This window comes from Pteronotus mesoamericanus, unplaced genomic scaffold, assembly GCF_021234165.1.
Source record: "Pteronotus mesoamericanus isolate MK-2021 breed Mesoamerican mustached bat unplaced genomic scaffold, CSHL_Meso_final contig_173, whole genome shotgun sequence".
In the NCBI taxonomy this organism is placed as follows: Eukaryota; Metazoa; Chordata; class Mammalia; order Chiroptera; family Mormoopidae; genus Pteronotus; species Pteronotus mesoamericanus.
In genome coordinates, this window is record NW_026555072.1 from 2,086,481 (window position 1) to 2,611,587 (window position 525,107).

Here is a 525,107-nt window from a genome sequence, read left to right on the forward strand (position 1 = left end):
CATTTTTTGACTAATTGTTTCTAGAATCTGTTCCCTAAAAAAACCCAAACTATTAACACTTTTTTAGATGTCTTGCAAATACTTCCTATTTTATTACTTACCCTTTAAATTTTTTTATATGTATATTACTGTATAGTATTATATGTTTAATATAGTCATATTGTCAATATTTTATTTTATAGCTTCTGGGTTTGAATATTTTACTTCAGGGTAAGAAAAATATTATTTTGTATTTTCTCCCAAAACTCCTTAGATTTTACATATGAATTTTTAACTCACCTGAATATTTTTTGTATAATATGTGAAATAGGGCTCTAAATTTGTGTTATTTGAAGTAATAGTGGTCCATGCACTTTATTTTTTGAGTAAGCCTTATTTTCCCCCATTGATTTGAAATATCAATTGAATCATATACTACATTTTTAGACAGATATGTGTGTTTGTTTCTAGAATGATCATTTTATATCATTGACCTATGTGATCATTTCTGTGCTGGTGTCATATTGTTTTAATTGCTGAGACTTTATAATTGTTTTAAATTTTTTAATATTTTATAATGGATTTGGACATTTAAAAATAAATAAAATCAATCTACATTTGAAAGAAAGATAGAAAGGAAGAAAGGAAAGAAAGAAAGAGAGAGAAGGAAAGGAAGGAAGGAAGGAAGGAAGGAAGGAAGAAAGAAAGAAAGAAGCTCCTACCTTTTGTGACAACATGGATGGAACAGGAGAATATTATGCTGAGTGAAATTCTCACCTATAAATGGAATCTATTCAACCAAATAAAGTAACGAACACAATAAATCACAGGCATGGAAACATGGAGCAGACTGAAAGTGACCAGCGGGGATGGGGAAGGAGGACAATGGTGGAAAGAAGGAGAAGGGACTAGATAAAGAACATGTATGAATGACCCAAGGACATGGACAACAGAGTGGGAATGGACTGTGGGACAGGGAGGCAGGATGGAATGGGTGGAGGAGGGCAAAGGGGAAAAAATTGAGACAATGGTAATAGAATAAACATGATTTAAAGATTAAAAAACAAAAGAAGATTCATAAAGAAATCCAAGGAGACAAAATTGCAGCTCAAATCACCAGAAGCAAGAGCTGTTTCTTGTAACAGCCTTTAAAAAAACTCCAAACTCAGAATGAAAAAGGAGAAAGAGCAGAATTGGGCCTTAGAATAATCACCAGATAAGTTAATTTAAAAGTTCATTTGTAGATTCCCTTCCAGCACCTCATAGATTGGCTGGAATCAGCCACTGTTCACCTCTACAATGGAACGCGAAGAATTGTGCTTTAAAGAATTTGAACAATCTGCCCAACTTTTTGTATAATACCCATGAACATTAAAACATTTGACTATGTAATAGACCACAAATACAGTCTTGAGCAATTTCCCTCTGAAATGTAGAAAAATACAAGGGACATTCTCTGAACACAATATAATTGAATTAAAACAAATGTTTATACTAAGAACTTAAAAAAAAAAAACCACCCTTAAAGACTACCTGAAGATGGCTTGCTTGAGCAAATTTGACTACCTCCCCAGTGATCCACTGAAATGACAGAAAAAATTCATAAAGTACAAATGTTCCTTGACTTATGATGCGGCTATGCCCCAATAAATCCATCATAAGTTGAGTTTTCTGTAAGCCGAAAATGCATTTAATACTGAACATCATAGCTTAGCCTAGCCTACCTCAAACCTGCTTGGAACACTTACATTAGCCTCCAGTTGGCAAAATTATCTAACATAAAACCTATTTTATAATAAAGTGTTGACTATCGTATGCAATTTATGCAAAAACACAATGTAAAAAAAACATAGTACACTATATGGAAACATAGCATACTATAGAGTATTGGTTGTTTACTCTCATGATTGTGTGGTTAAGCTGCAGCTCACTCATTGCCCAGCGTCAAGAGAGAGCGTTGTATCAAATATTGCTAGCCTGGAAAAAGATCAAAATTCAAAATTCAGAGTACAGTTCTATTGAATGGGTATTGCTTTTGCACCATCGTAAAGCTGAAAAATTGCAAGTTGAACCATTGTTACTAGGGGATCATCTGTACTGGAAAACAAGAATGTGTGCTATCCGGGACCAGGATTTGTGAAGAATTCCTAAAAAAGAGAAAGCAGTTAAGATGAGATTTACAAGGGTGAAGGGAACCAAAAGCCAAAATAAGCAAGAGGAATCAGCTAAGAAGATAAGAGTATATCCAGAGAAACTTAAAGCAGAGGATAAATGAATAGAAAGAGCAAGAACTACCCCCAGAACTAAAGGGCAAGTGGGGCCTACAACACTCTTATACCGGTAGATGGCACTCTAATACCCTTTAATGATCATGAACTTCCTACTACCTGGGAAGGGCTATAGGATAGGTGTGGGTAATACTGAGAAAGGAGCATATCAAGGTCTAAGGTACCTTCTTGCCACAGTAATAATGAAGGAGAGAAATACATTTGTAGAGAGGAGACTACTTCAGTCGTGCTATCTCCTGGTTAATCACCCCAAAGAAAAGAGGATGGTCAGCATTCCCAACCCCCTTACAAAGAGTCTGAAACACATACCTTGATTCATGTATTTTATGAATATAATATTCAGATAGATTTGTAAAACACATAAAATGTTGTACAAAGCACCACTGGCCTGTTTCAGTAGTTCAAAAACTGTGTTCCCACAAGCACGCATGTCTCCCTAAGGGAGAATAAATCTTAATAAAGCCAACAGAGTGAAGTGAACTGCACTAAATCCAGGCAGCATTATGGAGCCAGTGTAGTTTTCTCAGTCTCCCAGTTTCGTTTCTTCCCCTGTCTCTCATCCAGTACCTTCCTGATTTCTAAAGTGTCGTGTTCCATCAAAAGTAGACAAGTTATGATGACTGTGGTTTTCATATGTGGTTGGCTGGCTGATTTTCAGTGTGAATGTCATACACTCCTAGCAGTGCCCCTCAAGCCCTCTGTCTCTAATGGAGGATCAGAAGATCTGTCTTCTCCAGCAGTTCCTTCAGGTGTGAATGGAAGAGTAGGGGCTGGGCACTTCTCCGAGCCTCAGGTTCCCACCATCCTCATAGGTTCTTGTGAGAAATAGAGACAATAACAACAGAAATTAAATCTAACAAAAATGTGCAAACTCTGGATGCAATAAATAATAAAACTTTAGAGAAAATGCAAAAAAGAAAAGGCTTAAAAAATGGAGACAGAGCCTAGCTTCTTGGATAGGAAGGTTTGACAGTGTAAAGATGTTATTATCCCCAAATTGATCTACAAACTCAGTGGAATTCCAGTTAGGTTCCTAACAGAGATTTTAAAAAAATCATGGAGTTCGACCAGCAAATTCTAAAATGTACCTGATGAATGGATAAAACAGCTGTGGTACATTTACACAATGAAATACTACTCAGCCATAAAAAACAAGGAAATCTTACCCTTTTTGACAGCATGGATTGACGTGGAGAACGTTATGCTAAGTGAAATAAGCCAGTCAGAGAAAGACAAATACCACATGATCTTACTTATATGTAAAGTTTAATGAGCAAAATATACTTAGAAACAGACTCATAGGTAGAAAACAGACTGACAGCTGGCAGAGGAGAGGAGGTTGGTGGGCTGGGTTAAAAGGGTGAAGGGATTAAAAAAAAACAGACACAGATAAGAGCATGGTGGTTAGTTGCCAGAGGGAAAGGGGGAGGAGGTAGAAGATGGTAAAGGGGGATAAAAAGTGAATGGAAGGAGACTTGACTCAGAGTGGTGAACATACAAAACAACATACAGATGATGTATTATGGAATTGTACACCTGAAACCTATAAAACTTTATTAACCAATTTCACCCCAATAAATACAATAAAAAATAAAATAAAATGTACTGGATGTGCAAAGAGTATAAAGAAGGACACAGTGGGAGGACTTTCTTTCTGGATAACGAGTCAATTGTGGAGCTGCGGTCCCTGACATAAGGTCATGCTGGCATAACTAAAAGAACAGAAGTTTGGCTCCCTGCCACAATGAAAGCCAAACTTGTGAAACAGGTTCAAAAATAAAGAGATTTTATTCAGGTGCCACTCAACCTGGGAGAATGGTGGACTCCCATTTCAAAGACCATGTCCTTTCCTGCTCAAGCCTAACATTCTTATGAGGCAGGATAATAAGCTAGGAAAATTCCTGGGAAAGTGGAATGAGGAAACTGAGACATGAGAATCAAACAAGGCCAAACAGTTTGAGCAACTTACAGCCAGCTGGCGAATCACAAGACCTTATCTCCCCTAACCAGGGACACTTGAGAGTGAATGGCTTGTACTTCTTTTCCCTAACCAAAAAATAAATAGTTTAAATCTCCCTGGTCTGGGAAATAAAGAACAAAGACCCAATTAAGGTTATTTGTGCCAAGGACAAAGGAAGTTAGGGAAACAAATAACAAAAACCCCATTAAAAGCTGGACCAATCCAAGATAAAAGTAAAACAGTATAGCAGACCAAAGAATAGCTCCAAATCCCTTATGTGCTCATTTTGACTCATCAGCATATTAAAAATGCAACTAAGAAACAAATGAATGTTCAGTTAAAAGACTCCCCTAAGATCCTTACTTGCAGAAAGAAGATAAAAAGTCCTCAAAGATACAGCGTGGGCTTACACTGGAGTGCACTCATGCCCCTTCTCAGGCATGAACTTTTTATTCTAAGGGTCCCAAGGAGACTTGCAGTCAGGGGACTAGTGGGCAGCAGCAGCTCAACCTGAACTTTCCCTCTTATCTTGTCTCCAAGGCTCCCTTTTTTTTCTTACTTCCCAGGTGAGCTAAACAGCAGAATACTACCTTGGCTCACTCAAATTCTTATAACATTCCTAGGGAGCCAGCAGAATACCGCCCAAGCTCTCTCCTATTACTTCTTCTACCCTAAGTCTTTCCTTTGTTTCACTGTACCCAGCCTTAATAAACATATTCTCAAAATCACCTGGACTCGTATTGTGAAATCTTTCCTACACAAAGTCAAGAACCCACACTATAGGCTAGCCTGAGGCAAACCTGCTTCTGGCCAGTGCCTGTCTGGTAGCATTCATATGGATAGTCAGGGAAGGGTTTTTTTTCTATTTGATTATATTTTTTCTTTATTTTTATTATTGACACTACTACAGATTTCCCCATTTTCCACCTCTTCGCCCACCTCCACCCAGCCCCTTCCCCGCTTTTACAGCCATACTACCCTAAACGCTCCCAATCTCATCTAATCTCTATTCAATTATCTTGCTAGCTTCTGGGTGTTTGAGGCACTATCCAACCATATTTCTAGCTTTAGGTGTGCTCAGGGCCCTATCCACTCATCTTTCTAGCTTTCTGTGCTTTGGGCCCTATCCACTCATATTTCTAGCTTTTGGCATGCTCAGAGTAAGAACTTCCCCCTGCTGCCATCTTGGCCAATAAGGGAGACTCCTCAGTGCTCTGACTGACCATCTATAGTAACACTGGGGCAGAAAAGAAAGCCAAGAAACAGACTCCCACACAGGAACCCTTCACATATAGCTGGTGACCCTCTGCACAGTGGGGACAAAAGGGCCAATGAACCACCATATTTCTCCCTTAAGATGACTGTAGGAACCCAGTCTCTCACCCTATCTACCTTTACCATAGAGCTCTGCAAGCAGTCAAGGCTTGTTAAGTGCCCTGTGATAATGGGCTGATTTAGAAACTGTACCATCCTTCTATTCACTGAGAGGTCTCCTGTCTGACGCTTAAAATCTCTTCATTTTGTACCCTTCCTTTAGTCAGGGTTTTCAACTTCAGCACCGCTGATACTTTGGGTTGGATAATTCTTTTGAGAGGGTTGCTGACATGTGGGTTGTAACATGTTTAGCAGCATCCTTTACCTCTACCCACTAGATGCCAGTAGCCTTCTCCCCTTGAGTCATGACAACCAAAAATGTCTCCAGACATTGTTGAATGTTGCCTGAGGGGTAAAATCTGCACGCCTTTCCTCCATTGAGAATCACTGAGTTTGGCATTTCCCCCACACCATGTTCTCTTTTATGATGCCAAAACCTCCTTGTGGCTTATTTTATTTTATTTTTTATTGCCTTTTTGGCTGATTTTAGAATGTTCACAAATAACATAGCTCTCTCTCTTCTCATCAGAGGACTGTGCAATCTTGTCCTTGTGGTCAGACTTGGCCATTTGATGAGTCAGTTCATGCTTAGCCACTCTCTTTTTCTCTCTGCCAGCCACCTGTTTGGCTGCTCTGTGTCCCTGTGTCCTGGAATGAAGGTGTTGATAATGTGGAGAAGAGGCATAGTTCAGCTGAGATGGACAAGTAGCATGAGTGAGAAATGAACGGTGTTTGTCATTTCAACATAACCCAGTTGGCTCTGAGCCCATATCCCTCCTCACCAGGAGAACGAAGCCTGATGTGAAATAATAGAAAATACTTATGTTGGTTTCTTCTCCCCTTGCTGGCACAGAGCACCTAAAACCCTTGTAATTTCCTAAATGGAAAGAACACTAGGAGCATCTTTTGTTCTAATGAGGCAACTCTGGGTGGCTCATGAATGGCTCCTGGATGGAGCCTGGTAACCAGAAAGATCAAACCATGATTACACGCTTAGAACTTTTAGCTTCGCCCTCCATTCTTTGGAGAATGGACAGGGGCTGGAAATGGAGTTAATGATGGATCATGCCTACATGATGAAGCCTCGATGAAATCTTAATAATATAGTGTTTGGGGAGCTCCCAGGTTGGTGAACACATCCATGTACTGGGACAATGACACAACTCTATGGGACAGAATCTCCTGTGCTCAGGACCTTTCCAGACTTCATCCTACGTATTTCTTCATCTGGCTGTTCATCTCGACCCTTTATCACAGTTTTTATTATATAATGACCCAGTAAACATAAGTTTTTTTCCTGAATTCTGTGAGGTACTCTAGGAAATGACCAGACTTTAGGAGTGGTCATGGGAAACTTGGATTAACAGCCAGTTGGTCATAAGTACAGGTGACAACCTAGGACTTGCAATTGGCATTTGGGATGGGAGCAGTCTTGTGGGACTGGGCCCCTAACCAGTGGGCTCTGAGCTAACTCTTTCTTGTGTCAGGATTTAACTGAATTATGAATCACCCAGTTGGTGTTGTAGAGAACAGCTTGGTGTGAGAAAAAACCCAAATATCTGCTGTCAGAAGTGTTCTGAGTGGAGTAGTAGTGTTAGAGTAAAGAAGAAACATAGGATTGTTTTTCCCAGACACCTGGGATGCCTCCCCATACACCCAACCCGTGGTCAGGCCTGGGGCCGGGGTAGCAAGATGTCTCCAGCTAACCATTTCCCAGGAAACTCTGGCGCAGAGAGAAATCATGAGGCTTCCTTGAACCTTCTCTACAGGACTCAGAGCAGGGAGTCACCTGATGGGCACACTGGGACCATGAAGAAGGGCTTTCCAAGTTGCAGGTTGTGACTCACGAAGAGGTTAATGGAATGTTGTATGGAATATGAGCATAACTGCACGTTTTAAATAAATTAGAATGGAATAACATAGCACATTACAGAATAGAATAGAAAATACAAAAGTGTATCATATGTACAAAGGGCCAGCATGGTTTCATGAAATATTTTAGAATCACTGCAAAATGTGTTCTTTATTGTAGGTGTTGGTGAAAAAGCTCAGAACTCTCCTCTTGAGGTGCATGTACTGCCCCCCTGCCGCCGCCACCCGCCACACACACACATCCCAAATTTCCCAGTTCTCTGACAGGAACAAGAATCAGCTACAGAACCACTTCAAAAGTTATGGAAACAGAAACAAAACAGAGACAGGAAGGTGTAAAGAATCATTTTGGACCCTTACCAGAAGAGCACAGGCATCCACACAGGGTCCCAGCTTGGTGGGGGGCGGTGGATAACGGGGGATGTATTTGGGATATGTGCAGGCTGACTTTGGGGCTTGAGCAAAACCAGAGTCTCCCTGCATCTCAAAAATTGCGTCTGTCACATGGAAGAGGATGAAGAAGGAAGCTCTATCTACCCAAGGAACCTAAACAAACAAACAAACAAACAAACAACAAACAAAACTACCTCTGCCATGACCTAGAGTGTTTTCAAATTGCCCTTCGCTGCACTTGTTTCACGTGCTGGAAATCCAGTTGGTGAAGCCTATCTTGCCAGAGAGAATTAAAAATGAAATCTTTCAGGATCTCTTTGGGGAATCCTCTTCTGTATCTGCATGGCGAATAAGGTATGCAACGTCTATTAGCAGAGTATTACATTTGAGGAATGCGGAACCACATTAGGGTAAAAGAGGATTCGTTTCTGCTGAGGCACAGGTAGAACAGCATCTTCACTGACCTGGGTAGCGCTCCTCTCTCACTGCTGTGCCATGCAGGGAGTGCTCCTAGTTCTGGGGGACCATGGTCCCAAATGAGCTGACCCTTCACACTCTCCGTCCTGACACTTTCTCCCTTCGGTGGCTACTAGAGCCCACCCTGGGCCCTGGGTCTCCCTTGCCTCTATGCCAACCCTTCTTCCACACGCCCTGCGCATCTGCCTCCTCCCCTGCCCCCCTAGCTCCGGGACCATGCCTCTCCCTCTCCGAATGCTCCCCCTCTGGAGCCTCTTCATCTTGGAAAACTGATCCCACATCTTCTACCCTGAGATCTGAGGCAGAACACAGAGCAACTCTGTCTCTTCCCCACACTCCACAATGGATTATCCCAGCCCCCGACTGTGATGCTCTGACAGAGCGTAAAGGCAAGGCGTCCAACCAACTGCAGAAACCCGCCTCTGGGCTGTGGTGTACAGAGTCCATCTAGTAAGAACTGGAAATGCCCCCCAGTAGCATGCCAAGTTCGCGCGGCCAGGGACATTTCTCTGTCTTGTTCCCTGATGTCTTTTCAGAACCAGGGACAGTGCTCAGTGCGGGCCCATTAGGTGTTTGCTGAATGAATGAAACCTTTGACACAGCAATTGCATAGTTCTAAGTATGTGTAAAAATGAACCAGTCACACACGTGCATGGGGTGATGTGCACAAGAACAAGAGGAGCAGACAGCTGGGAACAACTTGTGTTTATTAACTGGCAGTGACTGATGCTGGGAAAATCGAAACAGAGCAGCTGCTAAACAGAAAGCAGACGAAAAGGGACACGCCCAGGACACTCCGTTAGTGAAGAGCATGGGGGGAGATGCTTATCGTTGCACGCCGCGTGTGCGTGTGTGTGTATACAAATGCAGAAAATAACATCCAGAATTGCCTTAGCAGTCATGTCTGGGGAGGGCAGGGGACTAATCTGTGCAGGGATACCTGACAATGCGTGTTTCCTGAGGTAAGTGCATGAATACACAGACAGAAACTAGCACTAGGTATATATATATTACTCACTAGTGAAACTTCAACATCTAACAGAATACTTGGCACACAGCAAGAAACATAATGCTTAACTTTTCTCTATTGTGAACACTTTCTTTCACTTGTACACCTGATGGCCAGGACTTCCAGCTTTGCTTGTGTTCGTGAAGGGCCGCCATGTTCTGCTTTCTTCATGGGCACTTGTCACATCCCTGAGTTGGAGGCAAGGAGAGAGAAGGAAGATAAGTGGCAGTGAGCTCCCATGGCCCAGCCTATCAATACCTAACCCCTCCCCTTGACCTGCAGGACCCCAAGCACTCCGATGCTTCCCCACCTCATGATGCGCGCTCACGTACCACTGCTACTCAAAACGGATCTCCTGCTCATGCCACAGAGACTCTCACCTGGTTTATGAGTTCCTAAGCTAGGGGACGCCGTGGCCTATAGTTCGGGAGCTGAGCAGGGGCTGGGAGCCCAGGGCATCAGGGGTGGAGAAGATCCCTGACTATACAGAGCTGGAAGTAAGGAAAGCATGGGAAACTTCATCATTTAGTCTCAATGTTGCATTGTAAGGTCTGGGAGAAAGAAATGATTTGGGAAATCAGTGACAATTTGGGATTCTAGTATTATAAGAACAGAGCATTTTGCAGGGGTGCAAGGCTGGAATGAAGGTTTGCTTACAGAGCTGGTTTTCTTCCTCAGGGTCGCTGATATCTTCATACTCTAGAATGTACTCTTTTTCCTGCAGCTCATTTGCCCATACTTTAGGGTCCCCTGTGCCGGATGCTGTTGTGGAGAAACATTCATAAAAGTGGTTGGGTGGGTTGAGCCCAGTTTTGTCAGATAAGGAGATTCCACCTCCCTCCCATGTGTTCATGGGCTTTCAACATGCTTTGATGTTCACATCTTCTGGCTCAGAGAGGCTGAGATGTTAGATCCACACCAGGAGTCACCAGTGTCAGTTCGAGTTTTACCTCCTAGATTCTACCACTGTCACGTTTAGACTCCCAACCTCTTTATTTACCAGACATTCATTTAGGCCTTCTTCATTTCAGCATATATTGTTACAAGCATATTGTGTGTCAGACTTCAGATGAGGGCGGGGTATACAACTCTGAGTGAGCTATGTTCCCAGGTTATCACAGAAGGAATTACTGGAGCATTTTTATGTTGCCAACCTTCTAGATTTCACTTAATGTCTTCAGACATATTACAAACTATGTTCATTTCCATTTTATTGACTAGGGCTGTGCAGCTCAGAAAATCTGGATGAGTAATCCAAAACAACATGACTTTTATATGGATGACATTCATTCTGTGACTCTGGAAGTCATGTTCTCAGGTTTGACCTAGAGCTGATCTAGCTCCTAAGTCTTACCTGGACCCAGGCCTACCCAGAATTCATCCCCCACTAGAGGGGATCAAAGGCATTGTTCCCAGATGGTTTCCCCGTACCTGCTGACTTCTTGCTCTGCTCATCACAGGCACTCTCTTTTTCCGGGGGGCAGAACTGTTCCTGAGCCAGCTCGGAGTCAGGTGTTACTGGTAGTGGCTTCAAGTCATTTTCTTCCCTTGCGAGATTCTTGTCCATCACCTTGAGAATATAAAGGTCAAACACACACAAACCAGTATCATTGGATCTTCTCTAGTGCTTTAGAGCTTGCAGTATACCTTCACGTGCAGTTACAATGATTGATGTTCTCGACAGCTCTCAGAGATCATAACATGACCAGTACCTCAATTGTGAGGAACCAGGGCAGTTAGAAGGAAAAGGAATGACCTAAATGACTAGAACGCTTGGCTTCATGCTATTTCCAGACCAGCACTCTCACAAACATAGGAAGTCTCCCTGTAAGCAGGAGTGTGGTAGGCAGAAGATGTGGGGGACAATAGCATTCTAAGAATCCACGAGGTCTGTGAAAGCAATGAGGAGCTTCTATCCAATATAAGCAATCGCATGTGAGCAAGTCGACTCCTGCTGCAAGAGTAAATGTAAAAGTGTTCGGAGGGGACAAAATACAGCTGGAATATGGTGTGGGGGAGGTGAATATGGGGAAAGGAGAGGAATGGTACACAGAAATTCAGGCAGACAGCCAAGAAAGCTGTGCCAGGTGTGACACACTGTCCTACTCTGGCCCGGTCATTTACTGTGGAATAAGGGAGATGGTTCCCACATCACTTCTGCGTGTGTCAGGGTGCGTTGTGTCATGACCAAGTCTTAAATTACCTTTCACTGGGCACCCTCATTTAAGGAAGAGTGAACAATAAATGTAATACACGGTAAGAAAAAGTAGTTTCTGGGCCTGTAAACACTCTTTAAACGTGGACATAATGAAAACGAATACTTTCTCTTATGGTTGTCCTTTGAATTCGCTTCTCAACTGCCTCCACACTGGCAACCCAACTCTCAGATCCCTCTACCCGCTCAACTAGTTTTAATCTGCAATTGCGGGATCACTTATTCCACAAACGTTCAGGCACCTCTGAGGCTCCCTGGGCTGGGACTGAGGCTTCACAGATGCGGGAGGCACGGACAAGGCCCGAAGGAGCTCACAGTAGTAGTGAGGGGCTCACAGGCTAAGCAGTTCCTCAGCCATGGAGAGTGCCCCTGTGATAGGGCAGAGGGGACTGGCACTTCCTGTTGTGAGAGTTTGTGTTTGAATGGAAGTATCAGCAGCACACTGGGGGGAGGTAACCCCCCGTGGAGACAACCTGAACTTCATAAACATAAGAAATGTTTATGAGCTTAGAAATGGGTTGGGGCTTTGGATTAGACTACTGTCACTGCCCCTGTGGTTTCAGGGAAATTATTTAGCATCTCTGCACCACAGTATCATAATATTTGTTTCAACAGTTTTAGTTATTTTTTTGATATCTTCATTGTTTGCTTACAATAAAGTCATAAAACTTTTCTTAAGAATTAAATAATTTATTTTAGTAAAATAGTACCTCGCATCACTATGAGGACAAAAGAAGTATCAGCTATCAAAATTGTTAAGCTATTGATGCTACATCAGGCATTATGTTAAGGAGACCAGAAAAGGGAGGCAGTAAGGGCTAGGCCTGTGTCAATAATCTCCCACTCTTACCATATTCACATCTGTGGAGGGGTTAAGTTTCTGTGATCTTTCACATTTGGGAGATACCTTCTGGTGTTTCTCCTGTTGCTTGTTGGAAGCCTCTTGATAATCTTCATCTAAAAGAAGGTAATTAAGCAGAACTGTACTTTGTTGGTAAAAATTCCCAAACTCCAGAGAGACTCCTGAAGTATCAGGGAATTCTGCAGCAGACAATATGAATCCAGTCACCATCAAGGGGTTATTTTGGGACAGGGTTTTGAATTATCTTTACTACGGTTTATACATTTATTCATAGGATACATTCATGACTTCCTTTCTGATGGTTTATAAAACTTGAACTAAACTCCATTACTACCTCATTCTAATCCATGACATATTTCTCATGTTTTCCCCTAAAGAATTAAATTCATTGGTTGGGAATTTGAACTGTATTCACTTAAAGATGGGTCGCAACAAGAAATCACTGTAGACTTAAAATGGGTGAATTTTGTAGTATGTCAATTATACTTCAGTGAAGCTGTTAAGTGTGTGATGAACCAGAGATGATTTAGTCCAGTGGTTCTGGAGGGTTTCCAGGATAAAAACACTCCTAGAATGTAAAAAGCTTTGTACATAGTTAAGCACTGGGTTTTCAGCCCTCTTGACAGTAATTTGGGAGCTGTGGACTATGTCCTAGGAGTCATAGGTGTATTGAGACAGTATGAACATTCTGATCCAGTCTTCTTAAGACTGCACTATCAGAGTGGAAGAGCTAATGAAGACACTCATCCCCTGTATAGTGAGTAAACATACTGCTCCCATGGGCTAATATTTCTAGACTGTGTCCCATTCATTTCTCATTCTATGTTGCCTAAGCTCACTGACACATGGGAAAACTCAGTGTGCGTGTGGGATTGCTCTTTCAAACTGTTCCCAAACTCAACAATTAGAACCAGGATCACTTTGAAGTGAGAAGACTATTTGGTTTTGGTAAAACAAAGGGAAATAACTAAACATCATTATAGAATTCCTTGAACACTTTATCCTTTAAAATGTGTATCTGTTACTTATGCATTATAATGAAATTGACACTGGAAATTTTTAGTTTTAGTAGATTTATACCTTAATTACCTTTTTCTTAATTATCTGGAGATATAGTCAGAGCAAAAATTATACTCACTTTAAATAAAGAAAGCATTAAAATGTACAGAAAATTACGGAGAATAATATTGGAAACAGGTGCACACCTACCACTGTTACAATGAAATCTCAACATTATTGCACACTGCTTCAGATCACTCTGAGCTCCTTTTTTCTGAATAGATCAAAACACTCTGAACAAGTCACAGCTGACACCATCTGTACAGCCTTTACCCAGGTCTGAGCATCCCTGGCCCTGAGCCCTGTTCAGGATACAACTGAGTAGAATGTCCCAAAGCTGCCATGGATTTCTCCCCACACAAAAGGAAGGAGGGTAAAATTTACTGAGCCTAAGAAAAAGCCATGCTATGTAAAGAGAAAGAGGGATGGTCTTGTGTTCCCAGGCCTATCTGGACCCAGAACTTCCTGTTACCTAGATGAGTCATGGTGTCGTAGTCTCTCTTCATGTACCCATGGGTGGTTTTCTCTGAGTTTCCCCCCTTTGCCCACTCTTCCTCAGATAAGTATTTGCAAATGTCCATGAAGGCCTAGAGAAGAAAGAGAAATAAATCTTGGCAGTGTCTCAGGTAAAAATATCTGACATTTAGCTTGGCCTCTTCCTCCACTGCAGGACCTGTGCGTTGGACCTATAACCTGGAGCGAATCATTCCTCCCGGTTGACGTCACCGCTAGCTGAGAGAAGGGTAGCAGCCCTTAGCCTCTCCCCTGGCATGCTGTAGGTGTGTCATGCGGGTGGTGGGCTCTGTTCTCACCGCGCAGGATGGACTGACAGTCACCGAATGCAGTGCAAGGTCACAGACCTAGTCGTCTCCAGGGATGCTGGGCAAGTTCTGAGTGAGGGTGGGAATCTCCCGAGGCCCTGGATCTCCACCGTGACACCCCGTTCCCTGTCCTCACTGCCTCTGGCCTCACGTCCTCAGAAATCTAGTCACCCTACCGTGACCCCAGGCCACCACTCTTCCCCCTCTGGATCACCTCACCTTGCATTTCTCTTCTGATTTGCCTTTAGCCTCCATGGCTTCCTTTGCAAAGGAGCTGTCTGTGTTCATGGCTCTGGGAACAGTCTGATCTTGAAAGGACACAGCCTGAGTCTCTCCAGTCACAAGGCCAAATGTTCTGTCAAGAAAAAAAAGCCGTATGGCAAGGTCAAAGTCATAGTGTCACCTGTAATTAAGATTCTGTTCTTCTCCAACCTTTGCTTGTTTGTCCCTGAGGGAGGACATGGGGGAAGTCAGATGAAAAAATGGGCCAGAGGTCTCTGGGAGAAATATTGATTAAAAGGACAAGTTTTCTGTGGGCATGATCAAAGCAGCCTTGAATTTTTGAGAGGTTTTGGTTACTGGTGTTAGTGGTTTGCCTGGAGCTTCGTTTATGCTAAAAGAAAAGTATAAAGACCTTCGTTGTTAAGCAGTGAATTTAAGGTACAGTTTTACTGAGGCTGGTGTTTTGAGGTAAGGGAAAGTGGAGGTAAGCCCGAGGCAGGTTACAGTTTGGGTTTTTAGGCACAGGAACATTTTTTTTCCCTCAAAAGAAATGAGAATCACTAATATGAGTGGATTTAGAGGCTATTACTAAGTTTTCTGAAAATTATCAGTGTAAAGAGAGCTGAAGTCTTCCAGACAACAAGGCAAAACATCACTCAGGCTGAGCCTGTGAGGAGTTTCAATGTAGCAATCTAGTGCTCTCCAAACTGCGAGCAAAGAGAGTCTCTCAGGGAGAGGGCGTTTCAGGGTTGCTGAGGCCAAGACCATTGTTGCTTATTCCCAGAGGAGGCAATGTCGGAGCCCTTTAGGAAGAGGTTACTACTTCTGGTTGAGGAAATCTAGGCGCGTCTGGCTGATTTGGCGGTTTCTCAGGCTGAAGAGAATTTTGCCTGCCTCAGCAAGCACAATTAGAGAGCCTCTCCCTGAATGGGATTGTACCAAGGGGCTTTTAGATATTTCTGACTTCTGAGGATCTTTTAAAAAGTATTCTATTGATTTATTTTTAGAGACAGAAGGGAGGGAGAAAGAGAAACATTAATGTGAGAGAAAAACACCCATCAGTTACCTTACCTTTCCCACGCACCCTGACCAGACCACCCCGCAATTCAGGCATGTGCCCTTACCCAGAATTAACCACGACTTTTCCCTTCCCAAGACGATGCCCAACAAACTGAGCCATATTGGTCAGGACTTACTCCTAAGGATTTTGAGGATGTCGAGAAGTACAACAAAGACCAAACCACTTCAGCTGCCTGCAGAGGCTCCCCGCTTTTCTAGCCGCCTCACCTTAACCTGCCGAGAGTGGCCCTGAAAGAGAACCTACCTCAGAGGTGAAGTGGTGGTGAAGGGTAGCTCACGGTTGAGATAAAATCCCAGCGTTCAACGGCCCAAGGACCTTCGACCAATCAGAACAGTTACAGCGAACCCGATCTGGCCAATGGGAGTTCAGCAAAGTAGGCAGGCGTGAGGCAGGCTTTGTGTATCAGTTCAGATTCCATGGGCAGGAACCTCATCTGAAAGTGGGTGGAGACTGATGTTCCAGCTAGAATCAAGTTTGGTGTCCTGTGGAACTGCCCAATCCAGTTTCCATATCTCGGACATTCCCTTTCCATTCAGCCTACAACTTCCTACCATCTGCTGTGTATTTGTTGTTTAGTTTTTAAAAACGGAATATATGAGGCAGGCCAACATCTGAAATCCTTCTCATCAATCAGACTCTAGCTTTCTCAGATATTGGGATTTTCCTAGGACCTCCTAGAACCAGAATCTTTCTGGTAACTTAAGAATTTTAAACTGTATTTTTAAAATCAGCATTTGTTATGTGCTCTTTTTTCTTTTTCTATAAGTTTCAATAACCAGAAATATGCTTTACCCCTCAATACTGATATCTACAACACTAGTATTAAAATGAATTATCATTGTGATTAGAGCTTGCTGTGTTACTCAGAGGGCTCAGAAATCACTTTTTTCTGGGAAGTTGCTCCTACCCCCACTCACTGTGACACTGACAGGTCCCCTATGTTCTTGGGCTTTTCATGTACAGCCTTCATCTCTCTACATTGCTTATCTCAGAATGACAGGGAGCTCTCTTAGCTGACCCTTGTGCCCAGCACAACTTCCTTTTTGTGCATATCATTTCATTTTCACAACCTCCCCTTGATTTAAGTACTGTTACCACCTCCATTGTGCAGATGCTGAGACTGAGGCTCAGAGTTAAGCAACCTGATCAAGGTCACAAAATCAGCAGGAACAGAGCTTCAATTCACTCCCAAGTTGAATTAAGTCCAAAATCTGTGCTTTTAATTACTATTCTTCATTGCCTCAGATATTTGTTCATAGGTTGAATCAATGAATGAATGCATCTGAAAACTAAAAAGGACATGTAACATAATCTATATAATCTTAGACAATCACCCAAAATTTCCTGTGGCTTCTGTAACTAATTAACAAAAACACTGTGGCATTAAACAACAGAAATTTATTCTTTCATAGTTCTGAAGGCCAGAAGTGTCAAATTAATTTCCCTGGGCTGAAATCAATGTGTCATCAAGACTGCTCTCTTTCCAGAGGTCCTAGGAGAGAATCTGCTCTTTGTCTCTTCCAGTTTCTGGAAGCACCCAGCATTCCTTGGCTTATCATTGCATCAATCCAATATCTGCTTCCATGGTCTCATTGCCTTTTTCTCTCCTGTCTGTGTCAAATGTCCCTCTGCCTCTCGGAGTTAAGTACTTTTAGTATATTCAGGGCTCACCTAGAAAATTCAGGGTAATCTCTCAAATTTGTGATCTTTAACTTAATCTCATCTGCAAACTCTGTTTCCTGTTGTGTAAAATAACACTCAAAGATTCAAAAAACTAAGATGTGGCTAAATTTGGGGAAACCATTATTCATTTAGCACATTCTGCTTTTTGGTCCCCAAAGATTAACATCCAAACCATGTGTAAAGTACAAGCACTTCATCCCCAAATTTCCAAATTTCTGAGTCCATTGCACTATCAACTCAATCCCAAAATCTCGTCTGTGTATCATTAGCTCAATAGTACCCTCTCTCATCATCTAAATGAGAGATCTCAGGGTATGCTCCCTCCTGGCTAAAATTCTGCTTTGGGACTTGGACACTAGAAAATAAGTCATCTGTTCCCAAAATACAATGGTGGGAGAGGCTTAGATGAATAGGTATAGGCAGCCCCATTTCAAAAGGAGAAAATGAAAGAAAGAAAGAAAGGAAGGGGTCACTGGTCACAAGCATTATTGGAATCTAGCGGGGCAAATTCCATTAGGTTTCAAGGCCTGGGAACAGTCCTTTGTGACTTGAGGCTCTACCCTGTGGGACTATACTTCTGCCACCAGAGTCACTTTTCCTGTCTCTTAAAGGGTGGTACATGTTTGCAATTGAGTAGTTTTTTTAAGCCTGTTTCATGCCTGTAGAATTGTGGGAGTCTGGCAGCCTTCTTGTATTTTGTCCTACCTCTGTATCTTTCAATCCAATCTGGCAATGTGCCTGATGATATAACATTCTGAAAAATCTTGTGGGGAAGCTGGGTTTCTGAGATGACGTGTAGGAGGATGCTGACCTCCTGTTCTCCCACAAATGCACTGAATATACACCCACATTTAGAGTATTTTATCCTGAGAGACAACTGAGGGTGAGTGGGCATCTCTATGCAACAAGGACCAGAAAAAGACATTCTGCAAAGAGAAGTTTGGGTATCATGAGAGCTTTCTAGGATCTAAGTAAATTATTGGGGATTAGAGGTTTCTGTGAACTCTATCATTTAATTTTCTCCTCCACATGGCTAGCACCATCCAGAGTTGTATCCAGGCGCTCTGGCCAACCTTCAAGACTACTGTAGCTCGTTCCAGGCTCGCCTGCCTGGAGATCTTTCCAGCAGGACAAATAGTATGCTGTAGCATGCCTGCACCAAGTTGTCCAGCCTGGACCATACTCTTGTCACAGACAACTGGACTCCAGGTTATCATCTCCCAGGAAACTCCGGCCCAGAGGGTCAACATGAAGCTTCCTTGAAACTTCCCTGCTAGACTCAGATTAAGGAGTCTTCTGGTGGATGCACATGGGACCCTGAAGAAGGGCCTTCGAAATTGCAGGCTGTGACCTATGAAGAGTTCAAGAGAATGTTGAGTGAACCTGCAACAGAATTTCATGTCTTCAATAGATTAGAATGAAATAACATAGCACACCACAGAACAAAATAGAAATTATAGGAGTATATCACATATATAAAGGGTCAGTATTGTTTTGTGAAGTGTTTTTTAAAGCTTTTAAAAAAGATTTTAAATATTTATAGAGGGAGAAGAAGGGAGAGTGAAACAGAGGGAGAGATACATCGATTAGTTGCCTAACCCCCTCACACACCCCAACTAGGGACCAGCCCGCACCCAGGTATGTACTCTGACTGGGAATCAAACCAGTGACCCTTTGGTTTGCAGGCCACCGCTCAGTCCACTGAGCCACTACAGCCAAGGCAAGAAGCATTTTTTTTTAGTCCCTTAAAAAATGTGTTCTTTATTGCAGGTGTTGGTGAAAAAGCTCAGAAGTCTGGTCTTGTGATGCATGTACTGTTTGGTTTTTCTGCCCCACACATCCCGAATTTCCCAATTCTCTGACAGGAACAAGAATCAGCTACAGAACCACTTCAAAAGTTATGGAAACAGAAACAAAACAGAGACAGGAAGGTGTAAAGAATCATTTTGGACCCTTACCAGAAGAGCACAGGCATCCACACAGGGTCCCAGCTTGGTGGGGGGCGGTGGATAACGGGGATGTATTTGGGATATGTGCAGGCTGACTTTGGGGCTTGAGCAAAACCAGAGTCTCCCTGCATCTCAAAAATTGCGTCTGTCACATGGAAGAGGATGAAGAAGGAAGCTCTATCTACCCAAGGAACCTAAACAAACAAACAAACAAACAAACAACAAACAAAACTACCTCTGCCATGACCTAGAGTGTTTTCAAATTGCCCTTCGCTGCACTTGTTTCACGTGCTGGAAATCCAGTTGGTGAAGCCTATCTTGCCAGAGAGAATTAAAAATGAAATCTTTCAGGATCTCTTTGGGGAATCCTCTTCTGTATCTGCATGGCGAATAAGGTATGCAACGTCTATTAGCAGAGTATTACATTTGAGGAATGCGGAACCACATTAGGGTAAAAGAGGATTCGTTTCTGCTGAGGCACAGGTAGAACAGCATCTTCACTGACCTGGGTAGCGCTCCTCTCTCACTGCTGTGCCATGCAGGGAGTGCTCCTAGTTCTGGGGGACCATGGTCCCAAATGAGCTGACCCTTCACACTCTCCGTCCTGACACTTTCTCCCTTCGGTGGCTACTAGAGCCCACCCTGGGCCCTGGGTCTCCCTTGCCTCTATGCCAACCCTTCTTCCACACGCCCTGCGCATCTGCCTCCTCCCCTGCCCCCCCTAGCTCCGGGACCATGCCTCTCCCTCTCCGAATGCTCCCCCTCTGGAGCCTCTTCATCTTGGAAAACTGATCCCACATCTTCTACCCTGAGATCTGAGGCAGAACACAGAGCAACTCTGTCTCTTCCCCACACTCCACAATGGATTATCCCAGCCCCCGACTGTGATGCTCTGACAGAGCGTAAAGGCAAGGCGTCCAACCAACTGCAGAAACCCGCCTCTGGGCTGTGGTGTACAGAGTCCATCTAGTAAGAACTGGAAATGCCCCCCAGTAGCATGCCAAGTTCGCGCGGCCAGGGACATTTCTCTGTCTTGTTCCCTGATGTCTTTTCAGAACCAGGGACAGTGCTCAGTGCGGGCCCATTAGGTGTTTGCTGAATGAATGAAACCTTTGACACAGCAATTGCATAGTTCTAAGTATGTGTAAAAATGAACCAGTCACACACGTGCATGGGGTGATGTGCACAAGAACAAGAGGAGCAGACAGCTGGGAACAACTTGTGTTTATTAACTGGCAGTGACTGATGCTGGGAAAATCGAAACAGAGCAGCTGCTAAACAGAAAGCAGACGAAAAGGGACACGCCCAGGACACTCCGTTAGTGAAGAGCATGGGGGAGATGCTTATCGTTGCACGCCGCGTGTGCGTGTGTGTGTATACAAATGCAGAAAATAACATCCAGAATTGCCTTAGCAGTCATGTCTGGGGAGGGCAGGGGACTAATCTGTGCAGGGATACCTGACAATGCGTGTTTCCTGAGGTAAGTGCATGAATACACAGACAGAAACTAGCACTAGGTATATATATATTACTCACTAGTGAAACTTCAACATCTAACAGAATACTTGGCACACAGCAAGAAACATAATGCTTAACTTTTCTCTATTGTGAACACTTTCTTTCACTTGTACACCTGATGGCCAGGACTTCCAGCTTTGCTTGTGTTCGTGAAGGGCCGCCATGTTCTGCTTTCTTCATGGGCACTTGTCACATCCCTGAGTTGGAGGCAAGGAGAGAGAAGGAAGATAAGTGGCAGTGAGCTCCCATGGCCCAGCCTATCAATACCTAACCCCTCCCCTTGACCTGCAGGACCCCAAGCACTCCGATGCTTCCCCACCTCATGATGCGCGCTCACGTACCACTGCTACTCAAAACGGATCTCCTGCTCATGCCACAGAGACTCTCACCTGGTTTATGAGTTCCTAAGCTAGGGGACGCCGTGGCCTATAATTCGGGAGCTGAGCAGGGGCTGGGAGCCCAGGGCATCAGGGGTGGGGAAGACCCCTAGATGCACAGAGCAATGATAGAAAGCATGGGAAGTCTCATTTTTTCTCAATGCTGCTCTCCAAGAGTCTTGGCAAAGGAATGATTTTGGGAAAGAATGACAGATGGCATACCAGTCCCATAAGAACAGTGTGTTTTGCATGGGTGGGGACTAGTGTGAAAGGTCACTTACATAGTCATCTTCTTCGGGGTCACTGATCTCTTCATACACGATGGGGTTCCTTCTTTCCCTCAGCCTGTGGAGCCATACATTAGTCTTCTTTTTCCCTGATCCTGTGGTAGAGATGTGTTGGTTAGTAAAGGTTGGGTGGTTGGAGAGTTGGGCCTTCTTTTGTCAGATAAGATGTCTCCTCCCTTCCAAGTGCCCACGAGCCTTCCACTTGGTCTGTTGTCCACATCCTCTAGCTCAGAGAGACTGAGATGTTAGACCCACACAAGTACACAACAAATGCCATTTCAAGTTTCACCTTCTGGGTCCTCCCACTGTCAGGTTTAGATTCTCAAATCCTTTAGTTACCAGAACATTCCTTTAGACTTTTCAGCATACATTGTCTAGGGCATATTGTATCAGGCATTGAAGTAAGGGCTTTGGATACAACTCTGAGTAAGAGATGTTTCCAGGTTATCACAGATGGAATTACTTGTGCACTGTTCATGTCTTGAGTCTTATGGCTTCCATTTAATGTCTTCAAATAATTAATTGACTACGATTCCTAATTTCCATTTTATTGAATATGAATCTGGAGGTGAGAGAATATGGATGACCAGCCCACAGCAACACTTGATTTTATGCTGATGAAAACTCAATCCGTGTCTTTGGAAGTCCTGTTCTCAGCTCTCGGCTGCATCTGAACAAGCTCCAGAGTCCAACTTGGACCCAGGCCTGTTCAGGATCGAGCCCTGACAACAGCGCAGTCAGAGAAGTTGTTCCTCCAAATTTCCCTCTTACCCGGCATCTTCTTCCTGGGCTGACCAGAGGCACTCACTTTTCCCAGGTGGTAAAGCTGTGTCTGAGCTGGCTCTGAGTCTTGTGTTACTGGCAGTGGCTTCAAGTCATTTCCTTCCCTTGTTTCTTTCATGGGCGCTATCCATTTTATGTGAAGGATACATGTAAACAGTGTCAGTCATTTCTCTGGTGCTTTAAAACTTACAAAGTGTTTTCACATGCAGTGCCTTAATGAACATTCTCCACTTTTTGGGGAGATTATATGACCATTACCAAGACTGTGAGGAACCAGGGCAGCTAGAAGGAAAAGGAATGACCTAAATGACTAGAACGCTTGGCTTCATGCTATTTCCAGACCAGCACTCTCACAAACATAGGAAGTCTCCCTGTAAGCAGGAGTGTGGTAGGCAGAAGATGTGGGGGACAATAGCATTCTAAGAATCCACGAGGTCTGTGAAAGCAATGAGGAGCTTCTATCCAATATAAGCGATCGCATGTGAGCAAGTCGACTCCTGCTGCAAGAGTAAATGTAAAAGTGTTCGGAGGGGACAAAATACAGCTGGAATATGGTGTGGGGGAGGTGAATATGGGGAAAGGGGAGGAATGGTACACAGAAATTCAGGCAGACAGCCAAGAAAGCTGTGCCAGGTGTGACACACTGTCCTACTCTGGCCCGGTCATTTACTGTGGAATAAGGGAGATGGTTCCCACATCACTTCTGCGTGTGTCAGGGTGCGTTGTGTCATGACCAAGTCTTAAATTACCTTTCACTGGGCACCCTCATTTAAGGAAGAGTGAACAATAAATGTAATACACGGTAAGAAAAAGTAGTTTCTGGGCCTGTAAACACTCTTTAAACGTGGACATAATGAAAACGAATACTTTCTCTTATGGTTGTCCTTTGAATTCGCTTCTCAACTGCCTCCACACTGGCAACCCAACTCTCAGATCCCTCTACCCGCTCAACTAGTTTTAATCTGCAATTGCGGGATCACTTATTCCACAAACGTTCAGGCACCTCTGAGGCTCCCTGGGCTGGGACTGAGGCTTCACAGATGCGGGAGGCACGGACAAGGCCCGAAGGAGCTCACAGTAGTAGTGAGGGGCTCACAGGCTAAGCAGTTCCTCAGCCATGGAGAGTGCCCCTGTGATAGGGCAGAGGGGACTGGCACTTCCTGTTGTGAGAGTTTGTGTTTGAATGGAAGTATCAGCAGCACACTGGGGGGGAGGTAACCCCCCGTGGAGACAACCTGAACTTCATAAACATAAGAAATGTTTATGAGCTTAGAAATGGGTTGGGGCTTTGGATTAGACTACTGTCACTGCCCCTGTGGTTTCAGGGAAATTATTTAGCATCTCTCCAACACCTCATCTTCATTATTTTAATTATTATGTGCTATTATTTCTGTTAATATTCATTAAATAACTTGGGTATAATAATAGTAACACTTGTCATGAAAGTCTTCCTATGGATTACATAAATTAATCCATCTGAATTGCTTAAAATAATGTCTGGCATCACTGTGAAGATAAAAGAAGTATGAGCTATTACGATATTCTCCCACTCTTACCATATTCACGTACATGCAGGGAGAAAGGCTCTGTGGTCCTTTAGATTTGAAAGATACCTTCAGGTGTTTTCTTGGTTGGACTTTGGAGGCCTCCTGAGGATGTTCATCAAAATGAAGGTGATTGAGCACAGTTCTTTGGTGGATAAAGTTCCCAAAGTCCATAAAGATTCCTGAAGTATCATGGAATTCTGTAGCAGATCATATGAATCCACTCACTGTTGGGGGTTATTTTGAGCTTGGCTTCTGAATTGTCTCTAATAACAGTTTCTGCTTTATTGGTGGCACAAATTCTTAACTCTCTTCATGATGGTTTGCGATGTGAACTAAACCTCATCACTGCCTCATCCCATTCCATGATGTATTTCTCATTTTTTTCCTCAAAGAATCAAATGAATTGGTTGGGAATTTGAACTATATCCACTTAGGGATGTGTGGCAACTAGAAATAACTGTAGACTTAAAATGGTCCAATTTTAGAGTACGCCCATTATACCCCCAATGAAGCTGTTAGGTGTGTGATGAAGGAGGAATAATTTATTCCATTGGTTCTGGGAAGTTTCCAGTATAAAAACACTCATCAAATGTCAAAAACTTTGCACTGGATTTTCAGCCCCCTGACATTGATTTTGGGAGCTTGTGGAATATGGCCTGTTGAACTGGGGGTCATAGGTCTATTGGAGACAGTTTGAGCATTCTGTCCCTGTCTTCTTGCGACTGTGCTGTCGGAGCAGAAGAGCAAGTGGACACATTCGTCCCCTTTATAGTGAGTAAACACACTGTTCCCATGCACAGAGTTTTTGTGAATCTGTGGCTTCTTTCACCCCGTGTGGCCTCTGCTCACTGACGAGTAGGAAAGCTCAGTGTGGTATGTGTGTGTGTGTGGCGTTGCTCTCTCGAACCCTCTCCCAAAGTCAATATACAGAATCGGATTCAGTTAGGAGTGAGAAGACCGCTCCATTTGGTAAAGTTCAGGAAAATAGGTGAGTGTCACTACAAAATACTTTAATCAGTTTGTCTCTTGTGATGATTATCTAAAGCTACCTATTTGGTATTCTAAAACTGACTCTGGATGTTCTTGGGGATTTACACTTTAATCAAGTTTTTCTTAATTTTCATGTGGTTCATGAAAATTACAGCAGGAACAGTAACTCCTTTAAATAAAGAAATATTTCAAATTCCAGAAAAATATGGAGGATAAGATCAGAAACATGTGCACATCTGCTGCTGGGTCCAGTCACATCTTAACATTATTGCACAACTGCTTCAGGTTGTTCTGAGCTCCTTTACTCAAAATAGATCACGACACTCTGAACAAGTCACAGCTGACGTCATCCGTGCAAGCCCTCACCGGTCCCTGCCGTCCCTCCTTCTGCCCTTCTCGACTCCTGAATTTGATGAGTTTTATTCTCATTCAGGTTTTTATACATTTACCATTAATTTATTATGTATAGAAACATTGCTGCTATTTTGCATGTTTTAGGACTTTATATGAATGGCCTCTGATTGTACATAACCTCCTGCATCTTACTTTCCTCACTCAGCAGTGATCCTCTCGGGAAAGAACCCCCCGAGAATCTTTCCTGAGCAGCTGAACCCAAAAAGAGTCAGGCTTTAGGAGATACTTTCCAGGCCCTTCCTGTCACTCACCCTGATTCCCGTGGTTCTGACCTTCATCGGGATCATGCTCAGGAGACTTTGTGGTCTGTTTCTTAGGGCGCATGAAATCTGGGAGGTTGGCCCTGAGACCTAGGAGAAGCAAAGCATTTGTTCCTTAAGAGACAGCCTGAGAGGAGCATGGATGCTGGGGGGTGCAGCAGGGGCAGTAAGGTCATCAGGTGGGGGGGGGTCGAACGAGGGCCAGTGGGAGTGAACCGTGGGGGACCCAGGCCTGAGCATCTCTGTGGCCACTCCCGGCCCTGCGCTCTGTTCAAGATACAATAGAGCAGAAGGTGCTGGAGCTGCCCTGGGATTTCTCCCCACACCAAAGGAAAGAGGGGGTCACTGGCTGCAGCCTAAGACAAGGCCATGGCATGTAGAGGGAAAGAGGGATGGTCTTGTGTTCCCAGGCCTATCTGGACCCAGAACTTCCTGTTACCTAGATGAGTCATGGTGTCGTAGTTTCTCTTCATGTACACATGGGTGATTTTCTCTGAGTTTCCCAGCTTTGCCCACTCTTCCTCGGAGAAGTATTTGCAAATGTCCATGAAGGCCTAGGGAAGAAAGAGAAATAAATCTTGGCAGTGTCTCAGGTAAAAATATCTGACATTTAGCTTGGCCTCTTCCTCCACTGCAGGACCTGTGCGTTGGACCTGTAACCTGGAGCGAATCATTCCTCCCGGTTGACGTCACCGCTAGCTGAGAGAAGGGTAGCAGCCCTTAGCCTCTCCCCTGGCATGCTGTAGGTGCGTCATGCGGGTGGTGGGCTCTGTTCTCACCGCGCAGGATGGACTGACAGTCACCGAATGCAGTGCAAGGTCACAGACCTAGTCGTCTCCAGGGATGCTGGACAAGTTCTGAGTGAGGGTGGGAATCTCCCGAGGCCCTGGATCTCCACCGTGACACCCCGTTCCCTGTCCTCACTGCCTCTGGCCTCACGTCCTCAGAAATCTAGTCACCCTACCGTGACCCCAGGCCACCACTCTTCCCCCTCTGGATCACCTCACCTTGCATTTCTCTTCTGATTTGCCTTTAGCCTCCATGGCTTCCTTTGCAAAGGAGCTGCCTGTGTTCATGGCTCTGGGATGGTTAGACCTTGAAGGGACACAGCCTGAGTCTCTCCAGTCACAAGGCCAAATGTCCTGTGGGAGAGAAAGCCCTGAGGGAAAGCCATACTCAGACTGTGAGCAGGAACAAGGTTTTGCTTCTCTCCACCCTTGGCCCATCTGTCAGTGGGAAAGGACATGAGGGAATCCAGGTTAGGACAGGGGCCGTAGGTCTCTGGGAGGAGGATGGATAGGGTGACAGGTTTTCTGTGGGCATGACCAAAGGAGCCTTGAGTCTCTGAAGGAGTTTGGCTACTGTTGTTAGTAGTTTGCCTGGACTTTGGCTTATCCTGAAGGAAAGATAGAAAGGCCCTGGTTGGAGAAGCAGTGAAGTTGAGGGTGCTGTGTTACTGAGGGGGTGTTTTGCATCAAAAAGGCCAAGGGAGGTAATCTCAGAGATCAGAGGATTTGTATATTGAGGCAGAGGGATGTGGGCTTTTTCTCTGTTGAAAAGAAAATAGTTCTGCTAATATGAGTGGATTTGGAGGCTAATTCTAGGTAATCTGGAAATTATTAGCGTAATCAGAGCTGGAATCTCTGAGCTTATAGGACGAGTCATCAACCTGGCTTAGATGTAGGGGGTTTCAATGCAGAAATGAGGGCATTGGGAGTCTCCCAAGTAGAGGATATTTTTGGGTTTCTGAGGCCAAGAAATTTATTGCTTTAACCCAAGTGCTTATCAATAGACCAAAAGATAAAAAAATGTAATGGCATGTAAACATATTCTCTCAATATCAGAGCACCTAAATTTGTAAAGAAAATCTTGGTGGATTTTTAGGAAGATATCAACAGCAATACAGTCATTGTAGGGGATTTTAACACCCCACTGTCACCAATGGATAGATTTTTCAGACAAAAGACAACAACAGGGAAACAGTGACCTTAAATGACACATTAGAGCTCATATATTTAATCGATATTTACAGATCATTTCATCCCAAAGGAGCAGAATACATTCTTCCCCTGTGCACATGGAATATTTTCAAAGATAGACCACATGGTAGGACACAAAATAAGTCTTAAGAAAGTCAAGAAAATTGAAATCATATCAAGCATTTTCTCAATCACAATGGTATGAAACTAAAAATCAACCTCAGTAAAAAAACTCAAAAACATTCAAATGCATAGAGACTGAATAGCATGTCATTTAATAATGAATGGGTCATTAATGAGATCAAGGAAGAAATCAAAAAGTACCTGGAAACAAATGAAAATGAACACACAATAGAAGCAGTCCTACGAGGATAGTTCATAGTATTATAGGTCTACCTAAAGAAGATTGAAAAATCTATGCCCTGGTTGGTGTGGCTCAGTACATTGAGCACCGGCCTGTGAACCAAAGTGTCACTGGTTTGATTCCCAGTCAGGGCACATGCCTGGGTTGCAGGCCAGGTCCCCAGTACGGAGATCACAAGAGGCAACCACACATTGGTGTTTCTCTCTCTTTCTCCTTACCTTCCCCTCTGTCTAAAAATAAATAAATAAAATTTTTAAAAAGAAGATAGAAAAATCTCAAATAAACAATTTAACTTTATACCTAAAAGAACTACAAAAAGAACAAAGCCCAGTGTGAGTAGAAGGAAGGAAATAATCAGGATCAATGCCAAAATAAATAGAGACTAAGAAAATAAACAATTCAAAAGATCAATGAACCTAGGAGCTGGTTCTTTGAAAAGGTAAAAGAAATTGATGAACCTTTAGCCAGACTGATAAAGAAAAAAGAGAGAAGACCTAAATTAATAAAATCAGAAACGAAAGAGTAGTAACATCTGATACCAGAGAAATACAAAGGATTGTAGGAAAATACTATGAAAATTTTATGCTAAGAAAGTGGACAACCTGAGCAGAATGGATAAATTTCTAGAAACATACAGTCTTCCAAAACTGAATCAGGAAGAAGCAGAAAACTTGAATAGACCTAATAGACTTTTAACAACTAATGAAATTGAAGCAGTAATTAAAAAAAACTCCCAGCAAATAAAAGTTCTGGACCAGATGACTTCACAGGTGAATTTTACCAATCATTTAAGGGAGAACTAACACCTCTCCTCTCCTCAAACTCTTCCAAACATGCAAGAAGAGGGAAGACTTCCAAGCTCTTTTATGAGGTCAGTATTATCCTAATTCCAAAAGCAAGTAAATACACAAAAAAGAAAGAAAACTATAATTCAATATCCTTGATGAACATAGATGCTAAAACCCTCAACAAAATATTAGCAAACTGAATCCAGCAATATATTAAAAAGGTCATACACCATGATCAAGTGGGATTTATCCCAGGGATACAAAACTGGTACAATATTCACAAATCAATAAAAGTGATACATCACATAAATAAAATGAAAGATAAAAATCACATGATCATATCAGCCCTGGTTCGTGTGGCTCAGTGGATGGAGTGCCGGACTGCGGACCAAAGGATCATTGGTTTGATTTCCAGTCAGGGCCCATGCCTGTGTTGCGGGCCAGGTCCTTATTGGGGGTGCACAAGAGACAACCACACATTGATGTTTTTCTCCCTCTCTTTCTCCCTCCCTCCCCTTCTCTGAAAATAAACAAATAAATACAATCTTCAAAAAAATTTAAAAAAAATTTTTAAAAATCATATGATCATATCAATAGATGCAGAAAAAGCATCTGATGAAATCCAGCACGAGTTTATGATAAAAACTCTTAGCAAAGTGTGAATAGATGGATCATATCTCAACATGATAAGGGGCATGTACAAAAAACCTACTGCCAACACCATACTCAATGGGCAAAAAACTAAAAGTGTTTCCCTTAAGATCAAGAATAAGACAGAGATGCTTTCTCTCCTACACTTATTCAACATAGTACTGCAAGTCTTAGCCACAGTGATCAGACAAGAAGAAGAAATAAAAGACATCCAAATTGGAAAGGAGGAAGTAAAACTGTCATTATTCACAGACAACATGATATTGCACATAGAAAACCCTATAGGCTCCACCAAAAAACTATTAGAGTTAATAAATAAATTTGGCAAAGTGGCATGATACAAAATCAATACTCAGAAAAAATCGATGGTATTTTTATATACCAATACTGAACTATCAGAAAGGGAAGCTAAGATAACAATCCTGTTTACTATTGCAACAACAACAACAAAGTAAGGTACCTAGGAATAAATTTAACTAAGGAGGTAGAAGATCTGTACTCAGAAAACTATAGAACATTGAAGAAAGAAACTGAGGAAAATACAAATAAGTGGAAGCATATACTGTGTTCAAAATTGGAAGAATTAACATAATTAAAATGTACATTCTACCTAAATCAATCTATAGACTCAACACAATTCCTATTAAAATACCAATAGCATGTTTCACAGATCTAGAATAAATATTCCCAAAATTTATATAGAACCAAAGAAGACCCCAAATAGCCTCAGCAATCTTGAGAAAGAAGAAACAAAGAGGGATCACGGTACCTGATATCAAACTATAATATGTGGCCACTGTAATCAAAACATTCAGGTACTAGAATGAGAATACACACTTAGATCAATGGAACAGAGTAGAGAGCCCAGAAATATGCCCATGCCTTTATGGTCAATTAATATTTAACAAAGGAAGCAAGAGCATACAATGTAGTAAAGATGCTCTTTTCATAAAATAATGTTGGGAGAACAGGACTAGTACTTGCAAAAAAATAAAACTAGATTACAAACTTACACCATAGAGCAGAATAAACTCAAATGGGTAAAAAACTTAATTATAAATTGCAATACCACAAAAATCCTAGAGGAAAGCATAGGCAGTAAAATTTCAGTTATCATGTGTAGCAATATTTTGCCGATATATCTCCTAAGGTAAGGGATACAAAAGAAAAAAATAAACAAATGGGACTATATCAAATTAAAAAGGTTCTGCACAGCTAAAGAAACCACCATCGAAATGAAAAGGGATCCCACTGTATGGGAGAATGTATTTGCCAACAATACACTGGACAAGGGTTTAATCTTCAAAATATATGAAGAACTCATGTGACTCAACACCAGGAAGACAAACAATCCAATTAAAAAATGGGCAACGGACCTGAACAGATACTTCTCCAAGGAGGACATACAGGTGGCCCATAGGCATGTGAAAAAATGCTCAACATCACTAACCATCAGAGAGATGCAAATTAAAACCACAATGTGTTGTCACCTTACACATGCCAAAACAAACAAGTGCTGGCGAGGCTGTGGAGAAAAGGGAACCCTAGTACATTGTTGGTGGAAATGCAGACTGGTGCAGCCACTGGGGAAAACAGTGTGGAGTTGCCTCAAAAAGTTAAAAATGAAACTGCCTTTTCACCCAGTAATTCCACTTCTTGGAATATGCCTTAAGCAATTTGAAACACCAATCAGAAAGAATTTATGGACCCCTATATTCATAGCAATGTAATATACAATAGCCAAGTGCTGGAAACAGTCTAAGTGCCCATCAGTAGATGAGTGGATTAAAAAACTGTGGTACATTTACCCAGTGGAATACTATGTGGCAGTAAAAAAAGAGGGAATTCTTACCTTTTACAATAGCATGGATGGAACTGGACAGTAGTATGCTAAGTGAAATAAACTAGTCAGTGAAAGAGAAATACCGTGTGATATCACTTGTAAGTGTAATATAATGAACCAAATAAACTAATGATCAAAATAAAATCAAAGGCATAAAAATATGGAACAGACTGACAGCTGTAAGAGGGGATGGGCAAAGCAGGGACTGGATGAAGGAAGGTGAAGGGATTAGTCAAAGAACATATATACATGACCCATGGACGTGGACAATGGTGCGGGGATTGATGGTGGGAATGGGGGTGGCTGGTGAAGGGAGTAAAGGGGAAAATTGGGACAACTGTTAATAGCATAAAAATAAAATACTTAAAAGAAAAAATGTAGTGGCACCTAGATGCAGTGGAATATTACTTGGCCATAAAAAGAGGAAAATCTTACCATTTAAGACAGCATGGATGGACCTAGAAGGTATTATGCTCAGTGAAATAAGTCAGCCAGAGAAACAGAAGTATCATATGATTTCACTGATATGTGGAATCTAAAGAACAATATAAATGAGCAAAGAAAATAGAATCAGACTCAGAGACACAGAGAACAAACTGATAGTTGCCAGAGGAGAAGGTTAAAAAGGTGAGGGGATTAAGAAGAACAACTTGGTAGTTAGAAAATAGTCACAGGGATGTAAAATACAGCATAGGGAATATAGTCAATAATACTGTATTAACTATGTATGGTGCCAGGTGGGTACAGGAAACATTGGCGGGGACACTTTGTAAAGTATATGACTGTCTAACCACTATTCTGTACACCTGAAACTAATACAAAATAATATTGAATGTAAATCGTAATCGACAATATTACAAAATTAAAAAAAAGAAAAAAAAGAAAACGATTGTTGCTTTATCCTAGAGGCGGCAATAAAGGAGTCCTTTAGGGTGAGGTTATTATTTCTGCTTGAGGGAATCTAGTGGCGTTTGGCTAATCTTGAGATTTCTCAGGCTGAGGGGGTTTGGCTACCCTGAGTGAGAGCAATTAGGGAATCTCAAAGACGACGACAGTTTCAGTTTGTATCTCCGTCCAAAAGGGATCTCCCCAAAAGATTTTAAATCGTCCACTTTCCTAAAGAACTTGCAGATTACTGGGGGGTAAGTAAAAACCCAACCACTTGAGCAATCTGCAGAGGTTCCCCGCTTTTCTACATGACATCCCTCCTCCCTTAACATGTTTAGGTCTCACCCTCAGAGAGATCCTACCTCCGAAGAAATGAACCGGTTGTGAAGGCTTGATTCACGCCGAGATGAAAACGTGCCACTCGATCAATAGGACCTTCGACTAACCTTAGCAGTTAGAGAACTTAATCCGGCTATCGCAGATCAGGATAATAGAGTGGGAACGGAGGCAGGAGAGGGATCTATGAGTCCAGCTTCTTGAGCCTAGAATGCCATTTTAAAATGGGTGGAGACAATAATTTCCCCGCTTTCAGCAAATGTTGCCTTCCACTCGCGATTGGCCACTCCAAGTTCCGTAGTTTTGTCAGTACGCATGCTTAGATGTTCCCTTTTCATTCAGCCTGTGTCCTCCTGCCCTCTTTAGTGCCTATGTTATTTATTTTATTTTTTAATTTAAAAAAGTTTTAAAGTGTCTGATGTTTAGTTTTAATAAAGAGAGTGTAGAAGGTGGGCTACCTTCTCAAATCCTTCCCTTGAGTCTCCATCTTCTTCAGATACGGAGTTTTTCCTAGGACCTCCTAGGACCTTTCTAGTAAGCCAAAAACTTAAACTGTGTGTTTTAAAATCAGCTTTTTATATGTGTTTTTCCAAGAAGAGCCAATAACCAAAAACATTTTATTTTTCCTTTTAAAAAATTGTTGACAACATTATAGATGTCTGCTCTCCTGCCCTCCTCTTGCCCCCAGCCTGTGGCCACCTCCACCCAAGCCCCGCCTACCCCCCTTCCCTAGCTTTCACCTCACTATCATCTGTGTCCATGGGCTATGCATATATGTTCTTTGGTTAATCTCTTCACCTTCTTTTATTCAGTACCCCCCTTCCCTCCCTTCTGAATTCTGTCAGTCCATGCTTCTGGCACTGTTTGGTTTGCTAGTTTATTTTGTTCATTTGATTCCACATATAAATGGGATCATGTGGTATTTGTCTTTCTCTGACTTACTTCCTTTAGCATAATAATCTCCAGATCCATTCATGCTGTCGCAAAGGATAAGAATTCTTTCTTTTTTACAGCCATGTAGTATTCTATTGTGTAAATGTACCATAGCTTTTTTATCCACTCCTCTACTGATGGACACTTGGCCTGCTTCCAGATCTTGGCTATTGTAGATAGCACTGCTATGAACATTGGGGTGCATATATTCTTCCTGATTGGTGTTTAGGGATTCTTAGGGCATATTCCCAGAACTTGGATCACTGGGTCAAAATGCAGTTTCTTTTTTAATTTTTTGACAAAATTCCAGACTGTTTTCCCCGGTGGCTGCACCATTTTGTGTTCTCACCAACAGTGCACTAGGGTTTACCTTTTCTCCACATACTTGCCAGCACTTGTTGTTTGTTGGTTTATTGGTGGTAGTGATTCTGGCATATGTAAGGTGATACCTCGTTGTAGTTTTAATTTGCATCTGTTTGATGATTAGTGTCCCCTTTTTTGCACATGTCTATTGGCCATCTATATGTCCTCTTTTTCAAAAAAATGTTTTATGTATTTATTTTAAGAGAGAGGGGAAGGGAGGGAGAAAGAGAGGGAGAGAAATATCAATGTGTGGTTGCCTCTCATGCATCCCCTACTAGGGACCTGGCCTGCAACCCAGGCATGTGCCCTGACTGGGAATCAAATCGGCGACCCTTTGGTTCACAGGCCAACGCTCAATCCACTGAGCCACACCAGCCAGGACTGTATGTCCTCTTATAAAGTAAACCACTTCCTCAAAAGCAAAGATTCCCTGATGTTGAGGTTTCAAGACATTTCTCTGGTGGGTCAGTCTCATCAGCAATCTTGTGATAAATACAGGGATAGGATTGCTCTGACTGTGATTTAAAGCATGTTTTCATGTCAGCCAAATGTGGCCTGATAGGGCAGAACTTGAGCGATGTGACTATTCTTAAAAAGAAAAAAAAAAGAATGAACAACTTAAAAAGAAAAAATAGGATCTCATATTACCACTCATTCCAAGTAACCAATTTTATGGTGACTTTGATTAATTTCCTTGTACACACTTCCCTCTCTCTCCTTTGTTCTTTACATTTACATAAATGTATAAACATATAGTTAACATAAGTGTTCCTTTTGCTAAGATTTGCTCATAATATACAGTTTTTCTTTCTTTCTTTTTTTTTTTTTGGTACCAAATTACTTTATTTGAAGGAATGGTACAAATGAAGAAAATAAGTGGATGATTTGGTACAAATTATAGAAAAGATGAAGGTAATTCCAACAGGCTTGTGCTGCTTTGGTGACCAAGAAAGTCACTCTGTTGGCCATGGGAAGGCAACCTGAGGCTGAGCTCTCTTTACTGTCTCCCAGAGTGTGCTTGTCAAAGAGACCCTCAGCCATGCTAGACTCAGGGGCCCCAACCTGCACAAGCTGGTTACATGGTCACCCAATTCTTTGATGGATTTCATCTGCTCACCCAGGTACTGAGTCTCAACGAAGTCACACAAATGAGGGTCAATTTTTTCAGTAGCCAGTTTGTGTAAGTGCAATAGTGACTGATACACACTTTTTTCCAAGTGCAATGCTCACTCCATGGTATTCAGCCCATTCTCCCAGTCATCATGGTCTGGTGTCTTGATATCCCGAAGGAAGATTTGGCCACCTATTGTTTCTGCAGCTTCATCAGTTTCTCAGCATGTTCCTGCTCCTCATGAGATTGGTGAAGAAAATACTTGGCAAAGTTCTTCAAAGTCACATCATTGTGGTCAAAGTAGTAAGACATGGACAGGTAGATGTAGGAAGCATAGAGCTCCAGGTTGATCTGGTAGTTGATGGCGGCCTGAGAATCCTGGTGGTAGTTCTGGCGCACCTGTGAGGTGGACGTGGTCGTCATGATGGATGTCTGAGGACAGGTGGCTTTATGGCACTGGAGTGGTGGTGGGGACCTTGGGGCGGTCCGAGGATGCTGTGAGGAGGTAGCAGAAGGATGGGTCTGGGCAGATGGATGGAATGGAGGGGGGGTCAAGCATCGGGTTCCATTCAAGCACTGTTGAAGCAGGAAACCACATCGACTCCTGGCAAAGACTGTCACAAACTGTTTTCAACTCCCTGTTTTCCCTTTACACAATAATATTGATAATGATAGTAGTTATGATAATGATAACACAGATAATGATGAGAATAATAATATTTGTGGCAGTAACAGGAACTAACATGTAATTTATACCTGGCACTCTACTAAGCATTTTGTATGCATGACTATCTTAATCCTCACAACTGCTCTCAGAAGCAGGTATCATTATTATCAATATTTTACAGATGAGGAAACGGATCCTAGAGTGGATAAGCAAGTAGCATGAAGTAGTTGAGCTGGTCACTGGCATAGCTGTAATAGGCCCAACTCAACAGAAAATATTTTATTATCAGGACACAGAGGCATTTTTAACAGCTGCATGTTTTTCTTCTGCCACAATTTACCAATCATCTCCATATTCAAGGACTTCTGTGTAACTTCTGTCACAGTGACAGATCTTTCTTGTCATCTATCTTTGTATGTTGTAGTGAGCATTCTAGAATTTCTGTTTCAAAAGGCATGCACATTTTGAACTTTTCATAGACATTGCCAAATTGCCTTTTGAAAAGTTAGTGCAAGTTCACACTCCCACTAATAATGAATGAAAATGTCCTTTCTAATCATTTTATCATACTTTTAATCCTTGCCATTTGATAGTTGAAAACATCTGGTTTCTTTCTTTTGTTTGTGTTTATTTAATTATTTGAGTTTGAGTATCTTTTCAGGACAGGTCATTCGTATGGAAAAGCCACTGGAAACAGCTCGGGTGTGCTCTCAATTTGGGTGGGGGTTTCAGGGAATTACCAAGGTGGGCCTAACAATGTCAGCTCAGTTGATAAAGACTCTGTTATGGTGCTGACCTGCTGGCTCTGTGGTGGAAGGGATCAGAAAAGGGACAATGGCCTCTTCTAGCACTTCTGTCTGGCAGAAAGCTGTCCCCCAGCTCTCGCCCTGATGCCAGACAATTCAGTTTCTCCCATATGTCTCTGGTGCCCTTTGAGCTGTTGCCCCAGTGCTGGAGCTCAGAACGAGTCCTAGTAAGTCCATGTGTGGATCCTTTAAGTGGAATACCTGGGACTCCAGGAGCCCTCTGTCTCAGTCAGCAACAATCCCTGCTGGGTTTTACATCCAGAAGTTGTGGGTACTTCTCTTCCTGGCACTGGAACCCTGGGTTGAGAGGGCCTGGTGTGGGGCTGGGACCCCTTGCTCCTCAGGGAGATCGCTGAAGCAGATATCCCTCCCAATTTTTATCCATCACACATAGGTGGGGGACCAGCCCATAATGTGTCTCTGCCCCTCCTACCAGTCTTAATGTGGCTGCTTCTTCATATCTTTAGTTGTAGGGCTTCTGTTTAGCTAGATTTCAGGCAGTTCTGAATGATGCTGTTCTGTAGTTTAGTTGTGATTCTGATGTGGTTGTGGGAGGATGGGAGTACTGCACTTACTTATGCTGACATCTTTTTTAAAAAAGATTTTATTAATTTATTTTTAGAGAGAGTGGAAGGGAGGGAGAAAGAGAGGGTGAGAAACATCAATGTGAGAGAGAAATATCGATTGGTTGCCTCTCATACACACCTCAACTGGGGACTGAGCCTGTAACCTAGGTATGGGCCCTGACTGGGAATTGAAGGAGTAACCTTTTACTTTGTGGGGATCACACCCAACCAACTGAGCCACATCGGTCAGGGATATGCTGCCATTTTGATCAGAAGCCAAGATATTTGTATTCTCATCTCCCATGTGAAATTTACACTTACTAAAATGTGTCCCCCTAATTACTTTGAGGCCTAATTACACAGATGTGCCAAAGTTTTGTATCATTTCTCATTACAGGGTATCCTGTTACCAAACAAGATGTGATTGCCCCTTTGGAGAAGAGAGGGCTTTGGATCATAGGGAAAGAAATCCCAATTTTGAATTGTACAGGTAAATAAGTAATGAACAGGTGGGAGATGATGAGAGTAAGATTCCAGTGGGCCAGTGAGGGCTGGACATCTTTAAAGGCTCAGAAATATCTTCCTAAAGGTATGGATTGTTTTGTTTTGTTTTGTTTTGTTTTGCTAACAACAAATTGTTAGTTTTGTGAGTTACTGTCTGATGGTAATCTTGGAATGAGATGGTGAGAAACTAGACTATAATCCAGCCTGTCTTTTTGCTTATTCTCTTGGTCATCTCAGTTATTTCCAGCTTTCCTGACAGTCTCTTTTCATTCTATTTGAGTCCCCTCCCTACAAATCCTGGATCTACTGCCTTTTCAAAATCCTTTCTTCCTACTCATGGCTTCCTAAACCTATATTCACCTTCTCTCTTCAATTTTAAGGTATTTTTCTTAAACAATCAAAGTCATATATTTATTACTTCCCTGTTCCAATTTTTATTAGAGAAATTTGGGGTTTTACCCCCTCAAGCTCAGAGTGTAGGATAGACATGTACTTCTGACTAGTATATAGACTTAAAATAAAAGTCAGCCCCACCAGAGATCTGGTTATGACAAAGGTGTATTTACAGGGTATGGCTTCTTCTTTCTATGAGTCTGGCAAATTAATGATCAGCTGGAGAGACACCGGGAAAACCAAAACAGACACCTGAGGCAACCTATATCCATTAAGGAGAAGAATGTACCTTAGGAGATAGGCCATGAATGTCATGGATTTGTAAACCCACTTCCTCAGAATACTTGGGTGGTTTCTTTATCACACACACACACTATATCTATCTATCTATCTATATCTATATCTATATCTATATCTATATCTATATCTATATATATATATTTCATATGGGAAAATTTCTACAGATAATTTAGCCTTACTGAGTCTTAATAGAGGCTTTGTATCATGGAAATGTTATGAATGTAGAGAATGTGGTAAATTATTAATTCATGGCAGGTATGAGAAAAAGAATGGAATGAAATGCCATGACTATACTGTGGGTGAGAAAAGTCATAATCATAACCCATCCTTTGTTCAGCATAACACAACTCAAGCTAGAAAGAAAACCTATTAATTTCTGAGCATAGAAAAACTCCCCACAAGAATTTACTCCTTACTGCAAGCAGGAGAAAAACCAAATGAATGTTCAGAATGCAGAAAAGTCTTCAACAAGAAGGCACACATCAATGTATATAAGAGAGTACACCCCCGAGACAAGCTCTTTGAATGTAATAAATGTTGATTTCTTCGGAGAGAAATCAACACTGCATATACATCAAAGAACTCATACAGATGAAAACCTGTATGAATGCAATAAGTGTGGCAAAACCTCCCAAGAAAAGAGGAAGCTTGTTATACACAGGAGAATGTTCTGAGCATGGGAAAACCTTCAATCAAAAGGCACACCTCAGTGTACACCAGAGGACACACACAAGAGATAAACTCTATGAATGTAACAGAGATGGCAAATCTTTCAGAGAGAAATCAACACTGTGTAGACATCAAAGAACTCATACAAGAGAAAAATCTTATATGTTTTCAGACTGTGAAGAGCCTTCACCTTTAAGCTGAGTCTCAGTGCTCATCAAATAATTCATACAGGAGAAAAAACTGATGATGTACTGTATATGGAAAAGTCTTCTCCTGGAAGTCATAGCTCATGTTACAGCAGAGAGCTCACACAGGAGAAAAATTTGAGAAATCCTATGAATGCAATGAATGTGATAAAGCTTTCTTCCAGAAATCATATCTCATAATTCATCAGAGAGTTCACAGAGGGGAAAAACCCTGTGACCGTAATGTATGTGATAAAGTTTTTTCCCAGAAATTACATCTCATTATACTTTGAAGAACTCAAAATGAAGAGAAACCCTGTAAATGTGATAGGTGTAGTAGAGCCTTCAGTGAGAAGTCAAAACTCACTGTACATCAGAGAACCCACATAGGATAGAAACCTTACGACTGTCCTGAATATGAGAAAAACCTCCTTCCAGAAGTTAAGGCTCCTGATGGATTAAAAAACTCAGAGAAGAGAAAGTTTGTGACAGAACTGAAAATGGGAAATGCTTCATAGAAAAGTCAAAGAAAAAGGAAAAGGTAACGTTGGGGATCATGCTTTAGCTAAGGTGGTCAGGCATGACCTTTCTGAGAACATGACATTTTGAGCTTAGATCTGAAAATGAGATGCCAGCCATACTTGGAATAAGAACATTCCAGGCAGAAAGAATGGCAAGAACCAAGGTCCTGATGCAAAAACAAAACAAAACAAAACAAAAAAACAAACAAAAAACCCCTTGGCCTCTGTACTTGTTATCAGAACAATATAAAGAAAAAAAAGAAGAACACTAGGGCATCAAATCCAGTTTCCAGAAGTAGCAACAACTGATAATACAGTATTTCTTCCCCAGCCTCTTTTATGGTCAAGGTTTTGGGTGTGCTTCCCTCTGTCTGAGCTTGATCATGCAACCTTCCCAGAAATACCTGATAAGATTTTAGGAAATTTGCTTGTTACTTAAAGTCATCAGAGTTTATTTCTGATATTTTTGATAAATAACTCTCACATTCAGAAATTGGTACAAAGAGTAATGGCACCCTTTATGGATCCTCAAGGAAATGTGAGATTTGGTTATCTAGACTGGTTGGGGCTGAAGGCAGAGGAAATCCTGTTGGCATTAAGGATAGGGGCTCGGGAATTCCTTGACATGCAGTGGCAGATACCTGCTTTAATGACTGTCTGTGCTTAACTTGGATGAAGTAAAAACTGAAAACAAGGCTTTGAGTAGATGAGTACCCACGCCCAACCAAAGAGTACAAAGAACATGAAGGATTGTTTCCTCATGGGTGTGGCTGCTTCCAATGGGTCTGGCAGCACAAAGAAAAAGAGTTGCAAGTTTAGATTCATACATTCTCTGCTCAAGCCACAGACTAAAACCCAGGTGCACCATAAAAGGCAATTATTACCTTGTGCATTCATGGAATCCCTGGGTTAAATTCCCAGTCCATCATTTGAAACTTAGGATACTGACTGTGAAAGGGAGTGGGGGCTGAGAGTTAAAATGTGGGAGCATGTGGAAGAACGTGAGTACTTTAAACTTTTGTTTCCCACTGAGCTTCCTGAAGAGACTGTATCTGCTTTAGTTAAAGACCCTGTAGTGTCCTCAACTGAGAGTGATGATTTTTAAGGGAAGCCACCTATCTCCACCCTTCACTTTATGTGCTTTACGAACATTAATTCATTTAATTCTCCTGCAACCCCATGAGATAGTTACTGTCATTATCATCCTCATTTTGCAGATGAGAAACTGAGGCATGGAGATATTATGTGCCTCCCTCAAGGCACATAGTTTGTAAGTGGTAGGGATGGTATTTGAACCTGAGAAAACCTATGCTCTTAATCACTACAGTATCTTCCACATCCTCTACAACCCTGAGTGATCTGGTGTCCCCTGATTAGAGCTTTGAATATATGAGTCTGATTGAATGGGGATACCTCCAGGCATTGGAAAAATGAAGAGGGTCAGGCATCAGAGTGTCTCTTGCATTGTTTACAGCTACCATCCTTTATTAAGTCCACAAAAGAAAGAAAAGGAAGGAAAGTGAAATCTCTGTCTCTGGAAATGAATCATGAAGTCATTCTCTTTGTGCCAGGTTTTGCATGCATATTACACCCCTTGAGCCACTCAGATAAATCATGGCCATAACAGTGCTGGATCCAGGAACCCCTGGGAAAAGGAAGGATGGAGGGAGGATGAAGTGGACAGGCTGATGGGGTGGTGGTGCCACTACCCCAGCTGCCCGGGGTCCAAGCCATTCCTGTGAACTTACCAGGCGTTCATACCATTCTGTGAGGACACTACCTGCTTGGCACACAAGATGTCATCCAGAATATGGCGGTTGAGAAGGTCTGGGGGAAAGAGAGAGATGCAATGACCTGGTGCATTGGGGACAGGGTAACAGTGTATGTAGGGCCCAGGGGTTCTGGTTTTCTTGGGTCCTGAATAACAACCACATTAGTGGATTCTGGATAACCTTGATTTACTTGTCAGCTGGTTACCTCTACTGTCATGTTGACTGATTCCGTACAACCTAACTCATTTGACTGGTCCTGGACGACCTTGACTGTCATGTTGGCTGGTTATGAATAACCTCAACCACCATATTGGTCGGTTCTGGACAACCTTAAACGCCATGTTGACCAGTGCTGTATGACTTCAACTGTTATTTTATGTGGTTATCAGTGATCTCAACTGCAGTGGTAGCTGGTCTGACATCATGTCAACCACCATGTTGGCTGGTTGGGAAGCTACTCAACTGAAAGTTTGGTCAGTCCTGGTGACTTTAAACACTGTGTTGTCAGGTCCTGAATAACCTCAACTTCCATTTTGACTGGTTATGATATTAATGACTCAAATAACCTCAGTCTCCATTTTGATCTGTCTTGGACAACCTCAAACACCATTTGGCCAACCCTGAACAGCTTCTACTGCTATTCAATTTTATCTTCAACAACACTACAATTTTATCTGGAAGTTTGTCTACTTTCTGCACAGAGGTACCTTGTTTCTGTTCCTACAATTATAGAGGTACCTTGTTTCTGTTCCTACCCTCCTACGAGGGTGTCTGCTTCTTCCCTCACCTCAAGAGATGAACAATCTCAACCCCAAATCAGGGCAATCTCAATTCCACATGGAGTGAAGTTTCCTGTTTCCTGAGGGCCAGAAAACTGCAGCCTCCATTCCTGGTGAAGTTTAGGAGCTCTGAGTCCTCCTGACCCAGACAACATTTCAGTGCAGTCTGGGTAAGGAGAAAGGGTGGTGTCTCTACCAGCCCAGGCAAATCTGCTCCTTTTCCTATTGTTTTTCTGCTTGTTACTGGAGATTATGGCTTAGATAACCTTGCCCTCTGTGTGTTGGGGCCAGGAAGGGCTTCAAGGTATCCCCATTGCTGCCTCACCATGACACTCCATGTGACAGAGGTTCTTGGTGGGTGTAACACCATTGTCACACCACCAGGCAGAATTCAGCTGGAAAATGCCGTAGTCACTGCTGCCATCAGGATTGTGGTCCATGAAGGAGGTGTCAAAGCCACTCTCATAATGTGCCACACATAGCCCTGGGGCAGGGAGAGGGAAGGTAGCAGGTGGGCATGGGTTCTGCGAATAGAAGAGGTTAAGAGGAAAGGGGTGGGGACAGGGATGGTTGTCATCTCAGTTGTGGGGCTGATGATCTTGGTTTGATGGTGGTGTTGATGTTCGTGATTTTGGTGAGATGTCAATGATAGCAGTGTTAATGGTATTCATGGTGGTAATAGCAGTGATGATATCAATGGTAATGATGGTGTTGATGGTAGAGATGAGGATGATGATTGTGAAGGCAATGATGGTAGTAATATCAGAGTTGGTTAAACCACACATCACAGTCAGGGAGTGACTGAGGGGATTATACCCTGGCCTGGGGAGGTGATAAATGAAAAGGGGGGGGCCTGTATCTGAGTGTGGTGAGAGGTTTAGGGTATAGGTGGGGCATGGGGCAATGAGGTCTCACAGTCTCCAATGCCATAGCCTCGAAAGCCATTGAGGCCTGCCTTCTCCAGCTTCATTGCCAGGTCACAGCGTTCATAGATCTTGGCATCCACAGTGGCAACTATCATCATTGTCAGGGTCACCACCACAGTGCCCCAGGTTTGCATTATGACTCCCACAAGCCTTCCTATCAGACTCCTTGCTCCAGACTCACCACACAGTGTTCAGAACTCTGGCATTCTGGAACTCTGGGCTTTATGAGCAAAGAGTTAAGTGATAGATGTTCTGTAACACAGGAGCCAGAGGGCTAGGCACCTCACCATCTTCTTCAGTGCCAGCTCTGTTACACACACACACACACACACACACACACACACACACACACTTGGAAAAAGAAAGACACTGACGTATTCACAGAGATGGAAGGAGACAAAATCAGGGAGACACTGAGATATCAGAGATATAGAGAGAGGAGTGCTGGGGACACACAAAGGACAGACAGGACTCATGCTGGGCGCAAATTTCTCTACATTCCTTAACACTGTGTCACTCTACTGTTAATCATTCTCTAGCACTTGGTTACCTCCACTTTCTTTCTTTTTCTTTTTTTGGTTACTTCCATTTTCATTCACTCTGTCCAGCACTTCCATGCCCCCCATTCTGCTGAGTAGTAAGCTCTGTTCACTACACTGTGCTTACTACCATCTCAGATTCCTTGTGCTTTGCAAAATATGACCAGCATGCCCTCACTCTCTGTCTCCCCCCATTGCCTCCATTTACTCATTCTCAGCACATCTTTCACTTATTGTGCCCTGTTTCACCCTAATTTACTGGAATCTGCCTCACGTTACCCCACACTCTTTCCCATGTTACATGTTATATGTTATATATTACATGTATACACACTCTACTGCTTTTTCACCTCCATTCTCATTCTACCTTTTATTCCCCATTCACTTACACTGCCTCTCATCCACTCATATTCATTCACACTGGGCCTCCCATTACTATAATTCCCTAACTGTCTCCTTATCATTACCCCAATTCTCTCACATCATATTCCTTTTTCACCCCCATTCACTCACATTCATTTCCTACTTTCACCTCCACTTCCTGACACTGCATCAAATGACTCCCGTTCACTCTCACATGACCCATCTTTCAGCTTTGTTCATTGACTCTGGACCTCATTTTTCTCCCTTATTCTCTGTCTGTTCTTCACTTCTGTTCTTTCTAATGCTGCCCCCATATACCCCCATTTCCTGGACCTGTGTCTCATATTACTCCTAAACACTAGCTCAAGTTACCTAGGTATACTCTGTGCTTGGGCACCTCCGTGCTTTCTAAATTTTCTCTTCATTGTCTCCATTTACTCTCACTCTGTCTTTCATTATCTCATTCATTTAAATTTACTCCCAGTGTAACCCCTATTTCCAATTATCACTCCCATTTTGCTCCTGATTCAAGTCTAGTTGCTCCCAATCTGCCTCACTGTACCCCTGTTTAGTCACATTCTACCTTGAATTCACCACTTTTTGCTCACATTGGACCCCTTACTCATCTTGGGCCATGTGAGTGGAACTTCGTTCCCTCTCCCTTTGCCTCACAATACCCAGTTACTCACTTTCCTCTTCCGTTTACTTCCATCCATTCTCACCCTTTCCAACATTGCCTTCATTCACGCACATGCTTCAGTTCATTCACATGGGCTGATTCACACTGGGATTCCCGTACATCTCTGGAACACTGCTCTGCATTACCCCTATGTAATCCCAGCTTGCCTCTCATTCACCTTTCATCACCCTCCTTCCCCTCATACTATCCCAACTCAACCTGATTCATGTATTCATAGTCGGCTATGGATCTATCTCCATTTCCTCTTGTTCTGTCCTTTGTGCACCCCATTCTTCCCTCTATGCACCACATTACCTCCATTCACTCCTACCTTCCCCCAAAATTCACTTCTCTTTGCTCATACCATGCCTCATAAACCATCCTTAATTAACACTGTAATCCTTAGTATTCATTTCAACTCTAATGCGTTATCAACTCCATATTAATGCTTTTCATTACTCCATTCACTCACAGTCTGCTCCCATTTTAACTCTTTGACATTTAGATTGTATCTCATTTTGCTATCATTTACTCAGTCCATCCATAATTTCAGATTAGGGCACAATCTAATGTATAGTTACTTCCTCACTCTGTCTCACACTGCTCACATTCACTCCACTCTACTGCTCTTTCACCTCCATTCCATAGTCCTTTGCCCCTCCAAATTCATTCCCAATTTGTCCTTCATCCACCATTATTCACCACCCTCCCAGTACCATGTGTCTCACGTTTACTGACACATCAACCAAGACAGGAAAGTCTGATGTATCTTTCAGGATTTGGTTTGACTGCACATACCAACACCACTACAAATACCAGTGGCTTTAAGAGGTTGGAATGGGATTCCTCACTGGAGGCAGGTAGTTCAGGGCAAGCGTGACAGCTCCAAGATCACCAGAGAACTATCTCTTGTGCCGTTTTTCCATCAAACTCACCTGCTACCTCATGGTCTAAAATGACTGCTCACAATTTGCAACTTTCATAGTTTTGATAAAATGTATGTTAAGAGCACTGTAATGACTCACCAGTGAGGTGGAAGGCCTTTGGGTGCGAGTGTCACGTGTGCAGACTTGGCGGTGGGACAATCTGTTAGCTTTCTGCACTACTTCGCCTAGCTATCTGCTGCTTGGGCCACTGTATGAGGAGGGTTCACCTGCAGGGTCTGATGGTAGAAGATTTCCAAGAGAGAGAGTGGAGGTCCCACTCTGCAGTAGAAACCCTGGCCTCACATAGCTTGTGGATGAGCACTGTGAACCCTGGGACAGTTTCTGAGGGGCTGTGTCACTGGCTCAGAACATTTTGGAGCTGGCAACCACTGCACCCTAACATCCACCAACCCTAAAGGATTTCCTTCTCCATGTGTATGTGTGTGTGTACGTACAAGGTGGTAGGGAAATGATGGTTACAGGCTGGAAGAGGCCAGACTTGGGTGAGCCTAACGGTCCAGTTGCTCCCATTTTCTACTTCCTAATTCATTCAAAGAGGTTATACATTTTGTACCCAGAGAGCAAGAGATCTGAGTTACTCCCCTGCTTTCTCTCTTTGTTTTGTCTGCTAGGAAGCTCCATATATATTTCTGGTGAAAACATTCCTTGACTAGTTTTAATACTTCTAGAATGAGGACCCTCAGATACTTTCTGGAAGTTTTGTGGGATATTGAATAAACAAGAGTATTATTGGATGGAAGTTAAGGATCTGACCTTGAGAAACTGTGTGACCTTGGGAAAGTTACTTAGTCTCTCTGTGACCCAGTTTCTTTATATGAGAAGTGAGGGGGATGCATAGGACTGTTCAGAGATAGTGGGGGCTCGCTGAGGCAGGTCATGTCATGTGCTTCACACAGTGCCTGGCACAGAGGAAGATAATGTGATAGGTCTGAGCCCTCATTATCACTTGCTGTGCCTGTTGGCAGGAGCCTCCTCACTGATCTTCCTGTTTTCACCTTTGCCCTCTGCAGTCTAGTCTCAACACCATCTTTTATTTTTTTTTATTAAAAAGTTTTATACACACACAGTCTGATTTTATTTAAATCATCATCAACATTTATATAGCACTTGCCATGTGCCAGGCATTGTTCTAAACCCTTTACAATTATCAATGCATTTGCCACTACAACCCTAAAGAAGTAGGTATTGTCAGTACCCCCATTTTATAGATGAGGAAACAGCCCAGAGAAGTTGAATTCTACCCTAGGTTACACAACTGGTAGGTGCGAGTTTGAAACAAGGCTGTCTCCATCATAGTGGTCCCTTTTTTGTTTGTTTGTTTTTGCGTCTGTTTTCTTCCCTGATGTATTCCCACTATCTAGAACACTACCCGCATATGGGAGGTACTTAAGCAAATTCCTGTGGAGCTTATGTTCTAGTGATGCGAGACAGACAAAAAACAGGAGTCAAATATATGTGTATTTTTAACATTAATATACAATGTTAGATCACTTCAAACTGGTCTTTTAAAAATCTGATCCTTGTTATGGCTTCCCATTAGGTCCAGAATGAAACATGAGCTCTGTTCCCGGCAGAGGAGGCCCTGCAGCATCTAGTCCCCCATTCACCCCTCCCTTGCCCATGCTTCCTACACTCCCAATACAATGACACAGTTTTTGTTCCTCCAAGACGTCAAACTGGGCCCTACCTCAGGACCTTTGACATCTGTGCCCTCCACCAGAAAGCTCTTTGCTTCAGATTATTTGTGTGGCCTGCTCCTTTTGCACTGTGTAACTGTCATCTCCGATGAAAGAAGGTCGTCCCTGCCCATCCAGAGGAAGCAACTTGTCAACTCTACTTAACACACCCCCTTCGCTCCGAAGTGTGTGCATGTGTGTGTACGCCCGCGTGCGTGTCCGTTCTAGGTCGCCGTTTATTTATTCTTCAGCTTCTGGTTTGACTTTAAAAAGATTGATTGTAAACTCCCAGCTCTAGCCACTGGATGGAGCCAGAGACATTTCTCTAGCTCCTATACTATGTCCACGCCTTGCAGTTCTGCTTCGCATCTCATCTTACTGTTCAGTTCCACCTGCAAACACGATGCTGCCCTTCCAAATTCGACACCAAAATCCTTCGTGCTAGAACTTTCCTTAACTGGGTACTTCCCCTCCCCGCCACAAGAAAATTGGTATTGGGAGTTTTAGGAATGGCGGTCTCCGCAGAACAAAATAAAACACCTGGTGGACGCGGCAACCTTTCAAGGGAGGAGACGCGGTGGGAGTATCCATCTCCTTGGAGTGACATCACTAGCACGGCCATTTCCCCTCTGCGCCTGCGCGTGCGCCTGCGCCGCGGCCGCGTCACTCTTGCTTCGGGTGGTGGGAGGAGGCCGCGTGTTGACTATTGGCGGACACGGGCTCCGAGCTCCAACTGAGCGTGCGCGCACACGCGGCCCCTGCAACCCTGTAGGCTGCGGTGCCGGAGTTGGTTTCGAAGCGGAAGTGTATCTTGGGGCTAGTTCTTGTAACGGTCTCCTCTGCAGCGAGCAGAAAATCTGTTGTCGAGAGAGAGAAAGAGAGGTTGAGAGGGCGAGTGCTAGGGGCGATGGGCTGAGTGATGGGGCGTTCTGGGGGACGAATAAAGGGGGGTTTGTGGGGGTCATTGGTGTAGAGGGCTGTGGGTTGAATGATAGGGGACCGAGAGGTCAGTGAAAGATGGTGTTTGGGCTCAATGGTGGGCAAAGTTATGGGACTAGTCAGGATTGAATGGGGCTTATTAAATGTTAACTTTTATACATTTTCCAGCACAGTGACCTGCACAAAGGGTTCAAAGCACCCTTCAGGCCCCTCCTTAGGTGTGCCCCTTCTCTCCCCTTGCCCAAGCCCCGAGGTAGGGGCGTCAGTGTTCCAGTTGAAGTGACTCTACACCCGAAGGCTTCCTTCTGGCTCCTGGGCAAGACGGCCCCAGTGAGGTGAGGAGAAGGAAGAAGGCATCTGAGAGCACTCACCTGCCTAAGGGCCTCACTCAGAACTTGGGCTTGGGGGGACAGGGCCTGGGTCTGCTGGGTCTGTTGGGGGATTGGCTAATGTCATGGAGTGATGCTTTAAAAAGTTGTTTTCTTGGCGGTTTACAGATAAGTAACTCATTTAAATTCTAGATTAGAAAATAGAAGAAAAGAAAACCAAAAGGAACTAATTTTATCCCCCTACATTTAAATATCCATTCTTTTAAGGGGTCTGCGTTTTTAAACATTTAATACACAGTTTTAAAATGGGTTCCTGCAATTATAATCTGCCTTTTTTTTACTTTACAAGTTTAGTGTGATTCAGCTTAAAAACTTATAACATTTTAAAAACTTAGGTATATGTACAGAAAAGTACACAGATAGGTGAGTACAATGTGGTATAAACAGTCCTCAAATTACAATGTTGAACAGCTGAAACTTATATAATGTAATAAACTAATGTTTCCTCAATAAAGAGGTACACACATAAGAAATACACAGTTCCATACAACATTCTTTTTAAAAGCTACAGAGCATTTCATCTCTTGTGTTTCCTTATCAGTCCTGTATTATGGGTCATATAGGATTGTTTAAATTTGGCATTGTTGCAGTCAGTGCTGAGATGAAGGTACAGGGAAATTATGATACATTTTTTCCATTAAGGAAAATACCTAGAAATACAATTTCTGGGTCAGTACATAAGTGTATATAGAAAAAACATTTTGTGTTAAATATTCGCACGAGGAAAAGAGGCAAGAACACATAGGTCATTGTTACAACCACATGGTTGCCCAAACTTCCACAGAGCAGCCTCATGTCTAGCTGGTGTGAGGGGCTTTGTAGGCAGATAATTCTGGCCACCGGAAGCCTGATGGGGGTTTTCATATGCTCTATACTTCTCTACTCTTCCAGCTCAGGCCGTCACACATCTATCTGCCTTTTCCCAAGAAGAGCAGGAAATGGCTGAAGCCCAGGTAAGAATTGTCTGTTCCTTCTTGTTTTACCATGGATGTGATGAGCTATGTAGGAATCTTTGACATAAAATGGGAAAATTATTTCTAAATAAGCATTAGGTTCAGGGAAAATGAAAGGTGCAAGGCCAGTGTAGACATGTGGAAGACTTAGGTTGTAACAGATACTAATGATGAGTCTCTTTGAGTCTCTGGCAGCTATAGAGAAGGAAATGTAACCAGTAACCTGGCGCACCTTGCTCATAATAGCGAGAACACACCAAGTCCTTAGGAAAGAAAGTGTTCCCTGCAATTGTCTTTCAAGGCATTTCTTTGCAGGGTCTTCCTGTGGATGGTGGAATGTCTTCAACTACAGCCTGATAAAAAATGCAGTCCTTGGTTTCCTGCAGATATTTCTTACAGAATTACTCAGTGAGGTGGGGACCTAATGTCAAAATGTAATTTGGAAGTGAAATATCTTAGGGAACTGCTTGTCTTTCAAATGGTTTTCCTGAAGTAATTTTCTCAGTTGGAATTTTGATTCTCATTTGTCTAGGTGACAAAGTCCTGCAGACACCCATAGTCCACCTTTTTCCTTTCACTTTAATTAAAATTTTTTTTTTCAGCAAACAAAATAGAAACAGACTCATAGATACAGAAAACAGACTGACAGCTATCAGAGGGAGGAGGGGTTTGGGGAGCTTGGTAAAAAGGTGAAGGGATTAAGAAAAAAAAAACCTCTCATAGACACAGACAATACCGTGGTGGTTACCAGAGGGGAAGGGGGCTGGGGGGAGGTAGAATAGTGTAAAGGGGGGATAAATGGTGACGGATGGAGACTTGACTTGGGGAGGAAAACACTCAATACAATATACAGATGATGTGTTATAGAACTGTACACTTGAAACCTATATAATTTTATTAACCAGTGGTACTCCAGTACATTCAATAAAAATGTTTATTTTTTAAATTACTGTACAGTAAAATTGATTTTTTGTCCAGTTCAATAAATGTTAACACATGTACAAATTAGTGTAACTAATGTATAAAGAATAGTTTTATCATGGCAAAAAGCTGCCTCATGCTATCCTACCTGTAACCTCAGGCAACCACAGATCTGTTTTGGTCATTATAGTTTTATCTTTTCAAGAATGTTATATAAATGGAATCATATGGTATGTAACCCCTTAAAAAAGTTGAATTTTCTTTAAGAGAATTGATTGACATGCAATTGTAAAAAAAAAAATAGAGAAACCCCATGTATCTTTTACCCAACTTCTCCCAATGTTAGCATCTCAAAAAACTATAGTACAATGTCACAGTCAGGATATTGACATTGATATGGTCAAGACACATTTCCATCACTGCAAGGATCCCTTACATTGCCCTTTTATAGCCACATCCACCCTTTTTCCATTCTCATCCCATTCCTAGACTCCTAGTAATTACAGATCTGTTCCCCATTTTTAGATGTTTGTCATTTCAAGAAAATGACATAAATTGAATCATATACTATGTGACCTTTTGAGATTGGATTTTCTCCCACTTAGTATAATTCTCTGGAGATTTAGCCAGGTTGTTGTGTGTCAGTAGTTCTTCCCTTTTTTATTGCTGAGTGGTATTCCATGCTATAGATGTACCACAGCTTATTTATCTGTTCTCCTGTTGAAAGACATTTGAATGGTTTCCAGTTTTTGGCAATTATTAGTGGAGCTACTTTAAACATTCATAACAAGTTTTTGTATGAACATCTGTTTTCATTTCTCTACAGTAAATACTGGATTTCTGGGTCATATGGCAAGTGTGTGTTTACCTTTTTAAGAATCTGCCAAATTGTTTTCCAGAATGGTTGACTCATTTTCATTTTCACCAGCAATTTATTTATCTATTTATTTTTAAATCTCAAGCCTTCTTTTGTTAAAAGATTTTATTTATTCATTTTTAGAGAGAGTGGAAGGGAGGGAGACAGAGGAAGAGAAACATCAATACATCTATCGGTTGCCTCTCGCATGCCCCCAACTGGGGACCTGGCCAGCAACCGAGGTATGTGCCCTGACTGGGAATTGAACCTGCAACCTTTTGGTTCGCGGGCTGGCACTCAGTCCACTGAGCCACACCAGCCAGAGCTCACCAGTAATTTATAAAAATTGAATTGCTTCACATTTTTGCCAGCACTTGATATTGTCAAGATTTTAAATTTTAGTCATTGTAGTAGCACAGTGGTATATTATCATGGTTTTAATTTGCATTTCCCTAATGACCAATGATGTTGAATATCTTTATATATGCTTATTTACTTTTTGTACAGCCTCTTTGTTGAAATTTCTGTTCAGTCAAGTCTTCTGCCCATTTTTTTCAAGATTTTATTTATTTATTTTTAGAGAGATGGGAAGGGAGGGAGAAAGAAGGGGAGAGAAACATTGATATGTGAGAGATACAGTAACCAGTTGCCTCTTGTATGCCCCCATCTGGGGACCTGGCCTGCAATGCAGGCATGTGCCCTGACTGGGAATCAAACCAGCGACTTTTTGTTTCGCAGGCTGGTGCTCAATCCACTGAGCCACACTAGCTAGGCATTCTGCCTATTTTAAAATTGGATTGTTTTCTCACTATTTATTTTTCTATTAAAAATTTTTTTCAATTACCATTTGCATTCGATACTATTTTGTATTAGTGTCAGGTGTACAGTATAGTAATTGGACAATCATATATTCTACGAAGTGTTCCCCCTGATAGTTTCAGTACACAACTGGCACCACATATTGTTGTTATGATATTATTGACTATATTTCCTATGCTGTGCATTATATCCCCAAAACTATTTTGTAAGTACCAATCATTACTTCTCAATCCCTTCACTTTTCAGTTTTTGAGAATACTTTATATATTCTCTGTACAAGTGCTTTGTCAGATACATGGTATGTAAATATTTTCTCCAAGTGTGTGGCTTGTCTTTTCATAGAGCAAGAATTCTTAATTTTGAAAATGTCCAATTTATAAATTATTTCCTTTATGCTACGCACTATTTGTGTCATGTATAAGAACTCTTTGCTGAATCCTAGGTCATGAAGATTTTTTCCTATTTTTTTCCTGTGTTTTATAGTTTAAGGTTTTACATTTAGACCTATGATCCATTTTGCATTTATTTTTATCTAAGGTGTGAGGATTAGGTGGAGGTTCATGATTTTGCATATGGATTTCCATTTGTTCTAACCCCATTTGTTGAAAGGACCGGTTTTCTCCTTTAAATTGCTTTTACAGTTTTGTCAAATACCAATTGGCCGTATTTGTAGGGTCTGCTTCTGTACTATATTCTGTTCTAGTGATCTGTGTATTTATTGCTCTGCCAGTATCACACCATCTTTATTAACTGCAGATTTATATTAAGTCTTTTTAAAGAATATTTTATTTATTTTCACAGAGAGGGGAAGAGAGGGAGAGAAACATCAATGTGTGGTTGCTTCTTGCACGTCCCCTAACCGGGGACCTGGCCTGCAACCCAGGCATGTGCCCTGACTGGGAATCGAACTGGCAACCCTTTGGTTTGCAGGCCAGTGCTCAATCCCCTGAGCCACACCAGTCAGCACTATATTAAGTCTTAAAATCAGGTTTCTCCAACTTGATTCTACTTTTCCAAAATTGTTTGGCTATTCTTGTTGTCCTTTGCCTTTGTCTTTCTATAAAAATGTTAGAATAATCTTGTTATATATCTGAAAATTATCTTGCTAAGATTTTAATAGGAATTGAGTTAAACCTGTAGATCAGTTTGGGAAGGATTGATGTCTTTATTATGTTGTCTTCCAATCAATAAATACAGTATGTCTCTCCATTTATTTATATTTTCTGTGATTTTTTTCATCAATATTTTGTAATTTTCTTTTTTTCCCTTTATTGAAGTTGTTGGGATGACACTGGTTAACAAAATTATGCACATTTTGGTGCACAATTCTACAACACATCATCTGTACACTGTATTGTGTGTTCTCCACTCCAAGTTAAGTCTCTCTCCATCACCATTTATCCCCCATTTACCCTCCTCCACCTCACCCCACCCCACCTCCCCGCCAGCAGTCACTGTACTGTTGTCCATGTCCATGAGTTTTTTCTCCTTTTTTCTTTTTTGTCCGATCCCTCTACCGCCTCATCCAGCTCCCCATGACAATATTTTGTAATTTTCAACATACAGATCCTTTACACATATATTAGTCTGTTTGGGCTGCCATAACAAAATGCTATAAAAATTTATTTTGTCACTGTCCTGGAAGCTAGAAGTTCCAGGTCTAGGTGCCATCAGAGTTAAGATCTGGTGAGACCTCTCTTCCTGGCTTGTTGACAGCTGCCTTTTCATCATGTTTTCACATGGCCTTTCGCCTCTGTGCTTGTGCAGAGAGAGAGTGGGAACTCTGGTGTCCTTTCCTCTTCTTTTTTTTTTAAATTTTATTTTAATTTATTTTTTCAAATACATTTGTCTCTGCCTCCCCCCCACCTCTTTCCCTTGCCCCCTCCCCCCTCCCTCCCTCAATCCATCCCCTTTGGTTTTGTCCATGAGTCCTTGCTATATGTTCCTTGACTTTCCCCTTCCCTTCCCTTTCCCTGCCCCCCCTCCCTCCTTCCCTCTTGTCTCTGTTGATTTCTTTTCCTTTCAGTGTTGCTGGTCTTATTTTCCTTGCATCTTTGTATTGTTGGTTAGGTTCCGCTTATAGGGACACCAGTCCTATCGGATTAGGGCCCCACTCTTATAATCTCATGTAACTTTAATTACCTTCTTACAGGCCCTATATTCAAATAAATTCACATTGAGGGTTAGATCTTCAACATATAAATTGGGGGGGGCACGATTCAGTTCATAACACCATGTTTTGTTAGACCCGTACATGTTTTATTCATTTCATTTTCTACTCTATTGTTAATTGTTTTGTTTTTAGAATTTCAGTTTCCAATATTTATTGCCATTATGTAGAAATATGATTGATTTTTGTTTGTTGACCTTTGCTATGGTCTGATGTTTGTGTTTCCCCAAAATTCACATATTGGAATCCTAATGCCCAAGGTGATAGTGTTAGAAGGTGGGTCTTCCTCTTCTCCTTAATTTATTAACTTATATCAGTAATACAAAATTTTTATTTTTATGGATTTTAATTTTTTTCCATGGATTATAATCCATTACTGTCATTGTTTATTTTGATGTTCATTTATCCCTCAGTTGGCCTATGGGAGCCCTTTTAAGTTGGCTTTTGTGTCCGTTTGACACATCCCTATAATTTCTGTATCACTTGCTTACTGTCTGATGCAATAAGATATTTTAGCCCTCATCTTTTACTTTCCCTGACCCAGACCTGAATCAGCTATTTGTCCAAGAAGCAGTGGTTCCTATTAGTGGAAAATGATATATACAAACTGAGATCTGTGTGTGAGTTGTGCTTATCGCTACTGGGGTGTCATTACATGTAGGCCCTTTCAGTAAACAGAGCCTTATGTTTGTATGTGTCTATTTACATGTCTGTGTATCTATGTGTATGTATATACATGCACATGCACACACATATATATGCACACCCATATATATACCTTGAAGTCATGCAACATCCTAGGAATCTTCCCAGTCTTCTCTAATTTTATAGTTGCATTTGTCTTTTTGAACACTGAGAGCACCTGCTCCTAACATTAATATATTGACTCATTTACTCAGTCTTACAATATATAGAAAGTAGAATCAGAATTCATGCGCCAACACCCATTAAAAACCAACCTCCTGAGTACAGTACATGATTTGCTTGAATGTCTTTCATACTGAGGATATGAAATATGTAACCTCTGTTTAGAAGTTATTTGGGTTAGTTTTTCTTTTTCATTTTCCTTTTCTTGTATCCAGTGTCCTTATGTTATTTATTTGGTATACAGTTAGGTCCATACTTTTTTTTTATATTCAGTTTTAGATTTTATTTGTTTCCATTTTCGTCAATTTAATTTTATTCTTAACTTTATATGTAAAATGTTGACATGTTTTAAAAGACATTAAACTATACAAAAATACATACACATAATTGTCACCTCTCCCCTGTACCTTCTACCCATTCTTATTCCATCTTGGAGATAACCAGTCTTGTTAGTTTCTGATTTATGCTGAAGATGTTTCATTTTAAAATAATCAGATGTATATTTTAAAAGTTTCTCTTTCTGTATTACTTGAAAGGTAATACAGCAGGGTCTTGAATAACATCATTTTGTTTAATGTTGTTCTGTTATAACATTGATGAGATGCTTGGGAAGAATTATAGTACTTGGAGTCTTGGGTCTTTTGGATCTTTTGTGAGCACAAGTCTTATCCTGGGCATGTACGTGAGCTTTCTAAAGTTCCTTGTATATGGATACTTTTTAAAAATTTTATTTTTCAATTACAGTTTATATTCAATATTATTTTGTATTAGTTTCAGGTGTACAACATAGTGGTTAAACAATCATACACTTTACAAAGTGTTCCCCCTGATATTTCAAGTACATACCTAGCACCATACATAGTTATTATAATAGAATTGACTATATTCCCTGGCTGCACCTTACATTCCCGGTACTGTTTTGTGAGTATGAATTTGTAGTTCTTAATCACCCAGCTCCCCAACCCTCCTTCCCCTCTGGCAACCATCAGTCTGTTCTCTGTACCTATGAGTCTGTTTATATTTTGTTTATTCATTTATTTTGCTCTTTAGATTCCACATATAAGTGAAATCATATGGTATTTGTCTTTGTCTTTGACTTACTTCACTTAACATAATACACTCTAGGTCCATCCATGCTATTACATATGGTAAAATTGCATTCTTTTTTATGGGTGCTTTTAAATGTTCTAACTTCCCAGAGAATCTCACCCCAGTTTTTCCTCTCAGGAATCTGTGGGTTGTTAGTTTGCCTTGTAGCCTTTTAGAACAACACCAGCTGTTTCTCTGGCCTGAGTTCTGAGTTAGGCGAAACAGAGTTGAGCACCTTGCATCAGTCCTTCCAGTAGTCCCAAGACAGGTTTGAACAGACATACACTATTTTGTGAATAGTGTCCCTCTGCCCCCTCCAGGACCTAGGGTCCCACACTGGGAACATGGGCTGCCACTGCCACACATGGAAGGGGGTGGGCAAGAGCAAGTGAAGTGCCCTGAAATTTTCCCACCATCTTTAATTAGCCTTTTTCTTGTTTCTATGTTCACTTGGTTGCTACAAACCTTTGACTGTTTTCTAGAGTTATAATTAAGTTGGTTCTGACAGTTCTTGCATGTTTTTTCACGTTTCTGTGGGTGGGGGGGCGATGAGAGCTTGGAGCTGCCTACTCTGTCATTTTGCTGATGTCATTGTGGTGGTGGGTTTTTTTTATCACCTGAAATATTTTCTCATTTTCTATTATTTTTAAGGAAACTTTGAATGGATGCAGACTGCTTTTTCATCTGTTTGTTTGAGGCCTTTGTTGGCAGTTGGGGTGGTATTTGCATGACTCTTGGTTCAAGACCACCCTCTCTTTTTAAAAAATTCATTTAAAAATATTTTATTTATTTTTAGAGAGAGGAGAAGGGAGAGAGAAGGAGAGGGAAACCTCGATGTGAGAAATAGCAGTTGGACTTCCGCTTGGTCAAGAGGGCAGCATAGGTAAACATGGCTCGCCCCCTTGCACAACCACATCAAAATTACAGCTAAAATATAAAACAACCACCATCACTCAGAACCATCAGAAATCAAGTTGAATGGAAGTCTCACAACTACAGAATTAAAGAAACCACATCCATCCAGACTGGTAGGAGAGGCAGAGACACTGAAAGGGCTGGTCCCACATCCACATGGGGAAGATAAAAATTTGGGAGGGATGTCTTGGGAATGAGGAATCCCAGCCCACACCAGGCCCCCCAGCACAGGGTTCCAGTTCCAGGAAAATAATTCCCAATAACTTTTGGCTGCAAAAATCAGCAGGAATTGAGTCAGTGGAAGAAACTTATTGAGTCCCAAGCAGTTCCTCTTAAAGAGTCCATACACAGCCTTACACACACTCCTTCTGAGCTCCAGCACCAGGGTAGCAGCTTGAAATGGACCAATTGCATACAGGGAGAAACTGGAGTGTCTAGCATCAAGGCAAGAGCTGGAGGACAGCTTTCTCCCTGACAGAAAGGTGGGCAGAGGCCGTTGTCCCTTTTCTGAACCCTCCCTCTATAGATCCACAGAGCTGGCAGGCTGGTGCCATATCTGAGACTCCATAAACCTGGCTAAATACTGTTTGCCTCTCCCTGCAGATCCCTAGAGACTCTATCCCACCCAACTGAGGGCCCACCCAGGCTGCTCTTCCATATGAATAATTGATCTGGGCTCATGCTTCACAACTTCCTAAATACTCTCAAACAAGCAACAGCCAGCCTCAGTGAGCCCTCATGCCCCATACATCTTGCTAAGTTGTGTGCCAGGCCTGGCACTAGAAGTAGCCAGTCTAGATTCACAGCTTGGCTACACTGGGAACCTCAAAACCCAGCACATGTAGCAGCCATCTCAGAATGCTTTATATCTCAGGCAGGGTGGCCTCGGGCAAAACACAGGTTGGGGCTAACCTTGGCCTGCACCACTCTGGAAACCCCAGAGCCTGTGTACCCAGTGGAGAGCTACAGACCATGTCGGAGCACTACCACCCTGCCTCTGAACAACTAATCCTCCACAGAGGATGGCAGTTGGTGGTCAGTGGTCAAGCCAGTCCTTGCAGCTGACTGGCCTGAGTAAATCCCTCCCATTGACCTGCCAACAGCAGTCAACGCTCAACTACAAGAGGAGGGTGTACTTAGCTGACACAGAGTGTGCACCTTGAGTACCCAGCTTGAGTGATGGGGAGGCAGTGCCATTGGATCCTACAGGACACTTACTACATTAGGCCATGCTACCAAGACAGGGAGTTATAGCTACTCTACCTAATACATAGAAACAAACAGAGAGGCTGCCAAAATGAGAAGACAAAGAAACATGGCCCAAATGAAAGAACAGATCAAAATTCCAGAAAAAGAACAAAATGGAGATAAGCAATCTATCAGATGAAGAGTTCAAAACACTGGTTATAAGGATGCTCAAGGAAATTAGTGAGGACTTCAACAGCATAAAAAAGATCTAGTCAGAAATGAAAGATATGCTAATTAAAATAAGGAACAATTTACAGGGGAACAACAGTAGAGTGGATGAAGGCGAGAATCAAACTAATGATTTGGAACATAAGGTAGAAAAAAACAACCAATTGGAACAACAAGGAGAAAAAATAATCCAAAAAAATGAGGACAGTGTAAGTAGTCTCTGGGAGAACTTGGAGCATTCCAACATTCACACCATGGGGGTGCCAGAAGGAGAAGAGAAAGAGTAAGAAATTGGAACTCTATCTGAAAAAATAATGAAAGAAAACTTCCTGTTTGGTGAAAGAAATAGACCTGCAAGTCCAGGAGGCACAGAGAGTCCCAAACAAGATGGATGCAAAGAGGCCCATTCTAAGACACATCATAATTACAACGCTAAAAGTTAGCCCTGGTTGGGTGGCTCAGTGGATTGAATGCCAGCCTGCAAACCAAAGGGTTGCTGGTTTGATTCCCAGCCAGGGCACATGCCTGGGTTGCAGGCTAAGTCCCTGGTAGGGGGCACACGAGAGGCAACCACATATTGGTGTTTCTCACCCTCTCTCCCTCCCTTCCCCTCTAAAAGTAAATAAATAAAATCTTTAAAAAAGTAAAATGCTAAAGGGTAAAGATAAAGAGAGAATCTTAAAAGCAGCAAGAGAAAAGCAGTAAAATTACCTACAGGAGAATTCCCATAAGACTGTCAGCTGATTTCTCAAAAGAAACTTTACAGGTTAGAAGGGATTGGCAAGGAATGTTCAGTTATGAAAAGCAGGGACTTAAAGTCAAGATTGCTTCACCTAGCAAAGATATCATTTAGAGTCAAAGGGCAGATAAAGAGCTTCCCAGACAAGAAAAAAAATGAAGGAGTTCATCATAACCAAACCATTATTTTTTAAATTTATTTTATTCTTTGTTATAATCCTTACTGTTTATTTTAAAGTATATTTTATTGATTATGCTATTACAGTTGTACCAATTTTTCCTCCTTTGTCCCCCTCCACCTCATTCCCCCCTTTCCTCCAGTGATCTCCGCGCTTAGTTCATGTCCTAGGGTTGTGCATGTAAGTTCTTTGGCTCCTTCATTGCCTATACTGTTCCTAACATCCCCTATCTATTCTGTACCTACCCAGTTATGCTTCTAAATCCCTGCACCTTTCCCCCCATTTTCCCCCTTCCCCTTCCCAGCTGATAACCTTCCAAATGATCTCCATATCTATGATTCTATTCCTGTTCTAGTTTGCTTAGTTTTTGTTTTTTAGATTCAGTTGTTGATAGTTTTGAGTTTGTTGTCATATTAGTGTTCATAGTTTGGATCTTCTTCTTTTTCCTAAATGAGTCCCTTTAACATTTCATGTAATAATGGCTTGGTGATGATGAACTCCTTTAGCTTTACATTATCTGGGAGGCACTTTATCTGTCCTTCAATTCTAAATGATAGCTTTGCTGTATAAGAGTAATCTTTGTTGTAGGCTCTTGCTTTTCATCACTTTGTGTAGTTCTTGTCAGTCCCTTCTTGCCTGCAAAGTTTCTTTCGAGAAATCAGCTGATAGTCTTATGGGAACTCCTTTGTAGGTAACTCTCTGCCTTTCTCTTGCTGCTTTTAAGATTCTCTCTTTATCTTTAACCTTTGGCATTTTAATCATTATGTGTCTTGATGTGGACCTCTTTGGGTCCAACTTGTTTGGGACTCTCTGTGCTTCCTGGACTTGTATGTCTGTTTCCTTCACTAAATTAAGGAAGTTTCCTTTCATTATTTTTTCAAATAAGTTTTCAATTTCTTGCTCTTCGTCTTCTCCTGGCATCTCTATGATTTGGATGTTGGCCCTTTTGGAGATGTCCCAGAGTCATCTTAAACTCTCCTTTTTTTTTTTGATTCTTGTTTCTTCGTTTTCTGGTTGACTGTTTATTTCTTCCTTATGTTCCAAATCATTGATTTGAATCCCAGCTTCCTTCCCTTCACTGTTGATTTCCTATGGAATATTCTTGATTTCCCTTAGCCTTCATTTCTTTCCTTATGTTGTTTCCATACTCAGTGCGATCTTTGAGCATGCTGACCAGTAGTGTTTTGAACTCTGCATCTGATAGGTTGGCTATCACCGCATCCCTTAGTTCTTTTTCTGGAGTTCTGTTCTGTTCCTTCATTTGGGCCATATTTCTTTGTCTTCTGATTTTGGCAGCCGCCCTGTGTCTGTGAACTAGGTAGAGCTACTTTGATTCCATTTTAGCGCACCCGTTAAGTTGTATAGGGCAGAGCCTAGGGTATTTGCCAGGATGGGGCAACTGAGGCTGCGTGTGTGGGGGAAGGGGTTGAGAAGAGACAGTGCTACTGCTGGCTGACTTCTGGGGGCTTGCCTGGCCTTCGCCCTATGTCTAGTCACTTTACCCACTTCCCTTATGTGACTGGCACCACTCCAGCTGCTGTCCTGGTTGTGGTTGCCATGGTGAGTGGGTTTGTGTATGTACCAGCAGTTTCTTCTGCCACCCCCCCCCCCCACTGAATTTCCAGCCAGAAGTTATGTGGCTGTATTTCCCTGGTGCTGCAGCTCTGGGCTGCATGGTCTGGACTGGGAGTAGCTCGCTTGCTCATAAGGTGTCCCCCTGAATTTTATTCACCACATATGAATGTAGGGCTTCCCATTCCACTGGCCACTGCTGCCTCTCCATCTCTTTGCCCCCCCACTGCCGCACCAAGTCCTCTCTACCCTGACTCTCCATCTCCACCCCTCCTGTCCATTTGGATGAATATGTCAGACTTCCTTACAGCTCTGGGTGTTTTTCTGGGTGATTTTCTGGCAGTTCTGGGTGTTTTTCATTTTTAAGTTAGTTGAGCTTCTTCTTATGGCTGTGCAGTGATGCAAGATGTGTCTACGTATGCCCCCGTCTTGACTGGGAGCTACCAAACCATTATTGTATGAAATGTTAAAGGGACTTATTTAAGAAAAAGAAGAAGATCAGAACTATGAACAATAAAATGGCAATAAGCATGTATCTATCAACAATTGAATCTAATAAACAAACTAAGCAAACAAGAAGAAGAGAGACAGGATCATGGATATGGAGAGCGTTTTGATGGTTGCCAAATGGGAGGGGGATTTGGGGAACTGGGTGAGGTGGCAAGAGGATTAAGAAGTACAAACAGGCAGTTACAGAATAGCCATGGGGATGTAAAGTACAGTGTAGGAAATGGAGTAGTCAAAGAACCTACATATGACCCATGAATGCAAATAATGGTATGGGGATTGCCTGAGGGAGTTGGGGGTGCCGGGTGGAGTGTGGCAAAGGGGGAAAAACTGTAATAACAATCAATAAAATATAATTTAAAAAGAGAAACATGAATTGGTTGTCTCTTGTACATGCTCTGACTGGGGACTGAACCCTCAGCCTAGGCATGTGCCCTCCCAGGGAATTGAACTAGTGACCTATGGCTTTTCAGGATGATGCCCAACCAACTGAGCCACACCTGTCAGGGCAAGACCACCCTCTTTTTTCTATGAGGAAAAGTGCAGTTTACTTAATGGATGACTTTGTTTTGGCACTGTGGAGATCCACTGACTGATGTGTATGCTCTGACTTGTTTCCTTTTTTTTTTATTATTCTTTGTCTGCTATGACCCTAAATTTCCATCTAGATTTCCCCTTCACTACCCAATCTCCAAATGGTTCTTTCTCATTTCTTCTTACACTCTGATCCCTCAGAGGTAACGTGGGTTTGTGTGTGTGTGTGTGTGTGTGTGTGTGTGTGTGTGTGTGTGTGTGTGTTTGAAACCTTTTGTCCCTCACACCTGTCCTATAATTGGTGCTGTGATACAATTTTTATCTGGCTAGTTTTTCAGTATATTCATACTTATGGTAAATTTATCCTTTTGAAACATGATTTAAGCTCATGCTTAGGTTCTCTGTTTCCCCTTCTGTTCTCTTGACTTTTTTTTCAGGCTCTTCTACATTACAGAAAGGCTTATGATAATAGTTGGAAAGGTGGCTCAGTGGTAATTGGTACTTGTTTTTTACTTATAAATACTTAGACATTTCTAGTAGTCTCAATTTTTTATTGTAAGTTACACTTGAAGGTGTAGATTATGTATTGTTTGATTTGTTCTTTATGTTGATCTGATCATGTTTCTTAGAGGATATTTGAAGAGATTTGGAGTTACATAGATGCAATTATTCTAGATTACCTGGAAGTTCTTTACATTTTTTTAATTAAAAAATTAAGGTATAATTCGTATACAGTAAAACAGGCCCTTTTTAGTATACAGTTCTGCAAGTTTTGACAAACTCATGTAGTATGTAACTCCCACCACAGTGAAGACAGAGAAACAGTTCTTTTACTTCCCAATATTTTCCCTTTGTAGTAATCACTGATATATTTTTTCTTCTCTGTAGTTTTGCTTTTCCCATAATATTATTCAAATAGAATCATAAAGCATGTAGTTTTTGAGTCTGACTTTTTTTACTTAGCATAATACATTTGAGGTTCATCTATGTTGTTGCATGTATCATGTATCATTAGTTCTTTCATTTTTATTGCTGAGTAGTATATTACATTGTATGGATTCCAGTTTGAGTATTCATTCACTGGTTGAAAAACATTTGGGTTGTTTGCGATTTGGGTGATTACAAATACCGTTGCTGTATAAATATTCATGTGTATGTTTTGGGGATTTACCTAAGTTGTCATTCAATTGGGGTAAATATTTCTGTCAGGGGATTGCTTGGGTCATATGGGAATCCATGCTTAACTTTATAAGAAACTGGAAAACTGTTTTCCAAAGTGGTTGTGCTATTTTTCATTACTACCTATGATATATGAGAGTTCCAGTTGTTCCACATCCTCACCGGCACTTGGTATTTTCAGGTATTTTTTTCTATTCTCGTAGGTGTAAAATGGTCTCTCATTGTGGTTTTAATTTGCTGTTTACTCATGTCTAATGATGTTAAGCATCTTCGTACGTGCTTTTCATTTGTATATCTTCTTTGGTGAAGTATCCCTCTTTTGCCCTTTTGTTTTTTAGCTTTGAGAGCTCTTCGTATATTCTCAATATAGCTTCTTTGCCAGATATGTGATTTGTGAATATTTCCTTCCATTGTGTGGCTTTATATTCTCTTAGCAGTGTCTTTTGAATTTTGGTGTCACATCTAAGAAATTATTTGGCTAACCTAAGGTTAAAAAGATTTTCTTATATATTTTCTTTTAGAAATTGTATAGGTTTAGATTTTAAATTTAGGTCTGTAATCCATTTTTAATTAATTTTTATATATGTTGGAGGTATGAAGTTTTTTTTTTTTTTTTTTTTTTTTTTTTGCGTATGGATAGTCAAATGTTCCAGTACCACTTGTTGAAATGGGAACTCCCATTTTCCATTGAATTGCCTTTGTACTTTTGTTGCAAAAAATTTTAAGTATAAAGAGATAAAGTAAATTGAATTATACATGAAGTACAGTATATAAGTCTTCAGCTTGATGAATTATTGCAGAGTAAACACACTGTGTAACCACCCCATAGGTCAAGATTAGAACAAAATCAGGACCTCTGAATCCCTACTCATGCTCTTTTTCCCAATCAATACCACTTCCAAAGATTATCACTCTCTTGACTTCTAACGTTTTGGATTGGCCTTGCCTCTTCTCTTACTATATATAAATAGAATCATGCAATAAGTACTCTTTGATGTCTGGATTCTTTTATTCAGCAGTATATCTGTGAGATTCATCTATGTTAGATATACAGTTGTAGTTCATTCATTTGCATTACCATTCAGTATTCCACTGAAAGACCGGGCTACAATTTACCCATTGTATTGTTGAGGGACATTTTGATTTTTCTCCACAACTTAGTATTAGAAAAAACACTGCAGTGAACACCCCTGTCCTTGTTTTCCAGAGCCGTGTGCATTATTTTCTCAAAGGTGTGTACCTTTGAGTAGAATCACTGGATTATAGTGTGTAGAAATCATTAAATTAGACCAGCTTACATTCTTACTAACTGTGTGAAAGTTCTCATATCAGACTAATCTTATGGTATTTTAGTCTGTTCAATTGGAATATTTCCAGTGGGTGCATAGTGGTCTCATTGTGGATTAAATTTTCACTTGAGTGCTAATGGGACTGAGTACATTTCATTGGTTACCTGAGTGCTTATGTGGTCAAGTACATTTTCTCATGTTCATAGGTCATTTGATTTTTCTTTTTAGTGAAGTGCTTATTCACATCTCTTGTCTATTTTTTGTGTTGTCTGTATGATTCTTTTTCTTTTTCTTTTAAAAATTTATAAATCATATTTATTCTATTAAAGTTGTCTCAATTTTTCCCCTTTATGTCCCTCCTCCCCCCCACCCCCTCCCCCCTCCCACAGTCCATTCCCACTCTGTTGTCCGTGTCCATGGGTCATTCACACATGTTCTTTGTCTAGTCCCTTCCACTTCTTTCCACCATTGTCCTCTTTCCCCCTCCCCTCTGGTCACTTTCACTCTGCTCCATGTTTCCATGCCTGTAGTTTATTTTGTTCATTAGTTTATTTTGTTGAATAGAGTCCACTTATAGGTGAGATCATATGGTAATTGTCTGCCATCAACTGGCTTATTTCACTTAGCTTAATATTCTCCAGTTCCATCCATGTTGTCGCAAAAGGTAGGAGTTCCATCTCTCTCTTTCTTTCCTTCTTAAATGCAGATTGATTTTATTTATTTTTTCAATGTCAAAGTTAATTATAAAATATTTTTAAAAATTTAAAACCATTATAAAGTCTCAGCAATTAAACCAACATGACACCAGCACAGAAATAATCAAGTAGATCCATGAAATATAATGAACATTCTACAGACAAACATATATATCTGATTAATATATGTATGATTAAGTTGATATTTCAAATAATGGGTAAAATAAGGCTTATTCAACGAATAAGGTGCATGGACCACTATTACTTGAAATAAAACAAATATAGAGCCCTATTTCACACATTATACAAGAAATATTCAGGTGAATTAAATATCAATATGTAGAATCTAAGGAGTTTCAGGAGAAAAATAGAACTAATATTTTTCATGACCTGAAGTAAAATATTCAACCCCAGAAGCTATAAAGTAAATATTGACAATATAACTATATTAAACATTTAACTATATAGTAATATACATATAAAAAATGTTAAAGGACAAGGAATAGAATAGAAAAGTATTTGCAACACATCTAAAACATGGTTAATAGGTTTTTTTGTTTTTTGTTTTTTTAGGTCAAAAAGTTCTACAAACCTTTAATCAATAAATTAATAAAGAACCAAAAAGTCATTTAAAGCTTTTTAAAAAATAATAGAAATAGGCAAGAAATATACTAAACAGGTTTAGTTTCAACAAAAGGTAAAGGAACAATTAAAATAACATCATTGTCACATTAATGAGTATTAAAAATATTGGTAATAACAAGTATTGGCAACTCTAAAAGGAACTGGGTATTCAGAGAAACTTTTTCTTCATCTTAAAGCAGTCCCTTTAGCATATTTTGCAGTGGTGGTTTGGTGGAGGTATATTCTTTTAGTCTTCTTTTGTGTGGGAAACTCCTTATTTTGCCTTCCATTTTAATTGAGAGCCTTGCTGGGTAGAGCAGTCTTGGTTGCAGGCCTTTGCTTTTCATGACTTGGAATATTCCTTGCCATTCCCTTCTGGCTTGCAGTGTTTCTGTTGAGAAGTCAGATGCTAGCTGTATCGGGGCTCCCTTATATGTTACTACCTCTTTCTCCCTTGCTTACTTTAGGATTCTCTGTTTGTCTTTGATTTTGCCATTGTAATGATGATGTGTCTTGGAGTGGGATTCATTGGGTTCCTCTTGAATGGGACCCTCTGTACTTCCTGGACTCGTGTGACTTTTTCTCTCCAATTGGGGAAGATTTCCATCATTTTTTCAAACAGGTTCTCTATCTCTTCCTCATCCTTCTCTCCTCTTGGTATCTGTATTATACAGATATTAATACATTTCAGGTTGTCCTGCATTTCTCTAAATGACTCTTCATTCTTTTTGAGTCTTTTTTCATTTTCTTGCTCTTTCTGGGAGCATTTTTCTACCCTGTCCTCCGGTTCACTGATTCGATCCTCTGCTTCATCTAGCCTGCTCTTGATTCCTTCTAGTGTGTTCCTCAATTCAGAAATTGTATTCTTCATTTCCTCTCATCTCTTATTGATAGTTTCTATGTCCTTTTTTAATGCTGATATAGTTTGCAGTAAGTTCCTTGTACTTTCCCTGTAGTTTTTGGTAATTCTCTCTGAGCTCACTGAGCTCATTGAGCTTCCTTAGAACCGTTGTTTGGAAGTCAATATCTGATAGTTTACTTGCCTCTATTTCATTTAGTTCTCTTTCTGGGGATTCCTCCTTTCCCTTCGAGTGGGGCGTATTTCTTTGTCTTCCCATTATTTGATAGAGACTCTTCTCTTTCGCTTCTGTTTCTTAAGTTGATCTACCTTGATTTCCTGACTTTGTGGTGTGAACTTCTATGGTTGGAGACCACTGTTTTTACTCTCTGGATCTGCCTCTGATGATGTTAGATGATCCTGTCTGACCTTAGGCAGTCTATTCGAGACTTCCAGTAATCTAGTGTTTGTGGCTGTCTCCTTCAGGTGTTAATCTATTCACTCTGCGCTCAGCAGGCCGTCTTTGACAGTTCAGGGCGGGGCAGAGTCCCTCCTGGGGGTGGGGTTATTGAGTCCTCTCACACTGCTGCGATGGGGGAGGAGTCCACACTGGGATCCTGCTGGCTACTCTCTCCGTTCTCTCCCCAAAGCCTCTGTTCTCAGTCTGTCCTTAAGTGTTGCCAGCCCTCTCTGTGCCCCCTTTAGCCAGGGATCTACTGTCTGTGGCTGCCACTCTGCACTCAGCATGCAGCTTAGACAGCACAGGGTGAGGTGGAATTTCACCTGGGGGTGGGTCCTTTGTTTTTGTTTTTGTTTTTAATTAATTTATTTACTTTTTAAATACATTTGTCTCTGCCTTCCCCCCACCTCTTTCCCCTGCCCCCTCCCACCCTCCCTCCCTCAGCTCTTCCCCCTTGGCTTTGTCCATGAGTCCTTGCTATACGTTCCTTGACTTTCCCCTTCCCTTCCCTTTCCCTGCCCCCACTTCCCTCTTGTCTCTGTTGATTTCTTTTCCTTTCAGTGTTGCTGGCCATATTTTCCTTGCTTCTTTGCATTGTTGGTTAGGTTCCGCTTCTAGGTGAGATCATATGGTATTTGTCTTTCGCCCCCTGGCTTATTTCGCTTACCATGATGCTCTCCAGTTCCATCCATGCTGTCGCAAAGTTTAGTACTTCTTTTTTCTTTCTGCTGCGTAGTATTCCATTGTGTATATGTACCATTATTTTTTGATCCAATCATCTACTGATGGGCATTTAGGTTGCTTCCAACACTTGGCTATTGTAAATTGTGCTGCTATGAACATTGGGGTGCATAGGTTCTTTTGTATTGGCGTTTTGGTGTTCTCAGGGTATAGTCCCAGCAGGGGAATTGCTGGATCAAAAGGCAGTTCCATTTTCAGCTTTCTGAGGAAATTCCACACTGCTTTCCATAGTGGCTGCACCAGTCTGCATTCCCACCAACAGTGGACTAGAGTTCCCTTTTCTCCACAGCCTCGCCAGCACCTGTTGTTTGTGGATCTGTTTATGATGGCCATTCTGACTGGTGTGAGGTGGTACCTCATGGTGGTTTTGATCTGCATTTCTCTGATGGCTAGTGATGCTGAGCATCCTTTCAAATGCCTCTGGGCCCTCTGTATCTCCTCCTTAGAAAAGCATCTGCCCAGGTCCTTTGCCCATTTTTTGATTGGATCGTTTGTCTTCTTGGAATAAAGTCGAGTGAGTTCTTTGTATATCTTGGAGATCAAACCTCTATCTGATGTATCATTAGCAAATATATTTTCCCATAGGGTTGGCTCCCTTTTCATTTTGCTGATGTTTTCTTTAGCCGTGCAGAAGCTTCTTATTTTGATGAGGTCCCACTTGTTTATTCTTTCCTTTATGTCCCTTGCTTTAGGAGACATATCAGTGAAAAAATTGCTGCATGGGATATCTGAGACTTTCCTGCCAATGTTCTCCTCTAGGACTTTGATGGTGTTGCGACTTATATTTAAGTCTTTTATCCATCTTGAGTTTATTTTTGTGTATGGTGTCAGCTGATGATCCAATTTCAATTTTTTGCATGTAGCCATCCAGCTCTCCCAACACCATTTGTTGAAGAGGCTGTTATTGCCCCATTTTATGCTTCTGCCCCCTTTGTCGAATATTAGATGTCCATAGAGACCTGGGCTTATTTCTGGGCTTTCTATTCTGTTCCACTGGTCTATGGGTCTGTTCTTGTGCCAGTACCAGATTGTTTTGAGTATAGTGGCTTTGTAGTAGAGTTTGATGTCCGGTATTGTGATCCCTCCTACTTTGTGTTTCTTTCACAAAATTGCTGCGGCTATTCGAGGCCGTTTATGGTTCCATATAAATTTTTGAAATGTCTGTTCTATTTCTGTGAAATACGTCATTGGTATCTTAATAGGGATTGCGTTGAATCTATAAATTGCTTTTGGTAGTATGGACATTTTAAGGATATTAATTCTTCCAATCCATGTGCACGGTATATGCTTCCATTTATTAGTGTCTTCCTTAATTTCTTTTTTCAATGTTGTATAGTTTTCTGCATACAGGTCTTTTGTGTCTTTGGTTAAATTTATCCCTAGGTACTTTATCTTTTTTCGTGCTATATCGAATGGTATATTTTTCCTGATTTCTTCTTCTTCTATTGCATTGCTGGTGTACAAAAACGCCTTTGATTTCTGAATGTTGACTTTGTATCCTGCTGTTTTGCCAAATTCACTTATTAGGTTGAGGAGTTTTTTGGTAGAGTCTACAGGGTTCTCTATGTACACTATCATGTCATCTGCAAACAATGATAGTTTTACTTCCTTCTTTCCTATTTGGATGCCTTTTATCTCTTTCTCTTGTCTGACCGCTGTGGCTAGGACTTCCAATACGATGTTGAAAAGAAGCGGTGAGAGCGGACATCCTTGTCATGTTCCCGATCTTAGTGGGAAAGCTTTCAGTTTTTGCCCGTTGAGTATGGTATTGGCTGTAGGTTTTTCATATATGGCCTTTATTACGTTGAGGAATGCCCCATTTATTCCCATTTTGCTGAGTGTTTTGATCATAAATGGGTGCTGCACCTTGTCAAATGCTTTTTCTGCATCTATCGAGATGATCATGTGGTTTTTGTCTTTTCTTTGATTTATGTGGTGTATCACGTTTACTGATTTGCGTATATTGAACCATCCCTGCATCCCTGGGATGAATCCCACTTGATCGTGATGGATAATCTTTTGAATGTATTGCTGGATGCGGTTTGCCAATATTTTGTTGAGGATTTTAGCATCTATGTTCATCAGCGAAATTGGCCTTTAGTTTTCTTTCTTTGTAGGGTCTTTATCTGGTTTTGGGATCAGGGTGATGCTGGCCTCATAGAAGGAGTCTGGGAGTCTTCCCTCCTCTTGGATTTTTTGGAATAGTCTGAGAAGGACAGGGGTTAGCTCTTCCTTAAATGGTTTGTAAAATTCTCCTGGGAAACCGTCTGGCCCTGGGCTTTTGTGTGCCGGGAGTTTCTTGATTACTGCTTCAATTTCCCCAACTGTTATCGGTCTGTTCAAGCTTTCTGTTTCTTCCTCCTTCAGTGTTGGAAGATTATACTTTTCTAAAAATTTGTCCATTTCATCAAGATTTTCAAATTTCTTGGCATATAATTGTTCATAATAGTTTCTGATAATCATTTGTATTTCTGTGGTATCAGTTGTTATTTCTCCTCTTTCATTTCTGATATTATTAATTTGGGTCCTCTCCCTTTTTTTCTTGATGAGTCTACTTAAAGGTTTGTCAACTTTATGAATCTTTTCAAAGAACCAGCTTCTGGATTGGTTGATCCTTTGAGTTGTTCTTTTTGTCTCTATGTCATTCAATTCTGCTCTAATCTTGACTATTTCCTTCCTTCTACTTGCTCTGGGATTTATTTGTTGTTGTTTCTCCAGTTCTTCAAGTTGTAGTGTTAGGTCTTTTATTTGAAATGTTTCTATCTTTTTAAGGTAAGCCTGTATTGCTATGAACTTCCCTCTCAGGACCGCCTTTGCTGTGTCCCATAGGTTTTGGACAGTTGTCTGTTCATTTTCAGTTGTTTCCAGAAATTTTTTGATTTCTTCTCTTATCTCATTATTGACCCATTCATTGTTTAATAGTGGACTGTTCAGTCTCCATGAGTTTCCAAGTTTTTGAAGTTTCTCTTTGAGTTTGATTTCGAGTTTCAAGGCCTTGTGGTCTGAGAAAAAGTTTGGTATTATTTCAATTTTCCTGAATTTACTGAGGCTTGCTTTGTGTCCTATCATGTGGTCTATCTTTGAAAAACTGCCATGAGCATTTGAAAAGAATGTGTATTTTTCTTCTTTGGGATGTAAGATTCTATATATGTCAGTTAAGTCTCTTTGATTCAGTGTTTCATTCAGCGCCACGATATGTTTATTAATGTTTTGTTTGGAAGATCTGTCCATTTTTGACAGTGGGGTGTTGAAATCCCCTACTATCAGTGTGTTGCTGTCTATATCTTTTTTGAAGTCATCCAACAATTTCCTTATAAACTTGGGGGCTCCTATATTGGGAGCATATAAGTTTACAATGTTGATATCTTCTTGATAGATTCTTCCTTTAAGTATGATAAAGTGCCCCTCTGGGTCTCTCTTTATGGCCTTTGCTTTGAAATCTACTTTGTCTGATACAAGTATGGCAACGCCAGCCTTTTTCTCATGTCCATTTGCTTGGAATATTATTTTCCATCCCTTTACTTTCAATCTGTGTAGGTCTTTTGCTCTGAGGTGGGTCTCTTGTAGGCAGCATATGTGTGGGTCATGTTTTCTTATCCATTCAGCTACCCTGTGTCTTTTGATTGGGGCATTTAGTCCATTCACATTGAGAGATATTACTGATAGAAACTTACTCATCTTTTCTCTTTGTACTTGTGTTCCTCTCTGTCTCATTCTTTTCCTTCATCTGCTTAAACCAGTCCCCTTAGCATATCTTGGAGTGCTGGTTTGGTAGAGATGTATTCTTTTAGCTTTCTTTTGTCTGGGAAACTCCGTATTTCTCCTTCTATTTTAATGGAGAGCCTAGCTGGGTAGAGCAGCCTTGGCTGTAGGCCCTTACTTTTCATGGCTTGGAATATTTGTTGCCATTCCCTTCTGGCTTGTAGTGTTTCTGTTGAGAAGTCAGCTCCTAGGCGTATCGGGGCCCCCTTGTATGTTACTTTCTCCTTCTCCCTTGCTGCCTTGAGGATTCTCTCTTTGTCTTTGACATTTGCCATTTTAATGATGATGTGTCTTGGAGTGGACCTCCTTGGGTCCTTCTTGAGTGGGGTCCTCTGTGCCTCCTGGATCCATGAGAGCCTTTCTCTCCTCAAATTAGGGAAATTTTCCTTCATTACTTTTTCGAGGAGGTTCTCTATTCCTTGCTCCTCTTCTTCTCCTTCTGGTATCCCTATTATACGGATATTATTGCGTTTCAGGTTGTCCTGCATTTCCCTAAATGCTTCTTCATTCTTTTTGAGCCGTTTTTCCATTTCTTGTTCTTTCTGGGAGCTTCTTTCTACCTTGTCCTCCATCTCACTGATTCGATCCTCAGCTTCATCCAGTCTGCTTTGGATTCCTTCTACTGTGTTCTTCAATTCAGAAATGGTATTCTTCATATCCTCTTGTGTCTTCTTGATAGTTTCTGTGTCCTTTTCCAGGCTGATATAGTTTGCTGTAAGATCCTGATAGTTTCTCTGCAGTTTCTCATAGTTATCTTTGAGCTGGCTGACCTCATTGAGCTTCCTTAGAACCATTGTTTTAAATTCCATATCTGATAGTTCCCTTGCCTCTATTTCATTTAGCTCTCTCTGTGGGGAGTCCCCTTTTCCACTCATTTGGGGGGAACTTATTTTTCTTCCCATTTTTGTGAGAGTCTGTTAAGTATTTTTGTCCTTTACTTTTCTTTCTGGGCTTGCCTCTGATGATGTCAGTTGTTGACCCTATAGGGCCTTGGGTTGTTTGTTTGAGCCTTTCAGGAGTCTAATGCCTGTGTCTGACTCCTGCTTGGAGCAGCTCTGTGACCCCTTCGGTCAGGGCTGGGCTATTTTTTGGGATCTCTCTGCGCTCTCACGACAGCTCCTTGAGCGCGTTCCCAGCGCCGCAGGGTCCCCCGCCTGCCTGGGCTCGCATGTGCTTGCCCCAGACCAGGGGGCTTATTTGCGACCTCCCGTGCTCATCTGGCCTCCCTGGCACGCGAGCTTCGCGGCACTGGTCAGTTTAGGGTCTTCTATTGTGTGTTTTCCCCGCTTTTGGCTCTTTGGGTGCGTTGCTTGCCCTCGCCAAATGGGGACTACGGAAATGGGAGGAAATCAGCTCTAGGACTCTCCGGTTAATCCTGTTTCTGGTCTCTCCTCCAGGGACTCTGGGCAGCTCTACTTATTTTGTGGGCTGCTCCGCAATCGCGGCGGGTAGGTCAATTTATGCCTTCCCTTGCCCCTCTGTGCAATCCCTCGCAGGCCGTATGGGTGCCAGTCTGTGTGAGGCCTTGCCGGCAGGTGCAAGCGTTCGCCAGCCCGCGTGGGTCACACACACGCTCGCCAACCCTCGCCAGTCACTCGGCGCAAGTGTGCGCGCCTGCTCTGGGTGTTTTGGGGGTGTCTATGTTTGCTTTTCGGCTTTTGGCTCTTTGGGGGTGTGGCCTCTTCCCGCGCAATGGAGACTTCGGCAAGGAGAAGGAGTCAGGACTCCCCGGTTCCTCCTCCCGTTCTTTCCCCAATGCCTCCGTTTCTAGTCTCCCCTCAGGGGCCTCTGGGGAGTTCTGTGACCCCTTCGGCCGAGGATCCAACCCCTGTGCGGACTGCGTTTCAATCGCAGGCAGTCTGGTTCATGCGCGCCCCGCTTCTGCCTCTTTGGGGTCGCGCCTTTCCAGCCCACAATGGAGACTACCGAACGTGGAGGGAGTCGGGACTCCCCGGTTCCTCCTCCCGTTCTTTCCCCAATGCCTCCGTCTCCAGTCTCTCCTCAAGGCTCTCCCAGCCAGTCTGCACTCAGCCCCGTAGCTCACAGGCGTACAAGCTGTGTGCGGAGCGCACAAAAGGCAGGTTAATTGATTCCCTTATGCCTGAGCGAGATGGTAGCTGCAGAGTGGGAAGTGCGTTATCACCCGGGCTCCACCGGCCGCAATGGCAGTTCTCTTCACAAAGTTTTCCTCACCAGTCTTTTCCCAGGCACCAGCCCACCCTGCTGCCGCCTGTACCCAGCGATCAAGGAGGGTGGCTGCCGCTGCAACTTTTGCGTTTGCCCTTTAAATGTCTTTTTGCATCCCCAGCCACCTGTCTCTGGCAGAGAGCGCCCCTAAGCTTTTTGGGGTTGCGTTTTGTCTGTATTTTCTCGGCTTTAGCTGCTGTAGTTTAGGGGTTCCTGTTTATGATTCAGACCCCGTTCTTCTCGGGGGGACGCTAACTGGCCGTTTCAGTGTCCCTCTGGTGCCAGTGCCCGTGCGCACCCAGCCCACCCTCTCGAGCCTCCACCGCAATTCTCACCCGTTGGGATGTGTGAGAGTCGAATCCACTGTCCGCGGCACCAAGGCTCCTCTCCCACTATCGCTCCACTGCTTTCCAGGTGATTACTTCATTATTTAGTTGCAATTCCAGTTTGGTTTTGGGAGGAGGTCAGCGTGACTCCCTTTCACTCCTCCGCCATCTTTTTTTCCTCTCACCTGGGGGTGGGTCCTTTGACGTTGGTGCTGCTCAGGGGGAGTCATCTCTGCCTGAGCAAGATGGCTGCTGCCCTAGGGAGGATGAGTCGGCACCAAGATCGCACCGGCTACTAAATTCTCTCCCCAAAGCCTCCTTCCCCAGTTTCTCCTCAGGTGTCTCTAGCCCACGCTGCCCCTGCCTTTGCCAGAGTCCAGGGTAAGTGGCTGCAAATGAAAATTTATGTGTTGGTTCTTTAAACAGTTCTTTACATCCTCAGCCGCCTGTCTCTAGCAGAGAGCAACTCTGCCGCTTTTCGCAGCTGGCTGTTTTTTGTGTACTTTTTGGGCTCTGGTGTTATGGGCTTTGAGATCCCCGCTTTGGTTTAGACCCCGCTCTTCTCAGGGGGATCCAACTGGCCATTTCAATATCCTTCTGGTGCTGCCGCACATGGGCCTTCTCGAGCCTCTACCACACTCCTTACCAGTTAGATTGCACTAAAGCCGATTTTTCTGTCTCCAAGGTTCCAAGGCTCCTCTCTCGCTCTTTTTCAGTTGCTTGTTCCAGGTGATTTCTCGACAATTTAATTGTAATTCCAGGTTGGTCCTGAGAGGAGGTCAGTGTGACTTCCACTCACTCCTCCGCCATCTTGATTCTCCTCCTGTCTGTATGATTCTTACTGATCTGTAGAGGTTATTTTATATGTTTCAGATAAGATCCCTTTATCATGTATGAATGTTGTGGACAATCTCCTCATCTATATCTTGCCTTTTTACTTTTGTACCTTTTTAATCTTTACTGTATTTTTCCATTACCATTTACTCCCCTTATACCCCCCACCCTAGCAATTATCACACTGTCGTCCATGTCTATGAGTCCCTTTTCCTTTTTCCTTAATCCCTCCACCCCCTAATCTCCCCCCAACGCCCAGCTGTCATCCTTTTCTCCATGTTGTACTTTTAATCTTGTAACATTCATAAGTATTTTCCTTTAAGAATAGTGCTTTTCAAGTCTTATTTTAGAAGTGTTTCCCTATCCCAGGTCTGTAAAACATTTCCCTATATTGTTTTCTAGACATTTTATTGTTTACCTTTCACATTACATTTACAATTTACCTGTAGCTGATTTTTGTATATGGTGAGTGTTAGGGGTTACCTGTCATTTTCTCTCATATAGATATCCAGTAACCCATCCATATTTATTTGAAAACATGGTCCTCGTCCTACTGCTTTTAATGCCAACTTTGTCATAACTCAGCTGTTCATACATATTGGATTCTCTTTTTATTTCTACTGGACTATTTGTCTAGGCTTGTGCTAATCCTACATTGTCTTACATGTTCTATTTTTTTAATGAAATGGTTTTTCTACCATGATTTGTGATTTTCCCACAAAGTAGGTCACTAACTTGATATAAAATAGGCATCCTGTATTAATTCATCATCATGAACTTAGGACCCAATTAGAAGTTTCCCTCAATTCCATCCCCATCACCCAGTGATCAGCATTTTAGAATAAAAGGAATGTGCAATTTATAGGGACTCGTGACATTTGAAGATGTGGCTGTGGATTTCACTCAGGAGGAGAGGCAGTACCTGAACCCTCTACAGAGGACCCTGTACAGGGACGTGATGCTGGAGACCTACAGCAACCTGGTCTCTGTGGGTAAGAATGACTTCCTCAGGTCATTTTCCTGTTTATGATTACTGTGTCCAATAGAGGTCCTTTAATTAATAAATTTCAGAAACTTGTAAAGTCTCTGAATTGTTTGAAGAGTTTGACACTGAATTCCAGGGATCAAAGTTCCATTTTTCCCTTTTGCTCTCCTGACAAGGTGTGTGTGAACTAAAAGCCCAGGTGAAATGATTTGACTTAACCATTGTGTCAAGTGATAGGTCCCTTGTGTTGCCCCAAACTCTACTTTCCTCTTTCTCAGAGGCAATGAAGACCAAGGAGGTGTTGCTGTCATTTCTCATTAGCAGGGCATCAGGCTACCAAGCCAGAACTCATCCTCAAATTGGAGGTAGAGGAGCCATACCTGGCAGAAGGGAAAATCCCAGTTTGGAGCTTTCCAGGTAAGTGGGATTGACCCAGGCTATGGGGACATGAGGTCCCAGCTTGTTAGTCAGGGATGAAGACCTCTGAAAGGGCTTTCAGGAATTTCTGGGAAAAGATTGTGGCCCTTGATGTTGTTTGAGGACAGGGACATGAACACCCATACATAAGACTGACCCCCCCTCCCCTGTCCCACACCTACCAGATTACTCTCTTTAAGTTGGTTTCTGCACAGCTCCATTCCCCATATGTGTGTCTTGTATATGCTAATTCCAAGCACCTAAGCCCTGCCACTTCTACCATTCTCATTTCTCGCTGCCTTATCTAAAGCCAGGCACACATTAGTCACAAGGCCAAGGCTAATGCTTCAATTCTAGATTGAATGACCTGATTCCATTCAGCTTAGATATTCCTGTCTAAAACATTTTGATTTTCTCGTTTTAAAGAGAGCTTTATTGAGATAGAATTCACATAGCATAAAATTCACTCTTTTGGAGCACACGTTCAGTGATTTTTAGTATATTCACAGAGTTGTGCAGCCGTCACCAATACAGAATTTTAGAACATTATAATCACTTCAAAAAGACACCTCTATCTCTTAATCAGTCACTCTCCATTCCTTTGCCCATCCTCTGGCAACTATTATATACTTTCTGTCTGTAGGGTTTTGACTCTTCTGGTTTCTTTCACTTCTTGGCATATTCTCAGCGGTCATGCATCCATATTGTAATATGTATCAGTACTTAATTTATGGAAGAAAGATAATCCATTGTGTGGATATACAACATTTTGTTTTTCATTTGATGATAGACATTTAGGTTGTTTCCACTTTAATGATTCTATAAACATTAATGTAGTAGTTTTTGTGGTGATATGTGTTTTCATTTCTTTAGAGTACATACATAGGTGCGGAATTGTTGAACAATGTGATAACTCTGTGTTTAACATTTTGTGGAACTGCCAAACTGTGTTAATAGCCTGTTCCTCAAAAATTTTTATCCAGTGGTTTTAACATTCCCTGATGATTCTTGCCTAAATCAATTATTACTGAGTTGGTTGAAAAATAATGAATTTTCTATTATTCCTTCTACATTTGTAAGTTGGCACTCTTCTGTAAAGAACTTTTCCCTTACCCCATCTCCATTAATTAACTAATTAATTTTAGTATCAGTAGGGACTCATGGACTTCTATTTTTCAATGTATTATCCATTACATTATATTCTTGTTCATTTTGATGTTCAAATTGTTCTCAGTTTGACTAATAAGAGTCCCTTCAGGCTGGCTCCTCTGTCTTTTGACATGTCTCCGTCATTCCTTGAGCACTTTCTAGCACAAAAATACATCCCAGGTTCACTTTGTCTTTTCTTCGTTTCAGACCTGGAATGAGCAGCTTCTCCAAGGATCTCTGATTCCATTTAGTGGGGAATGGTATATAAAAATCAGCATCTAGGTGCTGGGTGTGCTCATAGCTACTCAGATTCTTGTTTTATAATCTACAGATAATTCCCTCCATCTGTCTTTTTTCCCTTGTATTTATTTTTTAAGTAACTCGGTCATTTGTCCTTTAGTTTCTCACATTCTGGATTTTGGTGTTAAGTACCCCCATAGTGGTATTTGACATATCTCTCTTTCCCAGCAGCATTGTTAGTACTATTCTGAGACTGCTGAATGTATATAGAGGGTTCAGTCAGTTGAAATAATCATGTCAGTGCCATTGAGAATCAAGACTTTTCAGTATGGTTGTTAGGAAATGAAGAGGAGACGATATTTATTATTAGGGAATCCTTTTATATTCAATTTTGCTTTCTGATTATATAAAATTTGCAAATAATAACAAAAATTTAACCAAATAACTTTAAAGATATATTGACACTATAAAACAATTCATGAATCAGGGAGCATTCCCATCTAGCAAATAGAAGGATGCTTAAAGAGTTATACAACATGGATGGTTTTCACAGGCAGAAGGAAAGTGGGACAAGAAGGTTTAAAAGGATGTATTATTTCAGACAAGGTCACCTTCCCTTAGGAGAAGGCAGGGGATCTTATCAGTCAGATTACCTCATTAGTGTTGTTCAGGAAGTTCTAGAATGGTTTTAAAGTTCCACTCCTGGGAGAGGCTGAAACTGCAGTTATTAAACTTTGGTGGGGTTTACCACAAGTGACTCCATTTTGGGTGTGTTGTTTCTTTTTAACATAAATATTTGCTTGGATCCAAAGTCAAATCTAGAAAACAGGTATATTCTAAGAAGTCTAGCTTCTTTCCCTCTCCATCCCAGTCTCTTTCTTTCTTCTCCCTATAGGTTAACACTACTATCAGATGTAACCATTTATTAAAATTTAAGTTTATCCTTCCATTGTTTTTTTACAAGATGAGCCTACACAAATGTATATATTTATATTTTTCCTTCTGTAGAGAAATGTTAGCCTACTATGCACAGTTTTATTAACCTTGTTTTCAGTTGATATTCAATAACATGTTAAATACAGGGTCCGGCAGAAGTAACACCTGCTTGAATATGGTTGGTACAGTAATAATGTGGGTGTAATAATTTATTTTTTAAAATATTTTATTTATTTTTAGAGAAAGGAATGGAGAGAGGGAGAGAAACATCAATGTGTGGTTGCCTCTTGAGCACCCCCAGCTGGGGACCTGGCCTGCAACCCAGGCATGTGCCCTGACTGGGAATTGACCAGTGACCCTTTGGTTTGCAGGCCAGTGCTCAATCCATGGAGCCACACCAGCCAGGGCATATGGGTGTAATAATTTATAGTTTTAATTTGAATGTTTCACCTAAAATGTCACAGGGTGTGCTTGAGTGTGGTATTGTTATGTTACAGAATTACATGCTTACGATTTCATAATAAAAAGGGGCGTTATTTGTGCCAGACCCTGTATATTAAAATATTACTTATTTTTTATAGTACTATAGTGACTCTTAATTGTAATAGTCATAGTTGTAGTTGTGGTAGTAGTAATTGTAGTAGTATAGTCATTGTTCTCATAAACATTTAAAAGCACTTCCTGTGTCATACCTATTCTAAGTAATGTAATCATAACAACAAACATTTTAGTGGGCACTGTTATAATTCCTGTTTTTACCAGGTGGGAAAGTAAGACACAAATAGACCAACTTGCCTAAGTTCACAGAGCAAATAAAGGACTAAGGTAGGATTTGATCCTGGGCTAGAGAGCCTGTAACACTAGCCACATGTGCTATGCTGCTTCTTACCACCTAAGGAGGTTCAGGTTCAATAGATCCTTGGCTGACTTGGCTCCCCTCAAATTTATTTAGTAGAAGTTTTTTGTGTGATTCTAATGTTCACTCCTAGTTAAGAACTAGTGGTTTGCAATCCAAAGGATCTCCCAGGAAGAGAAACCACAGCTGCATGATCCATTTTAAAATTCAGTATTATGTTATCCTTATTAAATCTAAGTGGTGATATGAGTAGTTATAGTTACTCTTCTTTCAACTTCTCTGTATGTTTGAAAATTTTCATATAAAATTTTAGGAAAATGTGAGAAGAAAAATAAAATTCAAAGTGATAAAAATTAAGTACTATATGTGCAGAAAGTATTTACCATATTTTATTGTCTTCAAGAGACCTTTGGATTTTAAGACACACCACTAAGAAAGAAAAATTGCCACCAATTAATTTTTGACATGTCGTTGATTGTAAGGTGCATCTGGATTCAGGAATGTTAAAATGTTGAATGATATTAATCTTGTGATTGATGAAATACAGTATATTAAAGGCAGGGCTTTGCAATTTTAACTGTCTGAATGGGTCGTACAGATGAACAACTACTTTAGAAGTTCATAAAAATTAAAGTTATAGAGGTATGTTTTGAAAAGACTGAACTTCTTGAAAGTTATCTAGAATCTGAATGTAACAAAATATGAAGGACTTGGTTCTGTGGGTGATAGAACATTAAGAAGGGTTTGGAATTAATAATAGACCTAGCTTTTAGAAGAAATAGACAGGAGCAGAAGGTGGTGTTGAAGAATTGTGAATACAAAGGTGAACCCAGGGGCAAAGATCTTTAGGTTTTTCTTTGTTTTTTGTAAGCCTAGTTATTGTAAATCTTTCATTTACTGAGAATGTGAATTTGGTATTGTATAAATAGTATAAGTCAGGTACAGATAGGAGTTCATATGGTAAGTGAAGTTTAAGGGTGATAAGGTCACCAGAGTTGATGGAAATCAGAGATGTAGTGATAAAGACTTAGTTGTCAAGGTAAGATTAGGTTTTCTTGGTAAAAAAAAAGCTAGCAGGTGAGAGTTTAGTAAAAGAACAGGATTTGATGGTCAAATTTCTCTCTTTAGGAACTCTGATAACACGAGATAATAGTATCAGCTTTCATGTGGCACTGCATTTCTAAAGAACATCCATTCCATAATGTCAAAGTATAAAAATGGGTTTATTCTGCTTCTTTCCAGAAGAAGCCTGCCAAGTTGATGAACAGATTGAGAGACAGCACCAGGATGACAAAGATAAATGTTTGTTGATGCAAGTTGGATTCCCTGACAAGAAAACAATTACCACCAATGGTAACGATGACTATAATGAATTTGGAAACACACTTTATCTGAGTACAAACCTTGCTGCTTCAATACAAAGACCCCATAAACACGAACCATTTGGAAATAATATGGTAGACAATTTAGACTTGTTTAGTAGAAGCTCTTCAGTAAAGAAACATGATAATGGATGTACAAAATTATTATTCCATACCGAATATGAGAAAACAACTCCTGGAGTGAAAACCTATGGCTATAAAGAGTGTGGGAAGACCCTCAGGCGAAAGAAAGGTCTTAGTCTACATCAGAGAATTAAAAATGGAGAGAAACCCTTTGAGTGTACTGCATGTAGGAAAACCTTCAGCAAGAAGTCACACCTCATTGTACATTGGAGAACTCATACAGGAGAGAAACCCTTTGGATGTACTGAATGTGGAAAAGCCTTTAGCCAAAAATCTCAACTCATTATACACCTGAGAACTCATACAGGAGAGCGACCCTTTGAATGTCCAGAATGTGGAAAAGCCTTCAGAGAAAAGTCAACTGTCATCATACATTACAGGACTCATACAGGAGAGAAACCTTATGAATGTAATGAATGTGGAAAAGCCTTCACTCAGAAGTCAAACCTCATTGTCCATCAGAAAACCCACACAGGAGAGAAAACTTATGAATGCACTAAATGTGGGGAATCTTTCATACAAAAGCTGGACCTAATTATACATCATAGTACCCATACAGGAAAGAAACCCCATGAATGTAGTGAGTGTAAGAAAACTTTCAGTGATAAGTCAACTCTCATTATACATCAGAGAACTCATACAGGAGAGAAACCTCATAAATGTACTGAATGTGGGAAGTCTTTCAATGAGAAGTCAACTCTCATTGTGCATCAGAGAACTCATACAGGAGAGAAACCTTATGAATGTGATGTGTGTGGGAAAACTTTCACCCAAAAGTCAAATCTTGGTGTACATCAGAGAACTCATTCTGGAGAGAAACCATTTGAATGTAATGAATGTGAGAAAGCGTTTTCTCAGAAATCCTATCTCATGCTACACCAGAGAGGTCATACAGGAGAGAAGCCCTATGAATGCAATGAGTGTGAAAAAGCATTTTCCCAGAAATCATATCTCATTATACATCAAAGAACTCATACAGAAGAAAAACCCTATAAGTGTAATGAATGTGGCAAAGCCTTCAGAGAAAAGTCAAAGCTCATCATACATCAGAGAATTCACACAGGAGAGAAACCCTATGAATGTCCTGTATGTTGGAAAGCTTTTAGCCAGAAGTCGCAGCTCATAATACATCAGCGAACACACACAGGAGAGAAACCCTATGCATGCACTGAGTGTGGCAAAGCCTTTAGAGAAAAATCAACATTTACTGTACACCAAAGAACCCATACTGGAGAGAAACCCTACAAGTGTACAGAATGTGGGAAAGCTTTTACCCAAAAATCAAACCTTATTGTACATCAGAGAACACATACAGGAAAGAAAGCCCATGGGAAAGGCCACACTCGGAAGTCAAAGCTCATTGCACATTAGAGAGTAAATCAGTAGTGTCTGTTATGTTCCTTAAAGGAAAGTTTTGTTAGTTAACATTTTAAAAGTATGTTCTGACTTATGGTTTAAATATAGAGAATAAAGTCAGCCTTTTTTTTCTTTTAATCTCAGTCTGCACCCAAAAGTTATAGGGAGAAAAAGAAGCAAAAGTGTAATTTTAGTTACTGACAAAATTAGCTGAAACCCTGATGAGAGGGTTGCCACAAGTGGATATGGGAGATCTCAGAGGAGATAGTATGCTCAAGGCTGCAGGTATGATAAGGCTGCAGGTGTGAGACAGTACTGGTAATGACTCATAGCTGCACCCTGAGTGCAGCACAATATACTGCACCAGCAGTAAACCAGGGGGTGGGTAGCTGGGAGGTAGGATGTCTCCTAGGCCCATGTAGTGTCTGAGGAGTGACAGGCAGGGGCCTTGACAACGAATTGCTCAGACAAACCGTGTTTAGCAGAAACCAGTCTGTGTTAATCAGAGGAACAATTGATGGGGGATGAGTCAAGAGAAGGGAGTGTTCTTTGTGATGAACCCTATAGCTGCCCCTATTTACTTCAGAGAAGTCAAATATGAAAGAACTACCAAATGGGAAAAAAAATTCCCAGTTGTAAGAAAACCTCTGAAGTGCTTTAAATGTGGCCCCGGCTTCATTTCCCAAGTGAACCTCCAGCAAACATCAACTCCAGGAAAAACTCTTATTTAAAGAGGAATGATTCCACAGTAATCAAAACCAGAAATATACTTGGCTTTTCAGCAGTTCCACTTGTAGGAATGCATATACTCATACATGCTATAAAATGGTGAACATGCAGAGGTATTCATTGATGCACTGTTTGCAAAAACAAAAGGTTGGGAAGCTGTCTAAATGACCATATCAGAGTCTGGTTCCTGAAATTCTGGTATGTTGATACAACAAACTCCTAGGTGGACAAAAATAAAGAGATCTTGGACACCATTTATGTAGTGATGTGGGATGATCTCCAACATACATTATAAGGTGGGAGAAAAAAGGTACAGGATAGTGAGTATAATGTGCTACCATCTGTATATAAAAAGGAGAACACATGGTAAGTACATAATTAAGAGTATATGCATAAGCTGCCTCTGGAAAGATACACAAGAAGCTGGGACACCAGATTACGTCTGGGAAAGAGAAGGGGAAGTGGGTGGCTGGGGGGATGGAATTGGGAGATAACCGTATATCCTTTTATAACCTTTGAAAATTGTACTATGTGAGTGTACTACCTTTTTAATAAACTTTCTAAAAGCATAGTTTCTTCCATTACTATTATAATGAAGTCAGATTCTAGGTACAGGATTTCATAATATTTAATAGAGATATGCTGAATGTGGAGTTTTAATTTTTTAATAGAATAAATAGAATAATCATTCACAGCAACAGATAACCAATCAGTTCCAAAGGCAAATGAGTATTACTTTCCAGGGAGTGTCAAAGTGATTCTCAGGTCAGCTGGGACCACATTATGTAAACTTAAAATAATTGAGACTGATACACATTTCTTACTTAGTACACACAGTGACATCTGTAAAGATAGCCTGTACTAGAGCCTGCCCATGGCTTTCCATATCTTAACAAAATGATTTAAACTACTTCATTTGTGTGCCTGCTTTAAAAGGAGATTCAAAGCATGAACCCACAAAAAAGTTTACTTGCTCCTCAGGTCACACTACTGCGGGTGATAACATTTTCCAAGGTGAGGGACAGATTGAGAGAGCCATGGTTTGAATGGAGATGGCCGAAGACTGCATAACAGCACATCTGCTCCAGAATAAGAAGTCCCACTGTGTGAATGACTGTATTTGTGGCTCTCATGCTTCTGTGGTGGAATTGGGCAACCCAATCTATGTAAAACCTGGGTATGGTCAGTGTTTGGATGTAACAAAACAGGTGGGTGAGTCAGACCTGAGATGCTGCCTGTGCACTCCAATGCTTTGTTTATTCCCTAAATTATTCTTTAAGAAAATAAGCTGTGGGATCACTTTTTATTGAGCTATTTTTAGTCAAACATGCCATACAGGGTAGGGCAAAAGTAGGTTTACAGTTCATATAGAAAATAAACCAATAATTAATAAATACAAGAATAAACTTTCACATACTTAAAACTGTAACCTACTTTGCCCCATCCTGTATTTAGTGCTTTTCCAGTGGAAAGAAAGCTTGGGGGGAAATGTTGCTTACTTGCTCCTTGTGCAGTCTGTTGAGAGAATGCCCAAGGGCACTAGAAATGAAACTTTATTTTCCTGCTGATAATATTCCTGAGGTCCAAGAAGGCAGCAGAGTAGGCAGAAGCTACACTCACCTCCTCCCAGGACCAGATTGGAATTACAACTAAATTATAAAACAGTCATCCTGAATAACCAACCACAGACTAGTGGCAGAGAAATCTTATAACCAAGGATTTACAGAAGCCACACTGAGGCTGGTAGGAAGATCAGAGGTGAAATGGGCTGGTCTCACACCCATGGGTGGTGGCTGAGGTTTCAGAGGAATATCTCAGTTGCAGGGGGTTTCCCTTGAGAAGCATGGGGTCTAAACCCCAAGCCAGACTCCCCAACCCAGAGACTCAGAGCCTCGAATAGGTGCCCACATAACATCTGGCTGTGAAAAGCAGTGGGGTTTCTGTCTGCCAGGGAGAGGTGGGAGTCTGCTAGAGACACATGCACCCTCTTAAAGGGCCAATGCACAAAATTTTGTTTGCAGCCACTCACCCGGGGCTCCAGTGGAGGGAGGGAAGAATGGATTAGAGTTGCATGAGGAGAGTTTGGGGTTTCTGGCTCTGTGGGGAGAGCTGAAGGGACAGCCACCAGGGTCCCTGTGCTAAGTCATTCTCCCATACTGGAGACACCGTCTTGAGTGGAGCACTCCTGTCCATGTGTCCTCAACCTAGGGGAAGGCGATAGTCCCACCCTCTGGAATATTTCTTACCCCACTCTGTGGAACTTAGACCCTGCTTAGGAGCCAGATGCTTTGTCCAGGGTGCAGAAGTCTGGGCAGACTGAGTGGGTGTCAGTGACTGAGATGTGTAGCATTGGGGCAAGGGCCATTCCACCACTTTCCTGTGAGCCTGACTGGCACTTCCCCCTTGTGGGAGAACCGGTAGACTGACCCTCCAGACTCTAGCTCCAGCTCTGGAGGCCCCATCCGTGCAACTCCTATTGGCTTCAGCCTGCTGAGGGTGGGTCAAAATCTGGGATAGACTGAGTGGTGTGGCCCTTTGTTGAGAGCCACGCCCCCACCTCCTGATGGGAGATTCACTGGCCCCATCCTCCCAAGTCTCAACAGCCCCACCCTGCTGAGATCCACTTTCACTCAGCAGAACATGGGACAGACAGAGTTATGGAGCTCTAGAACATGGGCTGCACTCCTCTTGCACACTGTACTGGAGCAGAGCCTTCCTTTCACATAGCCAAATTTTGGTCTGTTTGGACCTGATAAACATTGCTGGTATCACCCTGATGTATTCCGGAGACCCCACCCCAACAAAGGTATGCAAGCATCCACTGGGTGGCAGCTAGACTTGGTATACCCTGGGACATTTCCTGAGTGGTCCCAGACCCAGCACTGGCACCAAGTTTGAACATGTATTCATCTGGTGAGCACCATTCATCCCTACCTGGTGACTCACTATGAACCTACCTCATGCGACTCAAGTACAGCCAGAGGGTTTTTCATTGACTGAGTCTAACAGGCAGCTGGTAGTCTGTGGCAGGCACAGGCAGATCTCGGGCTGCCTTGGTACTTTTGCTGCCCTGTCCTCAGGCCTAGTGCTGGTAATAGCTGGCCTTGGTGTGCAGCTTGGTCCTTCCAATGCACATCCAGCCCAAGCACAGGCAGCCACAAACTGGATTGCTTGTAGCTACAAACAGGTTGCTGAGGGTCAGTCACAGTCTGTGTCTTACATTGTCCTGCAACAAAGTCCCTCTCAAGAGGCCCAGAACCTACACACCCAGTGGCTAGCTTCAGACAAATTCAGAGCAGAATCCATTTGTTTCACAAGTGGCAATGCAAAGGGAGATGGTAGCAGGTACCAAAACCTGCTGAGGTGAATTCTGCTTCATGTGGTTAGCACTTACACGGCAGACTGCCAAGCTATGGGGGGTTGAGCCTCACAGTCGGCCAACATGGGGGTTGGCCCCATGCATGAATGGGCCAATAGTAGTCAAGACTGAATTACAACAGGAGGGCCCACATAACCCATGCAAGGGAAATCCCTGGAGTACCCAGTTCAGGTGATCAAGAAGAATGTACCACTAGACCCTACAAGACACCTACTACATTAGGCCATCCCATGAAGACTAGGAATAAAAGCAGATCTATTTAACACATAGAAACAAACACAAAGAGGCAACCAAAATAGGGTGGCAAAGAAAAAGGCACCAAATGAAAGAACAGGAGAAATCTCCATAAAAAGAGCTAAATGAAATGAAGGCAAGCAATTTATCAGATATAGAGTTAAAAGTAATGGTTATAATGATGATCAACAGCATGAAAAAAGACACAGAAACCATAAAAAAGGACCAGTCAGAAAAGTAGCACATAATAATCTGAAATGAAGAACCCTGGAAAGAATAAGCAGTAGGTTGGATGAAGCATAAGATCAAATCAGCAAATTGGAAGACAGGGTAGGAAAAAATACTCAATTAGAGCAGCAAAAAAGAAAAAAAATTAAAAAATTAGGATAGTTTAAGGGACCTTGGGACAACATGAAGCATAACAACATCCACATGATAAGGGTACCAGAAAAAGGAGAGAAAGAGAGCAAGGGATTGAGAACCTATTTGAAGATACCATGACTGAAAACTTCTTTTACCTGGTGAAGGAAAAGGACACATAAGTTTGGGAAGCAGAGAGTCCCAAACAAGACTGACTGAAAGAGTCCCACACCAAGACACATCATCATTAAAATGCCAAAGGATAAAGGCAAAGAGAGAAGCTTTGCCACAAGAGAAATACAGTTAGTTACCTACAAGGGAGCTCCCATAAGGCTGTCAGCTGATTGCTTAACATAAACATTCCAGGCCAGAATGGATAGGCATAAAATATTCAAATGAGCCCTAGCTGGTGTGGCTCAGTAGGTTGAGCGCTGGCCTGTGAACCCAAGGGTCGCCAGTTTGAATACCAGTGTAGGGCGCATGCTTAGGTTGCAGGTCAGGTCCCCAGCAGGGGGCGCGTGAGATGCAACCACACATTGATGTTTCTCTCCCTTTCTCCGTCCTTTCCCTTCCCTAAAAATAAATAAATAAATAAAATCTTTTAAAAATATATTCAAAGTGATGGAAAGCAAGGGCCTACAACCAAGACTACTTTACTCAGCTAGGCTATCATTTAAAACTGAAGGAAAAATAAAGAGCTTCCCAGACAAAAGAAAAGCTGCAAGAATTTGTTACCATCAAAGCAGTATTACGAGAAATGTTAAAGGGCCTGCTTGAAGAAGAGGAGAATAATCATAAAATGGGAATAAATACATACCTATCAATAATCACTTTATTTTTTTTCTAGAAGATATATTTTTTTCTTTATTTATTTTTAAATACATTTGTCTCTGCCTCCCCCCCCCCACCACTTTCCCTTGCCCCCTCCCTCCTTCCCTCCCTCAGCTCTTCCCCTTTGGTTTTGTCCATGAGTTCTTGCTATATGTTCCTTGACTTTCCCCTTCCCTTCCCTTCCCTTTCCCTGCCCACCCCTCCCTCCTTCCCTCTTGTCTTTGTTGATTTCTTTTCCTTTCAGTGTTGCTGGTCTTATTTTCCTTGCATCTTGGTATTGTTGGTTAGGTTCCGCTTATAGGTGAGATCATATGGTATTTGTCTTTCGCCCCCTGGCTTATTTCACTTAGCATAATGCTTTCCAGTTCTATCCATGCTGTCGCGAAGTTTAGTAGTTTTTCCTTTCTGCTGTGTAGTATTCCATTGTGTATTATGGTACATAATTTTTTGATCCAATCATCTACTGATGGACGCTTAGGTTGCTTCCAACACTTGGCTATTGTAAATTGTGCTGCTATGAACATTGGGGTGCATAGGTTCTTTTGTATTGGCGTTTTGGTGTTCTTAGGGTATAGTCCTAGCAGGGGAATCACTGGATCAAAAGGCAGTTCCATTTTCAGCTTTTTGAGGAAACTCCACACCGCCTTACACAGTGGCTGTATTAGTCTGCATTCCCACCAACAGTGTACTAGGGTTCCCTTTTCTCCACAGCCTCGCCAGCACCTGTTGTTTGTCGATCTGTTTATGATGGCCATTCTGACCGGTGTGAGGTGGTACCTCATGGTGGTTTTGATCTGCATTTCTCTGATGGCTAGTGATGCTGAGCATCCTTTCAAATGCCTCTGGGCCCTCTGTATCTCCTCCTTGGAAAAGCATCTGCCCAGGTCCTTTGCCCATTTTTTGATTGGATCGTTTGTCTTCTTGGAGTGGAGTCGAGTGAGTTCTTTATATATCTTGGAGATCAAACCTCTATCTGATGTATCATTAGCGAATATATTTTCCCATAGGGTTGGCTCCCTTTTCATTTTGCTGATGTTTTCTTTAGCCGTGCAGAAGCTTCTTATTTTGATGAGGTCCCACTTGTTTATTCTTTCCTTTATGTCCCTTGCTTTAGGAGACATATCAGTGAAAAAATTGCTGCGTGGGATATCTGAGAGTTTCCTGCCAATGTTCTCCTCTAGGACTTTATCAATAATCACTTTAAATGAAAATGACTTAAATGCTCCAATCAAAAGACACAGGGTAGCTGAATGGATGAGAAAACAGGACCTATACATATGCTGTCTACAAGAGATCCACCTTAGAACAAAAGATACACACAGACTAAAAGTAAAAGGATGTAAAAAGATATTCCATGCAAATGGAAAAGGAAAAAAAAGATAGGGTAGCAATATTTGTATCTAACAAAATGGACATTAAAACAAAGGCTATAGTAAGAGACTAAGAAGGATACTACATAATGATAAAGAGCAGTCCAACAAGATGGTATAATAATCCCTGTAAACATTTATGCATCCAACATAGGAGCATCTAAATATATAAAGCAAATCTTGATTGACATAAAAGGAGAGACTGACAATAATACAATCATAGTTGGGGATTGTAACACCTCATTAACATCAATGGATAGATTTTCCAGACAAGAAATCAACAAGAAAATGGTGGTCTTAAATGAAACACTAGATCAAATGGATTTAATTGATATCTTCAGAGCATTTCATCCCAAAGCAGCAGAATACACATTCTTTTCAAATGCACATGGAACATTTTCTAGGCTAGACCACATGTTAGGACACAAACAAGTCTCAAAAAACTTAAGAAGACTAAAATCATATCAAGCATCTTCTCTGACCATAATGGTATGAAACTAGAAATCAAATACAAGAAAATAACTGAATAACACACAAAGACATGGAGGCTAAACCACATGTTATTAAAGAATGAATGGGTTAACAATGAGATCAAGGAAGAAATCAAAAGTTACCTTGAAGCAAATGAAAATGAGGACACAACAATCCAAATTAGTGGGACACAGTGAAAACAGTCCTAAGAGGGAAATTCATAACACTATACACTTATTTCAAGAAACAAGAAAAATCTGAAATAATCTAACTTTATGCTTAAAGGAACTTGAAAAAGAACAAAAAACAAAGCCCAAAGTGAGTAGATGGAGGGAACTCTTGTAATAAATATCAGAACTGAAATAAACAAAATAGAGTCTGAATAAAACAATACAAACATCAATAAAATCAACAGTTGGTTCTTTGAAAAGATAAATAAGATTGATGAATCTTTAACCAGAATCAAGAAAAAAAAGAGACAGGACCCAAATAAATAAAATTAGAAATGAAAGAGGAGAAGGGACAATTGACAATACAGAAATACAAAGGATTGTAAGAAAATATCATGAACCTCTGTATGCCAACAAATTGGACAATCCGGAAGTAATGGATAAATTCTTGGAAACATACAATCTTCCAAAACTGAATCAAGAAGAATCAGTACATCTGAACACACAGATTACAACTAGTGGAACTGAAGCAGTAATTAAAAAAAAAACAAACAAACCCAAAAAACAAAAAACCTCCCAACAAAAAAAGACCTTGACTGGATGGCTTTACAAGTGAATCTTACCAAATGTTCAGAGAAGAACTAACACATATCCTTCTCAAACTATTGCAAAAGATTTAAGAGGAAGGAAGACTCCCAAGCTCATTTTATGAGGCCAGGATTATCCTAATTCCAAAGCCAAGTAAAGGCATTGCAAAGAAAGAAAGTTATAGGCCAATATCCCTGATGGACATAGATGCTATAATCCTAAACAAAATATTACCAATCTGGGTCCAGCAATAAATTAAAAAGATCATACACTATGATCAAGTGGGATTAATTCTGGGGATGCAAAGTTAGTATAATTAGTATAACATTTGATAATCAACATGCTACACTACATAAACAACATGAAGGGTAACAATGATATGATCATATCAATAACTGAGTTTAGCAAGATTATGGGATACAAGATTAATATACAAAGCCTGTTGTATGTATTTCTATATACTAGCAAATAACCATTGGAAATTGAAATTTAAAAATAACTAATACAATTTATAACACAGACATGTTAAATACTTAGGGATAAATTTGATAAAATATGTGTAAAATTTGTATACTAGAAAACTATAAAACACTTTTGAGAGAAACTAAAGACCTAAATATATGGAGAAGTATACCCTATTCATGGATCTGAAAACTCAATTAAATGTCAATTCTTTCCAAAAAGATCTACAGTTTCTCTTCAATCCCAATCAAAACCCAACCAGGCATTTTACAATAACTAGTAAGCTTATTCTAAAATTCATATGAAAATTCAAAAGACCTAGAATAGCCAATACAACTATGGAAGAGTAAAATCAGAGGATTTATACTGTCTGACTTCAAGACTTATTCTGAAGCTACAGTAATCAGTAATGCTATAATGCTAGAGAAGCTACAGCAATGCCAATAGTGGTACTGGCATTAAGACAGACAAACAGAAAAACAGAATTGAAGTACTTCCAGAAATAACCCCACAAACTTTTTTTTGACAGAGATGACAAGGCAGTTCAATAGAGAAGGGATAATCTTTTTCAACAAATGGTTCTGGAACAAATGGACAGCCATATGCAAAATAAAATGAGCTTAACCCCTTTCCTAAGACCATATACAAAATTAAATCAAAATGGACAACAGAACACAATGTAAGGGCTAATATTTTTAAAACAAGGGAAAGAAGGGGAAGGGGCAAGCAAAGGACTCATGGGCACAGACAATGGGGGGATTGACTATGGGAGTGGGGGAGCACGGTAGGGGTAAACAATGCAGAAAAAGGCAGGACAACTGTATCTGAACAATAAATTAAAAAAATTATAATGAGGTAACATTTTATCAATTTTATTTAGATTTCTGGCAAGGTTGTAGTGAAATTAGTCAATTATCCCCATCTATTTGGAAATTAGTTTGCCAGCATTTTAAAATAAAAATTTAAATGTTTATACCCTTTGTCCAATAATTAAACTGCCAGAAGTTTTTGCTGAGGAAATAATTCAAGGAGTTGCAAAAATTGTATGCAACAAGATGTTCATTACAACATTGTTTATAATATCAAAAAAATATTTACAACCTAAATGGCCCATGTAGACTAACGAATTGTGAACTGCCCTAATGGAATTTAGTGCAGCTACAAGAAATTATTATGAGGAGCATATAACTACATGACAAGCCACTTATGATATATTACATAAAAATATAGTACATAAGAGTATCTCCATTATTTTTACAACTTTGTAAAATTGTATATATAAAGGATATATTAAAAAACAATTGATATGTTAAAAAAAATTTTAGAAGCAAGCATAGGATAAGATTTTAGTGACCCTGAGTTTTAAAACATTTCTAATCCCTGACCAAAAAGCATGGAGTATAAAAGGAAGTATAAATAAATTGGACTTATTAAAATTTAAAACTTTTGCTTTTCTGTTATTCAAATGAAAAGGCAAATCTGGGAGAAAATGTTAGCAAAATATATATCCAATAAAGGCCTTATATCTGTAATATAGAAAGAACTCTTTCAACTCAGTAAGACAAACAGCCCAGTTTAAAAATGAGCAAAATATTTTAAAAGATACATGAACCAGGATGATATATAGATGGCAAGTAAGCACAAGATGCTTAACAGCATTAGTTATTAGGAAAGTATAAATTAAAAACACAGTGGGATACCACTTCACTCCCACTGAAATGGCTAAAATTAAAAGGGCAAAGATATGAAGCAAATGGAACACATATACTGCTGCTGGGAATGTAAAATGATATGCCACCCTGGAAAAACAGTTTGGTATTTTCTTAAATAGTTAAATACACACTTACCATATGACCAAACCATTCATTCCTAGATATTTACACAGGAGAAATGAAACTACATCCACACAAAGACTTGTATGTAAATGTTTATATCAGTTTTATTTGTAACAGCCAAAAATAAGAAATAACACAGATTTTTATCAACACATGAATGGATAAATAAATTTGGTCTGTCTATATAATGAGATACCATTTGACAATAAAAAGGAATATAGATACATGTAACAACACAAATGAATCACAAAATAATTATGCTCAATGAAAGAAACCAAACCAAACAAGAATGCCTATGGTATGATTTCATTTATATAGAATTGTGGAAAATACAAACTAATCTATAACACCACAAAACAGATCAATGGTTGCTTGTGGACTGGGGGGAGGGTGTGGGGAGGGAGGGTTAGATGACACAGGGGCATAAGGGAATTTTCAGGGGTGATGGATAAATTTTTTTTACATTTTAATTTTTTCAATGGATAAATTTTTTAAATGTTCATTACCTTTGCTGCAGTGATGGTTTTAAAGGTATATATGTATGCCAGAAGTCACCAAATTGTACACTTTAAACAGGTTTTATTTTCTATATGCTAATTATACTTCAATAAAGCTGTAAACTATATTTTGGGAACAATCGGAGAAATTTGAAAATGAATTGAAGGGCTTGGGAAATGGGTGAAAAAGGTGAAGGGGAATATAATCAATAAAAAAAGAAAGAAAATGGACTGAATATGAGATATCATGGAATTAGTTTGATAATGATAATCCAGTTATGTGGGAGAATGTTCTTATTTTTAGGAGATAAATGCTCAAGTATTTATGAGTATAGGATTATAATATCTATAACTTACCATGATTTTTTCAGAAAAAATTTACATTGTTGAATCTAGATGAAAATTATACGTGTGTTCATTGTACCATTCTTTCAATACTTCCACATAACTGAAAATTTATGTAATTAAAATGCAGGGAAACACATTATGTTGTTTTATTGCCCATCCTCCTGTTCAGAGAAAGACATTATCTGTACTGTCCTAGAATGTAAATAAGTCTGAGTACATTGGCTGTCCTGGGGAATTATCTCTGAACAGGAGGCTAGAGCTAATCACACACAACCAAAAATGATATGAAACAAATATTGAATGGTATTAAATTGATGGAAAAAGTGACAAAAACACATTACATATGCATAATTGATGTCTCTGAAGAGGAAAAGAAATAGATCAGAAAAAAAGTTCAGCAAAATAAAACCTTCCTGAAATAAAAGGCTTGAATCATGATTGGAACAGCTTACTATAACCCAGGTAAAATCAAATTACAAAAATCAAGAGCAGGCATATGCTTCTAAAAACCCCCAACTTCAAGAATAAAGAAAGAATCATGTGGCAGAAAAGTACAAGAAAAAAAGAGAGGTTAGCTTAAGGTTTCTCAATAGCATCACTCAATTTTGGTAGAGAAACATTTACCAAGTTCTCAGGAAAAGAAAGTATATTAACACTCAGGATTCAATCAAGTGGATTCACTACGAGTATTATGGAATAAGGAATTTTTTTTTAATCATGAATTAGACCATGCACAATTGTGGGCGTAGCTGAGGAAGTAAAGGTATGGAAGGGAGAGTTGGAAGATTAGAGAAGTCAATACATCAAACCTTTTGAAACATTGGCATGGATGGATAAATCAGAGCTAGCAGGGAAGTCTGAGAAGCCAGGTACATCCAGCTGAAGTGAGACTGTGAAGGGGGAGCTGATGGAGAAGTCTTTGAAAAGCCTTTGCCTTTGTGGGTCTGCAGCCAAGCATCTGGTGGTAGGCCTGGGGCACTGCTGGTCAACAGGGCTGGGATATGTAAGGAATGGCTGAATATGGAGTGGGAGAGAGGAAGAATTAAAATCTCCTGAGTACCTCTGTGTTTGTCCTTCACTGAATCAGATCTCAAACTTTTAGAGTAATGGTTTGCTCCTTCACTTTGCCCCAAATCTATTGCAATTTCTACTTTTGGACAACTCTAACCTGGAGTCAAACAGGATTCTTGAAAATGTATAACCCAGACAACAATAGAGCAATACAGCTCAATGACCTAATATTTTTTCTATCAGAAAAGTTCCATGGTGAAGTAACATTACCTGAGTTCAGAAATCCCTTCAAGTTTGCTGTTTTCTTTAGTTAAATTCACTTCTAAAATAATGGTCACCAAAGTCAACAATGATCTCCTGGTCACAAAATCCAAGAACCAGTTTTCCATCCTCGTATGAATTAACCTCTAGAATGGACAGTTCCTCCACTGAAATGCTCCTTAAGAACCCTGCCATCTGTGAGCATTTTGCTCACCTGGCATGTTTTTACCTCTCAGGATGCTCCTTCCCATTATCCTCTATAAATAAATTCTTCTTGACCTAGTCATTAAATGTTGGTAGCACAAGCCTTGATCCTAGGCCTGCTTTCCCTATTACTCCATACATTTTCTTTAGGTGGTTGGATGAGATGAAGATGCCACAAAGCTCTCAAATCCTGGCCCTGTACAGAGAGTTGTAGGGGGACCTAGGCAGGCTCAGGAAGTGGAATGCATCTAAAATTCATTAAGAACTTTTTTCCATGCATAGTTTTAAGTACTTTATATAGATAAGTGCATTAAATTCTTGTTATGGGTTGAATTGTGTCCCCTCAAAAAGATATGTTGGAGTCCTAATCCATAGTACCTCAGAATGTGACCTTATTTGGAAATAGAGTCTTTATGGAAGTAATCAAATTAAAGTAACGCCATGAGGGTAGGCCTAATCCAATATGACTGGTGTCTTTATAAAAAGGGGAAGTTCAGACACAGACAGACACCGAGAGGGAACATGATGTGAAGCCTCACATGGAGAAAACGGCCATGTGACTGGAGTAAAGAATCTACAAGCCAACGAATGCCTGAGGCTACTGAAAACTAAGATGCAGGAAACAGCTCCTGATACCTTGATTTCAGACTTCTGATCTCCAGAACTCTGAGACAATAATTTCTGTTGTTTTAAGCCACTCAATCTGTAGTACTCTGTTACAGCAGCCCCAGGAAGCTAATGCACTTCTCATGTCAAATCTGAGATAGGTACTAGTGTGAAATCCTGAAGAAATCAGGACAGAGAGTTTAACTAACCTTTCCAAGGTCACATAGCTAGCAACTAGTAGATCCAGGGTTAAAACCATGACAAACTGATTCCTGAGCCTGCTTATCTAATCACCATTGCAAACTGCCTCTTAATATTTTTAACAGCATTGCTCCTAGTAACAAAAAAGTTGAATGGGGGAGGGGTGAATAAATCTTAAAATGCAAACGTGGAATAAATTATTGCATATCCACCCCATGAACTATCATACAACCATTCAAAAGAGTTAAAATAAAGCAAGATGTAGATATGGTCATATAACATGATCCCACATTTGCAAATCAAAGCAGCAATCCATACATAGCTTTTATTTGATTAGGAGCATGGTAATAACATGTGTACAGTCATGCACCATACTTAATGATGTTTTGGCCAACAATGGACCACATATACGACGGTGGTCCTATAAGATTATAATGGAGCTGTCACCTAATGATATGGTAACATAATAGCACAACATTTTTGTGTATAAACAATCTCACTGTGCTGCCAGTCATATTAAAGTATAGCACAAACAATTATTTATAGTATATAATACTTGATAATGATAATGTGACTGTTACTGGTTTATGTAGTTACTATATTATATTTTTTATCATTAGAGTGTAGTCTTTCTTAGAAAAAAAGTTTGCTGTAAAACAGTATGTTGTGTTAAACCAGCTGCAGCCTCATACATTGTGTTTACTGCGTCTCTTGATAGCATCATTTTCTCTTGTGCTTGATTTAATCTCATGTTGTTTTATAAATTTAGTGTAGGCTAAGTGTGCAGTGTTTATAAAGTCTACAGTAGTGGACAGTAATGTCTTAGGCCTTCACATTCACTTACTACTCACTCACTCACTCAGAGCAACTTGCAGTCCTGTAAGCTCCATTTGCATTAAGTGTCCTATACAGGTATAACACTTTTTATCTTTTATACTGTATTTTAATTGCACTTTTTCTATGTTTAGATATACAGATACTTACCATTGTGTCACAACTGCCTACAGTATCCAGTACTGTAACATGCTGTACACATTCGTAGCCTACGAGCAATAGACTATCTAGGTTTGTGTGAGTACACTATGTTTGCACAAAGACAAAATCACTCAGCAATGCATTTCTCAGAATGTATCTCCATCATTAAGAGGTGCATGACTGTATATCAGAGCACAGACTATATGAGCACAACTGTATGTAGTAGCTGATTAGTGTTGGTTACCTGTTGGAGGTGAATAGGGGAAGAGGAAATTCAATAAATAATAAATGTATTAGTTTGTTTTTCCCCTGGATAACAAGCCACCTAAAACTTAGTGGCTTAAAACAAACATTTTAATCCATGATTCCTTGAGTTGTCTGGGATGGATGGGGTAGATAGGTGGCAGAGCTTTTCTAGACTGGGCTGATGTATTACTAATCCATTCCTCTTGTAACAAATTACCCTACAATTTAGCATCTTAAATCAACAAACACTTATCTCAGTTTCTGTGGGTCAGAAATTCAGGTGTGGCTCAGAAGGGTTCCTCTGGGTGAAGGTGTCTCATAGGGTTGCAGTCAAATTGTCAGCTGGAGCTATGGTCTCATTTGAAGACTAGACTAGGGAAGAAATTACTCCCAAGCTCACTCACATGAGTCTTTCCACAGGACTGTTTCATGAGATGGAAACTGGTCTTCCCTATAGTGAGCCATTCAAGAGCACCCAAAATGGAACACATAGTCTTTCTATAACCTAATCTTTGAAGTGACATCCCATTACCTCTGCCCATTCAAGTCACTAGAACCATCTCTGTAACCAGCCCAAACTCAAGGGAAGGAGATTATACTATGTGTGGATATAGGAGGTAGGGCTCATTCAGGGTCATCTCAGAGGCTGCCAGCCACCCAAGGCTTGGCCAGGGTTGAATGGCTAGGATAGCTTCATTCACATGTCTGGCAGCTGAAAATCTGGTTGGTCTAGGGTACCCCAACTGAGATGGCTTATCTCTGCCCCATAACTGCTCCACATGGTCTCTCATTGTCCAACAGCACAATCCAGGCTTTTTCACATGTGGGCTCAGGATTTCAAAGAGCAGCAAGAGTTCAGTACTTCTTAAGCCTCTACTTGTGTCATATATGCTAATGACCTACTGACCAAGAAATGGTGTCCAAAAGGAGACCATTAAGACTTCTGGCTTCTGCCTGCAGTATAGACATCTTGAAGGAGCACAGTCCTCACTTGTATAACAAATTAAAATCTGGAAAATCTACAAAATCATAACTTTTCTTGAACTCATCAGAGAGCTAAGATCATAGTGCAACCAACTACCTTGATATATGACAAGTGCCTTACTGGGTCACCTGTAGCAGAGCAGGAAGGAACACAGGTTCACCATACCAGCAGTAAGAATTCAGCAAGAATTTTTAATGAATTTCTAAAAGCTGACTGTGGTATTGTGTGGGAATATAGAACTCCTGAGAGGTGGAGACCTAAAGGTAATTGGCTCCCACTTGCAGGATCTTCCCCATAGACCTCAACTAGGTGCTCACAAAAACACACTGGGGATAGGACAGGAGACCAAAAAAAGCATATCTCAGTGGTGTAGGCCTTCAATGAGACAGCTGCTAATACAGAAATGACAGAAAACCCCAATGGGACCTTATTCCCTTATAGAACAAAAGCTTTAAGCCAATGGGGAAAGTGCAGCAAATCCTGTTGCCTCCAAGACACTGGTAAGATCCACTGTGGCTAGAGAAAGGGAAAAGGAAAAATATCTCCACTTATGGAGGAAGGACAAACAACAATCCTGGGTCCAGACCATTAAAAAGCCTTTACCAGTAGGAAGACACGACAGAATCACTGAAAAAATCCCCACACTCAAAACCTAGGGATACAAGACTTGCCTGAAACTGAGGCTGACCCAGGACAGTTCCCGCCACCCCCCTGCAACAGGTCACTAAGACCCAAGTAATAATAGCAGTCTAGTACTAAGGGAGAGGCAAGGGCATGCAGAAAGATCTTTCCTGAGATGCAGGCATACAGGAAAACCTAAAGACCAGGGTGGTGCAGGAACACTGAGAAAAATTCTCTGGAAAATCAGTGCCTGCCCTAAGCACAAAGTAGCACAAGAGAAATCTGAAGTCTATCGGTATGCTGAAAGTTACCAGAAAAACAACAAAATCCAAACTCAGCTGAAATCATGACTAGATAGTCTCAATCCCCCCACACTAATGACCTATCAGAAAAGCAGCCATGTCTGTTTCCAGAAAAAGTATTATTTACCTCAGTTTCTGTTCTACATATAACATCTGATATTTATCCAAAAATAAAGATGCAAAACAAGAGAAAATAGTCCACTGTCAAGACACAAAGCAATCAAAAGACTCAGATGCAAGTGACCCAGTTGTTTGAATGATCGAACAAGAAATTTAAAATAACAATGTCTTAGTATGTTAAAGAGTATAGTAGAAAATGTGAGCAACAGATATGAACAGAAGGGGAATTTCAGCGGAAAGGTGAAAACTGTAAGTCTAATGGAAATATCAGAAATAAAAAAGAAAACATGAGATGAAGAATGTCTTTAATGGGTTCATCAGTAGACCTGACAGAGCCAGGGTAGGGTTAAAATCAGCGAACTTGAAGATAGGTTAATAGAAATTATCCCACCTGAAACACACAGAGAAATAAAGATTATAAAGGGGCATACATGTATGGATGGGAGAAATTTGTAGCATTTTTCTAGCTAACAAAGGCTATCTTCTGGTCATAAATTATTTACATTACCACATCATGCAACAATATGTTCACCCCATTCCAAGACTTCCAAATGTCTCATCTCAAATTGTGGCACCATGTTCAAATCCAGGGCCTCAAGTCTTCTATATCAGGTTCAGATGTGGCTAAGGCTCTTTGGGTGCACTTTCTCCATTTCTTGATCCAGAGACCTATGAGCTAAATGAAAAGTTATATGAACACCCTCACCCACCCAACACACACCACCCAATACACACACACACACACACACACACACACACACACACACAATGGGGACAAAGGGAAAGAGTAACTGCAATAGATACTCCAAAAGAGGGAGAAAAAAGAGGCACATGTCCATCACTGTTCCATAACAATTCTGAAATCCCACAGAACAAATGTCAGGTCTGCCTGCTCCAGGGATAGATGTTTTTTGGTTAGGTCACAGTTCTACCTGGGAATGGCTCACCAGTCCATTTTAATATATTGTTCTTGGGTCTTCTCTCTGAGATGTTCTTTTCCATAAGAAATGGCCCAAGCTTGTAGCTGAATAACTTTCTCAGCTTCATTCCTATTCATAGAAGTCAGAGGGGAGTCCAGAGGCCACTTTTCATTCTGGACTGTTTCTGTCCCTTTAAGACCATCCCGGAGGTAGTGTCACTACTAAAACTCTATTAAAAACTTTAAAGATTTTCTATGAATCTGGTCTGTATTTGCTCTATACCTCAAATGCTACCTTGATAATTCTTTTTTTAAAAATTGAGTTTATTGGGGGTGACAATGGTTAACAAAACCATACAGGTTCAAGGGTACAACTCAACAAAACATCTGTATACTGAATGGAGCACCCATTGCCCCAAGTAAAGTACCCTTCCCTATTTATCCTGCCTTTGCCCTCTTTCACCTCACTCCACCCCATTTCACTCTGGCTATTACTTTACTGTTGTCTGTGCCTATGTGTGATTATATATATATTATATATATATATATATATATATATATATATATATATATATATATGTTTGTTGTTGTTGTTTAATCCCTTCACCTTTTTCTCACCCAGCCCCCAACACCTTTCCTCTCTGTCTGTTTATATATCTATGCTTCTGTTTCTTTTGTTTGTTATTTTGTTCATTAGATTCCACATAGAAGTGAGATCATATGGTACCTGTTTTTCTCTGACTAGCTTACTTCACTTAGCATAATGCTGTCCAGATCCATCCATGCTGTTGTGAAAGGTAAGATTTCCTTCATTTTTTATAGCTGAATAGTATTCCATTGTATAAATGTACCATGGCTTTTTTATCTACTCACCTACTGATGGACACTTGCATTATTTCCAGATCTTAGCTACTATAAATAATGCTGCAATGAACATAGGGTGCATATATTCAGGTTTCTTCAGATATATTCCCAGAAGTGGAATTGCTGGGTCAAAAGGCAGTTTCAGTTTTAATTTTTTGAGGAAATTCCATACTGATTTCCACAGTGGTCACACCAGTCTGCATTGCCAACAACAGTGCACCAGAGTTCCTTTTTTCTCCACATCCTCACCAGCCCTTATTTGATTTATTGATGATAGCCATTCTCTTGGTTGCTTCCATTTCATTTAAATCTTTTTCTGGGGATTTCTCTTGTTCTTTCATTTGGGGCACATTTCTTTGTTTTTCCATTTTGTCTTCCTCTTTGTGTTCGACTCTGTGTATTAGGTATATCTGCTATGACTCCCAAGCTTGTTATATCAGGTTGAATGATTATAAGGATAAACCTCGTTCCCCATGTATGAGTCACTATTCAGGGGTTGCCCCCGAGGCAGAGTTGTTCCCAGAAAGTTCTGGTGCCTGCCAGAGTTCCCCTTTGGCTGTTCCATTTGTGTGGCAAGTTGGGTGTAGCTCTGGTGAGTTTCAATGCCCACCAGTGGTTGTGTCGGTTCTGGGCCCACTTGAATGGGGTTCTGGTGCAGGTCAGTGTCAGGTGTGTGTAACCAGCCCTGGGCTACCATACTATTCACTGATTGTGGTTGTATCTTCTGGGCCTGGATATGTGTGGGAAGGACTAAGCTGTGTACAAGGGTCAGCTTCCTACAGCTTTGAGCGTCGGGGGAGGGGGGGCAAATCAATTGAAGGTCCAAGGCTCTCTGAGATTAGTGTCTACATGTTGGCTATTCCATCACCCTCTGAGGTTGCCTGGACTTTCTCCAGAGCCTTTTGAAGAAATGCTGAGGAGTGGGTCCCAGCTGGCCACACCCCTCTTCCCCTTCCACATGGCACAAGCTTGGTAGAGCAGGGTAACCAGGTCAGAAGGACAGGGTTATTGGGTCCCCTACTTGGGGGCAGTGTGGTCAGGCACTCAATGGGGAGAATGTGGCCTCTACTCCAGGGCCATACCACTCAGTCTCTGCTAGAGTCTGCAACTCTAGCTCCCCTAGAGCAGGGGTTCCCTGACCCCTGGGCTGGAGACCAGTACTGGCCTGTTAGGAACCCAGCTGCACAATGGGACATGAGTGGCTGCTGAGTAAGTGAAGCTTCCCTGGCATTACCACCCAAGCTCCACCTCCTGACCCCCGCCCCCACAAATCCATGGAAAAACTGTCTTCCATGAAACTGGCCCCTGGTGCTAAAAAGGTTGGGGACTGCTGCCCTAGGGGAAACATACCACAGGTTCGGGCTGGGTGCAGCCACCTGTCCAAATTGCAGGAGCAAGCGCAGCAGGGCAGGGCCACCAGGATTTGGGAAAATAGATCAAGACCATCTTCCGTCTTCCATTGGTGGTGATGTCAGCTAAGCCCGGGACTGGAGCCTCTGAGGGATATACGCTCTGAAAACCCCAGCTCTGAGTGGCATTCCCATCTTCCCACAGAAGTGAGCTCAGTAGGGTGGGGCCACCAGGACTTGGGAAAACATGTCAAGACAGTCTTCCATTGAGGGTGGCACTGGCTGAGGCTGTAGTGGCAGACAAGCTCTACAGCTCCCCTTAGCTATGTAGCTGTGCTTGCTCAAGCCCTAGACCAGAGTCTGTAAGGGAGATGCACTCCAAAGGCCCCAGCTCTGAGAGGCATTCCCTTCTTCCCCCTACAGATTAGAGCTCAGCAGTACAGGGCCACCAGGACTTGGGAAGCTAGAACAAGAGTCTCTCATTGCAGGGCGCGGGGGCGGGGTGCTGGCCAAGCTTACAGGTAGGGAAGACTGGTCCCTGTTCCAAAGCCTCACATTTCCATATCTGTCTGAGTGCCTATAGTTTCTCCATAGAAATAGCACACCAAAGGTCCCTGTTGGGTGCAGCTAACAGTCCTTTCTGCTGAACTAAAGCTTGGCAAGATGGAATTGCCAGTATTTGGAGGTCTGGTTAGTGTACTCCCCAGACTAGTGCTATAAGAATAGAAGTGCCTGACCCTGGGAAGTTGGTGCCTGAGGGCAGTGTGAGATATTGACTCAGGACCTGGACCTCAGAAGCCGACCCTCCAGATCTCTCTTCAGGGCCATGCCACTCAATTGTTCTCCTTATGACTCCCGTATGCCCTGAGTTGCCTTCCCTCTACTGAAGCCCCAGGAGAGTGCTTGAGAGCAAGCTTCTGTGCATTGGCCCTTTAGGAGAGCACCTGGGATTCTAGCAGACTCCCTCCTCTTCTTGGCAGACAGAGTCCCTACTGATTTTCACTGCCAGATGCTATGCAGGCTCTACTTCCTGGTCCTTGGTGCTCTGGGTTGGGTGTTCTCATGTGAGGCTGAGACCTCATGCTCCTTAAGGGGTACATTTGCAGTCAAGTATCCCTCTGGCTTCTCAGGTGCTGCACATGGGTGCAGGGGCAGCACTTCCCGTGTCTCCACCCTCTTTACCAGTCTCTATGTAGCTTCTTCTATAAATCCTTAGATATAATACTCCTGTTCAACTGTCCTTCAGTTGGTCATTCAGGTTGATTGCTCTATAATTTAGCTGTAAATCTGGTTTGGCACCAGGAGGAGATGAGTATAGCTTCCATCTACTCCACAGCCATCTTGAAGAAACTCTCCCAACATTGGCAATTCTTTTTTAAGCAGGCTCCTCTTTACTTTGAGAAGTGTGTCAGCCTACTGAGGACAATGTCATGAAGTGTACAGAAGCCATTGAGCTTAGCTGAGAGGGTCTGCCAATACCAACTTAAGTACTTCATACATTTTAACAAAGGGTCTTACAGCCATGCTCATGACTTGATCTGCACCCTGAGGCCATTTTTCACCTTGAAAATATTTTGATGGCTGGAGAGATGGGAGATGTGAAACTGATTTTCTAACCCAGCAAGTCCTGAATTTTTTTTTATTTCTTCAGAATTCTGCTTGTAAATGGAAGTCATTCTCTTAATTCTAATCTGTCTTTCTGTACTTATCATATGCAGTTAATAGAAGAAAACTAATACTTCCAACAGTCTGTTGAAAATCTCCTTAGCCAGATCCACAAGTTCATTTGATACATTCTCTATCTTCCCACCAAGCGTGGGGACTGTTTTGCCATTTTTTCCTTACTAAATAACATGGAATGTCATCTTTTCCAGCCTTTCTTAACAAATTTCCTCGTTTTTAATCTCCAGCTGCTTCCCAGGCCCAAAGCTAATGCTACATGTCTTATGCTTTGGTACAATATCCCCCCATGCATACACTTTTAAGTATTACTAGCATTTGTTATGCAACGAAGTACCCCAAACTTAGCTGTTTAAAACAATAATTATTTTATTTAACTCACAATTCTCCAGGTTGGCTGGGATAACTGGTATAGCTTCTTCTGGTATGGGCTGGCTAGGCTGGGGCTGAAGGTCAAGGAAGGCCACATTCCCATATCTGGCAGTTGACCTAAGGGGCCTTAGTTGGGTTGGCTCATCTCTGTTCCATCTGGTTTCTCATTCCTCAGTAATCTCAGCTTCTTCATTTGACAGTCTTAGAATTCCAAAGAGTAGCGAGAGAGTAAGCCTCAAGGCAGGCTTTTTCCACATTTCTCCAGCCCTTCTTGAATCTCTTTGCTAATGTACAGTGGCCAAAGCAAGTCACATGGCCAAGCTCAGATTCAAGGAGTAAAGAGAGAGCTCTACCTCTTAATAAAAAACAAAACAAAACAGAGTAACATTGCAAAGGAGCACGCATAAAAGGACAGGAGAAATCTGGCTATTTTGCATTGTACCATAATGAAAGAGGATAAAAATACAAAGTTATGGAAACCAGTATGAATGATAGGATTACATTTATGTGTTCATGTAAAATGGTATCTGCAGGTGTATGTACATATAAAACCATAATGACTTTAAAACTGTGAATTCATGTGAGAGAAAACTCAATAGAAAATATACCTGATAGACACAATTATATTAAATTCAAAAAATAAACTTCAATTATTCCTCCCATTATGCAATGTGTTCTGCCACAAACAACCTACAGAACTGAGTAGGTCTACACATCAAATATATTTTGTTGTCCTACCTTTCATTTTGTTGTCACTTTGTATTGGTTAATATAACACAGGAAACATGACTGACATAATTTTTCACACTCCATCTATAAAGAATTTTGTAACAATTTGCTTTGTAATACTTCTTCACAATAGGAAGGCTTTTTTCTTAATGCATAAAACTGATAGCATTTTTCCTAATATGAATTCTATCGTATTTTGTGAGGTTGTGCAAATATGAAAATTCCTCTTTATTCAATGCATTCTTAGAGTATCTCTTCTGAATAACTTTTCTCATCTCAGGTGAGAGAGCCTGACTAATGCTTTTCATTAAGTAATATATTCATTTAGGATCTGTCTTAGGTGGATTTTATTAAATACACTTGGACCTGACTTCTGTGATAAGACTTTTTCATTTTCAAGAAACAGGGTTACTTTCATGTATGAATATTACGATGCATACTCAGAACCGATTTCTGAGTGAAGCCCTTTCCACAGTCACTGCATTTATAAGGTTTATCTCCAGTATGAATTGTCTGGTGTTTATTGAAATTTGACCTGTCAGTGAAGGCTTTCCCACATTCTGCACATATATATGGTTTCTCTCCTGTGTGAATTCGTTGATGTACTTTAAGATGTGGTTTCTTGGAGAAGGATTTCTCACAGTCAGGACATTTATAAGGCTTCTCTGTAGTGTGAATTCTCTGATGTGTAATTAACTCTGACTTCTGGATAAAGGCCCTCCCACAATCAGCACAAACATAGGGTTTCTCTCCAGTATGAATTGTCTGGTGCTTATTGAAATTTGACCTGTCAGTGAAGGCCTTCCCACATTCAGCACATATGTAAGACTTCTCTCCAGTATGAGATTTCTGGTGAGTATTAAGATTTGACCTGTTGGTGAAGGCCTTCCCACATTCAGTGCATACATAGGGTTTCTCTCCTGTGTGAATTCGCTTATGCATCTGGAGTTGTGACTTAGAAGGGAAAGATTTTTCACAGTCACTGCATTCATAAGGCTTCTCTCCAGTATGAATTCTTTGATGTGCAATCAAGTGGGCCTTCTGGATAAAGGCCTGCCCACATTCAGTACATATATAGGATCTCTCTCCTGTGTGAATTCTCTGATGCATCCTGAGTGTTGATTTTTGGGTAAAGGCTTTCCCACACTCACTGCATTTGTGGTGTCTCTCTCCAGTATGAATTTTCTGATGTACATTGAGGGCTGAGTTCAGGGAGAAGCCTTTCCCGCATTCACTGCATTCATAAAGCTTTTCTCCAGTATGAGTAGTCTGATGCCTAAGTAGAGATGACACCTGGAAAAATGATTTTCCACATTCACTGCATTTATAGGGTTTTTCTCTAGTGTGAGTTTTTTCATGCATAATTAATTCTGAATTCTGGATGAATGCCTTCCCACATTCAGTACATATATATAGTTTTTCATTTCTATGAACTCTCAGATATATACTGAGTAGTGGCTTCTGTGTAAAAACATTTACACATTTGCTAAGTTCATGAGGTTTTTCCATAGCATGAACTCTCTGAGATGCAAAGAGGGGTGACTTCTGGGTGAATATCTTCCCAAGTTCAGTACACATATTTGTTTTTTCCCCAACAGGAAATTTCAGATTGTTACTGAGGTTGAGGACTTTTCCACACTGATTACTTTCACAGAATTTCACTCCTGTATGCATATTTTCATGGTTAGTATAAGAAGAACTCTGGGTGAAAACTTGACTGTGTCCAATAGTTTTATCAAAGTTATTTGTTGCTTTGTCTTTAGTATTAATATGTAAATCTAAATTATGCTTGAAACTCTTTTCAAATGAGTCACATTTTTGGGATCTTTTCCGTGAGGCAATAATATGATTTGGGCTTGGATGAACAAATTTTCCACTGTCTTTATATTCATGATGCCACTCTGTATTCATTACTTTCTTATTGACAAAAGTAGCATGACTCACAGGTTTGTTCGGTTTTTCCTGATATCTTTTTATCTGTTCAGCATCTTGCCACAGTTCTAAAATTGAATACAATGAATCATCTCTTATATCTTCACCCTCCATTTCATTATGAAATGAAGCTTTCCCAGAAATTCTTTTTTGTGAGGTATTAATCCCAAACTTCCCATCTAAAAAGAGGGAAAAAAAGTAAAATTGACACAAAGAATAGATAGCAGAAGATTAAAAGGTATATATAAGCTACTCCAAATTGAACGCAGGGAAACCAGCAAATCCGATGATGATGATGACAATGATAACGGGAAATACATATATATAGCAGTTGTTATGTGCCAAGCTCTTGCATGACACTTATGATGTTCCAGGCATTATACTAAGGAACATATACACATGAACTCATTTAATCCTTTCCGAAGTTCTATGAGGTATTTTCTGTTATTCACCTATTGTAGATAAGGAAGGCAAAGCTCAGAATGGTTATCTATATATTTTGTCCTAAAACATGGTTATTAAGTGTTGGAGATTGGAGTTCAACATAAACAATTTAGTTTAATTTTGGCAGGAGGCTTGAATATTAAGTAGGGTGGACTGAAGAGTAAAAAGACAAGGGTTTTCAGGGGAAAATATCAATGGAGAGCCTAGTCTTGAAGCGGGTGACTCAGAGTCTAAGTCCTCATTAGCTTCAGATTATAAATCCTCACCAATCCTGTTGTCTCTTGCTTATTAGCAACAACAGCAAATTCATGTGAGCAAATAACCAATTTAATTTGCAAAGGGAGCATATCCTAAAAGTTCTCATCACAAGGAAAAGAACATTTTTTATTTTTTATATCTATATGAGATGGGTGTTAACTAAACTTACTGTAGTAGTCACTTCACAATGTATTTAAGTCATTATGCAGCATACCTTAAACTTATACACTGCTGTGTGTCAATTATATCTAAAATAAAACTGAAAAAAATGTATTCATGCCTCTAGGAAAAATGTGGTAGTGGTAGCCACATTGACCTATATAAACAATAAATGGATTTGTATACTCCAACTCTCCATCACATGTAATTATTTTCTATTAAACACAACACTCATCAAGAGCCAAAAAAAAGAGCCAAATATGCATTCTTTTCAGAGACACATGAGACATTCCCTGAGATCATTTGCTGAAATCATAGTGTATTCTCAGACTACAACCTAATTAAATTATACAACATAAAGGAAACAGACAAATTCCTCCAAAAATACAACTTACGTATATTAAAGAAATTAAGTTTGTTTTTAAAACTTTCCCATTGAGAAAACCCCAGGCTCAGAAAGATTGACTGATGAACTCTATGAAACAGCATAAGAATAAATAACAACCTTTCTTTCTGCTGCATAGTATTCCATAGTGTATATGCACCATAGTTTTCTGATCCACTCATTTCCTGATGGGCACTTAGGTGGCTTCCAGCACTTGGCTATTATAAATTGTGCTGCTATGAACATTGAGGTGTACAGGTTCTTTTGAATTAGTGTTTCAGAATTCTTAGGGTATAATCCCAGCCGTGGAATTGCCAGGTCAAAAGGCAATTCCATTTTTAGTTTTTTGAGGAAATTCCATACTGTTTTCCATGGTGGCTGCACCAGCCTGCATGCCCATCAACAATGTACTAGGGTTCCCTTTTCTCCACAACCTCGCCAGCACTTGTTGTTTGTTGATTTGTTTATGATGGTCATTCTGAACAGTGAGAAGTGGTATCTCATTACGGTTTTAATTTGCATCTCTCTGATGGTTAGTGATGCTTAGTGAGCATCCTTTCATATGTCTCTGGGCCCTCTGGAGCTCCTACCCTTCATGGTAGGATGGTAGGACAGCATGGATGGAAATGGAGAGCATTATGCTAAGTGAAATAAGCCAGGTAGTAAAAGACAAATACCATATGATTTCACCTATAAGTGGAATCTAATTACCAAAACAGCAAAATATAACCAGAGACATTGAAATCAAAAAGAAACTGACAGTAACCAGAGGAGAGGGGGGTAATGGAGGAAAGAAGGTGAAGGGTTGTCAAGGAACATGTATAAAAGACCCATGGACAAAGCCAAAGAGGGGTAGGATGAGGGTGAGAGGTAGGAGGTGGGGTGGGGGAGGGTGGTGGGAGAAAATGGAGACAACTGTGTTTGAACAACAATAAAAAAAAAGATAAATGGAAACTGTGACGTTAAATTTTCAAGATGGGCAGCAAAGTGACTGGCTGTTATTTGCCCACCCTTTTTTACTAAAGTAGGTGTTTGTTTGGATTTTTGTTTTGTTTTTTGTTTTTTACCATCATGAAAATTATGGCTTTCTTGTTAAAACTTTATGCATACAACTGGAATTAAAGAAATCTGGTCTGAGATGTAGGAATAAAATTGTTTCTGTTTATTTGCCATAAAAAAGAGAATAAATAACAATCTTACATAGACTATTTCAGAAAACAGAGAAGGGAACTCATTCACAACTCATATTAAGTGGTCAAGCATAACCCTAGTACCAAAACCTGACAAAGACACTGCAAAAAAGGAAACTACAAGCCAGTATCACTCATGCAAATATTTTTAAACAAAAAATGAAAATAGAATCCAACAATATATATAATAAGGATAATATATCATAATCACCAATATTTATCTCAGAAATACAAGGTTAATTTAACATTTGAAAATAAATAAATTTACATAATTAACAAAATTAAAGCAGTAACTCATATGATCATTCTAATAAGATGAAGGAAAAGCATTTGACAAAATTCAACACTTAACTATGATTTAAAAAAAACTCTTTAGCAAGCTAGGATTAGAAAAGAACTTATATAACCTGATAAAGGGAAGCTTCAGAAAAACTACAGCTAACATCGTATTTAATGATATAAATTTTTTGTCCCTAATACTGGGAACAAGACAAGCATACCCACACTCACACTTCTATTTAACATCAAACTGAAGGTCTTAGTGAAATAAGGAAAAGAAGTAAAAAGCAAGAGACTGGACAGGAAGAAGTAAAAGTGTCCCTAAAGTGATAATCATTACTTACATGATTTTTCAAGGAATCTACAAGAAAACTAATAGGTGGATTTAGTTACACCTCAGGATACACAATGTACAAAAATCAATCACCAGTGATCTATACTAGCAATGAGCAATCTGAAAATAAAATTTAAAGAAACAATGCCATTTACAATAGTGTCAAAAGTTAAATATTAGGAATAAGTTTAATAAAGGATACATAACATTTCTACACTTAAAACTATAGAACATCACTGAACAATATCAAAGATCTAAATCAATACAAAAATATCCATGTTCATGGATTAGAAGGCTCAACATTGTTAACATGTCAATTCTCCTGAAACTGATCTATAGAGTCGATTCAACTCCAAACAGAATCTCTCTCACAGGCATGTTTTAAAAAAGTATAAACTAATTCTAAAGCTATATGGAAATGCAAATTACCTCGAAAAGCCAAAGTAATAAAAACAAGCAAAGTTGGAGAACTTATCCCACCTGATTTCAGGGCTCATTATAAAAGCATGTATGGGTTTGTCAAAAGGACTGTATATTAACTATATTTTCTTATTTTCTGTACTCTTAATGCTCTGCCACCTGGTTCCTGGCTTATCCTGGAGAGACTGTCCCTCCCAGGGCTAGTTAATTCCTAGAGATAGCAAATGACTTCCCTGTGAACATACCTTTCAGATGCAAACCAACCAATCCACAGCCCATATTCACCAACTATCTCCTTTATCTACCCTTCACAGTTTGAGTCACTATCTCCCTGCCCTAATCACCTCAGGGCCAGGTACGAGGCAACTAGGGACAGTCCCTGCACCACAGAGCCTCCAAAGAATTACTCAAACTAGCCAATCCTAAACCTTCCCAGTCTGCTTACTCTGCCTCACCCATTCTTTCTCAAGAAAATCACAATAAAGGCTCTTGCCCAAGCTTTCCCATCACAACTTCTGCCTCCTGGCTGACCCTGGTGCTTTCCCTTGTGGTCTTGCATGGTGTGGCATGACCCCTCCTCTTGGGAGCTATGAGTTACAAACTATCTTTTCAGTGGAAATTATCTCTGGATCTGTTGGCCTCACCATACCTAAATAATAACAAAACCAATATTTTAAAACAGAAAGAATCATCCATCAATGGAATAGAACACAGAGTCCAGAAATAGGTTCACATATGTAAGATCAATTGAATTGATGAACATGACTTGGAAATTCAATGGGGGAAAAGAAAGTCTCTTCAACAAATGGTTCAGGAACAACTGAATATCAAATTGAAAAAATGAACATCAATCCTTACATGAAACACACAAAATGGATCACAGACCTAAACTGAAAAAGCTAAAATGGTAAAATTAATAGGAGAAAATATGAGAAAATCTTTGTGACCTTATGGTAGGCAAAGATTTGTTAAACAGATCACAAAAAATATTAATGAGTTTTTAAAAGATGATGAATTAGGCTTTGGCCAGGTAGCTCAGTTGGTTAAAGCATTGTCCCGATACCTGAAAGTTGCAAGTTTGATCCCTGGTCAAAATACATACAAGTAGCAATCAAAGACTTCATAAATAAGTGGAACAAAAAATCGAAGTTTTGCTCTCTCTCTCACATCAATTAAAAATATGAAAAGATGATAAAGTCCATCAAAATTAAAATGTTTGGTCTTTAATAGGCACCAGTAAGAATATAAAATTGCAAGGCACAGATTGAAATAAAATATTGGCAATACATAGATCTGGCAAAGGAACTGTATCTAGCAAATACAAACAATTCTTACAACTCATTAAGAAGACAAACAATCCAATAAAATGAGAAAGATATTTGACATTTCACAAAAATAAAATACAAATGGTCAATAAGCACATGAAAGATATTTAACATCATTACTCACCAGAGGACTATGCAACTTAATAACATCATTATAAGATACTATTACATATCTATTAACACTATAATAGCAAAAATTAAAGAGACTTATGATAGCAAATGTTGGTGAGGATGTGGAGAAACAGGAATTCTCATGTATTGTTGTTGGGAATGCAAAATGGCACAGCCACTTTGGAAGACAGGTTGGCAATTTCTTATAAAGGAAAGCATATACTTATAATAGGACATGGCAACTCCATTCCAAGGTATTTACCCAAGAGAAATACAAACATGTTCACATAAACACATACTAAAATGTTCACTGCAGTTCATAATAATCACCTGTCATCAATAGGCATATCAACAAATTACCATATATTCATACCTTGGAATAGTATTCAGCATCTCAAAGGGACAAACTAGTGATATACTCAGTAACATGGATAAATCACAAAATCCTTATGCTTAATGAAAAGAGTACAGACAGTAAGGTTCCACTGATATAAAAATTAATAAAGACCAATTTAACTATAGTGACCAAAAAAAGGTCAATAGTTGCCTGGGGCCAAAGTGGTGGTAGGCACTGACTACAAGAGGCATGAGGAAACATTTCTGTGTGATGGAATGTTATATAACATGATTGTGGTGGTAGTTATACCAGTGTGTACTTTGTCAAACAGTACACTTGAAATGGATACTCTTTACTGTGTCTAAGTTATACCTTAATAAAGTTGATTTTAAAAGGAAAACTGCTGCATGACAGTGATCACTAAGTCAGAAGATGAGAGAGTGGCATGGAGATAGGGCAAGTGGAGAGGGGTGAGGAATCTGAAGGTGATAAGTACAAAGGGAGGAGGTGAGGCTGTTTGTAGGTGACAGTTTATTGCTACCTTAGAGGGAGAGGACAAACGTGAAAGGAAGAAAGTGAAAGGATGCTAGGAAAAACAGGAGTGAGGCAACCAAATGATTTTCCAAGAAGGCAAACCCATTAAAACCTGAAATGTACAATATATGATAAGACTCTTAAGACCCTGGGGTTGGGGTTAAATAATGAAGCATAAAAATGTGATGAAAGAAGAAAATGTCCAAGAAAGCAACATCCATAGTGAAGAAGACTGAAATATGATCCAGAGAATAGGAATTGCAGTAATTCTCCTAGAGGAGAGCCAAGCAAAGAAGACAATTGATAACAGTTAAGAAAATAAATGGAGAGAACAATTTAGTACCTGAGAGGCCAATGTTATTCTCAAGCAATTTCTAAAGTTTAAACCTTCAATAAAAGCAGCAATAATAGCATCTTAAAGGTACCAGCCTCTCTTAGGAAAAAAAAAAGTATTTCCATGCCTCCTTTCTGCCTGGGTCACACTCACCTGAACAGCTTTGATGTGGGGTTTCCCCCTCCAACATCCATGGATCCTCTCCTTGCTCCAACTTGAAGATGACCTCTGGTTTGGGAACTTCACACCCTGTTAATAGGACATAGTAGAGAATTGGATCCAGCTAGTTGCTTTCCATTTGTTCTTTAGAAAAGTAACCATATTTCATTGGGAAAGAGTGATAATCATAGAGGTGAAAAGGACAGAAGAATCTCAGACCAATCAAGGACGACATCACCACACATTTTAGATGTCCCAGAGCACTCAGCAGCTGGGAATGGAAATACCCACACTGACATTCTGTCTTAGTTTCCTAGGGTTGCTATAACAAAGTACCAATAACTGGCTGATTTAAAACCACAGAAATTTACTGTCTCATATTTCTGGAGGCTAGAATTCTGAAATCATGGTGTTAGCAGAATCATGTAGCAGGATCATGTTCTCTCTGGAGGCTACAAGGAAGAATCCTTCCTTTCATCTTCTGGCTTCTGGTGTTTATGGCAATCTTTGGTGTTCCTTGGGTTGTAAATGCATCACTGTGGCCATTGGATTGCTGTTTTCTCCTTTTTTTAAAGATTTTATTTATTTATTTTTAGAGGGAGAAGGAGTGAGAAAGAGAGGGAGAGAAACATCAATGTGTGGTTGCCTCTTGCGCACCCCATACTGGGGACCTGGCCCGCAACCCAGGCATGTGCCCTGATTGGGAATCGAACCGGTGACACTTTGGTTTACACGCCAGCACTCAATCCACTGAGCCACACTAGCCAGGGCCAGATGGCTGTCTTCTCCCTGTGGGTTTCCTCATCATCTTCCTTCTACACATGTCTATTTCTGTGCCCAAATTTCCCTTTTCTTAAAAGGATACCAGTCATATTAGATTAGAGCCCATCCCCATGACCTCACTTTAACCTTATTACCTTTATAAAGACCCTATTTCCAAATAAAGTCACATTATGAGGTACTGGGGGGTTAAGACTTCCATTTATCTTTTGGGGGACACATCCCATCAGATCTTGCACTCTGACCCCCCAAAATTAATATTCTTCCTCTGTTCAAAATATACTAACCCCATCTCGATATCCCCAAAAGTCTTAAGTCCAAAACTGTATCTAAAGATCACCAACTAAAAATCTCAAACATCATCTAAATCACCCAAATCAGTTATGAGTGAGACTTGAATATGAGTCATCTTGGGACAAAATTACTCTTCATGAGAACCTGTGAAAGAAGACAAGTTATTTGCTTCCAAAATACAATGATGGGTCAGGTACAGGAAAGATATTCCCTTTCCAAAGGGATAAATGGGAATGAAAAAAAGGATTGCAGATCCCAAGCAAGTTTGAATCCTAGCAGGGCAAATTCCATTCAACTTTAAAGGCTTGAGAATAATCCTCACTGGCTCAATGCTGTCCTTTAAATGGACTGGGGTGGTGGTGCCACCTCTGTGGCCCTGGGCCAGGAACGGCAGCACTCACTATTACCCCTAGAGGTTCACTAGCAAAATGTTTGCTTCCTGTACCCATGAAATTGTGCTCTGCTGGTCTAGCTGTCTTAGTTCCAAAGGGAAGAACGCTTCCATCCACCAGCAGACACAACAATGATTCCACAAAAGTGGAAGTTAAGGACACTTTGGGCTCCTCGTGCCTCTTAATCAACAAGCAATAAGGGAGTTACTGTGCTGGCTGGGGTGATTGAACCTGTCCATCTTGGAGAAACTGGACTGCTACTGCACAATGGAAGTAAGGAAGAGTATGTCTGGAACACAGGCAAGCTGTTAGGGCATACTACCGTGCCCTGTGAGTAAAGTGAATAAAAAAATTACAACACTCCAATTCAGGCAGGATTACTAAATGATCCAGACCTTTCAGGAATTAAGGTTTGGGTGAGTCCATCAGGTGAAGAAACACAAGCAGCTGGAGTGCTTGCTGAGGGCAAAGGGAATAAGGAATTCTGCCTCAAGGCCACAACACAGAAACCTTGCCTCAGTTTGCAGCCTGCTGGCCTGCCCTGCAGATTTCCAACTCAATATTGCAATAAACTCTTACCTGAATTTCCAGCCTGCTGGCCTACCCTATAAATTTCAGACTTACAGTCCCCACAATCAAGTGAGCCAATTCCTTAAAATAAATCCCCCTGCATATATGAAAGTGTCTAATATTTATATGTGTGTGTATTTTGTGTATATATATTGTGTGTATGTGTATATGCACGCGCACACACACACACACACACACACACACACACACGCTGTTGGTTCCATTTCTTTGGAGAACACTAATACAGATTTTGGTACCAAGAGTAGTTTTAGAGGAACAAAACCTTGAATCTTAAGGATGCATTTTCTGAATTGGGGTTCCTAGAATTAGTTTCCTATTCTGATTATATTTCAAGGCACTAATGACTATTTCCAGTATTAGAGAGGGCACTGACAGCCTGTGGCATGATGCAGCAATAGAGATATGCAAAAATATCATCATTGGGTACTCCTAAATAAATGCTTATAAAAGTTAAGATTCTGGATGACCGTGCATTTAATACCTTAGAAATTTCTGTCAAACAAGTATAATAAGTTTGGCTCATTGCTCCTAACATCTCTGGACAAAGTGCAAAAACAAAAGGATGAGCTCAGATATTTGATTTCCCAGCTCAGGCACTGCATAAATGACCTAAAAATTTCTATTTCTGTCCTTAAAGAAAATTTTAGCTTCTGCAGCTTCAGAGCTGAGATTGCTGGAAACCAAACCCAGAGTATCATCCTGAGAGTGGCTAAATTACAACCCAAAATGATTTCCCAACTTGGCAGGTGCCTGCCATTAAAGTGAAGTCATTGATTGACAAGGAATGGGATCCTGAAAATTGAATGTGACCATAAGAGGACATGGAACCTCTAAATTCTGATGAGTCTTCTTTGCCAGCAGAAGCAGCCTTTCCACTCCTGCCTGAGCAGATTACCCCTACTTTGCCTGAGGAGCTTGCAAGGGCCTCCCTTGAGGTACCTGCCTCAGAAGACACTGCTGATTTCCTTCAGTACCCACCCCAAAAACCCTCTTTGCTTCCAGACTTGTAACTTGACTCAAGTCCCATCAGGCCCCAAGGGGTGATGTGCAGAGTGTGACCCTTGAGGAGGTGCACTACACACCAAATGGATGGTGTGATTTGTCCAATTTATAGACAGAAATCTGGGAAATAGGTGTGGAAATGGATATTAAAAGTGTGGGGTAACAGAAGAAACATAAAGTTGGATTAGGCAGAATTTATTGATATGGCCACAGTAAGCATATTTGGAGTTTAATATTGTCACTTGAAGGGTTAGGCAGGGCTTGAACAGTTTGGTTGGTTGGTTGACGGAGACAAAGACCAAAAAATGGTCTATATTAAATGCGGATGACATACCAGAACTACTTTGGTATACTATAGAGAAAGATACCCAAGGGCTTAGGAAAATTGAAATGTTAAAGTGGATTTATCATGTAAGAATTGCTCACCCGCACTAGGAGGGTCCAAAGAACACAGGTCATCAAAACTGTGAGAAATAAATTTGTGAGAGGGGCCCCCTGTACACTCGAAGTGCTCTGTGAATGCTCTTCTCTGTAGGTCAGAAATTACAGTAAGAAGTATGGCCAGTGAATTGGGAAACCTAAATACAATGCGGGTAATTGGATTCAGGGATGTCAGGGACCAAGGGGAGGCATTTAACTGCCAAATGCAAGGTGTATGTGATTACCGTAATGGACAGCATGGTCACACCAGTATTTAGCATAGTCTGATTTGCAGGGACCTATTGTTGTTGGTTACTTAATCATGATGTCCCTAGAACAGATACAGATGGGCAATCTACTAAATCTTTACTCGATCTGTATAAGGAGAAGTGTTTTAGGTCAAATGAACAGAAGTCTAATTTGAAACATAAAAACAGAGTCCTGAATCCTCAATTACCAGACTTGAGCCAGTTTATAGACCCAGAAACCTTTGAATTAAGGGAAGACCAGGTCCCTTGAGGAAGGGCCCCACTATACTGCCAAAACGTTATACTACCAATCTTTCTCCCAGCCCTCCCTGAAGGAATCTACAGCCCTTTACCAGGGTGACTGTGCACTGAAGAAAATGAAATAATGAGACTTTACAGAAATTACTGGACACTGGCTCTGAACTGACACTGATTCCAGGCCAGGAAACCCAAAGATCACTGTGGCCCACCAGACAGAGTAGGGGCTTATGAAAGTGAAGTGATTGTTGGAGTTTTAGCTCAGGTCTGTCTCACAGTGGGCACAGTGGGTCCCCGAATCCATCCTGTGGTTATTTCCTGAGTTCAGGAATGCATAATTGGAATAGATATACTCAGCAACTGGCAGAATCCACACACTGGTTCTCTGAACTGTTGAGTGAAGGCTACTATGGTAAGATAGGCCAAGTGGAATTGCAGAGATAGTGCCACCATCAAGGACTTAAAGGAGGCAGGGGTGATGATTCTCACAATATCCCATTCAACTAGTCTATTTGGCCTGTGTAAAAGATAAATGGATCTTGGAGAATGACAGTGGATCATCAGAATCTTAACTAGGTGGTGAGTCCAACTGTAGCTGCTGTACCAAATGTGGTTTCATTGTGAGCAAATTAACACATCCCTTGGTGCCCGATATGCAGCTACTGATCTGGCAAATGCTTTTTTTAAATTTTTTTATTTTAGCCATACCTGTTAGTAAAGACCATGAGAAGCAGTTTGCCCTTTACTAGGGTAACTGTGCTATAAACTAGGTATATATAAGCAAGTCCAACTATACATCTTTACTGTTCTGCCACAGAGGTATTGGAGCAGAGCCCTGCCACCCTCTGTAGATAACTAGTCTCCTTTTAAGAAACAGTTTTTGGCTCGCTACAGAGTCTCAACGTATTTGCTCAATGAATTTAACCATATTAGTCAATGAAGGAAAGAAACTTACCAAGAATTCCCTCAGTAACAGTGAGTGGACACAGAAGAGCCCGGTACTGACTGAATTGAATCCTTGCCCTGTGGTGGGACACAGCAAATATGGGGTATGGAAGATGCACTTCCTCGTGTCACTTATAGGGAACCCAGGTCCTTCTGATTGAGTCCTAACCTGTGGGTGGTATGAGGCCAGTAGCAGCCCCTGGAGCACGGAGCCTGGGTCTTCTCAGAGCTGTGTTGCTTGAAAATGCAGCCTCACGTGAGTGGCAAACTCCATGTAAGGCTAAATATCAGCATGAAACCAACAGTCAACAAGTACTGTAAGGGAAAGTTGAAAAGAGCTTTGAAGAGAGCATGTAACTGTTGAGAGGTGTGACTTCAAATCAGATGTGGTGACCTTATACCTTCAGCTCTAGGTGGTAGTGCTGTCCCCTCAGTCCTGGAACCAAGTAGGTGACTTACCTTTTGGAACCAAAGAGGTGACAGCCTATATCCTAATATCTTCCCGGCCTGTGCCCTCTGGGCCTTTGGTGGCTGTGATAGCCCTGCTGGCTTCTGAACCATTCTTGGGGGTCATACCTCCCTTTTTTTTGAAATTAAACACATATTCACAGCCAAATAGCTTTATCAGCCTATTTCCTGTCTCTAGAATCCCAGAAATCCCATAGCCTTCCTTCATTTTTTTCCTGTCTGTCTTCTTCAGACTGACTGGATCCACAAGTCATACACCAATCTTTAGCAACTGTTTGTCCAGCCACACTCTTGATTTTCTTTTCAGAGTACACCTCATTTTTAGCAATATGAATAGGCTGAGAATTTTCCAAATCTTCATGTTCTAGTTCTTTTTACTAAAAATTCTTTAACTTCTCTCCTTCTTTCAGCATTTTAGTCTAAGTTGCAAGGAGAAACCACACAATGCCTTTATACTTTGCTCAGAAATCTCCTCAGCAAAATATCCAAGTTCATTGCTTACAAGTTCTACTTTCCACCCAAGAGAACACAATTCAGCCAAATTACCTGCTACTTTATTTTTTTTAAATATTTTATTTATTTATTTTTAGAGAGGGGAAGGGAAGGAGAGAGAGAGAGAAACATAATGTGCGGTTGCATATCACATGCCCTCTACTGGGGACCTGGCCTGCAACCAAGCCATGTGCACTGACCGGGAATTGAACTAGCGACCCTTTGTTTTGCAAGCCAGCACTCACTCCACTGAGCCACACCAGCCAGGGCTCAAATTATCTGCTACTTCATAACAAGGATTGCCTCTGAGTTCCCAATAACATGTTCCTCATTTCCATCCAAGACCTCATCAAAACCACCTTTAACATTCATATTTCTATCAATGGTCTCTTCAAGGCAATCTAGGCTTTTCTAGGCTCAAAACCTTCCCAATCTCTGTCCATTGCCCAATTCCAAAGTCATTTCCATGTTTTGTTTTGTTTTGTTGTAGGCATTTGTTACAGCCCCACCCCACTTCCCAGCACAAAAATCTGTATTTCTTTTCTTTTTTTCCCTTCTTTTAGGATGGCTCTAACATCCTAAAATGGGTGGCTCGAAGCAACAGAAATTCATTGTCTCACAGTTCTGGAGAAGAGGAGTCCAAAATCAAAGTGTCAACAGGGCTAAACTCTTTTTGAAGGTGTTAGGGAAAGAATTGTTTTATGCCTTCCTCTTGGCTTCTAGTGGTCTCAGGCACTTCTTGGCTTATAGATGCATCACTCCAGTCACATTTCCATCTTTTCCTTGTGAGTCTCATTGTCTTCTCTGAGTATGTTGGTCTCTGTATTTGTATTTCCCTTTTTCATAAAGATACCAGTCAGACTGGATTAGGACTTTCTTTAATAACCTCATTTTAGCTTGATTACTTCTGTAAAGACCCTATTTCCAAATAAGGTCACATTCTGAGTAACTGGGGGATAGGACGTCAACATATTTTATTTGGGGGACACAATTTTACCCATAATAGGCTCCTCACAGATGAATAGGGTGACTGTGCTTACCCACTGAGAGCAGGTGGCTATAGTTCTCCAGCGTCACCTCCTGGTACAGGCGTCTCTGAGTAGAGTCCAGTTGCTGCCATTCTTCCCTGCTGAAGTCCACAGCCACATCCTCAAATGACACCGAGACCTGTAACAACAAAATCCTATTCAAGCTGACATGGTTATCACTGGGGAATGGGGAGTAGATAGATAGGAAATAATTTTTAATGATTTTCTTCACCACAATATACCATACAGTATGTTGGTGTATGTTTATTAAACACCTACTTATACATAATGTTGTGTAAAGTACAAACATCAAATCATAAATTTTTTCTATTCACTGTGTACAATATTTAGTCTTTCATTTTTAAAAAGAATAATTTTGTACAGAATTTGACCTTGATCCTATTATGTTGCTCATTTTATTTAAAAATTTGTGTTGCAAACTTTTAGCAGGAAGCATGTATATACATTTTTTAAAACTTTACATAGGGACTTCTGGTCAAGATGGAGGCACAGGCAGACATGCTTTGCCTCCTTGCACAACCACAAAAAGAATTACAACTAAATCTCCAAACAAATAACACACAGAACTTTCAGAACATAGAACTATATGGAAGTCCCATAACCAAGGATTTAAAGGAGCCACAATCAACCAAACAGGTAAGAGGGGTGGAGACAAGGAGACAAGGCAGAGAGGCAAGACGACACGGTGTGGCGTGGAGAGGTGGTGGTGACAGAACAGGCATAGGCGGTCCCACGTTCACATGTGGTGGATAAAAACTGGGAAGGACACCTTGGGAGTGAGCGATCCCAGCCCCAGGTCAGACTGCACAGCCCAGGGTTCCAGCACTGGGAAGATAAATCCCCATAACTTCTGGCTATAAAAACCAGTGGGGGTTGGGGTGGTGGAAGAAACTGTTGGATTTTCAGGAAACTTCGCTTAAAGGACCCATATGGTCTTAAAATGTACTCAAACTGACCCACTCTGGGATTCAACACCAGGGCAACAGCTGGAGGGGTGCCAGTTGGATAAGGGGGGTGGGTGAAGTGACTAGGAATGGGGTGAGTGCTGGGCAAACCCCTAGAGGCCAGATAGCAACAGTTCCCTCTCTGAGCCCTCCTCCCACACAGAGCACAAAGCGATGAAGCAGGTTGCCTCACCCTGGCGATTACCTAAGGCTCTGCCCCCACACAATTTACAGGTGCCTTTTACAGGGAGTCAAAGCAGCTCAACCTAATACACAGAAACAAACACAGGGGAGGCTGCCAAATTGAGGAGACCAAGAAATATGTCCCAAATGAAAGAACAGAACAAAACCTCAGTGAAAGCACTAAACAAAACAGAGAGAGCCAACCTATCAGATGCAGAGTTCAAAACACTGGTTATCAGGATGCTCAAAGAATTCATTGAGTATGGCAACAACAAAGAAATGAAGGTTACATTAAGTGAAATAAAGAAAAATCTACAGGGAACCAACAGTGAAGGGAAGGAAGCCAGGATTCAAGTCAATGATTTGGCACATATGGAAGAAATAAACATTCAACCAGAACAGAGAGAAGAAACAAGAATTTGAAAAAAAACCAGGAGAGTCTAAGAAGACTCTGGGACACCTCCAAATGTGCCAACATCTGAATCGTAGGGATGTCAGAGGGAGAAAAGGAAGAGCAAGAAATTGAAAACTTATTTGAAAAAATAATGAAAAAAACTTCCCTAATTTGGTGAAGGAAATAGACATCCAAGTCCAGGAAGCACAGAGAGTCCCAAGCAAGTTGTGCCCAAAGAGGACTACACCAAGACACATCATAATTAAAATGCTGAAGGTTAGCGATAAAGAGAGAATCTTAACAGCAGCAAGAAAAAAGAAGAGAGTTACCTACAAAGGAATTCCCATAAGACTATCAGGTGATTTCTCAAAAGAAGCTTTGCAGGCAAGAAGGAATGGCAAGAAATATTCCAAGTGACGAAAAGCAAGGACCTACAACCTAGGTTACTCTATCCAGCAAAGCTATTATTTAGAATAGAAGGACAGATAAAGAGCTCCCCAGGCAAGGTAAAGCTAAAGGAGTTCATCATCACCAAGCCATTATTACATGAAATGTTAAAGGGACTTATCTGGGAAAAAGAAGATCAAAACTATGAACATTAAAAAGGCAACAAATTCACAACTATCAACAACTAAATCTAAAAGAAAAGCAAACGACCAGAACAGAACAGAACCATAGGTATGGAGATCATTTGGAGGGTTACCAGCTGGGAGAGGGGAAGAAAGAGAATGGGGGAAAAGGTGCAGGGATTAAAAAGCATAATTGGTAGATATAAAGTATACAGGGGGTGTTAAGAAGAGCATAGGAAGTGGAGAAGCCAAAGAACTTATATGCATGACCCATGGACATGCACTAAGTGGGGGGGATTGTTGGAGGGAAGCCAGGTACTGGGCAGGGGGGGGAAAGGGGCAAAATTGGGACAACTGTAATAACATAATCAATAAAAACACATAAAATAAAATATGGGAAAAAAACTAAAAAACACCACATAGCTCCCTCTACTGCTCCTTTCATTCACTTTAAAAAATATGGTCATTTTTTTCTTTTCAAAAAAGATTTTATTTATTTTTAGAGAGAGGGGAAGTGAGCGTGAAAAGGAGAGAAACATGGATGTGTGAGAAAAACATCGATTGGTTGCCTCTTGCACGGCCCCAACCGGGCATCTGGCCCACAATCAAGGCATGTGCCCTGACTGGGAATGAAACTGGCGACCTTTTGGTTCATGGGACAATGCCCAACCCACTCAGCCACACCAGACAGGATGGCCATTTTCTTTTGATGCCTTTTTACTGCTCATTTCTAATTTAATTCCACAGTGGACACAAAATATATTAAGTACGATTTCTTTTTCTTTTTTCTGTGTCCATGAGTTTTTTCTCTTTTTTCCTTTTTGCTTGATTTTTGCCCCAAATTTAAGTGGACATCCTACAAAGAAAAAAGTTGCTACTATGCTGTAAAGCCTGAGTTAGCCAATGGGCACAACTGGAAAGGAATGTGGCTGTAACTGCAGAATGGAGGCATCCCTAAAGTTGAAATAGATGGTGTCATTCACAAGAACCCTGCCATGTGATACAGAGTTCTGGGCATACTGAAAAAATGAAATGTTCATTTGGTTGAACCCTGAGCAACTTGGCTGTATTGTTCAAAACCAAAAACCAATGTAAGTATTTCCTTGCTGGCATGGAGCCACCTTCTCACTCCATGCCTTACCCCTCCCTTCCCCTCTACCCTGAAATCAGCTGCTTTAAAGAAATGATTAGGGCTGGGACAGAGGGTTCCATGTTCCCAAGAGGGACAGAAGGCCATACGCACAACCTCTGAGTATACTGGAGAACTTCACGGAAGGGAGAACCTCAGACTTTTAAGGCTCTATTGGATACAGGTGCCTAATGAGTGCCCATTCTACCTGACCTCAAGGAGGTGAGGGAGCAGCCAAATTCAGCTGATAGGGTTTCAGCAGGGATTAGTGAGGAAAGGCACCTAAACCACCTTTGGAGGGGAGGGGTTGGGCCAATTCAATGTACTGTCATTGTAGCTTCCACGGCTGAATGTGTCACTGGTATGGTGCTTTAAATGCTTGTTGTGTGAATGCTAATAAGTCCAAAGGGGGTTCTCCTGTTTCAGGACTGATGTATGTGGAGACATAGTAGCAGGGCATGCAAATCACTTTCCAACCCATCTCCAAGTCCTCTGCAGGTGGTCTAACAGGAACAACAGAGAATCCCCAGAGGACAAAGGGAAGTTACAGCCTTAATTAAGAATAAAAGGTAGGTGTAATAAGATATATTACGTGTCCATTCAACAGTCTTGTATGGCAAGTGAAACAGCCCAGCAAGGGCTGCAGAGTCACTGTGGATTACTGCCAATAGAATTCAGCTGTCACCCCCATGGCCCTGGCTGTTTCAGACGTTGTGACTGTTACACACTGCACAGATTGGCAATGGCACATTGGATACTGGGTAGGATGTTGCCTAGGTTTTATTCTTTTTCTTTTTATCCCAGTGGAGTTGGAAGACACTTCATGGATCTCCCGTGCTTCTATACATCTTTCTGGGTATGACAAGAAAGCAAGGGAATGCCCTTTCCCTGGCACTTCGCAGGTTTGTGTTGGCAGTAAGCAAATTCGAGGCTGGCTTCCAGGCTGCTATTAACCAACAGGTTCCCCAGGTTCAGTGTTCATTTCCTGCAATGCAACTCACAGCACACACTGGCTGCTGTCAAGGATGATCTGAGCCACCCCTGTGGGAAATGGGGCTTAGGGAACCTACAGTCAAAGGTTTTTGTTGTGTTTTTTTAAATGGAATTTTCCCTGTGGCCAAAGGGGGAAAAGACCTTTCTCCACCCCTTCCCTTTTCTTAGAGCAATTCCTTGAGAAAACTGGTAATTGTATATCTTTCTTCTGCCCATTTGATACGTCTGTTAATCTTTTGAAAACCTAAATAAATCTTTTGTCAGAATTACAGGGCAGGAGCCATCTCTTTGAAATGCAAACATCAAGGACAATAGAGCCCCTATCTACTTGTCACCCTGGGAGCACAGCCTAGGTGCCTGGCTCCAAACTGCAAATTACCTGCTTGTCATAGAGACAGAGGTTTGATTTTGCCTTTGGATGAAGCCAATTAACTAGCACAGATGGCCACTCCAAATACCAGGTGAACCTAGGGTGAACTAAGAAAGAATGATGAGAAAAACAACACTTTAGTCCTCTTGCATGAGGACAAGTTATCATTTATCTTGAGAACATGCATGTGATGCTTGTATCTGCTCAGCTACATAAAATGGTGATATTTCTTTTTTATCTTTGTAATCTCATTAGCAGATTGCCCATGATGTAAATCACAGTTTGGTTTAATACTCAGTAATAAAATTATTTTCTTTCTTTTTTACATTATTAGACACGATTTCCTGAGTTTCCAGGAAATTAAAAAAAAATTCCCCAACAATTTGATCAGGATGGATGGTCTGAAAGTTCTCAACTGAGCAGGCCGGCTAAGGACCAGTGAATTATAAAATGCCTCTCTCCTAGCTTTGTGCTCTTTCCAAATACTAGCCAAATGAACCATGCTCTCCAAATTCGAGATTTTATTCTTCAGTAAGAATATGCTACACAAGACCTAAAATCCATCAGGATCACTCTTAGCTGTGATGGTGGGAAAATATGGGAAGCCAAGAATGTTGCCTGCAGGTCTGTCTCTTAAAGGGCTAATATACAGGGTGGGGCAAAAATAAGTTTACAGTTTTGAGTAGGTGAAACACAGAGTTTATGTTTGTATTATTATCTATTAACTATTATATTATTTTCCATATGAACAACTGTAAACATACTTTTCCCCACCCTGTACAGTCTCTCTATAACATCTGGAATGAAATATACTCTTACACTGGCCTGAGGAAAATGCAAACATCAAGGACATCCTGAGTGGATTAACTTATCTGTAGTGGGTTTTAGAAGAATCTTATGCCCAGCAAATGAATTACTTGTGTTCATGAGATGATTATCATTCTAAGAAGAAATTTCAAAATTATTTGGAAAGACTGAGGAAAATGGAAGATGAAATAGGAGGATTAAAGTCACTTTCTCTTTCAACAAACCCTCCTTCTCCTTTCTCTGCTGTCCCCACTCCCATTGCTCCACTTCTATTGAATCTCTTTATCCCTTCCAGCCTCAAAATGACTCCTGGTAAGAGGGAAGCTTTGAGATTGGCGGTTTTGATAATTAGTGGGTTTTCCTGCAAAGAGGGACAAGGGCACACAATTTTTTGAGCCAGTATTGAATTATCTGCCCCGTGTGAAATTCGTGTGCCTCCTGCCCTAGCTTCTGAATGGGATCAAAGTTTTGCCATCCTGAAAGAGACCTTCTGGGATACTGATTTTCACCTGGTTATTAAGAAACAAAAGACTCAGAAAGAACTTTTGACCCTCCCTCCCTTATCTGCCTAAAGGAATTCAAATAGAAAAACCTACTTAAAGGAAGGGACCATCACAAGCATCATAATATAAACTAAATGTGGCAGATGGACAAATGTAGCAAAGCCATTTTGTTGGACTCCCCTCTGTGTCCCATTGTTTCTGGGTGGCTGGGCAAGAATTTGTTTACCACATGTTTGCTCTTTCTTGACTACCTGTAAAATGCCTGCTTTACCTTTAAAATACCCCTCTGGACTTCCAGTCAATATGGTGGTGCAGGTAAACAGGACTTGCCTCCTCGCACAACCACATCAAAATTACAACTAAACTGCAAAACCACCATCATTCAGAACCGACAGAAATTGAGCTGAATGGAAGTCCTACAACTAGGGAATTAAAGAAGAAACCACATTGAAACTAGTAAGGAGGGGCAGAGATATGGGGGCAAGTTCCACACCCACGTGTGGCAGATAAACACTGGGAGAAATATCTCAGGAGTGAGGGATCCCAGGCCCACACTAGGCTGTCCAGCCCAGGGTTCCAGTGTCTGGAAGAGAAGTCCCCATAACTTCTGACTGTAAAAAACAGCAGGGATAGAGGCTGTGAAAGACAGAAACTTCTTAAGTCACAGCTGGGGGACAGCTGGAGAACCGAGACAGAAATGCTGGCAGAGGCCACTGTTCTTTTTCTGAGTCCTTCCCCCCTCTACATAGCCAGCAGGTGGGCACCGTATCTGAAACTCCATCAACCTGGTTCACACTGTTTGCCCCACCCTGGTGAATCCATAAGACCCTACTCCACCCAACTTTTGGGCCCACCCAAGCTGTTTCCAGTGGCTTTTTCCATACTAATGGCTTGTCTTGGCTCATGCTTCAGATTTTCCTGAATTTTCTCAAACAAGCAGCATCTGGCCTAAATGAGCCTTGTATCTCTCACAAAGTGGCCCCAGAACCAGCACTAGCAGCAGCCGACCTTGGTTCACAGCTTAACCTCACTTGGGCACCTCCAAACCTAGCACAAGTAGCAGCCATCTGTAGATTGCTTTGTAGCCTACACTGGGTGGCCCCGGACAGAACACAGGCAGTAGCTGACCTTGGCCTGCAACTCCTTGGAGGCCCCAGAGCCTGCCCACCCAGTGAACAGCTAAAGACCATGTTGGAGCGCCCCCACCCAAGCACCTCCACAAGAAACACGCTCAAAGGGTGGACTCAGCGGGCACCAAGGCCCTGCTGAAGTAAATCCTGCTCTGTGGAATGGGCCCTTGCACAGCTGATCCTCCACGGTGATTGGAGGTTGGTGGTCAGTTGTTATAGCCAGTCCTTGCAGCTGATCGGCCTGGGGGTAAATCCCTCCTGTTGACCTGCCAACAGCAATCAAAGCTCAACTACAAGAGGAGGATGTACTCAGCCCATGTGAAGGATGCTCCTCAACTACCCAGCTTGGGTGATAGGGGAGGCTGTGCCACTGAACCCTACAGGACACCTACAACATTAGGCCATACTGCCAAGACAGGGAGTCGAAGCAGCTCTACCTAATAAATAGAAACAAACACAGGAAGGCTGCCAAAATGATTAGACAAAGAAACATGGCCCAAATGAAAGAACAGATCAAAACTCCAGAAAAAGAACTAAACGAAATGGAGATAAGCAATCTATCAGATGCAGAGTTCAAAACACTGGTTATAAGATGCTCAAGGAACTTAGGGAGAACCTCAACAGCATAAAAAAGAACCAGTCAGAAACAAAGGATACATTAATTGAAATAAAGAACAATTTACAGGGAAACAACAGTAGAGTGGATGAAGCCAAGAATCAAATCAATGATTTGGAACATAAGGAAACATAAAACCACCATGCAGAACAACAAGAAGAAAAAAAAATCCAAAAGCAAACAAACAAACAAACAAACAAGGATAGTGTAAGCAACCTCTGGGACAACTTCAAGCATTCCAACATTCGCATCATAGGGGTCTCAGAAGAAGAGAAAGAGCAAGAAATTGGAAATCTGTTTGAAAAAATAGTGAAAGAAAACTTCCCTAACTTGGTGAAGGAAATAGACATGCAAGTCCAGGAAGCAGCAGAGAGTCCCAAACAAAGAGGCCCACACTAAGAGAGACCATAATTAAAATGCTAAAGGTTAAAGATAAAGAGAGAATCTTAAAAGCAGCAAGAGAAAACCAGTTAGTTATCTACAGGGGGGTTCCCGTAAGACTGTCAACTGATTTCTCAAAAGAAACTTAGCAGGCTAGAAGGGATTGGCAAAAAATAATCAAAGTCATGAAAAGGAGGGATCTATGGCCAAGATTACTCTACCCAGCAAAGCTATCATTTAGAATTGAAGGACAGATGAAGAGCTTCCCAGACAAGAAAAAGCTAAAGGAGTCCATCACCACCAAACCAGTATTACATGAAATGTTGAAGGGTCTTCTTGAAGAAGAAGAAGAACAAGAAGAACAAGAACAAAATTGTGAACAATAAAATGGCAATAAATACATATATATCAACAGCTGAATCTAAAAAACAAGCTAAGAAAACAAGAAGAACAGAGACAGAATCATGGATATGGAGAGCATTTGGATGCTTTCCAGATAGGAGGGGGGTGTGGGGGAATGGGTGAAGAGGTGAAGGGATTAAGAAGAACAAATAGATAGTTACAGAATAGCCATGGGGATGTAAAATACAGTATAGGAAATGGAGTAGCCAAAGAACTTATACACATGACCCATGGACATGAATAATGGTGTAGGGATTGCCTGAGGGAGTAGGGGTTCTGGGTGTAGGGCTGTAAAGTGGAAAATTGGGACAACTGTAATGGTATAAATAAAATATAATTTAAATTAAAAAAATCTCCCAGGTGGATTGGTAAGTGACAAATGCAAGTTGCAGAACAAGAATTAGTGTGATCTAATTTATGTAAAGAACAACCGCAAAGCACCACTCTATATCTGTACATATACATGCCTATGGTTATAACTGCATGTAGTAGCCTCTGTAAAGATCACACCAAAGAGATTTTTTAAAAAAATACCAGACCCCTGCCTCCCTCTCCTTAGCCCAAAATGGCACATAAGCCTCAACTGCCCAATGACTCCTTCAGTCTTATATTCTTATGGCATCCCCACATGTACATCCATAATAAACATTAAACATTTTCTCCTGTTAATCTGTCTCATGTCAATTTGACTATTAGCCCAGCTATAAGAACTTAGAAGGTGGGAAGAAAGATTTTTTTTTTACCCTCACACTCTGATTCAACTTCCTGCTTACCTCCAAAAGTCTCCTTTTCATCCACATCCACATATCACATAACTAAGAAAGCAGAGATGATAAAGCAACACTATCAGAGAATAATTGAGAACTTGGGTAAGAGTCTGTGATCCCATGTGAAGATGAGAAAATGGAGAGTGGTTGTAGTCATCACTTGGAAGTGAAAAATAAGAGTGCTAGCCTGAAAAGTACCAGCATGGGAAAGGAAACTAAAATGCCACCTAATTCTATGTATTTCTTTATTCAATGAAAAGAGACTAGCCCTTCCTAGCCACATGGCTCATAAAGCTGATACCATTAAGAAGCTACACAGACCTCCCTGGGGTTGGGGGGAGGGGAGTTGAAACAGTAAATATCTATATGCCCTTCAAGTCCACCCATATTACTCACTTAAGGGTTTCTTTTCCTGTGCCCAGGGAAGACTCACAGAAGTTTGCACAAGTACTTGACAGTGTGGTTTCACTGGCTGCTGCACAGAATTCTGCAACAAGCAGGCTTTGCTTGTTTGATTGCGCAGACACATCAGGACCAGAAGATGACCCACTGCATCATGGGTTTCATGGCCAAAAGACTATCTACTGCCCCTGACAACTATAGAAGAACTAAGGGCTTTAGAGACCCACTGAAAGGGGCTGCAGATGGCCATACTTGAATCCTTTCTACTAAAAGTGAATTGGGAGAAATTGAAGCAGTGTACCCAGAATAGAGTGAGTTCCCTGTTAATTTCCATCAGCAGTTTGTTGATATCTTCTCAAAATTTACCAGCATGGACGGAAGGGCAGATCAAAAATCACTCTCTGGTATCCATATTGTGTCAGCCTAGGACAGACTATTACTCAAATTGTAAGGGGTCCAGAACTTGGGGTGTCCAGGAATATAGGATATCCCCCAGAGACCAGGCTAGGGGATGGAGACATGGAGCAGGGCCATGGAGGGTTATTTTGCATATCAATAATAACAGGCCAGCTTCATACCTGATATGCAAAAATGGTTATTTTGCATATCTATAACAGCAGACTAGTCTTCCAGCCTGAGTGGGGCCAGAAAGGTAGGTATAACTTTAACCCATGATGGAACTAGGAGGCAGCTCCCCAGGTTACTGTGCCTGCTTGAGAGCTTGGAGAGAGTTCACTCCATGTTACTGGACCACGCTTGTCCTGACTAACTATGGCAGCCAAGAAAGGCAGGACATAGAGAGTGCTAGCAGGTGTAGTCGATTGTGGGAGGAATCGGAAATGGGGTTACAGAGAAACCCCTGGCATATTCGTGCCAGGATTGAAACCCAGGTGCAGCAGCCATGTTGGGGTTTAACCACATGGTTTTGGGAGCAGAGAGGGGGCTCCCTTGACCATGCGGCTTAAGAAGTAGGAAAGCAAGATGTAGCAGCCATGCAGAGCTCTCTCTTAGTAGTTTGAAACACATGGGGGGAACAATGTGAGACCATGCAGGAAGAAAAAGGATGAAAGGACTCTTGCTGGTGGGCCATGAGGAGGTACCACGTGGTTTTGGATTAAGAACTGGAGATTGCAGTGACAGCTGATGGTGTTGGGAACTGTGGGAGGCCTGCCCAGCTGAGCACAGATTAGTGGGAGGAACTGGGAGTCTAGCAGAGCTACAGACTTCTACTTCTTTTCCTGAGATACAGTACCCGACTGGCCTGACTGGGCAAATGGGGGAAGGCAGGACTGTGTGTGTTGATGGGTGTTTTAAAGGGACTTTAAGATTTAATGGTGACATTCCACCATAACTCTAAGTCTGTATAACTTTTGAATAAATAGTTCCTTTCCTTGTCACCAAACTGGCATTGAGAGCCATAATTTCTAAGGGCAGCAGGCAAAGAACCATAGTACAGAGAGATCCCGGGGAAGGGAGCTTGTTTCGGTAACAGTATCTGGGACCTCCAAACAGGTTCCACTTGGTAACAAAATCTTAGCAGCAGCTGCTCAGGTTTGGGGAAATCTAGAGAAAGATGAAAAAGAAAAGTGATTAAAAACCACTGTGTTGGCTGTTCAGTTACAACTATTTTCTAAGGGAATAGCGCCTACTCTGGACAACATATAAGGGGAGCCAAAGTAGATGGGAAGGCTATAGGTCATTATTCAAGAAGCCAATTCATTGGAAGAGGGCTGATAGAAAGACTCCAGGGGACACATATTGTAGGAGCAAGGGATTCAGGAAGGCCCTGGACAAAACCATCAGCTAGGGAATAATAGGCAAATGGCTCAAAATCGACAGATGGAGAGAATCTTGGAGGTGCAAACTGGTGAACCACAATTTTCAGTAACTTCCCTCAGGCTAATCTATGCTTGCCTTTTCTAGTAAATACTGGTGCTACTTATTCTGCAATTTCCTCAGAATTTTGTCCTTTTCCATGTAGTGGTTGGTTGATGCGGTTGTTGACATTTCAGGTCAGCTTTCTACTTGTTCTTTTTCTTCCATGGTTCCCATAAAGACAGGTCCTCTAATGAAGAACGTGCTTTTTTACTTTCTCCCATAAACGTATTGGCTAGAAATCTGCTTGCAAACCTGCTGTGCAAAATAAAGGCTACCATATTCTGTACTCTGGATGGAATGCTTGTGGCACTACCTAGGGAAAACACACCTGTTTTGGTTACTATGTGCCTTCAGAAAAAAAAAGGAGTATGAGAGAGAGTGGCAGTCTCCCATTGTGACCCCCAAACTGAACAAGTACCCAAAATGAAACAAATCAATGCATCACTTTGGGCCCTACAGAATGATGATACTGGTTTAATTCAAGATATTGAATTGATTAAAAAAATAGCTTTCCAAAAACATAAGCTATGGTCACGTGTAAAACAATATCCTTTGTTGAGAGGGAACAAAATCAGTTATAAAAGAATTAGACTATCCCTAACCTGGGTACAGTTGCATCGGGTTTGGTGGTGCCTGTCTCTTATCAGCCAGAGGTAAAGTAACTCCTTGTTTACCCCACTTGGATTTTGGTCTGCACCCGTAGCTGGTTCATGCCCTGGAAACATGCTCATACTTGCTCTTTACATCTGTATTTCTAGCCTACTTAATGAAGTACTAAATGAGTTAATAACCAGATCCGACTTCAGATCCGTTCCCATTGGGATACTATCTTTGTTTTGGAGTGTAAGTCTGTGAAGCACTTTATGCTAGGCACGCAGCTCTATTGGGTGCTTATTGTTCTCACTTTGCAAGGCCTTGAATATTTCATGATCTTGAAGTGTATGCCCTCTACCATATCAAAATTTTCTCCTGATTCGTCTAGGTTATGATGTGATCACTCAAGCCCAACCTGGGGCAGGAAAAACAGCCACTTTTGCCATATCAATTCTACAACAGATTGAATTGGATCTAAAGGCCACCCAGGCATTGGTCCTGGCACCCACTAAAGAAATGGCACAGCAGGTGAGAGTGTAGCTTATTTCCCCTTCCCTGAAGGACTGCTTTAGAAATAATTAGCACAATCCAAAAACCAAGGTTTGCTCCCCAACCACCACCACCTTGGAAGAACAGAGGTATCTACCCAAAGACAATAAGCATTACTTCCTCCAACCATTTCCTAAGTCAAATGGGAAGGCTGCTCGGTGGAGCCAGGCTGGCTGAGCACGTTTGGTGGCTGTTTTATGGACAAATCCCCTGGCAATGGGCAAGGAGACACCCGATTGGTAGTGCTGCTCTTATATCACCCAGGGGCAAAGCAGATGTGCAGTCCTTAGTCCACCCTAGCTTGATGCCTGTGTTGGTGGCCAGAGCTGTTTCATGCCTAGAGCACATTAAAAAATTAGAAAAACCAGAGATTAATTTAAAAAGGCATTCACCCTCTAATACTCCCAGACTTCTAGTAAAGAAGGAAATGGATTTGATGAAGATAGACAGCCACTACATCAATTCATACAGGATCTTAGAGAAGTAAATAAATTTGTTGTTCCATTAACTCCTGTAGTTCCTAACCTTGCAATTACTCTCATTTTGGTACCGCACTCTGCTAAGTTTTTCTCTGTCACTTGTCTGTGCTGTTTCTTTTTTTCCTGTTCCTCTAGCTAATGAGTCTAAATTCTTGTTTGATTTTATTTATTAAGGACTCCAGTATTCATGGCAAAGGATTCCCTAAGGGTTTCAGGACTCTTCTATTATTTCCTCTAGTTATTCACAGGAAAACTTAGGGAATTTTTGTTCCACTGGAAAGATCTATAATTATTCCTCATAGGTGATTTTCTGGTAGTTTCTGAAACTAAAGAGCAATACAAAGTTGGTACTTTGGCTTTCTTACAACTCCTTCCTTCACCAGGGCATGAGTGCTCTCTAGACAAATTCTAATATTGCCAAACTGAAGTAAAATAATTAGGGTGTCAAAGGGAAGGCTGCAATTTAGCAGATGAGAGAGCCTACTAGGATAAAACCAACTTAGACAATCTGAGGGGCTAGGAGGATGCTGCAGACAGTGGGGTCCAGCTTCTGCAGAGGGCAAAGTCTCTGGTGGAATACTCACTCAATGATTCTCCAGAGCCTCTAGGGTGTGGTCCCTAGAATCTGAGAGGCTTGTGAACTGAAACTGGCTATCGTCTCTCCACTAGCTTTGGCAATTCCAATTCCGAAAAACCTTGTTTTTGACATGAAAATAAAGGCACTGGAATTTGAATTCAAAAGGTAGGGTTAGACTATAGACCAATGGCACATGTCTCAATTCTTCTGGATGTTGTGGCACTGGGATTGCCCGGGTACCTGTGAGTGGTGGCGGCAGCCACCACACTTAGTGAAAAGGCTCAAGCCCTTACCTTCAGTCACTTATTTACATGTCTTACATGCTATGACAGCTATCTTACAAGTACATGAGACTCAGCATTTATCAGTATGCCATCTGACTAACCATGAATGAACATTATTATCCAATCCTAGTTTTGTGCTTGAAAGATTCAAGCTCTTAAACCGTACTACTCTTTAACCAGATCCTGACCAAGTAGATGATCATAAGCGTACAATGGTAATAGAAGATGACACTAAGTAGCAACCTGAGTTTTCCAATATTCCTGTTTAAAAAGTATATTTGATAATGTTTATTGATGAGTGAATGTACCTAGGATGAAAAGGGTCATCTTGGGGCTGCATATGCTGCAGTAACTGCTCAGGAAATCATGGAAGCCTATATTGTGCCTGGTATTAAATCAGCACTAACAGCCAAGTTAATAGCAGCGTAGGGCTGCAATTCTTTGTTCGGGACTTAAACTAAATCCATATCCTGGTAGTATATATATATATATTTGGAGTATGTTATGTAATGGGGGCAATTTGAAAAAACAGGGGACTGTTCCCTCATGCACTGTTAGTGGGAATGCAGATTGGTGTGCCCACTATGGAAAGCAGTATGGCAATAACTCAAAAAATTAAAAATGGAACTGCCCTATGACCCACTGATTCCACCTCTGGGAATAAGTCCAAAGAAACCCGAATCACTGATTCAAAAGAATATATGCGCCCCTATGTTCACTGCAGCATTATTTACAATAGCCAATATTTGAAAGCAGCCCAAGTGCCCATCAGTAGGTGAATGGATAAAAAAGTTGTACATTTTCACAATGGAATACTACTTGGCTACAAAAAGAAGACAGTCTTACCCTTTGAGACAGCATGGATGGACCTGGAGATCAATATAAGCCAGTCACAGAAAGATAAGTACCATATGATTTCACTCACATGTGGAATCTAATGAACAAAATAAACTAACAAACAAAATGGAAACAGGCTCATAAATAGAGAACAGACTGACAGCTGTCAGAGGGGAGTGGGGTTGCAGGGCTGGATAAAAAAGATGAAGAAATTAAGAAAAAAGCTTACAGATACAGACAATTGCATGGTGATTACCAGAGGGAAGGTGGGGGGATGAGGGGAGGTCAAAGAGGTTAAAGTGGGGACAAATGGTGATAAAAGGAGACTTGACTTGGGGTGGTAAACACAATATAATACACAAATGATGGATTATAGAATTGTACACCTGAAACCTATATAATTTTATTAGCTAATGTCACCCTTGAAAATTCAATAAAAATAAAGAAAAGTAGGGGATTCTTGATTTCAATGGGAAGTAATTGTTTTTTCTCATGGAAAATTAATATCTGAGTTGTTAGGGGCTTCACAGCTGCCTGCTCAGATATCAGTAACACATTGTAGAGCCCACACTGGGCAGAATGGCAACATTTCCAAAGGCAATGATTCTGCTGAAAGATCTGCAAAAGCCATTCTTAAAATGTGGCCAACTCAACTAAGAAGCCCTAATACAGAAAGAAACTTTCATTCTTTAAAAAAAGATATGCTTTCCAAAAGGAAATGGGCAAATGGATTAAGAATCTAGCTAAAAATAAAATTCAACTCTACTATGGGAATTCCCTAACAATATAATTCCTATTCCAGGGTCATCACATGCTTGGTTGATATTGTTGTGTCATCAATGAAATCAACTAAGAGAGGGATTTTTAAAGGCATTAGACTCTCACTACACCTACCAAAAAGATGAACTTATTCCAAACATATCAAAGAGATGTGCTATTTGTCAACAGAATTCTTTTCAGGCACTCCCAAGGTAAGCACCAGAAGTTTTCCCCAACCAACTTTACCAGGACTTGGTGGCAGTTGAATTTTATAGAATCAATGCTTGTAGGAGATAAAAAGTTTTGCCTAATCATGTTGTGTAAGATGTCGGGATGGCTTGAAGTTTTCCTCTTTTCAAAAAGCTGATTGTCAGGCAATATAAAAGGTTCTCTTAACAAACATAATTTCCAGTTTGAGGATACCAGAGCATGCGGAATCAGACATAAGTCAATTTATTTCCACTGTTGTCCAGGATAGAAAGAAAGGAATTTTCCTTGCTGCCACATGGGAAAGAGGACTCTTTTCCTTTCTTAGAGCATTTCCTAGAGAATACTGGTATTTGTAAATCCTTCCTCTGCCCTTTTGAAATGTATATACATCTTTAAAAGGCTAAATAAACCTTTTGTCAGCATTACAACCCAGCAATTTTTTTTCTTAAAGGTCTGTAACCCATCTCTTTAAAATACAAACATCAAGGACAATAGGGCCCCTATCTACCTGTCACCCTGGGTGCTTAGGCTAGGCACCTGTCTCCAAGCTGTAACCACTTGCTTGTCATAGAGACAAGGGAAGTTTGATTTTTGCCTTTGGATAAAGCCAATTAACTTGCACAGATTGGCACTCCATATACCAGGTGAACTCTGGGTGAACTATGAAAGAATGCTGAAAAAATGACACTGTCAAGTCCTCTTGCATGAAGACAAGTTATCATTTATCTTAAGAACATGTATTTGCTCAGCTATACAAAATGGTAAGATTTCTGTCTTTGCAATCTCCTTAGCCAATTGCTTGTGATGTGCACTGCAGTCTGGTTTAATGCTTATTTAATAACAAAACGGTTTTCTTTCTATTCTACATTTGTGGAGAGGATTTCCTGGGTTTGCAGGAAAGTTTATTTTAAATTTTTTCCTTAACATTCAGCCAAGCTACTCTGGCTACAGTTTTCTTTTTCTGTGAGTAATGAAGACTTTCATCACTGACTCAGGAGTCTCATGACTTCTGTCAGCATACTTGAAACTGTGGCAAGCTCACCTATTAGATTCCAAGTAGGGTAATATCTCATACCTTTCCCAGTTCTTGACACTAAGAACTGAGCCCAAGCTGCATTCACGTGGCAAGGCCTTCAATACACATTTGCAGTGCTGTCCCAGGAGTAATGAAAGTACTTTGGTGTTTCACACCAGTGAGTGTGTTAGGCTTTAGGGTGATGGCTTCCACTCTCTGCTGTCCAAACTTTTCACTATCTAGATGAAGTCCTCTTGGTCAGCCAGTCAGAAGCCTCAGTCTCAATGGCTCTTCCTGCAGTATTATCAAGCCTTTGCCATTAGAGATGGCTGGTAAATCCTGACAAAATCAGGGGCCAGATCACCAAATAAAGTGTCTGGGATCTCTGGATGGATTCACAATGCTCTATCTTCCTTGAAGTCAAGGAAAAACTTTTATCTCTTTGAACTCCCAGAGCAAAAAGAAGCCCTGCACCACACTGAATTCTATAGGCATGGGAGACTGTATGTGCCTCACCTGGGCATTCAGCTTGATCCTAAACTGCAAACCAGTGTCCTTTGAATAGGACACAAACTAACAGGCAATGTAGGATGCTGTCCAACAAGCTGTGGCACATTCTCAGCTTCCTACCTTCAGGGTCCGAAAAGCCTAAATGACCTTGTTGAGCTACCAGTCTGTGTAACTGATGATTTTACCTACTGAGGTCCTAGCAAAGGGAGGGTAGCCTCTTCTCAGGAAAGCCCCTTGGGGTTTTGGCCTTGTCATCTTCCTTACACAGCTACCATGTACACTCCTTATGAAAAGCAGCTATTAGCTTGCTACTGGGTCTTTGTCAAAAGTGAACACCTGAGCCATGATGGCCTTGCACCTCTCTAGCCTGAGAGTCCCATTTTGAGGTAGGTCAGTTCAGATTCAATGATTTAACAACATGGGAAGGGCCCAACAAGCCTAATTTGTCAAAAGGAAAGAGTATATTCAGGATCACAACTGGCCTGGTCCCAGCAGCATCCTGGTTTTCTGTAAAAATGGGACAACTATCCCCTTGGGGAAAAATTTATTTCCCACTCTGCCAACTGGAATGAGGATGGTGAGCTTAATTGGGCCCTCGATTCACAGAGGCTCCCCCAGTGCCTGGACTTGATCTACTAATGGTTTGACTAAGCTCGAATCTAATGGTTTCCACTGGGCTGCGTGACTGTTCCACCTAAGCAGAATTGAGAATGGATGTGAGCACTCCAGTCAGCAGGCAGATCTGAAGGCCATTCTCTTAACTCTGGGCAATATTCCCTTTTATATTTATTTATTCCTTGAGCTATTGTCAATGTCCTGCTGTTCAGTCTCCCACTTGGAAGACTGTACATTGAAAGCTTAAACAGCCCTCTTTGGTATCAAGGACTATGGAAACAAATTGAGGCTACTAATTGAATGGTCTTGGTCACCCATGTAGATGCTTATGGTAAGGGTCCATTCTTTGATGAAACTGACTGGATCAAGCTGCAGGTTGAGGCTTCACTGCCCAGATTACTGCCACTGCTTTCTGGATCCCTCATCACATTGGACATGGCAAAGCACCCATCATTACAGACTGGACACAAATGACAACACTTTGCCTTTCTGATACAGAAGCTACCACTGTATACCAAATTTATGACTCCTTCCAAAAGATGACCTGTTGTGATGAGGAAGGGCACATTGCATGAAGTGTGGCCCCATCTGCTCCTGGCCAACTGACTGCATCACAACTCAAGCCCCCTCTCAGAGTTTTCACTGATGTTGCATCACTGTTGATACCTTTTCAGGTCAAAACATTTCTGTTTCAGTCTGCTCAGCCCACTCCAGCCACACAATTGTGGCCCTTAGAATTAACCTGTGTCAGGTTTTCAGCTTTCCAGACTATTTGCAGCCTAAAAATGGAATATCTTTTATTGCAAAAATGGAATATCTTTAAAGCCATGTAACAATGGGCTGATAGTCAAGGTGTTCAATGGACTTTCCGCACTCCCTACCAACCACTGGCATCTGATATTGTTGACTGGACTGGCCTCCTCAAAAAGAAACTCAAGCCCTGGCCAGTGTGGCTCAGCTGGTTAGTGTGGTCCCATAACCAAGAGGTTGCGGGTTCGGTTCTCAGTTAGGGCACATACCTAAGTTTGCAGGTTTGATCTGGTCTGAGTGCATATGATCCTTGGTATGGATGCATATGGGAGGCAATCCATTAATGTTTCTCTCTCACATCAATGTTTCTCTTTCCCCCTTCCTATCTCTCTAAAAACAATGGAAAAAATGTCCTCAGGTGAGAATTAAAAAAAAAAGGAACTTGAAAGGATTTCAGACTCTACCTCCCTCACCTCCTCCTGCTCCATACATACTCTCTAGTAAGGCAGTTTAGTCTATGAATATGGCTATCCCCACAAGGGAATCATCTCCTTTCATCTGCTCTCTAGGTAATGATCAGAACAAAAGGTGTTAGGGGTTATATGAATGCATTTTGATAATTTGGGATCCTGTCTCAAACATTCTTGGGTATAATCTATCTTTTTCCTTTCACATAACAGCAACCCCAGGTTAGCCTGGTTGCTAAACCTATGGGTGGCAAACCAGTCAAAAGGGAAGGTACCTAAGAGATATAAATTTAATTTGGATTCAGTCACCTGGATTTTCTGGTTGGATTGACACTGTCCTTGATCATAATGATAATTAGCACTCGGTTCAGTGCTACACTGCTTACTGTATTCCCCTTCAATGAATCACATGGGCCAAAGAGTAGAACACAGCAGATCTCTGTACATTTATAAATATGCCCATGTCCCTCTTGCATCTGACTAGTTAAAATGAAAGGTCAGGAAACTAGTAGGAGATGAGTGGGGGGGAGTGAATTTATAGCTACTAGAATGAACCATAATGATTTTGTTTCAGTAGAGGATGAACAGCAACACAAAAACTGAAGAAGAATCAATTTACACCCCAGGAGGTACAGGAAAGGGAGGGGCATTAATAATCTTTGTCTTGCAGAACCACCCTTTGAGCATTACTCACAAGGGAAAGTGCCCTGGTACATTTCCTCCAAACTGCTGTGAGTGCCTTAAATTTACCTGACTGTGAGGTCTGCCAATACCTGTAACCACAATGTTACCACCACTCTCCCTAAGCTTGCTGAGAAGTCTATTGGAAATAGCAGGGAGGGCCCCAGCTCCTACATCACACACACAAAACACCTGTCAACACCTCCAAATGTCTCCTCTCCTGGAACCACTTCCCCTAGCTGTTGCTCAGTCACTCTGTGTGACAGAAGAATGTCATGTAGCTGGTAGCATGGACATACAGGACAGGTGGGAATGAATGCCTTTAGGCTATCTCTCCAATAACAAGAACTAGACTCAAGTTTTCAAAAAGAAGTGAGGACCTTTGACAATGCTGAACTTCACCAGAATCCTTAAAACAGTGACAGTTAAGAAATCCCCCCCACTCTTTTATTCTCCCAGAAATGACTTACCACAAATATCTTTCCCCTTATGACTTAGACAAGACTTGCTGTTCACTCTTTCTCATAACCTCTCCATAAGACTCCCAAGGTTTACCTGTGACAAAGCCAAACACATACCTTTCTCCTTTTATTGAACTTGCTCAAAGGCCAGACACAGACCCTTCAACTCCCCATTGTCTCATGAATAATTAACTGATACTAGAAGTTTGTCCCCCTTGAGAGAAATCAAGATGGTGGAGGAGTGAATGGAAGTCACACTGACCTCCTCCCAGCACCAATCTGGAATTACAACTAAATTGGGGAGAAATCACATGGAATAAACAACTGAACAGTAGTGAGAGAGGAGCCTTATAACCTCGGACAGACAGAAGAATCAGAATTAGCACAACCTAACTGCCACTTACCCTGGTCTCCGGCAAAGGCAGGGGCAGAGTGGGCTAGAGACGCCTGAGGAGAGACTGGGGAAGGAGGCTTTAGGGAGAGAACTGAGAGATAAGCTGGTGGGATCCCGGTGCTGACTTATCCCCCATGCCATATGGTCTCGCCTATAAGTGGAATCTATTCAACAAAATAAAGTAACGAACAAAATAAACCATAGGCATGGAAACATGGAGCCGACTGAAAGTGACCAGAGGGGATGGGGAAAGAGGACAATGGTGGAAAGAAGGAGAAGGAACTAGACAAAGAACATGTATGAATGACCCATGGACAACAGAGTGGGAATGGACTGTGGGAGCAGGGAGTGGGGTGGAATGGGTGGAGGAGGGCAAAGGGGGAAAATTGAGACAACTGTAATAGAATAAACATGATTTAAAATAAAAAAAAGAAGTTTGCCCCACTTAAACCAGCTAGACACAGAGATAAACATTTCCTTTTCAGCTGACAGAAACTTTCCCTGAATGCAGAAACAATTCCACCTGTAAATCCCCGTCACAACTTGTCTAATCCTCATTGTGAAAGTAATAGGCAAAATCACTCTGCCAAGATGCTTTGATCTTCACATTTGGGGTGCTCTCGTAATTACAATAGCCTGAATAAAATCAACTTCCTTTATTGTTCAGTTTTGTCTTTAACAGTAAGAGACTATCAGCTGGCTGAGAGGCCACATTGGAGGCATTTTCAACCTATGTCTCCTGACTGCTGGAGGTCCTACTTAGGGGGTCCCACCGATTGAAAACAATACTTTCTTCTAGGGGCACCCTGGCATTGGACTTCTTGTGCGGAAGCTAGGCATGAACTTGCCTTCCTCCCCAAAATATGATGATCTGCACCTTAAGAGTGATCATATATGACCTGCAAGTATTTAAGGTGGTGACCCTTCAGGTAGCCCTTAAATGATTCTGGAGATCTCTCCAGACGCTACCTACTTGGTTGTTACTTGGAGCTTCCTAGAAGGGTAAATGGCTTGTTATTTATGTGCACTCCAAGGGCAGCTATTCCCATGATAGCAATCATCCAATTAGGAAAGGTGGTAGGATATTTGTCCCCGATTTTCTCTGAGGTGATCAATATACTATCTTAGCCTTGGAAGATATTCTGGGTCAAGCTCAGCTTACTGTCCAGTGCTGTTCCAGAAGATGAACTTGCCCCTTTGAACCAAGAGAGTCTGTGCAATTGCTAATACATCGTGCTATACATGGAATAGTATCTCATGCCAAGTGGAAAGGTCAATATGGAAACTTAGATAGAAAGGCACCTGGCTTTGTAAGGTAAACCTTGATGGCTTTAAAAGATTTGTTCACCTGACTGAGTCCAGAACCCTGAATGTCATGGCTGAGCAAAAACTGCAGATTGGCTCTCATTCTGCCATTTGGAGTCCTGTTGATTAATTAGGCATTGCATAAAACAAACTGAACAGTTTTTTACCCTCACCTATGTCAGTCGCACTAATCAGAGTGGCTGACAGAGTAGTATACTCATGGGAAAATTTGCAGAAGGCAAGACAGTGCAGAATTGAACTGGAAGACAATTCTCCACAGGCCAAAGTAATGCTTCAGTGAGCATTTATGCATATGTCCAGTACACCAGCCAAGGATTTCTGTTGGTATTTTCCTAGGAAAATCATTTCCTCATATGGTCTACATATGCTTTGATGAAGAAGGCTAAGATGTTTTCCAAAGAGACTGTGCCAACTTACACTCCCACCAGCAGCATCTGAACTGCTGACATGAGCTAATATATCAGCAGCTATATGAGCTGATATAAGCCTATGAGCTGTTGATATGGTTCCTCATCCTTGCCACCATATGTCATCACCAGTCATCTTAATTTTAGTGATTCCTGTGGGAGTGTAGCAGTATTACATAGTGGGTTAAATTTTGCATTTCCCTGATGACTAATGAGATTGGGCACAATCTCCAGTGTTTGCGAGCAATTTGGTATCTTCTTTTGTTACATATCTGTTCAAATAAGGACTCTGACTGCTGTGTAGCCTGCTTTTTCTTACTGTTTTGTTCTTCTTGATATATTCTGCCTACAAGTCCTCTGTTGTCTATCTCTTCTACTCTGTGGATTATAATTTTCTTCTTAATGGAAGTGATTATCATAAAAATCAGGACAGTAATTATCTTTGGGAGTAAGGGGATTCTAAAATGCCGACTATGGACACTTTCTAGACTGACAGTGAAAAATCACTGAGCTGTAAATGTTTTTCTACACTTTTCTGTATGTATGTTATATTTCACAATAAAATATTTTTTTTATTTTTCTTTTATTAAAGATTTTACTTATTTTCTTTTTAGACAGAGGGGACAGGAGGGAGAGAGGGAGAGAAACATCAATGTGTGGTTGCCTCTCGCACACCCACCACTGAGGACCTGGCCCACAACCCAGGCATGTGCCCTGACTCGGAACTAAACTGGAGACCTTTGCTTCGCAGGCCGGCACTCAATCCATGGAGCCACACCAGCCAGGGCCACAATAAAAACATTTTTTAAAAAACAGGCTTAATCTATGACTCCATTAACTCCACCCTTATGTATATAGTTAAGAGAGGGGTATAAACATGTATACGAGAAGAAATGAAAAAATTTTTTTTGTTCACCGCAACACTTTATAATTCATATTATATTTCACCAAATTACTTAAAATTAACAAAAATTGATAAAAATGTGTTTAGTAGGCCACCTTTTGTGAAGTAAAAGGGAGAAAGAAAGAATGTGTTCTTAGCTGCTTTTATATGCATAAAGAAACCATAATCATGTAGACGAAACTAACCTGGTTATAAATATTAGATACAGGTGAGCAGATAGGAGAAAGCTAGGTAAGAGAATTTAGACTATGTAAATCTTTATTTTTTTAAAATTTTATATTCTTTCATTTTTGAGATATGTATCTATATTGTTATTCAGAAAACTAAATTAAAAAACCATTATTAATATCTTAAAGCCCTGGTTGGTGTGGCTCAGTGGACTGAGCACTGGCTTGCGAACCAAAGGGCTACTGGTTCGATTCCCATTCAGGACACATGCTTGGGTTGCAGGCCAGGTTCCCAGTAGGGGGTGCACAAGATGCAACGACACATTAAAGTTTCTCTCTTTCTCCCTCCCTTTCCCTCTATCTAAATAAGTAAATAAATAAAATCTTTAAACAAAACTATTACTAATATCTTAGAGTGATAAGATGCTGCATGCATCAAAAAAATCGCATGCTATTAAAAGTGAATATTCCGCAAATAAAAAGAGCTATTTAAAATAAAAATATATAACAGCATTAATGAGAGACACAAAAGAAGATCTGGAAGATAAAGTTTTTTTAAAAATTATTAGAAATGATAGCAAAAGAGAAAGAAATGAAAACCAGTAGAACAAAGACTAAAGAAAGGAGGCTCAACAATCAAATAAGAACAGTTTGATCCCACTACTGGGACTATAACCTAAGAATCCTGAAACATGAATTCAAAAGAACATCCAATGTTCATAGCAGTGCTATTTTTAATAGCCAAGTGCCAGAAACAGCCTAACTGTCCATCAGTAAATGAGTGGATAAAAAAACTGTGGTACATTTACACAATGGAATACTATGCAGCAGAAAGAAAGAAAAAAACTCCTATCTTTCGTGACAGCATAGGTAGAACTGGAGAGCATTATGCTAAGTGAAATAAGCCAGGAAGGGAAAAACAAATACCATATAACCTCACCTATAAGTGGAACCTAATCAACAAAACAAACAAACAAACAAAATAGAACCAGAGACTTGGAAATAAAAAACAAATAGACATTGAACAAAGGAGACGGGGGAGAGGGATAACGGAGGAAAGAAGGGGAAAGGACAAGCAAAGGATCATGAATAGAGGACTCATGGACACGGACAATGGGGGGGATTGACTGTGGGAATGGGGAGGGGTGTGGTAAGGATGAGCAATGGGGAAAAAGGCAAGACAACTGTTACTGAACAATAAATAAAAAATTAAAATTAAAAAAGCTAAAAAAAGAAAAGAAAAAATGTATGTGTGAATAGAAAAGGAATAGACTGGGGACAGCCTTTTAAAATTCTGCACAAAGGAGAATCAAGATGGTGAAGGAGTGAGTAGAAGTCACAGTGATCTCCTGCTAGGACCACTCTGGAATTACAACTAAAATGTGGAGAAATCACCTGGAACAAACAACTGAACAATAGCGAAAGAGGAGCCTTATAACCTCAGATAGACAGAAGAATCAGCTTTAGCATAACCTAACTGCTAAGGAGTGCGGTAGAGACTCGAGAAAGCGGGTCAGATGCCCATGGGTGGCAGCACCAGAAGGACATTAAAAGGGCCAGTTGGATTCCCCTTAGATGAGCGGGGTCTAAACCATAAGCAGGGATCTTCAGCCTACAGCACCAAAGTCCAAAAAGTACACAGATAACAATCGGCTTCAAAAAGTGTCAGGGTTGCTCTCTGCCAGAGACAGGTGCCTGGAGATGCAAAGAGCCATTTAAAGGGCTAATACATAAATTTTTATTTGCAGCCACTTACATACAAGGGCAGGGACAGAGTGGGCTGGAGACACTTGAGGAGAGACTGGTGACAGAGGCTTTGGGGAGAGAGCGCAGAAAGTAGGCAGGATTCCGGTCCTGACTCCTCCCACATGCGGGAGCAGCCATCTGGCTCAGGCAGACCACTCCCCTGAGTGGCATCAGCATGAGAAGACCCAATAACCCCGCCTCCAGGAGGGCCTCTACTCCACCCTGTGGTGTCTATGCCTAACTGTTGAGTGCAGGGTGACTAGATTAACAGCTGAAGGAGACAGTCACAGACAGTAGATTCCTGGAAGTCTTGAACAGACTGCCTAAGATCAGACAGGGTCAACATTTGGCATCATCAGAAGCAGATCCATAAAGAAAATACAGTGGTCTCCAACCATACAAGTTCACACCACAAAGTCAGGAAATCAAGACAGATCAGTTTAAGAAGCAGAAGCAAAAAAGAAGAGTCTCACAAATAATGGGAAGACAAAGAAACACTACCTACTTGAAGGAAAAGGAGGAATCCCCACAAAGAGAACTTATAAAATAGAAGCAAGTAAACTATCAGATATTGAGTTCAAAACAATGGTGCTAAGGAAGCTCAATGAGCTCACAGAAAATTACAGTGAACTTATAGGGAATTTAAATTATAGGGAAACTACAAGGAACTTACTGCAAACTATATCAGCATGAAAAAAGACATAGACACTATCAATAAGAAGCAAGAGCAAATGAAGAATACAATTTCTGAATTGAAGAACACAGTAGAAGGAGCAGAGGAATGAATCAGTGAGCTGGAGGATAAGGTAGGAGAAAGGTCCCAGAAAGGGCAAGAAAATGAAAAAAAAAAAACAACCAAAAAACAAAAAACAAAAAGAATGAAGAGGTGTTGAGGGAAATGCAGGACAACCTGAAACGTAATAATATCCATATAATACGGATACCAGAAAGAGAAGAGGAGGAAGGGATAGAGAACCTGTTTGAAAAAGTAATGATGGAAAACTTCCCTAATTGGAGGACACGAAAAGTCACACAAGTCAAGGAAGCACAGAGGGTCGCATTCAAGAGGAACCTAATGAGGCCCACTCCAAGACACAGCATCATTAAAATGCCAAATATCAAAGACAAACAGAGAATCCTAAAGGCAGTAATGGAGAAAGAGGCAGTAACATATAAGGGAGCCCCAGTACAGCTAGCAGCTGACTTCTCAACAGAAACACTACAAGCCAGAAGGGAAGGGCAAGAAATATTCCAAGTAACAAAAAGCAAAGGCCTGCAACCAAGACTGCTCTACCCAGCAAAGCTCTCCATTAAAATGGAAGGCAAAATAAGGAGTTTCCCAGACAAAAGAAGGCTAAAAGAATACACCTCCACCAAACCAGCATTGCAAATTATGCTAAAGGGACTGCTTTAAGAAGATGAAGAAAAAGAGTCTATGAATACTCAGTTCCTTTCACAGTCACTAATACTTGATATTACCAATATTTTTAATACTTATTAATCTGAGTGTGACAATGATGTGTTATTTTAATTGTTCCTTTATTATCTGTTGAAACTACACCTGTTTTTGTATATTTATTGCCTATTTCTATTATTTTAAAAAAGTTTTAAAAGACTTTTTGGTATTCTTTATCCATTTTTTGATTAAATGTTTTTAGAATTTTTTCCCTAAAAAAAACAAAAAAACTATTAACCCTGTTTTAGATGTGTTGCAAATACTTTCCCATTCTGTTACTCGTCCTTTAACTTTTTTTATATGTATATTACTATATAGTCTTAAATGTTCAATATAGTCATACTGTCAGTATTTTACTTTATAGTTTCTGGGTTTGAATATTTTACTTCAGGGTAAGAAAAATATTATTTTGTATTTTCTCTGAAAACTGCTTAGATTTTACATATTGATTTTTAATTCACCTGAATATTTTTTGTATAATGTGTGAAATAGGGCTATTTGTTTTATTTCAAGTAATAGTGGTCCATGCACCTTGTTTGTTGAATAAGCCTTATTCCCCCATTGATTTGAAATATTAATTTAATCATATATTACATTGTTAGACAGATATATACATTTGTTTGTAGAATGCTCATTTCATTTCACTGAACTACTTGACCATTTCTATGCTGGTGTCATGTTTTAATTGCTGCGATTTTATAATGGTTTTAAATTTTTTAATATTTTCTAATGGATTTTGACATTTAAAAGAATAAATAAATAAAGTCAACCTGCATTTAAAAAAAAAGAAGGAAGGAATTCCTGCCTTTTGCAACAGCATGGATGGAAATGAGGAATATTATGCTAAGTGCAATAAGCCAGTTGGTGAAAGACAAATACCACATGATCTCACCTATAAGTGGAATCTATTCAACAAAATAAACTAACGGACAAAATAAACCACTAGCATGGAAACATGGAGCAGACTTAAAGTGACAAGAGGAGATGGGGAAGGAGGACAATGGTGGAAAGGAGAAGGGACTAAACAAGGAACATGTATGAGTGACCCATTGACATGGACAACAGAGTAGAACTGACTGTGGAAGAGGAGGACGGGGTGGGATGGGTAGAGGAGGGCAAAGGGGGAAAAATTGAGACAGTTGTAATAGAATAAACATGATTTTAAAATAAAAAAATTTAAAAAATTAAAATGAAATGAAATTAAAATTCTGCACAAAAGTGATTTCCAACCTAGCATTCTATATCCAGCTGATAAGATAAATTTAGTGTAAGAGTTAAATAATATATTCCCAAGGTATTTATCACTTTTTTATTTCTATAATTATATATATTAAATATATCTTTGCATGACATTTTCAGACATGCAAAGTTTTATACAATCCACCTGTCATGTATCCATTTTCAAGGACAGACGAGGATGTGCTCCTACAAAATGAAGGGGTAAACCAAGAAAGAGGGAGATAGTGGATCCAGTAAAAAGGAAGGAAAATATAGGATCCCCAGCCATAGCTGGTGTGGCTCAGTGGACTGAGCGCCGGCCTGTGAACCAAAGGGTCACCAGTCTGATTCCCAATGTAGGGCACATGCCTGGGTTGCAGGTCAGCTCCCCAGAACGGGGTGTGTGAGATGCAACCACACAGTGATGTTTCTCTTGCTCTCTTCCTCCCTCCCTTCCCCTCTCTAAGAATAAATAAATGAAATCTTTAAAAAAAAAGAAAATATAGGATCCCCAGGAAAGGGGGTATGCAACAAAACAGAGGTGAAAAGGATTTCCTGGGGGATGGCAAAGGGAAGAGACCAAGACAATAGTTGTGTGTTAAGCTGAGAGGGCAACCAGACCAGCCTTCACCAAGTCAACAAGTTCCAGGAAATATTTCTTCAAAGAGAAGACACTGATCCCCACATTTGAGAATACCCCACCTACTACTAGCTGTGTGAACTTGGGCTACATAATTTTTCTCTATGCCCTAGTTTCCCTCTCTATAAAATGAGAATAACAATGGCACCCACTTTTTCAGGTTGTTATGAAGATGAGTTAGTATATATATAGTGTGTATAATAGTGCTGGGCACAGAGTAAACATTATATGAGTGTTTACAATTACTGTCATTATCATTATCTAAAATACAGATAATAACCTGTTTGATTATACAGAGAGATTTAACTGGGAAGAATTCGGAGTTGAATTATTGATATGTATATAATAAAGCAAAGAAATGACTAAAACCAGAAAACTGTTAACTGCATGGAAAAGAAAAAGTTGTATAGAAATAATAACCACAGAAGGGATACTGCATGACTCAACTATACACATTCAGAGTAATAATCATTGACTGTCATCTGATCAAAACAACAATGTTTATAGGCAAATGTATACATGAGTGGGGGTGTACAGAAAAGCTAAATCTCCACCTCCTATAGGGAAAGTCAATAGATAATGTTCAAAACTAAAAATTAAAAATGTCTGTTTAAAAAATTAAGAGTGCTTCCCTCTAGGGAGCTGGAATCTGGGAGAAACAAAGCAGGGAGGAGCCATTTTTAAAGACTTTAGAAAACTATTTGACCTTTTACCATTTGTAAAATAAAACTAAAAGCTAATTTTATATTACAAAGTGGCACAAATATTCACAAAAATATATGACAATGATAAAGGGTTATTAACCTTAATATTTTTTAAAAAACTCTTTAAAATAAATAATAAAGAAGCAATGGACAGGAGAATGAAATTCACACAAGGGAAATAAATTACCAATAAAAATTCTGATTCTGCTGCCTGATTTTTTAAAGTCATATATATTAAAATAATAAGACCCTATCTTTCATTCTGAATGAATTTCTGCCCCTGGGCACCTCTTCTTTTCCCTTACCTCACAGGAGTTGTCTCTTCCTCCTGCAGTCAGGGCCAAGGACCACTGGGGAGAGCTCTGGTTGGCTGGCATTTTCACTCTGGGCCTCAGCCCTCAGGCTCTCTTGCTGACAGCTCAGCTTCTCCCAGAAGCCTAAGGCCAGGCAGGGTCCATGGACTCAACCAGAGCTGCTGGGGCCAGAAGGAAGATGCTGTAGGCTTCACTATGGGGTCTGGTCCAGGGGCTCCACAGAGACTCCAAGAAACCTAGAAGAGAGTGTCCACATGGTCAATCATTAAGCATTCACCCCACAAACGTCACTTGGGGGCACCAAAGTACAGTTCACAGCACTGGATGCTGTGGAGTAAACACTATCTGGTCAACACCTATTCTAGTTATTCATCAAAATGGAATATGAGCGAGACCATAGGTTTAGACTAAAATTAATAAAGGCTTAAATTCTAGCTTTGCCAACTTTTAGCTATGAGAATATAAAATTTTTTTTTCAAAATGAGTCAAAACTGTTTATCCCAAGGGATTGTGAATATTAAATGAGATGATGTTTATAAGGCACTAAGCACCAGATCAGACCAACCCAAGTAAACTTTTAATTCATATTAACAATTATTGTTATTATGGGGAATCATATAATGAGCAGAAGCAGGTACCTCATTTAATTTGCACAACAATCCTGTCATCTATGTGTTATTATTATTATTATTATTTCATTTTATGCATACAGAAACAGAAGTTTAATGATGTTAAGTAAAATCCAGTCTACCTGGCTTCAAAGTTCACATTCTCAATACTATATCACAAGGTACTTGTTATATATGTGGTAGACTCAAAATAAATGTGGTTCTGTTTAATAGATATTGAAAACATGACAGTGATTTGGAATAAAAACTTTAAAGTTTCTTAAACTACAAGAGACATGTCACAAGGAAAATACTAATAGCCTGGGACAGACTAAAATTGTCCAATTTTAATATCCAAAGGTAAAATTGCTTCTGTTGAAGGAGAAGGTATCTCTGTGTCCAATAGAGGCACTACAGATTTTGTCATTCTTTTTAAGAAAGGGAAAATATCCATATAAACTGAAGAGGAACTTAAGACAACAAAAGAGGTGGGATGAAGAGGAAACAAGGAAGTAAAATAAGTAAGGAGTAAAATAAAATATACATAGGTGTATGGAGGGGGTATAAGAGGACTAAATGGTAATGGAAAAAAATACAATAAAGATTATATTAAAATAAAATGAAATGAAAGGCATGCACAAATTAAAATTTTAAAACATGAAGGTGACATTGTACCAAAGAAAGAGAAAATATGCTTTCTTTTGTAATGCCCATGGAACTTAAGGGAAATGAAAATCAAAACCAAAATTTTCTATTCATATCCATTAAAATAGCAAAAATAAGAGGGGGAAAGGCATAACGGGGGAAAGGTCAAGTCAAGGAAGATATATAAAGGACCCAAGGACAAAGACAATGTGAGGGAGAGGACTGAATGTGGGAGGTGAGGGGTGGGTAGGGCAGGGGAGAGTAATGGGAAAAAATAGGGACAACTGTAATTGAGCAACAAAGTTTTTTTAACAAAAAAAGAATAGCAAAAATAAGAAAAAAAGACAATAACTAGTGTTGGTAAGGTATGAATAAGCGAGCTCTTATACAGTGCTGGTAAAACTGTAAAATAATGCAGCCATTCTGAAAAACAGTTTGGCAAAATGTTACCCACAGAGTCACCATATGATCCAGCAGTTCCATTCCCAGGTACCTACCTAAGAAAAACAAAAGTATATGTTTACTCAAAAACTTGTACACGAATATTTACAGTAGTATTATTCATAGTAGTTAAAAAATGGAAACCACCTAAATGTCCATCAACCATTGAATGGATAAACAAGTGTGGTATATCTATACTATAAAATATCATTTGGCAATAAAAAGTACTGATACATGCTACAATTTGAATGAACCTTGATATCATTATCTTATGTGAAAGATGCCAGTCACAGAATACCACATATTTTATGATTCTATTTATGTGAAATGTCTAAAATGGACAAATACATAAAGACAGAAAACTGATTAGAGGTTTCCTAGGGCTGGGGGGCGTGGTGGCATGAATGGTTAATATCTGCTAATGTATACAAGGTTCAAAGTATTCTAAAATTAGATTGCGTTGATGACTGCACAATTCTGTGAATGTACTTAAAACCACTGAATTGCATACTTTAAATGGGTGATTTTGATGGTATTGGAATAGATCTAAATCGGTCTTTTTTTTAAAATCCTCACCCAAGGTTATCTTTATTGATTTTTAGAGGGCGAGGACGGGGTGGGGTGAGGGGAGAAAGAGAAACATCAATGTGAGAAAAAAATAACCATCTGTTGCCTCCCAACCTGGGATCAAACACACAACCTCCATGTTGCACCCTGACCAGGGATTGAACCCTTTCTGGTTGCTCCAATCAACTGAGCCACCCACCCAAGGCTAAATAAGACTGTTTTAAGAGAAAAAAAACAACCACTTTCTTAAATAATCCAGGACCAAAGTGGGAAATCAAAACAGAAGATACCCAATCTTTACCAGAAGTCACAGAACACACTGAAGTTATATACAGTGTGAAATTCGCAGCTTTAAATGGCTTTGTTTTTAGTTAAAATAAATATAACAAAAAAGAGCTATGTGTTCAACCTAAAATATTAGAAGTAGAAAAAAATTTAGGCAAACCTACGATAAAAGAAAGTAGTACTTAATAAAAATAAAATCTTAAATAAATCAAATAAATATAACAATAGAGAGTTTAAATCAAATGAAGAGTTGGATCTTTGAGATTTTACATCATAGGATAACCCCCTAGCAAACCAGATAAAGGAGAAACGTTTAAATATTACATATATACAAAGAGAGAGGAAAAGTCTTTCCCAGATAGGGCAGTGGTGATAGTAGTTATTGTGGAATACTATGTATAAATGTACAGCAACATACTTTAATATTTATGTGTAACAGGTGCTTGCTTCCCTAGCAAAATATAAATTGACAAAGTTGATAGAGGAAAAAACATAGAAGACAACAATGAATGGAGAAAGAACCAGCACAAAAAGGACAATATAACAAATACAAAGACTGAAAGGTAGAAATGAAAGGGGGGCAACTCATAGACCTCAGGGCCTGGGGAACAGTACAATGATGAGTTCTCTGTGTTTCATTTCCCCTCCCATATATCACTGGAGAAGCCTATAACTCAAAACTGTCAACTGGCACAGACAAAAAAAAAGTTCTAAAAAAAGCCTACTCCCCTTAATCAAAGGATCAAGAAAGGTATGGCGTAACTGAACATATCCAGCCTACGCCAGCTAAACACTAATAGAATACGTTCTCTTAAAGCACCCATAGAACAATCTCCAAGACATACCATATCCAGGGTCGTAAAACAAACCTCAACAAATTGAAATCTTTCTTTAAAGATTTTATTTATTTATTTTTAGAGAGAGGGAGAGAAACATCAATGTGTAGTTGCCTTTCAAGTGCCCCCCACCGGGGACCTGGCCCACAACCCAGGCATGTGCCCTGACTTGGAATTGAACGGGCGACCCTCTGGTTCACAGGCTGGTACTTAGTCCACTGGGCCAACCAGCCAGGGCAGCTAATTGAAATCTTAAAGCGTATGTTCTTTGATTATAATAGTACTGAAGTAGAAATCAATAACAAAAAGATAACAGGAAAGTCTCCAAACACTTGGGAATTAAACATTTCTATATAATCCAGAGGCCAAAGAGGAAGTTTCAAAGGAAATTAAAAAGTAATGAATGAAAATAAAAATATAAATGAAGTTTGTGGGATGTAGATAAAGCAGTGTTGAAAGGGAAATTTATAAATTTAAATGTTTATATTAGAAAATAATTAAGGTCTTCATTCAATAATCTAAGCTCCCACCTCAAGAAACTAGAAAAAGAGCAAAGTAAACTCAGAACAAACAGAAAGAAGGAAGTAATAAGCATAAGAGCAAAAATCAATCAAATTGAAAACAAAAAAATAGAGAAAATCAATGAAAGAAAAGCTGGTTCTTCAAAAACGTTGAGAAAATTGGTAATCCTCTTGCAAGAATGACAAAGAAGACACAAATTACCAACATCAGAAATGAAAGAGGAGATATAACTACAGATACTGCAGCCATTGAAAGGAAAGGCAATACCACCCACAGCTTTATGCACATTAATTCAACAACTTGGATGAAGTGGTCCAATTCCTCACAAAACACAAACTCCCACAACTTACCAACTATTAAATAGTTACTCTGAAGAGATATTAACTAGGTAATCTGAATAGTAATGTAAGTTCTACAGAAATTGAAGACAGTCAAAAAGCTTCCAAAGGAAAATTTCCAGGCCCATATGGTTTCACTGGAGAATTCTATGAAACATTTAGCAAAATTCTACACAATCTCTTCCAGAAAATAGAAGAGAACACTTCCCAACTCATTCTATAACACCCTAATACTAAAACCAGACAAAGATAGTATAAAAAAGGAAAACTGTAGACCAAGATTTCTCATGAATTTAGATGCAAAAAGTCCTCAAAAAAGTATTAATCAATTCCTCCAATACATAAAAAGAATTATACACCACAATCAGGTGGGGTTTATTCCAGGAATGTAAGGCTGGTTCAATATTAAAAAATCAATCAGTATATTCTCCCATATTAACAGACCAAAGATAAAAAATCATGAGAGCATATAAATTCAAACAGTTAGACAAAATCTAACACACCTATTCATGACAGAGAACCTTGAAATAGCCCCACACAAGTATGGCCTATTTATTTTTGACAAAGGTGCAAAACATAAACAGAGGAAGGATGTCTTTTCAATAAATGGTGCTTGAGTAATTGGGCTTTCAAATAAATGAACTTCAATCTAAGACTCACACTTCATACGAAAATTAACTCAAATGGACCATGGACAGCAGGAAGGAGAAATGGACAAATCAGCATCACAGTAGAAAATTTCTCTCTCCTCTCCCAGGAATAGAAGAAGCAGAACAAAAAAAAGTGTACAAATGTTGTACAACACAACTGACAGCTTAAAAATTAAATATTGTCGAGTTATATATGGAACATTTATAAAAATTCACCATGTACTAGGCCATGCACCCCCTCATATTTCAAGGAATGAGCTTCATGTAGACATTTTTCGGACCATAATTTTCTGAGGTTAGAAAACTATTAAATAGGTAAATTTTTGGAAACTGAAGACACACTTCTAAATAGCTCACGGGCAAAAGAAAAATGATCAACTCTTAGAAAATACTTGGGACATAATGCACCAGACCTTGTGGGTTTGAGTGAACTTTAAGACCTTAATATCGACATAAGAGAAAATACTGCAAAATAATGAGCTAACCATCCAACTACAGTTAGACAGTTGAGTCCATCACTGACCACACAAAATTTCCCAACACTTACCCTCCCCCAGGGCCTCATCACCACGAAACGCCTCCGGCAAAGAGCATTGAGATCCTCCTGACAACAACTACTGAGAACCACAGTCGCTTCCGGTCACCACCCTTAGCACCGCCCCTTCTCGGGATTTGGGGCATCGCTGAAAGGGAGTGTGGTTCTGCACATGCGCAAAACCACATTTGAAGCTGCAGTTAGCGGAGAGTCAACATGGAGACGTTACGCAGTCGGTGTTAGGGGACATTCGATGCCCCTCGGCAGCGGTGGGGTACATGGCCGTGCCCAGTTCGCCCTTCTTTCTGCCCTGTTGAAGGAATGTAAATAAATTGGAGTGCCCATTCCGTATTGAGGATGAAGAAGCCTTTACAGGCACAGAGCTGAGCGGTGAATCCATCTCACAGGTGGTGGGGAGCACGGGTAGGGACATTTCTCTGAGCGAGCTTCCTGAAGGAGGGGCATCTTTGGCTCTGTACTCTTATGTATTTGTGTAGTAATATTCAAAGAAGCCGAGGGGCCTCTGGAAAGATGCAGAAGTGCCAGTGGCTGTCATCTCCTGGCACATACTACAAGATGAGAAAGGGGGAGAGGTCAGACTGGTTACGGGCTTCTCCTGGAACATACCACGAGGGGAGAAGGGAAAGATCAGGGATGTGCGGGCCCTCCCTAGGGTATAGCGCTGGAGAAAAAAAGGGGGGATAAGTCAGTGTTACCTTCCTCTCTACTGTGCTTGTGAAGGCTGTGGGATTTGAATGTTCCCATGATCTACATTATCTTCTACTCTAGCTACCGAAGCTAAAATAAAAGTATCTACAATAATATTTTTTTATTTTCCTGAACTTAATGGAATATGTTCATAAAAACATCTTTAGGAAACTATTATCTTATTTCTTCATAAAATAAAATCTACAAAGTGATAATGCCCTTACTTTGCAAATGTAGCTTTAAGACAAGGCTGATTCTGCTCTTCAACCAGTTTGCCCTTATCATCTCCAGTATGGAAATTCTGGAGATGCCCTGACCTTCTGGGAGATGTCACAGGGGCAAAAGGGGAAGAAGTCTTGCTGCCCTTCACCTGGGAATGCCTACTTACACTTCAAAGCCAAGTTTAAATATCTCCTCCTCCAAGGAATCCTCCAGACAGAGATAGAAGGCTCTGTGCCCTACTGAAGGCCTTTTTGAATCCTCAGGTGAGGAAGGTGTTTTGAGGGGACCCCTACCTATATCCCTGGTCTGGGTGTTTGCTGGGTAAATAAATGAAAGAAGAAATGGAATCAGTAGAAGTACATTTGGCATGCATACACTTCTAATAAGAGTGCCAGGAATTAATGTTGTTGAGGGTCATAATAATACTAGGTTATGTTAAAAAATAGGTCTGTTAGACCATTTCAGAGAAGATAGAGCCAATAAACATGTGAAGAGATATTCCAACTCCTTAGTGATCAGGGAAATACAAACCAAGACATGTTGAGATGACATTTTACACTCATTCAATTTGCAAAAATCTGTCTGACAATACCAAGTGTTGGAGAGGATGTGTACCCACAGGATCTTTCTGCCCTGTTGAAGGAATGTAAATAATTGAAGCCACTTTAGAAAATAGTTGGCATTCCCTCCTACAGTGAATATTTATATACCTCACAATCCAGCCAGTCCTCTGTAAGGGGTGTATCCAAGAGAAACACTTGCACATGAAACCTAAGATATGCATGGCATCCAGTTCACAACAAAAAATGATGCTTATCAACAGGAGTCAAAATGAATGAACTATAATAATACCCAACAATATGGATGAACATTAAGGGAAAAATCCTATAATACCTGAAAGATTGTATGAAACAACACAGTTTTATAAAACTAAAAGTTCCTAATATAAAGAACGTGAACTATTTAGGATTTTGTGTAGTTGTAATAAAATTATATAAAAGGGAAATAAAAAATTGATGAACTTGGGATTCAGGATGTTTGCCTCAGCTGAGAGGGAGCAGGGCAATGAATTGGGGGAACACATGAATAGATGGAGGTTATTGTCAAGACCCTAGCTTTTCTTTTAGGTGGTAGGTGCCTAAATGATAACCATATAATTAAAACTAACTAAATACTTCAATTAATTGGGAAATTTTAATTGTTTGATCAATATCTACATGTAAAAAGAGAAAGTGTCCATAGAAAAAAGTGCTGCCCCTTCCTTGAATGGGGCAAGAAAATCTTTGGCCCCAGACAAGAGATACCACCCAGTGGTAGGATGAGCAAGGAAGCAGGACCTCCACACCTTTGACACTAAGACCCCTTCCCATATATGCTCTGGCTCCATGGCTCACTCCATCATGCCACTTGTGGCTGCTCAAATGTCTTTTCTTCAGATGTCTTTCTTCCTTGACCTACCCCACCACTCTCTAGCTCCTTGCAATACTTACGTTTTCTTCATAGCCTTCCTTTTCATCAGAAAGTATCTTACTCATTTACTGTTTGCTCATTACTTGTCTGTGCTGATACTGCAATGAGCTCTGCTTTTCACATATGTGAAGTAATCAATTGCTTGTGTTTAGTATCATTACTGCACATGCAGTGAGCAGCAAACACACACACTGGATTTATTTTCTTAAAAGGTTAATTATTCCATCCAAAAGACTGCAGGCATCTCTGGATGACACGACTAATTATAAAATTGATTTGGTATGAGTAATTCAAGAAATACTAAAGAGATGGAGAACTTATAAGTATATGAGATTCTGTTCATTCATCAAATACAGGGTCCGGCAGTAGTAAGGCTTGCTTGAGGATGGTTGGTGGGGTATGTGAATGTCTCGCACGAGATGGACAGCAATGTCAACATTTCACCTAAAATGTCATATGGTGTGCTTGAGTGTGATATTTTTATGTTACAGAATTACATGCTTATGATTTTGTAATAAAAGTTTTTGTAATTAGAAAGGGGGCACTATTTGTGCTGGATCCTGTATTTACCTATCACCAGACACTGCCGTTAGTATTTGATGTTTGGTAAAGCAGAAGAGCCTCCAAATCTCTAGCTTCATGGACCTGGCATCCTAGTGGGGAAGAAAAGTAATAAACATTGTTTATCAAAAGGTGGTAACTGCTGAAGGGGAGTGGATAGGGCAGAGTGATGGGAGTTGGAAATTTGGGGAGACTGCCACTTTAAAAAGGAGTATCAGAGTCTCCTTTTAAACTCTACCACTGACTTCTTGCATCCTGGAGCAAGCCAGTCTCAAATCTTCACATTTGTTTTGGGCATCCAGTTAAAAACAAGGAAGAATGCAAGGTCAGAATATTTTCATATTTGCAGCTAAGGACAGAATGGTAAGCACCTCTGTCATACAGTAGATGCAAAGAGTAATAATATCTAAAGAAAATTAAGTCACTGCAATAGCATTTAAAGGCTTCCTTCAGTTGGTGTGCATGAGGTAACTCCCCAGTTGATGCAGGGTTAGAGTTTTTATAGGGGAAAGTTGAGTATGTGTCCTTGCAGTTTTGGCTTAGGTAACAGCTTTTTTACTTTTTAAAGGAAACCCATAGTTGGGGTGGGGGTCAATCCTGTTTTTGTGCCTCTCAGTGGATTGGAGTCCCATACCATGAGAACAGTTTTTTTCAAGAATTGTTTTGGAAGCCTCTGCAGTATTTGGTCTGGATGGTCAGGACTTGGTCAATAACTGCCAACCTCCTCATTTTTTGCCATCATTCTCCACTCCAAATCAGGTTCTACTGGAGAAAGCTGAATCTGTTCCCCTAACCAATCACATAGGATGCCCCATTTCTATTGAGCCCACCACCAGCTTCCCGAGGCCAACAACCTCCAATAAGAGCACACCTGAAGCCTTCTTGTTTTTCACAATAAAGCTTTCCCACCCCCAACTTCCATCTGCCTTTGAATTTCTACTAAACATAAGTGATGGTAGCTGACTCCCTTGCTGTAGAAAGCTCTAAGTAGCCTCTGTCTCCATTTGGGTCATCTTTGTATGAGGGGGAACCCCCTCAAAATGGAATTTATTTATTAAAAAATTGTGTATTTATTCTTACACATTTAACCCTCAATCACCTTCAAAGTACTCTCCATTTGATGCAGTACACCTATTGAGATGATTTTTCTACTGTTCAAAACAGTTTTTGAAGTCGTCGATTTGGATGCCTTTTAGTGCTTCTGCAGTTTTTTGTTTCACCTCTTCACTTTCGCAAAACATTTCCTTTTGAGGACTTTTTCTTCATCTGGGGAAACAAACAAACAAAAGTCACTCGGGGCAAGATAGGGTGAATAGGGAGGGTGGGTCACAGGAGGCATGCTGTTTTTGGTCAAAAACTGCTGAACACTCAGTGTGGTGAGGGCATGTATGCTTCTAAATCACCGATCGCAAAATGGACAAACACGTTGAAAGAGTCTTCAGAAAAAACCTCACTGAAGCTGAATGCAACCTCTCACAACAATGCCAACGCCAACTGGTACACTGATACAGATGGGTTCCTAGAACACTCACCTAGAGGGGGAAGCCTGTGCTACAAGGGCCCCCACTCCAGAAGATAATTCCGGTTTTTTAGGGGTTCCCCCTCATATATCGCCATGCTCCTAAGAACAAGGACATTTTCTTGCACAGCCAGAAGCCCATTCTCACATCTAAGAATTTGTGTTATGATTTTAAATTTTATTTTAAAATTATCATATAGTAAAATTAACTTTGTTGGTGTACAGTTTCATTAATTTGACTACATGTTTAGATTTGGGTACCCAACATCAGGATGTAGAACAGTTCCATCACCTCCCTCTAAAACATCAACTCTCATCACACCTAAGAAATTTAACAAACATACAAAGTAATATGCAGTTTAAATTCAAATTTTTCTAATTACCCCCAAATTTATTTTTTAATAAGGTAATTACTTTCTTTTTTTAATAAAGAGCTATTTATTTATTTACTTATTTTTAGAGAGAAGGGAAGGGAGGGAGAAAGAGAGGGGGAGAAACATTAATGTGTGGTTGCTTCTCACACACTCCCTACTGGGGACCTGGCCTGCAACCCAGGTATGTGCCCTGACTGGGATTCCGACCAGCGACCCTTTGGTTCACAGGCTGGCACTCAATCCACTGAACTACACCATCCAGGGCCCCAAATTTCTTTATAATTTTTCTTTAAATCCCAAATCCAAACAAGGTTCATGCATGGCATTCAGTTGTTATGCCCAAGTCTCTAATTTCTGTTTAGTCTGCAAAAGTATTTTCGCTGGCCTGTGTTGTCTGTCATGACCTTAATATTTTTGAAGAGCCTATGCCAATTGTGTTGTAGATGGCTGTGCATTTCTTATTGTTTTCTCATTAATAGATACAGGTCAAACAGCTTTGGGAAGGAATCTACATCAGTGAGGTGTCCCTCTCAGTAAATCATGTTTGGGAGATACGACTGGAGGAGCGGGGAGAAATGTCTTGATGGCACTAGATATAATATACATTGTGCCTGAGAGAATAAATTTTGGAACGAACAGTTCTGAGTTGAATTCTGTCTTTCCATTTGCTAGCTTTGTAACCTTAGTGTACATGACTTAAAATCTCTAAGCCTCTATTTTGTCATCTATAAAATGGGTAGAATGATAATAGTAACAAATAATTGTCAAAGTTGCGAAAATTAAATGAGGTGCCTATGTGTCTTTTAATAACAAAATTGCTAGTATTTATTCAGTGCTTACCTTACAAGTATCATCTCATGATACTTTACAAGTATGACTCCTTAAGATAGCCCCACATATATGTGTGAATTTTTGACAAAGATGCAAAATTGAATTGTTATACTTTTTGTACATTTTGTACTATTGCAGAAAAATAAATCATTTTTTTAGAAAAATTAATTCTTTTTTTAGAAAAATGAATTCTTTCTAAAAATTGGACATGCATGTGCAAAAACTAAATATGAACTTGGATCTATACTTCATACTAAAATTAATTCAAAATGGATCATGGATCTAAATATAAAACCTAAATTATAGAACTTATACAGGAAAACTTAAGGGAAATTACTTGTGACCTTGAGTCAGGCAAAGATTTGTTAGGTATGGCACCCAAAAAGTGTATGGTCCATAAAAGAACAAATTGATAGATTCTGCTTCATCGAAATTAACAACTTTTGTTCTTCAGAAGACAAGTCACAGACTGGGAGAAACTTTGCAAATTGCTTTTATTATTAAGGACTTCTGTATGAAAAACTCTCAAAACTCAATAAATAAGGAAATTAAGAACTCAATTTATTAAATGTATGCACAGATACTTTACCAAAGAATATCTATAGGCAGCAAATAAGCGCATGAAAAAGAATGCTTAACATCATTAGTCATTAGGAAAAATCCTAAAAACTCCATGGGGTACCACCCCATATTTATTCAAATATGTAAAATTAAAAACATCAACCACCCTGGCCGTGTAGCTCAGTTGGTTAAGGCATCATCCTGTGATGCCAAGGTTGTGAGTTCAATCCCTAGTCAGGGCACATTCAAGAATCAACCAATGAATGCATCAATAAATGGAACAACAAATTGATGCTTCTCTCTCTCCCCCTTCTCCCTCTAAAATCAATTTTTTTTTAAAAAGGAAAAAAAAATCAACCATACCAAGTATTGGCAATAGTGCAGGGTAACTAGAAAACTCATACATTGCTGGTGGGGAATATAAAATATACAATGAGTTTTGGCAGTTTCTTATGTTAAACATACACTTACCATATTACCCAATCATTCCACTCTCAGGTATATATTCCTAAGAGAAATGGTAGTATATATCCTCACAAATATTTATATATGAATATTCACAGCAGTTTTATTTGGAATAGCTAGAAACTAAAAACAACCCAAATATCAATCAACACATGAATTAGTAAACAAATTATATCATTCAATGGAAAATGGCATACTCTCAGCAATAAAAAAGGAATGAACTCTTGATATACACTATATGACTCAATCCCAAAATAATTATGCTGAGTGAAAGAAAACAAACCAAAAAAAGTACATACTTTATTATTCCATTTATTAAAAATTTTTTTAAATGCAAACTAATCTATAATGACAAAAAGATCAGTGGTTGCTTTGGGGTGGAGAGTGAGTTGGGACAGGGGATTGCAAAGGGGCAGAAGAAATCTTGAGAGGTAATGGATATGTTCATTGTTGTGATTTTGTGGTTGTATACATGTGTCAAAATTTATCAAATTGTATGTTTGAAATATGTTGTTTATTATGTCAATTGTGACTTAATAAAGCTGTTTTTTAAAAATCAGATCACATCTCTTTCCAGCATATAAAACAGCTCAATGGTAATATATTGGTTACAGGTAAATTTTAAAAGGAATTGCTTTACGAAATAAACCAGGGGGCGAAAGACAAATACCATATGATCTCACCTATAAGCGGGACCTAACCAACAATACAAAGGTGCAAGGAAAATAAGACCAGCAACACTGAAAGGAAAAGAAACCAACAGAGACAAGAGGGAAGGAGGGAGGGGTGGGCGGGGGGGAAGGAAGAGAAGGGGAAAGTCAAGGAACATATAGCAAGGACTCATGGACAAAACCAAAGGGGAAGAGTTGAGGGAGGGAGGGGGGGAGGGGGCAAGGGAAAGTGGTGAGTGGAAGGCAGAGACAAATGTATTTGAAAAAAAATTAATTAAATAAAAAAAATAAAATAAATAAAAGGAACTGCTTTATGATTCAGCAGTTCCACTTCCGAGTATATATCTGAAGAAAACCAAAACACTAATTTGAAAGAATATATGACCCCTATGGTCATTGCAGTGTTATTTAAAATAGCAAAGATATGGAAGCAAACCAAGTGTCCATCAATAAATAAGTGGATAAATGAAGTTGTTAACTCTGTTGAAGCAGGTTTGTGGTCCATTGGTTCTGAGAGGTTTCCAGAATAAAGACACTCATCAAATGTCAAAAACTTTGCACTGGATTTTCAGCCCCCTGACATTGATTTTGGGGGCTTGTGGAATATGGCCTGTTGAACTGGGGGTCATAGGTCTATTGGAGACAGTTTGAGCATTCTGTCCCTGTCTTCTTGCGACTGTGCTGTCGGAGCAGAAGAGCAAGTGGACACATTCGTCCCCTTTATAGTGAGTAAACACACTGTTCCCATGCACAGAGTTTTTGTGAATCTGTGGCTTCTTTCACCCCGTGTGGCCTCTGCTCACTGACGAGTAGGAAAGCTCAGTGTGGTATGTGTGTGTGTGTGGCGTTGCTCTCTCGAACCCTCTCCCAAAGTCAATATACAGAATCAGATTCAGTTAGGAGTGAGAAGACCGCTCCATTTGGTAAAGTTCAGGAAAATAGGTGAGTGTCACTACAAAATACTTTAATCAGTTTGTCTCTTGTGATGATTATCTAAAGCTACCTATTTGGTATTCTAAAACTGACTCTGGATGTTCTTGGGGATTTACACTTTAATCAAGTTTTTCTTAATTTTCATGTGGTTCATGAAAATTACAGCAGGAACAGTAACTCCTTTAAATAAAGAAATATTTCAAATTCCAGAAAAATATGGAGGATAAGATCAGAAACATGTGCACATCTGCTGCTGGGTCCAGTCACATCTTAACATTATTGCACAACTGCTTCAGGTTGTTCTGAGCTCCTTTACTCAAAATAGATCACGACACTCTGAACAAGTCACAGCTGACGTCATCCGTGCAAGCCCTCACCGGTCCCTGCCGTCCCTCCTTCTGCCCTTCTCGACTCCTGAATTTGATGAGTTTTATTCTCATTCAGGTTTTTATACATTTACCATTAATTTATTATGTATAGAAACATTGCTGCTATTTTGCATGTTTTAGGACTTTATATGAATGGCCTCTGATTGTACATAACCTCCTGCATCTTACTTTCCTCACTCAGCAGTGATCCTCTCGGGAAAGAACCCCCCGAGAATCTTTCCTGAGCAGCTGAACCCAAAAAGAGTCAGGCTTTAGGAGATACTTTCCAGGCCCTTCCTGTCACTCACCCTGATTCCCGTGGTTCTGACCTTCATCGGGATCATGCTCAGGAGACTTTGTGGTCTGTTTCTTAGGGCGCATGAAATCTGGGAGGTTGGCCCTGAGACCTAGGAGAAGCAAAGCATTTGTTCCTTAAGAGACAGCCTGAGAGGAGCATGGATGCTGGGGGTGCAGCAGGGGCAGTAAGGTCATCAGGTGGGGGGGGTCGAACGAGGGCCAGTGGGAGTGAACCGTGGGGGACCCAGGCCTGAGCATCTCTGTGGCCACTCCCGGCCCTGCGCTCTGTTCAAGATACAATAGAGCAGAAGGTGCTGGAGCTGCCCTGGGATTTCTCCCCACACCAAAGGAAAGAGGGGGTCACTGGCTGCAGCCTAAGACAAGGCCATGGCATGTAGAGGGAAAGAGGGATGGTCTTGTGTTCCCAGGCCTATCTGGACCCAGAACTTCCTGTTACCTAGATGAGTCATGGTGTCGTAGTTTCTCTTCATGTACACATGGGTGATTTTCTCTGAGTTTCCCAGCTTTGCCCACTCTTCCTCGGAGAAGTATTTGCAAATGTCCATGAAGGCCTAGGGAAGAAAGAGAAATAAATCTTGGCAGTGTCTCAGGTAAAAATATCTGACATTTAGCTTGGCCTCTTCCTCCACTGCAGGACCTGTGCGTTGGACCTGTAACCTGGAGCGAATCATTCCTCCCGGTTGACGTCACCGCTAGCTGAGAGAAGGGTAGCAGCCCTTAGCCTCTCCCCTGGCATGCTGTAGGTGCGTCATGCGGGTGGTGGGCTCTGTTCTCACCGCGCAGGATGGACTGACAGTCACCGAATGCAGTGCAAGGTCACAGACCTAGTCGTCTCCAGGGATGCTGGACAAGTTCTGAGTGAGGGTGGGAATCTCCCGAGGCCCTGGATCTCCACCGTGACACCCCGTTCCCTGTCCTCACTGCCTCTGGCCTCACGTCCTCAGAAATCTAGTCACCCTACCGTGACCCCAGGCCACCACTCTTCCCCCTCTGGATCACCTCACCTTGCATTTCTCTTCTGATTTGCCTTTAGCCTCCATGGCTTCCTTTGCAAAGGAGCTGCCTGTGTTCATGGCTCTGGGATGGTTAGACCTTGAAGGGACACAGCCTGAGTCTCTCCAGTCACAAGGCCAAATGTCCTGTGGGAGAGAAAGCCCTGAGGGAAAGCCATACTCAGACTGTGAGCAGGAACAAGGTTTTGCTTCTCTCCACCCTTGGCCCATCTGTCAGTGGGAAAGGACATGAGGGAATCCAGGTTAGGACAGGGGCCGTAGGTCTCTGGGAGGAGGATGGATAGGGTGACAGGTTTTCTGTGGGCATGACCAAAGGAGCCTTGAGTCTCTGAAGGAGTTTGGCTACTGTTGTTAGTAGTTTGCCTGGACTTTGGCTTATCCTGAAGGAAAGATAGAAAGGCCCTGGTTGGAGAAGCAGTGAAGTTGAGGGTGCTGTGTTACTGAGGGGGTGTTTTGCATCAAAAAGGCCAAGGGAGGTAATCTCAGAGATCAGAGGATTTGTATATTGAGGCAGAGGGATGTGGGCTTTTTCTCTGTTGAAAAGAAAATAGTTCTGCTAATATGAGTGGATTTGGAGGCTAATTCTAGGTAATTTGGAAATTATTAAAGAGAGATTTAATTTCTGAGACTACTGGACCAGGTGTCACCCTAGCTGAGGGGTTTCAATGCAGATTCCTGGTGCTCTCTAAAATGAGGGCATTGGGAGTCTCTGGATTTCTGAGTCTAAAAAGTTTGTTGCTTTAACCCAAATGCCAATCAACAGACCAGTGGATAAAAAAGAAGTGGTGCCTAGATGCAATGGAATATTACCTGGTCATTAAGAAAGTGAATTCTGCCCTGGTTCATGTGGCTCAGTGGATTGAGCTCTGGCTTGTAAACTGAAGAGTCACTGGTTTGATTCCCAGTCAGAGCACAAACTAGGTTGTGGGGCCAGGTCCCCAGTTGGGGGCGTACGAGAGGCAACAGATTGATGTTTCTCTCACACGTTGATGTTTCTCTCCCTCTCTTTCTACTTCCTTTCCCCTTTCTCTAAAAGTAAAATTTTTTTAAATAAAGCTACATCTCACCATTTATGACAGCATGGATGGACCTAGAGGGTATTATGCTAAGTGAAATAAGTCAGTCAGAGAAAGACAAATACCATATGATTTCACTTTTATGTGGAATTTAAAGAATAATGAACAACAACAAAAGAAACAGACTCATAGACACAGAGAACAGACTGATGGTCGCCAGAGTAGGGAGGTTGGGAACTGGGTGAAAAAGGTTAAGGGATTGAGAAACATAAATTGGTAGTTACAAAATAGTCACAGGGATGTAAAGGAAAGCATAGGAAATATGGTCAATAATATTGTGATAACTATTTACGGTACCAGGGAAACACTTTGTAAAGTATATGATTGCCTAACCACCATGCTAATATAAACTAGTATTGAATGAAACTAATACAAAATAGTATTGAATGTAAACTGTAATTGATAATTTTTTTATTTTTAAAAAGAATAAAAATTATTGAAAAAGAAATGAAAATGTATATAATTGGACAACTGATGAAATAAAAACTTCCAAACTAATGAGGTAAGGGGGAAAGACAAAGATGAACAGAAGCTTCATTAAGCTATTAGGAAGAAGAAAAGGATGAAAGTTGTACTTAGGAAATAGTAAAATTGATAATAAGCATAACACAATATAAAATATAAGATTATCATAATTACATGAGTTTAAATAAATGGACTGAATCTCAAGACACAAATGTGGGATTAGGGCAAAAATGTACTAATATATGGTTACAAGAAGTGTATCTTAAAGAGAAAAATGCAAAGTTTTCGGCAAAGATTCACTAGGTAAGTGGCAGCAAAATAAAAGCAACAGCTGTGATGTACTTATCAAAGTAAAATTCAAGGTTAAAAACATTAAGACAAAAATTAGAAAAATACATTAATGGCATTGTGTAAAATGGCCTAAGGTATACAGTTTAGTATTCCCTTTCCCCACTCTCCCCCCAAAAAACCCCACAGAACCACAAGAAGAAATTTGTTTAAAAATATAACATTTATTCTATCTTTTAAGAATATAACAGCTGAAGTAGACAAAAAGCAAAAAATCAAGGTAAAGAATCTTTCATCATCGAACTAGATTGAAAAGTTGTAATGAATAATCTGTACCTAACACAGAATAGTTTCTTCTCTTATTATCTATGGAAATTTTACAGAATTCAATTGAGTACCCATGCCACCGAAAATATCTTGAACAATGCTTATAAATTCATATCCAACAGCTACATTCTCTGATCACAGGAAAACCATTATAAGAAAGAAAGAAAGAAAGAAAGAAAGAAAGAAAGAAAGAAAGAAAGAAAGAAAGAAAGAAAGAACAAACTGCCTTAATCAGTTAAAAACTAAAACACTTTCCTCAATAGCTAGGGTCAAAATGATAAATCAGTTCTGAAATTGCACCTTTTATTTCAGAGTTTATGAGATACAACTATATTTAGAAGACAGTATGTAGACTCAAATTCATTAGTATAAAAACACTGGGAAACCAAGAGTAATTATGTTAGGAATTTGGATTTCATTCATATGTAGGATATAAAACAAAAAGCAACAACTGAACAAACAAAAAAGAAACTCATATACACAGACAACAGAATGATGGTTGCCAGAAGGGAAGAGGGTCTGGGGAGAACGAAGAGAGTACACAGGGTTAAATACATGGTGATGGAAGTAGACTAGACTAGAACTTTGGGTGGCAAGCACACAAATAGAGTATACAGATATGTTATAATATTGTATACCTGAAATTTATATAATTTTATTAACCAATGTTACCCCAATAAATATAATAAAAATGAAAAATAAATTAGAAAAAGAACTTACGCAAAAATGTGAAAATGAAACAAACAAAAAAACCCTCCAGAAGTGGCAATTCATAAAAATTAAAGCTTAAATAAATAAATAATATATATTAGGGAGTATAAATAAAACAAAAGCTAGTCCTTTCAAATAATTAATTATATGAACCAGCCCCTAACAAATCTGATCAAATTATAATCAAACAGGAGATATTGCACCAAGTCAGTAGTAATACAAACTAGGTATAGTGAAATGTGAGGTATAAGTCTAAGGCAGCATACTTAAACATTTAGGTGAAATATGTGAGTCCGTGGGGGGGAAAATGTAATTGTGAAAATTAATTTAAAAATTATTAAGGGACCGGTACTCACAGGCAGTGTTACCAGACACACTTCCACAGGCACAAGAGGCCTAGTTGAGGCTGGCAAAGGCAGATGTGGCAGAGGGCCCAGCCCCCTTCCAGCAACCCTATAGGTCTGAAACAGGCATGACTGGATCGGGATTCGGTGGATGGGGCAGGCTGGAAAGGGCAGAGCTAGAGCAGGGTGTCGGGGGGAGGAGGACAGGATGTGATGAGCAGGGTTTGGGGGAGACAGACCATTACTGGACAGGCTGGGACCTCATATGATGGTCAGGGATAGAACAAGGTAGGAAGGGGCAGGGCATGATTGCCATGACACCTTGAATTCTCCTCCATATCCCAAAGTGGAAGCAACAGGGGGGACTATTCCACACTGACCTATCCCCTATCCCAGCATTTACCCAACACCTTTGGCCTAAGGAATATTAACAAATACAAGGATGTTGGCGAATTGGCTATGCACTAATCTGGCACCAACTATGTATCTTATGGCTTGGGAACAAGGGTCAGAACTGTCAGTTCCTCTTCATAAAGTCCCAGCTCCCCTAACAGAATAGGACCCCCTGAACACTGAGTGGACATCACTTCATACCCACCCCTGCATTGGCACTGCAGCCTGTTCATAAATACAGTTGCACTGTTACCACTGCCATCAGAGCTTCAGAATTGGGTTTGTGGCCAGACAGATGGGTTTAGGGGCCATCAGGAGATATGAAAAGCCTTTGCTTTTCCAAAGTTTATAAACAAAACTCTGGGCAGTGGGAAATGAGAGCAGAGAAGGTTTCCCTGGTCCATCTCAGATTCAGGGATGGAAGAATGAACAGAAATGGGGGAGAATTTTGAGGACCCCCTTCCAAAAAGGGATAGACAGAAACAAGAGACTAAATGATAAACAGAAACACAGAGACACTCCAAAATGCCCTGAGAAAGAAGTGGTTGAAGGAACAGGTGTGTGAGGAATTCGTTGAGTGCCTTCCTTGCATAGGATGTTGGGTACAGGACCTCAGCTGAACAGGGCTCAGTTGTCTGCTCTGGAGCGCAGGTCAGTGGTGAGCGGGTCGTGCTGGATTGTCTGGTGAAGCATCAGGGGCAGCAGACCGGCCCGGTTCCTCATAGCTGTGCGTACCTTCTGCTCCTGCTCACTCAGCATTTCCAGCTTGTACAACTGTGGGAGGTCAGCATGAGAGGGGGGATTCCAGGATTCTGTCCCACCTTTCAGCTCCACTCAGCATAGTAGCTTACCGCTCGCACGCGCTCTAGGTCTACCTCGGCACGCCTCAGCTTTTCCCAGCAGTAGTGGTGGTTACACTGGCGTTTGGGGAGGCGGCAAAAATTACCAGTGAGTTCAAAGACATTGTGCACTAGTGGGCAACCACACACCTCATCATCTGGTATCTGTTGGGAAGAATGACAAATGATGAGGTATAGAGGAGGACAGCTATGGCAGGTGATCAGGTAAGCACTATGAGAGGAAAATAGGGGAATGGAAGGCATTCAGGCAGGAAGGAGAGAAATGAGGAGTGACACACCGGGAGGAAAACAGGAATTCCCTGATTAGGTAGAGAAGAGGGGGCAGAAGGAGATGATCAAGATGGAGGATGGAGGAAGAAGTTAACAGGCAGGGATGGAGGAATGGAGGTGATCAGACAGAAAGGACAGAAAAACGGGGAGACTAAACAGGAAGGAGAGGAAGAGGGGAGGAAGATTTGACAAGGAGAAGTAGATGAATGACGGTTGGCAAGGCATGAAGGAGGTGAGGAATGAAGTAGGGGAGGTGGGAAAGGAGGCTGGATAAACAGGCAGAAAGAAAGGATTTAGGAGATGAAAGGCAGGGAAAAGGTGATTGGGGGCAGTGAGGCCAGGAAAATTAGAATGGAGGGAAGTTAGAAAGTGTGAGAGAGAGGAATCGAGGACAACCATGCAGAGAGGAAATGAAGAATGGAGGCAGTAGGACGGGGGGTGGGAAAGGAATGGAAGATGATTGAGCAAGGAAAAGGGAATGGTTATGCAATGTGGAGCAGAGGAATAGAGGGTGGTCAGGCAAAGAGAGAGAAATGTGGGTGGGGGCCAGGCAAGGAGGATACGAATAAACAGCAGTTAGGCAGACAGAAAAGTAAGAATAGAAGGTGACTGGGCAGCGAGGAGAGGGGAATGTGGGGTAGTCAGGAAAGGAAGAGGGGACATAGGAGTTGGTCAGGAGGTATGAAGGCAGTTAGGGAGAAGGAAGAAGGAAATAGGATAGAAGACAATCAAGCAGAGATAAAGAGAGGAATAGGGTTGTGAGGCAGGGAGAATGGAAGGAATAGAGGACGAGAAAGAGTCCCACCTTGGGATCCTTTGAGTGCTCAGGACACAGCACCTGGAGCCGCTTACAGTACCTCTTACTCTTTGGGTCGTAAAAGTCACAGAAGAGCCTTGTGGCCCTGGGGGAAGGTTGAAAGTGAGGTGTTAAAGGTCAGGAGGAGGGGGGTTCCATCCTGAACCTTGTCCCCACTCTGTCCCCAACCTTACCCATACCCTACCCAAAACCCACCCACCTCTGCCTCTGAGCCCACCCACATCTTGCCCACCCTGTTCCTAACCCCATCCACATGATGTCTTTGCCCCTGACCCGCACCCAGACTCACCCTTCAATGCAAGTGGGGTATAAGGACCCGAAGGATGATTTGCACTCATACTGGGAAAAAGATTACAAATAGGAGGAACTGTGGATGTACACTGCATGCCCTCCCATGACAAAGCCCCAAACAATATATTTGTCCCCTCTGCACTCCTATCTGCCCAGCCAATAGCCCTCCTCTACCCTGGCTGATGATCTAGTATTTGCCCTCATACTGGGGATGGAAGAAAAGTACAAATGAGTAGAACCATGGATGTATGTTGTAGTCCCTTCTACAACAAACACCCAGGCACCAAACCTGTCCCCCTCCTCATGAAACCCACCCAACTAAAAACACCCTTCCCCTGTCAGCCCCCAACCAGTGCCCCCAACCTTGGCAAAGCAGTGTTCCATGTGGCGCAGGGCACCTTGCATACTGATAGATTTCCCACAAGAGACACAGAAGATGTTCTGGCAGGCTTTGTTCATAACTTTGGTGCTCTGCACAGGAAAATAGAGGAGCCAGTATAGCAGTGCAAAGTGGGGATGGGCAGGGCAAGCTACAAAGTATATTTCTGCTACACCCTACTTATTCCCACTCACTTCCTCATCATTGCACACAGTCTGCTGCTTGCCACGCAGAATGATGGCCTCAAGTTCATGGAACTGATACTCCATGTTCTTTAGGTGGGCACGAGTGTCCTGCTGCTCATGGAGGATGCTCTCAAGCATTTTCTTGCTATGCTCCTCAGCAATACAGGGGCTGTTCTGCCACTGCTGGATGCGCTGGGGTAGGATCTCATAGATCCGTCTGGAAGGGGAGACAGCAAGAAATGAAATGGGTAAGTGGGGGCAATAAAAGAGGAGGGAATGGATCAGTGACTGAATGGTAAATATAGCATAATAGTAGATGAGTGAATGCTGATGAATGAGTGTTTAAAAGGTGGATGGGGTGCTTCAGGGAGTCCAAGTTCAGTGCCTCAGAGGTAAGTGACTGGTCAGCCATGCAGAAGGGCTTGATTCCTGGACAAATGGAGGAGCTCTGGAGCCATGGGCCTCTCTTCATCCTGCCACCCACCATGAGAGCCCTTCTTTGGGCAGGCCCCATGTGCCCAGCTGGCTGAAGGAGCTCCCTACTGTGTGCTCTCAGATCATCCCCTGGCTGTAGGGGTCTCTCTCTTCCACCTGATGAGTTGTTGGCTGCAGTTTCTGTGTCATGTACCTTCTGTAGTTCCTTTCTCCTTGTATTTGAATGAAAATCTGTACCACTGAGAATTTTAGTCCCCGTTCCCAACTTGGTATTTGGTGGGTGCTGCCTTACATGAAAACTGCTTTTGAAAACTATTTTTTGTCTTCTCCTTCTCTTCCTGCTATTTCCAGTGTGATGAAAAAGGACACTATGCCAACAGATGCACCAAAGGGCACTTCGCTTTTCTCAGTGGACAGTGACAGAAGCTGGAGACAGCTCAGAAGAGCCCAAGGGACCCCATTGGGCCACCCTTGGGAGTGTGCATTTAACTGTTCAATGCCAGTGTTAGTGCAACTCTGGCTGGAACTGGCAGGCAAGCACACTGGGGTTTGTCAATGTAAGGGACTATGTCTGTCAGTTCCCCTATCATTTGCTGTAATTTTTTTGAAAGGGGGACATGTGCTACATTTCTGTCCCTCAAGTCAGCTCATGTTTGTCTAGGCATCAACACTTCCTGTGTGGGACTTCCTGAACACCGCCCTCTGGAAAGGGGAGGAAGTTGCTGGGAAGAGCTTGTGCTAAGCAGTTCTGTATGAAAGACGCCCCTTCCCCTTGGTCCTCATTAAACACCAGTTCTTGGTGACCCCAGGGACCGGTGGATCATTAAAACTGCAGCTAGGTCATGCCTGCTTCCTCCATGTCCTGCTGAGTTCAGAAGCTGTGCCTGTCAATGTGATTTGAACCAGGCAGCCCTTCAGGGCAAACTCACGTGGACTTGTTGCCTCAGCTTGGTCCTGTTCCAAGGTGGGAGCAATTGAGAGGAGAGGTGCAAGACTCTCAAGTATGAGGGTATTTTTCCTCTGGGTTTATTTGCTTGGGGCACATGCTTGACAGTGTTTAAGGTATACCTTAAACTGGAGCTGCCGACAACCCTTTAAATAGATGACGCAGTCCACCTTTGCACCTACCTCCAGCCCCATCAAGTGCCTGTGCTGTCACTTGGACACCTTTGGCCTATGGAGACTACCCTAAGCCTGGAAATGTGAAACCACCTGGAACCTGCTGAGCAAGGGGGCCTATCCAAGTTCAGTTATAAGAACAATTTTTATGAGGTTGATTAAAGCTTGTTTAAAAAGAAAAAGGTAGATGGGTAGATGTCTGGGTGGGTAAATAACTGTAAGTGTGGATGAATGGGTTGGTGAATGGAATGCAGATGGGTAGTTCAGTGGGTGGGTGGCTATAAGGGTGGGTGGGTGGACGAATGAATGGTAGATGAATGGGTAGGGGGTGGGTGAACTTACAGTTGGCATCGATCGTGCCCTATCCCAACCCCTGTTGCTTAACCTCCAGATGTACTCACTCAGCTGCCAGCTTCATGCCACAGTAGTCTGAGCAGTACTTGGAACCTGGCCGGGTGGGATTCACACAGCCAGATCCCAGGCACTGCTGCAGCAGGGCTGGGTCCTTGGCATCCGTCTGTTCTGCATGTTTCCAATTTTCCATGGGTTTCTGTTCATTCTCGTTCTGTGGGACAACTGTGGTCAGGGCAGGACTAGGGGAATCCCCTAATCCTGTACCCCTGCCTTGCATTCTGCTCCAACCTCTGCTTCCATGCCCCCCACTCCACAATATCTGTCACCTTCCACTCCACCTTTTTCTTCAACTTCTCCATTTTCTTCATATTCACTTTCTGCCTCTACAGTGCAGGATCCAGAAACCCCTCCAAAAAAAAAAAAAAAAAAAAAAAACAACAACTACTTTTAAATTAATGGATAAAAAGGTCATTTATTATTTCAAGATTCTGTGGGTTGACAATTGGGGTAGGCTCAGCTTGGCAGTTCTGCTGGTTTTGCCTGGGATTCTCCTTACAGTTGTCAGCTAGTGACTTTTTGATACTAGATGGCCTCACTCACATATTTGAAGGTTGGTGGGTCAATGGAAGTGATGGAGCTATGAATCTCTATCAACTGGCAGGCTAGCCTGTGTTTTCCATATGGTTACTGGGGTCCAAAAGATCCTCCAAAATGCAAAAGCCCCAATGTGTAAGTGTATTGTAAGCCTCTGCAGGCATCATGTTTGCTGGCACCCCATTGGACATGTTACTAATCCAGGGTTGTAGGCCAGGGAAATGCTGACATATCTCTCCAATTTGTTTCTTAAATGGTCTTTGGACACTCCTGCCTCCTCTCTCCTCATTGCTGAACCTCTGTGCCTTCACTGTCTCCATCCATCTACCCAGGGGCTCTGCCATACACTCATCAGATTTTGATTGTCAAAAGTCCTCTATGAAAAAGTCCTGGTATAGTTTTCAGTCCCGAGGCAGATCTTTTTCAGTCAACAGATGGGATGTGGCTGTTGTCTGAGATGCCTCTTTTACTGCCAATGACTTTACTGCCACCATCTGGTACTTCTGGGATAGCCAGGAGTTGTGCAGTTGAGGCAGTTGTGGTTGAGCGAGCAGTTCCATTAAGACGATGGCAAGGTCTCTGAGGGTATTATAGGCAAGAGCTAAGGGGTAGACACTCATACTAGCTCCACTCCCCCATTTGCCCTGTGTCCTGGACTCACCAGAGACCAAGGATTACAAGTAGGGTTCCTTTGTTCGTGGGAGGAAGGCTTTGGATCAGCACTAAGCACATGGAGGCAGGCTCACCCTGCCCTAACACCCCTGGCCTCACCTTCAGGACAAAACAAAAGAGGGGGCCAACTGCACCTGCCTGGATGCACTATATCTTGCCTGCTTGGGAATGGCTGGAACTACCTGGCTCTGCTTGCCCACCTTATCCGGACATACCTGGCCGGTCCATCTGGCCCCATTTTGCTCACCTGAAAGCATAAGGTCCTAACTGTTCAGAAAACCCAGACTCCACCTCCTTAGACTTACTGGCTCAGCTAAGTGTGCCCTGTCCCATCCTCCAGAACATACCTGCTACTCTGCCCAGTCCACCCAAACACACATGGCCTGCCCCTCAGACATACTCTGTCCACCCATATTTCCTGCCAAGCCCATCTAGTCTCTCCAGGCCCTGACTTCCTAACTTGGCCCTCTTGGACACACTCGGGCTTGCCTTACTCTCCCAGCCCTGTGGAACCCATGCACTTCACCAAGACATACTCAGCTCCACTGCCTACCAGGCTCTGCTCCCTTCCCAGATTCTTTCAACCTCCTATGTCCCTCCCTCATTTATGCACATACTGGGTTCTGTCTTACCTTCCAAATATTGAGCCATGCCAAGCCCCATCTTTCCTCCCCACTTGCATATGCCTGCCATGCTGTGTCTGCCCTGACTGACTCACCTAAAATAATTTGACAATCTTTATTCTGAAACAATGCCTACATGTACCCAGTAACACCAAATAAAATATATACATATACATTTTTTTAAAAAGTTTGTGTGTATATGCACACACCAGCAAACAAATCACTACTCTCAGTGATTAATAGGGCAAGCACACACACCAAAAGAATATACACATTTCCAATAAGACAATTAACAATTGGCAAACTCATACTATTTTCAAGCTAGAGATGCAATGTTAATAAAAAGTGACCCTGATAGCTTTAAAGGAAGTCTAAACACAATCCAATTAATAAACATCACACAGGGCACAGATAAGTTACATTAGGAATTAATAAAAGGCTTAATTTTTGAAAAGTGTATAGGCACTTCTAAATAACTTTTGATAAAAAGAAAAATACCTGAAATTTTAAAAGCACAGAACTTAACAAGAACGAAAACAATACATACCCAACTGCGGTCTTAGATAGAACTTTAATATGAGAATATGAGGAAAGAAGAAAGACGTAAATTACTGATCTGAGCATTCAGTTCAAGTTAGAACAAGTCCCCATCCTGACTCCAAAGACCCCCATTATCAACCCCCAAATCCCATTAACCCACCCTTCCTATCAAAACCCCCCCCAAAGTGCTCGGTTAAAGCCCCTACAAATTACCTCAGCCAGCGCTCAACCGTAGAGAGAGCTTCGTGGTAGGCGCGGAGCGGAAAGGCTGCTTCCCGCTTCAACCTTAGCCCCGCCCCTTCAACCTTAGCCACGCCCCTTTATGAATATGTTGGGTTTGCGCACGCTCAAGACCCCCTGCAAAGCTGAAAGTTCGCCAAAAGTTCAAATGGCTGGTAGCAGAGAAAGCACAGAGGTGAAGTGTGGGTCATTCTGCAGAACACCAGCCACACCACAAGCCTACATGAATACACTTGTCTGTTTTGATGCCAGCACCTCACTGTTTTACATTTGGAATGATCTGCCATTGCATTATTGTATATGGCAGAAATATTGATCCTCTTATCATTTCCAATTATTTTGAATAATTTCATATTATTACTATTTTACTATCTGCTATGATTTTAATCATGAGGTAGGCAACGAGAAAAACAAGCAAAAAAACCCCTACATAAATCCATTTTTAAAAGTCAAGAAAGTAAAAAAAATATATAGAGAAGGGGCAGAAAAAAGAAAACGAAAATGTAAGAAGGTAGGAATAAGTTCATATTTGAAGTTCATATTGTATTACTTAATGAGTGATAAAAATTGTTAATGGAGTAAACTCTGCAGTTAAAGTCAAAGACAGTTATTTTGGATGAAAATTAACAAATCTAGCCATGTGCTCTTAATGCCAAAGTTAGCAAATCATAAAAATACAGGAATATTTAAAATAAAGGAATGGAAGAAAATTTGCCAGGCACATGCTGATCAAAATAAGCAAGATCAGCTTACATTAATATCAGACAAAAATACTAAGAAAGAAAGAAATAATTAAGATTGAAAGGGTCATTCCATAATGATTTGATTCAACATGAATATGTAAATATTTTAATCTCACACACAATTAAATTGTGTAAAATAAATATATAGAAAAATATATTAAAACAAAACTAAAATAGAAAAATATTCTCACTGTAGAAGACTACAATCACACTACTCTTTTAATTCCCACTTGCCCTTCAAGACTCAGGTTTTTAATCACCTGGGAAGCTCTCTCTGTGACAGGGAGTCTCCCCCATTGGCCAGAATGGCACACAGAGAGGTTCTTACACTGAGCATGCCAAAAGCTAGAAAGATGAATGGACAGGACCCAAGCAGGCCAAAAGCTAGGAATATAATTGGATATTAAAAATTAAAAAAGCCCTCCCATCCTTCTCCCTATAAGAACTGTGGGCTTGAGCAGGAACAGGGGACGGTTTTTCAGATGAAGTCTTCCATTCTCCCAGGTCATGGCACCTGACTCCTTCCTTGGATACCAGCGCCTGTTTCTCAAATTTGGCTTTCGTTGCCGCAGGCAGCTGAACCTGCATTTCAGTTACAATGGTTGGAGTGTTCTATAAATGTCAAAGAGAGCAAGTTGGTTGATGGTGTTAACAAAGTCTTCTATATTCTTGCGTATCTTCTGTCTGCTTATCCTAGTGCTTATTGAGAGAAGGGTATTGAAATATTCCTCCGTAGTTATAGATTTGTCTATTTCTCCTTGCAGTTCTACCAGGTTTGGTGTTTTGTGGGGTTTTTTTTTTTTTTGACATATTTTGAAGCTCTGCTATTAGGTCCCTAAACATTCAGGACTGCTATATCCTTGTAATGAATGAACTCCTTTATTATTACAGAATGACTTGTCAAAAGAAAAAAATGTGACTCAGATAGTGTTTAAAGATTTTATTCAACTAATGTGCATCAGTTAGAAACTTAAAAACAATAAACTCCCTGAGCTGAAGCAGGATTACTTTAAATGGAGCAAGAAAGGGGGTATGTGACTGTGGTCTGTACCAGGTTGCAATTTTCCTTATCTGTAATTGTTAAAAATTTGGAACTGTTGGCACACTGTTTCAGTTTTTCATGATTTTTTTTCTCAGGACCATTGGTGCAATCTCATGCCTACAGCTTTCAGAACAGTTCTTTGAGAACCATTTTTGTAATCCTTAAGGGTTTCCAAGGTTCAGGAGAGAAGGCGATTGTGGAAGGGGAAGAAAAAAAGGGAAAGGGTGCAAAGATTGAAACAGAAAAAACTGGAGCCTGTTTTAATTCTTTCATAGCTTTTCCTCTTGGCCAAGTTGGACTCCTGTCTTCATTGGCTAAATATACTGGGAGAGAAAACAAAAGTACAGAATGAATAATTTTCCAGAACATTTTTCCCCAAAGAAGCAAAATACAAGTTCTGTCCAGAAAAAGTCCAGCTATTGTTAACATAACAAGAATGGATCCTAGGACATCGATGAAATCTTGCAGACAAAGAGAGTGGACTGGAATGCCCATGCGTGAACAATGATGACTTCACTGTACTAGTCATTGGGGGCGGTAGGTGCCATTGAGTGAGCATGTGTACTGTGTGGCCCTTGCATTCAAAATACTGAGTGAGTAGAAGTGAGTAGAGCAACGAATCTGCATCACATTTTGCATTAAATTGAACATTCCTCCATAGAAACTACTCAAATGATTCCGAAGGCTATAGCTATGGGCAACTGGTGATTGACAGCTTCACTACAACACAACACGTTCGCTCATGCATCGTGTCCTGTGTAGAGCTGTTGGTGAAACATCCAGTCACCCAGGTGACTCAGCCCCCCTACAGCCCAGATTTGATGCCCTGCGACTTCTGGCTTTCCCCAAAACTAAAATCACCTTTGAAAGGGAAGAGATTTCAGACCCTCAATAAGATTCAGGATATGATGGGACAACTGATGGCTATTGGGAGAACTGTGTGAGGTCCCAAGGTGCCTACCTTGATGGGGCCTGAGGTGTCATTATCCTATATACAATGTTTCTTGTATCTTGTATCTTCTTCAATACATATCTCTATTTTTTCATAGTACGTGGCTGGATACCTTCTGGACAGACCTTGTACACATTCTTTTCAAACACACATAGATCATTTTCAAAGACAGATCACATGATAGGACACAAAACAAGCCTTAACAAATTTAAGAAATTTGAAATCGTATCAAACATCTTCTCAGATCACAATGGCTTGAAACTATAAACCAACTTCAATAAAAAAAACTCCAAAAACATTCAGATAGGGGCTGCATAACACGTTATTAAGTAATGAATGGGGTAACAATGAGATCAAGGAAGAAAGCAAAAAGTACCTGGAAACAAACGAAAATGAACACACAATAACCCAAAATCTATGGGACACAGTGAAGGCAGTCCTGAGAGGGAAGTCCATAGTAATACAGGCCTACCTAAAGAAGATAGAAAAATCTCAAATAAACAACCTAACCTTACATACAAAAGAACTAGAGGAACAACAATACACATGGCCCAGAGTGAGTAAAAGGAAGGAAACAATCAAGATCAGAGCAGAACTAAATGACATGGAGACTAAAAAACAATTCAAAAAATTCAATGAATCCAGAAGCTGATTCTTTGAAAAGATAAAAAAAATTGACAAACCTTTAACCAGACTCATCAAGAAAAAAAAGAGAGAGGGCCCAAATAAATAAAATCAGAAATGAAAGAGAAGTAACAACTGATAACACAAAAATGCAAAAGATTGTAAGAAATTACTATGAACAACTATATGCCAAGAAATTGGACAACCTGGGTAAAATGGATAAATTTCTAGAAACATACAATCTTCCAAAATTGAATCAGGAAGAAGCAGAAAACCTGAATAGACTGATAACAACTAGTGAAATTGAAGCCGTAATCAAAAACTCCTAATATACACAAACCCTGGACCAGATGGCTTCACAGGTGAATGTTACCAAACATTCAAAGAAGAACTAAGACCTATCCTTCTCAAACTATTTCAAAAGTTTCAAGAAAAGAGAAGATTCCCAAACTCTTTTTACAAGGCCAGTATTATCCTAATTCCAAAACCAGGTAAAGACACAACAAAGAAAGAAAATTACAGGCCAATGTCTGTGATGAACACAGATGCTAAAATCCTCAACAAAATATTGGCAAACTGGATCGAGTAATACATAAAAAAGATCATACACGATGATCAAGTGGGGTTCATCTTAGGGATGCAAGAATGGCATAATATTGGCAAATCAATAAACATAATACACTACATAAACAAAATGAAGGGTAAAAAGTCACATGATCATTTCAATAGATGCTGAAAAAGCATTTGACAAAGTATAGCAATCATTTATGATAAAAAACGCTCAGCAAAATGCTCCCATGGGAATAGAGGGTGCATACCTCAACATAATAAAGCCCATATACAAAAAACTTACTGCCACCCTGGCTGGTGTGACTCACTGGATTGAACACTGGCCTGCAAACTGAAAGATCACCAGTTCAATTCCCAGTTAGGGCACATGCCTGGGTTGCAGGCCAGGTCCCTGTTTCGGGGTGTGCAAGAGACAACAACCAATGTATCTCTTGCACACTGATGTTTCTCTCTCTCTTTCTCCCCCACCTCTTTTTCCCTCCCTTCCCTTTTCTCTAAAAGTAAATAACTAAAACTTAAAAAAAACCTGCTGCCAACATAGTACTGGAAGTCATAGCCACAGCGATCAGACAAGAAGAAGAAATAAAAGGCATACAAATAGGGAAGGAAGAAGTAAAACTGTCATTATTTGCAGGTAACATGATAGTATACATAGAAGACCTTATAGATTCCACCCAAAAAACTACTTGACCTAATAAGTGAATTCGGCAAAATAGCAGAATACAAATTCAATATTCAGAAATTGACAGCACTTTTGTACACCAACAATGAACTACCAGAAAGAAAAACTAAGAAAAAATTACATTTGCCATAGCAACAAAAAAAATAAAATACCTAAGAATAAATTTAACCAAGGAGATAAAAGACCTGTATTCAGAAAACTATAGAGCACTGAAGAAAGAAATTGAGGAAGATACAAATAAATGGAAGTATATACTGTGTTCATGGATTGAAAGAATTAACATCACTAAAATGTCCATTCTATACAAATCAATCTATACACTCAATGCAATTCCTATTAAAATATCAATGGCATATTTCACAGGTCTAGAACAAATACTCTAAAAATTTATATGGAAACAAAACAGACCCCAAATAGCCTCAGTAATCTTGAGAAAGAAGAACAAAGTTGGAGGGATCACGATACCTGATATCAAACTGTACTACAAGGCCCCTGTAATCAAAACAGTCTGGTACTATCATAAAAACAGACACATAGATCAATGGAACAGAATAGAGAGCCCAGAAATAAACAACACTAGCTATCAGAGAGGTGTAAATTAAAACCACAATGAGATACCATTCACACCTGCCAAAATGGCTATCATTAATAAATCAACAAACAAAAATTACAGGTGAAGATGTGGAGAAAGGGGAACGCTCATGCACTGTTGGTGGGAATTCAGACTGGTGCAGCCACTGTGGAAAACAGTATGGAATTTCCTCAAAAAATTGGAACTACCTTTTGACTTAGTGATTCCACTGTTGGGAATATGCCCTAAGAAGCCTGAAACACCAATTCAAAAGAACGTATGCACCCCTATTCACAGCAGCACTATTCACAATAGCCATGTGTTGGAAACAGCCTAAGTGCCCATCAGTAGATGAGTGGATTAAAAAACTGTGGTACATTTACACAATGGAATGTTACACAGCAGACAGAAAGAAGGTAGTCCTACCTTTTTTGACAGCATGGAAGAACTGGAGGCTATCATGCAAAGTGAAAGAAGCCAGTCAGTGTAAGACAAATACTATATGATCTCACTTAAAGAGGAATCTAATGAACAAAATAGAATCAGAGGCATAGAATGACAGAATAGACTGACAGTGGTAAGAGGGGAGAAAGAAGGGAGGGAGACTGTTTGAAAGAAGGTGAAGGGATTAGTCAAGGAACATATATGAAGGACCCATGGACAATGGGAGAAGATTGACTTTGGAAGTGGGGTATAGGCTGAGTGGAGGGGGTGAAGGAAGAACTAATCGGAACAACTGTAAAACACAAAAATAAAAAGGTGTTTAAATTTTAAAAAAGAAAGCCCCCACAATGAATTCAAGGGGCAGTATTAAATTTTGAAATTGTTTGAAAATTGTTTGAAATTTTATTCCTGAATCATGCTTGTATCATCTGTTTGGACAGGACAGTACTGCTGATCTTAATTAGACATGAATGAGTTCATTTGATCAGGAATGCTTTTAGTGGGAGGAAAAGAAAGGACGACCTAATAGAGGCACTTCCAGTAGGGCTCCAAAATGGTTTTTCATTGGTGTCTCTTCCAGTAGACTGTCTCTTGCTTATAAGTCATGTAGAATATCAGAAGGTGATTCCTTTGAAAAGGCAGCTTGACTATGTTGTTAATGAATCCTAGTATATACCATTGGTCTTTTACAGCAGCAATTTTCAACCAGTGTGCCACAAGAATTTTTAAAACATGCAATACCTGACTAGTCAGGGGCACTACCTCTTTTCCCTTAGATTGTCACATTTAAAAAATGACAACAGGTAACACAATAGTCATCTGGTGTGAATGAATCAAAATCATACCTCATTTCTGTCAGCTTGGTAAAAATATATACATTTTTGGTATGTTGCAAAATTTTAGTAATTAGCTTATATGTGCCATGAGATGGAAAAGGTTGAGAATTTCTGCTTTACACTATTGAGCGACATCTTCTTGTAACAAAGTGGAATCCAAAATTAGAGATGCCATGCCCCGGCTGTAACACATTCACTAGATAGAAATCCATGTTTGCCAGAGGAGACCAGATGGCCATTAGGGCCAATTGGAGTAACTTAGGCCAAGATAACTGTAAGTCTTTAGAGAGTTTGAATTAATTTTAAAGTACTTCTTTCTATTTTTTTCTGAGGATTGAAGATGATGTGGACAGTGTAATTCTTGGCTGACAGGCAACACCTCGCAAAGTTCCTTAATTATGGCCCCAGTAAGTTGAATACCTCTGTCAGTAGAGAATTAAGTATGGAATTCCCAAGTAGCAAAGATAAAAATCTACTGTTTTAAGCCTTCAATAAGGGGAAATTTTTGACCATTCAAAGAAAAGGCTGAAAACAATAAGTATATATTCAAATCCCCATAACGTTATCTGAAAGCCATTTGTAAATGTTCTGAGGGTCCCTGAGACTGTAGTTCCTCGCCATGTCCCATCTTTATCATTTTTCCAGGACTGTGAGTCTAGCAGGTAGAACGTTCACTGGAACCATCCTCTACTACCTGATTAAAATTCCTCACCTATGTTGTCTCAGAAAAATTAAAGTTTTCTTTGTTGTGATAAGTCATAGTGTGAACATTTTCCTACAAAATTCCATTTCAAATAGTCTGGAGAAGTCAAGCAACTATTTAGGTGCCCCCATAATCCATCTGTAGAGCACATCCAGCTTTATCCCAATATGTTCAGAATTTGGTACTTGTGACATCAATTTGTACAAGATTTCATAGAAGTGATCTGGCGTGACAGGATCATCTTTAATTTGTTGAACTAACTGTATTTGAGTGAGAGCAATTTCATGGGAGGGAGCAAGACACCTAGTAAATCTCAAATTTTCTCACTGTACTGAACATACCAGCAGCAGTTAAGAAATTCTGTTGTTTTGATACTATGTGGAAATCATGAACCACACCAAAGTAATATCTGCAGTCTGTGTACATGTTAACTCTTTTATCCCTTGCTAGCTTCCAGGCTTAAATCATTGCCTATAAATTTGATTAGTTTTGCTGACTTGACTTCAGAAAAGAGATTAGATTTGATAATATCTTAGGACATAATGACAGTGTACTCAGCTTGAAAATGTTCTTGTTCAGTCTTAGATATGACCCATCTATAAAAAATTCTAAGTCTGGGTCTTATAGAGTAGTTTCGAAGAGATCAGAGTGAATCGTGGCAAATTCTTTGGTTAACATTAAGTGATCATGATCTTCTCCCTCCTCTGGTAGGAGGAGTAAGATAGCTAGATTAATAGGCTTGACACCTATGTGTGGTGACATGAGCTGGGAATAGAAGCAGGAATTCACAGGAAGTGATACCAATTTAAAATATGGAGAAAATATTTGAATACATATTTCACCAAAGAAAATATACAGATGGTAAATAAGCACAGGAAAAGATGCTCAACATTATTAGTCATTAGGAAAATGCAAATTAAAACCACAATGAGCCCTGGGCGGCATGGCTCAGTTGGTTGAAGTCATTCCACAAAGCCAAATGTTGCCAATTCGATTCTAGATGAGGGCACATGCCTGGGCTGCAGGCCTGTTCCCCAGCTGGGGGTGTGTGAGAGGCAACCGATCTATCTTTTTCACATCACTGTTTCTCTCCCACTCTTTCTCCCTCTCTTCCTTTGCCTCTAAAAATAAATAAAATCTTTTTAAAAACCACAATGATATAACACTACACACCCATTCAAATAGCTAGACTTTAAAAGACCAACTATACCAAGTGTTGACAAGGATGTAGAGGATCTAGAACTGGTAATGGGACTGTGAAATGGTATAATCACTTTGTAAAACACTTTGGCAATTTTTAAAAAATGTTTAAGATATACCTACCACATCATCTAGCCATTCTACTCCTTGGTATTTACTCAAGATGAAAGGAAATATATACAAAGAAATGTACACAAATGTTCAGAGCAGCTTTATTTGGAATAGCCAAAAACTGGAAACAACTCAAATGCCTAACAACAGGTGAACAGATAAACAAGCTGTAGTATATCTATAAATTCAAATACTACTCAGCAATAAAAAGGAATGGATTGTTAATATAACAACAATGTTGATGAACCTTAAAATAATTATGCTAAGTGAAAGAAGTCAAGACTTAAAAGACTACATACTGTATGATTCCATTTATAGACATTTCTAGAAAATGAAAACTAATCCATAGGACAGAAAGCAAGTGACTGGCTGCCTGAATACGAAGCAGGAGAAGATAGAAGGGATTACAATAGTCAACATGAAGGAGCTCCTCCTGGAAATCTGGACAAGAAAATAAACAATGTTAGTATTGGATTATAGCCCATATAATAAAATAAATGCAATTGTTATAAAAAGCACAATGAAAACCCGAGTTCCCAGAAAGATTGAAAAGAAAAGAATGGAAAAATTAAAGATGGTGAAAATGGTAAATTTTATGTGAAACATATTGTACCACAATAAAAAGAATAGAAAAAAGATATTCAGAGTTGCTCATGTCAGAAACACTTGGCTCCTTCTTTTGTGCCATTCTTGACTTATTTTATTCTCTCATAGGTTATATCCAACCCATCAGAAAACACTGTCAGGGACCCACTCTGAAGATGAGACACCAACAAAGGTAATTCTATATGTATAACATTTATAAGGTCTTACTCTAATTTTAACTTACCTGGTGCACAGTAAGTGAAAGCATCCATAGCATGAGTTCTCCCATGTTTCCTAAGGGGAAAGGAATCACTGAAGGCTTTCTTGCAAGTCTTACATTAATAGTGTTTCTCCCCAGTATGTATTATCGTGAACCCTCAGACTGGAGTCTTTTTCTACATTGATTACACTCACAAGTTGTTTCTCTAGTGTACATCTTCATGTGACTCCTGAGGGATGTAAGAAAACTAGAGGCGTTTTCAGCCTAACATTCATAGAGTTTCTCCCTATTACCTATTCTCTTCTGGTTTTTAAGGTAAGAGTTTTTGCTGGAGGCTTTTTCACATTAATTTAATTCATAAGATTTTGCTCTATTGTGAATTCTCATGTACACCTTATGGATATGCTAACATTAAAGGTCTTTCCACATTGAATACACCCAAAGAATTTTTCTCCAGCATGACCTTTCATATGACTCCTAAGAAAAGGGATATCCCTGAAGGCTCTCCCAAAGTCATTACATTCACAGGCCTTCACTCTGATATGTATTCTCTTGTGCTGAGTAAGGTTAGCCTTCATGTTGAAAACTTTAAAAGGAATATTGCATTCATTGGATTTCTCTACAAAATAAAGTCCCCTCTGTTGATGAAGAGATGAAGTGATGACTGGACAAAGTTTTCCATTCATTACCGTCACAGGAATTATACCCTTATGTTATATATCTGATAGATATTATATTGTTCAGTTATTTCCTGTACATGCGTATGGTTCCTGCCTTAAGGTTTTCTTCAGGTTGAAAGGGTAACTCTTCTGCAATAAGGCTGTATCATGCTCATTATTTTCATAGAGATTTTTCTGGTAATTTTTAAGGTTTAATTATTTTATAAACACTTAATATCTGATTCAAATGAATAGACATACTTATATATAACTTTCCAGTGAAAAATATGTTTTTGAGCTATTATAATATGCACAGTATCTTTCCTGAGACACTGCTTTCTCCTAAGTGAATGCCATTTACCTAAATGACTTTCCCAGTTCATTAGTTTCCTGTTGCCTCTTTAACAAGTTACCACAAACTTAGTGGCTTAAACAACAGAAAATTTTTTTATCTTACACTTCTAGAGGTCATAAGTTTGAAATAAGTTTCATGGGCTAAAGTCAAGGTGTTGGCAGGGCTGGTTCTTTCTGGAAGCTCTGAGGGGAGAATCTGTTTCCTTACCTTTTTTGTTTTGTAATAGATGCCTGTATTCATTGGCTGTGGACCTTTCCTCCGTCTTCAAAGCTGCTTCTGTCATAATATGACTCTCCCCGCTTCTGTAGTCAAATCTACAGATCCCCTCTTGTAGGGACACTTGTGATTACATTTAGGGCCCATCTGGAGAATCCAGCATAATCTCTCCATCTCAAGATCCTTAACTTAATCACATCTGCAAAATTCCTTTTTGCCATATAAGTGAATATTCCCAAGCACCAGAGGTTACAACCTGGATATTGTTGGGGGCCATTATTCAGCCTGCCACACATGGCTTTTCTAATTCAGGGCATTTCCAATATTATTTTAATGTAAAGGACAAAGAATCGTCCCTGAGACTTTTACCATGCACAGGTAATTGCATACCTGTTCCCCAAATATGTCCTGCTGAGAGGTTGACCATGGGTATTTAAGTAAATTCTTCTGGAAAAAAAGCTTGATAAATATTTAAAATGTGGAGAAAGAAATGCCAGAATAAAGGTTTAAAAAGTCAGCCCTGGCTGGTGTGGCTCAGTGGATTGAGCACCGGCCTGCTAACCAAAGGGTCGCAGGTTTGATTCCCAGTCAGGGCACATGCCTGGGTTGCAGGCCAGGTGCCCAGTAGGGGGTGCACAAGAGGCAACCACACATTGATGTTTCTCTCCCTTTCTTCCTCCCTCCCTTCCCCTCTGTCTAAAAATAAATAAATAAAATCTTTAAATAAAATAAAAAGTCACTATGAGTGTCAAAAGGTACAAACTTCCAGTTATAAAATAAATCATAGGGATGTAATGTACAAAAATAAGTCCATATGGCCAACAGATATTTCTTCCAAATTCAAAGTACAGACCTAAATTGTAAAAGAATGCAATTATGAGCAAAGGCAGACTTTGAGAATCTTGGCTGTATGACCACATTGGCAATTGCAGGGAGGATTATGCAGAGGCTAATAAGATCGCCCATGAAAACAACTGCCAACATTTTCACCTTCAGGGGTTCTAAAGACAGGCAAGTATATGCCTGGAAGAGCAGCAAATGAATTTACCAAAGTTCTCATCACTCCAGTAAAAGTCTCAAAAAGGTCCCAAACTCAAATGCCCATTCTGTGTCCCCAATATACCTAAGATCTCTGGTATCTGAAACTCATGCCCAAGCTTAGATACACATTTAAGGAACCCCAAGCTTTTTAACTATGGAGGAAACAAAAAGTCAGTGAAAAATACAGGTCTTCATTTTCATGGGGAAATCATTAGACAATAAGCCCCATGATGGCAAGGATCATTTCTGTTTTATACACTGCTGCTCTCCCAATCCCCAGCCCACATCCTAGAACACAATAGGTGCTTCAGAAATACTTGCTCCATAAATGACTAATTGAAGGAATGATGCCATTTGTGCATACTGTCACCAGATTGCTATAGCTTTTCAGCATCATATCTCTGTATGATGTCCTCTGAACAAAGCTCAACAGATCCCACTCCTCCTGGGGGAAATCTATAGCCGCATACCTGAAGGCCGCTGATTCTAGATTCTGTCTCAGTTAGATACCATATCCTCTAATGTTCATAGGAAGGTGAGAGAGGTGATAGCCCTGTGGTGTGGAGACCTAATTCAGAGGAGATTTACATGGATTTGCTACCCTAAGGTTCAGCATCCACACTCACCCCCAAGGCAATCTATCACATCCAGTCTCATAACTCTAACAGCACCTTTAACGCATGCCTTAGTTTATATTTTCAATACTAAGCTCTAAGTTCTTCCAAACTTATTCCTTTCTTTCTCCAACATTAAGCATAGTCCCAGAAACAATGTAGGCATGAGTAAAAACACTTAATAGCTGAAAAAAAAAACATTTCCCCAGTGAAAACACATATTTCTTTAGAAAAAGACATTTTTATCTTCTTATGGAGTCTCCACCACAGCACCCCACAGAATGTGGTGCCCAGGGGAAGGACAGTCAGCCCAGGAAGAGGGGAGGTTGAAAGGGAGCACTTCTGTGTAGCCCTCCCCTATCCACAAGCAGCCTGAGATCAGACGAAACATGTTCAGGAATCCAGGCAGCAACTGCTACAGTCTGTTTTAGGAAACTCCTAGCTAAGCAAAGGAGGACAGTCTACCTTTCAGAGAAGTATCAAATTCCTACTCATCTGTAAAAATTTGTCATCAACCCAGAAGCCATTATTTCCTCCTGTGCCTCTTTCAGGAGAAAGCAGGCATACTACTGAGAGAGCGGAGCCAAGAGAATTGAAGCTTCCCCCATTTCACAGTCACCAGCCTAGATGCTGCCACATACACTGATTTTGAGCTCCTCCTCTCTCCATATACATTCACACACTGCTGTCATAAGAATTCAGGGTAGTTGTGTCTTACCCAGCATCAGAAAAGAAGACTCTGGGCCTTGCTGCCCATGAGGAAGAGACTAGTAGTTCCAGTTTGGGAATGTAGCGAGCCAACTCAACCTCAATACCCCTTGATCCAGTGAAATTTGGAGTTGTTTCATCAAAAATAATCAACCAATAATAATGCAACCTAAATTATTAGCTATTTCATGGTGGACTAGGCTGCACATGAGAAACCCTTTTAAAATGGAAAGTGCTCTACTATATTCATACTAATGTTTTAAGTGCCATTTGCTAGAAAACGTCCTGATAACTTTACCTACACTGCCTATTTAACTCTTAAAATAATTCTGCCAAGTACATATTATTCATCCAACTTAATAGCTAAGGAAACTTAGGCACAAAGATGATTATTAACATAAGATAGAAGGTTATTAACATGCAGGTCTGTCTGTCTCCAAAGCCTACACTCTCCTAATCACTACATTTTCATAAAAAGAAACTTTAAGTTTTAGAATTATTGGGGATGTTGTTATTCTTTAACATACCTATGAGATGGCCATACAATCTTGTTAATTCATGTGTGGTGTGTTGGACCAGAAGCATGGCCTGGAAAAATGTTAGAAATTAGGAATCTTGGCCTCACCAGCAGTGCTGTGGGTGTGGGTTGCACGCACCGTGCCTATCAAATAGCTCCGGGCATGTGGTGCTGTCACTAATTCCATCCCAGTAAAGAGCTGCTGGGGCTGGATGGTCATGGGGGAGCCTAGTAGAGAGGAGTATAAAACCCAGTCTTTTGATGAAGAGCCCCAGCAGCTGCTGAAGACAGCACTCAAAGATCCAGGTGCCATGGACTTGGAGAAAATGGCTAATGTGATTGTGGACTATTGTCTGCAGGACTGTGTTCAGCAAGGAAGCAGGACCCATGCTATGCCATTATTCAGGCAGAGAGCAAACAAGCAGGTCAGGCTGTCTTCTGGAGTGGACTCGCAAACCAGCTGCAGTAGGAGTACCAGGCTCGGGAGCAGCTGTGATCCCTTTCCGTCCAGGGGCCGGGTCTGCTATGTCACCTTTATCTGCAATGCCTTTGACTACTTGAGCGTGAATAACATACACATGCTGGCCCTGGTGAACTCTGTCTACAACCGCCTCTTCTGGCTGGCCCAGCCAAAGAATCTGAGCAATGACGAGGACGTGGACTGCCTGGTGCTGCAGCTGCACCACGTTGGGGATCAGGTGGAGAAGGTGAACAGCAGCGAATGGATGAGCTCTTTGTCCTGATCCAGGATGGCTTCCTGCTCCCAATCGGCCTCAGCTCCCTGGCCCAGCTGCTGCTGCTGGAGGTCATTGAATTCCAGGCAGTGGCTGAAAGACAACCTCAGCCACCCACAAATATTACTACAACAAGGTGTCTGACTAGGCCTCCAGATCAGGCTTCCTCACCAGCAACACTGGCCTTCCTCGACCCACCTCCCAGCCTGGCAGTGCAGTCTTTGCCTCTCCCAAAGACATTTTCCCTTCCAGAATTTCAACAGTTTATGAGAAGTTTCCCATTTAACCTGGTGGTCCTGTCCTGAGCACCTACGTTTTTTCTTCAAGAATTGGGGAAAACACCACACAGACCTGCCCCCCAGTCCCCTCAGTCTCTCTCGCTCATCGCTCTCCACCTAAACCAGGCAGAGAAAGGGCAACTCCTAAAAACCACTGCACTGTGTAACCACTGGTACAACAGCTTCTTGGTGCCTCAGTTCCTCATCCATAAAATGGGTGCCCATAGCCATTGTTGGGATGCTTTGGAACATCAAGGGGCAGAGGTTCAGAGCACGAATCACACCAGAAACTGCCTTTTATACATTTTTGTATAAGGACGACTTTGGAAACAGGCACATTTCCTCAGTCAGTTTTAATGAGTGGCAGTACTGCTTCACGTGCTACACAGTTCAGAGTGAGAATTTTCTAATAAACCTTCCTTAAAAAAATGAAGAATCTTGAGCCCTAACCCAGACCTCCTGAATAAAAATGAGCATTATTCTAAACAAGATCCTCAGGAGTTTCAGGTGCATAGTTAAATTGCACAAGCGCAAGGCTGGAACTCTGCGGGGCACCATAAGCCACTAACTGTCCAGGTCCATTGAGATATCCTGGAGCTCCTCCTGCTGGCAAACACCTGTGTTTCAGGCTCTTACCTCTCATTTATTAAATTCATTCAGCTATTTATTCAGAACTTGCTATAAGAAGGCACTGAGGATTCATCAGCGAAGAGTTACAAACCACAGCACAATGAAGAACTTACATTCTACTGGTGGAAATCAAATATTAAAATAATAATAAATTATATATCAGGTGGTGGTAAGTTCTGTTGAGAAAAGCAAAGCAAGTTGAGAGAATACGAGGTGCCAAAGACATGCACACATCCCAAAGTATTCGTATTGAGAGGCAGGACTGATTCTGAGCCAGATAAGAGAAGTAATTTTCTTTCTGAAAAGGAAGATAAATAATCATTTTACAGAACACTGTAAATGGAGACCTGGCTTGCTTAAAAAAAGAAAAATGTTATTGAAACCCCAAAGCTTTAGAAAGAACTAGAATGTCATGGCTCTGAAAACTCTTAGGAGAGATTTCTGTTATTGGTCTACTTCGACTTACCCCTAACCAGGAGGTGCTAGAGTCAAATAGTTCTTGGCCCTCCCCATCCGCAGAGGGCAAAACTTGGGTCTCCTCCCAAGATGGAGAGAGGCAGGACAATGAGTATCTAAAGAGTCCTCTACCAAAAATACTTCTACTGTTTCCCCCTCCCATACCCATCCTCTAGTCTAATCAAGAGAAAATCATCAGAAAAACCCAGATTTGGGGAGCATTCTACAGGACACTTGGTCAATATTTCTTAAAATTGTCAAGATCATGAAAAACAAGGAGGGAGTGAAAAACTGTCACAGACCAGAGGAGATTGGAGAGACATGACAACTGAATGCAATATGATACCTAGATTAGATTATAGAACATAAAAAAATAGCATTAATGGAAAAACCTAGTGAAATCTAAATAAAGTTTGGAGTTTCAGTTAATAGAAATGTATCACTGTTGGTTTCTTCATTTTTGACAACGACACCATGAAAATATATGACCTTAATAATGTGTGAAATTCGGTGAAGGGTATACAGAAACTCTTCATATTATCTTTGCAACTTTTCTGTAAGTCTAAATTATTTCAAATTAAAAGATTCCAGAAACAGTTTAAAGCCTAGCAAAAGGTTGATACTTGAAGTTGGGTGTTAAGTACAAGGTGGAGTCATCCTTTTTTTCCTCCATTTTAACTTACATTTGAAAATATCCAGAATAAAAATATTTTAAAGAAAAAAAAAGCCCATTCTGATTCTTTGAAATATTTAATAAGGTAAACATGTAATAAAACTAATGAAGGAAAAAGAGCGAAGACATCCCAAAAATAGAATGAAAAGGGAGAAATAACCACAAAAACAACAGTTACTTTAAAAGACTTACAGAATATTGCCCTGCCCGGGTGGCTCAGTTGGTTGGAGTGTCATCCATTCACCAAAAGGCTGTGGGTTCAATTCCTGGTCAGGTCTAAGGAAGTTCTAGATTGCAGGTTCACTTCCCCAGTTGGGGTGCATACAGGACGAAACCAATCGATGTCTCCTCCTGTCCCGTCCCTCCCTCCCTCCCTCCCTCCCTCTCTCTTTAAAATCAATAAATATATCCTTGGGTGAGGATTTTTAAATAAATAAAAGACAGAATATTGTAAAAAATTATGTGTTAATTCAAAACCTAGTTGATACCATCTGAATCCGCACATCAATCTTAGCTTCAACACAGAGTGAGAGACATATGGTAATAGGAAGCACAGAGCACCATTTCTGAAGCATGACCAAAAGAAATTGAACCTAAATCTAATCCAACATCTAGGTGTAGCTCATGTTTAAAGAAATACCAAGAATGGAAAAACAAATAAAAAGACACTATGAGGGAAAAAATCAGCTGGATCTAGGTTGGAGAGCACTCTACAAGGCAGATGACCAGAATTCTCCACGAAATCTATTTCATTTGAAAAGGGAGGGGACTGGCTTTTCTTCCCTCAAGGTGCATACTTTTCCTTTCTTTCTCTTAAGTTCCAAGGGACCTTCTTTTGCCTCTGTAACTTGTTTCCTGAGCTCACACAGCTCAGCTGGCTCACTTCTTCCATGGTTCATTTCTTCTACCTCTGTGCCTTTCTAAATAAACTTTTAAAAAAGGGAAGAAAAGTAGAGGGCTATTATGATTTCAGGCATAACAGCCAAACACAAGGTATACGTTCATTTATACCCCACCTTCTTCCTCCTAGATTATTTTGAAGCCAATTCCAGACATTCTATAATTTCTTCTTAAATATTTTAATGTTACTTTCCCAAATAAAAATGCCTTTGAGCCCTGGCTGGTGTGGCTCAGTGGATTGAGCACCAGCCTGCAAACCAAAGGGTTATTGGTTTGATTCTCAGTCAGGGCACATGCCTGGGTTGCAGCTCACATCCCCAGTAGGGGGCGTGTGAGAGGCAACCACACATTGATGTTTCTCTCCCTCTCTTTCTCCCTCCCTTCCCTTCTGTCTAAAAATAAATAAATAAAATCTTTTAAAAAATGCCTTTGAAAATAATTACTGTAATATTGCCACACCTAAAAATTTTACAGTTCCAGATTATCAGGAAGTATCCAGCGTTCAAATTTCCCCCAATTTTCTCATACATTTTTAAATAGTAGTTTATTCTGAAACAGGATATAAATAAGGTTCACACATTATAACTGGTTGATATATTTCTTAATCTACATGCTCCTCATCGCTTTTTTTTCTCTTTACACGTATTTGTTGATGAAAAGAGATAGTCTTGAAAAAGTTGCAAATGAATGTATTTGGAATAAATGTTATTTTACACGTCCCTCTGCTCCCTATACTTCTGGTAATGTTGTGGTTAGATCTGTTAATAAGATTCCAATCCAATGTTTTGTCGATGTGCCTAATGTGTTTCCATTAGGTTGGAATGTCAAATTGCCTATGTTTTTTGTGTGTGTGATTTTATCAGTAATTGGTGGTTATTGCCTACTTTCACTCAAAATAGTTTGCAAAAAAAATGGTATTCTAATTCTATCATGCCTTCTTCATTCATTAAAAGGTCCCTTTTATTTTTAAAAACATTCATTGAGTTGCAGGTCATATAAAACAGGCAGAATAAATGTTTGATTCTTTCCCTTTATTTAAGCAGATTTCAAATTAACAAAGTGGTTTACTAGTACTTCTATGTGTGGCCTAGTAGTATTTTGTTTCTATATGAACTCTTGGATTTGAACTTATTTCAAGTACTTCAATCCCTCACCAGGTATCCCTGGTGATGTCCAAATTGTCCCATCTTTTGCCAGTGGAAGCTTCTTCAATTGGTTTCTGAGTTCTTTTAACATGTATAGAGTAGTCTTTGAAAGTTTCCTTGCTAGCTGGAATGACAAGATATTCCAACATCATTTTGTATACTTTCTTCTATAGTCCTAAAATCAGTCATTTTGCAAAGGAGTCCTGACTGCTTTTAGTGAGTATTGTATAGACCCCACCCATACAGTAGGACTGCTCATTGCCACTGTATTGACCACTGCTTTTAAGACTTTTTAGTGCACAGAGCTAGAAAAATAAGTATTTTTAATCATAAAAGACATCATGAGTCATGTTGCTACTTCTGATTCAAATTTAGGTTAACATATTTTTACACATTCTAATCTATCTTCTTCCTGTGTTATAGGCTGAATAGTCTCCCAATCCCCCACCAAATACATGCAGAAGTCTCAAAATAAGAATACCTGATGAACACAGACACTAAAATCCTCAACAAAATATTAGCAAACCAAATATAGCAAAGCTTAAAAAAGATCATACACCATGATCAAGTAGGATTTATTCCAGGAATGCAAGGTTGAGACAACATTTACAGATCAATAAATGTGATTCACCAGATAGACAAAATGAAGGAGAAAAATCACATGATTATATCAAAAGATGAAGAAAAAGCATTTGATAAAATCCAGCACCCATTTATGATGAAAACTCTCAGCAAAGTGGGATTAAAGGGAACATACCTAAACATAATATAGGCCATGTATGACAAACCCACTGCCAGCATCATACGCAATGGGCAAAAACTGCAAGTGTTCCCCTTAAGATCAGGAACAAGACAGGGATGTCCACTTTCACCTCTCTTATTCAACATAGTACTAGAAGTCCTAGCCACAGCAATCAGAAAAGAAGAAGAAATAAAAGGCATACAAATTGGGAAGGAACAAGTAAAACTGTCATTATTTGCAGATGACATGATAATGTGCATAGAGGACCCCAAAGATTCCACTAAGAAACTACTGAACTGATAAATGAATTCAGCCAAGTAGCAGGATACAAAATTAAAATTCATAAGTCAGTTGCATTTTTATATGCCAATAACAAACTAATAGAAAGGGGAATTAAGAAAACGATCCCATTCACAATTGCTACAAAAAGAATGAAATACCTAGGAATAAACCTAACCAAGGGTGTAAAAGACCTATACTTGGAAAATGATAAGACACTGAAGATAGAAATGGAAGATACAAATAAGTGGAAACACATATTGTGTTCATGAATAGGAACAATTAACATCATTAAAATGTCCATACTACCCAAATCAATCTATAGATTCAATGCAATTCCTATCAAGATTCCAATGATGTATTTCACAAAAATAGAACAAATATTTCAAAAATGGCCCCACACAGCAACAGCGATCCTGAGAAAGAAGAACAAAGTTGGAGAAATCACACTACTTAATATCAAACAATACCATAAGGCAATTGTAATCAAAATAAGAATACTAATGTTACTACCAAAAATATAATCACTCAAAATGATTCAAATATTTGCAGGGTGTTTTTTTTTTTCATTTTTTTGTTTAGGATATACTCTAACTGTGATGCACAGTAAAGTTGTAAGCACCTAAAAATTCCTTTCTCTGCAGTTATGCTACTAACTTGTAGAGTAGATCTCTGTGGTTTTATTTACATAAAGAAACTCAACCTTGCAGGGATCTACCGTTTAAGCAAACATCTGATTGAGTGCATCGATGTGTAACCACAGAAGTCCATGGCAAGGAGGCAATATTTCATCTGCTATGAAGGATAGTAAAGGAGAAAAACAATTTTTTCCTAGAAGCAAGAAAAGAATATTAAACAGAAGTAACATGTGAAAAAGAGACAAAGAAACACTGGTCATAAGGATGTTGATCTTGGGGGAAGATTAGTTGCACCTAGAGGGAACTTCGACAGCATAAAAAAGGACATGGAAACTATAAAAAACAACCAGTCAGAAATGAAGGATACACAAACTGAAATGAAGAGTAATTTTCAGGGAATCACCAGTAGAGTAGATGAAGCTGATAATTAAATCAGTGCTTTGGAACCTAAGGAAGAAAAAACACCCAGTCAGAGCAGCAAAAGAGAAAGGAACCCCCCAAAATGAAAATAGTGTGAGGAGCCTCTGAAACAACTTCAAGCAGACCAACATTTGTATCATCAGGGTGCCAGAAGGAGGAGAGAGAAAGGAATTGAAAACTTATTCAAAAAAATGATTAAAACTTCCCTAACATCATAAAGGAAATAGACATGTAAGTCCAGGAAGCGCAGAGTCTCAAACAAGACGAATGGAAAGAGGCCCACACCAAGACACACCATAAAATGCCAAAGGCTAAAGACTGAGAATCTTAAAAACAGCAAAAGAAAAGCTCTTAGTCACCTGCAAGGGAGCTTCCATAAGACTCTCAGCTGATTTCTCAACAGAAACTTCGCAGGCAAGAAGGGATTAGCAAGAAATATTCAAAGTAATGAAAAGGAAGGACCTACAACCAAGATTACACTACCCAGCAAAGCTATCATTTAGAATACAAGAACATATAAAGAGCTTCTTAAACAAAAAAATAAGTAAAAGCTAAAGGGTTCATAACTACCAAACCAGTATTACATGAAATGTTAAAGGGCCTTGAAGAAGGAGGCAGAGAAGAAGAAAAGATGAACAATAAAAAGGCAATAAATACATATCTGTCAACAAATGAATCTAAAGAGACAAAATAAATAAAGCAGAACACACTCATAGATACAGAGAACATTTTGATGGTTGCCAGATAGTAGGGGGGGTTGGAGGGATGGGTGAAAAAGGTGAAGGAATTAAGAAGTACAAATTGGTTGTTACAAAATAGTCATGGGGATGTAAAGTACAGCATAGGGATACAATCAATAATATTCTAATAACTACATATACTGTCAAATGGGTAATAGATTTATTGATTGGGATGATCATTAAGTATGTAATGTCTAATCATTGGGGTATACACCTGAAACTAATGTAATTTTGTATGTCAATTGTAACTGAAAAATAAAAGAATTTTTTTGAAGATTTTATTTATTTTATTTTGAGACATAGGGGAAGGGAGGAAGAGAGGGAAACATCAATGTGGGGTTCCCACTCGCGTTCCCCCTATTGGCGACCTGGCCGGCAACCCAGGCATGTGCCCTGACTGGGAATTGAATCGGCAACTGCTTGGTTCTCAGGCCGTTGCTCAATCCACTGAGCCACACCAGTCACGGCAAAAATGATTTAAATTCATCTTTCCATTTTAAGTGTTGGCAAATTAAAAATACTTTTTTCTTTTACACTATCTAAGCCAAACAAAACACATCTCTCAGGTGGATTCAGCCCAACTGCCAGTTTATTTTATATATATATTTAGAGAAGGGGGGAGTGAGGAAGAAAGAGAGGGAGTGAAACATTCCTGTGTGGTTGCCTCCTGTCCGCTCCCCAACTCGGGATGGGGCTCACAACCCAGGCATGTGTCCGATCCGGAACCAGACCAGCGACCTCTTGGTTCGCAGGCCAGCACCCAGTCCACTGAGCCACATCAGCTAGGGCATGATATATATTTTTAATATACTTACGGAGTGAACAAATGAGGTAAAGTCAACATCAGTTACTCAGACTATAGATATTTACTTTTCCTGAAGCCAGGAATTGTGAGCAAAGCTGGGGATCTCCACTGTGAATTTCCAGGCTGCTTTAGCGCGGGCTATTTTGGACTGCTGCTTCTTGCAGAATTATCTGAAATAAGGCAGCCTTCTTTATAATTAGGAGCGGACCACTGAGCACCCACCCACTCTCTAGAATTGCCCATGCTCCAACACCTATGTGCATTAATATCTTCTCTCCTTTTCATTCCTTGCCTCTCCTTGAGGAATTTCACTTTCAGCTGATGATGGAACCGAGATCAGTACAATTTGCAAACTTTTGAGACAAAAGGTTTTAGAAGAGTGCAAAGCTGTTGTTTTTAAACTAGATTTCTTTCGTTTGTGTAATCTATGGATTTTATTTATTGTTTTTCTGTGCCTGCAAACACTGGTAATTGAAAACTAATCGCACGTTGAGCCGCATAACTGGAATTACCAAGGATGAATTTTTGAAAAGTTGTATCCGTTTGAAACTTTTAAAATGCTCACATTCATTCCCATTACCGAGAGTCAAAGCCAAAATTCCCATGTAAAAAAAATACAAATCCAGAGCTATAGAACACAGGCACGTACTCCCCTTTTACAGACCAGCACTATGAACAATTTCTGCTCTCCTGCTTCCAAACGTCTGGCTTCTAAATACTAAATGCTTTTTACTCTCTATCTCCTGTTCGTCCTGCCTGCCCCAGAACCGGCCAAATCGTATTAAACCTCGCCCCCACCAGCCCTGCACAGTCCCCAGAGTTTCCGTGCGCGCAATCCCCGTTCCCACGCTTTGCAGCCTTCCGCAATCTCGTGGGATTCCTTAAAGCCCCGCCCTCCTCTTCTCCGCTTCTGGCGTTTTCTGCCTTTCAGGAACGCCCCTCCCACTTGGTTATTTGGTTGGCCAGCGCCCTCATCGTGCGTCATTCAGCCGCGCCACCCGGAAGCCGTGGTTCTTACCCACCGTTCTTACTGCCGGCGGCTCTAAGGTGAGGGCTGCGTTTGGGTATCTCTGGGTGGCAGGGTCCGGAGTTGAAAGGGGAAGACGGCGGATCACCAGCCCCCAAACGTTAGCCGGACGTGCCCACTCCCAATTGTTAGAGGGTGCATATATACTGTGCATGAGGCCACACTGAATGGTCAACGTGGTCTTCCCCCTCCCCATCCCTCAGGAGCCCATCATGGCGACGCCCCCTAAACGGCGGGCGCTGGATGCCACCGGGGAGAAAGTGCTGCGCTATGAGGCCTTCATCTCTGACGTGCTGCAGCGGGACCTGCAGTGAGTGACAGCTCCTGGGGCGGGGCGTTAGGAACGTTTCACGTGGTGAGCTGGGCGGTGGGAGTCAGGTTCTAGCCTTCTGATTGGTGGGCAAGGCATTGGATCCCGGCCTTACGCCCCATTCGAGAGGGAAGGAGGTGTGACATTCGGGGTGCAACTAGACCCGGACGTGGCGTCTTAATAGAGGGTTTGTGCGCTCATGCGCAGTTTCTGAAGTCGCTGAAGGGTTAAGAGCTAGCTTTCTTAGGCCGGATTTCCCAGGGTCAAAACCGGTTTTGGCTATTTAGACACCCGTGTGAACACATTGTGCGTTGCCTCCCCTCTCTGTGCCTCAGTTTCCTTATCTGTGAAATGGGGAAACTGATGAAACCTTCCTCCTGCGGTGGTTTGGAGTTTCCGTTATTGTAAAGGATTTAATGTGGATACGAGAGGGTCAAAGAGTATGGAAAATTACTACTATCATTATTAATCTGAGCAGGAAGTAGACTGTTCGGAACTAGAATTAAGGGCATCCAAAAAGGGATGGAGGACTTTTCTAGGGTGAGAAGTAGACATTCTGATTGGAGAGAGGCATTGGGAGTAGTATGTAATACTAATAAATAATAGATAACACATATATGGAGCTTACTACTTGACAGGCACTATTCTAAGTACTTTATACTAAACACTCATTTAATCCATCTAACCACTCTAAGAGATAATACTTGCCATCCATACTTTATAGATGGGGACATTAAATCCTAAAGAGGTTATTTACTACCAATGTCACACAGCTAGTAAAAAGGAGAGCCTGAGTTCAGACCCAGGCAGTCCGACCTAGAGTCCAAATCTTAACTTCTACACTAAAACCTCTCTTTAAGGCACGGTGACTTGAGGGTTTCAGAGGGTCATGATATGAGGTATTCCAATAAGGACAGGGCTTCCCATTGGTCACCATTTTACTCTTGTCTCATCATGCCCTGCCAGAAAGGTACTGGACCATCGTGATAAGGTGTATGAGCAGCTGTCCAAATACCTTCAACTGAGAAATGTCATTGAGCGTCTCCAGGTAGGGTTGGGTACCATTTTGTATGTGTGTGGTCAAGGGAAGGGCACAGGAGGTATTACCTCAGACCAAAACCTGTCACCTGACCTAAAAGTTGACCACTAACTCCTGCCTCTTTTTCCCTGATCCCACAGGAAGCTAAGCACTCGGAATTATATATGCAGGTGGATTTGGGCTGTAACTTCTTCGTTGACACAGTGGTGTGAGTGTCTGCCTACCCCTCTAAGCCCACAGGGTTCAGCTTTCCCCTTCCTTTGTTCAACAATTTTTTAAAAAATATTTGCTATGCATCAGACACGACGCTAGGTGCTGGAGATGTGACAGTGAATAAAATAGGACAAACTCTCTGCCTTCCCAGAGCTTCAGTTTGGGGAAGGCAAAGAAGGGGAGTAAGAAAATCTTAAGTAAACTGTATGGTATGCTAAACAGGGATAAGAACTTCCCCCACTTTCTCTAACCACTGTTTCCTTAGCCCAGACACTTCACGGATCTACGTGGCCCTTGGATATGGTTTTTTCCTGGAGTTGACACTGGCAGAAGCTCTCAAGTTTATTGATCGTAAGAGCAATCTCCTCACAGAGTAAGTCTATTCCATGAGGACAGTGTCTAAAAACACCACCATTTGCAACACCCCTCTCCTTTTCCCCATGACTTCCTGGGATACCTAGAGACCCATCTCCCCTCCTCAGAGCTAGAGCTGAGGAAAGTAGGGATGCAGAAACCGACAATAACGAGAGGGAAGGAGTTATGGGGGTGATGGGGAAAGGAAGAGGAAGGGTCAAATCAAGGAACATGTATAAAGGACCCATGGACAAAGCCAAAGTGGGGAAGGATTGAGGGAGGGAGGTGGGGGTGGTTGGGGCAGGGGAAAGTGGTGGCAGGAAAATGGAGACAAATGTATTTGAACAATAAAAAAATTTTAAAAAAAAGTAGGGATGGAAAGCTCAGCCCCAGGTGTAGCACATGCTAAGCACTCAATGGTCTTTGTATTGGGTTGGCCAAAAAGTCAGTTTTTAGTTTTTTTATGTAAAATAAAAGACACATTTTTCATTTTCACCGATAACTTTATTGATTTGGATATTTTGAGTATGTTGGCTATCTCCCACATGGTATAACCTTGATTGTTCTCAATTAATGTCTCAATTTGATCGCTATCAACTTCAACTGTTCTCCCTGACTATGGAGCATCATCCAGCGAGAAACTTCTAGGAAGAAACTTCACAAACCACTTTTGACATGTTCGATCAGTTACATCACCTTCTCCATACATGCACAAATCGTTTTTTGTGTTTCAGTTGTGTTTTTACCTTTCCTGAGATAATAAAGACTAATATGCAAAAACATTGTATATTTTCTTCCATCTTCCATATTAAAATGGCTGCACAAAAATTCACCCATTTTGATGTTTTTTTTTAAATGCACGCTGATATGACAGCTGTCACAATACAGTCTAACAAAATTGTTTTGAATGAAGTTAAAGACAACTAAGCATGACTAGAACCATATTATGGAAAAAACCAAGTGATCATTTTGGCCAACCCAATATTTCTCATTCATATAAACATTTATTGGGTATCTGCTGTATGCCAGACTCTGCGCTTGATAGTGGGGAGGCAGCAGTGAACAAGGCAGAAGGGCTTCTTGAAGGCTTACATTCTAGAAGAACTATACTGTTACACATGACCACAATTTTGACCAGATCTGTGGGGTCTCAGCCTATAAGTCACTAACAATAAAACAAGTTTCCTCTGACTTCACCTCCTGCTAATTTCTTTTTTTTTTTTGCTCATTTAGTACTCTCACCACACTGACCTGCACAGGCTTCTTTAAACACCCCAGAATGATCCCACTTCAGGGTGATTGCAGTGGCTGTTCTCTCTGCCTGCAGTACTCTTTCCCAGGTACCTGCATGGCTCCTTTCTCCTCACTCAGTGTAAGTCTTGCTTAAACGTCACTTTCTCAATAATGTCTTCTGTGACCTAACTTGAAAATTGCAACCGCTGGCACTCTTGATTCCCTTCCCTTGTTCTACTTTTTTTTTCCCTAGCACTCATGACCTTCTAATGTTTACTTCTTTCTAATGTTCGTTGCCTCCTCCCATTGGGATATAAAGTTTACAAAGGGAGGTATTTTGTCTATACCCCAGGCATACAGTAGGCATTCATGTTTGTTGAATGAATTTAAAAGTGTGTGATGGAAACAGGTTGAAATGGGGATTGAAGCAGATCTCTGTTGGTGGTGATGGGGAGGTAATGTGATAAGAAAGTATGGGCTCTGCTTGCTTTTAAGGTTTCATGCAGGGAAGGGGAATCGGGAGTGTGGATGAGAAGTTTGAGATGTAGCTAGGGAAGGCCTCTCAGAGGAAGTGACATTTGAGTTATTTGGTTGAGTGAATAAGACAGGAGACTGTCTGGGGAAGAACGTTCCTGGCAAGGGCTCTCTGTCCCTATGAAGTTAGAGGAACTGCCAGGAGATACAAGCATGCTCAGGTGGAGCCAGTGAAGGGGCGCTGAGCAATATACTGGGATTAACACCACCTCACTAAAGTGAATACAACTGATCTAAAATTCCATCTGGGTTATATTTATCTTTATTTCTACATTTCTTCCGGACTTGCCTCCTGTAGGGTTCCAGCACTTCTCTTTTCAAGCCTTTCCAGGGTTTCAGTGTTAGTAGACCAAAAAGAGCCTCAGACCACCTGAGATTTCTAAATCTTAGTGATCAGACCGGTTGGTGAACATTTTGGTTGAGGGGTCTGCTCTCGCAGCCCAACACAATTCTGAACTGGTAGTCATTTAGACCAAGACCATTTCTTATAACAAAGCTTTTCTTGTTATAGCAAAGGATTCATGAACTTTACAAATAGATTGTAATTTTATGAGACTTGATGTCATTCCCAAAATGAGGTATTTAGGTTGTTAGTGCCTGCTCCCTTGTCTGGTCTTTTTGATAACTGGCATGCTCTATCAGTGTGATGAGAAATGCTGAGTCTCTTGTCACTTAACTATAATTAGTAGGACTCCCTAGAAATGAGGATTTGAGCCTGTGTAGCTTACTCCCTACTTTAAAATGCTTGGTTACTTATGGCAAACTTCGAACTTTTTGTCAGGTTATTTTATGTAGTCAAAATGGCCTGTTAGTCCTTCCTGTTTTAGTATATTTCTTTGTTTGGGGAGTGGGAGGAGCAGGTCTCTTTGTATATTCTTTTCTGATTACACAGAAGGGAGTACACATTCACACCCATAACAGACATGTCATTATAGAAGGAGCAGAATAACCATGACTGTTAACATTGTCTTACATATTAAATCAGCAGTAAATTAAATATATCCCTTTTGTGTTACAACTAGCATTTGGTGACTGTATCCTTTTTTAAGTGTTGAACTCATAGCCTTTCATAGACTAAGCTTGTACCATTAATAATTTTGTTCTCTGATGTTCAAATTGTCCCTGGTCAAGTGATCAAGCTGATCAAGGTCATTCCTCTGTTCTTTGACCACTACCGTACATATTCTTGAAAGCGTTCTTGCTTTCTGGCAACAACACCATCCTCCATTTATTGTTCTTAAACATAGACTCCCATCTTTTGAGGACTTCAGATTCCTTTGCGTGGAGTAGTCATTCACTAACTCCTTCAACATACATTGGGTGCTTACTTTGTGCCACACACCGTTTTGGTTCCTGGGGATACAGCAGGGAATAAAGCAGACCAAATCTCTGCCAAATCTTACATAGTTGGTTTACATTCTGGTCAGGGGAGGCAGACCAAAAAAAGAAAAAAACCAAGTAAATGATGTAGTGTGTCACAGGTTGGCAGTGCTACGGACAACAGCATGGAATGCAGATAAGAAAAAAATTGCAGTCACAGTTTTAAATAGAGTGCTTGATTGGATGTGGGGTGTGAGAGAAAGAGGAGTCCAGGGTTTTGGCTGAACAACTGGAAGGATGGAGTTGTCATTATCTGATATGGAGAAGATGGCAGGGGGCAGATTTGGCGGGGAAGATCAGGAGTTCAATCTAGGATGTGTTAAGTGTGAGGGGCTTGTTAAACATTGAAGTTGAGGTTTGGAGCTGTAGTTAAAACTCCCAAGGCTGGAGTTAGGAGAGAGGTCTGGACTGAAAATATAAGTTTGGGAGATACTGATATATAAATAGGTTCATACTCTTTTTTTTTCTAATTTGTCATCCTGTGTTGTTGCCTTCTAATTTTTCACAGTATTTAATTTGCCTAAAATGGACTCTATCATTTACAGATAACTCAGTACAATCCACATTCCTTATCATATCAATATCCTGCCTGATCTAGCCCCTCCCTACTTCTTGGACCTTACCTTATACCGATTTTCTTCCATCGTTCACTTAATTTTTTAGTACTCTGGCCTGACTGCTCCTCAAAAAAGTCTTTCCTGCCTCTTGGCCTTCTTGTGGAAAAGACCTTCCTCCCGTTTTACTCTTACTTATTCTTCATTCTTCAGGAAAGCCTCCCTTGACCCTTTGTGTCAATGAGGATTCTTTTGGGTGAGACTGGTTTATGGAACTCAGCATTCCAGGTCCAGAGTGGTTACAGGCAACTCCAGCTTCCCATTTGCTTAGGCCTTTCTTGAGCCCTCTCTCTTACACCCTACATTTAACAGTTTGGTAAATCCTGTTGACTGTACCTTCAAAATATATCCCAAATCCAATGATCGCTCATCACCTCAACTACTGCTACTATGGCCTGAGTCTCCAACTCTCACCTGACTATTGCAGGAGCTCCCTCACTGGACTTCTGCATCCATACCAGATCTCCTTATCCCCGGTCAGTTCTCCAAAGAGCAGCCAGGCGGAGCTGCTAAAACCCTAGTCAGTTCACATCCCTGCTGTGATCACAGCCTGGCTCCCACCCCGCTTACAGTAAAAGCCAAAGTCCTTACCATGACCTTGTAGGTTTTACATGATCTGCCTCCCCTACTTACCTCTTTGACCTCACCTCCTACAATCCACTTTCATTTCATTTTCTCCAGCCACACCAGCCTCTCTGCTGTGCCTCAAGCACGCCAGGTATACCCTCACCTCGGCACTTTTGCATTTGCTGCCCCTTGGGTCTGGAACACTCATTCTCCACATATCCAGATGATCCACTTCTTCATGTTAAGTCCTTACTCAAACACTTCTCCGTGAAGCCATCCCTAAGCACCCTAATTAGAATTGCAGCCTCCACTCTTGTACTCCTTATCCTCTCTTACTAATTTTTTTCACCATACTTAGAACCATCTGACATACTCTATATTTTATACCACCGTTTGTCCGTCTCAATGAGAATTTGAGCTTCATGAGGCCAAGATTTTTGTTTGTTGTGTTTTCTGCTGTCTCCCCAAGTATCTAAAACCACCTGGCATAGAGTAGGGATTCAGTAAATGTCTTTGAATAGCGCAGTCCAGATGGTGGCCAGGCATCTCTGCATAGGAGCAGGTCAGATAGTGGTATGTCCTGCCACCTGCCGTGTGGAAGTCATCCTGGACATAGATCGGTCTGGAAATGATGAGGAAGCCTCATCCTCATGATCATGGGGCCCACTTTGCCCTTTCTTGTTTCATTTCTCCAGGCTCAGTGACAGCCTCACCAAGGACTCAATGAATATCAAGGCCCATATCCACATGTTGCTAGAGGTGAGAGCAGCTCGCCCCACTCCCAGACTCTGTCCCCAAATGCATTTATGGTGGTGACCTGAGGAAGAGGGCCAGAGACTGGAAGGTCCATCTGTCCCTCTAAACTGGAACCAAACTGGACCTAGGGTAGCTCTGAGGGAGGGGAGGTTAGAGCAAGCCTGGGACAGGGCCTGGACCTAGTCTCTGTTCATTCTCTTCTATCCTCTTTTTCAGGGGCTTAGAGAACTACAAGGCCTGCAGAATATCCCAGAGGAGCCTCGCCATTGACTTCTTCCCCCCTCTCCAAACATTAAAGAGCCTGAATGCCTGTTTGAGTCACACGGCCCTTCTTTTTCCCCTTAACCCCTACTGTTTGCTAATGTGCCGTTTATGAAGCACAGTTACTAGGAGGCCGAGATCAGCCTCTGTGTGAAACCTTTAAAGTTGAAGTCCTGCCTCCAGCCTGTTACTTGGCAGCATTTGCTACTAGACATTGCTCCGTCCTCTCTTCTGTTGCCTTGACAACCTGGGCCCCCACCTGACCCTTCCATTTCTTTTCTTGGACACCACTCTTTTAATTACTGTAGAGAATGGGCCAATTCAGGGTGGAGGTTTGTTCCCAAGGCACTCAACCTTTCACTGCTGGCCCTAAGGTTAATCCCTCTCCCACACCCTAATAATTCCTCAGGTACCTTAAATTACACCCCATGCCCAACTCGGCCCAAACTGGCCTCGCTACTGCTAAATAGTTCCAGCTTCTACCAATGGGCACAGAGCCAGATCCCGCCCTCCCTGGTCTGGCCCCTATTCTAGGTTGAGTCCAACATCCAATAAATGCAGAGCCAAGTTCAACCCCTTTATAAGTCTGACTGCAGCTCGACCCTGCCCTCGGCATTTAGTTTCCGCACTCTGCTCCTTCGCTTGCCTGGCAGCTGTTCTACCCTCCTACCTCTGCTCCGTTCTAAATTCGTCTTCTCTAGCCAATCATTATAGAGTTACTCTGCACGCCTACGCAGAGCCCTGCCCGGACCCCTTTCCTGCAGGCTGCTACGCCCACTTCTATATAAGTCCTGCTTCCGCTGAGCAGCGTGGAGGGCAGCACCGCCCTGTTCGTGTTTTGGCAGCTGTCTAGGAGTCCCTCATCCTCCAATAAGCAAAAAGCAGCGCCCACCCACCCTAATCCTACGAGGTTGTCTTCGGTGAATTCCGTACAGGCTAATCTGTGCGAGGCCGGTGCCCCCAGAACCCTGTCAATTGCCCACGGTCTATCAGTCTTTCTTGAGCCAATCAGCGTGTAGCACCGCCGGGGCCGAGAACGCCCCCTTGGAACCCGCCATCTGCGTTCCATCAGCTCCCCTCGGGCCAGTCAAGGCATAGCTCTGTGAGGAAGGGCCCGCCCCCCCAACCCTGGACGTCGCGGTCAATCTATGGCTCTTGGCCAATCAGCGAACCGCGAAACGCTCAGCACCTCCTCCACGGCCCCACGTGAGCTGTGGGGAAACGCAGGGGCGGCTTCTAGGTGTTGCCGCTGCCGCCGCCGCTGCCACAGCCCGCACCGCCGCCACCGCCGCCACCGCCGCCTCGGAGCCCGGGCCTGGGGGGCGGTGGGGCCGCGCATGGAGCCCCCGCCCCCCGGAGCTGCCAACACTGCCGCTGCCCTACACACAGGTGAGCCGGGGCCTGGAGGGTGGAGGGCTTGGTCCTTGACCCTACGTATTATTCCCGCCCCCGCGCGAGGGATGTGGCTTGGCCCGTGGCCTGCTGGTGTTCGACTCCCCACCGCCACCACCACTAGTGGACCTGCCTGTGGCATTGTCCCCTCCGTTCACCACTTGTAATGGATCTGACTGTGGCCTAATCCCCCTTCCTGTTTAATAGTGGATCGGTCTGCGTGCTTATATATTTCCCCACCTCACTTTACAGTGGACTCGTCCATGGTCTTGCCCCCCACCCCCCACTTATAGGGGACCAGTCTTTGGCACTCTCCAACTCTTTGGCAGTAGGTCGTCTGAGTGTTTCTCCTCTCCTCAACTTTCAGGGGTCCCGTCTGTGACCTTGTTTGTTCCACCTCTGGTTTGTTGTAGTGAATCAATCCTTGGGGTTGTACCTCCTCCACTCCTCTTTAACAGTAAATTAATCTGTGAATTTGCATCCCTGTCCTCCTACAATCCCCCAGTTCATCAGTCCATGGCTTTATCACACACGTGCGCGCGCACACCATTTTACAGTGAATCAGTCTGTATTATATGCTTGTATACACATCCCCCTAGTTATCAGCCTATTGCCCTAACCTCCCTCTCTTGTAGACTGTCAATCCCTCAGTCTTTGGGCTTCTCCTTTCCTTTTAATAGTGGGTCCTTTTAGTGCTTCACATCTCCCCATAATCAGTAGCCCAGTCCATCGTCTCCTCCCACTGTCCTTTTAATCAGTTCCTGTGTGATGACTTTTCTCCCCCTCCACTATTATTCAGCACTCAATGTACTTTTCTGCACCCCTTGCCCAGTCAATAAGATAAGCCTTTACATCACCACAACCCCACTTCTGCAGTGGATCTGTTCATTGGCCTTTCTGCTACCCATGTGCTTGCATTTACACCCCTTCCTTTCCCATGGGTCCAGTGCTTTGCAGTCCCTCGTCCGGGAGGGTCAGCCTATGTGCTGTCATTCCCCCACCCCTTTCCTTGTGGTGGCTCAGTCGTGGCCTTCCCTAACCACCTCCCGCCTTCTTAATAGTGGATCAGCTTATGTGATTGTTGAATCCAGGTCTTTTTTACTCTAAAAACACCCCCTCGTGCACACAATTAACCATTAAGACATTCTTCCTCACTACAGTAAATGAATATATTAGTGATAATGCTAATTGTAGCTAACATTTACTGAGTTCCAGGCAAAGTGCTTTATATAGGTGAACTCATTTAATCCTCACCATAACCCTACTAGATAGGTACTGAGGGAACTTTGGCATAGGGAGGCTAAACACCTTACTCAAAGGTGACCCAGTAAGTACCAGGTTAGGGTGCCCCTCAGAACACAGGATAATTTTTGAGGCTCCCCATTCTCATCTCATCTCATACCATGTGAGGCCCCACTCCTGAAAAACCAAATTAGTTCCATCTCCAAGCTTTTTGCTGTTCCCTCTGTCTGCAGAGCTGTCTCCATTGCACACCTTGTCTCAGCATCTATCTACCCCCAATCCCAGATGTGTGACCTTAGTGATTTAACAACTTTCTCTCTGCACCTGTTTCCTCACTTGTAAAATGGGGGGATCAGAACTAGAATCCTCTTCAGTGTAAATAAAGAATACCTGTGACTTAATAATTAAACAGGTAGTCTTTCTGGCCTAACCTACACTCCCAACTCTGTTCCAGCCACACTGACCTCCTCAGTTGTCCTCAAACACAACAGTGGTCCAGCCCCAGGGCCTTTACATTGGCCATTTTTTCTGCCCAGAACACTTTACCCTTGATCTCTGCATGGTTCCTTTTGGGGCCCTGTTCAAATGTCACCTAATCCCTGACCATCTGAATTTGCACAGCTAGCAAGGACTCAGCCCCCTTGTCTGCTTTATTTCTCCCTTTTACCTTTATTACTGTCAATCACACTACAGTTTACCAATTTATTGTGTTGTTTCTCCCCATTAGGAGTCCAATGGGGGCCTACAGTTTTGGTCTGCTTAGCCAGCACCTAAAAATATACCTAGTATATAGTAGGTGCTCAATACAAATTTATTGCATGAATGAATGGCAAAAATAATTTCGGACAAGTAGGGGGGCAGATGGGGATGAAGAGGGTATATGAGAGTTAATTAAGAGGTTAGTTGGGACTCTTTATTTAACAAACAGTTACTGAGCACCTACTAAGTACCAGGCACCCTTCTAGGTGCTGGGGATGCAGGAGGGAACAAAACAGGCAGAAATTCCTGCCCTTGTGGAGCATACATTTGTTAAAAGTGGAGGAGACAGACCATATAAATAAAACAAATAAATAAAACTAGTACGTTAGCCAAGTACTAAGGAAGAAAAGTTAAGTCGGGAAGGTAGGAATAGAATATTTAGGGCAGTTGAGATCTTAGGCACAGGGCAGGCCTCACTTAGAAGGTGACTCTTGACTTAAGGCCTGAAGGAGGTCAGGGAGAGAGCTGTAATGCCCAGTGGAAGAGTATCTTGGGCAGGAGGAACAGTTGACGCAAAGGCCCTGAGGCAGGATTGTGCCTGGCATGTTCAAGGCACACAAAAGAGGCCATTGTAGCTAGAGCAGAGTAGAGGGAGGGATACCAGGCAAGATATGAGATGTAATGGGAGCCAGGTGGTATAGGTCATGGTGATACATAAGGCCGGGGGGGAGGGAGAAGGATGACACACTAGGGAACAGCTAACATTTCGTGAGTGTCTGCCATGTGCTAGAGATGCTTTTCGAAGTCCTTTATGTATATTGACATTTAACCCTTACAAAAGCCTTTGAGAGTATTTTGAGGGTAATTTACCTTGAGAATGAAATATCCCCATTTCACAGATGCAGAAACAGACTTAGAGAGGCTGAGTAACTTGCTCAAGGTCACACAGCTAGAGCAGGGCAGAGGAGTATGAGGCTGAAGACCCAGAGAGAACAGCTTTATAAGGACGAACAGGTTATTCAGCTCATTGGATCACAGGAAGACACATTAATTCTTCCTGGGAGATACCAGAACTTGATGACTGTGTGATAAAGGGTTCATCTAGTACTGGAAGGGGGAAGGGCACTCCTGGCAGGGAGAACAGTACATACATATTCTCAGAGATGGGAGCTGGATAAACTCACAGGGTGCTTGTGCCCACATTGGAGCCTTCGTACATGCTGTTCCCTCTGCCCAAAGCACCCTTCCCACAGATGTCAGCATGGCTTGCTACCCCTCCTTCAGGTGTCTGCTGACATGTCACTTCCTCAGGAAAGCCCTCTATAGAAAGCTGGTGGTATAAGGTGGCTAGGATCACTGACTGGGTTCGAACTCTGGCTCTGCCAACGTCCAGCTGTGTAACCTTGGTCAAGTTGTTTAACTTCTCTGTGCTTCCATTTCTTCATTTGGAAAATGGGAGGGTATTAATAATGCCCACCCCATAGTGTTGTTTTAAGGATTAAATGAGTTAAATGAGTAAAATGGTTATAGCACATAGTAAGGGCTGTATGACTGGTTCCTATTTTTAAAATTAATGTTATCCACAGCATGCAGGTAAGTGTTTAACAGGCCTCTGAGACTGACCATCTCCAAAATTGTCTTCCTCATCTCCCCTTAAAAGCTCTCACCCACAGTGCTCACATCTTAGTTGATCCAAGCGCCATCCTTCCAGGTGATCAGGCCACAAGCTTAGAATCACCCTTCGTTCCTCTCTCACCCCCATTTTATATGTCAGCAAATCTCGCTGCTGCCACCACCATCTCTCACTTGGACTATTGCAGTAGCCTCTTCAGCCACTAGTCGGTTTTCCGCACAAGAACCAGAGGGATCCTGTTAAATCCAAGTCACAGCCTGTAACCCCTTTGTTCACAGCTTTCATGGCTCCTATCTCAGAGTCAAAGTCTGTAGGGGGCCTGAAAAAGGCTCACTCAGTCTCCCACCATTGCCCCTCTGTTCTCATCTCTTGCTCCTGTCCCCTTTGCTCCCTCCTGTCCAGCCATGCCGACTCCTTTCTCTCCCTCCAGCCTCAGCACCTTCCACGCTGGCTGTTTCCCCTGCCTGGATCACTGCTCCCCAGGTCATCACAAACCTGGCTCCTTCACCTATTTTAGGTCTTTGCTCAAATGTCACCTCCTCAGTGATGGCCCTCCCCTGCCAATCTTTTAAAAAATAATTGTTTTCCTGTTTCATTTGTTCCTATAGCTCTATCGTCATCTGACATTCTTTACTTATTTATCTGGTTTCTTGTCTGTCTTCCCCACTAAAATGTCACTTGCACAAGAGCACCTGGTCCACAGTAGGCACTCAGTAAATGCTTGTTAAATAAACGAGATGAAGAAAGGTAAACACATTCGAATAACACATTACTAGAACTCTTATAAGGGGTCAAGTGAGAAATGAAATAATAAAATATAAAACCCTGTGTGGTATTGAGGCTTGAAGCAAAATGTCAGATTTTACCTGCATTAATAATAGGTTCTGTTGCCACTGAAGGAAGAACTGCTGAAATTGCCCATCTCTGCCACCAGGAGTCACACTGAACTCTTTGTGCCTCTGAAACAAGCACGCCTTCGAGGGATTCAATGCCAGGACTCTCTAATCTGGACACTTCATGGCTTTGTGGCTTGTGTAATTGCCTACAATGGTGTCTGCTGAATGAACTTTGAAACAGCTCAGACATACTAGGACCATACTGTATGTTTAATTACAGATTGAAGAATCAAGTTATAAATAATAGAAAGAGGTTCTTTGAAACCTGATTTGGAATGTCTTATTCTTAACCCAATAATCCCAGCCAGTGACCAGTTGATTGACAAAAGCTCATTCTGTAAGAACTAGGAAACTCGGAAAAGAGAGCAGGTATGGGGGGACAGGAAAGGTCCTGTTTTCTGCAGTGTGGGCCAAGAGAGCAGTCAGTGTGGAGCAGTGAGCGTGAAGGGCAATTTAGCCTAAGAGTTTGAAAGCTGAGACAACTGGAACCTGGCTGCCTGGGTCCAAATCCTGGCTCTGCCACCTAGAGCTGTGTGGTCTGTAGTCATCATTTAGACATTTTGTGCCTTGGCTTCCTCCTCTATAAATTAGCAGTCATAAGAGTACCTACTTCCCAGAGTTGTGACAAGGGAGAAATGAGTCAATGCCTATAAAAATAACAGTACAGGTTTATATGCCCTTATCTAAAACCCTTGGGGCCAGATGTTTCATAATTTCAAAATTTTCAGATTTTAGAAAGGTAACGGGATGCACATACAAGATGTTATATAACACCCTTAGTGGGCTCCAAAATAGCCACATTCAGATTTCTCCAGCAAAATGTATGAAGTCACACGAAGGAAGGATCAAGAAAGGCCACAAAGGGCCTTGTTTTGTTTCAAATCAAGTTTTGCTGCCAAAAGGGTTACAAAGAAGCCTTCTGTTCTTGGAACTTTTTGGAATAGCAGATAAGGGATTATGAACAAATCAGAAACTAATATTTGTTTAGAGTTTATCATACCCCAGGCAATTTATATTTATTCTATACAATAACCCTATGAACTAGGTGGTACTGTTGTTATCCCAATTTTACAGATAGGGAAATTGAGGCACAAAGAGGTTAAAGAACATGCCCAAGGATCACACTGCTCACAAGCTGCAGAACCAGGCAGGATTCCAACCTTGGCAGTCATAGGGCCTCGGTAATTGTCCAGTAGGCCATATTGCCTGATTGGAACAATGCCAGTGTGTATGATCATTATGGCTGTTACCAAGAAGGAGAACATACAGAGACAGTAATAAGTCTGAGGAGCATGGGTAGAGGGACAGAAGAAAGGCATGCAGTTCCAGAAAGGCTCATAAAGGCAAGACCCCTGGGCCTGAGACTTGAACGATGAGGAAGACTTCTACACAGAGGAAGGGAGCCCCACATGGAGTGAACAGCCTTTGAAAGGAGCTGACAGAAGGAACCTCCTGGAAAACTTGATGTTTGATTTGGTAGAAAATGTAAATAAAAATGTTCAGGTGAAGGGCATTATACTAGTTTTCTATTCCTGTTGCAACAAATTATCATACATTTAGGTGCTTAAAACAACAAATTTATGCCTTGGCTGGTGTGGCTCAGCGGATTGAGTGCCGGCCTGTGAACTAAAAGGTCACCAGTTCGATTCCCAGTCAGGGCACATGCCTGGTTTGCAGGCCAGGTCCCCAGTAGGGGGTGCTCAAGAGGCAACCACACATTAATGTTTCTCTCCCTCTCTTTCTCCATCCCTTTCTCTAAAAATAAATATTTTTTTAAAAACCAACAAATTTATTATGTAAGTCAGAAGTCCAGCACAGGTCTCACCAGGCTAAATCCAGGTGTCAGCCAGGCTACATTACTTTCTGGAAGCTCCAGGGAAAGACCCATTTCCTGCTCATTCAGGTTGTTCACAGAATTCAGTTCCCTGAGGTTGCAGGATTAAGGTCCCTATTCCTTACTGGCTGTCTGCTGAGAGAAATTCCCAGGTTTAAGAGGCTACCACATTCCTGGGCTCAGCACGCTTCCATCTTCAAAACCAGCAATGGCAGGTTGAGTCCCTCTTGTGCTTGGAATCTCTCCTGCTTCTTCTGTCATCACATCTCTCTAAGCTGCCTTTCTCCCTCTTATGCTTTTATTAAGGGTTTATATGATTAGATTGAGTTTACCCAAATAATCCAGAATAACCTCCCTATTTTAAGGCCTGTAACCTTACATTCATCTACAAAGTTTCTTTTGACATGTAGCATAATATACTCGCAGTTTCCAGAGATTAGGATATGGACATCTTTGGAGGGACATTACTCTACTACAGTCTGCCCTCTAGCCTCCAAAGATTCATATTTGTCCCACATGAAAATTTATTCATACTCTCCTAATGTCCCCAAAAGTCTCATCTTATTACAGAGATCATCTGAAGCCAGGCCGAGGACCTTAGAATTTAGTCTGAGGGTGTTTAAGGAATGGTGATGGGCTTTGGGGACAGAGGTAGAAGCAAGATGGCAAGAAAAGAATCCACCTCCTGCTGACCTCTGCCCCATCCTGTGCCCACAGCCTCTTGGCTTTGTGCCACCTGCCCTCCTGGTACCCCTGGGATGGCGTGAACACTACTCCAACGATGGACCCCTCTGTGACGCTGTGGCAGTTTCTGCTGCAGCTGCTGAGAGAACAAGGCAATGGCCACATCATCTCCTGGACCTCACGAGATGGTGGTGAGTTCAAGCTGGTGGATGCTGAGGAGGTGGCACGGCTGTGGGGACTACGCAAGAACAAGACCAACATGAATTATGACAAGCTCAGCCGGGCTTTGCGGTACTATTATGATAAGGTAAGGCCTCAGAAAATAGGGCTCGGAACCCCAAAATTTACATCAGTTATTTCATTTTCTTTCTTTTTAAAGATCTGATTTATTGATTTATTTATTTATGTACTTATTTTTAGAGGGAAAGAGAGGGGGAGAGAGAGGGAGACAAACACCAGTGTGTGGTTGCCTCCTGTGTGCCCCTCACTGGGGACCTGGCCCACAACCCAGGCATGTGCCCTGACTGGGAGTTGAAGTGGTAACCCCTTGCTTTACAGGCTGGCACTCAATCCACTGAGCCATACCAGCCAGGGCACTTACTTCATTTTCTTAATCACTATAGCTATAACTTTGAAACTAATATTAAACTTGACCGTTTCTTACTCTATCCTCTGGTAATCTCAGACCAATGTTGGGTTCCCCCAAATATTTTTATCTCAGTTATTTTCTTGTCGTACTGCTTTGGCTAAAACCTTGAAAGTCATGCTGCCCCACCACATCCCACACAACACTTCATTTTCTTACCTCATAGCCAAAACTTTTGAAAACACTTTTAATAAGGACTTTTTATCATTCTGTGCTTTGGAACCCCTGGACCAGTCCTAGACTCCCCAGTTTTTTCATAATCTGTTGCTATTCCAGAAAGAGAAATCCAGAAGATTCTTATTCCTAGAATCAAAACCTCCATGACAGAATCGTACTAACTTTTCCTTATCTCATCATCTGCGATCCTTAACCCTTTCCTCAATTCTTTTCTTTTGTTATTCCTTTAACTAAAACCTCCCAAATACAATATATAATGCTGGCTCCACACCCCATCCTCTTGTGTTCCCAGAGCAACACTGATCCACCCAAATATTCATATTAGTTCTTTTATTTTATCATCTTATACCTATAGCTAAAATTTAAAATTTTCCTCATCCTCTCAGACTCCCACACTAGTACTGAGTTTGCCTTCTCCCCCAATATTTATTTTTTAAAGATTTTATTTATTTATTTTTAGAGAAGGGAAAGGAGGAAGAGAGGGAAACGTCAATGTGTGGTTGCCTCTCGCACGCCCCCTACTAGGGACCTGGCCTGCAGCCCAGGCATGTGCCCTACCCTTGGAATGGAACCAGCGACCCTTTCACTCACAGGCCAGCACTCAGTCCACTGAGCTGCACCATTTAGGGCTCCCCCAATATTTATACAAGTTATTTAATTTTATTTCTTTACCCAAAACTTCCAAAACCACGTTAATGAATATACCTTTTCATTCTTTTTCTGAGAAACAAACCCACCTTGTGACATACCTGACCAGCATTAAGATGTCCCCAGGGTACCATAGCACCCCCACCCCAGAAGCCTCTTTTCCTCCAGAACAGCCCTGGACCTGTGTGCACACTGTTAATCATTTATAGCGTTTATTCCATTTTTCACACTTTATTCCTTTAGCTCAAACTTCCAAAACACTATTAAAAATGAGACAACCTCACTGTGCTCTGAGAACCTCCAGACCTATCCTGAAATATTCCAAACATGCTCTGTGACCCACCCAAGCCACCCTTGAGATTCTCCCCCAAATTTATTATCAGTATCTTAATGTTCTTGTCTAGTTGCTATCAGTTACTTCATTTTCTATTTGCCTTAGCTTAAACCTCCACAGAAGTATTAAGAATGTGGCTCCTCATCCTGTCCACCCTAGTGACCTTGCCGTGTCTAATGCTTGTGTCAATAGCTTTAAATAATCCTCTATATTAGTAATTCACCACCACATTCCTCTATATTACTTTAGTCTTCTTCCAACATTTATATCAATTATTTCATGTTCCTGTTTTACGGCATTAGCGAGACTCCAAAACTGTGTCTTGGCAGCCACCCTCAAGGCCTATTAACCCAGGACACCCTTGGTTCTTAGGGCCAGGAGAAAAGCTTGCGTCTGCACCTACTTCCCTCGATGGGTCCCATCATGGAGAGGAGCCTCTAGGTGTGTGGTGGGGTGTGTCTGAGATGGGGAAAGGGGTAGGGGAATCGGACTGATGAAGGGGAAAAGTGACAGGGGAGACTTGGAGGAGGGTCGATGAGGGGAGACAGGGAAAGGGGAGAAGGGCAGTAGACTAAAGGAAGAATTGTGGAGGGGAAAATTGAGAAAGGGGAGAAACTGGGGAAAATACAGAGGGGGAATCAGGATGGGGAAGAAAGAGAGGGAGAAACTGAAGGAGGAAAAGAAGGAGCCCAAAATTGAGAGAGATGGGTGAGATGTCAAATAGGCTGGGAGGGGAAACATACGGGGAGGCAGACACAGAGGCGGAATGGTATATGTAAAAAGACAGGTGAGGGGCATGAAAGAAGAAAGACACTAGGAGACACACCCCTCCACTGCCCTCCCAATCCATACCTTCCTTTCACCCTGGCCTTTTCTTCTAAGGCCTCCTATCCTGTCTCCTCCTTTCCCAGAACATCATCCGCAAAGTGAGTGGCCAGAAGTTCGTCTACAAGTTTGTGTCCTATCCTGAGGTCGCAGGGTGCTCCACTGAGGACTGTCCGCCCCAGCCTGAGGTGTCTATCACCTCCACTGTGGCAAATGTGGCCCCCACTGCTGTACACGCCATCCCTGGGGATTCTGCCTCCGGGAAGCCAGGAACACCCAAGGGTGCAGGGATGGCAGGCCCAGGTGGCTTGGCACGAAGCAGCCGGAATGAGTACATGCGCTCAGGCCTCTATTCCACCTTCACCATCCAGTCCCTGCAGCCACAGCTACAGCTGCCCCTGCATCCGAGGTCCATCTCAGTGCTTTCCAACACGGCCCCGGCAGGAGCAGCAGTGCCCCCCTCGGGGAGCAGGAGCACCAGTCCAAGCCCCTTGGAGGCCTGCCTAGAGGCCGAGGAGGCTGGCCTGCCTCTGCAGGTAAGGGCTGGCATATGAAAGTTCAGTAAGAGGAGGGATGTATAATTTACAAATGACAGGTAAGAGAAGGGACATAAACGTTCTATTAAAGGAGATACAGTGGAAGGAGGGACACAGGTGCCCTTGGAGAAAGGGTTGGGGAGATGGGCTATGCTAGTACTGAGAAGGTAGCTAGGTTAAGTGCGCTACAATTAGTAGTACACCCAACTTGTATTAGGTACCCTGAACGTATGTATTTGCTTAATGTACTGCTGCTTTCACTCCACTCCCGTGACCAACTTGCAGGGCTTTTTAACCCACAGGTTGCTGGGGATGGGCCCAAGAATTTGCATTTTTAACTAGCTTCTAGATGAGGCAGATGCTGCTGGTCCTTAAAGAAATTTTTTTTTTAAAGTACTTCTTTCGAGACTTGGGGTAATATCCCCAGGAGTCCAGCGCACCCTGCTCCCAGATAGGAGAAGCTGCCCCAGAAGTAGCCCTGCTTCCTTGGCAAAGTCCCAATCCTGTTGGAGGACCTGTCCTGATGTGCAGTTATGCCCCTGGTACCGAGTCCCACTTTCCGAGGGAAGGCATTGCTTCACCACCCCAGCAATCCATACACACTCCCTTCTCTCCCAGGTTATTCTGACCCCGCCCGAGGCCCCGAACCTTAAATCAGAAGAGCTGAATGTGGAGCCCGGGTTGGGCCGGCCACTGCCCCCAGAAGTCAAAGTGGAGGAGGCCAAAGAAGAGTTCGAAGCTGCAGTCAGTGGGGAGGCGGGGTTTGTGCCGGAAGCCCCTAGGGCTGGACGGGAACTCCCTCCTGCAGTTGTTATGGAGACTGCAGCACCGGTGGGCGGCCTTGCGGCTTCCACAGCTTCCAGCACGGAGATCACCCAGCCTCAGAAGGGCCGGAAGCCCCGAGACCTGGAGCTTCCGCTCAGCCCTAGCCTGCTAGGTGGACCAGGACCCGAACGGACTCCGGGATCGGGAACTGGCTCCAGTCTGCAGGCACCTGGGCCGGCGCTAACGCCATCCTTGCTACCTACGCACACATTGGTGAGTGCCTGCGGAGGGGCGGGGCTGGCTCCCTGGATGAATGGGATTGGCACAGGGCAGGGGACGAAGAGGCATTAGATTGACTGCAAGGGCCAATGTGGTTATCTGAGTGAGCTGGAAGGTACAGCCTTTGAGTGCAATTGGCTGCGCTGGGCTGGAGGGACGGGTTGATGAGAGAAGGGCAAGAGTGAGGCTCCAAGGCTGAACAAAGGTTAGCCTGGGAAGTTTTGTGGGCGGGGAGTGAAGGAATGAGGGGCCTTGTTAGGGAACTGTTTCTGAGTTAGGGCATGGAATGCGTAACTTGAGCCAGGCCTTTTGATCTGGGATTTGCTTAGCAGGCTTTCTGTGATATATAAAGGTGGGACAGAAGAGTTGGAGTTCAGCAGGAGCCATTGGAATAATGACTTGTGAGGTGTGAAATCCTCGCTGCGAACGGAGTCTTGTAGGTGGTTTTACCTAGTGAGGCTGGGGTGGGCTTCAAGAGTTGGGAGGAGTTGTTCGTGTAAAGCTGGAGAGATGTCATGAGCACAGCCTCAATAGTTATGGTTTAGGTCTCTGTTTTTGGGGGGAGTGACCTTGAAAGTCTGAGTAGAAAATCTGGTGGGGGCATGTATCAAGTTCCTTCCATTTTCCCACACCTGCCCTCTGCTCACCTGAGCTCCAACCACCGCTTCCCCACAGACCCCGGTGCTGCTGACGCCCAGCTCGCTGCCCCCCAGCATTCACTTCTGGAGCACCCTGAGTCCCATTGCTCCCCGTAGCCCGGCCAAGCTCTCGTTCCAGGTAGGCTCCTCTTCCCCCGTCTCAGAGTGGATGAGAAAACCTGGCATGGCCCCCATCCGTGACCTCTCCCTATTTCTGTCCCCAGTTTCCGTCCAGTGGCAGCGCCCAGGTGCACATCCCTTCCATCAGCGTGGATGGCCTCTCAACCCCCGTGGTGCTCTCCCCAGGGCCCCAGAAGCCATGACCACCACCACCGCCACCACCGCCACCACCTTTTCTGGGGTTACTCACGCCCTGAACTTCTCTCCAGCCAGCCGTCTCAAGGAGAAACATAGTTCAGCTGACAGACTTGTGCTATAGTCATGGTGGGGTGGGGATTCTTAGGAAGAAAGATTTATCAATAATTTTTCCATAGAAAAATTATCTATTCTCTATTCTTGGTCAGTCCCCCAGTGGCCGCCCTTATACGTCTCCTACCGCAGTAGTGGGGGCGGTTTATTTATTTATTTTTTGAAGGCCACTGGGAGGAGCCTGGCCCAACCCTTTTCGGGGGAGTGGTGAGGACATCTCCTCCAGCTCCACGTTTTTTCCCCCCAAGATGAGACAATCGGGGTCTGGCTTGAGAAGGACCTTTCTTTATTTATTTCTCAGCCTGCCCTTGGGAAGCTGAGGGAGCCCTGTCTCCATTTTGGGGTGTGGGTAGAAGAGCTAGCATGTTGTACTTTCTTATTCCTGGCTATCCCCAAGGGTCCGGGAAGAATTTGTGCCATTAAATGGTTTCGGAGTCTTGACCAAGTCAGACTCTCACCCTTGGAACAGGAATTCTCACCGCCCCCCAGCCCTTTTCTCAGACAGCCTGTCCTTTATCAGCCACCTTTTTGGCCGGGGACGAATGCCCCTTCTGTTCTTCTGCCCCTGAGAAGCCATTCCTGTGTCTGCCAAACTCCTGGGGTCCTGCCTCTTACCTCCCAATGGAGGGTTATTTGGGGGAGTGGTCCCCGTCTGGGGGACCCCTCCAGCCAGTACTCCAGGTCTCCCTGTCCCACACCCTCTGCCATTTTGATAGTATAATCTATTTTTAAACAGGGCTTTTCGATAGGGGAGAGGGGTCATCTCTTCCTATATGTGAGATGGGGTGGGTGGGAAGGAAGGGATTGGGGGGGTATCTTCCTGCCACCCCCAAGTGTTTATTTTTGATACCAAATGTGTATTTTCAGCTCCCTCCCTCCCAGCCCCCCAATTTCCTGCGGGCGGGTACAAAGGACCCTTTAAGTGTCCCTGGAGTTGGGAGGGAGGAATAGAGGGGCATAAAGCCTGTCCTATCTGAATTCCAGGCTGGAGAGGGTGCGTTCAAAGGACTCCTGGGCTCACTACCTGTCAGCACCGGCCCAGCCCAGGCCTGGAGACCTGGGGGTTGGTGATTTGGGGGACGGTGCTACACCTGTCTCCACTGTTCATTTTACTTCCCCCAAAATGGATCATTTTTTTTTTCTAAGAGTCCCAGAGAATGGGGAGCTGTTCCTGTAAATATATATTTTTAAAGGTGATGCCGGAGGCTCCTAGCATTTTTTTTCCTGAAGCTGTGAGGGCTCAGTGTGACTGGTATTACTGTGTATAAAAGGCAGTGAGGGTGTGAGATTGATTGTGAGAGAGAGTATGATATTTTGTGTCAGAAACAGTAGTAGAGACTGTAGCTTGGTTACCGGGTGTGAAAAAGAAACTAGAAAGCTGTGATTGCGTGTATATGTGTGAAATCATGTGTGAGAGAGAAGTTGTAACCACAAACTTGACATTGTGTTTGCATGAGAAATTGTGTATGTATGTAAGGAAATCACTGTACAAATGAATGAGCGATTAAGGTACTGTACAGGAAACTGGTGATGTGTGTGAAGTAATATTTACAAGAAGGTAGCAGGGACTACAGACCAGTCACTGTTTGACAGGCTGATGGTAAGACAAACAGTGATCAAAACAAGGTGTGTGAGCCTGTGAGCTTGTCAGGGACTATATGTAGGTAAAAAACTTCACTGTAAGCAGGTAACTGCTGGGAAATGGATTGTGTATGAAACTGTTCACGCAAGGCTGTTGTATCAGCGAAAGTCATGGGAGCATATGTATGAGAAGTTGATTGCATGAGAGAAAATGGCTGTGAGGCCAAATGGGTGTCAGACACAAAATACGAGAATGCATGAGTATGTGTATGCATGTGAGCGTAGCAAAGACTGTGAGAAACAGAAAAAATGGCTGGGACTGGAAGAGTATGAGAGGCTGCAATTGCGTGTATGCGTATGTGTGTGTGTGTGTGTGTATACCTAAAACGAGTAGCAAATTAATTGATAGTTATTACTCCAGTCTAGCCCACGGGTTCAGGGACTGTGAAAGTGAGAGAGAAAATGATGATGAGACTGAGTGTGTCCGAAATGGTGCAAGAGGCCACATAAGTGTGAGTAAGAGATGATAAGAAATCACAAAGTTGGCTCTGTGTGAAAGGAAATTGAGCAGTTGAGTGAGAGTATGTGGGTCTGTGAAAAATTTCATAAGGGGGTGTAAATCAGACTATATTTTTGTGAAAAACTGAGACTGCAGGACACCGAGACCATTCGATTGGTGTGTATGAGAAACCAGCAAAGCTGTAATTGTGTTTGAGTGTACATGATAAGCTAACTGATGAAGATGGTGCTGTAAGTGACTAAGGTGGACCATGAGAGACCATGTATAAGGCTTATTGAGAGCCTAGTACCAGCTGTGAGTGAGTGACCACAGATGTCAGAAACTGACTGAGGGAAAACGGTCATGACACTGAATGGGGGGTTGAGGCAGTGTCTGAGAAACCGATTGGGTATGTGTGAAACTCGTTGTAAGAGACTTCATTAAAGCCTATAAATCCAAGACTGGTATGTTGGAAGCTGCTTAAGAAGAAATGTAAGACTAGGTGAGTAAGACAGTGTCTGAGATGCTGTGTGATTATGTATACGTGTGAAGCTCTTCATTATAATCAGAAACTGTGGGTATGTAAAATGGGGCCTTGAGTATGAAGAGGTAGGAGAGATGGTGCTTTTGTGTGTGTGCAAGAAACTTCAAAAGAAACTAGTGGTGGCTGTAAATCAGTGACTATTTGTGGATGTGAGAAAATGACAGCCTAGTGGTTGAAATATCAAAAGGTGTGACTGTGTGTACATGTGGAAAGCAGGTGCAAGTAAATACTGGTCTTATTGGCTGAATGAGACAGGCTGTAAGACGTAATTGTGTGTGTGAATTGTTAGTAGGAGACAATTGTTAGACTGGGAACCCGTGACAGAGAAAATGACTCCTGGAGTGAGTGACTGAGAGAATATCTGAGGAGCTGTGTCATCCTGTATGTATGTGAGCCTGTTCGTATGAGAGCTACAGTAGAGGCTGTAAATCCAGAACTGTGTGTGTAACTATGTTTAAAAATAGAGAAAATGATTGAGACCGAATAAGAGTGCATGAGAGATCATGGACCAAATATGCCAGGCCTGTGAGAAAACTCTTGTTTGTCCCCATCCTCATTAGGCCCCTCCTCCTCAGTCCTTATGCTCATTTCCCCTCAGTTCTCCAAAACTTGAAATGCTGGACTTCCCCAGGGTTTTGCCTTGTTTCCCTTCCCGCTTCCCAGAACTCTGGTCCAGTCCGGGCACTTGAGATGCTATACCCTCACCTCCCCCCCTACCCCATGATACCCACATTTTTCTCTCTAACCCAGAGTCTTCCTCCTAGCACTTAACAGAATCTCAAGTTTTGTTTATTTCATTTATTTCTGCAGTCAGCAAATCTTTATTGAGCCCTGCAGACACAGCAGTTAGCACACCAGACAAAACTCCCTACCTTTGTGGAGCTGGTCTTTGAGTGAGGGCGACAGACAAACATGTATACATCATGCAAGGTGCAGTGCAATAATTGCATAAGACAAGACTCTCACTCTTTGTTTAAGGAAGGAATCTGCAGAGTCATTTTATTGCCCAAATATGTGAAAGAAGAGGAAAGCATGGACAATCCTCTTCCACAGTGAATCCTATGAGTATTCATTTATCAGGTTTAGAAACAAAGGAAATATCAGTTATAACATTATTACCCGGGCAAGGGGTGATTAGCTAAAGTGGCCAACCAGAAGTACAGGTTTCTCGAATTTGTTTTCATAAGATAATACAGTGCTAATGCCTGAAGTCTTGGAATGCTAACAAGACCTCTTTGTTCAAAACGAACTTTTCGAGACAGGCTTATATTATCAGGAAACGAGTACATCTCAGTGTCAACACGCCTTATTTCCCATAAAGCGAGATTAATATTCTTGAGAAAGTTCTGTTTTAACGTTAAACCTGACCAAATCAAACTGTTTTACTTGGTTTTAATTTGCAGAATGGCATTTCTTTCTCTGAATGCAAGGGGGTACTGCCTTCCTACCTTTCTTAAATGCCTTACTGTTATTTGAAAAGATTCTTTGTTTAAAATGGTTCATTAAGGGTTATAAAAAGATAGCAAGTCTGCGGGGCTCAGTATTCCCTGCACGGAAAAATGGGTTAAAGAGGAATTAATTATTAACAGTAAAATAAGCACATAGAATAGTTTTTCTAGATGAGGCCTACAAAGGAAAAGTGTGGTCCCCAGACCAGCAGCATCATTGTCACCTGGGAGTTTCTTAAAAATCCATGTTCTTGACCCCAGACGTACAGAATCAGAAAAGGGGGTGCGTCCCAGCACGCTACCGTTTGACCAACCTTCCAGATGATTCTGACATACGCTAAGGTTTGAGAACCACTGGGCTAGAGAGTAATAGGGATGCCGTACAAGAAAGGTATCTGGGAAAGGCCTCTGTGAGAGAGGTGACATTTATTATCTGTGTCTTCTTTTAGAGTGTAAGCCCCTTGAGGACCAGGATTCTGGGCTGTCTTATTCTTTGCTCCACCCAATGCTGAGAATAGCATCTGGCTCCCAATAGGTGACCAATAAATGTTGGAGAAATGTATATAACAAACACAGAGCATCTACTATATGCCAGGCACTTTGCTAAGGACTTTAGAAAAAAACCTTAGTTCCCAATCTTGGCAACAAGCCCTATAATATAGGCTCAGGGAGGGGGTTGTTACCTACCCAAGTTACTCCGGTGGAATATGACCAGGCCAGTTCCCTCTGCAGGCCCTAAAACTTGTCCCCACTGGCCCCCTGGGCAGTGGCTATCCCCATTTCACTCCTTCTGAATCCTCCCCACACTCTTTTCACTTCCCCTTCGCACTTCCTATATGCTGACCTCCCTTCCCCATGCTGACCACAGGGGACCTCCCTTTCAGGAAAGAGAAGTGTGGGTTAAGTCAACATGGAAAATGAAGCAATTACTTCAATGGTCACTTCACCCCATGAGGAGGGACACACTCCTTTCAGCCTTGTTAAACAGCCCCATGGGGTTCATCCTGTCATGTTAGGGAGTATGCATTTTACAGGTGAAGAAACTGAGTCTCAGAGAGGTTAAAGTGTCTTGCCCAAGGTTACACAGCTAGGAAATTCATCTTGTGCCAAACTCCTGGGCTCCATTTCCCTTCAATAAGAATTTGTTCAAAGACCATTGATTTAAGTGCTGAAGGGTTGCTGGGCGGGGCGTGGGGTGCTAGGGATACAGTAACAAAACAGGACTGAGTAAGAGAGGAAGTAGGAAGGGCTGAGTAGGGAAGGCGGCTCAGGGGCAGAAGTGACAAGGGAGAGGTGGGAGCTGTAAAGACCTGCCCTCCCCAACACTGCTGCTCTTTGCCCTTTCAGTTAGTTCCTCCTGCCCTGGTTCCTCTTTCCCACTGACTCCCAGAGCAGGTCAGCTCACACAAAGCCAGGCAGGGCTGCAGGAGTGCAGTACTCAACATGCCCACCCGAGCACAGGCCTCTCGGTTGCTGCTACTGCAGCCCCCACTGCTGCTGCTGCTGCTCACCCTGCCAGCCACAGGTGAGTGAATGAGCCCAGCTTGCCCGCGGGGGGCCCAGGGTGACCACATCCCTGACCATACTCCTTTCCCCCACCCTGTTACAGGCTCAGACCCCGTACTCTGCTTCTCCCAGTATGAGGAATCCTCGGGCAAGTGCAAAGACTTACTGGGGAGAGGTGTCCTTAAGAAAGACTGCTGTCTCAACCCTAACTATGCCTTCCAGGAGCCCGGCAGCAAGCTCTGTCAGGCATGCAGGTTAGGGGGAGCCTGGGGTTGGGGGAAGGCAGGAAGGACTGTCCACAGGGTGACCCAGAATTGGACTCTTTCCTTCTCTGGGATTCCTAAGGATGGTTCCAAGGTCTTGATCATGACCATAGCACATGACCAAACCAAAGGGTTTTGCAGCCTTTGTTCTATTGGCATTTGGGGCCAGAAAATTACTATTGGGGTGGGGGGCTGATCTGTGCATTGCAGGGTGTTTTGCAGCACCTCTGGCCTCTGATTAGATGCCAGTAGCAATTCCCCACACCAGCTGCAATAACCAAAATGTCTCTAGACGTTGCTGGATGTACTGCTATAGCTTACAAATATCGAGCACTTCCTGCATACTGGAAGCATTGTGAGTGGGGAGCAATTCAGGTATTTTTTTTTTAAAAAGATTTGATTAATTTTAGAGAGAGAGGAAGGGAAGGAGAAAGAAAGGGAGAGAAACATTGATGTGAGAGAGAAATACTGGCCAGTTGCCTCTCTCACACTCCCAACCGGGACTGGCCCACAACCCAGGCTTGTGCCCTGACTGGGAATGGAACCAGCAATCTTTTGCTTTGCGGGATGACACCCAACCAACTGAGCTACGCCAGTCAGGGCTAACTCAGGTATTTCTGAAGGTAGCTCGAGTCCCCTAATTGTGATGACATTTCATATTGAGTGCTTACTGTATGCAGATGCATTGCGGAGACAAGAGAGTTTAGGGAATCTGAGCGCAGCTCTAGGCTCCTCATTATGCTGACACTTCCCATTCATTGAGTGCTTCCAGCCTACCAGGTGAATGGCAGAGGCCAGGGGCAGCTGGAGGATTTCTGAGGGTAGCTCTAGTCATGATGGCCACTTATATGTATTGAGTACTTACTGTATGCCAGATGTATTTTTTAACTGCTTACTGTATATCTCAGATACACTTCGGGGACGGGGAGCTTAGGAGTTTTTTGAAGGTAGCGCTGGATCCCTAGTCCTGTTAACAGTTCACATCTATTTAACATTATGCCGTGCAGGTGTTTGAAGATAGATACGGGGTATTTTTGATAGGTACTCTGAGTTCATCGGGATGATTGCTCCTATTTATTAAGCACTTCCTGTTTGCACAATGGTGGCCCAGTGGGTTTCTGACATGAGTTCTGGACCCCTACTCCTTATATTTGCTTACTGCATGCCTGGCACTGTCCTTGGGGGACTTCAGAGGGTAGCCTCAGGTCCCTGATCATGAAGGTAAGTGATACTTATTAAGTACTTACTGTGTGCCTGTCTCTTCCCATTCAGTCCCCCGATATCCTTAAGAGGTAGGTACTCTCATTATTTCACACATATTTATCCCATGCCCCTGCCTATGCCTGCCTATACTCTACAGCCCTATATACTATCTTTGCCAGCTTGTGCATACACATATGTATGTATATACGTGTGTGTGTGTGTATGTGTACACACACACACACACTTCTCTCTGCAGGCCCCCACGATGGTCACAGTGGTCCAGTTGGGCTCCCTGCTCCGTGACCTGCACCGAGGGCTCCCAGTTGCGGCACCGGCGCTGCATAGGCTGGGGTGGAGAGTGCCCTCAGGAGGTGCAGCCTGGGACCCTCGAGTGGCAGCTGCAGGCCTGTGAGGACAAGCCGTGTTGTCCTGGTGAGGAGGATCCGCAAGGCAGGCGTGCACTGCCTGTTACCTGGTGCTGGGAATAATGGGGACAGAGGCCCTGAGGGTGGGACTGCGCCTGATATTTGTGAGGCTCCAAGGAGGAGGCAAGTGTGGCCTGATCCTTGTGGGTCGTGGTGAGGACGTCGGCTTTCATTTTGAGTGATACGAGTTATGGGTAGAGGAGAAACATGATCTGACTTGGGTCGTGACCTCCTTGCTGTCAGGAGGAAGACAGGCTACGTGATGAGGGGCGAAGCAGAGGGATCAGCGTGCAGGTTACCGCGACAGTGCAGATGAGCAATGATGGTGGGCCAAGTGGGACACAGGATGTGGGGACAGGAATCGCTGATGTGGGCTACATGAGGAAACAAGGACCCCTGAATGACACCCCCAACTCCATCCTGTCTCTTCCTCTTCTCTCCCGCAGAGATAGGAGGCTGGTCCAACTGGGGGCCCTGGACACCTTGCTCTGTCACCTGCTCCAGAGGGACCCGGACTCGCCGCCGAACATGTGATCAGCCCACCCCCAAGTGTGGGGGCAACTGCCCAGGAGAAGCACAGGAGTCAGAGGCCTGTGACACGAAGCAGATCTGCCCCAGTGAGTGAGGGCCGCCACAGGGCACTGATGCAGGCACCCAGGGTGGGTCTGAGGGTTATAGCAGGGAACTGGGAGGGTGGGAGGATTTCAGCATGCATGACTCCACTTGGCCTCCCCCCATCCCACCCCGCCACAGCACATGGGGCCTGGGCTGCTTGGGGCCCCTGGGGCGCTTGCTCAGGCTCCTGCCACGCTGGACCCAACGGACCTGTGGAAAGACGAAGCCGCACGTGTTCTGCACCTGAGCCCTCCACGAACCCTCCGGGGAGGCCGTGCCCAGAGTCAGCCTATGAGCAGCGGAGCTGCAGCGGCCTGCCGCCCTGCCCAGGTACATAGGGATAAGGCCTCTGACACTGTGCTCTTGATTCAGGCACAGAAGCTCTGCCACTTCATGGGATAGATCTTAGACCATGTGACCATGGAGCTCTTCATTTGGGGATGGTCTGCCTCAACGGTCTAGGGGCTGAAGTGGGGAGATTGAGGTGGTCTTTTCCTCACTCCTTTCCCCCCGCAACAGTGGCTGGAGGCTGGGGGCAATGGGGCCCAGTGAGCCCCTGCCCAGTGACCTGTGGCCTAGGCAAGGTCGTGGAACACCGGACATGTGATCGCCCTGCGCCCCAGCATGGGGGCCCCTTCTGTGCTGGTGAAGCTACCCGGACCCACGTCTGCAATACGAAAGTACACTGCCCTGGTCAGCACCTCAAGATGCACCATTTCCGTGCCTAAGCCACCACCCTTCTCTCTTGCTCAGTTCCTGCTTCTAATGCCTTGTTCCTGCCTCAAATTCCTCCATTCCCAGCCCTGATGCCTTGGTTCCACCTCTAATTACCTCATTCCCACATCTGATCACCCCCCACTCCCTCCACCAGCACTCATTCCTTCCTTTCAACCCCCTTGCTGGCTCCCTTCTTTGGTGCAAGCCCCTGCTGCCCCTGACTCTGCAGTGAATGGAGAGTGGGGGCCATGGGAGGAATGGAGCACCTGTGTCCGTCCGAAGATGCAACGCATCAGCTGTCAGGAGATCCCAGGCCAGCAGACACGCTCACGGAGCTGCAAGGGCCGCAACTTTAATGGACATCGATGTCCTGGGGAACAACAAGATATCCGGCACTGCTACAACATCCAGCGCTGCTCCTGTGAGTGCTCCCTAGACTCCGCTGTGAGGGTGGGCAGCCCTTGATGTGATGGGGGTTTCTGACTGTCTGCTGTGGATCCCTTGTCCCTGTAGCCTCTGTCTCATTAACCCCACCCCCCGAGACCACTAATTCTGACTCAGTAACTCCCTCCTCTCATTGCAGGGAAAGGCTCATGGTCAGAGTGGAGTACCTGGGGGCTGTGCATGCCCCCATGTGGACCCAACCCCACCCGCACCCGCCAGCGCCTCTGCAAGGCCCAGCTCCCCAACTTCTCGTGAGTGAGGAGGCAGAATGTGCCTAAGAAGGGGTGGTGATATTGCTATGTCAGCATTTAGGGCAGGAGAGTCGGCTACTCCCAACCAGTGCTTTCCCACCAGTGGGCCCAAGGTGCCTGCCTTTCTGAGTGTCATTTCCCAGCTGCAGGAAGTGGGGGAAACTAAAGGAGAAGCTGAGAAAGAAGACGTTGAAGGTAGAAGGTAGAGTTCGTAGCCTCTGTGCCTTCAAGTCACTTATTCAGTTACTCAGCTATTCTCCCATTCGCTCAGTCCCGCATGTGTCCATTTGCTCTGCTCTCTCAGTTACCCATGCTTTGATTGGCTTGTACAGCCACTCAGTCACTCATACCTCTATTCACTTACTCATTGCCTCAGTCACCCATGCCTCCATGGTTGATTCGGTGTCTCACTCAATATCTCACTGTGCCCAGGCACTGTAAGGCCTCTTTGGCAACAGTTGCAGGCAAACACAATCCAGATCCCACGGATCTCCTAAGAGATCCAGGTAGACAGGGCCCTGACAGAAGGCATGTGAGGAATTGTTGGTATGTAGAAAAGGGACTGCCACCTGAACCTTGGTCTAGGAAACTGATTGGGCCTCCCCGACAGGAAGGTGGCGAGGCTGTGTGAGCAGGTGATTAGCCACTCAAAGTGTTTCCATGGCCAGGGTAGCCCAGATGTGAGAGACGGTTAAAATACCCACTCATCCCTTCGTATTTCCACATAATGCACATCAAGCTACTAGATTAAGTGGCTTGTTCCTATCTCATGGAAAGCCTACAATCTGCAAAGGGTTCTCCAGCTGTGGGATTTTGAGGGGTCCTGAAGATGACTTAAGGTGTCAAATGGAGGCTTGAAGGACTTGACAGAATGAGGGAATTAATGGAGAAAGGGCTGATTGAGAAAATCAGGAAGTGAGTGAATGGAGGGCTTGCCTGGTGGGAGAAATAACCCAGGCAAAGCCCATTCTGGACACGGGACTGAGTCTGGATAAAGTGGAAGATAGAGATTGCCTTGGGTCAGACATTTGGGTACAACAAAAAGGCCTTGAATGTCAGGGCAAAGCATTAGTTAGTTTTCCAGTGGGCATGGAAAGAAAGATGTAAAGGGTTTTGGATGTAAGAGAAGGTAGCTTGTGTCAACTAGTAACAATCATCAGCATTTATTGAGTACTTACTGTGTACCAGACACCACTCTGAGCAGTTTACCTGAATTAACTCATTTATCCTCACTCAGCCCAGTGAGGTGGGTATTGTTGTTATTATTATTTCCATTTTTCCCATTTTTCAGATGAGGGAAAGTGAGACACAAGGAAGGTAAAGAAATTACCCAATATCTCACAGTTTAAAAATAGTGTTGGGCACATAATATACACTCAGTAAGAGTTTCTTGAATGCGTTCTTGCCTTCTCTGAGCTTCTCCCTTCCATTCCCCCCGCCCAATGCCTCAGGCCCACTGTTAGCATCGTTGAAGGTCAAGGGAAGAAGAATGTGACCTTCTGGGGGAAACCATCTTCATTGTGTGAGACGCTACAAGGGCAGAAGGTGGTGGTGGAAGAGAAACAGCCATGTCTACACGTGCCTGCCTGCGAAGACCCTGAGGATGAGAAGTTCTAACACCTCTCTTTCACTCCGACACCCTAACCTCCCAGACCTCAATAAACCAGCCTCTTCCCCAAGAGTGGGGCAATAGCATCTTCTAGTCCAAGAGGCACAGCACGGGCAAAGTCACAGTGGCCTGTTGTGGAAAACTGTATCTTCCACTATGGCCACATTTTGGCAGGAATGAAGGCAAGTATCCACCCCTTCCACCCTTTGCTGCTGCCAGAACTCCGGTTTCTGCCCCCACCCCCATCCCCTGGTGCCTGGGGCCACCCAGCACGTCCCTCTGCAGAGCTCACGTATGGGTTTCCGGTTTGGCTACCCGCCCTGCCAGGTACTTTCTGATTGGCTGGCATGCTTGTTATCTGTCTCCTCGCCTCTTAAAGCTCCCTAGGTTCCCACCTGCGGGAGCCTCTGGACTGGCAGATTCCACGTCAGTCCTGGGTGAACAGCAGCAGGCAGCAGAGGCATGGCTGGAGTGGGCACCCCGCTGCACCAGCACCCACTCCCAGCAGCCCAGCTCCAACGCTGCAATTAGTGGCAACAAATAGCTCCGGAGGGTCAGGGGTGGTGAGGAAGTGCCTATGAGGTGCCCTAAGCTGAGGTGGGGGCAAAGAGAACCTGGAGAATCTGCCAGGAGAAGCCCAAACCCAGACACAGATTTCTGTTGGCATTTGTTCACTCATTCAACACTTACTAGCATCTGCTGTATACTAGCACTAAGTCTGGGCATCTGGGGTGGAGAAGAGCTGGTAGAAGGAGAGGACATCTGAACAAGGGAAGAGACTCAGAATAGGTGATCCTTTCCTTTGAGCATCATCAACACCTACTAACAGTAGTCCTGGACATTGTGAGGGATAAGGAAGAAGAGGAGTCAAGAGTGGTATGTGTCTCCACTGTGAAGGGAACAAACCCAGACACCAATGCCCATAGCACTTGCTCATTTGTTTAGCATTTATGAATGCTGGGCCCCTTGTAATGAGACAAAGCATAAGACTCAATTATGTTAATAGCTAGTACTTAGAGAGGACTTGCCGCATGCCTGTTAGTATTGTAAGCCTCTGTAGTATGAATTCATTTAATCTACAATGGACCTATGAGGGTCAGTATTATTATCCCCATTTACCAAGGAGGAAACAAACACAAAAAGTAGTGGGTTGGACATTTCTGAAGCACCATGTCAGAAGCAGGGTTTAGGACTTAGTCGTGTGAATGCGGGGGGCACTTCTGTGTGGGAGGGTTTGGTTGGAAGATTTGTGACACCCAAAGTCTGTCAGGACACTCAGTTTTCTGGGTTGATTTCCCCTGTGTAAGATGGGCCAGTTGATGGGTTGAGATGAAGACAAAGTTGATAGATATTTGGTCATCATGGGAAGAATAAGCCAAAGTGAGGGGTTCTGGTTGCTAATACAGAGTATGAGAGAGGTATGTGTTTACAAGAAAGTGGAAGTTTGTGTGTGTGCAGTGTAAAGGCTCCTATGGGTCTGTGCAAAAATTAAGGATGTATTGAGTGTACGTGTAGTGAGTGTGAAGTTACAATTGTGTGCACCGTAACTGTGAGTTACAGGGGTGTGCATGTGCACACGTGCACATTAAGGCAACATGGATATGTGTGTGAGAGTTATAAACATAGGTACGCACAACAAAGAAAAGCATTCTTGGGGCGCCTTCTTTTAAATTCCTGCTGGAAAAGATGGAGAGAGTGCAGAGGAGCCTTACCTCTGCCTTAAGGAGTTGAGGCACTCCTGCGGGGGGGGATCCTTATTTTTCTGCCAAGCAATCTACAAAAATTAATTTATAGAAATTGAGCCACCTGGAGAAAGGGAATGGTGCTGGGGTCCGTAAGTACTAGGAACCTGGAAATAGAACCCCTGAGAAGAAGCAGTCTAGCAACAGGTTCCCGAGGAGCCAGAAGAGTCTGTAACCCTGCAACTGCTTCTGTCACCCAGAGAGACCACCATAGACCCAGCATAACTCGTTTGCTTCAGTTATTGAGCAATAAACTGGGGAGCACATACTTCAAAATGCTGGGAAATACCTGATCCTTGGGGAGTTCCCCAATGTGGGAAAAACTGGGATGTGAAGTGCCAGAGAAGGCATCCAGGAGAGGGGGGGAAAGAGTGGCCAAAGCCAAGGCCTGGAGGTGAGACGAGCTGGCTGGGGTGGAGGAAGTAGAGGACAGTTTGGAGGCATTTGACTTGAGGACTGTGGGAACCTAGGGGAAAAGGAGATGGAATCCAAGACCTGAGAGAGGGGACTTCCTGAAGACCTTGGTCAAAGATGGTCCTTGGGAGGGTGGGGGGAGGGCATTCCTGACAGAAGTCACAGCACATACAAAAATGGAGGTTTTCTCTCCCCTATCCCCCACCCTTAGGGGTGAGTCAAGTGATCATTTTCAGTTCGAAGGTAAGCGCTCTTGACTCCAGACCCCACACCATTACTGTGTTGTTTAAAGAGGCCAATGGCTTAATGAATGAAGAATGGACACATGAGTAAGTGGATGATTCATCTGAAAATCCTGCAGGCAGAAGAGACTCCAAATCTGCCTACTTCTTGCCATCTTCTACCTCACTTGGTCCATCATCATCGCTCACTGTGGCCCACAAGACCCTGCCCACCTGGTCCCTGATAACATCTGACCTCATCTCCTGCCACAATGCCCCTGGATCAATTTTTTCCAGCCATACTGGCACCTCTTTCTGGAACATTCTTTAAAAAATGTAGGGATCACATAGTGAACATGACCCTTTAGGAATGAATTGAAATTCTTGGATCTCTTCATCTGTAAAATAGAAATGATAATCACCACATGGGATTGTTGTGAGGGGCTGGATAAGACAACACATGTAAACAGCTCAGCTAAGCATTGGGTATTTTTAGGTGGACTTGTGCTCTCATTGTAGTCAGGATCTTAGTAGGAGCTGACAGAATGGCTTTCACAGCCAACCTCTGTCCAGACTATAAAAGTTATTTGCTCACGTGGCAAACATTTGGCACCTCCTGTGTGCATACCCTAGGGTGGATCTTCCTCTGGAAAGTTTTGTGGTGCAGAGGGAGAAGGCCGTGAGCACTGATGATAGTTACTGTGGGTTTTGACTGTGTCCAGGGCAAACGATTGGGGGTGTACAGACCCAGTGTGTGCGACCTAGTGTGTGCAAGAGGGGGATAGATGTAGTTACATCAGGGCTAGTGTTAAGGGAATGTGTCTGTGTGGCTGATCTAGGTTTGTCCACCATTGTTTGTCGGTATGTGTTTTGTCTGGATGTGCATACTCATGTGAGTTTCCCTGGTTCTCTGTGTGTTGATGTGGTGCCTGTTGTGTGCATGTGTAAGTGTATATACATGTCCTTGTGTGTTACCCTGGGTTTGTGTGTGTGTTTACATACCTAGATTGGTGCATGTTCTCTGTACATGCCTCCATGTGTTTCCTTTCGTGTGTGTCTACATGTATTTCCACGTGTATGTTAGTCCCCGTGTGCCTCCAGCACCCTCCTCAGGGCAAGGATGTGTACCCTACCCACATCCCCACCTCCACCTGTCTAATGCTGTCTACACATCCCCCACACCTCTCTGCCTAGCTGAGCCTGTGTATACGTGGGAAACTTATTTCCCCGCAGGGTACTGCGTGTGACCCCCACTCCTCGCTGTGAGGGCGTTCTCTACTTTTGTGTTTCCGAATGTCCCTCCATTCCCACCCCCACATGCCTTCTGTGGTAAATATCAACACTGGAAACCGAGTATCTGCGGAGGGTCCTGTGAGTGGGCACGACTGGGTGTGAAGACCAGGATGAAATGAGGTGGGGGACTTGCGTGACCACCCACTCTGACCCTCAGGACAAGCACCCACCCCGCCCCCACTCCCCAAATTGCGCATCCCTAATCGGAGGGGGGGAGGGGAACAGGATGCGGCGTGGCGCGTGCGCACGGCCCCCTTCAGCACCGCGGACAGCGCCTTCGCCCCCGCCTGCTGGTGCGCGCCACAGCCACCCCAGCACCGAAGGCGCGCTGACGTCACTCGCCATTCCTCTTCAAACTCCCCTTCCCGGTAGCCTTGGTCGCGTCCGCGCTGCCGCCAGCCCAGCTGGACTGCACCATGAGGGGCGCCAGATAGGGGGGCCCGGGCGCGACCATCCGCGCTGCGGCGGTGGCGACTCAGCGCTGCCTCAGTCTGCAGCGGGCAGCGGAAGAGTCGCGTCGTGCCCAAGAGCGCAGTTGTGCTCCTGGGCCCCGCGCAGTCTGCCCCCGCGACTCCTGATCAGACAGCTCCTAGGACCCCCTGCCCCGCTCTGCAACCATGAACTACCTGCGGCGCCGCCTGTCGGACAGCAACTTCATGGCCAATCTGCCAAATGGGTACATGACAGACCTGCAGCGCCCGCAGCCGCCCCCGCCGCCGCCTGCTGCCCCCAGCCCTGGAGCCACGCCCGGTCCCGCAACCGCCACTAACGAGAGGGTCTCCTCGGCTGCCCCCGTGGCCTCTCCGGCTGCCCCTAGCCCGGGGTCCTCAGGGGGCGGTGGCTTCTTCTCATCGCTGTCCAACGCGGTCAAGCAGACCACTGCGGCCGCAGCCGCCACCTTCAGCGAGCAGGTGGGCGGCGGCTCTGGGGGCGCAGGCCGTGGGGGCGCCGCCGCCAGGGTGCTGCTGGTCATCGACGAGCCCCACACCGACTGGTAAGCCACTGCCGCGGACGTCTCCCTGAGGGCCTGGGTCCCCAGATGATTCCGTGACGAGCAATTATCGAGCACCACTTGTGTGTCCAGCACCAGATCCCCTCACCCGAACCTTTACCTTTAAATTATTACGCTGGGCGCACTCTGTGTGCCCCGTCCTTACCCCCACCTCCCCACCACCAAGTCCTCTTCGATCCACACAGGAAGCAGTTATCGGGCGCCTGCTGTGTACCTCCTTCCCAAAAGCCTTGGCTTCCATGTATCCTGTGAACATTTGAGAGCCTAATGTGCCCTGTCCCCTCGCCCAACCCTTTTGCCAAAGGCCTTGCCCTCTAATAGATCTTGTGAGCATTTATCAAGTATGTGCAGTGTGCCTCAATGGGAGCCCTTCCCCAAGGCCTTTGGCTTCCACGAATTTTGTGAACATTCATTGAGAGCTTGACATGTGTTTTGTCTCCCTCAACCCTTCCCCTAAGGCCCTCTCTCTAATAGATCTTGTCAATATGTATCCAGAGTGAGCTATGTGCCCCACCCCAGTCCTCTCCTCAAAGACCATTTAAACTATTCAGTGAACATTGATTGAGTGCCTGCTGTGTATCCCACCCCAGCTTCTCACTAAAGGTGTTGCCTTTAATGGATCCTGTGAGCCTTTATTGAATGCCCTCTGTGTGTCCCAACTCCAGGCCCCTTCTCCCCCTTCTCTAAGGACCTGTTTCTCAAAAAAATCTAGAAAGCATTTATTAACTGCTTGATGTATGTCCCATCCCCAAACCCCTTTCTCAAATGTATCATTTTCCTCAGATGAGTTCCAAGAATATTTTTGAACCTTCTCTGTGTGACTCATCTTCAGACTCTCTCCCCAAAATCCTTTTCCTACAATGTATCTAGAAGGCATTTATTGAGTGCCTCCTCCCCCCCCCTTCTCAAGCTACTCCTTCAAGGACCTTTTCTTTGGTAGACCCACCTAGCACTTATCCACGGCCTACTGTATAAGCCTTCTCCAAAGACTCTTTCCTCCTGTGTATGCAGCAAGCATTTATTGAGTGCCTACTGTTCACCCTACCCCCAAAACCTTTCCCCAATGACTTTCCTTCAGTAGCTTCATTCTGCATGTGTTGAGCAGCTCCTGCATGATCCAAACTTAGACCCTTTACCTAAAGGCCTTTGCTTCCAATTAATACAGTAATCAGATATCCAGCACTGTGTGCACCATTTCAATCCCTCCTTCCAAAGACCTTATCTTTTAAATCACTCCTTGGAGCATTTGTGGAGCACCTGCTGTGTGCCTGATTCGGTGCCTTCTCCACAAGGATCAAGCTTACATAGATCAAGTTTCCGCATCTTTAATCCCTTTCTGCAGAAGATTTCCCTCCAATTGATTGTATGCCCATCCCTAGCCCTCCCTCCCCAAATACCTTTTCTTTGAATGGGTTCAGTGTGCATTTATTTCCTCTCTGCCAGGTGGCAATTCTAATCACCTTACCCCAAAGACCTTTTGCTCCAATGGTTCCTGCAAGCGTGTATGGAGTGACTTCTGTGCTCTCTATATTCACACCTCCTTCCCAAAGTCCTTTTGTTTTAGTGGTTCAAGTGAGCATTCCTTCATTACCCCTATGAGAACCTGCATCAATCATAAAGCCCCTCTCCAGGGCCTTTCCTTTCATAAGTCTAGAGCCCAATTTATAGGGGTTATCCCCTTTCTACTCCCTTCAGTGTCTCTCGGATTCCCTCTCCCACTCTTAAGTCTACACCCCAAGGGGTCTTCCTTCTATTTAAGCCACTAAACATTTATTGAGCACCTATGTAAAAGTTATTACAAATCTGGAAGTTCTGCCCCTGTCTCAAGCCCTCCCTGCCCAGGGGTCTGCTTTAGCCTAAATATATTAAATATCATTTCTTTAATTGTTAGATCACCATGTCCCACTCCTAAGAACCCTAACTCAGCAGCCTTTCTATTCAGAGCCATTTATTCATTCTACAGATATTAATTACATGCTTTTCATGTGTCAGAGTGTGGGAGGGATTTATTAAGCACTAGCATATACTAGGACAACCCCTCCTTCAGTTCTTCTTCCTTCTAATCCTAACCACAAGCTGGATTCTCTGTATCTTTTCCTCCACAATTTAACACTGCAATTCTTTAATGAGCACTTATTGTATACTACTAAGAACCCCTTATTCATTGCCTCTTCTTCTCCCCTTCTTGTAGCCCTAATTCCCCCTCAACAAACTTCATCCTGCCTTCAACGCTACACAATCCTGAAAGCTCTTAATGTGCACCTACTCTCGTTTGGCCAGGTTCCCTCCCCCACTTAGCAGCCATCTTCCCAACTGCCTCTTTTCCCAAATAATTCAAGATGTATAATCTCTTACTGTATTCTGTTTAAACAACCACATTCCCATCCCCGCAGCAGGCTCTTCTAGCCTTTTCTGCAACAATCCATAAAACATTTGTTGAACACATGATACAATTCCTTCACCAACACCCACTCACACAGATGCCATCTTCCTGTCTAAATTTGCTCCATTGACGTCAACAAACCCCTTCAAGTGGCCCCTTCTGAATATTGGTAACCACCCTCTTTTAGATTTTTTTTCCACTCTGACCATCCAGGCAGGTGCTATGCAGCTTTTCCCTTCATTCCAACAAGCTTTATTAATTACCTACTAATTATTGACAAGACCCTTCCCTTTCCCATAAACATAACTCCAGTGTTTTCCATTTTTCTTCTAATTTTTCCAGCAAGCATTTATTGAGAACCTGCTGAATTCAGTGAAAGATTCTTCCCTTCCCCTTATGCATTCCAGAACCAACCCCCCTTTATCCCAGCAGCTGCTCCAGTCTTCTTCCAGTCAATCTAGCAAATATTTACTTAGCACCTATTATAGGTGGAGTAGGATGGATAAAGTAAGAGAGCCTTGTATACCAGGCTTAATGTGGAAAACAGGGACCTTTGCATCACCATCTTGCAGACATTCAGAACTATGCAAGTCTTAGTGATCTCAGCCTGGAATAAAGGAGGAGTTGTGCAAACTCTAATGGATTATACACCTAAGTACAATGTGACACCTTTCCCACCAAACCTCACCATTCTTGTTCCTTTTTGGGTCTCGAGTCCTCCATGATTTAAAGTTACAAACTCTGAGTTGAGATTCATTTTCCATTTTAGAGATGATTTAGTCCCATATTTTCCAAACTTTGGGCCACCTATTGGCTTGTGACCAGCATTTCATTTGCTTCGTGAAGTAGAATAAATGAAAATAAAAAATAACAAAGTATATTGCACATAGCAAGTGGAATTATTATTTAACAAAACTGTTACTCCAACAAGAAATATAATCAATAATATATGCCATATATTATATGTGACATATACCATATAATACATTTATTAATATAATGGGTTAATTGTATATAATATATAAGTTGTGTTTTTTCTCCATGAAATGGAATAAAATAAAATAGGAAATTTCAGGCTCTATTACACATAGTAAAGATAATTATTTACTGAAACTTTCATTCTAATTATATATGTATATTTAAACAAATGCTACTATACATTCTGGATACATCTACACATAATATGTAATAAACCATATATTGTATGTTATATGAAACAGCCTATATTATATTTGCTTTATAACATGTTATATGTGTCTTATATAATAAATACTACATATATAGGGTGGGTTATGATGTAAACATGTATATAGTGGGTTATATAAACTATATATTTTTATCATGGCTTATTTTCTGGGACTTCCCTGGAAGCAGACCTTGAGACTGATATTTGCGTGCAGATTCTTGGGGATAGCTCTGGGGAACAACACCTGTTGCAGGGGAGGGGTGGGGGAAGCAGGAGTTGGCCAGGAAAGGAGCTATGATGCAGCCACAACAGAGGCCTCTGCCAATCCTCTGGGGAGCTCTTGAGCTGGGAGGACCCTCCCGAGTTATCCCAAAGGAGTTGGAAGAGCCATGCTTCTGAATTCCTGCATCAGGCAGTCATTGGCCAGAGGCTTCCACCTGGGAGGAGAAACAATCTTGGGGAAAGCAAATTTGTGGTACAGAGGGCAATTCCCAGGATGGGACAGCATTGTGAAGCTTCAGCAACAGCTATTTCCAGAAGTTGGACAATAGATGTGAAGGCCTGAAGGGAGGGAGGTGAGGACCTGGATGGAGCACTCAGTCCATTCCTTGTACTGCTCAGATTCACTTACTCCTTAGAGTAAGTTCACCCCATCTGGGAACAGCATTCCCAGGATTGTAATTAGCCTTGTTGTGTGGTGGGGACTTGAAAGAACATGGTTAGTGGGATGAACTCTAGCCTCCACTGCCACAGTTAATAAATGTGGCATAAATAAATGATGTACATTGTCTTCTATACATTCTAGATTCCCCTCACCCTCAGCTAGCACCTCTCTTGGTCTTGGTGGCTTACCTGGTGCATGACCCACTCCTTCATCCTTGAGAGATCCCTGAGCCCTTGGTTCCCATGCTGTCCTCGGGCTGTGGCTGACATACTTGTTCATTTGCCATCAAAGTGGAGCAAGGAGTACCAACAGATGTCCAAGGAGATCACTTGAATGCCTCCCTGCCCCCAGTATGTAACAGCAGCCCTGCCTCCTCCTGTTGATCAGGGTCATGCACCCCTGCCTGGACAGTGACTCTTCTTCATATCCCTTGGCATGCAAAACCTGAAGTGTCCAGGTAGCACTCAAAGCTTAGAATGTAATGGGATTCTTGCTGTGTCCCCTGGTAGCAGTATCCCCCCTTGGAGAACCAGGACCTCTAACCTTGCAGAGCTCTGAGGAAACAGCAAGCACACATTCCAAAAGTGGATCACTGGGATTGATGGTAAGCTGGGCCATTCCTACTTTCACCTCTGGGTCCCCAGACCCATGTATTTTACATATTAGAAACACAGCACAAATGATGGTCATGGATTTAGAGTGTATACTGGGTTTTGGAGGATAGTGCTCCTTTCTTGCATGGTATTACCTTTAAGCTGGGATCTTAGCTGTGGATACAAGAAGCTCCATAACTCTTTCAGGCCAGCAGCTTCTGGGTGGTGTGAAATATAAGGCCATCTGTTGGTTCCATGGTCATGGGCCCACTTTTGCACTTCCTTTGCTGTTTGATACAATGTTATATGGGATCCCATACTGGTGAAGCAAACACTGTGTAAGCCCTTGGACAGTGATGCTGGCTAAGGTCCTGCAGTCAGGAAACGCAAACCCATACATAAAATGTCCCAGTCAAAATTAATCATTACTCTTTCCAGGGTGGAAGAGGCCACAGAGTAGCTGGCTGGTTTTCTTGACGAGCGATCCATGTCGGAGACTCAAATATTGGTCTCTGTTGCCAGCAGGTTGAACATTCTTCGATAATTCTGTAAGCCCCCACGTATAGCCTCTATTTCTGTTACTCTTGCCACTTCGTACATGTGCCCATCTGGCAGCACTGGAGGGATCGAATCAACAGCCTGGCTGACATCATCTGGCTGACTCATTCTGTCTACCTGGTTGCTTAGTGCCACTTTCATGGTGGATGATGTCTGGTGGGTGTTAACATAGAATAGAAAGGTATTTGCTTCTCATTCTACTTCATCTCTACTCCTATATGTCCACCCACATTTTTGTGCCCCAGACCTCCTTGTTCTAACCTTCCAATATTTTTTTTTTCTTTCAAAGTCTCTGACAAATCAACCAAGCCATTCAGTGGATATATATTCTAATCATGGGCCACTTCTCTTTCCCCACAAAGTAGGTGGCCAGGTGTACAGCTCAAAGCTTTGCCCATTGGAAGCTCTGGTGCTGTTTGCAAGACCTCTCTGAGTGGGGTTATAGTGCAGCCACTGTCCATTTTTTACCTCTACCCACATACGAAGGCAATCGATTCATGAAGCAAGCTTAGGTTTTTTCTTACTTTATCTGCTGGTTGTGAGGAGTCCTCTTAAGTGAGCTGAGGGAGGCACTAGAGCAACGGTGTGGTTGACAGACATGGGCATCTGGATTACCTGCTCAGGAAGCTTGGTTTTCCTACTTGGGGTCAATCCTGGCTGCTGGACCTGTCTCACTTTATTAATTAGCATGCCTGGCAGGACCTAGCTTGTAATGGATACTTCTGGATGTGCAGTTACTTGTTACTCCATGGTCAAACATTCTGTCTCTATTGGGGGCCAGTACTACACCAAGATTTGTTTCTCAAAAAGTGTGTAATTCTCTGATGCAGATGTTATGGCCTTGCTCCAGAACTCCAGAGGCCTCCCACTCAAGCTTTTCTTAAGCTCCATACTACATCTTTTCCCACTATTGACACCTCCAGTATCATGGGATCTGTTGGATCATATGGCCTGAGTGGCAGGACTGCTTGCATCACAGCCCAGACCTGCTGCAGAGCACTTTGAGTCAACACAGCATGTCAGGGGCTATCTTTGCTCCCCAACAAATGATGGTTCCTTGTTGCCTGCTAGCTGCTGGGTGACTCAGCTCCAGAATGGCATCAAAGCCTTCTTTGTAGCTTGACTTCTCTGGCCCACTGTTTTAGGTTGGGTTCTCTGGAAACAGGTTTGAAAGCAGAAATTATCATGTAGGAGGTTTATTGGGGAGTGCCTTTGGGATCAACACCTGCAAGGAGGGCAGGGTTTGACAGAGGGAGAAACTGGTCTAGTGGTTGCATCACAGGCCTAGGCTAATCCTAGGGGGAGCTCTGGGGCTGAAACAGTCCCTTCAGAGTCAGCCCATATTGAGGCAGAGGCTGGCCTTTGTACGCATTGGGACCAGGTATGAGTCATGGACTGCCTGAAGTAGGTGTAACCTTGGTTAAGGCAGTTCCCTGTGACATAAGACAATTCCCAGTGGGACACAGCCATGAGCTGTCAACAGCTAATATCCAGGGTGCATTGGTCCTGAAGAGAAGAAGATCTGACCACAGTACCCACTACAGTTATGGTCAAAAAAGTTTGAAAAATAGTGATATAGTTCACACGTATCATTTTATAAATAAAAAATACATGGCTCTTTAAAAGATTTTCTCCCAACACCTGTAAGGATTCAGTGTCAGTAATGCAGTGTGTGTGTGTGTGTGTGTGTGTGTGTGTGTGTGTGTGTGTGTGTGTGTGTCGAGAGAGAGAGAGAGAGAGAGAGAGAGAGAGAGAGAGAGAAAGAGAAAGAGAAAGAGAGAGAGAGAGAGATGTGTAAATAACTATGTTTGAGTTGAGGTCTTTGGGGGCATGTCAGTCAACTCACAAGGGCCTGTTTGTGCTATGTGTATATGTCAGAAACCCTGATTGTGTGCACTAGGTGGCTTCTCTCCTCCTCCCCCTTTTATGGGAAAATTGATTGGGGATAAGCTTCTGTCCGTTGAGAAGTTTGTCAGGTAGGAAATCTTAGGTCTGGGGGAAGCGGCCACTGTAAACCTAGCCCAGCTGGGGATGGTCCTAGGGACAGTGACATGGCAGTTTATGATGTACCTACTGCTGCTCCTACCCCTCCTCCCTCCTATGGTTTCCGCTAGTCCTCAGATGTAGTCTTTCCCACCCCCATCATTGCAGTCTCCAGCTTCTGTAGAACCACCGCCAGCCTGCACCCCTCAATCTGCCTCTCCTTTTCTGATACCTATGCCCACCCATGGCTATTCTGTCCCTCACAGCACACAACCACATATGGTGAATGCGCTTCTCCTTGGGAAATGGCCAGAGAGCAGGGAGATTCTTCAAGTTGTACAAGCAGATACAGGCACTGAGACATACTCAGGCACACTTCATATATTTGTATTCTCTAAGGTCCTTTGCCATTTACAAACCTGCATGCAATTTCAAAGTATATTACAGTTTACAAGGCACTCCTCATTTTCCGAAGCTTTCCAAAAACATTTATAGTAGCAGTGTGACAAGCAGACCATGCTCTAGGAAATATCTGCTCTCTGGGGTGTAAGGACTTATTTTAAAGTTTGCAATGTTTTTTGACATTTATACACCTCCATGAGGATTACTTTATTGTTTCTTTAATGTTCACAAACCAATGTTTGGGTTTTCAAAGTATTTCAACAATCATAAATCATTTTATGGGCAAAGGGGTCAAAGGACTGGCTTGGGTTTTGTCTTCCTGATATTTGAGCACTAATGGATGTACTCTGCTTTACCCCTACAGGGCAAAATACTTCAAAGGGAAAAAGATCCATGGAGAAATTGACATTAAAGTAGAACAGGTTAGTTGGAGCAGGTGGATCTGGGAATCAACTGTCCAGATTGCAGACTGAGTGGTCATTTTTGTGTGATATGAGTGAATTGCTGATTTTTTTTTCCTTTCCAGGCGGAATTCTCAGATCTCAATCTTGTGGCTCATGCCAATGGTGGATTCTCTGTGGACATGGAAGTTCTTCGGAATGGGGTGAAGGTTGTACGGTGAGTATTAAAAGGGTAACTTAGAGTTATGGGAGAGACATAAGGACTCCCTTAGATCTGAGGGAGAATCTCCACTTCTGCACCTATCCTTCTGTGGGCAAGGACTTAGGCCCATAATAATAGCCAAGCTATGGAAGCAACCTAAGTGTCCATCGATGGGCAAATGGATAAAAAGATGTGATATGTATGTATGTATACATACATATATGTACACACATACACACACATGTGTGTATGGTCTGTCCAGGAGGTATCCAGCCATGTAGTATGAAAAATAGAGACATTTATTGAAGAAGATATAAGATAACAAGAAACATTGTACATAGGACAGTGACACCTCAGTCCCCTTCAAAGTAGGCACCTTGGGACCTCACACAGTTCTCCCAATTGCTGTCAGCTGCCCCATGATATTTTCCTGAATCTCATCAACAGTCTGAAATCTCTTCCCTTTCAAAGGTGATTTTAGTTTTGTGAAAAGCTAGAAGTTGCAGGGTGCCAAATCTTGGCTGTGGGGGGCTGAGTCACCTGGGTGATTTGATGTTTCACCAAAAAACTCTTCATGAGACATGATGCACGAGCAGGTGCATTGTTGTGATGAAGCTTCCAATCACCAGTTGCCCATCGCTGTGGCCTTCTCAATCATCTTAGTATTTTCTGTGGAGGAATCAAATTTGAGGCAGATTCGTTGCTCTGCTTGCTCAATCATTTTGAATATGACGACCACACAGTACACATACTCATTCAACACTGTCTACCACCCCCACTGACTAGTACAGCGAAGCTGTCATTGTTCATGCATGTGCATTCCAGTCCACTCTCCTTGGCTGCCAGGTTACATTGATGTCACGGGAACCATTCTTATTATATTAATAATGGTTAGACTTTTTCTGGACAAACACACACACACACACACACACACACACACACACACACACACTGGAATATTATTCATCCATGAGAGAGAAGGAAATCCTGCCATTTGTGACAACATGGATGAAACTTGAAGACATTATGCTAAGTGAGATAAATCAGACATAAAAAGACAAGTACTGTACAATATCTCTTATATGTGGAATTAAAAAAAGCCAAACTCATAAAAACAGAGAGTAAAATGGTGATTACCAGGGGCTTGTGGCTGGAAGAATAGGAGAGATGTTGTTTAAGGGTATTAACTTCTAACTGGTAGATAAATACATCCTGGAGGTCCAAAGTACAGTATAGTGAATATAGACAACAGTGCTGTATCATAATCATCAAACATGCTAAGAGACTAGATCTCAACTATTCTGCCACAAAAATGAAATAATTATGTGACAATAGACATGCTAACTAATACTACAATGGCAATCATATTATGATATATAAATGTATCAAATCAACATATCAGTTGTACACCTTAAATTTACACAATGTTATCTGTCAAATATATTTCAATTTTTAAAAACTTAGGCACAGAATGTAAGAGATAGCTTCTATTCTGAAGAAGAGTCAAGGGTCCCAGCAGACCACAAAGCGAACTTTTCTGTTAATAATTCAACAAATATTTCCTGAGCATCTACTGTATACCAGATGCTGCTTCACATTTTGCCTTCAACAAACATTTATTGAGCACCTATTGTATGCCAGGCCCTGTTCTATGTGCTGAGGACTTGGCAGTGATCAAAACAGACCGCCCAAAAGACAAAAAAACACCACAAAATCCCTCTGCCTTCATGAAACTTACTTTCTACTGGGGATACACACAATAAACAAATTATAAAATGTAAAAGTGCTAAGAAAAAATATATAGCAGCAAAGGGATTGTTGGCTGGTGGAGGGATCTGCAATTTGGATAAGGTAGATTAGTGTTAGAGACATTTGAGGAAAGACCTGAAGGAGGTGAAGGAAAGCTGCATGCAGAGGTCTAGGGGGAAAATATTTCAGGGAGAGGAAACAGCCCATGTAAAGACCCTGAGGTTGGAAATCATTCTGGGCAGCATCCTTTGAGGACTGCTAGTAGTCTGAGAGGTTGTGACTAGGGAACTGTCAGAGCTGAGTAGGTAAGCTGGAAGCTAATCTTGGTGAGGACAGGAGCAGGTAGGAAAAGCTTAAGGGGGTCACCAGATGGGGAAAGATTAGAAAGTGTGCTTCTGGGGGAAGGAACAACTTGTGCATGTGTGTTCAGGTGAGAAACCACTTCACAATTTCTAGGTGATGTGGATATATGGAATTTTGCTTTTTGTTCTAAGGGTGGTGGGAAGATTCTGGGGGAATCCTCAACACTCCTACCCTTGCACTCCAGGTCTCTGAAGCCAGACTTTGTGCTGATTCGTCAGCATGCCTTCAGCATGGCCCGGAATGGAGACTACCGCAGTTTGGTCATTGGGCTGCAGTATGCTGGAATCCCCAGCGTTAATTCTTTGCATTCTGTCTACAACTTCTGTGACAAGCCCTGGGTGGTAAGTGACAAGAAAGGTATTATTTGGAATATCTCATGCATGCATATGGGAGCTCAAAATCACTGTGACTTTTGGGAACTGAGGAAGTTTGGAAGCTTGAACTCCCAGATTGGAGACTCCCTCAGGTGAAGGACTTGCTGACCTGTCTCTCCTGGCTCTCATAGTTTGCCCAGATGGTTCGACTGCACAAGAAACTGGGGACAGAGGAGTTCCCGCTAATCGATCAGACCTTCTACCCCAATCACAAAGAGATGGTGAGTCTGGGGGAAATAAAGTGGGCAGGAGGGAAAAGCATCATGCCTACTGCAATAGTGTTACCAATGGATGTGTTACCAATGGATGTGTTACCAATGGTACACTATCAGAGAGTACAAGAGGCATGTGCTTGTGAAGAGGGAAGTTGCTTTGGGATGAGTCTATTAATACCATGAATTTACTTACGTAGTTAGAAGTGTGATTTAAATCATTGATCCTGTTACATATAGTATCTACTCTCATGAGTACTAAAAATAGATTTCTAATGTAAATTAACAGAACTAATATAATGAATCTGATTGTATTACATAGAGAAATTAAGTTATTGTTACTAACATTATCAAATATTCCTCTCGATAGAAATGTTACCAATGTTTCAAATTAGGATTGGCAATAAAACTGATCAGTAACAATGTTATAAATTAAATTGCTTACAAATAGCAATTGAATTGTTGGTTACTATTATCAGAAAATATAATCACTAATATTACAATTTATCACCAATACTGCAAATTATTTTTACTGATATAAATTATCAATAGTAATGTTATGAATTATAGTTCCTAGGAGATTTTGAATAATTATAACTAGTATCATAAAAATATTATAACTATTATTATAATTATGAATATTACAAATTATGCTCTAATATAAATTTTAAGTCCCTGTTTTGATTACATACTTAATAATAGAAATTATGTTATCATTACTAATATCATCAAATATTATAACTAACATTACAATTTATCACCAGTATTACAAATTAAGATTATCAATATAAGCAGTTAGCACTTATATTGTGAATCAAGTTATAATTACTAAAATAAATTAAACTATTAGTAAAACATTGTAAAATATTGTTACAGATTATTGTCAATGTTACAAATTAAGATTTCTAATATACACTGTGAGTAACTGTTTTTAATTAAATTATAGTTTATAATAGAAATCATTAATATGGTTAACATTCCAATTGTTATTATAAATAATTACTAATACTAAATTTATGATTACTAATATAAATTATGAGTACCACAGTTATGAATCAAACTTTAGTTACAAATAAAAATTGTTCACCATTACTGATGCTGTCAAACATTAAAACTGATTTTTAAAAAATTTAACAATATTACAAATTATGTTTACTTATATAAAAATCATCACTAGTTTTATTAATTAAATTATAATTAAATATCAATATTGACCCAACATTACCAACTTGGTTAAATAACATTGATACTATTATTAAAAATTCTTACCAGTATTACAAATTATGGTCACTGATATAAATTCACAGTATTATAAATTAAGTTTATTTACAGATGAAGATCAAATCATTAGTTCTGAGGGAACTCAATTTGTTTATCGTTATAATGATAATTCCATATTCTTTAAAAAACAGTATAGCTGACTGTGATTAAGAATGGCCTTTTGGCTAAGATCAAGCGTAGAGATATGCTCTTATCAGTTTAACATTTATGTCCTCTCTCCAAGACAACATATTAAATGGATTTTTGAAGCAGGGAGATGGACTAGGAGCTCACTCCATCTGTGCTGCTCATGGACCCAGTATTGCAGTACTTCTGGGAATGGTGCACCCCTCGAGGACAAAAAAGAAAAAAAAAATAACGTGGATTCTGTAACTAGAATTTCTGTGTGGGAAACCGAGATCCACAACTAATTAGCTTACTAACATAGGAAGCATCATTTAAATGCTTTGTGTCTCAGTTAACTCATCTGCAAAATGTGGGTAATAATAGTCCTGCATCAGAGTTGATGTGAGAATTAAATTATTTAATGAATGAAAATGAATAGGACACTGCATCTGTCATATATTAACTGCTACCTCAGTGTTGACAAAGTTCCCTTTTGTTCCTAGTTTGTTGAATGTCTTTTATCATAAAGGGACATTGAACTTTGTTAAATGTTTTTTCTGTGTTTATTGATATGATCATGAGGGTTTTGTCCTTTATTCTATGAATATGATGTTTACATTCATTGATTTTCATCCAAGATGAGTCACACTTGTATTCCTGGGCCAAATCACTTGATCTGATACATGATCTTTTTTTAAATATGTATTTTATTAATTATGCTATTACAGTTGCCCCAATTTTCCCCCTGTGCCCCCCTCTGCCCAGCACCCCCATTCTCTCCAGTAATCCCCTCCCTTAGTTCATGTCCATGGGTCATGCATATAAGTTCTTTGGCTTCCCCATTTCCTATACTGTTCTTAACATCCTCCTGTCTATTTTGTACCTAACAATTTTGTACTTCTTAATCCCTGCACCTTTTCCACCATTCTCCCCCATTTTCTTCCTTCTCCTTCCCAGCTGATAGCCCTCCAAATGGCCTCTATGTCTATGATTCTGTTCCTGTTCTGCTTGTATGTTTAGTTTGTTTTTTAGATTCAGTTGTTGATCATTGTGAATTTGTTGCCATTTTAATGTTCATAGTTTTGATCTTTTTTCTTATATAATTCTCTTTAACATTTTTAAAATAATGACTTGGTGATGATGAACTCCTTTAGCTTTACTTTGTCTGGGAAGTACTTTATCTGCCCTTCCATTCTATTTTTTTAAGATTTTAAAAATTTATTTTATTTTTAGAGAGAGAGGAAGGGAGGGAGAAAGAGAGGGAGAGAAACATCAATGTGTGGTTGCCTCTCACACGCCCCCTGCTGGGGACCTGGCCAGCAACCCAGGCTTGTGCCCTGACTATAACCATCAATCCTTTGGTTCACAGGCTGACACTCAATCCATTGAGCCTCTCCAGCCAGGGCTGCTCTTCAATTCTAAATGAAATTTTTGCTGAATAGAGTAATCTAGGTTGTAGGCCCTTGCTTTTCGTCACTTTGAATACTTCTTGCCGGTCCCTTCTAGCCTGCAAAGTTTGTTTTGAGAAATCAGCTGACAGTTGTACGGGAAATCTTTTATAGGTAACTCTCTGCTTTTCTCTTGCTGCTTTTACGATTCTCTATCTTTAACCTTTGACATTTTAATTATGATGTGTCTTGGTGTGGTCCTTTTTGGGTCTAACTTGATTGGGATTCTCTGTGTTTTCAAGACTTGTATGTCTATTTCCTTCTCCAAATTAGGGAAGTTTTCTTTCATTATTTTTTCATGTAAGTTTTCAATTTCTTGCTCTTTCTCTTCTCTTTCTGGTGTCCCTATGATTCAGATGTTGGCACATTTGGAGATGTCCCAGAGGCCTCTTATTCTATCCTCTTTTTTTTCTTTAGTTCTTTTTCTTGCTGTTCTGATTGAATGTTTTTTTTTCTTCCTTATGTTCCAAATCGTTGATTTTGTTATCAGCTTCATCCCCTCCACTGTTGGTTCCCTGTAGATTTTTCTTTTTTTCACTTAATGCAACCTTCATTTCTGCCTGAGTCTTTTTTTATGCTGTTGCAGTACCCAGTGTGTTCTTTGAGCATCCTGATAACCAGTACTTTGAACTTTGCATCTGATAGGTTGCTTATCTCCATTTCATTTAGTTCTTTTCCTGGAGTTTTGTTCTGTTTTTTCATTTGGGCCATATTTCTTTGTCTCCTCAATTTGGCAACCTTCCTGTATTTGTTTCTGTGTATTAGATAGAGCTGCTTTGACTCCCTGTCTTAATAGCATGGCCTATTGTAGAAAAGGCTCCTGTAAGTTGTGTGGGGCAGAGCTTTAGGTAATCACTTGGGCGGGGCAACCCATTTCACCACTTTGTGGCTCTGTGTGGAGGAGGGCTCAAAGAGGGGACAATGCTGCTGCCTAGCCTCTGGAGATTGCCTGGGAGAAAGCTGTCTCTTGACACCCACCCTGTTGCCAGTCACTTCACATTCTCCCTTTCTCCTTATATGCCACTTGTGCCCTTCCAGCTGTTGCCCTAGTGCTGAATCCCAGAGGGGGTGGGTCTGCGTGAGTCCTAAATCCATTGCAGACCCTTTAAGAGGAGTCTCTTGAGAATCCTGCAGTTTCTTCCACTGCCCCAACTCCCACTAGTTTTTACAGCCAGAACTTATGGTGACTTATCTTCCAAGTGCTGGAACCCTGGGTTAGGCGGTCTGGTCTGGGACTGGGATTGTTCGCACCTGAGGTATCCCTCCTGATTTTTATCCACCACACATTAATGTGGGACCACCTGTTCTTCCACCTCTCTACACCATTCTGTGTCTCTGCTCCTCCTACCTGTCTGGATGAATGTGGCTTCTTTGAATCCTTGGTTGTTGGACTTCCATGTATCTCAATTTTCTGATGAATCTGGGCGATATTTGTTTTGTTGTCTAGATATAATTTTTGTTATATTGTACATGGAGGTAAAGCTTATTTACATATGCCTCCATCTTGACTGGAAGTCCTGACATGTTGTGGGATTCAGTTTATTAGTATTTTGTTAAGAATTATGGTATCTATAATCATAAAGGATATTGGTCTGTAGTTTTTTATGTTGTCTTTCTCTGGTTTTGGTATAAAAGTAATAGTAGCCTCATAGAATGAGAAGGGCAGTTTTCCTTTTCTTCTATTTTTGGGAAGAGTTTGTAAGATTGGTTTTAATTCTCTTTAAATATTTTAGAATTTACCAGTATGGTCCTAGGCCTTTCTTTGTAGGAAGTCTTTTTAACATTATTATACTAATTCAATGTCTTTACTTATGTCTTTTCAGATTTTTCTATTTCTTCTTGAGTCAATCTTAGTAGTTTGTGTCTTTCTAGGAATTTGTCCAACTAGGTTTTCTAATTAGTTGGCATGCAGGTGTTTGTAGTACTGTCTTATAATCTTTTTTTATTTCTGAGAGATTAGTACTTATGTCCCCTCTTTCATTTGTGATTTTAGTAATGAATTTTCTTTTCTTTTTTCAGTCTAAAGTTTCGTCAGTTTTTTTGGTCTTTTCAAAGAGCCAACTTCTGGTTTCATTGATTTTCTCTATTGTTTTTCTGTTCTCTTCTTTCATTTATTCCCACACTAATCTTTTTTTAAAGATTGTATTTATTTATTTTAAGAGAGAAGAAAATGGAGGGAGAAAGAGAGGGAGAGAAATATCACTGTGCAAGGGAAACATTGATCAATTGATTCTCACATACCCACAGCCAGGGACCTGGCCCACAACCCAGGCATGTGTCCTTACTGGGAATCCAATCGATGATCTTTCAGTTTGCAGGACAGTGCTCAACCCAGTGAGCCACAGAAGCCAAGGGATCATGCAAATCTTTATACTTCTTTCCTCCTGCTAGCTCTAGGCTTAGTTTGCTTTTATTTTCCTAATATCTTAAGATGGAAGATTAGGTTATTGATTTGGTATTTCTATTTTTTTCCTTCATAGTATTTTTATTGATGTATTGGGCTGACATTGATTAATAAAATTATATAGATTTAAGGTGTACAATTCTACAATACGTCACCTGTACATTGTATTGTGTGTTCATCACCCTAAGTCAAGCCCCCTTCCATTGCCATTTATTCTCCCAATACCTTCTTCTATCTCCCCACACCCCTATTTCCATCTGGTAATCACAATACTGTTCATACTGTTGTCTGCCTATGAGGTTGTTTTTTTTTTAACTTGATCCCTTCACCTTTTTTCACCCAGCCCCCACAAACTCCCTCCCCTCTGACATCTGTTGATATCTCTCTTCTTTTTTTTAAAGATTTTTTAAATTTATTTTCAGAGGGAGGGGAAGGGAGGGAGAAAGAGAGTGAGAGAAACATCAATGTGTGGCTGCCCCCCACGCGCCCCTCACTGGGGGCTCAGTCCACAACCCAGGTATGTACCTAGCCAGGAGCGAACCTGCGACCCTTTGGTTTGCAGGCTAGCACTCAATCCATTGAGCCACACCAGCCAGGATGATATTTCTCTTCTTTTTAAATATTCACATTTATAACTATGGAATTCCCTATTGGCACCACTTTAGCTGCATCCCTTAATTTTTGGTATGTTGGGTTTTCTTTTTCACTCATTTCAAAGTATCTCCTAATTTCCTTAGTGATTTCTTCTTTGACCCATTGATTATTAGGAGCATGTTGTTTATTTCCCACATATTTGTGAATTTTCCAAATTTCCTTCTGTTATTGGTTTCTACTTTCATTCAACTGTGGTCAGAGAAAATTTGTATGATTTTAGTCCTTTTACATTTATTAAAATTTGTTTTGTGGCTTAACATATAGTTGGTCCTGGAGACTGTTCTATGTACACTTGAGAAGACTGTATATTCTGCTGTTTTAGGATGCAGTGTGCTATAAATGTCTGTTATGTCTAGTTGCTTTGCAGTGTTGTTCCAGTTTTCTCTTTCCTTATTGATCTCTACCTGGTTATTTTATGCCTTATCTAAAGTGAGGTATTGAAATCTTCAACCATTATTGTTGACTTTTTTAGTTGTCCCTTCAGTTCTGTCTGTTACTTAATTTTTATTCACCCATTGATTTTAGAGGGAAGAGAAACATCAATTTGTTCTTCCACTTATTTATGCATTCAGTGGTTAATTCTTGTATCTATCATGACTGGTGATTGAACCCTCAGCTTTATCGTATAGGGACAACACTCTAACCAACTGAGCTATCCAGCCAAGGCCCTGCCTGTTTTTGTTTTATGTATTTTGAGACTTTCTTGTTAGAGGCATATGTGTTTATCATTGCTATATCTTTTTTTGATAGATTAACTCTTTTATCAGTATAAAATGGCCTTCTTTATCTTTAGTAAAAATTTGTTTCAAAGCTTATTATATCTGATGTTATTGTAACGATTCCAGCTCTCTTTTGGTTACTGTTTGCATGGTAAATATTTTTCCATCCATTTACCTTCATCTTATTTGTGTTTTTGAATCTAAAATATGTCTCTTGTAGACAGCATATAATTGGGTCATATTTTTCATCTATTCTGCCTATCTCTGCCTTTTCATTTGAGTGTTAAATTAATTTACATTTAATGTAATTAGTGGTAAGGTAGAATTTGTTTGCAATTTTCCTATTTGTTTTCTATATTTCTTTTTTTCAACATGTTAGTTCTTAATTTAATAAGAATTCCTTTCCAGGACATTAGTGTACTGCATGACAAGACCACTGCCCCAAATTATGGGACTATAAGTATATACATGCATTTTTTTATTGTTGTTCAAGTACAGTTGTCTCCATTATCCCACCACCATTTTCCCCTGCCCCTATCCACCCCCACTTCCAACCCTCAATCCTATCCCCCTTTGGCTTTGTCCATGGGTCCTTTATATATGTTCCTTGATTAAACCTTTCCCTTTCTCCCTCCATTATCCCCTTCCCCTGTGGTTACTGTCAGTTTGTTTTTTATTTCCATGTCTCTGGTTATATTTTGCTTGCTTGTTTGTCTTGTTGATTAGGTTCCACTTATAGGTGAGATCATATGGTATTTGTCTTTCGCCCCCTGGCTTATTTCACTTAGCATAATGCTCTCCAGTTCCATCCATGCTGTTGCGAAAGGTAATAGCTCTTTCTTTCTTTCTGTTGCATAGTATTCCATTGTGCAAATGTATCATAGTTTTTTTATCCACTCATTTTCTGATGGGCACTTAGGTTGCTTCCAGCACTTGGCTATTGTCAATTGTGCTGCTATGAACATTGGGGTGCATAGGTTCTTTTGAACTGGTGTTTTGGAATTCTTAGGGTATAATCCCAGCAGTGGAATTGCTGGGTCAAAAGGCAGTTCCATCTTTAGTTTTTGAGGAAATTCTAAACTGTTTTCCACAGTGGCTGCACCAGTCTGCATGCCCACCAACAATGTACTAGAGTTCCCTTTTCTCCACAACCTCACCAGGACTTACTGTTTGTTGATTTTTTTATGATGGCCACTCTGATTGGTGTGAAGTGGTATCTCATTGTGGTTTTAATTTGCATTTCTCTGATGGCTAGTGATGCTGAGCATCCTTTCATATGTCTTTGAGCCCTCTGTATGTCTTCCTTGGAGAAGTGTCTGTTCAGGTCCTTTGCTCATTTTTTAATTGGATTATTTGTCTTCCTGGAGTGGAGTCCTGTGAGTTCTTTATATATTTTGGAGACCAAACCCTTATCCAAGGTGTCATTGGCAAATATATTTTCCCATATGGTTGGTTCTCTTTTCATTGTGCTGATGTTTTCTTTAGCCATGCAGAAGCTTTTTATTTAGATGAAGTCTCATTTGTTTATTCTTTCCTTTATGTCCCTTTCTCTAGGAGACATATCGGTGAAAATATTGCTGCATTGACTATCTGAGATTTTCATGCCTATGTTCTCTTCTAGGACTTTTATGGTTTCATGACTTATATTTAAGTCTTTTATCCATCTTGAGTTTATTTTTGTGTATGGCGTAAGTTGGTGGTCGAATTTCAATTTTTGCATGTAGCTGTCCAGCTCTCCCAACACCATTTGTAGAAGAGGCTATTTTTACTCCATTTTATGCTTCTGCCCAATTTGTCAAATATTAATTGACCATAGAGACTTGGGTTTATTTCTGGGATCTCTATTCTGTTCCATTGATCTATGTGTCTGTTCTTATGCCAGTACCAGACTGTTTTGATTACAGTGGCCTTGTAATATAGTTTGATGTCTGGTATTGTGATGCTTCCTACTTTGTCCTTATTTCTCAGAATTGCTACAGCTATCAGGGTTGTTTATGGTTCCGTATAAATTTTTGAAATGTTTGTTCTATGTCTGTGAAATATGTCATTGGTATTTTAATAAGGATTGTGTTGAATCTATAAATTGCTTAGGGTAGTATGAATATTTTGATGATGTTGATTCTTCCAATCCATCAACATGGTATATGCTTCCATTTATTTGTGCCTTCTTAATTTCTTTCTTCAGTGCTGTGTACTTTTCTGCATACAGGTCTTTTACCTCCTTGGTTAAGTTTATCCTTAGGTACTTAATTTTTCTTGTTGCTATTGCAAATGGGATTTTTCTTTCCAAGTTTCTGTTTCTGATATTTCATTGTTGGTGTACAAAAATGCATTCAATTTCTGAATATTGACTTTGTATCCCACTGCGTTGCCAAATTCACTTATTATGTTGAATAGTTTTTAGTGGAGTTTATAGGGCTTTCTATGCACACTATCATGTCATCTGAAAACAATGACAATTTTACTTCCTCCTTTCTAATTTGGATGCCTTTATTTTCTTTTTCTTGTCTGATCTCTGGGGCTAGGACTTCCAAAACTACGCTGAATAAAAGTGGTGAAAGTATTCCTCCATTAATATATACTTTTGTGTTGAGTAGATATTTTCCACATTTTAAAATAAATTATTTCCTGCCCTGGCTGGGTGGCTCAGTAGATTGAGCGCTAGGCTGCAAATCGAAAGATCGCCATTTCGATTCCCGGTCAGGGCATATGCCTGGGTTGCAGACCAGGTTCCTAGTTGGGGGCATGCAAGAGGCAACTGGTTGCTATATCTCTCACACATTGATATTTCTCTCCCTCTTTTTATCCCTCCCTTTCCCTCTATCTACAAGTAAATAAATAAAATCTTTTTTAAAAAGGTTTTGATTACTATGGCCTTGTAGTATAGTTTGATATCAGGTGTCGTAATTCCTCCAAGTTTGTTTTTCTTTCTCAATGTTGCTGTGACTATTCAGAGTCTTTTGTTGTTACATACAAATTTTTGGAATCTTCTAGCTCTGTGAGATACGCTGTTGGTACCTTGATAGGAATTGCCTTGAATACAGATTGCTTTGGATAGTATGGACATTTTAATGATGTTAATTTTTTATGTTTATGAACACGTATGTGCTTCCACTTATTAGTGTCTTCTTCAGTATTTTTCTTCAGTTATAATTTTCCAAGTAAAAGTCTTTTATATCCTTGATTAAATTTATTCCTAGGTATTTTATTTATTTTTTGATGCTATTGTAAATGGGATTGTTTTAGTTTCTCTTTTTGATAGTTCATTACTGGTATAGAAAGATGTAACTGATTTCTGGTATTTATTTTGTATCCTGATACTTTTCTGAATTCATTTGTCAGTTCCTGCAGTTTTTTTGTGAAATCTCTTGGGTTCTTTATATACAGTATCACGTTATCTGCAAATATTGACAGTTTTCTTCTTCCCAATTTGGATACCTTTTACTTCTTCTTTTTTAAGATTTTATTGATTTATTTTTAGAGAAAGGAGAAGTAAAGGAGAAAGAGAGGGAGAGAAACATCAATGTGTGTTTGCCTCTCACGCGCCCCCCACTAGGGATCTGGCCCACAACCCAAGCATGTGCCCTGACTGGGAATTGAACCAGAGACCCTTTGGATTGCAGGCCGGTACTCAATTTACTGAGCCACACCAGTCAAGACAAATAAATAAAATTTTTTAAAAAACTGTTTCTTTAGTAGTTTCCCTGGGGATTACAGTTAAAATCTTAAATTAGACCATTCTCATTTGAATTAATACTAATTTAATTTCAATTGTATTTTAAAATTTCCTCTTTATAGCTTCATTTCCTCATCCCTCCTTTGTGCTATTATTATCATATAAATTATATCATTATGTAACATATACCCATGAATATAGACTTATAATTATTGCTTGATGCAGTAGGCTTTTAAGTGAGATAGAGGAAAAAAGTGTTAGAAACAAAAATGCATTCATACTGTTTTTTGTATTTACCTGTATGTTACTGGTGCTTTTTATTTCTTCGTGTGAATTTGAGTTACTGTCTAGCATCATTTCACTTTAGCCTGAAAGACTGTCTTAGTATTTCTTGTAGACATGTACTGGTGATAAATTCTCTCTGTTTTTGTTTATCTGTGAATGTCTTAATTTCTCCTTCATTTTTTTTACATTAAAATTTTTTTCAATTATACTTTACATTTATTATTTTGTATTAGTTTCAGGCAGATAGCACAGTAGTTAGACAAATTATATACCCTATAAGGTGTTCCCCCTGATATTTTCAGCACCCAACTGGCACCATACATAGGTGTTGCAATATTACTGACTATATTTCCTATGCTGTACTTTACATTCCCATGACTATTTTGTAACTACCAGTCTGTATTTCTCAATCCCCTCTCCTTCATTTTTTGAAGTATAGTATTGAAGGACATAGAATTTTTTAGTTGACAGTCTTTTTCTTTCAGTGTTTTGAATATGTTCCAGTGCCCTCTGGCCTCCAGGGGATTTTTTCTTACTGAGGGTCCCTTGACTGTGATGAGTCACTTCTCTCTTTGTCTTTGAACTTTATAAGTTTCTTTATGCTGCATCTAGATGTAGATCTCTATGAGTTTATCCTACTTGAAGTTCAATGAGCTTCTTGGATGTATAGATTTAATAGTTTTATAAAATTTAGGAGGTTTTCAGCCATTTATTCCATTCAATATTCTTCTTTTTAAGATTTGATTTATTTACTTATTTTTATAGTGGGGAAGGGAGGGAGAAAGACAGGGAGGGAAACATCAATGTGTGATTGTCTCTCACACACACCCCCGCCACTGGAGACCTGGCCCGTAACCCAGGCATGTGCCCTGACTGGGAATTGACTGAGCAACCCTTTGGTTTGCAGGCCAGTGCTCAGTTCACTGAGGCACACCAGCCAGGTCTGGACAGATACTTTTTTGAATACAGAATCAGTAAGTCTCCAAGCTTTTGCTGATGGGCCCTGTGTGCATGTTGGTGCATGCCTTCAATGCTAAGGCAGGCTATTTACAACTTTGCCTTAGCCTTTACTTAGAATTTGTGCAGAGCCTCGAGGTCAGCCAGAGATCTTGGGCATGTACACAATCTTATGCATATATTTGGCTTTCTAGATTCCCGGGAACATATCAGAGTTTTACAAAGCCTCCTGTGGAGATTTCATTACTCAACTTTTCCATTAGGTCTTTTTCGTCAGCTTGTTGTTTGTCATAGCTGTAATCACTGCCTCAAGCACCTGCTATGTTAAACAGTTGCTGCTGATTGTTTCTAAAAAGCACCCTCAGGCAAAGTTTTCCACACCAGGTGAACTCTCAGTCAGGTCAAATAGACAAATTCTGTGAGTGGAGTTTTCCAGCAAACGGTCTTCATTTGCAGACTGCTCAAATGAAAATAGCTCTCTGAGAGTGAAACTTTGAGGGGACTTTAACCTTGTTTTGCCTCCTCCTGTGGTTACTAAGCTGATGGTTTACTTAAGGATTGCAAGGCTCTTGATTTTCAAGGTTGTTTTGGAGGTAGGGAAAAAGGGATGGGAATAGGGTAAGTTCAAAAGCCAGAAAGCTTACTGTTCATACTGAAATTCAAGCATATTTTAATTGTTATAAGCCTATGATCAAGCCCTGGCTGGTGTGGCTCAGTGGATTGAGTGCCAGCCTGAGAACCAAAGGGTTGCCGGTTCGATTCCCAGTCAGGGCACATGCCTGGGTTGTGGGCCAGTTCCCCAGTTGGCAGCATTCAAGAAACAACCACACATCAGTGTTTCCATCCCTCTCTTTCTCCCTCCTTTCCCCTCTCTCTAAAAATAAATAAATAAAATCTTTTTAAGAAAACCTATGGTCAATTTTCAAAGTTCTGAAAAAATGATTTTGACAATGTTTGCCTGTATCCCCATTGCTTTTATGGAGGAGAGGATTTTTATAGGCCCTTAATCTCACATTTTCACTGACATCACCTCCAGGCATATCTTGTTCTTTCCCAGCCTCAGCCCTAGGATAATGGTATTTCAAAGCCAAGATACAGCAGCGAGGTGTACTCATTGCTACTGGAGTGTCCTTCCATCTAGGCTCCTTCATTGTACAGAGCCAGGAAATTAAAAAATATATATATATATATATATATACACACACATACATACACACGTGTGTGTGTGTATGTGTGACGTATTCCTACTGATGCCTCCAATTCTAATTTAACACATTACAGGGTTCCTTCTAGCCTTTCCACCATTCTATATTTATACTTCTTTTCTCTAACAGTGAGAACCCTGAACCCTAGCCTCCAACATCATCAGTATGTTTACTCATTTGCTCAATCCTACAATGCACAGAAAGCATTTTTAGAATTTCAACACACATCACTGTGAAAAACACACCTAGCAAGGTACAGCTTGAGAATTTTTTGTCCTTTTTGTCTTTAGAGGATGATATACATCCAAAGTACTGCATTCAAAAGTTACTTGGTTTTGTTCATGTTATTTCTCACTCAACATGGTTATGTTATTTTAGTTGAAATGTACATTGTTTCTCTTTGTATTAAATTTTAGTTTCTTCCTTAACTATACTGATTTAGTTTTATGTTTTTTAAATGTAAGACATTAATATGATTCCAGAAGTCAGAATATTAAAAGGCATATACAGATGAAATTTAAAACATAGATGAAATGGATAATTTTCCAGGGAACAGTTAACAAAACTTAACCCCATTAGAAATTAAAGGCCCAATTTCCATTAAAAAAAATAGAGAGTTATTAAAGGACTACCCTATAAAACAAGCATCAGGCCCAGATTTTTTCCACAGGAAAATTCTACCAATCTGTTAGAGAGCAGTTAATCCCAACGCCAAATAGATTGTTCTGGAGAACAGGAAATAAAGAGAAACTTCCATGTTATTTACTGAAGCACTTATAACATTTATAGCACAAAAATGCATAGACAATTTTTATTCATAATATCAATATGAAAATCCTAAATAAAATATTAGCAAATTAATTCAAAACTACATTAAGAAAATAATATAGCATGACCAAGTGAGTTTACTTTTGGGAATAGATCTAAGAAGAAAACCATATGATCCTTTCCGTAAGTATTTTTAATGCCTTTGAAAAAATTCAACGTGTATTCTGATAAAAATCATTCAAAAATAGAAATCAACTGATACCTTCTTAACATGATAAAATGTGCATACCTCAGTCCTACAGTTATCATCAACTTAATGGGACAACATTGAAGGCATTTCCACCTAGATCAAGAGCAAGACAAAATGCCCACTATTTCCAATATGGTACTTTGGGGTATTAGACCAATGAAATTAGACTAGGAAAAACAATTACAGATAAAGAAGACATAAAAAGTATCTCTGTTTATAGATGATATGACAGTACACCTGTAAATCTCCCAAAGAACCAATAATAAAGCTAATTCAAACAATAAAAGAATTCAGTAACAGAATATAAAATCAAAATGCAGAAATCAGTAGTTTTCATATGGACAGATAACCAGATATAATGTATAATGGAAGAGAAACTCCCATTTATGATAACAAAAGTAAAAAAGATAAAATGCTTGGGGCTAAAGTCAAGTTTGAGGTATGCAAACTTATATGAGGAGAAGCTTAAAACACTCCTGGAAAATACAAAGGTAGACTTACACAACTGGAAAGTCGTTCCTTGTTCTTGGATAGGATGAATTAACATCACAAAGATGTCAGTTTCCCTTCTCAAGTTATAAGTTAAAAACTTAATGTGACCCTCCAAAATATATCTATAAGCTTTTATCTGCAGATGGACAAATTAACAGTAAAGTTCGTATGGAGACACAAACCAGCAATAATAGCCAGGGAAACCCTGAATTTGAGGGCAGGGGAATTAGTCATACCCGCCTACAGGGAGCGAAATGCCTCTGCGAGCATATATGTATTGTATGAAGCTTTTCTAATTTAAACAGTATGATTCTGACACATGAATAAACAAACTAACAAACTAAAGGACGAAAAATGAAAAGTCCATATATAGATCCATTTACATATAGAAATTTAATGGTTGATAAAAGTGGCAAGCTTTGTTTTTGACATTTAAGTTCTTCATCCATCTGAGATTGATTTTCTTTTTTTTATCACTCTTACAAACATCTTTATTACATGTGTTCTTGAACACTTTTCTACATGCATTACACAATGGCCATCACATCCATTCACTTACATAATAACTGTTCTCAACATAGCAAGCAAGCAGCACTCTTAACAAGTATCTTTATTACATATGTTCATTGGAATTGACTTTCATATATAGTGTGAGGTAGATATGGATCCAGCTTCATCCTTTTCCTTATAGGCAACCTTATTTTCCTCACTGATTTGCTATGCCACCTCTGTCATAGATTCCTCAGCACAGTTAGATTCATGGTCCCTGTGCAACTGAAATCTCATATATGTGTGGGGGTAGGTTCTAGACTCTGTTCTAGTTCACTGATTACTTTCTCTATACCTGTACCAATGCAGTACTCTCTTAATAAGTATATTTTCTCATTATTTCCTGATATCTAGTAGAGCAGTTACACCTCCTCACTGTTCTGTAGCTGTATAGGGTCTATTTTTGTCAGGAACAGAAAGAACAGAACTTCAGACGCCAGGAGGAAGACAGAGTTAATGATGGGTAATGGTGGCAGGTGGTGGCAGAGGCATTAGACTCCCTGCAAGCCAGCTTTCCACCCCTACTTCTTCTTTGATTCCCAACCCAATGTGCAGCATAGAGAGACAAAAGCTAGGCTTGGATTTGCAAAAGCATTTTTCCCTACCCTGTACTTTGAAGCTCTGATGGGAAGGTTGCTTAGCCTCCATCATTTGGTGGGAGACACATGTCAGGACTCTGGCTGTACTACCACATCTACTCCTACCCAGGTTGCAGACCACCAGGAATCCTCAGGGCTGCTCAGCTCAGTGTGTCTAAATAGTCACCAGTCAGGAGAGAGGTTCATGGGAGGGCCCTGTTAGGCACACTTTGACTTATCTGCAACCCAGCTTCCACAGCCTGGTGATCTTCTTACATTAACCTGGTCATGTAGACCTAGGGGTAGGGAGTGCTGTGGGACTAAGGACTTCACCTCCCTTGCTGCCTGTGTTCCAGATGATTTATGGCCCAGCAAATATTTAAAGAGGGTTCATGATGTGACAAGTGGGGTCCAATGCCAAGGTCTCTCAGAATCCAGTTCATTTTCTGTGCCCAGGATACATGGTCCCTGTGCAGTGAGGAAAAAGAGGGTGCTTTGGGGTTGGAATTGGGGTTAGTGGTGCTAAGATTGTGTGAAAGAGAGAGGGCAGGAGTGAGTGAGGAAGTGAAGGAAGGAGTAGGAGAGATATGTCAGAAGGTGGGAGGTTACTTTTGAGGGGCCAATTTCATTGAAATATAACAATCCCAGAAAAAGAGACATGTCATAAGTGCAGCTGATTGAATTTTCAGAAAGTGAACATACTCCTGTCACCTGCACCAAGATCAAGGAATAGAACATGACCGGACAGACTCCTCAGCAGAGTTAGAAGTTGATGGTCTTTGGGACGCTTAAAGGGACATGTGGGCAAAGTTAGTGGGCTTAGGGAGGTTTAGGAGTTTGAGGAAGGTAAAGAGTCTCCAGCTCACTGTGGCTAAGTAAAAGTCTGAGTCCAAGGTAGGACCCTGTTGTACCTGAAGATTCAATAGCAGATATTGGGCCAGCAGGGAAGGTAGCCAAGTTCATGGCTTCATGTTTTTCCTGCCATGGAGATGTCCCTCCATGGATATTATAAGGTTGGATTCAGGTATGTGGCCTTGTGAGGGTGGCAGGGAAGCACCTGGAGGTGGTTGGGCAGAGCACTGCTCTCCACATGCTTCTCCTCATAGTTTCTGCTCCTAGAAGAGAAGGGCAGCAAGGACTGAGGAAGGGCAGAGGGGCCAGGGAACAATGGAAGGGAATAGCACACGGTGAAACAGGGAGGAGTAGGGAGAAGGGAGGAAAGAAGGGTGAAGGATCAGGGCACAAGGAGAGGAAGTAGGGACTAGCTAACAGGAGCAGGGAGCAGAAAGAACAGGGAAGAGCTGACACTGTGGCTGCAGGATTACCTGAGGGGCACATTCAAGACCAAGCAGTATCCTTTTCTATAGATATTTAGAAGCCTCTCCAATGTGCTCCTCCCTGAGCCACTTCTAAAGATACACTACTCATTCCCTGAAGTGCAGCTTCCCATCCTTCAAAGAGCCTAGAAGGGACAGATGCCATGTCATGATGGTCAATCAAGTGTGACTAGATGTCCTTTGGGTAGGATAGAGTGTGATCCCCCCCTGCCCCCACAATTGGTCAGTATGAAAGATTTGGGACACTATGAGTCAGGGACAGAATGATCTGTGGTTGATTGAAATTGGGAAACACAGTATCCTGGGTTGGGGGGCACTTTGAGGGACAATGCCCCAGGAAAGGGACACTTTATTCCAGAGCTGGGACAGAAAGAGGGCTGAGGATGAGGAATTCATGCAAGGTAAGGACAGGCTGGCTGACCTGCGATGAGGACTTACTAAAGGGAAACCTCTCCTCATAATGTCACCACAACTGCTTTGGTGGGCATGTGGACATAACCACATTGTTCTTTTTCTTAATCCTCACCTGAGTATATGTTGTTGTTTTTTAATTGATTTTAGAGAGAGACGAAGAGAAAGAGAGAGAAACATCAATGTGAGAGAAACATCGATCTGTCAGTTGCCTTGCATACGTGCACCAACCGGGGATTGAACCCCCAACCTTTTGGTGTACAGGATGATGTTCCAACCAAATGAGCCACGTGGCTGGGACTACATTGTTCTTTATATTCGGGCACTTCCATGAATTAGAAGTTCAGAACCCATTTAGGAACCTTGATTGTCTCTGAGGTGAGGAAAGGGAGAAGGACACTGAAACTTAGGAACATTTATGGGATGAGGATCTGAGGTCTCAGCATCATATGACATCAGTAGCCTTAGATTCTCAGAGACCCACCCCATTCCCTCATCAAGAACAGGATAAGGAGCTTATATATTGACGGGGAGACAGGTGTGGGGAAGGGATGTACAGGGTACCCTGTTGATTTGAACTCATAATGCCTCATGGTATCAGTGAAGAGGATGAGCCCCAAGAATTAAGCCACAAGGACTAGGGGTGGGAAACATGTGTCAAGAGGTCCTTTGAAGTTCAAGCATCCAAGATTTTCTCTATCCTCAAGAATCCTGAAAAAAAAAAAAAGTTTGCAGAGTGCCTCCCTGCCAGGCTTTACCACTTCAGTGGGCTTTATCTGCCCTTCTGGAACCTCACTGTAAGCTCCTGTGTTGAAGGCCTCTCTGAGGTCTGCCCAAACTTATCCATGTCTGAGTTGCAATAAACAACATGGGATGTGGTAACTATCACCCAAAGGCTACCTAAGGGTGGTCATATACAGAGCCAGGAGCAAAGCAAGGACCAGCAGGAAGGTGGGACTCATGGCAGAGGCCTAAGGGATATGTTGGGAGGGGTAGCTCACCCCCAATCAGGAGAGAATCCAGGAAGCATCCATCTAATACTACTTCTTTCAAGGGGCCTAGGGTCAGGAGAAGGCCCTCTTGGTGTGTGGTGGGGGCAAAAGACACTAAATCTGGTCCTCTGGTGCCAATGGTCCTACCTCCGTCCATTGGAGCTGTTGTTCTCCACAAAGGTTCGGCAGGAGGCCCAAGCTCAGTGATGGATAAATAGCCAACAACAGGGAGGTGCAGCCTGGGCATTTCCGCCCACATGAATCTCCTATTTTACTCTTTCAAGATATCAAACTTTAGGCTACTGTTGAAGTAGGGATTGGTATTTGGGGAGTATGTCCGGGGTTGTAACAGCTTCTTACGCAGACTTTCGACTAATCTTTTTTTAAGCTCCACATTCATTCTCACATCCAGAGAGAACTTGTGCCCCAGTCATTTCCTTTGGTTAGGGCTCTACAGTGTAATTGGGTTTGATCCTTAGATTTTACCGATACTGGCATAGGAGGTATTTGGGACTGGATAGTGAGATGTAGTTGTCAGTCACTATTCATAAAAAATGGGGGAGGGGCTGGTCAGACCTGGCTGGGTAGCTCAGTTGGTTAGAGCATCATCCCGATACTCCAAGGTTGCAGGTTTGATCTCCAGTCAGGGCACATACAAGAAGCAACCAATGAATGCCTAAATAAGTGGAACAACAAATTGATCTCTCTCTTTCTCTCTCTCTCTCTCTCTCTTTTCCTCCCTTCCTCTCTCAAATCAATTTTAAAAATTAAAAAATAATAACAATAAAAGAAAGAGCTGGTCTTCTTATAGAAATCTACTTCTTCATCACTTATTGGGGGTGAGGGAGAGCTGTTTCAACAAATGGAGTAATATACTGGGGACCTGTTCCAGCAGGGAAATTTTCTAATTAGAGATATCTAAGGATGGGGGAATGTGTTGATCAGTAGGGGCTGTATGGATGGGTAGATGGGGTTTTATGAATGGAAAGAACATGAAACAGTCTTATCAATGAGATAAACGGCAACGGTGGGTATTTCTGAATGGGTAACTAACTCATCAATAGGATCACTTTAATGGGCATATCTGAATGGGAAAATATACCAGTGGGTCAAGATATAGGAATGGGGAGATTCATCAGTAGAGGTTGTCAGTGGGAATTATGTCAGAGAAAGACATTTATGAATAAAGAAATTTGTCAACTAGGCAGTCATTAGGGGATATGCCAATGGGTGCATAATTATGAAGAGAGATATTTGTCACTGAGGTCCACCAGTGGGCGTGAGATTGCTGCTGGGTATTTGTGAATAGGGAGATTTGTCAAGGGGGTCATCGACATGTATATGTCAAAGGGGGAGTTATGAATATGGAGGTAGCTCCACAGAGGTATTTGTTTGTGGGGTATTTGTGAAAGAAGGGGTTTGTACAGTCAGGAAAGGGGACTTTTTAAAGGAAAGGTTTACTAAGGCCTTATAGATTTGTCACTTATAGTCTTGGTGAGAGTAGAGATTTATAAATGTGGTTTTTCATCCACAGCGCAGACTGCATAGTGGAAACATTATCACTGCAGGGAGGAGGGGTGGTCCTCAGAAGTCTTTGAAAACGTTGGTATCTTTCAGTGGCAGGATTTGCACACTGGGGAACAGTGTACAAGTATCGTAGTAACAAGAAAAACAACAAATGAGCATAACAAATATTTGTAACATCTCTGGAGGAAATTATCAGGATTGTGAATTACACTAAGGTTTCCAGGGTGCATTAAATTATTACTACTGATATTATATGTTATTTCCAATATTATAAACTATCATTCCTAGTTTTAAACACTATTTGCAAAGTTGTACATTAAATTATATTTATCATACTACTACTAATAATTAATACCCCTCATAATGCTATGTGCCTACTACTGTTCAGGCAGTTTACATGTGTGACCTCATTTAATGCTCACATTGTCCCTATGAGTTAGGCCTTTTTCGTTGCTATTTTAGAGATGTGGAAACTGAGGCACAAAGAGCTAATGTGATTTCCCCAAGGACACAGAGCTAATACATGGAGAGGGCAGGATTTGAATGAGAGTAACCTGGCTCCAGCATTCATGCTCTTAATCATTATACTACATTACCTACCTAGAAATTAAATCACTGTTGGTGACATTATGCATGAAGTTATTGTTAGGAGAATTTCATCTGTTTTGACCTGAAACAATTACCAAGGGGTGGATACCCCCATGGATCACTCTCAATCCCTAGCACAGACCTTGGAAGGATTCTGGGTAGGGACTGTGAAGCCCATTTTTTAGGGAGAAGTACTGAGGCTCGAGTAGGAGAAGGGCCAACTCTCAGGCTACTCATTGCGCCGGACCCCGTACTGCACGCCTCACAGGGCTGTCACCCCCACATACTTCCTCTCAGCCATCAGAGTCTCTTCCAAGCAGAGAGGCTGGGGTGGGGTGGGGGTAACTCACTTTAGTGGATTTTACTAGAAGTGTGATGGGGAAATATAGTGACCTCAGTACTACACATATCCTGCCAGGAGCTCCTGCCAGGGGGAGGGGGAGGTGGCTGTGTATATTGCTCTGGACTCTGTGAAAAGGGCTGCAGTAGAGTACAGCCGGGTGGTCTACCCTGTCCTTGAAGCGATAGTGTCTTGATCCAGGGCACCACCTGAAAGTGGGCAGGTCGGCAAGACAATGGCCTTCATACTGGGCTCCATCCTTCCACCACCACTTTCTAGGTCATCTTCCTCCCAGGGGTTAAAGTAGCTGAGGGCTCAGGGAACTGGCGCTGGGGTCAGGGAGTAAACAACGTAAGAGTGCAGGCAGCTTTTGGTACTAGGGTTTGGTGAACTATCAGGAACTGCCAAACTCTTGCAAGCAGCTGAGGCAATAGTGACACAGCCACATGGGCCAAACCAGGGCCTAGGCCCTTCCCTTACAGTTGTACCCATCAGTGAGGGCTGCCATTTACTCCTTTTGATAGCTGGGGTTCAGACCCCTCACCCAGGGTATTGCCAAGGTGTAGATGTTGACATAGAAATTGTTACTGCAATGGGTGTCCCCTGCTCAGGCAGATAAGCACTGAGTTCTTAAAATCCACCCATTCTGATCTGGGACATATCATGAGCCCTTGGGGGGAACCTCCGGGAGTGCAAAAGGACAGGGCCACAGAGGATCCAGGGGACCACGCTTGCAGATCCAGAACACCCTGGAAGAGACCTGGGTTCTTATTGGCAGGAGCAGTGGATAGTCCATTGGGAATGAACTTGGGGGTCCTTTCTTTTACCAAAAAAGATACAGTGGAGCCTTTTTTGAAGCACTCAGGTCAGCAGGTCACTTGAGTGTTCCACTGAATGTTTGTACCAATCAGAATTTCTTGTTCCCATGGTGCTCACTTGAGCCACGACCTTCAGAGTTTAAGAGGCAACAGCCAGAGACTGCGAAGAGCTCAGAAGGGCCTGGACTCAGCTGTGGGAGCAGGAAGGCCTAAAGAAGGGAGTATTGGGAGAATCCCTTGCTCGGGTCTTATGGGGGAAGATGAACCAGAAATGTGAGCCTCCGGTCTAGTGGCCCCAATGTTGGTGAAGGGGCAGTTGTGTAGGGGGAGGTATGGGCTGATGTACTTGGTTGGTTTTGATTTTGAAACCTTACCTGCACTTCACTGCTGTTACACTTGGTCAGAGGAGTGAGGAGAGGTGGGAGAAGGGGGAGAAAGGGATTTCCAGATCACATCTTCTGCCCATCTTTCCTATTCCCCAAACAACCACTTCCAAGGAATCTCCCACGGGCCATAGTGAGGGGGTGGGGAGGCACCAAGGCTGCTCCTTCTCCCGGAGTCCCTGGCTGGGTTATGTGGGGAATGGGCCTTGGGCCCTGGGGCTTTCCCCTTTTGCTCAGGGCAAACTCACAGCACAAAACCTAAGGGTGGGGACAATAACATCCACAGGTTTGGATGGGGCAGGATATCCTTACTGGATGACATCAGGACAATGCCCGAGGAGAGGAGGAAAGCTGTTAGCGAATTGACAAGGCATTTGTCAATGAGGGATTTGTGAATCCAAATCCCTCTTTGGGGCAACAATGGGGAATTTGCTGATGAGGTAGTGATTTGTCAGCAGTGGGTAATCTATGAACTAGAGAGCCCTGTGCAAATAGGATTTATAAATTAGTCTAGTAAAATGTTTTAAAATATTGAGTAGAGAGTTTATGCAGTAAGCTGTGGTTGATAACGCAGGTTAAATTACTGACATTGCAGATCACCAATGCTAATGTCAATTGAGATAATTAGGCGATTCTGGGACAGGTGGAAGTATCCACAGATGCTCGCCATGGCTAGGATGTATGCAAACTGGATGTCAGGGGGCATCCCCCGAGGCGTTGAACCCTTTGAACAACTGTTGATGTATGAGAAGAGTCTCTTTTACTGATGTGATCCTCCCACTCTACCTTCTTCATATAGTATCCTGAGATCACAGCTACTGTCCTCCCAGCCAATGGGCAGAGGCTTTTTGTTTTTAATATAAAAAGCCAACAGTTTGCATCCCTTGTCCCCTCAGCATTAGTTCCAGGGTGCTCCCACCAGGTCATAGGTGATTTGGGTTTGTTCCCAGACACTACACAGGGACACTGCCTGCAGAGTGGTAGGTCTTTATTTCATCATCTTGAAGAAACAAAGTCAGGAGTGGGGAAGGGGGTGAATACTGTGTAGGTTCCGGCCTCTGCTGGAGGCAGGACTCAGGCAGTCCGGGGGCGCAGGGACTGCCAGGTGCACATCCCTGGCTTCCGTGGCAGGCAGGCAAGGTGGCGGCTCTGCACGCCCTTGTCAGAGCCTGTGAGCAGCTGGTCTGTCCATAAGCAGTGAGTGTTACTCTGCAGTTTGCAGGGAATGGAGGAGCAGGGAAACACCTGGAGGAGAAGAGGGAGACACATCTCTCAGGGCTTCTCCTACCCCTGGCTCCCCTATGGAGCAGAACTTTCCCCTCCCCAGCATTCAACATAGAGCTGCATCCACCTGGATACAGACTGAAGGACAGTCCCTCCCATTGGGGGAACAGACATTGGACTCGATGAAGTGACAGTAATCCAGTGAAAGGATCAGTTTCTTGGTGGTTGGGGACAGTTGTGGGGATCGGTCAGGTGGGTCTCCTGAGATCCGTCCCATAGGATAGGGAACAACTGGCAGTAACAGGGAACAGCTGGTGGATGAAGAAGTTAAGTATAGGAAGGAGCTGTGGGGCTCAGATACAGTCAGTGGGTCAGAGGACATTCAGGGACATCAGGGAACAGTCCTGGAATTGTCAGAAGGGCACTGTAACTCGCTGTTGTGTGTCAAACAGTCACAGGTAGAGAGCAACAATCAGATGTGCTGGGGAAGAGTCAGTGGGTTGGGGAACAGCATTTTGGGTTCTTGGAGAACATTCTAGGGAACCAAGAAATGATCCCAGGGGAGTCAGGAAAACACATCAGGGCTACAGAATAGTCACAAGGGAGAATTAGAGGGAGAGAAAGCAGCTATAACAGTGAATCCCCAGGTATGAGGGGCAGGGCAAAGGAACAACCAGAATGTCCAGGAGAACAGTCTTAGGTTTAAGGGAACAGCAAGGACGATCAGGGATAGCCCAAGGGTTTGGGGAGCAGCCATAGGGACAAGGAATATCCAGAGGGGGCAAGAAACAAACCATGGTTTAGAGAAGAGCCCAAGGAGACCTCCCCAGGTGGCAGGCAGGACCCAAGCACTCACTGTGCATTCCTCACAACCAGCAGAGTAAAGCTTGGTGAAGCCTCGGCGCTGAGCGGAGCTCAGACTACTCCAGGGAACCACGAAACTGCAGGTGGTGATGTGCAGGTGCCCGTTCCACAGTTGTCCTGGGGAAGGAACAACAGGCAGTTTCCGATTGGCTGGAGCAAGGGGTTGGGAGGGAGGGTGGCGCCTGCTTGGTGTCTCTGGAGCACAGACTCCGCTGGGGGCTTTCTGATAGGCTGAAACTGGGGAGGTCCCCATTTCAACTGGAACCCTTCCCTCAGAGCCTAGCCCAGTCAGGGTTGCCCTGCGCTGTCTGAGGGACAGGTGGCAGGGCTCCCCGACGGACGAGGGGGCGGAGCCTCACCAGCAATGAGAAACTCCTCACTGCGGTTCTGGGACCGGTGGAAGTATCCACAGACGCTCTCCATGGTTGGGGTATAGGCAAACCGGATGTCAGCAGCATCCCCCAAGGCGTTGAACCCTTTGAACATCTGTTGATGGATGAGAAGAGTCTCTTTTACTGCCATGATCCTCCCACTCCACTTTCTTCATATAGCATCCTGAGATCACAACTAACTTCTCAACCGATGGCCAGAGGGTTTTTTGTTTTTTGGGGGTTTTTTTGGACAGGAAGATGTTAGGAACTGCTGAGGATGGGGCAGGAGGGAATACCTTGGTCATCTTGATCTCATAACGCTGGTATAAGGTGGTCTCGTTGACTTCTGCTGTCCCCATGAACTTGGCCCTGATGACTGCAGGAGAGGAGGGGGGAAAGTCAAATGGGACCGTGTGAGCCAATAAAAATAAAACAATCACAACAGTCATTCTAGCAAAGCACATACTTAAATAGGGATCACTGGATGCCAGACAACACAGAGAGATTTGTACATTTGTTAAATAATTCACCCATACTTTGAGTGCCTACTCTTTGCCAGGCACTGCTTTAAGCCTTTTTCATATATAGTCATCATGTATTCATTCAACGAGTATTTTGGAATACTTGCTATTTGCCAGGCACTGTTCTGGTTGTTAGGGACACAACAGTGAACAAAACAGAAATTCCTTCCCTTGTGGAACTCACATTCTAGCCAAGAGGATAAAGGGTAAACACAAACAGAATAAATAAGTCTATGGAATGTTATAAGGTATTAACTTTGATGGGGAGCTTCAGAACTGGATAAGGGGAATCAGGCGTACTAAGGGACAGGGGTTAAAATTTTGGGAAAGTAAAATTTGAGGCAGCCACCCATATGGATACCTGGGGGGAAGGGTGTACCAGGCAGAGGGAGCAGCTAGTGCAAGGGCCCTGAGGAGGGACTGGGCCTGGAGTAGTCAAAGGAAGCCAGTGGGAATACCAGTGTGGCAAAACCGGAGTCAGGGCAGGGCTGAATAGAATTGTTCTAGAGGTGAGCTCCGTGCTGAACACCACTGGATTGAGAGGGAAAGTAAAGCACAGCGTGTGAGCAGAGTAACACTCACCGAGGTCAGAGTTGCAGAAGGCCATCTGAGGGTGGGGCGGGACACAGGTACAGGCTCTGCTGGGGGCTGTCAGACACAGCAGCAACAGGATGCCAGAGGCCAGGGGCACAAAGCAGGCCATGGTGGGTTCTGCAAGAGTGGGGAGGAGAAGTCAGGCAGCCTCCACGCAGGCTGATCCAAGGACCTGGGCAAGGCCTCCCACCCCATCCTTCCCCACCCCCAGCAGCAGACAGGCAGACAGGCAGGCAGGCAGACGGGGATTAGGCTGCCACACTTGGGCTAGAGGGTTTGAGGAGTGTGGGGACTTTAGAGGGATGGGTATTTGAGAGCCCAGAGGATTTTAGGGAGCTAGGGGACTGGGAGAGTTTCAGAGTTGTGGAGTTTGTTTAGGGGACTGGATAAGTGGGTAGATTATGGGGTTGTGGTGTTTGGGGAAAAGTGGGCTGGGGGAGTTTGAAGACTTACTGGGGTTAGGGAAGTCAGAAAGCGGAGGACTTGGGGGTAAGGAATTTTGGGTTTGGGGAACTGCAGGAGTTTGCCGGGAGGTTGGGAGTTTCACAGTGGTGCATATTGAGAGACAGAGGAGGCCAGGGAGTTGAAGGAGGCTGAGGGATTTGGAGGAGGTTGGGGTTTAGAGAGCTGAGGGACTGGGGGCTCAAAAGGTGGGGTCCCAGAGGGATTTGGGAGCAAAGGAAGCATTGAGATTTCTCGAAAGTTGAGGATTTAGGAGTCTGGGTTATTGGCGGAGCTGCGGAATTTGGGAAGCTTCAGGGATTTGGGTATGGGGGCGTCTGAGGGGCAATGAGGGAACTTAGGGGAGTTAGCCATTTCAGAAGGATCTGTGGTATTAAGGGCTCATGAGGTTGTGGGAGTTGGGATGGATATCAGGGGTTGGAAGGAGTTTGGAGAAGCTCCAGCCCCACCCCCGCCCCATCCTCTCCCCCTTGACTAGCCCAGGGTCCTGGTGGCTGCCCTTCGGGCTGAGCTGCCAAGTGTCCGGTGGCAGCAAAGCTCCAGCCCAGCCCTGCGGCGGCCCAGACCCCTGCCTACCTCTGGTGTAGCTTCTCTAGACGCTGGGTCGGCGGCGATGGCGGCAGGGCCTGAGCGGCGGAGGATAAATGTCCACGCGAGGGGCGGGGGTGGCGGCCGTGCGGAAACCACAGGCCTCCAGGCTTCCTGGATGCATTACTCATCCGCCCACCGTCAGTGGTGGCCAAGGGGCGGGCCGAGGGCTGCCGAAAAGAAGCCTCAGCCTCCTCCTCTCCCTCCTCCTGGGCCTCGCCCTGGTCATCGCCCTCCCCCATCTCCAAGTCTGGTCCCGGTCCCAGTCCCTGCAGGCGGCCTCAGTGGAGGGTTTAAAGTCAGGATTCCCCCAATGCAATTCCCTAAAGTCTCCAAAATCTCCATAGTCTATCCAGTCACCCACGCCTGCAAACTTCTCATGGCTGAAGCCCAACGTGGTTCATTTTGTCAATAAACATTTCTTGTGCACCTACTGTATACCAAGCACACACAGAAATTCCTGTCTGGTAGATCCTGACATTCTGATAAAGGGGGGAGGCAGAGAGGAGACTAAGTAAAAGCGGTGGAGGGAGATAAAGCAGGTTAACAGCGGAGGAATACAATGTGGGGTAACTGAGACACTGAGAGATTAAGTGACTTTTTCAAGATCACAATAAGCAGCACAACTGGGATTTGTACTCAGTGGCCTGGAGCCAGAGCCTAGATCTTAACCCTGCTCAAAAAAAAAAAAAAAAATACAGGCAAATAGCATTTATATAGCACCAGTTGTATACCAGGCACTCAGAATAATTTATGTCACTTAAAGCTCACAATTTTTGCAACAACATGGGTGGATCTAGAGAGTATTATGCTAAATGAAATAAGCTAGAGAAAGACAAATACTCTATGATTTCACTTATACGTGGAATCTAAAACACCAACCAAACAAAATAAACAGATACTCACAGATACAGAGAACAAACTGGTGGCTGCCAGAGGGGTGGATGGGGTGGGTAAAATAGGTGAAGGGAATTTGGAAGCATAGACTTCCATACCCTGGCTGGTGTTGCTCAGTGGACTGAGTGCCGGCCTGTGAACTGAAAGGTTGCCGGTTCAGTTCCCAGTCAGGGCGCATGCCTGGGTTGGGGGCTGGGTCCCCAGCTGGGGGTGTGTGAGAGGCAACCAGTTGATGTATCTCTCTCTCTCTTTCTTTCTCCCTCTCTCTAAAAATAAATAAATAAAATCTTTTAAAAAAGAAGTACAGACCTCCAGTTATAAAATAAATAAGTCATGGAGATGCAATGTACAGCACAGGAAATATAGTCAATAATATTGTAATAACTTTGTATGGTGACAAATGTTACCTGGAATTATCATGGTGATCATTTCATTATGTATAAAAATATCAAACCACTATTTTGTACACCCAAAACTAATATAATATTTATGTCAACTATCATTCCATTTTTAAAAAACTCATAGTAAGCCTCTGAGATAGGTACCAGTTTCCCATTTTACAGATGAGGAACTATGAGGCATAGGGGAATTGAAGAACTTTCCCAGGATCACGGGGCATGGCCGTGATTTGAACTTATGCCAACTGGCCCCAGGATCTGAACCCTGGGCTTGGCACGCTAAGAAAGGTGCTGGTGAATTAATGAGAATTGGGGTGAGGGGAGTTGAATGGTGGCGAAAGAGACCAGTGAGTCAGAAGAGAACTGATACCCACCCTGTCCTGCCCCTTTGCCACCAATCCCTCCCCTACCATGCCCCATAGGTGGTGGGGTGAGGTAGTCCCTGCCTGCCAGCTTCCAGATACTACCCACATCTTCCCCAGGGTCCTGGGAAAGGGCTCTGAGGGCTGATTGACATCCTTCAGGTGTTCAGGGAGGACAGACCAATAATAATAATAATAATGACGGTAGTGATGATAGTAGTTACTTATTGAGCACTTACTGTGTATTGTGCCCTGAAGTCTGTGTAAATTCTCTTATTCACTCTCCATTGCCCTCTTTCTAATTAAGCTGGATTAATCCAGAGAGGTTAACCCAATCAACACCACCATCACCACCATGAAAACTACCAGCACTTATGGAATGCTCAACGGGCATCAAGCACTGTTCTAAAATCTTTTTAAGTACTTTATCTCTCAGTCACTCCAGATTGCCTCCTTGTTAATGTTGGCTAACCAAGAGATGTTAAACCAATAATTATAATAGTACCCAACACTTTTAGACGATGCAGACTTCCTGTGCTCCACATACTGTGCTGAGCATTTTTCCCGACATAACTAATCTCTTCCTCACAATATCCCTGTGAGTTAGAGACTGTTCATGTTCTGATTATGCAGATGAGGAAGCTGAGACAAACAAAAGACTGAGTGACCTGCCCAGGAATGAGAGTGAAGAAATGACTGCTGGGGAGACAAGAAGTGGGGGAAAGACGTAAACCAGGAGTTTGGAGAAGCTGATTGTGAAAGTGGGGGAGTGAAAGTGAATGAAACAGTGGGCTGAGTAAGTCAGTGGCGGGGGCCAAAGGGAGAAGTGAGGGAAAGGAAAGTCCTGCTGCAGCCCCTCGTGGACCCTGGTTCTGACGCCAGCTGAGACCTGAGTCAGCACAGAGTTTTGCTGACTGTCTACATGTGAGGAGTTGTGTGGATCCAGGTTATTGTGCAGGTTTTGAAAATCTGGTGGGGTTTCATGGAAGGGTGTCTGGGTGTGTGACCATCTGGGGAGCTGGGTGAGGGTGGAGGGCCATGGGGCCCAACTTGGTGTGCAAAACAGACACCTAGCAATCTCCACGGCACACCAAGTGCTTGGGCCTGATCCCTTTGGACAGATCAGGAAACTGAGGCCCAGAGAGGGTTAAGTGAACTTCCTGGGGTCCCACATGATTTTAGGAAGAGGAGGGGCCAAGACTCAAAGCTAGGTCTCTCCAGAGGATCCCAGAGAGCAGAGGTCCACTCATGCACACACGTGCGGGCCCACATACACATATCCACAGTGCTGTGCTCAGGCCCAGGTCCAGAGGAAATAAGGAGCATTTATAAAAAAGAGGAGCCTGGAAAATCTGGGGGGCGGTGTGTGTGTACAGCTCTCTGCTGTCTCTGACCCTGAGAGTTGCCTGTGAGCCTTTCAGGTCGTGTGTGTGTGGTGTATGTGTGGGCCTGAGTGCTTTGTGTTTCTGGGAGTTGTGTGTCTGCCTCTGTAAAGCGGGTCTAGGTTGCACTTGTAATTGTGGATGTTTCTCCCCTCTGTGAGAGGTGAGTGTGCCTGAGCATTACATCACCCGCCGCCTCTGCAGTGTTTCCCTGCAAACCTATCTACAGGATCCCCGTAACCCCGTCCAACACGGTGCCTCTCAGTGCCCCATAGTGACGCCAGTCATTTGGGAAATGAGGAAGGTGGGAGTGCTGAGGGAGGGCGATGCCTGAAGGTCAATCAGTCACCCTGAGCCTGCGGGCTTCCTGTGCCTGTCGGGAACTGGGAACCACTGCCGGCCCAGCCACCCCTCCGGGAATGCTATCTCTCGACCCTGTGGGGCAGCTGTCTGCACAGCAGATGGAGGGTGTGGCCCTGCATGCACTCGTACTATGGTGGGGCTACGGTCGCCCAACCTGGTCCCCTGGATCCTGCCCAGGGTGGGGACACTTGACAGATCCCTGTACCTGAATGTGTATGTGAGTGTGTGTGTGTGTATGTGTGTGTGTATGCACATACCCAAGGAGTGTTCTCTGTATGCTTAGGAGGGTTGTGGTGTCTCTGGTTGGGTGCGTGCCTCGCTTTTTGTACATATGGCAAGGCATGTTGTGTCCATAGATATACTTTTTGTGTGCCCAGGAGTGGTGTGGGTCTCTGTGTTGTTGGTCTCAGAGGTTTCTGTACCTAGAAGTGTGTGTACCTTTTTTAGTATGTGGTGTGTCTTTCTGTTTGTTGTGGGTATGTCTAAGAGTGCTGCGCGTGTGTCTGTTGACTATGTGCCCAGTTCTGTTGTGTGTGCCTCTCGGGGTTGTGTATGCCTCTGCCTTCTAAAGCTGTACCCTGAGGGTTGTCTTTGTATTAGTTACATGGCTAATACTCTGTGTTGTGTGTGTCCCTCTAACTGTTGTGTGGATTTGGGTGATGGGAGGGGACTGTGTGTGTGTCTTTGCTCAAAAATGTTGAGTATGTACTGCTGGGCAGGGAGGCTGGCCAGAAGTGCTGGTGGGTTCCTGCCCCACACCGTAAACACCGGGCTAGCTGAATGACTGGCTGTGGGAATTTACATTGTTGGAGAGTGAGATGCGCCCCGGAGCCTGTGTTGGTTGCAGGTCTCTCTGTCTCGGGGGTCTCGATATGAATGGGCATCTCTGGATTTTGTTGTGTAGATCTGAGTTTTGACGGTTTGTGTGTCTAGGTTGTGAACGTGTGTAGACAAGTTTTACATACAAGGCCTGGCTGAGGGGTCCAGTTGCTACATGCTCACCACCACATCCCCATGCACGCACATGCACACACTCACTTCTCTATCATCCAGTCACTGTATAAACAAACTTTCCCTTTTCCGGAAAAGGCCACCACCCTTGTCTCTGCCTGGGAAAGCAGAGACGGGAAGTCTGGGGGAGGGGGAGGGAGGGACAGGCAGACAGGGCTCTGGGTTCGATTATGAGCTCAGAGGTGCTGTGTGACCCCCAGCTGCTGTCTGCCTGTCTCTGATATGCATCTTCTGGGAAATGGCTCCTCATGTGGCTCCTGCTGGGCTCCCCTCAGCACCACCCCCACCCCTGGCAATCAGCCCTCCTGCCCTGACCATCTTCTGCTTTCCACCCTACCAGCTCAGCAGCACAACGTACCCCGTGGTTGTGAAGATGGGGCATGCGCACTCTGGTATGGGCAAGGTGAGTCCCAGGGTTGAGTGTGCCCCTGTGTGTTTATAAATGGTGTACACTCCTGGCATTGTGCTTATGTGTGTAAATGTATATTGTTTATTCAGCACACACCAGTGATTGTGTGTGTCCTGGGGTTTTTTTAATCTATTTGTATCTTTTCTCTCACATTCTTGGATTTTGTTGGCCCAATTTTCTATCATTCACTCGGCGAGTTTTATGTGTCCTGTTATTTTGTTAGTGTATACAGCATTGTACCTGTGCATATGCATGCCTCTGTGTTGAACACACGCTACGTAGTCTTTTACATTCGGGGGTCTTGGGGTCCTATACACTTTCCATCCAATTTCATCTCTGTATATGGTGAAAGCAGACTTGTAATTTGTATGTTGGAGTGTGTCCATGTTTCTGTTTGTGTATTATATATACACGACTGATTTTGTATGAATATACCGTATATATACAATTTTCCCACAGATTTATTGAAATATTCATATACCATACAACTTGCCCATTTAAGGACAATTCAATAATTTTTAGTATGTCCAGTGTCATATACACCCAACCTCATGTCTATGTGTACATGTAAAATCAGAAGGCCCAGAATTATGCATGCATGAGTATCTTGGTATGCGCACTGAATTTCTGCGTACTCAGCTCAGCTGTGTCACTTGTATGCACACCCTCACACCGAGGCACCCTCATTTGCGGCCCCGTCCAGCCAAGGCCCTGATCCCCACCCCGCCCACAGGTCAAGGTGGACAACCAGCATGACTTCCAGGACATCGCAAGTGTCGTGGCACTGACCAAGACATATGCCACTGCCGAGCCCTTCATTGATGCCAAATATGATGTCCGTGTCCAGAAGATAGGGCAGAACTACAAGGCCTACATGTGAGTGAAGAAATCGAGGTCCAGGTAGGGGTCCAGGTAGGAGGCCCTATGCAGTTCAGGTCCCCAAGAATCTCTCCTCTCTTGTCTCCCAGGAGGACGTCAGTATCAGGAAACTGGAAGACCAACACCGGCTCTGCAATGCTTGAGCAGATTGCCATGTCTGACAGGTGGGTGGCCTGAACTCACGGGGTACTTGAAGTGAGGGTGGGAGTGTGGCTGCCCAGGCAAGGCACTGACAGGCTTTCTTGCCCCCATGTGTGGCCAGGTACAAGCTGTGGGTGGATACATGCTCAGAGATTTTTGGGGGACTGGACATCTGCGCAGTGGAAGCGCTGCATGGCAAGGACGGAAGGGATCACATCATTGAGGTGGGAGCACCCAGGGATTGGTGGGGGCACAGAGGGAGGAGCAGGTGCATGACAGCAGCACTCCATAAACTGTGAAGCACTCCATGGCCCGGAGAGTCCTCAGCAAATGGAAAAATGTTTAGTAAACTGTAAAGTGCTTGTCAACTGGGACATCCTGACAAATGGCAAAACACTTAGTAAACTCTCAACTGCTTTGTGAACTTGAACATCCTTAGTGAATACCAAAACACTTGTTAAACTACAAAGTGCTCTGTGAGCTAACTTTGAAAGTGTTCTGTGAGCTGACAGGTCCTTGGCAAACAGCAAAGTGCTTTGTAAATTACAAAGAACTTTGTAAAGAGTACTGGTTGATACTAAAGCATTCTGTACTGTGAAGTACCTTATAAATTAGGACGTGCTTGGTGAATAGCAAAGTGCTTTATAACACTGTAAAAAAGGAGCTCTGTAAACTGGGAAGTGCTTGTTATTGAAGCAAAACACATTCAAAATTCTAAAGGTCTTGGTAAACAGTGGTGCCCCTGGTAAACAGTGCAGCAATTTGTAAACTGTAAAATTTGCCTTCAAAATTTGGAGTGCTTGGGGGTGAACAGTAGCATTTCATATATGATAAAGCATTTTGTAAACACTGGTGCCTTTTCCAAAGCACTTTCTAAAGTCTAAACACACCATGTATCCCACAGTCCTTTGTAAAGGGCAAGGAGCTTTGTAAGCTGTGAAGTACCATGTAAATCACAGAGTTCTTTATAAAGGACAGAGTTCCTAGCAAACCATAAAGCAGGGATGGGCAAGTATTTTCTGTCAAGGGCCAGGCAGTGCACATTTTAGGCTTTGCAGACTATATAGCATCATTGAAGCTACTCAATTCTGCAAAAGCAGCCATAGACGACATGTTAAAAAAATGTGTGGCTGTGTTCCAATAAAACTTTGTTTATTGACATAATTTTCACGTGTCGTGAAATCTTCTTTTGACTTCTTTTCAACCATTAAAAAAATGTAAAACCCATCCTTAGTTCAGGCGCTGTACAAAAACAGGTGCTGGACTGGATTTGGCCCGCAGGCCCTAATTCGCTAGTCCTCATAAGCTGTTCAGTGCCTTGTAGGAGACAAGCCTTCCTCATACTGCAAATCAGCGCTGCTTAAAATGAAGCTCATTTCCTTGGCAGCCGCCATGCCTTCTGCCAACTTAAAGCACTTTGTCACTGTCGCCCTCAAATGCACTCCCTGCCTCTGTCCTCACTGGGTCCATTTTCCTCCCCCAGGTGGTGGGCTCCTCCATGCCACTCATTGGTGACCACCAGGATGAAGACAAGCAGCTCATCGTAGAGCTTGTGGTCAACAAGATGGCTCAGGTCCTGCCGCGGCAGCGGGATGCCTCCCCCGGCAGGGCCTCTCACAGCCAGGTCAGCTAGTGGTGGGCAGGCCAGCCTCGGTCCTGCCACCAGTGGTGGCCATCAACCAACTGTTTTAAAAATTGATAAACAGCTGCTACCCTGACTTCCCAGAGTGCCTCCTGACCCCTCCCCTGGGGGTCCCCACCCAGCAACCTGACAGCCCCTCAGCTCAGCCACAAACACGGGCAACACCCAGCACACAGGGAACCTGTGTTATTCTGATTGGCTGATGCTCCACTGGCTGGTAACTATTTTTAACCTCTCCTATTCCACTCCTCTGCCACAGGCTGCATCCCCAGGAGCCCTGCCCTTGGGCCGCCAGACCTCACAGCAGCCCTCTGGGCCCCCGGCTCAGCAACGACCCCCACCACAGGGTAAGTGAGGGGCCAGCTTCCTGGGCACCTGCCATCCGGCAGCCTTCCCACCTCTCGCTTGCTGGCTCTCACATGTGAACTCTTTCTCTCTGTCCCTCAGGTGGCCCTCCACAGCCAGGTCCAGGCCCACAACGCCAGGGACCTCCGTTGCAGCAGCGCCCGCCCCCACAGGGGCAGCAGCACCTTTCAGGCCTTGGACCCCCAGCTGGCAGCCCCCTGCCCCAGCGCCTACCAAGTCCCACATCAGCACCCCAGCAGCCTGTGTCCCAGGCCCCACCGCTGACCCAGGGTCAAGGCCGCCAATCCAGGCCAGTGGCGGGAGGACCTGGGGCACCTCCAGCAGCCCGCTCACCTGCCTCCCCATCTCCCCAGCGCCAGGCAGGCCCCCAACAGGCTACCCGTCAGACATCTGTCTCTGGTCAGGCTCCACCAAAGGCCTCAGGGGCCCCACCAGGTGGTCAGCAGCGCCAGGGTCCACCCCAGAAACCGCCAGGCCCTGCCGGCCCCACCCGCCAGGCCAGCCAGGCGGGTCCCATGCCCCGCACTGGGCCACCCACCACACAGCAACCTCGGCCCAGTGGCCCTGGCCCTGCTGGACGTCCTACCAAGCCACAGCTGGCCCAGAAACCCAGCCAGGATGTGCCGCCACCTGCCACCACTGCTGTCGGGGGACCTCCGCATCCCCAGCTCAAGTAAGGGGACCCCACAGCAGCCCTGGCCTTGCTGCTCACAAAACATGCTCCTGTACCAGGATGGCGGCCCCAGTTCCAAAACTCCTCAGACCCAGATCCTATCCCGGGGTCCTGAGAGCTCTCTCTCCAGTCTGGGCCAGACCCCTCCCCCAAACTCTCACCCCTCTCAGTTCACAGAGGCTCGTGCCTTCCGTCCCAGGTCCTTTTTCCTCCGTGCCGGATTTGGTGCCAGAACCCCAGAGAAAAGCCAATTTCAGTTCAGAGTCTTCCCAGTAGGCCCTGGGAAAGTCCCCTCCTCCAGCCCAGGCACCTTGCTGACCCTCCTTCAGTATCTCCCCACCCACCAAGTCTTCCTCCCCTCTCAGAGCCTTCCCTGCCAAACTCATCCTCCCTGACTCCTCCCAGCTAATGTCCCAAATTCCACCCCCACCTCAAATTCAGTCCTCCCATGTCACTTCGCACTCCTTTCAGTCATTCTCATACTTTTCCTACAGCCTAAGCCAGTAAATTTCACCCATCTCATGGCACACATAAATGAACTACTAAATTTCTGAGGCACACCAGAAATTGTAATTTTTGCCAATCTGACAAAAAAAAATAGGCATAACTTTGATTTATTCACATGGGATGGCTACTGTTGTGTTGGCTGCTGTCATGTTTTAATCTGACAATCAAAGGGAAAAGAGATCAGTGCCCCTGACTGAATAGTCAGGTGTGGCATGTTTTAAAAATTCTTGTAGCACACCTGTGTGCCTTTCGCAGCACACAGTTGAAAATCGCTGGTCTAGGCTCCTTTCTGGTTTACCCCCAAATCTTTTTGGTCCATCTCAGTCTCCTCCCAAACCGTCACACCATCCTGCCTGCCTCTTCTGATCCGTTCCAGACCTGCCCCCACCTTGACTCAAAAGTCCACGCTGTCCCAGCCAACTGCCCCACCTTAGATTTGCTCCTCCCAGCCTGTCCTTGGTCCAAGCTGCCCCTCCCTCCCTCCTGGACTCCTTACCTTTAGACTGGAAACCTCCCTGCCCATCCTCACCTTTCTATCAAACTCCTCTCAGTCTAGCCCAGATTTGAAGAAAAGATTTAGCCCAGGACTTTTCTCATTAATCCTAGTCTTCACCTTGGATTCAAGTGCTCCCAGCCTGGCCCAAGGCTCCCCAACTCCCGCCTGAGAATCCACCAGGGTCCAGGCCCATCCTGATGGGTGGGAGGGTCACAGGCACGCCCCAGGACGAGAGGGGCAGGGCTGGGGCCGGGCCTGGGGTAACGATGTGTTTCTCTCCCCCTCCTCCCTTCCTCTTCCCTTCTTCCTCCCATGCCTCCACCTTGTCTCTCTCTAGCAAATCCCAGTCTCTGACCAATGCCTTCAACCTTCCAGAGCCAGCCCCGCCCAGGCCCAGCCTTAGCCAGGACGAGGTGAAAGCTGAGACCATCCGCAGCCTGAGGAAGTCTTTCGCCAGCCTCTTCTCCGACTGACACCCTACCCTGAAAACCCCCAAATCCCTGGGCAACCCCTCTCTGGGCCCTGAATCCATTTCTGACTTATGAAATATCCAGCTCCCTTGAGAAATCCTCTCCTGGTTCACCAAGATCCCTCTTCTCACTCCTCCGAATGCCCAAGTCCCTAGAGAAACCTTGTCATGTTTGGAATTCCCAAGTGCCCGGGAAGCCCACTCCTGGTCACCTCAGGACCTACTTCTCAGTTTTAGAACCTCCAGATTCCTGAAGGCCTCTACTCCTGGCCCCCCAGAGTGCATTTTCCTTCCCAGAAGCTCCCAAACACCAGGCAACCCACTCTGGCCCGAACACCATGGAGTCCCCTCCTAGAGACGTGAAATTCGTGGAAAACCTACTCCTGGTCCCAGATTTCTCAAGCACACTTTGTTCCCCATCAAAATCTCCCAAATCTTTAAGAAACCCCTACCGTTGAGCCCCCTTACGTAGATCTCCCATTTCTGGAGATCCACCTCTTCAAATGTCACCACCTAGCCCCACAAGGATTTCCCTTCACCTTTCCCCCCAACTCCCTTTAACACATTGGGAGTGCCCCCCACTGCTAGGACCCCTCGGCTCCCCAGGGACTCCTTCCCCACTTTCCTGCCTTTGACAGCTGTCTTTAAATATGCAAACTCCACCCACCCTCCCACAATCCTTTGCACATGGAAGGCCAGTGGTCCTCCACTTCCCCACCTTTGCGTGATGTCTGTGTCTGTGACTGATGTGGCCTCCTCTCGTGCCGTGCTTGGCATATGTGGTACTCGTTCATCGTGCCGCCTGTGGTGATGCGTGCAGTGGCGCTGTTTATGTGGTCCGCACCTCCCCACAACCTCCACTCCTTGCCTGGACTTACCCCCACCCCTCAGCAGCTCTGAACCCCATGAGAAGAGTCGGGAAGCAAAATAAACAAGCAAAGGCCCAGCAGAATTCTGTGCTTCTTGGTGAAGAAAGAGGGGAGTCCTTGAATGGCAGGGGGAAGACACAGAAGGGACCCCCAAATCCACATGGGGTGCTGGGGACCCCAAAATCCAGTGGAAGGCACATCAGGCACAAATTCCAGAGAGGTTCTGAGTGGAATCCCTGCTACAAATCCCAGCCATTGGAGATGGAGGAGCTCCCAAATTTAGAAGTATCCCCAAAGGCAAGCGGAAACCAAACTATGGAGAAGGCTGTGGTCTTTGAGGGTCCCCCAATTCCAGAGAAACTAGAAAAGCACATGGGGACACCCTTATCTCCTAGGGCAGGAATGGGGTATCCTGAGGCAGTATCAGGGCAGAGATGGAACATCGATTGGTTGATGGGCAGGGCTCCTTGGTGTAGAAGGCTGAGATTGGCTCCCTGGTGGCTGAGGGCAGTGCCTAAGGCACAAGACGGGCTGTGCTGAGTAGACAGGCAGGTAACTCATCAGCCTGGGTGCGGTGCAAGGAGGGTTCAGAGGCACTCCGCTCAATCTTGGGGAGTGACCGCTGCAGCAGCTCAATCGTGGCCAGGATCTGGGGGCAGGGTCGCATGAAGGGGGGTATCCAGAGCCACACAGGCACCCAAACACCACCAGACCCCAGCCTTACAGGGAAGCATATACACATACATTGTACAACTCTGAGCCTTGAACATGCATGGTTCACATTCACACCTCAAGTCTTCCTTCTCAGAGTCCCCTCCCCAGGGTATTCAGCCCTGCTACCTGACCCACCTGGGGGAAGAGAGGCCGCTCCTCCCGCTGAAACTTGAGGCAGTCAGACAGCAGGCGCCGCATGGCCTTGGGGCAGTTGCTGGAGATTTTGCTGAGGTCCGGGGACAGATAGCCACGGCCCACCATAAAGATAATCTGGGGGAGGGGGGACAGGAATGGCTGATCTGGGGATCTGAGCTGGGAGGCCCAGGGAACTTGGGGTCTCAAGAAACTTGGGGGGTTCCTTTTGAGGAACTGGGGTATTCTGGGTAATGGGGCTCTTGAGGACTGTGGTATCTTGTGAATCCAAGAATTCTGGGCTGTCTGAGGCCTTTGAAGGATTCTCTACTTGCAGAACACCAGGATTAAAGCTTGGGGAAAGTCAAGGACTGCAGATGCCTGGGGCCCAGAGAATTATGGGTCCACAGGTTTCTAGGGGACTTGTGGTCTGTGGGAAATGGAAACTCCTGGGTTCGAAGGGAGCTAAACAATTCTAGCTTGTATTCTGTGGGGATCTGGGGCCTGAGGACTGTGGGTCCATGTGTCCTACGTAGGACTATTGGTATCCGAGTCTAGAGGATCCTTGGTTGCTGAGGGCCTGGGAGATTCCAGGCCTTGAACCAGGAGAACTGTGAGAGTCTGGGGCCTAGGTTATTGTGGGTGCTAGGTCCCCAAAGCCTGCCAAGGCCTAATAATTGTGGGTATCTCTGAGTATTCCAGAAGCACAAAGGAATTCTGTTTCTGGAAGAAATCAGATTCTGGGCTTTGGAGACCTGCAGGATTTTGAGTTCCCAGGCCAGAGGACTGACTGGTGGCTGTCCAGGGGTCCAAAGGGCATCTGGGTATTTGGGAGCCTAGGGAGATTCTGTGCATAGGGGATCCAGGAGATTCTGGACTTTGAGGACCTAGAGGATTGTGGCTGCTGGGGGAAGAAGGGGATTCTGGGTATAGGAGACCCAGTGGATTCTGGGAGTTCTAAACCCAGAAAATTTGGGGTTTCTGGGGGGAAGTGTGGCATTCTTAGTCTGTGCAAAGGAGATCTGGGGTTTAGAGGCTGAGGGGATCCCTTAGCCTGGGAGATTGCTGGTTAAGGTGTGGGGCTCACCTGGTCACGACTGCCAATGTGGCTATAAGGCAAGGAGCCGGTCATGAGCTCGTAGAGGACAACCCCATAGGCATAGACATCCGACTGGAAGCTGTAGGGGTTCGGGTCCTGCATACGGATCACCTCGGCCGCCTTCAACAGGTCAGACCAGGCATGGGAACCGGGGAGGTCAACAAATGGCTGTCCCATAGTCCCAGATCCCACTAGCCAAACTGGGTACAACTCAGAGACACCCATACAAGGTAAAACATGAACGGTCCAGACAAACAGGCATCCCCATCCCCACTCAGCACCCTATGTCCCAGCCCTGCAGCCCATGTCCCTACATGCCCCCGGTCCAGACCCTGGCCCAACTCACCATCCACAGCACAGAGCCTGAGGGCTGCTCCAAGGGCTGAGCCCCACTCCACCGTGTCTTCACTGTGGCCAGGCCAAAGTCACCGATCTTCACTGTGAGTCCCTCGTGTAGGAAGATGTCCACTGGGGTCAAGGGCCACTACAAGGATTCCCAATAGCCATGCCTCTCATACTCACTGGGAAGCTCTTATTAACACCTCCATATCAGTCATGTCTGTAACTCTGACCAGAAGTCCCCCGGTGTCACACAAACCCACCACAACCTTGACTTGGGTGGGGAGCTCCAATTAATGCTCCCTACACTTGCTCTCCTTGTGACTCCTGACCAGGAAGCCCCTCTAAGAGCACCCATACCCACCATTCCCATGATCCTGATCAGGATCTCTCTGTAATGCCTTCCACAACTGCCATACCCTAGACTCCGACCAGAGTCCCCAAGAACAGCACCTGAACAAGCGACAACTCTGACTCCTGGCCAAGAGACCCCATTAGAGGCTCCACACCAGCCACAGCTTTGCCACCTGGCATGGGCCATGTGACATGTGCCCCTCCTAATTCATCCCCAGAAGGCCCCCACCAAGGGACATCCCTCTAAGTCCCTAACCCCACCCTAGCCCTTGGACAGGGACAGGTAGATACTGTTAGACTTGAGATCTCGGTGGATGATGTTCTTGGCATGGAGGTAGCTGTGGGGGTGGAAGCAGGTGGAAAATTGGCTGGGGGCTACCTCATCTCCCTCCCCTAGGTCCCCCAAGCCCCCTTCCGAGTCCCCAGGCCAGGAGGCTCACTCCATGCCCTGGGCAGTCTGCCGGGCCACGTCAATGAGCTGGACCATGTCAAAGCGTGTTTCAGCCACATGTAGGTGGTGGTAGAGGCTGGAGCCCTCACACCACTGTGTGATGATGGCGAACCCTGGACGGGTCATGAAGCCCATGAACAGCAAGATGTTGACGTGACGTGTCTTCCTGCGGGCAGGGAGGGAAAAGAGCAACTGTCACTCACTTTTCTGAGCATCAGGAAAGGCTCTGACCACTGCCACCTCCTGTTGATCATTTTTACCTTGCCTTTCAGGAAGCTCAGGGCCAGACTGTAGTCAGATTCAATAAATTTGTGAGTTATCTTTGCTGGGCTGATTCAGAGCTGGGGCTTATGTTTTCAGTGTCTTCATTCCAGTCTCCCAACAAAGGTAGGAGGGATGGATTATGGCCCTCACCCCTCTGTCACCCAGTAGTGTCTTAATCAACAACACCTGCCATACCTCTGGCCCTGACCATTACCTGGACCTGTGACCATTTTACAGATGAGGAAATAGAATGGCAGGTAAAAGTACTGGTGATGTGATTAGATCCTGTTAATCACCACAAGAGGCTTAGAGGTAAAGAACCTGGGGTCTGGACTCAAGTTAGATCCTATGTTCCAATCCAGGCCTCCCCAGACACTTACTGTGCAACCTTGGGAGGACACTTAACCTGTATCTCATTTTCCTCAACTGTAATAATATTAGCTATCTTATGGAGATGTTGGGGGGGAGTGATTAAAAATCTGCAAGACACATAGAACAGCACTGAACACAAGTAAGCCCTCTGAAAATTCCACTGTTCTTATTGTTATTGCTCCTAGGTACCTGGCTCTACCTCACAGAAACTCTGTCACCTATGAATAGGTGAGGCCTAATTTAGATGAAAACCTTCTTCATTCCTTATAGAAGTATTAACTACAGCTATGGTTAGCACAAATATAAACACAATTGACCCCTGAACAACACGGGTTTGAGTTGCATGAGTTCATTTATACACGGATTTTTTTACAGTAAAATACCTGCATGGTTTTCTATCTGAGATTGAGAGTCTGTGGATTGAGGTATGATTCTATGCACCGATCTATGCCATTTTATATGAGAGCTGAACGTCTACAGATTTTGGTATCTGTGGAGTGGGGGGGGGTCCTGAATCCAATCCCCCATGGACCGAGGGACAACTAGGTTTTGGGGTAGTCAATAGTTACACACAGATTTTCGACTGTGCAGGGAGGTTGGCACCCCTTACCCCTACATTGTTCAAGGGTCAACTATAACATTGATGATGCTCTACAATTTTGCCATGTCAGAGCAGGTAACACAGCACATAAGCATTCTTCACAGCAGCCATATTATGGTTGAAGTATTAATATAATGCAAATTAAAAACATGCTCAAATCATTGCTATTTCAGAGAAAAAAGTTTTCTTATTGTGGCATCCATTATGAGGACAAATATTAAAACGGCATAAGGAGTTATGATAACATCAACTCTGTAACATAACTGTGCCCATCTGTCAGGAGAGGAAACCCTAGGAGTGGCAGTAATCAGAATGGCAAAAAGGGAACACCAGAATTTCTCAGCACAAATGAATTAATATAGTATTAATGATATATTAAGTAAAGCAACCATAATCATTAATTACGCAATGATTAAATTATGGTTATGATTATAATGAATATAGTTGACCCTTGAGTAACATGTGGGTTAGGGGTGCTGATTCTCCATACAGTTGAAAATCCGCATACAGCTTTCAACTCCCCCAAAACCTAACTACTAATAGCCTACTGTTGAGCAGAAGCCTTACTGATAACATAAAGTTGACTAATACATATTAATCATATAATGTATATATGTTATATATATATATCAGATACTGTATTCTTACAATAAAGTAAGCTAGAGAAAATGTTATTAAGAAAATCATGAGGAAGAAAAAATACATTCACAGTATTACTGAAAAAAATCCACATATAAGTGGACCCATGTTGTTCAAGAGTCAACTGTAATACTGTTCATTAAACGATGGCATTATAATTAATGATAAGAATGCCAAACAATAAACATAACACTAATGACACAGTACAAGTAGAGGAGGAGAAAGGATGCAAGCCTTCCTGGCAATGCAGATAACTAGCATTATGCTATTAATGTAAGTGCACTCAATGACATTAATGATGTCCTACGGCCATACCCATTGCACAGCAAGCAAGTCCCATGTTTTGGCATCAGAGTGGTTAATTAATGCCAATATTAACCCAAACACCAACAATAACATCATCAGAGGTCCTCTAAACATACCTGTTTCCCAGAGGGGAAAAGGACATTCTTGATACAACTTAATGTTTATGGTTGTAACGACACACACACAGGTGATGTGCAGAGGCGCCTGAGCATGGCCTTCCCCCGGAGGCACCAAGGCCGTGCCCACTGCCCTCTCCCCGCTTCCAGACACACGTGCAATCTCACCTGAGCACCTGCATCTCGTTCTTGAAGGCCTGGGCCTGCTCAGCTGTGGGTTGGGCCACCTTGAGCACCTTCACAGCCACATCGCCATGCCACCGCCCGCGAAACACGGTGCCAAACGAGCCCGTCCCGATCCTCTTCAGCAGCTGCACCTCACTGGGTGGCACCTCCCAGTAATAGCCCGAGTCCCGGTACCCCAGATTCTTCTGTGGGCCACATGGGCGGCATCTCAGGGGCCTGCCCACATCCCTTATCACTCAGCCTGTGGTGCCCCCGCCAGGTTCCCCCTGGAGCTTACCACTTTCTTCTTGTCATCAGCCAAGGACTTCCTCTCCCGCTGTTCTGACGGGGACTTGGAATGTGGGGACTTCCTCCCCGAGGACACACTGGCCGGGCTGGGGCTACCCCGGGGGGCTCCATCACCACCACCTCTACTACCAGCAGCTGTGGTTGTGAAAAGGATGTGAGCGGAGGCAAATGGGGGGGGCTCAGGGCACAGGCAGTGGGGGCTCACCATCGGTGCTGAAACTCTGGGCAGTGAGCTGGAAGAAGAGGGACAGGAGTCAGAGGGGATGTGGAAGCCAACAAGAATGGCTCCCCCCTCTGCCTGCTGGTTCCCTGTGACTGACCCCCTTGACACCAACCTGGATGAGGCCGGAGTCCATGGGGGCTGTGGTGCTGACCATATGGACGTTGGGGGTAGATGTTGAGCGAATGCGCTGGAGGGGGGCATTGGTCGGAGCAGGAAAGGGGAAGTGCTCAGGGCCTCGGTGCTGGGTGCAGGAGCTGCCAGAAGAAAGGCTGTGAAATCACTGTCAAATGAGTAGGAGAACCAGACAAGCCACCCTGCCCTGCCCCATAGTAAACGTGTCCTTAGGCTCACACAGAGGAAATGTCCACTGCTAGTACTATTATTCGTCTGTTCAAGAAACATTTATTGAGTGCCTGCTATGTGCCAGATACCATGCTAGGTAGTGAGAATAAAACTGTAGGCAAAACAAATAGAGGTTTTTGCCCTCATGGGGCTGACGTTCCAGTAGGGAAGGAGAAAATAAAAAACAAAGAATACTTAATCTGTCTGATGATGACGGGTGCAGTAAAGGAAAAAATAAAGCAAAATAAGGAGACAGAAAGTGTCAACTGGTGATGTCAGGAAGGGCTTCTCTTAGAAGGCGACATTTGAGGAAAGAACTAAAGAAGGGACAGTGAGCCCCACAGATGGGGGGAAAGAATAATATATAATACTTTATAACTATATGTATTATTCAAATATACCATGTATTATATAATATATATGATCTATATTGAAATGGCAATGTTTAAAAATATACATATTATGTTATATATATATTATATGTACATGATATACATGTTATATAAATTATATTAAAAAAATATAGAGATTTTTTAATCCTCACCCGAGGATATGTATATTGATTTCAGAGAGAGAGGAAGGGAGGGAGAGAGGGAGAGAAACATCCATGTGAGAAAGAAACACCAATCAGCTACCTCCTGTATGCTCCCCAAACGGGGATAGAACCCACAGCCTTTTTGGTGTATGGGACAGCATTTTAACCAACTGAGCCACCTAGCCAGGGCACAAAAATATTTCTTACTGTTCTCTTCCACTATCCTGAAATGAAATTCATACATAATTCATCCACATACACCCATAATTAAAAATAACATAATGTCCTAACTTTATTATTTTATATATTAAAATATATGATGTTCTATATTATGTAAAAATATTATAAATCTAACACATGATACATTAACATATGCCATATAAATATACATTATAAAATATATAAACATATAAAAATGTATGTAACTTTTGATATGTTAGAACAGTAACGTATTTCAATATATAAATACTATGGTATTAAAATACATAACAAAGGAGAAATAAAAGGGAATTTATAATAAAATAATATGTATTTCAAAATAGAAAAGCTTGAGCATGATCATACTGGTAGAATAAAGTAGTTAGAAGTTAGATGCACATATATACACACCCATACACACACACACATAGACATACTTATAATTAATAAGAACTTATACTCTGTACCAGATCTTCTTCTAAGCACTGGACATGTCTTAATTCATTTAATCCTCACCAGAACCCTATGTGCTAAAAAGTATCATTATCCCCTCTTTAAAGGTAAGGAAACTGAGACCAAGAAAGATTACATGAATTGCTCACGGTTCCACGTCCCACAGCTCTATGCCCTTACTCATACTTGTAGGTGTTCAACAAATGTTTGTCAAATAATGAAGAATGGCTTGTAGTAGGCATTCTCTCTCTCTCTCTCTCTCTCTCACACACACACACACACACACACACACACACACACACACACCCCCTCCCCCTGCACCTTTCCCCAACCCCTTCTTTCCCCAGGGCATGCTCTCTGTCTCTGGAGTGCTTCTTTTCTGAGCCCATACAGCCCAGCTGGCTCATATTTTCTACCTCTGTGATTTTCTAAATAAACTTTTGCTTGTATTTGGAAAAAAAAAAGAATGGCTTGTGATCTACAAGGGTCTCCAGATCTTCTTCTCTGAACAGCAGCCCTTCCGTTTAGGCATCCCTACCTGGAACCCTGAGGGGTTAGCGGCTCATTTGGAGGACGGTTTGAGGAAGCCTCATGCTGTCTGGAGCCTCCGGACAAATCCTGGACACTGTGGTAGAACCTTGACGGCATTAAGAGTATACAGCAAGGGGACAAGGGTCAGCTGTCTAAAAGAGACTTGTGGCTGGGCATCTGTCCTCCCCATCCCCCCACCCACCCCAGCCCAGGCTCACTGTCGGCAGTTGGTACTCATGTCAACACAGACTGTGGGGACCTTAGAGGAACAATGCTGGTGGAATTTGTAGCCACAGGTTTGGCAGCGGAAGCCATGGAACAGAAACTTAAGGCAGAAGTCACAGAACACCAAGCTGAAGAACGTCTTCCGTACCTGCTGCCACAGAGCAGGGAATATTGAGGCCTGGTCAAGGACCCTCCTCCCACACCCAGGGTCTGCCCCCATTATCCACCCTGCACTCACGAAATTGTGCATGGTCAGTGGGACATCTTCGAGGACTTCCACAATGAGCTCCTCGCCATCCAGGGGGGCGATGGCTGTGTCCCAGGCGGTGACTGTCTTTCGCCTGCAGGAGGTATGGAAGGGAGTGAGTGGGAGGGTGGACAGGGGCCCTGGGAAGGCAGGGAACCCCTGAAAATCCTTCCAAGTCTGTCATCCATGGAGTAACATCTGGCACATTTCATTCTCATCATGGCAACCCTAGGAACTAGGAACTATCACTGCCCCTTTACAGATGGGGAAGCTGAGGCTCAGAGGGATAGAGCGACTTACTTGCCCAAGGCCACAAGGGATTGTGAGTGGCAGGACAGTGTGAAGAGTCCATGCTCTCAACCACAAGTTGAGAAGCGAATGAGATGGTGAATAACTAACTAAATCTCAGAAGTGCTAAGCAAACCGCAGAAAAAAAAACAGCTGATGAAACATTGAAACAACAAATGAAAAGCAATGTGTGAATTGAATAAAAAATTAAGGAGCCCTAGAACAAGGAATAAATGGAAGATCAGTGAGTCTAAACTCAGCAGACAGTGAATAGGAAAGCAGAGGAAGGATAGAACTGACAAACTGATGAACTAGAGAAAGAACAAAATAAATGAACAAAATAGACAGAGCGGGGTTAATACTTGGGGACCAACAAGAGAGAGTGCTGCTGACCTTATAGGACAATGAACTAATGAAGTAATGAGACAAAAGCTGATTGTACCCACGGATTCCCTGAACTAAGGCAACACTAATGGAGACTCCACAACAGAATGAAGGAGTCCGGAGACTCTGAGAAGGGGACAGGAGACTAGGCAACGAGAGGGCCCGGGAAGGAAGGAGGAAGCAAGGTATATGCCACACTTACCCCTCAATGAGCCGGTAGACCACGCAGCAATCCTGATTGAGACCCCGCACTTTGAGAGCCTTGTCTAGAGAGTCATAGACACTCATGCCATCCCGGACAGTCACCTGTGCAGATGTGGGGGGATGAGAGCCCAACAGGGGTCCCAGCCAATTCACCCATCCCTTGGCAAAAGCCTCCTCCCAGCTCTAGATACCCTTCTGATCCAAGATTTACAACCGGGTCAATTCACACCCCTGCCAGTTTTGTTCCCATCAGACTCACCACCGTGCGTTGCTTGTTGGGCAGGTACACTTTAACAGTGCCCACTCCCCGGGACGGCTCGGCCCCGTTGGCAGGGGGGCCCCGTGGTGGCTCCATGGAGCCTAGGACTTTGTCAAGATGGGCTGAAGTGGGGATGGGTAGGTGCCATGGGGCTCCTAAAAGACAGAGGAGGAATTCAAAGGTCCAATAATGATAATCTGGAATCACAGTGGCAGGGGACAGAAAAAGTTCAATCTTCAGGCTCCACATCACCCCCAGTAGCCTAATTTCTACATAGCAGTCCAAGGAAACTTGTTAACATGTTGAAGTAGATCCAGTTCCTCCTCTGCTCAGCTCTGCCAGGATCTCTGGATGGGGCTAGGCGGGGGTGGGATAACACAATGAGAGACAGCACACACTGTCCTGGAGGGCACAAAAGTACACGTCTCTGCAGGAGGCTAATGGGGAAGTCAGCACACACTGCACTGGGGTGTGTCAGGTACGTAAAGGACATGAACAGGCTGTCCTGCCTTTTTAATGGACAAGGGGGTTACCAGATGCTGTGTAGAGGGAAGGGTCACAGACAGGGAGAAGGGAACAAATGGATCAGCTACTGCCCTTAATTTGGGAGAAATGGGAATTGCACCAGGGTTTTCTTAAACGCACTGTAGGCAACCATAAGCCCTAGGCTGTAATGATGGTAGGCTCACACACACTGTTAGGTGACTAAAGGGAGTCACTAGACTGTGATGGGGGGTTCATAGAGGCTCAGCAGACACTATGCTAAAGGGAGATGTAACAAAGGGAGATGTAACTGGAGACAGTAATAGGGAGAAGACTGGATAATGGTGGTCACCAGGCATTGTCAGGTAGAAAAGGAGGGTAATGGTGCATCACCACTCACTGTTGAAGTGAAATGAAAGGAGGTAAAGCAGGGAGGCTCCAAAATTACCCCTGTCAACTAATGAAAGGGTCACAGACATATTTCTTTTCTTTTTTAAAAAGATTTTATTTATTTATTTTTAGAGAGAAGGGAAGAGAGGTAGAGAGGGAGGGAAACATCGATGTGTGGTTGCCTCTTGAACACCCCCACCTGGGGACCTGGCCCGCAACCCAGGCATGTGCCCTGACTGGGAGTCGAACCGGTGACCTTTCGTTTCACAGACCGGCACTCAATCCACTGAGCCACACCACCTGGGGCTATTTCGACTGATAGTAGAAGGAGACTAGAGAAGGTTAAAGAGGAGTTATGGGAGGAATCCTCAAACATTCTCCTAGTGGTCAGACGCTTATCCAGAATAAGAAAGCGAGTGGTGAGCCGCGTCTCCACGCACTTTCCGTTGCCACCAGATACCTTAAAGAGATTTAAAGGGTACCCCGGCACAAGACACCACAGCCCAAGACCCTTTTGGCCCGGCCCCGCCTATCGAAGGCCTTCCAGCTCTGCGCAGGCGTACTACCACACGCGGCGGGTGAAACCATCCCCGGAAGCTTTACACCCGTATTGCTGTCTACCCACCACTACCTCCTGCTGTGGACTATGGTCTCGCCCTGGGTCAAACCACTCCTCCGGTTCCGGCCCGGGGACGCTGGGGCCCAGGGACAGCCCCCCTGTTGCTAAACTTTCGGTCTCGGTTCTCTGCCTCAGCCCGGCGGTCGCTCCAGAAACCTAACACTGCCGGGCCCGCCCTCACCTGTCAGGCCGCAACGGCCGCCACCGCCTCCATCTTGAGCTTGTCTTCTTGTTTCCTTGTAAAGTCCGCCTCCACCGCCCTTCAGGTTTTCGCCATTGGCGCCACAGGACTCAGCCCTCTATGCTTATTGGAGCAGGGTCATGCCTGTCAAGATAGGACCAACGGGATGTGGGTCTTGTTCCGGATTAGGAGGGGCTGCATAAAACGTCATATCTGTGGTAAATTACCAGGACTAGACTCGCGCAGGCGCAGTCCGGAGCCTTGAGTGCTAAGGGATTTAACCGTAATCGTTCCGTGGCAGAATAAAGCAGGCTTATTTTTCAGTCACTTGGGGCTGACTTTAGGAGTTTCTGAATCTGGGCGGGGAATCCTTAGGCGCTCTTTTTGCACCAGTGATTCGGAGCTTTAAGTGGCCATTGGGATTTTCCTGGATTTCAGTTTTGCCGTATTTGAAACGGGTGGGAAACAGACCAAATATCCGCAACGTTTTCCAATTCTGAGAGTAATAGCCTTTGATAATAGCCGTTCTGTAGTGTGGACAGGCTTGGTATCTGTCCCTAGAAGGGGGCAGCCTGCTGTTCTGAGAGGCTTCTGTTAGGAATGGAGTTGATAAGGATTTTGAGAGTCTAGTCATATATGGCTAGGTGAAGAGGGGAGGGAAATGTGGACATGGAATGGGGCACAAGCACAGGGAAATGTGTGGAGGGATTGAAAGGTAAATACAATTTTTTAAAAGATGACTTTTACCTATTGTCAAAAGTGAAAGAGACTTGTCACCCTCCCTTTTCTTAGAGCATTTCCTTTAAAAGAGAAAACTTTAAGTTGTTTTTCCTGCCCCTTTGAGATGTATGTAAATCTTTTACAAATCTAAGTAAGCCTTCCGACAGTTTTATGACCCAAGGATATTGTCCTTCAGGGCCTAGAAGTCATCTCTTTGAAATGTAAACATCAAGAAGATAGCGCCCCTAAGTCTCAGTAGGAATTTGATCTAGGCGGCTGGCTCCAAGTTAGCTGCTTGCCAAAGACGAGTATTTTATTTTTCCTTTGGATAAAGGCATATGGCTACCCCAATCACCAGGTGAATTTGAGATGAACTGTGTGTAGCAAATGGTACTGAAAAGTTCTCTTACTTAAGGACAAGTTATTGTCTTTCTTGAGAAAAAATACATGTAATGGGTTATATCTCCCTGGCTGTATAAAAGGTTGAGATTTTTCTGTCTTCACAATCTCTTTAGCGAATTGCTTGTGATGCGCATTGCAGTCTGGTTTAACGCTTTTCAATAATAAAACTATTTCATTCTTTCTACCTCTGTGGAGAGGATTCACCATGTTGCACTAGATTTTAATTCTTTCCCCAACAGTATGAATGGCCTGTTGTGTTTGAAGTGACTAGTCTCCATTTTTGAGGCTCAGCGTCCCTCTATGGTAAAGTGGGAAGAATCAGAGAAAAGTGACTCTGTGTGGGGACTTCAACACGCTTCATCTTGTATTTATAAAGTGCTTTCTCTACCTGTAAGGAGAGAGACAAAAGCTCCGCTTATTGGGCTGCCATATAACCTCAGTTTCCTATCGCCCCTTTTTCCATTCAGATCTTCACCATTCAATGGCTAGAATTTAAAAAACCTGACAATAAATAGCACATATTGATGAGAATGTGGAGCAATTGGAATTTGCATGGATTGCTACTGTGAGTGGGATCATGGAATACTCCTGTTAACCTAAACTTAAAAGGCCAACGTGAGAGGCAACAAGCATTTATTTAAGATCCAAAGAATAGCTATTTAGAAAGCACTGATTCAGGCAGAAACCCAAATAATGTTCAGATTAGGAGGCAAGGGGTTTTTATGAGAAAGGGAAAGGGAACAATTACGTCAATAGGAAGAAGGCATTTTTATAAGTGCAGATAAGCTAACATAGTGGTATTAATTCTAAAGAATGTTTTTAGTTTTCAGTCCATTAGTCATAATACTTGCTTCCTTGTTATCTTTGCAAATGGTTGTTCAGGACACAATGCTGTGTTAGGTCCAGTCCAAAGGTTATTTTGCCCAGTTTACACATTCCAAAGGTTTGAGGAGTAAGGCATGCAAGACAGTTCCTCCAGGATGGCAGCTCTGACTCCATTTTAAAGTGGCTCCATTTATATTGCTTTTTTACACTACTGAGCAACAGAAGGGAACAAACTACTTCATGTGTCTATGAGTCTTACAGACATAAGGTCAAATGAAAGAAGCCAGACACAAAAGAGAAATACTGTATTATTGAATTTGTATTAAATACTAAGCAGGCAAAACTAATCTATAGTGAATGAAATCAGACAAGTTGTATTGCAGGAGAATGACTGAGAAGGGCATGAAGGAACTTTGGGAGGTGACTGGACAATCCAGTGTGCATTTATCAAAATTCATTGAACTCTATAGTGGAAATGGGTGCATTCTTTTATATGTAAAATATACCTCAATTTGAAAGTACATGGCAAAAAATTGCTTCAAACATAATTGTAAACATTTTGATCATTTACAAATTCTTATTGTCTAGAAATTTTTAAAAAATTCTCTTTTCTAAAATCGAATTCCTGGTCCCCACCCCATCTCCCAGTGCAAGAGCCATGGTATCAAATGGGGTCAGGAGCAACTCCAGTTGGATCTCAGTGAGGAGCTCCAAAATGCTCACCAAAAAGTTAATTTAGGGGCTGGTGTAGTGCATTTTAAATTTCAATTCATTTAAATATTATTTAATCTGTTTAAAGACTAACTTCTAGACAGTGTTTGAAGACAGATTTCTGGTTCTATTGCACAACATTTACAAGAAGATGAGCTGCCCTGGTTGGTGTGGCTCAGTGGACTGAGTAGCAGCTTGTGAACCAAAAGGTCACCAGTTCGATTTCCAGTTGATTCCTGCTCAGGGCACATGCCTAGGTTGGGAGCCAGTTGGGGGAATCGGAGAAGCAACTGATGAATGTTTCTCTCCCACATCGGTGTTTCTCTCCCTTTCTTTCTCCCCTCCTTCCCCTATCTCTAAAAAATAAATAAAATCTTTAAAAAAAAAAAAAGAGCAAAATTCGACGTCCTGAATGGAAGGAGGGGCAGGGATCACTGAAGGGCAATGCTTTCTCTCAAGGACTCATTCCAAACCCATCCAACTGGCACAACTTCAGCCAAGTACTTCTTCACAGGTACCTCACAAGCCATGAAGGTTGTTAAAGTGTTTTGGGTTATCACCATCATCACATTAAAACCATCAGGCACACCATGTATTAAAACAAAAATTAAAACGTCAACTAGTTGATTATGGTTTTCTGATATCCCCCTAGAAATTCTCCATCTAGAAATCTCAGAAGATTTTTAAGTGGTTGTTGGCTTTTATTATTGTTGATTTTAAATTCTTAGAAACATATCTGGAAAACACAAAATCTGAAGTGTTTGCCAACTGTGGTTGTAATCACACCCATTTTACAGCTGAGCAAGCTGAGCTTCAGGCTGCCCTAACCAGAGGGACAGAGGAGAGAGAGAGTTCAGCAATGCAAGTTTGGTAAAAAAAAATGTTCGAATAGGTTGCAGGCCAAAGGCACCTCCTTAAAGAATCTTGGATCCACCTCAGCAGTCCTGCATGCCTGAGGCTCTCTAAAACCTGCCACTTTCATTTCCCCAAAGCCATCTCCTTCGCCCGCTTCTGCTGCTGCCTGGAGGACGCCCCTTCTGAGAACCCATCGCACAGCCTCCCTCAGCTACCCATTTTGGGGGAGAGAACCGCGCACAGACCGAGAAAAAGCTGCGGGCCCCACTGGCCTGACTCAAGTCTCAAGTGGAGTCCACTCCGCTACGCCACTGGATACGGTCTGCAGGGAGCCACTCTATGCCCCAGGCTCCGGACAGGCAGCGAGATCAGCCGATGGAAATGCAGTAGAGGGAGAGCTTTGGGACACGACTGGGCATTGACGGGCTTTACTTCACCCCAGCGTTTAGAGTTAGAAGAGAGTGGACTTCAGAGTCAATAGCTACGCACAGGAGGTGGGCTTTGGGCCATCCCCACCAATGGGAGGCTGTGCGAGCCTGAAACTAGCTATAAACCAGCAATGCAACGTTACTTTTAAGAAAATGTTGAAAGCAAATTGTAATAGAAAAAATAAATAAAGGTACTTTTATTTATTTTTATAATTTTTTATTTATTGATCTTGGAGAGAGAGAGAGGAAGGGAGAGAAAGAGTATTTGTTAATAAGTGGAACACTAATTTGTTGTTCCCCTTATTTAATGCATTCATTTGTTGATTTCTTCATGTGCTTTGACCCGGGATTGGGATCCAACCCGCTGAGGAGGACGCTATAACCAACTTAGCTTCCTGGCCAGGGCTAAATAAAGGTACTTTTAAATAAATGGCAATGAAACTATAATTTTTCCATCTACAGCAGAGTATGGAAGTTTCCACTCCTGAATATTCCTTGAAGAGATTTTTAATATACAACCCTGGGGTCAGAGTGTGGGAAGATTACAAGTAAACCTAAACATAATTTTTTAAAATATTTATTTGTTTATTTTTAAGGAGAGGGAAAGGGAAGGAGAAAGAGAGAGAGAGACCAGGACCTGGCCTGCAACCCAGGCATGTGCCCTAACTAGGAAGGGAACTATAGCAACCTTTTGCTTTGCAGTCTGACGCCCAGCCCACTGAACCACACCAGCCAGAGCTAAGCATTACTTTTAATAGTCCTTATTAAAAGATCTTTTCTAAAAAAATACATTGACCAGAATTTGAATTTGTTACCCCTTAATCAAAATTGGTGAAAAACACACCACTAAACCAACAGATAGGGGTTTTTTAAAAAGTTCATTATATGCTACATATGGTACTTCTATATTTTCATAAAAAGTAAACAAATGTGCAGGTTTGTACATTTTCAATATCCAAACCCAAGGATAAGAATTATAATTCTGATTTTTTTTACTTAAAAATAAATTTCTGTTATTTCTCAATGAAGTTGGCGGGGGGAGGAAAAATAATAAGTAAACCAAATAACAGTCTTGTGAGCCTCTGATGAGGAAATCCTTTGGTGGATATGATTATTTCTTAGAAATAAAAAAGCAAAACTCAAGCATGAAAATATTTATTTGTTTGTTTGTTTGTTTGTTTGTTTGCGGGAATCTCCGTCTTTAATGGCAGCAGGGACTTTCACATAGGCCCAGTGCTAAGGCTTAGATCTTGTTTCAAGCAGCAATGTTGAGCTCTGCACGTGCTCCTTGAACTTGGTGATCTCTTCCAGCAGGTCGGCCCCCACCTTGTCGTCCTCCACTACACGCTGGATCTGCCACTTGCAGATGCCATAGCCCATGGGCACCAGCTTGGAGCCCTTCTAGGTCAGTCCATCCAGCTGGACGGAGTGCACGCAAGGTGTCCAGCTGGGCCATGTCTGTCTCATCATCCCAGGACTTAACATCCAGGAGGATGGAGGACTTGACCACCAGTGTGAACTTCTAGGCCTTCTTTGCGTACTGCCACAGCTTCTCCTCCTGCAGCTTGATGGCCTCCTTGTCGTCATCCTCCTGACTGTCAAACAGGTCGATGTCACCATCTTCATCATCCTCTACAGTGGTGGCCACCTTCTTGGTGGTGGGCTTCACCTGGCACATGGGAGACACATGCTGTGTCTCCGGGGCTGTGGCCCAGTGGGCTGATGACTCTTCTCCAGCACACTCAGCCTGGCCTCCAGCTTGGAGATCGCCTGCTGCAGGTCCCGCACCACGCCTTGCAGGCTCCAGTCCTCCATCTCTAGGCTGGCAATCTGGATGATGAGCACACTGTGGTTTCCACTGGGCCTGCTGGAGGCCCCAGGGCCTGAGCTTCTGGCCGGGATTCCTGGATCATCTCTCTGGCTCTCTCAATGTCCTGGAGGATCATGCTCGCACCATCCTCCTGGCACGAGGAGCCAACCACAGGCCCATTCGTCTGCTCATCATATCTGAACTTGTCGAACCAGATCTTCTCATGCACTAGGAAGTTTGTGGCCATTTTTCTGATGCCTGCCAAAGATGTGGCAACCAAAGAGTAGCTGAAAATGTTTAATAATCAAAGGGATCAATATAAAGATACAAACTGATCAGTAGAGCCCCTTTTGAGATCCCATGGACAGTGAAAAACACCTCTGGCCCTCCCTGGTAGCTCCCTTGTTAGGGATCATAATTTAATATGATCCCCAATAATTGTTAAATTTTTAATTAATTAAACAGAAAGCAATTTCCTTAAAGGAAGTGATTCTGAAATGTGAACTTTTGGTTTTCATCAGAAATGCATTTGGTACAAATTTTCTCCAGGTTAAGCCATTTATTCCAAGCATGTATACATTGACCCACAGTCATGTCATAGGTGAAAAAAAGTTTAATACCTGTTGGTTTACATCACACATATTTGATAAATCTCTATTCAATTTATAAAACCACTGTAAATGAGATTTCAGACAAATGCACTCCATATGAGTTTTCATGATTTCTAGATAAATAACCCACATGTGGTTTTTGCTATATCATTCTTGAAACAATGCAGATATTATATATAGTCCTTTGTATATATAGAAGAATTCCTTATAGTTTTTGTTCCATCATGTGGTATGGTAAAATCAGTTCTGAAGTTACCCAGAAGCCCTTAGGAATTGGCCCCTTGTCTAGTTAGATTGTGTGAGTATCCCTATGTTCTGCTAGGTAACTATGTGACCTTGGACAAGTTGTTTTCCCTCTCTGTATCTCAGTTTCCTTATCTTTAATATTTTTAAAGTACTTTTGTCATAGGGTTGTTGCAAGATTCTGTGAACTAATCTATATCAAACTTTATACAACGTCTGATGCACAGTGACTGCACAGTAATTATTACCCATACCTTTCATCACTATCATCATCATTGATATTATTCCTTGGCAGAACTTGTTGTATGATTCAAGCCGAAGGTTGCTGCCAGGATTAAAGAGATTAAACATCCCATAAAATCCAATATGAAGGCTAATTTCATTGCTGAAGGCTCAGTCCCAGTGTTTACAGATGTTTTAGCAATTCTGGTGGCCTGCAGGTACCCAGCTTAGCCGGTACTATGGCCTTAAGAAGGTCTGCTCCTTTCCTTTCCTTCCCTTTTTACAGATACCCTTTAAAAGGTTGATGAAGTTCCCTTTTATCCTAATTTTCTGGGATTATTTTCTTTATTCTAATCAAGAATGAATGTCAGGTTTTGTGAAATGCTTTTCTGCACCTATTTAGATGATTGTATGGTTTTCTTTTTTAGTTTATTATTGTGGTCATTGTGGTGAATTACACTGAATGACTTTCAAATATTAAACCAATTATGCATTCTTGGGATAAACCCTACTTGGTCATAATGTATTTTCATTTTAATATACTTGTAGTATGTAATTCAATTTGCCAAAATTTCTCTTGAATTTTTGCATCTATGTTACTGAAGGATATTGGTATTTCAGTATTCTTTCTCTGGTAATGCCTTTGTCTGATTTTGGTATAAGGTAAAATTGGCCTAATAGGATGACTTGGAAGGTATTTCCACTTCTCCAATTTGTTGGGAGAGTTTGTGTAGACGTTATTATTTCCTTCTTAATATTTGGTAGGTTCACCAGTGAAGCCACAGGGCCTGGAGTTTTCCTTGTAAGAACATTTTAAACTACAAGTTAAATTTCTTTAGTATGTATAGGGCTACTCAGGTTATCTTCTGGAGTGAACCTTGGTTGAATTTGCTCATTTCATCCAAGTTGTCAAAGTGATTGACACAGAGTGGTTCATAATGTTCCATTATTACTTAATATCTGTAGAAGCTGTAGTCATCTCACCTCTTTCATTCCTGATTTTGGTAACTGGTGCCTTTTCCCCCCTCATCTTTCTACTGAGAGGTTTATCGTTTCTATTGATCTCAAAAAACCAGCTTTTGTAAATGAATCATAAAAATAATGGTTTGGAGATTTCTAAGGCCCCTTAATCTTACTCATCACAGTAGAGTAAGTAAAAAAGATCTCGAACCCTGAGTAACATAACAAAACTTGTTATACTCACAGAAAGCTAAAACAAAGAAATGAAGCCTTGGGAATCTTCATTATAGGCATAAATACATAAACAACAGAGTTGGGTTTTTGTTTTTGTTTTTGTTTTTGCAGAAAATTAGAGGCTCCAGTGCTAGAAGTTTTGCACAAAATTACTCAGTATTATGGAATTATGATTTCTTATCTTGAAGGACAAAGGTAGGAACAAATTTCTTAAGATGCTTTTCTTGACAAATACTTAAAGGTAAAATTAAGTTGTTAAATCTTTACGTTTTATGTCAGCTTTGAGTTATTTAGCAACTTAGACTCTAAGGGTAAATTACCTGTTCTGGTCTTTACAACTAAGAATCAGTCAGCATTTAGGTCCTAAAAATCTATTCTTAAGAATTCTAAAAAAATCCATAATTCTCTTTGCATTACATCCTCTTTGGGAAGTTTATTTTTTTATAGTATTTCCTTTCTGTGTTTAGTGATTGTTTGTGTTAGGCACACAAAGAAGAAAAAAAACCCAGCTTTTGGTTTCATTGATTTTTCTGTATTGCTTTTCAGTTTTCTGTTTCATTGAGTTTTACTTTGATCTTTATTAATTCCTTCTTTCTGCTTACTTTGGGTTTAGTTTGTTCTCTTTTTCTAGTTGCTTAATAAGGAGGCTGAGATCATTGATTTGACATCTATCTTTCCTAATATAGATATTTCCCTTAAATATTGCTTTACCAGCATCCCACAAATTCTGTTATAATTTAACTTTAGTTTACTATTTTTTAAATTTCCTCTTGATTTCTTCTTTGATCAATGGGTTATTTAGAAGTATGGTATTTAGTTTCTAAATATTTGGGGGTTTTCCAAGGATATCGCTGTTATTGGTTTTTTCTGAGACAGGGATGTTGAAGTCACCAGCTACGATAGTGGCTTCATCTGTTATTGGTCTCTAATTCAATTTCATTTCGGACAGAGAACATACTTTGTGTGACTTTAATCCTTATAAATGTATTGAAACGTGTTATGGCTCAAATATGGTCTATATTGATAAATGTCCCATGTGTACTTGAGGAGAATGTATTCTGCTGTTGTTGGGTGAACTGTTTTATAAATGTCAATCAGATCAGGTTGGTTAGTACTGTTGTTATAAACTGAACTGTGTTCCTTCAAAATTTATATGTTGAAGCCTTAATCCCCAATGTAACTATGTTTGGAGATAAAGCCTTTAAAAAGGTAATTAAGTTTCAATGAGGTCATGAGATCGGGGCCCTAATCCAATAGAACTGTGTCCTTATAAGAAGAGGATGAGACACCAGGGATGCACACAGAGAAAAGGCCATGTGAGGACACAGTGAGAAGGCAGTTGTCTGCAAGCCAGGGAGAGAGGCCTCAGGAGAAATCAACCTGCCAATATGTTGATCTTGGACTTCCATCCTCCAGAACTGAAAAAATAAATTTCTGAATTTCTGTTGTTTAAACCACCCAGTCTATGATATTTTGTTATGACAGCTCGATCAGACTAATATGGTGTTTTTCATATTTACAACTATATATCCTTGTTGATTTTCTGCCTACTCATTCTATCAGTGTTTGAAAAAGGAACAGTGAAAGCTCTATTTCTCCTTGCAGTTCTATCAGTTTTTGTTTCATGTATTTTGGAATTTTGTTAAATGCATAAATGTTTAGAATTGTTATATTCTCTCGATTAATTGACTGCTTTATAATCATTATGAAATGACCTTCTTTTCTGTGATATATTCTTTGCCCTGAATCTACATTATGTGATATTTATAAAGCCACACAATGTTAGCACAATGTTTATGTTCCCATTCTTTTACTTTTAACTTATTTCTGTTTTTATATTTAATGTGTGTTTCTTATTTTTATTATTATTATTTTTCATTTTAAATTTATTTATTTATTTATTTATTTTTAAAGAGAGGGGAAGAGAGGGAGGAAGAGAGGGGGAGAAACATGAATGTGTGAGAGATTCAGCGATTGTTGCCTCTCACGTGCCACCAACTGGGGGCCTGGCCTGCAATCCAAGCATGTGCCCTGACTGGGAATCAAACTGGTGACCTTTTGGTTTGCAGGCCGGTGCTCAATCCACTGAGTCACACCAGCCAAGACTAATGTGTGTTTCTTGTAAGCAGCATATAGTAGTGTTCTGCTGTTTTATCCTGACAATCCAAGCCTTTTAATTTGGATGTTTAGAATATTTATGTTCAGTGTGATTATTGATATGATTAAGTTCAAGTCTGTCATCTTGCTATTCATTTTCTATTTGTTCTGTCTGTTCTTTGTGCCCTTTTCCTTTTTTATGCCATCTTTTGGATTGAATGTTTTTATGGAGAGACCATGTTATCCCCTTTGTGGACTTTGAAGCTATAACTCTGTTATTTTAGTGGTTGATTTAGGTTTCTTAGTAAGCATATTTAACTTCTTATACTCTACCTTCAAGTGGCAATATATCACTTCATGTATACTACTAGCACTTTTACAAATATTAACTCATTTAATCCTTATAACAACCCTGTGAGATGGGTACTATTACCACCACCATTTTACATGAAGAAACTCACATAGAGAAGTTACATACTTGCCAAGATCACAAATCTAGTTAAGTAGAAAAGTTGAGATTTAAATGTAGACAGTCTGGCTCCAAAGCATACACTCTTAATCACTACAGTACATTTCCAAGCCAGCTGAAACTCAATTAATGTTAACTGAAAATCCTAATTAATAAGGTTCCATTCTGGAGCAGAAAGGTAATTAAGAATTCTAAGTGCTATCTGACACTTAGAAGAATTGTAGGTGCAAACTGACACACAGAAATGATGGGGGGAGGGAAAAGTACAAAGAACAAACTCTGGTTCAGACAGGACAGTCACTGAACTTTTGGGTAGCTCTGATGTGATACAAAAATTGTTGTTAAATCCCAAGGTTATAATCTAAAGAGACAATTCCTCTCTCACACATAGGCAGTGAGAGTGAAAAGTTGGTAATGTCCACTCTATCTGAATGTATGCATATCTTATGATCTAGAAATTCTATTCTTACATATATTTTAACAAAAATGTATCTGTATATCCATCAAGAAAATGTTCTATTTGTAACAGCCAGCACTGGAAATTCCCCATCAATAGAAGACTGGATAAAACAGTATAAACCACAGGTGGCATGTTAACAAAATGTAATGCTGTAGTATAAGAATCTTACAAGAGTGTACTTTCATTTCTCTCCTCCTGAGATTTTTGCTATTGTTGTCATGCATTATACTTTTACATGTTATAAACCCCATAATACATTTTTCTCAAATGGGCAATTATCTTTTAAAGAAATTTAAATATACAAAGTCTTGTATATTTACCTATGTAGTTATCACTTCCAGTTCTCTTCAGTCCTTTGTGTAGATCTTGATTTCCATCTGGTGTTATTTGCCTTCTCTCTGAAGGACTTCTTTTAACATTTCTTGCATTGCAGGTCTGCTGGTGATTAGTTCTTTCAGCTTTTGTATATCTGAAAGCTCCCTTATTTCTCCTGTTTTTAAAGTAAAGCTTTTTAAAAATTAAACTTTTAATTTTGAGATACTTGTAGATTCACATGCAACTGTATGAAATAATACAGAGAGCCCTGGTTGGGTAGCTCGGTTGGGTAGCTCAGTTGGTTAGAGCATCATCCTGATATGCCAAGGTCGTGGGTTCCTTCCCAAGTCAGGGCACAGGATCAACCAATGAATGCATAAATAAGTGGAACAACAAGTTGATGTTTGTCTCTCTCCCTCTCTCTCTCTAAAAATCAATTAGAAAAATAAATTCAAATTAAAAAAGAAATAATACAGAGAAATCCATATACCCTTTTCCAAATTTCCCCAAGTGGTAACTTCTTGCAAAACTATATCTCAGCAAGGAGTGCTCCTCAACTCAAGGAGTCCACTGGGCTTCATCTCAGTTCCCCAGCCTTCTGCTGGACCTGGAAACTCCCTCAAAGCTGGGGTAATCACAGGACTTACCTTCTTTCTTTGTCATTTCTCAGGGATCACTGTCATTGCCTAATGTCCAGTTTCTTAAAAACCACTGTTCCATTTATATTGTCTGGGATTTTTCAGTTCTTTCAGATGGGCATTTTACCTGGTCTCTGTTACTTCTTGGCTGGAAACAGCAGTACCTACTCCTGTTCTTAATGACTTTACACAATTCCCAAAACCAAGCCCTTGGGTGTTTTTTTCCAAAATAATGATACAACTCTGGCCAAAGTAATTTTTGTTGTTGTTGTCAAATGATCTTTAATCGAAATATTTTCCTTTGTAGTTCTTAGCTAGAATGCTGGGCATTCTGCTGAACCACTGCTGATATCATCTATGATGTCGTGAGGATGGTGGTCATCCACATTGCAGCCCACAGACTGGGCAGTCCCCAAGACCTCTTTAATGGTCCCAGAGAGTTCTCTGGCTAAAGATCAAGGCCACATCTGTTGGGCAATGTTGACAGTATTATCAAAAGTGATATTTCCACTGTACTTTATTTTTTTTTTTTTTTGCTTCTTTCTGCCTCTTGACGGTTCTTTGATGGCTTTGATGACCAGGGCAGAAGCAGAAAGCACTACTTCAATCTGGGCCTGTTTGTTCTGATGGTCAGCTTCACTGTAGTCCTCAGACCCTTGCAATCACTGGGTGCTTTGCTGATATCATCACCAAACTTTTCTGGAGACAGGCCCAGGGGGCCAGTCTTGGGGGCCAGAGCAGATGTGGCACCGACTTCCCCACTGGTGCACTTCAGGTACACAACTTTGATCTTGTTGGGGTCAAACTTCAGTGGCATGGGGGAGGCAGCTGGTGTCAGATGAACCCAGATTTGGGACGACGGAAGAAAGTTGCACCTACCCTCCTCCAAGCTGAAAGCCAAAAGTGGCCAAAGTATTTCCATTTATTTATTTTCAGAGAGAGGGAAAGGGAGAAAAAAAGGGAGAGAAACATCGGCGTATGAGAGAAACATTGATCAGTTGCCTCTCGCACACCCCCAACCAGGGACCTTGTCTGAAACCTAGGCATGTGCCCTGACTGAGAATTGAAGTGGCAACTTTTCAGTTTACAGGCCCATGCTCAATCCACTGAGCCACACCAGCCCAGGCTGTTCAAACTATTTTTAAATGTGTTTTCTTTTTATCCTCACCCAAGGATATGTTTATTGATTTTAGAGAGAGAGGAAGGGAGAGGGAAAGGGATAGGGAGAGGCCGAGAAAGAGGAGAGAGGGGGAGAGAGATGAGAGAAGAGGAGAGGAGAGAAGTGGAGGGGAGAGGAGGGGAGAGGAGGGGAGGGGAACACCCGGTAGGTTTCCTTCCGCACACTCCTGGGGATTGAACCCAAACCTAGGTATGTGCCCTGACCAGGAATTGAACCTGCAACCTTTTGGTGTATGGGATGACATTCCAACCAACGGAGCCACCCAGCCAGGGCTAGCTAAAGTATTTTTAAAGGCTGCTGTTCCCTGAAACTTTTGTGATTTTTCACACTGGAAAGAGAAGTTTCTTTACACAGAGCATTTTTCCTCTTGAGAAGGCCTATCTGTCACCCCTGGGTTTAAGTCTAGGTTAGCAGTTGAATGCTTGGTATAGAAATAGTCTACGTATACAGTATGCTCTAGCACAATATTTCTGTCAATCAGCCATTTTATATGAAACAAATATCTTGAGGCATAGAAAGAATATTTTCTGGGCCTTCTGAAAAATTTTTACTATGCTGTAGAATTCCATCCTCAGCTTTAATATTTTAAAAATTTAGCAGTATATTTATAGAGAAAAATTCATCTAGTATATTAAGCTTGTTATTTAAGGTAGAGAATGAAGGTATCTTTACCACATGTCATGGACTGAATGTCTGTGTCCCCTTAAAATTTGGGTGTTGAAACCCTAACTCCCATTGTGGCTGTGTTTGAAGATGGGGCCTTGAAGAAAGTAATTAAAGTTAAATGAGGTCATAGGGTTGGTCCTTGATCTGATGGATTAGTGCCGTTATTAAGTAAAGACTACTAGAAAGCACTTATACACTTTCTTTTTCCCTTCCCCTCTCCTACCCTCCCTCCCTCTTCTCTTCCCTTCCCCCTTCTTCCTTCCCTCACAAAGAAGAGGTCGTATGTTCACATTGAGATGGTGGCCAAGAGAAGAGGTGTCAATGAAACCTACCTTGCCAGCACCTTAATCTTGGACTTCCAGACTCCAGAATGTGATAAATAAATTTCTGTTGTTTAAGCCACTCAGTCTGTGTTATTTTGTTATGGTAGTTCCAGAGACTAATATAGTATACTTATCATTCAAGGATGAAGATCTAGGGCCATTTCCTCTAGATTACACATTTCTGTCTCAGATTCATGTTCTCAATAACCATGTGAGAGCAAAGATGATGTTAGCAAATGGCATGGAAAGAAAATTTTCCAACTGTCTTTTTATCAGTGTTACCTTGGGAAATCAAGGCAAGTTCTTAGTATTCACAAATATAAACTCACCTGAAAACTCTTACAATGTTATAGATACAAAATTTCCAGTCTAAATAACACTCTACCTCATGGGAACTCTTTTCCAAAAAAAGAGATGTCTTACAACATTAATGTAGAATGAGTTTACTTAAATTGAGTTCAATCTGGGTAAAGGCTGGTATAGATGAGGCTGGAGTAAGAGAAGAGAATCAGACCTCCCTTCTTCCTTCTTTGGTCCCAAGGATGAGGAGGCAAAACTTGCCAGGGATAGAATGAGGGAATCTAGACCTGCCTTTCCCACTAGGGCCTTGTCTAGCTCTCTACCCTGTGTCCATTCCTTTATTCCCAGTCTTGCTCCTAAAATAATGAAATTTGTGTTGTGATGATAGGAGGATTTTAATTGATGCTAAAAACACACAGTGCCAAAGCTATTAATGTCACAGAAGGGTGTTCCTCTTAAATTTTTTTCTTTAGGCCTGGCTGGTGTGGCTCAGTGGATTGAGTGTTGGTCTGTGAAATCGAAAGGTCACCGGTTGGATTCCCAGTCAGGGTTGCAGGCCAGGTCCCCAGTTGGGGGCGTGCTAGAGGCAACCAGTCCACATCGATGTTTCTTTCCCTCTTTCTCCCTCCCTCTCCTCTCTCTAAAAATAAATAAATAAAATCTTTAAAAAATTTTTTTCATTAAAAGTTTGAGCTCCCATGAGAAATGGCACTTTAATTTTGAAGAGCAATCATTGCCACTGTTAGGCTCTAGGATATTTAAGATTCTTTCAGTAACCCATCATCTAATGCTTTATTCTCTTTCTCTCTCTCTCTCCCTCTCTCTCTCTCTCTCTCTCTCTCATTTTCTCCTTGCAAATTATTTTATATCTTAAAGTTTTAAGGCTCCTAAAACCAGCAATTACTAAATCTAGTAAACTACTGTACCTTTCTGTGTTATCCCATTCAGAAGGGCTCCACCTTCATGACCTGATCACCTCCCAAAGGCCCCACTTCCAAATACCATCACCTTGGACATTAGATTTTCAACATACAAATTTGGGATTGATGAACATTGCATCTATACCAGGTACGTTACAATAGAACAGAATTTTAAATGTAGAAAAAATAAAAGTTAAAAATCACCATTTTTCAACCATTCCTGATTTAGATAAGAATAATCAGTGAAATACTAAATGGGAGAGGAGGAGTTAGAGTCTACAAAATATCCTACTCATCAAAAAAGGAGCTCCCTACAAAATACTTGTTAATTAGAAAGAAAAACAGTAACTTTACAATAGGAAAACTTGGCAGTCATCACTTCAACCACATGATCAAAGCTAATGTTAAGGCAAATCTACTGTTCTAGATTAAAAGTGCCTAAAAAGAATGTGACATTAAATACAATGTGTGACTGTAGATTGTATCCTGAATGGGGGAAATGCTTTAAAGTGTATCATTAGGAAAATTGGCAAAACTTGAATAATTACTGTAGATTAAATAATATTTCTATCAATGTTAAATTTCTTGAATTTGATAACCAAATTGTGATTTTGTGAGAGATGTCCTTGTTAGTCGGAGATACACTCTGACGTAGTTGATAAACTTTTTAAATAAGATTTTATTTATTTTATTATTACTTTTAGAGAAAAGGGAAGGGAGGGAGTAAGGGAAGTAGAAAAACATCAATGTGAGAGAGAAACATGCATCTGTTGCCTCTCATTAGATTCCTGACCTACTAGGTGCAAACCTGCAACCCAGGCATGTGCCCTGACCGGGAATCAAACTGGCGACCTTTCACTCTGCAGGATGAAGCCCAACCAACTGAGCCACGTTGGTCAGGCCTAGCTGATAAGCTTTTAATATCTGTACTTATTCATATTGTAGAAAAAATATTGCTAGAAGCAAACATAAGATTTCAAATCAAGTTATTATTACTTACAGGAATAACTACATCAGTTTTCCTTTGCCTCAATTCTTCCTTCTTTTGGGGCAATTCAGTAAGAGCCAGATGGACAGGCCTGCATGTACAGGGGTTGGATTACAAGAGAAGAGTGCCAAAATTAGGATTCTTGGAGTTTATACTGGAATAAGACAGCTGTCCACCCTCTTCCCTTCTGTGTGTATGCGTGTGTGAGAGAGAGAGAGAGAAAGCCCATTGCACTTGATCCTAGTCCTTCAAAATCTTCTGGAATGTAAATAACTGGCTCTGGGTTCCATCTCGCTTTGAAATGTAGACACATACCTTTGGGATGGTAAATCTCTCCCTATGGTCTCCTGTTACCTAATCACTCTTTAAAATGCCCGAACCTGTGAAGAATCTTTATAAGATTTCATTTAAGCCAAATGGACAAAAATTGCCTGGAAGCAAGATCTCAAATGCTTCCAAGAATGAGTTTGGCAGTTTCTTGTGTGCATTTGAAGAAGTTGAATGTAAGAAAGATTACATGAGGGTGGAAGAAAGCAAGGTGGGGATTGGGTTACAGGATAGTTAACAAGATTATGTGCTTTTTTTTGGTTTGATTTTTGGTTATGCTTATTTTAAAGGTGTGTTAACTTAGATGCACAAAAACAATAGACAGGGGTTGCTTAAGGCAAAGATAAAACTTCAGTAAAAAGTTATACGCCTGGGGTGTGATTATTCTATAAGTACAGTCCACTTAAACATACATGGGACTTCCACGTCAGCAAGTTTCGCCTTAAAGTTTCCTGGCTCTTCCTTCCCAGTGCCACAGTTCAGCGGAAGACCTGCTATCTGCAAAGGTTTGATAAGGGAGCCCATCCAAGGGTACTGAGGAAGCAAATGCCCAGAGAGCAGAAGCCAGTTGCGGTAGGGAGAGATGAGAAGGTGTCCCTGAAGAATCGTAGAACTAAAGAATGAAAGGGGGTTTAGCCAAGTAACAGCTGGGATCGGGCGATAGAGGATCTACCTAGAGAGGATGAAGTTAGAACAGTGCTAGAAGCTTTTTGTGACCTAGATTATGCAGGCAAACCTACTGTGTGGCAGGGTGGGGGAAGGTAGTTCATGGTGTGCAAAGTGCCTGGCACATAAAAAGAATCTCTAAATATTTGTGGAATAAATGAGTAAATAATCCTTTAATTCAAAATATACTTTAATGACAGAAAGTCATCAGAGAGGGTTTTTCCTCTCTCCTTGAAATCCAGATAAGAACGGGATTTCATGGTGCAGTTTTAAAAATTTGTTTCTGGAAAAGAGATCTATGCCTTGTGCACATAAGTGGATTCTTCCACTTTTTTGCTGAAAGGATAAAAATGACCAATTATATAAAGGCTAAAGTGAGTCATTGTCATGTATGTTATTTTATACTGTTCTAAAAATTCTTTCAATAAAGATTTTAAAAAATTGGTCCAAATGTCTTGAATCGTTGTGATAAGCGTGTATTTACTCCCTGTTTCTTGCCTTTTCGTTCTATATTTTCTTTTTTGAAAGTGGAATATTCAAGAAATCAAAAAACAAAGGAATATTCAAAACAAAAGTACTGTCCTAACTAAAATCTGGGAAATAAAAGAATGTAGCAAAATCAGCCATAATCTCTGTAGTAACGACCATTGTTTATCATTACGATGTATTTCTTTTTAATGTATTTTTCCTGAGCATTTATGTTATATGTCTGTGTAACTTTGAAATACACTTTTAAATGAGAATAGGAATCTTAGGGGAATAAGAGCTACAATGTAAAATACTTGCATGGTAATTACATAATGGGATATTTTCCCAAACTGCTAGTTATTCTTAGAAACCATTTATTCTGCCTCCTAGATTAAAAGGAAGTGCAGACGCCATCTGTTGTTAGTTGAACAGCTGTAACTGGAACCTGATAGTCCTGTGGGTGGTGTGTGGGAGGTTAGGAGCCCTGTTCCCGTTCCTAACTGGTGTCTGCTGTGTCTTCTCTGTATGCCTGACTGTGGCTCAGAACATAGGGCCCTCTGCTGGGCTGTATGCAAAACTCCATTCAGGGAATTTTCTGGAAAGAAACAAGCCATGGAGAATGTAGGGGGGAAAAAATATGAGAACTTAAGAAAACAATTAAGTATTCATTTGATTTTGTATGTAATTTAGAAACTGCTTGGAAGATACAATACTTCGATCATGAAATTAGAAACCTCATGTTTCCTCTCCCCCTATTAGCAATACCTGAAATGTATTGATCTGTTAAGCTTAATTTTTAATTAATTATAAAAAATAATAAATCAATAAAGTTAATTACCAAAATGATGCATTTTTATCACTCTGGAAAGCAAAACTATGTGATTTTCAATATCCACAACTTCGTTGTCTTCAGAATCTTAATTACTATTATTTAAAAAAGTATTAAACTTCATATCCACCTGTGACTCAGTGGGGATTTTTTTCAGAATCACTTATTTCCAGCCACACAATGGAGCAATGACAAAGAAACCATTAGATTAGGTGCTTGGAAACCCTTTGATAAGAATCCCTAGGCGTTGTAAGTGTTCATGTAAGCTTACTCTCTGCTTCTCCTAGTTAGTTAAGATATTAACAAAAGAGAACACAAAATATTTACATATAATGAGATATTTATATGTCCATTAAAATGAAGGGACTAACCTGGAAAGATGCCATTATTTTATTGCCAAGTGAATACAAGTACGTTGCAGAGCAGTAAGCATTCACTGATCTTTTTGTTTATGGTGGGGGGGGAGGCAGAGACAAATGTATTTAATAAATAAATAAATAAATAAATAAATAAATAAATAAATAAATGCTTGGGGGGAAAATAAAAAAATAAAAATTATAAGAATAATGAAATGTTCAGAAGCACACAAAATTATATTTTTGGAGGCCTAACTTACCAATATTTTTTTCTTTAATGACATCTGATTTGTCAATTATAAAAACATTCACCCTTGCCCTGACCAGTGTGGCTCAGTTGGTTGGGTGTAGTCCCCCAGGCAGGGCACATGCCTAGGTTGCCCGTTTGGTTCCAGTCGGGGCACCTGCAAAAGGTGAGCAATCGATGTTACCCTCTTGCATCAATGTTTCTTTCCTTCTCTTTCTCCCTCCCTTCCCCTCATTCTAAAAATAAATAAAATCTTTTTAAAAATAAATGAAAATATTCACCTTTGTTTTAATTTCATACTTCCAAGGTTTTCCCCTTTATTTATTTATTTATTTTTAACATTTAAAGCTTCTATCCAGATGAATTTTCTTTTAGTGTAAGGAGTAAGGTCCCCCCCCAAAATACCTACTGCATGCCCTAGAAATATTTGAAAATTATGTGTATTTTTCAGAAAAATGGTGAAAACTTTTAATGGAAGAAAAATTTCAGAACTGTTTAAAGTATCTGCAGTTTTATAAGTAGTGAGATGTAGAGGAAGAAAACGCCATAGAACAGGCAATTAAACTAATCACTACCAAAAAATAGAATCGTGTCTGGACATTACCTGAATAGGGAAAAGCCACAGCACCTGGAAATTCTGATACGCGTTATTTTGGAATAAAAATCTCCAAGTTGGTAAGGCAGAAAAGTGCTTTCATTGCCTTCATTAGCCCAGGCTGGGTGGCTCAGCTGGTTGGATTGGCACCCCATACACCAAAACATTGCTGGTTCGATTCCTGGTTAGGACACATACCTGGTTGGGGCGCATACAGGGATCAAACATCCAATTGATGTTTCTTTTTCACATCAATGTTTCTCCCTCTATTCCCTCCCCCTCCTCTGTCTCTAAAATCAATAAGCATATTCTTGGGTGAAGATTTTTTAAAATGTTTCTGAGATAGGCACCTTCACCCTTGAACATTCTGTCTTACATTATAAGCCGTAATTTTGGAATGGCAGATGCCCTGGACTGAAAGGTGTCGGGGGGGTGGCGTGGTGGTGAATTATGGCGGGACTCAAACAATCTCTGGTACTCCTGCACCTACTCTTCACTGAAGAAATGCTGAGGTTGCTGAGATATGTTGGTAAATTCAAAAGGGAGAGTTGGGTTAGAGACCTAAGAACCACCTAAGAGCCTCCCTCTCCTCTCAGGACCCCCTGAATGACCTCCCTCTCTTTGTCTTCCCTCCTTCTTTAGTTCCTCCTGTCCCTCTTTCTCTTTCCCTCCATTCTTCCCTCCCTCTTCCTTCTCTCCCACTTCTGTTTCTTCATTCCTTTTATACTTTGTCTCTAGGCCTCATTCTTTCACTTTCTCTATCCTTCCTTTCCACCTCCCTTTTCTCTCCTCCTCCCCCCTTTCCTCTTCCTCCTCTCCCTCTCTCTCTCTCTCTGCCTCTTTTTATTCCTTTCAAATCTTGACTTTAAGTCTCGTTCTTTCTCCTCTATCCCTCCTTCCTTCATTCTGTCCATGCATCCATCCTCCTTCCCTCCTTCTGTCCTCTCTAAATGAAGGGATACATTTCTCCTTATTCCCTATAGATAGCTTGAGGTTGAGTTGCTGTGTGAAAGACCATGGCCAGGCTGGGAGAACAATACTTGAGTTGTGAGATATTACAGTCTCTGCCTCCTTCCTGACATCCACTTCACTCCCTGTGTTTTAAAACCTGAGACCAGAGTGAGGCTTTTTCTGGGAAGAGTAGGTGGTTGGTTGGCTGAATTCAAGACGAACAAGTACGTGGGAAGCTGACAAGATAGGGTGAAGGGCCATGGGCACAGGATGGTGGGAGTCTAAAAACCTCTCAAAGGCCAGGCAGAGGTCCCCACAGCAATCTCCACCCTCAGAAGGAGCCTTTGAATGGCAGAAGGCAAATGACATGGCTGGCTTGAAAGGAAGGCTGCTTGGGAAGGGTGTGTGAGCCTGGCTAACTATTCACCTCCTGTTCTCCCTCTCTCCCAGAAGCCCTTCCCAGAGCTGACAAAGGCATGGCACCCCTCTGCAGATTTGCTGAAGTATCAGGAACAAAAACAAGGCTTACCTCCTGGCCCCCACCCACAGAGAGCATTCACTTGGGGCCTGCATTCTCACAGAATATGCCCCAAGGAGGGAAAGGGTAGCAACCTAGCATTTATTTTACACCTGCTGTATGCCAGGCTCCATGCTGTTTTCATCTAGCTAATCTAATTTCAGTTCACAAGAAGCTTGCAAAGGGAGTATGTGTATCTGCCTCCACAGACTTCCTGCCTTAACTGAAGTTTTCATCCCCTCTCATCTGGATTATTATTTTCATCTCCTAAATTGTTCTCTATGCTTCAGACTTTTGTTTTATTTTGTTTATTTGTCTTTATAGACAAAGTCAGAATATTTCAAACTTTGTTCAAACACAGCAATGATAGCAGAAGCCATCAACAAGTGACAGGCATGGCACCTAATGTCTGGATCAAAGGCGATTAAGGAGCTTTTGAGTGCCTGTCAGTCCATGCCCCTCCACTATTACTGTTCCTTCCTCCCCTATACCTTGCTGTCACCTTTAAAAAAAGATTTTATTTATTTATTTTTAGAGAAAGGGGAAAGGAGGGAGAAAGAGAGGAAGAGAAACATCAATGTGTAAGAGAAACATTGATCAGTTGCCTCTCACACGCCCCCAAAAGGGGATCTGGTCCAAAACCCTGGCATGGACCCTAACCAGGAATTGAACCTGCAACCTTTCAGTTTGCAAGATGACACCCAACCTGCTAAGCCACACCAGCCAGGGCACCACACCAGTCAGGACTTGCTGTGACCGTTGACATCAGCTAAACACATGCCGGAAGGAAAGTCACCTTCAAGGAGATTGGGCTCCACCTCATTACCAAGAATGCCTCCAGTTTGGGGAAAAGCACAGACTGGTGAGGCCACCTTGCTCCCTGCACTTGGCCTGCCCCATCCACAGTCCCAGTTACCCAGGACCTGGCTGGGACTTGGGGCGGAGGAAAAGCGAGGAAGATACTCTCCATTTGGTGGTATTGGGAAGCTGGAGAGATTGTGGGTCACTGAGCAGATGAGACCCCCAAACCAACAGGCAGAACTCTGAGGAGTTACCAGCCTGTTCTGGGGAAAGATGTCTTTAAAGAGAGAACATCAACCTGATTCACACATGGCTTGGGTCAAATACTTCTGCAGAAAACCTAACAAATGACTCATCCTCAGATTCTGGGGGCATTGAAATATTTAAAAATTGTCATTGGTTGCAGTGACGGGGGAAACTTGGTGGAGACCAGTCTTTTAAACACAAAAAGATCTCTGTTTCTCAGGCTACTGAGTTCAAGGCCCAACACCAGTCCTAACTTCCCACTTTCATTCTTATCCCCCCCAGATACCCCTTCCACACTGCCAGTGGTCAGACACTTGCCCAACACTAGTCTGACACAATTCCTCTCTTCACATTGCCCTCTATACTCTGGCTGCTGCCTGCCTCACCCACCTCTCTTGCTGTGGGGCAGCCTTGGGATGTGAGAACTGAACTTGGGGCCACTGGGCACCTGTTTTCTTTGCCAAAACAGCCAACACCTTCTTTGTCAGCTTGGTAAGTTCTTTCTTGCCTCCCACAGCTTAGTTCTAAGGTAACTTCATAGGAGCAGCATTTTCTGGCCCATTCCTGACCAATTCTTCCCAGCTCCCTCTCCACATTCTCTCACTGACTGCACTTGGCCATAATGCCATCTTTCTTCCTTCCTCCTCTGAGCTCCTTCTTATTCCCTTTTGTATTCCAACTGTCTGAGAGATGTACACATACTTGGTGAATGTGCAGATAGAAGAATAAATGGACAAATGTGTGTAGAGCCTAAGGCTTTGCGAGGTTTAGTCACATCTCTAAGCTCTAAGATCTATCTTGTGTGAATGAATCAGTGTCCAGGCTAGGATCACTGGGCTCTAGTGTTTGCAGCTCTCCTCCTCCAGGCAGCCCTCCTGGTGAACTGTCTGCAGTTGGGCAGTCTGTGAGGTCCTTGGGGCAGCAGGTGGCTAGATTCTGGAATCAACCTTCATATCTGGGTGTTTGGAGTTGTCCCTTGCCTGGGAACCATTCCTAGGTGTCTTGAGTCAGGCTATCTGGTCCCTGGTCTGGGACAGCAGGAGGCATAGCTTGTCCAATGACAGAAGGTGCACAGAAACACGTAAGTGGCAATTCTCAGAAAGAAAGGATGGTAAATGAACCCCACTTGGGGAGGTTTGACATTGGATTTCTGTAAGGCCACTGAGATCCCTCATGGGCCCACTTACAATAACAGCCTGGGGTCTGAACCAAGAGAAGGTCCTCAGGCCAGGAGCCAGATTCAAATTTGAGGTGATTCTGAATTGGGGAAGGGGAGTGTGGATCCCAGGTAGCCTGAGTTCTAGAGACTTGCAAAGGGTACAGAGAGGTGGCTGCTTCATGTCCCCCACAAGCCCCCCACCTGCCCACTCCTGAACAATTGTCCCGTTGTCTTGAAGTGTCACCATTAAGCATTTCTAGAGTCCCTGGCCAGGGAGTAGTCACAAAGATTCTCTCCTTGACCAAGCTCTACTCCAGCTCCTCTGAACTTCTCAACTGGGCCTCGGCTTCCGAGCTTCTGTGTACCTCTCTGCATTGTCCAATTTTGGCAAGAATCTTGCTAAGTTAATTTAGCTAGAACCCCCATGCTCCATATTTGATTGTGCTCCTGCTCCTCCACATCCTCAGTTGATGTCTGATTACCCTGGCCTGTCTTCAGCAAGAATCCTTTTAGGTCGGTTCAGCCAGAATCCCCTTTAACTCTGATGTTCCCTCTTAGTAATTTTCCATCCACCGACACTGCCCCTGCCTTGGCTATAAATAACTACTTTCCCATGTTGAATTCAGAATTGAACTCAGTTCTATATTGAGGTCTGTTTTCCCCTATTGCAAGTCCTGAATAAAATCTGGTTTACCACTTTAGCTACTGCTGAGCTCTGGTTTTCTTTGACAACAGCAGGTCCCAGTCCCAGAGACCCCAGGCCTGAGCCCTCTTGTCTCACTTCCTCTGCTCTCTGACCGCACGAGGGGGCTACAAGGGGCCGGGGATTTGCAGTCTCCATCGCACCTCAAGTTCGGTCCTTTCTGGCACGTCCTCCCAAGACCACAGAGAACGAGAGACCAGGAATGGCAAGAAGGGGCTCGGAGCCCGTGCGGCAATCGGTCCCGGCTCAAGATTAGTCCCTCTTGCGCCGCAGCGCCAAGAGCTGTCTTGGACCTTTGGCCGAGTCGCCAACCGTCTCGCCCACCAAGACCCCCTTTGGCCTGCTCATTCCCCTGAGTCCAATGACAGCTGCTAGTTCCATAACGGGTTTCTCCGGCAGAGACCCCTAAGTTGACAAGCGGACGACCAGAAAGGGGTGGGAAGGGAGGAGTGAGGAAAAAGCAATGAACAAGCAAGATGGAGAAGAAGGCGAAGTGAAAAAGCTGCTGTCCCCTGCAGGTTTACCATGCGAACGGCAGGAGGCGCCAGAGACCGCCTGAGGCCAAGGCCAAACACTGCTGCGGCAAAGCGCACGCCTCATTTTCTGCAGTCTGCAGAGCTGGTCCCCGCCTTCGGACTCGAGGCTGCTCCGCCCAGTTCCGCAACCTTTACAGTGGTGACAGTCCGACTCACTCTAGGCTCCGCCCCCCCCACCCCGACCCGGACTTGGGTGTTTAGCGTGAAGAAGTAGCCTCCCTTCTCTCATCCCGCTCCTCCCCAACATCCTCCATCTTCTTGTCCATATTCATCTTCTTTTCTCAAATGATAGATAAATGGGGGGTGGGTGGGTGGGTGGGTGGTGTGTGTGTGTGTGTGTGTGTGTGGGTGTGGGTGTGTGTGTGTGTAAGACATTTATCTAAGCTTTATTTGTGAAAAAAAGCATTGGAAATATTAGCTGGGGAATAATAAATTAAGGAAACCAGACTACATGGTCTCTCTAAAATATGAAATCATTTAAAATATTGTTTATCAAGACTGTGTAACATCATGGGAAATGATTTTCATATAATATTGAAGTGAAAAATACAACCTACACATGGATCTCTATGTAAAAATGTTAACTACACACAGAAAAGGAATGACAGCAAAAACTCCCCCTAAATATGAATCATGGTTTTCTACAGGTATGGCAATGCTTTTCTATACCTTTCACATTTATGGAGTATGTATAAATTAATTCTAAAATGAAATACACCCTTCTCTTTTCACAACTAAAGGAAGCAAGCTGCATCCTGGACAGGCTGGGCAGAAGGGGGAGCTTGCACAGGGCTTGAGTTGGGCACGTAAGTGCTCATCAGTGATGCCATGTCAGCTGTCCCCCAGGCTCTTGAGTGTAGGTACTACACATCTCTGAAACCAGTTCTCTGCCTCCCTTCGCCTGTGCCCAGGTATTCCTCATCCTTAAGATCTCCCCCCACACACATACACCAAACCTCAAATCTTACTCCACAGGCTTCTTGAAATATTTCTTAATATCTCAATATTTCTCTGCTCAAAATACTTAAGAATCTCTCAACTGATCCGATGAATTGAAGAAGTCTATCCATGCCTGGCATTAGAAGCATACACATTTTGGCCCCAATTTACAGTTTTCTAGTAAGTGCAATTTTTTCCTATCAGTTTATGTGTCAGACAAAGAAGACAGCTTTCCATTCCCCAATCCTCCTCATGTTGCTGATGGCATTCAGGGCAATCTGTGCCCCTGATCCTGGGGCCCTGAGCCCTAATGGGGAGTGCAGAGCACAGGGTGTTTCACCGTGGGCCCAGAGGCTTTGGCAATCTTAATAGATAAGATTGAAATAAAAAACAAAACAAAACAGGTAACGTGCTGGGTACACATTGGTGTTCAATATATCTTTGTGGAATACAATACACATTAAATGGTCACCAGTATAAGTTAAAATATTGGCAAACTGACAAGCAAGGTTTTTTTCAATAAGCCAGATTTTAAAAGACATTTTAAAATTTCAAGGTGTATAATATACTTTTTAGTTATCTGCAGGCACTGCCCAGGCTATAGCCCTATAAAATAAATTACACTTGAGTATATTGGGCCAGGATGGCAGGTGAAGAATTCAAATTCAACCTTGACCCAAAGCTCCCCAGGTGGGGGCAAGAAGACAAACTTGGCATCTTCTGTCCAAGTAGGAAAGGGCGCTCTTTCTTCATCCTTCCAACCCACTGGAGCAGGCAAAGAGTGGTCTCATGCTGTGCATGGGACCTGGTTTATAGCTCTGGCTACAGGGAGACTGAGTCATAGCTTCTGACCAAGCTGCTGAAAAAGACATCTTTTTGCCCAGAGCACACCTGCCTACTAAGCCTGTGCTCCCTAGGGGATGGGGCGGAAGTGGCTGCAAAATCTCTGGGGGAGTGGAGGTGAGAAACAGAAGCCACTCCTATTCCATTCCCCTCACTTCCTTTCTCCTTAGTCAGATCCTCTCCTGAGTCCTCTGCACTCGACATGTCTCTTCTCTCTTCCAATTTGTCACCGTGACTGAAATAAATGGAGGGATGAGTCAGGACTTGGCAGTGATGGAGGAGCTGGAAGGAAAGGGCTGCACCTCTGACTCTAACACTTTCTGTTACAAATTCAACCCCTGCTTTAAGCTGCTAGACAGGTGGCTGAGAGAAGGGGATGCAGTGTCAGGTCAACTTTGGTCATTTTTCCTCCTCTCCCCAATTCACTTTGACTGATATTTCTACCCTGTGTCCCAGGCTGACCTGACACTTAGCACCACTGTTTCAGACCCCTCCAGGACCTCTGTTCCTACCCTATCCACTGTACATCAAATTCTGATTCAAAATATTATTAAGATTTGAAACATATGTATCTTGAAATTTGAGCCTCATCCCTTAGAAGGAATCTAACATACATTTCATCATTGTTATGCCCTTCCCCATCTGGTTTATATTATGTTTAATATAATCTAGGGTTTATATTCATATAGTTATCAATATACTATTTTATAGACTGATATTTTGATCATATTTTGACATTTGATTTTGTAACTGGATTTAGGATTTTATAAACCATGATTATGTCTAATCTTCTTTAGTCCTCACTGTCAGGCCCTGCCAAGACCAGCACGATAGAAATATAATGCAAGCCACATAAGTAATTTTAAATTTTCTTATAGTCACTTTATAAAAAGTAAAAAGAAACAAGTGAAATTATTTTTAAGAGTATATTCATTTGATAAAAACAGAAAGTAGAATGGTGGAGGCCAGAAGCTGCAGGAGGTGCCAATTAATGCAAATACATATATTTCTGTTGATGGAAGAAACATCCAAACCTGTAGAGGATTTTTATGAGTTTATTTTAGCCAAACTGACAACATATGCCAGGGACCAATGAGGTAAGATAATAAGAAGCTAGGGAAATTCCTTGACAAGTTGAGTAAGGGAAACTGAGGCAAAATAATTAAACAAGGCCAAATTATTTTAACAATTTACAGCCAGCTAATGAATCACAAGGTTTTATCTTCCCTTACCAGGGACACGTAGGGACAAATGGTTCACACATTCCAGACTGTCCCGGGACAGAATGGCCTCAGTTCCGATCCCCTCTTCAATGATGTTCTTTGTCAATATGAGTAAAACTAATCAGAAAATAATTCCTGACCCCTCTATATGCACATTTTAATGAATCAATATATTGAAGAACACAACTGAAAAACTAAGAAATATTCTGTTAAGACTCTCCCCTGAGACCTTCCCTGGGATTCCAACTGGCCAAAGAAAGATAAAAAGCCTTGAGACAAAGGATCCATGCCTCGCTCTTGCTACAGTATGCCTGTGCACGCCTTGTATCTCTGCTCTCTTCCCCCTAAACTCTAAGGGCCTCCACAGGACTTGCAACCAGGACAGCAGCAGGCAGCAGCAGCTTGTCCTGGGCTTACCCCCTGAACCTGTCTCCAAGGTCCCCCTTTTTTTTCTCTCTCCTATTGCTTCCTCTACCTGAAGCCCTTCCTTTGTTTCACTGTCTCCAGCTTCAATAAACATACTCTCAAAATCACCTTGACTTGTGTTGTAAAAATCTTTCCTGCATAAAGTCAAGAGCCCACACACTACCAGGGGACCCGAGGCAGACCCACTCTGGGCTCAGACCTTGTCCAGTAACAGCAAAATCCCCAAACATTCTGGAGAATAACAGTGGGTTGTTGTTTTTTTTGCAAAATTTTATGGTTTTATTTAACACTAATGTGTACAGAAACTGTTCATTCATCTTCGCTGCGCAGCCTGGCATTGGGATTGGTGACTCTGATGGCCAGCTGAACAGCTCTCTTCACAATGGCCTTGTGCTTCTTGGAGGAGACGTTGTGAGCAAACTCAACACAGTAAGATTTGTCACACAGCAGAAGCACTTCAAGCTCCTTGACACTGTGGAACAGGAACTTCCGAAAGCCATTGAGCAGCTTGTACTTTGTTTTCTTGTTGCCCCCATAACAAAGGTTGAGCATCAAGATCTGGCCCTTGAATCTTCTGTGTACTCTATTGTCAATGCCTCTGGGTTTCTTCCAGTTCCCCTTAATTTTGACATATAGGTCTGACTGGTGCCAGATGGACTTCTTGGTCTTCTTTTTGACAATCTTGGGTTTCACAAGGGGTCTGAGGACAGCCATGGTGCTGAGTAGGAGATGGCTGCCATCTCTGTAGGCAAGGCCCAGGAAGACAGAGAGTATAACAGTTTTGCAGCTTCTTTTATGCATTTGAAATTAAGGAGGGAATGTACACGGAAGATTAGAGAAAGCACGGCAGGGATTGAATTACAAGATACTTAAGATTATGTGCTCTCTTGAGGGTTAATACCCCCTTTGAGGGGCATTACTTCTGGCATTTCAAAGGTGTGTCAACTTAGATGCACACGAACAATAGACAGAGCTGGATTAAAACCTTTAACTAAAAAAGTTATTGCCATGGTCAGTGTGGGTCAGTTGATTGGAGCATCATCCCATGGACTGAAAGGTCACAGGTTTTATTCCCGGTGAGGGCATACACTCAGATTGTGGGTTCTATCCCCAGTCCGGGTGTGTACAAGAAGACAACCAATCAATGTTTCTCTCCCACACTGATGTCTACCCCTCTCTCTTTCTCTCCCTCTCTGAAAGCAATGAAAAAATGTCCTCGGGTGAAGATAAAAATAAATAAATAAATAAATAATAAAGAAATTATAGGCCTGGGGCATGACTACTCACCATGACCTGCCCAGTTAGAAACTTATGATTAGACCATCCAGTGAAATTACTTTCCATAGAACTTCCCCTTTTTTATCCACATTTCATTTAACCAATGTGAAAAATGATGTAAATGGAGAAACTTTAAAGCGGAGCTGGAGCTGCCATCCCAAAACTGCCTTGGACGGGACCAAAAGCAACATTATATTTCAAACAATAGTTTGTTATGACTACTGGACTAAACATTCTTTAGAAATAGTATTACTATGTTAGCTTGGCTAAATCTATAGAAATTTCTGCCTTAGCAAAACATGCATACAAAGGCCTTCCTTCTACTCATGTAATTGTTCCCTTTCTCTTTCTCATAAAATTGCCTTCACCTCATAACTGGAACACTATTTGGGTTTCTGCCTGAATCAGTGATCTTGAATAGCTATTCTTTTGGATCTCAAATAAACACTTTATGCCTCTCATTTTGGCCTTTTATTGTTAGGTTAACACCCAATATATCCTCAATTATATCATTTCACCATGTAATCAATCTGGAAATATTATAGTCATGCACCACTTAACTAAGGGGACATGTTCTGAGAAATGCATCCTTAGAGGATTTTGTTGTCATGTGAACATCACAGAGTGCACTTACACAAACCTAAATGGTGTAGCGTACTACACACCTAGGTTTTTGGTATAGCCTATTACTATGTAGCAGAAGGAAAAATAATTTTTCCTCAGCTTTTCTGGGTTCTTCGCTGAGACATCCCTGTAATAAAAGACAGATTAACAGGAGAAAAACAAACACAAATTTAATAACATGTTTACCTTGTGTATACATAAGACAGACCCAGGAAAGCCGGTTAACTCCCCAGAAGGGCTGAAGCCACCACCTTAAATACCACCTTCATCTGAAGACTGAAGAAAGTGGTGGTGGTAGGGGAGGCCAGTTTTGGGAGGTTACCAAGAAAAGCACAATAAACAAAGGTAAGGTTGTTATGTAGATTTAAGTCTTGTCTTCTGCGTTGATAAGAGTATCTAGAGATAAGGTCATCCCCTATTCTTGGTACAGCAAGGGTGACACCTTTACAAATTGAGATTTCCCTAAGAAATATAAATGTCTTTCACAATGGGTAACTTCTACCTGGTTTTCAGAGCTTCTCTCATGTCTACCATTTCTTAAAGTTAATCCACCTAAAGTAATCCTTATGTCAAATAGACATATTTTGGGGTGACAAATTCTACTACCATATTGCTCCTAGTCTACAAATCTGTACCGCATGTTGCTATGCTGAATACTACAGGCAATCATAACACAAGGGTATTTGTGTAATGCATTGCACTATGACATTAACATTGCTACAGCATCACTAGATAATAGGAATTTTACAGCTCCATTATAATCTTACGGGCCCATTGTCCAATTGTAACAGAGTAAACTGCATGGCCTCTCCGACTCCACCTTGTTCAAGCCTGCTTTGTTCCCATGACTTTCAGGCTACTAGCTTCTGCTTACTCTTGCATGTAGACATGCTAATCATTAGAGGAATTCTGCTTGCAGCTTGAGTTGTACAAAAACAGCCTTTTATCAGAAAGTGCCTTGGAAGTATGTACGAAGAGAATGATTGTTTATCAAACATTTGCAGGAAGCTCATAGCCAGACTCATATCAACTATAGTCAACAGACTAAGAACAAAGGGGTTTCACAATCTTCCTCAGCTCCCTGCTGGTGCCTAGATGTTTATGGTCATCAATCACCTTTTGCTCCTCCCATTTCCTCCTTCCCTTGACATAAAAGAAGCCTGAATTCTGTACTTTCTTAACATGGTTCTTTAGGACCCTAGTTTGCCATTTTCTCAGCTTGCTGGCTTTCTGAATAAAGTCACTTTCCTTGCTCCAACAACTTGTCACTCCTCATTGCCTGTGGTGTGGCAAGCTGTACAAACTTGGACTGGGTTACACTACATGCAGACCATCATTGACCTAAATGCCATTATGCAGCAAATGACTGTAATGAGACATTGTACATTCTTTTTCCATGCTAAATCTTTGAAATCCACATGTATTTTACATGTTTTAATTCCTGTGCCTAGCAGCTACTTATGAATTCTTCATTCTTTCATAGGCCAGGTGAGAAATCTTGCATCAACTTAATTTGAAGATGAAATACAGGCATATTATCTTCAATTATGTCATATTAGAGAATAAACACTTTTAGTCACAGAGTCAAAATAGTTGTAGTTCTTTATTTCATAGATAAAATGTGTTGAAACAAAAAGTAGCAGGTGTTTATGAACTATGTCAGCTCTATCAGTTTTATTACTCATCTTAATAAATGATGACTATTTATTAAGTACTTACCTCCTGCCAACTCACGTGTGTTTTATGACCTTCTGGAAGCACACTGTTAAGAACATAGGACTCTGGAGACAGACTGTCTGTAGATTAATCTTGATTGAATAATTTATTAGTTGTGTAACTTTGAATAAGGGCATTGACTGCTTTAATCCTTTTTTTTTTTTCACTTATAATATGGGGAAGATAATACTGCCTACAACAGGTTGTGAGGATTCAATGAGATTATTCTTATCAAGACCTTAGCCAATTGCTTGGCCATGTGAGTCCCCCAATGAAAGTTTACCTGTTATTATTACTATTTTACTCAATCCTTATGACAACCATGTCAGGTAGGTATTATTACTTCTGTTGAAAAGTGACAAAGCTGGGACTAACTTTTCTAAGGTTACAGGAACTGTTAGACAGTGAAAATGGCTTTTAAACCTATTGCCCAGCTCTGGCTGGTATGCCTCAGTGGATTGAGCGCTAGCCTGCAAACCAAAGGGTCGCCAGTTCAATACCTGGTCAGGGCACACGCCTGGGTTGTGGGCCAGGTCCCCAGTTGGGGGCATGTGAGAGACAACCACACATTGACGTTTCTCTCCCTCCCTTTCTCTAAAAATAAATGAATAAAATCTTTAAAAAAAACTGTTAACAACCTTTTTAAAAAATTAAAAACCTGTTGCTCAGATCCAGAATCCAGGGTTTTAACTCCCATGAAAACCCACCCCGTCTCACTCTCAATTTTCATTTTAAACTATGTAAGCAGGGAAATTGGTTACATATGATTTGGGATCCATGCGACACAAAGGCTTCTTACAAGGTTTTAATATGAAAACTGAAGATAAGTTATTGCAGAGTCTTTGGGGAGAAAATAACTCCAGCAATTAAATAGAACAATTATAAATAGCTTTTACTGGCAGGACTTTTGGATACTTTTTAGAAAATGTAAACAGCTGTATAAGTTTTTCTGTTTATAAATTGATCTCAGTTAATTATAAATAGAGTAAATAAAACAGCATAAAGCATTTTAAAAGACACTCACATTCCCATTGCCCCAATTAAATCACCAGACTTATTTTTTTCTATATATTTATAGACTGACAACAGAAAAACAGACCAACAGAGAGAGTACACATAGAGATGGAACTGTAAAGGGGAGAGAGAGAGAAATATTTATAATATATGAGGACCAAGAGATTCTGCAGACTGCCCCCCTGCGCACCTTGATTGACCTGTCACTGATGTGACCAGGTTTGTAGTTAAATTAAACATCAGGGGATGCTCGGAGCTAGGGTTAGTCAATGGGAATTGGGGGTGAGACCATTGGGAAGGGCTGGGCAGGTTTGGGTCTTGCTAGGGAGCAAGTGCTGCCTGAGATCTCCATGTGTACTTTGTTGCATGGGAACATCACATCCCTGTGGAGTGATTCATGTTTCATGTGCTCATATTCACACTTCCTGGCAGGCAGATCTTGACTCTGTCTCTTTCTGCTCCCTACTACAGGCCATCAGCTCTTAAGGTTTCTGGTTTTCAGACCCAGGGTACTACCTACTCTCTGTGGCTTCCCTACTTCTGCCCATACTTTTGCCATTTTCTTAGTTCCCTTGAATTACCCAGTTTGAGGGTGCCAATCTGTTTTCCACCAGGACCTTGGATGGCAGGATAGAAACATCCTTAAAGTATTTTTATGATTCACATTCCCTTTTCATACGCCTTCTATATACCTACTTTTGTATATTGAGTTGTGATGAAGCAACTGGTTTTTTCCCCCCGCACTCTTCATTTTGTACCGCATTATTTAATGTACAAGTCCATAGTTTACATTACGATTCACTCTTTGTTTTGTACATTCTATGGGTTTGAACAAATGTATAATGACATGCATCCAGAATTACAGCATCATACAGAGTAGTTTCACAGCCCTAAAAATCCTTTGTACTCTACCTATTTATCTTTCCCCCTCCCCATGAAACTCTGGAAACCATTGATCTTTTTACTGTCTCTATAATTTTTAAATGTTTTTTATTGTGATAAAACAAACACATAACATAAAAATTTACCATCTTAATTTTTAAGTGTGCAGTTGAGTTGTGTTAAATATATTCACGTTGCTGTGTAACAAATCTCAAGAACTTTCATCTTGCAAATTGAAACTCTGTACCCATTAAACAACAATTCCTCATTTTCCCTTTCCCCAGCCTCTGGTAACCATCCTTCTACTTTTTTTTCAATGAATTTGACTACTCTAGGAATCTCATAAAAGTGGAGTCATACAGTATTTGTCTTTTTGTGACTGGCTTCTTTCACTTAGCATAACATTCTCAAGGTTCATCCATGTTTGTAGCATGTGACAGGTTTTCATTTTTTAAGGCTGAATAATATTCCATTGTATGTATATACCACATTCTGTTTGTCCATTCTTCCATTGATGAACGCTTGGGTTGCTTCCATCTCTTGGTTATTGTCAACAGTGCTTCTACGAACATGAGTATACATGTCTCTATTTTGCCTTTTTCAGAATGTCATATAGTTAGAATTGTACAGTATGTAACCTTTACAGATTGGCCTCACTCACTAAACAATATGCATTTAAGCTTCCTACATGTCCTTTTGTGGCTTGATACCTCATTCTGATTGCTTCATATCTTCCTCAACATTTGGTATAGTCAGTATTTTGGATTTTAGCCATTCTAATATGTGTGTAATGGTATCCCACTGTCATCTTAATTTGTAATTCCTTAATGACATATTATGTTGAACATCTTTCCATGTGCTTATTTACCATCTGTATATGTGTTTTTGGTGATATTCTGTGGGGATGAGTGATGGGAATCTGTAGGGGTCAATTATTGGTAGACTTCATAATTCATGTACAAGGCTCTATGTGGCTATTTGCTATCTGTTGGGTCAGAATAGGAGTTCCTGAATGTTAGGTTTTAGGTGTCTATTGGGTCAATGATTTGAGATCTGATGATGTCAAGGGTTGGATGTATATAAAAGTCAGGAAAATGGATTTCTGTTGCTTAAAGTAACTGAGGGCCTTCGAGAGTTGTTGGTTGGGGGAAATGTGTAGGTGAATGATTGGGAGGCCCATGAAAGTCAATGACTATGGTTGTCTGCAAGGTACTGATTGAAGGGAGTTGGGATGTAGATGCTGAAGAGGGCAGTCAATGGTTAGAGGCTGTATGACTAGTGACTTCAGGTTGGCTTATGTTTTGTGTGGTCTGTGTGGGGCCTTAGTCTTCTGAAATATATGCCTTTTAATGATTAAGGGCCAGTAATTAAGGGGTTTGAGAACCAAGAAAGTGGGTTTCCTGGGGGACATAGATGGAAGCAATTCTGGATCAGTGTTTGTTAATAAAGACCAGATTCTGGCGTCAGTGTTGCTGAGCATGTGACGCAGTGATCAGCAGGTTTTGGAAACTAGCAGATTGAGCATTCTTGGTGGTCATCTAGTGAGTGTGCAGTGGATCAGTGAGTCACAGTCCAGCAATGTCAATGATTGCATCCCTAGGAGACAGCTATTGAGAAATAAAATATATAACCCTCAAACATCTAGAACAACTTCTTTGTTGTTGGGGACCATACTTGCATCGTAGGCTGTTTAGCAGCATCCCTGGCATCTACCAATTAGATGCCAGTAGCGCCATCATCCCTCATTGTGAAAACCAAAAAGTGTCTCCATACACTGCCGAATGTCCCTGGGGGGGGGAGCAAAATTGCCCTCTGTTGAGAATCACTGTCCTAGAAATAAGGCCGAAGAATCATACTAAATATAAATGATTAAACTCACATGATAATGATAGAAAATCTTAGATTGGATATACAAGTGAAATACAGTTATATTCGATTTCAAATGGAAACATTTGAAAGAAATGGGAAGATTGAAAATAAAGTGGAGGAAGTTTTTGTAAGCACATTGGGTCTGGTTATACAGTTTCTTGTTACTATCCAATTTGGGGATGTGACTGGTTTTCTAAGATTTGTAGAGGTTAAAAGCCATGGGACTTCAGTTCTGAAATCCAGAAGAGCCCGACCAATGTGGCTGAGTTGGCTGGGCATTGTCCAGTAAAGTGAAAGGTCATTGGTTCGATTCCCAGTCAGAGCACATGCCTGGGTTGCAGGTTCAGTCCCTGGTTGGGTGCATTTGAGAGGCAGCCAATTGACATTTCTTTCATACATCGATGTTTCTCTCCTTCTCTTTTTCCCTCCCTTTCCATGTCTCTAAAAATAAATATATAAAATCTCTTAAAGATTAATATTTGAAATACAGAGGAAGATAATAGTGAGGTGTCCTTGTATTCAGGAAGAGCTTGTGATTTTTGGGAAAGTGTGAAATTTTAATCATGCTGTTAGGAAGCAGTAGATGTTTAGGATATTTCTTTTTAGATTTTATTTATTTTATTTTTAGAGAGAAGGGGAGGGAGGGAGAAGGGGAGGGAGAGAAACATCAATGTGAGAGAGAAACATTGATCAGTTGCCTCTCCCAACTGTGCCCTGACTGGAAATCGAATAGGCAACATTTTGCTTTGCAGGACAGCACCCAACCAACTGAGCCACTCCAGCCAGGACAATAGATGTTTGGTTTTGAGGATGGTGTGAAGAGACAAGCATCTTTTCCACTGTGAACTGTCTTGATTTTAATTTTAATTTGGGCAGGTGGCAGGTATGCTGCTTTCTTCTATTATTTTTGCTTGTATAAAACCCAAGGTGGACTTCTGCTTCTTGTATGATGGAGTAAAGAGATTGACTAATCCTATCCCCCCAAATCAACTCTAAAATCTGGGGGAAAACTATCAAAAGCAACAATTTCAGTACTCTGCAATTAGACCAAATGCATACTCCAAACTGAGAAGTGTTTTATTCATCAAAATTGCTCATTTGGCTCAGATTTGTGGTGGTCTTTCTTTTCCCAGCATGGCTGCCATCCCTCACCCAGCACTGTGGGTGCAGTAGTTCAATCAAGGCAGGCTAGGAAAACAGCAAGCTTCACTGTAGCTGCTGGAGATGGCTAATGTAATTTGAGGCATGGCCAGTTTAAGTGACTATCTTAGCAGCAAGTGAAGGAAGGGGGCCAGCAGTGGTGTTAGCCACACCTTACAGCCTGTTGGGGTCAAGCAATGGATTAGCCTGCCAGGAATTTAACATGGAGATCTAAGGTAAGACATTCACAGGGGATCTGATAAACTCTCCCTATGTCTTAGGCAGACTGGAGCCCATGTGCATGTGTAGCAAAGATCAGAAGAGACCCAAACCACTCACATGCCTCAGGTTTACTGCGCTTGTGTATGTGCAGAGGACACACAAGTAAGCCAAGTAAAAAAAAAAAAGCCAGGGCATACTTGTAAAAGTCCAGAGATTTGAATGTACTCTCCAACAATAAGGCAAGTCAAATGTGACTTGACATGTTTTTGCATAACCTCTGATCAATCTTAGTCTGAACGCCAAGCTGTACAGACATGGGGGTGACCCCTCAAAAGTAAGCCTTAAGTATTAAAAAAAAAACAAGAAAAAAGATCTGAGATGAGACACCAATAGCTACACATTTCAGAGGAGAAAGATTTCACAGATTCGGCTTAGCTATAAAGCCTGGATAAAATGCATGAACCAGCTATTTGAGGGCTCTGAAAAGTAAATAGCGGCAGGACTAGGAAAGAAGACCACAGCTTAAAGTTCCACTCAAATGGCAGTGAGTTTACCCTTTTTTCCCTGTCCAATATGCTCCAGCCTGAACTAAATGCAGCTTAAAGATGTACATGAGCACTGTGGTACAGACAGAGATCCGGGCCTTTAGTCCTGGGCTTGAGGGGGAAAAAAAGAATGCCTGCTTTTTTTTGTTTGTTTGTTTTTATTTTTAATCAGGGAGGAGGAGTCAGGGTAAATTTAGCATCAGAAAAGTGCAATTAACTCCTTTATGGCTTTCCTGTGACAAAATTTGATTTCACTCTACCTGCCTCATCAGACTATAATCTCCATAATGGATGCCTTGAAAGTAGAAATTAGGGCATACTTGGCCCTCCCAAAGAGAGGAAATTAGTGGCAGATAGACAGGCTGTACATGGAATTTTCAGGTGCCTTCACCTGAGTGAGAAACCTGCCTCCATCAGGACCAATGTCTGATAGGCAGCCCTGTGTGACACCAAAATAAGTAATGGTTGAAAGAACTACTGTCAATGGTCTTTAGCATTAAAATTTTGGATTATGCCTCAAATTTTAATCAGGAAAACAAAATCCCGAGGAATACATTCTTCAGGCTACAAAGGAACACTAAAAGGAGGCTCAGTGCCTAGGAATGCACACAAAGAAAAACAACATGATAACAGCAACTAATTAAGAACTTTAGCCCTGGCTGGTGTGGCTCAGTAGATTGAGTTGCAGCCAGTGAGCCCAAAGGGCGCTGATTCCCAGTCAGGGCACGTGCCTGGGTTGTGGGCCAGGTCCCCAGTCGGGGGCGTTCCAGAGGCAACCGATCATGAATCTCTCACACACTGCTGTTTCTCTCCCTCTCTTTCTCCCTCCCTCCTCCTCTCTCTAAGGTAAATAAATAAAATCTTTTTAAAAAAAGAACTTTAAAAAGTTACAATGACTCCTCTTAATCTTGCTGCTAATTGGGACTTTATAAATAGCTCCAGTTAATGGGTCTGTCAATATTCTCTTCGGAAACAATTTCACTGAATTAACAACTATAATACTTAGAATGATTGCTTATAAAAAGAAAGAAAACAAAGAATGCTTAATGCTCAGAGAATGTGGAAATCTCTCACTATTTTATTCTTATTTTCTCTAGTCTCCTGTTCCCAGACCCCTGCATCAATCTCAGGGCGGCATGGCAGCGACCAAAGGAGATCTCGAAGGAGCCAAAATTCTGAGGAAGGGGAACCTTCCTCTCCAGTAGGTGGAGCTGTGGTCCCAGTAGGTGGGACCTACCTTTCTCCCCAGAGGGAAGAACTTGGTAAAATCACCCCATAAAATGGTTTATGAACTTGAGATACCAATGGCTACACATTTCCTGTAAATGGCCGGGCAGTAAATATTTTAGACTTTGTACACCATACAGTCTTTGTTAAAACTACCCAATTTTGCTATTATATAGCCGGAAAGCAACCAATACAAGAACAAATGAGTGTGACTGGTTCCAATACAACTTTACTTACAAAAACAGGCAGGAGTTCAGTTTTGGCTCATGGGCTGTAGTTTACTGGCCTCTGCCATAGAGGAATAAAAACTTATGTGCACATCAAAACCTGTACTTGAATGTTTATAGCAGCTCTATTCACAAGGGCCTCAAACTGAAAACAGCACAAATGTCCTTCAAAGAGTGAATGTATAAACAAATTGTGATATATTCATGCAACAGAATATTACTCAGCAATAAAAAGAAATGAACTATTGATACATGCATCAAGATAGATGAATCTCAAAGTATTATGCTGAGTGAAAGAAGCCAGACCCAGAGCAAATTTTCCTGATGACTTATATGACATTCTGGTAAAAAAATAAAATAAAATGAAATAAAATATTATAAGGACAGAGAACAGATGCAGGGAGTACTGAGAATGTAGCAGTTAAAAATGATGAGGTAGGATATTCTTGTTGCTACTGTAATATATTACCAGAAAGTTTGAGGCTCAAACCAGTACAAAGTTTAACTCCATCTTTTTTACCCAGTCTTACAACTCCCCTCCCCTCTGACAGCTGTTAGTCTTTTCTCTATGAGTCTGTTTTTATTTTGCTTGTTAGTTTATATTGTTCATTAGATTCCACATATGAGTGAAATCATATGATATTTGTCTTTTTCTGATTGGTTTATTTCACTTAGCATAATGCTCTTTAGATCCACCCATGCTGTTGTAAAGGGTAGGAGTTCCTCCTTTTTCACAGCTGAGTCATATTCCATTGTGTAAATGTACCACAGATTTTTTAATTCACTCATTTACTGATGGACAAAAAAACAAAAATGAAAACCTTATACACAGACAACAGCATGGTGATTACCAGGGGGAAAGGAAATGTGGGAAGGTAGAAGAGGGTATAAACTTTTAAAAAAGAAAGAAATACAACTTTCTACTAATAAAAAAACAGTACATAGTTATTATCTTACAGTTTTGGATGTCGCAAATTCTAATTGGTCCACTGGGCTAAAACCAAGGTGTTTGCAGGACTGCATTTCTTCTAGAAGCTCTTGGGAAGAGTTCATTTTCTTGCCTTTTCTACCTTTTAGAGGTCATATGCATTTTTTGGCTTATGGCCTCATCTTCCATCTTCAAAGGCAACAGCATAGAATCTTCCAAACTCTTTCCCTCTCTCTCTCTGCTCTGACCCTTCTCCTTCTCTCTTCTAAGTAACCTTGTGATTACATTGTGCCCACCCAGATAAATTAGGATAATCTCCCTATTTTAAGATAATTAACTTAATAATATCTGCAAAGTCCTTTTTGCTATGTAAGGTCACATATTCCTAGGTTTCAGGAATTAGGATGTAGATCTCTTTGAGGGGGGTCATTATTCTGAGTACCACAGACAGGTTTATATGTATCAATATGGAAATCTCTCTAAGGCATATTTATTTCAAGCTTTATTTTTAATTGGAAAAGCAATTTGCAGAAAAATAAGAATATTCCTGTAAGTATAGAGATGTATTATAAAGTTGTATACCTGAAATTTATATAATGTTATTAACCAAGTTACCCCAATAAAGAATATTCCTATAAAAGGAATAACCAAAAATAAACTATATAGTTTCCCTTGTACAATATATATGTAAATGCATAGAAAATGGTCTGGAAGGATATCTAGTAACCTGATACACAGCAGTGACCTCTGGCATGCACTCTAGGATCAGGATGGTCAAGTGTAGGACCATCAGTCCTGATTGTCAGAAAGCTGCAGGAGAGATTTCTTCAAGCCAAAAGAATGAATAACCCGTTTTTATTATTTGAAAGAATAGACTCTAGCCAGACTATCTGGATTTGAATCTCAGTGCCAGCACTTGCTAACCTGTGGTTTGGGGTGATGTGAGATAATAGAAAATATATTTTGGTCTCTGCCCCTGGTTCCTGGCACAGAGCTCCAAAAACTCTTAAAATTTCTTAAGTGATAAGAGCACTAGAAGCATCTTTTGTTCTATTATTTGATCTTTGACCCCAGTTCCTGACACAAAGCTCCTGAAACCCTTGTAATTTGCTGGATGATAGGAGTGTCTTTTGTTCTAATGAGGCAGCTTTGGGTGGGCTCCTGGATGGGGGCTTACCACCAAAAAGACCACACCGTCATTAAAAGATTGGAATTTTCAGCCCCATTCCTCATTCTCCAGAGAGGGAGGAGTGGCTGAAAATGGAGTTAATGATCAATCATGCCTATGTAAGGAAGTTTCCATGAAATCCTAATAGCATGGGGTTTGGAGAGCTTCCAGGTTGCTGAACACATGGAGGTGCTGTGAGAGTGGAGCTCTTTTGTCTCCCAGAATCACTGCATGCAGTTACAGAAACATCCCCAGTGAGTCCAGGACTCTACCAAGAAGCTCCTGAGGACTAATGAGACCCAGTGCCTCCAGCTGACCAGCAAAACCTGTCTCGGTGGGGAGTGAGCCCCAGAACCAGGCCATGCCCCACCCTAGGCTGCAAGGACCTGTCCGTTATTAGCTTGGCTGTCTCCATAACCGAGCATGCACCAAGCTTGGGATGCCAGCACCTCTCTCTGGCTTGGAGCTTGGACCTCAGAAGGAGCAGGCAGCTGAGAACTAGCCTCTCCTCAGGAGGAACCTTCAGAGCCAAGTTTGGGGCATCTTCCCAAATGTATACCTCACTTAGCCTTCATCAGATTTGTGAAACTAAATACACAAATGCCAAGGGCAGGCTTCTCAGGTGGTAGAAATGGTGGTGGGCAGGAGGGGTCCATCCTCACTCTCCTGTAGTTTTCCCTATAGGTATGAAAAGGTAGTGTTAGACCTGGGATCCCTAACTAATGGTGAAGACCAGTACAACCACTGGTAGAATTCAGAGTCCGCCTGCTGCTCTGAAAAGCAGGCAGCTGGACAGGTAGGTGAGCAGTGCCACACTCTGCCCTTTCCTGGATGAGGCGTTGAGCCTGTCCTTTCTTTTTGTTCTCCTCAGCTGAAATTAAAGTGAGGAAAGCAGATGAGTTCTGGAGCATTCTGCAATCCCAAACTTGGGCAGCTTCCCCATGTTTCCAGCAGCTCCCAGGCAGAGTCCAACAAAAGAGGAATGATCAATCCTTTTTAAAGAAAGTGTGACCTGGCTGGTGCAGCTCAGTGGACTGAGTGCTGGCCTGCGAAGCAAGGGGTCACTGGTTCGATTCCCAGTCATGGCACATGCCTGGGTTGTGGGCCAGGTCCCCAGTAGGGGGTGCATGGAAAGCAATCACACATTAATGTTCCTCTCTCTCTCTTTCTCCCTCCCTTCCCTTCTAAAAATAAATACATAAAATCTTTAAACAAATTAAAAAAAGAAAGTGCAAGTCCCCCTGAGTGGTGTGTCTCAGTGGGTTGGGCATCGTTGCGCAAACCTAGGGGTCACTGGTTTGATTCCTGGTCACAGCACATACCTTGGTTTTGGGCCAGGTCCCTGGTCGGGGGTGTGCGAGGGCAACAAGATGGTGTTTCTCTTGCACATAATGTTTCTCTCCCCTCTCTCCCCCTCCCTTCCCCTCTCTCTGAAAATAAATAAAAATAAAATCTTTTAAAAAAAGAAAGTGCAAGTCCGCTCACCTGAAAGTATGGCCCTTTAAAAACAGGCAGAAGGAGAACACATGGCCTTCTGCAAGGGCTGCCAGATAGATATTCAGGTGTAGCTTCAGAGCTGATGAAAATCAGCCTTGTCCCCTCCCTTGTCCCAGCTTGTGAGTGACTCACCCCTCTTACCCTGTTGTTTCCCTGACTGAGCAGTGCCATTGGCAGACTCCAGGTCCTCCTGTGGCAGGTAGCTGTGGTACCAGCAAGGACAGCCAGAGCATGCATTGGGCACCAGCACCACCACTTGCCACTTACTGATTCCTCTGACTCTGGGGCTGGAGCACAAGAATTTCAGGTTTTGCCCTGGTTAGAGGAGCCATGTCAGGCCCTAACCATGTGACTGTAAGGGGGAGTAAAATGTTCCCTCAGCCCTGGAGAAGCTCATGGACTAATGAGAGAGACAGTCAAGGTGACAGGACAGTGCTCTGATGAGAGCACAGCTGCTGGCCTGCCCTGGGATGTGGGAGGGCTGCTAGAGGAGAGGGAGCAAGGAGGGGTATCTGCAAGGCAAGCCTTCCCCTCCACTTACCCAATGGAAGGCTTGCTGGGAGTAGCCTTACCTCACCATTGGCCAGGCTTCAATAGGCTGTGCCTGGGTGTGGACAGGCATTCTCCCAAGCCACCATCAAAACCCACTATCTGGGGATATCTGATGACGGCTGGTACAGGTCTGAAGGCCACACCTGGGTGTGGGAACAGAAAGCTCAGGGCTTGTCACTAGGAGGTCCCATTACCTGGCTTCTCAGTTCTTTCCTCATCTTTCTATTGCTTTCCCATTGCCCTCTCTTGTGCGGGGTAGGGGGAGTGACTCTCCACCCTGAGCAGAGGGTAAAGACTGTTACCAGGCTCTCCAGGTGCTTCTGGTACTCGTGCCAGGGCAGCGAGTATGAGTCTCATGCTCACAGGCCCCTGTGAACAGAATAGAACTGGACCCAAAGGATCAGTGCACACAGCAGGGCCTGGGTTTGAATCCTGGCTCTGCCACTTGATCACTTTGTAAGTTCCTTGCTGTGCTGACCTCTCTGGGTCTATTTCCCTCTGTGTAAGACAATATAAAACACCTCCCTCTTAGGGTGCCCTGTCGCCATGTGTATGAGCCACTTCCCATAGCACCTGGCATTCCTGGTTGTGCTGTCAATGTGTGTTCGCCGCCGCTGATGTCTACTGAGACATCCGACCTGAGTCTCTTCCCATTCCCAATGACATGGAGTCATTTACAACTTACATTTACAATTTAACACATTTATAAGTGTTAGGTTCTCATCCCTTAAGATGGATTGGTGGATAGAGGAATGAAGAGATAGAGAGATGTAGCAAAAAGAGATAGAGAGATGTTAGAGAAAAACATGCCACAAAATTCTTGTGTGGTTACCTCTCATTTGCCCTCTACTGGGGACCCGGCCTGCAACCCAGGCATACCCTGAATGGGAATCAAACCAGCGATTCTTTGGTTCGCAGGCTAACGCTCAGTCCACTGAGCCACACCAGCCAAGGACCTGCCACAAGATTCTTTAACCTTAGAACAGAAATCTCAAAATAAGAGAACAGTATCAGGCAACGACTCTTGCAACGTATGCCTAAAATGAAATCTAAATGGATCATGACTGGGCATTTAAGATAAATACTCTCTATAATAAGGAAAAAACAAAAATAGCCCAGAACTTGAATATCTTTATTTAAAAAAAATAAAATACAGCCCAGGTTGCTGTGGCTCAGTGGAGTGAGTGCCAGTCTACAAACCAAAGGGTCGCCGGTTTGATCCCCAGTCAGGCCACATGCCTGGGTTGCAGGTCATGGGTTGCATTAAAAATAAATAAATAAATAAAATATTTTTTAAAAGATTTTATTTATTTATTTTTAGAGAGAGGGGAAGGGAAGAAGAAAGAGGGAGAGAAACATCAATGAGTGGTTGTCTCTTGTGCGCCGCCTCCTGGGGGCCTGACCTGCAACCCAGGCATGTGGCCTGACTGGGGATCAAACCGGCGACCCTTTGGTTTGTAGACTGGCACTCACTCCACTGAGCCACAGCAACCTGGGCTGTATTTTATTTTTTTTAAATAAAGATATTCAAGTTCTGGGCTATTTTTGTTTTTAGGGAAAGAGGTGGGGGGGAGGCAGAGACAAATGTATTTAAAAAGTAAATAAATTAATTAAAAAATAAAAAAAATAAAATAAAATAGCCCTGGCTGATGTGGCTCAGTGGATTGAGAGCTAGCCTGCAAACCAAGAGGTTGCCAGTTGATTCCCAGTCTGGGCACATGCCTGGGTTGGGGACGTGTAAGAGGCAACTGGGGACCTGGCCAGCAACTCTCACACATTGATGGTTCTCTCCCTTTCTTTCTCCCTGCCTTCCTTTTTCTCTAAATGTAAATAAATAAAATAAATCTTTTTTTAAAAATACAGATGTAGAAAGTCATATAACACAAAAGTATAGCTTAATGTGTATAAGAAAACTCCCCTGTAACCACTATCAAATTCAAAAAAGAAATTTGCCACTTACCCCTGAGGCCCCATTCAATTTCAACCCATAAACAATTACCCTGACTTTATAGCAATTACTTTTGATTTTTTATCATATATCATCCATGTGTGCATCCCAAACATTATAATTTAGTCTTACCTATTTAAAAAATTGTTCGGTTTTAGGTCCCTTTATTCTCAAGTTTCTCACTCAGGCCTGGATTTGCCACAGCTGAGATTTGGGTGGTTGCATACATGTGATGCAGTGTATAGAAACCCTGCACTACCTCTCCTATATGTTTCTCCTGTATTCTCACATTACTAGAACACCTATGACACTTCTGACACAAGACGTGTGTGGGGTTTTCCCACATCAAGCAATTCTCTTCAACACCAGCTGGATGTCCTATAATTCAGTTCAATTCTGATACTATCTACCTAGGGATAATATCAGATCCCACTGTTCAGGGCTCAGTCACACAGGACTGCTCCCATCCCACTTCAGATGCCAATTGCAAGTCCAGGTTGTCGTCTGTGCTTCTGATGATGGGTTATAAATTGGCGGTTCCCACAACCTCCTCCTTGTACTCAATTAATTTGTTAGAGCAGCTCACAGGAAACCAATTTACTTATTGTTTACCAGTTTATTATAAAGAATATGATAAAAGATACAAATGAACAGGCAGATGGAAGAGATGCGTAGGGCAAGGTATGTGCCCTCTCCAAGCACATCTTGCCTCTCTCCCAGCACCTCCACATGTTCACCAACCTGGAAGCTCTCTAAACCTCACGCTTTGGGGATTTCATGGAGGTTTTGTCATGTAGGCATGATAGATCATTAACTTCATTTCCACCCTTCTCAGGAGGATGGGGTGTGAAGCTAAAAATTCCAAGCTTCTAATCATGGCTTGGTCTCTCTTCTTACCAGCCCCATTCAGGAGACCACCCGGAGTCACCTTATTAGAACAAAAGACACTGCTGTTACCCAGGAAATTCCAAAGGATTTAAGAACTCTATGTCAGGAACTGGGGTCAAGGACCAAATACTAGAACAAAAGACGCTCCTAGTGCTCTTATTACTTAGGAAATTACAAGGATTTTAAGAGCTTTCTGCCAGGAACCAGATATATGTGTTTTTTTCACAAGCAGTTGAACATATTTCTCTGTACTCTGTTTCCTGCAAATTGGCAGCTGGATGCAGAGGCCAGATCTGGTTCAAGTTTCACCTCTTTAGCCAAACTGCAGGTAGTGGCATGTCTTGTCATTAGGGGGCACATAATGTCTTGTGTCATTCTTTTTGTGTGTGTGTCATTCTTTTTATGATGTTAGCAGCTTAGATGTTCAATGCCTGGGTCCATTCATTGGTGGTTGCAAAATAGAGATATTCAAATTCTGACAATTCTTTTTTGTTAATTAATTGAAATACTTTTATAGAGATGCTTTCACTCATCTGTCATTTTGTTACCAATGCTACAGTTCATATAGGAAAGACAGGATAAATGTTTTATTCTTTTTTCTTTATATACCAGTTTTCAAGAAAATGACATGATTTCCTAAAATCTTCCAAAGGTCATCATATCCTTCTGAATTCATTGATTTAAACATGTTAGATGGGTTTCAAGCAAATCGCAATTATCTTCTTGGAGCTTAGATTGTCTGATCTCACTTGTGACCAGTGGAAAACTGCTGAAGCTGGCTCCCAGGTCCTTTAGCCATGATCCTGCTAAGCTTTTCTTAACATCTGTTATGATGACAAGATTCCAGGGTTATCTTTACTTTCCCAGATCCAGACTGAGAATAAACAATTTCTCAAAAAAAAAAAATGCTGGGTCTTTATTTTACACATTCTGGGTCCCTGGCTTGTTCATTACTACTGTCAGTCATTGTTTCTAGGCCTCTTCAGCAGACAAAGCTAGAAAGTGCACATGCACACGCACACATTCTTTTTTTTTTTTTTTAAATAAACTACCTTATGAGATTGTACTACTTCCAATTCAAATTCAGGAATATAGGTTTTTTTTTCTAGATTATATCTGCATTTCCTTCCTTCCAGACTAAAAATACATGTTCTTGAAGATAACAGGAGATAATAGAGTTAGAATATCTCCTAATTATTATTTACTTTGTACCACTATATTAGCGGTGCCCAAGATCACCTCACATTCAGTGACTCAGTAGAAGGAGTGTTTGAGCATATATATGTATTCAGCGCTAAGGTTAGTTATAACAGCAAATGGATATAGAATGGAATCAGCAAGGGAAAAAGACAGAAGTAGAGTCTAAAAGATGCCATGCAGAGGCTTCTTTATGTCGTTTGCCTCCCAAAGTGAGTCAGGCAGAGCAAGAAAAATGCAGCAACACATAGTGTGATGTTTCTGCCCAGTGAAGCCATTCAAGACTCAGTGCCCAAGGTTTTTGATGCGGGCTGGTTGCTAGACACTCTGTGCCTAGAATGTACCAAAATTCCAGACTCTTAGAATGAAAGCAGATGATCAGCATAAACCACACTGTTTGTACAAAGTCTGGGCATAATGAGCCATCCCTTTCAGCTAAAGAATAGTGGGAACACTCCCCAAAACCAAGTTCCCAGCCAAAGGCCAAACTTGCAAGCAAGACTTTCAAAGGATACCGGTTTCAGGCTGGCTCTGTTAACCCCTTTCTTGATAGTTGACCCCTTGGGCCTTGACCAAGGCAACTTTACAGCAAAATTATCAGTAGGCCTCCTGCATCAGATGTGGTATTTTTTTTTTTTTTAGAGAAAGGGGAAAACAGGAAGAAAGAGAGGGAGAGAAACAGCGATGTGAGAGAGAAACAGTGATTGGTTGCCTCTCATTAGCACTCCAACTGGGGACCAAACTTACTATCTAGGCATGTGCCCTGACAGGGAATTGAACCAGTGACCCTTCACTTTGCAGAATGACACCAACCCACTGGGATACCCAGCCAGGGGCCCAGTCTCCAGTATCGACCTCAGTTATACCCTACAGGGGTCCTAGATTTCACCAGTTAAATCAAATCCCATTAACCAGAAACATCTATCTTAGAAAGCCAGGTAGCTTCCTCCTTAAATTTCTATATTAACCCCTGTTACCTGGCTTGCAGCATTCATTCAGGCACAGTATACTCTGGTCAGTAAGTGGAAGTTGACCAGAAAGCCATCTAGGCTGAGGCAGCATTGGGACAGTCAGGGCACACATACAGGAAGTAAAGTCCCAGAGGACACACGCGGCTCCCCTGGAAACAGAGGTTGTCTAATAATTGTTAGGGTACCCAGAGTAGGACACACGTTAGGCAGTATAGGTTAACAGGGCCCCCAGTGTCACCTCTCACTACGGAGACTCCACACCCAGTCCAACCAAATAATTGTTTAGTCCTTGGTTTCAGAGGGACTGCCTGAAAGCAGTCAGTTTCCGTCAGTTTTGCTTCCATCCTCCTCCTCATGAGCATGGACAACATCTGGAGGTGCTCTGCGTGGAAAGAGCTGGGGCTGGTGCCATCCCTGCTGCCTCATTGTCAAGCTCTGCCAGGTGTGCGCTACAGTCAGTTTGAATTAAGTGTTCACAGCAACTTGGAAATAAAACACTGTGGGAAATTTTTCTTCAGGAAGAGGGGAAAGCTTCCAGGAGCAGTTCAGGAAAACAAAGATCATTAATGCCCTCTCTATTCCCTTGCACCTCCCCAGGCTTTTAAAAATTTTTATAAAATTTTTCTCCATGGCCACAACATCAATGTGTCTCACTCAATGATCATAACCTCACATTTCCCAATCATTTTATTTGCCTCCAAACCTTTTGTCTGGAAGGGTTGTATGCAAGAAGGAAAGAAACATATTCCCAGGAAAATATTTTTATACAATGTAACCAGAGAAACAGGCACTTCATGTTCGGAAATTGGTCAAGAAGAATCCTGAACTTCCCCCCTTTTCTTTTTCCAAAATGGATTTATATAACTTCCTACTTTTTCGGTCCTGATCATTTCCTCAGTAAGCAGCCTAGAGAAAAAAATCAATCATTTGCTGGGACAGCTGCATTTAATAATCAAATGCTTTGCAAAGGTGTGTCTAGTAAGAGAGTGATGAGGGAAGTAGTCAGGTTATAGATTCATTGGTAGAAACTGCAAGTAATCTGGAAAGTTGAACACATCAAGTCAACAGCAGTGAGCGTCTCTAAGAAGGGGTGAGGAATCTGATCTGTGGGGAGCAGGTGAAGGGGTCATACTTCCTGTGTGATGTTCTTCCCAGCTTGCAGCAGTCAACAGTAACCACAAATTAGCCACACAATTAGTCTCTATCAGAAATATGAAGCTGATCAGCAGCTCAATTGTACAAGACCTTTCTTGTTGGCATTTATATGATATTCAAATATCATTTTCACTCATCATCCGTAATATTTTCATAACTCATGGAATTGTGGAAACTGTCTTAAGTAGGCAACTGTTCCAGAATCTGAGTCCTATTCTGTGAGATAGATGTGTTTTCAGTTGAGCACAGCTCACAATGAGGCTGAAATAGCTGCAGAACACAGTTTCAGGTTTCAGCGTAGAGTCAGGCCAGGGCAATTAGTGTGAATCCAAGATTTTTTTAAAGGCCAGTAATATTGTAATAACTATGTTCAGTGCCAGGTGGGTACTCGAAATACCAGGGGGGACCAGTTTGTAAAGTATGTGGTTGTCTAACCATTGTGCTGTACAACTGAAACTAATACAGAATAATATTGAATGTAAACTGTAATTGAAAAATAAAAATTTTGAAAAAGCCAGTGGCTTTTTTTTTCAGTAGCAGCAAAGTTGAGACAAGGAAGGGCTGGACAACTGTGTTCCCAACTGAAAGGCAAGACTTCCATATCTCTATTTAATATGCTTAATTTAGCCTAAAAGCCCTTATCTTGTCAGTTTTAGCATCCAAACAGACTCACAAAAATATGTATATGTGGCTGGAAAATCAGCAGCTTCTATTGCCAAGCACTTTGTTTCAACAATAGCACATTAGCACATTGGGTTTTGGATCTACAAAAGTGCCATTTTTATCTGAAGATTGCTTCTCTTTACATTTTGTCCCCCTTTTTCCAGAGGCTCCAATTTGCAAAACAAAACAAAACAAAACAAAAAAAAAAACATTCGTTATGGGGTCTTGTTCTTTTCCCTATACTCAAAGAGTCGAATGTGCAATCCACCCACTGGCAGCAAAAAACAAGGGAGCCTTGATCCACATACACTGTTCTTTTTCCTTTGCAGCTTTCCATATGATCTCTATGTCTAGCACTGATGATATAACGCTATGATGCTTACAAAATTGTACATCAATTTTTACTATACAGCCAGGTGAGATAGCCTACTAGAGACTCAGTGCCCAAAGTTTTTACTGAGATTTAGTCACTAGGCACCCTCTGCCGAGCACATTCCAGTATTCCAGATCCCGAGGAAGAAATAGATATTCAGCATAAAACGCACTGTTTGCACAGTGAGCCACCCCTATCAGGTAGAGAATGGTGGGAACCCTCCCGAAATCAAGTTCCCAGACTGCAGCCAAAGGCAAACCTTGTGAGCAGGCCTTTCAAAGGATAGCCATCTCAGATCTGTTTTGTTAACTCCTTTCTGGAAACCCACATTATTCAGTCTCAGAATAGCAATACTAGTGCTACTACCACTGATAAAATTACTAAGAATAGTTTTAAAATGTAAATATATTTTCCCCATTCTCTTCCAATTTTTTCATGATTGTACTATATCTATATTACCTGAGCCCTTGCATACTAAATTCTCCCTTCGAACTGTTATTAGTTTTAAGTCTTAGTTCAGTGCTCAACACCAGTCCTTAGGTCAAAAACTCTCTAGTCATTTTGGTTTTCAGAAGCTTGTTCTTTAATAGATTCCTTTTCTTTTAAACATAGAATGAGTCTTTGAGAACCTTGGGGTGAGGCTAGTTTTTCATACTGGTGTTACAGCTAAATTTTTGCTTACTCCTCTTCTGCTTCCATGCATTAAATCAAGATTTGCGTAACTAGGACCAGGATTGGCTTTCAAAACCAGAATCTTTCATTTGGAAAATCACAAAGCTACATATAAATATAAAATATGAAAAGGGATATATATATATAAGAGAAACCAACAGTGCCTCCTGAATTATGTAATCCTCATGATGCTGGATCTTTGCATGTAATGCATAGTCTTATATACATCTTACTCTCATCACATCAAGGAGTCTTTCTCAGTGTTTCATGATCGATAAATGCCAATCAAAAGTGTCTTAGAAAACTCATCCATTCAGAAGTATATATATAGTATTTGTCAAGTTTTGAGTATTAACTAGTCATACCCATTGTGATGAATTAAATTTTTCCTAGGAGACTGTTACTCAAGACAGAATACCCCCTGAGAGGACAAGCTAATGTTCGTGTTTCCATTTTAAACTACATCCATCTTCAACTTTGCTTTATCTATGAAAATAATGGTGTAGGCTAATGCATTAAATAAAATCCAATGTGTTCTTGTGGGAATAGCAATTTTGCAGTAGTTATTGGCTCTTAATATAAGGAAATATTTAATTTACAATTTTTTTGTATTAAATCTTTTTTAATGTTTTATAGAATTCACCAGTGAAGCCATCTTGTCTTAAACATTAGTTTTTGGGAGGTTTTAATTTATTTACTAGTTTTTTTAATGAGTTTTTTATTTTTATTTTTTCAATTTTTAAGTCATGTTTATTCTATTACAGTTGTCTCAATTTTTCCCCCTTTGGCCCCCTCCACCCATCCCACCCCCACCCCCCACTCCCACAGTCAATTCTCACTCTGTTGTCCATGTCCATGGGTCATTCATACATGTCCTTTGTCTAGTCCCTTCCCCCTTCTTTCCACCATTGTCCTCTTTCCTCTCCCACTCTGGTCACTTTCAGTCTGCTCCATGTTTCCATGCCTGTGGTTTACTTTGTTCGTTACTTTATTTTGTTGAATAGAGTCCACTTGTAGGTGAGATCATATGGTATTTATCTTTCAGCAACTGGCTTATTTCACTGAGCTTAATATTCTCCAGTACCATCCATGCTGTCGCAAAAAGTAGGAGCTTGCTTGCTTGCTTTCTTTTTCTTTCTTTCTTTCTTTCTTTCTTTCTTTCTTTCTTTCTTTCTTTCTTTCTTTCTTTCTTTCTTTCTTTCTTTCTTTCCTTCCTTCTTTCTTTCTTTCTTTCTTTTTTTCTTTCTTTCCTTTCTTTCTCTCTCTCTCTTTTAAATGCAGATTGATTTTATTTATTTTTTAAATGTCAAAGTAAATTACAAAATATTAAAAAATTTAAAACCATTATAAAGTCTCAGCAATTAAAACAACATGACACCAGCACAGAAATAATCAAGTAGATCAATGAAATATAATGAGCATTCTAGAAACAAATGTATATATCCGTCTAACAATGTAATATATGATTCAACTGATATTTCAAATCAATGGGGAAAATAAGGCTTATTCAACAAATAAGGTGCATGGACAACTATTACTTGAAATAAAACAAATATAGAGCCCTGTTTCACACATTATACAAGAAATATTCAGGTGAGTTAAAAACCAATGTGTAGAATCTAAGAAGTTTAGGAAAAAGTACAAAATATTTTCTTACCCTGAAGTAAAATATTCAAACCCAGAAGCTATAAAGTAAAATATTGGCAATATGACTATATTAAATATTTAAGACTGTACAGTAATATAAATATGAAAAAAGTTAAAAGACAAGTAATAGAATAGGAAAGCATTTGCAACACATTAAAAAGCATTAATGGTTTGTTTTGTTTTGTTTTTTAGGGAAAAAATTCTACAAACTAATCAATAAATGAATAAAGAATACCAAAAGTCATTTAAAGCTTTCAAAAATAATAGAAATAGGCAAGAAATATACAAAAACAGGTTTAGTTTCAACAAATAAAAAGGAAGAATTAAAATAACACATCATTGTCACAATGAGATTAATATGTATTAAAAATATTGGTAATATCAAGTATTGGCAACTGTGAAAGGAACTGGGTATTCATAGACTCTTTTTCTTCATCTTAAAGCAGTCCCTTCAGCATATTTTGCAGTGCTGGTTTGGAAAGGGGTGTCTGGGAAACTCCTTATTTCGCCTTCCATTTTAATTGAGTGCCTTGCTGGGTAGAGCAGTCTTGGTTGCAGGCCTTTGCTTTTCATGACTTGGAATATTTCTTGCCATTCCCTTCTGGCTTGCAGTGTTTCTGTTGAGAAGTCACCTGCTAGCTGTACCGGGGCTCCCTTGCATGTTACTGCCTCTCTCTCCCTTGCTTGCTTTAGGATTCTCTGTTTGTCTTTGAGATTTGCCATTTTAACTATGATGTGTCTTGGAGTGGGTGTCATTGGGTTCCTCTTGAATGGGACCCTCTGTGCTTCCTGGACTTGTGTGACTTTTTCTCTCCTCAAATTGGGGAAATTGTCCATCATTACTTTTTCAAACGGGTTCTTTATCCCTTCCTCATCCTCTTCTCTTTCTGGTATCCCTATTATATGGATATTATTTCGTTTTAGGTTTTCCTGCATTTCCCTAAATGCCTCTTCATTCTTTTTGAGTCTTTTTTCATTTTCTTGCTCTTTCTGGGAGCTTTTTTCTACCCTGTCCTCCAGTTCGCTGATTCGATCCTCAGCTTCATCGAGCCTGCTTTGGATCCCTCCTACTGTGTTCTTCAATTCAGAAACTGTATTCTTCATTTCCTCTTGTCTCTTACTGATGTTTTATATGTCCTTTTTTATGCGGATATAGTTTGCAGTAAGTTCCTTGTAGTTTCCTTGTAGTTTTTTGTAATTCTCTCTGAGCTCACTGAGCTCATTGAGCTTCCTTAGAACCATTGTTTTGAACTCAGTTATCTGATAGTTTCCTTGCCTCTATTTCCTTTAGTTTTCTTTGTGGGGATTCCTCCTTTCCCTTCGAGTGGGGGGGATATTTCTTTGGCTTCCCATTATTTGTGAGACTTCTTTTCTGCTTCTGCCTCTAAATTGATCTGTCTTGATTTCCTGACTTTGTGGTGTGAAATTCTATGGTAGGAAACCACTGTTTTTACTTTCTGGATCTGCCTCTGATGATGTTAGATGTTGTCCCTGTCTGACCTTAGGCAGTCTGTTCGAGACTTCCAGGAATCTACTGTCTGTGGCTGTCTCCTTCAGCTGTTAATCTAGTCAGTCTACACTCAGCAGGCCTGCTTAGACAGCTCAGGGTGGGGAGGAGTCCCTCCTGAGGGCAGGGTTATTGGGTCCTCTCATGCTGCTGCCACTCAGGGGAGTGGTCTCTGGCTGAGCAAGATGGCTGCTGGTATGGGGGGGGGAGTCAGCACTGGGATCCCATTGTCTATTCTCTCTGTTCTCTCCCCAAAGCCTCCTTCCCCAGTCTCTCCTCAGATGTCTCTAGCCCACTCTGTCCCTGCCTTTGCCTGAGACCAGGGTAAGTAGCTGCAAATAAAAATTTATGCATTGGCCCTTTAAACAGCTCTTTGAGTCTCCAGCCGCCTGTCTCTGGCAGAGAGCAACCCTGCCACTTTTCGCAGCTGGCTGTTTTCTGTGTACTTTTTGGGCTCTGGTGCTCTAGCCTGGAGATCCCCACTTGTGGTTTAGACCCCACTCTTCTCAGGGGAATCTAACTGGCTCTTTCAATATTCTTCTGGTGCTGCCACCAGTGAGCACCCTGCCCGCCTTCCTGAGTCTCTGCTGCACTCCTTACCAGTTAGATTGGGCTAAAGCTGATTCTTCTGTCTCCAAGGTTATAAGGCTCCTCTATCGCTCTTGTTCAGTTGTTTGTTCCAGGTGATTTCTCCCCAACTTAGTTGTAATTCCATATTGGTCCTGGGAGGAGGTCAGTGTGACTTCCAATCACCCCTCCATCATCTTGATTCTCTCTTGTTCTGTATAGATTCATGAAGAAGGACTTATGAGGACAATATTCCTTCAGTTCTTGCATGGTGATAACATTTTATCCATGTCCTTTAGAGTTAAAAGAATATTTCTTGGTATTAATTTCTTGGCTGATATTTTCTTTCCTGTGTATCTTAAATATTACTTTATTCAGGCATAAAGCATTGTTATAAAAGTATGATGATGATGATATTATTTTCTTACCCTTATAGATCATTTGCTATTATTTTCTAGATGCTCAAAATTCTTTTTTCATCTTTAACATCCAATAGTTTATGAGAATATGACTTGGTGCTGGTTACTCTGGGTACATATTATCAGATATACCACACACTCTTTCAAATATCTCCTCTATCCCTCCCACCCCACCCCAGCCCCCCTGAGACATGAACTACCTATATATGATGCATTTTGTATTTATCCCAGAGCTGATATTCTTGTTCATTTTTTAAAAGAGATTCTATTTATTTATTTTCAGACAGAGGGGAAAGGAGGGAGAGAGGGAAGGAAACATCAGTGTGTGGTTGCCTCTCACATGCCCCCTACTGGGGACCTGGCCCACAACACCGGCATGTGCACTGACTGGGAATCAAACTGGTGACCCTTTGGTTCACAGGCCGGCGTTCAGTCCACTGAGCCATTCCAGCCACGGCCTCTTGTTCATTTTTAAAGTATTTTCCCGTTTTACATTTTAGTTTGGATAGTTTCTATTACTGTGCCTTCAAATTCACTGACTTTTCTTCTGCAATGTTTAATCTGCTATTAATGCCATTCATGCATTTTTCATTTCAGATATAGTTTTCATCTCTAAAAGTTCTATTTGGGCTTTTTAAAAAAATATCTTCCATGTCTGTATTTAATATGCTTAATTTAGGCTTTTGAACATTTGTAACAGAGTTATAATGACTGCTTTAATGTTCTTCACTATTCATAATCTGTGTCATTTCTGGGTCCATTTGAATGAATTTATTTTTCTCCAAATTATATATCATATTTATCTGGTTCATTGCATGCCTGATTATTTTTTACTACTTATTTTTTTTAAATGTCAATTGTATCTTGCTTAGGGCTGGATTTTTTTTAGGCAAGTAGAAGGGTAGCTTTATTGACAGAGTGCTCAAAACACAGGCCACAGAGAACAGGGATTTGGATTGGCAAACTTGTTGTACCAGTCTTTCTACCAGTCTTTCTTCTTCCCCAAAGCCCTGGAGCATGTTTCCAGAAGGCAAACCCCCCACTCCTCACCCACTCCACTCCACCCTTCTACCCCACCCACCCATCAGGCAGAAGAAAATGCCTTATGACGAGGAATACAAAAGCTTTATTCTGGGATATAGTTAATTTATATAGGAACAATTTGATTCTTTTAGGTCTTGCTTTTAAGCTTTATAGGCAGAACCAGAGCAGCATTTAGTCTAGGTCTAATTTTACCCCCCCCCGGCCTTCTAAATACTCTATTTAATTCCCTATGAATTATGAGGTTTTCCACTGTATCTAGTAAGATTGGAAACTATTCTCAGCCCTCTGTGAACTCCAAAGATTATTCCCTATAATCCTTTCTGGTGATTCTTTGCTAAGCCTTGCATAGTTTACTCACATGCATGAGCTGAGGAGTACTCAGCTAAAGACTTAAGAGGAAACTTCTGCAGATCTCTGGAGCTCTTTCCACCTCTGTGGAGCTCTCTCCTCTCTGGTGCCCTAACTGCCACGGTCTCCTTGGACTCTCAGGTCCATCTCCTTAATCCAGGAAGAACACTGGGCTCTACCTGGATTTCCTGTCTCAGCACTGACTGGAAACTATCTAGGCTGAGGCATTTGCAGGACTCACTTTGTTTCCCTATTCTCAAGGATCACTGTTTTTTGTTGCTTGATGTCCAATGTTTCGAAGACCATTGTTGCATATATTTTATCATTTTTTAGTTGTTTCAGGTAGAGGGATAAATCTGGCCCCTGTTACTCCATCTTAGCCAGAAGCAGAAGGCAGTCAGGTGTGCTCTCTCAGTATATCATTAAAATTTTTTTATTATTCCAGGAAGTTTTTTTGAATTATAGTTTTTTAACATTTGTTTGTTTCCTCTGTCTGCTTTTATTTTTAGAACTCCTATGGTGGATGAATTGGATCTTTTTAATTGTATTTTTTTCATTACCATTTATCTCTCCCCCATATTCTCTTCCACCTCCACCCACCCCCTCCCGAAGTAGATCTTTTTTTTTAACTTTGATATTTGTTCTTTGTTCTCAAATGTTTTCTTTCTTTTAAAAAAAATTTCTTTCTCATTGCCTTCTATTTATCTTAAGCCATCATGTGTTGTGCTTATCTGCTTTGTGTTTCTTGTCATTTAGTCCTCTATTCTAAAATGATTTTTTTTATTCCTAAATATTTCCTGAGATCTGTCATTTCTGAAATTTTCTAGTTCTTATTTATGTTATTCTCTCATTGTCTTGCATCATTTTCTTAATGTCTTTTAGCTTCTTTGCAATAGCTGATTAGAGTTTTGAGCTGTTTGGTAAGCATGTGTTTCTGGCGAGCTTTCATTGTCTCTAAGGATGGTATTCTACCCATTATGCTTTTATTCTTATAGCAACATTGTATGAGATTTGTCCTGCACATTTCTGTTGCTCTTTATAAGAAATTAGTTTTCCTAAACTTTTGGAAGGAGGTGGGGTTCAGGGTTGCTTCTCAAAGGTCAGAGCTCCCTCTTCTGTTGTTTTTGCATAGTGCTAAAAATTATGGCAACTTGGTTCTGAGATTTCTTGGCTCTATTACCCAACCTTTTATCTGGACATTTTTCTTTCCTTCCTGAAGTAAACTAAATAATGGCTTCCTAAAGGAAATCCATGCCATAATCCCTGAAACCTGTGTATGTTACCATATGGCAAAAAAGGGACTTTGCAAGTTTGATTAAGAATTTTGAGATGAATAGATTATTCTGCATTATCCACGTGAGCCCTAACTACATACAATAACAAGTGTCTTACAATAGGAAAGTGGATGGAAATTGCACAAATAGAATAAGGAAGTGTGACTACAGAGGAAGATATTGGAGTGGTGTGGCCATTGGCCAAGGAACACCAGCATCCACCAGAAGCTAGAAGAGGCAAGGAATGGATTCTCCCTTAAAGCTTCCAGAGGAAGTATGGCCTTGCCAACACTTTGATTTTGGCCCAGTGATCCTGATTTTGAACTCTGGCTTCAAGATCTGTGAGAGAATAAATTTATGTTGTTTTAAGCCACCAAGTTTATGGTAATTTACTACAGAAGCAATAGGAAACTAACATAAAGTTTGTACCAAAAATGGAGTGTTGCTGTAACAAATACCTGAAAACATAAAAATCGCTTTGGACTACGGTAATTGGATAACAGGTAGAGGCTGGAAGAATGTTGAGGAGCATTACAGAAAAAGCCTGTATTGTCTAAAATGGATTGTTATAGAAATACAGATGCTGAATGCACTGCTGGTGACAGCTCAGAAGAAGTGAGGAACATGGTAGGAAACCCTATATTGTCTTAGAAAATGCATGTATCATCATAAACAGAATGTTGGTACAAATATAAACATGAAAGGTATCTTTCATGAGGGCTCAGAAGAAAATGTGGAACACGTTATTGGAAACTGGAGGAAAGGTAATCTTTGTCATACTATGACAGAAAACTTAGCTTAATTGTGTCCTATACTTATGTGGAAATCAGAATTTATAAGCCATCAACTTGGACATTTAGCTGGGGCGATTTCCAAGCAAATTGTTGAAGATGCAACCTGGTTTCTACTTGTTGTCTACAGAGAAATTTGAAAGGAAAGAGATAAACTGAAGGAAGAATTGCTAAGCAAAAAGAAACCAGGACTTGATGATTTGGGAAATTCTCAGCCTATCCAGATTGCAAAAGGTGCTAAAATTAGGAGATTCAACCCTAGGTGAGTATGCTCTGGAGAGAAGGCCAAGGGTGTGGCCAGACAACCTTTTGCTAGTACTAAAGAGATTTGGTATGTGATTTATGGATCCCCTCAATGTTTGTAGCAGAAGCCAGGAATAGAGATGGGATTAATGAGAAAAGATCTGTGGAAGATCCTCTTGTGTAATGGTGTAAATTCCTGTGACATACACAGGAAGGTGCAAAGTTTTTGAGAATGTTATACAAGCAGAAATACTGCCAGCATGGACTGAAATGGACAGAGACAGGATAAAATAAAGGAAGGCTGTAAGATTCCTAAAATTCTGCAGATAGAAAACAGGGTTATAAAACTACTCAGCTTCAAACATGTGTTAACCATCAAGAAAAAGCAAGAATGACCCCAAGAGTGGAGTTTTGGGCCCATAGGGTGGATCATCAAGTTACAAAGGATTAGTCCCAGGCCTTGAAGCCGAATGGAATTTGCCCTGCTGATTTCAAAATGGCTCACTAACAATGACTTCTTTTTTTCTTCCATTTTCAGTGTTTTGGAATAGGAATGTCCATAACTCTTATCCTATGCCTATTCCACCATTATATTTTGGAAACAGATAACTTGTTTTCTGTTTCCTTTTTTTCTGTAGTCCACAGATGGAGAGGAATTTTGTTCCAGGATGGTATACTTACACTTATCTGGTTTACATGACGAGATTTGGGATTTCCAAACTGATGATATTTAGATGAAATTTTGGACTTGAGAGGATGCTGTAATATTTTGACACTTTTGAGGGTGTTGGAATAAGGTGAATGTATTTGTACATGGGATGGACATCAATGTTTGGGGACCAGCAGGTAGGCTATGGTAGGGTTTATGATAGCTCCCCACAAGATATCTATGTGTTAACTCCTAGAACATTTGAATGCTATCTTGTTTGGCACACAAAAAAAGGACTTTGTAGATGTGATTAAGTATCTTAAGATAGGGAGATTATCTAGGATTTTCCTGAGGAGCCCTAGATACAATTATAAGTGTTCCTTTATGAGAGAAGCAGAGAGATGACACAGACAGAAGAGGAGGTGGATGTGGTGAATGATGGCATGGAGGACCTCCACTGCAAATACATCATCCTTATCTACACCAACTACAAGGTGGGCAAGGGGGACTATGTGAAGGATTTGACAGGGCACCTTAAGCTTTTTGAGAACCTGCTGTCCCAGAACCAGGGAAACCAGGCCTTCATGGTGGACAACCAGATCTCTTTCATGGACCTGCTAGACTTGCTCTGGCCTGCCTGCGTGGTACACCTCAGGCTTCCCCAAGCTCAAGGCCTTTCTGCCCCCTCTCCCAACATGTGAACCTCCCCATCAATGGCAATGGGAAACAGGGACTGCTTGTGGCACACTCAGCAGGAGGCGGAGCTACCTTCCTCCCTTTCCCCAGGACCAATGAAATTTGAGAGAGAGAGAGAGAGAGAGAGAGAGAGCGAGCTTTGAAGTTTCACATTCTCTGATAAGATCTAATAAAAGAGAAATAAATTATTACCAAAATATCTTGACCAGATGGAAATTAAGAAACAAACACCTTCCTAAATAAATCAAGACTAAATGGGTCTATGTTATATAAGTGTAAACTACCAGTCCATAGAGAAAGATGGAAATTTCCCAATTTATTTTATAAAAGGAGAACAACCTTAATACCAAAACAAATATTGCTCAAAATAAAAGATAACTAGAGATAACCTTCCATGGATATGGGTTAAATTTTCTAAATAAAATATCACCATATCAAATCCAGCTGTGTCTCAAGAAAAGAATACACCATAACCATTAAGATGAGTCCAGGAATGCTAGTATGGATGAACATTTGTAAATCAATCAACATAATTCATTACACTTTAGGAAATACTTTAGAAAAGCCACATAATGCTATTAATTAATATTTAAAAAGTATATGATACAATTCGGTAGCCATTTATATTAATAAAAAAATCAAAATAGCAACAGAAGGAAACTACTTAAAATTGACAAAACCATTTTCCAAAAGTTGCCAGAAAACTTTATACTAAATGATAAATATTTAAATCATTTCCATTAAAATTGGCAACAAGATAGGGATGCGCTCTATCATATCTATTACTCAACATTATTATGAAGGCTCTATCTCAGCATTGTCCAACACAACTTCCCACATGATGGAAAATGTTTTTTTATTTAATGCTGTCCAATACAGTAGCCACTAGTTATACATGGCTATTGAACAATTGAAATGTGGCTAGATGACTAAGAAACTGAATTTAAATTTTTTTTAGTTTGAATAAATTTAAATTTAAATAGACACATAATTGTAAGCAACATTCTCTGTCAGATGATCAAACATCCGACCTCATATTATAGCAAACATCTTTGTTGCTATAGCAACAAAGTCTAATCTATTCCAGTGCTCTCTCCTCTATGAGACAAGCCCATTATATAGACTTAGTGTAAAAAAAAAATAGTCACATAAGCTTAGTGGCTACTGTCTAGTACAGTTAAAATAGAAGAAATAATCATATCAAATATCAGATAAAAGAGACAATATTATACATATCTGATATGATTGTACAATTAGAAAACCTGAGAGACTATACTAAGAAGCTACCAGACTTGGTAGGTAGTTTTGATAAGGAGCTGGATATAAAATGAAATTATAAAATGTAATTATAAGAATGGGTACTTTTTTTCTATACCAGCAGTGAGCACATAGGATTAGCAAAAATAAATCTTAATAATGACAACAAAAATATTATAAACACCTAAGAATAAATTTTACAAGAAAAGATAGTGCACTTACAAGAAGACTATAAAATATCATTGTAGTATATAATACAAGACATGATCAAATAGAGATATAAGCTTATTAGTTACAAAGGTTTATTATAACAAAAAGCACTAACTCTTTCCAAACTATTAATATTAGATAAAATTTAACTCAAAATCACAATACTTTTGTTGGGAATTTTGGGGGAGGTAGAGGATAGTATTCATTTTGAAACTTGATAAAATAATTTTAAACTTCAGTGTCCCTAGAAAAATAAATTTGCAAGAACAGAAATTCTTTGAAATCAGATTACAGACATGCAATAGAGTTCAGATGTAATGAAACACATGAGGTCTGTCCAGAAGGTGTCCGGCCATGTACTATGAAAAATAGAGACATCTATTGAAGAAGACACAAGATACAAGAAACATTGTACATAGGACAATGACACCTCAGTCTCCTTCAACGTAGGCACCTTGGGACCTCACACAGTTCTCCCAATCACCATCAGCTGCCCCGTCGTATTTTCCTGAATCTCATCGAGTACAGGACATCTCTTCCCATTCAAAGGTGATTTTAGTTTTGGGAAAAGCCAGAAGTCACAGGGTGCCAAATCTGGGTTGTAGGGGGACCGAGTTATCTGGGTGATTTGACATTTCACCAAAAACCTTTGCACTAGACGTGATGCAGGAGTGGGCGCATTGTCGTGGCGAAGCTGCCAATCACCAGTTGCCTGTAGCTGTGGCCTTCTGAATCATCTGAAAAGTTTCTACAGAGGAATATTCAAGCTTAAGGCAAATTCGATGCAGATTTGTTGCTCTACTCACTCAGTCGATTCTAATGTGTTGGACAAATAGTATACATGCTCACTCAACAGCGTCTACTGCCCTACACTGTTAGTACAGTGAAGTTGTTATTGTTCATGCATGCTCATTCCACTCCACTCTCCTTGGCTGCCAGGTTACATCAATGTTGCACAAACCATTCTTGTTATATTACCAATGGCTGGACTTTTTTTCCAGACAGACCTCATATTACAGAAGTGTTATTTATTTGAGTGAATACAGGGCAATGTGTTACATAAAGGGTCCCAGCTCATAATGAATTTTACCTGAGCCCTGTGACTTGGTAAACAGGGCACTTTAAAAAAAAAAAAGCCCTTACTTTTTTGTGTGTGTTCCAGAAAATGGCATACTGCAAAGAACCCCATTTCTGTATATGACCAAGAAAGGACTCAGACTTAGGTTTCAATTTCAGATACAGACCCTCCAAATTCCCATTCTTTGCCTAATAAACTTTGATTAATTGGAACAAAATGCTTGTTAGCTAAACTGTAGTCAGGCTTCTCTATTTCCTACAGGCTCCTGAACTTTGATCTCCTCTGCCTCAGCAAGCACAAAAAACAATTTAGAAGGTGTCCCTCTTCTCAGCTTTTTCTGAGAATCAGGTGGTCCACTTGTCATTCCCATGATTGTGCAGTTTCTCCACAGACTCTGCTGACCTCGGCTTGCCTTCCCCTTAACCTGGCTATAAAAGAAATGCAGGCCCTTTTCCTGTTGGGTTATGAGTTGTTTGCAGATTTCTGAGATGGGAGCTTTCTTCCTATTGCAATAGTCTTTCTTTCTAATTAGTCTCTTCCTATCTACATCCAGAATTGTTTTTATTTGACACAGCAAAAACAAAGATCAACTCTAACCTCATGCCACACACTTAATTCCAGCTAAATTAAAGGTTCAAGTAAAAAAATTAAAACAATAAAAAAGAAATGAATGTTGCCTGGCCATGCAGCTTAGTTGGTTAGAGCATCATCCTAATATTTCAACATTGCGGGTTCCATTCCCAGTCAGGGTGCATACAAGAATCAACCAATGAATACATAGATAAGTAAACAATAAATCTATGTTTCTCTCTCTCTCTCTCTCTCTCTCTCTCTCTTTCTCTTTCTCTTTCTCTCTCTCATCAATAAATAAAAATTTTAAAAATAAATATTAAGACTACCTTTTTTAGGGTGAAAGGATTAAGAAGTACAGATCGGTAGGTACAAAATAGTCATGGGTTGTAAAGTATAATATAGGAAATAGAGTCAATAATATTGTAATAACTAGCCAGGTCAGTACTGGAAATATCAGGGGGAACACTTTGTAAAGTATATGATTGTCTAACCATTATACTGTATACCTGAAACTAATACAAAATAATATTGAATATAAACTAACTGCAAACAATTTTTAATTTTTAAAAATAATAAAGTGAGCCCTGGCTGGTGTGGCTCAGTGGATTGAGTGCTGGCCTACAGACCAAAGGGTTGCTGGTTCAATTCCCAGTCAGGGCAAATGCCTGGGTTGCAGGCCAGGTCCCCAGTGGGGGGCGCGCTAGAGGCAACCACACATTGATGTTTCTCTCCCTCTCTCTATAAATAAATAAATTAATTAAATCTTTAAAAAAATCTTTTAAAATTAAAAAATAAAAATAATAAAAATAATAAAGTGAGATGCATACACAAAAAATAAAATAAAATGCACTTAATAGACTACAGGTAAACTATGTGATATTTATTAAAGTGGATTTTCATTGCATTGTTATAAAAAAGATTACCTTTTTAGGACTACCCAGAATGAGGAAGGAAAATCATGCAAGACAGGAGATACAGAAGCCAGAAAAGGACGCTTAGACTTTTCAGATGAGAGAACACATTTTTCTAATTATAGCTCAAAGGACACATAAGATGCAAAGAGCAAAAAGAGTTAGGGGAAAAATATTGCAATGCAACTAACAAAGTGTTAATATCCCTAATGTACAAAGAGCTTCTGCAAATTGATAAGAAAAAGACAATCACCCCAAAGAAAGTTGGACAAAGGATTTGAAGACTGGCAGAAGAGAAAATTGAAATGGTCAGCAAAGAGAAAAATATCCTCAGTTGCACAAGTAGTTACGAAAATGCAAATTAAAGCAGTTTAATACTGCTAGCCCTCAGACTGGCAAAAATTAGAGAGCATGGACATCCAATGCTAGAGATTTGCCGTAATGAATTCATATATTGCTGGTGGGAGTTGGAAATGTTAGTCTTTTGGGGAAGTGCTTTGGCTGTATTTATCTATTCATCAACAAAATACTCTTACCTGCATTTAATAATAAAACTTCACTTAGCATAATATTCTTCAGCTCCATCCATGCTGTCACAAAAGGTAGGAGTTCCTTTTTTCTGTTGCACAGTAGGGAATTGACTGTGGGGGGGATGGGCAGAGGAGGACAAAGGGGGAAAATTGGGACAACGTAATAGAATAACAATTAAAAATGATTTTAAAAAAACTTCAAAGTATAGGAAGCACGAATTGACCACTGCTGTGAAAACTTGACTTATTAACAATACAGTGGGAGAATTTCTGCCTTCACTTATGGGGAAAGCAGAAGAAAATCATCAGGAAGGAGATACACATTTTAAACGGCCTAAAAAACAAGCTTGGTTGGACCAATAAACACATACGCTAAACACAACAACTGGAAAATACACTGTCTTTTCAGTCAAGAGATGACACACTTTTGAAAACTGGGCCAGTATTTAAGCTTTAAGGGCAGTTTTAACAAAGACTCAACATCATTCAGACATTCTGAGACTACAGTGCAATTGGGATAGAAGTCAGTAACATGGAATTAACTTTGTGTTAGGGGAAATGGAAAATGGTATGAGGAGCTGTAAAATTTTCTGCACTCCCTCTTAATTATTTCTTTGAGTCATTAATTCTGAGAACAGGATGTGGCCAGACTGAGGGGGCCCAAATCATAAACTGCTCCTTTAGGTTGAATTTCAACAACTGTGGATCAAAGCCTACCAAACTTGCCTCTAGCACTGGTTTCCTTCCCCTATTAAAACTCCTCTCCCATATAAAACTCCCCATGCTCCAGAGGACACTGCGCTGGCCTGTTCTCCCTGGCACCCTCCTCAATAACGTACCTATTTCCTTGCCCTCTGGGTCTCCAAGCATTTTTGCAAGTTTGACAATAGACTTCTAAATAATTCATGGGTCAAAAGGGGAAGAAAGTTACAAATGAGCACCTGAAATTGAACACTAATGAAAATAAATCAAAACTTGGATCTTTAGAACTTCAGCCATAATGTTTGTATAAGTAAACAATAAAGGCCGATTAATCGATTTTTAAAAATTGGATGACATGCCCGCCACAGATGTCACAGACTCTCCCCACTCAAGTTACTTCCTCCACAGATACTTAGTGTCAGGCTCTCCATCACCTCAACTCCCCGCGCCCAGAGTGGTTAAACTCGCTGCGGGCGACTTCCGCTTCCTGGCCTAAATCTGACACGTACTATTCCCCTGGTGGCAACGACCCTGGGTCGGTGACAGCCGAGGAGTCGGGCGATGCCCTCAGCCCACGAGCGGACAAAGGCGCTGTCAGGTGGGCATGAAGCGGCGGCCCGGGCTCTGCGACTGCCAGACGCCCCCGCGGCACAGGGACCGTTCAGTCCCCCAGCAGTGAGACCAGGGCGGGGGCTGGGACGGGGGCGGGCCAATTTCTGAGCTGGCTGCTCAGAGGAATCTTTCCAGCTGCTCTGGGGGTTGGGGGCGGCGGCTGGCTACGGGTGAAGCAGCCGCGGGCCCCTGGGGATACAGCTGAGTGCCGGCACCTGCGTGCTGAGAAGGGACAGCGCCCGGCCTGGGCCTCGGCGGCTGTTGAGGGACAGTGCAGTGAGAGAAGTCCGGTTGGCACAGCCTGGGCCCCATCGGCTACCAGGAAGTACCACAGGGGGAGATCGAGCTGGGGACGGCCGGCTCCGCGGTATAAATGACCACCCTTCCAAGATGGCGACTCCCGAAGAGATACTCCCAAGGGGACAGCCATGTTAGTTGCCTGAAAAGTCACTAAAAAGCCTTGAAAGCCCGCCTCTCCTTGGACACACCGCACACGCACTGAGATGTCGTGAGTGCACCTGGTGTAATTGCAGACTGATGGTCAATTCCCAGGCGTCACTGAGCATGTGCAGGATGAAAGAGTCTCTCAAATGCACTTTCAACATTTAGGGCTCCCGGCCTAAGTTTAACAGGGGCAATTTAGTGCCAGTAAAGTATTCACCTAATTATGGGGGTGTTATAACATGGATTTGGTTCTCTGCAGGGTGAGTGATAGGGCTTCGCTGGGGTCAGAAGGTGCACGGAGTAAGTGGCAGGAGTTTATGGATGAGTGACGGGGTAACTGGGGAAAAATGTGGATAGTCTGTGGGATGAGTGATGGGGGAGGTAAGGAGGGGTAAATGGTGCAGAGTTCGAGGTGGGAGTGATGGAGGAACTGTGGAGTGAGTATTCGGTAGGCTGGGATCAATGATATGGGGACATCTGTGTGATGAGCAATGAGGGTCCTCCAAGGTCACTGATGGGGATCCTTAGAGGTCATTGATGGGGTCTGTGGTAAGTAATTGGATCTGTGGGATAAATGCCGGAGGTCTGTGGTGAGTGATAAGGGGTTAGGTGGAATAAGGAATCGGGGATGTGGTATGAGTGATAGGGTCTGTAGCATAGGTATGATGGGTGGTCTGTGGGATTAGTGATGGAAGTCTGTGGGGTAAATGATGGAGGGTTCCGTGCAGTGAATCATAGGGTGTTAGTGGGGTAAGTGATGGGGGTCTGTAAGATGAATGATGGGAGTTCAGTGGGGTGAGTAACGAAGGTCTTTGGAAGGAGTAATGAGTGGTCTGCGGTGTGAATGGTGGAGAGTTTGTGGGGTGAGTATTGAAAAATCAATCAGTGATGAGGACTGTGCGGTGTGTGATGCGGTTTATTGGGTGGGTGGTTAAGGTTTCTCTGGTGTGAATGATGGGGATCCATGGGGTGAATGATCCGTTTATTTGGAACTACTGGTGGAGGGACCTATGGAATCAGATATGCTGTTTCATGGGGTCAATGATAGTGGGTTTCAGATGGGGTTCTTTCAAAACCTACTTTTGATTTTGTTGGTCCTCCTGTATCTTGTTTCCTATATTATTAATTTCTGCCCTTGAGTTCATTATTTCTTACCTGTTTTTTAATTCTTATTTTAAAATTCCTAATTGGATGCTTATCTAATTAATATTCAATCATTTTCTTTTATTATATAAGCATTAGGTTTATGAATTTTTCTCTGAGAACATTTTAGCCCCATGTCCCAAGTTTTGATATGAAACATTTTCACTATGGTTCACTTCTCATGTTTTCTAATTTCTCTCAGACCCCTTAATTATTTAGATATGAGATTTTGATTTACCAAAAACGTTGACAATTTTGTTATTGATTTCTTGATTACAGTCAGAGACTGTTATCTGAGTGATTATTGGGTGCAGGAATAAGTGTTTTTAATCAATACATACTACCAAATTATTTTTAAAAACTTGTAAAATTGGAACTCCCACCAGCAATATATAAAATGACTCTCCCAGATCCTCTCCCAAACTGAATGTTAGTGCTTTTTAAATTTTTTCCATTCTGAGAGCCAAACACAAGGATATCTAGCTTATTTTGACATGCATTTTCCTGACAACTAATGGTTGAACATCTTTTTCTCTTTATTGGCCACTGGGATGTATTTAAATTTTCTTTATATCCTTTACTCTTTATTCCTTTGGGTGGCTTGTCTTTCTTACTAATTTGTGAATATTAACCTTGTGCCATTTCTTGTAATTATATTTCCTTTTTCTCTTTATGTCTTGACTTTTATAATGTGTCTTCACATATACTTAGAAAGGATAATCATCTGATTAGATATATGTCTTTATCCTTTACAGCTCCTGAGTGTCTTGTCTTGCCTACATTTCGTGCTTAAACAAGTATATGCCATAAATTTAATATTTAATATTTTTATTTTTAAAGTTAAATTTTAATGCAACTGAAAGTTATTCTGGTATGGTGTGAGATGGGACCAACATTTGTATTTTCCATTTGGATGGAAAATTGCCAGCACCAATCATTTAATGAATACCATTTTCTAACTCAATTAAATGCCACTTTTGTGACATAAATTCCCAAATGTTATTGTTCTATTTCTGAACTCTATTTCTTCCTCTGATATATTTATCTTGCTCTCTATAAAAATTGTATTGATTTTAGCTCTGGCTGGTGTGGCTCAGTGGATTGAGCGCCAGCCTGTGAGCCAAAGCATCTCTGGTTTGATTCCCAGTCAGGGAACATGCCTGGGTTGTGGGCCTGGTCTCCATTTGGGGGCACGCAAGATGGAACCACACATTGATGTTTCTCTCCCTCTCTTTCTCCCTCCCTTCCCTTCTGTAAAAATAAATAAAATTTTAAAAAATTGTATTGATTTGAGAAATATTTTTAATATTGAATGGTGCTAGTCCTCTCACTGTTCTCCTCTTGGTTGTTTTCTTTAATATTCTTTAGCATTTATTCCAACATGCATATTAAAACCACTTTATCTTGATTCAAAACACCCATTAAAATGATAATATTTTCTAGTTTTCTTTTTATAGATCCAGCACTTTTTTTTAAAAAAGTTCATTCTTAGATATTCTTTACATTTATTTTTGTCATCATGGTGACTAGTATATATTTTTTTATTTCCATGGAAAATAATCTATCCATTTTTGTAATTTCATTTTCTGTTGTATTTTATTTTTTATTAATTAATTTATTTATTTTTAGAGAGAGGGAAAGGGAGGTAGAAAGAGAGAGAGGAAAACATGAATGTGTGGTTGCCCCTGGAGTAACCCTACTGGGGACCTGGCCCGCAACGCAGGCATGTGTCCTGACTGGGAATTGAACTGGCGACCCTTTGGTTCACAGGCTGGCACTTGATCCACAGAGCCATACCAGCCAGGGTTAAACTTTTTATATAAATGGATTCATACAATATGTGGTGTTTTGTGATTTTTCTCCTTTCATTTAGCATAATATTTTCAAGACTCATCTATGCTATAGCATGTATCAGTACTTCGTTCCTTTTTTCTTATTGAATAATAGTAATTTTCAAGGATATATCACATTTTGTTTATCCGTGCGCCAGCTGGATATTTGAGTTGTTTCTATTTTTTGGCTACTATGAATAATGCTGCTGTGAACATTTGTGTACAGGTTTTTATATGGTGTGTGTTTTCATTTCTCTTGGGAGTGGAATAGCTAGATCATATCTCTCTGATGTTTAACATTTTGAAGAATTGTTAAACTGGCTTTCACAATGGTTACATCATTTTACAGCCCACCAGCAAGGTATGAAGGTTCCAATTTGTCACATCCTCAGCAGCACTTGTTATTGTCTGTCTTTTTGATTCTAGCCATCCCAGTGGGCGTGAAGTGGTATTTTATTGTGGTCTTGATTTTTATTTCCCTAATGACTACTGATGTTGAGCATTTTTTTATTTTGTGCAATGAACTGGATGTTTATGTCCTCCTCATTCATATGTTGAAAACCTGGAGTTGGGGGGGTCTAGATGAAAAAGATGCAGGGAGTAAGCAAAAAAAAAAAAAAAGGCCGGGGCGGGGGTATTGACCAACTACTGTATGGTGATTACCAGAAGGAAAGTGCGATGGGGAGGGGTAGGAGAGGGTGAAGGGGGGATAAATGATGATGCAAGGAGACTTGACTTGGGGTGGTGAACACACAATACAATATACAGATGAAGTATTAGAGAACTGTACACCTGAAACCTATGCAATTTTATTAACCAGTGTCACCCTAATAAATTAAATTTAAAAAGAAAGAAACCATAACCCCCAATGTGATGATGTTAAGCAGTGAGATCTTTGGGAAGTGATTAGGTCATGAGTGTAGAGCCCTCATGAATGGGATTAGTGCCCTTATAAAACAGACCCCAGAGAGCTCGCTCCCCCATTTTGCCATATGAGGACACAGGAAGAAGATGGCCATCTGTGAACCAGGAAGCAGGTTCTCATCAGACACCAAATCTGCTGGTGCCTTGATCTTGAACTTTCCACTCTCCAAAACTGTGAGAAAAAGATGTTTGTTTACACCACCCAGGGTATGGTAATTATAGCAGCTTGAATGGACTGAGGCAATGAGCTTATTGGCCATTTGTATATCCTCTTTGGAGAAATATGTATTCAGATCTTTTGTCTATTTTTTAAATCTTTATTGCATTTTTTTCCATTACCATTTAGTCCCCTTATATCCCCCTCCCCCCCAGCAATGACCACACTGTTGTCCATGTCCATGAGTCCTTTTTCATTTTTGTTCAGTCCCTCCACCCCCTCACCTTCCCCCCACTACCTGGGTTATTTGTCTTTGTATTATTGAATTTAAGTGTTTGTATGTTTTGGATATATGTCCCTTTCCAGATAATATAATTTTCATATATTTTCTTCCATTTTGTGTGTGTCTTTTCACTTTCTTGGTAGTAACCTTATAGCACAAAAGATTTTATCTGTGATGAAGTCCAATTTATCTATATATTTTTTTGTTGCTTGTGCTTTTAATGTTATAGTCTTTTCTTTCCCCTACTGAATTGTATTGAAATTATTATCTAAAATCAGTTGACTGTAAATATAAGAGTTTATCACTGAGCTCTGGATTCTGTTTCATTCATCTATATGTCTACCCTTATTCCAATACTGCACTGTGTTGATTTGTGTAGCTTTCTATTAAGTTTTGAAATAGGAAAATTTGTGTCCTCTAACTATGTTCTTATTCAACATTTTGGCTATTTAGGGTCCCTTGTATTTCCATATGAATTTTCAGATCAGCTTGTTACCCTCTGCAAAAATGCCAGCTGGGATTTTGATGTGGATTTTGTTGAACCTGTACATCATTTGGGATAATTTTGTCACCTTAATGATATTAAGTCTTCTGATCTGGACTTGTTTTTAAGCATAATGTTTTCTGGTGATGTTTTGGTAGTCATTGCAATATTTAAAGAGATTTTTATGTTCCTTTTTAATTTGTATTTTTATTAAGAATGGCTTCTGAATTGTTTCAGGTGCTTTTGATAGCCTTAATGGTGTCATTCTCTTTACTTGTTTGTTGTTATGATTTGTACTGATATATTTGTGGACCGATCTTTGCCTTCCTGGAATGATTCTATTTCCTCATGGGGAATTTTTCTTCTGAGATGGTTGGATTTAAGTAATATTTTACTAAAAATTTTGCCACATAAGAAAACTGCTTGCAGTTTTCTTGTTTTTTATTTAACATGTTTTGATATTGAATTTATGCAAGTTTTTAAAAGAAATTCAGGAGTTACTATCTTTTATATGTTAAAATGACATGCAAATGATCATCTTTAAAGTTGAGCTATAAACACATTTAGAACTGGTGCTTTTAAAATGGTAAATATTAATTATTTTCTCTGATTACTGGTCTTTACAGATTTTTACTTTTGAGGGATTAATTTTGGTAGTTTGTGTTTGCAAGGGATTTTATATTTTCACAGAGCTGCACATAATGCTTAGTTATTTTGATCACTTCCACACCTGTGGAAATAACTCCTTTTTCCTCCCTAAAATTGTGTGAATGTGTGTGTGTGTGTATGTATATATATATATATACACATATATACATACACATATATATACACACACACACACTTCTCTTTTATCAGATTTGTCATAAATATCTTCATTTTCTAATCTCTTATGTTTAACACTTAGTTCATTTATCTTTGGCTTTTCTTTTTAAATATTAAAAACATTGTGGACCAAAATACCCTTTAAATATAGCTTTAGCTATGCCTCAAAATTTGGTGTGAAGTAATTTTATTACTGAATTCATCTTCAATCTCAATATGTTTAGAGAATATTTTCCCCACTCTATTGAGATATAAGTGACATATAATATTGTGTAAGTTTAAGGTATACAGTATTTTTATTTGATTCATTTATATATTGGAAAATGATTACCAATATAGTGTTACCTAACACCTCCATCATGTCATATAATTTGTGTGTGTGTATGTGGGTAAGAACATTTAAGATCTACTCACTTTGTAACTTTCAAGTAGAAAATTTAGTTTTATTAGCTGTAATAACCACGCTGTACAGTAGATCTCCAGAACTTATCTTATAACTGGAAGTTTGTACCTTTTGACCAGCATCTCCTCATTTCCTCCACACCCCAGCCCCTGCTAAATTGCAAGCTGTTTTTGGTATTTGGTTATCTTTCTATTCTATATTTCTTTTTTTTGTTTTATTTATTTATTTATTTAGAGAGAGGAAGGAAGGGAGAAATAAAGTGAGAGGAACATCAGTGTGCTAGAGATACATTGATGGGTTGCTGCTCACACCACCCCAACTGGGGACCTGGCCCACAACCCAGACATGTGCCCTGACAGGGAATTAAACTGGTGAACTTTTGGTTTGCAATCCACTGAGCCACACCATCCAGGGCTCTATAATTCTTTTTTATTGAGATATAATTGTCATATAACATTGTGTAAGCTTAAGGTGTACAATGTGTTTATTTAATACATTTGTATATTGCAGTATGATTACCATTGTAGCTTTAGTGAACACCTCTATCATGTTACATAATTATCATTTCTTTTTTTTGTAGTTGATAACATTTAAGATTTAGTGTTTTAGCAATTTTGAATCTATATTTGAATTTATATTTCTGACTTCACAGGATTATAATTAATATAGCCTCTCAACAATTTAATTTTTTAAAAAATCAATATTTTAGCCCAAATTACACTATTAAAATAAAAAATTTTAAGTGTGCCATGAGTTTAAGAGAAGAGTATATTCATCGGACATAATGAAGCTATGCATCTTAAAACTAACTTATTGATTATATTTTTCAAATCCTCTTTACTTGTTTTTTGTCTACTTGGCTCATTAATTATAGAAGAGGTATAATAAAATCTTCCAGCATAATTATTATTTTTTAAAAAACTCTTTGTTTTTAGCCCTGGCTGGTGTGGCTCACTGGATTGAGCGCTAGTGTGTGAACCCAAAGGTTGCTGGTTTGATTCCCAGTCAGGGCACATGCCTGGGTTGTGGGCCAGGTCCCCGGTTGGGTATGTGTGAGAAGCGACTGAGCAATGTATCTCTCACACACCGATGTTTCCCTCTCTTTCTCCTTCTTTTCCCCTTTCTGTAAAAAAATAAAATCTTAAAAAAAACCTTTTTACTTTGAAATAATTATAGATTTATAAGAAGTTGCAAGCATGAATTAGAGGTAATTGCAAACATAGTACAGAGGTATCCTGTGTCACCTTCACCCAGTTTCCCCCAATAGTTACATCTTTTAAAATCATAATATAATATAAAAATTTGACATTGGTACAATGTGTGTGTGTGTATAATTCTTTGTCATTTTGCATGTGGGTAGATTTGTGTAATAACTGCCACAATCAAGATACAGAACTATTACACCTTTTATATTCTTTACCCCCACCATCATCCTTAACCCCTGGCAACCAATACTCTGTTTTTCATCTCCATAATTTTGTCATTTTGAGAGTATTATTTAAATGGAAACACACAGCATGTGACTTTCTGAGATATTTTTTTATTTGGCATAACATCCTTGAAAACCATCCAAATTATTGCAAGTAACAATAGGTCATTCCCTTTTATTGCTTAGTAATATTCTGTATTATAGATGTGCTACAGTTTGTTTAATTATTCACCTATTGAGGGATATTTCGGCTGTCTCCAGCTTGGAGTTATTACAAATAAAGCTGCTATGAAAAATCTTGTACAGGTTTTTGTGCACATTTAAGAGTTCTTTTCTCTGGACTGAATACCCAGAAGTATGATTGCTGGGTAATGATGTACAGTATTTGTTTAGTTTTTAAAGAAACTGCCAAACTATTCTCCAGAGTGGCTGTACCACTTTACATTCCACCCCCACCCCCGGCCCGGCAATATATAAGAGATCCAGTTTCTCTTCATCCTCTCCAGAATTTGGTATTAGCACTATTTAAAAAAATTTTTTTGGCTATTCTAGTAAGTGTGTAGTGGTTATCTCATCATGGACTTTTTGAATTATATTTTATTGATTATGCTATTAGAGTTGTCCTGATCCCCTTTTGCCCCCCTCCACACAGCCCCCCTACTCCCTGAGGCAACCCCCCCTACCATTGTTCATGTCCATGTCCATGGGTCATTGGTATAAGTTCTTTGGCTACTCCATTTCCTGTACTGTATTTTATATCCCCTATTCTGTAACTACCTACTTATGCTTCCCTCTCCCCCATGGTTACACTATATTATTTACTTATTAATTATCTTTTTAATCATGTTTATTCTATTACAGTTGTCTCAAATTTTCCCCCTTTGCCCTCCTCCACCCATCCAACCCCCACCCCCTGCTCCCACAGTCAATTCCCACTCTGTTGTCCATGTCCATGGGTCATTCATACATGTCCTTTGTCTAGTCCCTTCCCCTTCTTTCCACCACTGTCCTCCTTCCCCATCCCCTCTGGTCAGTTTCAGTCTGCTCCATGTATCCATGCCTGCGGTTTATTTTGTTCGTTAGTATAGATTGTTGAATAGATTCCACTTATAGGTGAGATCACATGGTATTTGTCTTTCACTGACTGGCTTATTTCACTTAGCATAATATCCTCCAGTTCCATCCATGTTGTCGCAAAAGGTAGGAGTTCCTTCTTTCTTTTTTTTTAATGCAGATTGATTTTATTTATTTATTTTTAAATGTCAAAATCCATTGTAAAATATTTAAAAATATAAATCCATTATAAAGTCTCAGCAATTAAAGCAAACATGACACCAGCACAGAAATAATCAAGTAGATTAATGAAATAAAATGAGCATTCTAGAAACAAATATATATATCTAACAATGTAATATATGATTCAATTGATATCTCAAATCAATGGGGAAAATGAGGCTTATTCAACAAATAAGGTACATGGGCCACTGTTACCTGAAATAAAACAAATATAAAACCCTATTTCACACATTATGCAAGAAATATTAAGGTGACTTAAAAACCAATATGTAAAATCTAAGGAGTTTTAGGAGAAAATACAAAATAATATTTTTCTTGCCCTGAAGCAAAATATTCAAATCCAGCAGCTATAAAGTAAAATATTGACAATATGGCTATATTAAACACTTAAGACTATACAGTAATATACATATAAAAAAAGTTAAAGGACAAGGAATAGAATAGAAAAATATTTGGAACACATCTAAAAGAGGGTTAAGAGTTTTTAACATTTCGTTTTTCTGTTTTCTAGGGGAAAAATTCTACAAAATTTAATTTAAAATATGGGTAAAGAATACCAAAAAGTCACTTAAAGCTTTTTAAAAATAATGTAAATAGGCAAAAAATATACAAAAACAGGTTGAGTTTCAACAAAAAATAAAGTAACAATTAAAATAACACATCATTGTCACAATCATATTAATAAGTATTAGAAATATTGGTAATATCACCCTGGCTGGTGTGGCTCAGTGGATTGAGTGCCGGCCTGTGAACCAAAGGGTTGCCGGTTCGATTTCTAGTCAGGGCAAATGCCTGGGTTGTGGGCCAGGCCCCCAGTGGAGGATGAGCGAGAGGCAATCACACATTGATGTTTCTCTCCCTCTCTCCATCCCTTCCTCTCTCTCTAAAAATCAATCAATCAATCAATCAATAAATCTTAAAAATATATTGTTAATATAGAATATTGGTGACTGTGAAAGGAACTGAGTATTCATAGATGTTTTCTTCATCTTAAAGCAGTCCCTTTAGCATATTTTGCAGTGCTGGTTTGGTGGAGGTGTATTCTTTTAGCCTTCTTTTGTCTGGGAAACTCCTCATTTCACCTCCTATTTTAATTGAGAGCCTTGCTGGGTAGAGCAGTCTTGGTTGCAGGCCTTTGCTTTTCACGACTTGGAATATTTCTTGCCATTCCCTTCTGGCTTGTAATGTTTCTATTGAGAAGTCAGCTGCTGGCTGTATCGAGGGTCCCTTAGATGTTACTACCTATTTCCCCCTTGCTGCCTTTAGGATTCTCTGTTTGTTTTGATATTTGCCATTTTAATGATGATGTGTCTTGGAGTGGGCCTCCTTGGGTTCCTCTTGAATGGGACTCTCTGTGCTTCCTGCACTTGTGTGACTTTTTCTCTCTTCAAATTAGGGAAATTGTCCATCATTACTTTTTCAAATAGGTTCTCTATACCTTCCTCCTGCTCTTCTTTTGGTATCCCTATTATATGGATATTATTACGTTTCAGGTTGTCCTGCATTTCCCTCAATGCCTCTTCATTCTTTTTTAATCTTTTTTCATTTTCTTGCTCTTTCTGGGAGCTTTTTTCTCCCTTATCCTCCAGCTCGCTGATTCGATCCTCAGCTTCATCTAGCCTGCTTTTAATTCCTTCTACTGTGTTCTTCAACTCAGAAATTGTACTCTTCATTTCCTCTTGTCTCTTATTCATAGTTTCTGTGTCCTTTTTCATGCGGATATAGTTTGCAGTAAGTTCCTTGGAGTTTCCCTGTAGTTTTTTGTAATTCTCTCTGAGCTCACTGAGCTCATAGAGCTTCCTTAGCACCATTGTTTTGAACTCAATATCTGATAGTTTACTTGCCTCTATTTTATTACGTTCTCTTTGTGGCGATTCCTCCTTTCCTTTTGACTGGGGGGTGTTTCTCTGTCTTCCCATTATTTGTGAGACTCTTCTTTTTTGCTTCTGCTTCTTAAGTTGATCTGTCTTGATTCCCTGACTTTATGGTGTTAACTTCTATGGTAGGAGACCACTGTTTTTTTCTTTTTGGATCTGCCTCTGATGATATCAGATGTTGACCGCATCTGAGCTTAGGCAGAGTGTTCGAGACTTCCAGGAATCTACTGTCTGTGGCTGTCTCCTTCAGTTTTTAATCTAGTCACTCGGCACTCATCAGCAGGCTTAGACATCACACGGCAGGACGGAGTCCCTCCTGAGGGCAGGGTTACTGGGTCTTCTCACACTGCTGCTGCTCAGGGGAGTGCTCTGCCTTAGGCAGATGGCTGCTGCCTTTTAGGGGAGGAGTCAGCACCAGGATCCCGCCGACTACTCTCTCCATTCTCTCCCCAAAAATTCCATCTTCAGTCCCTCCTCAAGTGTCTCTAGAGCACTCTGCGCCCCCTTTAACCAGGTATCTACTAACTGTGGCCGCCATCTTAGCAGTCAGGCTTTACCATCACCAGGCCAGGGCAGAGTCCCTCCTGGGGGCGGGGCCATTGGGTCCTCTCATGCTGTTGCCGCCCAGGGGAGTGGTCTGCCTGCGCAAGATGGCTGCTGCTGATGGGGGATGAGTCGGCACCAGATCCTACTGGCTACTCTCTCAGTCCTTTCCCCAAAGCCTCCTTCCCCAGTCTCTCCTCAGGCGTCTCTAGCCCACTCTGCCCCCGCCTTTTGCCAGAGACCAGGGTAAGTGGCTGCAAATAAAAATTTATGCATTGGCCCTTTAAAAAGTCTCTTTGCATCTCCAGCCACCCATTTCTGGCAGAGAGAAACCCTACCGCTTTTCATAGCTAGCTGTTATCTGTGTACTTTTTGGTCTCTGGTGCTGTAGGCTGAAGATCCCCACTTGTGGTTTAGACCCTGTTCTCAGGAGGATCCAACTGGCCATTTCAATATCCTTTTGGTGCTGCCGCGCGTGGGCACCCTGCCCTCCTTCTTGAGTCTCTACCGCACTCCTTACCAGTTAGGTTGTGCTAAAGCTGATTCTTCTGTCTGTCCAAGGTTATAAGGCTCCTCTCTCACAATTGTTCAGTTGTTTTTTCCAGGTGATTTCTCCACAATTTAATGGTAATTCCAGATTGGCCCTGGGAGGAGGTTAGTGTGACTTCCAATCACTCCTCTGCCATCTTGATTTTCTCCCTACTAGTGCTTCTTAATCTCCTCACGTCTTCACCCATTCTCCACCTCCCCCTCCCTTCTGGCAACCATCTGGTAACTAACTTCTTTCCTCTCGTTCCTTTAAAAAAATCTTTTAAACATTCTTATTAACTTATTTTTAGAGAGAGGAGAAGGAGATGGAGAGAAACATCAATATGTGGTCGCATCTCACGTGCCTCCTGCTGGGGACGTGGCCTGAAACCCAGGCATGTGTCCTACACTGGGAATTGAACCAGCGACCCTTTGGTTCACAGGCCAGTGCTCAATCCACTGAGCCACACCAGCTAGGGCTGTTCATAGTTTTTGGTCTTCTTTTTCTTAGATAAGTCCCTTTAATATTCCATATAATTTGGGTTTGGTAATGATGAACTCCTTTAACTCTACCTTATCTGGGTAGCACTCTTATCTGCTCTTCCATTCTAAGTGATAGCTTTGCTAGATAGACTAATCTTGGATGTAGGTCCTTGTCTTTGAATACTTCTCTCCAGCCCCTTCTTGCCTGTAAGGTTCCTCTTGAGAAATCAGCTGATAGTCTCATGGGAACTCCTTTGTAGGTTACTGTCTTCTTTTTCTCTTGCTGCTTTTAAGGTTCTTTCCTTATCTTTCATCTTGGATAACTTAATTATGATGTTAATTAAGTTATGATGAAGCCTTGGTGTGTGCTTCCTTGGGTCCAACTTCTTTGGGACTCCCTGAGCTTCCTGGATCTTCTAGAAGTCTATTTCCTTAGCCAGATTTGGGGAGTTATCCTTCATTATTTTTTCAGATAAGTTTTCAATTTCTTGCTTTTCCTCTTCTCCTTCCAGCACCCCTATGATTTGGATGTTGGAATGTTTAAAATTGTCCCATACATTCCTAAGCCTCTCCACATTTTTTTGAATTCTTGTTTCTTCATTCTGTTCTGGTTGAATGTTTATCTCTTCCTTCTGCTCCAAATCGTTGATTTGAGTCCTGGTTTCCTTCCTTTCACTGTTGGTTCCCTGTAAATTTTTCTTTATTTCACTTTGCATAGCCTTCACGTTTTCCTCCGTTTTGCAACCATACTCGACCATTTCTGTGAGCATCCAGATTACCAGTATTTTGAATTGTGCATCTGATAGATTGAGTATTTCTTCGTGGCTTAGTTCTATTTTTGGAGCTTTTATCTGTCCTTTCACTTAGGCCACATTTCTGTCTCAGCATGCCTCTTATGTTGGAAAGGGGGGAACCTTATGTATTCACCAGGGTGGGGCAACTGAGGTCACTGGTTTGTGACCCTGTAGGTGGGGGAAGGGCCCAGGAGGGAACAATGCTGCTTGCTCAGCTCTTGGCCGGCTTTCAGTCCCTTTCCCTCCTACCCACAAGCAAATTGGGCCCTTCTGGTGCTGATTCCTAGGTGGGTGGGTTTGTGTATGTTCTGGGACCCTGTGGGTCTCTCCAATAATCTCTCCTGTGATGCTGGGAGTTTATTCCGCTGCTGTATCCCCCACAGTTTTTTACAGCCAGAAGTTTTGAGACTTTCTTTTTCCACACTGGAACCCTGGGTTTTGTGGTCTGTCTTGCTCCCCAGATGTTCCTCCCAGTTTATCTGCACACAAATGTGGGACCACCCAGTCCTCCAGCCGCCATCTTGCCTTGCGTTCTCTCTGCCCCAGTTGCCTATCTCCACCCCTTCTACTGGTCTGGATGAATGTTTCTTCTTTAGCTCCTTGGTTGTAGGACTTCCATACAGTTCGATTTTCTGGCAGTTCTGGTTATTTTTTTTAAAGATTTTACTTATTTATTTTTTAGAAATGAAAAGGGAGGAAGAAAGAGAGGGAGAGAAACATCAATGTGTGGTTGATGTTTGCGATGCCTCCACCAGGGACCTGGCCTGCAACCCAGGAATGTGCCCTAGACTGGGAATCAAACCGGCGACACTTTGGTTCAGAGGCTGGCACTCAATCCACTGAGCCACACCAGCCAGGGCTATTTCTTTGTTTTTAAATTTGTTGTCCTTCTTTTGGTTGTGTGAGGAGGCACAGTGTATTTTCCTACGCCTCCATTTTGGTCTAAGTCCATCTCTGGTCTTTTTCAAAGCAAAAGTCTTTAATTTTTGGCAAAGTCCAATTTATCAATGTTTCCTATTATAGATTATGCTTTTGATGTCCTGTCCAAAAACTTTGTGATCTCCAGTTCTGTAACACCAAATGAAATTCCAGCAATTCAGTTCAATTCTGACTTCAACATCAGATCCAACAAGTTGAAGGGCTCAGTCCCACAAGACTGCCGCCACTTCAGATGCCAGTCACAAACTCTGGGCCACCCATACTTCTGATTACTGGGTAAAAATTCGTGGTTCCCATGACCTCTTCCTCACGTCCAATAACTTGCTAGAATAGCTCACAGAGCTCAGGAAAACACTTATGTTTACCAGTATATTTTAAAGGATACAATTCAAAAATGGCCAGATGAAAGACATGCGTAGGGCAAGGTATGAAGGGAGTGGTACAGAGCGTCCATACACTGTCTGGGCATGCTTCTCTCGCAGCAAATCTAGCAAGTCTCTGTGTTCAACCTGGAAGCTTTCTGAACCTTATTGTTTAGGGATTTTTATGGAGGAGTTTCTTTTTTTTAATATGGAAGTTCCATTATGCAGGCATAATTGATTAAATCATTGGCCATTGGTGATTAAACTCAATCTTCAGTCCTTCTCCCCTCCCAGGGAGGAAGGTGGGTGCATGGGGTGGGAGGGAGGGGAAGCTGAAATTTGCAACACTCTAAGCCACCCCTCTAATTACATGATTGGTTCTTTGGCAACCAACCCCCATCCCTGAAGTTATCCAGGAGCTCACCAAGTGTCATTTTATCAGCATAAACTCAGACAGGGTTGAAAGGGGCTTGTTCGGAATAACAAACTAACAACAAATGCTCTTATCACTCAGGAAATTCCAGGGATTATAGAAGATCTGTGTCAGGAACCAGGGGCAAACACCAAATCTGTATTTCTTATTATACCACACTCTGCCTAGCCCTGGATCCTGAACATTTTCTTCTATGTTTTTTGTCTAAAAATTTAGTTTTACATTTTACATGTAAGTCTATGATCCATTTTGAATTCATTTTTGAGTAAAGGAGTGAGATTTAGGTTGAGGTTCTTTTTTAAAACTTATGTTTTATTATAGTTGACATAAAATGTTATATTAGTTTCAGTAGAACATAGTGATTCATCATTTATATACCTTACAATGTGATCACCACAGTAAGTCTAGTACCCATCTATCACTATACAAAATTATTACAGCATTACTGATTTTTCCCATGTATATTACATTTCCATGACTTATGTATTTTATAACTGGAAGTTTGTACCTCTTATTTCCCTTCCTTTTTTTCATCCCTACCCCCTAGGTTGAAGTTCTTTTTGCCTATCAATGTACAATTGTTCCAGCACTGTTGAATTGTTTTGCACCTTTGTCAATAACCAGTTGGCCATACCTATGTGGGGCTCTTTCTTGATCCTCTGTTCCATCACATTGATCTATGTGTCTGTCTATCCTGCCACCAAAACCACAGCCTTGATTACTGTACCTATATAGTCAGCTTTAATATTGATTAGAGTGATTCTCTTACTTTACTCTTCTTTGTCTAGACTGGTTTAGCTATTTTAGAGGCTGTGCTTTTCTATATAAATTTTAGAATATGCTTGTCTGTGGATGTTGATCATATTCTCATGGGTTTATTTGCCCTCCATATACCCTCTTTGGTGAAATGCCTCTTTATATCTTTAGTTCATTTCCTAATTGGATTGTTTCTTCAATGTGAGTTTTGAGAGTATAATTTTTTATATATTGCTGAATTAAATTTGCTAATATTTTGTTCAGAGTTTTTGCATCTGTGTAAAATGAGCAATGTTGGTCTCTAGGTTTCTTTCTTTCTATTTCTTATACTATCTTTGTCTAATTTTGGTATCAGGCTTCATGAAATGAGTTAGGAAGAATATCCTCTTCATTAATTTCCACTTAGTAATAATCTTATTTATTCCAAATGCTCAGTTACATTATTATTTTTTTGCTCAGATATAACTGTATATCAATTGCAGGGTTCATTTCTCAAAACTGCTTTCCCCTGATTTTGAGGATTTTGTAACTGTTACCGAACAGCAAGTGGGGTCCTGCTGCCCACCACCACCCTCTAGGCAAAATTCCAGAGGCAAAGGTTTGGTGATAAAGGAATCTTCATTCCAGGCATGTCCAACCTGCACCAGGTGGCTGTGAATGCAGCCCAACATGAAATCATAAATTTACTTAAAACATTTTGAGATTTTTTTTGTGTGTATGATTTCATGTCCCAATGTATTTAATGTGTGGCTCAAGACAATTCTTATTCCAGTGTGATGTGGAGATGCCAAAAGGGTGGACACCCTTGCAAAGCAGTCACTTAGGCCTATCAAGTCACAGCTTTAATCACTTAACCCTATCAATTAAGGCTAAACGCTAACACTTGGGTTCTCCTAGCATTCCCTGTTAGTTTTTAGTTATCTTATTTCTAAAGGGTTAGTTTGTAAACTAAAACAACATAATATACAAAAGCTACACAATTTTGGAAGAATGGCAGGCTTCTGCCTCAGAGCCTGATCCCTCTAGAACACCTAAAGAATAACGCTGTCACCCTCTGTGAGGCCAACCTTTATGCTGGGGTAGTGAGTGACAGTCTTGGGGAAAACTTGAGGGAAAATAATTGAGCCATCTGTGGGTAAGTGATTGGGACCTCTGTGGAAATTCTTGAAGTTTAATAAGAGTTGAAGATCTAAGTATCTGAAGTCATTGATTGGTCCATGAGTTATTGATTGGGACACTGAGGTGGTGAATAATTGATTTACCTGGGATTACCAGTCTTTGGGAGTCAGTTTTAAGGGACCTATAGGAGTCATTGGTTGGAAACTGTGGACATTGGTAATTGCAGGATATTTGATATTTGATGGGCCAGAAGGTCTATTACTGAGGATTTTGTGGGAGTCACTGATTCTACATATGGGCTGTGAGTTATAGGAGGTCAGGTTTGGCCCCCAAAGGGCCTTAAGCAGATCCATGGTTGATTTTCTATTGAGGGTATGTTGCCTGTGTTGGTGAGTATTTGAGGAGCCTATGGAAACCGTTTAATGGCACCTTTGGGAAATAGTCTTGTCAGAGAGTGTCAGTTAATGATTTAGGGACCTGCACAGACATGTTTATTTTCAGGGCCCAAATGGGAATTGGGGGAGGGGGCAGGCGTAAGTTTATGCTTTCATCATTGGCATAAGAAGGTGGGCTCTATAAGTTGCTCAGAATGTACATTAAATTATGCAGAAGGTTGGTTTATGTACATGTGACATGGTCATCCCTCAGCCAAAGTATTTTGAAGGCAGCAGGTATCAGAAATTACAATTGTTGTGATTCTGCCTTATATAAAATACCATATGGCACATTAGTTAAGAAAATGTACTTTGGAGCCAGGCATACCTGGGTTTGAGTCTTTGTCCTTCCCCCTAATGTAAGCGATCTTGGGGCAAATTTCTTAGTATTTCTGAATGGCTGTATCTAATGGTAAATGGGAATAACAATAATAATAATTCACAGAATGAGTGTGGAACTTAAGTGAGGTACCTAAAAATATATGCTTGGCACATTATAATAGCAATATTTAATATTAATGGCATGTGTTCCGGGTGCCAAGTAGGAGTGAATACTTTAGAAGTATCACTTCATTTAACCCTAACAATTGTATGAGACAGGTATTTTTTATCCTGTTTTAAGATGAAAAATCTCAGGCAAAAGTGACTTTCTCAGAGCTGGATTTCAAATTCTCATTCATTTTACAACACCTCTCATGAGTTTTTCTCATATTCAACACTAATACTTGTTTGTTTTACTGGACTTTTCTCTTCCACAGTATCCAGCACAGTAAGCCATCTCTTCGTTCCCCAAGGAAGCATTTCTGGGTTGAATGTGGAGTGACTGACCATGTGGACACTGTCCAGGTTTCTTGGAGTCTCTGTGGAGCCCCAGGACCAGACTTCATAGTGAAGGCTGCAGGATCTTCCTTCCAGCTCCAGCAGCTCTGGCTGAGTTCACAGATGCCTGCCTGGCTTCAAGCTCCTGGTAGGAGCTGAGCTATCAGCAAGAGAGTCCCAGGGCTGAGGCTCAGCAGGAACATGCCAGCCAAGCGGAACTCTCCCCCGTGGACCATGGCCCTGGCTGCAGAGGAACATGGCAGGTTGTGTGAGGTGAGAAAGGAGAGGTTTCCAGGGACAGGAATTCATTCAGTAAGGAGGTAGTCTTGACCTATCACCGGGGCCTTGGAGCAGGGGAAGATGGGTCACCAGGGCAGCAGATTCCTGATTCACTGCCCCTGAGACAGATCACAATCCTCCTGCTGAGAGTACCACCATAGTTCATGTCCCACATCTGGAGTCCTATGTGTTTCAGTGGAAATGTGATCTGGCTGATGGAAGAAAGGTGGGACAGGAGGGTCAGCACCACACCTGGAGGAGAGGGCCAGCTTACTTGCAGGTTGCAGGCATGTCTGGGTGGGTGTGGTCACTGACCCTAGCCAGGGATACGTTACATCCTAGCCTCCAGCACAGGCCTTTCACTCTCCACTGGCTCTTTGTAGATGCTTAGCCAATCCCCACTGGAACCTTCTTCCCCCACCCCACCCCCCGGTCTCTGGAGATTTGCTGATTTCTCCTCTGTCCTGATCTAAGGCAGAAAAATTCCTTTTCTTTGGGACTTAGAGGATTGCAGGATAGTGGGGCGACCATAGTCTTTAGGGCCCTTGTAGTTCTTCCTCCTTTCAAAGGTGAACAAAATGGCCTGAGAAGGGACATGACTTGCCCTGGTGGCTCAGATTGTGAATGATAGTACTGGACTGGAACCCAGTCTCCTTAAGGTGTCTTCCACTCTTGCCACACTGCAGCCCCGACCAAGTATCTCACTAAAAGTTCCCCTGGAGAGTCTGTAAACGGAGGAAGATGATGAGAGAACCAGACACTACCAGACAGCTCCCTCCTTCATACCGTCTTATGGATGCCGTCACCTATGGGACAGGCTCATTGTCACAGGGACTTTTGGTCATGTGGTCATTAGGATAATATTAAACTTTTTTTTAAAAGATATTATTTATTTTATTTTTAGAGAGGGGAAAGGAGGGAGGAAGAGGGAGAGAAACATCAATGTGTGGTTGCCTCTCGTGCATCCTCTACTGTGGACCTGACCTACAACCCAGGCATGTGCCCTAGACTGGGAATCGAACCAGCGACCCTTTGGTTTGCAGGCTGGCATTCAATCCACTGAGCCACACCAGCCAGGGAAGAATAATATTAAACAAAATTTATATTAATTTTTATTATTTCATAATTTTACTATTTCACAGTAAAACATTAGAAAATGCATATAAGCAAATAGGAGAGAATGAAACATTATTCATAATTCCAGCATTACCCAAAATTAACCAGTGTTAACATTTAGTCTATATTTTCTTTCAGTTGTTTTTTTTTCTTTTGTATGTGCATGAGTGCATGTATAGGGGTATAGTGTGGGGCTATGAGTGTGCATACATCTTATATACATATATATTATATAGCTCAAGTTTGAATATGAAATATAGTATTTGGTTGCCTCCTTTTTAACTTGGCAGTTAAACATAATTTTCTAGGCAATTAATGTTTTTCTTCATAGACACATGATGCATACATAGCATTATGTCTTTTGGATAAACTATAATTTAACCACTCTATTATATGTACATTTAAAGTGTTTCAGGTTTTCTGTTGTGATTAAAACTGTTGTGGTGAAATTCCTATACTTAAATATTTTTGCCAAAGTCACTGAAATTATATTTTGAGTCAAAGGTATAGGGACATTGAATGTTAAACGAACCACTTCTACGCAGTGGAAAATTGCCCTCAGCTAGGCTCTGCTCCATTATCATATCAGTAACAGAGCCACAGATTGGGACCACGACAATGTGGCCCTCCCCAGTCCTCCTGCACAAGGCCTCTTGCCCAGCTGATGTGTGGGAAATTCTAACTGAATGATTCTGGGCTCTGCAAAGCACATTTCTCCACTCATACCTTCCTTCCCAACCACAGATCTCTGCCCCTTTGCAAGATGAGATAGAAATTATAAAGACCCTGGTGAATAGTATTTATTCAGTTATTATGTGTCAGGGTCTTGGTTTTTTCATTAGATATCAGGGAGCAGGGAATGGGCACATATACCAAGGAACCAATAAAAATACCCCCAGGAATGGGGGACAGTCGGTTGGATCAGGAAATAGTGGCTGAAGCTAGAAAAGAAGCAGAAGGGGTCACTAAAAGAAAAGGATGAGGAATAGCCACAGGAAACAGCTGGAAGGACCAGGGTGCACTGACTAGAGATGAAGGACAGTCGAGGTACCTCAGGGACAGATGGGAGTGCAATGGTGGAGACAAATGAGAAACATAAGTCAGAAGTCGGAGAACAGCAGAGAGACCAAGAAAGAGTTGTCAGAGCTGGAGAAGTGGTGAAATGGGGAGCAAGGAAGAGTAAGAGGGTCCAAGAACAATCAGGGATCTCAAAATAGGAGGAGGGACCAGGAGATGAAGGAACCAAATAGCAGCCAGAGGTAGCAGGGACCATCCAGAGGGATGAAGAAGCAGAAGATTCAGCTAAATAGAAAAAGCAAAAAGGTTCAGTGTGCTGTGTTAAGAGCCTGCAGGACAAGCAACTTTGTGTGGTACCAGGGTTTAGAGGAAAATCTGGGGCAGGGGATGGGAAATGCAGAGACACTGGGGAACAAGAAGTGGAAAGATGAATCTAGGAGTTAGTAGCAGCCAAAGGAAGCATGGACCAGCTGCTGAGGCTGTAGAACAGGTGGAGGAGCAAGAAAAGGAATGACCCATGTGGCAGTTGGAGAGGCAGAGAAGGACCTCCAAGGCTGAAGAGTAGCTGAGGGCACTAGGCACTAGGGCACTAGTAGCTGATGGAACAAGGAACAGCTGCTGAGGTCTGGGACCAGCCAGAGGGAACAGCAAAGGTATGCCGGGTGTCCACTAGAAGTCCCAGACTAACTAGAAGACTGGGAAGAGGAGACAACCATTAAAACTGTGTCTTGTGTGTGATAACACCCTGCTGACTAGAAAACTGATAGAGGGACCAGAGAACATCCAGAAGGCATAATATTAGTTCTTGAAGCTAGTTAGTGACCAAAGGCCCCAGGCAGCAAGCACTGAAGCTAGACACAGTTGTAGAATCCAGGAAGAGGCTGGGAATCAGCCAGATGTCCCCAGGATAGGGTGACAGGGGTGTCCTAGGATGGGAAACTTCCAGTGCTAACACAGGGAAAGTCCTGTGTAAACTGGGACTGTTGGTCTCCCTGCCCAAGAAATAGAGAACATAGCCAATAGTCAGACATAACATAAGTGCTGCAGCAGAAGAAAATACAGAATCCAGCCATGGCACAGGGCACACAGAAATAGTATACTTTCATGGTCAAGTGCCTAGGAGCCAACTGACCCACACTTCACAAAGTGTGGTCCATGGACAAGACATAGCAGCATCAGCTGAGAATTAATTAGCAATGCATTTCAGAACTGCCCAAGAAGCAGGAAAGAATCTAGGCTAAAGAATAGTCAAAGGACTCAAATGGCAGTCAGTCTGTGTCTAGTAGGAGAAATGAGAAAAGCTCATCAGGACCAGGGAACAGCCAGATGGACCCAACCTATCAATGGCAGAGGAGTAAGTGGAAGCTACATTAACCTCATAGAACCAATATGGAATTATAACTATGGTACTGCATTTCACCATGTTTAATGCGCACCCATGTTTTGTGCATATTATACACAAGATTATTATACCCATGCATAATGCTCATCCTTATTTTTCCCTCAAAAATTTGGGCAAAAAATGCACATTGTACATGGCAAAACATGGTAAATAGTAGAGAAATCAGCTGGAAAAAGGAACTGAACAGTAGCCGGAGAGAAGCCTTATAACTACAAACAGACAGAAGAAATCACTTCACCACAACATGACTGGTATGGAGTGCGGAGGAAATGTGAGAGAGCTTGCTGGGCTCCCATGGGTGGCAGATGAACTGCCAGAAGGAAATTTCAGTAGCCAGGGGTCCCCCTGATAATTGTGGGGTCTAAACCCCAAGCTAGGCTCCCTAGCCTACAACACCAGAACTGGAAAGAAACACAGATAATGAGCTGTGAAAACTGGCAGGATTTCTGTCTTCTAGGGAGAGATGGTTGGAGACACAAAGAACCTCATAAAGGACCAACTCACAAAATTTTGTTTACAACCACTTATCTTGGGCTCTGGCAAAGGGGGGCAGGCAGAGTGGACTAGAGACACTTGAGGAGAGTCTGAAGATGGCTTTAAGGAGAAAACTGAGGGAGCAGCCTCCAGGATCCCTGTTCTGAGTCATCCCCTATACTACAGGAGCCGTCTTGCTCAGGCAGAGCAGTCCCCTCCAAATGGCATCAGCCTGAGGGGAAGCAATAGCCCTGCCTGCAGGAATTACTCTGCCCCACCCTGTGGTGCTCAAGCCTGACAGCTTATTACAGGTTGACTAAATTAACAACTGAAGGAGACAGCCACAGATTGTGGATCCCTGGTAGTCTCGAACAGGCTGCCTAGGGCCAGACTGGGACACCACTCAACAACACCAGGGGCAGATCCAGAATGAGAGGACAGTGATAAACACTAGATTCTACTGAGACAAATTTCACTGCAGTCCTCTTCATGATTTGCATTATTTTCTCTCCTGCATAGCTTTTTAACATTCGTTTCTTGTCCTTCAAATCTGTGTCTATTAGGTCACTAGTTTTTAATTATACTTTATTTTAATCTCATATTTTGCTCCTCCCTTCTCATATTCCATTTTACCTTCTTCTTTCCTCTTATTTTCATTTTAAATTTTATTTTCTCTCTTGTTATGACTCATTTCCATTCCACACTTTTACTATTTCTCCCCTCTCCAGCCTTTCAAAACCATTTTTCTGGTCATCAGTCATCTCACATTCTTTTCCCCATTCTTAAAATACCCTTATTCTCTCTCCACCTTTATCAATCTTTGCTTGTTGGTCATGGGTATTGTGGTTATTGTTGCATTTCTTCAATTTTATTTCTAGATCACTACTTTTGTATTTCAAATCTCAAATTTTACCATTCTCTCCTACTCCGTTTTGCCTTCTGCCCTTTTATTTTTCATTTTAAATTTAAATTTTTCCCTGTCTTAGCCTGGTTTTCATTTCTCAGTCTTAGTATTCATTCTCCCTCTGTCCTCTCAAAATCATTTCTCTTTCCTCTATACATATCTTAAGCTTTTCTTTCTTTCTTCTTCCCCTCTTATTCCCATCCCACCTATATTAATCTTTGCTCATTTGTTGTTTATAGTGCTGTGGTGGATTTTTTCCTCCAATTTGGTTACTATTGTTTTTTTTCTCTTTCTCACTACATATTTTTTTCCAAGATCAGACAAGATTGGGCACGTTCAGGGTGGTATGGCCGTATACTCTCACTATATATATTTTTTAATTTCTATTTAAACTTAGTACTATATGCTTACCTTCTCTTTATTCCACCTTCTTCCCTCGCTTTTTTATTTATGATGTAAATTTTACTTTCTCTCTTTGCCTTGTCTCTATTCCCTACTCTTATTATTGCACTTCCCTCTACCCTCACAAAATCACTTTTCTTTGTTAGTCATCTCATATTCATTTTTCCTTTCTTATAATAATCTTAATATAGTTACACCTTTATTAATATTAGCTTATTTGCTGTTGACAGTGTGATTGTGGGTAAGGCTTGTTTTTGCGGGTGTGGGTTTGCTTCCTGTGCTGTTTGATTTTGTTCTAGCAGCACCCTCATAACAGCATACAAGACATGGTGGGCAGAGTGACTCTCAGTCAGCCAGCCAGAGGGAAAGACCCACTAAAGAATGACTCACCAATAACCAAAACCCAATTACAACCAGAGAGCCCATATAAATGGCATAAAGGGTATCCCAAGAGCATGAAGTTCAGGAGATCAAGGAGACTGCACCACTGAATCCCACAGGCCTCCTATCATAGAAAGTCACAACACAAAGACAGGGAGTCAAAGCAGATCGATCTAAGAAGCAGAAACAAACAAGAAGAGTACCTAAATGGGAAGACAAAGAAACAGCCCCCAATTGAAAGGAAAAGAGGAATCCCCAGAAAGAGTGCTAAATGAAATAGAGGCCAGCAAACTATCAGACATTGAATTAAACATAATGGTTATAAGGATGCTCAATGAGCTCAGTGAGAACTGCAAGAACTCCAGGGAAGCTACAAGGAACTTACTGCAAACTACACCAGCATGAAAAAGGAGATAGAAACTATCAATAAGAGCCAAGAGGAAATGACGACTACAATATCTGAAATGAAGAACATAGTTGAAGGAATTAAAAGCAGGCTAGATGAAGCAGAGGACTGAATCAGCAAGCTGGAGGACAATGTAGATAGAAACTCCCAGACAAAGGAACAAAACAAAAAAAAGACTAAAAAAGAACAAAGAAGGTTTCAGGGAGCTGTAGGACAACATGAAATGTGATAATATCTGTATCATAGGCATACCAGAAGAAGAGGAGCAAGGGATAGAAAACCTGTTTGACAAAGTGATGAGAGAAAAAGTCATGCAAATCCAGGAAGTACAGAGGGTCCCAATCAAGATGAACCCAAAGAGGCCCACTCCAAGGCACATCATAATTAAAATGGCAAAATTTAAAGACAAAAAAGAGAAACTTAAAGGGAGCAAGGGAGAAACAGCTAGTAACATACAAGGTAACATACTCCTTATTGGAGTGCTGATTACTATAAGCTGATTACTGAAGAGAAACACTACCAGCCATAAGGGAATGGCAAGAAATATTCCAAATAAGGAAAAACAAATGCCTGCAATCAAGACTACTTTACCCAGCAAGGCTCTCATTTAAAATGGAAGGCAAATGCTTCTTGACCTTCTGTCTAAGATCAAGTGTAAAATAGAAGGTGAAATAAGGAGTTTCCAGACAAATAAAAGGCTAAAAGAACACATCTCCACCAAACCAGAATTGCAAGTGATGCTAAAGGGACTGCTTTCAGAAGATGAAGAAACAGAGAGAGAAAGAGAGGAACACAGGGAAAAAGGGAAAAATGGCAATGAATATGTACCTATCAATAATAACCTTAAATGTAAATGGATTAAATGCTCCAATAAAAAGACAGAAGGTAGCTAAATGGAGAAGAAAACGTGACCCACATATATACTATCTACAAGAGACCTACTTCAGGACAAAAGATCTACATAGACTGAAAGTGAAGGGATAGGAAAAATACTCCAATCAAATAGACATGAAAAAAAGCTGGGGTAGCAATACTTACATCAGACAAAATAGATTTCAAAAAAGGGGCTACAAAAAGAGACAAAGAAAGACACTACATAATATTTAAGGGAATAATTCATCAAGAAGATATAACCCTTGTAAACATATATGCACCGAACAGGAACATTCAAATATATAAGGAAAAACTTGGAGGACTTCAAGAAAGATATCAATAGCAACACACTCATAGTAGAAAATTTTAACACTACATTGTCAACAATGGATAAATCTTCCAAGCAAAGGATCAACAAGGATATAGTGGTATTGAACAACACTCTAGATCAAATGTACTTAACTGATATATACAGAACCTTTCACCCCAAAGAAGCAAAATATACACTCTTTTCAAATGCACATGGAACATTTTCAAAGATAGATCACATGATAGGACACAAAACAAGCTTCGACAAACTCAAGAAAATTGAAATCATATCAAACATCTTGGATCACAATGGCTTGAAACTAGAAACCAACCTCAAGGAAAAATCTCAAAAACATTCAAATACATGGAGACTGAATAGCATGCTATTAAATAATGAATGGGTTAACAATGAGATCAAGGAAGAAATCTAAAAGTTTCTGGAAACAAGTGAAAATAAATGCACAACAGTGCAAAACCTATGGGACATAGCAAAGGCAATCCTGAGAGGGAAGTTCATAGCAATACAGGCCTACCTAAAGAAGATAGAAAAATCTCCAATAAACAGCTAACCCTATATCTACAAGAACTACAGGAACAACAACAAAGCCTAGAACAGTAGAAGGAAGGAAATAATCAAGATCAGAACAGAATTAAATGACATAGTAACTAAAAGAACAATTCAAAGGATCAATAAATCAAGGAGGTGGTTCTTTGAAAAGATCAATAAAACCAACAGGTCTTTAACTAGACTCATCAAGAAAGAAAGAGAAAGAACCCAAATAAATAAAATAAGAAACGAGGCTCCTGGACTCCTCGTGCACTCTCCCCGGCTCTGCTTCACTAGCTAGTTCTTCCCACAGTGTGTGGTCCTGCCTCCATCTTGAAATGCCCATCTGGGGAGGTGGAAACAAGTTTGGGGCCTGTGGGCAGACTGTGTACCACACGGAAGAGGTGCAGTATGATGGCAGGGGTTTCCACCGTTGCTGCTTTCTGTACCTGGTTTGCAGGAAAAATATAGATAGCACAATAGTCGCAATTCATGATGAAGAGATCAACTGCAAATCCTGCTATGGAAAGAAGTATAGTCCAAAAGGCTATGGCTGTGGCCAGGGTGCTGGCACGCTCAACATGGGCTAGGACAAGAGGCTGGGCATCAAGCCAGAGAGTGTTTAACCACACAGGCCTACAACAAATCCAAACACTTCTAAATTTGCTCAGAAATATGGAGGTGTGGAGAAGTGTTCCAGATGTGGGGCTTCTGTATATGCTGCTAAGAAGATCATAGGAGCAGTAAAGCCCTGGCACAAAAACTGTTTCCAATGTGCCAAGTGTGGAAAGAGTCTTGAATCCACAACACTGACTGAGAAAGAAGGTGAAATCTATTGTAAAGGGTGCTACGCAGAGAACTTTGGGCCCAAGGGATTTGGCTATGGCCAAGGAGTAAAGGCGTAAACCCAGGACTGAGATCACACACTGAGAATCTCTACGTAATCTAGGCACAGATTATCTAACACTAAACTACTGTGAAATTCTACCATGCTCATGTACTATATGTGACCCCCATAATTGGATAGGCTGGCTGACTAGTAGGAAGAGAGCACTGTATCCTTTTGCTTTATCCATCAGCATTTTCAAGAATCATTTCTCTTACATTTTAAATAAAACTTCAGCTTGAAAAAGATAAAAATTAAAACATTTTTTAAAAAGAAACAAAAGAGGAGAAATTACAACTGATACCACAGACATACAAAGGATTGTAAGAAATTACTACAAACAACTAACTGCCAAGAAATTTGACAACCTGTATAAAATGTACAAATTTTAAAAACACATAATCTTCCAAAACTGAATCAAGAAGAAGCAGAAGCCTAAATAGACTGATAACAACTAGTGAAATTGAAGCAGTAAAAGCACACAAAAGCCCTGGATCAGATGGCTTCACAGGCAAATTTTACCAAACTTTTAGGGAAGAGCTAACTCCTATCTTTCTCAAACTATTCCAAAAAATTCAAGAAAAGGGAAGACTCCCAGACTCTATGTGGCCAGTATTATCCTAATTCCAAAACCAGGTAAAGGCACAACAAAGAAAGAGAACTACAGACCACTATCACTGATGAACATAGATGGTAAAATCCTCAACAAAATATATGGCAAACTGGATAGATCAATAAACTAAAAAGATCACACACTATGATCAAGTGGGGTTCATCTCAGGGATGCAAGGATGGTGTAATACTTGCAAATCAATAAACATAATACACTATGTAAACAAAATGAGAAGTAAAAAGATCACATGATCATTTCAATAAATGTTGAAAAAGCATTTGATAAAGTTCAGCACCCATTTATGATAAAAATGCTCAGAAAACTGGGAATAGAGAGAGGATACCTCAACATAATAAAGTCCATATACAAGAAACCTACAGCCAACATACTCAATGGGCAAAAAATAAAAACTTTCCCCCTAAGATCGGGAGCAAGACAAGGATGTCCTCTTTCACCACTTTTATTCAACATAGTTTTGGAAGTTCTAGCCACAGAGATCAGATAAGAAAAAGGAATAAAAGGCATCCAAATTGGAAAGGAGGAAGTAAAATTGTCATTTTTTTGCAGATGACATGATAGTGTACATAGAAAACCCTATACACTCCACCAAAAAACTACTCGACCTAATAAGTGAATTTGGCAAAATAGTGGTATACAGAGTGAATATTCAGAAATTGAAGGCATTTTTGTACGCCAACAATGAAATACCAGAAACAGAAACTTGGCGGGGGGGGGGGCGGGGATTTCATTTACTATAGCAATGAGAAAAATAAAGAACCTAGAAATAAACTTAACCAAAGAGGTAAAACACCTGTACATGGAAAACTACAGAACTCTGAAGAAAGAAATTAAGGAAGATACAAATAAATGGAAGCATATACCATGTTCATGGATTGGAAGAATTAACATCATTAAAATGTCCATACTACCCAAAGCAATCTATATATTCAATGCAATCCCTATCAAAATACCAATTACATAAATCACAGATTTAGAACAAATATTTCAAAAATTTATATGGAACCATAAATGACCCCAAATAGTCTCAGAAATCTTGATAAAGGAGAACAAAGTAGGAAGGATCACAATACCTGATATCAAAATATATTACAAGGCCACTGTAATCAAAACAGCCTGATACTGGCATAAGAACAAAACATAGATTAATGGAACAGAATAGAGAGCCCAGAAATAAACCCATGTCTCTATGGTCAATTCATATTTGACAAAGGGGACAGGAGCATAAAATGGAGTAAAAATAACATCTTCAACAAATGGCGTTGGGAGAACTGGACAGCTACATGCAAAAAAAAAAAAATGAAATGACCACCAAGTTACACCATACACCATAATAAATACAAAATGGATAAATGACTTAAACATAAGCCATGACACCATAAAAGTCCTAGAAAGAAATTTAGGCAGTAAAATTTCAGATATCCCACGTAGCAATATTTTCACCAATATATCCTCTAGGGCAAGGGAAATTAAGGAATGAATAAACAAATGTGACTACATCAAAATAAAAATCTGCACAGCTAAAGAAAACATCAGCAAAATGAAGAGAGAACCAACTGTACGGGAAAACGTATTTGCCAGTGATACCTTGGACAAGGGTTTGATCTCCAAAATATATAACGAACTCATACAACTCAAAACCAGGAAGACAAACAATCCAATTAAAAAATGGGCAAAGGACCTGAACGGACACTTCTCCAAGGAGGACATACAGAGGGCCCATAGGCACATGAAAGGATGCTCAGAGTCACTAGCCATCAAAGAGATGCAAATTAAAACCACAATGAGATACCACCTCACACCAGTCAGAATGACCACCATTAACATATCAACAAAGAAGTGCTGGCAAGGATATGCAGAAAAGGGAACCCTAGTGCTCTGTTGGTGGGAATGCAGACTGGTATAGCCACTGTGGAAAATAGTATGGAATTTCCTCAAAAAACTAAAAATGGAACTGCCTTTTGACCCAGCAATTCCACTGCTGGGATTATACCCTAAGAATCCTGAAACACCAATTCAAAAGAACCTACGCACCCCATGTTCATAGCAGTACAATTTACAATAGCCAAGTGCTGGAATCAGTTTAGGTGCCCACCTGTAAATGAGTGGATAAAAAAAACTGCGGTACATCACAATAGAATACTACACAGCAGAAAGAAAGAAGGAACTCGTACCTTTTGAGACAGCATGGATGGAACTGGAGAGTCTTATGCTAAGTGAAATAAGCCAGGTAGCGAAAGACAAATACCATATAACCCCACCTATAAGAGGAACAGTGAACAAGACAAACAAATGAGCAAAATAGAACCAGAGGATTGGAAACAAGGAACAGTCTGACAGCGACCAGAGGGGAGCAAGGAGAGAGATAAGGAAGGAAAGAAGGAGAAGGGTCTAATCAAGAAATAGGTATAAATGACCCTTGGACATGGACAACAGGGTGGGGATTGACCGGGAACTGGGGGTGTGTGGGGCAGGGGAGAGCAATAGGGGAAAATTGGGACAAGTGTAATAGAACAACAATAAAAAAAAGGTACTCAATCTAGCCTTGGGGTACATAATGGCTTGGCTATTTAAAAAATACAGTCTCGGAAGGAGACTGGGTGGTGAACACACAATACAATATACAGATAATGTGTCATATAATTGTACACTTGAAACCTATATAATTTTATTAACCAATGTCACTGTAATAAATTCAATTTAAAAATTAAAAAATAAAAAAATTCAACAACAAAAAACAACCACATGGACTAGGGCACAATCAGAAGAGTCATGGCTCAGACTAAGGATCAGATAGAAGGATAACTGTCATATGGAACACAGAACAGTCAGAGGTACCCAGGATCAGTCAGAGAAGAAACAGGAAACACAGAACAGTTAAGAAGGACCCAAAAATAATCAGAGGAAGCAATCAGTAGGGGCATCAGGAGAGAGACCAAGGAACACTCAGAAATAAAAAGAAACATTCAGAGGGACCAAGAAGAGTCAGTTGGGGACCATGCAGAGGGAACATGAACCTGCAGAGAAGGAGCAGGGAGAGGTCAAGGGACAAGAGTGGGCAGAGTAAGCAGGGAAATACAGAGGGAGGACCATAGAGGCCCAGAGAACAGTCATAGGGAACAGAGAATAGTCACATGGGTAGGGGACAGTCAATGGGAACAGTCAGATGGATAGGGAACAGCCTGAAGGGTCAGGAAAGACCAGGGAAGCCCCAGCCAAGGAGGAACATGCAGAGATGCTGGACATCTGACCCCATGTGAGAGCCCCATGAACCAAGCATTGACTGTTCACTTTCAGCCAGCCTAGTAAGTCCCCTGAAGGCCTCTGTTAGACAGAGACAGTGTGTAGAAGGACAGGATCACATCACAGGAATAAATGTAGAAATGTGCCCAGGTAGGAGCAAAAGCAGTCCTGAGAAGAGGTCTGAGCCCCAGGCTGGCTGCAGGGTGGGACAGAGTGGGTGGCCAAGGACAGAATGGGCAGTGAGCAGACAACCTTAACAGCACAGCATGCTCCAGGGGGAGGGTGATCAATGTGCTGGGACTGAGGTGACTCTGAAGAGAGACATTGTTATGTGGTTCACTGGAGAGTTGTGAGAATCTGGAGCAGAAATCCTCACCTAGCATGAGATAGTCCTTGTAGGGGTCCAGATGGCAGAAGGGACACATGCCATCCTCTGTGGCAGAAACAGCTCAGAATATCAAACCTTTTCATATGTGGCAGGTTGAGGCTAGAATCTGGGTGGGTCTGTGGTAGCAACTTTGCACCCAAATGTCTAGCTCCAAAGTCCTCCTCCATCATTCCACATATGCTTACCCGGCCAAGGTTGCGGCAAAAAAGCCTATTTTGGTGGAGAAAAATCAAAGATGGGCTTCCATGGGCAGTATATCTTGTCTATATTCATCTTGCATTTGTTAATGGTCAAATACCTGGTGTAGTCTTTGTACACCTTCCTCAGAAATGTGGCCTTAGTGACTTCCATAGAGGGAGAGACAGGTGAGGGTGGCCTTTGTCCACTAGCTTGGGCTGTCATCCAACAGGTAGGCAATAGTAGTTGTTAAAATGTTTAACAATGTCAGATACTAGATTTTTTTTAATGTTTAAAAATGTTTTATTGGAAATGTATACTTATCTTTTTAAAATTATATTTTATTGATTACACTGTTACAGTTGTCTCAGTTTTTTTCCTTTGCCCCTCTCTGTCTGGTACCCCCTTTCCTCCAGCAATACCCCCACCTTAGTTCATGTCTATGCGTCGTGTGTGTACGTTCTTTGGCTTCTCCCTTTCCTGTACTATTCTTAATATCCCTTGTCTATTTTGTTCCTACCAATTATGCTTCCTGATCCCTATACCATTTCCCCCTTCCTCCCCCTTCCCCCTCCCAGCTGATAACCCTCCAAATGATCCCCATACCTATGATTCTGATCCCATTCTGGTTGTTTGCTTAGTTTGTTTTTGTTTTTGCTTTTATTTTCTAGATTCAGTTGTTGATAGTTGTGAGTTTGTTGTCATTTTAACATTCATAGTTTTGATCTTCTTTTTCTTAAATAAGTCCCTTTAACATTTCATGTATTAATGGCTTGGTGATGATGAATTCATTTAGCTTTACTTTGTCTGGGAAGCACTTTATCTGCCCTTCCATTCTAAGATGATAGCTTTGCTGGATAGAGTAACCTTGGTTGTAGGTCCTTGCTTTTCATCACTTTGAATACTTCTTTCCAAATCCTTTTTGCCTGCAAAGTTTCTTTTGAGAAATCGGCTGACAGCTTTACGGGAACTCCTTTGTAGGTAACTCTCTGCTTTTCTCTTGCTGCTTGTAAGATTCTCTCTTTATCTTTAACCCTTGGCATTTTAATTATGATGTATCTTGGTGTGGTTCTCTTTAGGTCCAACTTGTTTGGGACTCTCTGTGCTTCCTGGACTTGCATGTCTATTTCCTTTGCAAAATTAGGGAAGTTTTCTTTCATTATTTTAAAAATATATTTCCAATTTCTTGCTCTTCCTCTTCTCCTTCTGGCACCCCTATGATGCGAATGTTGGACCTCTTGAAGTTGTCCCAGAGGCTGCTTATATATCCTCATTTTTTTTGGATCCTTTTTTTCTTCTTGTTGTTCTGATTTTTATTTTTTTGCTTCCTTATGTTTCAAATCATTGATTTGATTCTCAACTTCATCCACTCTACTGTTGTTTCCCTGTAGATTGTTCTTTATTTCAATTACTGAATCCTTCATTTCTGACTGGATCTTTTTTATGCTTCTGAGGTCCTCATTAAGTTCCTTGAGCATCATTTTGAACTCTTCACCTGATAGATAACCAGTGTTTTGAACTCTTCATCTGATAGATTGCTTATCTCCATTTGTTTAGGTCTTTTTCTGGAGTTTTTATCTGTTCTTTCATTTGAACCATGTTTCTTTGTCTCCTTCTTTTCTCAGCTTCCCTGTATTTATTTCTATGTATTAAGTAGAGCTTCTTTGACTCCATGTCTTGGTAGTGTGGCCTAATGTAGTAGGTGTCCTGTAGTGTCCAATGGCACAGCCTCCCCTATCACCCAAGCTGAGTACTCAAGGTGCTCCCTTTTTATGGGCTAAGTACACCTTCCTCTTGTAGTTGAGACTTGGTTGCTGGCTGCTATTTACCCAGGCCAGTCAACTGCAATGACTGGCTGTGACCACTGACTACCAACCTCTGCCCTCTGTGGAGGATCCACTGTGCAGGAGCAGGGTGGTGGTACTCCAACATGGTCTGTAACTGTCCAAATGGGTCCACTGGCCCTGGGGTTTCCTGGGTGGTACAGGCCAAGATCAGCACCCCCCCCCCTGTGTTTTGCCCAGGGCCACTCTTCCTGAACTATAAAGCAATCTGAGAAGGCTGATACTTGTGCTGGGCTTAGAGATTCCCAGTATCTCCAAGGTGGGTCAGTGTTAGCCAGGTTGATGGAGTCTCAAATATGGCACCAGCCTGCTGGTTCCATGGCTCTGTGGGGGGAGGACTCAGAAAAGGGACAATGGCCTCTGCTCACCTTGATGCCAGACACTTCTGTTTCTCCAGTATACCACTGGTGCCTTTCAAGCTGCCATCCCGGTGCTGGAGCTCAGAGGGAGTGAGTCTGAGTAGGTGAGTTCATGGGTGGGTTCTTTAAGAGAAACTGCTTGGGGCTCCAGAAGTTTCTTCCACTGACTCAATCCCTGCTGATTTTTGCAGCCAGAAGTTGTGGGGACTTATCTTCTTGGCACTGGAACCCTGGGCTGTGGGGCCTGGTGTGGGGTTGGGGGGCTGGGGGGTTGGGGACCTGGTGTGGGGTTGGGTCTCCTCGCTCATGAGATATCCCTCCTGAATTTTATCCACCACACATGGGTGAGAGATCAGCCCATTCCACATCTGCACCTCTCCTACCAGTCTGGATGGATGTGGTTTCTTTAATTCTGTAGTTGTCAGACTTCCATTCAACTTGATTTCTGATGGTTATGAGTGATGGTCATTCCATATTTTAGTTGTAATTTTGATGTGGTTGTGCCAAGAAGCGAGCCATGTCTGCCTATGCTGCTATCTTCTTGTACTTATTCAGATACTAGATATTTTAGTTCTTCCATAATGGATGGTAAATAGCCACTCCTCCCTGCCCCCAGAGGCTCCTCTCCTGTGTCACCCACACACCTGCTGGTCTGTCCTGGGGTAACTGCCAGAGAGCAAGGGTCAGGAGGATGGGCAAACAGAATGAGAGCTTCCTCAAGCCTGACCCCGGTGTTCTCCTTAGATGAGCACCCTTGTATGATGAAGCAGGGACAGATAAAGTGTGTTGCTAGAGGACCAGGTGGACCTCCAGCTCTCAGCAACCCTCAGGCTGTGCTCAGGAGAGTTTGTGGGTTCAGAAGTGCTGGGCATGGCCTAGTGCTTATATATCTGCCTCTTCCAGAAGCTGCTAGTGGTGGAGTAGTTACTATGAGCTCCCTGCCTACTTGGTGTTCCTGAACACTCACTGATGAGGGAAGAGCCACCAGGGCCACCAAAGGCCAAAGGGTCTTTCAATGAATAAAATTTCCTCATTTCCTCATACTTGAATAATTAGATCTTTTCTTTGATACTTAGTCCATTTGTCATTTTTTTTAAATACTCACCTACTCTAAGGCCTACCTGATAATCATTTACCTATATTTTATACTAAGTGTTTTAAACCTTTGGTTCTTTTCAACTTCTTATTCTTTTTTTAAAAAGATTTTATTTATTTATTTTTAGAAGGAGGGAAAGGGAAGGAGAGAGAAAGAGAAACATTGATCTGTGAGAGAAACATCAATTGGTTGCCTCTCACATGCCCTCAACCAGGGACCTGAACTTTTGCTTTGCAAAATGACACCTGCAACCCAGACATGTGCCCAGACGTTTCACTTTGTTGAATGACACCCAGCCCACTGAGCCACACCAGCCAGGGTAAACTTTTTATTCTTTTGAAGTAATTTTTTAAAAATAAGAAATGTTACACAAATAATACAAAGTATATATATACAAAAAATATACGCCCTTTGTCCAAAATCATCTATTGTTAACATTTTTCCACATGTGCTTTCATTCTCTTTTTTATGTATGTATGTATGTATGTATGTATGTATGTATATACACACAGGTATATTAGAGCTACTTTGTCTTCTGAGCCATTTGAGAGTAATTTGCACACATAATTCCCCTTTATCCCTAAATACTTCAATGTTTATCTCTTAAGAACAGGACATTCTCTTACACAACCACAGTTATAGTTATCAAAATCAAGACATCTAATATTGATATACTACCATCTAATATACAATGTGTATTACCTAATTATCTAATATACAATATGTAATATAGAGTTTCCCCAGTTGTCACAATAATGTTCCTTATAGCATTTCTCCTTGAACGAGGATCCAATACAGGTTTATAGATTGTGCTTTGTTGTCATGTCCCTTTCAGTATTTAATCTAGAACAGTTTCTTAGCCTTTCCTTGACTTTCATGACACTGACAGTTTTGAAGAATCTCCCTCAAGTTCAGTTTGTTTCTAGCTTCTGCATAACTAGGTTCAGGTTATTCATTTTTGTCAGGAATACCACAGAAATGATGCTGTGGCTTTTTCAGTGCCTCATGTCAGAAAGCATTTAATATCAATTTGTCCTTTATTGATATTAACTTTGATCACCTGGCTAAGATGCTATCTGCTAGGTACTGTGAAATAACTATCTTTCCCTTAGTAATTAAGAACTATTTGTGAGGAGATTCTTTTAGACTATGTAAATATCCTATTTCTCAAAATTTTGTCTACTGATTTTAACATCCACTGATGATTTTTGCCTGCAACAATTAATTAGTTGCTGTTTCCCTATGGTGTATGGAAAACATTCCTTGCTTTGATGCCTTAAGGACAGTGACGTGAGTCCCAGGAACAGTGAGCCCACTTTGATTTGCCACTTGTCACTAATAGAAACTAGAGCTGCTTGTTCCTATAAGTGGAGAAATGACTGACTCCAGGATTAGAACAGGAGTGTACAAAATTATCTGGAATAACTTAATGCTGGAGAGTAATGAGGTGCTCAAGAGATGGGGACATTCTGAAAGCACGCAGGAGTCACCTTGAAGGAGTTCTCTCTGGCCAAATCTGGGACAATTTGAGTAGCAATATAAAAAATGATAGTAACAGAGTATAACCGGCTGAGTAAAGTAGGAAGTCACCAGTCCAAGTGATAGGTAGGTAGGCAGGTGTGTAGGTAGGCAGATAGTTAACAAAGAGGTGAGTGCTTCCTTTAATAGCATCCTGATCTTTTATGATGTGTCCACTAACTTCTCCAATCTTTCTGAAAGTAGTATTGGTAGTTTGTTACAAACTTCTTATTTTGAAATAATTATAGATTTATAGATATTTGCCAGGGGAAATCAAGATAGGGGAGGATGATTAGAAGTCACACTGACCTCCTCCCAGGACCAATCTGGAATTACAACTAAATTGGGGAGAAATCACCTCGAACAAACAACTGAACAATAGCGAGAGAGGAGCCTTATAACCTTGGACAGACAGAGGAATCAGCTTTAGCACAACCTAACTGGTAAGAAGTGCGGTAGAGACTCAAGAAGGTGGGCAGTGCACCCATGGGAAGCAGCACCAGAAGGATATTAAAACAGCCAGTTGGATCCTCCTGAGAAAAACAGGGTCTAAACCACAAGTGGGGATCTTCAGCCTACAGCACCAGAGACCAAAAAGTACACAGATAACAGCCAGACGCGAAAAGCGATAGGGTTTCTCTCTGCCAGAAATGGGCAGTTGGAAATGCAAAGGACCTTTTTAAAGGGCCAATGCATAAATTTTTATTTGCAGCTACTTACCCTGGTCTCTGGCAAAGGTGGTGACAGAGTGGGCTAGAGACACCTGAGGAGAGACTGGGGAAGGAGGCTTTGGGGAGAGAACTGAGAGAGTAGCCAGCAGGATCCTGGTGCTGACTCATTCCCCACACGGCAGCAGCTATCTGGCTCAGGCAGACCACTCCCCTGAGCTGCAGCAGCGTGAGAGGACACAATATCTCCTCCCCCAGGAGGGACTCGGTCCTGGCCCAGTCGTGCTAAAGCCTGACTGCTGAGTACAGAGTGGCAGCCACAGATAGTAGATCCCTGGGAAAAGGGGGCACAGAGTGGTCTAGAGACACTTGAGGAGAGATTGGTGGCAGAGGCTTTGGGGAGAGGATAGAGAGAGTGACTGGCGGGATCCCAGTGCTGACTCATCCCCCATATGGCAGCAGCCATCTTGCTCAGACAGACCACTCCCCAGAGCGGCAGCAGTGTGAGAGGACCCAATAACTCCACACCCAAGAGGGACTGTGCCCCGCTGTGTGATGTCTAAGCCTGACTGCTGAGTGCCGAGTGACTATATTGAAAACTGAAGGAGACAGCCACAGACAGTAGATTCCTGGAAGTCTTGAACAGACTGCTTAATTTCAGATGGGGTCAACATCTGACATCATCAGAGGCAGATCCAGAAAGAAAAAACAGTGGTCTCCTACCATAAAAGTTCACACCACAAAGTCAAGAAATCAAGACAGATCAACTTAAGAAACAGAAGCAAAAAAAGAAGAGTCTCACAAATGAAGGGAAGACAAAGAAACATCCCCCAGTCAAAGGGAAAGGAGTAATCCCCATAAAGAGAACTATATGAAACAGAGGCAAGTAAACTATCAGATATTGAGTTCAAAACAATGGTGCTAAGGTAGCTCAATGAACTCAGTGAGCCCGCAGAGAATTACAAAAAACTACAAGGAAACTACAAAGAACTTACTGCAAACTATATCCGCATGAAAAGGGACATAGAAACTATCAATAAGAGACAAGAGGAAATGAAGAGTACAATTTCTGAATTGAAGAACACAGTAGAAGGAATCAAAAGTAGGCTAGATGAAGCCGAGGAGCGAATCAGTGAGCTGGAGCTGGAGGATAAGGTAGAAAAAACTCCCAGAAAGAGCAAGAAAATTAAAAAAGACTCAAAAAGAATAAAGAGGCATTGAGGGAAATGCAGGACAACCTGAAACGTAATAATATCCATAAAATAGGGATACCAGAAGGAAAAGAAGATGAAGAAGGGATAGAGAATGTGTTTGGAAAAGTAATGATGGAAAACTTCCTTAATTGGAGGAGAGAAAAAGTCACACAAGTCCAGGAAGTGTAGAGGGTCCCACCAAGAAGAACCCAATGAGGCCCACTCCAAGACACAGCATCATTAAAATGCAAATATCAAAGAGAAACAGAGAATCCTAAAGGCAGCAAGAGCAGAACAGGTAGTAACAGATAAGGGAGCCCCGATGCGGCCAGCAGCTAACTTCTCCACAGAAACACTAAAAGCTAGAAGGGAATGGCAAGAAATATTCCAAGTCATGAAAAGAAAAGGCCTGCAACCAAGACTGCTCTACCCAGCAAGGCTCTCAATTTCAACAGAAGGTGAAATAAGGAGTTTCCTAGACAAAAGAAGGCTAACAGAATACACCTCCACCAAACCAGCATTGCAAAATATGCTAAATGGACTGCTTTAAGATGAATAAAAAGAGCCTATGAATACCCAGTTCCTTTCACAGTTGCCAATACTTGATATTACCAATATTTTTTAATACATATTAATCTGATTTTGACAATGATGTGTTATTTAAATTGTTCCTTTACTATTTGTTGAAACTAAACCTGGTTTTGTATATTTCTTGCCTATTTCTATTATTTTTAAAAATCTTTAAATGAATTTTTGGTATTCTTTATCCATTTTTTGATTAAATGTTTGTAGAATTTTTTTCCCTAAGAAACAAAACTAAACAAACACAACAAACCATTAATGCTTTTTAGATGTGTTGCAAATACTTTCCTATTCTATTACTTGTCCTTTAACTTTTTTCATATTTATATTACTGTACAGTCTTAAATTTTTAATATAGTCATATTGTCAATATTTTACTTTATAGCTTCTGGATTTGAATATTTTACTTCAGGGTAAGAAAAATATTATTTTTTTATTTTCTCCTAAAGCTCCTTAGTTTCTACATATTAATTTTTAAGTCACTTGAATATTTCTTGTATAATGTGTGAAATAGGGCTCTATATTTGTTTTATTTCAAGTAATAGTGGTCCATGCACCTTATTTGTTGAATAAGCCTTTTTCCCCATTGATTTGAAGTATCAGTTGAATCATATATTACATTGTTAGACAGATATATATGTTCGTCTCTAGAATGCTCATTATATTTCATTGATCTACTTGATTATTTCTGTGCTGGTGTCATGTTGGTTTAATTACTGAGACTTTATAATGGTTTTAAATTTTTTAATATTTTCTAATTAACTTTGACATTTAAAAAATAAATAAAATCAGTCTGCATTTAAGAGAGAAAGAAAGGAAGGAAGGAAGGAAGGAAGGGAGGAAGGAAGAAAGAGAGAGAGAGAGAAAGGAAGGAAGGAAGGAAGGAAGGAAGGAAGGAAGGAAGGAAGGAAGGAAGGAAGGAAGGAAGGAAGAGAGACAAAGACGGATCTCCTACCTTTTTTGACAGCATGGATGATACTGGAGAATATTAAGCTAAGTGAAAAAAGCCAGTTGATGAAAGACAAATACCATATGATCTCACCTATAACTGGACTCTATTCAAAAAAATAAACTAACGAACAAAATAAACCACAGGCATAGAAACATGGAGCAGGCTGAAAGTGACCAGAGGGGATGGGGAAAGAGGACAATGGTGGAAAGAAGGGGAAGGGACTAGACAAAGAGCATGTATGAAAGACCCATGGACATGGACAACAGAGTGGGAACTGACTGTGGGAGTAGGGGTTGGTGCTGGGATGGGAGGAGGGGGGTAAAAGGGAAAAAATTGAGACAACTGTAATAGAATAAACATGATTTATAAATTTAAAGAAAAAGAATAGAGAGCCCAGAAATAAACCCATGTCTCTACGGTCAATTAATATTTGACAAAGGGGGCAAAAGCATAAAATGGAGTAAAAATAGCCTCTTCAACAAATTGTGTTGGGAGAGCTGGATAGCTACATGCAAAGAATTGAAATTCAACCACCAACTTTCACCACACACAAAAATAAACTCAAGATGGATAAAAGACTTAAATATAAGTCATGACACTATAAGTGTCTTAGAGGAGAACATAGGCAGGAAACTTTCAGATATCCCATGCAGCAATATTTTCACTGATATGTCCCCTAGAGCAAGGGACATAAAGGAAAGAATAAACAAATGGGACTTCATCAAAATAAGAAGCTTCTGCATGGCTAAAGAAAACATCAGCAAAATGAAAAGGAAGCCAACCGTATGGGAAAATATATTTGCCAATGATTCCTCAGACAGGGGTTTGATCTCCAAAATATATAAAGAACTCACACGACTCCAATCCAGAAAGACAAACAATCCAATTAAAAATTGGACAAAGGACCTGAACGGACACTTCTCCAGGAGGATGTAAACAGGGCCCAGAGACATATGAAAGGATGCTCATCAACGCAAGCCATCAGAAAAAAGCAAATTAAAACCACAATGAGATACCACTTCACAGCGGTCAGAATGGCCATCATAAATAAGTCAATAAACAATGGGTGCTGGCGAGGTTGTGGAGAAAAGGGAACCCTAGTACACTGTTGGTGGGAATGCAGACTGGTGCAGCCACTGCGGAAAACAGTTTGGAATTTCCTCAAAAATCTAAAAATGGAACTGCCTTTTGACCCAGCAATTCCACTGCTGGGGTTATACCCTAAGAATCCCAAAATGCCAATTCAAAAGAACCTATGCACCCCAATGTTCATAGCAGCACAATTGACAATAGCCAAGTGCTAGAAGTAACCTAAATGCCCATCAGTAGATGAGTGGATCAAAAAATTATGGTACATTTACACAATGGAATACTATGCAACAGAAAGGAAGAAAGAGCTACTACCCTTCATGATAGCATTAATGGAACTGGAGAGCAGTATGCTAAGTGAAATAAGTCAGGGAGTGAAAGACAAATACCATGTGATCTCACCTATAAGTGAAAGTTAATCAACAAAGAAAAAAGATTCCTTATCTTTAATCTTGGGTAATATAATTATGATGTGCCTTGGTGTGTGCTTCCTTGGATCCAACTTCTTTGGGACTCGCAGAGCTTCCTGGTTCTCCCAGAAGTCTATTTCCTTCACCAGATTGGGGAAGTTTTCCTTCACTATTTTTTCAAATCAGTTTTCAATTTCTTGCTCTTCCTCTACTTCTGGCACCTCTATGATTCAGATGTTGGAACATTTAAAGTTGTCCCAGAGGATCCTAAGCTTCTCCAAAATTTTTTTGAATTCTTGTTATTTCATTCTGTTCTGGTTGAATGTTTATCTCTTCCTTCTGCTCCCAATCGTTAATTTGAGTCCCAGTTTCCTTCCCTTTACTGTTGGTTCCCTGTATGTTTTCCTTTATTTCACTTTGCATATCCTTCACTTTTTCCTTCATTTTGCGACCTTACTCAACCAATTCTGTGAGCATCCAGATTACCAGTGTTTTGAACTGTGCATCTGATAGGTTGGGTATCTCTTTGTGCCCTAATTCTATTTTTGGAGCTTTGGGCCATATTTCTGTCTCAGCATGCCTGTTATATCGGAAGGGGTGGGCCCTTAGGTATTTGCCAGGGTGGGGTAACCCAGATAACTGGATTGTGATGTTGTATGTTGGGGATGGTCAGAGAGGGAACAGTGCTGCTTGCTCGGCTCTCAGCTGGCTTTCAGTCACTTCCCCAGCCACCCACAAGCAAATTGGGCCCTTCTTGTGCTGATTTCTGGGTGTGTGGATTTTTGTACCTTCTAGGACCCTGTGGGTCTCTCCAACGAACTCTCCTGTGAGGCTGGGAGTTTCTCCCACTGCCACAACCCTCACTGGTTTTTACAGCCATAGGTTTTGAGGCTTTCTTTTCCCAGACTGGAACCCTGGATTGCACGGTCTGTCTTGCTCCCCAGCTGTTCCTCATGGTTTATCCTCATACAAATATGGGACTGCCTAGATGCCAGCTGCCGCCTTGCCCACCTCAGCCTCTAGCCGCCACCTTGCTGTGTGTCTTCTCTGCCCAGGCTGCCCATCTCTGCCCATTATTCCAGTTTGGATGAATGTTTCTTTTTTATCTCCTTGGTTGTGAGACTTCTATACAGTTTGATTTCCTGGCAGTCTGGTTGTTTTTTGTTTTTAAATTTCTTGTTGTTCTTCTTTTGGTTGTGTGAGGAGGAAAAGGTATCTACCTATCCTATGCCTCCATCTTGGCCAGTAGTCCTCACCTCCATGGTTTCTGATGAGCAATTCTCTGTTACTTTGTTCTTTTTCCCTTGTAGGTAAGGTGTCATTTCTGTCTTGCTGAATTTAAGATTGTTTTCTGAATTTAGTTTTCTGAAGTTTGATTATATTGTGTCTTGGTGTAGAGTTCTTTGATTTATTCTTTTGGGGTTTGCTCAGCTTCTTGACTCTCTAGATTGATATCATTTGTCAAATTTGAGAAATTTTCAGCCATAATGTCTTCAAATATTTTTTCAGCCCCATACTCCTTCTCCTCTCCTTCTGGGACTCTGATGACATGAATGCCAGATCTTTTTTTATAGTCTCACAGGTCCCTGAGACTCTGCTCATTTTTTCCCATTTTACTTTTTGTTATTCAAATTGGATCATTTCTATTTTTCTATTGTCAAAATCTCTGATTTTTCCCTTTGACCTCTTTATTCTGCTATTGAGCTATTTAGCTCATCCAGTGAGTTTTTAAATTTTGGTTATTATATTTTTTCAGACCTAAAATTTCCATGCAGTTCTTTTTTATATCTACTATTTATTTGCTGAGACATTCTATTTTTGCATGATGATGACTACTTTAAGAATCTTGTCAGATAATTCTAACATCTGTGCCATCTCGGTGTTGGTGTCCATTGTCTCTTCTCATTCAAATTGGGGTTTTCCTGCATCTTCATATGATGCCTGATTTTTAATTATGTCCTGGATATTTTGGACATATGAGACTCTGGATATTATTTAAATATTTTGCTTAGCAGACCTCCGCTGACTCTGTTCCGTTACAAAAGGAGAATCTCCTTCTTACTGCCAGGTGGAGGCAGAAGTTCAGGTTCTCCACTTCGCCTCCTCTGACATCCCAGAGAGGAATGAGCACCTTGTTGATGCTGGATGGGGGTGGAATGTCAGGCTCTCCATGAAGTGAGGAGGCAGAAGGGCACCTCCTTACTGGGTGGGGGTGGGAATCCAAGATCCCCACTTAGCCTAAACTGACACTATGGAAGAGGGGCCTCATTACCTCCAGGAAAGGATGAAATTCTGGGCTCCCTACTTAGCCTTTGCTGATGGGAATTGTGGTGGGGGCCACAGTTTTTCCTGTGATGCTTGGCTGGAATAGGGCAAATATTATCTAAAATTTTCTCTTGTTCCCATGGACATGGACAACAGAGTGGCAATTGACTGTGGGAGGGGGAGATGGGTGGAGGGGGATAAAGGGGAAAAATTGAGACAACTGTGATAAAATAAACATGATTTTTAAATCTTACAAAAATAAAATAAAAAATAAATTTAAAAAAAGATAAAAAAATAAATAAAATTTTCTCTTGTTACATTGCCCCATTTCCTAGTCCTTTGGCTAGAGAGGGCAGGCTTTTGAGGGCAGTTTTTGTCTATGCCAATTGGCTTTCTGAGTTGCCAGTCTTCACAGCACCTAGTCCAGAATATATTGGAAAAAAAGAAACCACTACTGTGTTATTTGTTAGGTTCTGAGGTCCCCAGCCAGTTTGCCTTCTCTCCAACTGACAGAGTCCTCTTATCTTTGTTTTACATATAATGTCTAGGGCTTTTAGTTGTACTTAGCAAATTGGAGCAAGGGAGAATCATGTCTAAGTCCATTTTTGTTCAATTGGCAATTTTTAAGTTAAATTTTTTTTTACAGTTAACACATTCATTTTGCTTTCTTTCCCAACACCTCAGGTCTACTTAGCACAGAAAACTGGTCCTGATTAGTTTGTGTGTGGGGTATATCTTTAGAGATTATGCAAATAAAAACAAAAAAGAAAGTATCTTTAACATTTTCCCACAAAGAGTAGATACAGTTATATTAAACAGTGATTTTTAAAAATTACTGGTGGTATTTACCTTTTTATCATGAAATATTACACACATTTTAAATAATGCTGTTATAAATATTCTTGAACATTTGTCCTGTTGCATATGTACACATATTTTTTTAATTTTTAAAATTTCTTTATTGTTCGAATACATTTGTCTCCATTTTTCCACCACCACTTTCCCCTGCCCCACCTGCCCCCACTTCCTACCCTCAATCACTCCCCACTTTGGCTTTGTCCATGGCTCCTTTATACATGTCCCTTGACCTGACCCTTCCCCTTCTTTTCTCTGTTACCCCCCTCCCCCTCCCCTCTCATTACTGTTGGTTTGCTTTTCTTCAATGTTGCTGGTTATATTTTTCTTGCTTGTTTGTTTTGTTGATTAGGTTCCACTTACAGGTGAGATCATATGATATTTGTCTTTCATCCCCGGATTATTTCACTTAGCATAATGCTCTCCAGTTCCATACATGCTGTCGCGAAGGGTAGTAGCTCACTCTTCCTGCTTATGTACACATATTTAAATTGGGCATATTTCCATGAGTGGAATCACTGTTATGCCTGTCTTCAACATTACCAGATGAAGCCAAAATGCTTTCCAACATCACTGTACCAAATTTACATGGCCATTAGTAATGTGAGAGTTCTCATTGCACCATATTCTCTTCATTACTTCATATTTTTAGTCCTTTTCATTGAAGACATTTTGGGGTTGTGTAGTGGTATCTCACTGTGGTTCAAATGTGCATTCCCTGGGTAAGCAGCCCTTTATATGTGTCTGTTGATGCTTTGGATTTCCTCTTTTGTAAAATGCCCATTCAAATCCTTTGTCCACTTTTTTACTAGGTGGTCTCTTTTCTTCCTCTGGTTTGCGAGTTATTTATATCCTCTAAATAAGAGCCTTTGTCAGTAATATTTGTTGCAGGTATCTTCTATTCTGTGGCTTTCCTTTCCCCCCTCCTATAATGATATCTTTTAAATGAATAGAAGTTTTAAACTTTATTATAGACAGACATCAATCTTTTTCTTTATGGTTAATGTTTTCTGTATCCCACTTGAGATTATTTTCCTAAACCATGAAGATATTTGTCTCTATTATCTTTTAAAGGCTTTATTGCTTTGTTTTTCCCCCATGCATTTCTTCCAAATGACTTTTAGCACCCTTTGTGTCTTCCTGTGTTGGGTATCCAAGTCTTTAATTTGTTCTATATTTTATTCAACTCTACTGCCATTGTTTAGCACAGAATTGATCAGGAAATGTATTTCATTCCTACATTAACTAGAGAACTTAAAGAAAGCCCATTTTTATCCTCATTTTTGAAAAAATGGATGACTGAATGAATAAGTGAATGAATGTCAAGATACTTCAACAAGTTTTTTTTCTCACAAAATAAAATGCAAAACTAGATACTGAGTGAAAACCCTATATGATAGATACATTATAGTAAAAGTCATTAAAAACAACTTCCTATTTATCTTCCCACTATACCCCCATGCTGACCATGCTGTTTTGAACAGGACTGTGTTGTTACAGGTCTCAGTGTCATTTGAGGATGTGACTGTGAACTTCAGCATGGAGGAGTGGCAGCACTTGGACTCTGCTCAGAGGCGCCTATACCAGGATGTGACACTGGAGAACTATAGCCACCTGCTCTCAGTTGGTAAGCACAGCCACCCTATGTGTCCGCCAGGGGCCTCAGTGAGGCTATTTGCATTCTCAGCTGCTGAGTGTTCTGGGCCATTGCAAGTGTGTGGTGATATGTCCTTAATTTGCATGACACTCTTCAGTCCTTTTTTGTCTCTGTGATTATTACTTTATTCCCAGTGAAATGTGATTACTTTTCTGAAGAGCAAATGGAATTGTCATTGAAAGGTCCCTGAAACCCATTTAGCTGGACTCAGTCTTGTATCATGTCCTGTTAACAGGGTACCAAGTTCCCAAACCAGAGATCATCTTCAAGTTGGAGCAAGGAGAGGGACCATGGACATTGGAAGGGGAAACCCCACATCAGAGCTGTTCAGGTGAGTGAGTGTGACCCAGGCAGATGGGGGACATGGAAGTAATTCTCACTTTTGTAGGAGAGACAGGTACCCTTCAAAGGTTGCGAAGATAACTTGGAAGTTGTGAACTTTTGGACTTGCTTGGGGGATAGTTGACAAAAGTCCTCTAATGCCATCTAATACCCAAATGCCATCTCCAGCTATGACCCTTGCCACATCTATTATTTTCTATTGGCTTTTTTTTTTTTTACCAGAAAGCTGTCTCCAATTCTGTACACTGGATCGCATACATACCACCCTATTTTATCTAGCACCTTTTCATTCTTCCTACTCCACCTCCATCCTCCTTATCTTAGATTCTTTCCTTGTACATTTAGGTGTATTTAAATTTCTTCCCTTTTATTCCAATTCCCTATATCCATTACTTATGCCTCATCCCATCTGCACCTGGTCCAATGTATTTGATCTTTGAATCTGCATGGTAGTCTCTTAAAGCCTGAAGTATTGGTTTATGAATATGTACTTTTAGTATATGTAAATTATTTTGTGCTATGTGTCTTAATTCTGTTCCTTTTTTTCACTTGTTATCTCTTGTGTTTTTGATGAAAGCCATTCTAACAAGTGTGAGGTGATATCATTATGGTTTTGATTTCCCTGGTGATCAGTGGTATTGGGCACCTTTTCATGAACCTGTTGTTCATCTGTATGTTTTCTTGGAAAACTTCCTATTCAGTTCTTCTGGCCTTTGTTTAAATTGAGTTGGGTTGGGGAGGCAGTGTTTTTTGGTTTACTTTGCTATTGTATTATGTGAGTTCTTTATATATTTTGGATATTAACCTTTTATCAGATGTATGATTTGCAAATATTTTTTCCTATTCCATAGGTTGCCCTTCATTTTGTTGATTGTTTCTTTTACTGTACATTTTAAACATTTTCTTTATGATTAGCACAACTATTGTCTTCCTTGAATCTTACTCTATTCTGTGCTCTGTTTGTTGAGATGATACATTTTCATTCTGTGATCAGTTATCACTGTTCCATGAAATGGCCCTTAAGTACTTCAGCATATATGGCTATTTCCTTTTTCTCTTCCTCTATCTCACAGGAACTTAGAGAAAAAGCACCAGATTTTAGACTATGTGGTAACTGAGGCTTTTGCCTCTGTTTTTAGAAAGTTCCCAGAATTAAGACCTTGTTTCTATTGTATAATTCAGGGTCTGATCAAGAGAGAGAAACCACATACTAATTTGAACAGGAAAGTTTAACATAAAGAATTATTAGCTATAATGAGATTGGCCTAACAAGGGGCAACTAGTAAAAGTAAAGAACTCTAAAGAGTAAAGGAATAGCAGGAATAAGGAACAGCCAGTATCTCTACCATTGTAACGCAGCACCCAAGCAAATGCCTCCTCTGCTTATAAGGGATGAGATCCAGACTTTGTTAGGAGGGCACAGTTGTGGTTCACAGCATGGCAGAAGAGTTTCTGTGGTGCTATGCTGGCAGAACTTGCTGGAAATCTGTCCTCTGGGATTCCAGAAAGCTGATCGTGGGGAAGTGTCTTGCTGGAGGTATTTCACTACCAATCATCTGAGAGTGGTGCTAAGGTGCCAAGTGGGTGCTGCTGGCTAAAATGTACTGTAGGAGCTGGGTGCTGGAGAAGTCACCCATTACAGACAGCAGCTGAGCTCTAGAGAAGCCACTCACACTGCAAGACCTGGTGCTGGGGGAGCTGCATGTGCAACACGAGCCAGATATTAGCAAAGACACCCACACTGCCCTTGCTGGAAGAGTGTGCTAAGTGAGCCTACTAGAACTAGGAAGCAAAACTCCTTCCTCCTGTGATGTCTATCCATTATCCTCTACTGACCAAGCTTATCATTGCCAGCTGGAAAGGAAAAACATACTTAAAGAGACTCAGGTCCATTTTTGTAGAAATGTAGAAAAATGTAGCATGAATTTGGTTGAGAGGCAATAAATTAATAACTGGCACACTTATTCTTCAGGTTCCCAAAGTGAAGCATGGAACTTAAATTTATTGAATTTGGGGAGATAGAGGAGGATATTTTACTCTCTTTCAGAAGGATTGTTCAAGTGTCTACTAAGGAATTCAAAGAACCATAGAATATATTTGGAAAGGGAAGACAGCTGCATGATATGTTAATAATTTCAGTCTTTGTGTATTAATACTTTCTATTATAACACAAAACTGTGCCAAATTGAGTATCAATGTATGTGGTACCATATTTCTTTGTATATTCATAGCAGATATAACCTCCCTAGAGGTGTACTGAAATTAGAGGTAATATTGAGGACAATCCATTTTGAATATTCACAGAGGAGTAAAACAACAAGCTTAATATAAATGTATATCCTCTCATATAAGAATTCTGAAATGAATGGGTTCATTCAACAAGTCAACCTTAATCCTGACGCATCACTCATGGACCATGTACCAAATCATTGTTCTGCCATCTCCTAGGGCATTGTTGTCATTGCATGGTTTATCTTGGGTCATTATAGCATCCAGCGGGGAGGGAAAGGAGGAATACAGAAGATTTGCCTACTGTCTTAAGGCCTGACCTGGAAGTGATACATATCAACCACTTCTGCTCATACTCCACCAGTGAGAACAAAGTGAAGCAGGTCAATGTAATGCCCAGCTACATTCTGTTACTATAAAAGGAGAGGTAAATCAATTTTGGTGGATGGCTTGCATTTTCTGCCATAGATGGCTTTCCTTTTCTTATTTTATGCTTTTTAAAAGCATATATTCCTAGGACCAAGAAAAACTTGCAGCTGGCTATAGAATTGGAGCACAGATACCTATTTACTGTTTGTTTATGTCAAGATGGCTGGTGGTATAAGAGTTTTTCCTATAGATATAAAATAATTGATGTTTGATGTACATAAGTTTAATGTTGATGTTCATAATTGTTCAGAGAGAAAAGCAAGAAAAAGCAGAGAGATTAGTAAGGTTTTAGAGCTAATATGTAATAAGGACATATGAGGTCTGTCTGGAAAAAGTCCAGCCATTGTTAATATAATAAGAATGGTTTGTGTGACATTGATGTGACCTGTAAGCCAAGGAGAGTAGACTGGAATAAACATGTGTGAACAATGACAACTTTACTATAGTCAGTGGGGGTGGTAGACACCATCGAGTGAGCATGTGTACTGTGTGGCTGTAGCATTCAAAATGACTCTGTGAGTAGAGCAATGAATCTGCATCAGATTTTGTGTTAAGCTTGAACATTCCTCTGCAGAAACTATTCAGATGACTCAGAAGGCCACAGCTATGGGCAGCTGGTGACTGGCAGCTTCATGCCCACTCATGCATCACATGCCCACTCATGCATCACATCTCGTACAGAGTTTTTTGGTGAAACATCAAATCACCCAGGTGACTCAGTCTCCCTACAGCCCATATTTGGTGTCCTGTGAATTCTGGCTTTTCCCAAAACTAAAATCACTTTTGAAAGGGAACAGATTTCAGACCATTGGTGAGATTCAGGAAAATATGACAGGGCAGCTGATGGCAATTGGGAGAACTATGTCAGGTCCCAAGGTGCCTACTTTGAAGGGGACTTAAGTGTCATTGTCCTATGTACAATGTTTCTTGTATATTGTATCTTCTTCAATAAATGTCTCTATTTTTCATATTACATGGCTGGATACCTTCTGGACAGGCCTTGTATAATCTGAAATATTTCTTGCATGCCAGGCTTCCCTTTAACAGACTTTAGTTTCTTCTTCTGGTTACTCTACTCACTATCCAGACCTTCTACTAGTGGATATGGACTCCCATGGTTCAAGTCCCATCTTTCTCACTTATTTAGCTATTTGATATTCAGCAAGTTACATAACTTCTCTATGCTTCTGTTTTCTCATCTGTGAAACATGATTGATAATGATAGCTATCTCTTAGAGTTTAGTGAGGATTAAATGAGCTGTTATATGTAAAGCACTTGGAACAGTGCCCACCGCATCCAAATGTTATATAATTGTTTTATATATAATGAGTGTTCTAGAAGAATTTTATGTTACTACATTATCACTATTTTCATTATTGTCATATAGACTCTGTGGTCATCCTATCTGAACTACATGTACCCTCTATCCTCTGCTAATTGTTCTTTGAGTTATTTTCATTTTATATTTTTATTTTTAGATGAAGATATTGGGCAAACCCAACAACAGAGAATTGCTGGAGAAGTTTTATTCCACTGTGAGAAATTTGGTCAATCCACAGAAGATTCACTGTGTTCCATTTTAGAAGAATTGTGGCAAGATAATGACCAGCTAGAGAGGTATCAAGAAAACCAAAATAACCCTGTAAGTCATGTGAAAGTACTCATTAAAGAGAGGGGCTATGAATGTAAAAACATTGAAAAAGTAATTCATGTGAGTACCAAGCTTGTTCCTTCAATTAAAAGACTCCATAACTGTGACACATTTGGAAAGGGTTTGAAGCACACTTTAAACTTACATAATCATAATAAAAGCAATGCAACAATGAACCTTGATAAGATTTTTGGAAATGACAACAATTTTTCCCATAGCTCCTCCTGTACTAAGAATGAGAATGCTAATACAAGAGCAAATGCTTGTGAATATAATCAATATGGAAAATATCTTGGACACAAACAAGTTCTCATCCACCATCAGAAAAATCACACTGGGGGGAAACTTTATGTATGTACTGAGTATGTGAAGAGCTTCACCCAGAAGTCAGATCTCTTTGAGCATCAGAAAATTCATGCTGGAGAAAAAGCCCTTGAATGCAACAAAAGTGATAAAGTCTTCACTCAGAAGCCCCAAACTGATGTAGCTCAGGGTGTTTATACAAGAGAAAAATCCTATATATGTACTCATTGTGGGAAGGCCTTTGCTCTCAAATCAAACCTCATTACACATCAGAAAATTCATACTGGGCAGAAACCCTTCAAATGCAGTGAATGTGGAAAAACCTTTTTCCACAGATCGTATCTCTTTAGACATATGAGAATTCATACAGGAGAAAAACCTTATGAATGCCATGAATGTGGAAGAGGCTTCTCCCAAAATTCAGACCTCAATATTCATCAGAAAACTCATACTGGAGAAAAACTCTATGCATGCAGTGAGTGTGGGAAAGCCTTCACAAGAAAATCAGCACTCAGGATGCATCAAAGAATTCACACAGGAGAGAAACCCTATGTGTGCACTGAATGTGGGAAGGCCTTCATCCAGAAATCACATTTTAATACACATCAGAGAATTCATACTGGAGAGAAGCCTTATGAATGCAGTGACTGTGGGAAGTCATTCACCAAGAAATCACAACTCCATGTGCATCAAAGAATTCACACAGGAGAAAAGCCCTATATATGTACAGAATGTGGGAAGGTCTTTACTCATAGGACAAACCTCACTACACATCAAAAAACTCATACTGGAGAGAAACCCCATATGTGTGCTGAATGTGGGAAGGCTTTCAGTGATCAGTCAAATCTCATTAAACACCAGAAAACTCATACTGGAGAGAAACCCTATAAATGCAATGGTTGCGGGAAAGCCTTCATATGGAAGTCACGCCTCAAAATACATCAGAAATCTCATATTGGAGAAAGACACTATGAATGCAATGAATGTGGGAAAGCCTTTATCCAGAAATCAACACTAAGTGTGCATCAAAGAATCCATACAGGAGAGAAACCCTATGTTTGTCCTGACTGTGGGAAGGCCTTCATCCAGAAATCACACTTCATTGCACATCATAGAATTCATACTGGAGAGAAACCTTATGAATGCAGTGACTGTGGAAAATGCTTCACTAAGAAATCCCAACTCCGCGTGCATCAGAAAATTCACACAGGAGAGAAGCCCAATATATGTACTGAATGTGGGAAAGCCTTCACTGACAGGTCAAATCTCATAACACACCAGAAAATCCATACTAGAGAGAAACCCTATAAATGCACTGACTGTGGAAAAACCTTCACTTGGAAATCACGCCTTACCATTCATCAGAAATCTCATACTGGAGAGAGACACTATGAATGCAGTAAATGTGGGAAAGCTTTCATCCAGAAAGCAACACTAAGTATGCATCAGATAATTCACACAGGAAAGAAACCCTATGCGTGTACAGAATGTCAGAAGGCCTTCACTGACAGATCAAATCTCATTAAACACCAGAAAACTCATAGTGGAGAAAAACTTTATAAAGGCAGTGACTGAAAAAAGCCTTCAGCTGGAAATTATCATTGGGTATGCATCAGACGGCCCATAGTGGAGAAGAGGCACGCCTGATGCCGCAATCATTGCGTAGGGGAAAACAGATGCAACAGACTACAGGTGAAGTGAATAGAATGCAAACAAAGCCAAGTATCCCCCAAAACCAAGCAACTGCATCACCACCGTTGATATACAATTATATGGGTAGGGAGACTCTTCGAAAAAACCTTTGGACAATGGTCTTGTTTGGTTTCATGACTCATGCAGGGGCTTTCAAGTTCCTGCAAGTGGTAGAAAGAGAGACCCCAGAAGATGATCTGTAATCTCTTATGTTTCACTTTTTGGATAAAGGGCTTTATAAATTTAGAACTGATTAGTTCTTCATACCCTGGAATGTAAAAGTACTCAATATTGGATGAAATTTTTCAAATTTCTAGTGTGGGGAAAAATGTTTTCATTGTCTAAATACCTGCAGGGCAAAAAAGTCAAGGCAAAAACCTACTTGGGAATGCAGATCTGTGAATACAAGCCAGTTTTTGTGATCTTTGACATTTAAGACACAAAAAAGATTGCCATGAGGAACCGTTCTTTCTCTTCCCTTTGAGAAGAAACCATGGTATGTTTTTAAAAAAGGAAATTTTAAAACTTAAAATTAAGCCTGACTTTATGCATCGGCAAACTAGGCAAAGCTCTAGCTTATGTTACAAGAATACAGTTATTAAATGTTGCACACATCTAAAGGTGGCAATTGTTCCCTCATTAATTCCATGCTGTGGTAGCAGGTGATGATTCACACTTGAAAAAACAACACATGCCTTCTAACCTATACCACCAAAGCTATCATTTATGTAAGTTGCAGACCACAGACTTCTTATCTCTTTAGTGACTGACTTTGACCCATGAAACTCTGGACTTCCAGTCTCATCCACTGAAGCCTTTGCTTTCTTTGGGATTCTTGTTTGAAAAAGAATGACTAAGAAATTGGGTTTTAATACATAAAGTTTTGACTGTTTTTCTTCCAATCTGACTAAGATATATTCATTTTATATATGTATATTAAGACTAGTTTTGTGTAGGTTGCCATGGGATAAAGTCATTTTGCATTGTTGTTGGATAGTTTAAGATATGATTAAAGCTTATTATAGTTGAATAACTGGAAGGTTTATAGAAAGACCATTGCTTTTTTTAAAGCACTGATATATAGACACTTTCTCATTTTTTCTCAAATATTTTTTTACTATACTCATGATAAAGGGGGTTTTATTTCTAGCATATAATTTAATTTTGTTTTATTTAAGTATAATTCATACAGAAAATGCATACATGATAAGCATACAGCTGAATGAATTCTCACAAATTGAAAATACTCAAATCAAGAAAAAGAACATGATCAACACTTCAGAAGCAATCCCTGTGCTCCCTTCCAGGCCTACCACCGCCTCCACAAGAGTTACCACTGTCCTGACTTTTAACAGCATAAATTGGTTTTGTCTGTTTGGTATTTTATATACATTAAGTCATACAATTATATTTCATATTTCAGTGTTTATTTCATTCACATTATGAATGTGAGAGTCATCTATATTGTTTATTTGTAGATAATTCACTATCATGTTATATTCCATTGTGCAAATATGCTGTAATATATTTTTCTGTCCTACTGTTGATGGACATTTGGGTTGTTTGCAGCTTGGGGTTATTAGGAATAGTACTGCTATAAATATTTTAGTACCTATCTACTGATGAACATATTTATGAATTTCTGTTAGGTATATATCTAGAAGTTAAAATGCCAGGTCATAGGCTACCTATATAGTTTGCTTTAGTCTACAAAACTAGTTTTCCAAAGTGGCTGTACCAACAGCACAGTATACAAATTCTAGTTGCTCCACATCTTGTCAACACTTGGTATTCTCCATCTTTTTTACTTTAGCCATTATGGTGAGTATACAGTGATTTAATATTTACTTCCTTGTCCTCCAATCCCACTATAGTATCTCCCCAAGACAGGTGACTGATATCTGAGATCTGAGACCCAGGCATGGTCCTCACATGGCTGCACCATCTTACATTCCACCCTCAACAGAAGCAATTAGTAAGTTTAATTCTTTTTAAAAAAAATTTATTGTATTTTTTCCATTACCATTTAACCTTATACCCCTCTCAGTTTAATTCTTCTCACACACACAAAAGACCAAAGCCAGATAGTTAAATTGGTTAATTGCATCAAACATTTGTGAGATAAATCATATCAACACTCCACAAAATCTTTCAGAAAACAGAGGAGAAGGGAACACTCCCCAATTCTATGAGGGCAGTATTACCCTAATATTTAAGCCATACAAACATATCACAAGAAAACTAAAGACCATTATTCCTAATGACTATAGATATAAAAATCTTCAACAAAATACTAGCAAACTGAATCCAGAAATATGTAAACATATGCATCATGACCAACTGGGGCTTATTCTAGTGATGCAAAGCTCCTTCAGAATTCAAAGTCATGCAATATAACCTATCATATTAGCAAGCTAACAAAGAAGAACCAGCCCTGGCTGGTGTGGCTCAGTGGATTGACTGACAGGCTACAAACCTAAGAGCTACTGGTTTGATTCCCAGTCAGGGCACAAGCCTGGGTTGCAGGCCAGGTCCCCAGTGCGTGGTGGCGGGGTACTCGAGAGACAACCACACATTGATATTTCTTTCCTTCTCTTTCGCCCTCCCTTCCCCTCTCTCTAAAAATAAATAAATAAAATCTTTTAAAAAGAAGAAGAATCCCATGATCTACAGGTTCAGTACAACTTTATCCAATTTCCAACAAAGCTTTCTTCCCTAGAAATTTATATGCTAAAGAAATCCTAAATTTGTATAGACAGAAAGGACCAAGAATAGCAAAAAGACATTTGCTAAAGAAGGACAAAGTGGGAGGAAATTGACCTCCTAGTTTCAAAAGTAAAAAAGTACTGTAATCAAGACAGTATGGTACTGGCATAGGGACAAAGACATATATTAATGGAACAGAATAGAGTCCAGGAACAAACCCTCATACTTATGGTAGAAATATTCTTTACAAAAGTGTGAAGGTAATTCAATGGAGAAAGAAAAGTCTTTTTAATATTTAGTGAAGGAATAATTAGATATTCACACACAAAAAAGATGAATTTAAATCTTGTTTAACACCGTGCTAAAAATTAACTCAAAATGGATCAGAGATGTAAATATAAAAGCTAAAATTATAAAAGTTTTAGCAAAAACTATAGGAGAAAATCTCTGTCTTCATATTAAGCAAGTAATTCTCAGAGAGGACACCATGAAGAAAAAAGAAATGATGAACTGGACTTCATCAGAACAAAAAAGGTTTGTACTTCAAAAGACACTATTATAAAGGGAAAAGACAAAACAGACTAGGAGAAAATATTTGTAAATCATGTATCTGACAAAGGACTTGTATCCATAAAATATAAAGAATTCTTACAACTCAATAAAAAGAAGAAAAACAACCCAGTTTAAGAATGGGCCAAAGCTCCCTGACCGGTTTGGCTTTGTGGGGCATCATCCCACAAGGCGAAAGATCGCCAGTTCGATTTCCAGTTGTGGCACATGCATGGGTTGTGAGCCAGGTCCCTGGTTGGGTCATGTGTGAGAGGCCACTGATCGGTGTTTCTCTCACACATTGATGTTTCTCTCCCTCTCTTTCTCCTTCCTTTTCCCTCTCTTTAAAAATAAAGAAATACTTTTTTAAATGGGCAAAGGATTTGAAGAGACATTTCTCCAAAGAAAATATACAAATAAGTACAGGAAAAGATGCCCAACATTAGTTGTTAAGAAAAAATTTAATGAAAACCACAATGAATTACCACTTTTTTGTCCAAAACATACACTAAAATAGTTACAATAAAAAAAAAAAAACAATCATAACAAATGTTGGTAAGGATATGAAGAACCAGGAGCTTTTATACATTTCTGGTGTGAATGCATTAAAATGGTATAGCCACTTTGGAAAAGTTTGGCAGTTTCTAAAAAGATCATCATAAATTTACCATAGGACCCAACAATGCCATTCCTATTATCTACCCTAAAGATATGTAACATGTGACGACACAAGAACTTGCTCTTGAATATTCATAAAGCATTATTCATATGAGGCAAAAAGTAGAGACAATCCCAATAGCCATCAACTGGAGGATAAACAAAATGCCATATATTTGGCAATAAAAAGGAACAAATACTAACACAACCATACCTAGTTTTATTGTGCTTCACAGGTATTGCTTTTTTTTTTTTTACAAACTGAACGCAAGACCCTCCACCAGCAGAGAGATTATGGCTCACTTTCTTGTGATACTCACTTTATCACAGTGATCTAGAACCGAACCTTCAGTATCTCCAAGGTATGCCTGTATACTGCAACATGGGTGAACCTCAGAAGTATTATAATAAGTGAAAGCAAGACACAAAAGATCTAATATTGTGTTTGTATACTGTATTTATATGAAATGTCCAGAAAAGTCAAATCTATAAAGATCTATAGATTAGTGGTTGTCTGGAGGTAAGAATGAGAACAGTCATTAACTGTAAATTAGTACAAGGGGTGTTACTGGGGTGATATAAATGTTTTAGAATTTGATTGTAGTGATGGTTGGGTAAATTTAATAAAGGCTACTGAGGCAATCCTTAAATCCATTTCTGTTTAAACATCTGGACTCTCTGCCATAACATCTGTTGCCACCTATAGCTAGAATAAAGTGTTCTCTTGGAGCCTGTTATGCACTTAAGAATAAACTTTCGGATGTTACTGCCAGGCACCTGGTGTCACATTGGCTGAGCCTTTGGCAGGCTTTCTTGGGACAAAAATGGCTATGGCCAGTGATTTCTACCTGCACCACAATTTAGGGCACAAGGGCAAGTTTGGACATGAGTTTCTGGAATTTGAATTTTGGCTGGACATAAAGTTTAGATATGCCAGCAACAGCAATTATAAAATGATGTCCTGATCAGAAAAGAGGCCTATGTGCAGAAGACTGAAGAGAATTACTGATGACAGTGAAATTATAAAAGAAGATGATGCTTTGTGGCCTCCCATGACAGGGTTGGCCAACAGAAGCTTGAAATTTGAATTGGAGATGAACATACTTCTTTTACTACGTCAAAAATAGATTATCTTATTGATGTAAATCAGTCAGAGGATCCTGAAGGCCTTTGAGTATTTTACTGTTTGGTGTAGGACATGAAATGTTTAGTTTTTAGTCTTATTGGATTATATTTCAAGATTAAACAAATCTAAGTTATATGTTCTTTGAAGCTGTTTTTATATTTAATTAAAGGTTGGGTAAGGGAGGGTTTATTTGTCATTTACAAAATTGACATTTTTATGAATGTGAAGCAAACAAAATTTTTGTACACAAATTGAAAATAAGAAAATACATAAACAGCCCTGGCTGGTGTGGCTCAGTGGATTGAGTGCCCATCTGCGAACCAAAGGGTCACCGATTCGATTCCCAGTCAGGGCACATGCCTGGGTTGCAGGCCAGGTCCCCAGTAGGGGGCTCACAAGAGGCAACCACACATTGATGTTCTCTCCCTCTCTTTCCCCTTCTCTTCCCCTCTCTAAAAATAAATAAATAAAATCTTTTTTAAAAAAAAGAAAAAAAAGAGAATACATAAGCAGTCCTGGCTGGTGTGGTTCAGTTGGTTGGAACATCATTCTGTACACCAAAATGTTGCCGGGTCAATTCCCGGTCAGGGCACATGCCCGGGTTGCAGGTTTGGTCCCCAGTTAGGACATGTATGAGAGGCAACTGATCAACTTTCTCTCTCACATCGATGTTTCTCTCCCTCTCTTTCTCCCTCCCTTCCTCTCTCTCTAAAAATAAACAAATAAACTATTTACAAAAATTAAAAATAATAAACTTTTGTTTTAAAAAAATCATTGAAATGCACAATTTAAACATGGAATGTAAATTATACCTCAATAAACTTTCTTTTTCAGAGTTGTTTTGGCTATGTTATATATATATGGCCCTGGCTGGTGTGGCTCAGTGGATTGAGCACTGGACTGCAAACCAAAGGGTCGCCAGTTTGATTCCCAGTCAGGGCACATGCCTGGGTTGCAGGCCAGGTCCCCAGTAGGGGCACGCAAGAGGCAACCTCACATTGATGTTTCTCTCCCTCTTTCTCCCTCTCTTCCTCTCTCTAAAAATAAAATAAATAAAATCTTTAAATACACACACACACACACATACATACATATACAGATGTAATGGTTATCTTCACTTGTGTCCAAGTGGGTTGGACAGTCCCCACACACATTAAGTTCTGTAAATAAAAGCTACCTTTTGTTGAAATTCTGATCCAATAAAACTTAACAAAGCCTGAAAAAATATTTAAATTTTTTTTAAAGAAAAGAGAATAGCTCTGACCAGTGTGACTCAGTTGATTGGGCATCATTCCACAAAGCAAAAGGCCACTGGTTCAATTCCCGGTCAGGGCACATGCCTGGGTTGCAGGTCTGGTCCCCAGTTGGGGCACGTATGAGAGGCAACTGGTTGCTTTTTCTCAATCAATGTTTCTCTCCCTCTCTTTCTCCCTCCATTACCCTCTAAAAATAAAATAAATAAAATCTTCAAATACACACAGACATACACACACACAAATACATATACAGGTAAATAAAAATTAAAAAGAATAAACTTGTTTTTAAAAAAAAATCATTGAAATATACAATTTAAGCATGAAAGGTAAATTATACCTCAGTAAACTTTCTTTTTCAGAGTTGTTTTGGCTATTCTAGGTCCTTGACACTTCCATATGAATTGCAGAATAAATTTGTATGTTTCAACAACAACAAAAAAGCTACCATGATTTTTATTAGGATTGGATTTTTAATCATTTTTATTTTCAATTACAATTGACATACATTATTATATTACTTTCAGGTGTACACCTCAGTGATTAGACATTACATAAATTAATAAATTATCATCCTGATAAATCTCGTACTCATCTGACACCATACATAATTATTAGACTATTATTGACTATATTCCCTATGTTGTACTTTACATCCCCATGACTTATTCTGTAACAACCAATTTGTACATCGTAATTCCTACACCTTTTTTGCCCATTCCCCTAAATCCCTCCCATCTGGCAACCATCAAAATGTCCTCTGTATCTCTAATTCTGTTTCTGTTCTTCTTGTTCATTTATTTTGTTTTTTAGATTCAGTTGTTGATAGATATGTATTTATTGCCATTTTGTTGTTCATGTTTTTAATTTTCTTCTTGAAGAAGACCCTCCAACACAGGGGTGTCCAGCTCATGGCCCATGGGCTGCATGTGGCCCAGGATGACTATGAATGCAGGCCAACACAAAATCATAAATTTACTTAAAACATTATGAGATTTTTTTGTGATTATGTGTCACAATGTACATAAAATAAACATGTACAATGATGTTTTATTACATAGATATGTACTTTTTCTACATTAGTGATCAAAAATTTGGAACCTGCTTGATGATTTTCAAAGATTAGCAAAAGAGCTGCTGCATAATTAGGGTTATTATGTGAGGACTTTTTTGTTTATCTGTGGTGGTGGATATCATGAAAATTAAGCACAGACCTTTTTTTGCTCATCAGTTTTCACTGGTGCTCTAGTGTTTGTATATTTCATGTTTGGCCCAAGACAACTCTTCTTTTTCCAGAGTGGCCCAGAGATGCCAAAAGGTTGGACACCCCTACTCTAACATTTCACATAATACTGGTTTGGTGGTAATGAACTCCTTTAGCTTTTTTTTTTTCCGTCTGGGAAGCTCTTTATTCATCCTTCGAGTCTAAATGATAGCTTGCTGGTTAGAATAATCTCAGTTGTAGGGTCTTACTTTTCATCACTTTGACTATTTCTTGCCACTCCCTTCTGGCCTATGAAATTTCTTTTAAAAAATCAGCTGACAGTCTTATGGGAGCTCCCTTGTAGGTAAAAAACTGCTTTTCTCTTGATGTTTTTAGGATTCTTTTTCTTTAATCTTTGGCATTTTAATTATGATATGTTTTGGAGTTGGCCTCTTTGGGTTCATCTTGTTTGGGACTCTGTGCTTCCTGGATTTGTACGTTTATTTCCTTCACCAAGTTAAGGAAGCTTTCTGTCATTATTTTTTCAAATAGGTTTTCAATTTCTTGCTCTCTCTTTTCTCCTTCCAGCACCCCCATGACATGAATGTTGGTAGGCTTGAAGTTGTCCTAGAGGCTCCTTACACTATTCTTATTTTTTTAATTCTTGCTGTTCTGATTGGATGTTTTTTACTTCCTTATATTCCAAATTGCTGATTTGATTCTTGGCTTCATCCATTCTACTGTTGATTTCCTGTATCTTATTCTGTATTTCAATTACTGTATCCTTCATTTACAACCTTTTTTAATGCTGTTGAGGTTCTAAGTTCACCAAATGTCCTTATAACCAGTGTTTTGAACTCTGCATCTGATAGATTGCTTGTCTTTATTTATTTATTTATTTAGTTAGTTAGTTCTTTTTCTGGAGTTTTGATCTGTTCTTTCATTTGGGCCACATTTTTTTGTCTTCTCATTTTGGCAGCCTCCTGTGTTTGATTCTATGTATTAGGTGAAGTTGTTACATCTTCCAGGCTTGGTAGAGTGGCCTAATGTAATAGGTATCCTGTATAATCCAGTGGCACAGCCTCCCCTATCAATGAAGATTGGTACTTGAGGTATGCCCTCTGTGTGGGCTGAGTACTACCTCTTCTTGTAGTGGAGCCTTTATTGCTGTTGACAGGTTAGTGGGAGGGATTTACCCATGCCAATAAGCTGCCAAGGACTGGCTGACCACTTACAACCAACCTCCAACCACTGTGGAGGATCAGTTGTGCAGAGGTCCACACCTCAGTGCAAGACTTACTTCAGCAGGGCTCTAGTGCCAATGAGTTTGCTCCTTGAGTGTGTCACTTCGGAGGTAGTTGGGTGGTGGTGTTCCAATGCAGGCTGAAGCTGCCCACTAGGTGCGCTGTCTCTGGGGCCTCCCAGGAGGTGCAAGCCAAGATCAGCCACCACCTGTGCTCTTCTCAGAGCCCCCAGCATAAGCTACAAAGGGATCTGCAAATGGCTGCTACTTGTGCTAGGATTGGGGGTGCCCAGGCAAGGCCATGCTGTTAACCAAGGCTGGCTGCTGCTTGTGCCGGGCCTGGAGCAAATTAGCAAGAGATATGAGGCTTGATGAGGCCAGATGCTACTTGTTTTAGAGAATTTAGGAAAATCTGAAGTATGAGCCAAGACAAGCCCTTTGTATGGAAAAGCCACTGGTAACAACTTGGGTGGCCCAGAAACTTGGGTGGTATGAGGGTCACAGGGAATCACCAGGGTGGTACAAACAGTGTAATCCAGGGTGAGGGAGTCTCAGATATGGCACCCACCTGCCAGCTCCAAGTGGGGGTGGGGCTCAGAAAAGGAACAATGGCCTCTGTCAGCACTTCTGTCTGGGAGAAAGTTGCTCCCCAGCTCTTGCCTTGATGTTGGACAATTCAGTTCTCAGTATGTCTCTGGTGCCTTTCAAGCTGTTTCCCCCACACTGGAGCTCAGAGGAAGTGAGTCCAATTAAGTCCATGTATGGGTCCTTTAAGAGTAGTTTCCTAGGACTTCAGAAGTTTCCATCTTCCTCAGCCTCAATCTCTGCTGGTTTTCACAGCTGGAAGTTATAGTGACTGTGACTCCCTGGCACTGGAACCTTTGGCTGGTATGGGCCTGGGACCCTTTGCTCCTGAGATATCCCTCCCGATTTTTATCTGCCACACATGGGTGTGGGACCAAATCATTCGGTGTCTCCACCCCTCCTAGTGGTCTGTGGTTTCTTCTTTAATTCCATAGTTGTAGGACTTCCATTCAGCTAGATTTCTGGCAGTCTTGAATGATGGTTGTTATGTAGTTTAGTTGTAATTTTGATGTGGTTGTCTGAGGAGGCGAGTACTGTGTTTACCTCTTGGGATTGGTTTGAATCTATAGATCAATTTGAGGAGAACTGAAATTTTAACAATATTGAGTTTTCTGACCCATGAATAAGATATCTCTCTCCATTACTTTAAGTATTCTTTGATTTCTACCATCAGTATTTTGTAATTTTCAGTGTACAGGTCTTTCACATCTTCTGATAAATTATCCCCTAAGTATTTCATACTTTTGATGCTATTTACTTAGTGTTGTCTTATTTCCACTTTATTATGTGGTATTGGTTTTTAATTTCAATTTCTTGCTAATTACTAGTATATCAAAAATCAAACAATGTTTGTACGTTTAACTGGTGCAGGAGTTAAACAGTCCCCACACAAAACTTCCCTCCTAATACCAATTGCAAGTTCAAGTCCAAGGGTCTCCAACACCACCCTCAGGTTCAATAATTTACCAGATAGATTCACAGAACTCACTGAAAGCTATTATACTCATAGTTACATTTTATTACAGCTAAAGAATAGAGATTAAAATGAGCCAAGGGAAGAAGCACATAGGGCAGAGTCCAGGGAGTTAAACAAATGCCGAGTTTCCAGTTATCATCTCCCCACAGAATCAAAACAGCATTACTCTCCAGGCATTGACTGCAATAGCATGGAGTTCTGCCAGCCAGGGAAACTTACCAAAACCTTGGTGTCCAGAGCCTTTAATGGGGCTCCATTATGTATGCACAGGTGACTTGCTCACATGGCTGAGTTCAGTTTCCAACCTTCAGGAGGCCAATTTTCATGACCCAAAGCCCCCACCCTTCATTATGTTGCTGACATGGCTCTGGGCCTCCATACTAAATCGTAGATACTGTCTGGATGGCACAAGGCCCCCAGGTAAACAAAGGCATTCCTATCAGGCATGACATTCCAGGGGCCTAGAGATTACCTCCCAGAAACTGAAGGCAAAGGCAAGCCCTCTCTTTGGGTAAGGTTGAATACTTTACTACACAGGCCACCCTTAGCCTTTGGCCAAGGTTCTTTCACAGCAAAATATATTTGTTTGGGCATCTCATTTTAGTAGAGTACTTACATGACACACAACAATAGTAAAAAATTAATTCACCTTATAAAACCATTATATACCTTTTCATATTTTAATACTAATGATTACTCCTCCCCTTTGATCTACCTCTCTTTGTACCTTATGACACACTTGTGCTAAATTATTTAGCATAGAAATTAGTTGATGATCAACTAAATCCATTTCTTCCTCAAGTCAGTCATTTCTATCAGTATTCTATCCTGAAAAGCCTTTAACTCAATTTCCTGATTTATTAGATCATCAATATAAATATAATCTTAGCAACAATGCCAGTGTTACACCATATCATAGTATGGCAGTAGATGTAAACTGCATACAACACTGTACTTATAGTCAACAATAATATACTGTACTTGTAAGTTTTTGTTAAGAGGGTATATCTCCTAAGTGTTCTTCCCAAAATAAAATAATAAAATAAAATACTCAAAAGATACTGGCACATTACTAGAGCCCCACTCAGTCATTAATAATTGGTCCAGTTCACCTCCTAAAGCAACTCAGGTTTGCAGGCTTCCAATCAAACTTGTCAGTGTAGGAGTCTTAGTAACATATGATTTCATTCTTTCAGGCATCTGGTATAGTTGAATTAAGAAACAATATCACTTTTTGCACTGAGCCTCTCAGGGCACCAATGCAATGGATTTCCCTTGTTGCATAACATACTTTTTTCATTCTTTTACTCTCAGCTACTATTCCTCCTTCTCTTTAATAATCAATGGATTTGACCCAAGCTTTTCCACCTCTGGAAGGGACAATAGGTTTGGCCAATGTGTTGTTTCAGATTTCCATCAGCAATACAAAACTAGCAAATGCTTCCTCTCCAGTCCATCCCCATTCATATAGGGTATCATTACATAAGTGCAGAACTAGTGGTCTACCTCAACCACTAGGTCATACAGCTGCATTCATTATCAAACTCCCAATTTTGCCAGATGGGATGAAGGCACAATCTATCACATTAGGCTCTTAGGAATGCTAACATAAACAATTTAACAGCTCAGTGGGTTGGGCATTGTCTTGCAAGCTGAAAAACTGCCAACTCAATTCTGGTCAGGGCACATGCCTGGGTAGTGGGCCAGGTCCCCAGTTGGGGGCATAAAAGAAGCAACCGATCATGTTTCTCTCGCACAATGATGTTTCTCTCCATTTCTCCCCCCACTTCTCCTAGCTAAAAAAAAAGGCACAAAGTTTCTTGCTTAGGGATCATCCCTGTTTCTGGCACCTGTAATTGAAGCATTGGTTCTTGGGCCATTAAATTTGGTAGGGAAGATAAGAACGTTGTGATGATGTGGTCATACCAGCATCCTCTCCCACCTCTTCTTTCCCAGAACCTTCTGAAATGTGAAGGAATCTATATACTGGAGACCTTCCCTTGCCCCCAACCATACTGAGTGTGAGCACACATTTGTGAAAGTATGTGAGCCAGTTCTTCATGCCTTTATCTCCTCCAGTTTTATACAACAAATGTTTCAATTGCCTGTTCTAATTCTCTATCATACTACTACTCTGAGGATATTTCTTTGCCCATTTGGAGTCATTATGTGTTGTTATGGACTGAGTTGTATCCTTCCAGCCCCCCTCACCTCAATTTATATGTTGAAGTCCTAACCCTCAATGTAACTATACTAGGAGATAGGACCTTTAAGGAGGTAATTAAAGTTAATGAGGTCATAAGGGTAGAGCTGTAATCAAATAGGACTGGTGTCTTATAAAAAGAGGAAGAGACACCAGCGGTGTGCATGCACAGAAAAAATGCTATGTGAAGACAGGAGGTGGTCATCTGTAAACTAGGAAGACAAGCCTCACCAGAAAGAAACCCTGCTAGCAACTTAATCTTGGGCTTCCAGCCCCCAGAACTGTGAGGAAATAAATTTCTGTTGCTTAAGTCACCCAGTCTGTGGTAATTTTGTTACATTTTCCATGTCTCTACTAACTTTCTGAGCATATGGAATACATTTTATATAATACCACATAGGGGAGGGCTTGTAACCACTCAGTGGAGACAAAAGTCTTGGCTTCATGATTAACTTTTTTTCTGACATCACCTTGACAGGGGTTTGGCATGACTTTTAGAGCCTGTTGAGGGTAAAAATATAAGTTACTCACTAGGCATGTGTTGGTATGAGTGGGAGCTGGGCCACATTTTTTTCTATACTGCTCAGATGCAGTAAAGCAACTATTTTCTTTAAGTTTGCTGTCTTATTAGACAGCCCATTTCCTGATTCTTTGACGAGTGAAAACTGGCTTTTGTAGGGTCTTTTTTCTTGTTCCGGTCCATTGACATTCCAAGTTGTCAGGTTTTCCAGCACAGTCTCAGATAGATGAGACAAAAAAGAAAACCCATGAAACTCACCAATATGCTCTTTTTGGAGTCCTAAGGTCCCTAGCCAGTCTGCCTTCTACACTCCATTTTTCAGAATCATCTTGTTTGTTTATAAACATCATTTATAGGTTTTCTTTTTGTACTTAGTGGCAGGGATAGGGAAAAGTACATCTCTATTCTCCCAGGAGTGGAAGTCCTATATTTGGGCCTTTCCCCCTAATTTTCCATGTCTCTAATAACTCTCTGAGCATATGGAATACACTTATAGTAACTTTTTGAATATCCTTGTTGAGTAATTCTAACATTTGTGTCAGTTTTGGATTGTTTGATTGCTTCATTATTCTTATAGTGTCCTGTGTCCTTACCTCTTTGCATGTCTAGTAATATTTTATTGAATGCCATACATTGTGAATTTAACTTTGTTGGGTGCTGGATATTTATGCATGTCTATAAATTATATTAAGCTTTGTTCTGGGACATAACTAAGTTACTTGGAAACAGTTTGATTCTTACAGGTCTTGCTTATATAATTTTTAGATGTACCTAATTATTCCCCACTACTGAGACAATAGCTTCCTGAATTCTCTACCTGGTGACCTATTTTTCCAGTCTGGCTAGTGAGAAAAGGCAATATTCCCAGCCTTGTGTAAGCATCAGATACCATTTGCTCTTATCCTTTCAGATGGTTCCCTTCCTGGCTTCAGATTCCTCTCACACACCTGCTGATTGGTACTCTACAGAATACTAAAGGAGGACCCTAGGCAAATCAACTGGGTCTTCTCTTTGTGAAGTTTTCTCCACTCTGATAGTATGCCCTATGAATTCTAGCTGTCTTATTTTCCCTAGACTTTCAGTTCTTTTTCAGCTTAGGGAATTCACCAGCCTCTTCCTCAGTTCCCTCTCTTTCCAGTGCCTTGGAAACTCTCTCAAGGAAGTAATGCTGGACCAATCATAGGGCTAACCTCATTTGTTTTGCTTTTCTCAGAGATCACTGTTCTTCATTGCCTGACATCCAGAGCCTTGAAAACCACCGTTTTTCATGTATTTTGTTTATTTTTGTTTTCTTTGTTTGTTCCAGGCATGAGGGTAAATCCAGTTCCTGTGATTCCCTCTTGGCAGGAAAAAGTCACAGGCAGGAATTTATAAATGTGGAGATTTGTCAGTGGAGGTTGTCAATAAGAGATATATTCAAGTTGGTATAATTTTGTGAATAGGGAATATTATAACCTGGATTTGATACAAGCATGCCAGAGAACTTGTATCTATGAATGGGGGACTTGTATCTTAAGTGCTCATCAGTGTGAGGTATAGTGAGAGGTGTTTAATAAAGGGGGTATATATCAATGTAGACTGTCAATGAGAGATATTCTCTGGTAGGTAAATATTTATGAGTATGTTCAAATGGGATTTTCAAAGTAAAAAAATCCAATGGGCAGGTGTTTGCAAATCAGATTTGTAAAATGAGTTATCAATGAAAGCTATGTCCTTGGTGAGTATTTTAAAAAAAGAGATTTGTCACCAGTGATCATCAATGGAGATACACCTAGGAGGAAGGTAGTTATGAGTATATATCCCAGTAAATGTGGAGCTATCAAACAGTGATACATTGATGTATACGAATGGGGAAATATACAATAGGTATTGCCAATGGGGTATATGCCAACAGAGGTATTTATGATGGGTGTATTTGTAAACTGACCTGAGCAATAGGACATATGCCAATAGGCAGGTATTTAAAAAATAAGGCCATTTCTCAGCAAAGGTCATAAATGGGTTATACCACAAGGTGGGTTTTTAAGAATACAGATATTTGGCGGGGGATCAAGATGGCAGAAAAATGAGCGGAAGTCACACTGTCCTCCTCCCAGGACCAAACTGGAATTACAACTAAACTGTGGAGAAATCACCTCGAACAAACAACTGAACAATAGTGAGAGAGGAGCCTTGTAACATCAGAGACAGAAGAATCGGCTTTAGCACAGCCTAACTGGTAGAGGGTATGGTAGAGACTTCAGAAGGTGGGTTGGGCGCCCATGGGAAGCAGCATCAGAAGGATATTGAAACAGCCAGTTGGATTCCCCTGAAAAGAGTGGGGTCTAAACCAAAAGCGGGGATCTCTAGCCTACAGCACCAGAGCCCAAAAAGTACATAGATAACAACCAGCTGCGAAAAGCATCAGAGTTTCTCTCTGCCAGATAAAGGTGGCTGGAGATGCAAAGAACCTTTTAAAAGGCTAATGAATAAATTTTTATTTGCAACAACTTACCCTGGTTTCCAGCAAAGGCAGGGGCAGAGTGGGCTAGAGACACCTGAAGAGAGACTGGGGAAGGATGCTTTGGGTAGCCAGCGGGATCCCAGTGCTGACTCATCCCCCATAAGGCAGGGGCCATCTGGCTCAGGCAGACCACTCCCTGGAGCTGAAGCAGCGTGAGAGGCACAATAGTCTCACCCCCAGGAGGGACTTGGCCCTGGCCCGGTAGTGCTAAAGCCTGACCGCTGAGTACAGAGTGGCAGCCAAGATAGTAGATCCCTGGTTAAAGAGGTTACAGAGTGGTCTAGAGACACTGGAGGAGAGACTGGTGGCAGAGGCTTTGGGGAGAAAACAGAGAGAGTGGCTGGCGGGATCCCACTGCTGACTCATCCCCCATACGGCAGCAGCCATCTTGCTCAGGCAGACTGCTCCCCTGAGCTGCAGCAGCGTGAGAGGACCCAATAACACTGCCCTCAGGAGGGACTGTGCCCTGCCCTGTGGTGTCTAAGCTGGCCTGCTGAGTACAGAGTGACTAGATTAACAGCTGAAGGAAACAGCCACAAACAGTAGATTCCTGGGAGTCTCAAACAGACTGCCTAAGGTCAGACAGGGACAACATCTGACATCATCAGAGCCAGATCCAGAAATGAAAAAAACAGCAGTCTCCTACCATAGAATTTCACACCACAAAGTTAGGAAATCAAGACAGATCAATTTCAGAAGCAGAAGCAAAAATGAAGAGTCTCACAAATAATGGGAAGACAAAGAGACACCCCCCAGTCGAAGGGAAAGGAGGAATCCCCACAAAGAGAACTAAATGAAATAGAGGCAAGTAAACTATCAGATATTGAGTTCCAAACAACGGTTCTAAGGAAGCTCAATGAGCTCAGTGAGCCTAGAGAGAATTACAAAAAAACTACAGGGAAACTACAAGGAACTTACTGCAAACTATATAAGCCTGAAAAAAAAAAACCATAGAAACTATCAGTAAGAGACAAGAGGAAATGACGGGGACATGAAGAATACAATTTCTTAATTGAAGAACACAGTAGAAGGAATCAAAAGCAGGCTAGATGAAGCAGAGGATCGAATCAGTGGGCTGGAGGACAAGGGAGGAAAAAAGCTCCCAGAAAGAGCAAGAAAATGAAAAAAGACTCAAAAAGAGTGAAGAGGCATTTAGGGAAATGCAGGACAACCTGAAAAGTAATAATATCCATAAAATAGGTATACCAGAAGGAGAAGGAGAGGAGGAAGGAATAAAGAACCTGTTGGAAAAAGTAATGATGGAAAGCTTCCTTAATTGGAGGAGAAAAAAGTCACACAAGTGCAGGAAGCACAGAGGGTCCCATTCAAGAGGAATCCAGTACAGCCCACTCCGAGGCACATCATCATTAAAATGGCAAATATCAAAGACAGAGAATCCTAAAGACAGCAAGGGAGAATAAGGTAGTAACATATAAGGGAGCCCCGATATGGCCAGCAGCTGACTTCTCAACAGAAACACTAAAAGCCAGAAGGGAATGGCAAGAAATATTCCAAGTCATGAAAAGCAAAGGCCTGCAACCAAGACTGCTCTACCCAGCAAGGCTCTCAATTTCAACGGAAGGTGAAATGAGGAATTTCGCAGACAAAAGAAGGCTAAAAGAATACACCTCCACCAAACCAGCATTGCAAAATATGCTACAGGGACTGCTTTAGGAAGATGAAGAAAAAGCGTCTATGAATACCCAGTTCCTTTCACAGTCACCAATACTTGATGTTTCCAGTATTTTTAATAGTTATTAACCTGATTGTGGCAATGATGTGTTATTTTAATTGTTCCTTTATTAGTTGTTGAAACTAAACCTGTTTTTTATATTTCTTGCCTATTTCTCTTATTTTAAAAAAAGGTTTAAATGACTTTTTGGTATTCTTTATCCATTTTTTTATTGAATGCTTGTAGAATTTTTTTGCCCTAAAAAAGAACCAACTATTAACCCTTTTTAAGACATGTTTTAAATACTTTCCTATTCTATTGCTTGTCCTTTAACTTTTTTTATATGTATATTACTGTATAGTCTTAAGTGTTTAATATAATCATATTGTCAATATTTTACTTTATAGCTTCTGGGTTTGAATATGTTACTTCCAGGTAAGAAAAATATTATTTTTCATTTTCTCCTAAAACTCCTTAGATTTTACATACTGATTTTTAACTCACCTGAGTATTTTTTGTATAATCTGTGAAATAGGGCTCTATATTTGTTTTATTTCAAGTACTAGTGGTCCATGCACCTTATTTCTTGAATAAGCCTTATTTTCCCCATTGATTTGAAGTATCAGTTGAATCATATATTACATTGTTAGACAGATATATATGTTTGTTTCTAGAATGCTCATTATATTACATTGACCTACTTGATTATTTCTGTGCTGGTGTCATGTTGTTTTAATTGCTGAGACTTTATAATGGATTTAAATTTTTTATTATTTTATAATGGATTTTGACATTTAAAAAATAAATAATATCTGTATTTAAAAAAAAAAAAAGAAGGAAGGAACTCATACCTTTGCAACAACGTGGATGGAACTGGAGAATATTATGCTAAATGAAATAAGCCAGTCAGTGAAAGACAAATACTGTATGATCTCACCTATAAGTGGAATTTATTCAATAAAATAAACCACCGGCATGGAAACATGGACAGACTGAAAGTGACCAGAGAGGATGGGGAAGGAGGACAATGTTGGAAAGAATAAGGGGCCAAACAAAGAACATGTATGACTGACCCATGGACATGGACAACAGAGTGGGAATTGACTGTGGGAGAGGGGGTCAGGGTGGGATGGATGGAGGAGGGCAAAGGGGGAAAAATTGAGACCACTGCAATAGAATAAACATTATTTAAAAATTAAAAATTAAAAAGTAACATTCTCATGCAAATGTAAAATTTCAAAACAATGGAGGAATGTAAAGAATTAACTGGTGATAAATCGAGTAATTTTTACTTAAAAAAAAGAATATAGATATTTTTCAACGGACAAGCAACCATGGAGTATGTGTTATAAGGGTTATTTATAAAAAGGGATATTTCTCTCTTTCTTGATTTCTCTTTTTAATTTTATTTTTTATTGTTCAAGTACAGTTGTCTCCAGCACCACTTCCCCCCATCTCACCCACCGCCACCTCCCACCTGCAATCCTACCCCCCTGTGGCTTTGTCCATGGGTCCTTTATACATGTTCTTGACAACCTTTCCCCTTCTTCTTTCCCAACAGGGGTTATAAGTAAGAAATATGCCAATGTTTGTTTATGAATCAGATTTATTAATTGCAGGAATCAATAGTTGATATGTCAATGTTTTTTATTTCTCAGTGGGAAGATTTTTCAAGAGGACTCATGAAGGAAGGTATTTTTTTTATTTGCAAATACTTTTTTTATTCATTTAATTTATTTTCTTTATTTTTTCAAATATATTTGGAGGTATTTTAATGGATACTTTTGAAAGAGGTGATCTTTTTCCCAACGGGTTAATTAATGAAAGATTTGCCAATGTGTAGGTATTTATGAAAGAGGAGATTTGCCAAAGGGGATCATCAATGGAGATATTCCAGTGGGATATTTATAAATAAGAAGACAGTATAACAGTGGTTGCAGTAGGCAGAATTCTAAGAAAGATCTCCAATATCCTTCTCACCCTTATATAAACTTATCTCCTTAAATGTGGGTGTAACCTATAAATATGATAGATATAACACTATGATTATTTTGTAACAAAAGGGATCTTGCAAATATAATTAAGGTTACTAATCAGTTAACCTTAAAATAGGGAACTAATTCAAGTGAGCCTAATCTAATTAAACTCATGGGCCCTTCAAAAATGCAGAGTTTTCTTCTCCTGGTGGCAGAAGACATCAGAGAAACTGGAAGCAGGAGAAGCATTTGGCTCCTCCTAATTGTTTTTGAAGACAAAGGGGCCCATGTGGTGAGGCCTACAGCTGGCCTCTGTAAGCAGAGAGCAATCACTGGCTGTCAGCAGGCAAAGAAATGTGAACCTCAGTACTACGACTGTAAGGTGCTGAATTGCCAATAACCTGAATAAGGTTGGAAATAGATTCTTTTTGAGAGCCTCCAGAGAAGAGTCCAGTGTGGCAAACACTTTGACTTTGGGTTTGTGAGATCATTAAGCAGAGAACTCAGACAAGCTCACTTGGACTTCTGACCTACAGAACTGTAAGATAATAAGTGAGTGTTGTTTTAGGTTGCTAAATTTATGGTAGCTTGTTACACAGCAATGGAAAACTAATACAGTATTTGTCAGTTGGGTATTTGGAAAGAGGGGACATGCCACACTGAGGAGAGGGGACTTTTCAAGGGAATGACTTACAAATGGCTTGGGGATTTGTCATCTGTAGTCTTGGAAATAGTAGAGATTTATAAACACGAGGATGTATACATAGTGAGGACTGCATAATGGGAAACTGTTATGGGTTGAATTGTATCCTCCAAAAAGATACATTGAAGTCCTAACCCCTAGTACCTCAAGATGTGGCCTTACTTGGAAATAGGAACAGGAAGATTATCACTTGGGGGAATGGTTGTCCTCAGAAGTCTGAAAATGTTGGTATTTGTCAGTAGGGGAATCTACACACTAGAAATTAGTGTATGAGCAACTTCATCAGAAAAAAAAATTACAAACAGCATATAAAATATTTGTAATGTTTTTGGGAGAGATTATTAAAGTCATGAGTTAAACTAAAGGTGTCAAATGCATGAAATTATTACTATTTTGTATTATTTTCAATATTTTAAATTATCATTCCTAATAAAACATTATTTTCAATATTATAATCATTACTAAGATTTATCACTACTAGGTTATAAATTAAATTACATTTAACATTACTACTACAAGTAATAATATATATAGCTATGTGCCTAGCACTGTTTTAAGCATTTACATATATAACTTGATTTAATATTCACTTTGTCCCTATGAATTAATAAGCATTATTCTATCCTCATTTTATAGATGTAGAAACTGAGGCATAGAGAGGTAATATGATTTCCCCAATAACACACAGCAAAGACAGGAAAAAGGCAGGATATTTTTCAAAATGCAAGCAGGTACTAATTAATTTTTTTTCTTTATGACCTAGTTAAAGTCTTTATTTTTATATATGTTTAAAAACTTTATTGATATTCAATTCACATACAGTAAAATTTATCCATCTAATGTGACAATTAAATTAATTTTAATATATTCACAGAGTTGTGTGACCATCACAATATAATTTTAGAATATTTTCATCATCCCAAAATGAAACTCTATACTGATTAGCAGTCACTCGACATTTCTCCCACCTCCCCCAACCCCAGACCTAGACAACCACTAATCTACTTTCTATCTCTATGGTTTTGAATATTCTAGACATTTCATACATATAGAATCATACAATATGTGATCTTTTGTGATTGGCTTCTCTGAAGTAACATGTTTTCAAAGTTCATTCATGTTGCAGCATCATTTCTTTTCATTACTGAGTAATATAACATTGTACGGATAGACCACATTTTTATTATCCACTCATCAGCTGATGGACATTTGGGTTGTTTCCACTTTTTGACTACTATAAATAGTGTTGCTGTATACATTTGTGTGTAAGTTTTTGTATGGGCATATGTTTTCATTGTTCTTGGGTGAGTACCCAGGAGTGAAATTCCTGAATCATATGGTAAGTCTACTTTTAACATTTTGAGAAACTACCAAACTGTTTCCCAAAACAGCTACACCACTTTACATTCTACCATCAATATAAGATGGGTCCAGTTTTTCTACAGCCTCATCAACATTTGTTATTGTCTCTTTTTTTCCCCTAGCCATACTAGTGGATATGAAGTGGTATCTTGTGGTTTTGATTTTTGATTTCCATTTTCCTGATGCCTAATGATATTGAGCAGCTTTTCAGGTGCTTAGTCCACTCGAATATCTCATTTAGAGAAATGTTTATTCGGATCCTTTGCCCTTTTTTTTAAAGATTTATTTTTAGAGAGAGAGGAGGAGAGGGAGAAAGAGGAGAGAAACATCAATGTGTGGTTGCCCCTCACAAACTCTCCATTCCGCACCAGGGACCTGGCCTGAAACCCAGGCATGTGCCCTGACTTGGAATTGAACCGGCGACCCTTTGGTTTGCAGGCCGGCACTCAGTCCACTGAGCCACACCAGCCAGGGCCCTTTGCCCCTTTTTAAGTTAGGTTATTTATTTGTTTTTTATTATTGAGTTTGAGTTCTTTATATATTCTGGACAGAAATTCTTTATCAGATATATAATTAGCAAATAATTGCTTCCATTCTGTGGGTTGACTTTTTATTTATAGTATCATTTGCAGCATAAAAGTTTTAAATTTTGATGAATCAAAATTACCTCCTTTTTTTTTATAGTGTGTGCTTTTGGAACTGTGCTTAAGAAATTATTAAGGAGCAGGATATGAATACAGATTTGGCTCCAGTGTACATGTTATTCATTAATATAGTCCATTGCCAGTCTAAAAAATGATTCACTGTTAGTAATATCACACATGAAGTTATTATGAGAGTTTTGTGTTTTGACCTGAAAAAATTACCAAGGTGTGAATACACACCCATGGATCATCCTCAATCCCTAGCACAGACCTTGGGCGGATTCTGGGCGGGGACTGTAAAGTCCATTTTTAAAAAAGTATTTAGGTTCAACTGAGGGAAGGGCCAGCCCCCAGGTTACCCATTGAGCTGGACCCCCATGCTGAACACTTCATGGGGCTGTCACCCCCATGTTCTGCTTCTCAGTTGTCAGAGTTTCTCAAGCAGAAATTCACAGACACACAAAATGCTGGTGTGGGGGTGCAGGTAACTCACTTTACTCACTTTAGTGGATTTTCTATAAGTGTGATGGGGAGATATAGTGACCTCAGGACTACAGATATCCTAACAGGAGCCTGAAGCAGGCAGCCTCTCTGTGGGGTCTCTGTCTCCATAGCAGCCACAACTAAAGGGATCTACCTGGAAGGAAGGTACTCCCCCAGCAGCCTGAAACTCCCACTTGCTGCTTAATGCCCTGGCCACATCTAGTATATGTAACAGTCCTGGTGATGAGAAACAATGTAAGAAACCAGAAAATAGGTAGAAGAAAGATGTGTAAACATACACAGGACTGAGATAACAACTGGGAGGGTAAAGCAACCTATTCCAGGTATTGGGGAAAAACAAAAAGCATCAAGAACAGTCTGTGGTTCCAAACAATAGGCCAGGGTTGGGGAAACATCCCAGAACACTAGAAAAGAGACAGAGGAACCAGAGAACAGTCACTGCAGTGATGTGATCAGTCAGAAATACTATGAAACAGAGTGTCAGGGAACAGTCCTTGTAGTTAAAAGACAGCCAGAGAAGCTCTAAAATAGCCAAATAGGAGAGGAAATCACCCTTAAATGTCATGCAACAGCTAAAAATACCAAGGAGACAGCCAGAGAGATAAGGGAACAACCTCAGGCTGAAGTAACAAGGAAATTCTCAGCCGGAGAAACAAGGAAATAGCTGAAGGGACAAAGAAACAGTGTCTGGACTTGGACAGAGGAATTGTCAAACATCTGGAGATACCATAGACCACCTTGTATTTAGAGGATAGTCAGAGAGAGGTTCTACAAAGCAGCTAGAGCAACAGGAGATAAACCCTGAGGATCAGGCCATAGCCCAAAGACCAAGGAACAGTCTCTGAAGTGCAGGGAATAGCAAAATAAGAAAGCAGTCTGGCCCTGGCTGGTGTGGCTCAGTGGATTGAGTGCCAGACTGCAAACTGAAGGGTTGCCAGTTCGATTCCCAGTCAGGGCACATACTTGGGTTGTGGGCGAGGTCTCCAGTAGGGGGCACGCGAGAGGCAACCAATCTGTTTCTCTCCGTCTCTTTCTCCCTCCCTTCCCAATGGAAAAAAAAAAAGAAAGCAGTCTGAAAGACTGAGGAATCACTAGAGTCCAAGAAACAATTGTAGGGATTGAAAGAACAGCCAACAAACCAACTTACAGACATCAAGGAGCAATGATTGGTCCTATCATATGGTAATCACAAAAAATGTGGAGAATAATTACAAAGGTCAAAGACACCATACTGATGACTAGTGGGAATTCAACAGACAGAATCATGGGAGCTAATATAGTGCCAGCAGACATGGCTATGGGGACTCATGAGGATCAAAGACACTGTACTGGTGGCTAATACAGGATCTCTGAAACCATAAAGGGTTCTGATGTAGGGTAGGCTACAGTGAGTCCCAGAATAGTGCTTTATGCTGCCACTCTTGAAGTCAATACATTGTACTAGTGGATAAGGAAGGACCAGCATCTGCAGGGATGAGGATAGTGAATGGGCTGATGTTGGGATGGAGACAAATCACTTTAGTAGTGGCTATTGGCTCATGAACAGAATGATAAAGCGCTAATGTGGGGTCAGTGGACAATGGGATGATTTTTTATGAAGATCAAAGACACTACTTGTGACCAAGATTAGCACACACAGTGATGACACTAATTAATATAGGGTCAGCAGCAGATACCATGATTGAGAAATATGAGGCAAAAACTAAACTAGTGGCTGGTAGTCAGCAGTCAGTGTTGAGACTGATATAGAGTTAGCATACACAGTGATGAGCTCAAAGGTATGACTAGCATACACTATACTGGGGCACCATTGCATTTATTTATTTTTTTAAATATTTATTGATTTTTAGAGAGAGGGGAAGGAAGAGAGAAACAGAGGGTGAGGGAAACATCGATGTCAGAGAGAAACATCAATCAGTTGTCTCTTGCACATGCTCTGACCATGGACTGAACCTGCAACCCAGGCATGTGCTCTGGCTAGGAATGAACTCATGATCTTCTGGTTTACAGGACAACGATCCAACCCACTTAGCCACACCAGTCAGGGTGTCTTTAGACACTACTAGTGCCTAATGGGGATCAACAGGCACAGTGATGAGTGTTAATGCATGGTCAGCAACACTGTGATTAGGACTTATGAGAGTCAGAGACACTATACTCATGGCTAATGGGTGGACATTCAGTGAGACTAGTGTGGAATCAGCAGATACTGTGCTAGAAGCTCATGTAGGTTAGTCTCTTCTGTTGTGACTAAGTGAGGATCACCAGAGTAATGGCAGCTAACGTAGCTTCAGTAAATACATGCTAGAGTCTCACAGGAGTCAAAGAAACTGTACTGTTGGCTAATGGAGAATCAACACACACCACGATGGGGGCTAATATGGGGTCAGCAGGCTGTATTCAGGCTTCAATGGGTCAGACACAATGCTAGTGGCTAAAAAGGGTGGGATTCAGCAGACATAGTAATTTAGCTAAGGAAATGACCAAAAACATGGTGCTGGGCCCTCAAATTCATACGCCGTGCTGGTGACTAATAAATCAGAAGACATTAATGTATGGTCAGCAGATAGGTTATAATGTAGGGTCAGAAGACACAGTGGTGCTGGCTATTTTAAGGAAAGCAGACACTGTTGGGTCCCCAGGTTTTAAAAAAAACTTGAAACTTAGTAAATAGGGAATCAGAAGACAGCGTCACGAGGTCATGTGAGTTCTGCAGACATTGTCCTGGGGCTCAGGATGACCGAAGTCACCATAGTGGTGGCAAATTGTGGAACAGCAGATATACTGCTGCAATTGCGCTGTACTGTGGGTTTTTGGGGGATCAATACACTGTACTGGTGGCTAGTGAAATATCAGTACACATAGTGATGAAAGCTAATGTAGGATAGCAGACTCTGTGATTATAACACATTGGGTTAAGTATCTTGTACGGTAGTCAATGGAGGATCAACAGACAAAATAGTGAGGACAAACATGGGGTCAAACAGACACTATGTGATCTAAAGAAAGGTGATAAAATATCCCTGTGAGCTAATGGGGAGTCAGTAGTTACCATGTTACCATGCTGAGTCTAAAGGAGCACAAAAAGACATGACACTGAGCTAATGAAGGATCATCAGTCACCAAGCTGGAGGTGAAGTGGGTGAAAAGACAGTATGCTGTGTGCAAATGGAGGTCAGCAAAAATTATAATGGATACTAGACTTATGGGGATAATTACTTTGTAAGTTATATAAAAAAGTCTAATCACTATGTTGTACAGCTAATATAATATGGCATGGCAATTGTACATGAAAAATTTAAAAATTAAAAACTAATGAAATGTACACTTTAAAATGGTTAAAACTGTGAACCTCATGTGAATTTTACCTCAATAAAAAAATTTTTAAACAAAAACTATAATGGTAGCTAAAAGAGGTTGTGAGACATAATGCTATGAGCAATGGTAGAGGTGGTCAGCAGACTTTGCTGGAGAAGAAAGTAGTGATAAGATGTTGTGAGCTAATGGTGGGTCAGCAGGCACTGTGCTCTGGGCTAAAACAGATGATAAAAACTGCTATAAGCTAATGGGATGTCTGTAGACACTGTGTTGACATGCCATGGGGGTAAAGCCTACTGTGTGGAGGCTAATGGAGGATCAGGAGAGACTGTGCTTCAGTGACTGGGAGTCAAATACACACAGTAGGAGGATGACTATGTAAGTGATGGTAGCCAAGAGGGCCAAGGCAATCCATCATGGGGCCTCAGTAAAGATCATTTTCATGGAGTTAGACAATTTCTAAAGCCTTGGGAGGACTGTTTCCCACTGCCGATGTCTTTCATTTGAGCTAGTGGTCATTCCTGATTTTCTCCCAGGTAGCTCCTGATGAGGAAAGAGGGAACCTTTTATTGTTGTCTTGACATTTTAATTAAGATATAATCTGCATTCAATAAAATAGTCATTTGATGACCATTGTATACACCCATTAACAAACACTCCAATAAATATACAAAATAGTTCCAGCACTCCAGAAAGTTCCCTCCTACCACTTATGAATTAATTCCTACCCCAGAAGCAACCACTGATCTGCTTTCTATCATTATAGATGGACCTGAAGAGCATTATGCTAAGTGAAATAAGCCAATCAGAGAAAGAGAAGTACCCTATGATTTCACTCATATATGGAATTAAATTAACAAAATAAACTAACAACCAAAATACAGACAGACTCATAGAGAACAGACTGAGAGCTATCAGAGGGGAGGAGCATTGCAGGGCTGGATGAAAAAGGTAAAGGGATTCAGCTAAAACAAAAAAAACAACTCATAGATACAGACAACAGTATGGTGTTTACTAAAGGGAAACGGGGTGGAGGAAGGTAGAAGAGGGTATAGTGGGATGAATGGTAGAGTGGTGAACACACAATGCAATATACAGATGATGTATTATAGAATTGTACACCTGAAACCTGTATAATTTTGTTAACCAACATCACCCCAATAAATTCAGTTAAAAAGTTAAAAAAAGAACTCCTGGGAGGGGAGTGGGGCTGGAAATCAAGTTATTAAGTTTAATCACCAGTGGCCACTGATTTAATCAGTCGTCTACCATAATAAAACCTCCATAAACACCCAAAAGGATGGGTTTTGGAGAACTTCAAAGACAGTGGATATAGAGAGATTTGGTGGGAAGAGTGGTGCACTCAGAGGGCATCAAAGTTCCACATCCTTTCCCCATACCTTGCCCTCTGCATTTCTCCAATTTGACTGTTAAATAAAATGTTTTCTGAGTTCTGAAAAAACCCCCATCAAATTTAATGTTTTAAATGGATAGGCTGGAGATTGGAAGAATTGATGAGATAGCATCTTGATAAATTAACACTTAGTAAATGGGGGTGAGGGTATGATGTATACAAAATTCAGAAAGTGTAATATGTATATTCAAGTGTATGCTGTCTCGGGGGCCATCTAATAATTAATTGAAATATCCTGGATCATCATAATCATGGGACATTCAGGAAAAAAGCAAAAAAAAAATGGTATTTTAATTTAGCAACAATTTATTTTTAAAAATATTTTATTTATTTATTTTTAGAGAGAGGGGAAGGGAGGGGGAAAGAGAGGAAGAGAAACACCAATGTGTGGTTGCCTCGCACATGCTCCCCACTGGGGACCCAGCCCACAACCCAGGCATGTGCCCTGACTGGGAATCGAACCAGCGATCCTTTGGATAGCAGGCCAGCACTCAATCCACTGAGCCACACCAGCCAGGATAGCATCAATTCACTATGTCATTGTGTCACCAAATACTAAAGGTAAAAGATTTGCTTTTGCTTATCAAATAAGGTGCAATAGAAAACATCCTCAGACAAAGCTGAGGTTTGCCATTAACAGACCTCCACTAAAGAAAACTCTTAATGGTTATTTTTCAGGCAAAGAAGAAAATGATCCTGTAAGGAATTCAGAAAGGAATAAAGAGAAATCAAGGTGGTGAATATGGGGGTAAAACAAAGTGAATGTATAAAGCAAAAATGTTTTCTGGGGAGAATTGTATGTGTGTGTTTATACACACACATATATTACATATAAATCCCAAAATACATCATTATATTTTGAAGTATACATGTATATGCATGTATGTGAGAAAAATTTCTATTAAAAGATTGGCTTTCAAAGACAATTTCTTAGAGAAAACCAAAAAATATTGTTGAAGGTCAAAAAAGATGCATTGAAATATAAAAAGAAAACCAGCATTCCTGGATGGAAAGGCTTAAAGCCATTTTACACTTTTCAGATTGGCAACAATTTGAAAGACTGATAAGTCTTGGTGAATATGTGGGAAAATGTAAACTTTTTCTCCAACTGCTCATGAGATTGTAAATTAGTACAATTTTGAGGGAAATTCAATTACTATTTTTTATTTATTAATTTGAGAGAGAGAGGAAGAAAACATTGACTTGTTATTACACTTGTTTATACATTCATTGGTTGATTCTTGTACATGCCGTGACCAGGGACTAAGCCTGCAATTTTGGCATATTCAGATGATGCTCTAACCAACTAAGCTACCCAGCCAGGGCTCAATTATTTAATAAAGTTGAAAAACGTCCATGTTAACCAGAACCCAGCTAGAAGAAAGAAGCTTTATCAGTTATTTTCATAGAAAGCACTTACTATGAAGAATTCATAACTGGTTATGAAGTTATTAACCACATAAATGAAAAGACAAAAGGAGAGACTTTCAGCCAAGATGGAGGCATAGGTAGATACACTTTGCCTCCTCGCACAACCAAAAGAAGGACAAGTTAAAAAAAAAACAGAACTGCCAGAAAATTGAACTGTATGGAACAACCAAGGAGTTAAAGAAGAAACATTCATCCAAACTGGTAGGAGGGGCGTAAACAGGCTGCTGGGGTGAGAAGGCATATGGCAAGGCAGTGGCTGGAGGACCAGGCGGGTAAGGCAGCGGCTGGCGGTCCAGGCAGTCCCACATTTGTGTGCAGATAAACCAGGAGGAACAACTGGGGAGCGAGACAGACTGTGCAGCCCAGAGTTCCAGGGCAGGAAAGGAAAGCCTCAAAACCTCTGACTATAAAAATCTGTGGGGGATGCGGCAGTGGAAAACCTCCCAGCCTCACAGGAGAGTTCTTGGAGAAACCCATGGGGTCCTAGAACATACACAAACCCACCCACCTGGGAATCAGCACCAGAATGGCCAAATTTGCTTGTGGGTAGCAGGGTAAATGACTGAACGCCAGCCAAGAGCTGAGCAAGTGGCATTGTTCCCTCTCTGACCTCTCCCCACATACAGCATCACAATAGCAGTGACCTGGGTAGCCCTACCCTGGCAAATACCTAAGGCTCCATCCCTTCCAATATAACAGGTGTGCTGAGACAAAAAAAAAAAAAAAATATGGCCCAAAGGAAAGAACAAATCAAAGCTCCAAAAGTAGAACTAAGTGATGAACGGATAAACAACATATAAGATGCACAGTTCAAAACATTGGTAATCAGGATGCTCACAGAAATGGTTGAGTAAGGTCGCAAAATGGAGGAAAAAGTGAAGGCTATGCAAAATGAAATAAAGAAAAATACACAGGGAACCAACAGTAAAGGGAAGGAAACCAAGACTCAAAACAACAATTTGGAGTGGATGGAAGAGATAAACATTCAACCAAAACAGAATGAAGAAACAAGAATTCAAAAAAACAAGGAGAGGCTTAGGAACCTCTGGGACAACTTTTAAACATTCCAACATCCAAATCAGAGGGGTGCCAGAAGAGGAAGAAGAGCAAGGAATTGAAAGCTTATTTGAAAAAATAATGAAGCAGAACTTCCCCAATCTGGTGAAGGAAATAGACTTCCAAGAAGTCCAGGAAGCTCAGAAAGTCCCAAAGAAGTTGGACCCAAGGAAGCACACACCAAGGCACATCATAATTAAGTTACCCAAGATAAAAGATAAGGAGAGAACCTTAAAAGCAGTAAGAGAAAAGGAGGCAGTTACCCCCAAAGCAGCTCCCATAAGACTATCAGCTGATTTCTCAGTAGAAACCTTGCAGGCAAGAAGGGGCTGGAAAGAAGTATTCAAAGTCATGAAAAGCAAGGACCTACATCCAAGATTACTCTAGTCAGCAAAGCTATCATTTAGAATGGAAGGGCAGATAAGAGTGCTTCCCAGATAAGGTCAAGTTAAAGGAGTTCATCATCACCAAGCCCATATTATATAAAATGTTAAAGGAACTTATCTAAGAAAAAGAAGATCAAAACTATGAACAGTAAAATGACAACGAACCCACAACTATCAACAACTGAACCTAAAACAAAAACAAACTAAGCAAACAACGAGAACAGGAACAGAATCACAGAAATGGAGATCAGAGGGGAGGGGAAGGGGGAAGAATGGGGGAAAAGGTACAAGGAATAAGCAGCATAAATAGTAGGTACAAAATAGACAGGGGGAGGTTAAGAATAGTACAGGAAATGGAGAAGCCAAAAAACTTATATGTACAACCCATGGACATGAACTAGGTTGGGGGCATGCTGGTGGGACGAGGGGGTGCAGGGTGGAAGGGACAAAGTGGAGAAAAAATGGGATAACTGTAATAGCATAATCAATAATATATTTTTTTCAAAAAAAGACAAAAATAGAACATTAAACTTATCATGGAGGTAACAACTTCAGAAAGTAGCCAGATTAGGGTAACAAGGGAAAAAATGAAACTATTAAAAATTAGAAGGTTGGAGGATGGGGTCTCATTTGGCTGTGACTCATACCTCTAGTGTCACCAGCCAGCTGCTGCTAATGGCTCCCATAAGGCTGTTGTGTGAATGGTGGAAAACTGCAAACTGGATTAAACTGCTGGTACTCTGAGGGACTGCTTACTGACTCAGTGGAGAAGTAATGCCAGCCTGACAGATAAACAGGGAGGTCCAACAGGGAGCAGCTGGCAGGACAGGAATGTGTTTTATAGAGTCATGGTCCCAGCATCACAAAGTACAGTATAGAAGGATAGGTTTGGAGCTGGTACACAATAGCTTAATAACTGGCACACTGCCTATACACTATGAGCCATCAGTTCCACTTCTAGACTTAGACACTAAACACAGAAACAATACAAATGCCTTTCACTAGGGGAATGAAGACAAATGAATAAACTGGACCTATATTTATCAACATGGATATCTAGATCTTAAAAAGGAAATGTTTCATGAAAAAAAGCAATCTGTGGAAATTTAAACATAGTGTGATATCATATATTAAAGTTTTTTCTCATAGACACAGACAGACATCAGCATGATGGTTACCAGAGGGAAGGGGGATGGTGTAGTGAAGGGTAGAAGGGGTCAAATATATGGTGATGGAAGATGATTTGACTTTGGATAGTAGTGACACAATACAATATGCAGATCACGTGTCATAGAAATGTACACCTAAAACCCATATGATCTTATTAACCAATGTCACCCCAATAAATTTAATAAAATTAAAAAACCAATAGATCTATAAATAAATAAATAAATAAACTTTAAAAAAGAAATATATCTTTATACATTGCAGAATTCATACTATATTTTAAAACCTCAGGGTAGATTAAATTCTAAACATTGAAAGAAAAATTTTAACTTTGGAGGAAAGTATAACAGAATACTATCACCTTGAAATTGACAATAGTAAAACAAAACTTGAGCAGAAGAAGAAAGTTAACAAATTAAAGAGCCAGCCACAGTCTGGGAGATCTTTGCAACACACATGACTGAAAAAGAATTTTTATAGTTTCATATATTTTTTAAAAAACAACAAAAATAACATTTAAACCAATAAGTAACAAGAGGTACACCTTGACTAGCATGGCACAGTTGGTTGGGCATCATCCCGCAAGGAAAAGGTCACTGGTTTACTTCCCCATCAGGGCACATGCCTGGGTTGCAGGCCAGGTTCCTGGCTGGGGTGTGTATGAGAGGAAACCAATCCATGTTTCTCTTTCACATCAATGTTTCTTGCCCTCTCTTTCTCCCTCCCTTCCCTTCTCTCAAAAAAATAAATAAATAAAATCTTTAAAGAAAAAACAACACCAAGAGGTAAAAGATAAGCTGCCCATTAGAAAACAATGAACAAAAGGTTATGAACAGTCAATGCACAGAAGAAAAACCCAAATAGCCAATCAACAGAGGAAGATGTTCAACCTCACCACTAATTAGGAAAATCCAAATGAAATACAAACAACAATGAGCCATCCCCTAAGGGGATCATGGCATATTTCCACACCAATGTAGGAGCCAAACTCTTACAGGTGTGCCCTGGTGATCAGATGGTCCAAAGGGCTTGATCAAATGGTGCGGGGATTCTTCACAGAGAAACTTTCTCCACAGCATAAGGCAAGTGCCGACCTATGTGAGTTCTCCTATGTTCTGTGAGGTGAGCTTTGCGGCAAAAGGCTTTCCCACATACTTGACATTCAAAGGGTCTCTCTCCTGTGTGAATTCGCTGATGTTCAATGAGACGTACTTTCAAATAAAAGGCATTTCCACATTCACTGCATTCATAAGGCTTCTCTCCTGTGTGAGTTTTCTGATGCTGACAAAGGGATTTCTTCATACTGAAGATTTTTCCACATTCAGTACATTCATAAGGTTTCTCTCCTGAATGCATTCTCTGATGTTCAATGAGGCGTGCTTTAACATAGAAGGCATTACCACATTTATTACATTCATAAGGTTTCTCTCCTGTGTGAATTCGCTGATGTATTCCAAGAGATGAGTGCACCCTGAATGATTTTCCACATTCATTACACTGATAGGGTTTTTCGCCTGTGTGAGTTCTCTGATGATTATTGAGAGTTGTCTTCATTCTAAAGAATTTCCCACATTCCTCACATTTATAAGGTTTCTCGCCTGTGTGAGTTCTCTGGTGTTGATTTAGGGATTTCTTTGCACGGAAGTTTTTCCCACAGTCACCACATTCATAGGGTTTCTCGCCAGTGTGAGTTCTCTGGTGTTGGGTAAGGGATATTTTAACACGAAATTTTCTCCCACATTCACTACATTCATAGGGCTTCTCCCCTGTGTGAGTCCTCTGATGAATCGTGAGGGTTGCCTTCTCAGAAAAGGTTTTCCGACATTCAGTACATTCATATGGTCTCTCTCCTGTGTGTGTTCTCTGATGTAGAATGAGTTGCGACTTCCTACCAAAAGATTTCCCACATTGACTACACTCAAAGGGCTTCTCCCCTGTGTGAGTTTTATGATGAGCAATGAGATATGATCTTGCACTAAAGGTTTTTTCACAGTCTTTACATTTATAGGGTCTCTCTCCTGTGTGTATTCTCAGATGTTCAATAAGGTTTGATTTCCTACAGTAAGTTTTCCCACATTCATGACACTCAAAGGTTTTATCTCCTGTATGTGTTCTTTTATGTCCATCAAAGCCCGTCTTCTTGTAGAAAACTTTCCCATATACATTATATTCAAGAGTTTGATCTGAAGTTTGAACCTTCTGATGCTGAAGAAGGTCATTATCATGCCTGAGGGCATTACCCCCAACAGAATTGTTGCCACACAGCAGTGACAGAGATCCTTTTAAAACAAATTGGATCATATCACTCTTTCACTCAAAACTTGGTGTGGCTTTCCTTGTCACAGTATAAAATTAAATTACTTAGCACAGCCTATAAAACTCTACATAATTTGGCCCCCAGCTAATGTTCTGATATCGCCTCTTATCACTTTTACCACTCACACTTAAGCTACACTGCCCTCTTTGCTATTGCTAAGGTGTATCACTCAGACTAGGCTTAGCACTTACTGATCTCTGTGCCCAGAATATTCAAAATCTACATGGCTCCATCTTTCTCCCTTTACTGATGTTGGTGCTATGCTGTTAACCTCACCAAAAAGACTTCCCTGACCACATTCTTTAAAAGTACATACTCTGTCATTGTCTATCCTTCTTATCTTGCATTGATTTTCCTTTCACTACCAAACATTATGTACTTGTTTGCTTCTGGTGTCTTGTCCTCATGTAGAGTTGCAAGCTCGAGGAGAAGAGGGTATTAGTTTATTCATGCTGGATCCCCATACCTGGAACATGACCAGCATATAGTTGATACTCATAAATGTATGAATGAATGCCTACAACAGAAGGAATCCAAGGCACCAGAAATAAGGAAGGCATTGAGAATACTAAAGAGACACTAGCTAAGAATAAATGTCTAAGATGAGGCAGGCAGGTTGATGAGTGGTAAATAATCACAAAAATCAAGATAAAATAGGAAAGAGCACTTAAGTGTGAGCATGATACTGGGATATGTGATTCAGACATCTGACAGATACAGACCACCTGTCCTGCAGTCATTTTCAAAAAACAAGGGCCTCTAGAGAAAAATTTCTGAAAAAGACTGCTGAAAGGTAACCTTAGACCTGAATTCCTGGACTCTTATATCCCCTGTTATCTATATGTCCAGTTCTTGATCACTCACCTGGGTAACCATGGCCTGAGGATTCCTCCTCTAATACCCACAGCTCTTCTCCTCGCTCCAACTTGAAGATCATCTCTGGTTTGGCCACGCAGAGGCCTGTTAATGGGAAATGGCACAGGACGTGGGCCAAGTTGTCTGAGCTTTAGGGCCTCTGATGGAGGAGGAAGGTGCATCTTCATGAGCTGCACAAGGAAGGGGGCCCATTTAAACCTTTCATCGGGGGAAGTGAGAACACACACACTCTTCCTGGTGCCCCAGACTGATCAATCATCTGGGACCCTTGAATCTAAAATTAAAGTGTCATTAAACTCTACAAAGGCTGTACACATTCAGGAACCAAAAAAGGAAACGCATGCTACAAGGAGTTACATGGACAAAAATTCTCACCCACAGATGCCAAGTTGCTGTAGTTCTCCAGCATCACATCCTTGTGCATGGTCCTCTGAGCAGAGTCCAGTCTGTGCCACTCCTGTCGGGTAAAATCCACAGCCACGTCCTCAAAAGACACAGATCCCTGTAACAACAATCTGCAATGATCAGAATGGAACACATGGAAAAGATGTTTGGGAATTAATTCTCTCAATAGCACTATTGAGAATTGACTAGAAAAACTACACTGGACACACTTCTCTGTCTTGCTTGATATTATGCTTTGAGGGGGCAGAGGGACCCAGAAAAGCCCTGCTTCTATGTTACTTTATCATTTCATGAAGAAAAGACTACATAATACTGAGTTAACATGATGTACTTTGACCTGCCCCAGTTGCTGGGGAAACAAAAAGGAAAAAGGAGTGCCTGCTCTCAAAGAGCTCATACCTCAGTAAGGATACTTGTTATATGAATACATCCCTGTGATGAGCTATTACAGGAGCTATGCTGCACATGTATACAGGGTGCAATGGGCTTTCACAAGGGAGGGAACCACATTGCACTTTGTGTTATGAGACTGAACTTCACTTGGGGAGGTAGCACCTTGAATCCTTAAATAAAAATATCATTTCTCTCATGAATATGGGACAATAGTATAAGAAAAGGCAGGAAGACAAGAAACACACATGGTGAGCTACAGATACATAGCACAGTATGACAGGACAATAGTGCTTCAGGCTGTGATGAGATAAAGGGCTACAGCAGCAATTTTCAACCAGTGTGCTGCAAGTATTTTTAAAACACGCAATACCTGACTATTTAGTCAGGGGCACTGACCTGTTTTCTATTACATTGTCAAATTAAAAATGAAAACAGCCAGTACAATAGCCATCCAGTGTGAATAAATCAAAATTATACCTATTTTTGTCAGATTGGCAAAAAAATTTTTTTGTGTGTGCTGCAGAATTTTAGTCATTGGTTTCTGTGTGCCATGAGATGAAAAGGTTGAAAATCGCTGGGCTATAGAGATATTCAGGGGCCAGACAGTGGAGGATTATCAACTTTTTCTCCTATAGATCATCAGTCTCCAAAATACTTGACTCCCTATATCATCAGAATATTTTCTAACCTTCCCACAATATATTTATATTTATAAATTATACAGAGTAGTGTCAAGTGGGAGAAAGGGAGACAATGTTACTCCCAGGATAATGGCATGAGCAGCTGTGTTGAGGCTGGTGCCATATATTGAGATTAGCAAAACAGGAGAGAACATGGGTTGGCAAAAGGAGAAATTGAGATAGATCTTGGACTTGAGCTAGAGTGTTTGTGGTACATACTAATAGACGTCCAGCTGGCAGATGATTCTGTAGCTCAGAAGAGAATGCTAAGATAGACCTATAATTGTCAATACTGAAGAAAGCATGCTAGTACGGAAATATGCTAAGAGATTAGATTTCAGGCGCACTCAACACACAAAAAAGGGTAACTATGTGAGGAGATACATTAATTAGCTTGACAACAGTACTCATTTCACTACATTAATATATGTATATCAAATAATCATGTTGTACATTTTATTAAACTTGGGGTGGGGACTAAGGAAAGGTTCATTAAAGGTTTACAGATCAGGAAGGCATCAACAGAGAAGATAAGAGTCCTAGTGGTACCTTAAATCCATCTTAAGAAAGTATAGACCTTTCCCTGGCTGGTGTGGTTCAGTGGATTGAGCACTGGACTGTGAACTGGAAGGTCACCAGTTTGATTCCCTGTCAGGGCACATGCCTGGGTTTCAGGCCAGGTCCCCAGTTGGGGACATGCGAGAGGCAACTGATCCATGTATCTCTCACACACTGACGTTTCTCTCCCCCTCTTTTCTCTTTCTCCTTCTCTCCAAAAATAAATAAATAAAATCTTAAAAAAGGAAGTACAGACTTTAATTTTTTCTAGTATTTTCTCTACTTAAAAAAAAAAAAAAAAAAGAAATGAAAGCACAGACTCCAGGCTTTACTCCTGTCAAGGAAAGGAAAAATGGGAGGGGCTGTTTTTGTAGAACTCAAGCCACAGGCAAAATTCCTCTAATGATTAGCATGCATTTCTAAGTGCCAAATCTAAGAAGAAGCTATTATTAGCCTGAAGTCCAAGGGAACAAAGCAGGTTTAAATAACGGAGTCAGTGAGACACTAAGCTTTCACTCTATTACAACTTCCCCCTTTTTTTTGTTCATTCCTAAATCTTGAGGGAAATAGTGCAACCAGTAAGTATATACAATTTTTATATATAAATAAGTAAATAAGAAGAAAGAAAAAAAGGGTTAACTAAGGGTGCTATAAAAAGTATTAACTCAAAGGTAATCCCCAGCCTAAAAATATAAACCTTCTTAATTACCAAAAGAAATTTAGAGGAAACACTCAAGAAAGGAACACAGAAAATATAATGAGGTCTGTCTGGGAAAAATCCAGCCATTGCTAACATAAAAATGAGTTGTGTGACATCAGTGTAACCTGGCAGCCAAGGAGAGTGGACTGGAATGTGCATGCATGAAAAATGACAACTTCAGTGTGCTAGTCAGTGGGGGTGGTAGACACCGTTCAGTGAGCATGTGTACTGTGTGGCTGTGGCATTCAAAATGACTGAGCAAGTAGAGCAACAATTTTGCATTAAGCTTTAACATTCCTCTGCGGAAACTATTAGAATGATTCAGAAGGTCACAGCTATGGGCAACTGGTGATTGGCAGCTTCATCATGACAATGAGCCTGCTCATGCATCATGTCTCATGCTGAGTTTTTTGGCAAAACATCAAATCACCCAGGTGATTCAGCCCCCCTACAGCCCAGATTTGGCACCCTGGGACTTCTGGCTTTTCCCAAAACTAAAATCACCTTTGAAAGGGAACAGATTTCAGACCATCGATGAAATTCTGGAAAATATGACAGAGCAACTGATGGCAATTGAAATAACTGTGTGAGGTCCCAAGGTTTCTACTTCGAAGCGGACTGAGATGTCCTTGTCCTATGTACAATATTTCTTGTATCTTGTATCTTCTTCAGTAAATGTCTCTATTTTTCGCATTACATGGCTGGACAGATCTCGTATAACAAATACACATAGTAATTACAAAATATTTAAAAGGAGAGAATTGAGACCAAACATATTTGTGTTATTTATATTACCAAATAAGTAAATGTGTATGGGCTTACCTCACCTATTAAAAGAAAAAGGTTTTCACATTGCCTCATAAAGCAGAACCCAACACAATGCTATATATAAAAGAAAAATTCTTAAAACACAGTCATTCAAAAAGGCTAAAATTAAACAAATGGACAAACATCTATGAAATTAAAACAATATAAAAGCAGGAATTGAAATCTTGATACCAAACAAAGTAATATCCAAAAGCAATTATATCAGACAAAGTAGGACACTTTATAATGTTAAAAATTCTATCTATAATAAAGATATAACAATAAAGACATTTGTGAATACCTATGCACAAAGTAACACAGCAAAAGCTTATATTAACCAAAACCTACAGGAATGCAAGAAGAAATAGGAACATTCTCTAATGGGAGACTTCTAACATGCCAGATTAAGTGGACAAAAAGATAAGTAATGCTATAAAAGACCTAAACAACATAATCAATAATGTGGAACTTTTATTTTTTAAATATGTTTATTGATTTTAGAGAGAGAGGAAAGTGGGGAGAGAGACAGACAGAGAGACAGACAGACCACCTACATGAGAGAAAAACATCAACTGGCTGCCTCCCATATGCATCCCAAGTGGGCATCAAACCCACAACCTAAGTATGTGCCCTGACTGGCAGTTGAACTTGCAACCTTTTGGTGTATGGGAGAATGCTTCAACCAGCTGAGCCATACTGGCCAGGGCAATAATGTGGAACTTTTGTGTGTGTGTGTGTGTGTGTGTGTGTGTGTGTGTTGGGGGACCCCAAAAAATGGAATTTATTTATAAAACATTGTATATTTATTCTGACATGTTTAAACTTCAGTCACCTCCAAAGTACTCTCCATCTGATGCAATACACCTATCGAGATTTTTTTCCACTACTCAAAACAGTTTTTGAACTCATCAATGTTGATGCCTTTTAGTGCTGCTGCTATTTTTTGTTTCACCTCTGCCACACCAGCAAAACATTTCCCTTTGAGAACGTTGTTTTTCATCGGGGAAAACAAAAAAATGTTGCTGGAGACAAGATGGGATAAATAGGGAGGGTGGGGCATGGGGGTCATGGTGGTTTTGGTCAAAACCTGCTGTACACTCAGCACAGTGTGGGTAGGTGTGCCTGTAAATCACCCACCATAAAATGGGCAAACATGTTGAAAAAATCTTTAAAAAAAATCGTTGAAGCTGAACAACAACAGCCTCTTACAACACCATCAGCTGGTACACTGATACAGACAGGTTCCTAGAACACTCATCTAGTAAGGGAAGCCTGTACTACAAGGGGCCTGCCCTCCAGAAAGTAATTCCAGTTTTTTGGGGGGTCCCCCGTCATATATATATAAAACACTATATAAATATCATATAGATATCTAATCACTGGGTTGTATACCTGAAACTAATACAGCGGTGGGCAAAAGTAGGTTTACAGTTATTTTTATGGAAAATAATACAATACTTAATAAATACTAATACAAGAATAAACTGTTTCATTTACTCACAACTGTAAACCTACTTTTGTCTACCCCTGTATAATACTGTATGTCAACTGTAATTAAAAAAGTAAAAATTATTTAAACATTAGAATTAGATATTGAATTTGAAAAATCCCTAGGAATTAAAACAATGTATTTCATTCATTTTTTTGATACATGCATAATAGTGAACTTGATTAAAATCTATGTTTAAATCAAAGAACTGTGGTACATTTACACAATGGAATGTTACACAGCAGAAAGAAAGAACTCCTATCCTTTGAGACAGCATGGATGGAACTGGAGAGCATTATGCTAAGTGAAATAAGCCAGGCAGTGAAAAGCAAATACCATTATGATCTCACCTATAAGTGGAACCTAATCAACAAAACAAATAGGCGAGCAAAATATAGCCAGAGACATGGAAATAAAGAACAAACTGACAGTAACCAGAGGGGAGGGAGGAGAGGGATAATGGGGAAAAGAAGGGGAAGGGTTGTCAATGAACATGTATAAAGGACCCATGGACAAAGCCAAAGGGAGGTGAAGGACTGAATGTGGGAGGTAGGGGTGGGTAGGGCAGGGGAGAGTAACGGGGAAAAAGGGGACAAGTGTAATTGAACCACAATAAAAAATAAAAATAAAATTAATAAAACACTACATCCAGATCATACAGAATATACCAGGTACTTTTTCTCAAGTACCTATGAAATATTCTCAAAAATTGAACATATACTAATGCACAAAAACAGCAATCTCAGTAGGTTCCTTAAAATAAAAATATTATAAACAACAGTGATCACAATCAATAAAGAAATTAAAGAATTAAAATTTGACAAGCTGATCATTAAATTCATATGAAAATAAGAAAGACCTAGAATATCCAAAGCAATTTTGAAAAAGAAGGGACAAGATATGCATTACCTAATTTCAAGGCTTATAAAGTTACAGTTCTCAAGACAGAGATTTCTGTAAAGATACACACATACACACACACACACACACACACACACACACACACACACACGCATATATGAGACAAAACAGAGTTTAGAAATAGACCCACACATATATGGTCAATTGATGTCTGAGGAAGGTGTTAAGGATGTTCAGTGAGGAAAGAATACTCTTCTCAGTAAATGGCTCTGGAACAATTGGACAGTCAAATAAAAAAAATTCATTGTTCTGGAAGGATATTTACTGAACTGTTAAGCCTATAATGATCTCCAAAAGATAAGATTATGAGGAATTTTCAAATGAAAATTTCTATTTTTCTCATCATTTAGTCAAGGTAGTGTCTATCAGGTCACACCATTGTAAAATTTCCACATTTCCCTATGTAATTAATCAGTAATCTGTGGGGACATACCTTAAGGCCACAGAAATGTTTCATTTCATTAACTATCAACCAATAGCTTTGGAATCCAACTGTGATTCTTGCTTGGCTCAATTATTACTGCAGTGGTTGCAAAATGGTTATTTTTCAAACTCTATCATTCTTTCCACATTAGTAATTGTCATTAGGCATTAAGGAAGAGCTTTCCCTTCTCTATTGTTCATTCATTTATTATGAGTATGGACTCCTGGTTTATCTTGATCTCCAGCCAAGGACCCAAGGCCATATGCACATGTGCGGGTAAAATGGCCAGGGAGTAGAGAAGACTTTTCTGTGACTCTCTGACAGAGAAAAACAATACACCAGCTGATGTATTAAGATACAACAGTTAATGGAATTAAGATGAAAATTAGGATGAAAATAGGAATGTCTGAATGAATTTTATGTGAAGTAGTTACATCTCCTTCATCTAGACGTATTAGTGATTTGGATACTATGACTGGGGAACACTTCTATCTAGTATTGCAAAACAGAAGCAATGTAAGTTTATCCTTGTTAATTACACATGATAAATGAGAATCTTTAGAACTGTCCAAGCCCATCCATACAAGTTTTTATTTTGAAGCAGTATAGACTACATGATGGGCAAAAAGAGATTACCACTTTAATTAATGACATGTCAGAAGCTAGAGTGCTGGTCCGATAAATTCTCTTAGAATAGCCCTATGTGGCCCATGAAAAAGATGGATGGCTCAGGGAGACCGACAAGACTTAAATAAATTAGTATTGCACACAGCTTCAGTAGTCCTGATATGGCTCAACAGTGAAAATACAGGAAGCTAAAGGAGACTGGTTATCTGTGGCTAATCCTGCGAATGCTTTTTTCTCTATCACATTATTGGAAAACAGTCAACTGCCGTTTGCTTTCACATGGGAAGGATCCCAATTTACATTTACTGTATTGCCAAAGTAGTATTTGAATTCAACAGTTGTCCTAATTCAACTGTCCTAATTTGGTTAGAAAAGATTTGAACTTGATGCGGGTCCAAAGTATAGTAACAGACTTCATTGATTATATCGTGATAATATCATAAACTGAAGCTCAAGCTAGGCTGTCTTAAATGCAATAGTGACCCACATTTATCAGAAGAAGCGAGTTGATAAATACAGTAAAAATCCAAAGGCCCAGGGAGTGAAGAAATGAAATTATTAGGAATAATACCCTGGCCAGGAGCCCCCCATGACACTCCACAGACAACAAAAAAATAAACTGCTGTTGTTGCCTACCTCTGGTACTAAGCAAGAAACAGCATCTGATCAGGTCACTTAAATTTCACAGGTATCACTAGATCCTTTCCATAAAGCTACCTAAAAGAAGGCCATATTTGAATAAGGCCCTGAAAAAAGTAACCTATGTCTGAACAACAAACAGCAATAGCTCACCTTGACTGGTGTGGGTCAGTTGGTTGGAGCTTTGTCCCATAGACCGAAAGGTTTCAGGTTCAATCCCAAGGTGGGGCGCATATGAGAAGGCAACCAATTGATGTTCCTCTCTCACATCTTTCTCTCTCCCTCCCCCTCTCTCTCCCCTACCACCTTCTACCTCTCTCTCTAAAAGCAATGTCCTCAGATGAGGATTTAAATATCCTGGGGTGAGGATTTTAAACAACCAGCAATAGTTTTCTTGATGCCTTTGGACTCTCATGATCCACACTTAGACATGATTCTTCTTCTTTTTCTTTTTTTTTTTTTGGATTATGAAATTTTAATACATCTTTGCCCAAGACCCAGTGGGAAATAAAGGCAGGGTCCTTTGCTTAGAGAGTGGTTCCCATCACCCCAGGAATAATGTGTAGTGAGCCTAAGGTCCCTATGAATCTGCTGTAACTACTCAGGCAAAGAGCAGCCATTCTTGCATGGGTTCCAGTGGCTAAAACAATAGTAGACAGCACTTGGGACATGTTAGTCTCTATCAGTTTGTCCCAGAGGATACTCTCTTCAATGGGCCTAAATGAGTGAGGCAATTGCTCTAGTAAAGAATAGGAAGGTCTTCATCGTCCAGACTGCAAATCCACAGTAACTCACTAGTTAATTCTTATCAGAACTAAAGAGCACTCATGATTTTGCAATTTCAACATTATGTTTGTGTTTGTGTTTAAATTCAGATATCATGCTGTAACTCTTTTGGTTGTCTGCTGTTGCATAACAACGCACAACAAACTTCTGGATCCAAACAACTGTTCTATTTGTCCATGATTTGACTATCAGAGCTTAGCTGGGCAGTTCTCTTATTGTTCTAGCCAGTTGTAACTCTAGACATGATTCTTGAAGTGTGTGCAACTTGTACTAACAAAGATGGGCACCTAGTAGGCTGATGACCAAAATGACCACAGTGACAGGGATGGAGGTTATACATGAATTTAACAACATGGACTTCCAGTCACCAAGGCTGACCTTGCTACAGCAGAGTGCCTAATTTGCCAACAGCAAAGAACAACACTGAATCCCTGATGTGGCACCATTCTCCAGGGTGATCTGCCAGTTATCTGGTGGCAGGTTTATTCCATTGGATCACTTCCATCATGGAAGGGGCAACACATTGTTGTTACTGCAATAGACAGTTACTCTGGATGTGGATTTGCCTTCCCTGCATACAATGCTTCTGCCAAAACTGCCATCTATGTGGCCTTACAGAACACCTTATCCACCACCATGGTATTCCACACAGCATTGCTTCTGATCAAGAAACTCACATCATGGCAAATGAAGTGCAGCAATGGGTCCAAGCTTATGGAATTCATTTGTCTTACCATGTCCCCCACCATCCCAAAGCAGCTGGCTTGATAGAATGGTGGAATTGCCTTGTGAAGACTCAAGTAGGCCTGTAGAACAACATGGAGTTCCTGCAGGTCCTGAAGCATGAACTGCAGAAGTCAGTGACCACAGTAGTCTCTGTGGCTACATGCAAATTTTCTTCAGGGCAGACCCTGTTGGTACATTAGTGGGGGAAGACAAATATGAAAATGAATACTGTGAAGACAACAAGCAGTTGTTTGGTTGTCACCAATGTGTTACATATATAGTATTTCTCCCCACCACATCCACAGGGTACATGTTCCAAGACCCCCAGTGGATACCTGAAACTACAGATAGTGATATAGCCACAAGCCAAAGAACACCTTGAACTGCTAGAAGCTAGAAGAGGCAAGGAAGGATTCTCCCCTAGAGTCTTCAGAAACACCATGACTATCTCAACACCTTGATTTCAGATTTGTGGCCTCCAGAGCTATGAAAGGATACATTTTTGTTGTTTAAAGCTAAGTTTTTGGTCATTCGTTATGGTAGACCTGGAAACTAACATAAATTTTATTGGGACATGAAGTACTGTAATAAATACCTAAAAATGTGGAAGTGATTTTGGCTTGGGATAATGTATAGAATCTGGAAGAATTTTGAGGCATGTGACAGAAAAAGCTTAGATTGCCTTGAAGAGACTGCTGGAAGAAATATGGACATTAAAGGCACTGCTGCAAAGGCCTCAAAAGGACTGAGAAAAACAGTAGAGGAGGTCTCTTAAAGAATATGTGTATCATCATGAGCAGAATGTTAATAGAAATATAACTAATAAAACTGCTTCTAAGTTGAGATTTCAGATTAAAATAAAGATCGTGTTATTAGAAACTGAAAGAAAGACTACCCTTGTTATATAGTGGCAGAAAATTTGATAGAATTGTGTTCTATGCTTGTGTGGTAAAGACAAGCATAGACAAGCAAGGTTATAAGGAATGAACTTGGATATTTAGCTGAGAGATTTTCAAGCAAAGTATTGAAGGTATAGCCTGGTTTTGTCTTGCTGTTTATAGTAAAAGGTGAGACAAAAGAAATATATTGGGGAAGGAAGTATAAAAGAAAAAGGAAACAACACTTGATGAGTTGGGATATTCTTGGCCTAACCATATTGTAAAGAATGCTAAAATTAAAAAATTCAATGTTAGGAACTAGTGTTATGGAGAAAAAGTCAAGAGTGTGGCAAGAGAATCTTTTCTTTATTTTTTTTCTTTTTTTCCCCACCTCCCTGCCCCCAAGAATATTTTCCTGAAGAGATTAGGTATGTGACTCATGGACCCACTAAACCATCTAGGAATAGAGATGGGATTATCTAGTAAAGATCTCTTGTCTCATGGGGACCTATACAAGAGAGCTACAAAGCTTTTGAGAATGTTATATGTGCAGAAACACTGCAAGTTTGAACTGAAAGGGACAGAGAGAGGACAAAATGAGAGAAGGCTGCCAGACTTCCAAAATTTTGCAGATAGGAAACTTTCTGATGGAACTACTTAGCTGTAAACATATGCTACCTCGCAAAAAAAGGAAGAATGACTTCAAGGGCAGAGCCTTGGGTGCAGAGTCAGAGGGTGGAGACGCAGGCCCAGAGGTAGAGGTCAATGGAATAGTAGGCAGTACAGAGGGTGAAAGTGTTGCCACAGATCCAAAACATGGAGCCACCACAGCCCCAGAGGGCAGAGCATTAGGCCACAAGGAATTACTTTCAGGCCTTATGTATGGATGTAGTTATGAACAAAACTAACTCCATCTTTTTGTCCCGGGTTTCTTTTCCACTCACATTTTTCATGTTATGAACTCTGACCAACCTCACTGTTCTCAAACAGCATACCAAAACCTTATAGTTAATCATTATCTGTGTTTCTTAAACTTACGCAATGTAGCTGTAAAGATTCTTGTCAGTAATGGCCAGAATGGCATGACAACCGAGATAAATATCAAGCCAGTATTAGTGTCCATTCTAAGCAGTCATCTATCACAAGACCACCAGGAGGTATGGGTTCCTGGCATGCACTGCATTCTTTGTCCCTTTGTCCTATCAATCATTAATACCTAAGGTATACTATTAAAAATGTAGTATAACAGCAGTCTGACAGTGAAGAATATCTGCTCAGACTGCTGTGTCACCTGTCTACTTCAATCCTATCCCTGTAAGGAATTTACCTTATAATGAATTGTGATGATCTATGGAGTTGGCTGCATCATTTCTTTTGGTCTCAAAAAACCCTCTCATTACAGTGGCCACGACACTGGTATTCCACCCTCAGACACCTTGAAACCTGCTGGAATTGCCATGCTGAATTGCACACTTGCTTTATTCCTCCCAATTTCTCCTTTTTGGAATGGGAATGTCTATTTTATGCCTGATATACCATTGTATCTTGGATAACTTGTTCTCTACTTTCACAGATTCACAGATGGAAAGAAAGTTTGCCCCAGGATGGATCATACTCAGAGTCTCAACCCATCCATACCTGACGTAGATGGTTTCACTATGGCTTTTTATCTGATGATATTTAGATGACATTTTGGACTTAGATTTGATGCTATAATGGGTTAAGACTTTTAGGCATGTTGTGATGTGGTGAATTTATTTTATACGTGGGACAAATGTGAATTTGAGGATTAGAGGATGGACTGTAATGGGTTGAATGGTGGCCCCAGAAAAATATGTACACATGCTTATACCCAGATTCTGTGAACATTACCTTATTTCGGAAATGGATCTTTGCATATGTTGTTAAGGATCTTAAATTGAGATCATCACATATTACCTGGGTGGACCCTAAATCCAATGAGAAATGTCCTTATAACAGACAGCAGAGGAGGGAGTGATACTGTGGTTCCTGGACACCATTCAGGTCACCATCACACTGCCCAAGAGGAACAGTATGGTCTTCATGGTGTTCATGACAGGTGATGATGAGCAGTCTACACGGATGGCTACAAGTTGGGAAGATGACAAAGTGACAGAAGCATCCTCAAACAGTTCTGTTGCCGTTAAAATCAATACCCAAATATACACTCACTAAAAGTTGAAACACCAGTTGCAAATGGGAACCAGTCAGAAAGTTTAGTCTGGCCCTGGCTGGTGTGGCTCAGTAGGTTGGGCATCACTCCATGGACTGAAAGGGCCCTGGTTCAATTCCTAGTCAGGGTACATGCACAGGTTGCGAGCTAGGTCCCCAGTTGGGGGCATGCGAGAGGCAGCCAATCAATGTTTCTCTCACACATTGATGTTTTTCTCCCTCTCTTTCTCCCTTCCTTCCTCTCTCTCTCTCTCTAAAAATAAATAAATAATCCTTTTTTTTAAAAAAAAGAAAGCTTAGTCAGTTTTCATTCCTCGCTTGAATCCTATAACACTTCTAAAAACTCTCAGTCCAAATTTTGTGATATACCACCCTCCTCTCTTAATACAAAATCATATACTTAAACAGGAAGAGAAAGTTCAGGAAATGTTACTCCCTCTGAGAAGCCTACTAAATGTTCAAATAAGAAACCTACCCAGAACCTCACTGTCAGAGTGAAAAAACTAACCAAAACATTTGAAGAAAGAAAAGTGAAAGAACAAGGGAGATTAAGAAGGAACTTGAGACTTCTGGTCAAGATAGAGGTATAGGTAAACACAGCTTGCCTCCTCGCACAACTAAAGCAAAAATTATAGCTAGACTGAAAAACAACTATCACCCAGAATCATCAGAAAATCAACAACCTTGGTTGTATGGAAGTCCAACAACCAAGGAATTAAAGAAGTCACATTCATCCAGACAGGTAAGAGGGGCAGAGATATGGAGATGCAGAGACGCTGAACAGGTGGTCCCACACCCACATGTGGTGGATAAAAATCAGGAGGGATACCTTGGAAGCAAGGTATGTCAGCCCCACACCAGACCAGCCAGCCCAGGGTTCCACTGCCAGGAAGATAAGTCCCCATAACTTCTGGCTGTAAAAATCAGTGGGGGTTGGTGTGGCGGAAGAAACTGTGGGATTCTCAGGAGTCTCCTTTTAAAGGGCCCACAACATACTTAGGACTTACACAACCCCCTCCTTCTGAGCTCCAGTACTAGGGCAGCAGCTGGAAGGGCACCAGTAACATACAGGGAGAAACTGAAGTGTTTGGCATCAGGGTGAGCGCTGGGGGACAGCTTCCTCCCAGACAAAACTCCAGAAGCCAAGCAGCAGCCATTGTTCCCTTTCTAAGCCCTACCCGACACAGAGCCACAGAACAGCAACACCATATTTGAGACTCCATCAACCTGGTTCACACAGATTGCCCCACCCTGGTGATTACCTAAGACTCCACCCCATTCAACTTACTGGTACGCTGTTCTATAATAGGCCATGCTACTGAGACAGGGAGTCAAAGCAATTCTACCTAATACCTAGAAACAAACACAGGGAGGCTGCCAAAATGATGAGACAAAGAAATATGGCCCAGCCCTGGCTGCTGTGGCTTACTGGATTGAGTGCCAGCCTGTGAACCAAAGGGTTCGATTCCCAGTCAGGGTACATGCCGGGGTTGTGGACCAGGTCCCCAGTTGGGAGCATAAGAGAGGCAACCACACATTGATGTTTCTCTCTCCCTCTCTCTCCCCTCTCTTCTCCTCTCTCTAAAAGTAAAATAAATAAAATCTTAAAAAAAAAAGAAATATGGCCCAAAAGAAAGAGTAGAACAAAACTCCAGAAAAGAACTAAACAAAATGGAGATAAGCAATCTATTAGATGCAGAATTCAAAACACTGGTTATTAGGATGCTCACAGAATTCATTGGGTGCTTCAACAGCATAAAAAAATACCCAGGCAGAAATGAAGGTTATACTAAGTGAAATAACAAAAATTACAGGGAACCAACAGCGGAGTACATGAAGCCAAGAATCAAATCAATGATTTGGAACATAAGGAAGAAAAAAAACATTCAATCAGAACAGCAAGAAGAAAAAAGAATCCAAAAAAACAAGGATAGCTAAGGAGCCTCTGGGACAATTTCAAAGACATCAACATTTAAATCATAGGTGGCAGAAGGAGAAGAAGAGCAAGAAACTGAAAACTTATTTGAAAAAATTATGGAATAAAACTTCCCTAATTTGGTGAAGGAAATAGACATACAAGTCCAGGATGCACAGAGAGTCCCAAACAAGCTGGCTTCAAACAGGACCACACCAAGACACATCATAATTAAAATGCCAAAGGTTAAAGATAGAGAATCTTAAAATCAGCAAGAGAAAAGCAGAGAGTTATCTACAAAAGAGTTCCCATAAAACTGTCAACTTATTTCTCAAAAGAAACTTTGCAGGTTAGGACTGGCAAGAAGTATTCAAAGTGATGAAAAGCAAGGACCTACAACCTAGATTACTCTATCCAGCAAAGCTATCGTTTAGAATGGAAGGGCAAATACAGTGCTTCCCAGACAAGGTAAAGCTAAAGGAGTTCATCACCATCAAGCCATTATTACACGCAATGTTAAAGGGACTTATTTAAGAAAAAGAAGATCAAAACTAAAATGGCAATAAATTCTCAACTATCAACAACGGAATCTAAGAAACAAACTAAGCAAAAAAGCAGAACAGAAACAGATTCACATATATGGAGATCATTTGGAGGGTTATCAGTTGGGAGGGGAAAGGGAGAGAATGGGAGAAAAGGTGCAGGGATTAAGAAGTACAAATTGATAGGTACAGAATAGGCAGGGGGATGTTAAGAACAGTAAAGAAAATGGAGAAGCCAAAGAACTTATATGCATGACCTATTGACATGAACTAAGGAGGGATTGCTGGAGAGAATGAGGGGTACCAGGTGCAGGGGCAAAGGGGAGAAATTGGGACAAGTGTAATAGCATAATCGATGAAATAATTTTTAAAAAGAAAGAAATTGAGGAGGAAAATTGGAAAAGAAATGTTGGATATTAAAAGAAAGCGAGAAATGTTGACAGACAGATATAAGAAGAGGAAAGAAAGAGGAAAGGCAGAAGACAGGACAGCTCAAGGACATGTAAAACAGCAGATTGCACTGGACCCTGCAGAGACTGCTGCTTGATTTACAAAGAGAAAGGAAAAAGTAGTAAGTGCCAAAGTTGCTGCTTTACTGAAAAAAGGCAGAAATAGAATTTAAGAGGGAATCTTATGCAAGAGATGTGTTTCTGATGGTTTTTCCTTTACAAACTGGTTCCCTGTACATGCTAGAAAAAGAGACTGGTAGTTTGCTGCACAGGCAGGAAGACCAACTACATCCATGGTACACTCTTCCAGTGGAAACATATGGACACAGTTGGGAACAGTACTATATACATGCCTTGTCTTCTGGATATTGATTACCAGGTTATTTCATAATGCTCTTCCTGTACAGACTTCTTTGATAACATCACCAGAATACCCAAGTTTTGCACTATCCAGCAATTCAGAAATCCAGAAAACCAGCCAGAAGAGTGCTGGAAAAGCATGTGGAAAACTTCAAAAAGAAGGGAAGGTAGATGAAGTTCTCAGGATGGTGGTGAAGATGAAAATACTTGGAATGCAAATTCTACTCAACAGATGTAATGAGACTAGTACAATATATACAGTAATCATTGTCTTATGATTTAAGTCAATTAAAATTCTATTGGGGAAGTAGGACTGCTTTATGTTTTCAACCTAATCTGTATTTTCAAGTGTTTCTTTAATCCTGCTTAGTGGGTATAGGTTAAAATTGTCTAACTCAGAAAAGTCAAGGGATAAAACTAAAGAGATAAAATGGCTGCAAAGTCCCTGCATATGAAAACCAACTATTAGAAGTCTAAAGAACCTAAAGGTCTGGACTTCCCTCCATCACCTTTCTTATGCAGTATTTCATGTACCCATTATCCCTATGCTCTCAGATGGTATGTTTTGTTTAGAGTTATTTTGCTCTAAAACTCTTACGCCCACACAAAGTAACTGGTTTTTCAGAGTACGTAATTTGACTCTGGGTCAGATGCATTTTAATTAACCAATCAGATAATAATCTATGTTTAGCCTTTTTCTTATTGCTCATCAACTGCAAGCAAAATCTTGTAGTATTTAATCTTACTTAAACAATAAATGGAAAATCTTTTCAAAAAGAAAAATAGCCACAGACCAGTAATAGCATTTATGACAAGGTTGCAATTGAAGATAATGTTCCCGTCACCCATATTAAGATGTACTAAAACATTTCTTGACCCTCAAGTATTAGGAAATCTTTACTACAGAAGAATTACTGATTTCTCTGTGGAGGCACTGTAATTCAGGTGTCTGATTGTGATAAATCTAGTCTTCAAAGTTTGTAGCTGTTAGGTCTGTTGACCAGCATGCTTATCTTCTAAAACTTGTATGGATATTTTCTTCTTTTTACCTCCTTTATCTTAATATTTATCTACTTATACTTAGAAGCTTCTTAAAAACCACAGGAAAAAGAGGCAGCAAGCAAATAAATAGAAATAAAACCTACATGGGAATGTAAGCATTTCTAACTCAACTTTGGAAGATCTAGGAAGGAACAGTTGGGGAAGGTAGAGTGCTGATGATAAGGAGAAAGTAGCCATGCATAGCTCAGAATCATCAGCCTCCAAATAGTATTACCATACAGTGTGAAGAGGAAGACCTTTCACTGTCATCCACTGAATTCCTTACACTTTAGTGATCCTTCTGCTGTGACACAAAAACTTAATTTCTGGAAAATTATCTTTAACAGATAATCATGGGTGTGCATAAAAACTCAATCAAAGAATTTTGCCACCAAATTGTCAATTATAATGAAAACCTACTGCCATTGGAAATGTTTAAAAGACGGAATACTATACAACCATTAAAATTATGTAGATTATTTCTGAACATGGAAAAATATTTATGTAACACTCCCAGTGTGTTTTTTTTAAAGAAGGCAACCACTCTTATTAGTTTTACTTTATCCTTTCATTACTTTGTAAATTGTAGGATAAACCAAGAAAATAATTATGTTAATGTCATTATGACCCCTCTACCAAAAAAAGTATACCTAAGTACATTATCAAAGAAGTCAAAGTTCTGTAATTTTGATCTGAACTGGAAAAGAGCTCTGTATTCTTTTTCTCTTAAGAACAAGTCAGCTTACCTCTGCTTTCAGAATAAGAAAGTAAATGTACTTTTCCCTATTCTTCCATCTAAGTACAACTAAAACCTTGACACTATAAAGCAAAGAAGACTCTGACAGTTGGAGAGAAAGCAGACCAATAACAGACCTCAGAACCTGAGGAACAACATAGCAGTGATTCCCACCCTGGCCAGTGTGTCTCAGTTTGCTGGGTGTCATCCTGCAAAGTGAAAGTCCCAGGTTCAATTCTCAGTCAGAGCACATGCCTAGGTTGTGAGTTCGGCCCTGGTTGGAGCACGTACAAGAGGCAACCAATCGATGTTTCTTTCTCACATCAATATTTCTTTCCTTCTCCCTCCCTTCCCCTCTCTCTAAAAGTAAACAAATAAATTTTAAAAACATAGCAGTGATTCCTTTGAGTTTGCTTTTTACTTCACATATCTCAGCCCAGGTGCTAGAGAAGCTGGAAACCCAAAAATGCCAGTGGACACAAACAAATACAGCTCTAAGAAAGCCTGTTTTCTCAAGTCCAAGGACAATAAAATGAACAACCTAGCGACAGAAAAATTTTAAATAATAACTACCTTAGTCCAGCCAAGCATTATGGAAAAAATTATGGGTCCCAACACCATCTCATCAGCAAAAGCCAAACTGGGAGCATATATTTCCACTCTTGTCTGGCTATATAATAAGGTGCTACACCTGCTACAACACTGGTGTGATAGAAGAAAAGACCAAGTCGGGGAAATAAGGCTCATCCCTTCTGGGCAGTAATGAGGCTCCTCATTCAGTGCTGGCAGTGGAGAAACCATGGACAGCCTGGACTTCTACCCCAAATCAGCAGTAATGAGACATCCGTCCTCCATCTTGCTGGAGTAGTGTCAGAAGAGGCCTACTGGTCAGGGCTTTCATCTCTGCCAAGGTGCAGCAAGGTCAAGCCCCCACCCTCACATGTTGTCAGTGGAGTAATGGGAAGCAGTAATTAGGCACTACTACTCCTCCCACCCATGGAAGAATCAGGAGAGACAGTGGAAATTTAGAATTCCACCCCTGCCCAGAAGTATTGAGGAGCTCTCCTCCTTGAGTGTCGAGAGAAGCCAAATGGTAAACCTGGACTTCCTCCACCACTGGCCATAATGAAGTGGTACCCCATCTTCCTCAGTTGTGAAGTCAAGGAAACAAGCTAAAATAGGTTTAAATAAGAATCGAATCCTGGCCTTGCCTGGTGTGGCTCAATGGATTGAGTGCTGGCCTGTGAACCACAAGGTCACTTGTTCAACTCCCAGTCTACTGCACATGCCTGGGTTGCAGGCCAGGTCCCCAGTAGGGGGCACATGAGAGGTCCCTCTCTGTCTCCCTCTATTCCCCTCTGTCTAAAAATAAATAAGTAATTTTTTAAAAAACGCCTTAAGAATCAAATTCTGATAACATAATACCAAAAAACTCTAGGTTTCAGTTGAGACTCACTGACATCAAGAACCAGAAAAATCTCAAACTCAATTAAAAAAAAAAGTACAAAGAATGAGATAACAGAGATAATTATCCAATGAAGATTTTGAATCAGCTATCACAAAAATGCTTCAACATACAAATTGGTAGTTACAGAATAGCCATGAGGATGTAAAGTACAGTATACAAAATGGAGCAGCCAAAGAACTTATATGCTTGACCCACGGACATGAACTAAGGTGTGGGGATTCCCTGAGGGAGTGTTGGGTGGAAGGGGGCAAACGGGGAAAATTGGGGCAACTGTAATAGAATAATCAATAAAATATAATTTTTAAAAAATGCTTCAAAAAGCTGGTCTCAGCAAAAAACATAGAAGATTTAAGAAGATACAAATAGACCCAAATGGAAATTTTAGATTTGAAAAATACAACAACCAAAATAAAAAACTCAATGGATGGCCTCAACAACAGAACAGAGGGGAAAGAGGAAATAATCAGTGAAATAGAGCACAGAAGAACAGAAACCACCCAATCAGAATAACATACACACACGAAAAAAAATGTTTTAAATAAAGAATGACATAAACAAAATTGACTAAGAAATACAAGTGCCTCGGGAACTTGTAGGACTATAACAAAAGAGCCAACATTTGTGTCATCATAAAACAGAAAAGAGAAAAGGATGAAATAATGGAATATTATTCAGCCATAGAAAGAAGGCAATCTTGCCATTTGCAACAATATGGACAGATCTTGAGGGCATTATGCTAAGTGAAAAAAGTCAAACAAAAGAAAGACAAATACTATATGATCTCACTTACAAGTGGAATCTAAAACAAAAACACCAAGCATATAGATACAGCAGATTGGTAGCAAGGGTAGGGGATAGGGGGCAAAATGAGTGAGTGGAATCAAAAGGGACAAACTTCCAGTTATAAAATAAAAAGTAAAGTAAATAAGTCATAGGGATGTAATGTACAGCATGGTCACTATAGTTAATAATACTGTATCGTATATTTGAAAGTTATTTAGTGAGTAAATCTTAGAAGTTCTCATTATGAGGAAAAAAATCTGTACGTATGGTGACAGATGTTAACTAGACTTACTGTGGTAATCTTTTCACAAAATATGCAAATATTGAATCATTATGTTGTAAACTGGAAACTAATATAATGTTGTAAGTTAATTAAACCTCAATTTTAAAAAGATAATTTATCTATTGGTGAAAGAATAGATAAATATATCATTGGAACAAAATGAGAGTTGGGAAATACACCCACACAAATCTTTGACAAAGGAGCAAGGGCAACTCAGTGGAGAAAAGGTAGCCTTTTCCAGAAATGGTCTTGAAAAACTTGAACATCCATATGCCAAAAAAAAAAAAAAAATCTAGATGCAGTCTTTTTTAAGATTTTATTTATTTATTTTTAGAGAGGGGAAGGGATGGAGAGAGAGAGAGAACATCAATGTGTGGTTGCCTCTTGTGCACCCCTTACTGGGGACCTGGCCTCCAACCCAGGCACGTGCCCTGACTGGGAATCAAACCTGTGACCCTTTGGGTCACAGGCCGGTGCTCAATCCGCTGAGCTACACCAGCCAGGGCAATATTGGTTAACTGTAACAAATGTACCACACTAATTGAAGATATTAATAATAGGGGAAACTGTGTGTCAAAGGAGGGGGAGCTAGAATGGCATATGGAGCTATTACGTACTATCTTCTCAATTATTCTGTAAATGTAAAACTACTGAAAAAAAGTCAATTAATTGTTTTAAATGCACTTAGCATACAGTCTTGCAATTGCGCTCATGTGCATTCATCTCATAAAAAAAACCTTACATAAAAAAATCAAGCATCTTTATTCATAATAGCCAAAAACTGTAAACAACCAAGATGTCCTTCACCTAGTGACTGCTTAAGCAAACTGTGGTACATCCGAACTAGGGAATACTATTCAGCAAGGAAAGATCAAATTATTCATATATGCAACAATCTGGATGAATCTCTGGGCAATTATGCTGAGTAAAAACAAGTCAATACCAGCCCTGTCTTGTGTGACTCACTGGATTAAGTGCTGGCCTGCAAACTGAAAGGTCACTAGTTCCATTCCCAGTCAGGGAACATGCCTAGGTTGTGGGCCAGGTCCCCAGTTGGGGACCTGTGAGAGGTAACTGATCCATGTATCTCTCGCACATTTATGTTTCTCTCCTTCTCTTTCTCCCTGTCTTTCCCTCTCTCTAAAAGTAAATAAATAAAAATATTTTTTAAAAGCCAGTATCAAAAGATTATGTACTGTATGATTCCACTTACATAACACCCTTGAAATGACAAAATTATTGAGTGGGAGCATAGGTTGGAGGTTGCCAGGGGTTAAGGAGGGAGAGGGGAAGGATGGAAGTGGTTGTGGCTATTAAAGGACAACATCAGGGGACCTTGTGGTGATGAAAATTTTCTGTATGTCAATATCCTGGTTGTGATATTGTATCAAGGTTGTGCACATTGGAGGAAACTGGGTAAACAGTACATTACATTTGAATTTACAGTTATCTCAAAATCAAAATTTACCTTAAAAAATAAAAAATAAGAAAGAGTAAGCTCCTCTTCCTTACCTTAAATGATCTGCCACGTTGTCCTGGAACCAAGGCAGGGAACCTCTGGGGTGATTTCCCATTAGCTGGCATGTTCACCCTGGGTCTCGGCTCACCTTCCAAAGTTGGAGGGGTGTCTGTATGTGGGCTATAGTCAGAATGAAAGGAAGATCCTGCCACCTCCAGTAACGGGAAAGCTCAACAGTTCCATAGAGGCACCAAGAAATCCTAAAGGGACAGTATCCATGTCATCAGTGTTATTCTACATTCACCTCACAAAATTCAGCAACTTCCACTCTGAGTGGATTAAGGAAACAATAATGATTTTTAGAGTCAAATTAATGAGCTCAGAGTCCCTTATACTTGGGAAGCTCCACAGGGGGGCTTTACATCTTACCCAGCCAGCTCCATCCCTCAATTCCAGAATCAAGGCAGATCTGGGTTTGGGGGAAGGGATAGAACTGTTGCAATGAATGGTGCTGAAGCCCCATGGAGTGGGCAGAGGAAAGACTTGTCCATGGGGACCTGGTGGGTGACTGTGGAGAGAGGAAACTTGGAAACCTGTTCATCTGAATGAAAGGGATTTCTTCTGCCATCTTGAGTTATTTTGCCATTTGAGGGTGAAAAATCCTTCTTAAATTCTTCTACAGAAAGCTCTTAGCCTCTTCTTTCCAGATGAAGATGGTTCAACAATAATATTATTACTTATTAAATAAAAAAAATTAGAGGTTGGAAAAACATGCTACTATTAACTTACACACAAAAAATGGACACAATTCAGCAATCATTACTAATAAAAACTCAAACTAAAATAAGGGAAGAAGAAAATTACTTAAATATCACAAAAATCATTTATGAAACATAGTCATAGAATAGTATACTAAAAAGTAAAAGGATGAAGCTGTTGCCATTAAAATCAGCAACAAGATAGGGATACCTGATACAACTGAAAATTGTTTTTCTGGCTTTGGCTCACACAATAGAAGATGAAACAATCGGAATAAATATTGGAAAGAAATAAAAATGTAGCTTTCTTTGCCAAAGATATGATGTTATACATAGAAATTAGAATTCACTGGATAATTTCACAAGGGGCTAGATACAAGATAAAATTATAAGAGCAGACAGTTTTTGCTCTATAACAGCAATGATGAAGTGAAGATGGAAAAAATGCCCATTAGTAATGATAACAAGAAATATATGAAACAGACTTTTTTTAAGGAACTGGACCTATACAATTAAAAAAGTAAAAATAAAAAAATTGAAAAATATAAAACAGTCACACAGACATACCATATCCCTGGATAAGAATATTTAATAGATTTAATAGCACTATATTAAGGTAATGTAAAGAACAAATTAAAGTAAAAATGTAAACACAAAGCTCAATAATAAGATGGTGTATATAAAATTTTAGCTAAAGAGACTCTTAAAGAGAAATTCATATTCTTAAATGGTTTTTCACAAAGAAAGGCTGAACATTAATGAATTAACATTTAATTTAAAAAGTTAGATAAAGAGAAAATAGTGCAGGTTAGAGCAGAAATTAAGGAAATAGAAAATCAAGGTATATTAGAGAGGATCAATAAGGCCAAAAGTTGGTTCTTTGGAAAGACTAATAAAATTAACAAACCTCTAGGGAGACTCATGAAGGACAAATTTAAACAGACACACTATCAATTATTAAGACTTGACAAGAAGACACAGCAAGGAGTCTAAAAACTAAGAACCCCAGAAACCCCCATCACTGACCCGCATAGACTCCCATTCACTAGATTCTTTAATTCCCCATCAATTGAACTCACTGACAATGTATCTTTCCCAAAAGCCAACAAAGCCATCACTTCAAAAATCACCTCAGTGGCTGTGAAGCCACAAACCCTTGTGCACTCGCTTTGGCGCCGCGCACCACCAAGACATATACAGCCTCTGAGGGCCACTCTCGTTTCCTGCCATCACCCCTGCCACTGCCTCTTTCGGGGCTATTGGTTTCGCACACGATCCTAAGGGCTGTGAGGCTGTGATCTACTCACTCTGAACCAGGTGCAATTATGAATTCGCCCAGACTTTGTCCGTGAGTGACGTTGTCGGGAGAGGAACATGGCTGCTCCCAGGCGTCCCTACAGAAGGGGCGCCATCTTAGCATCTATTCCGTACAATGGGCTGTTCCACAGAAGGTGGGGGCGCGGGGGGGCGTTGTTCATGAGTAGAAACCTTCTGAGCGCGAGCTCCCGGGAGCACCTAGTCTTTGGAGCTGGGTTCTAATGGTCTGTGCAAAGTTTACAGAAGCAGAGGTGGCAACCTTCCATCCCTGGGGAGAGGGGAGAAATTTCCAGATCTTCAATGGAGATACTACTGGGGGTGGGGGGAGTCAGGATTACAGTTAATTCCTGGGACATGTCACTAGAAGGCAAGAAGTTAAGATGGTACAGTCCCCCCTTCTGGCCGATATTATTGGACAAGAGAAGGAAGAAGGCAAGATGGTACCATCCTCATCTTGGAAATACCACCGGGAAAAGGGGAAAAAGCCAGAGTAATGCATGTCCTCTCTCAGGCGATACAGGTTGAGAAGAAGAGGGAGGAGTCAGGGAGGTACAGTCTCCTCTTGATGTGCAGGAATTAGTATGGAAGAGACTTGAATTCCTCTCAATCTAGATTTCCTACATTACCCCACTAAAATAGTAACTGGAAATAATAATTATAATACGAGCCTTCGATATGAACAACTAATGTTTTTCCGTAAATCCTCCTACAGGAGGCCTTCTCTGACAAGAAGTAGAGAGGACTCTTTACCTGCTGAGGGCATTTCAAACCCAGCAGGCCCTGGCTAAACTTGAGTATGGATGGATTGCTGGGTACCCTAATGATATTAAGAGCTCTCTGGGCCTCAGCTCAACAATCAGGAGAGTTAGATGGTCAGTCTCACAGAGTTTCCCATTTTCTTTGTCTCCCCTACAAAGAAAATGACATTTGTGAATTGAATGGGAGATAGAATGGCAAATGTGAGAATATTGCTGTAACACACTTCTGCAGAAATTACCAAAATTATTATTGTCGTGACTTCTGATCAACATTTCAAATCCTGGGCCCTGTTAACTTCCATCATCAGTGCCTCCTTGGCAGATCTCAAACCGGGCCTTTTTTTCCCCTTTTTATTGAGCTTATTGGGGTGACATTGGTTAACCAAATTATCCAGGTTACAGGTGCACAATTCTACAACACGTCATGTGTACACTATTGGGCCTTTTTTTTTTTTTAACTCTACCAATACTTATGTTGTACTCTTCTGATCTGGACTCATGTCCTCTACTAATGATTCCATTATCAATGTCCCTGTATTTTGACCCTGAATTTAAACTGCTGCTAATCCTTCCACAACATGTGCCCTTTATAGATTGAGAAACTAGGCATATGTTAATTTTCCACTATCAATATCTCTCTGGTCTAGATCTCAACTATTAGACCTTGCTTAACTTTTCAACCATCAGTGTCTTTTAGATTCCTCCAAAACAGTCCTCTGTTATAGATGTCTGGTTTCAAGGTCAAACCAGGGGGGTAATGATGTTTGTAAAGTAACAAAGACCCAGTTCAAGAACTGGACCTGAAGACCGTTGAAGGTAGACATTTATTCATGGGAGAAGTCTACTTATAGGCCTGGGCCAATGGCTTACAAAACAAGATGGTGATTTTTGGCAAAATCATTAACTGACATTTTTAGATCAAACCAAGGAGAATGATAATGGATATTTTAATATTTTTCTAGGATACAGACATGGAATAGTTAATGAAGGCCAAGGATTCAAGGTCAGAAGCAATGGTTTGTCACTTCAGAGATTAGATTATAAAAATATCTTGGCTGCCATTTTGTGTGTTCATTCTCTCTCTCCCCCCCATATCCTTCTCTCCCTCCACCTCTCCCTTTCTCTTACCTCTTACTCTGAGAAAAGCCAGCTATGTCACAGTGGCACTCAGGCAGGCTTTGGAGAAGCCCATGTACCAAGCACTCCTGCCAATAGCCAGCGAGGAACTGAGGCTTCTAGCCTGTACCCATATAAATGAGCCATCTTAGAAGTGAAACCTCCAGCCCCAGATGACTACAACCCAAGCTGATAACTTAACTGCAGCATTAGGAGAGACCCTGAGACAGAACCACTCAGCCAAGCCAGTCCCAAGTTCTTTATCCCACAGACACTGTGAGATAATAAACGTTTGTTGTTTTAAGCTTCTATGTTTAAGAGTAATTTGCTATGTAGCAATAGATGACTAATACAGGCATTTAAAGTTTTGATATTTCACTTATCATGGATTTTTGCATTAATTTTAACTTTTGAAAATACTGTACTAAAACGTTATTTATCTTGATTACTGAGTTTTTTGGTGCCCCCTTAAATTTTGCACTTTGAGGTGAGTACCTTACTTGAGATGAGTGCCTCACGTTAGTCCCAGCCCTGCTGAGAAAACTTGTTCTCTAAAGTCATAGACAATCAGAAACTTTGCTATTCGAAATTGTATCAGTAAGAATAAAACATCCCACTCTTGTCTGGAGGATCCAAGCCACACAGAGAAGCAGCCTCCATTTCCAAGCCAGGTTCTGCGATTGAAATAAGGAGCACCTGGAACAAATATGTCACGTCTATTTTTGCTTTAGTGTTTCCAAATAAAAATATCCTTGGATCTATTTCACAGTCCAGAGGTAACATTGATTTTTTTACATACCAGCATGCTTTGTTTTGGGTTAATCAAAACACTTCATTTAAATTTTAACTAAAGCCAGTGTTTCCCCCAAATCCTATAGTAATCCCATTTTTTTCCTTTGTTTGGTGAGATTTGGGTGATCAACCATCTCTGTTTGCACAGGACTAACGGGTTTACTGAGGCAAGGGGTATTCGCTGCTAAAATTAAGAAAGTCTTGGGAAAACTGGGACAAGTTGGCTACCCTAGATGAGGTTCCCCCAAAGTTCCCATGGTGTGTGGTCTCCCCTGCTGCATCAAGTTACTAAACCCATTTTTGTGGGACTATAGATGTGACCCTGGTGGTCTTTATCAGATAGGCTTTATCAAGATCATTAATGTTGGAAGGTCTCACAGAGGTTGAGTTTGAGATCAGTCCTAGTATACCCTAATGGTGGAAAAATTCACAGGTTCAAGGTCTAGATCAGAGGAGCTTTGATGGAGGAAGAGTTAGCTGGAGGCTGAGTGCTAAACCGTACCAGATAAACATTGACTGTGGAAGAGTTATCAGAGCTCTAGATAAGACATAATGCTAGACCTTGCTGATAAGGTTAGAAATTTGTCCGGAGTTTGTGGAAATGTTAACAAGGGCCTGGATTTTAAATTTTGACAAGAGAGCCCTTGGTGGTGAATTGGATAACAAATGACCAAATTCAAGAGCCAGCTAGATAAGCCATGGCGGTGGAAGAGTTAATAGAAGAGAGCAATTTGAGCTCTCTGGTCTAGACCAAGTCTGAAGGGTGTAGATAGATGGTGCAGCCAGCCAATAGCTGTGTATGAGAGATGGAATCTGGTTTCTGGTGGCCAATAGGATGAAACAGCAGCCTGTTACTAGGGTGAAGCCATTGTCATTGTTTGCTCAGTGGGAGAGACAAGGTCTAGCCAGAGTTGCTACAGAGAAATAATTACCCAATGCCTGAAGGGGAAGTTGGCCTTAGCCTTTTCAGCCTATGGTAAAGTGTTACAAGGTAGTAACCCCCACTGTCACGTGAAATGAAGCAGCCAAAGTGGCTCCAGAGAGGCACAGTTAGCAAATGGCTAAGTGTAAGAACCAGGCTCTGGCAGGGGTCCCCACTGTCCACTGCAGGTAGGGGGCAAGGCATAGGCTGAGGGAGTACAGATAGGTGACACAGCCCTGCGCAGGGAGTGGAAATGGGTAGGGCAAGCCTTAGGTTGCCTACTTTTGGTGCAGCTGGCCAATGGCTCTGTGTGGGAGACAGGTTTTAGTCTCCATGGCCACTGAAATGTGCACATCCCTGTTGCTATGCAACAACAAATTTGCCATTCCAAATTATATGAGTAAGAATGAAACCTCTCACTCTTGCCTGGAGAAGCTAAATCACTTTGACTCAGAATAGCAGCCTCCTTTTCCAACCCAGGTGGAAAAAGAGGGGGGAACTTGGCCTGAGGGTCTCCAGACAGATGACACATTAAAAAGAAAAAGAAACAAATGAAATGTAATATTTTATATAAACTACATATCCAAAACATTGTCATTCAACATGTAATTGATTTTTTAAATTACTAATAAGATATTTGGCATTGTTTTTTGTCGTAATAAGCCTGTGAAATCAGATATTGTACACTTACATCTCAGTTGGAATGTTAAATATTCATCAAACTATTTGATTTGTATTTAGAGTTCATAAAATTTAGTTGAAAAGATTAATAGTCACAAGTTGTTCCAAACATACTTCAGAAGTTTTCCAATAACTGAATTGAGTAACTTTTAAATTTTATTCAGCTAAAATAAATACAATTTAAAATTTAATTCTCAGTCTCACAAGCCTCATTTCAAGTGCTCAGTAGCCACAAATGGTTAGTGTCTGTCATGTCAGATGGCACAGTACTGGACAACATGTCATTAATGGATGGAGTAGAAAGAGCCATGGTTTTGGGTTGTAAACTAGAAGGGCATGGATGAAAAAAAGAGTTCATAGAGACCAAGGCTGAAGGTATATAACAGATAGGTGTCAGGGTGGTCAGTGACATGGACTGTGAAAGAATTCACAAAGAGAAGAAAGTGCAGAGAGTAAAGGTTATATTTTTACTTTCCCAAGGAAGGGAAAGGGCTAGATGTGGAGATGTGCACCAGCACCAGCACCAGCACCAGCACTGAGGGGTTCGGGCTCTGAGTTTTTATCAGGTAGTGGAATGGTTGTAGAGCAGGACGTTTCAGGTAGGCTGCAACTTATTTTGATGTTATCTTTAGGTTCAGGGTCTGTTCAGGGTCGTTGTGGTCTGGTATGTCCTGTTTTGTAAGTTCCCCGGAGCCTCTGTGCCTTCAGGGCGCTTCCAGTAATTTTCTAGCCCTGAGGATAAAGGCTCATAAAACAAGTAGGATCAGTCATGCTTTATGGGGTCCAGCCAGCTCTGGGAAAGAGGACCTCAGAAAGCAGCTTTTGTGCTATTAATAATAGGCACTGGTAGTGAATTGTTGACAGAAGCCTACATGCAGGGTCAGACCAGTGTTGCACTGGCCATCGAAGAGTTAACAGACGCTTGGGTTTGAGGTCAGGCCCGAGAGGCAGGGATATTGTAGGGCTGGATAAATTTTCCTTCTACCTTCTAGGATCTTTGGTTGGTGTAATAATTAAATTGACATAAGACAGATTAACAGGAGAAAAAAAGTTTAATAACGTGTTAAACAAAAATTTTATTTAAAAAAACTTAAAAAGAGCTTATTTGGACATTGCTAGCAAAAAAAAAAAAAAGAGAGAGAGAGAGAGAAGAAAAAGAAAAGAAAAGAAAAAGAAAAACAACCAGTCTTTGGACTCGGAATCTAAATCACCTGCAAGCTGCATGGAAGTAGAAAAAACAAGCATGGCCTTCATCCCAGAGTTTTGCGAGAGTTTTCTTACGTCAAGCAGTGGGGTGAAGATGTAAGCCATTCTGAAAGGATTTACCTTAGCTACAGACAAAAGGGGTGGGGGAAGGTGAAGCAGGGTTAGTTCTGGGAAAGAAGCAGCAGAATCCTCTGCAGAGTCCATAAAGCTCCTGTGTAAATAAGAAGCAGAGGCTCCTGGGGTTCCATGGCGCCTGGCTATTTTCTTTTTCTTTTTCTTTTCTTTCTTTTTTTTAAAGATAATCTTGGAAATAGCCACCTAGTTTAAGCAGTCTTTTGTTGGTTTTGCACTGCAGTTTTAATTGATTAACCCCTTTTTGTCTCTCCCTTCCACCCTCTGCTTTGTGGTAATTTAATTTAGAACTTCAGAATTTTCTCCTTGTCACTGTATACCTCCGGTAAATACAGAAAAGACCCAGGAAAACAGAGACTCTCGGAAATGGATGAAACCATTACCTTAAATAAAATCTTCAACTGAAAACAAAAGATGTTGGGGGTGGGGAGTCAGTTATGGGAGGCTCTCATGAAAAGCACAGTAAACAAGGGTAAGGCTGTTATGCAGATTTAAGTCATAGCTTTCTCCATTGATAAGGGTTTCTAAAGGTTGAGTCACTCCCCCCTTGCCGCAGACACCCTGACAAATGGAGATTTCCCTTACAAATGTAAATGTCTCCCTACAAAGGATAATGTATTCGTTTTCTGAGCTTCTCCTCTGAATGCTTTTTCTTAAAAACAACCAGCCTAAAATAATATTTATGCCAAAGAGACATATTTTGGGGTGGAAAGTCCTGCTCCCCTACAATAGCTTAAAAATAGAGGTTTCCAGTCCAAAAAGATAGCATAGACACATTTCTTCCTGTTCCTTCCTGCTAAGCACAACCATCAACCCTGGATATAAGATAGAGACAAAGGAAAACTATGAAAGGCGGTCAGAAGAAGGTGAGCTCATTTAGGATCCCAGGACTGTAGGAACAGCAGAGCTGTAGGGCATCTTATGCCCCCCCCCAACAGAAGAAGGCAACTCAGGCCCAACATTTCCCAATGCCCAGCCTAGTAACATAGGACAGCTGGAGTAGGCTCCTTCCTTCACTGGATCCGTGGAAGTCCCTCTAAGAACATAAGGAAAGCTTCATTCCATAGGGAAGGAAATTCACTTGCAATAAGTGGCCATGAGAAATGCTCTCCTCTACTGAGCCTGAGACTCCTCTCCCCTCATCAGCACCCCCGGAACAGGCAAGGGGAACCTGCAGGAGGGGTGCAGCCACAGCAAGGGGCCAGGCCTGGAAAACTCTTACCTTGAAGGCCCCAGTGGGGGTACAAAAATATATGCTTTTCCTCCTACCTTCTACATTCTTCTAGCTGGGCCAATAATCAAATTAACAGAGACAGGTTAACAGAAGAAAAATCAAAGTTTTAATATATTCACATAAGTGTGAAAATTCCAAAGACAGGCAACATTGGGTATATACAATACTTTTGGACAAAGGAGAAAAGGGGTAAATGGGTATTATATTTCAGAAGTGAGAATGGGTTATTTACAGGTAGTTAAGGAAGAGCAGAACGTACATACCATGAAAATTCTTCCTAGGCAACTCAGAAACTATGTGACACAGTGGGTACCTGGCTAACAGGCTTGGAGTCTTCCCAACTAATGCTAGAGTACAGATTCTTAAGGTGATTAAGCCAAGGCTCCCTCCCTAAAGCAGGTTTCTTTATCTGAATCTCTTGAGCAGGAAAGAGGGGAGGATCAAAGGTTTCTCAATAAACAGCTTAAAATCAGTATCCCAAAAAGGCAGCTTCAGGGTGGGAAAACTTTGGTCCCTTCATCCCGAAGACCTAAGATTCTCTTCTCCCAATGAAACGTATGAGGCTGGTCACTGAAAAGGGGGCAAGAAGGACCCAGCAAGATGGCCAGATTTGGAAAAGCCCTCCACTGCCCAGAGGCACTGGGGCAGGCAGGCACAATCAGCAACAGGTACCCAGCTACAACAAACATCCTGGCCCAGCATGCTTACTTTGATCTTGCAGGTCTAAGATACTCCTTCCCTGCACAGAGACATCTGGGCAACCAGAAGGAACCGGACTGGGCAGTCCATCACATCCCTCTACCACTGGGAAACACTGAAGAAATCGGTCCCAAACTGTAAAGCAACACGAACAAAGGCAAATGGGAGCCCCCAAGGCACCATTTAGACCAAGCAGGTGAAAAATACCACCACAGAGGCTGTGAAAATTCAACTACTATTAGAACCACTGCCCAAAAACTAGGCCAAAATCGGCATGCTAAAGAAATAAAAGGTTTTAATAGGACCCAGAGTCTCCTAACATCATAGACAAATGCATAGGATACAATAGAAAATTATCCACTATTCCTAGAACCAAGAGAAATTCATAACTTGAATGAGAAAAGATAATCAACTGACGCCAACACTGAGATGACTAAGATGTTCAAATTGTCTGAGAAAGATTTCAAAGCAGCCATCATAATAGTGACCCAACAATCAATTACAAATTATCTTGAAACATGAAAAATAATAAAAATATCAGCAACAAAATAGGATTTTTTTAAACAAATGGAAATTATAGAACTTAAAAATACAGTAAAAGAAATAAAAACTTCACTGTATGGGCTCAGTAGTAGAGTGGAGATGGCAGCAGATGAAATGAGTAAACTTAAAGACAAATCGGTAGAATTCACCCAATCTGTACAAGGGAGAGAAAATTGACTAAAAATAATGAACGGAGATTCATAGACCTGTGAGACAATAACAAAAGACCCAGCATTCATATCATGGAAGCCCAGAAGTCTCTTGAAAAGACAGCGAGGGCAAAGACTGAATTGACAAGAAGAAAAATCTGATGTCCTAAAAAAATTACAGCAGGCCAAAGGGTGGAAGGAAGAGACAAAAAGGGGTTAATAGTTAACAACTAAAGTGCAAAACCAACAAAATACTGCTTACACTCGGTGGCTATTTCTGAGATTATCTAAAAAGAGAGAAAACTCAGGGTCATGGAGCCCCAGGAGCCTCCACTTCTTGTTTACACAGGCGTTTTATGGACTCTGCAGTGGATTCTGCTGCTTCTCTCCCAGAATTAGCTCTGCTTCACCTTCCCCCACCCCTTTTGTCTGTAGCTAAGGTAAATCCTTTCGGAATGGCTTACATCCTCACCCCCTTACTTGACAGATGAAAACTCTTGCAAAACTCTGGGGTGAAGGCCATGCTTGTTTTTTCCACCTACTATGCAGCTTGCAGGTGGTTTAGACTCGGTGCCCCAAGACAGGATTTGTTGAGTTTTTTGTTTGTTTGTTTGTTGTGCTCACAATGGCCTAATAAACTGTTTTATTTAAACAGACTTTATGCTGTGAAAGTTAAAATTTTTTGTTTGATGGAATAAGTAATTAATGTCCCAAATTTGGCAGAACACACAAACCTATAGATCCAAGAAGCGGAGGGAATCTCAACGGGGTATACCCAAAGAAATTCATGTCAAGGTATGTCATAATTAAACTTTTGAAAACTAAAGACAATGAAAATAATTTGAAAGCAGCCAGAGGGGAAACAAAGCATTACTTTTAGGGGGACACCAATTTAATGACAGCAGATTGGATGGGGAAATTGGGGAGATGGTATTTAAGGATACAAATTTGCAACTGCTAGGTAAATAAGTTCTGCAGATCTAATGCACAGCATGGTGAATATAGTTAATGATAATGTATTATATACTTGAATGTTGTGGAGAAGGAAGAAACTTCTCTACCCTCAAGGTTCTTTTGAATGTTTTAATAATCAAGTAAATAAAAGACAAATCAGCAAGAGAAAAATAACCAAATTTAATACAAAGGGTGGGGCAAAAGTACATTTGTGGTTTTCACATAGAAATCATACAATAATTAATAATACAAGAACAAACTCTGTGTTTCACATACTCACAACTTGCAAACCTACTTTTGCCTCTGTGTGTGTGTGTGTGTGTGTGTGTGTGTGTGTGTGTGTGTGTGGTATGGTATGGTAACTCCACATACATCAGAAAGTTAGAGATCCCACATGCACAGGAGGATCATAGAAAAGGAACATGGGTATATAAGGCATCCTGAGCTAGGGGTGAGAGATAAGGTACATTGGTGGCTTGAAAGGGTCATTGCAGAATGATAAAAACAGCAGTTGTTTAATAAATAAGAGTTTGTCTTGCCATATAGGTGGATTAAAGAGAGACAACATTTTATAGACAAGGCCCCTAATTGAAGTTCTTTTATGTAGTCAAAGGAAGGGCCAGGAGTATCTCTTGATCCTAAAGCTAAAATTGCCTGTAGTTTAAAAATAATCTACATACCACTGAGGCACATCTTCAAGTGGCTCATTCTGAACCTCCATATTGCCTGAAGAGTAGACCTTAAATTTTCTCACTGCAGAAAAGAAATGATAACTATGTGACATGATGAAGGTGGTAGTTACTGCTATAGTGGTAATCATCTTGCAATAAATAAGTGCATCAAATCAACATATTGCACATCTTAAACTTACATAATGTTATATGTCAGTTTTATCCCAATTTTTTTAATGCAAAATAATTTTTAAAATAGACTTTTTAAAAACAATAGCAGGTTTCTCATCTGTACGCCAGAAGGAAGTGTCATAACATTTTTCAAAGTGCTGAGAGAAAATAATTTTCAACTGCAGATTCTATATCTGGTGAAACTATCCTTCATGTAAGAAGGGGAAATAAAGAGCTTCTGGGTTGGTGAACACATGGAGACTTGGGGAGAATGGCTCACACCTGGAGACGGCAGGAAAGCTCCAAACCACTCCCTACATGCCTTGCCCAGTGCATCTCTTCCATCTGGCCGTTCCTGAGTTGTAGCCTTTTATAATAAACTGGTAATCTAGTAAATAAAATGTTCCTCTGAGTTCTGTGAGTCACCCTAGAAAATTAATGAAACCCAAGGAGGGAGCCATGAGGACCTCTGGTTGATAGGCAGTTGATCAGGAGCACAGGTGACAACCTGGGTTTATGACTGGTATCTGAGTGGTAGGGGAGAGGGAGTCTTATAGGAGCGAACCCTTAATCTTTAGAATGGTCATTTGAATGGAATTTATTGGAATTTATGTTTTCTAAAAGCAATCTTGTGATTTTTTTTAAATTTTTATTTATTGATTTAGAGAGAGAGAGAGAAGAAGGGGTAGAAAAGAGAAACATCTACTTGTGTTTTCACTTATTGATGATTTTTGTATGTGCCCTGACCAGGGATCGAACCTGCAACCTTGACCTATCAAAACAATGCTGTAATCAACTGAGTTACCTGGCCAGGGTGCTATTGGGCATTATTAATTGAAGCTACCTCTATGACTGAAGGACATAAAGTGACCTTAAAACCTGAAATGCCTGCAACATGTATGATGATATTGGAGAAATGCCCTAATGCAGATGGCAATGCCGAGAAGAGTTCCTTAATGAGGTAGAAATGGTTTATACAGGACCATGCTGTCTGGGGAATGCAAGTAGGAGATACTCAAGAGCAGGGAGCCTCTTTTCCCCTATGACTGACTCAAACTGTGTGAGGAGCTACTGAATTCTATTTTCACTTGGTCAGTGCCCTGTAAACAGCTCTCAAATGACTGCTTGAATGGCTGTTCCATGGTAAATGGACAACATTCTGTTTGGAAAGCTACCACTCTGACTGAAGAAGATAAAAACAAATCAGCTCAGCGGTTTGTAGTGCATGTTGTTTGGCCAGCAGTTATGGAACACCTGAATAGTGGTAAAAGGGCCTGTTTGGGTTTTTACTGACTGTTGGGCTGTGGCCAATGGCCTGGCCCTATGGTCAGGCAGGAGGGCAATGGAAAACCTGGCCTATTAAAGGGTTGCCTGTGCAAGGCATGATCGTATGGAAATTTGAGGAGTGCATTAAAGTAGGACATGTCGATGCTCATAAGATGAACACCTTTCCAGGTTTGGAAGGTAACTGGAATTGACAAGCAGGTATCCCCTTGTACTTGTTTAAGGTGGCCACCTTGGGTCCATGAGAGGTGTTGATAAGGGTGTCTGCAGCAATGCAGAGATGGGCTGAATGTAGACATAGTCCTCTTGCACCCTCTGAGGCACAAATGCCAATAACAACTGTTCTGTCTGCGAAAAACAGAAGCAGAGTGTAAATGGCTATGTGGTAGATTCCCTGGGGGGAAAGCCCAAAACAAAGCTGGCAAGTCAAACTGATGCTGGTACCCCTGGGGGGTTACAAATGGGTCCTGACAGGAATAGATAATAGGACAAAAATCACTTTCTCAGGCCCTCTTTCCCAGAGCTAGCTGGACCCCATAAAGAATGACTGGCCTCCATTGTTTTATGAGCCTTTATCCTCAGGGCTAGAAAATTACTGGAAGCGCCCTGAAGGCACAGAGGCTCCGGGGAACTTACAAAACAGGACATACCAGACCACAACGACCCTGAACAGACCCTGCACCCAAAGATAACATCGTAACAAGTTGCAGCCCGACTGAAACATCCTGCTCAACAACTGTCCCATTGTTCCATTAAAGTCCAAAGCCCTAACCCCTCAGGGCTGGTGCGTCTCTCCACACCTAGCTCTTTCCCTCCCTTGGGAAAGTAGAAATCTTACTCTCTGCACTTTCTTCTCTTTGTGAATTCTTTCACAGCCTGTGTCACTGACCACCCTAACAATAGACTGACTCTAGACTGGGCTTGGCTTACCTGGTGGTAAATGCAAATATTCAGAGTATTACAATATAAAAGAACAAGGACAGAATATATTGTGTCAATTTGGATACCTGAGCATCATTTCTTTAAACCAAGGAACACACTTTATAGCAGATAATATCCAACAATGGGCAGAGATATCCTTCTCAGAGTAATATTTTCATAATTAGAATAGGCAATTAAAACAGTGGTTGCCTGGCTGGCACCCCACCCGCTGAGGCCCACAACCCTTCAGCCAGGAGCTTTGCTCTGCCCAAGGGCCAGGGGTCCGCGTGACTGTCATCTACACGACTGTCATCTGTGGTGCAAAGGGTGTGTGTTCTGTAGCCAAGGGCATGGAACAGGGACTCCCCCAGCCTTGAGGCCGCTGTTCTCATTTTCTCTTCATAGATATGAATGCTCTCAGCCCAGGAGATGCCCCATGACCTGCACCTGCGACATGGGTGCCAACAAGGACCGGGAGGTAGAACTGGAAACATTACATTCTGTATAGAAGATGAAACTTTGCAGGAATTAAGCCCAGTTTCATTACAATATAGGATATGTGAAAATGGTGACCGCAAAGCTTTCTTAATAATAATTTCCTGACAGAAATATATCCCCAGACACCTCCAATTACATCTCCGAGGCTTTAAAACAAAAACCAATACCATATCCTCAGCTGTAAAGCAGAGCATATTAGCCAAGTTACAGGAAGCAGAGGAAGTTAATCTCGGCACTGCTATAACCTACACATTGTTCAAATATGCTAAGAACAGTAAAGAGCATTTTATGGAGAATTACCATCCTGTTAATTCTACGACATCCATAAGCAATATCATCTCAGTTTCAACTCCTAATATAGCCCCATCAAGTAAGAAAAAAGGACAACCGTAGCCAGGTGACTCAGCCAGTTGGAGTGTCATCCCATACACCAAAAGGTTGCGGGTTCAATTCTTAGTCGGGGCACATAACTAGGTTGTGGGTTTGATTCCCGGTTGGTTGGGGCACACATGGAAAGCAGCCAATAGATGTTTCTCTCTAATATCAATGTTTCTCTTCCTCTTTCTGTCTCTCCCTTCTTGTCAGTCTAAAATCAATAAACGTCCCTTGGGTGAGGATTTTTTTTTTAATCATTAAAAAAAGAAAAAAGACAAGAGGTCTTTTCTGGAGCACTCCCATGCTTTTCTTCCCCAGGTTTGTACAGCCACAGCTGTCCAGAGCTTACCTCTTGAACCTGTCACCAAGGCTCCCTTTTCTCTGACTTTTCAGTGAGCTAACAGCAGCCCCACCATGGCTCAGTATTTCCTATAATGTTTCTAGAGAGCCAAAGTACAGCACTGCCTAGACTCTCTCCTGTTGCTTATTATACCCTAACCCTTCCTTCTGTCTCCAGCTTTAATAAACATACTCTCAAAATTTCAACAACAACAAAAAAGATTCTCTTTTTTTGCACATCCTCACCAGCACCTGCTAGTTCTTGTCTTTTTGATGATAGCCATTCTGACAGGTGTGAGGTGATAGCTCATTGTGGTTTTGATTTGCATTTCTCTGATAATTAATGATGCTGAGCACCTTTTCATGTACCTGTTAGCAATATGTATGTTTTCTTTAGAAAAATGTCTATTCAGATCCTTTGCTGATATATTTTTTTAAATTTTTAAAGAGATACTTATTTTATTTATTTTTTTGTTTATCTTTAAAGAGAGGGGAAGGGAGGGAGAAAGACAGGGAGAGAAAAATGGATGTGTGACATATATCATTCGGTTGCCTCTAGCACACTCCCAACCAGGGGCCTGGTCCGCAACCCAGGCACATGCCCTGACTGGGAATCAAACTGGCGACCTTTTGCCTTGCAGGCTGGCATTCAATCCACTGAGCCATAAAAACAAGGGCCCTTTGCTGATTTTTTAATTGTATTGTTTGTTTTTATTACTTTTTAATTTTTTTATTTTAGTAAATTTGAGAGTGAGAGGGAGGGTGAGAGAAAGATCGATTCGTTGTTCTACTTACTTATGCATTCATTGGTTGACTTTAGTATGTGCCCTGACTGGGAGTTGAACCTGCAACACTGGCATATCAGGATGATGCTCTAATCAACTGAGCTACCCGGCAAGGGCTACTTTTATTACTTTTTTAACTTTATGGTCTAGGCATATTGATTTACTTCAAATAGCTTGGGTAATAAAAACACTAAAATCAAGATTCCCAAGATCTGGGACTTAATCTTGTTCGCTGATGTACCTCCTATCTCCAGCAACTAGACCATGTCTGATACACATACTACACAGGTAACAACTGGTAAGTGACTGAGTCATTGATTATAGTTGTAAATTTTTTAACAAATGAAAGTTTCTATATAAATGCTTTCAAAGCATTGAGTTATTTTAGTAACAGAGAAAAAACTTGCATTAAGTTTTATTTGTTGTCAATGGCTATGATACATGGACAAAAATTTTTGTAAAAACACTAGTGGGGAGAATTTTTAAATTTTACCTTCCAAATTCTAGAAGTAATGAGAATGACAAGAGGAAAGCCATTTAACCATTTGGAATATTTCATCTTCTTTATGTGGTTTAAGAAAATTTTCAGATGTCTTAGGACACAGTATCAAAAATATTTACTTACTTTTCAAGTTAATTAAAGGTGAAAAATTGAAAGTTACGTCTACTTATATCAATTTTTACATTAATCTTATTACAGAAACTGCAATAAAAGAATCATTACACCTTGAAAAGAAGAAGGGAAAAAAAGGCAAAAGAGAGCAACTTTCAAAAGCTCAGAAACATAAGGTAGCAGATAAAACAGATCAGAAAGGTTAACTTCCTCGAGGATGGAACTGGGTTGAGGTGGTGAAGCATTTAAGCAAAACTGGCTCTAAAGATGTTGAATAGCTCTTGGCATTTGAAGCAAGGAAAGAGCATCCTTTAAAAAGTAAACTGGAGCCCTGGCCGGGTAGTTGGTTAGAGTGTCATCCTGAAGCACCAAGGGTGCAGGTATCATACAAGAATCAACCAGTGAATGCATCAATAAGTGGAAAAACAAACTGATCTCCCTTCCTTCCTTCCTTCCTTCCTTCCTCCCTCCCTCCCTCCCTTCCTCCTGCTGTCTCTTCCTCTCTCTCTAAAATATAAATAAATAAATAAATAAATAAATAAATAAATATTAAAAAAGTAAACTGGGTTCAAAGTCTTTCATTACTCTTTTCTCACATTGAAATAGCTTTTTATAAAACAATTTTTGGTATGTTTTTTACATAAAAGTGTTTTAAGATGAAAGTTCATAAAGAGATTTGGTTGTATTAAATTATTTTCACAAACTTGCCTTAATAAAAAGTGAAAATATTACTGTTTAGTATACTTTTGAAGCTTTTTAAGCTTCATCAACGGACAAATATGGAGGATAATAAATAATCAATATTAATTTATATAATCTTATTCTAGTGGATGCGATAACCTTTTAAGCAGTATGAAGCCCTTTTCAAAAACTCTTGTCTCAGTAGAATAGAATATGAGTGAACAATTATTCAGCAGCATGTTCTATATTAATAGGTTTCTTGTCTTAATGAAATTTTCATTTCTTCTTTCTCTTAATTACTCAAGCATAGATTGCTTCAGAGAAGTTTAAATACTGGTATTTGAGCTTTATACATAATATTCTTTGTATTCCTTTTTTTATTTTTCAGGGGTGAACTGCTACTTTTAATGAATAAATATTTGTTTATACTTTCCTCTTGGTTTGGGTCATGATGTTCGACCATGAAAGCTTTCCATGGTATGTGGAATAGGAGAATATAAAAGCAAATCTGCCAAACACATTAGAATGCATCTGAATAGAAGTGCTGGTTCATATTTAAAACACTTCACTGCATATACCAAGATGGGAGTAAGAGTAGAAGATACCTTAATATTTAATTTTTGTATTATTGGACACAGTGGTTTTAATAAATTTCTATTTATCTGCTATTGTGTATTTTTAGTTGTTTGGTAACTGAGGCCTTCTAAATGATTTAATGTAAAACCATATTTCAAGTTTTGTTTCTTTTCAATTATTCAAATGTGTTTCTCAACCCAAGCATCTTTGTAATTAGAAAGAAGTATTTCAAATGTTGAACTGTAGTATATGCTTGGGTTTTTAAAAAATAATTAATAGAGGAAACCATTAGTGCAGTTTTATCAAGGAGTTATTGATGTCTTTGTGGATTTACAGTGATTCTGTATCTGCTCCTCAGCTTTAAAAATATTTAGAACTATTGAAGTGTTATCTGGAAGGGGAGGTTGTTAGTTCCTCAGTTCTACCTGTGAAGCTTGGGTCAGAATTTTTAAAAAACAATTAAGTCTTATTTTTTTTCTTAAGATTTTATTAATTTATTTTTAGACAGAGGGAAAGGAGGGAAAGGAAGGGAGATAGAGAGGGACAGAAATATCAGTATGCGGTTGCCTCTCATGCACCCCTTCTGGGGACCTAGCCCACAACCCAGAATGTGCCCTAACTGGGCATCAAACCGGCGACCCTTTGGTTCACAGGCCAGCACCAGCCACGACAATAACACCTAAGTTTTAAAGAAGTTTCCTTAGCATAAGAGCAGTTTGGGTTGTATTCATGGTTTTTACTGGGTTAACATTGGCTTCAGTTAAATCATTTGAATTATAAAGTAAGTATAATTAGCCCTAGCTGGTGTGGCTCAGTGGATTGAATGCCGGCCTGCAAACGAAGGGGTCCCCAGTTTGATTCCCAGTCAGGGCACATGCCTGGGTTGCTGGCCAGGTCCTCAGTAGGGGGCAAGAAAGGGGTAACCACACATTGATGTTTCTCACCCTCTCTTTCTCCCTCCCTTGTCCTTCTCTCTAAAAAAAGTAAATAAATAAAAATCTAAAGAAAAAATTTTTTAAAGTAAGTATAATTATGGTGAAGAAGTTTAATCTCGTTTTTAAAAGCCAAATCGTGTTTTATTTCTTGAAATAACATGATAGAGAGAAACATTAAAATTCAGGGACATTAAAATATGCTGATGTTTGTTTTGGGGTTGTGTGTGTAGTTTTTGTTGTGTTGATTTGCTTGTTTTTAAAGAAACAAACTGCTACATCTGCTAGTGGAAGAAAATACTTTGTTTTGCTCTGAAGATTCCAAAATTGTTCAAGCTTAACATGATTCATAAATTACAAAGAATAGTGCTAATAAAATGACAATGAACTATTTTTACTCTTTTTATATGAAATGTACAAATTCCAGGGGATGACGGTGGCAGTGGTGCCTCTTGCTACCTTCTGTAAAACACTTCAACATTTTTTCATAATATTGCTATCATTGTTTAATGCTCCCAAGTATATTTTCCCAAACTCTGTTTACTCAAAATTGAATGGAAAGACATAATTATAAGCAATAAAATCTGAATTACACACACACACACACACACACACACACACACACACACACACACACACACAACAGTGGTTGCCTAAAACTGGGAGACAGAAGCATGAAGGCCTGGCTTACATACCTTCATGAGTGTGTTCTCACACTCAACATGAACATGAGTCAGGCTAAAGAAGTGTTCCTATTAAATAGATTTTTTTTTTGTTTGGTGGATCTGGAGAAGATGGGGTAGGGAAGGTGCTGGTATTCTTTCTTACCCTCATCACAACAACTGTTTCCCCACTACTTGATGCAATAGTAGTAGGACCAGGGCTGCAACTATAAAGGCTGGAAACAGGGATGATTTCTAAGCAAGAAACTATAACCGTGTTTTTAACTTTTATGTCAGAATTCCTAAGGGCCTGATGGGACAGGAAGGATGTGCCTTATCCTGTCTGGATAAATTGGGGCTAACAGTGAATGCAGCTGTAGTGCCTGGTGGTAAAGATGGCCCACTCGCTGATTCTGCACCTGTGTGACCTTACTCTATGTGAGCAGGAGTGCACTGAGGAGGCATTTGCTAGACTAGTATTGCTGCCTGCAATCTAGACCAGTAGAGTGGCCAAACCTAATGTCCCTTCCAGAGGTGGAAAAGATTGGGTATAAATGGAGAGAAGGAAAAATAGTAGCTGAGGGTAAAGGATGAATAAATGGGGTATGTAATGGGAGAAATCCAATATTAACATCTCAAAACAGGCTCAGAGCTAGAGATGATATTGTCTCTTAGCTTGATTATACCAGATGCCTGAATTGGTGAAGCCATATGTTTGCTGACACCAGTCCTGCTTTTGGGACCTCACAAAATGTAATTAAAGCCTGTAAATATTAGTGGTCTCACACCCTGGGAGAAATTTTCATGATATAATGGTGGACTGGATAGTTACCAATGACTCAATGAGATTCTACTAATGTGCCAATGTCTTTTATTTTTATGATTGTTTTGCTATTAAGGATCAGTGTTCCAAGACCAGGCGGTAGACTGTGATATTGTGATTTACAATAAGAAATATGTATTTGGTCCTCATTCTACTTTCTCTCACAGAGCTCCTAAAACCCTTAAGAGTTCTTAAGTGGTGAGAACAATAAGTCCTCTTAGGTTGTTCATGAAGTAACTTTTGGAACTCATCTAAGCATAGGGGCTGGTTGCCTGGGGAATATCCAGGTGATTAGAGGGCCAGAATTTTCAGTTCCACTCCCTGATTTCTGGGGAGGGGAGTGGCCAGGAGATTGAGTTGAATCTTCAATGGCGAAGATAGAAATGAAGGTAAACAAGGCTCATCTCCTCGCATGACTATATCAAAATTACAACTAAAATATAGAACAATCGTCACTTAGAACTGTTAGAAATTGAGATGAATGGAAGTCTGACAACTACAGATTTAAAGAAATTACATCCATCCAGACTGGTAGGAAGGGTGGAGACATGGAACAGGCTGAGGCTGGTCTCACACCCACGTGTAGTGGATAACAATTTGGGAGGGATATCTCGGGAGTGAGGAGGCAGTCCCAGCCCCACACCAGGCCGCCCAGCCCAGGGTTCCGGTGCCAGGAAGATAAGTCCCTACAACCTCTGGCTGCAAAATCCAGCGGGGATTGAGTTGGTGGAAGAAACTGCTTGGAGCCCCAAGTAGTTCCTCTTAAAGAACCTACACACACACTCACCTTCTCAGACTCACTCTCTCTGAGCTGCAGTCCCGGGGTAGCAGCTTGAAAGGCACCGGCGGCATACAGGGAGAAACTGAAGTGTCTGGCATCGAGGCTAGCAGAGGCCATTGTCCCTTTACCGAACCCTCCCCTCTCAGAGCCAGCAAGCTGGTGCCATATCTGAGATTCCATCAACCTGGTGCATCACTGTTTGACCTGCCTTGGAGATCCCCTGAGACTCTGCCCCACCCAATTTACGGGCCCACCCAAGCTGCTCTTCCATATAAATACTTGGCCTTGACTCATGCTTCACAACTTCCTAAGTCCTCTCAAACAAGCAACAGCTGGCCTCAGTGAGTCCCAGGCCCTGCACTGGCAGCAGACAGCCTAGATTCAGTTTGCCTTCGCCTGGGAATCTCCAGGCCTAGCACAAACAGCAGCCACCTCAGATTGCTTTATAGCTCAGGCAGGTTGCTCCAGGCAAAACACAGGTCGGGGCTGACCTTGGCCTGCACCACCCAGGAAACCCCCCAGGGCCAGCGCACCTAGTGGGCAGCTACAGACCATGTCGGAGCACCACCACCCTGCCCCTGCATGGCTGGTCCTCCACAGAGGGCAGGGTTTGATGGTCAGTGGTCACAGCTAGTCCTTGCAGCTCATTGGCCTGGGTAAATCCCTCCCACTGACCTGCCAACAGCAACGAAGGCTCAGCTACAAGAGGAGGGTGTACTCAGCTCACATGAAAGGTGCACTTTTTGAGTACCCAGCTTGGGTGATAGGGGAGGCTGTGCCACTGGACCCTACAGTGAGCACCTACTACATTAGGTCACACTACCATGACAAGGAGTCATAGCAGCTCTACCTAATACACAGAAACAAACACAGGGAGTCTGCCAAAATGAGGAGACAAGAAACGTGGCCCAAATGAAAGAACAAATCAAAATTCCAGAAAAAGAGCTAAACAAAATGGAGATAAGCAATTTATCACATGCAGAGTTCAAAACACTGGTTATAAGGCTGCTCAAGGAACTTAGTGAGGACCTCAGCAGCATAAAAAAGATCAAGTCAGAAACAAAGGATACACTAATCAAAATAAAGAACAAATTACAGGGAAGCAACAGTGGAGTGGATGAAACCAAGAATCAAATCAATGATTTGGAACATAAGAAAGCAAAAAACAAGCAGTTAGAACAAGAAAAAAGAATCCAGAAAAGAAGAATAGTGTAAGCAGCCTATGGGACAATTTGAGGGTTCCAACATTTGCATCAAAGGGCTGCCAGATAGAGAAGAAAAAGAGCAAGAAATTGAAAATATATTTGAAAAAATAATGAAAGAAAACTTCCCTAATTTGGTGAAGGAAATACACATTCAAGACCAGCAAGCACAGAGAGTCCGGCAGAAGATGGATACAAAGAGGCCCACCCCAAGGCACTTCATAATTAAAATGCCAAAGGTTAAAAATAAAGAGAGAATCTTTAAAGAAGCAAGAGAAAAGCATTAGTTATGTGCAGGGGAGTTCCCATAGGACTTTCAGCTGATTTTTCCAAAGAAACTTTGGAGGCTAGAAGTGATTGGCAAGAAATATTCAAAGTCATGAAAAGCAGGGACCTACAGCCAAGACGGCTCTGCTCAGCAAAGCTATCATTTAGATTTGAAGGGCAGTGAAACAGCTTTCCAGACAAGAAAAAACCTAAAGGAGTTCATTACCACCAAACCAGTATAGTATGAAATGTTAAAGGGACTTATTTAAGAAAAAGATCAAAGTTATGAACCATAAAATGGCAATAAATACATACATATCAACAATTTAATCTGAGAAACAAACTAAGCAAAGAACAGAGACAGAATCATGGATATGGAGAATGTTTTGATGGTTGCCAGATGGGAGGAGGGTGTGGGGAATTGGGTGAAGAGGTGAGAGGATTAAGAAGTACAAATAGGTAGTTCAGAATAGCCATGAGGATGTAAAATACAGTGTAGGAAATGGAGTAGAAAAGGACCTATAGCATGACCCATGGACATGAACAACGGTGTGGGAAGTGCTGGATGGAGGAGGACAAAGGGGGAAAAATGGGAACAACTGTAATACCATAATCAATAAAATTTAATCAGTTGTGCCTCTGTCATGAAACCTCCATAAAGCCCCAAAAGGACAGGGTTTGGTGAGCTTCCAGCCTGGTGAATAGGAGGAAATCTTGGGAGAAGGGCATGCTCTGAGAGGGCATGGGAGTTCCGCACCTTTTCCCCCAAACCTTGCCCTATGCATCTCCTCCATCTGGCTGTTCCTGAGTTATATTCTTTTATAGTACACTGGTAATCTAGTAAGTAAAAAATACATTAATTTTTTAAAAGAAGGGGAAATGGAAACATATTCAGACAAAGGAAAACTCAAAGAATTTGTTGCTAGCAGATCTTACCCTTAACAATTGACTAAGGAAGTTCTTCAATAAACAGAAAATGAGGGAAAAAAAGAATTTTGAAAAATCAGGAAGGAAAAAGACTTAATTAAGGAGAAGACTGAGAATATGAGTATATACAGTGGACTATCCTTTTCCTCATGAGTTTTATATATCATATTTGATGATTAAAACTAAGTGGGGAAAGTATAGGACCTAAGTGGAAGTAAGGTTTCCACATTTTACTAACAGTGGTTAAATGTTACTACCAGTATGTTTTAAAATATAAGTTTTTCACTCTGGCTGGTATGGCTCAGTGGATTGAGCATTGGCCTGTGAACTGAAAGGTCACCAGTTTGATTCCCAGTCAGGGTACATGCCTGGGTCGTGGGCCAGGTCCCCAGTTGGGGGCATGCAAGAGGCAACCAATCAGTGTTTTTCTTTGTACATTGATGTTTATCTCTCTCTCTCTTTCTCCCTCTTTTCTCCTCTCTCTCAAAGTAAATAAATAAAAATTTTTTAAATATATGTTTTTCTTATTATTTAGTGAGGCCAACAGATCAGGAGATAATTGCCATTGAATAGTTTGTTATACTTACAGATACCAAGAGGAGGGGGTATACCATACCACAAGTGGTCATACCAGGAAGCACAACGGTCAGTAAAGAGACAAAGTGAGCAAGGTAAACATGGGTGTTATAGACTGAATGTTTGTGTTCTCCTAGAATTTATATGTTGGAGCCCTAACTCACCAATGTGGTAGTATTTGGATATGGGCCTCCAAGGAAATAATTAAGGTTAAATAATGTTATAAGGTTGGAGCCCTGATCTTAAGGGATTAGTGTCTTCATAAGAAGAGATACCATATACAACAATATTGTATCATAATCATCAAACTTGCTAAGAGAATAGATCTTAATTATTTCCACCACAAAAAAGAAATGATAATTATGTGGTGTGATAGAGGTGCTAAAATAGAAATCATATTACAAATATACAAATGTATCATATTAACACGTTGTATACCTCAAATTTACATAATGTTATAAATCAGTATATTTCAATAAAAATAAAAATTAAAAAACTAATAAAAAGAGTATATTTTTCTATATTAAAAGAAGAAAAAAAAGCCCTGGCTGGGTTGCTTAGTTGGTTGGAGCATCATCCCGTACACCAAAAGATTGTGAATTCAATCCCAGACCATGATGTGTATGGCTGGCAACCAATCAGTGTTTGTCCCTAACACTGATGTTTTACTCTGTTTCTCTCCCTCCCCCGCACTGTCCCTTCCTCTCTCTCTCAAATCAATAAACATATCCTCTGGTGAGGATTTTAAAAAAAGAAGAGAAACCAGAGTACTCATTCATTCTCTCTCTCTCTCTGTCTCTCTCTCTGTCCATGGATATACACAAAGAAGAGGTCACGTGAGCACACTGAGAGAAGGCAGCCATCTCCAACTCAAGAGGTAGGCCCTCACCAAACACCAGCTGTGATGGCACCTTGATTTTGGACTTCTAGCCTCCAGAACTGTAATAACATTTATGTTCTTTAAGCCACCCAGTCTGTGATATTTTGTTATGGCAGCTCTAGCAGATTAATACAATGGGCAAGACATTTATTACAGTTTCCATGGAATGAATTTGACAAGGCAGGTTAAGCAGATTTAGGATAGTCCATTTGAACAATTTTGGTGGGCTCTGGGGCATAGGGATTGTCCCTAGCTGTCTGGTACCAGTCTCTGGGTGATTAGGAAAGGGGATAGTGGCCTGGAGTGTGACAGCCTGATAGAGGAGGTAGTTAAGGGTACGGACTCTGGATTGGTTGGTTTGCATTTAAAAGGTGTATTCAAGGGCAAGTTGCTTATTACCTCTAGGAACTAGCTAATCCTGGGAGGGGGAGCTCCTCCAGGGTCAGTAAGGCCCCAGATGTCAAAGAATCATAAAATAATATAAAAAGACATGATTAGTATACAGTACACTGTGATAAATTCATTTGTATATTTCAATACCCAAGGTAACCACTATGAAAACTGTACAAGGAAGGAGATACACTCAAAAATGCTAAATAAATCAAGATGGAAATCTAAAAAATATGAAGTGACCCACAGTAAGTCAGGAAAAAAGAAACAGAGGACCAAGAATCAAAGAAAACAAAGAGAAAACAATAAACTATAGGATTCAAGTGCTAACATATCAATAATTACATTAACTATAAATTAGCTAAATAAACAGTTTAAAAACTGATTTTTAGAATAGCTTAAAAACAACACAACCCAATTATATCTATTACAAAATTGTTTTGTCAGCAAGAATGACAATAATAAGAAAGAAGATACAAATCACCAATATAAGAAGTGAAATAGATGATATCACTGTAGATCCTGAAACCATTACAGAGATTTGTTGCGATCCTGCCTGGTGTGGCTCAGTTGGTTGGGTTCAAAAGGTATGTGCCAGTCAGGGCACATACTTAGGTTGTGGGTTCGATCCCCAGTCTGAGTACATACAACCTCCATTCAGGATGCGTACAGGAGGTAACTAACTGATGTTTCTCTCTCACATCAATGTTTTTCTCCCCCTTCCTCTCTCTAAAAACAATGGAAAAAGGTCCTGGATGAGGATAAAGAAAATCTGTTGTTCCATTTATTTATGCATTCATTGATTGCTTCTTTTAGGTGCCCTGACTGGGGATGGAACCCACAACCCTAGCATATTGGAATGATGCTCTAATCAACTGAACTACCTAGCCAAGGCAAGACTTATTTCTTAGTCCAACTGCATTCAACTACAATTTAAAGAGAACAAGTTTGAAACATAGAGTTATTTAGTAATAGTAGAAGTTATACAAGAAACCTTCATAATAGCAATAGATACGGTAAATCATCTGGTCTTTACGCTTCTTATATAAAACATGATGAAATTCATACTGATAGGAATTTTTGTGCCTATAATTAATATGAAGAAGTCCCCAGCCATAAACAAACTCATTTTCAACAACAGATAATTCAAAATGTGACAATAAATGTGTTGAATGTGGGAAAGCTTTCTCCCAGAAGTCACAGTTCATTAAAAATCAAATAAATCAAATGTAATGAATGTGGGAAAGCCTTCAGCAAGAATTCAAAACTCATTGTTCATCAGAGGATTCACACTGGGGAAGAACCCTTTGAATGTGGTGAATGTGGGAAAACCTTCTCTTCAAAGTCATATCTCAAAAAAGCATCAAATCTTTAGCACATCACAGCTCATTAGAAATAAAAGAATTCACACTCAGAAGAAAAGTCCTAAAAATGCCCTGAGTGTTGGAAAGTGTTCTCCCAGACATCCTACCTCATTAGGTATCATGTAAGTCACACTGGAGAGAAACCCCATGATTGTACTGAGTGTGGAAAAGCATTTTTTATGAAGTCAGGCATCATTAATCATCAGAGAATTCACACAGGACAAAAGTCCTATGAATGCAATGAGTGGGGGGAAAACTTCAACAGAAAATCACACCTTACTGGATATCAGATAATACATATTGGAGGAAAGCTCTATGCATACACAAAATATGGAAAGACCTTCAACCGGAAATCACACCTTATTTTACATCAGAAGTCTCATACTGGAGAAAGACTTATGAATTCACTAAATGTTGGAAAGCCTTATCTCAGAAATCATACCTCATTAGGCATTAGATAAGCCATACTTGGGAGAAACCCGATAAATGTAATGAATGAAGAAAGCCTTCAGCAGGAAATCAGAACTCAACATTCATTAGAGGATTCGCATATGTGAAAAGCCCTATGAATGTAGTGAATATGAGGAAGACTTCTTCCATAAAGCATCCTTTATCAACCATCAAAGAACTCATACTGGGCAGAAACATTATGAATGTATTGAATATGGTAAAACCCTCTTCTGGAAGTCAGAACTAATTGTACAATCCAGAATTCACACAATGAAGAAACGTATGAATGTACTGAATGTGGGAAAGTTTTTAGCACGAAATAATATCTCATCATATACCACAGAACTCATATATATGTTCTGAATGTGGGAATGCTCTTAATTGTAGCTCTAGATGTATTAAGCATCAGAGAATTTACTCTAGGGAGAAATCGTCAGTTTAGGAATTTTAAAAAGTATTGTATTTAAAAAAATAATACAAGATAAGTTATATGTGATGTCAAACATTTTAAAATATTTGAAAAATAAGGACTTGAATAAAAACAAAACACCATAGCAAACCTGAAAAATTAGGGATAATTACTTAATATCATCAAATATTCATTTCAGTGTTCAGGTTTCCCAGTATCTCCTAGTTTTATTTTTCTACTTGGTTTGTTCAAATTGAGATGCAAACAAGATCCACGGATTTCACGAGGTTAATATGACTCGTAAGGCCCTTAATCTCTAGGTTCTCTTTCCTCTTTTTTCCCTTGCAATTCATTTGTTGATGAATCCAGATTGTTTTAGTTTAGAATGTCTTCAGTTCTGGATTTTCTGATTGTATCACCATAGTGTTAACTTCTCTGATTCCTACTTCCCTTTAAGCTATAACAATAGCTAGAGCTAAAGCCTTGATAAGATTCAGGTTTGATTTTTTTGGTAAGAGAACTTAGTAAGTGGTGCCAGTACTTCTTACTACATTACATTGGAAAGCACATGATGTCTGATTATCTCATTCTTTGTTATGTTAAGATTGATCACTGAATTTAAGTTGTGGCAGGCTGATCCAACCATTAGAATGGCCCATCAGCTTCTCACCATAGTCTGAACACATCTGATAATAGTTACTTAGATCTTTTACTTCATTAGGAGTTGCAAAGGAGTGATATTCTAATTTCCTGCATTTATTAATTTCATTTTTCTACAAAGAAAAATAGGATTCCATTCTCAGACCCACCCTTGCCTTGAGTGGTAAAAATTAGTCTCAGCCTGGCACTCTCAACCCTGTCTGTGTCTCCATGTGGACATCTGGCCCTATTCTGAGGAGGAGAGTAGGGAGGCATGACACAGAAGAATCTATTCTGACTGCTTCCCACTGGCCCTCTGCCCACTGCTCAGTAACTTTGTCTCAAAACTTCCAGGGGATCCAAGATGTCCACTGTCCTTGTGTCTGGGTGTCAGACTCAGAAAACCCTGTGGTACAGTGTTGGTGGAGGAGAGGTGGGAAGTGGTCTTCTCCAGGCTGCCCAGACAGATTGTACATTCTTAGGGAAGATACACAGTGCCACAGAGACAGAGAACTGGGTGTGGAGAGGCAGCGGGGGGCCAGCTCAGGGGAGAGAGAATACAATACAAGGGACATAAGGGTCAGGATACAAATATCGGTAAGCCCTCTCTGTCAGACTGCCCCCCTTCACCTTCAGACACTATGCTTCCATTTTCTTCTCTCCCTCTCAGTCTCCCAGACATCCTTCCTTGCTCCTTCAAGATCAGCTATGACCTTGCCAACCTTTCTGGATACGGTTCACATGCTGGGCCCTGGGGGATGAGAGTTTTCACTCTTAGACATGAACACAAACCTCTCTTGAGTGACGAACATTCACAACCACTGCCCAGGACTTTTGCAAACACATTGAGGCAAGAACTAGATTCTCAGGAGGTGCGTCTTGGAGTCCTTGAGACCTGTTCGCTGAGATTTGGTATCCATGAGACTGTGGACACCCAAGGCGGGCACAATGCTCATGGGTTGATAGGCTCAATGCTAAGAGGATTCCAGCTTCTCCACGAGAATCAGTGAGAGCCCAGGCCATGCGGGGTCCAGGCCTACAGTTAGTGGAGTGCAGTGAACCCTCTGTTACTTCTGAGTTGGGCCAAATCCCAAACCCCATGCACCCATTCCTATTTTCCTCTAACCGTTTCCCTTCTAGTTTTTTTTGTTCATTAAAATATATTTCACATATAGCCCTGGCTGGTGCAGCTCAATGGATTGAGTGCTGGCCTGTGAACTAAAGCGTTGTTGGTTTGATTCCCAGTCAGGGCACATGCCTGGATTGTGGGCCAGGTCCCCGGCGTGGAGCGTGCTAGAGGCAACCACACATAGATGTGTCTCTCCCTCCCATTTTCAATCCCTTCCCCTCTCTCTAAAAATAAGTAAATAAAATCTTTAAAATATATCTATATTTCACATATAACATTGTGTCTTTTATAGTTTGTTTGTTTGTTTATTTTTAGAGAGAAAGGAATAGAGGGAGAAGGAGAGGGAGAGAAACATTGATGTGAGAGAAAAACCAATCTGTTGCCTTTTGTATGCACCCTGACCAGGGAACCAAACCCACAACCAAAGCATGTGCCCTGTCGGGGAATCAAATTCACCTCATTTCAATTCACAGAATGATGCTCAACCAACTGAACCACATTGGCCAGGGCAGTATCCCCTATAGTTTTATACATCAAGTTTAAATTTACCAGGTTAAACAAATTGTTATTACTGTTTCTTTATATAATCCTCATAACTCCACTGCATGTACAAGGTGTTATTTAAAAGATGTTTTGGAAGGATATATTAAAAGTCTCTTACAGCCATAAGAAAAATGTCTATAATGAATGCACATCAAGGGTTATATATCTCTAGAAAGGTCTCCAGCATTTGACAAGAATTTTTACAGAAAACTTTATTAGCTGGGAATGAAAAGTTCAATAAGAAGTGTAATTTTCCTTCTTGAATCTTGTAATTTATTCAATGGCAAGCTTAATTATTGGAAATTACAAAGTTTTAGATTCTTAGAAATTAGTTCTCCTGACACTTTTCAGAAATAGTAAAGTCTAAAAAATGACATATTCCTCCCCAAAGTACAAATGAAACCTTTTTCTTCCTTATTCGTTTCTTTTTTCTCTCATTCTTCCCATTTACTCCCATACCTTATACCTTCCCTCTGTTTCCTAATATGTCCTTGTAAGAAAATTTCACTTCATGAAAATATTACCAATTATACAGTTTTTAAAAAAATACTTTTTAATTTATTTTTAGAGACAAAGGAAGGGAAAGAGAAAGAGAGGGAGAGAAACAGCGATGTGAGAGAAAAATGATTGGCTGTCTCTCGTATGTGTCCGACCAGGACTAACCCTGAAACCCAGACATGTGCCCTGACCAGGAATTGAACCAACAACCTTTCACTTTGCAGGACAACACGCAACCCACTGAGCCACACCAGTGAGGGCAATAATACAGTTTTTAAAAATCCAGTTTAATATAAAACCTGAGAAGAGTGGGGATTTACCCTGCATAGAAGAATATAGAAGAAATAAACAGGTAACCATGTGTTAAAAGAAATGTAGATGTTGGGTAGTAATATTGCTTTAAATATAAATATCTGGCAACAGAAAGCTGTTTTACTTATACCACTTGATGTGCCGCAAAAAGTGACTATGAATATGCAGCAACTATACAAAAGATAAGTGTAAGAATGCACAGGACCTTTACATTTAAATGTATATGATTATTCTATTAAAAAACATAAAAATTTATATTACACTTATCCTATCATAATACTGGAGCTAAATGTGAAGCATTTATTTAGTTTTTATTCCAATTTTACCTATTTGCTTCTACATTTTTATTAGGACAATTCCACATGAAAAAGAAAACATTTATATTCGTGTTCTAATATTTTAAACAAAATATTTTCTATTTGAACCATATTAACCCAGATTTAATAACGTAACTTACAGCTAATGATACCACTTAGAATTCTCTATTCACCACTCATCGATGGCTGGATTGTCATTTTCTATGAAATGCTAGTAAGTATCTGAACTATAAAGCCTGCATATTTATGTATAAATTGTAAACAAATAACCCACACATGGAGCCCTAGTCACATTGCTTTAATCCACATAGCTCATATAGTCAAGGCTTGACCATAGTCACCCGAGTCCTGGCAGAATGCCCTGTGATCTTCCTGTGGGCTTTAGCAGTCTTGTGAGAAGCCATCACAAGGTCAGTTTTTATCTGCCTCCCTATCTTGCTGGAGACCCCCACTAAGCTGTTTGTCATCTGTTCCCACTGGTTCAAGTGAGTCATGGAACTTTCCGCGTTAATGCCTCCCATCAGGGTCCAGTTGCAGGCTTCTGTGTAAGTCCGTAAAACTGCTTGACTATAATTCAGAGGCAGGTTCTCAGTGACAGAGTGACACTACACATGCTTTCTGTTGTCTGGCCACTCTGGTTTAGTGTCATCCTCTGGGACTAGGCATATGAGGAGTGACACAATACTGACCTTGCCTGTCAGTTATTATTACACTGTCTGTGTAAATAATAAATCCTTAGGATTCATTGTCTTCTTACCGGCTGAATCTAGAGAAATATGACAAACTAACTTAACTACACTGCTACTTAGGGACTGCTTGACAACTGACAAACTGGCACCCAATTTGGACCCAGTAAAGTCACAATGCCTTCTGGGAGAAAAGACATCGGGGTTATACAGGCCAAGTTAAGGGATGCACTATGACCTGGCAGTGCATACTCTTTTTCTCTTTTTATTTTTAAAGATTTCATTTATCTATTTTTAGAAAGAGAGGAAGGGAGGGCGAAAGAGAGGGAGAGAAACTTTGATGTGAGAGATAAACGTCGATCAGTTGCCTCTCTTACACTCCCCAGCTGGGACTGAACCCACAATCCAGGCATGTGCCCCGACAGGGAATCAAACTGGCTGGTGGCCTTTCACTTTGTGGAAAGATGTCCAAACAGCTGAGCCACACCAGCCAGGGCACATGTTCTTTTTCTTTTGAGGGCACTGTCACCTTCAAAATATAGTCAGAGAAAACTGCCCCCACTCCACACACACACAGTTTGTCACCAGTGGGTGAATCAAGGTTTAATGCAAGCACTTCTACTCTCTGATGTCCAAAGCTTTCACTATACAGATGATGTGCTGTTGGTTGGCAAGTTAAGAGCCTCAGTCTCAGAAGCTCTGACTACAGTGTGGTCGGGGAGGAAAATAATTTTTCTTCCTAGCCTTTTAAAGTTCTTCTGTGGGGTGGGGGGCTAATAATCAAATTAACATGAGACAGATTAACAGAAGAAAATCACCAAATTTAATGTGTATGTATGGCAATGCCAGAAGAATATGGGATCCAAGGACAAATCAGGCAATTAAGGTTTCTGTATCACCTTGAGCTAAGGAGAAAAGGGGGTTGTAGTTTGGGACTTCAAAGGACAGGAAGGCAATTCACATGGAGATGGAAAAGCAAATGTTTGATAAATAAATGTTTGCCTGGCCATCTTTAACAATGGGACACAGAGAGGACTTTGATCAAAGGGGCCTTACTAGGTTCCTCCCTGTCCATTACTTTTAGTTCATATTAAACTACGGTTATCTATGTTATCTCCCTTCCTGGAGCAAGTCCTCTTTCTAAATCCCATTCAGGAAGTTAGGGAAAAGGGGAAGGTTTTTTTTTTTCCCTTTGTCCTTCCTTTCTTAAATATAACCAGAATCAGTAACCCAAAGGCATATTTTGGAGTGGAAACTGGTATCCTCAGTGTCATCTCACCTTCACCAGCAGGAAGAGCTGATCAACTCCCAGATTGAGACATAATTGCAGATGGTTTCTTGGATACACATGGGTGAAATGACTGCACTTAGTCCCTCTGGAAGCCAAGGAACAAAACCTACTGTCTCTTATAAAGTACAGAACTTTATGTTTATGATACAGAAACCATCACCGCTGCCACACTGTAACTTCTGGAAAAGTCTTCTTATTAAAGAGTCCCCATTAGTTAAAAAGGTGAAGGGATTGAGAAGTACAGATTGGCAGTTACAAAATAGTCACAGGGATGTAAAGTACAGCATAGGCCATATAGTCAATAATATTGTAATAACTATGTGTGGTGCCAGGTGGGTACCTGAAATGTTGGGGGAAGACTGCTTTGTAAAGTATATGATTGTCTAACCACTATGCTGTACACCTGAAATTAATACAAAATAATAGTAAATGTAAGCTGTGATTGAAAAATAAAATTTAAAAAAGTACAGGACAGCCAGTGAAATTCAAATTTCAGATAAACAGCAAATAATTTTCTTAGTATAAGTATGTCCCAAATATTGCATGGGCCATAATACTAAAATTGTTTATTGTATATCATTAATTGAAATTAGGCTGATCATCACATATTTTTTCTGGAAAGACTAAATGTACTCCATCTGCATCTCAATGCTTTGAGCCCCCAGTGTCATTTTGCTGTGACAAACTAAAAATGCTGTCAGGGAAAACTGAACTGTTCTCTCCTCTTTATCATTGCCAGTCTTCATTTCCTGGGGTAACTGGGATTCCAACTAGGTCAAAAGTGAATCCTTTGTAGCCAGCATTTAAATCTGATGTTCCTTCATGTGCCCAACTGAACTTTTAAAATCAACTTTATTAAGGTATTATACATATATGCATGTGTATGTATGTATACATATGTGCAATAAAAATATCCATTTAGAATAAAATAAAATAAAGTGTCCCCTTTACACTGGGCATTGGCCCCTTCTGCTCCTAAAAGATTAACATCTGACCTGTGACACCCTTGCAGGTTATCAATGATGCCTCACCACAGTTGATATTTGTTCAAACTGTGTCATGTTTTACTTGATGGATATACACCCAAATTTTTGTAATGGATGTTGCTAAAAGCACTGGAATAACGGATGGTTTAAGTATGTGTAACACCTCCTTTGATTGTATGGAATGTTTCCAGTGGAGAAATTCTACAATTAAAACAGTACCAGTGGAATAAGACACAACTAGGAGCCTATGTGGCTTTCCCAGCTCAGCTACATGCTGTCACTAAAACAACATGAGATGAAGCAGGGTGGTTGATCATTGTATTAAACAAACACCTAATAGAGATGCAAGAACTTTCTTCACAAAATCCAACAGATTGCCCTCCCACTTAGGCCACTCAGGCGTAATGAACGTTTTGACTGACTTGCCACTAAGCCACAGTCCCCCTGTGGTTTTGCACAAGGAACTTGTCTTGATATATTAAGATTCTTGAGGATAACTGGACCTAAGTCACGGACAGATCAGCAAAGTTAAAATCTGATGGGCACCCTGGGCCACTTTCAGCAGTAAAACCACCCAAAAAAAGTGTTTACAACTTTGCCTGAAGCACACAGACCCAGGGAAGAGCCCTGTACCCCTGAGGGCAACATCAGCACCGATGGAAACCAAAAAAGTGTTCCACCTTTTCAGTCCACATCTTTAATCCTACATCCATGGGTGCCAGACAGGACCAGGGAAGAAACACCCATCCCTTGCAACAGTGAAGACTGAGATGAGACTCCAGGAGCACCCCGCAAACAAAGCAGATCAGAATGACATTGCAGGTTCTCGGAAAACTGAATTGACATTGGACCCACAGCCCCCCAAAATCAAGACCTCTATGCTAAACCTCAATAGGATGACTGACTGCTAAAACAGAAAATTTAAACAGGATCCTGAATCTCCTACCATAACAACAGAATGTCCAGGATACAGCAAAAATCAGATGTGATACCATTTCCCATCTATAATTACAGTGTTAATGAAAACACAATCAACAGAAGCCAATACCAAGATTAATCAGGTGTAGGAATTATTTAACAAGGATTTTAAAGTAGATATCATAAAAATGATTCAACAAGAAATTACAAATCAACTTGAAACAAATGAAGAAGTAGAAATTCTCACCAAATAATAAGATATAAAAAAGAATCAAATGGAGATGATAGAACTGAAAAATACAAGTGAAATTTAAAACTCATTCAAAAGGATCAATGGCAGAATGAATTTGACAAAGAAGTGATTTTTGTTTTCTTTTCCTTTTTAAATAAATGGAAAGTTATATCATGTTATGAATTGGAAGAGTCAATATGGCCAAAAAGAGACAATTCTCCCCAAATGATCTATAGGGTTAATGCAATTACTATAAAAATACCAGCAAAATTTTTCATAGGTATAAACAAGCTTTTTCTAAAAGTTACATGGAAAAGCAAAGACTACAATAACTGAAACCATTTTGGAAAAAGAAGAAACAAGCAGTAGGAATCACTCTACCTGACATTAAACCTTATTACATAACTACAAGAATCAAGAGAGTGTGGTATTGGTAGAGGGATAGAGACATAGATCAATGGAACAGAATAGAGAACCCAGACACAGACTCATACTGATATACCCAACTGAATTTTGTCAAGGGAGAAGAAGCAACTCAACTGAAGATCAGCCTACCCAACAAATGGTGCCAGAACAAGAGGACATCAACAGGAAAAAAAATGTGAACCTGGACCAAACCTTACACCTTCTACAAAATTAACTCAAAATGGATAATAGGCTTAACTGTAAAATGTGCAACTTTTACACTTTTAAAAGAAATCAATAGAAAATCTTGAGGACATTAGGCTAGACATCATGACACCAAAAGCAAAGTCCGTAAAAGGAACATGTGACCAACTGGATTTCATCACAACTAAAAACGCTTGTTCTGGGAGAGACTCTGTTAAGAGAATGAAAAAATAAGCTACAGACTGGTAGAAACTATTTGCAAAACATGTATTCAATAAAGGACTTATTCGTATATCTAAAATATATAAAGAACAATCAAAACTCAACAGTGAAAACCAAGCAACCCAACTACAAAATGGGCAAGAGACATGAAGAGACATGTCACTAAAGAGGATGCATATTTTGCATATAGTTATGTCCATATCATTAGCCATTAGGGAAATGCAAATGAAAACTGCAATGAGATATCTTTATGCATCTATCAAAATGGCTGAAACAATAATGACAACACTAAATGCCAGAAAGGATGCAGAGAAACTGGATTACCTATACTATGTACATTGCGTGTGAGAATGTAAAATGGTGTGGTTACTCTGGAAAACAGTTTGGCAGTTTCTTATAAAACTCAACATGCAGCTACCATATGGTCCAGCATTGTATTCCTGGGCATTTATGTCAGAGAAATGAAAACTTAACATTCACACAGAAACATGTACGTGAATAGTCTTAGCAGCTTTGTTTGTAATAGCCAAAAACTGGAAATAGCCCAAATATCTCTCAGTGAGTGACTGGTTAAACAAATGGTGGTACATCCATATGATGGAATATACTCAGTGATAAAAAGGAACAAACTGTTGATAAATACAACTTAGCTGGATCTCAAAGAAATCATGCTGTGTGAAAAAAAGCCAGTCTCCAAAGGTTTCAGATTGTATGATTCCATTTATGTAACATTCTTGAAATAGCAAATTACAGAGATGGAGAATGGATTAGTGGTTGCCAAGGGGACAGGGATGGGGGAAGGGAACTTTAAAGGCATAAAGGCGTAGCACGGGGTCCTTTGTGCTCACTGAATAGTTCTGTGTCTTGACTGCGGTAGTTGTTACCTGAAAAATCTACATATGTGATAGAACTGCCCAGCACAACACACACACTCACACGCAAGAGTATATGTGAAGCTGATGAAATCTGAATAAAGGGTGGATTGTACCAATGTCCATTTATTCATTTTGATATTGTACTCTAATTATGCTAAAGCTGTGTAAAAGATACATGGAATCTCTTTGTATTGCTTTTTAGCAACTTTATATGAATTTAGTATTATTTCAAAATTAAAAGTTAAAATAAAACCTGCATGGCCCTGGCCAGGTAGCTCAGGTCTCAGTTGATTGGAGTGTTGTCACAATACATCAAGATTGTGGGTTTAAATCTCTGGTTAGGACACATACAAGAAACAACCAATGAATGCATAACTAAGTGGAACAACAAATCGATCTCTCTCTTTCTCAATAAATTTATTGATTTATTTATTAATAAATCAATACATTTTAAAAAAACACATGAAGAGGGGAACTGTGTTCGGTGGGCAGAGTTGCCAGCTGTGGAGGTTGCCCTGAATTCACAGACAGTATAGCCTGGCAGCGAGGCTGATCAAGTGTCAACCCCTGTGAGGACAAGCATGATGGCAGCAGGTTGCACAAGCCTCATATCCCAGTTTGTGATCCATAAGAATATATGCCTATGGAACAGGACCCTTTCAAGATGTGTGTTAAGGATCAACAAGCTCGTTAGGCTTGTATTGCCCGAAGAAAGAACATAAATGCCTGGACATAGCACTGCACAGGGTGCTGTAACTCAGATTTGATTCAGGACTGGGCCCCAGAACAAGACCTAGTGATTCCAGCACACAAGGCCAAGGAACCTGGCTAATGTGCTGAGTTTGCCAGTTACACAGTCAGGTGACAGAGAGCTTCAGAGTATATACCCAGGGCAGTGTACCTGACCAGTCCTGACAATAGACTTTCTAGGCCTATTCCCTCCCTGTCTCTTGAGGTGTGCAGGCACTCACTTCAGTAGGTGTCTTTTCAGGGCATGGCACCATCCCGTCTGCAGAGCAGGTGAAGACATGCTGTCCAAGGACTCGTAGATGAACTGGGCTTCATTTAAGATCCCCCCAAGCATATCCAATCACCACTAAATGATGCCAAGTTTTAGCACAAATTACCAGGCAGGAGGCCATTCACTGGACATTTCATGCCCTGTATCAATTCCAGGTGTGAATGCTATTAAAAAAATAAAATGGACTCGAGAAAGAAAAAACTAAAGAAAAGATAAATGGGCCATCAGGCCTCAGCTGCTAGAGGGGCACACATTTAAAACAGGCAGTATGGCCTCCAGATATGGTAATTCTCCATATTTAGAGACAATGTTTAATTATGAAATTGGGGGAAGGGGAAGAGGCCTAGGCTGGCCATAAGAGCCCCCTTCCATGCTCACTTGCAGGAAGTCTGGTGACTAAGCAAGTAGCTGAAAAGAGATGGGAGGTAGGAGATGCTAATCAGGTGTTCCTTTTCCCACCAGGTTAGGCAGCTGGTTAGGGCAGTTTTGGAGACTGATGACAATGATCATAGGTAGGAGGTGACAACTTCTAAATTGGTCATGGAGTATTGCATACCTCTGGTCTGGAAGGTCACAAGGTACTAAGAAGAAACTACTGGGCCACCTCAGGGTTAGCCTAGACACACAATGTGAGGCAGATGTTGGGGAGATTAGAAGACATGGTGCTTTGGAGACTGGGAATACCATCACATGGTCACAAAAGAAAAGTGACAACATGGGCTTCCGGGGAAGGAACACAGACCTAGGGGGTTTGGTGTAGTAGGCTAGATGGGGTACCATTAGGCTCTCTTGCCTCTTGCCTCTTTCCTGCAGGACACCTAACTTGCCCTGTCATCTCAGAATGCTGTGGTAAACTTGCCCTGGACCCCAAGTCAACAAAATGCTGCTTCTGAAGTTGCCACACACATATTAAGAGAATCCAGTCCCCACTGAGTGGCAGTGGCAAAAGGCTGTGTCAGATAGGGTAGCCTAATCGTTCTATTTGAAAACACTTCAGCTTGCCTTGCAGGAACTGCTAAACTTTGCTCAAAGAGTTTGTCTACCATGAGGGACACAACATTGGTTTATTCTTGTAATAAAAGTAATAAATGATCCCACTCCTGCTGCAGTTTATGCCCTAAGGGGGATCACTTCTCACATGGACATCACACCTGTACTTGCTTGCAATGCACAAACCAGTCTAAACTTTCTAGTGTGACTGGTGATGGATGATCCTATACCCTGGTCTCTTTGCTGGGAACCCAAAGCAGAGTGTGTGCAATTGTCAACACCTCTTGCTGCATCTAGATTAATGACATATTTAGCTGGCTTGGCTCCAGACCAGAAGCCCAGCTGTAGTCTGTTCTCCAGGTGGGTCTGATCATTCTACTGGGGGTCATAGCCACAATCATTCCCAAATAATGTCAAGACAAAAATAGGCATAACTTGTTTTATGGCACTTCACTTTATTGCGCTTTACAGATGTTGTGCGTGTGTTTGTGTGTGTTTTACAAATTGAAAGCTAGACCCTCCACCAGCAAAAAGATTATAACTCATTTTATTGTGATACTCTATTGTAATGGTCTGCAACCAAACCCACAATATCTCCAATGTATGACTACAGAAAGGACTACATCCAAGCCCCTATCAGTAGAACTACTTGGGGCATCTGATGGGGTGGCCATGTTTCTAAAAAGAATTTTAGCTAGATACATAAAAGGTCAGGCAGAGAAGTTTTAGGGCAACAGCTCTGCCATGGCACAGTGGTGACCTTGGTACACCTCCACATAGGCCACACGGAAAAAGGCTTAACTAAAGTCTGACATGAGTCTTAGCTAAAGGTCTTGCGATTTTCCTTGGGACATGGCAAGACAAACAGCATGATAAGGAGCCACCATGAGACTGTTTCCCACCTACCTGCCTGGCTCTGGTGTGGCTGGGACCTCCCACCTTGACCACACTTAAGGTACAGCTGCAGGCTTCTGTGTAAGTCAACAAAACTGCTTGGCTGTGGTCGAGAGTTGATTCTTCAATGACAGAGTGACTTATCGCCTGTGCTATCTATCATCTGGCCCCCTGTTTCAGTGTCATCCTGTGGAACTAGGGATGTAAGAGCTGACACCATGCTGGTCTTATTTTTGCTGTTTCTGTAAGTAATATGCTGTTTGAATGGTTCTGGGCTCACTGTCTCTTTCCTGGCTGAATCCATGGATATGTGGTAAGCTAGCCTAGCAGCTGCCACCACAGTGCTGCTTAAAAACTGCTTGCCTGAGTGACACATATGTGCAGAAATGTGAGGGAGGATATGCTTCTCGCACTTTGGCATCTTGATGAAACAGCTTCCCAATGGCACCTCATCTTACAGTTGCCCACATCAGCTCACATTGCCCTGACACACTGCCACCCATGAGGAATGTGGAACCCTATAGCACCTTAGCCATTGTGCACCCATAGGAGCTTGGATACAGAGTGTTAAGAGATTCTAAAAGGGAAGACAGGAAACCACAACAATAATTTTCTCAGAGAAAAATCCTAATGAAATGAAATTAGTTCATCTGTGCAATCTTTTTAAAACTGTATCTTTTAATTTTTTATTTACTGATTTTTATAGAGACAGAGGAAGGGGGATAGAGAGAGAGAGAAACATCTATTTGTTGTTCCATTTATTTATGCATTCATTGGTTGCTTCTTCTATGTGCCCTGACCAAGATCACATCTGCAACCTTGGTGTATCAGGATGATGCTCTAACCATCAGAGGTATCTGGCCAGAGCATCTGTGCTATCTATCTATCTATCTATCTATCTATCTATCTATCTATCATCTATCTATTTATTTATTTATTGTTGTTCAAGTACAGTTGTCTCCATTTTTCCTCCACCACTCTCCCCCACCCCAGAGACCCCCACTTCCCACCCTCAATCCTATACAGATCACACACCTTTTACAGTGAAATGGGTACTTAGAGATTAGTTAGGTCAACAACAGCCTAAATCAAATGAGTACTTGTCATTGTACCTGTCTTACAAATCAAGAAATGGAGACACTGAACTGGAAGGTATCTTGGCCAAAATCTTAGGTGTGGAGGCAAGACAGACAATGTCCCTTTCTTCCACCTGAAGCTGGACTGCTAACACGAGCTGTAGGATCTGGAGCAAACACCAGACAACTGCAACACAGAACATGTTCTTCCTCTTTAGTTTTAATTCCTTTCTCCTTTCGAAATTAAAGCACAGTGTTACATTAAGCAAAATCTTAAAGCGGGAAAACAAATGAAAATTTCATGCTTATGGAAGTGCATGACGTACAAATGAGACCGGATAAAGTGTTCTGGCAATGTCACAAACAGTAATCCATAGCAGTGGTAGTTGTTGTAGTGCAAGGACTGGTGTGTAAGCCACAGTCTTCTCACAGTGCACATGCATGAAGGGCACACTTTGCCTGCACACTGGTGCTCTCACCTTTGGGAGGACTTCTCTTTTGTGCCTGGTTGCCCTCTCCCTCCCAATGTCTGTGCTGAGGTTGTCACCCCACCATCACTTGCTGCATATTCAGACACATATTTGGGATTAGAAAAAGAACCAAAAGCTTATTTTACTTGCAGTTTTTGATCATACACATTAATCAAAATTTTAATTGCACCGTAGTTACATAGCAACTCATAATGATATAACAGTCTCAATATTCCAGTAAGAAGCAAAACACTAGAAAAATCTGTCTTCTTTATCTGGCATTCTTACTTTTTTCTTTTTTATTGAGTTTATTGGGGTGACATTGGTTAATAAAATTATATAGGTTTCAGGTTTACAATTCTATAATATAACATCCTTACATTGTATATTCACCTCCCCGAAGTCATTTCCCCTTCCGTCACAATTTATCCCCCCTATATCCTCTTGTACCTCTCTCCCTTCGCTCCCTCCTATTTCTTCTCAGAGTTCCAGTATGGCTATTTGAGAAATTCTTACAACTATTGTCAATTATTTTTTAAGTATATTATATTGGTTATGCTATTAGAGTTGTCCCAATTTTTCCCCCTTTGCCCCCTTCCACGCACTACCCCGCTTCCTTCCAGCAAACCCCCTCTTAGTTCATGTCCATGGGTCTTTCATATAAGTTTTTTGGCTTTTCCATTTCCTATACTATTCTTAACATCCCCTTGTCTATTTTGTGCCTACCAATTATGCTTCTTAATCCCTGTAGCTTTTTTCCCATGCTTCCCCTTCCCCCTCCCCACTGATAACCCTCCAAATGATCTCCGTATCTGTGATTCTGTTCCTGTTCTAGTAGTTTGCTTAGTTTGTTTGTTTTTGTTTTTTAGATTTAGCTATTGATAGTTGTGTTTGTTGTCATTTTAATTTTCATAATTTTGATCTTTTTTTAAAGTAATTCCCTTTAACATTTCATATAATAAAGGCTTGATGATAGTGAACTCCTTTACCTTTACCTTGTCTGGGAAGCACTTTTTTTGCCCTTCCATTCTAAATGAGAGCTTTGGGGACTTCCAGTCAAGATGGAGGCAGAGGCAGACATGACTTGCCCCTTCACACGACCACATCAAAATTACAACTAAAATGTAGAACAACCACCACTCAGAACCATCAGAAATCCAGTTGAATGAAAGTCTGACAACTATGAAATCAAGTTGAATGGAAGTCTGACAACTACAGATTTAAAGAAATTACATCCATCCAGACTGGTAGGAAGGGTGGAGACATGGAACAGGCTGAGGCTGGTCTCACACCCACGTGTAGTGGATAACAATTTGGGAGGGATATCTCGGGAGTGAGGAGGCAGTCCCAGCCCCACACCAGGCCCCCCAGCCCAGGGTTCCGGTGCCAGGAAGATAAGTCCCTACAACCTCTGGCTGCAAAATCCAGCGGGGATTGAGTTGGTGGAAGAAACTGCTTGGAGCCCCAAGTAGTTCCTCTTAAAGAACCTACACACACACTCACCTTCTCAGACTCACTCTCTCTGAGCTGCAGTCCCGGGGTAGCAGCTTGAAAGGCACCGGCGGCATACAGGGAGAAACTGAAGTGTCTGGCATCGAGGCTAGCAGAGGCCATTGTCCCTTTACCGAACCCTCCCCTCTCAGAGCCAGCAAACTGGTGCCATATCTGAGATTCCATCAACCTGGTGCATCACTGTTTGACCTGCCTTGGAGATCCCCTGAGACTCTGCCCCACCCAATTTACGGGCCCACCCAAGCTGCTCTTCCATATAAATACTTGGCCTTGACTCATGCTTCACAACTTCCTAAATCCTCTCAAACAAGCAACAGCTGGCCTCAGTGAGTCCCAGGCCCTGCACTGGCAGCAGACAGCCTAGATTCAGTTTGCCTTCGCCTGGGAATCTCCAGGCCTAGCACAAACAGCAGCCACCTCAGATTGCTTTATAGCTCAGGCAGGTTGCTCCAGGCAAAACACAGGTCGGGGCTGACCTTGGCCTGCACCACCCAGGAAACCCCCCAGGGCCAGCGCACCTAGTGGGCAGCTACAGACCATGTCGGAGCACCACCACCCTGCCCCTGCATGGCTGGTCCTCCACAGAGGGCAGGGTTTGATGGTCAGTGGTCACAGCTAGTCCTTGCAGCTCATTGGCCTGGGTAAATCCCTCCCACTGACCTGCCAACAGCAACGAAGGCTCAGCTACAAGAGGAGGGTGTACTCAGCTCACATGAAAGGTGCACTTTTTGAGTACCCAGCTTGGGTGATAGGGGAGGCTGTGCCACTGGACCCTACAGTGAGCACCTACTACATTAGGTCACACTACCATGACAAGGAGTCATAGCAGCTTTACCTAATACACAGAAACAAACACAGGGAGTCTGCCAAAATGAGGAGACAAGAAACGTGGACCAGCCCTGGCTGGTGTGGCTCAGTAGATTGAGTGCCCGTCTATGAGCCAAAAGGTCGCCCGTTCAATTCCCAGTCAGGGCACATGCCTGGGTTGCGGGCCAGCTTCCCAGTAGGGGGCATGCAAGAGGCAACCACACATTGATATTTCTCTCCTTCTCTTTCTCCCTCCCTTCCTCTCTCTCTAAAAATAAATAAATAAAATATTTTTAAAAAAAGAAAAGAAAAAAGGAAACATAGCCCAAATGAAAGAACAAATAAAAACTCCAGCATAAGAGCTAAATGAAATGGAGATAAGCAATTTATCAGATTTAAACAGACTCTCTTGAGAGACTAGCTGTTTCTTCCGCTGCCTAAACCCCCGCTGGTTTTTACAGCCCAAAGTTGTGAGGTTTTATTTTCCTTGTGCTGGAATCCTAGGCTACACAGTCTGGTCTAGGTTTGGGATTGCTTGCTCCCAAGGTGTCCCTCCTAATTTTTATCTACCACACATGAATGTGGGACTGTTTGTTCTGCCAGCCACTCCCACACTGCATCCTATCCTCTCTGTCCAGTTCCCTGTCTCTGCCTTTCCTACCCATCGAGATGAATATGGTTTCTTTAAATCCTTGGTTGTCAGACTTTTATATAGTTCAGTTTTCTGGCAGCTCTGGGTGTTTTTTGTTTTGAGGTTAGTTGTGATCCTTATTGTTGTGCAAGGAGGCGAAGCATGTCTACCTACGCCTTCTTCTTGACTGGAAGGCCCTGAATTGTTTTGATTATAGTAGTAGTAACATGTTAACTTCTAACATGTTCAGTTAAGGTTTTTTAAAAATCAAATTAACTTTATTTAACAATATATGTTTTAAAGGAGAAAGTTATGTGATCACAAAAACTTTTTCTTCTAAGTTATTGCTTTTCTTCCTTTTTATTGATGAGATTCAGGAAAATATGACAGGGAAGCTGATGGCAATTGGGAGAACTGTGTGAGGTCCCAAGGTGCTTACTTTGAAGGGGACCGAGGTGTCCTTGTCCTATGTACAATGTTTCTTGTATCTTGTATTGTCTTCAACAAATGTTTCTATTTTTCATATTACATAAATGGATACCTTCTGGACAGACCTTCATATATACACCTCAGTGACCTCCCTGCACTTGCCTGCTTTAATTCCTTATGAGGAATGTTTATGCTAAGTGTATTAGCAGTCAGTAATACTGCAGTTGTTAATGAATTGCTATAGATTGGCATAAAACTCCTCAATTAAAGTCCATTAAACAGGAGATAGGCTGGTAAAGAAGACTTTGGATAACTTGTTACTTTGCTTACAAAGTGAAATGTCCATATATTACAAAAGGACTAATTCTAAAACGTTAAATTAAGTACATTATCTTAAGGCCATTTGGTGTTCAAAAATTTGTATAGTCATTAAATGAAATTCCTTGTTTTTTCACCAGACGGCATGATACTATGTACCATTACCTAAATATTATGATGATTAATGGATATTGTTCTCATGGATGCATTGGCCTGCATGTGAAAAGTCTGCATTCTTAATGTTTACCACAAACTCAATGCAGCTGATGATCAGTCTGAAGGTCAGTCAGTTCTTCAACAGCTCTCTAACTACACTGGCAGGCATATGTCCATGTTCCTTTCTTCTTTAACAACTTTGTTTTCTTTAAAAGGTTTTATTTATTTATTTTTAGAGAAAGGGAAAAGGAGAGAGAATGAGGGGAGAGAAACATTGATGTGAGAGAGTGCTAGAGATAGACTGGTTGCCTCTCACACGCCCTTGAACTGGGAACCTGCCCTGCAACCTAGGCATGTGCCCTGATTGGGAATCGAACCAGCCACCTCTTGCTTCACAGGCTGGTGCTCAGTCCACTGAGCCACACCAACCAGGGCCCAGCTTTGTTTTTAATTTGTGGAATTCTGGCATGTTGTTCCTGAAAAATATATAATTGCATGATCTGTAACACATACAGTCATCACAGCTTACTATCCAGAAATTATATGCTATACAACATAGATGGTCACATGCTCTCTGTAACGTAGCTGTTCCAATATCACATGGAGGGGTGCTTCCACCTAGGTACATGAGGCTGCAACTTTTACCAATGGAAGTTCTGAGAGATGTGTTACCTAAAGATTTAGATTTTAATTTAAAGGATTTTCAAAAATCAAAGTTGGCCTCTTCAAATATTTCATTAATAAGACTATCAAGACCATCTTTATTTTTAAATGTTTCTGTTGACGTTAGAAGTTGTTCCTGGTTTCTAGATGTAGTATGGTCATTTATTTTATTATTTGCAGAGCTGACATTCTTTTTCACCTCTACTCAGTTCCAGCCATTGCTGAGAATGCCACCAACGCAGCCTTTGGGCCTCTTATCCGTGCCTAGTCTCAGTGGCTCTGGCCTGCAAAACGTGGACTCAGCCTCATCCAAGAGGTTGTCCAAGTCCTTTGCCATCTTGAGTCTGGATCCTTGTTTAAAAAAATATGCTTTTTCACATTTCATAAAGATGACAGTGAAGCTGGCAAATTCATCAGGAAATATTGGTACACTCTAATACCACAATAATAAATGTCAGAAGGCAAGGGAGATATGTGATTTATCAACTGCATGTGCCTTGAAGATGTCATGACCGGAATACATGACTGGTGGACCCTGAGAAGCCTTAGGTTCTCCATGTTACAGTTTGTTTAGCCATCTGGTTTAATAAGACTATTGAAGATGGTTTGTAATGGTTCTTAAATTCTCCTGATGAAACTTTAGCAAGTGAGGACTTCAAAGTGTTGTTCCCAACATGCATAAGACAACTGAGCATCTCTGCCAAAAAGATCCCCCCAGACTGACTTATATGCAAAATTCTCTCATCTACATAACACTTGAAAAGAAGCCTCAGCCTGAAGACAGTGGTTGAAGAACAAAGTAAATGCAGGAAGTCATTTTATACAGCCCTGGAAAAGGTGTTTGGGAGTGGGAGGGTGGGAGTAGCTATTAACATGAACGTTTTCTGAAGTAATCACCTGTTTCTTCCAAAAAAAGTTAAAATGAGCCATCTCTCTCCTCCACCCACCTCTTTCATGTACCTCCTCCACAGCTCTTATGATTCCGGAGCAGAAACAATAGCCAATAATTATCTCTGTCACAGTAACTGATGGTCACAAATGCATGGTTATGAATATAAAATCATTTATTTTTTATTTTGTTTATTTATTTTTAATTTTTTACTTTTTCCCATCACCATTTATCCCTCCCCATACCTTCTTCCACCTCCACAGCCTCCCCTCCCCCTGCAATTACCATTCTGTTGCCCATGTTCATGAGTTCTTTCTCTTTTATTCCCCGTTTTGCTCAATCCCTCCACTCCTCTACCCTCTCCAGACCTGTCAGCCTTCTCTCTAACTATGAGTGTCAAAATCATTTATATTATAAAATATGAATTACCAAAATGAGTAAAATATGCATACACATAGTTAATGGAGGTTACCATAGAGACAGTCAGCCATATTGTTCCTAGTTTTATTGTTTATCATTGTTCAGAAACTCATCCACTATAATTGTATTCTTCCTAGAATACTAACACACACACACACACACTCACACACACACGCGCTAAACACAATCAAGCAACACATTCCTACAAAATTTAGGCTATGCTGTTATGTCATCTCTGTTCTTGGAATCGTGGAAACTCAGAGCAGCAAAAGCTCTGTGCTCAGAGCATCATCCAACAGACTACATTTGCAGATGCAAAGAACGAGGTCAACGCCTGAGACAGGAGTTAGGATCAGGGTTCTGAATAGAACCTATGTGTGCTCATTTTCCCTAGAGTAAGACTGCATGTTAGAGCCCCCTGGAAAATGCTAACTTCTGGCAAGGGAGGCACCCCTTGCCATTGGAGAATGATATCTATCATACACAAAGCAATATTGTGAGGACATAACCAAACTCTGGGATGTGAATTATTCTTTTATTTCAAATTTTATCATCTAATTATGCTTTAAAAGTGCAAATATCATTTTTTGATGCTATGTTTTCAGGGAAATTAATAAAGTGACTGCTGCAGTTTTAAAAATTGTACTTCTGAAATAAACACATAACTCCAGATTTCTTGGGAATACTATTACACCAAAGGACCAGCTCATAAAATTCCAACTTAAAAACAAAAAAACAGGTTTTCCACAAAATCTACTTTAGAAAACTGTCAGAGGAAACATGCAGGAGGTAATAAGGAAGAGTGTTAGAAGGATACCATGAGAAAAATAAGAAACATCCAAGCATTCCAATAAGAAATTAAAGTTGTCTATTCTTTCTCCAAAAAGATCTGGGTATGTAAGGTGATAGAAGTTAAGTAAACTTAATATGCTAATCATTTTGCAATATATACATATATCAAATCATCATGCTGTATACCTAAAACCAATACAATATGCTAATTATATCATAACAAAACTGGAAAACATAAATAAAAATAATTTTAAAAATATAGATCTCAGGAGAATACACACTAGCCATGGGTTCAGTACTCACTTTCCCTGTATGCTCATACCTCTTTGCTAAGAGATTTAGGGCTTCAGATGTAGTCAACAGCAAGTAATACATGCACTTAATACATTTCCTTGCCCTCTATTGAATTCTGTAAATCAAATAAAAGTAGCCTATTTGATGTGTATAAAACTCTGCTGGACAGTTCCCTGGCCCATCTCTAATAAAGTAATTTCTGTTGGAGTTTTCTGCTGAGTTTTTTTTTTTAAAGGGATCATATTCTTTAAAAAAAAAAGATTTTATTTACTTATCTTTAGAGAGAGGGGAAGGGAGTAAGAATAAGAGGGAGAGAATCATTGATGTGTAAGAAAAATACCGATCGGTTGCCTCTCCTATGCACCCTGACCAGGGACCGAACCCTCCCTCAATTCAGGCATGTGCCCTGACTGAGAATTGAATCAGTGACTTTTCTCTTTGTAGGGCAATGCCCAACCAACTGAGTGACACTGGTCAGGGCTCTGCTGATTTTTAACATCAGAAAAGGTGTAAGCTTCCAACTATGATTATAATAAACCCTTTTCACTCTCCAAAAACGCACCAAAAAAACTTTAACATTTTTTCTTGTAAATAAAACTTCACCTTCATTTTAAAATTACACAACAGCACAATCTGAAGCTTCCAGTATTTCTGTATCCTGTGAAAAAGAAATTGTCAGCCCTGTGCCATTCCATTGTGGGAGCCCTCAGAACATGCCAAAGATTGGGATAGAGGCATGAAACTACTTCATACCAGTCAAAACAGGTAAAGTTCAGTCTGTGCCCTCCTTTTTTCAATTCTGGGTTAACACAAAGAGCTACCACAAATAGCTGAAATTTGGGTGGAAAAATTCCTAGAGAAAGCCAGCTTTGTTAAATGGCATGCTTCCTTCTTTTTTTAACCACTTTCTAACATCATGCCAAAAGGACTAAGAAATTGGCAATCCCGATGAACCTGACATCCCTCTGGTGACCCTCCTCTGATGAGATCCCTTCACAAACCAGGACAGCATTAATCCCACTGCAAAGAGGTAAGGCTAAGGAATGAGATGATGAAAAATAATTAACTCAGCCCTGGCTGGAGTGCCTCAGTAGGCTGGGCATTGTCCCACAAAGTGAAAAGTCACAGGTTGATTCCCAGTCAGGGTACATGCTTGTGTTGTGAGCCAGGTCCCCAGTTGGGGGTGTGCAAGAGGCAGCCAATCGATGTTTCTCTGGCACATCGTTGTTTCTCTCCCTCACTGTCTCCCTCCTTGTGCCTCTCTGTAAAAATAAATACATAAAATTCTCTTATTTATTATTTTTTAATTTTATATTGTTATTATATTACAGTTGTCCTAATTTTCCCCCTTTGCTCTCCTCCACCCAGCCCCACCCCCGTTCCCACAGACAATCCCCACACCATTGTCCATGTCCATGGGTCATTCATACATGTTCTTTGTCTAGTCCCTTCCCCTTCTTTCCACCATTGTCCTCTTTCCCCCTCCCCTCTGGTCACTTTCAGTCTGCTCCAGGTTTCCATGCCTGTGGCTTATTTGGTTTGTTAGTATATTTTGTTGAATAGAGTCCACTTATAGGTGAGATCATATGGTATTTGTCTTTCACCGACTGGCTTATTTCATTTAGCATAATATTCTCCAGTTTCATCCCTGTTGTCACAAAAGGTAGGAGTTCCTTCTTTCTTTCTTTTTCTTTTTTTAAACACAGATTGATTTTATTTAATTATTTTTTTAAATGTCAAAATCCATTATAAAATAATAAAAAATTTAAATCCATTATAAAGTCTCAGCAATTAAACCAACATGACACCAGTACAGAAATAATCAAGTTGATCAATGAAATATAATGAACATTCTAGAGACAAATGTATATATCTAACAACATAATATATGATTAAGTTGATATTTCAAATCAATGGGTAAAATAAGGCTTGTTCAACACATAAGGTGCATGGACCACTATTACTTAAAGTAAAACAAATATAGAGCCCTATTTCACACATTATACAACAAATATTCAGGTGAGTTAAAAATCAATATGTAAAATCTAAGGAGTTTTAGGAGAAAATACAAAATAATATTTTTCTTACCCTGAAGTAAAATATTCAAACCCAGAAGCTATGAAGTAAAATATTGACAATATGAGTATATTAAACATTTAAGCCTATACAGTAATATTCATGTAAAAAAAGGTAAAGGACAAGTAATAGAATAGGAAAGTATTGGTAACACATCTAAAAAAAGGTTAATAGTTGGGTTTTTATTTTAGGGCAAAAATTCTACAAACATTTAATAAAAAAATAAATAAAGAATACCAAAAAGTCATGTAAAGCTTATTAAAAATAATAGAAATAGGCAAGAAATATACAAAAACAAGTTTAGTTTCAACAAATAATAAAGGAACAATTAAAATAACACATCATTGTCACAATCAGATTAATGAGTATTAAAAACATTGGTAATATCAAGTATTGGTGACTGAAAGGAACTGGGTATTCATAGACTCCTTTTCCTTCATCTTCTTAGAGCAGTCCCTTTAGCATATCTTGCAGTGCTGGTTTGGTGGATGTGTATTCTTCTAGCTTTCTTTTTTCTGGGAAACTCCTTATTTTGCCTTTCATTTTAATTGAGAGCCTTGCTGGGTACAGCAGTCTTGGTTGCAGGCCTTTGTTTTTCATGAGTTTTCGGAATATTTCTGCCAGTCCCTTCTGGTTTGTAATGTTTTTGTTGAGAAGTGAGCTACTAGCCATACAGGGCTCCCTTATATGTTACTACCTTTTCTCCCTTGCTACCTTTAGGATTCCCTTTTTGTTTTTGATATTTGCCATTTTAATGATGATGTGTCTTGGAGTGGGCCTCATTGGGTTCCTCTTGAATGGGACCCTCTGTGCTTCCTGGACTTGTGTGACTTTCTCTCCTCCAATTAAGGAAGTTTTCCATCATTACTTTTTCAAACAGGCTTTCTATCCTTTGTTCCTCTTCTCCTTCTGGTATCACTATTATATGGATATTATTACGTTTCAGGTTGTCCTGCATTTCCCTAAATGCCTCTTCAGTCTTTTTGGAGTCTTTTTTCATTTTTTTGCTCTTTCTGGGAGCTTTTTTCTACCTTATCTTCCAGCTTCAGATCGCTGATTTGATCTGCTTCATCTAGCCTGCTTTGGATTCCTTCTACTGTGTTCTTCAATTCAGAAATTGTATTCTTCATTTCCTCTTGTCTCTTACTGATAGTTTCTATGTCCTTTTTCATGCTGATATAGTTTGCAGTTAAGTTCCTAGTAGTTTCTCTGTAGTTTTTGGTAATTCTCTCTGAGCTCACTGAGCTCATTGAGCTTCCTTAGAACCATTGTTTGGAACTCAATATCTGATAGTTTCCTTGCCTCTATTTCCTTTAGTTCTCTTTGTGGGGATTCCTCCTTTCCCTTCGAGTGGGGGGTGGTATTTCTTTGGCTTCCCATTATTTGTGAGACTTCTTTTTTGCTTCTGCTTCTAAATTCCCCGCTGGTCATTGTCAGTCTGCTCCATGTTTCCATGCTTATCATTTTATTTTGCTCATTAGTGTATTTTTTAAAGATATTTATTTATTTATTTTTAGAGAGAGGAAGGGAGGGAGAAAGAGAGGGAGAGAAACATCAATGTGTGGTTGCCTTTCACACGTTCCCTACTGGGGAGCTGGCCCGCAACCCAGGCATGTGCCCTGACTGGGAATTGAACGGGCGACCCTTTAATTTGCAGGCTGGTACTCAATCCACTGTGCCACAACAATCAGGGCTCATCAGTGTATTTTGTTCATTAAATTGCTCTTATAGGTGAGACCATATCGTTAAATGAAATCTTCAAAAAATAAAGTAAAATAATGAACTCATCTCTAGAGTTGGTCCTACCAACATGACTCACTCCTTCAAATTATAAGAATACATTTCCTTTTTTTAAAAAAAATAAAAAGCTTAAAGATTATCAAATTCATTAATAAGACTGAAAAATACTTTTTAATTTAGAAATAAATTAATAATTTGATTTTAGGCACATGTTAGAAGAAATAGAGTAGTAGAAAGAGTGGCGCTTTAGAGAGAAGACATGGCTACAAGATGCCACTGATTTGCTACATGACCTTGGGCAAGGGCAAAATGCCTAACCTCATGAGCAGCAGTTCCATCCTCTGTGACATGACAATGATAACACTACAGTCCACCGTGTTATCAGAGGGCAAATTAGAATGTACCTGGAAGGCTTTTGTGATTTCTAAAGTCCATACAGATTATTGTTTCTTGTGACATTATAGCACTATACACTTTTTAATAATTATTAAAGTTTTTTTTTGTTTCCAAGGTAAATTTGAAAACAGGTTTTATTTTAAAACACATATTTCACCTTCACTGAAATTTGTAGATCTATTAATACATCACAAAAAGAATGGGTTGGCTGAAACCTGGAGACAGAGACAGGAGCTTGGGAAAAAGCAGTAGTGTTACTAAATGGACACAAAATCTGCTACTTTTAGCACAGTCTCTTTTGAAGAGAGGAAAGGTCCTCTCCACCTCTGCCCTACTTTCAACTGCTCACAGAAAAGCCTACTGAGGAAGGGAGGGAAAGAGGGAAGGAGAGAGAAAGGGAGAGAGAGGAGCCCCTTAGAGAGTATAAATGCTAGAGCAAACCCAAACCAAGATTGTGTTAGTTTCTAGAATAAAAAGAAGCCAGACTCTAGGGCTGCTCAGAGATTAGGACATGGATCTTCCCTGGTAATGTGAAAAAACAAACAAACAAAAAAAATGAGGGTGGTCCTTTAGAACTCTGGCTTCAGACATTGTTCATTCTTTATTTAGTGGGGGGGACTTAAACAAAAGAAATTTATTTTCTCATATTTCTGGAGGCTGGAAGTCCAAGGTCAAGGTGTGGACAGGTTGTTTCTTCTAAGGCCTCTCTCCTTGGCTTGCAGATGGCCGTCCCCTTTGTGTCCTCACATGGTTCTTCATCTTGGAACACGTGACTTTCATGCCTCTTGCTCTTTTTATAATAACCCATTCATATTGGATTCATGCCTAATGATCTTGTTTTAACCTAATAACCTCTTTAAAGATCTTATCTCCAAATACAGTTGTTCTGAGGTACTGGGAGTTAGGACTTCAACATATGAATTTTGAGGAAGATGCAGTTCAGCCCATAACAGTAGGCTAGGACCATGGGAGATTCAAAAAGACCACTTCCATTTATTCGCTTTTTGTGTAGCAGGTGGGCTAGGCAATTACGGTGAACGTAGAGAGAAGAAGCCAAGTTGTTGACTTTAAAAGTGTGCAACTCGGCCCAGACCTGACTAGGTTAGGGATAGGGGAAGGCAGAAAAGAAGGTCAAAGAAGCACCCAAAGGCTTGGTCTTAGTTTGTTCAAGCAAGTAGCTGCATTTTAGCTGATTCCCTGCAAGTTTTTTTGCTCAACACATAATTCCTAGGTAGTCACTGAAATTCCATCAAGTCAGTGCACATCCTTTAATAATTGCCATCTGCCACAGGCAGGTGACCACCTCTCTGAACTTGACCTCCATCTCCATATCTACTTCACAGCTCTGCTCAGGGCTGCCTCTTCCTCACACAAAGCAATGAAAAATGTTTTCTTGGCTTCCCCTTACCCTTTGTCTCCCTTTCCTATTGCCCAGACTTGCTCGCATTGTTCACTCTTAACACCAAAAAGCTATATTCACAATTAAGCTCTTTCTATAGTGTTTTTGCCATTGCATAGAGTAGCTAATGCAGGCAGTGACAAGCTCAATGTGGTGGCATGTGGACCATGATCAGCCATGCATTGCATTCTATGGAAACTGTAACTGTAAACCTTGTCCATGTACTACTCATTTTTTTCTGCTTTTCTGTTCCTCCTTCTCCTTGTTTTATTCTAACTTCCATACTTCTTTTTAACTTTCAGATTACTCTCTCTCCCCCTCCTATCTCCTTATTACACTGAAAGAATGTACAATTTTTAAAGGTACTATAGTAACAAGTTTCAAAAATTTATAGATACCCATGCTTATATCCATTTTTGTTCAGTTGTTAAGGAAATTTTTTTCAAGGACTATGATAGCACAAAAACTGTAAGCATATCACAAATATATTACTTTTTTTAATGAAAGAATTTAAAGAATCCAACAGTGTTAAAAGTAATAAACCTATGTATAAGAGGTCTTTACAATCCATATATCTCTTTGAGTGCTTAAGACTGCAAACATATCAAAGCAAAATTTGGAATAATTAATGAGCTAAGCCTCCATCTCAAGAAGTGAGAAAAAGAACAGCTAAGTAAATTTTACAAAGTTGAGGGCACGTGCTTCTGAATCCAGACAAGATGGAGCAACAGGGCCAAGACTTACCTTCCTGCCTGAAACAATAGAACCAGACCAAATATATGAAGCCAGTTTTCAAAATAATGAACGTCAGGAAATAAAGGACAGTAATCCCCAAGGGACAGGAAACAAACGAAGTGAGTCCTACAAGTTCCCCAGATTATTGCTTGAAGACTTTGCCCAGGCAGAGTCTGGCAGACCCCTAGCCTTGAGGACACAGAGTTGAGAGTCCATGGAGACCAGGAAGGCTAGTGTCTCTTAGCGTAGAGTACCAGATAGGAAAGAGCTTCTGAGATCTACAGACAGTCCTTGAAGAGTCAGCAGAGTATCAGTCAGTGTATGTGTGTGAGGAAACTTCCCAAGAATGGGAAAAGAGCCATTCAAAAGGGTTATAGGGAACAACGCCTAGTGCTCACACAGTGTGGGGAACAGTGGCTAATCTAACCAGCAAGACTGGAAATGCTCATAAT

At 41.3% G+C, this 525,107-nt stretch overlaps 16 protein-coding genes, 2 non-coding genes and 9 pseudogenes across 23 annotated transcripts; 13 read left to right on the forward strand and 14 right to left on the reverse strand.

The window, feature by feature from the left end:
- Positions 1-8,172: 8,172 nt before the first annotated feature.
- Positions 8,173-16,582, reverse strand: LOC129065032 (protein SSX4-like). The gene is made up of 7 exons (XM_054566316.1): positions 16,530-16,582; positions 14,529-14,664; positions 13,961-14,075; positions 12,475-12,524; positions 10,784-10,922; positions 10,010-10,114; positions 8,173-8,204 (listed from the first exon to the last, which is right to left on the reverse strand). The coding sequence occupies exons 1-7, from the start codon at positions 16,580-16,582 to the stop codon at positions 8,173-8,175; spliced, it is 630 nt and encodes a 209-aa protein (XP_054422291.1).
- Positions 16,583-21,399: 4,817 nt separating this feature from the next.
- Positions 21,400-26,511, reverse strand: LOC129065033 (protein SSXA1-like). Its single transcript, XM_054566318.1, has 4 exons — positions 26,428-26,511; positions 25,860-25,974; positions 25,412-25,510; positions 21,400-21,521 (listed from the first exon to the last, which is right to left on the reverse strand). Exons 1-4 carry the CDS (start codon positions 26,494-26,496, stop codon positions 21,400-21,402), a joined length of 405 nt encoding a protein of 134 aa, XP_054422293.1. The 5' UTR covers positions 26,497-26,511.
- A 34-nt stretch (positions 26,512-26,545) lies between these two features.
- Positions 26,546-35,099, reverse strand: LOC129065034 (ferritin heavy chain-like; annotated as a pseudogene).
- Positions 35,100-40,832: 5,733 nt separating this feature from the next.
- Positions 40,833-42,922, reverse strand: LOC129065132 (sperm acrosome-associated protein 5-like). Its single transcript, XM_054566384.1, has 4 exons — positions 42,754-42,922; positions 42,164-42,322; positions 41,036-41,114; positions 40,833-40,932 (listed from the first exon to the last, which is right to left on the reverse strand). The coding sequence occupies exons 1-4, from the start codon at positions 42,896-42,898 to the stop codon at positions 40,833-40,835; spliced, it is 483 nt and encodes a 160-aa protein (XP_054422359.1). The 5' UTR covers positions 42,899-42,922.
- Positions 42,923-47,658: 4,736 nt separating this feature from the next.
- Positions 47,659-82,226, forward strand: LOC129065133 (zinc finger protein 182). Its single transcript, XM_054566385.1, has 6 exons — positions 47,659-47,850; positions 48,076-48,242; positions 49,188-49,249; positions 75,633-75,759; positions 76,074-76,169; positions 80,596-82,226. The coding sequence occupies exons 3-6, from the start codon at positions 49,235-49,237 to the stop codon at positions 82,224-82,226; spliced, it is 1,869 nt and encodes a 622-aa protein (XP_054422360.1). The 5' UTR covers positions 47,659-47,850; positions 48,076-48,242; positions 49,188-49,234.
- A 23,118-nt stretch (positions 82,227-105,344) lies between these two features.
- ZNF81 (zinc finger protein 81) lies at positions 105,345-155,138 on the reverse strand. Of its 2 annotated transcripts, XM_054566475.1 has the most exons (6): positions 155,042-155,138; positions 151,310-151,352; positions 149,594-149,838; positions 120,062-120,188; positions 113,126-113,221; positions 105,345-107,041 (listed from the first exon to the last, which is right to left on the reverse strand). In XM_054566475.1, exons 3-6 carry the CDS (start codon positions 149,663-149,665, stop codon positions 105,345-105,347), a joined length of 1,992 nt encoding a protein of 663 aa, XP_054422450.1. In that variant the 5' UTR covers positions 149,666-149,838; positions 151,310-151,352; positions 155,042-155,138. The 2 variants fall into 2 exon arrangements, with proteins under 2 accessions (XP_054422450.1, XP_054422451.1); XM_054566476.1 differs by lacking the exon at positions 151,310-151,352 and having other exon boundaries at positions 155,042-155,110.
- LOC129065312 (small nucleolar RNA SNORA48) lies at positions 132,131-132,265 on the forward strand. The gene has a single exon (XR_008528575.1). It is a non-coding gene; the product is annotated as a small nucleolar RNA SNORA48 (small nucleolar RNA).
- LOC129065313 (uncharacterized) lies at positions 132,887-133,031 on the forward strand (annotated as a pseudogene).
- An 8,625-nt stretch (positions 155,139-163,763) lies between the features above and the next one.
- Positions 163,764-165,103, reverse strand: LOC129065134 (protein SSXA1-like). The gene is made up of 3 exons (XM_054566386.1): positions 165,035-165,103; positions 164,467-164,581; positions 163,764-164,119 (listed from the first exon to the last, which is right to left on the reverse strand). The coding sequence occupies exons 1-3, from the start codon at positions 165,101-165,103 to the stop codon at positions 164,013-164,015; spliced, it is 291 nt and encodes a 96-aa protein (XP_054422361.1). The 3' UTR covers positions 163,764-164,012.
- Positions 165,104-169,274: 4,171 nt separating this feature from the next.
- LOC129065035 (CXXC-type zinc finger protein 1-like) lies at positions 169,275-174,571 on the reverse strand. Its single transcript, XM_054566319.1, is given in 9 exon segments — positions 169,275-169,421; positions 169,499-169,651; positions 170,583-170,679; positions 170,884-170,933; positions 171,249-171,356; positions 171,459-171,666; positions 173,405-173,568; positions 173,684-173,764; positions 174,437-174,571. Coding segments are annotated over 9 exon segments (1,143 nt in total).
- Positions 174,572-189,631: 15,060 nt separating this feature from the next.
- LOC129065135 (MIF4G domain-containing protein-like) lies at positions 189,632-190,301 on the forward strand (annotated as a pseudogene).
- Positions 190,302-198,848: 8,547 nt separating this feature from the next.
- Positions 198,849-468,681, forward strand: UXT (ubiquitously expressed prefoldin like chaperone). 3 transcript variants are annotated; one of them, XM_054566485.1, is made up of 8 exons: positions 198,849-198,906; positions 199,090-199,196; positions 200,163-200,244; positions 200,376-200,443; positions 200,714-200,821; positions 205,826-205,889; positions 206,103-206,195; positions 468,668-468,681. In XM_054566485.1, exons 2-7 carry the CDS (start codon positions 199,099-199,101, stop codon positions 206,154-206,156), a joined length of 474 nt encoding a protein of 157 aa, XP_054422460.1. In that variant the 5' UTR covers positions 198,849-198,906; positions 199,090-199,098; the 3' UTR covers positions 206,157-206,195; positions 468,668-468,681. The 3 variants fall into 3 exon arrangements, with proteins under 3 accessions (XP_054422460.1, XP_054422461.1, XP_054422462.1); XM_054566486.1 differs by lacking the exon at positions 468,668-468,681 and adding an exon at positions 390,584-390,596; XM_054566487.1 differs by lacking the exon at positions 468,668-468,681 and adding an exon at positions 273,730-273,746 and having other exon boundaries at positions 206,103-206,194.
- ELK1 (ETS transcription factor ELK1) lies at positions 207,371-220,991 on the forward strand. Its single transcript, XM_054566482.1, has 6 exons — positions 207,371-207,536; positions 214,561-214,834; positions 217,244-217,693; positions 218,312-218,731; positions 219,413-219,514; positions 219,600-220,991. Exons 2-6 carry the CDS (start codon positions 214,625-214,627, stop codon positions 219,696-219,698), a joined length of 1,281 nt encoding a protein of 426 aa, XP_054422457.1. The 5' UTR covers positions 207,371-207,536; positions 214,561-214,624; the 3' UTR covers positions 219,699-220,991.
- CFP (complement factor properdin) lies at positions 225,116-231,019 on the forward strand. The gene is made up of 9 exons (XM_054566481.1): positions 225,116-225,401; positions 225,486-225,636; positions 227,105-227,280; positions 227,720-227,890; positions 228,027-228,218; positions 228,408-228,581; positions 228,835-229,026; positions 229,189-229,300; positions 230,752-231,019. Exons 1-9 carry the CDS (start codon positions 225,320-225,322, stop codon positions 230,915-230,917), a joined length of 1,416 nt encoding a protein of 471 aa, XP_054422456.1. The 5' UTR covers positions 225,116-225,319; the 3' UTR covers positions 230,918-231,019.
- SYN1 (synapsin I) lies at positions 235,097-283,907 on the forward strand. Of its 2 annotated transcripts, none has more exons than XM_054566477.1 (13): positions 235,097-235,573; positions 243,725-243,782; positions 243,887-243,978; positions 246,260-246,416; positions 246,581-246,670; positions 277,806-277,868; positions 278,608-278,750; positions 278,843-278,917; positions 279,016-279,118; positions 280,378-280,518; positions 280,796-280,883; positions 280,984-281,575; positions 282,916-283,907. In XM_054566477.1, exons 1-13 carry the CDS (start codon positions 235,197-235,199, stop codon positions 283,049-283,051), a joined length of 2,115 nt encoding a protein of 704 aa, XP_054422452.1. In that variant the 5' UTR covers positions 235,097-235,196; the 3' UTR covers positions 283,052-283,907. The 2 variants fall into 2 exon arrangements, with proteins under 2 accessions (XP_054422452.1, XP_054422453.1); XM_054566478.1 differs by having other exon boundaries at positions 282,954-283,907.
- Positions 248,090-248,274, forward strand: LOC129065292 (U2 spliceosomal RNA). Its single transcript, XR_008528564.1, has one exon. It is a non-coding gene; the product is annotated as a U2 spliceosomal RNA (small nuclear RNA).
- On the reverse strand, positions 269,416-273,192 carry TIMP1 (TIMP metallopeptidase inhibitor 1). Its single transcript, XM_054566483.1, has 6 exons — positions 273,041-273,192; positions 271,991-272,119; positions 271,184-271,263; positions 270,876-271,002; positions 270,509-270,633; positions 269,416-269,673 (listed from the first exon to the last, which is right to left on the reverse strand). The coding sequence occupies exons 2-6, from the start codon at positions 272,109-272,111 to the stop codon at positions 269,503-269,505; spliced, it is 624 nt and encodes a 207-aa protein (XP_054422458.1). The 5' UTR covers positions 272,112-272,119; positions 273,041-273,192; the 3' UTR covers positions 269,416-269,502.
- On the reverse strand, positions 283,991-295,403 carry ARAF (A-Raf proto-oncogene, serine/threonine kinase). Of its 2 annotated transcripts, none has more exons than XM_054566479.1 (16): positions 295,340-295,403; positions 293,667-293,821; positions 293,406-293,509; positions 292,523-292,625; positions 292,278-292,432; positions 292,067-292,165; positions 290,113-290,269; positions 289,983-290,010; positions 289,767-289,912; positions 289,472-289,674; positions 286,995-287,171; positions 286,846-286,892; positions 286,208-286,326; positions 285,850-285,981; positions 284,766-284,900; positions 283,991-284,565 (listed from the first exon to the last, which is right to left on the reverse strand). In XM_054566479.1, exons 2-16 carry the CDS (start codon positions 293,760-293,762, stop codon positions 284,431-284,433), a joined length of 1,836 nt encoding a protein of 611 aa, XP_054422454.1. In that variant the 5' UTR covers positions 293,763-293,821; positions 295,340-295,403; the 3' UTR covers positions 283,991-284,430. The 2 variants fall into 2 exon arrangements, with proteins under 2 accessions (XP_054422454.1, XP_054422455.1); XM_054566480.1 differs by having other exon boundaries at positions 283,992-284,565; positions 290,113-290,254.
- Positions 300,517-301,345, reverse strand: LOC129065036 (elongation factor 1-delta-like; annotated as a pseudogene).
- LOC129065037 (60S ribosomal protein L12-like) lies at positions 307,654-308,171 on the reverse strand (annotated as a pseudogene).
- LOC129065230 (60S ribosomal protein L32-like) lies at positions 323,858-324,313 on the reverse strand. Its single transcript, XM_054566488.1, has one exon. The coding sequence runs from the start codon at positions 324,260-324,262 to the stop codon at positions 323,858-323,860; it is 405 nt and encodes a 134-aa protein (XP_054422463.1). The 5' UTR covers positions 324,263-324,313.
- On the forward strand, positions 362,077-414,212 carry ZNF41 (zinc finger protein 41). The gene is made up of 6 exons (XM_054566489.1): positions 362,077-362,139; positions 379,609-379,992; positions 390,463-390,494; positions 407,392-407,562; positions 407,828-407,923; positions 412,072-414,212. The coding sequence occupies exons 2-6, from the start codon at positions 379,871-379,873 to the stop codon at positions 414,120-414,122; spliced, it is 2,472 nt and encodes an 823-aa protein (XP_054422464.1). The 5' UTR covers positions 362,077-362,139; positions 379,609-379,870; the 3' UTR covers positions 414,123-414,212.
- LOC129065019 (cysteine and glycine-rich protein 2-like) lies at positions 388,118-388,684 on the forward strand (annotated as a pseudogene).
- On the forward strand, positions 418,836-419,406 carry LOC129065229 (protein mago nashi homolog 2-like; annotated as a pseudogene).
- ZNF157 (zinc finger protein 157) lies at positions 446,451-460,314 on the reverse strand. Its single transcript, XM_054566320.1, has 4 exons — positions 460,262-460,314; positions 448,966-449,105; positions 448,579-448,674; positions 446,451-447,676 (listed from the first exon to the last, which is right to left on the reverse strand). Exons 1-4 carry the CDS (start codon positions 460,312-460,314, stop codon positions 446,451-446,453), a joined length of 1,515 nt encoding a protein of 504 aa, XP_054422295.1.
- A 15,933-nt stretch (positions 468,682-484,614) lies between the features above and the next one.
- LOC129065136 (RWD domain-containing protein 4-like) lies at positions 484,615-487,048 on the forward strand (annotated as a pseudogene).
- A 28,283-nt stretch (positions 487,049-515,331) lies between these two features.
- LOC129065138 (cilia- and flagella-associated protein 418-like) lies at positions 515,332-516,251 on the reverse strand (annotated as a pseudogene).
- Positions 516,252-525,107: the final 8,856 nt, after the last annotated feature.

Coding starts and splice junctions, on each gene's coding strand:
- UXT (XM_054566485.1), top strand. CDS start 199,099: ATGGCGACGCCCCCTAAACGGCGGGCGCTGGATGCCACCGGGGAGAAA. Junction 200,245..200,375: donor ATGTCATTGAGCGTCTCCAG/GTAGGGTTGGGT, acceptor CTGATCCCACAG/GAAGCTAAGCACTCGGAATT. Junction 200,822..205,825: donor AAGAGCAATCTCCTCACAGA/GTAAGTCTATTC, acceptor TCATTTCTCCAG/GCTCAGTGACAGCCTCACCA.
- LOC129065230 (XM_054566488.1), bottom strand. CDS start 324,262: ATGGCTGTCCTCAGACCCCTTGTGAAACCCAAGATTGTCAAAAAGAAG.
- LOC129065032 (XM_054566316.1), bottom strand. CDS start 16,582: ATGAAGGCTGTACATGAAAAGCCCAAGAACATAGGGGACCTGTCAGTG. Junction 14,665..16,529: donor GGGGACCTGTCAGTGTCACA/GTGAGTGGGGGT, acceptor TTTTCTTGACAG/AACATTTGGCCTTGTGACTG. Junction 8,205..10,009: donor TGAGGAAGAAAACCAGCTCT/GTAAGCAAACCT, acceptor TTCGCCATGCAG/ATACAGAAGAGGATTCCCCA.
- SYN1 (XM_054566477.1), top strand. CDS start 235,197: ATGAACTACCTGCGGCGCCGCCTGTCGGACAGCAACTTCATGGCCAAT. Junction 246,417..246,580: donor TCTGTGACAAGCCCTGGGTG/GTAAGTGACAAG, acceptor TGGCTCTCATAG/TTTGCCCAGATGGTTCGACT. Junction 281,576..282,915: donor CCTCCGCATCCCCAGCTCAA/GTAAGGGGACCC, acceptor GTCTCTCTCTAG/CAAATCCCAGTCTCTGACCA.
- CFP (XM_054566481.1), top strand. CDS start 225,320: ATGCCCACCCGAGCACAGGCCTCTCGGTTGCTGCTACTGCAGCCCCCA. Junction 225,402..225,485: donor GCTCACCCTGCCAGCCACAG/GTGAGTGAATGA, acceptor ACCCTGTTACAG/GCTCAGACCCCGTACTCTGC. Junction 229,027..229,188: donor CAACATCCAGCGCTGCTCCT/GTGAGTGCTCCC, acceptor CTCTCATTGCAG/GGAAAGGCTCATGGTCAGAG.
- TIMP1 (XM_054566483.1), bottom strand. CDS start 272,111: ATGGCCTGCTTTGTGCCCCTGGCCTCTGGCATCCTGTTGCTGCTGTGT. Junction 270,634..270,875: donor TGAGGAGTTTCTCATTGCTG/GTGAGGCTCCGC, acceptor TTCCTTCCCCAG/GACAACTGTGGAACGGGCAC. Junction 269,674..270,508: donor CTGGTTGTGAGGAATGCACA/GTGAGTGCTTGG, acceptor CTTCTCCTCCAG/GTGTTTCCCTGCTCCTCCAT.
- LOC129065133 (XM_054566385.1), top strand. Junction 75,760..76,073: donor CAGCAACCTGGTCTCTGTGG/GTAAGAATGACT, acceptor ATTTCTCATTAG/CAGGGCATCAGGCTACCAAG. Junction 76,170..80,595: donor CCCAGTTTGGAGCTTTCCAG/GTAAGTGGGATT, acceptor TCTTTCCAGAAG/AAGCCTGCCAAGTTGATGAA.
- LOC129065033 (XM_054566318.1), bottom strand. CDS start 26,496: ATGAACACAGGCAGCTCCTTTGCAAAGGAAGCCATGGAGGCTAAAGGC. Junction 25,975..26,427: donor AATCAGAAGAGAAATGCAAG/GTGAGGTGATCC, acceptor TTTCTTCCCTAG/GCCTTCATGGACATTTGCAA. Junction 21,522..25,411: donor TCAGAACCACGGGAATCAGG/GTGAGTGACAGG, acceptor TCTCTACCACAG/GATCAGGGAAAAAGAAGACT.
- ZNF81 (XM_054566475.1), bottom strand. CDS start 149,665: ATGCCAGCCAACCAGAGCTCTCCCCAGTGGTCCTTGGCCCTGACTGCA. Junction 113,222..120,061: donor TAGCCACCTGCTCTCAGTGG/GTAAGCACAGTC, acceptor TCCTATTAACAG/GGTGTGAAGTTCCCAAACCA. Junction 107,042..113,125: donor CCCACATCAAAGCTGTTCAG/GTGAGTGTGACC, acceptor CCCTCTTTTTAG/ATGGGAAGTTTGGGATTAAT.
- LOC129065134 (XM_054566386.1), bottom strand. CDS start 165,103: ATGAACACAGGCAGCTCCTTTGCAAAGGAAGCCATGGAGGCTAAAGGC. Junction 164,582..165,034: donor AATCAGAAGAGAAATGCAAG/GTGAGGTGATCC, acceptor TTTCTTCCCTAG/GCCTTCATGGACATTTGCAA. Junction 164,120..164,466: donor CGACACCATGACTCATCTAG/GTAACAGGAAGT, acceptor TGCTTCTCCTAG/GTCTCAGGGCCAACCTCCCA.
- ZNF157 (XM_054566320.1), bottom strand. CDS start 460,314: ATGTCATCTAAATATCATCAGATAAAAAGCCATAGTGAAACCATCTAC. Junction 449,106..460,261: donor AGTGAAACCATCTACGTCAG/GTATGGATGGGT, acceptor TGATCATTGCAG/ATTGTTGTTACAGGGATCTG. Junction 447,677..448,578: donor CTCAGGCCATGGTTACCCAG/GTGAGTGATCAA, acceptor TTGTTTTAAAAG/GATCTCTGTCACTGCTGTGT.
- LOC129065132 (XM_054566384.1), bottom strand. CDS start 42,898: ATGCAAACCTGGGGCACTGTGGTGGTGACCCTGACAATGATGATAGTT. Junction 42,323..42,753: donor AGGCTATGGCATTGGAGACT/GTGAGACCTCAT, acceptor TCCCTGCCCCAG/GGCTATGTGTGGCACATTAT. Junction 40,933..41,035: donor CAGAATGGTATGAACGCCTG/GTAAGTTCACAG, acceptor TCCTTTTCCCAG/GGGTTCCTGGATCCAGCACT.
- ZNF41 (XM_054566489.1), top strand. CDS start 379,871: ATGCCAGCCAAGCGGAACTCTCCCCCGTGGACCATGGCCCTGGCTGCA. Junction 390,495..407,391: donor CCCATGTCTCTATGGTCAAT/TCATATTTGACA, acceptor TCCCACTATACC/CCCATGCTGACCATGCTGTT. Junction 407,924..412,071: donor CCCACATCAGAGCTGTTCAG/GTGAGTGAGTGT, acceptor TTTTATTTTTAG/ATGAAGATATTGGGCAAACC.
- ARAF (XM_054566479.1), bottom strand. CDS start 293,762: ATGGAGCCACCACGGGGCCCCCCTGCCAACGGGGCCGAGCCGTCCCGG. Junction 289,675..289,766: donor CTGATGACAAGAAGAAAGTG/GTAAGCTCCAGG, acceptor TGTGGCCCACAG/AAGAATCTGGGGTACCGGGA. Junction 286,893..286,994: donor CAGACTGCCCAGGGCATGGA/GTGAGCCTCCTG, acceptor CCACCCCCACAG/CTACCTCCATGCCAAGAACA.
- ELK1 (XM_054566482.1), top strand. CDS start 214,625: ATGGACCCCTCTGTGACGCTGTGGCAGTTTCTGCTGCAGCTGCTGAGA. Junction 214,835..217,243: donor TGCGGTACTATTATGATAAG/GTAAGGCCTCAG, acceptor CTCCTTTCCCAG/AACATCATCCGCAAAGTGAG. Junction 219,515..219,599: donor CGGCCAAGCTCTCGTTCCAG/GTAGGCTCCTCT, acceptor TTCTGTCCCCAG/TTTCCGTCCAGTGGCAGCGC.